Below are 576,716 nucleotides of genomic sequence, written 5' to 3'. Positions count from 1 at the left end.
CTCTGCATAACTGTTTCTCTCCTGCTGCTGAAGGAGCGTGAGTCAGACCAAGGATATGCCTTTCTCTACCTCTCTATAGAAGACTTTCCAAATTAGATGACCAGTGGGCCATAAAAATAGCTGAGAGAAAAGGATGGCAATCAGGGTTCTTTGTCAACTTTTGTTGGCAAACTTCAGCAGATGTGGAGAATATCTGTAAAGCCAGTACCAGGCTGTCTGGAGGGTGTGCTAGATCACTGGGCTTCCAACCTTAATTCCTTCCCAGTGGAAGCAGTGTGGGAGTGGAGGGAAGGGAATTTTGCAATACTTCTCCTTCTCCCAGGACAGAATTTTTGAAGCCACAGTGCTGTCAATTCAGGTACAGGAACAAAAGCTAATGTGTCGTCTTACATCAGCTTAAGGAAAGAATCAAGCTAATGTCATTGTAGTTGTATCAAGAAAAAGTGATTGCTGTTTGTTGCATGAGGCACTTTGGTGTTTCATCCAACTTTTCAGCTCTGAGGTTTCCTTTGTTAATACTCTTCTATTATGAGTAGCCAGGTAAGTTAATGTGGGATGAAACTGCCCGACAATCAGCAGCCATTCCCTCTGTTGATTTCTGATTCATGAAATGACAATCTAGATAGTTACACATTTTTTACTTAATTAAATACTCTGATATCAATGTTAAGAGAAAACATTCAAAACCTTTTTGCATCACCTCGTATAATGTATGTTCTGCTAAGAATATTGACCCAGTGGTGCTGCTGGCTTCCACATGCTCCACTCTTGCTTTCTCAGTCAGATCTTAGTGTCAGTGCTCTTTTGATTTCCCTCTTAATTCTCTTAAACATGAAACACGATCCGTTATAATCATAGAATGATAGGATGGTTTGGGTTGGAAGGGACCTTTAAAAATCATCTAGTCCAACCCCCCTGCCATGGGCAGGGACACCTTTCACTAGATCAGGTTGCGCAAAACCCCGTCCAACCTGACCTTAAACACTTCCAATGACGGGGCATCCACAACTTCTCTGGGCAACCTGTTCCAGTGTCTCACCAGCCTCATCATTAAAACTTTCTTCCTTGTGTACAATCTAAATCTCCCCTGTTTCAGTTTTAGACCGCTGCCCCTTTAACATTATCTAGACGTTACTAGATATTTCCATTAAAAAGATGAGGATTTTGAAGCACAGACATGCAAGGAAAATAAAACAAGTACGTAGTGTTTTATACCTAAACACACAGTGTGTAGTTGTGTAATTACTATTACCCATCACAATCATAAAAATAACCACCTTAGGAGGTATAATTAATTCATAGCATAATAGCCATTTAATTTCTGCAGTATTCTACTGAATGAATCAGTGCAGTACTGAGCTAACATCAGTGTGGCATTTACAGTAGGTTTTCTGTTTACAGGCTGAAAATATTCCCTGAGGAAGAATTGTAATTTGTGTTATCAATGAGTGTTAGCAGCTCTAATGCACATTTCTTCTTTCATTCTGGCAGCAGGCAAGCTGCTCAAAGACCCAGGTTTATCTATATAAATTACCAAGTTCCAACCAAACTTCATACTAACAATTTTCAACTTCTCCCATAAGTCTGTAAAACACTGTTGTTCATAAACGTCAGTTGGAGGCATCTTACGTGAGATCTTAATTCACCAAGATGCAGCACCACTGTTCAACATATGAGGAGATGTCAGCCTACTGGGTCACAGCGCGGCTGTAACAAGAAAACTCTCCGTGACATTTTCCCACTGAGAATGCAAGGAAATTTCGCGCCGAGTGCAAATGTCTGGGAAATACCCCTCGCAACCCTTCTTTAATCAACTCGCCAAAGTCTCCCAGGCTTTTCAATAACCATCAGTCCATAAAATTACTTTTAATCTATGCAGCAATAGGAGTGACGCCAGGCACCGGGACCAAAAAAAGCCAATGCAATCTCAGGTCTCTGAACGTTGTTACAAATACTAGTTCCCAATGTACTTCATAAACATCAATAAACTGGGTCATTACTGTTTTCTGACATATCCTTGGGTACCCACTACTGGCTGGTTGCTGCTGTGCTGCACATCTGGCCCCTCTGAGCTGATAGAGGTAGAGGAGAGGGCGCCTGGCGCCCTCTGCCCCAGAAATACAGTCACGGAGGGCAAAGGAAAACCTGCCAGCTATTAACAGGGCAGAGAGCATTAACAGGGCAGACACGTAATCGCATTTGCCTGCTTCTGTACAAAAAAAAAAAGGAGAACTCGGTATCTCTAGCTACCCTAGCAACCGTGTTCGTTAAACTATTATTTTCCTCATTTTAAGGATAAAAGCCAAGAACTCCCATTGATTTCAATGGCAACTAAGTAACTTGGTGCTGTTGAAAGTCTTTAGGTGCCAGAAAGGCTCTAAATGTCTGTCACTAAAGCTTACATCTTTTAAGTGTATTCAAACACCAAGTTCTTGGGTGACAGGTACCTACAGGCAGTTTAAAATCTGTTCCTAAAAATCTTGCTTGTAGAAAGTCTGGGGAAGAGGAGAGGTGAGAGCCATGGCTTGTGACATGTCCAGAAGATTTTCCCACCCAAAGCTGCTGCACATATGTTACTGCAGCAGCTGGCAGCTCGCAGTGTTTGCTGATGATCAGAGTAGTAATTATTGGTTAAGAACAACCTTCTCCCCCTGCTTCTGTAAATAAATATTACCCATTGGATGCTTTTTTACTCTGCAGTTATTTTTCTCTTGATCTTTCTATTTCCCCTCTTTTTGGTTTCTCTCCTTTTCCCCTGGTCCTTTGAGTGTCTTGTAGAAGCCTTGCAGTTCCTCCTGCTCCCATTGCACCATGGCGGAGAATTCCCCCAGGATTCCCACTCCAGGTTCTTTTTCGTTTGTACAGCAATCACTAAGAGAGCAGAAAAGCCACTTGTGCTCCCAAGAAGCTGCACTGCAAAGTCCATAGGGTGCACTCTGGCCAGCTTTCCTGACAGAACGGACATAGATCAGACACAAAATAGCCTCGAGCTTTTCCCCTACAAGGCAATCCGCTATTAGTCACGCGATGATGGACTCGGTACCAAGAATGAGATGAAGGCGTTGTTACAGGAAGAATGTGCACTATCCCATAGGTCTCCATACCACAGCGATAAACCACCAAAAGTCCACAGTTGATATAACGTCAGGCTTGGCTCCCTGTGGGCTTTTCAATGAGGTAATTGGAGTGTATTTTTTGTTTGGTGTTAGAGAGAAAAACAGAAACAGCCATGAAGGGTCATTGTGGTCAGGGTTTATTTTAACATCTGCATCCCTGTCATACTTGAACTATCTTAAAAGTGATTATCTTGCTGTCCTGTGACCACTTTTCATCATACACTTTGGCCTAAAATTGTAGAGTAAGGACTAAAAATTGGGTTCCTGAACGCTGTTTCTGCCTATGCCAACTGTGGCTTTTGGCCAATTTAAAGACTTAGCATGTATCAAGAGCTTTGGGATTTGGAGCTGAAAAATCCTCAAGAATAATGAGTAGACTGAGTGAAAATAGGTCAACAAATAAATAGAAAAGGAAACACTGTAGAATAAAGAAAAATATGGTCAATACACTTTTTTTAAGTGCCAGTGAATGAGGGAGTCGGTCATTGAACAGAAGGGCATGAGCTAGAGGGAGCCGTGGGACAAAGTGAGCCGGGGCTGAGCAGGCAGCACAAAGAAAAATGGCAAAACCACCCCCTCTTTGCAAGATTTTGGATCACAGACTAGGGTAAGGGCATTAGTCCCCTGTTCAGTTGCTCCTAGAAGTGAAGGCATCTTCTGAAGTTACAACTTGCATGTGAGATTAGAAGAATATTCTTACATAAGATTTTTAAATTTACCTTATAGTAAGAGTAGAAAATGAAGGTTTTCACTTAAAAACATGAATTCAAGAAGGGGAATAACTTTTATTTTCCATATGGTGCTGGTTCAAGGCAGTCAAATCTGCCTAAATATACAATAGTGAAAGGCTGTTGTTTTTTTTTTTAATGTGAACAAAGATGTAAAAAATATCCTTTCAAAGGGAATGAAATATTTATTCACTACGGTTCAGAATGTTTTCTTTCAATGCCGTGAGTATTTTATAAGTAAAAATAAAATGCTTTGACATTCTGAAACAAAAGTTAAATTCCAAATGAGAGCCTGAAATAACTATTCTGCCAGGACTTTTTCCATTCTTGTCCTTTCCATACACTAAAAAATTTGATAAAACCAGAATGAATTTGCAAAGCACTTCGAGGTTACAAGTGCCTTATGTTTTTCTGTAAAGAAATGTGGACAAAGCTTCATCTAGCTTTAGTACCAAGAAGCCCAAACTAATATACAGATTTATAGCAAGGTAGCACTTAACAGAAACGTAAATCTTTTCTTCCAGGTCTTAACCTTTTGTTTCATAAATAGAAAGGTCCTCAGTATTGTTGCCATCTCTGTGACTGACAACGTGTCAGAGAGAAAGTGTGGCCTCTGCAATGCACTCCTATTGAATAAGGACAAGAAAATCTCATGTAATATTAGTGTCTGGAAAACGAGACCTGATGATCCGGCTGCTAGAGGAACTGTGCCTTAGAACAGTGTGAATTTTATCTCTGCCTTTTATGTCAATCTTCCTTTGCTGTAGCATTGTCAATCAGTCAGATCACTCTCATACTTCATTATGTTTCCATGGTGATCCTTTCCTCCAAAGTTAAAAATAATCCTGTTCCGATATTCAGACTTGTAGAGAAGACGACTGTATTTAATTGCTTACGTGCAGTTATCTGCCCCTTATATGTGGAGGTAGGTACCCCAAAAGGATATCCATTCATTTTATTCTGTTTTTTTTTCTAGTTGAAATAGCACAGTAGCAACTGAGCCAAGCCCCTTTCCCCAGTTATTGTCAGTAAATCAATTCATGCTGCATCCCTGAGCTTTTAAACTGTACCACAATTTGCTACAGCCCCAAAATTATCCTAATATACAGTCCCAAAGCATCATGACAACACATACGTACTCAATAGCAATTTCTCTGCTTAATATTTTCTTGCTTTTGCTCTTACAGCTTTTCAGAGAAAAAGGGAGATATTAGCCGATGGATTGACTTCACTGATACAGGATGATATTTGTGACAATTAGATGTTTACCTGGGCAAGCACGTAGAGGAACAGCATGTTTTGTACCAGTGACCTTTTGAGAAATAAAGGCAATGGGCATGACAATTCCGTAAAAATGCTGACTTATCCCCGCTCCTTGGCTTTATTCTTAACTTGCTACTGCAGCCTCTAGGTCCAACGTGCCTAGTTCCCTCTGACTTTATTTCACATGACAGAGGCTTGTAACCATGCTCATTTATCAAGGGCCAAATCATGAGAAGTTTAACAAAAATGCAGTTTAGTGTTTGTTAGGATTCTAAAGCAAACTTCTTAAAATGTAGAATAATTTTACAATGGTTTTATCATTACAGCTCCTGGAGTCTTACACTGGCTGTCCAAAAATGAGGACCACGCAATCCATAAGCCCATAAGCAGAATGCTGCAGCAGGGACAGAAGAACCCAATTCTCCAAAGCAACGTTCAGCTTTACATACCCTACAGCAGTCATTTCTCCTGGAGCTCGCCTGGGTCGTTCACTGCCTGGCGACTTCTGCAAAGAGGAGTGGGGACCCTACAGATAAGATCCTGCTTCTCTGCACAACCCTGCTCAGCCCACTGCAGCCCGTCCTCCCCGTGCACTGAATCGTGCAAAAGTTGCATTAAAAAAAACATGCAGTCTTCCACTTGCTACTATTCCCTTTCTTCCTGCTTTTAATTCACCTCCCGTTCTCCCCCCTCGCCCCAGGAAGCCGGTGTGGATGGCAATCTCTCCTCTTTGATGTTGCCTTCATTACCTGTGAGTTCTGAGGACACAGGAGACAGTGTCCGTGATCTGAGTCATCTCAAGCGCTACCGACAAACAGCATGGTGGATGCAGCTGTCAAAATTTAGCACGGCTACCATGCCCACGCTAACGGACTTCATTCCAGAAGTTCATCATTTGGCTTTATTTAGCCATCTCTTTCTAACAGAACAGCAAAATGGATTGATAGCAGTAGGGCTCCTTTCAGTAAACTTCAAATACCTGTGCTGGACTGAAACTTTACACCAACAGGATTGCTGATTTTTATTCTTTTTTTTTTTTTTACTAGGGGAAGAAAACAATAAAATGTAATGCAAAAAGGCAGCCTGAGTGGCTTAAATTTGTTCATGTTAAAGCAACTAAAGTCAGGATCTTAAAGCAGGATGCATCAAGTGAGATAAATTATATATGGCACTTTCAACTTTTCCTGGCGTGAAACAGCATGCCTGACTAAGAATGTAAGGATATGGCCCTTTGGGAGCCAGTGAGGCTGTTCCTGATCCCATCTTACTCAGAAGGAAGAGAAAATGCCCTCTTTCCAGCTGTAGCAGGATTAGTGTCTTATATGGTACCTATGTTTAATTCTCTGGATTCACAGAAAGAAAGCACAGCAATCGTTCACTTCTCCAGAAGAATGTGTAGCAGGCTCTGACATTTACTCATAAAGGATTAAAAGTATTTCTGAAAGCAAAACTGTAATTCTAATAACTCATAATTTAAAATTGCAGGAAAAGCTTTTTTTTTTTTTTTAGCCTCAAACTCTCAGTAGAAATTGTAGCATTAGTGTAAAAAAAAAATGTGAGAAGAGGCAAGGTTACACTTTCCTGTCAGGGAACAGAAGACTCTAAAAGAGAATCCATGTCCTTGTTGCTGTGTTACTCCTTTCTGTTCTGAGTCAATAGCTTTGTGCTCACAGAATTTGCAGGCAAGAAGACAGCTTACTCAGTCCACTTGACAGAGATTCACACACACACACAAAATGTGTCTGTAGAGGAAACAGTTCAGCTACTGTACGAAGTAACCGAGATGTTGACAGTGCTCGCCTCTTCAGGTTGACACCAGCTAATGGCATTTTATTTTCAAGTGATTTCATTACAGCGAAAGAGAAACACTTTTCTTCTTCCTGATGGCCTACAAGTGGAAGAGACAGGGCAAAATGATTCCAAACAAAACGAACGAAATGAGAAGCTTCAGCTGAACAAAAAGAGGGGCAGAAGCGTGGCACGTAAGCTACCACCCACCCTTTACACCTTCAGAGGGAAGAGCTAAGCAGTAGTGGTTGAGCTCACTGTCTGAGTCAAGGACTGCTTTGTTCCAGGCTGGGGAAACATATAATAAATGCAAGCCACTTTCCCAAAGAGTTTACAAGCCAAAAGGACAAGGCAAACAGAGAAAAATGACAGTCTGAATTGTCATTGCCAGTCCCTGAAGGTGCAAGGCTGTAACCTCGTCTGTTGTGTAGTCAAGAGACCGCTGGGTCCTGCCATGGCTGCGGTCACGAGCAGGATCTGAATTGGCACCGAGCACGTCAGCTCGCAGCGATGCAGAGTTAACAGGCTGTATACCGCTGTCAGAGTAAGGCAGGACATTTATGGTCTTCTTTTCTGTACGGTGAGAAAAGGATTTATAGACACAAGTGAATTTCAATAGTAGGTTGAGATGCTCACCTTCTGAATGGAGAAGGGAACGTTAATAACTCCACAAATTCATTTTGGCTAGCTTTTCGCTTCTCGACTTCCCAGCTGGCTATCCCAGCAGAGCTCTTTGTAGGCCTCTTTATTTTTCTGAAACTGGCTTCAGGGATGCTTCTCTTTCCTTTTACTTCTTGTGACCTTCAGCCTCGGTGCAATAATACATCTTTATTGGAAGACATAACATCAGTCACAGTTTCACCATTCTCATTCCTCATTCTTTTCCAGCATCCAAAAGGTGAATGCATCCAAAACGGAATTGAGATTTTTTTTCCCAGTTGGATCTTACAACAGTAATAAATGAGTTACCATCTGCATTTCTAATTAAAAATCCAATTGGTATAATGTAATGAGGTTTCTGGATGCAATTAGCAACTGCTGGGGGTCTCTTTATAGAACCAGCACTACAATTATGAGCAAATAGATTCTATCATATGCAATGAAGAGCTTTTTCAAAGTTTTTCTGTCCTTAGCTGGATGGATTCGCAACAGGGAGTTAGGCACTTTCAGATACTGTAATGTACTGAAATGCACAATTCAAGTTAGGACTTGGGTTTCCTGTACAGTTCAGGGCAGAATTAAATGCCTAATAGGATCCATTGAGCCTTTAAAATCATGCCTGACTTCTGGAGTTTTACATTTACTGCAGAATCTAACTCCATATGTTTATGTTTGGATCGCAAGCCCTGCATTAAGAATAAATAGTGGAGACATTTACGTTTTCTTAGAAGTAGAGCTGATAAAAATGGTGAAACTTTCTGGGCATTTTTCAGGAAAAAAAAGTTTTACCTGGTTTTTAATGGTCAGTATAAATTTCAAAGCCACAAATTAGTCTTGAAGATATTCATGGATCATTTCTTCTAGATCAAAATTTCATAACTTTGTTACAGCGATGACTTAGAGTTCAACGATCCTTTACAAATTAGGTTTTATAAAGACAAGAGGGAGAATGACAGAGAATATATTTAAAAGCCTCTTTCTCCATCTCCCTTTTCTCCATGCGTATATACACACATGGCTATATTCAAAGGCTTGCACAAAAGTTTTCTACCAGAGTATTGCCGTGTATCTGAAGTGTTACCATTTTTTCAAACTCAAACGATGATGTTTATAAAAGAAAGACACCCAGCGGGCAATGCCACTCTTAGCCTTTTTAAATCATCAGCAGCACAGTCTTATTCACCAACTTCGACATAGTTAAAGAAAACAAAGGTCATCAGTATGACCCGAAGTCCCAGGTCGCCTGGATTTCGGGTTTCCTGGGGGCAGGCCTCAGACATGTCCTCAGGTTCTTTCAGCCCATTTAGTGATCTGTCTGTCTGAGCGTGTGGAGGCACCTCCTGCCCTCTTTCCAGGGCCACCATGTCACCAGGAACTTGCAAAGCATGAGAATGCCTGTGTGAGATAGACCACGTCCCAGGCCTGTGAGCTCCTGACACGAGTGCTTCCCAATTCCTCTCTGATCCTTAGAGGAAAGAGAAGCTAGACACAAATGGCTTAAAGTGCACGTAAGATGCCATTGCTTCCTCACAACGAAGTCAAAATGACTCCCACTCTAACGATACAGTAATAGAAGCAACAGAGCTAGCTCTAAAAAACGCATTTTTAAATGCAAATTTCTGTGAATTCTTTGTCAGAAAACATAGAACATGTGATAAAACTGCTTGTCTCACTAAACATGAAAATAGGCAGACTTTAGTATAAAAATTATCATTCTATTTGGTTTGTACTCAACTTTTTCCTAGTTTAAGTCCAGAAACTCTGCTAACTGACCTGAAGAGATTTATCCCAAAATCAGATTAAAGCACAGATTTATTGCCTTTACTAGAGATCTTAGCAGTAGCAAAAGGACGTGGGTGCAAACTGGGGCACTCTGAACATTCGTATACTGTGCTTCCAGCTCATGATTGATATTTATAAAATGCTATATATGTCCTGTGATGAAGCTCTTGGCTTACTTTCAATTTCTTAAATAATTGTACATGATTTGTAACACATGGCTGCAATTGAGACTGTCTGAATCAGGCGGCAGGTGAATTTAGGAAGCAATGAATGAGTGAGAGAAAGCAGCACCATGACGGGCAGTATTCAAACTAGTCAGAGCAACGCTGCTTAATCTGCTTCGCCACAATTTGGTGAGTATAAGAAGAGATTTGCGTCTTCCTTGTAGGTCAATTACAACCAATTAAGCTTACACTTGTAGTTCAAGGAATTTCTCTGGAGTTCAGCAGTGAGATGAAAAGAAGGGGTTCCTGGGAGAGTCATTTTATATCGCCTTTGCGCCAACAGGATAGCGATGCGTGCCGTGCTTTAACAAGATAAGAGCCGGGCTTCCCTTTGAGAACAGGGCTGAGAGCTGCCCGGCCTGCGTAATCACGCAGCGACCCCGCACCGGGACAGACACGCTCGCGGGGCCATGGACTACACGAAGCCTCTTCGCTGAGGCTGGAGCCCCTCCTCTCCTCAGCCGTCCCGCTCTTGAAGAGGAGACACTGGGAGGAGGCAGGTGGTATGAACCTCCAGGTAGTGCTTTTTGCTTTATGTTTGCTACTCTCTTTCTAAATGTATTTACCTTGACTTTGACAGACTCTGTGAAGCTTTCTACCCATCTTCTGTCTTTCTCTGATAATAAGCACAACCTCCGCAGTTGCTGACACATCTAAATCGCTGTGGGTGCCACTAATCATACTGCTGGGGTGTCTCACAGTCAGCACAACTTGAAGAAGTATTTTGAGCCGCAGGCAAACTACGGTGAGGAGGAGTTTGGAAAGTGGGGATAAGCTTCGCACGGCAGGAATACCCACCAGTTGGCAGGAGGGGCTGTCACGGCTGCCACCCATGAAACCAGCCGTCAGCTGGGATCTGGCCCTAATTGTACAGCACGGAATAACAGCCCTACAAAACCAAACTGCACTTTGACAGGTAATGGCCAAGGTGGCAAGAGCAGTTACAGCAAACATGCCTGAAGAGGCTCCCGCGCTGGTTTCCTTCAAGTCTCAGCAGAAAAAAAATAGGCAAGATAATAATCAGGAGATTATTATCTACTGATTCTTCACTGTCATGAGGCTGCTTTGCTTTACAAGGCCAGAGGTGTCATAATGTGATAGTATGGTAATGTTTTGGTTTTGGTTTTGGTTTTGGTTTTGGTTTTGGTTTTGGTTTTGGTTTTGGTTTTAGAAAGAGTCCTAGTTGTGTGTCTCAAAGACTGCCAGGGAGAAAAAAAAAAAAAAAAAAAAAGAGGGAAAAGAAAATCTGATTTATCTGACCTTTAGGGCATACATAGCAGTATGGTTAAGTCAGTGAGCAGAGCTCACCATTAATATTTAAAAAAGATTGCAATGTCTAAGTTACCATCATTGAAATTCAGATGACTCGGTGCTTTTCTGCCTTATCTTGCACTTTGATTCTACTTTGATTCAATTCACTGGGGGGAAGTTTGGGCTCTTGGTCACTAACATGAAGTCAGATACAATATGTCGGTTCTTTTTTTCTTTTTCTTTTGCCCATTCTTCTTGAGTTAAGAACTCTGATAATGCAGAGCTGACATTTGGGGAAAATCTAGAAAATGAATTCCTTTTTATCTCCAGGCTAAGCTGCACCAGTGAATAGAGTACTATAATAAAACCTATTTGTATGCCTGTCATACAAAGACAAACCTTTTCCAAAGGAAACAGATTTGAGTATTTGCAAGAAATGATAAACAGTCAGACAAAAAGGTACTGAATTTCACTTTGAGATGCATGGGAGAAGTAGGTTTTAGCTTTCCTTGTCAGGGAGGAGGAATTCATATGAAAACCATGTCAGCTGAGAGTCTCAGAAATGAGATCTTATCCAGATCTTTGTGGAAAGAAGTGACTTGGAAATATCTCGAAGGGAGTGGTTTAGAGTTATGAACAAAATGTCAGCCTGCATTTTTATCAAGAATAAATCAGAAGTGGCTTATCCACTTCTGAGAAAAAAGAATTACCCAGATTTCATTTGTGCAAAATCCTTGTGCAAAGCTGTGTTAAAACCTAGTCCTCTCTCTGATATGTATAACTGAATTATGGCGAATAGGCGCATAGACAAGACAGCATGCCGATATAGATCCTAATGCCAAAGCACTGCCACTCTCCCAACTCTCCCATGAAGCCAATGCTATATTTTGCTGAGAGAACAGCCACGTAGCCAGAGCCAGGGGATCCCTGGCCACCTTGGGCAGCCTGGGTGACACACCGCCCTGCAGCCCCGCTGCCATGCCCTCCCTAGTAAGCGTGACAGGCTGCTCGCTGCCGCCTTGCTCCTGGGATGAATCTCTTCCCTTGCTACATTTTCCCACGACCATGAAAAAGTGGCTGGCAGCAGAGGTCTGCCGTGGAAGCTGAAGCATCTCATCACGTCTGAAGGTATTTTGGAGTGGTTACAAGGGACAAGTTTGTCCAAGAGCAGCCTTTCCCACAGGGAGTCGCTGAGTTTATTGATGTAAGCCATCAAGTAACATCTCAGACACTTGAAAAGTCAAATACTGCGCTAAGGAAAGGCAGGTGGAGGCGTGTGAAGGCAGACGTGCAGTTAGCTGGAGAGTTTGGGCCTGCGTTACGCAGAGGAGATGGGCGAGTTCAGCAGCTGCATATTTGTTCAGGCCTTTTGTGATATTCAGTGATCTTTTAGTGATTCAACCAATCACTCTGATTTGAGCTGTAATTAATATATTTTGCAAAACAATGTAATTGTTGTCTAAATGTAGTTAAAGGATACTGTCATGTTTAAGTCTAGAATGGAATAGTTAAGACACCTACCACCTCAGAAATGTCATGGTGGGTTAATGCATAATGATGGTAATTACACTAAATGAAGAATGTTCGAGTGCTTACCAAGCTTAATTAAACTTTGCAGCACTCCTAAGACAGAAATATTGTTATGGTAATTTTAACAGGTAGGTAAATTGCTCATCCTGGCACATGAAGGTTAGGTAATTTACTCAAGGTCATGCATCAAGCCAAAGCAGAGCCTATCACCTTGACTCCTAAGCTGACTTCCAGCTGCGGTCATCAAATAATTCCCTCTCTTCTAACATTTTAGCTTTTTTTTTTTTCTGAAATAGAAACTGGCTTTCGTTCATAGACCTGATTGTTGATAAATTCCTCTGTCCTCAAAGGACATATATCTCCAATCTTTCCCCAGTAATTCATGCCAATGTGACAATTTTCTAGAAAGTGAAGGATGTGAGGGCAAAGAAGAGGACAACATGAAGAAAGAAACAGGGGCAAAAGCTAATAAAAGAAAGTGGAATGAAGGGAACTAGAGGCACAAGAAAATCATGGCACACAAGTGAAAGACAAAGGAGTCAAGAGGGAACGAAGGGTCAAAAGAAAAGTGAAAGAAATAGGACAAAATAATGAAATGGGAAAGGACACCATCAGGAATTAGCAGGAAAATTATGAGTAAAATCAAAATACTGTAAGAACTGAGATGCATTTAGTGGAAATGTATTAAAAGTAAAAATCTACTGTCTCCACTGCAGTATTCTGTTTACATGCTAGGAAATTCCTTACATCCTCGATCTATTAAGTGGTACTGTATATAGGGACAGAAAAAACTGCTGCCTCTGAGTAAAGATGAAAAACACAGCAAAACTCCTGCAGAGTAACCCTAAAATGGTAACACGAGCAGACTGTGGAAGGAGTACCTACTGAGATCTTTTGATTAACCTTGCTATGATGTAAGTGGGGAGCCTAGATTAAACCAGCCATTTCTTCCCTTTTTTCCTCTCCTTTTATGTTACAGTCATGCAAATAACTAGTAGAAATACATATATGAAGGTAGTGCCTTTTTTTTTTAACTCTTAGTCTTACTTCATTAACTTGACAAGTAACATTTTTTTCCATTGAAAACAAGAGTAGTTCAAGATACTGTTAAAAAGAAGTAGATGGGAAATTCAAAGACAAACCCCCCCATCTTAGCTGACAGATGTGGCCTTCCTAACCCAATTATGAAATCTACACATTGAATGTGTAGAAGGAGTGGGAGCACACTAACACCTCTTGATCCCAAACTATTTCTCCTGGCAAATACAACACGTAGCTGACGAGACCCAGGATGGGATGCTGTCCTCTTTCCAATGCTGTTGGTCATTCTTATGCATTGTTAACTAGGGTGCAAAAAGTATCAGGTGGTCTGAATGTAAAGCTCTGCTTAGGTTAATGTTTTTAATCTTTGAGAACATTCTTATACTCATCTCTGTGGTTCCTTCCACGCAGACTACTCCTTCAGAGATGCAGAGAAACATCTGCCCCTCTCTGTAGCCATAGCTTTTAAGAAGCTTTGGTCCTATCAGGATTTTTATCAGAAATAGCTGACTACCAGCAAAACAGAAGATCATTTCTATTCTCTCATCAAGGGCATCTTCTGCTTCTTCATTGGTCACCTAGCTTAGACTGCCCAGCATGGTTTGCCCATGGAGGTCACGTGCATGGGCACGGTAGAGATACAGTACAGTTAGAATTGGTTTGCCGAGCAGTGTTTCCAGCCAGACAAACTCTCCATAACTTGTCATACGCAAAATTTACTCAAGTTCCCGTATCATGACATACCATACCTATTGATTCATTTTCACCAAATCTTTGGTCAGATAAACTGGTTCCTTTGCAAAGATTGGATGACTGCTTTTTGTCTGTGTGACAACACTTGTTTTCAAGTTTAATATTCATGTTAGGTGTCCCTAAAATGCAGTGGCTAGAGCATATGTATGAACGGGAGGAAATGGCAGAAATGCAGCCACAGTGAATTTACTTCTTATCTGAGTGAATATTTACACAAGGGGTTTTGTTTTCAGCTCTCCGAAGCACAACCAGCCCTCATGATTCAGTTCATCAACCAGCTGTTAATGGTTTGAGGTTAAGAGCGTGTTTCTTTACCTCCTGACTGCATGTCCTGGCTACTAAAGAATGTATAGATGCAGTCACATGGCACAAGGTCTCCAAAGAAATTTAATAATGTAGTGTTCATTGACCCATTTCATATTTGTATTTGCTACTGTTTTCACTTGGGAATGTGAAATCTCTGGAGTGGTGGCTCTATTTTGTGAACTGCCTGTTCTGGCACAGTCAGGTAATCAGAAAAGTCTTTGCTAGTGGCTATTCACCACATTTTCTAATTTTTGATTAAATATATCTCCTTATATTTACTCAATATTAGTTATTATTTCCATGGCTTTGAAATGAGAATTGCAAATGCTTTGATAAAGGGATAAAAGTCTGTAACTTGAGGAAAGGAATTCTTGCAGAGTCCTGTTTTGTAGCTTTCTCTTGCTGCGGCTATGGAATCTCAATAGTTCTTGTCTCTTCAACAGCAAGGTCAATGACCGGCGCAGGAAATACAGGTAGATAATTTAGGTACAACTCAAGCCGGGCTGTTCTTCTAGTGGCCAGGTGGAAAAAAAAGTGCAGGGAATTAATCCAGCCCCTGGTCTTCAGGATCAGACAATCTATTCTTTCACCATCTCCCCTGATGGTCCACAGACCCAAAATGTAAAAGGCAAGCTCTGGGCTCGGCAACTTTCATGGACCAGCCAGTACTGCTGACCAGTAAGAGCCTGGGCGCATGCTGCAGCCCTCAAAAGATGACTTATTTGAACAATCACACAGCTCCCACTGTTGGGACAAGAAAATCCTTCCAGAATTCCTGCGACAGTTCCTCTCCAGGCTTTACAGCTCTTCACTACTCAGGTAGTCTGGGTTAAGTGTTACACCTGGGCCTGTAGACAAACATCCTGGCCTATATATTAAAGCAAATTTAACCACTCTGGAAATTCTGTACTCTGGCCAAATGCTCTGGAAACTGGAATCTATAGTCTGCTACCTGAACAAAACCTGCTCGCTGCAGTCCAGCTTGTATGCTACTGTTCTCAAGGTGCTGTAAAGCCAGTTGAAGGTCTCTCAGGCCAAAATCTGTGAATCTGCTGCATATTCCCTTCTCCACATTGTGATTCAGCAGCAGCACAAAGAAACACAGCAAAATTAGTAGTGGAGCTGTAGCATAACGTTAACCATTTTCTCTGTGGTCATAGATAAGAGTAAGGAAATTTGGTGGAAAGAAAAGAGGGAGGGTATTTTCTTGTAGAATTATTTGTTAAAGAAATATTTTGATTCAAACTCAGATAGCGACATTTAATAGCAAACTTTGCCAGAATAAAAAAAACAACTTGATTCCAAATCAGGGAAAAATATCCTGAGAAATTTCTAAATTCTCCGTGGAACAAGTGTTTCAGATGCTCATTGTTCTGGACACGTTTGGTCCATATTTCATTAAGGGCATGGAGATGTCTTCCTCCTAAGGATTCCTGGTCTGCAATCCCATTTCCAGGGTCTCCCTTGCTGTTCTCCAGGAGTTTAGGTCAGTTAAGTGAGCCCCGTCCAATTCAGGTCCGTCACTGGCAGCTAGAGTGTATTCTTCCAGAGCTTTTTGGATTGCTGATTCCTTGCCATGAGGATGGCTAGATACTACACAGAGAGTGCAATAGTTTCTGTGGCTCCCTGCTCCCTTGGGGTAGATCTTTGTGCCCCTGCAAGAGCTACAGCTTGCAGAGATTTTGCCATCTCAGTTTCATACCTTAGAGGCTAGAAAATATGTCTTCATTTTTTGAGGAAGTCACTGATGCTGAGATGTCCTGCAGCTACAGCTCCTGGATGATGTAAGGTTTCCAGACAGCTGACCTTGTCTGGAAAGGATCACAGTAGGGTGAAAGTAGGGTGACCCAGAGGCCAGTGGCTGTAGGATGCCCTGAGGTCTCTGGTGAAGGGCACATAAAAGAAGTGCAGGGACATGCACTGAGGCTGCAGGTAACAAAAGTCCACGCACCACAGCAGCCTGTACCTGCCATTCTTCTGGAAAACCTCACTGAAAATGAGACATTTTCAGAGATAAAGTAGCATTTTCCTGACCTCGCAATCTAGCATAATTTTCTCTGACATGATTTTAGTAAGTCTTATTACGTTCTCTTCTGTCCCACGGTCAGGCACAGATTAAATCATTCTTAACAGTTTTATAAAGCCCAGAACAAACAAACATAACAGAACTTGATTCAAGGTATTTCCTCTGAAAGCCATTTTAGATAAAAAAATAAAGGCCTGTAAAAAGAAAAGCTCGGATCTGGTTTCAGCATGTGTCTATAAATCCAGAATAAGTACACCAAAGGCAGTGGAGTTATTTAGATTTTTTTTTTATCACTAATCAGCATTATACAGTATTGCTATTCTCTCTCCAGATCCCTCCCAAATCAAGAGAGACATTTTAAGGCAGCTACTTTAATATTCCGAGAGCAAAAGTTTTTGTATAAATCCACATTCACTTGAATGTTTACAGGATTTTTTTCTTTTTACGAGCACTCTGGTAAACACAAGTGTTTGTGGAATGCAGCTGAGTGGTTTAATGAATAGCAATAAACCCAGTCTTTAGTTTTTATTCAAAGGAATAGTCTTCTTATATTCTCGTTAAAATATTCTTGAGCATTGGTTACTGCATTTAACAGCTTTTGGGGATGACTGGATTAGAAATAGTTAGAACTTGTACATTTTTTCAAGAATATAAAATTTTGTTTTTCAAACAGTTATGTGAAAGATCAAAAATGTCAACATTTCTGATGCTTATTGGCAAAATATCACCAAAAATGCTGGCTACCTTTGGTGAAAACCTGAAGTTGCAGAAGGGTTTATATCTAACTGCAATAGTTACACCTCCTCTCATACAAGCAAAAGAGAAAATCATGCCCTATCTCAGGTGGCTGGTTTAAAGCCCCAGCCTCCATATTGCAGAGCTGTCATGAGTGACCCCCCATAGGACAAGGGGGCAGGCGCATGGCTGGATAACATGTGGCAGTGTAAGAGTACCTGGCACCGCTTGCTGGGGTAGCTGTGGTCTGCGATGTTAAATGTGCCGTGTGTGGAAATGAATCTGGTCAGCAAAGGCAACCGCTGGACCACTTGTGTCTGCATTGTCTCCTAATTAGCAGGCTCCTCTGGTACCATAATGCCTGTCTGATGTTTGTGCAGGAGGAAGAACTGTATGGCAAAAGGGCAACTACGCCACATGTGGTATATTTTAATGGAAGCATTCGTGGTCTTCATGTTCAGCCACAGATCTGCCTGAAGGATCCCTGTCCAGTACCTTCTGTGAGAGCAAAGTGTCCACAGGCAGGACCTGGAGGCAGCTGAAGCTGTTGTTTTGTCTGCTTAGAAAGGTAAGGAAGAGAAAACAAACTCTGCAGGAGAGAGCTGAGGATATACCCTTATGGATCTATTCTATAAGCACCTTAGTCAGAAATACAAGAGAGGTTCTGCCAAGAGGTGCCATCCAGAGGACCTGGGCAGGCTCAAGAAGTCGGCCCGTGTGAACCTCAGGAGGTTCAACAAGGCCAAGTGCAGGGTCCTGCACCTGGGTCAGGGCAACCCCCAGTACCAGTATAGGCTGGGGGATGAAGGGATTGAGAGCAGTCCTGATGAGAAGGAGTAGGGGGTACTGGTGGATGAAAAGTTGTACATGAGCTGGCAATGTGCACTTGTAGCCCAGAAGACCAACCGTATCCTGGGCTGCATCAACAGAATCACGGCCAGCAGGTCAAGCGAGGTGAGACCTCACCTGAAGTACTGCGTCCAGTTCTGGAGCCCTCAGCACAGGAAAGCCATGGATCTATTGGAGCAGGTCCAGAGGAGGGTCACAAAAATGATCCGAGGGCTGGAGAACCTCTTTTATGAGGAAAGTCTGAGAGAGTTGGGGTTGTTCAGCCTGAAGAAGGCTCCAGGGAGACCTTATTGTGGCCTTTCAGTACTTAAAGGGGGCTTATAAGAAAGATGGGGGCAAAATTTTTAGCAGGACCTGTAATGATAGGACAAGGTGTAATGATTTTAAACTGAAAAAAGGTAGATTCAGACCAGATACATAGAGGAAATTTTTTACAATAAGGGTGGTGAGACCCTGGAACAGGTTGCCCAGAGAGGTAGTAGATGCCCCATTCCTGGAAACAGTCAAGGTCAGGTTAGACAGGGTTCTGAGCAACCTGATCTAATTGAAGATGTCCCTGCTCATTACAGGAAGCTTGGACTAGATGACCTTTAAAGGTTCCTTCCAACCCAAACCATTCTATGATTTTACAATTCTACGAGCCTGTGTGGGTCAGGTCTTACCACAAGCAGTGGCTGCTTTCCATGATATTTTCCAAATAGTATAGCAAAAGTCCTCCATGGACCAGGATAGCTTGTGAATGGCAAAGGTCTGGTTTAGCTGTCTCCATGTGAATCAGTCCCTCCCTGCACTCTTTCCACACGCAGAGATTTGTGACCTGTGTTACAGCCTTCGGTGTGTTCCAACCTGCTGTCATTCATGTTTTGGACTGAGGCTCCCGGGAGCCACACTGAGCACCGAAGTGGTCCCAAAGATGCTGTGAAGATTGTACACATTTGGTGGTAAACAGCCATTTCTGAATCCCCAAGGCAGTTGCATCTTTTGCTTACTGGAGCTTGCACAGCCTTTAAGCTGGGGTCACTGAGCTCCCTGCCACAGACTTATTCCATAGGAGAAATAACTTTAAATGAAAACTATGACATAGTGACACACAAATGCAATGTTGACTTCTAAGAATGAGTGTTCACACCAGAAACCAGGCTCTGTGGGACTTTCATCCATCCAGAAAATAGAAATAGCTTTTGTATAAAATTAAAATGAATGAAACCAACTCGACTCTTAAACACTGAACAGTCACAGTAAGCTGCTTGTCCATAGCCTGATGCATTTACTAAAAGCACATTCCAGAGAAACAGGAGCTACTCAGAAGCAATTTACAAACAGGAAAACAGAGGAAATTGGCTCGGTAATTTATTCTCCAGGAAGTATTTGCATGGTTGTATAAGCAAGGCACCCAGCAGAAAGACACTGCCGTGTCCTACCTGTCCATGACTTAAATACCAGTGTCTTTCAGCATATTCGTTGTGTTAGTGCCAGGGGCCTGATAATGCAACTTAAAAATTGCAGTTTTAAGTGCCAAATGAAGATTTAATTTTAGGATTTGTTTTTCCTCATGGAAGAAAACTGAAAACCTGCTAAAGCCCAGGCAATTACTATTTTGCTTCCTGGTGACTGAAACTTCATATGTACACACAAATACACACGTAGAGCTGAGTCACTTACAATAGCATGTGGGATGTTGGGACACCGCGACCAGATACTAAGTTTTCATCTTTGTGCAAGTGTCCAAAACTGATCCCTCATTATATTCCTGTTTCTCCCTCTCATTCACTGCCCCTTCGCTGGGAACCTGCTATGCCCACTGCTATTCTGTTCTTTGCTCTCTTCTTTTGCAAAGCTCTTCTTAACACTGTCCCTGGCCATTTACATGTAAATTAGTCAGAAGGAAACATTTCTTTCTCTCATCCAGCAGAAATGCACAATGAACTGTACCTGCAACACCTCGCTTGGAGATGTGAAGTAGGAGATAAAGCAGAACTGAAAAGTTGTGGGGCGCAGCTAGATCATCCTCTGCATCTCCCACCTTTCAGGTGTACTCTTTTTCTGCATCTTTATCACTCATAACAGGGGCAGAGACTGACCGCAGCTGTGATCTGGGTGGTCACGTCCCTGTTTAGAGGCAGGTCTCCAGGTTTCTCTCTCTCCAGGGCAAACACGGGCACAAAGGAATTGAACTGTAATAATATCTAGTGAGCAGAAACGCCAGCTGGATTTGAACCTTTGACTTTCTGCTTTTAATAACAATATACTTATCAGTAACCAATGACACTGTGCTGGCAGCCTGGTAAGTGGAGACTTGCTCCAGCTGAAGGAGAGGGGGCAAGGGAGGGACGGAAATCAGCTCACCCAGTGAGATGCTTTCTGCTGCAGCTATTCAGTCACATTCTCGTTAAATGTTAGCCTTAAAAATTGACTTAGAAGTAATTGTTCAGCACTGCAGAAGAATGGCTGTGTACCCCACCATTAATGATTAACTTCATTTTGCATGAATTAGTCGACTTCCCGCAATTCCTTATGCTCTTCCCTACCAGGCGACCGTGGTGTTCTTCATTCCAAAGGCAGCGAGTCGGCAGCTTGCTGACCCTGAATGCCTGTGAGCTACAAGGTGCTCGTTCCATTTTCTGCACCAGTCGCCAGGCTGAGGCACCCAAATTCCAGCAGACACAGGATGGTTTATGGTTTGCTGTCTGCACCAGATGCTTAGCAGGAGGGACAAAGCAAAGGGAGTGGAAGGAGGAATGCATTCACCTTGCCAAGCTGACAGCCACCTGTAAAGGAGTCTGTGTGGTTGTGGTCAGAAAAGTGACCCTGTTAAGAAAAACAACTTGGTGTTTTGTATTTCTTCCCTTTCCATACTCTCCACCTCGGAGTACTCCATCTGACCAGGCAAAGCCCCTTGCTAAATGCCAATTCATCCCTGCATCTGGAAAATTAAATGAAGCCCTCCTTGCTTTGCGCCGCATTGATGAGAGCGAAGCGCCTGCAGCCGGAGCCTGCCCGGTGCTTTTGTCGATGCGCGAGGCAGAGCCGAGCACGGCGCGCTGTGCCGCAGCCGTCCTGCCTCTGCCGGCTTGACTCCTGTCACCGCTTTTTGTTTCCATTTAAGCGAAGTGCTGTGACTCAGAAGGAAGGCAGGAAAAATGTGAAAGCAGCAAGGCACCGTGGCCGTGGCCGCGGCTGTACTTTGCTTTTCTTCTCAGCGTGCTGCCACTTTGCAGCGTAATCTGCGGCCGTCGGGACCGCCTGCTGTAGAGCAGGCATTTTGTGCTGGGACACAGATGAAACCACGGTCTGGCATTGCAAAATAAGGAACACGAGCACTCTGGAATAAAGGTTTAGACTTAGCAAGGCCCACCAGTCCCAGCTCTGGTGTGTGTCCCAATTCACACCTCAGGGCCGCTCGGCCAAGGACAGAAATACCCACAGAGCACAGGTGGGCTTGCTACTTCCACAGAAAATCCCATGTTGGCAGAATATACCCAAAGGCAATGCTTGGAAAGAGGATCCTGGACCAGGGAAGGAAAGGCGCCTGCAGGAATGCTGAGAACCTGCTGAAAGGAGGCTACCAAGGGATGATGTGTTCATGGAAGAAAATCAAGAAGGTGAATAACCATGCAGGGAAGAGCCATGACAGAAAGCTGTGATCCTCTCTAGGGTGGAGATCTGGGCTTTTGACTCTGGACCTGGTCCCAAGGAGTGGGGAGAGAGGGATCATTCATGTGCCTGTTTCTTCAAGGGAGGAGTTTTCTGAGACATTTTCCTACAGCGTATTAACTTCTGTTTGAAATTACACACTGAACATGGGGTTCCAGATGCTCTTGATTACGCACCTCATCAGACTCAGCAGGTCTTCAATAACATAGCCTTCTGTCTCCAGCTCCCACCATTTACAGCGTAAGGTGAAGGCATCCAATACTCCATGTGCTGAAGAACACAATCATCATAGATGCACTGGGCAAGGGACTTTAGAAACAGAGTGGTGCTATTCCTTACAAAGTTTGCACTCCTAAGTTGAGCTCCTGAAGAGCCATGACAGCTGTCTGCCAGATCAGGAGGCTCCAAAGAGAGGATATATTTGCAGTGAAGTTGTCTGTGCTGGCACAGCTTGCTTGATAACATCACTGCTGTTGATGTTATCACTTCTGTGTCCTTGTCTGCACTGAAGTGAGCTTTCTGTCCTGAGAAGAGCTGGGAGAGTCCACAGGGGCTGTGCATCCTGGAGTATGGAAAAAAAAGCCACCCTGAAACACATCCTGCCTCCTCCAGGCTCTTTAGGCCACCTCCAAAAACCCCTCAGTAGGTGCTTGCCTACCTCTGACATGCCAGACACCTGGAGGGGGCTCATGCAGATGCACCAGTTTTCCATTATTTACTGGTCTTCCCTGATGCTGTCCATGAATGCACTGATACCTTCGCAAACTGAAGAGTACCATTAAATCAGACGTTAAAGTTGGATTTTTGATGGCTCTGTCTGACAGGCTAAATGGAGGAAGGCTCAAAAAGATATGTGCAAAAGGAAGAGGAATGCATGTTTACTTCTTTAGGGCTTATCTACAAGCTCTGAGATCCATAGGCCCAGATTCAAGAGCTTCACTTGATGGCTTAACTGATTTTGGAGCTGAGCTGCTGGGGGCTGCCTCTGCAGCCGGTGTGGACAGGCAGCCACACAAGGACGTTCAACCCTGAGGTGTGCAGGACCTCCTGCTGCTCTGCTCTCGGCAGAGCCAGCCCAAGGGGTTCGGCTCCTAGCTCAGATCCACCACCAAAACAGGTAGTAGTGAAAGTGTAGGTGAGTTTCAGGAATTAAAATGGTTGCTGTGAAGTGGGGACTGCTCACAAACCTTCTTAATGCAGGTCCTATTGTTGTACCTCTATAAGCAAGTCACCTTCTGCTGGCACTAGGTGAAAATCCTTCTGCCATTAAAATGAATGGCTACAGAAAAAAAGGACTATTAATGAAATGATAATAGTGAAAACGCCTGCACAAGTGATGATAAATCTTACTGAGTTAGTGAAAAATGCGCTCTGCTTGAGGTTGTGCTGTTGTTGACCGTGGAGATGCATCACTGGTGCTTGCCTCCACTGGTACCCCCTGCCTTGGCCCCTTGGGCACAGACACGGGTGAAGGAGGTTCAGGGCAGCCTTTTCCCTGCCCCAGCCTTGTGCTAGCATTGCCTGACCCTGACCCCAGAATTTGCCAATGTCCAGCCAGCCAGCAACACTCCAAAGCACCCCAAAGAGAAAAGTATGCTGCTCCGCTGGTGCCTGCCCTCTCCCCATCAGCAAATGCTCTCAAGATTTATGGGGTAATACTTGAAAAAAAATGCCGTTGTAAATAACATTGAAGCTCAACATACCTTTGAGTGTGCAGTTTTTCCTACATATATATAGGAAATTGCTTGATTTTATATGCATGTATAAGTGTAATATTACATTTGCATTTTGGTGTGTGCATGGGGGAAAATTATTTCAAAGGCTCATCTAAGAATATACACCAAATATGAAATCTCTCAAAAAAATTTCCATGCAGAAATACTTACGTACTTACATTAGCAGGAAAGGGGCCCGGTACAATACAATTTATCTGGCTATATTTGAAAATTCAAAATATTGAGCGTGCTGAGAGAATAGCGGTCCATTTATAGAATTAAAACTTGAGAAAAGCATGCACTGAATACTTGAAGACATTGAATGAATTTGAGAAAATGAAATCCTATTAACAGAAATAGTGTTCACCAGAGATAATAACTATGACATTACTGAACCCTCGTGATTACAATTATTTTTAAAATATATAACACATACAGATAATAGAAATCCAGCTTTAATTCAGTTATACTGGATGTATGATTCAGAAAAGATATCAGATCATTACATATGTTACTATAGCTAGTCTTAAAAAATATATGGTAATTATAGAACTATAGGAATATAGAACTTAGCCAACCCTCAGCGCTGCACAGTTTCACAGCACTGTTTTTCATTTGATGCCATTCATCTGGTTGTAATACAGTTCAAAAATCATTTTCATTGTGAACCACTGCTTATTTCTGACAATCCCATAAACATCAAATCCTACTTAAAGCAGCCCGAGTCTGAAAAGGGACCTTGTAAAACTGGTGCCTTCTTATTCAACTTACTGGCTCCACTGTGTACCTTCACAGTAATACTTGTGAAAAATTGCACAGAGAAAAAGCTAGACTCAAGGTAATGCATTTCAGATATCTCCTTCCATCTTTTCTTCTTATTTTTTCTTTGCTACGGTATCAAAACAAGGGAATGGGGTAAACATAAAGGAGCTTCGCATTAAAAATCACAGTTACTGTCTGTTTAAGATGACAACCTATTTGTAGTGCAGTTTGCCTCATTTAAGATAGTAAGCTCCCTAATGGAAAGAAATATGCAAATACCACGCAGACACACGCATATATAAAATAATACCCATGCCTGTCTTAATTCCCTGCTCTCGGTTGAGGCTGCATCACACCATCATTGAGGAAACAGTGCAGATCTCTGCACCCAGCTGCATCTCTGTGGGCAAAACTGCCACAACCCTGTTGTTCTGGGACAACATCTGGTAGCAAAGTTTCACCTAATTTCACCCCTCAGATTGTCACGATTGCTCGTGGGCAGCAGGTGCTGTGTACCAATGCTCTGCAGCCGGGACCTCCCTACGAGCCAGGCAGCTCCGTCCCACACAGCACTGCCACCTTGCAGAGAAAAGTCCCTCCCGATGAGGCTGCCGAGTGCAGGTGACAGAGATCTGTGATGGATTAGCCCCAGCTGTAGAAATCAGACCACCTTCTGTGGTCTTGCCTCAGCCCTGATTTCAGCAAAAGTAACATGAGCGCGTTAATGTACTCTGGAGGAAGAGAGATGCAGGACACAGATATTAAACACCTACTTTCCTCTTCGAAGAAGGGTAAAGAACAGAGCAGAGTGACAGCTCGTAGATAAGCAGGTGCCCTTGCTGAATTCATTACCAGGAGAGGTGTCAGATACCACAGTGCAAGAGACCCTCGGAGAGGACTAGGTGGCAGAGAGCAACATGAAGGACCAGCCGCTCGCTTCAGGACTTACTGGGCAAAATTTAGTCTGAAAAATAGAAGCCTGAGGGGAGCTTGCTAATAGTCTCTAGATACGTAAAAAGTTGATTTGAAGAGTGAGAGAATTAATTGGGAGCGAAAGGGAGCAATGTGACTGAGTTACCGCAGAGGTGACCTAGGAAAACCTACTTTGCAGTAAGCCAGTTGTAAAATCTCCATCCCTGACCTTCCTTACACAGGATCTAGAAAAGCACTTACTCGAAATGGTATAAAGGTGGTTCTGCTTTGGGAAGAAGTCAACTGCATTACCTCCCAGGGTCCTTCCCAGGCCTGTGCTCTTCCGCCCATTTAATATTTGAATTACTTGGGAGTTTTGCTCTAACTCTTACTTGCTACGTAAGGCTGAACATTGTGCAGCTGAATGACGGGAGGAGAGGGCTGTTGTAAGTAGCTGGGACTGGCAAGGTCCTTGAGTTTCATGGCTAGCATGGGAGTGAGTCTTAATGGCTGTTCATTAAAAAAAAATGGTGACAAAATGCTCTTACTTATCTTTTTCATAACTAACAAGCTTGCTTTTTTGGTATCCTCCAGAGCACGATGTTTTAGCTAAAAAATATATTTCCAAAGCGTGGAGCTCTCACTGTTTCTTATCTTCTTTTTACCTGGGCATCCTCGAGAAAGCAGAGTGTTCTCCATTCATCCACTTCTGCAGCTGTTATCAAGCATCAGAAATAATTAAGGTATTTTACCCAGCAGCAAATCATTAAATATCCTTTGAAAAATATGCTTAATTGAAAGGAACATCTTCATTTCCCCCCTATCTATTGTGCCAAAGCCTCATTTTCTCTGCTTCATGCTGTAACATCCTTGCACCTCTGTAGGTATGTTTTGCCAGCTGTCTCAGCTTTGGAAGGCTGAGCTTTTGGAAAGTCTCAGCTTTTGGAAGGTCTTCCAAGCAGCACCATAAGGAAAAAAAAAATGGGCTCAGTAGAAAATATGTATAAAATATGCTTTTAATTCTGGTTAAAGAGCATAAGACAAGTGGATTAGGCGATTCAAGCTGCTTGCAGGTACGTTCTACCCCTAGGGTTATAGATGAATTCCTGAAAAAAATCTGCAATATATCAGGCTCTTGCTTGGCAGCAACATGGCTGAGGATGGGGAAGAGTCTCTCATCTTCACTCCCTGACAGCTCATTCCTCCCCCCTCTTCTCTGTACATGCTCTGCTATTCTTCTTTCGCTAATAGCGGTCAGAAATGAAGTCAGCCTTATAAAATACATATTGCAGTTGCCACTCAAAACAGACATCAGGAAAATGAAGTAAACAGCATGATAATAATTGTTTTCATCTAGTCAAGAGAGAAGCTCAGTATACCTTAATAGCAATCACTAACCAGGAATGGTCACGGGGGTGGGTTTAGGCTCACAAGTCACTCTCTTTTCCTTATTATTTATTAGGATGGAGAGAGCAACAGGCGTGAATGACACAGAACGATGAGCACGAAGCCAGCCTTATGATCGAAGAGCCTCAAGCAAGAATAAAATCTTATCTCCGACTGCAGGAGGAAGAAATCCCGCTGCAACAATAAATCCAAAGGAACAGGACAAGGCTCTTAGTTACATCCTTTGATTCAGCCGCAGGATGGGAGCAAGCAGCCTGTGAAGGAGCAGAAGAGCAAAAGATCAATCAGCTGGGGCTTTTTGGTTTTGTCTAATATAGGCACAGCCTCTTCTTCTGCAATTATCCTTCTGCCCAGGTGATCTCAGTTCTGTCCTGAAGGATCTTTGAAGCCTTGTCTGCTTGCAGTGCATGACCTGAAACCATTACTCCCTTGCTCACAGCATTATCATTATGATTTGCTATTTGTGCTCCTCTATGGATCCTGTAATTACAGTTGTCTGTCCTAAGTTTCCCCAAAACAGTGATGTTTTGTGTTGTTATTTCTAAAATAATAGTTTCCAGAGGCCATTCCCCACCACACAATAAGCATTTGAAAGCAGCATTGTGTTTGGAGGCAACCTAATTCCCCTGCGGCTCTTCCCAAGCCCCGGCACTGCTGTGTTACTGAAGATGCGTCCTCCCTCCTCCCAACCTTGAAATGCCAAATATATCCTGACTACGGATGTTGCAGATGATATAATGACATCGGATTGTAATTCAGATGATGATTTTACTGCCAAGTAAAATCTTAGCACTGACTACAAACCTAGCAATATTCTCCCGTGAGAAAACAGTATTTACAGTAGGATCTCAGCCACAGCAGCTCCATGGTGCATTCAAACATCTGTTGACAAAAAGTTCAAAGAAGCTGAATTGGGTACTGCAAGAAGTGACCAGCCGACCACCTTATTATGATACACCTCTGTACATACCGCCACCAAATATTACCTCCACTTGAACAGTAGGATAAATTCTACAGGACATAAGCACATAGATAGCTGCTTATATAAATTTGAATTGTGGCACAAACTTTAATGGTAGGAAGAAACACCGAGGGGAAATCCATTGTTGGGTGACCGTCTTTGACGTAGTCAGGGTTGTGCTCTGCATTGTGTTGAGCAACCAAGACCCAAGCTGAGATGGAGGCATGAGCACTGTCCCAGCTCTTCACTTCCTGGCACACGCTGATTTGGATCACAGCCTTCATGTTTTTTAAACAGAGCGATTCCTGTGTGTTTAATATGGAAGCTGCGATTTGCTGTGGACTTTCCAAAATTTACATGCCTGCAGGATATTTAAAAATATTTCCAAGTCAGCCTATCAAGGCAGGTTTTTCTCCTGTCAAGAGTGTTTATGTAATAAAAACAAAGATCTCAACAAATGCCTCCCTTGAAACTTTGCCTGTATACAGAGCATGAGGTTTGTATAAAACAGGTGTCAGTTAGATGGTGTTTCCCTGCACTGCTAAACATCTACTCCACTCTCTAAATTACTAGCTCCACATGCAAACATAGCAGGTTTGCTGAAAAATACACTGCAACTGACAAAATTCAGATTTAATCTATGAAAAAATAAGGTTGCAAAACTACAGGGTATTATATCCCTTTAATATTACCCACTTCAGGGCTACTAAACCTATTGTAACCACCTTCTCCAGCACAAAAGGTGGGCCCTACTAGGAGGAAGGGATGCCTTTTGGCAGGATGGCGTTTAGGGTGATTTTATTTTTATATTCATGGGGCAAGTGTGAGGCAGAAGCCACAAGGAAGAAAATATTTAGAGATCCCCACAGTACAGTACAACACTGCACACAGCCTTGGTTTGACGGAAAGGAGGTTAGGCAGCAGAAGGGGATGGAGTAACCACTGAGCTCCATCCCCAGCATTGCACCCAGGCAGAACCAGTCCTGCAGCACGTAACTCTACCAGTGCCTGACACAAGCCAGGAGACAAAGTACGCATGTTTCAATGCAGGTACACTCCCTGCTTTGAGGTGACCCCATAGCAATCTCTTGATCAGGGCCCGCGAGTAGATGCACCACAGAGATGCAGGCAGCAGCACCACACAGACGTGCATTGCAGGCCATGTAAGAGGTAACGGGAACAAACTTGAACACAGGAAGTTCCATCTTAACATGAGGAGGAGCTTCTTTACTTTGAGGGTGGCAGAGTACTGGAACAGGCTGCCCGGAGAGGTTGTGGAGACTCCCACACTGGAGACATTCAAAACCTGCCTGGAGGCTGTCCTGCGCAACCTGCTGTAGGTGACCCTGCCCTGGCAGGTGATTCTGTGATTCTGTGCTGGTGGCATGACCAGCCCCAGCACTTGGCTTGACCCAGCACGGAGCTGGCATTGCCCAGTGACACACCTTCCCTGCACGGATGGTGAAGGCGATGTAGTGTCTCTTTCCCAGTTGCAGAAGGAGGCATCGGGTGCCCTTGTTCCCCCTGTTGGTCCCAGGCTCCAGGCCCTCTCCTCCCACACCTAAGGGGTCCTTCAGACACTGTTGGGATGTTTCTAGATCTTTGACATTTTGCTGCCATTCTGCGCTCCCCTTTGTGCTTCTTAATGCAATATCCAGCAAAGTTACCGATTCCTTCCTGCTGGCCTTTTAGCTTTTTTTTTGTCTTCTACAGCTGCTTTCCCTAGCAGATGTTCTCCAACTGCAGTCTGAGATAATCCCCTTCTTGCCGCGGGGCGTTTATAAAGCCCACGGCTGCCTCTGCGCTGCCCCTGCTTTGGAGGTCTCTCCTCCAGCAGCCTCTTGGTTCCTCACCCCGCTTTCCTCCAGAGACGCAACCGAGAGCCCACCACAATGGCACAAAGGGTCTTGACATGAAAGAGAAGACGACTTACCTTTTCCTGACTACAACCGGCTTGTCTGCATGCATAGAGGGACAAAAAAAATGGTACAACATTATTCAAGAACTCAATAACTATTCAGGATGGACAAAAACAAGGCGAGGCAAGGAAAAGAAAAGATTCAGAGTATGGGCAGCTTTAGAAAAATACGCTCGCTTGAAATTTTCTTCCTTACTGGGGGAAGTTAGAAAAAAAACATGCTCTCGGAAGAAACTGTAGTAGTTCCCTTCAGGAAGCTCTATTTCGGGATAACATAAACTATGTGCTGGTTGGATTAATATTTAACATGGCTGAAAAATAATATTGCCCTACTACAAGTTCCTCCCAAAAATGGGCACAAGCCAAATTCCATTCTAAAGTAATACCTACAGAAATGTAAGCACCTCATAGGAAGAAGATAATATCATGAGTCAAAGTAAATGTTTAAATACTATGCTTATAATTAAGAAAATAGAATTAAGAAGTTAATGACAGAAAGAAAAAATGCAGGTATCTGCATCTTGATATTCTCTTGAATCACCTTTATTTATGCGGCTGGTAAATCAACTATTGATTTAGAATTGTAAAACATGGGGATTCTTTTCCAGATCTGGAATTTGCTTGGGAAAAGAAGTGCAATAATTCATGCCAAACTACACAGACGCATATGTGTATTTTAAAAGCACTTTGTTAGGATAGAACCAAGCTCTTTTTTCACCAGGGTTTTGAATCTTTCTAGGAAGAATGGAGTATTTTTCAGCTTTCTTTATTAAACAGACCTATTTTTTCTAGATATCACAAGTCCTCTCTTATTACCTCTGACAGTGAAATACCAGCCCTTTGGAGCCTGGTTCAAAGAGGTCCTACATCTTCCTCTATTAGTTCTGAATGTTTTCTGTGGCGAAGATTCATGACTCTACAGATGGTCTATTCATCATGTTAGGCTCAATTACCTCTCAAAATATATGGGGGAAAGCATGTTTCCATTGAAGTCAGTGTTAAAATTCCTATTACCGCAGTGGGGCTACGATTTCGCTCACAAGGTTTCAACGGCACACTGACCTTTGGGAGGAGCTCTGAATCGGAGTGAAATTCACACAGTGTGTCTATTGCTGTGTTTGATGGCAGTGTTTCTAGAATATGCTGTTTCTGTAGCATATATTATTGCAAAAAGTAGTCATGCCATTTGCCAAAGCAATTTTTCAAAGCTGAATTTGTTCAATGTTTTTTGTAATTAATGGCATTATGGAGACTCTTAATTTAATTATTCAACAGTGTATTCTCTCTTTTGATGGATGTCATTGGTCGTTAATCTTCTTGCTTCTTTTTCAATTAGCATAGATAGATTTTTGCCCTTACTGGTTAACCCTTAACATGCACCCGGCAGAGAGGGTGCAACCCTAATCTGACACATGGCGTGAGACAAGGATATGCATGTTGCACTCTGTCAGCAGTGCTAATGCTCACACACACAATTTACAATGACTGGCTGACCTAGAAATTTGTCAGCTTCTTAATTTTCCTTCTCTAAAAATGGGCTTAAAAGCAGCTCTAAAATTCTAATTGTCATTCTATCCCGAATTCAAACCACGTAACAAAATGCCACTTCTCTTTTTTATTAAACATACTTCTTGCAGAACTTCAAAACAGTGTGGTAGACTCCACTCCTCTCTTAGTATGTATTCAGGATTTCAGAGCAAACCCTTCTCAAAATAGAAATACTGAAAGATCACTGTATATGTTTTGTTAAAGAAAATTACTCTTTTAAATAAACTGGTGTTTCTCCTGTGTAAAAGACTTGAGGACTAGGAGCCTGTGTGGTGAGTAAGTGCCCAAAGAATGTCCTGATTTTTAAATTGCACTTATAAAACAAAACTATTAATAATAGGTCAAGGCCTTAAAAGGATAGAGCAATTTACTGCTTATCTAATAAGAATATGTGTGGCAAAAAGGTGTAGAAAGCTTTGGATAGCAAAATTGTTTGCAGATAGCAAAGCCATAAGTGAGTATACAAATCATGGCAATGAGAACTGTATCAGGAAAATCCATTTCAAAGGCAAAATGCAGGAAAGAACTAAAAGACTATGTAAAAAGACTACTAAACTGTTTGTCTGATTTTTTTTCCAGGAATAGCAAAAGTTCCATGAATACTGTCTTACCTGACAGATGTTTCCTCACACTCACTGCCAAGAAAACACCTGTGAGAGCCGCAGAATATCACATTAATGCACTTTTCACTGACTCCTTCCTCTCTGAATCTGCTTTTTTGGTGTGTAACATCCCAGATGCGTGTCTCAGGCACACTTTGTGCCCCACACTGAGGGCTTGGCTGACGTGTGAGGGTGCGGTGGTGGCTGGGTGGGTGCTGCGGCACCGGTACGTGGCGACTAGGCAGACCCACAGTAAGGAAAGAGAGACACGTGGTACCCACTGTGGTCAGGACAATGCAGATCTCTTCACAAATACATCTCCTCTTTCCCAGCAGTGGTGTTTTGCTGTCCCATCACCTCGTCCTGAGATCTAGACGGGGCAGTGGTCGATACTTTCTTATGTACTCGGTCATGTCTGAAAACTAAAAGATATTCTCTAAGTCTTCATTTCCTTCAGAGAAAACTTCTCCTTGGTTCACCTTCCCTTCGAGGACTCCCTCCCCGAGTAGCCCAACATGGCGCTCTCAACATCCCCCAGGAGACAAAGCATGCAGCACGGCTCAAGAAAAGATTGACAGAAACTACTGAAAGTGAATTGAGCCTCCCCTTTTCAATCAGATAAGGTTCCTATCTGTAGTGTCAGCTGGGCCAGACCTCAAACATCACATAACAGAGAAAATAACACTGCAATCTTGGAGGACAAATGCTGTGAATCTGGCTGCCCTTTGTCTGTCCTTGTGCTGTCCTTCATCCTAGAAGAGGTGATATGAGACCTGCATGTTGAAAGCAAAGCCGTGGCAGAGTGACTTCCAGCTGGTGTATAAAGCTTGGGAGCTTTGAACTGTGCCCTTCCAAATTTCCACATAGGAGAAAAGAAGCATGACCTGAATGTCCCAAAGCCTCAGAGAGCCTCCGCCTGGCATGACCTCTGGGAGCATACAGAAATGACTGGCATTTGGAGAAACCTAGAGGTTTCTCTGAAACATGCCAAACCTCAGCATTAACTCAAGAAATATGCAGATATTAAGATGATTTGACGGAAAGATGTTTTCTCCATCCCATCAGATATTCTCGACTCACAGCTGAGGCTCTTGCCTGCAGAATTCCAAATCAGGGCAGCCAGCCCCCATTCGATGCTTTATACCACTAAAACAGCATACGTGTAATTAATAAAAACACCTTATTTACCTTTCATTGAAGCTACTGAGCTGCTATAAAGCACCTCTTTTACCAGACACAGCAGTCATCCTAGATTTCTGGTCCCTCTTCTCCAGTTTATGGGAAAACATGGATTATGGGCAACTTCTGTATAGTTGCTGTAAGCGTGGAGAGAAAAGAAACACTCAGCTTTCTTCCGAACTTTAACCCAGCTTTTCCCTTTAGAGTCCTCACTTGTTCCATCTGGAAGCAATGTGAGCGCTACATACTTAGGAGGTTGTAAGGAACTTCTCATAGGGCACAGCTTCTGGTACCACCCAGAAAGGAAATGTAATCACTGTCTTTAGGAAGCATAATTAAACATACTTCATAATGACTACAGCATGAGAAGAAGCATCACAAGAACGTGTGAAATAGAAAAAAAAAAGACAGGCTCTATTAAGAGAGCTTGATGGTAGAGTATGAAACTACCTGTTTAATTGTTTTGCTAGTATCTACTCCTTTCTTTTCTGTCTTAAAAATATTTACCATTTGTTTTCCAAAGTCACTGTCCTTTAACAGTCCAATTTTTTCCTGTTTGCTTTTCTTCTGTTTACAAGCAGTTCCAATAAGAATGAATGTATTTATACAGTCATTTGATGCATCAGAAAAAAATAACGTTCCTTCGGTTCACTGGTCACTTTGTGAAAAATCTTGCCTCCCCTCCTACAAGGAACTGGCCAGGCTGTAACAGAAACTCACCAGAACCATTATTTATTTTATGCATTTGTTTTTGGTGAAGCTAAATAAACGTTATGTTCCCTTTGGTAAATGTTGTATCCCCATTGATGAGCAAAGCTTTAAAGGGTTGAATGTCTAGTTTGGATAAACACTCAAGTCTTTAGCATTTGTCCAATATTAAACTCCCAGAAAACAAAACAATGAAAAGAAGCATCTAAAGGCTGATACCTTCTGTCCTTCCCCTGCTAGTCATGGGCTTCACCAGTCACGCTGCCAAAGAGCACATGCTCCTCTCCCTCTGTCCTTTTTATCTCTGCTAAGGGGAGGGCTTTGCACGATGGGGGCATCTGTTTCAGACTCAGTGCTGGACTTAGACATGCTTGTCAGCAGCTCCGAAACCACACAGCGTTGAGTACCCCCTGCGGCCTTGCCCTGTCAAGGTTTGCAAGCAAAGAGCAGGCAGCTTGGCAGAGGACAGGTCTAGGGACCTTTCATGCTGCTAATGGGTAGACTGCAGAGGAGAAACTCCTGGAAGCTCCTATTTGTCCCGATTTCACATTTTTTCTCTTAAATCATTCACTCTGGCTTACAGCTCTCCAGGTAAAAGTCTGGTTCTGCACCACAGGACCCTGAAACGTGTGCTGAAGCTCAGCTTCACCAAAAAGGCATGTGTGATGCTTTTTCTCTGCCTCCATGCAGGGAGTCAGCTGTGGGAATGGGTCCCACTCAGAATATACCTGAGAGAGAAGACGTGCTTTGAGCTAGATCAGCTCCAGCTGTGCAGGCCCTAGGGCAGGCAGAGGGGAGGAGGTGGAAACAACTGGCTTGCTGTAGATGACCAGACAACATCACTCACTTCTTTGGATAGCAGCTCACATTAAAATAATTGAGAAACTGCAGCCATGTTTCGATCAGACTCTGTGTAGTGTAGGGGATGCATCTACATCTGAAATCATCCATATGACCTCTTCTGTGCTACATATTCAAAGAAAAAAATATCTGATCGTTTGCTACTTTTCTTCCACAATGGCTGTTTTTATAGATGCTATTTCTTTTTATAGCTGAATCATTCTTTTACAAACTTTGCTTCTTTGCGCACATGAAATGTTTTTGATCAGATTATGTTTATGACGAAGGCAAATGCTAATTTAATATCTGTCACAAGATCTTGCAAGATTTCCCATGTGGTCTCGTGATGGTGTATCACCATGTAATTAAATAAGAGGGCCAAGGCAGTCTCTGGTGTAAGTCCTGGGAAGTCAGTGGAAGTGTTTTATCCTACTGCAGTCAACTCTAGCTTACCTGATATCTTGTTATTTTAAATTTCTTTGCCTTTTTTTTTCTTTTTCCTACAAGTTCTCATTCATTGGTACTTCAATTCCACCTTTGATTTTTCTTTTTCCCATTTTCAATCATCCACGTGAAAGTGTGTCACTTGTCACAGGTTCCTTTGATATGCAGGTATGTTTCAGTTAGTTTGTTTTATTCATGTATTGGTTATCTGCTTATTTATAATTTCGTCCCCAAACTGATTGATGTTCACTGCTCTCTGGTTTGAACGACAAGAGGCTTGCAATAGTGTAAGCCATAGTGTCATGAAAATGCCTAGAGCCTTGGGTAGGATTAATTCCTTTTCATATGTTTCCTTGAGCTGTTCCACACACGCCATATATTCATTCACAAAGAGGGGTTTCTGCTTTCAGCCACTCTCCGTAATGGCTGTCCACCCCATCAAGCTACACCCTGGCCTTATTGAGCGCACCACACACGTTCAGGTGCTACACATCACCTCTGGCATCCTCTCCATCAAAGTCCCTGGAACTGCTCCTTGGCAGCTGGACACAGACACCTGTAGCAATGCAGTGCTGCCAGTGTCTGCAGCTTGAGATCACCCTTCTGTCTGCAGGGAGGCTACATCTGCGGGGCCCAGTGCAGCACTGTACAGAGATACCCGCACCACAAGCCAGCTGCGGGCAGGACGAGTACATTATAGACGAGCTGCTGCCCAGGCTGATCAGTTCTGCAGAGAGGTGGGATGCTGGGGCCAAGGCAAAGGTGCTGCTAAAATGCATTACTTCAAGTGCTTCTGCAAGAAGGCTCAAGGCTTGTTCAGGTTTCTCTGTACGTTGATGCATCACGCTGTGTGAACAGGCATAAACCGCTGGAGTGATTCCTTCTTCTGCTGGAGCACACTGGTATGTCATGATTAGGTTTCTGCCCATGCTGGAGCTTTAAGGAGAGCCCCAGGAAGAGGGCATTCAGCTGGCATGTAGCGTGGCCACAGATTTCTAGAGTGACTATAGCTACAGCGCAAGAGGTGGGGGAACGTGGGGGATAGGGGGGTTTCCACGGTTCCTCCCATTGAAAATTTTCAGCCAGAAGTGTTAAGGATTTGGAGAGTGAGTACGGTCTTGAAAATCAAAATTCCAGATCTGCTGAAGAAAGACATCTGTGTAGTCAAACAGTTTTCTATTTAAAAATATGCCAGTGGGTGCTGTATCCGCTCACCAAATCATTGAGCCTGTCCCGTGCCTCAGTCCCCTCTCTGGAAAATGGAGAGACTTCACCCCACAGAGAGGAGCTGTAGCCACAGCCTCCAAACACGTTTCACACCCCAACCCCTGGGATCCCTCCTGGCTCCTCTCCCCTCCCTGCACTCATCTCCACACTGGCAGTCCCGGTGTGGACCCTCCTGCCCCATCCTCCCTCCATCTGCCCCCAAACCCATCACACTTTTCTCCAGCTCTCTACTTTACTGACCCCTCTCCTTTCCCCGTTCACTTCCCTGCCTCCGCGAAGCCAAATTTTGCTCATCCCGCCCTTAGTAATCTTGGTTGCTTCATACAGTCCCACCTTTGTCTAGAGCTGGTGGCAATATTCTTTCCTTCTATACTAGATTTGCTCTAATACAAACTTCACTACAACATGTCCAGTTGCTGACTGCCAAAATCAGTTCCTATAGCACAAACCTTTCCAACCAGTAGTCTGGCTGTCCTCCAGGCTGTCTGCAGGACAGATATTCGAGGAAGAAACTGAGGGAAGGAAGGCCTGGCACAGAATCCAGATTTTTCTGCTTTAAATAAAGCTGCAGAGAGCAGCAGTAATAAGGCTGGGGTTCGGGATCCCCACAGACATTGTTAATGGGAAGAGAACTGGGAACATCTATTGAAAAGTTTGGGAGGACTGTTAGAGAAATTAAGAGCAAGTCAGTGATTTGCATGGTGTATTTATTTTCTAAAATGGAAATTAAGGTTCTAATTGAGCATTTTATGTAATTAAAATCTTTTACGCGGAAAAATGAAGTCTCTGCTACAGAGGTAATAGGAAGTACAAAAATACTTTGGACGTGCTAAAGATAGTGCAGATAATTAAATGTTCTCCATGCTTCGGTTCTCTCTCCAACCAGATCAGGTAATTAATGTTTGCTTCTGCCAGATGCTGGATTACTCCTGGATCCTGCTGTGCACAATATGATTCTCCCACAAATTCCCATTTGTGTAGAGGTGAGTTGAGATAACCTCACTGCTGTTATAAGTCTCTATACTTTTTACTCGGTAAGATGCACCCCTTGGAGAGGTTCAGAGTCCTGCTCTGCTGGGTGCCACGCAAATGAAGAGCAGGTACCTGCTTGAGAGCAGTTCTTAGCGGAGCACTTTGTAGCCTTTTGGATATTTGGGGAGTGGGGATGAGAAAAGGGGTGTACAGAGCCCAAATGCTTATCCTAGTGCTGCTAATTGTGCCTAGTGTGAAACAAGTGTGTCCTACTTCCAGACAACATGGGGAGCAGAAAAAGATGCCTTTGCAGCAGGATGTCTTTCTTGGTATTGGCCAGTGAGAAAACACTGTGAGATGAGAGAGAACAGAAGAGTCTCATGAGGAGTTTCCAGATGGACCACTCAGTGGATAAGGAATTGGCTGGATGGCCGCACTCAAAGAGTTGCAGTCAATGGCTCTATGTCCAAGTGGCAACCAGTGGCAAGTAGCGTTCCTCAGGAGTTGGTACTGGGACTGGTGCTGTTTAACAACTTTGTTGGTGACACGGACAGTGGGATTGAGTCCACCTTCGGCAAGTTTGCCAACAACACCGAGCTATGTGGTGTGGTTGACACTCTGGAGGGAAGGGATGTCACCCAGAGGGACCTGGACAGGCTCAAGAGGTGGGCCCATGCAAACCTCATTAAGTCCAACCAGACCAAGTGCAAGGTCCTGCACCTGGGTTGGGACAATCCCAAGCACAAATACAGGCTGGGCGGAGAATGGATCGAGAGCAGCCCTGAGGAGAAGGACTTGGGGGTGTTGGTGGATGAGAAGTTCAACATGAGCTGTCAATGTGCACTCGCAGCCCAGAAAGCCAACTGCATCCTGGGCTGCATCAAAAGAAGCGCGGTCAGCAGGTTGAGGAATTTTCTGCCCCTCTACTCCTCTCTGGTGAGACCCCACCTGGAGTACTGCGTGCAGCTCTGGGGCCCCCAACATAAGACATGGACCTGTTGGAGCGAGTCCAGAGGAGAGCCATGAAGATGATCCGAGGGCTGGAGCACCTCTCCTATGAAGACAGGCTGAGAGAGTTGGGGTTCAACCTGGAGAAGAGAAGGCTCCAGAGAGACCTTATAGCAGCCTTCCAGTACTTAAAGAGAACCTACAGGAAAGATGGGGAGGGACTCTTTATCAGGGAGTGTAGTGATAGGACGAGGGGTAATGGTTTTAAACTGAAAGAGGGTAGTATTAGATTAGAAATTAGGAAGAAATTTTTCACTCTGAATGTGAAAAGACACTGGCTCAGGATGCCCAGAGAAGCTGTGGAGTTCCCATCCCTAGAAGTGTTCAAGGCCAGGTTGGACGGGGCTTTGAATACCCTGGTCTAGTGGAAGGTCTCCCTGCCCATGGCAGGGGGGCTGGAACTAGACGATCTTTACGATCCCTTCCAACTCTAACCATTCTATGATTCTATGATATAGTTTCCATTTTGTCCAGCAATTTAGGTTTGCTTTAGAGTCAAACCTGAGCACGTCTACTCTATCTCAATGGCAAATTTCCATGCATTTTCAGCATGATGCCAAAATAACTTCTTATTGGAAGCTCCTGGTTTCCTGTCTCTGTGTGGGTTCTCTGGAGGCAGGAGGGACTTACACCTGTGTGAGAAAGAAAAGCTGACCTGTTTATGGGAACATTTTATTCTGGGATGTAAAAATTCTCTTTTTTCTTCCCCCTATGTTTCTTGAGCTCATAGCAAATCAGCTACTGTTGGCCAAGAAAAAAAGTGAAAAAAACTCTTTGAGAAGCAACGTTCACTGCCCCCACCTTTAGGATATACAGCTTCAGTTATTTTTGTTCCTTTTGTGCTTAAATATCCCTGCGTAATTTCCATTTCTTTACACTATACCTTTCTTTATTTCACATACACAAATGCGCGTGACCATTGCAGAGGCAGTAGGACAAATGAGGCGGTCCTTACTCAGTCAGAATCTCCATTGATTTCAATAAGCAATTTGATTAAGCGGAGGCTATTGGATTTGAGTCAGCCAATTTCACCCAGATTAAGGGGAAAATGTGCCTGCAATTGATTGATATGGAAGCAGCAGGCCCATGTCCACTGGGCACTCACAGCCTGTAGGCATCATGCATGCTGTATCAACACTAATATAAATTCGATAAGAGTACATGGTCCAGAAGCAGATTTGGCACTGACAGATCTTTAAAAGCTGTGCAAAGAACTTCTGCCTCTAAAAGCATTGCAGTCTTTCCTGTCAGCAGGATGCAGGCTCAGCCAGGTAATCAATAACACACTCTCACCCAGCTCCCTGCCTGGTTAGGATGCCCCTAAATAAGCAGCCCTTTTGTGACAATTCTTCCGTTTTATCAGCACACAAACTCACACTGCTGTTGTCAATAGCACTATCACAAATTTGAATGATGTAGGGAAAGACAGGACCTATGAAGGTGAGACACCTCCTGAATTAGAGTTTGATCTCGTTTCACTGAAGACACCGTGCCACCTAATCCTGTTGATAAATGTATCAAAATCTATCTTATAATATAAAGCATGGAACAGCTCTGCGCAGCTGCCTTCCTCTTTGAAAGCTGATTCAAAGGAGAAATCCTAATACGATGCTAACGCATAATCTTCCTTTGAAGCCTTTGGAGCCAACCACCTCTTTACAGTCAGCACTTCCATGCTCTTGCTTGCTTTAATTTCTGCTGTAAACATGGTGCGGAAGCTTTGGTGATTGCCAGTCGGCATTCCTCTTGCTCAGGGTCTCTGTGGAACATACCTCACACAGCCTGTCTAGCCTCCCAGCTGGAGACAAGCCCGTGCCACGGGCTGCTACGCCGTGGAGCTTGGGAGCATCTTCTCCGTAAATCTTGTCCCTCACCCTCACGCTCATCGACCAGTGAATGAGCAATGCAACTGCTCCCTTCAAAACAAGCCCACAAGCAGCAGAGCGAAAGGGTCGTCCCTGGTTCACGTTGTAAAGGTTTTACGGAAAGGGAGAGAAAGATTTCAATGAAAAATCCTCTCAGTTGGAAAAGGCAGTTCTTATCTGCACTCCAGCAATATCCAGCAAAATTTATGGTTTCTTTTATGTAGCAAATCCTCTGTAAAAATGATTATATATACAAACATTGAAAATTTCCAGGTCCCAGAGCACATAATAATATTTGCCACTTATAAAGCCTTTTTCATCTTCAAAGAACTCCACAAGGACCAGCTAATGAATCCTCAAGTTATTCCTTTGAGGTTAAGTGATGTGCTCAAGGTCAAAACTTGAATCGGTCTCAGAGCCAGGATTAGATATGAGCAGATTTTTGCTTCTGCATTCCCTACTTAACCCATGACCTTCATACAAGCAATCACTTGCTGTACCTTAACAGAAATTCAGATATAGAAGCATAACAAATTCTTTAAGGGAAAAGAAAGTTGGATGTTTCAGAAGTCATTTCTCACCTTTCCTCCAAATTATAACTACCCTCTGTGCTTTAAAAATAACAGCCCGCTGTGTTTTGCAATTTGGCAAGAATGCTTTGCCCACCTGCTTCACAAGATGAGTCGCTTTGTTTCTCAACAGCCTCTGCCTTTTTTCTTCAGTCAAGCCATCCCCAGGCCTACTTCCAGATGACGACCCAGCCATCTTCCTAGCTGGATGCCAGCCCTATTCCAACATTACCCCCTGCCCCGTTTTCCCCAGCATTAAGTGTGTTCACTTGCCCCCTGAACTATATGTAAAGAAGAAAGTCCTGTCACAGACACCCAAGCAGGATATAATTACGTCGCTGAGCACGTTTTGTTTGGGTCATGAAGAGAGTTCATTCAGAAAATCAATGCAGTATGCTTCTCAGTACAAATTTAACAGGATACTTTCTTATCAGTGCAAATCTTGTCAAAGTGGATTTTTTTTTTTAGCATTAAAGGAAGAGGAGTGTAAATCAGTGTAAACTTGAGAGAGGTTCCTCAACACCTGGGATTCATTGCAAAATAGCTCCAGTTGCACACTGATCTTGAAGCATGTGGGTTTGCAGAGACTACACAGTGCAATTTGAGCTACACAAAGTCCTTAGGAAGTCCCAACCTGGCATGACTGGAGCGCTCCCTCGCTGAGGCTGCCCAGCGGGAGGGTATCCCTGGGCCCCCCAGTTCCCCCCTGCCCGAGCAGTCCTGAAGAGCTGCACGTACCCCTCCTGCCTTCCTCCATCTGTCTCCATCTGCCTCCAGCTCCGCTTCAGATGCACAGCGCCTGCAAACCCGGCACCCGTAGGAAAATCTATCCCAACAGCTCAGCGGTGCGTGACTCAGCCTAAATGAAAAACAAGATGGCTTTTCGTTGTAGCCGGTTCAGAGTCACTCTGATAACATGTGATTGTAATTTAGGTGGGTGGGGAGCAGGGGAGAGGGAAGGGGACATCTTGCAGACAGCTTGAAATGTCCTAAAAGTTTCTGAAATTGAGCCTGCAGCCTCTCTTTGGCTCTTGTAAATGTTACTCAGAGCCCAGCATGTATTTATGATCTGAAGCTTACATTGCTCAGTTGACTCACGTCTTCCAGATAGTGAAGAACCACAGCTACCTCAGTCTTCCCACGGTGCCCTCAACTGGCAGCTTCAAGCCGCTCAACAGATAATGAAATGAGTATTTTCAAATACCTGTAAGTCCAATAAAACTCTTTTATCAGCTGTGCTAGAAGTGTCCCAGAATAACAATAAGAATTTTGTGACTATCGCTGCTATCCAGTAACAATAATAAGACTGTGTGATACAAAAGACAGCAAGAATCCTGGGAAAGAGCAACCAGGTCTCAGGATTTTCCCTGTCTGCCCACCTAGTAGGATGTACTCATGCAACTTCTCACTTTTTCTTTGATTTAGTGAGTCTGAAATGCCCTTCTGCATAATCAGTCTCCTTCAAGAAAGGGGATTCACCCTTTCCTGGCTCGTGGGACATTCGGATTTCAGTCCCACCCAGCAGAAAAGCATCAGGGTCCCCCGCATCCCATGATGTTACTATCAAAGCACTATATCAAAGATGGCACAGACTAGTACTACCTCTCTCATAATTTTAAAGTGAAGTATTTTTTGTGGGACCTGGTCCCCTGCCTTGCATTAGGTGTGCTTCAAAAATTGGGCCACTGGGGTACACTGGCTCAAATCTGGGCTGGGGCGGGAGGCAGCACTGTGCTGCTGGGACCAGCACAGCCCCAGAGGACACAGAGCCCCTGTCCCTGGTCTCATCACGATAGGCACTATGCAATCCATGTGCTTCCAGCATCTCCAGTAGTCAGTTGGGATTTTTTGGATGTTTTTCTGGATTTAAGTAGTTAAAGTCCTCCTAAGTCCTTCTTTAGACACTAAGTCCTTTACTGGATCTAACCCAAAGCATATAAGTAGGAAAAATGTGAAGTTTCTGCTCTCTCCATAAAGATGTCTAGCTGTCTTTTAAATTCATTCCTGTTATTTGCTTCAATAGCTTCACCTAGCAATAATTTATTCCACATGCTTATTACTTTTTGATTGAAATAGCTGTGCCTGAATTCCCCTTTCACTCTTAATTTCCTAGTTTTTAGTCCGAGTCTCTTGTTTTTCCAGACTTCTCATCAGACTGAAGAGTTTATCTCCTTCCAATTGATCAAGCCTTTTTACAACTTTAATATTTCTTCAGGTCTTCTTTTCTCTGATTTTTCTGACAAGAATAAATGCTTCTCTTTTTAACAAATGCAGATTGTCTGCTTATGCTTCCATCTCCAGAAAGGCAGAAAGCTGTGTGAGAAAGTAACCATCTCAAAAGCCTGGATTTCAATCTTATGACTACCCTATTTACTAATAGCAACCTTGTTTTAGGGGTGAGAAATCAAACGTCCTATATGCCAATTCCCGTCTTCCATTACTTTGACAGCTCTAGATTTTTTGAGCTGGCAGAGCAAGGTGTAGCTTTTTTTCATGGCTGAAAGTGTACAAATAATCTCATGAATGACACGGAATGATTTGGGAATAGTTTTTTACTCGTTACCTGTTTTTTTTTCCTATTCACAATGCTGCAAAAAGATGCAGCACATGGCAAAAACCAAAAAGTTGTGCATGGCTGTGTGCGCAGGAGTGTGTGTTTTGCTGATTTCAGAAAAGCCAGCGATAGTAACCATAGCTTGTAATGACTTAGCTATGAAGATGTGTAATTAGCTCAGAACAACAACTCATTGAATTTCTTTTGTTATATTCGGGTTTGCCTCTCACTGTGTTTTCCTGTTTCAGCAAGATGTGTGTTGTAAAGTCAATGAAGGTTTTGGCCAAATGTCCCGTGACACTTGCAGGACAGTTCCCAAGTCTTGAAGTTATTGTTTTAGCATCCTTGTCGAGTGTGGCACACCGGTATGTTTTCTGAAGGTTTTTCCTTGCAGCCGGAATTGTCCAAGGCATTGTTTGGGAGTGGTAGTTTGGTTTGGGCAACGCATGCCTTGAAAAGGAGCAGATTTCCCAGTGAACTGCAAAGCTGTGGATGGAGATGTGGCTCCTGCCCGACACTCATTGAACAACTACATAGCCCTTGGGCTGGGGAGCAAGAAAAGCAGTAGGGGGAAAAAAACCCTGCATTTCAAACTGGTTTTGAGTGTGATATAATTCTCCTTCAGTGACTCAAATCGCAGCTTGTAAGCCTGAACTGAACCTGCTCTGCAGAGACTGAAATCTGTCCCCATCAAATTTGTGCTAGATAAGTATTGTGGGCCTCCTCTCCTCCTCCCATCGCCTGACCATGGTGTGTGGCACACCCGGCAAGCAGGACTCTGAGGAGATGCCTGGAGCTGCAGGGGGGTCGAGCATCGCTACTGATACCCAGGGGACAAACAAGGGGAGAGGCAAGACAGGGGCATTGTGGGTCTATAAAGATTGCCCTGCTGCAGGCCAAAGTGGTAAAGTGGTAATTTGGTTCTGTTGGACTGTCACAAGAAGATACTGCACACACACTGCCTTCTCCAGGTGTCCACAGGCAACCTAACAAATGGCAAAACTTTACATCTGCACGTCCGCTTTTCCTTACAAACAGTGACAGAGATGGTGGAAGGGGAAACAGGTTGCTGAAGAAGGAAAGGAGATAGCCAAAATGGGTAACAAGGAAAGGAGGGTTGCAACATGTGCAACTGTCCTCACCTGTAGTGCCAGTCTTGGCAAGAGGAGAAGAAGGTGGCCAGAGGGAAACACGCCAGCAAGTCTGACTCTCTGGCTCAAAAAGTTTTCCCATGTTTTAGAGGGGAAGGCTGGAACTGCCCTCGAGTGGTTTCCAGTTATAATCCTGCTACTAGTGGTGCACGTACAGCGTATACTTTATTTTTTTCTATAGTATCTAGATCTAAAGGTATTAATTAATATTGGTAACAGAGAAAAAATGAGTTTGATTTTCAATAGATATCTTATTCATTGTTTCTCATTAGTATCACGACATGTGGTAAGTCACAGCAGTGTTTCTTTAAGCATCCAACATCCCCTTCAGTGGTACAGGAAGACCAGTGAAATTTTAATTAAATTTTTGGGGCTTGAGGATATAGATAAATTAAAAGGGGAGAAAGGATTTAAGTAAGGAGTGGTTTGGGATCCAAAACAGTGTGTTTTTTGTCAGGGAATGACTCTTCAGAATATAAGTCTGTTTATCTTGACTATTTATCAGTGTATCAAGGAGAGGAAAATAAGGTATTGTCACTGCCAGATATGGAAATGAGAGCCTGGTGACTGAGTTTGCATCTCAACACATTGCTAGTTTGTCCTTCAAAAGGGGAGCTACAACACAAAGAATTCAGTACATCCTGAAAGGACACTAATTTTGGAAACTTTTTGTAAGGCACTTTTCCAGGAGAACAGAAATCTTTGAAAAATATGCGATAAATTGGGGTGTGATATATATATGATTGGCTTAACAGGAAAGAAAATCTTTTACTTATTTTTTCTTGGCTTTTTCTAGTTTCTTCTTTATTTTTATAAAGAAAGGACTATTCTCCTGTTGGAAGGAATCCTGTAGCCTCTAGAAATATTTTCTTAACTGCTTTGCTGTCAGTAGATTGCAAAAAGAACGAACCACCAATATACAACTGCATAGGGATGTCCATTCCAGTTCAGGTATTAATATCTGACTACAAAAAAACCCAGAAGATCAAAAAGAGGTGTTGTGGGTTTTTTTTAAAGAAGAAAGTAAAGAAAGCATGGAGCAATAAGCATTAAAAAGAAGACAGTTAAGACACAGTAAATAAAATAAAATGCCCAGAGACAAGTATTCCCTTTGAAAAGGAACATCAGAAGGAATGGAATTAGTGTTCAAAACATGCCTGACAATACGCTGGTGACAGCAGCGAGGTGGTGATGGAGAGTTGCCTGGTGCACCAGCAGCAGCTACTGTTTAAAACAGCACTGCGTTCCTGGGCAGGACGGGCAAGATGGAGGAGCAGATTTTTCTGTACTTTAGTGGCAGTGGTTTTGTCTAGTATTTCCATTTGTTTTTATTAGCACTCTGGGAAATGTACACGAAAAGCAGTGCTAATCACAAAAAGCAGTACACTGAATACTTTGTGGGAAAACATCATGGGCTCAGTGCAAGATTTTGGCACTGGAAGAAAGGTTTCTAACACCTACCAAGGAATTAACACTGGCAGATGCAGGAAAAAAAAAAAAATCAAAGAAAAAACTTTCTGTACCAAGACGCTTGGTACAGGGATTCTATACCTATATCAGAGATGCTACTTATATAGCAGAGATGTTAGATATAAAAATTAGTAGTGAATATACAAAAAATGGAATATCAGGTGAACTCACAGTAATTCTGATTTTGACTTGAGTTAGTCTGGTGAAAGGTTTTTAAGCCAAGAAATCTTGAGGAGAGAATAAAGCTGTCAATGCAGAACTATTTTGACATGAAGTGTTTAGTTTTGGAACTGCTATAACGTTTCACACAGCTGTTTTCCTAATGAAAGTTATCAGCTTGTATTATGAAATATGAAAAGAAACTAACCTAAATTAAAAGATTAAGCAAAATTAGAAAATTTGGTAACGTAAGCAAATATTTCAATTAGTTTCACCAGTCATCCCCCAAAATATTGTTTTGATTCAACTCAAGTACAATATTTGGCCTGTTTTCTTTTTCTTATTTCAAGCATGAAACTAAAAGAAATTAAAAATTCCTATAGCTTTAGCTGAATGTTCCTACTAGGTTTTTAAATAGGTAACTTGAAGAAAAAGAACCAGTGAATATCATCTCTAGGAACTGCATGCCTGTGAAATTGCTAGTTCACTGGGAAACCATATCACTATCATAAAGCCATTCAGTAGTAGGGTCAGGCTGTCAACAAGGGGAAAAATGTACATCAAAAGCTACAAAAGACAAGGTGAAAATGAAATGTAATAGACTAATAGAAGATGCAGGTGCAGATACATCGCTGTGAATTTACATGCAACGCGAGTAAGAGGCTTTGTGTTGATCCAAGACTTTCAGATGTCTAATACAAGAAAAAAGAACATGAGAGCAACAGGAGAAAAGATTAATCCTAAAACCAAAAATTAATTACCCAGCTGAGGAAACTCATGTACTATCCTGACCTACACAACCTTGCAAGCCTTCACAAGAAGCTAACAGATCGTCTCTGGGAAATGTGCGTTCCCAAAACCAAAAAAAGGCCCTGGTAGAAATGCAGACAAGAGCTGCAGACCACCATGCAGCCAGTGACCAGCTCTCCTACCACGCAGGCATGAGATGAGAAAGCAATTAACACTGGCACTCAGCATATGTTAATGAATAGGAGACTCTAGATGGGAATAATACAGCCACATAATGAACTCAAAACCTGGCAAGGACAACCATTTTATTTGGCCAAGAGAATGTCTGGTCAACCTCTGGGGACAGATGCAATCCCAGTTGTTCGAGTGTGCCGGAGACGGATTGATGTGACCCGTCAAATCGGTCATGCGAAAATTGCCCCAAAGCTGCAGGCCTCAAATGCTCAGTGCTCCTGACAAGTGCTCTGGTTTTGCAAGTCTGCAGTTTTGCAGGATGCTCTCAGGCTGTGAAGTACTGGCCATGTCCCGCGCCGGCCAGGGGTTGCTCTCAGCAGCCTCCAGAGGGGAACGCCGGTGATGGTCCCAGCCCTCTGCTGACCCCTCTTCCAAGCTCTTCAACCACCTGATTGTTGAGAGGAGATGTGCTGCCTCCAACACCAAATCCAGGGACCGAGAGGGCTTTGTGCTGGCAGTCTTGAGAGGATAGGAGGGAAACAAATCTTAGGAAAACCTGAGGTTTGCTATGCAGCATTAGGTCATCCGTGTTTCGCATCACCCAAGTCCAAACTTATCTATCCTTTTAAAAAAAAAAAAAAACAACACACCAAAACACTACAGTTTTAAAAAAAATAGTGATACTTTATAAGATTGTTAACCAGCATCATTACAATGGACTTTGTAAATAAAAAAAGTAGAATTCTAGAGAAATTTGGAAATAGGGACCTCTCCCTTTTTAATGAAAACAATCAGTGTGTCAGTAAGTCATCTTTAACAGATTAAAATGAAAGCACAATTAAATGCTTGAGATAACATTTTCCATTATGTACTAATTCTAAGGCCACATCATCCTTAAAAAGCAACAGATGGGCAGCAACAACAACAATAAAAACCCAAGAAACAAACAAACAAACCAACTTACAAAGCCAGATGGGCCAAAGGCGTATTTTTAAATAGGCACAAGCAAATTCAGACTGAGGGGCACTGGCCCATTGCTTGGTGACTTCAGCTTTTTGTTCTTCTTCAGTTCAACTAGCTGCAAACTCTGCTCCAAAACCCAAACTTTCGCTAGAAAACCATAGTTCAGCTTTTGAAACGAATGCAGACCCGTGCAATCTGGCCCACCTCTGCAAACAGTCAGCGTCTGGAAGAAGCATCACCAATGTAAAACCAGCCCTGAAATTTCTACATGACTCTGAGCTGAACTCTAGCCCCATCAAAGTCACAGATTTTTGTATTTGGGCTTTTATTAATTTGTTTACACTTAGCTGTACTAAGTAAAACTGTTTTTACTGTCACTATGTGGGGATTCACAGAGAAAAAATAATCAGGTCTGTTAATGTCTACGAGTAGTTTACACAAAAGATATTTAAGATTTGAACGAAGAAGAAGTTCTACTCACCAAAAATAATTGGTTGGCAAATCAAAAACATTCTTGGCTATTGTGATGACAGCACTGAATCCTGCTGAGATCTTTGCCAAGCCACCTGTGTGCATAATACTTAAGGTTAGGACCCTCCAACACAGAGCAGGTACCCCAGTGCTGCACAGAGCACACCATGTGCAATGTCTCCTCTTCAGCCTTTTGCAACTATGGGCATTTCTGGCACTTGTCAGCTCCGTGTATACTCTATATGTTTCTGAAGCACCTGGTGCTCGTTGTGACAATGTGCTCCCTTCCACCATGCCCTCGCTCCCACTGCTGCTGGTCCCTCAGCTACCGTGGTGCCCATCACCAGGCCAGCCTCCTCTGGGCTGTGGAGAGGACACCTGGGAGGCTGCAATTCCCAGTCTGGAGGAGCTTATGCTGTAGGACAAGAAATACCTGAGGTCTTTGGCACTCCACCAGGACACAGTGTGGACAGGCTCCTCTTCTCTGAGAGCAGAGCTTGGGCCCAGCAGACCAGCATCTGGGAGCGACAACCCCGTAGGCAGGGTGTTGAGTGACTGGCAGGTGACTGGGGGAGTCCACATTCACTCACACTTTTTCAAGGTGTAACCTGTCATCCAGAACCATCATGCTGCCTTTTGAACATCGCTGCCCACCAAGAGGGAGGTGTTCATGACCCTTTCAGTTCAACAGCCCCCAAACATTTTGGACAAATAACTTGGTATGGGGGAGTAGACAGTGATGCCATCTTGCGGATCCCCAGCATAGCTCTCATTCTAACCCCCTGAGGGGATCAGAAGCGATTTGCCTGCGTGGTGACACCAACAGTGTTCAGATCCCCACGTTGTGTTCACATGGGTTTTATAGTTACGTCACCTCCATCATCTTGCAGACCCTTGCTGACCTCAATAAAACATTAATGGATAGGATGACCAGCCTAGTGGTCATATACACTGCCCAGATCTTCTGTAGCTCCTTGCTCTTCTTCCAGAGCTTTCACAAAGTCCTAATATCAGTGTGATGCTACACATATGCTGTTACTCTGGATCACATGACTAAGCTCCTTGAGTGTGCTTCAGCTTTGCCATCAATGTCTACAGGAGCAAGGTTGTGCGAGCATGCAGACAGCTGACTGTATAAGGGTGAACTCTAAAAGGCAGACTAAAAGCCATCAGCTCCACCATGGCCCATCGTGGTCTTCAGTGCCATGCCTGACCTGCAGTGCCTGGCACAACTGCAGCAGGACCATACCTTCCATGTCACACGTGCCCAGCTTTGCACTGCTCCTACCAGCCACAGGAGGGAAGGGCCCAGTGTCACAGTGTCACTGGCAATGAGGGTTAGCACCGTCACAGACCCACAAATAGAGTCCTGTGTCTCCCAAGTTCCCTCACTCCATCCATTGATGAAAGAACAGAGAGACACCCACTGATACCCCAGAAGAGGTATGAGAGCTTTCCCCATAATGCTGCCCTGTGGATCCACCCTTATTCATGTGCATATGCTTGAGGTGGGCTCTCTTCACCCTTATTTTGTTGTTCACGAGGTCTCTTGTCCGCATCACCCTGCATCCTCTGCTTGCCAGCCTAGTCTGCCTCCTCCTCACTCAGCTGTGGGTCATCATCTCCCTCCCCATTGTTTCTAGTTTAAAGCACTTCTCACCTGGTGGCTGATCCTCAAAGTCCCTGATTCTCAAAGAGGGTTCCACAGTTGTAGAAAATCAATCCGTATAGTCAACAGCAGCTATGCAACCAGCTGTTGACACACAGGATCCATCTGCTTCTCCTCAACACATCTCCCAGCCCCTTGTCTGCTACCAGGGAGTGAGCTGGTTTGTAGCTGCAGACTGTAGGTGAAGAAGGGTTTTTCTGTGACTCTTGGGTAACGAAAATTACCCAGGGACTCAGGTTTGGATTCCTCCATGAAGGGCCCAGTCCCTCTGAAGGGGATCCATAAAAGACTTGGTGCTGAGTCAATAGAATCCCTGATGCTGCAGTAAGATCCAATGGACTTAGACAGCACTGCAAGGAGACACCTTCTCCACTCTGGACTTTCCCCCTACATCCTCTCCTGCGGGTGGGTACCCCAGACCTTTCTTTGAGAAAGCGAGCAGCATCACTTTCAAAACAGCTCTGGGGAAAAGGAAGCTGAGTGGTTGGGAAGCCAGGACTTGCCTCCAACCTTCTGTGGGATATTTTGTTTTGTTTGGATTAACACAGCTTCAGAAATTCCTGCAGATTTGTTTTATGGTATGTATTTCCTGCATTGCCCAGACCCGACAATTTCTTTCCGTTAATTCTTAATAACACAACTGAACTCAATAACCAGACATATAACCTGCTGCCTCTGTGGAGCAGCTAATGTCCAGTCCTTCCTGGGGCTTCAAGAAATGGCTATAGTAAAAGTTGTAACTGCTGATGGCACAGCTAGTAATCCACAGAAAAAGCACAGGACACCCTGCCGCAGAGCAAGCAAACGGTCCTGATTTGCTGACGTGGGCACACTCAACACGGTTTGCTTGATCTAACTCTGACTCTCCCAAAATAACGTGCTCTTAGCCTCAGGCTTCAGGTTTTTTCTTCATGCACTCAACCCAGCACTTGCCTTCAGCCTAACCTGAATTAAGGACAGAGGGCTAAATAGGGGATAAAGAAGACCATAGCAGAAACACAGGCAGGAGTCCATGCAAGGACCTCAGCAACTGGCACAGCAGTCACAGTGGGAAGGGGAACTCCGTGGAGACAGAAGAATTGGTTTGATCTTCCTCAGGCAGAAGGCAAAATCACACTTGGGTGGCTCTGGAGCTGTCTGTCCCTCCCATGCGCTGTGTAAGGGACAGAGGCACTGAACATAAAATCATAGAGTCATAGAATCATAGAATGGTTTAGGTTGGAAATGACCTTGAGGATCATTAAGTTCCAACCCCCCTGCCATGGGACACCTCCCACTAGACCAGGTTGCCCAAGGCCACATCCAGCCTGACCTTGAACAACTCCAGGGATGGGACCTCAACAACCTCTCTGGGCAACCTCTTCTAGTGCCTTACCACCCCCAAAGTGAAAAATTTCTTCCTAATGTTTAATCTAAACCTGCCCTCTTCCAGTTTAAAACCATTCCCCCTCGTCCTATCGCTACACGCCCGAGTAAAAAGTCCTTCCCCAGCTCCCCTGTAGGCCCCCTTTAGGTACTGGAAGGCCACAATAAGATCTCCCCGGACCCTTCTCTTCTCCAGGCTGAACAGCCCCAACTCTTTCAGCCTCTTCTCACAGGAGAGGTGCTCCAGCCCTCAGATCATCCTCGTGGGTCTCCTCTGGACATGCTCCAGCAGGTCCATGTCCTTCTTGTGTTGGGGACTCCAGAGCTGGATGCAGTACTCCAGGTGGGGTCTCACGAGAGTGGAGTAGAGGGGCAGAATCACCTCCTTTGACCTGCTGGCCACACTTCTACTGATGCAGCCCAGGATACAGTTGGCCTTCTGGGCTGCGATCGCACATTGCTGGCTCATGTTGAGCTTCTCATCAATCATTACCCCCAGGTCCTTCTCCTCAGGGCTGCTCTCCAGCCATTCCCCGCCGAGCCTGTATTTATGCTTGGGATTGCCCCGACCCAGACATGGGTCTCTTCATTCCGCACCCCCACGTTTGTAGTGCAGGAAGCTTTCAGAGACGGTCCTTAGGTTCTTCTGCCAGAAATCTTTTAAGGATTTTGCTAAAATATCCTATTTCTTAATTGTAGAATGGAAACGGAGTATTGTTAGGATAAATAAAATAAATGCTAAGAAATATTCAGGCATCACTGTGAGGAATGCAGAAAATGAAATGGCATCTGTCCTGGCACAATAACGGGCTTCTTAAACATTCAAGGCTACAGTAAAGCATCTGTAGCATCACCTGCCTCCACCACAGATTAACCCTATTTTATACATAGGCTACAGACCCAAAGCTGCCCAAGTGGGTATATTTTAATCTTGAATTCTGGGTTTGCTCCGTTACTACATTTTCCATCTATGCAATGACAAATCCAAATTAATGTTTACCAAGGAAAGGAAGTTTGGCAAACAAGAGAGGGAAAAAAGTTAGTGAAAAAATGTTTTCTCCTCTCTGATGTGTGATGAAGCTATTTCAGAAGCACAGGCGGCTGCCTTGGCCTTGGATGGAGGATACCTGGTGCCTTAGCTTGACTGGCTCTGAGCTGCAATCAATGGTTATCTCATCCAGGGAAGATGGGATCATTCAGAGCTATTAAAGAGTTACTGGAGCCTGGAAGCAGAGGCGCGCTCTGAGCACTGGGACTGTGGTAGCGTCTGGCACTCCATTGATAGCTTAACACTAGGACTGGTGCCCATATGAAAATAGGAGCTTTTCTGCATGATGCAGGCCTCCCTTGGAGCAGTGCTTAAAATAATTGCTCACAGTCGTTTTACTGTCTGAGGGCTTTGTTGTTTTGGTTTGGGTTTTTTTTTTTTTTTTTTTTTAAATGCGAGGATCCTTGACCAAAAACAAAGTCCAAAGATACAATTTCATTCTATTTTGGGTTCCTTCTTGCCTCCCCTGTCCTGGTTTTACCTTGTTCAAATGCTCCTCTACCCTCAGTGGAAGCAGCACACAGTTCTGGCTCAGAGAGTAGGTGGGAGCAGCCCCCTCCATAGCTGCTGCTGATTCACCCTCCTGAATCATCTACCAGGGGGCTGCTCCTCTGGCTGTGGGAGTGATGCAATGAGCGCGGCCGCCTCCGTTTCGGTCTCCTTCCATGGTGCACTTTTGGGGCCGGCACACCCTGAGTGACACGGGCTGCTCGGGGGCCTGGGAAACTGCGGCAGTTCTCAGCAGCGTGGCTCCAGAAGGGCAGTCGCATCGCTCTACCACCGACATCCTCCCACCAGCTTGCCCGCGAATGTGAATAGCTGGGATGTTACCAAACACATCCAAGAAAGCCAGACAGCGAGGAGTCGAGCCTCCCACCCTGTGCTGCCTTTATTTTGCTTGAGGTCAATTATTATAAACGATCAATTTTTCAGGAATGCCATTAATTTAACTGCTGTGTAAACTGAGTTTTTGTTTCTCAACAATTATAATGCACGAGATCTCAAGCAATAGTAATCCCTGAGTTTTCGCCTCCTTTTTCTTTTTTTTTTTTTTCCTTTTTTTTTTTTTCCCTTTCCTTCCAGAGTTAACAGTTTCCAGCTGTGTATTCTTTGGATGTGTTTCCACACCAGCTTTTTCCATAATATAAGCCGGCCCATTTCCAAATCCCAGATGTGCTATTTATTTACTCTGAAGCATCTGGGCCCCGACATGGTCTTGTCACTGCAACGTGGCAAACTTGTGAAAAATCAGAGTGGCAGCCAGTTAACAAGCTGTACTACACTGGCAAGCGGTGAGAACAGTTCAAAGGAGAGAGGAAGAAGGGGGTGGTGGAGTGGAAATGAAAAAGGAGCAAATTTCATGTTTTGCTATACTGTGCTTTCTAAGGTTACAAATGACTAGTGGCATTCAAATGGGAAACTGGGGATTTTGCTCTTTTGTAAACAGAGCCATAAAGACACTGAAGCCTGACAGAAGCCGACCGGGGTGGCTGTGAGATGTTAAACACCCTCTCCCCAGGTGGATTCTCTGAAGAGCTTCCAGCTCAGGCGTGTTGCTGCAGGTCTTACGCAAGCTCATGCATCTTCTTAAAAGACCCTTGAAATGACCACAGACACTAGAATAAACTGAGAAAGGTATTTTAAGTTTGCCTCTGAATTTCCCTGCTCAGGAAGGGGCCAGCAGGAGGGTTTTCCATTCAATCTTTATGCCTGAGAAAAATATCCCTATTGCTGCCATGTCGTAACACCAAACCTCTGGTTTTGTTTTCAGATGTGGAGTACGAGGGGGAAAAGCAAGCACGCTCTGCAATGAAAACTGCAAAACTGCAGTGCGATAGAAATGGGGCAAACCAAACTGCAGCACCTCGGTTATAACTGGGGTCTTTGGCTTAGGTTTAGCACTGCCTTCGAGCCAAGAATCTGAAATTGCTTTAGGGTTACCGAGCTTTCAGTCTTTATCTGGCCCAGGAGAAGCTGTTGTTGAAGCAGGTGTCAGCATTTGTATTAAGAAATAGAGTCAGAGTTGCATGCGAAGGGCTGAAGAGTCCAGCAGCTGTTAAAGGCAGCAAGGGAGAAACAAAGTACCCTGTGAATGCAATATGTTACCTAGTTTGAGTTTAATCATGCAAATGTTTGATCACCCAGAAACAGAAGGGTTTCCTTACCACTGCAGCTTGGCTGCCCGGCTTTCCACCCGTTATTTACGTTTTAGAGCTAGTAGTATATATGTGTTCCCCCTTTAAAACTGAGGTAGGAGACCAGGGAGGAAAGATGAAAAAGAAAAACACGTTAAGGAGTCTTGCATGGAAACAGAAGTGATGAATGCAGGAAAAAGGGTTGGCAGCACTGTTTTCTCTAAGCTAATGATGTTCCTTGCTTTGTGTTAGAAGAAAACAGTATGCGACCACGTCACATGGCAAGAAGAATTACCTCCCTGATCTGTCCCTCTCTCCATGTCCATCACACTCTCTCAAGAGCATATGAGTGAAGGAAGGGTATATATATATGTCCTTTCTGCAACATAGAAATCAATCTTCCTCAGGTCATTCCATTTCCTATGTCCTGTTTACCATTCCTTTAGGCAATAAGATCTGCAACAGAATAAAAAATTCCCAGGAACCAAAGCAGTTCTGTCAAGAGCTGATGAAAGATGATTAAAAGCCTCATAGGAAATGTTTTTAGAACTTTATCCAGTGAGATTTTTTTATCTTCAGATCTTCTTTTCACAAAACTCTTGGGTAGCAATTTTGGAACTAAAACATATCAAAAAGTTACTGTCAGTGAAAAGGTGCATATATAAGAGAAGGTATAAGGCAGAGAAAGAAGACAAAGGACAGAGCCCACTACTGGTCATACATGACTAAATGCAACACTAAGACACAGGCAATTTTGTCTGATCTCCTACATGTTTTCTTTATGTAAAAAAAATCATACAGCAGCATCAAGAACCTTTTAAAAGTGCCTAACTCATGAGACACAGAGAAGTAAATCCAGATGCTTCTGCTTTGCGGACCCTGAGGCTGGGCAGAGCGGTTCCCATCGCCCGGGGAGCTTGCTCCCTATCAGACAGGTGGTGTCCTCTCTAGCGAGCTGGGCACCAGGGCGCTGTAATTGCCTGGTGGCAGGGGGCAAAGAGTGGCAATAGTAGAGGTAACAGGGTAACCATCCCTCTAATATCTTTTCAAGGAAAAAAAAAAAAAAAGCATTTTCCTAGCCTTGAGAAGCCGAGGGCATGGAGGAGCGTGTAGTTCCAGTGTCAAGTTCAGGCTGATCTTTTCCCTCCATTATAAATACAAAGTAGAAAGCTTGCAGCCAGTGTAACTGAAGCACTCAGACATGAGTGTCTGTCCTTTCATCTTTTCGTCATTTCCTATGAGGAGGTGCCATTTTCAGGCATGCGATGGCTCGTACAGTGCACCAGTACCAAGTGGAAGAGGCACACGTACCACCTCCCGGAGACCTCTGCTGCACCTGTAATTCAAACGTGGCGTCATTACCTCCAAGCATCGTGCATCATGGTGCCACCCCAGGTGGTGGCAATGACGGCCAGCGCTCCTAACGACACCTTCCTGAACTGTTTACGCAGCAGTGAGATTAAAGCTCCCCATCACCTCAGTTCACTACAACTATCATTTCCTGAGATCATAAAATTACTGCAAAGATTAAACATGATCTTTCCCTGTTGTCAGAAAGCTTTAGGATGCTTCGCAGAGCAGCTTATCAAACCGTCTGTTCAATTCCCGTGGGAAATGCAAGTATCACTTATGGGATTGCTATATGTGGCCTTTTACTGTTAATGGACGTCAGCTATTTGGGTGTCCTTTTACTCTGACATATGGCTGCATACAGTGGTGTAGCACATCACATTATAAGTAGCAAAACACAATTATTGGTGTCTTAAGTCTTGAGAACCGAGCAATACTGAACAAAACTAGCAGGTCAGACACCCTCCTGTTTTGGCCGCTGGAAAGTCAATCCTCCAGCTACAACCAGAGAATCGCCAAGTAGATTTTATTTAAAAGGAAAAAATTCTAAAGAGACAAGAGTAAGCCGAAGGTTTTCTACCCTAAACAATTGAGCATAACCACTGCTGTTCACAACCAAGATATCAGTTATTACTGATGGCAGACTGACCAAATATTTTACGCTGTGAGTGGTATCTGTTGTGAACTGAGCCCACCGTCTTTGTGACACATCTGATACACCAAAAATTTTGAAGCCTGCTTTCAAAACCCAGGGGCCAGGGGATTTCACACAAAAGAGAAGTACAGTGTTTCTGGGGCAGCGGGTTCTCTGCAGGTATCCTGCACCGTCTCCGGGTTTATCACTTTGCGTGCTCTTTAGAAAATCACCCTGGCCGTTGCTGCTCCCTTTTGGAAAGTGAAATGATAGATCATTACCAAACAACCGAATACACGGCAAATGTTAATCTCATTTAGAACTGCACATAAATGCTCTGCAGATTAGTACTCCTGCCATCATTCAAGGTCATCGCTCTGCTGTAGCCAAAAGGGTAATGTCTCATTACATTAAACCATGAGTGCTTTGGCCCCAGGCCGGATTCAGCGCAGTGATGTAATGCTGCAGGCATAAGCTATCATCAGATCCCCAACAGCGGAAAAGCTGCCTTCAGATGGGTTGGGTTTGAGATGTTGCCGTGGTGGGTTGAAGGTGTCCATACTTCCTGCTTTTCCAGGAACTTATCCCTGAATGCCCCTTGATCGCTGGGGAGCCTGTGTAATCGCCGTCCTTGGAGGACAACCCCTTCCAACACCAGCAGGGAAGGGGGGCCAGCTTTGAAAGCTCCACCAGAGATCCTGCCAAGTCCAAGCTTCAAGGCAAAGCCACTGCCTTTTAGCAGACCTTCTGGGATGTCAGCACTGCCTACTCTCTTGGGCAGAATTGCCCTCGGGGAGCCACCAGCAGAGACGTGCATTTCCAGCAGGGGAGGATGACCCAGTAGACCAGAGACTGCTCACAGGGTCCCTTTCAGCTTGTTTGGTGTCCAACTACAAACCTATCTCAGGAAACATGCCGTTTCCTCTTGGGCAGGCCAAAGAGCAGTACCTCTGCTGCAAGAGACTTTTAATTTCTGTTTTATTGCCCATCCTGCGAAGGTCCCATGCTCAGAAGCACCTCTTCCCCTTCCTGAAGGCACGTTTTTTTGTGCTGTTGGATATTTTCTTTTTTAATTACACATGTTAGCCTTACATCTACAGCCTTTCTCCTCCTTCCAGAAAGGAACTGTGGTCTTACAGGCCACATGAACTTTTCCATAAATCAGTGGCCTTGTTATTTAAAAAAAATTATTAGGTAATTCTCATTCTAGAATTTTAGGACACAGTAATCTTAAATAAACTCATTAATTTTGATAAATGAGGGTATTTTTCCTGAGCCAGGGTAGCTGCCACAATATACGTCATCTTCTTCTAAGATCTTTTTCTTTATTATTTTTTCCAGAGTCTGTACACATCAGAACCCAGCTGACTTGTTTTGCACATAGCATCGGGAGCTACGTTTACCCCTGGAGTAATTCCACTTAAGCAGAGGGAATTACAGGAGACTGAAAATGGTTCCAGCATGTTAGATGGTTAGAACATTCCTAGTGTTGATAGATTGGCATTTCTAGATCCCAAGGTATCTGCATGGAGATGATAGTCCCAGGAGTGTGGCTGGTCTCCATGCCTTTGGTTTTTTTTCCTACTGCTCTGAGCTCATTAGTGGAAAAGGGAATTGAGGAAAAGTTTGTCAATCCCTTGACAAAAAAAAAAAAAAAAAAAAGCAGAGCAATAAGCCAGTCTAATTTGCACTATTAAAAGTTGGTCTCCACAACCACTGATTATAGCTTCAGCTGGAGTGGAAAGAGAACAGTGGGTACTGAGACTCTACTGCAAATGAAGCGAAGTCAGAGGACTTGGCTATATTCATCAAAGGCACAGGGTGACCTAAGGCACGCAGGATTCATACTAAAAGTCTGTTGGTTTTGCTATAACCAGGACATTCAGGGAAAGAAGTCTTTGAACTGAAACATAGTCACATACTTTTTGCGTGGAAAACAATACAAATTCTGAATTCATAAGTTGCTAAAAGTAGTTTGAATAGCTGCTGGAGTTATCAGCTCTGGACATCGATTACTTAAAATTGATCCCCTTTGGTGATCTCAAGTCTAAATAATGATGTTACTATGCCAGCCCTGCCTCTGTTATGTAAGTGGGATTTCTTTTTCCTGGATAAGAAAGTACTTGATTCACAAGCAAGAGAGAAGTGTTTTTAATATATTTGTAATTCAAGCAAAACCAATTCCTCTTTCACAGCTAAAGGAGCTTATATCATGTCTGTTGGAGATGAGAGTTTAATGTAAGTTGTAAGTTATATCTGACAATTTCTCAGAAGAAAAACCAAAGCTATTTGGAAAACTGAGGTTGTCTCAGTGGATGTGTAAAATGAAAAATGTCAAATGAAGCATCTCTTTTTTCTTCAGGAATTTAAGAATGAATTCAAATAGGGAAAAAGATATTTCAGCTATAGGGCCATCTTTTCTTTTTTTTTTTTTCTCCTGAGCTGCAAATGCTCAATGCTGTGAATGTTTAAAATTAAGCTATTGTTTTCAAAATTTTCCATAGAAAATCTAAATTTCACCTGAATTAGCATCTGCCAGTGGAAAAAAAATATATATGGGATATTTTAGTTAGGAAAGCTTTCTGTACAAGAGATTTCAGCCAGGTCTATCTGGAAGCCATGGTAGCTGCAAAGAAGGAGCACCTAGACTAATACTTAAAACCGGCAGAGAACTTGGGCTGGGCTTGCACAGGATACTCTCCCATAGATGTCCATACCCTTTAACACTCAGCACATTCCCCAGCACCAGTTTTGGCCATGCCAACAGGCACTTTCCTGACCTGTGCCTGGTCACGACTCAGGGGATAATGCATGTGAAAGACCATTGCCAAAATGTCCCTGGTCATGGTGTGGAGGGGGTAGAGCTCCCTCATGCTAACGAGCAGTGCCCTACCCCCTGGCCACAGGGCTACTGAATGGATCCAGACAGCTCTGTTCAGAAAAACAGACATAGGCTATGAGCCTGAGGACTGCAGGGAGAAAAGATGCTACCAGACATGACAGGATGCTGAAATTATACAAAACCGATCTATAGGTTTCCTGGAGTAACACCATTTAAATAAACTGACTTTTGTGAAAATGCCCCCTTCAGCCTCTAACACATTTGCTTTCCTACAATGAGAGTTTTTCCTGGTGGTTCTCTGGAGGGTGGGCAAGCAAATGCGACCCAGGCTGCACATCTGCCTCACTGGATGTGGGATGCTGGGCTGGTTTATGGTGGTGTGTGTGCTGCCCAGGCCCAGCATGCAGCTCTGGAGTGTTTCTAAGACCCGTCTGTCCAGTGCAGCTGGGGCTAGGAACACAGGATATATGGTGGAGGCTGGGGACACCGATGGCTTTCCTCTCCACATGGTAATGGCAGCAGAACTGAAAGCTTCCTGAGGTCTTCGTAAAAAGCATTGGGCTGTAAGTCTGGGATATTAGCAAATACATTCCAAACAGAACATAGATGTATCCTCCCTCCCTTCATCCCTCCTAAGGCAACAGCCATGTCCCTTATTTGGGTGGGGTTTTGCTTTATTGCAATGCTGGAGTCATTAAAGCAGCTGCTGACCTGTGGAGACACCTGGGACAACACTGGGAGAGGGGCAAGAGAGAGCCCAAAGGAGTTTGCAGCTGCTGGGGAAGCAGGGTGGTGCATGTGATGGAGGAGATGTTCAGCAAAAGTTAGTCCTATGTCCAATTGCAAAACCATTTTGCTCCTGCCACTAAGGAAGGGGTTAGAGTAATGGGTACAGCATGAGAAGAGGGTCCCTCCCAGGGCTGTCTCTCTGCCTCCTTCATCCATAGGCCCACCCTATCACCCCCCACTACAGCAGGTGCTCCACAGCCATCTGAGCTTCTAACTCAAACTCCAGAGCAACCACCAACCATTTTGGGATGGGTCAGCAGGCTGTGTTGCACAGATGTTTGCATATCATTGGCAGCCGTGCACATCACCAAAGCAGTTTGCCACAGCTGCTGGATGAGAAGTGACACAACACTTCTCAGTTCTGATGGATAGTGCTCTACCATATTACTGGGATGTTTCCAGCGATGTTGTGAACCTTAGCCTGAAACAGAAGGTAGGTATTTGTGGGGATGAGCTCCAGAACAAAAAGCCAGCAGTGGGTTCAATATCATAGCAATATCAAGGCACACTTGTACTTTCAAAAAATAAAAATAATTCTAAGCCATATTCTATCCTAAGGAGAGGTCTCAGCATATTGCTGTTCTTTGTCATGTTACATTTTCTGCATTAAACTGTGAGCATGCACAGGAAAAAATGCCCTTTTGTAAGAATAGATAATCATGGTTGGTAGTTTAGAAAGTCAAACATTGCTTTTGGATTAAATCTCAAGAAGGTGCCAGGGAAGCTCTGCCAAAACCATAGTTGCCTGACCTGTGAGGCAAATCGCATGCATTGCCGGACACAAGCATGTCACAGCCATCTTCTGAACTTTTGCTGTGGGCTACCTTTTTAAAGAGGGTTCGGTATCTCATTCCTTAAGGAACTAAAACCAATAGAACCAAAGGAAATCCAGATTTAGAAATAATAATGTCAGGGAAAGCAGGCACTGTTGATACAGAACAGGGCATTTGAAGAGCACGTAATTCAGCATGAGCAAAAGTAGCAAGATGTCGTGTGGCCTTACAGAGTCTGTTGGTGGCTGTGAGCCCCTGCCTCTCCCAAACTGCTGCTGCTCTGCTGTTTGCAGCAGCAGGCAGCACAACACTCCTAAACAAACTCGAGGGCTGAATCTTAAGTTAACTTTGCAGGTCTTGCAGGACCTAGCCGGACCTGGTTAGTGAAGCTTAGATTACAATAAGCACCACCCAACCTAGGAAGCCTGAAACAATCGATAACTATCTGAGAGAGGAAGACAACTCCTTTTCAGGAACTGTCCAGACTTGTTCCACTTCTGGGTTAATTCCCAGGCGAATCCAGGAGACGTCTGGAGTTTTCTGCCAAAAGCAGCCCTTGCAGACAGTATCTCCCAAAGCACACCCTTGGAAAGAGACAGACTCAGTGCACCGTGTCCCATGACCACATGGAGAAAGCCAAGCATGCTGATAAGAAACAGGAGCACATATTTTGGTTTTGCTCATGCTTCTTTCTCCCCATCAGAAGTTTTGAATTATTACAACTACACTAACCAAGTCAATCTTGAACAGCCCTACAGTTAAGACATTACTTAATAAATGAACAAATTAATAGATTTAGGATGCTGTAAAAGTTAAATGGCCACTCAGTGAAATAATATGTGGTTTAACCTATTTCTGGTAGCAGCTCAAACAACTCAGGACTGATGGGCAATCCTACCTGTAAGTAAGGAAAGAAGGAGCACATATGTGAAGTGTAAATATATATATGTATATATATATATATATACTATGCTGAAGATATTGGCTGTGATTTCCAACAACAGGAAAAAGCCAATTAAGCTTCACCTGAAATCAAATTACTAACATCGGACATTCCTACATCTTGAGACAATAACGGAGAGGCCAGTTTCTGCTTCTTCAGAGCTGGCTCAGTGAGAAGAGTACGGCTTATTTTGTGACCGAGTCTCCATAGCTCACACGAAACTTTCTCTTCGGCTGCTGCAAGGTTCTTGCTTAGATTTCATTAACTGCAGAGAATAGTGCAGAAAGAGAAGCAGGGTTTGTAAAAATAAAAACTAAAAAAATCAATGCATCGGTCAGGAGAAGCACAAGAAAACAAAGAGCTGTGTGTATGTGCATATATATGCGATTTGCTAGATGTAATCATATTTACTAAAACAAAAGAAGAAAACCACACTCATCTTTTCAGAAGAGTGGTCTGCTAGACACGTATCAGCTAACAACTGGACACCTTGAAACCCATTCCTAGCTCCCACTGGCTTTGCAGCTTTATCAGCATTTTCGCCTGGGCAGAATTCACCCATGGCTGCTGAACCGTGGAGTTATATCAAGAATTGATTCGCCATCCAATCTGTGTCCTGTAAATTACCTGTTAACCCTCTTTTCCTCTTCCTCAAATTAAGTGGCAAAGAAAGTGGCATCTGTTTAAATTCTCATACGGTTATGTATTGACTTAACACAGATAAGGTTCTCAGGCAAGTTTGGGGAAATCAGCTGAGCAAAGATGTGCAAATTGTTTTGCTGGGAGAAGATAAGTGGGGAAAGGTTAAAGCTGCAAAGCAACTGTGCTGCTGATTATTGCCCATATCACTGCAGAATAAAACCCTAACCACGAAGCACAGGACAATGTGTCAACCAGTATCTAACCACCTAGAGAATCTCATCCTTGTAAGACCCAGCGTGTAGGGTGAATGTTGCCATGCAGCTACTGAATAATCCCACCAGGCCAAGTGGCTCTGGAAGCAAAAATACAGGAAAAACAGAGCTGATGCATCATCCCATTGTCATTCTGTAAGCATGGCTGGATGGGGCTTTGAGCAACCTGGTCTAGTGGAAGGAGTCCCTGCCCCTGGCAGGGGGATTGGAACTAGATCTTCTTTAAGGTCCTTTCCAACTCTAACCATTCTATAATTCTGTGATTCCATGGTGTGAGACTGTCATGTCCCATGTAGGAGGCAAGTGTCTACTTGTACCATTACTAGATAACAACCACTCTTCTGTCTGCGGTGCCAGGCTGCCAGACCTTCAGCGAGTCCTCACAGCCAGCTCTGGTGAGGCAGGCAGGACGGGGGTGGGCTGCTTGCCATGGCAGGTGCAGTTGGCATTTGACAGTCTACCCACACTGCTATTTAGGATTGAGAAAACACCTTAGAGCAGCCAGACCCAACAAGGGCATGCCCTCTCCTGTATGGTGACTCCAGGCTGAGATCCTGAAGGCAGCACTACCCTGGGTCGTACTCCAAGATCACTTCCTGGTGCAAGAGGAGAGGATTTCTCTGTGGGCTTCATCTCTCCTTGCAAGCTTCACTCTGCTCGTGGGCAGGGGAAAGGGATGAGAGCACTGAACAGGCTGCACACCAAACCGGGAAAGCGTAAGCTTTCCCATGGGGTCCACCACCACCTCCTCGAGTACTCTCTGACCCATTATGGGTAGGGGTGGGCCCCACCATTACAGATAGCAACTGGAAGCCGCTCATGGGTCTCACTGTGGGAATTCAGCTTGGCTGACAGACTGCAGAGTGAATAGCTGCCAAAGGACAACCAAGAGACTGCAAATGATGAGCTATTTAATCACTGTGAATACATTTGTGTCTGAGCCCTGTCTATATTGCTGTTCCTACTTCAAGCTTAACATTATCTGGCAGAGTCAAAAAGCTACCTGAGTCGACCAGCTCAGAGGTGGAGTCAGACCGATAACCACAAGAGTCCTGAATCCCTCTCAGCTTTACCCATGACATTAGATTAAGTTGTTTCTCATAACTAGAACAGGCAAAAATCATGTATATTCAGTCCCTCTCCAGCCTCAGAACCCTCAGATTCGTCTCTTAATCAAAAGAAACATCACTTTTCTAAAATCTTGTTACAGCTTTCTGTAGGGGTTACTGTGGTGCTCACATCCCTTTGGGGGAGGACATTATTCCTCCTCCTGCTCAGCCACCCCATCCAGCCCCTTTGTAAGCTACTTTTCAACCTGGGCAGAACTCACTGATTCCTTTTAACAGGCACCAAAACAACTTCTTCAGCTGAGACAGGTAATAGAAGAACTCCATTTCCTGGCACACACAGCTAGTCTTTAATCACTGATCTGGGACACGAACACTGAGGCTGTCACGTGCGATTCGCAGTTCCTGGAAACGCCACGTAGGTTTTGTAGCAAAGGGGTGGAATTGGGCAGAAGTATGGTTCCAGCACAGGCACTGCTCCTTTGCAGGGGATCCCTTGAGTACTTGCTGTCACCGAACATCACTCAGCTCTCTCGGTATAACCTTTCAGTTGTCTCTCTCTGGAAACCATCAATAAAGCAAACACTTGTAACTGTTTTTAATAAGGAAAGGCCATAAGCAAAGGTTTTCTTTGCTGTTAATGATAGACTGATTTTCAATATTTAGAGAAATAAGTCACCATCTATCTACATCGCTGCTGGTGTTGCGTCGTTTCATCACCAGAAATAAGTAAGTAGCTAGCTCAAGAGAAAAGCTGAGGTTTTAATTATGCGGTATACTACGTAGAAAGTATACCAGAAATAGCTTGCAAAAATACAGAATTTGTTAATACACATCAGGAAAATTAACAAAAGATTAAGTCTTTGGTAAGTATCATCATTTGGTAAGCCTAGATGTATCAGGCTATATTTCTGCCACATAATCCTACTAAATTAAATTGATTTACATCACTCAATAAATCTGAACTCCATAAAGTAGCTATTTTTAACTCCTGAAATAAATTTTATTCCCTTTTAGAATTTGGTTAGTTCTCCACATTTTATTACAGATATTTGCTTTGCTGCAAATAGCATTTGCTGGTAAGGCTTATTGCTAGGATTCTCTTTGCAAACAAATCCCAGTATTACGGAAGCCCTGGAGGAAGGCAGGCACTTGGAACATTTGAGAAACAGGATATTTGGATCATTGAGAGACGAGGACTTCTATCAGCTCTTTCCTTCAGTTAATTGTATGATCAGGTAGTATAAAGCTGAGGGATAGGGCTGCTCTGATCAGCAGGTAGACTACTGAGTTTACTTTATAAATAAAAATATCACGGTATGCTTGCTTGGTCATTCATCAGCTGTGTACCATCAGACTGTTTACAGTCAGCAGCCTGCTCACTTTAAATTAGACATGGGTACATCCTAGAAATCCTTTTGCTAGAAATTGCAGTTTGAATTTTGGAATGAATAGCAGCCTCACGATTTCCAGGGTTCATGTCTGTTGATTAAGATGTTAGTCTAGCAAGTGGTCCAAGATTAACGTCAGCAGAGTGAGAAGTCACAAGAGCAACCCTTCATGTGCCACACAAACTTGTTCTGAACTCGTTTCTTTTCAACCGTACCCAAAAGCCAAGCATCACTCAAGGCCTTCATAGTGAAGAGAAGTGCAAGTGATAAAGCACAGATTTGTTTTTCTTGCTTGGTGGCATTTCAGTCTACAGAAGATGCATAGAACTAATACAGACAGATGTTAGCTGTCCTAGCGAGAACTATGAGGAGGACTTACAAGAAGCTTAAGCCTGAAATAAAGATGTCAGAGACACTAAGATCTTGTTTGGGGTCAGAGCCCACATCATTCTAAAGAGGTCATGTAAATCACATTCGATGCAGAAAGAAACTCAAAAGCTTTTGCTACCTGCCCAGTAAATTCAGCTGTAATGATGAATATTTATGCCATGGAAGACCCCAAGGGTGATCTGAATTTTGTACCAAAACCCGTTTTAAAAGTGTTTCTGATTAGACAGTCATTTACACATTGAGATGACAGAAATCTTGATCAAGTACAATTGATCAAATTTCGGTGCAGAAACAAAGCATGGGATTTTAGACCACATTTATTACCTTTAGGACAGTTAGAGATACTGGCTTCCAAGGAGTGAGTATGCTAAATGTGTTTTTGCTGCTCCCAGTGGAATAAAAAGAAAGCAGCAGCATTTTAAAAACAAGTGCTACGCTTTAAAAATTGTTTGGTATTCTCTTTATAAAAATATACTTTGGTTTTATTACAAATCTAGCACTGTCTGATACCAGGACACTACAGGTTCTCCTTGGACAGCCACTTTCAGCCTTTACTGAATACTTTTAAAAAGTATTCAAATAAGTGTCAGCAAATCTTTTATTATGTAGGACCTTTTCCTTAAAAAGTAAAGCAATGCTTCATCTATACACGCTTCGACTTCAGATTAACAGCTCCTTTGGCCCACATTATTCACTTAAATCCCAGACTAGGGCTAGGTACAAATCTCAAACGGTTTTATAGCACTGCTGACTTAGCTCTTCATTGAAATATATTTTATGTTTCCTTTAGTTCATTTGAATTAGAGAACAAGTACTCTCTTCTAAACACCAGGAAAAACATTTTCAATTTTATTGTCTCTTTGTAAAAGCAGTAACATCTACCCCTGCACAGAAATGAGTCAGGGGGTTTCCAGTGGAATGGCTGCTCTGTGCTTCTCCTGGTTTTCCACCCCCAAGGATCAAGCCTAGAGTGAATTTTTTCCTTCTCGTCTGTGAAATACGATGCTCTTCACCCACTGTGCTCCTGGTACTACTTGAATTACTTCATACACTCCGATGCAATTAGCCCACAGGAGCTGAAATAAAAAAGACAAATAAAATTAGTTTTCTCTTCCCTGCCTTCTTGGGATCAAAACTAGCATTTAATGAATTACAATTTTAAAATTAAATTTATGTTGTGGTTTAACCCCAGCCGGCAACTAGGACCCTGCTGCCGTCCACTCACACACACACCCCCAGTAGGGCAGGGAGAAGAGGGAGAAAAAAGAAAAAATACCACGTGGGTTGAGATAAAGCCAGTTTAATAGAACAGTAAAGGAAGAGAAAATAATTATAATAATGTTAAAAGTATATAAAAAGTAAGTGATGCAATGTGATTGATCACCACCTGATAATCAATTGTCTGGCGTGTCCTGAGCAGTGATTGAGGATCCCTGCCCCACCAGCCAACCCCTATTTATATACTGAACATGACGTTTATGGTATGAAATATACCTTTGGTCAGCTTGTCCTGTCTATGCTCCCTCTCAGTTCAGTGGGAAGCTGAAAGAGTCCTTGACTTAATATCAGCATTACTTAGCAACAACTAAACCAGTATGTGTTATCAACGTTAGTCTCATACTAAATCCAAAACACAGCAGCTACTAGGAAGAAAATTAACTCTATCCCAGCTGAAAGCAGGACAATTTAAAATTTAATTTAATTAATTACCTTTTGTTTTAAAATGTGGTGTGCATACAGAAGTAGGCATCAGCCTTCATTGACCCTTCTCCCTTCTGAAAAATGACATAGCAGAAGTTGTTTCCCAGCCACCCAAGGCTCATGGAAAAGGGGGTGCTTATTCAAGCTTTTATTCCAGAAGGAGTTGTCATGCCGTAAAATTTAATTTCATTGCAAAATTCACTGTCCTCTTATTCTTCATTCAAGGAATAAGACAGAGACCTTGATACTAAATAACGCCGAGTTGACTTCTGCAAGTGTTTAAAAAAACCCTCAGATGAGTAGAGCTGAAGCTTTCTAGAGATCAGATGATTTTTTTCCCCATCACTACTGACTTTAACAAAATGTAGAACTCGGCCAAGACAGCACATATGTATTGCAAACTCTGCTGTTTCCATTAACCACAACCCAAGGCCTTTGCAGAAAAAACTGTGCTCTGGTTTGTTTGACTTTCTGACTCTGGGCCCCCTGAAGAATCAGATATCATAGCTTAAAACCTGTTAAAATACATCTTGGTTTCAGAGCTCAAAAGTTGGTAATCCGTAACTCAGGATCTGAAAATACACTTATTAGCAGAATGGAGGGATCCCTAAAGATGACAGATGAGTGATGAAAGGTATTTTATTTACATGGGTCAGATCACTTCACAGTCTCTCAAACCGCAATGTTCTACCTCTGTGGGTAGGTCAGAGCTCTTTGCTTCTTTACCTGCTCAGAGTAAGACTATAAAACTTAAGAGTGTTACAAAGCATTAAAAAGATGATTTTTCATAGAAGCCCATTATACCAACACACAACAAAACAGTCACAACACATGCTGACACACACCTATCTATTGCCCTACACTATGTTCTTGATGAGGAAACTCTCCAAGTTGTCATATCGCAATAACAGGATTTGAAGTTCAGGCAGATAGAGATATGTTTTTCGCTCAAGCAGGAAGTTTGTGTAACACATATCTCATGGAAAGAGAGACTAGTTTAAGGGTAGGACCAAAACAACAGAAAAAAATAACACCAAAACTAGACAGTGGGGAGAGGTCTTTCCCTCTGAGGCTGGGAGGGGTTGTTGCACATGCACAAAGCAGCCCTTGGAGTTCTTCCTTGGCAGATCATTTGCTAAAACCTTCCACTGCTATTGCAATGCTCAAGAGCCCAAATCCAAAGTGTTCCTGGACATTCGTAATGGTTATGTACATGTGCTAATGACAAAATCATTTTGAATGATGCCATGTAAAAGAGTGACCTTACCTCTGCCATCACAGGTTTACACTGCGAAATGGATGTTGGCAATGGGGACGTCCTGAGGATCCAGAAGTCTCTCCTGCAGAATGGATGCAGGACAGGAACCCACACCTGGGTGCAGGGGGGGGTTTCTTCCCGGGCTGGGGTACTCACCCACATCTGGGGTGGCAGGGGTGTGGGACAGGGCAGGACTGCACAGAGCTGGGCCACCCAGCTGTGCGGGCAGGAGGTCCCACACGCCCAGACGAGGAAGGGTGTCTGTGACCCCCACAGCCTGGGAGGGGGATGTGTGGGGGTACACAAATCTGTATGTGCCTGTGGCACATGTTGGGATCAGTTACAGAGCGGGGTTAGAAATTTGTAGTTGCATTTTAATTTATAAGTGGGTGGTGGTGTGGTTATCTGTTGTATTACTGATATTGATCCTGAATGTATTGTTCAATGATTGCCATTTCATTACATATCATTAATAAATCAATGCACCACTTCAACCGTGATTTAGCTTCAACTGTGTGAACCGATCGGGATTTGCTGCAGCGTTCAGCCAGTGAGAGGAACAATGAGCTGAATTTTGTCAAATCCTCAATTTGTCTGGGTAACCTGCCTAATAAGCAGTGAGAAATAAGAATTTCTAATGCATCCACGGGACGATGAGGAAGAGCACCTCTTTTTTCCTCCTGTCTTAATCCTCCCTACATGCAGCACACCCCTGAAGGCAGCATTGCAGGGTTTCACCGCATGAGTACAGTTGATTCCCTGCATGGCCAGAATGTGGGTACTTCAGTCTGGGAGCAGCTAGCCAATTATCGCGATGGCAATTAACCCAAACATTGTTCTGCCAAAGTCGTTGGCGATGGCGTCTGGGCTACCTTCCTTTGTCTTACTCGATTTCTCCGTTTCGTGCTGTTTGCTGCTTCTTTCCCCTGCAGCGAAGCTGGGTAGAGTGCAGTAGCCGGTGCGCTGCCGCAGAGCTGGGGGGAACGCCACGCAGCGCTCTCTGTGCACCAGCAGAAGTGCTGCTCACGGAGCTACAGCCGTTTGTTTGCAGCAGTGGGTTTGAATACAGTCTCTATTGAGCTATGCCAGCGGGGGGGGATGTAGAGGAAGTTCTCACTGCAGTATCAGCATCCAACGCTGATTGTAAGTTACCTGCAGTCATCCTGCCCAGAAAAAGGGCCATTTGCATCGTATGCATATTTATGCTCAGCAGTAACCGTCTTGCAGAGAAATGGGAAGCAGTTTAACTTTGATGGCTGATTTTAAGTTTTCCCACTCTACCCCATGAAAATACAGTTGGCAGCGTACGTTCTCGGAGAGCACATTAGCGCTGAATTCATTCAAACCTCCCCGCGTGGGCAGGAAAAGGACTGGAACTATTCTTACATTATTCATGGCAAGCTTTGGCAACTCTCTCGGTGTCAGCATTCACAGCTTCTGCTCTGTAGTATCTCCATTGTCCCACACGTCTCCCATGTTCAGGCTCAGCGTTTCCAACAGCAATAAATACGCTACAGGCTTCCGGTGCCATTATGCAAAGGCGGGGAGGAAAGCCCTAGGGCAGCCTGCACGCCAAAAGGGTGAGGAAGGCATCTCCTCCATCTCTTTTTTTTTGCTGGTGACCCCAAACCTCTTTTGCCAGAACACAGCTCGTCCTTTTGGCAGGATCAGACATACTCAAACTCTTTCTCCACTTCTTTCACTTTCTTCTGCACCATTAAGCAATTGCCCTTGAACTCATCTTGGCTGGGCAGTATCATGCAAGGAAAAGACTTGGGGCAGGGCAACAGACAGACCCTGCAGTAGTAAGCTACGGTGTGCGAATGCCCATTTCAAAACTCTTCCATAGTATCCTCATTTTGTCAACTCATTGTTATCCCAGATCATACTCCATTCACCCCCCCATCATGTATAGTTGTTACCCTTTCTGTTGACAAAGGTATGGTAACTTAAAAATCCTCAGCTACGGAGGCATAACAATATATCAATCCATCACCAGTAACGAGCTGAAGCTGGAAGTTATTAAAAACCATATTTATTTAGGGATGTCCTTCCTGGGCTGATATGTGGCATTTCTGGAACCAGCTGGATTCCTTGAAGAGGAAGGTGCAGACTGACTTTTGCAGAAAGGGCATGTTTGCAGGCAGCCTGGAGGCTTCAGTTTCAGGTGAGACGTTGCCCTGCTGGCTCTGATGCTGCGTCCATCATCAGGGGAGCTTTGTGAGGGCAATCTCCTCACTTTTCCTTTAATATGTCCCAGTCTCGAGTGATGGAGAAATATCCACACAAAATTATATGGTTAACATTTCCAAAAGCCACAAAGTGGCTGTAAAGGACAGGTCCCCAGCATGGTGTTGGACTCCGACGTCATTTTTTAGATGATTTTGAAAATGTTTCCTTTTGTATCACAAAGCTTTCCTCCAAAGCACGTGATTGAACTGAACTTCAATGGCTTTGTCTGGGTCCCTGTTCACAAGTTTGCCTTGTACCACGCTTGAGATGAAATAAAACTGCTGAGGCTCCTTTAACATTGCAAAATGTGCTGTTTGAGATTGTTGCCCCGGGGTTTGGTGTGGAAGAAAGACAAATGGAAAATATAATTTTCCTTAAATCCCCGCTGTCCTTTGTTTGAGCAGCTGACTCTAATCCTTCTTAGTCGTAAGAAGTTCATTATTTGTTTAATGCACCTCTGAAAATAACAGAATTAAGAGAAACAGGGTGATTAATAATTGCTCGTGGAAATCATAAAGTAAACTGACAGCTCCTTCCCATCAGCGTAGCGCTCAGGCCAGCCGCACAGGGCCATGGATGGACAGGGATGCTGGACAGCCGTGATGCAGGGAACCTGTCCCCAGCCTCCCACCAAGGCCCGCAGCTGCAGTGCTGGGGACAACTGCAGCTCTCCGAGACCTGCGCTCCAGCTCAGACCTAATTCAGATTCAAGCCTCATTGCCACAGCCAGGAGACTGCCAGGAGACCCCACCGTTGCTTATTCCTGGGGAGGACCGCGGGCACAAGGCTAACGGTTCCTAAGCAGAGGGCTCCAGGACCATCGCCCACGGAGATAATTTTATTTCATTTACTGCTGACTCTCCTCCAGTTTGTTCAATGGAGGTCTGAGGTCTTCATTGCAATGAAGCTAGTGGCCCATGAAGGCAACTGAAAACACATATTGCCATCTTCTCTATGGCCACCAATCTACCAGCAAGTGGAGTCCAATTTTATATTTAGTGAGTGTTCCAGAGGGAAAAGCAAGATCTGATTGACTTCTTTCATTCCTAACGGCTCTAACACTGCTCTCCTTCTGCTTATCTACCTGGAGAGCAAATTCAATTAAAATGTCCTTGCCAATTTACAAAATGATTAACATGTTAATGATTTTGCAGTTTTACAGTAGGGGAACAGAGAGAGAGGAAATAGCATAACAAATCCATCCGTACTATGGTGATGAAGAGTTACAGAGAGCCGTGGGCACTGGGTTGCCATGAGAAATCCCCAGGCCCAGGCCAGAGCTGCCTCCCGCTCCCCCCTTGCCTGAGGAAGAACGGTCTCTTCCACCACAGAAACCAAACCCAAGCAGCGCTGGGATAGCAGGGAGCTCACGAGGCAGATGTAGATGAGGACAGACAAAACCCCGGGTGATTCTTATCAGCAGATGGATAAGAAGAGCAGGGATACAAAAGCAAGTACAGTTATGCTGCACCCATAGCAGCTCAGTGAACATCTTTCCCTCACACCAAGAACGACGACAATTTACTGCACTGAATCTGGTGGCGCTGCACTTGTTTGAAACCAATACTAGTGAGAACTGGGCTGGGCTGTAATTTCTGCAGGCGTTTCAGTGACGCCTTACAGGCACAGCAGGACTCCAACCCATGGCTGCAGGTGACGGCCCAGTGCGGGCAAAGAGTGGGAGACTCTTGTTTCAGATTACACCGACTTCAGCAAACTATGAAAAACAAGCAGAAAAAAAGATCGAAACAAAAGTCCCCACAAAGTGCTCTGGGAGCGCCTGACAGCTCCTTAGAGGTGGCCCATTGGGAAACCGCAGCGTGAGGGGGCAGCAGGTTTCATCTCCCCCTGCATGGCAGCTTTGCTCCTGGCACCCAGGGCAGCAAAAGGCCAAAATTTATCTTGAGCACACCTCCCTGAGCTGCAGCCGTGGTGGTTCCTCCAGAATGTCAAGGGTTTCTCACATGCTCAGAGTATCCAATGGCTCAGTGAGTAAAGTACCAACTATCCCTTGATTTGGAAAAGAAAGATTTCTTTTTTTTATTATGAACTCCTTGTGAAGTTTCCACTTGAACACGGGTGGTGGTAGCCGTCTTTCAATTGGTGAGCTCTCATTTCAAAACCTTCCCCCTCACAAACTGCCCTTACTATTGCCCAGAAAAACATTACAGATTTGGGAACGATGGGAGCATGCTGTTTCCTTTTTTTTTTCTGAAAGGAAATACTAACAGTATTGCCAAACCTCAAATCTAATGTACCATCTATGCCTTATGCGAGGAAAATGTAGGAGAGTAGAGCTGGAAACAACGGCAGCTGACGATGCCCCCACACTTTGGCAGCGGGAGCAAGTTGAGTGAGGACCTGCCTGGTATGTTTAGGTTGGGGTGCAAAACAAAAAAAAAAAAGAAAAAAGGAAAGAAAAATGGAAAGAAAAAAGAAAGAAAAGAAAAAAGAAGAAATAATTAAAAGAAAAGAAAAAGAGAAGCCCCTATAAAAAATGTCAGTGTGAAGAGCAAAGGCATCAAGATCCTTGTGGTGGCCATCCACTAAGGATATGCCTGCACAATGTTGGCAATGATCATGGCAGCTGGACACATGTTCTTGAGCTTCTTTTTTGGAAGAGCTATAGGGGGAAACTCCGAGGGCCTTGGCTGAGCTCAGCTGGTTGGGATTTCATTGTGTCTCCCTAGATTTGTACCAGAGCACTTTTGTACAAGCCTTGGCATTCGCACCGGGGGCTAATTGTGAAAACAGGGGTCAGTTTGGGGAGCACCAAATGTACACGAAACTGATAATTTTCCCTTGCTTGGCACTTTCTATGAAAAAGTCCCACATATTTCAGATTGTACAGTTTGCACAAATTAATGGCAGCTGACAGGATAACCCAAAGGCCGGTGAACTACCCACGGCTGTTACACTAAACCAGAACTACCCTCTTAGGAGAAATTATAATCCAGCAGGTTGGGAGAAGAAAAGCAAGCACCCCCCTCTTTAAACTTTGTAAAATCAACTAATTAGAGTATATTTAACCAGGATTTTTGGCAGCAGTGTGGACTTACTAGCCAAATTGGAGTGATGGAGCGTGACAATGGCTTCTTTCTGAAGTTCACTGGACCCCACAGATAGATCAGGGCTGCACAGTTTATCTTGCTCAGTTGCAGCTTCAGCACCAGTAAAACAGTTCAGAGGGAGGTGGCTCTGAAGCCATGGATGCCTGAGGATATTAATGGCAACACTTGGTTGCTCCAGCTCACAACCCTTCCTTCCACGTCCAAAATTACACTGTAAGCACACAGGGAGAGGTGCAGCCCTTACCCCAAGAGGTACATTAATTCTGCTGGTCCACGGATTTGTTTCTTTTTGAGAGAAGCTGCATTTTGAGCAAGAGAGGCCCAAAGCTTAGAGATACTTGGAGAAGCTGGGGCAGGAGGCCTGGATTTGGATTACTCCTTTGCAAAGTGCTCAGCTGTTGGGAAGACACTTTTGCCCTGGCTCACCCGGCCCACCTTGGCTGTCCCAGATAAGCTCTGTCCTTCAGAAACATCCTGTGACTGTGGGTTTCTCCTCAAAAGGGCACAGACAGGAAGGGACAGCTGAAGAAACCAACTCAATATCATTAAAAGGATGACAGCAGCAGCGGGGCTTTCTCCCACCAGCAGAACATTCTTCTTCCCCCTTTCTGTACTGCAGGTGCTTTTCAATTACATAGTCCTTTAGCTATGAATATTTATGAAAAAGAAATACAAACATATGCCTGCATCTGGGATTAATTCTGAACCACGCACCCGCCAAGTATGGAGTAAGGTAAGAAAATACTTGTTGAATGAGTTGGGACTTCCCCTGCACCCTTCCTTCAAGTTGGAAGAGCTATGCTGGGGGATTTTGAAGAAGTCCCAGTCACCCCAGAGAAGCGAAGACAGCCTGGCCATGTTCTCCAGGTGTTTGCTGAAACAGCCAGAAGGTAGCTGTCCTCTCCTGGTGTGCTCTGAGGGACCAGTCTGCCTCTGGGACCTCTGGTGTTTGAAGAGCTGTGATACGTAGGTGCAAAACTTGCTGGGCCAAGGCTCGGGATGGCTTAAGTGTAGAACAGGAAAACAAGACATGGAGCTGCATTATAAGGCAGTAATTGTTTTTTTCCGGCTTAAATTACAAATGAAAATGTAGATGTTATGTTGCTTGGGAAGATGCTCATTCTTTAAATGCCAGTGAGCTGACTGTACTTCTAGAAAGATTTTCTGAGCTTTCTGAATGAGTAATGAGGACAGAAAGAAAGAAAGAGGAAAGATGTGCTTTAAAAGAAAGACTCTTCTGCCAGTAAAATGCATGTGACGAATGCAAGTAAAACACAACCGACGGGGAAATTTTTTCCCTATGAAAAATTCTATATCAAAAGCGAATATAGGTCATTCCACTGGAAGAGAAGAATGAATGTGTTAGTCGTAGAAGTCCTTTGTGAAATAATGGGCTTTATTGCTTTCTGGTTTATTCCAGGTAAAACCTTGAACCTGGAGTGAGAATTGACCCGGACTCACGCGGCCACAGTAACCAACGCCTCTTCAGCTTAAAAAATCAATTCTCACATCAGATTTGCCCTCACGTCCCAGTATAACCTGCTCTTTCCCTGGAAGCCCGTGCTAGCTGACAGACTTCAGGATTACTGGCATAACTCACTTGGCCACAGTTTCTTGCCTGCAGCCCGTTCAGTGGCACACAAGGGTCTGGCATTTGTGTCAAGAGAGATAAAAGCTAGTTTGAATGATGTGAAATTACAGGTGCTGCTTGGTCCTGCAATTCATAAGCTGAGCTGAAGCATTTTACTGCCTTTTGCTCAGAACAGAGCGAAAAAGGGGATGAGAGGTAATCGTGGTGTCATCTACTGCAGCAACCTTACACATGACTTTACCCTAATTTAAACCTCACTGATGCGAGGGACAGTGCTGTCTTTGATTTACTGAAGTGGGTGAACTTGGAAAGCCTCTCAGAGCTTCCACTCTGCTTCACGTGGATGGTCTCCTTGGGACAGCATGGAGGAACCTTCCCTTTCCCATGACATACCATTCAGTACAAAACCACTACCAAACAAAACCAGCAGAGCTCCCCTCCCCCCAAAAATGCCTCTCCCCACATCGAATGGTATTTCAAAAGGGCAGGGTTGTTAAATAACAAGGGCAGACATCCTTCCCTTCCACCTCCTCCAGCATGCAGCATGGGCTGCTGCCCCGCTGCTGCATTTGCTGCAGGAGCTGTGGGGTGCGGGGTTTCGGGCCTGTGCAGTACAGCCAGTCAAGGCCACACGTTGAACTCTGCGGGTAAAAATACTGAATAAACATTATTCACCCTGCACAGCAAAGGAGGCAGGGACGCAGAGGAGAGGTAGTCTGTGGTCGTGGCAGAAAAGCACGGAGGATGCTGCAGGTGTGGAAGCCGAGGAGCTGCAGGCCCTGGCACCATCTTTTGGCTTTTCCTTACTTCAGGTGCTTGTGTCGTACCCTTAAAGCGCTCTACATGTGAAATGTGGTTGGTTCTGGAAAAAAAAAAAAAAAAAAGTGAAGTCCGTCATGTCTTTGTCACTGCTAAAATAGAGCATAGCGCTGCTAAAAGCCCTGATTTCATCACTCTGCCATTTCTCATCGACGTGCCACATTTTTCTTTCTGAGCTGAGTGACTCCACTCTGTCTCCCCAGAGCTTGTGCTGATTTCTAGATCTTATCCTATTGCACAGACCTCTGACTTAATCCTGTCCTTACCTGCTTAATACTAGCAGCCCTAAAAGACTGCCCAGGGCCTTTAAGTGCCTGGTTCATTCACGTGCAAGTGTTGCGCTGAACTCTTCAAGCCGTGCCTTTGCAAACTACCCCTGTGAACCAGGGTACGCCAGTACCTCTCGGGTAAGCTGAAGCAAAGAGCAAAACAACCCGGGGAGGGGGAAACCTTCAATCTACCCTTTCCCCCTCCCGCTCGCCCTTCTGCCAATATCAGGAGGGAAATGGGCCAAAGCTCGATGCTCTTTAATGTGAATGAGGCACTTTGATATTGCTGGAGAGGGAGCTGATCAGACAAGCTCGGCTATTCTTAATTCTGGCAAACAACGGAGCAGTATGTTATCGACCCCTGCCTCAGGCAAGGCCAGCTTAGATCAAGCAGGAAACCAAATGTTGATGTTTCAGAGATTTCTTAGCTCTGAGGTGCTCTAACACACTGAAATATTTGTGCCATAGAAATGGGATTCAATGCACTCGCTATTTTCTCACACTGTTTGAACACCCACGAGGGGTTCCCATGAATGCCTGCCTGAAAGCAGGCAGGGGGTTGCTGATGCCATAATTATCTCGAAATGGTTGCATTGCTTTTTTATTGGATTAGCATTAAAAGCCAAAATATGAGCTTTCTGTGGGATGCTTTAGCGTAATTAGATGTTAGAAGACATGTAAATGTATATATGCCAGGGCAGAAGCTAACTCAATCTGTCGCTTATGAGCAGGCAACAGCGTCACTTTGTCACCTCTGGATTTTGTAGTCACCGCGCTGGAGTTTGGGGGTTGCCAGTGAGCACGGGTCTACTTAAGGTCACTTAAGACAGGAGCTGAACAAAGGATTAATACAAGTCTGACAAAAATCATGCTTGAAAATATATTTATTCCGTCAGATTTCATGAGTGGTAGCTATTGCTCCGTTCAAGCTGAATGATAGCGTTCAGCGTGCGCCCTTACTCATCCTGACAGCTAACAAGATAAACATGTCAGTATGTGATTTGCCAAATATTTTCCCGTGGAATTCAGGCAGGAGTTGCCAGTGGAGCTGGCTTTCGAGATGAGGGACCAACGCATTCGAGCGTACACACGTGCACCACGCACAGCGAGCAAAACCCCCACCTAACCTGCAAGGGACCTTTTCTACCATTCCAGCCAAAACTTAGGTTCGATGGCGCTCTTCAGCTCTGCCTACCATGGCAGTCTCTCCTGACTCTTTAGTAAACCTCCAAAAAACCTGTTTTTGTGGCACAGGATAATTGCAAGGGGAAGATCTGCTATTCATGCAAGCTCAATAGATGCCAGGGCAGTGCTCATCAGGGCTTGGAAGCCGTGGATGCAAAGGGCAGTACTGGCAGGCCCCAAATTGGCTTTACCTTTCATTGCGGGGTAATTCCTCCCAGAGACTGAGCTCGTGACCTTTATCATAGTGAGTTCTATTTACAGATTGGGAAATGGCAGGGTGTCCTTTAAGATGAAAGGAATCCAAACACAAGGGAAAAAGAAAGATTTCGCAGAAGCAGAAGATCTGACTGGAGAACTGTTTAGAGCAGTCTGTATAAACAGACCTGTTAGGCTGATATCTCACATTTTAGCCACAGCTTTTTGGAGCCTTTAACTAGATAATGAAGGGATTTCTCAGGCTTTGGACTTCCCCAGTGGATCTGTCTTTTCATAACACTGCCCCTATTTCCTCCTGCGTTTGCAGCCGACTCCCGTGTAATTTTTCCCTGCCCGCCCTGTTTTACGCTCCCTCCCTGTCCTCTTGCCTGTTACCCACAGGTAACAGTCACTGTCTTAACATTTTTTACCTTGAAGTTGCTCAAAAGCATTTTTCAGCCTCCTGGCTTCACCCAGGTGTCTATTCCCATCTAGGAAAGAGGATTAATTGCTATGTTGCTAATAACAGCCCCTGTGTGATGGGTAGGGATCATGTCACACCACTGAGACGAATCCAGGCTCGGCAAGAGGCAGGTGACCGTCACAGGCACCGACCAGAGATGCCCCCCTGCTAGCGCCAGCACCGCTGCCCGGTGCATGGCATGGAGCGGAGAGTAGCCCATGCCAGGCAGCTGGCCAGGACCTCGATAGCCCGGCCTATTGCCAGAAGTCACACTGGTAGCCAGAAGTCACACGAATCCAGGCTGGGCACCACCATGTTGCAGTTCCCAGTGAAACCCAGAGGGAAGTGTCAACTGCCTTCCTCCACCAGTTTAGGGGATGCTCAGGAGAGCAGGATCCCCTCCCATCTATTCCCCAGGAGAGATGTCAGCATGAAGTTTGTGGCAAAGGCTGAAGTGTCTCCAGAAAAGCACAAGCAAAGGGCTGATATGAAGAGACCTTGTACTGCATCAGGCTGTGCTGTAGAAAGGGTGTCTCCTCTCTCAAGCTGCCTCCTAAGGACAGCGCTGGGATGATGAGGAACCCACTGGCTTTCCCCTTCACAGCTCGCCCTCCCAGCAACTCGCTATGTTTTAAGCTGAATCTACTGCACCAATAATTTTACTGAAAGAAATCTTTAAATAGCAACAAACAACTACATATTAAAACAAATAAGAACTAGGAGGATAAATTATGATTTACTGAATGCTCAACTGTTCTCAAAGGTGCAAATCTCTCATAAATGCTGCCGGTCGTTAACGACCAACCTACCCTTCAGGCAGCCTGACATAGCCACCATTGGTATGGTTCACAGAGCAGTGAAGGTTTCTGCCATCCTACAGACATGAAATAAAAATAGTTTGCATTTCTACAAGTAGGAAAGACTTGAGCCTGATAATCCGGCTGTGAGGTGTCCCCAGCTGGGGGAGGAGGGGATACAGGTTAACCACCTGCCCACAGCCACACAGGAGAGGATGGAACAGAAGATGACCACCTGGCTGAGCTCCCCACCTGCATCTCTCTCTACCTCCAGTGAGCCATCCATATCCCACTATCCATCTGTCAATAAAATATGAGGTATCTAGGTACTAAAGTAGTCAGTGAAACAAAAATGTAGCCTGTCCATAAGGATCTCCTAGTTCCTAGTAGATTTTGGTTTAGCTTGCTTCTGAAATACTTAGTCAGCATTCTAGTGGAAGACGCCTTTCATAGGAGCTCACCCTTTGCAGCACTTGTAACAGCTCTAAAAAGAAACACTGCTCTCATCTGTTTGTACAGTTTCCCTCCAACCCATGATGCATCCCACCCACCATTTCAAGTGTTTGCCACCCTACCCCAAAGCCACGTCCCACACCCTGACCCAGCTTTGCTGTGGCTGTGTTGTAAGAGTGCCCCCGCAGTGCCCCAGAGGCCAGACCCAACACATTGTCTTCACCGTGCTCTTGAGGGTGTCACAACAGAGTCTGCCCTTTCAGCCTCCCCTTTGCATACTGTCCGCAAGAAAAATGTCCCCTCTACCCCATACAGGAGGCCCAGGTGGTGCTTGCTCCACAGAAGCAATACAAGAGCTATCCCAATGGAGTTATGTCTGCCAATCAGAAAATGCCGAAACTGGCTAGCAAGACTGCCCACCATCCTCTATTTTTGATCTTGATTCGCCAGAAGACAGCATGCAGAAGGACTCCAACAGCAGCTAGATTTGCACATGGACCAATCTTCTGGCTGTATTGTGGCCTCTGACTCCTTTTGCTCCATCCTGGCATCCCCTTCCCATTCCTGAGCAGCTAAAATGCTGATAAACTGTAGTGGTGTGTAGGTATATGGTACCATACAAAAAAAAAACCAAAAAGTGCTGTCTCATCTTAAAATCGGTCACTGGCTCGCCTGGTCTTTAGTACATGTTAGAAATCCAGTTCAGAACAGGCTTTGGACATTTGTCATGCCCTTGCTTTACAGGTCTCCTTTTCGAGCCTTCCTGTGATTGACCACTGCTGAACCCATCATGCTGGTGAGAGAGAGGCTTCTCCCATCTCCTCTTGGCCTGCTGCTGGCTGGAGAGGGGTGAGGACTAAATCCTTGAGTGTTGTCTTTGGCTGTAAGTCCTTTGGGCAGTGCTTCTACTGCAGCTGGCTGAAACTGAAAGTCCTACAGATGGCTGAGCCCCTCAGGCCCTGCCTTGGACCAGCCATAAGGCCAACCTCAGCAAAAAAACTGTCATGAGAACCCAGGAACTCAAGCAATGGAAACACCTTGGGTTAAAGGCAGAGGCAAAGAACTTCCCTACAAGCCCTAAGGCGTGTTTTTGGATGTGCTTTTATTTTGGGATGTTTCTATCAGTTGGGAATTCTTCTATTTGGAAACTGACCTGGAACACCCAAGAGGACTGTGGGAGAGCCCAGTGGGCCTGAAGACCTTGGGACCTTCTGGTGGCCAAAAGGTCCAGCTTGCCACCCACAGCTGCGGTGAGTGCCTTTCCCTTGCACAGGAAGAGCACCGGTATATTTTGTATGGTGCAGACATTTGGGCAAACCTTCAGGAGTGTGAGCATAAGTGCAGAGAGTGACAGGGAGAGGAGTACAGAGGCTGTTGGCTGAGACAGGACTAACAACTGCCTTTAAGGTCCAGACAGAAGTGTGTGTCACTGAGGTCCTGCTTCTGCTCCCTGTGCCAAGAGAGACTTGGGAAGAGCAGTGCTGAGGAGAAGGGCTTTGCCGGGAAGTTGGGGGCTTGGTGGTACCCAGAACGGGCAGTGTGGACGCTGCACACCCTCACTTGGGTATAGTCTAGCTCAGCCCTCTAGGCGTGATCCCTGCTCATAAATTTCTTCCTCAGCCCGCTCTAATAGTTGGCTACAAGGCAGCCGCTCCCCAGAGGAGCCACAGTTGAAGGCTTTGCCTCTGCTGGTGGCAGCGCTGGGAAGACCAGCCTTTTGGGGGCAGAGAGGTTCTGCCCAGTGCCTCTGCAGAGGACAGGAAGGCAGCCTGTGTCCCTTCCCTGTTTCTCCCATAGGATAAATCAACACTTTGCCTTTTCATTTGATCCACTGGTATTTCTGCAGGAATTTACACAGCCTTTAATGCGGGTTGTTTCCTCGAGTTAAACCCAAAAGGGCTATAACTGTGGCTACGCTTATACTAGAAATCAATAAGCTGCCATTGAGATCTATGGAAATACTGTGTTCTGTGTGCAAAGGGCACAGGCTCTGTCAAAACGAAATAGCCTGGAATTGGTTTGTGCCAGCGTGGGTTTGGTCCGACCTGAGGGTGCAGGTGGTCAGTCCCAGGACAGTGCGGGAGGGCGCAGGGCTCCCCCCCGGTGCTTGAGCAGGGCTGGAGTCCCAGGGAGGGAGGGAGGGAAGGGAGAGCGGAGAGGCTGTGCGGGGTGTTCTGGGAGTTGTTTTGGGTGGTTTTCATCCGGTCAGAACAGACGATGAAGTGGATACCGAGCAAAGTTAACAGCAGTAGATTGAAGTTTGTGGCTGCTCAGGTGCTGGAGAACCAGCCATCAGCTCCCATCGCACCGCATCCAGATCCACCCCACCGCTAAGCGAGGCAGACAGTAACGTACTGTGTAATTATAAGCTGCAAACAAGCAGCGCAAGGTGACAAACAGGGAAAAGCATAGCCTATCAGAAGCAACTCAGATTGCATCTCTAAATATGATTGAAATGTAGTTTAAAATTCCGAGATTTGCTGTAACTCTAAATACACTGGTAACGTGCTGTATTATATTATATATATTTTTTACCGTAATGTAATTTAATTCTAGGCTATTTTTCAATATTTCAAGACACTGTCAAAAGGGTGAGCTGAATAAAGGAAAAAAACAATATAGTGGAAAATTTCAAAGATATGTAACATCTAAAAAGAAAACGCTGCACACCAATATAAAAAAAAAAGACATTTGAAAATGAATTTGTGAGTTATCTCCTGAATGTATTAGAATAGATAATATCAGAGGAGTTTTACCTTTCAACTTTCCCTTCTACTTTCTCATTGTTTGAAAAGTTAGTGAGAGGGGAATAAAAGAGAGCAGAATCTCATAGCCCAAAGATTTAGTATGTCACATTCAATGACAGAGGAAAGATGGGGAGAAAAAAGGAAAGCATAAAAACCATTTAAGTCTCAAATTTGGAAATACCTAAATGTCTGTTTTGGGGGATTCCCTTTCCCTCCCAAACTTGAGCAGGAAATGAATTCTTTTCATAAATGTCACTCCTTCTTTGGGGAAAAAAAAAAGAAAATGATTCATGCAGAAAATTTCCACCAGTTCCAGTTGTAACATCTTTGCTATTTGAAGTGGTATGTAATCAAACTGCATTCTTACGCCCATTTATGGATATTTATGTCATACAGGATATGCAGCCTTGAACTTAGCCATTCACATACAAGAATATGAGCTGGTATCAGGTTAATTTATGTTACATCATCTTGTAGGGATACTTCACTAACAGACCACTTAAAAAAATTAAAAAAGGAGTATCTTGACAAATAAAACTAGAACCGGTTATGGAGATCCCACTGAAATTACAAATTGAAAAGGATTATATGGGTGGAAAGTAACACAGCGCAGGAGGAGAAGGTGATGAATCTCTACAGCAGATGAAAACGGAGCTATTTTGCAGGAAAGTCATTCCACAGCAATTTCTCTTTATAGGCATGTACTGTGCAAGCCAGGAAGTACACAGTGTGAAGCTTGCACTGCGATTTTTTTCCACTCATCATTCCCGAAACAGTGTTCAAATCTATGGCATTTTAGATTTCTAATCAGTATTCCTTGTGTGTCAGTTAAAAACAAACCAAAACAACCCCCAAACAGTTAGTGGATGTTTAACTATATGTTTAATTGCGGAGTTTCAGTTTGAAAACCCGAGCCCTGATGCTAAAGTCGGGCTAAAGTCTCGTTGAAGTTAATGAAATGTTTGTCTGATTAAAAAACCCAGGGCGAGCTCTGGAGGCCAGGTGCGAACTGGGAGCTTAGCTTATATCACACCTGGTTACTTACAGGTACGGCCAACAGTATATGCAATTCCTGTTTGGACAGGGGGTTGCCCGCTATAGCAAGCACACAAAGCACAGGACCAGGATGATCATTTGAGTTTAAAGGGTGTTTTCTCGCTCTCACAACTTTAATATTGCTGGTGCTGGATTTTCTGCACAGCATTTACACGCCCATACACACGCAGACCTATTGTACCAGAGAACTCGAAGTTTCACTGGTGACTCACAGGCATCTACATGAATTACAGCTTATTATAATAATTGGGACCTGCAGATCTACTCTAATTTTGAGGGCAGGTGTGGGAAGAAGATGAAAGTTTATTGTTTCAAATTACTTCAACTTTCAATGCATTTTGGTAGGAGCAGTGTGAAAAGATAAGACCGGGTTAATTCCGCCAAGATTTTTAATACCCTCCCTAATGCAATTAATACGTTAGAGGTATGAAAAATAAACAAACAAACAAACAAACAAATGTTTTCACAAGTTGGACAGGGTGAACGGGGAGAGAAACCTTTACCAGGTCAGTCGCTTGGCATTCCTGACTGAGAAATAAGCCGTAGCCTGCCAACCAAAGATACTCACTCTGTACACCAAATTCCAGCTAATTGTTAACATTCGGCATTATTAACACAGTCTGGGTCCATTTACTCAATCATAATTGGTACCGCTTGTTCCTTCTTTAAAGAATTTAACATTCATTTGGCAGTTACTGCCTAGATTTGGGTGCGCATGTAAAACATAGTGTGTTTTATACATCTCCAGGAAGATCTGCCTGTATTTCCAACTGCTACACAGGTCAGGCAAAGTTTTGCTCTATGTTCAGTTACTTCTCAAATAAACTAAAACCTCAGAATTCTCTTTAAATATGTAGGCAATCCAAAAACTGAGGCAATTTTCAGGTTTTGAGACAGCCTGAATTCTAGGAGATTGCATTGAGGAAAGCTTCTTTGCTTGAGAATCATTATCAGTTGGTGATGATGCAATAATTCTTGGATGACACAGTGAGATTTAGGCAACAAAGCTGCATGGACGGGTCTGCTCTATTCCTTCTCTGAAGTGCCGCCAAAGAAACTGAAAGAAGTCAAAATCCTGCATTTTTCACAGCATCTTTTTAGGAGCAAATACAATAAGAATGAAAAACTGACAAGTTACTCTTATTAAATACAGCGATCAGCTTTCATTGCAGCCTTTCATTGCAGTTTTCTTTTTGCCGACAGTGACCCATTGTCCTTCAAGCTGATGCTCACATATCCCTTAGTGACTTTGATATGAGAAAAAGCCAATCGCAGAAGGCGGAAAGGAAATTCTCTCCTTCTCATTTGTATGTGAAAACCCGCCCAAACACGGTGCTGGTCCAGCTTGAAGGCAGGGGTGCTGCTGGAGGCTCTGCCATGCTCCGTGGCTCTTTCCTGCTCACACGGGGAGCAACAAAGACAGAAAGGCTCCTAAAGCACAGCTCTATTTATCTGAAACCAGGAGTCTGGAGCTTGGGGGAACTAAATGAACTAGACAAATAAACTCAGTTCTGTCTCCCCATTTAGACTCCTTTTCACAGTGCTCGTCCCCACCAGTTTGCTTCTTCCAGGAACTTCTCAGTCTGTTTTCTACACTGCCTTTTACACATGCGAAAAAAGTTTACTGGATCAATCAAAACAGCTGCTACATACCTTCAACTACTTCCTTCCTATACATTAAAAAAAGGGTAACCCTATTTTAATGTGCTAACAAAAACCTGGGTTTTGAATGCATTTAAATTAAATTAAAGCAAGTTGTGCAATTACTAATTTCTAGAATTGTGTGATCTGATATTTGTGTAGATTTCACATCCCCCCTAAATATGCACCAGTAACTGTAAGTCAGGAATGTGCCTCCAGGTACCTCCTTTCTACATCTACTGACTTTTATCACAGGACCAAAACCATGATAATCTTTGTAATATTCATTTGCAAGCAAAATCTGTGTTTTTCACTTAATATGCTTGATATAACAAAACCACACCTCACACAAATACAGAGTACATACATCTGTACAGATACAGAGTACTTTTATACTTTGCTATATACTTCCTTAACACTGATGTAACAGAGCTAAAGAGGTTTCTCTCTACCTGGGTCCCAGTAACTGCCTCTTCCCCCAGCCCAGTATGACCTGTGAAATGCTTTCACATCCAGGTCTTTTTATTCTGGTGGCAGAGAAGCTTTATTTGCTTTAACATCACAAGAGTCATTCCTGAAAACCACGTGTTACTGTTTTTCTATTAAAAAGGCAAAACAATAAACAAAAACTAACCTGAAGTGACCATTTCAACCCACTTCCGTTCCTCTGTGTACAAAACTGTATGGGGCAGAGTCCCCTACCAGTGCTGGAGAAGAAACGATGCCAAGCAATATCTTTGAGATTACAAGGGGTAGATTGGGGTGCTCTCTCACATGAGTGCACTTTGCACTAACGCTGTACCAGCTGATCTGTCACGGTGATGACACAGGTTATCTCAGGACTAGGGGAAGGACCGACTGCTGTCACTACAGCCACGTGTGGAGCCAAAGCAGCAGCAGCAGCAACTTGCCTGATGGAAAACAAGTCCCTTGGCCAGAAGCCCATAAACTCGTAGTCAACAGCCCTGGCTCATTACTGCGGTTGGCCCTCAGAGGCCAACAGCATTTGCACACTCTCTGTGGGCTCTTTGGAGAGTTTCCACTTCCAGCACTGCCCAGGTGCCCCAAGTCAGGGAGCCCAAATGCCGAGCCCCTGCTTCACCACAGCTAGATGCTGTGGTCACCTGGATGCTGTTGATGTCCAGGACTCCCAGACAATGCACTTGGAAATTATCGCTTCTTGCCAGTCATTACTTTGTGTGTTCGGACAGAGGTCAGATAATTGGGTGGAGAAATAATATCAGAATTAACTTTTCTCTCTTCAGTAATGACCCAGCCCACAGGCGCCCACACCAGTGGTCCTTTCTCAGCACTGCCAGGGATGGTTTTGAGTTGCTTTTTGCTTGTAGTATAGTTATTTCAACCTTATCAAACAGTGTTTGCAGATCAAACACAAGCACGCCTGCCCACGAACGGGCAGCCGGTGGCACAGACCACGAGCACACCAGCAGCCGGCAGCCTTAGGGCTTCTCAGCAACCGAAAGTTGCACCACTAACCTAAACTGCACTTTGCAAGCGAGTGCAAAATCTTGGGTAAACACCGATGTCAGTTACGAGTGGCTGCTTGCAGTGGCGTAAGCTGATACCACCAAAAGGATATGACTCACTTAGATTTTGGGTTCAGAGACGTTAGTATGATTTTGCACCACTTTCTACAAGGCAATGTAACTTTGAGCGTTACACCGCATTGGTGCAGGATCTTGTGTGGAGAAGGTGTAATAGTCTGGGGTTTTGAATTTGGGAATAAGTGGAGCTAGCTTACCTGTGCGCATTCAAGATCTATAGCTTGTTTTATTACATTGTCAGGCTTTATGCACTCCATAAAATACATTACAGGAACTTCTCAATAAAATCTGAAATCATATTGAATGTAATTGGCTTTGTGCCTTAATATATATTTCATTATCAGATTTCCTAGGCTGCCTGTGCCTTTACTCAAAACTAGTTCCATATATAGCAACAACCTACATTGAGGAACTTAGTTTTTCCACCATATCTCAGCATGAAGCCAAGAAAAATGGCAGTTTTATAACTGGCTTTACCTTGAGAGGTGTGGAGCTTCTTCGAACTCAAAATTCAGAGGAAAATATGGCAGCAGAATGACTCCTTGGAAACTCATTCAGGCTGAAGACCAATACAGGCAAGTCACTAACTCATGAGCTGTAACACTGATCCTTTCTGAGCCCATCTGTACTTGTGTAGCTCTGGTTGGGTGCCCAAGTGTAAGTCCAAGCATGTAGCACCCTTGAGCATAGGGAAATCTCAAGGGACAGGCTCTTTCTTCTCTGTTGGTTTTCTTTCTTTTTTTTTTTCTCCTACGACACAGTTGTAGGAAACAGGGATGTTTGCAGGCTGTCACCATTCAAACCCAAAGGAATCAACACGGAGGAGAAAAATTTGCAAAAACACTCACCTTCAAGAGCTTTGCCAGTTGCTAGTGAAACCATGCTACGTTGCACCGGAACAAAACACCACAAAGCTGCACAAATCCGTTACAGTCAATATCAAGTGTTCGGCAGGCTTTACTGGAAGATGGGCATGGAGAGGAGGCCCTTGATGTAAACAGCTTGAACCACAGGGACTCCCTGTGTTTGAAGGTAAACAGATAGCTGCTTGAACGAGGAAAACAAAACCGTCTTAAAATCTAGTCGGGCTTTTGCTGTTGTTGTGTTAAACGCTTGTTTGGTTTCGGGTCTTGTTGGGCTTTGGTAGCCAGGTCTAGGAAGTGAGGAGAGGTTGGAAATGAAAGACTTTTAACAATACCATGAAAAACAATGTGTAGGATTCACAGGAGGGCTTGTCTTTGTGCCAGGCACGGTCCTTTCATTTCACGTATTACAAAGGAAAGACAGTAGTGGGTTATCCCTCTGCAGCCAGCCAGGCAGAGAACATAACTTTTTGTGAAACGGTGCCAAGATGATATAGTTACTTTGAGGGAATGATTTTCAGTTCTTGTGAAAGCCCTTGTTTTGCAGAAATTAGAGCGTTGCAAAACGTTGCTTTGCTTCACAGAAGTTTTGATCGTCTTTTACCCCAGACACAAAGTGCCCAGTACGCGCATGCTTGAATTCTTGCAGTCATATGAGCTTGCATTATATTACTCCCATTTTAATGACTTTACCTTGGCTCTCAGGAAAGTCGTGTATTGATTTTGAAGTTCTCTTTATTAACTGCCATTAAGAGACTTTCGGAGGACTTGCTACATCATAGCTCTCTGATCTTTTTTCTATTTATTAACCACACCATTATTTACAATGCAGATTGGCTGGTTATTTAAGTTGACCTGAATTTATGGATCCTCACAACATTAAGGGGAGATTTGTTAAGATGTATCTTCAGACAAATTCAGTAGTGAGAAAACGTACACCTTCCTTTTATCTCACAGAACCACACCTTCCTCCTCCTGGGAAATGTCTCATTTCATCTGTGCAGTATCTTTTGCTTCAATCATGTACAACAATGTGCAATCATTTTTTCTAAAGATTAAAGTGTAAAAAACCCCTTTGATGCACATTTATTCCTGTTATTTACATTAATGCATTAGATAGCAACCTGTAGTATTAGATAGCAGCCTTGCATAAGACCTTTTGTGGGGAAGGGAGGCAAGTCTGGACATTTCAGAACCTCCTTTATAAAGAAAGGTGAGGCATCAATGCCCTTTGGATCTTGTAAGCCTTCTCCGGATGCGATATCGAGATATTGAATTTGTACTGACATACTGAAGGCAAATAGCACAGCACTTGGATGACCGACAAAGCCCTGCCTGCGCTCTCCAGGCGGCCGTTTTCTTTTCACCTGTTATTCTCGGGCTGCTGCTGAGGTTCCACAAAGGCGCCGACCTCAAAAGGCTGGAGGAGCAGTGAAACAGTTGGGCTTTGCTTTCTTTCTTTCTTCAATTAAGAATCACTGCATGTAATAGAAATAAATCATCAACATCTGCAGTTGCACGAACCTCATTTTCTCCTAGAAAACAAATTAAAGGGCAGCTTTTTCGTGCCTGAAAATTGTGCAAGCACAGCGAACGCCAGCGTTATCCCACTGGTAAGCTACCCGCTCCAAAGAAGTTTGTAGAGAAGATTCATTGCAAAGAAAACTTGCTCAGGGGAAATCGTGGGAAGCCCATCAATTTCGAACTTTAAAGTAAACCTTGACAGAAGGCTCAGCATTGACTGCATGAAACAATCCTCAGCAAAAGGAAAAAGAAAGATGAAAAGTCCTGCAACGAGCAGTGTTACACACTGCAGTTTCCAACCACAGCCTCACACAACAATTCTTTTGGCATCGGGGACTGTTGCTCCAAATTTCCCTCGAACCCAAATTCTAATACAAGTGCACCGAGATCAGCCAATTTTCACCTGCTTGGGTGATGAAGGATAACGAACCCGTAAGTTATACATTTCTTCCATCCAGCTGGCTCAGGGTTGCTTAAAGCTGCTTTAAACTTCCAAGCCTGCCAGCAGCTTGGCCCAAGCCTCGGTCCTGTACCAACATCTGAGGCATTTGCAGTGTTTCCTGGATTAAAAATTCTTTACTTTTATATAGTTCTACTGAATATAGACATTTTGCTCTTCAGTTTCTCCCTTACTTTTTCCAGCTACTTGAGTAGTCGAGTGCTTTGGGTATCTTGGCGCTACATTACCTTACGTGGGCACATTAAGAATCTCATCTTCCCGTTCGCACTTCTTGTATTTTACCTTATACATCCCATTTCCCTAAAGTTGTTTAGTTTTCTTCCCCCTTAAATACAAGATAAGAATATGTTTTTCATTCCTCAAATGGCAGCATCTCAGACTTGTTGCATGTAATTGCAGGTTCTACCTTTTTAACCACTATTTTTTGATTATGTTAGTGCCTGCAAGAATAAGTCCTCTCGGCCCTGCTTTCTTTTTCAGCTGTGTGAATTGTGAATATGTGTATTACCAGTGACAGAAATGGAAACTCACTTTTTAAAAAAAAGTATTCAGAAAAAAAAATATTTGAAGGCAACGAGTCATTTTAAAGACAGTTTTAGTTTCACCTTAAAGTACAAAGAAGAACAGTTTTATGCAACTAAGTTCTGTTGTCATTTTCTTTAGCAAAGAGATGCAGTTAATACCACGTATCAAATCTAGAGCTAGGGTGGCAGGTGAAAAAGCGAGTAATTGATGTATTTGGGAGGTTGAAGACTGAGTTATCAGTAAACTATCTTCTTAAGCCACCGGCAGTACTTCAAGTTTTATCTTTAATTTATACCCTGAGAAGTCTTCAGTGTCATTAATTGTATCAACTGAGAAAATGGAGGGGAAAGTAGATGAATTTGTAATAAAATCGAACATAGAAGGAAATCCTCTGACATTTCACTAACTTGTAAGTGCTTTATGAGGGATGACTCCTGATTATTTATACTAAAGGCTCAGTAAGCACCAGGAACAGAAGCAGAATATGTGAGATTTGTGTAGATTTCTGTTTAGGATAATGAAGAAGGGTGGGACCTATTTCTGTTTGCTGAATTTTCTCTGAATTGACTCCAGTAGGGCTGGCTTATTGCCTGCAGCTATAAGAAAGTTACTTTGGATTAATAATAAATTAGACAATTTATTAAACTTCCTCTGCAGTTTTATTTTCCTAACTCTTATGGTTGAAAAAACCAAAACCCAACACTTCAAATTTGGAATATATTCCTTGTTTCAAGTCTCATGGTATTACTAGACCTGATGTTTTTAATACTAACCATTTCTATTTTTTCCCCTCGATGGTATTTTCTAGAAGTCTCCATGCGGACCTTTGAAGGGAAACATCTACAATTTCACACACAAAAGGTCTAATTTTTTAACCAACAGAAAACACTCCACAACTCCAAGCTTTCAACTGTTTTGAGGTCAAAACCCCCACCAAATTCTGATGTCTTTTCCATTCCAAACTGTGGATCAGTCACAGTGAAGACGGACCACAACAGTATTCAGATTTCAGCCAAGCTGAAGTATTATTCAGCTGCAACGTTAATTCACCTACAGAGCACGAATTAGAAAATGCTCAAATCTCAGCTGTTTTCAGGTTATGACCGAAGATAAAAGATACTTCATGAGAACGAGCAGTGCCCCACACCTCTGCCCGCATCCAGGCTAGGAAATAGGCCTTTTTTGGATTTTAGTTTTTGACAAATGAAATCTGCCCAGAAGGCATACCTTTAGGGTGTGCCAAGACCACCCAGCGAGATGGTTACTGAGGCAAAATTAGAACTTGGGAGTTCCTGGTTTATTGTCTTAAGTTAAAACCACTAGACTGAGCTTATTCTAAGGGGGGAAAAATGTGGCCAGAAAGTAAACGTTTACAGCATGCTAGTAAATTTAGAGCTTGTTAGAATGTTGGAGATTAATGGCAACAGGAGGATTTTTGTAAAAATTAGGATAACTTTGGGAAAAAGAAAGAGTCTAATGTAACTGCTTGCTCTGCTACAGTGCAGAACGCCTGACGCCATCTGCCTACATTTGCAAATGTTTTTAAAAAAATTCCTACTGCCTTGACCAATGCTTATCTGAAGCTACAATCTCTGTTTCTTCATATTTTAAGCCAGTGTAAATCAAAGGAACTCTGGGAGCTCTTCCTACAGTTATTTTAAACTGGGCTGAGGGCTTTTTTTTCCATAGAGGAATCTAAAAGTGATAAGTTAAAAAAACAGGTATTCATTTCACTTTGCTAGTTTACAATAAAGTAACAGAGCTCTTTCAAAGCTTTAGCTGGTCAGCAAAATGTTTCTGCAAATACTGCAAAACTCTTATACTTCTGTTTTAAAGGCACATCCACTACTGTGTGAATAAACACTGCGCACTGAACAACGTTGCGACACTTGCAACTTCTCTGAGGTTTGCCAGATCCTGATGTCTCATATAATCTTACACCTCAAACCAATTTAGAAGTATTGTAGCAGCAACTCTGAGACTAACTGCTGCAGAAACACAGAGCAGTAATGTTTTCCCCATCCATCACTTCACAGATGAGGGAGGGAAGGCTAAAATTTTCGTTGACACCTAATAGAGCACACACTGCAAATGTTTACTCAGTTCTTCTGCTTTGAAGATATTGTCAAGCGCTCCGCTGACAGCCATTACTGTTCCTGCTTGTTTAGACACAGCTCTGAAATGCAAAGATATGGAACATGAAAACTATTAGACTTCAGTGATTTCACAGTGTGATGACAATGTTAAATATTACAAACCCGTTTCAAATCCAAGTCTACAAGACATACGAGTACTGCAGTTTGAACTATAATTCCAGCTATTTGGGTGGAAAAAAGAGCCTTCCTGAGCTCTTCCTGAACTTCTAGCATTTGGAGCGCAAAAAAAAAAAAGAATTCACCTACAGACGGTCAGCAATCATGAAAACTCCTCTCATTCCAGCTCTATGGGAGCATGGATGCAAAGGAGAATAGAATAGAATAGTTCAGTTGGATGGGACCTACAACAATCTAGTCCAACTGCCTGACCAATTCAGGGCTGACTAGAAGTTAAAGCATGTTGTTAAGGGCATTGTCCAAATGCCTCTTAAACACTGGCAGGCTTGGGGCATCAACCACCTCTAAAGGAAGCCTGTTTCAGTGACTGACCACCCTCTCGGTAAAGAAATGCTTCCTAATGTCCAGTCTAAACCTCCCCCGGCGCAGCTTTGAACCATTCCCACGTGTCCTAACCTCAAATCCCAGGGAGAAGAGATCAGCACCTCCCTCTCCACTTCCCCTTCTCAGGAAGCTGTAGAGAGCAATAACATCACCCTCAGCCTCCTTTTCTCCAAACTAGACAAGCCCAAAGTCGTCAGCCACTTCTCATGCGACATTCCTTCCAGTCCTTTCTCCAGCTTTGTTGCCCTACTCTGGAGGCATTCAGGGACCTTCACATCCTTCAATTGTGGGGCCCAGAACTGCACACAGTACTCGAGGTGAGGCCACACCAATGCTGAATACAGCGGGATGATCACCTCTTTTGACCGGCTGGTTATGCTGTGGGACCTCTGGCTTCCAGGGGATGAGCAGAAAGATTCTCGATGGCAATCCTACGTTACCTCTGTAGAAAGAGGGCTTGGGTCAACCAGACACCTGCACTCTGGTCAGTTATCTCCAGTTCTCTCTAGATGAGACCCGGAGTGATCACCCTTTCCACAGGACCACGGGGCAAGCACCCGGGCTGAGGTGAGTGGCTGAGTTACCAACGGCTGTTTTATTATTTGTTTGCAACATGAAGATGTGGTGTCAAGAACAGCTGTGTCATGCACTTCTAGCAAAACATTCCCAACAAATGCTTCTGACCTCACCCCATAAATTCAAGGTTACATAGTTCCGGGAACATAGCACACCCACTGTGTAATCAAACACGTAGGGGATGGAGAATCCCCTGACCCCAGAGCCTCCTGCGGATCAGCTTCTGATGATATGAGCATTGTTGGGAGTTTGATCAACAGAAAGGATATACACATTTTCTCCAACTTCTCCTTTGAATTCAAGTGAACACCCAACATGAAACGATTGAAATGAGATTTTTCTCAACCTGGAGTAAAAGTCTACACTTCCTTCTGTCACGTGTGCTTCCTTCCAACAACTTGCTAAAATAACCCTCTCTTTGTAATTCCATTTTTATAACATTGATAGGCTGCTGTTTAATACATATGGTACTCATACAGTTTACTGAGTTATTTATTATGTTACCATACCTATGGAAAAACTACTTTTTATGAGAGGAACGAAAAGAGGCTTCAACATGTCAAAAACTAAGTTCAGCTATTAACAAGCTAAAGTTATTCGTACATTAAAAAAAAAAAAAACACTTTCATCATTTCATGAAGACCTAACAAGACAACATTTTAAAGTAATTTCTTCTACTGCTCATACTCACCCTTCCACTAGGCTTGCCATATAGCCAAAAAGGACCCCTGCTTGGAGGGGTGGCTATATTAAAGCTAGGTTGAGTTTCCAGCAGAGCTGTATCCTGTTTACCATTGCAAAAAAGGCATATAGGAATTCACAACAACTAGTGTGTATTTGCTTCTCAGCGTCTCATGCCAAAGGTTCAGGCTACACTATAAAGGCTTAAAATAACTACTACACAGAACTCAGCATTGGGAATCGCTGCCGAAGAGAAGCATGCATTTTCTAGTAGGTATTTATAGCTTTCTCTGCTTCTACAATGAGCAATTTGGAGGGGTAAAGCAGTCAACATTTTATTTCCATTCAGAAACTATGCAGTGATTTATGCCTGTTAAACTCTCCATGGTTAAACATCTCATGACTCACTTTCTAGTAATTCCTTTTATTAAATTCAAATTACTGATGAGCTAAAGCTTGGTAGTAGTCACAGAAAGAACAGCACAGCAGCTTTATTAAAAAATGTGGGTATTTTGTTATCTGCTTTTGAACATTCATTAGCCTCTGCATTGTGTATCATATTAAAAGCTGTGATACCTTTCTGTCCTAGTGATAGAAATATAAAGCAAAATCAAACATGATGACTTGAAATGTAAAGAAATGGGGAAGCTGCTTTGAAATACAGGCAATAAGATATGAATTCTCTGCAGCTGTATCACTGACATATATCCCTAGGAAAGGCAAAAGGTATAGACAATTTAGATAAGTAACATATTGAATAATCACATTCACAAAGGTGAAATCAAGATATTCCAGAGATTATAACACGAGTCACGAGGAACCTCAGTGAAATCACAGTTTCAAAGACTTTCCCAAAGATTCCATAGTCCATTCATAGGACTCCAGATTTATCATGATGCATGCAGCACTATTAACTCAATTTCTACTAAGACTAAAGAATATAGTTGCCACTCTGTAAATCCACAAGTTTTTTTTGCAACTTCTGCATATAAAGCAAAAATGAAAGAATCTTCAGGATAAGAAAGCTCTTCTATACTATGCATAGAAAGGGAAACGTGTGTAGGTATAAATCAATAAGTTTTAAGATTAATATAAATGGTGTAACGCTGCTTATTTTCCTTCCAGAAATCACTAACTTGGTTAACTGAGAGAAAACACACACAAAAATATTTTCTCATTGGTTTCTTTTGAATTTGCAGCCCAGAGCGTTGCATACGATCAGTCAAAAATGTCACTTTTGCACAAAATGTTACACTTCAGCTTCAAAATTATCTCAGTGGTATAAAAAGAAAGTAGCAACTCATTTATGGGCCTCACAGTTTGGCTGAGGTAGGAACTTCGGTATCCTTAACTCAGTTTCTGGATTGAATGGCTGCATGGCTTTTGGAAAACCATTTGACCTGTTCTCTTTTCCCATGAGAAAAGACTTCCCACAATAATGCTGCCCTGCTGCACGGCCACTGATGTGAAAGAGACTTAGCATGTGTGTGACAGTCCAAAGCTATGAAATTATATATGTAGATGGCATACATCATGATATATATGTGTGCAACCATTTTGTATACATGATTGTCCCATCCCCACTGGATGCAAAGTACTGTTAGTTTAAAATGGATACACCTAATTAATGTCCAAATGCTATTTTGAAAGTGCAGTATCTGGAGGAATAATATTTCTTTTTCTTTGTCGTAACAAATAGTAAATGCAAATAGTAATGCAAATGCAAACAATGCAAGTAATGTAAATGCAAACAGTAATTATGAAAAGACACATTTTACAGATGAATCCTCAGACAGCTAAAAGGTGTTAACTTCTTGTTCCTCTCCTCCAATTGGACCTCACCTCTGCTATGAACTTACATTTTACGTGCATCTTGCATTTTAATTACAGTGTTGTTAGATCAGGCTACACCAGAGAGTGTTCCTCAATCCACCCAGTAAAGCAGAGTAAAACACCAGTACTTGAAGCCACAGCCCCCGCCTCAGTGGTACTTTGCTCTAATTTTTGTGGTTCCTCCTCAGGAGCTTCTCTCTTTGGATTCCATAAACCTGATTTTCACTTAGTTATATAGACAATTGCGACTGGTGATGCAATTTCATTGAAATGATCACAAAGCTCTGTTTGCCAGTAACACAGGTCAAAGATAATGGCAAGAGGTGGCCCTGATGGAGCTGTCTCCCACGTGCTTCTGCATTGCTATTTGGAGTCAACTCAGTTGCACCTTGCAGTTCCTGAGCCCCAGGGCACAAAATACACATATTTTTTCAGTCGGTTAGTCATGCCTAATATCCATATCATAACACAGACCCTGAGAAAGACAGAGTGAAAGACCAGAAAAACCTCAGAAAATAGAAACTTAACAAAAACTAAAGGAGGTTGGTCTGCGCTGAAGTGAAATCAAATGGCAAGCTAAACACAGAGCTGGTTATAAAGTTGTCATTGAGGTCCCTCTTCCAAGGGCAACGAGGATTACTATTGTAGACAGTAAATTATCCATGGCCCAGCAATGTGCCCTTGTCGCCAAAAAGGCCAATGGAATCCTGGGCTGCATAGGGAAGAGTGTGGCCAGTAGGTCGAGGGAGGTCATTCTCCCCCTCTACTCTGCACTGCTGAGGCCACAACTGGAATACTGTGTCCAGTTTTGGGCTCCCCAGTTCAAGAGGGACAGGGAACTGCTGGAGCGAGTCCAGCCAAGGGCAACTAAGATGATTAAGGGATTGGAGCATCTCCCTTATGAGGAAAGGCTGAGAGAGCTGGGACTCTTTAGCCTGGAGAAGAGAAGGCCGAGGGGAGACCTTATTATGGCATACAAGTATCTAAAGGGTGGGTTGAAGGAGGATGGAGCCAGGCTCTTTTCAATGGTTCCAAGTAACAGGACGAGGGGCAATGGGCACAAGTTAGAACACAGGAAGTTCCGTTCAAATACACGGAAAAACTTCTTTACGGTGAGGGTGACAGAGCACTGGAACAGGCTGCCCAGGGAGGTTGTGGAGTCCCCTTCTCCGGAGATTTTCCAGACCCGCCTGGATGCAGTCCTGAGTAATGTGCTCTAGGCAATCCTGCTTTAGCAGGGGAGTTGGACTAGATGATCTCTAGAGGTCCCTTCCAACTCTGAAAATTCCGTGATTCTGTGATTCTGTGATTCTAAGAAGGGAGGTGAGTAAAGGCCTTAATCAGGTGCTAGTACAATATATTTATTAAACAACTGTAACGACAAATCACAGCTCCTTCATGCAAAAGGGCTGGAGCTTCCAGAAGTAATGACCATGAAAGACTACGGTGTGCATGTGGACAGTGCTTCCATGCATTTGCTGTAGACAGAAGACTGTAAAATGTGAAAGTTAAAACATTGCCATGAGTGTGGTGTAAAGATAAAACGAGCCATGCACAAAATAATATTCCTTTCTGTTATACATGATCAGGCTCTCCTATCAGTTGGCAGAAAAGAGAAGAAAAAAAAATAAAATAAGATGCTTCTCTTCCAGAAAGTCTTGAATTTTCCCATTCAAGAGTGAGCTGCGATGCACGCATCATTAATTTCTATGCAGAAAACATTGTTCACTTCAACCAGCAATTAGTGGTAACATTTCTATCCTGTGCAGTGATGAGATTTTTATGCTAATCATTACACAGCGGTAAATTAATCATTTGGGCACATTTAGATGGTATGTATATTTCATGAGACAGATATAGATATCAAGATCAGTTTGATATTTACTCATGGTAAATGGAAGTGTCTCAAATTGTTATGGGGGAAGCATACTAACTAAATATACAGCCAGAGATGTTTGCAGTGTAGCAGCAGCAGCAGAACCGCTTCATCTCTTGTTCCAGGAAATAGCTCTCTTTCTTTGTTTTTAATTATTTTAAGGGAGGTAAAAATCTTGTGGGATCACATAGAACTGAATCATTCAAAGAGATCGTGAAACTCCAATAACGTCTTGGCACACGAAGGACAAAAGCACCAACTCGGTTTCCTATCCTGCGATTCCTCTTTTATTACTGGCAGAATTACCTACGTTACATTATGCAGTATCGAAAAGAGACTTTTCATCAGCATTTGTGCTATAGTCTAGTCGGGTAAATGAATTATGTATTGGCCTCGTCCCTCTGTAACTACGTCTGAAAGCTTTGAGTTGTAGCAGAAAGCAAGGCTACCCAGGGGCCTCCCTTCTTCTCAGGAGATGCAAGAGATTTGTATTAACTTGAGCAAAATTTTTATTTGAAATTTAAATTTTTTACATATATTTAAATACTACCGCTGGGTTTTTTTCAACCCTCAGCTCACAGATCTTTGCAGGCGAAAAACAATTCAGTCCAAAGCTGACAGCGTTTTATTTTACGGGATGGAAAAGAACACATGGTCCCTTTATCTTTGAATGTCATCAAAATACTTACAAAAAGCACAGATTTATGGCAGCTGACCCTGACAATAATAGTAATATAAATAATATCCTCAGCTATTACTTTCTCAACTAAAGTTGAGAAAGATTCTCAAAGATCAAAGGCAGCATGCAGGTGGAAAGCAGAGGTCTGTTGGCACACCTGGATTGCTTCAGAAGTGCTCTTGAATTGAAAATTGACTAACCGATATATGTTTAATTGCCAGCAATTGAAAGGGCATAATTGCTACACTGAGCAGGGAGAAAGATGAGCTATTGCACAGAAGGTACAAAAACCCACCAGGAAAGGAACAAAATTTATTAGCATCTTTCCATTTATGGAGAGGTACGTCTGAACAGGCAGGTTACCAGGACAGCACTGTGAAGAGCTGAACTTTTAGATCTGAGAACTATTGCAGATCAGACAAAAAAGATCTGGTGAATCAAAAAGATGATGTCCTATTTTAACAAAACCAGTTTTTACATGTAAAGAAATCTTTGGTTTTCAACTGGAGAACTGAAAGATTTTTAATTTCACTATTTATACAAAAATAAGATAGCAATTTTGATTTTGTAACTTTTTTTTTTTTTTCAAAAGCCACTCTGCAGAGCTTCTCTCCAGAACTGAGTATCTGAAATTGATGTAAAGGTTAAATTTTCTTCAGTCAGCACCACACAGTCTCACGGTGTATTTTACATAGCTTAGGAACCAACAAGCAGATCTTGGGCGCTGTGCATACCACCAGCACTCTTCTCTGCAGAGGGTATTCTTCACTCCTGAGATTCTCCATTTGAGTTCAGGTAATGGAGAAAAACACGCAAAAAAAACGCAGAAAAACCCAGTTCAGGAAACAGTCAGTAATATTCCGTGAAGGCGAAAAGGCTGGATTTAGAGACAGCTGAGGATCTGTCAGTGGTGAGCACCACCAGCTATGCTCTTGTCAAGCCCATCAGAAAGAACAAGCATAGGCATCATGCCTTGAAAGCAGAGGAAATTTTTGCTAACTTTAGTTCAGTACTGTTTCTTTAAAAAGAAAGAGCAAAGTACCTCCAAGCAGATTTCGTGTTCCTGAAATGATTTGGAGGGAAAATTGAAATTTTTAATAAATTTGATGTAAACCCACTATTATCATGGTAAAGAGATATCATGGTTATTAATTCTATAAAAATGAATGGCTCATCACTCAGCTATTGCTCAACTACAGAACTGATTAACAGCACCAGGGACTGCCTGCCGTTTGGTTTAATATTCCGTGTTGTTCGTTACGTTGGTTGTTTGGTGTTAATTATATTGCAGCAGTTATTCACATCAGTAAGTTTGCTTGTTGTAAAATTTAAAAGCACAAATGGGGACCACGTCACAAAAAAATGAGCAGAAATCATATGCTTTAAAATATTCCCCAACACCAGTTATATCTTCTCTACAGATGCCCCTGAAACTCTTCTGAATATTCATAATCTTTGAGTAGGAAAAAAAAAAAAAAACAAAACCAAAAAACCCAAAGTATGCAAGAATCAAATTCCCAGATTAATTCCTCCATCAAAATGCATATGTACGAGCATCTTCTCTCCTGGCTTCCAGTAGGGGAGGGCATCCCAGCAAAAGAGAGAAGCTGGGAATGGCTTCAGCAGCCTGATCAAAATCTGCCCTTACACTTAGTTTGGATATCAGCTGGCAGGTAGTGAAGGTCACAAATCACAGCTGTGATGCCGTTTCTGAAACATCACGGCATTTCAGAGAAAAATTGCCATATGAAATTCTCTGCATGTCACAACGGCGAGTCTTCCATCAGGAAGAAAAGGACACACAGAGCTTTCCACAGGGAGGTGCCCGAAGAAACACAGGAGATCTGGGAGTCCTGTGGTTGCCTTCATATCCTCTGTGTCCTGGTTTATCTGAGCCTCACGTGAAGCAGCCTTTAGTAAGATTTAACAGTGGGAGCCAAAGAAACTATTAAAAGCCATACTATTTTGGCATTTTGACCATTATTTGACCATTTTACCGTATATTACCATTAAACCAGCCAAGATTAATTTGTCCTATAACCTGAAAACTGTATAGAAACTGCAGTATTATCTTAAGAGATTGAAAAGAAATAGCTGTTATATTAATAGTACATCATCCTAATGCATAGAGTGAAAGACAGAAAACAAGCCCATGAACGTGTACACCAACTCAACACATTAATTATTCTGACGCAACAAATTTATTTGGTATATTTTTCCCGCCGCACAGGATCACTGTGCATAGAAATGGTTATTATACCATAGTCAAAGAGGTATCATACTTTCATTAGAAATTTAAAAATACTTAAAAGATGAAATTTTAAGTGAAAATCACAAATGGAAGATAACAAAACAGCAAAAAGAAACAGGAATGCATAAAAGAGGATGCGCTTTGAGGAAAACCTACATAATAATGCATAAAATCAGGGTGGAAAACAGAATTTCCCACAGCTGTAGACCTCATGTGGTAGTGAACTCACAATCTTTACTGAAGAACAGAAATCTTCTTTCTTGCAGTTTTATTACCTTGGCAACATCTCCTCCATGTCAGCAATTACATAGGAGACAACAGTCCAAACAGCAGCACAGAGATTCATCTGGTTTGGATCCTGAACTGTCATCGTGTCCCCTTGAGAATGATGAAACCAGAAGTATTTACTGAGGTCATCGCGCAAGCTGGCACCTACAGAGAAAAATGGGCAATATTCCATTATAGGAATACAAATATTTAAAGAGGAATATAAACTTGAATCCATTCCTGGGCTGTTTATGATTAAATCCACATGCAACTGTATAAAGTTCCGTATAATAACTGCAGAGAGCCATGGCGTGTGCAGTTTGTAGGTTTTAGGTTAATTGACTTGAGTGAGCACGAGGCAGCAAAAACTCACACCGGGGAAAAGCCGACCTTCCCCTGGGAGACTCGTTTCCTCAGCAACAGTATACATCCATTTCTCTCTAAGACTGTCAGAGTCCAAGCAGGAAAATCCCTACAGTAACCCCACATGCGGCGGTGCTTCCTCCGTTCATCCCACTGCTCTGATGATGAGTTAGGACTGAGTTACGGATCCTTTCCTTGCTGTTATTTGTGTTGGGGAAAGCTTTGGAATTTGCTTCTGCTTTTGAGCCTCTGTTCATCACAAGGATGTGCTGTTTCCGAGCAGTCTTCCAAACCTGGGGTTACCCACATAGCCCAGGACTACATTACCCTCACAGTTAGCAGCCCTCATCAGCCTGGGCAGAAGCAAGTTGGGTGAAACCACAGTCCTTCCCATTCAGGAACAACTGATTCCCTCTGGGGGCACCAGGCAGGGAAAGGACTAGTCTTCCCCAAGCAATTGGTGGGCTCAGGGAGCGTAAGTAATGCTGGTGAGGCATCACTCAAGGCCCCAAGGAAGACCAAAGCCAAGAGGAGCAGGAGAAGCTGCTGCCCCACTGGGTGCTGCAGCAGACACACCAGTGGGGTATTTTCTCTCTGGCCACTCTCCGCCTGGTCCGCTCCCCACCGACCCTCTCTGACTTCCTGTCCCCTTGCAATTTCTTCTCTCACAGTTCATTATCTCTGCCTCTTCTTTTCTGGTTTTATCAGCCTCCATCTGCTTTGTTTTAATCTCAGCAACGCTCTCATCGTAACAGAACTCCACCCCAAAGTTTGAACATAAGTAAACGCGATCCTTTCCCCCACCACACTGATCACTGATTGCCTGCTTCCAATTCCTTTGCGTTGATTCCCTTGGCCTGCCCGTGGATCGGGGCTAGGAGTGCACAGCTCCCGCCTAGCGCAACAGGACCCCCTCCTCGCTTGGTCATCCAACCCAGAGAGCAAGCACTGATGTGAATTCATGAGTAAGAGCTACAGGCCCCAGGCGGAAACACAGACTGAGGCTACTCCTACCGTGCCAAGTAAGACCGAAAAAAACCCAGGACTGTTTGATTGTAAAGACAAAGTAAAAAAATTATTCATATATTTATTTACACGCCGTGGAAATCAGTGTCAGATGATGAGGGCTTTGATAAACTCATGTGTGCTCATAAGACTTACTGTTATGATTTTTCTTGGTTTCCCTGAGATGCCTGAAGCCTTTGAAGAGAATGAAAGCAAAATTTCTCACAGCATAACTGTACATTCCTATAATACATATCTTTTGATCACTCGTATAGCCATTCAGGACAGAGTCCAGCTCTCACTGTGGTTAACAGGCATGTTTCTATCGCTGTAATGGGAACTGACTTGGACTGCTTGTTCCACTGCTATTTGAGAGAACAGGAAAAGAAAGGTAATGCATTTTTATAACTCCATCCAAGATGAAGATCCCTTCGTAAGAGAGATGATACGCAGAAAGACCAAATGCTGTAGCATATGGTTATACAGCATTGTGACTGATTTTATTATAAGAGGCTCTTCTTGCTCTTAAGAGACTTGTTTGTTACCGACTTGAGGCAATGCGATCCCACAGAAGTCACTGGGTAGGTTACAGGTGCTGAATTATGTTCCTATAAGTATAGCATCGAATTTATGTCACCTCGTATTCACTTTTAGAATTTTATTCTGAATTCTTTAAAATACATACAACCATAAAGGCTTGAACTATGATAAATTCTTCAACTCGTGGACTTCTGCACTACAGACACGTTACAAGCTAAGCCACTGAGGCAAACCCCTTACAATTTTTGAACGCTTTCATAAGACTCAAGACAAAAATTGGTTGCCTGGAATTTGTCTTAGACATTTCACTAACCACCGTAACAATGGATTTACGTTTCATCTCTGTGAATGGAACAAGGATAAACATCCTTTGCTTTGTAATGTTTAACTCCATGAAATGCTGAAATAAATTTCTTTCTCTGAATTGATTTTAAAAATCAGAAAATGATCTGACTTTGGCATCAAGCTATCACTGCACAAGAAACATCATTGTGTGTGAGAAGAGAGAATATTGAAGGGTCCCTAAACTGGCCGTGCTGTCTCTTTCATGTCTTGGGCTAGCATTGAAGTCAGTGACCTCTAAACATCTTGTGAGCCTAAGGAAAAGACCCTAAGAAAGCAGTTTTATCCTACGTAATTAAAAACAAAAGTGAAAATCCACGTTCTTGGCTTTGAGCACAAGAACAGTTTACAGCCGAGGGCCCCACACAAGCTTCTAGACACGAAACAACCAGGGGCACAGATACGACTGCAAGCAATTTTCATGTCTCCTGCTCCAAACTTGAGACTCCTCCATGTTCACGTTATCTGCCTGGAGATACTTACGGCTTCCAGAGGTCGCCAGGCTGCCGCAAGACACTGAATAACATCCTTTTGCCAGCAAATGCATCCAGGACTAAGATCAACCCCTGCAGACGACCATGAAGAGGGAAGTTCTGGGGGGTTCCTCAGACTGCAGTCATGTTGGGTTACCTAAATAAAGACCGTGGGATCCTACAGCCCCTTTTCTAAAAAAGTAACGGAAAAAGCAACGCTGTGTGCACAAGCAGCCATCCTACAGGAGGCAGGGGCAGGGAGAGAGGAACTCTGCATAACGCTTCAAAAAGCGACATTTCAAAGTACAGTAGCTGGCTGACCAAACTGGATCCTCAATAGTCACTGTATTATTAACCCTTCTCAAACAAAATTTGCCTGGAAGACAAACATGCCACTTCCAGAAGCTTGAAAGAAACAGGAAAAATTCACCTAGACACAAGTTTTAAAGCTCCAACTTTATTCTTTCACATAAAATTGATCTAACGGGTTTTTTGTTGTTGTTGTTATTATGTACCATTTCCCTCAGGAACAACAGCCAGTAACAAATGGAGCTTTATTTTTGCCAGCTACATAAGCTAGCAGTCAAGTGAAACAGATGAGTAGCCGCCTCTCGTAGACCTGCTATAAATTATTCACTTGTCTCCATGCTAGCCAGCTAGAAAGGGGGTAGTATACAGCCTTTAAAAAGTCTGAAAGGTCTAATTAAGTACTTAAAAATCCTCAGATGGGAGGTGTTATCTAGGTATGTATCACATATTTAATTCCGATTTCTAGGTGGAACCAATACTCAAACAGAGAAACAAGTGACAGGCCGGGAGCTCCGCTGTCACGTTTTATGTGCTTTGCTGCTTTTCTGTGTTTGCAGAGCAAGAACACCCATAAAGAAAAAAGGGACGTTTGCCAAACAACCCTCTTTAATTGTCCTTTTTCAGTCTGTTCACATTTACAGTGATGCGAATCACATGAGGAACACTGCTGGCCGATAAGGCTTTCAGCGAGAAACTGCTTCTAGCTGGATGCAGTCGATGTTGTGGCATGGAAACAGGGAATGTTAAAACCCGCTGCCAAAAATGCTGTACTTACTATTTGAATGCATCAAAAATACTGGAAATTAAAAACTGAAAATAATTAATCATTTACAGCTTCAACAAGATAATAAAAAGATCATTCATCATTCCATGACAACGTGGCAGGAAACCCTCTTTAGTACAGTGGTCCAGTTCAGCTACCTACCGGCAGCTACCTAGTGCCACTTGTGATGCCCCAGGTGCTTGGTGGGACCCCTTGGCATGGGTCTGACCGAGGGGACAGAGAAGATATATCTCATGTCCGGAGCAGCTGCTGGGACCAAGCAATCTGCTATTCAGTAGCACAACATGTGTGTTTTGAGAACTTAAAGCAGGGTTCTCCTTGTCGCAACGTGGCACCACCTTACTCGCCATTTGTGGGAAATCGTTGCGTAAGTAGGGTCAGAGGCAACCACGCAGCAGTGCCTGTAACCTCTCAGGCTGGGCTTTCTGGTTTCTTTGTCGTGGAGGTTGTGGGGTTTTATTTTGCTTTTGTTTTTCTGCTTTTGACTCCTTCTGAGATTGTTTCCTTATACCTGACCCATGAGTGAGTCTGCACGCTGAGCAGGCTGCAGGTGAAACCCATTTTGTCATAGAGCAGGGCAGCGCTCGCCAAACAGACCAACTTACTCCATACATGAAATAATTTAAAAAATATGCACAACCAGCGTATGCCCTTTTGTGACTAAATGCATTAGAAACCCAGATTGCACTGGGTGGCTTGGGGGGATACTGGTGTCACCTGAGCTCACAAAGTCATTAGTCACGGGGGTACCCTCAGCACAGCAGGCAGGTGTCCTGGGGTCAAATCCAGCTCCCAGGAAACATATTGATCCTAGGTATTGCAGGCCTGCTACACACAATTCAAATATATTCAATTATTTACCCCTTCTCCCTTCCTCAATTGCTGCACCTTCTTTTAAGACTTGCCAACTTCCAAGCTTTGTCACCAAGCGCAAGTGTTTTTCAGGAATTGGTTCACTGTCGTGCAGTTGTGAGAAAAATAACGCAATGGTATAAAACTGCACCACAGCAGTCCATTGCTTTTTGTTTTGTTAAATGTGAATTATGGTCACTGCTACCGGAAGCAACAACTAAACATAACAACTGTGGTCTGTCAACCTTTTGCTGCTACTGTTGCCAACCCTGCCACCCTCTCCGTTTGTCCTGTTTGTGACTTGCCCAAGGCACTGTCATGAACATGCCAGCAGGACCTTGTTTCCTAGCCCCAGATGGTGACTACCTCATGGAGCAGAAGTAAGATATGACACCTCCTGTGCCACTGCACTGGGGGCACCACCTCCAGAAATAGCATCTCTCCATCTACCCATCTGGAGCTCCTTACTACAGTCCAGCACAGGGCCGCGAAGATGATTAAGGGACTGAAGCATCTTTCATATGAAGAACGTCTGAGAGAGCTGGGGCTGTTCAGCCTGGAGAAGAGAAGGCTCAGGAGGTATCTCTTCCGTGTGTATAAATACCAGATGGGGGTGAATGAAGAAGAGGGAGTCAGGCTCTCCTCTGCAGTGCCAATTAACAAGACAAGAGGCAATGACCACAAAACAAAATACATGTAATTCCATCTGAAAACGAGAAACCACTTTTTCACTGAAAGGGTGGTCCAAAACTGGCGCAGGTTGCCCAGAGAGGTTGTGGAGTCTTCATCCATGGAGATACTCAAAACCTGACTGGGCATTGTCCTGGGGAACTTGCTGCAACTGACCCTGCTTGAGCAGGGGGGTTGGACAAGATGATCTCAAGAGGTGTCTGCCAATCTCAACCCATCCGTGGGACTCTCTGACCCATGGTGCTATTTCCTTGGCTCATTCAGACATCTCTTATAACAGACACACCATAAACAAATTCTTCAAGTCATTCTTGAAGAATTCATTCTTGTCTTGAACTCATTTCATGAGTCACAGAATCACAGAATCACAGAATGGTCAGGGTTGGAAGGGACGTCTGGAGATCATCTAGTCCAACCCCCCTGCCACAGCAGGGTCACCTACAGCAGGTTGCACAGGATGGCGTCCAGGCGGGTTTGGAATGTCTCCAGAGTGGGAGACTCCACAACCTCTCTGGGCAGCCTGTTCCAGTGCTCTGCCACCCTCACAGTAAAGAAGTTCCTCCTCATGTTAAAATCTCATGTTAGAGTCTCTGCATAACCAGCTATTTCATACACGGTTTGATGCACTGCGTAAGGCAGGTAAAAGCAGATGCTTTGGTAATTGATACTGACAATGTATTTTCAGTAATCAGCTGTGTAAGAGTATCCTGATGAAAGTACACACACACACACACGCGTGTGCTGAGGAATTCTGAAAAACAGCCCATCCCTTCTAGCTTCTGATCTCGGCATGAAATGCACAATGTGAATATTAATTAGCCGACGACCAGAATGTTTACCTGCCTTACAACATGTCCATATTAAACACCAATTCTTCACACATTAATAAACTGTCTGGAACACTTCTTCCTTGCCAACTTAAGAAGATGCGATGCTGCTATTGAAGTAAGCGGATGAATGAACCACAAAATGAATGATGAGGGTGTCAATGATGACCACTGTTTGTTGTCATTCACCCTCAGGCACTACTGCCTTCATATGCACTGCTGTGCTAAGTCATCATTAGATTGAACTCTAATGCCATATATTTAAGCATTAAAATTATTGTCATTTGTGCAAACAACGACTGGAAAATTAGTTATTGATTATCAGAATGATTACAAAGGCAGTTTCCATAAAACACAGGTATCTTCAAGGGGAAAGCATACAGTAACTCCCGAGTTTTTCAGTGTAAAACATTTTGCATTCCATTCCTCCCTACATTTTCTTTCTTTTCTTTTTTATATCCTAAATAGCATTTAATTGCCAAAGGAAGCCAAATATGAGTCTTGAAGTCAGTATATGTTTGCTGTACAGCCCTATCAACGGCTTTCCTGTTGTCTGCTTTCAAGTAAACTTCGCAACGCAACAATTCCATGAAACTTTCAAATATGACGGGAATTTTCCCACTGCTTGTGTAGTCTCTCTTGGGTGTGCTGGGTCTTCAATATTACAGTTACATCTTTGGGATACTGACCTCTACATGTACATTGCCATATATAGTGAAGTTAATATGCTAACGAATTACAATAACGTATAACTTTTTTAGGTTTCATTTTACAGTAGTCCCTAGGGGAGCTGACAGAATTGCCGCTCCACTATTTTACACAGTATATATACCTCTCCAAATAAAAAAGACTCCAGCTCAGAAGAACATACACTCTAAACAGACAAGAGGGACTTCAGGATGAGAGGGGCATGCAGAGATGAAACGGCACATTCATTTTCTCACAGTGGCTGAGAAAGGAATAGACGTCAGACATCTGAGGCGAGGCCAGTGCCCTGTTGAGCAAGCTGTACTTCCTCCTAACAGCAAAGCTGGAAATGCCTTAACATGGACTATTTTGCTCAATGTTTCCAAAAGCTTACGAAGCGAAAAGAAAGGCTTTGCAAGATAACTTCTATGTGTACGTCTTGCATCTTACAAGTACCGATGTGTTCAAGCCTCACTTCCCTGTCAAGACAAATCTGCATACTATCAAAGGTACTGCTTGTAGTCAGATGTCAACACAAACACCCGATCTGAAAACTTGTTTTTATTTCTGCAGTGATTTTCCTGGCTACAAAAGACAGATTCCTTTTTTTTTCCCCCCATCTATTAAAGATTGGTTTTGTTTCCTGCTTTTTCCTTAAGAAACAAAAAACCTACTTCGTTATCGAGTTTATTCCAATCTCAGACTTTTTAATGCCTGTGACACTATTCAGGAATGTACCAAGAAACTACATTGCCTTGGAAATAAAGCAAGGCCTGATGAAATACGTATGCCCTTTTCCTTTACACTGAATACTTGGAATTAGGAAAAAAAGAGGCATCACAACCTTCTGTGCAGTTAAAAACTGTTATGCACCAGGAACGCAAAAAATACTGAAGACAAGAAGCATTCCCCTCGTCATAGCAGAGTGCTAACTCAGCTTTGTGGTCCTATGAAACGGGGGCGTGGGGGTACGCATATGTCCATACACATATAGCCTCCCACTTCTCATAGCTCGAGCATTGCTGCCCCGGGCATTTTAAAAGGTCAAAACTGCAGGGCAGAGGTAGGAAGACACATGATTTTTCCTTCAGAGGATATGTGTCAAAGAGCTGCCAAAGGACAAGAAACAGATAAAAGATCTGAACAGGAATATAATTTAATTCTATTATTTTATTTTCATCTTGTGTCTTTTTAAAGCCCAGCACAGTCCCAAATCTTCAATGGTCAGGCAGTAACCCCGCTGCAACGGTAGTTCTGTTTGGGATGGGTTGGCTGGAAGGCTCCCCCCACGCCACAGCATCCTCGGAGCTGCAAGCCCCGTGGAGCACTTGGCTGCTTGGGCGAGGTGTCGCACAGATGTTTTGTGAGCTGCCCTCGCTTAATTGCAGCCTTCAGGACTATTACTGTAATGAAAACCCAATTATTGCAGACATGTGTTGCATGCATTTTGGAGCACATATTAACCTCTTCTTTCGTGGGATAACCTGTAGTTGATAGCTGGCTTTAATGCCAATTATTTCATTATCCATTTTTCAAGGAAGCAGAAGCAATGGAGAATGCTAATGCTGTTTAGTGGGGCGCTGACAGCATTAGTTCTCCTGTCATTTAGTCTCAAATGACGAAATTACAGGCTAAGTTGCTTAAGTTTCATGGCTGCAGACACTGAAATAGTTTCCAGTACAGAGCTTATAAATAACATCAGAAGCCCTGCTGTTTCACCTCCTGAGTCATTCTCTCAAAAGTCTTTAAAATTCATGATTCAAGCAACAAGGCAGAGGGAAAGCTTTCAGTTGGTTGTTTCAGTGGCTAATTAAATGAGACTACAGTGTAAGGGAGACAATATGAAGTGTGCGTTATTTCTTGTTTTGCTTAATGCATTTGAGAATTAATCCTCTGGATACACTAAACAGACTAAATTACAGCTCAGGATTATCACAGTTACTTTTGCAATGCATTAACCTTTCACTCATTGCAGCAGAGGACCGGTGACAGCTGGGGATTCAATCTAAACTCGCATAAAATCCCATGAAATGAGGTCTCAGGGAAGGAAGTTGTTCTAGTCCATAGAGCACAGGTTGACTAGACTCTAAAATAATATCCTAAACAGCCCTTGACTGGAAAAAAACAGATGAAGGTCCAACAATAAGAGGCACTGGAAGCTCTTCCTCCACTCATCCACCCTCTGTCTTAAATCAGCAAGACTCTTTTTTTAAAAAAAATAATAAAAATAAAAATAAAAGCGTGAGTCTTGCTAGCTTGGTCTTGAACAGCCAAGCACTGCCTACACGCAACCTCACACTTGCAGGCAGGCTACCTCTGATGGAGAGATTCTCCACAGGCTCGCTAATCCCATTTCTGAACCATTTTGGAGTTGCCCACCACAGCTCCCTGAGAAAACGCACTGTCTGCCTGAGCATTTCGTGAGGGCACACTAAGGTTCCTGCTTCGTGAGCTGCAGAAGTAGCGTCCTGCCTTTCTTTGTTCACGTTCTCCATACCATTGATGGTTTAATATGTTTTTAACACACCCTATCTCAGCAGTTTTTCCCCAAGCTGAAGAGTCCTCCTTATATGGAAACTATTTAAGATGCAAGGTGCTGGTGACTATGCTTCTCCCTTTTCTAATTCTCTTTCACCATTCCTGAGACAAGAAGCACAAACACCAGTGTGTGAACGGACTCACGATGTGACTGCAGCATACCCAACACCTTACCTAAGGATGCTTTCTATTCTTTCTCACTTCCTTCCCTAACAGCACAAATCACTGTGTTTTTTACCATCCCTGGTTACTGTGTTGACAATTTCAGACAATTATCCACAGTGATTCCCAGATCATTCTTCTTGAATATAACTCGTCTGGGTCCTGTTGTCGTGTGTGCACAGCCCATATACTGCATTACTGTGCGTTTATTGACAAGGAAATGTCGCTAGCTGTTGTTTTACTTAGGCATTTTCTACTATGAGATTACTGTCACATTTGCAGTCAGCATTGGTTTTGATACGAAATATTTGTAGTAGTGTCCTGGCTTGAGCAAACTATCAGCAAACTTTGCCAATTTGCTATTCACTCCCTTTGCAGCTAACACTGAATTTGATGAATATCCAAAGAGCCCCCAAAAAGGTGGCTAGGCAGCCTAATAAAGCCTTTCTCCATTATGAAGACTGACAATTGATTTCTATCTTCCTTTAATCAGGTATTACTCTGCAAGAGGAAAATACCTCTTATCTCACCATAGCGTATTTCTCTAAAGGTCTTTGATCCAGGAGCTTTTGAAGACTCAACTGTGCTTTGCTGACCAGATCTAACTACAAAAATGATTATAAACGCCTCTAAAAAAGCCCTGCTAGATTGATGAGGGATGACTTCTTTCTTCAAAAGCCACATGGACTCTCCCATTACTTTTGTATTTTCTGTCTTGGCAGCCCTTCCCTTGGCTCTGTGACCGCCCTGGTTCAGTCATCCACAGATCCCTATTTAGGGGATTCCCTACTTAGGGCATTTCAATTTAGAAGGGTTATATACCTGTAATAGATGTCTGTATATGTATGTATATATGCTGTATATTTTAATATGGTTTATTTCATTTGTGCTTTCTTTAAAATGAGGTATATGGCTACATATATCATGTAGAGACTACTTAACCTATGGCTACATATATTATTTAGGGAGTACTTAACAAAGTTTTAAAATTGGTCATTGGATTTATAAATCCTTTACATTTTGCATTCTCTTTTAAACATTCTGTAAGAGGGATGAAAGTCATTGCAAAATTGACCATTTCTCTAATTTAGAATTCCTTTTCATGTGTTTGTTTATCCCTCAGCTCAGAAAAGCAGTTAAAGTTGGAGCATGTGATTTATTTTAATGCCATTAAGCTTTAAAAGTCACACACAAGGGTCAAGTGAAGTATTTCACAAGATTGGGACCCTTTCCTAACCAAATGCATTTCTCTATGTCTCTACACTCTTTGTGTAACTGCAGCCTGTAGCTGATGTTACAAACCTGCTTAGAAACCCGAAGTATTGAAGTGCTTTCTTCACCGTCCTCTGCTAGCCAAAGAGCTCCCTGCTAACGCCCAGTGGTAGACACTTGTTCCACCCCGTGCCAACAGCTTCCAAACCACCCCAGAAATTTGGTGGAAACAGGCACCCTCTGGACGGTTTGATTGTCAGATGTGGGGAGAGGGAACTGTGAGAGTGACCCACATATCGGCGTTTTGACCAGTATTTCTGTCCGTAGTAACTGTTTGCATTCTCTTACATTTCAATCAGTTCAAGAAGCTTCCACGTATTTTACAATCAACAGAGCTAATTCCTAAGCCAAACTCTCAATCCAACTTAATGCAAGACTTAAGGTCTGCTTTCCCAGGGAATGCTGGAGATGGAGAGGAAACGTGTGGCTTTCCCTTGAAGTTCCCTTTGGGCTGTAACTTCCCCTCCCAGATACGATCACAACTGGATATTTAATCACAAAGTTCCTGTAGGGTGCTCCCCAGCAGGCAGCCGACTCCCAGAAACACCAATATTCATAGAACCCAACTAAGCAGAGCTCTCTTCTGCCCAGATGGTGAACAAAGCTTGTTAATGACCATCCCGGTGCTTAACTAGTAATGAAAAAACAAACGGTCACCCTGCTGTAAGTAAAACACACCCTAAGACAACTACAAGTCTGTTATATTTTATATCACATAAACAGCAACTGTGCATTTATACAACCACACCAACAGAATGAGCAATGGTTTTTACTCTTTACTGTCATACCCCACTGAGATTATCAAACTCTTCAAGGTTATGGTGGATTTTAGATGTAGGACCACTGGACAAGGCTGGAAGAATACCATGACTATGATAATAAAATGTCCTTCAAAATATCTGTCGTTGCTCTGATTAATGCATACTTGAGTTTCAAACCAATATAAGTTATTTCCTAATAAATGTTAGATGCTCCAGATATTGGTGATGAAATACCTCTTTCATTTGATCTACAAATCAGTGCATATTTAGCTAGTTCATTATTAATAGAAAAACGGAGAGGTACTTGAAATAAAGTTCAGATCTGATCTTATCACAAGGTTCAGGGCTGTTCAGATCTCAGAGTTTTGAGCCATTTCTGAAACAAAACTGTAGTAATCCTTCCCATTATTGTCTAGAGATCATGTTGTCCCATGGGCTGTGAACACAAAGCAGCAGCAAGGAAAATAAGCAATTCTAACGATTCAATGTTCTTAAGTAATAAATTGCATATTTTTGTCAGCAAAGCTGCAAAGAAACAATATACACTAACAAAAAAAGAAGAATTAAGGTACAATGAAGACACCTGCCGCGACACTGTTGTCTGCAATCTCAGAATCTTTCTCCATTTTAATGCTTCATGAAATTACATGGGGCCCATTAGGAAGAGAAAAGGAGAAATTAAAGGGAGGGAAAGACAACAATTTTTCACACCTTCTCTGAGTCTGCAGTGTATCACTAACTGTGGGCTCTGGCTAATCTACACAGCAGAACTCATCCTAGAAAACGACAGAGTAAATAAAGCAATATCCCTAACTAGCATGATTCTTCCAACCTATAAATTGGAGTTGCTATGAAAGCTATTTTGCCATGGTGCAAACAGTGGCAAATGTATTAAAAGTGAAACAGAAGTCATACAAGCTTAGAAAGAACACGAAGAGAAGCCAACAATTAATTCTAAGTTGAAAGGTTAACCTGTTTGCTTTCAGCAACAGACCCTCAGTCATCCCAGTTAGTGGAAATAGCATTTGCTTTAAAAACAGGCTTACTGCATTCTCTGTATTACCATGCACAGAACGTGCTGTTTTCTTATTAATTTGAGGTTGGGGTTTTTTTTTGTTTTCATTCAAATTAAATTTATATGGGTGAAGGCCATATTAAAAAAAAAAAGCAACGACTGGTTGGGTGAAACTTTACAGAAGCAGAACAGCGGAACAGGGCACCAGTGTGTCCACCTGCCCCGAATGCCAAGCTGTGAGCGTAGCTTTGAAAATCCTCTTCCAGATGCCATCGGACTATCTCCATCACAATCACATTATTGCACAAATCAAGAACCAATACATATTTTTCACCATATGGGAATAAAAATGTTCAAGGCACCATTTTAAATTATATGCTCATGTTGCCCAGTGCAGCTTTTACAAACATTTCATAAGCAGCTCCAAACGGCACAACGTTTCACATACAATGCAACAAATGCAGATAATTTGATAGCAGTGACCAGACTCTACATAATACAGAGTAAAAAAACCTTTATTAGTTTAAACACTCCTACTGTCCTTCTGATACATTGTGACCATGGTAAAACTCAGAGCAGTGTTTACAGATGTGTAAATCAAAGCCATTTTGATGTAGTCAAAGAAATCAAGTGCAAACACCCTATTGTAAAGCTGTTTATGGTGTTACATGCAAACACCACCTATAGCCTAATGCAAAAGGAAAAAGAGCCAGTGATGACAGCAGTTTATAGCCTAGAACATGTCATGTGTTCTATGTAAGATTATTACTGAATGATTATAATGATATTAATGGAGGGAAGCTAGAATTTAATTCATTCCTTCAAAAAATCTTAATCTCCGTATCGCTACGCTTGCCTTTCATAGGAGGCTCCCTATAAGCAAGTTTTCATAACTAGAATCCAATTTGACTGGTACTTGGGGCATTAAACCCAGATTAGATGGGTTTAGATCAACCAGCCTTTCTTTTCGTTACTGTACTAATCACAGAATCACAGAATCTCCTAGATTGGAAAAGACCTGTAAGACCATCTAGCCCAATCATCAGCCCAACACTGACAAGCCCACCACTATATCTACACAACCCTTAAATACCCCCAGGGATGAGGACTCCATTACTGCCCTGAGTAACACGTTCCAATGCCTGATGACCCTTTCAGTAAAGAAATTCTTCCTATAATATACACTTCTTAAATCAATTAAGATGTTTCTTATTCTATGCTCATCATTAAAGGAAGTCTGAGAATGTAGATGAACCTTACAGTCTATCAAAAAGTTCAAAATACTCAGGTTTCATTGGAAAAGAGTAGATGTGACAATTGGTTCCTTTCACATACGTAAATTAAAGACTTTTTTCACACAGCAAACACATACATATAACACATATACATATAACAACACAGACATAATTTAAAACCTTTCAGGAGCCAAATGTGCACTTGCTAAATAGAATGGCATGCTGCAAAATTAAAAAGGACTACAATGACGACTCAGTCAAACTGGAATTAAAGGTCTTACCTAAAAATAACAACTGAATGAAAAATCTTTACACTCTGGCCAATATTTATTTTACTTTTACATCCTCACTTTACTTTTACATCTTCACTTTAAAACTGACAGGCATTTGAGAGTAAAGAAAAAGAGGCCGATTTTTCTCCCTTTAAGATCCATCGTTGCAAAACAGTCTCGCCTGATTATCGGTTGAATAGTTTCCATTTCCCACTCCTACGAGGACTGACACAGAAGAATAACTGGCAGCTCTTAATAGTCCTGGGTAGCCCAACCTCAGCCTTAGCGAGTATCAGGTTCCTCAGAAGAGGTGGAAAAAAAAAAAAAAGCACCACCTTTTCAGAAATGCAGCTATTGAAAGCAGAACACATTGAGGGAAGAAGGGAAAACTTTCCGCTGTCACGTACTCTTTTCAGGGTCAAAAAATAGACAAGTGAAATTTTAAATAAGTAACTCATTCCAGGTAAGTACAGTCAAATCGTCCCCAGGCTGACAGACTGCCATCACGTCCCACTGCTGCCCGCAGGGTCCACAGCTGTGACTCCAAAGGTGGCTCTGGGCTTGGAAAAACACAGTGTAGCAGAGAAGACAATAATAATTACTTCAATAATTAGATTCTGTCTTGTGCTGTGTATCAAGAGCCCAAGGCTTATCTAGAATTAGAAGTGGCACCCAGAGTGCCTTTACAGCCATCTATTTCAGCGAATGGAGCAGCCAAATATCTTCTTCTTGAAACAATGAAAGAGCAATCACACTTTTTCCTGTCTCAGTGAATTTTAAATGCACTGCAAATCAAAAAGGAAAAGAGAACGACCGGAGAAAAGCGGTAAAAGGCATGGAATAGCGCTATCCATGACGGGGACGTGCATTCAATACTGTCCTATCTTTTTACCACAGAAAGGATGCTCTACACCTAAAACAGGGAGGCAGGTGTTTTTGCCCAGGTAAGCCGTAAGGAGGGCTGAGAGAGGGGCCCACACCACGCTTCGCACATCTCAGGGAAGTGAAGCCGAGACACGGGCAGCTTGGGGAGGATCGGCACAAGACACGGGCGAAGCAGCGATGCTGCCTGTTCCCACGGAGGCAGGAGAGCTGGCTCAGCAGGCAGGAGCTCTCGCGCCTGTTCAATTATTACAGGAGTGTTTCTTAGTGCTCTCTTAGCTCAGGTCCTGAGGACCGTGCACAGTCCCTTCTCACTTACTTTCTAATTAGAAACTTGAAGTCATTACTTGGGCCAAGGGATGGCGAAATGAAATCGCTACTAGGTTGAGTATAGTGAGGGAAAAGGTTTTTACAGACACCAAGATAATGTTCTCAAAAACACTGCACCATGTCTCGAAATTGCTTTACCATTAATAGATTTCCTGGCAGCTACTTCTCTGACCAAAACAGAGGAGCTCTGTGGAAAAGAAGAAAGCAAGCAAATGACATTTTTAACTGTGTCATGATCCCTTCTTTCCCCTGAGTGTCCTGAAATAAAAGACATAAATGCTGAGCACTCGGATGCTTCAGCAGCATCCAGTGCATGTGGTTTTAATTGTGACTGCACATTAACATCTGCCCTAAAATGTAGCCAGCAGGTTTTGGTGGACAAGAAAAGTACCCATTAGTAATCAGGAAGAGGCAGGCAGGCTAATTAACTTTCCTCAACACTTCCCATTTAGCACATCTTAGGGATTTAAAATTAAAGACGTGTATAATTTGGGACGTTTTCAGGATTAAGATGTCTAAGACTCGTCGATTCATTTTAGCTGCACAATGAAATCTGTTCCTTAGCTAGAAGTTAGAAGGGCTGAAATTGTTCAGGCCAAGGAAAGAAGCTGCTGCAGCGGAGCGCCGAGGCCCTGACAGGTTCAGCCGGTGCTTCTCACACCCCGGCACAGCGAGAGGGCGAGAGTGGCCCCCTCAGAGCCCATCTCCTTCGTGCCGCTGGCAGCTACGGGCTCCAGAGGAATGGTGGCTGGAGAGCCGAGAAAGATTTTCAAGGCTGGCCGTGACACTTCTGTGCAAACAGCTTAGGGACCTCCCCAGCATGGGGGAAGAAAGAACACCCCAAGAGCTAACTTAGGCATTGCCAGTACTAGGAATTGTAGCCATTAGCGACCACCTATTTCTGCAGCTTTCTGCATACAGGGTGTGAACAGAGACAACAAAACGAGACCACGCTTGAAACCGGTGTAGATTTTGTAGGTACATACTGCAGCCTACAAGGCTGCTCCCTGTTTCTCCAGGAGCTGCTATTAATGCAGTCAGTCTGTGAGATGCACCAGTGAAAGTCTGAATGCTCCAAAAACAACTGCCCAGCCTTCAGCAGTATTTTTCTAAAGACTTCTTTAGGTGATGTCTATATGTGCTAGATGTACACAGGGCCTTAATTCTGCTCTGAAATACAAATGAAAAGACACTAAAACTTGTTTTTTTTTAATCTCACAGAATGGTCAGGGTTGGAAGGGACCTCTGGAGATCATCTAGCCCAAGCCCCCTGCCAAAGCAGGGTCACCTACAGCAGGTTGCACAGGAATGCATCCAGATGGGTTTTGAATGTCTTCAGAGGAGGAGACTCCACAGCCTCTCTGGGCAGCCTGTTCCAGTGCTCTGCCACCTTCAAAGTAAAGAAGTTTTTCCTCACGTTGAGATGGAATTTCCTGTGTTCCAGTTTGTGCCTGTTGCCCCTTGTCCTGTCACTGGGCACCGCTGAAAAGAGTCTGGCCCCATCCTCTTGACACCCGCCCTTTAGATATTGATAAGCATTGATGAAATCCCCTCTCAGTCTTCTCTTCTCCAGGCTAAACAGACCCAGGTCTCTCAGCCTTTCCTCATAAGAGAGGTGCTCCAGTCCCTTGACCATCTTCGTAGCTCTCTAGTTCAGATCCATTCCGCTTATTTCAGAGTCTCTGTAATTTGGAAGCAAAGGGCTGCTGCTGCAATGTCTCATTTGCTTGCAGATTTGATTAGCATTTTTAAAGCACAGAACAGAAAAAATATGCAAGGAGTCAGTAACGATCATTGGTATCATTAGTATTTCCTGCTTATCTCTGTCCCAAATCTGGAAACCAACTAAAAGATGCTTTTACTTGAGAGTAGTGGAAAGCTGAATGCCTAAGACTCCGCTCAGCACTACCCCAGCCCCTTCTTCTGCCCTCTCCCCTTTCCTTTCCCATCCGCTTTACACCGCCTTTCAGCTCGGGCCAAGTGCCGCAGCAGGAAGCCGCAGGCACCCAGCTGCAGGATGAGGTCCTCGGATTTATATCATATGGAAACAAAGGCTCAAAGGGAAGACTGCATCATAAGTTACACCTCACACTTTAAATAACACCCAGAACATTCCTGCATCTAAAAGGCCACGGCTGTAAAGAGTACTGTGAGCCTGCCTACCTGCAGTATTTAGGACTATTTAGACTATACGCAGACTAGCTCTACTTAGAACATAAAAACAGCTGAATTGGGAGAAAAACCCAAAAGGTCAGCCAGCGTGCTACCCTGTCTCTGGTAGCAACCCATGTTGTGAGAAAGAATGGGAGAAACAGAGTCTCTTCCTTCAGTATACGTGCTCACCCATCAACAGTTTATGAACATTCTGAACGGGAACTCGCATTCGTATCACTGTGTTGCACAGCCTTTGCTGGACCTTTCTCCCATGCAGTAGTCGATCCTCTTAAAATTTATGTTTGATCCTGGTCTCCAAAACATCTTGTGGTGCTGATTTCCTCCATTCAGTTAGTTATCCGTTGTCCAGAGAAGTGTGTCTTTTTGTCTTAAGTCTGTTCTCTGGTTAGTGGTGATGCTCTGATCCTCCAGGTATATTATAAAAGGTGGATTGTTATTCTCTAAAATGTAATAGGGCACTACCTATAATAAAATGTTATAGAGGATAACTATTCACCTTTTCTGTGTTCTTCATATACATCTTCTGTAGTTTTAATTTTTTTCCAGAGATGATGATAGTTTTGATGGTGGCTTCCACCTAAAGACATAACTAGACAATTTGATAAAACCTGGAACTAGCCTGGTTCATGTCTGCATCAATTTCCAGGGAATAGTTTGCCTAGTATAAGACTGTTTTGCTTTGATTAAACTACTAATTTGTAACTTACATTATCTTGTTGAAGTAATACACGACACAACGAACTGCAGTTTCATGGAATCCTTAAGACAGGCAGACAATGAAAGGCAGAGCTGGGAAAAGTTGGGCTTTTCATTTTGCAGCAAATGACACAATTCTGCTTTTCTCTTTTCCCAACTCAAATGAAAATAAAAGGCACCCCAAAGTTTTCTCTCAAAGTGAAATGAAACAGTAAAACCAAATATTCCAATCATGCACATTGTCTTGACTTAATACATATGTGAAATAAAAAACCTTCAAGAATAGTTTCTATAATTGTTCTAAATTGTAACTAAAAGTTTATTCTCACCATTCTGCTATTTTCTATTACAATTGCATCAAAATAGATCTTGTTTATGCAAATCAACATTTCTCAATATCTTTCCTTAAAGGCTTAAAGAGCCAATTTACCTACAGAAACTTCTTCTGCAATGCATTCTAACTACAAAGAAACCTCTAAACATACACCTAGGATCAATGCTTTTCATGCCAGTCACAAAAGCACTGTGATCTCCAGATGCTACCAGAATATAGCATGATCCGGCACCTCAGCCTGTGTCCTCAGTATACATGATGGCTTCCTTTGAACTGACATTCAGATCCCATACAATATGTATAAAAGCTCGAAGTTATGTTAAACACTGAGGACACCAGAAGAGACAAAGAAAATCATGCATATTATAAGGTTGGTCCAAACTGGATGGACAGTGTACGTAGGGAGTAAAAAATGGAAGGATGTATAGAATGGAGCACCACAAAGGTCTGAGGTTATTTGATATTTCATTATAGACCAAAATGATGGAGTAAGGTCTTCCTATGCTAAGAGATGACACCACCCAGGGACATACAGCGGGACACTGAGGGCAAGATGAGAATTTGTTAAGAGATCTTCACAAACTGGAAACACTTAAAAAAACCAAACCACGATGTTGATCAGTGGGGGCAAGTACAAACCAGTACACCAAGAAAGGAAAAAATCAACTTCATATAAAAGCCTGCCGCAAGAAGAAAGAAATAAGCATGTCTCTGGGTTCATAATGGAAAGAAAAGAGAGCTAATGTACTTAATTTGCAGCAGGAAAGACTTAGGTTAGATACTAGAAAAACCTCTCTAAGCGCTAAGAATAGCACTGGGATAGACTGGTTGGTTTATAATGTTTCCATTATAGTAAGTCTTCTTCAAAAACAGCATAAAGAAATGTGAAAGAAATGACACAGGCACTGGCGAGACCGTGTTGGAACAGAGGATGTTTAGAGGCTCTCTAGAGACCTTCTTGCCAGCTCTGTGGGTCTTTGAAATCTCATCTGTTTGTATGCATTTCTGAAACAGTTCCTCAACAGGCTACAGATCTTCTTTCTCTGGCACTTGAGTTGACCCATGACTACAGCCAAGTTTGGCCTGTGAGGCAGAGGGAAATTCAGGATCACTATTCCAAGTGGACCTTGCATGCAGCATTAAAGCAGACATTAAACTTCTGGAGTAACCTCATTGCATTTTATGAAATACAGCCCAGAAATGAGAACTTTACATCTGAAAAATTTCTTGCGCCCAAATATTTCACATGAACTGCAATGCATGTATATGTGAAAAATGGTGCGAAAAGTCCTACCTCTAGGAGTCTCTCATTTAGGGAGTAGAAGGCATAAAAATTTTTGAAAATCTGTTCTGTGACTTCACCAGTGCTAAGCTGTTTTTTGTTTCTTTGCATCTGTCTGCTCAGAGATAGGCAACCGAGCACTGATGTTTCTCAGCCTGCTCCCAGCACCTTCCACTGTGCTTTGGTTGTTGTTGCTGTGGGTTTGGATTTGGGGAGGGGGGGAAGCAGGCAGGCAATCTGGACAGCCCTTCTTTAGGCAAAACCACTTTACTTTAGGATTCTTCACAATAACCTCTGCCCTCAGACAATTTTAGTTTTTCTGTCTTGTGTCTCTACTTACTTTTGTAAGTTGCTTCCAGTAGCTCCCAGCCAGTGAGGTGTTTGGACACTACACATTCCCAAGGGAACTGGGGATAACTGTAAAAGGCCAGTACTCTTAACCTCTCTGCTCATAGGGATGGAGAATCTACCCCTTGAAAAACCAAGCTGCTCAACTTCTTTCCCCTCCAGAATGCCACATTATTGGTTTTCAACTGCTTCCAATTTTAAAATCCATAAACATTTTCTTACACACGGATGATCCCAACCGACAACAGATGGATGATTAAGCCCACTGACAACAAACTTGCTCTCTTCTGAGTAGCAGATGAAGTTGTACATTTTTAGGAGTAATCTACGATCCCTCCGGAGTCTGGAGACCAGAGTCTGAAAATCCCTGCTTTCAGCTATTCCTTTTCTTTCGCTTTCATTATAAACAGCAGCAATGACTACAAAAATTCTGCTGTCCGAGAAAGTAATTGCTTGGGTTTAATATAGTTAATAGAACTGAACTCTTAAAATTTAAGCAACAGGAAAAGCGAGCATTTTCTTTGGTGGATTTCCATGCCCTACATGGTGATTGAGACTGCACTGTCACGGGCACTGCAAACAGCCAAGAGCTGTGGACAGACTGGCCCTGGTGGATAATAACTCTTAATTAGGTTTTCTGGCTCTTTGGATGGAGAACTTGAATAAACTGGTGCTCGCGTTGAGATGCATGCTTTGTCCTTGCAGACAGATTTGTTTACACGTCCCTAAAATACATTTGTAGGAAGCTCTTTCCACGTACGCTGCTATTTTCTTTACACACATCCACAACATTTGATCAGGCACGGCTGCTCTCTTGCTAAATAAATGCAAGGTCTGGACCAGCTTAATTAGGAAGGTGTTAAAGACCTCTTCCTCTTTATTGCACCTTACAGACAAAAAGTAGCTCCTCAGGGCCCCTCAGGTAACTGCTCTCATTAGGGAAACTGAGGAAGCGTAAATTGTTCGGTGAAGATGGCAGCTGATGTCATAGCTAGAACAGTAATCCCATACCTTCTCTCTTGCACTCCTGCGCAGCCCATGATCCTTTCTTGAGGATTTGCCACTACAAAATACAACTGTATATTCAGTTTCTTTCACATTTAGGTGTTTTTCTGTGGTCTATTCCACGGCTGAATTGACTGGAATTAATGCATAAAAACACATATAATGTCACTGGAGAGAGAGATATCTGTGAACAAAATTGGTGCTCAATAAATTCCGCTCTTCAGAAATTCAATAGCACTGAAGACCAAATCTGTAAAATCAGTTTTGAAGACAAACAGTTAGAAGGTTTCCCATTCCGAAGCTTATAAATGTTAACCATGTCCTGGAGAGATTGCAACTGAAATAATTTTGAACTTGCTCCTTTGAGGAAGATATCTCTATAAATGATTTCTGAGCTTTGTATTTGTTCAACGAGGTCTACTATCAAAAGCATTCTTCAGAAGCCTCAGACATTTACACCTAAAATGTCACCTGCCAGTGCAAGCATGATATGTTTGCTGCTTAAGGAAGGGACAAGTTTTTTGAGTAATATCTAAAGGTCTGTCACTAAAAAGCTTTCTGATCCTGGATCAAAACCATACTTTGTTCAAACCTCCAATGTGCCCTACACAGTACATCAAGATGTTTTTACAACTTCCTTTCCATGTAAAACTTTTAGATTCCTTGTGAAAAAAAATGCTGTGGGAATGCTGTATTATTCGCTATATTAGCTATAATGAGTAACGAAAGAATAGTAAGAAAGTAATTGCTGTGGTTTAAACTTTAACTGTCAGGTCTCTGCCTGGCGGCAAAGTTGGGGATAAGGGGGAACAGGTACTACTCATGGCACAGGAAGATCAAATTAGGGATTGTTTAAGTAAATGGACCATATAAAAATTAATGGGACTGGATGGGCTGCACGAGGGAGCTAGTCAATGCCACTGAGTTGTTGCTTTCTATTATCTCAGAAAAGTTGTGGCACCCAGAAGTCCCCAATGACTGAAAAAAGGCAAATGGTATGCTCATTGTAAAATAAAAAGCAGCACAATGCAGAGAACTATAAGGCAGACAAATTAACCTCAGTCCCCAGGAAAATTGTGGACTGGAAGGATGAAACAAAAGTGGGTGGAAAACTGACTGGGTAGCCATCAACAGCTTGAGGTCTAACTGGTGGCTGGTAATGAGTGGTGTGACCCTCAGGGGTCAACACCAGGCTAGTACCCTTTGCATCTTGAGCAATGATCCAGATGAAAGGGGTGGACTGCATCTTCATTAAATTTGTGGAAGGAGCAATCGTGTGTGCAGGAAGGCTGAGCTGCTGTTCAGAGAGCTCAAAATCCAGGAGTGGCCTGACTAGAACCTCAGAAAATTCAGCAAAGACAAAAACAAAGTCCTGTAGTGGAACAGGACAACCCACTGCAACAGTACGGGCTGGAGGTGCACCAGCAGGGTAGCAGTTCGGCAAAACAGGACCAGCAGGCCCTGCTGGACAGGCAGCATCATTGAGACCTTGAGGCAATGTAGGTAACGTATGGGGCTACATCAGCAACAGCATAGCAAACAGGCCCAAGGAAGTGATTTTTTCTAAATACTGCGTCTTCTTTTGGGACTGCAGTACAAGAAAGGTGTCAACAAAACCGACAGAGTGGAGTCACACTAACATAATCACTCTGGCTGGCTGATCAGCTTGTTCTCATCATTTTTTATCATTCCAATAGCAATTACATCAGCTGTGTTTTCTTGTAATTTTAAATTTGATTCCAAACCACCAATGGAAATTCCGAGTAGCTGAGGATGTACCAAGCCCTGAAGAATCCCATTAGAAACACTCATCATATGACTTCATATAGGAAACTACTTGGAGAGCTGCAAGCCAGATCTTAATCCATTTAACCAGTGTCTCCCCCATCAAGAGCAGCTTACACGTGGTCTTCCACCTCCTCCAAGCTCAGGAACGATGCATCCCTACAAAGAGGAAGGCAGGCAGAAAAGCCAGGAGGCCTGCATGGATGAACAAGGAGCTCCTGGACATGACCAAAAGGAAAGAGGAGGCCTCTAGGGAGTGGAAACAGGGGCGGGTAGCCTGGGAGGTATGCAGAGGAATAGTTTGAGCAGCCAGGGATCGGGTTTGACGAGCTAAAGCCCAGATAGAACTAAATCTGGCCAGGGACATTAAGACAAACAAAAAATCCTTCTTTAAGTATGCCAGCGAGAAAAGAAAGACTAGGAAAACTGTGGGCCCTCTCTGGAAGGAAACGCAAGAACTGGTTACCCGGGACAGAGACAGAGCTGAGGTACTCAATGACTTTTTTTGCCTCAGTCTTCACTGGCAAGGACTGCAGCCACACTGCCCTTGACGCAGAATGCAAAGATGAGGATTGGGAAAATGGAGAACCGCCCACTGTAGGTGAAGATCAAGTGCGAGACCACCTGAGGAATCTGAAGGTGCACAAGTCCATGGGACCTGATGAGATACCTCCGCAAGTCCTGAGGGAGCTAGCAGATGAGGTCACTTATTGCGGCCTTCCAGTACCTAAAGGGGGTCTACAGGAGAGCTGGGGAAGGACTTTTTACTAGGGCATGTAGTGATAGGATGAGGGGGAATGGCTTTAAACTGGAAGAGGGCAGGTTCAGATTAAACATTAGGAAGAAATTTTCCACTTTGAGGGTGGTAAGGCACTGGAACACGTTGCCCAGAGAGGTTGTTGAGGCCCCATCCCTGGAGGTGTTCAAGGCCAGGCTCGAGGTGGCCTTGGGCAACCTGGTCTAGTGGGAGGTGTCCCTGCCTATGGCAGGGGGGTTGGAACTCGATGATCTTCAAGGTCCTTTCCAATCTAAACCATTCTGCGATTCTATGAATCTATGAGTGCTACTGAATGGTTTATTTTTTATTGGGTTTTTAATACTGAAGCCATTACAGTTTGTTTTCCAGGAATGAAATCCATGAATCTACAGATATTTCTGCTGTTGTTCCTAACAGCCATTCTGGATCGTTACACATGTGGTGAGAAATCTCCCAACATTTCCACACTATGAATGTGTCTTATTTTTCATACAGCCAAATTCCAAACAGGTAAAAAAAAAAAAAAAGTGGAGAGAATCACACTTAACTTTCACACTTTTCCATTTACGAACACTTTCCAATTCAAACTTCCTTACAGAACACAAATTAAATCCCCTTTTTTCCTACTTACTTTATTATTTGCATGAGGTTCAGTGAAGTTGGGGACAGTTCTAGGAATAAGGCTTAACTAACTTGTACTTCCAAACTGCGTATTTAACATGTTAACACTGAGCTCTGTGTTTTAATGTAGGACACTTGTTTTTTTTAGGATCAACAAATGGCAAATGCTTCCATATGAAAAGAATATTCCCACCCTCAGAAACAGAATTCAGCTTTCCTACGCAGCAAACAATAGAGAATTAATATGCCTCTCAGAGGCACAGCCAGAATAAAAACAAACCACACCCCAAATCCAAATGAGATTTTCAGTTAGATATTTTCAGTGTTTCTTTTCTGAAACAGAGCATATTTTCCTACTCACAACGTGAGTGGCAGGAGTAAATTTATTGATGATTTTTTAAATGTTTAGGAATTTTGTATGCTTGCAGAAGGAACCTATTTAATAACAGGGTCTTTTATGTCAATCACCTCATCTAATTTTTTGAAGAGTAAAAATCTAAAAGTAAGGAAAAAAATCAACCTTAATACAAAATTAAACAAAATATCTTTAAGAGAAAGTTCATGAGCCAGAAAAGTGCATGAACCATTAGAATGTATTATTTTATTCGAAACACCGTATTTTAAGTTTTCATGTCTAGATTAACGAGCTTAATTAGCATTTGCCCAGTGCTGAATGCACTGGAACAGTTTTACTTCTTCTAGGGTTCTAAAAGCCCATCAGAATGTCAGTGTTTCAAACTAATTTATTGTAATATTCATATAAGATTATTTTAAAGCTGCCTTGCCTCATTTTTTTGAAAGATAAATTTAAGTGCTATGTAATATCAGCTACTTAACCCATCTGCAGTAATTCTTAGCTTGTAACCACCAAGAAAACTTTGTCAAATAAACTGCATCACAGATACTGAAGAGAACAGAATAAGAAATTCAAGCTGTTAAGCAATGTATGATAGAGTTTTGCAAATATTTTTGGTTTCATGGGATCAGCAAATTCACAATAGTTCTATTTTTTTTAATTGCAATCAGGATTATCTAAATGTACAAATCAAAGACGAGAGCTTTTGATATTCAGAAAGGTACTGTTTGAAATGGGTGACGCTTAAATCGGGAAGGAGGCATTTCATTACGGAAAACACTTCTAAGATTTACTGGAAGATTCACAGATTTTTTAAGGCCAGCAATACCCATTACATGTAATCGCACCATCTGAATAACACATGGCAAAGAACCTCACCTCGTAGCTACTGCATCAAGCCCATTCCTTGAATTACCCTTTACTTTTTGAAGGACACCCAAGTCTTCTGTTACACTTTCAAAATGATGGAGAATTCACCAAGTCTGCGAGGTGCTTCTGTAGCTCACTAACCTTATTGGAAGAGGCTGTTTGCTTTCTTCCAGTTTGAATTTGTTTAGACTCAGATAGACTGAATTACTAATGGACTATTTTTTTGAAAAAAGGGAGAAAGGTGCTGTGGTTAGAAAAATCGCTTCCCAGCCTAATACATATGCTGCATTTGAGTCATCACTTAAAGTTTTTGGTTACTCTGTCATCACTTAACACAGTTTTGCATAAACGAAGAGAGATTTAACATCTCCCATTTCTCACTGTAAGGTACGATTTCTAGATTTTCAAGTCTTCCTGCAGTTATTCTGTGATCTTGCTTTCACTAAAATGTCACAGAGTGAAGTAAAACCACTTAGTACTGTCTGCTACTAATTGCAGCATTCGCCCTTGATTGTGTCAACTTTTCTCTTCTTAATATTGTTATCAGTCTCGAATAAATTACTCTTAAAACATATTACTGAACAGTGGGAGCTCATAGCTAAGGTAGATGTCAGCAAGCTCATTCAGAAATCGTCTTCGGTTTTGTCAAAATAAGTGTGAATGAGCAGTTTTCAAGTATTTGCTACAATTATGAATTATTCTGCCCCAAAGATGACACGTTATTTTTGACTTGACAGGACCACCCTGTGCCCTTGCATTAGAAATGTACATGCCCTTATGAGAAATATATTACAGAAGCCTTCTTAAAACTACCAGTAAAATTTGCATTCCGGTACTGTGCCTAATCACCCAACTCCATCCCTCTCTCCAACAGTACTATCCCAGCTGAGTATTTGCATCGTCTGTGTCTAGGCTACACGAAACAAAGAAACTTGCAATTCCAATGTTTCCTGTTAATTATTAGAAGTAGTCCCATACTCCAATATGCCAAAACAAGACTGTAGCCCAAGCAGAACAAAGGTGGGAAGAATTGTATGTAAAATACGGACAAGCTTTGCTGGTAGTTAAATAGCACAACTAATAAGAAAACCTACCATAATTTACAGACTAGTCCTTTCATTAAATGATTAGTCTCAAGGACTTTATTAACTTTATTAAAATCAGAAAAGGTCATATGAAAGGCTAATATAACTGAGATACTATGTTAAACTATGAGCCTTTTAAGGTATCCACCTTCATAAAAAGTCGCAGCATATTAAATTTATTTAATTACTCTAGAGTAATTTCTAATTTCAAAAGCCTATTTTTACGGAACAATGATAAATTAGAGCATAGATGAATTATTTTACAGATTAATACACACAGTTCTTTCTGCAATCAAGATTTTAAATGGTTCTAATAGCTGTAGCACTTATAGTAGGTTCTTTAAGTGCCAAGCAATTATAATTGTTCTCTTAGCATACTGGTTTAATTTAATACCTCCCAAGTTGCAGAAAATTTGACTTCTGCAGTGGAACACACTCATTCACCATATTTTCTTTCGGAATGATAAAATAAGATATTTAAAAGGAAACTAATGAGCTGGAACAAGCAATACAATGTTGCTAATTATCACAGAACAGTGCTGATATATCTCAGACTCATTGAGATCACAATTCAGACACGACACAGGTGTAGACCATAAGCCCCTTACCCCTCATTTCCACACAAAACTAAACCAGGTCCATAGTGGTTGGTGGTGTGCTTCAACACATGTCCAGAGCAGTGGAAACTCAGCAAGTAGAAGACATAGCAACGTTGGAGTAACTCAAATTATGTCAGTACTTGTAATACTACACATAAAGCTAGTTTTCTGAGTAGTTTTTAGGAGTTTTGTCCAAATTCTTGCTGCATGAGCAAGCAGGAGACATTTCACTTGTGTTAGTCTCTTGGTCAAATAACTGGTCACAGATATTTGACCATGTGATACCCTAAGCTAAACATCTCAGATCACAAATCATACAAATGTTACATACTCAAGTGAGGAAGTTAAGATTAATATCTTTTTCTCTTTCCCTCATCTTTTAGGAAGGTCTTCAGCAATTGAAACGTCTCTTACCTGTGCACAATCAAGCCAAGCTTTTCAGCATCAGCCTATGAAGTCCTAGGCTACACGAATCTGATTTTTCCTTTTTTTCCTTACAGTTTTTATTCTTTTGGCAATAAAAAGAAGCTGAGAAACTAGATCCAAAGAGTCTGTCCAAGCCTGCAGAGAGCATGAAGCAGGCACGCTGAGGGGCAATGCTTTGTGCATCACAGTTGGGTATCGCTTTCAAACAGTGATGTAGCCAAGAGTGAACGGAGTTTACCTACTTATAATTTAGGAAATGGAAAGCTTGCCCAATTTTTCATGCCTGGAAACCTCAAGTCAGGGAGTTTTCCCATTACACCACTTTCTCAAACACCCCCCTGGCTGACACCGAGCAGAGGAGCAGGCTTGGCTCAAGCATGCCGGCAGGCTCGCGCTGGAGTTTCGTGCTACAAGGGATGGTGGGGACAGGGGGATGGGTGGGCAGCATGCTCCAGAAAAGGGGTGGAACTGAAGGATTTGACCTCTTATGTAATAAGAAAGGAAACCATGGATGTCAAAGCCCAGTGTCTAAAGGTCAAAATGCATCTTATTTTAGATGAAGGTAATAAAGAAGCACTACGAAAATATAAAAATGAGAGAAATGATATATGATAGTATTTGTTTGCCACCTCCAAGAAAATGACTAATAGATCGGATTAGCAATGAATTTTTGATTTCTGAACATTAAAGTTAGATGAACTACTGGTTTATTAGTTTCTGGAAGAATAATTCCTCCTCTTGTGTAATGTAACAAAAAAGCAAGACACTGTCACTGTGGAGACAGAGAGACATGAACAACTATCAAGGTTCAGAGTGACATCGTACAAAGGAGTTTCACCTTTAGGTCACTGGTTGAATTTTAAATAGAGGAGTTGCCACATGCCTTTGGGGAGTTGTTTGATGTCCTGGGTCAGCCTGATCTCAAATACAGCTCAGTTCCTAACAGACAAGCGTTCTCATCACAAGCACTGCAGCAGGAGATAACTTCCCTGCCGAGCCCGGCAGAAAGGAGCGTCCTTGTACTGGATCTCCTGGAAATACACTGTGTCACAACAGCCTGCCCTCTGCAAAAATAGGAGAGCACCCATTTTCCTCTCCCCTAACACCTAAAGCTGAACTAGCGTTCACTGGATACCATAATACAAATATAATCACTTCATTCCCTCCTCATTTTCCGAAGGTTTGCAGGGAAGGCTGACTCAGCCCCAGTGCTATTACCTTAGGAACTGGTCTAAATCATGTTCAAAGCATCCTTGTGATCATCAGACACCTGGCTTTTTCAACAGAACACCTGAGCGCTGGTCTAGCAGGACTTGCTTAATGGTTTTTTAACCCTTTCAGACACTGAAGAAGACTGTTATGAAAAAGCATGCAAAGAAACCAAACAAATAAACCCAACCAACCTGTCTCCCCACCCATATTTGCAAATTCTGGCCAAAATTGATTAGGAGTCAGTATTGGAAAGGAACAGCTTTATGTGCCACAGTTTAGATGCGTCCCTAACCAAAAACAAATACGTAATTGAACCCTTAAAAAGAAAGCTGAGGAAGATAATTGCATAATTAACAAAGGCGCAGTCTTGGGACCAAGGGTCACCTCAAACTGTAAAACCACAGCATAAAATACGACACCACAAAAACCCCATTTCATTTGATTTACGCTTCATGAAAAAGCAAAACAAATGTTATACAAATATTTTCAGTAGCTGAAAACTGGCCATCACTAGAAAAACATAGCTACAGACACTCCTCATTGCTGGGCTGAACTGTTCTCAAAACAATCCAATGTAAAGGCCACTGACGGGAATACGTCTAATACTCCATGGTTAGAAAGCATTAAACTGCTGTGTTTGGTGGGGATCACCTTGCTTGTGCTTTAGAGGTATGAGTTAAGCTTCAGTCTACGGTTTGCAAAGCACTCTGAACTATCCTGGCTCCCCGTCCTAAAATCTCAGAATAGTCACTGCTGTTGTCTTGCAAATAATTTTAAGTAACATTACAAATAGCATTTCATTGCATGCCCATTAAAAATAAACAGGCCAGAAATAGCGGAGAGGAAGGAGTCAGAGTCACTTCGCCCGTCTCAGGAGCAGCTACGAACTGCCCTGAAAAACCCACATACTGTTGCCCTCTGCAGATCTTTCAGATCAAAAGGAGCAGGAGGTGCAGAATTTTAATAGCATCTAAAAACGTGAATCCCAGAATCTATTTAACACCAAAAAGGAGAAAAATTCTAGAGAAATGATGTCAGAAACCATTGTGATCGTTCAAGAAGTACACAATATTTTCCCTCACTGTTGCAGAAACAAAGCCACCAAGTGTATTTTCAAGAAAATATTTAAATAAAATTGATGCAGTGTCAACACTTGACTGCTTGTTTAAATTGGACAAAATTATAAAAGCTGCTACAGTGTGTTCAATTTGTTCCAATGTTATTATATACCATAAGGGCTCATTGGAGCAGTAAGAATACTGCAGACAAGGCGTGAAGATTACAAGATGTCTTAGACTTCTCCCTGGTACAGTATGAAATACAATCTAAAGCAGCCAAAATTCTTTTAGTGGAGCTAATTCCTTCCCACCATGGGCTCAATGGGGAAAAAAAGAATCACTGTTCCTTTATGCTGCAAGAACACTTTGTTATTTGCTTAACAGGAAGTTAAATGAGTCAAAGCTTCAGACAGTAAAAAAATCCACCATCAATTAATGTGCCAAATTTTTAATAGGAAAGCAAATCAGATTTATTTAAAAACGGAGGTCTCGGTTTGGGTGTATTTCTATTTTACCAAGGTTGAGCTTATAGGTTATGATATTTTTCATAGTTTGTGCTTTCTAAGGAGTATGGGTGACCATGGGAGATGGCTCCTGTTTCTGCCCTGCTCCTGCTGGGTGTACTTTACTCACGTAGCCCAGGTGACTAAACAAGAGGACCCATGGCAAGCTGTAGCCGTTCGTGCTTCAGGTGCACCTCAGCTGATGAAAAGTCATGCACAAGAGCTCAATACACACTGTCATCACAAGCACCACTCACATTATCAACTGAAAACAAAGCATTTGAATACTAAATTCTCTCTCCTTCCATAATCTGTCGTCCTCAGACAGGAAGCACAATGGAAGTCCCCGATGACTGACTGTAATGTCCTCCACGTTCTGTCCCCAGAACCTTACCTAGGAAATCATTCCGATACACCTGCATTTTCTAAACACAGGCTGTATGGTGAGTTCTCATATTCCATGTCAGTCTGAAATCCTGGACCAGGCGCCTTTGCACGGGCATTTATAGGCTGTGGAGGACAATGCACGGCTACAGCCTCTCAGCAGTGCTTACAGTCTCTCAGCTCAACTCAGCACATGGTCCTAACTTAGGACCGCTGCAGCGGCATCTTACAGAGGTTTACAGAGCCCAGCAACCCAAGTGCACATCAGTGTCACAGCTGTATGACATTGCACCCAACAGCTTGCACTTTACCTGGGAAGCAGCACACCAGCTGAAGATGAATCCCGAGCTGGTTAACAATATCCCTTCATCCATACTCTTTGCCGAGTATAGACATGTTGCTTTGCAAATTAGATATCCATACATTTTTCAAGGCTGTCAACTTTATGGTATCTTTGTACACCCCACGTGAGTGAGACACAAAGGGTTCTGACCATAAATAAGCACCATATATTCCATGACCCACTGCGTCTTCCACAAGTCCAGGTGAAAAACAAGGCAGTTAATCAAACGTTAAGAGATTCTAAGCATATAGTTGTTACGAATAAAACTAGCATGAGAAATGTGCCAACCTACTTCAGTCATAAAACACCAGAGAAAAAGAACCTTAAAATTTTAAAACCGATCATAATTTTTTTAATATCTGTGTCATGAAACTTTTTTTCTTTCTACTCTTATTCAAGTGTGGAAACTACCATGGAAATTCACTAAGGCTTCACCCAGGCTGGCCTCTAATTGGGACTCGTGTGCTCTGCAAGACCCTGTGCTGGTGTGGGGTCTCCTGCACGGGGGGGCTGCCCGCGGTGGATCTCTCTCACAGCTTGCAAGCCTCTTTGCCAACAAGCTGCTCCTCACTGCGAGCCAGATACAATATCCCAAACAAACCCCTAAACCAGTTTAAACTTTGCAGAATGTTACCCCTTTATCACACCTTAATGCCCCTTAACTTCTCAAATGTCGCGTCTCCAAAACATTGTTTCTTCAGCATATAAAATAGGGAGAAAAAGTCCCGTATTTCAAAGTCGAAATAATAATAATAACAATAATAAATAAAATTTGTTCTGCATTGGAGAATTCCCCTCTGCCTTAGTTTACTATTTATAAACCACCAGTCTGGGATTAATTATTATAAATCCTTAAAGCCGAAAAGAAGATTTTAGGCATGTTATGCTACGTATAATCTATACCATTATTAAACTGCAGCTCAAATGCACTTTATGTCCTATTTCTGTTGGGCACCTTTTTTCATTTCTGCATTTTACCTATGGTAAATTTTCCTCCTCAAGAGACAGCATTTCTTACTATTTTCAAAACACCAGACCACCCATCCGAGGTGCCACAGCACGGGAGGAGCAGTGTCAGCTGTAAAGCACGCTCACCGGGCACCCCGTCTCTCATCCAGTAATCGATGTCCGTTCCATCTGCGCTGTCATAAACGTCCGTAACATTGATGGGCTGCAGCAGAGACATGATCTCTTTCACGATGTCCCGAGCTTTAGCATTGCCAGTGAAACCCAGTCCAGATGGCCTGAAGGTGCCCTCATCAGACTCCATGACGATATCAAAGTTGGAGATATTTTCCTAAAACATGTAAGGAAAGAAGATATGTTTTGTGATTGCTATTTTAACTGGCACCATATACTGTATTCTGGATGTCAGAGTGAGCATACCGTAACAAATTTGTTTAAGAAGCAGAGAAATGCTTCTCTTTCCGGAGAAATGTGATCTCGTGTATATAAGCATAAATGAAGGGCTCTAATCTTTCCACATGAAAATGCTGAAACGGTTCAAGTTCAGTTCTGAGGCATCAATATTTTCTAGGAGCCACAACTTGACTGGCCTGCTGTCCCCAAATGCTTGCTTTAAGACTTCTGAGGGGACACCTAGGAAGGTAAGCCATTACCACCACACTTCAGTTTTCACTTGTAGCTCTCACTTTCTTCTCGGACCTGAAACTCAGAAATTCCGTTGCAGGGTACGCAGTCCAGTTGCCTTTAAAATTAGATGCATTTAAAGCTTGCTTAGACTGTGAAGGACATCCCATTTAAAGAAAAAAGCTGGTTGCCTCTTCAGAAACACAGTATTTTCAGTACACCATGTAGTCAACTCTGACTTCGGTTGGAGGACTGAAATGCTAAGGCTCCTCCCGACCTTAAGGAATAATGTCTGTTTTAAGGGAAGTTTGTGCTTCCCTTAAGGAAGGTAAGTCTCACAGGAAACATAGAACTTTAAGATTTTGTGTATAAACAGCATAATGTTTGCTTTTACTGTGCACTTGGAAGATTCTTTTTAGCTAAAAGAACAAAAATGAGCATCCAGAGGCATTTATTTGCTTCCCATGCGCTCAGAATGCTCAGTCACAAAGGTTTAATTGGAATAAAGTACTTTGAGCCTTCACGTGAAGGAAGGTATCAGTCTTTGTGCCTCTTGAGAAACACACCATTTTTTTTGCAAAATAGAACAGTTTATGGCCAGGTCAGGCAGAAAAAAAGCTATAATTCAGACTGTCTTGAATGTAAGAGAACTTACTGCAGGTTTTACTCCTATGCCCAGATCTCATTCCAGAATTTTATGGCTGTCATGGGTTGTTACAAGAAAATCATTACAAGAGATATGTGATAGCGGTGAGTAACAGATCCATGTCATTAACAGCTTACATAAGCCTACAATTCCGTACAGAATTCTTTCACATTTTTCTGGATATAAAACCAAATATGAACTACAGATGGCTGTGAATGTGATATTCCACAAATATAAAAATCTGGCCCCGTAAGTTTGCAGAAGTTCTTTATAGAATTTGCCAAGAACTGTGTTTTACACTCTCTCAGAACTTTCCTCTTTTGAGTGAAACAAGTTCTAGCACAACAGAGGTATTAATTTCTTACTTAGAAACCTATCCAGCAGTTAAAAAAAAATACAAAATCCTTGCATATGAAGAAGTAATTATAAATGTTCTAAAACCTTGAAATAACCAGTCTACCTATCCACCCATCCAACTACTGGAAATCAAGATGGAAATAACCGATGTCACCAAATTGGCGATCACTATTTTCTTACAATCAAAAAATATTTCAGATAAAAAATTAAATGTAAAGAATTAGGGTACGTGTGGTATCTAGGCCTAGCTTCAAATGCAGTATTACAGGGCACGAGTCTCAACAAGAAGTCGTGATTCACTGACCCTCTGACTGTAGTGTGACAGAAGCAGGTCAAGAAAAGCACACTGTACGGTAAAAGGGACTGACGATGCTCAAAAGTCACAGGTACAACAGAAAGAACGTCTCAGAACATAAATCATCTTTACACTACAAGCTCGAGGAGCAAGAGTTAGGGTAGACAACACAATTCTGGTGCGCTGATGAAGTGCCAACAAAAGCTAACGTAATAATAGTGAGCACTCTATAAATACCAGGATGGAAAGCATTCAGAAGTGGTCTCTCTGGCTGAGTGTCCAAAGCAGGACTTCTGCTCATTTTTAAAGAAGCTTCAATGAGTAGGAGCAATAAGGTGAGCGGAAAGGATTATCCAGGGCACCAAGGTGAGAAGAGCAAGCGTGGGAGCAGTGCGGGTACTCAGAAGAAATCTCACCTACAGCTCCAAAGAACAGAATTCCCAACTTCCAAAACTTCATAAACTGCTCGTATAGGAGCATGACTGCAGCCTTCACTTGTGTTTTCTCATATAAACATTCACATGTGGTTTTAATATGAAACTGAGAAAACAAACCACCCACAATACGTTACACCATATTCTTGCTCTGTAAGAAAGCTCTTCAGTTCTTAGAACGTGCTGGAGTGGCAAGAAAACAACACACCCTGGGGAGAGAAACTAGACTCGTTGGGGGACAAAAAAGAAACGGGTCACCACTGCATGAAGTACCATATGTCCTTGAGAAAGCTTTTTCCCTATTTTGTCCACTGGAAGATATGATTAATGATAATTCTATTCACTGTTGAGTTTGAAATTTGCAATATTAAAAAAGGGGGTCGGGTTGATTCCACCGTACCCACTTTTAAGAATTTCTACTTATACAGAAAGAAATACGTGCTGGGAAATATGCTACAGGGAAGATGCTCCATTGTCCTTTACCCTCTATGATGCAGGGAAAACTGCCACTTAGCAAAGTGGGGTGAGACCGTACATTACTCCCTTGACTAATTCAAGGGAATAGCAAAACAAACCAGTAAGATTTTCTAAAATAACTGCAAGCTCAGCTGTTTTCTTCATTTTTCCTCATACTGAATGCATCATTTAAATAATCATTTTGAACTCAGTACGCGTTTTTTTCAGAAAGTAATCCCATTTGCTGCATCTTGATACTGTGCCACTTCTCTTAGCACATACCAGAAAATTAAATCTTGTTGGTGTAACCTGTTGCCTAATTCTCTGAACATCAAAATAGAGTTTTATCCTTTATCTTCCTATGACTCGGTCACAGAAGAGGTCACCTCTCTTTATCTTATCATGTTCAGCTCTTTGACTGAATTTTTAAATGAAACATTACAATAATTACCGCATGGGAAAATTGGCTTTCTATAGCTTGCTAGTTTCATTTAATATACGAATAGGCACGATCCTTGCCAATACTTTTCCCTTTTTAAATTTTTTTTTTATTTTAAGTCCTTTTATTTCTGTTTTCTCTATAAAAAATCTGTTTTTATCTCTGTTAAGCAAAACTAAAAATACAAGTGCTTCTCATCCCTAAGGCAAACACTTGAAAACATGAAATTACAGTGAAATCTTTTCAATTAATAAAACAAAGCCTTGTCATACGCATGACTGGTACTGCTATCGGTAGGAAACATGTCCCATCTAGAGTAGACACTGGTAATCCCAAGCATATAGGTAGATACTTATTCAGTCAAAATCCCAATTGCTAATTCTTACCAAATATTAAACTAGACTCAAACATCTCATGACTAATCTACCGAGTCACTGACAACTCCTCTTACCCAGCTAACGCGGTGAGATACCTGAAAGGACAAGGGAGGGAACAGCTGTCCTAAAAGCCTTCGGTAATTTGGGGCTATTTAAAATAGAGTGCTATTACTTGTCCAATAGCTCATTTACTGGTTTTCTTTTTCATTTCACGGAGAAAAATCACCGCTTTAGAGGGAAAATACTAAAGTCTGTAATGGCAAAGCACTGTCCTTGACTAATGGTTAATTTGTTCCAGTAATAAGGGACATCAGTTAATCCGACAGTGCCTTTTCAGCTTTCTGCTATTGATTTACACTTAATTTTAGGAAACACCAACACTTGTATTTTTGTATTCCAGTATTTGACTCAGAGCAGTTGGGATCCAAGTATAGCACAGCAACAACCGTGTTGCAGAACTGACAGCGAAATGACGGTCCTCCTGCCTGCAGTACGAAAAGTGTGTTTAAATCAACGCCCAGCTCTGTTAGGCTGGCAGCGAAGGGTGCAGGAAAGACAAGAGAAAACACCGGAAACCCCTAAGTGGATGTGACAGCTGGAAAAGAAAGAAATAAAATAAATAATACCCTCTAAATATTTAATAATATATAAACATGGTGTAGTGTAATTTTGAGTTGCTCTTTAGGATCAAGATTATTTAATGAAGCAAAACAGCATAAATGGAAACTAGAGCAAAACCAGCAGAACAGCTGTGAGGAAGTAGAGATGCGGCAGCATCAAGGCATAATAACCACCAGCCGCAAGCGTGATCATACCACTCACGCTTTTTGAATGAAGACGGGGAAAATCAGCAACACCGTGAGTTATAAATTTTTGTAAATTACCCCATCATTATACGTGAGAAAGCTGCTGTAAAGCTCAAGATTAGCACAATTTTTCATAGATGACAAGGTATGAATAAGGCTCACACTTTTGTTAAAAGATGAAGTATTTTTCTGCCACATTTTGTGGGAAAGCAGTCCATAAAGAAGCCCACAGATTTTATGGCTTGTTCTCTGTCAGAGCCACAGAGTTCTGACCTCCGAGAAGCCAACGACAAAACTCCCAGTAACTTCAACAGCCTCGGAGCAGGATTCGGTCATGTACTTACTTGTGTTTCACTCAGCAAAACCGTACTAGTAGCATGTCTTGCCTTGTACAATACCACTACTGTCTCCTCTGCAACTACTTGCCAGCACTCACAGAGATGACCATTGAGTATTTTAAGTTCCCTGGGATGACAGACAAGAAAAAGCAGACAGCTCGGAAAACAGCAGCAGGCTACGCCAGGTATGCATCAGATTACCTGCAGCCTTGTCTTGGGAGGTTTTCTCCTTGACAAAGAGGCATAGCAAAGAAAAGCACTCGTCCTGGAAAACATGCCGCAACGTAAGCCCTTTTGCTGCTCAAATACAAGCGTATCAAAATACTATTTATGTCTCTGAATGACTCTGTCCCACCACTGTCCCTTTTTGAAAGGTTTTAGGTTTGCGTTTGAAAATAGGTAACACTGCCAAAATTAAAAATTGTGGTTTACATCTTTCAACCAAAGATGATCTTTATTCTTTCCGTAAGCAAATAAGTACTTTTGTAACTTTCAATAAAAGATAGATGAAAAAAAATTGGCAACACCTTAGAAATTATCACAGCACACACTTCGTGAATATTTCCTGGTTTTATGCAGAACACTTTTAGGTTCTGGGTAAAGGGTGAAATGCTAAAATGAAAAGAAGCCATGGAGGATAAAGTTCATCATGGAAGAGAAAGTTCATCATGGTGAGTCAACCAGAGGTGATAATTTTCTGTGTCTTGCATAGTTGTGGGGAGTTTGGATAGAAGTAGCCAAGCTTTCTTCCAGCAGAACATCCCAAGGCACCAAGGACCTGTGGTTGGGTGCATCTGCCTGGAGTACGGAAGCAGAGCAGCCATCCTCAGATGTCTCCACCAGTTCACAAGGTTTCAGATGGCAGCTCTGCTACTTGCATGAGGCAAAGAAAAGGGAGGAAAGCTACAAAGACAAAAGTTCCCCTAACGCTACACGTGCACGCTATTTGCCACACACAAACACACTGCTATGGCTGATCCTGGCTGTCCTGGCTTCAGGCAGGGTAAGGAATCAACCGTTTTCGGTGCTTTAGTAAAATCCAGTTTCCTCTGCAGCTGTCATTAGGACCGTGAAACGTCAATATTAAGAATTACGAATTCCTACTGACCTAGAAGTGGTGTAAAATATAATTGTATAATGATGATAGCTTTACTGTGATTAATACAAGCAAGGGTGCTTCTGGTTGTTAATTATGATTCTGGAGAATACAGTGCAATTATTCTCTTTTTGTAGTTTTGTAACTGAACGGTTCTCTTTTTATGCATTTCTTTCATTTCTCAATGAAAGGGATCAACAGAACAGCAGTGGTGAAAACAACAAGCAGTAATTTTACAGAACTTTTGATTACAGAGAATATTTCCTGAGAACAGTCAATAGGCAAATGGTCAACATATTTCCCTGGGATAAAAGAAACCACATTGAAGCCCTTGATGTGTTTGGTTCAAATCAGACACAAACCCATGTCTCACGTTTCACCAGCATGCTTGGTACCTTGGGAAATAAACAGAATGTTGAAATACATGAGTTTTCTGAAAACTCTGGTTTTGAGGAGTCAGTTTTTCTGGGGAAGAATCGTTTTACCTGAAAGGGACAAGAATTCTTTTGGATATTTGCTTCTTAGGCAAAGTAACTCATTAGCAAATCACAGTAGAAACCTCCTGAGAGCACCAACAAAGAGTACTTAAATTATCACCAAGAAGATACCAGCCTTTCAGGAAGTCCTGTTTTCATGCAGACCCAGTTTGGGCAAAATATCAAATCTTCTTGGTAATAAACACAAAAAGGAAAACATAGTAAACACTGGTGATCAATACTTTTCATAAAGCCAAACCTTTCCTAAATAGTTAAAACATTGTATGGTATTTGCACCAGAAATTTAGGTAAGTACTGTAAACGTCATTAAGATATGAATAAAAGCATCCAGAAATATTTTAAGAATGCTTCTCTAATGCAGTTTGAATTAAATTCATAACACATTAATGCCTTCAATGATCACAACAGAGTTATTAAAGTAAATCTCAGTGTGGCCTGGGATCTCTTAGCCTTCTAATTACAAAATGTATTTGCTTTCCCAGGAGATTGTATGCAATACTTCTATTCCAAAACAAATATTATCAGCCATTCATAGTCCCTTAATTCAGCTGGGTAAATAACTGCAACCTTGTCTTCACGGTACACAGATCTTTCGCAGAAACCAGTCCAAAGCAATGAAAGGAAGACAGACGCTTCATTACATACACATTTTTCTCCCATAGCATAAGAGTAAACATACAAAAAACTTAAAAACCCTACTGGAGGGCACTCAGGTACCGTTGTTGAAGGTGGTAGGGGAATCTGCTCTGAATAGCTGCAACACGAGGTCCTCCAGAATTACTAAACTATGTTCCTTCTGCTTTTTATATTCAACTTGGAAAGGAAAGAAGCAGTTGCAATGTTGCACAGTTTTGAAGTTATTTGCTGTATTGTCTGTACGTAAGAGCCCTACTCAGCAACTGGGTCACACAACACTGAGCACTGGGCAAAGACTTCCGATGTAGTGTCAAACCCCAAGACCTGGAGCCTGGTTTACACTCAGATCCTATAATTTCATTACCCTTCATGAAGAGTCTTCACTGCAAAGGATCATCAGGCTTTTTTTTCCAGTCTGGGGTTAAATCTAAGTATGGGCTAACAGTTAAAAGCAGTGAGCACTACAGCAGGTATCTCCTTTGACAGCAAAGATGCTGGTGATTCCCCTGGGAGGCTTCTACCCTGTGATCAAAACTCAGCCGGTACTCTGCGATGTACCGGTGGGCGGCAGGTACCCCTGCACCAATGGAGGCACCGAAACTGCCGCATGATACTTGGCTTTCAACTCCTGGAAATGTCTTAGAGAAATCGTACAAAGGAAACAACGGACGAGGACCATGAGATGCTCTCCAGAAAAATATGTGTTAAAATGAAAGCATGGTTGCATGAGTAATCTATGTGTCTGGGCTTATTCTGACAGCAGGTGGGCAAATATGCTTTTCTTAAGCATCTATTTACTGGACGCTATCAGAAACAGGAGACAGCGCTCGACTGAGCTTTTGGTCAGCCCAGTACGGCAGCTCTTACATTCTCACAAAGCTCTGAACAGCCAATATACCCGATCACTAGTATTAGTAATCGGAAACAGTAACACCGGGATCTACAGAAATACTTGAGTGATGCAAATACTGCTATTATGCAGGGATATGACTTAATTAGTGGCACCATAGTAAAACCACTATGCTACTGCTATCTCAGGTATTTCTGCAGTAACTTATCCACTCTCTAGCAGTGGCAACCTACAATGACGGATGAGGAAGAAAGACCTGAAATTAAATTGAAAGAAATAATAAATAAGCTACAAAAGTAAAAGTATTTGTACTTGTCCAGTACTATATTGTCTTCATTTCTTCTCCCTTGCCACATTTCCACTGACATGAGGAGGTAATTCACAATGTCAAGTAAATCCATGTCTGTCTGTGCTGAATTACTGCATTCATATTTCTACTTGTTTGTAGCGAACTAAAGTCATAATAAGCCCAGCTATGCAGATGAGTCATACAGGCCATCTTTCATTTCACAAGGCATCCTTAAATACCACTCTTAGTTAACTTGTACTCATTACCATCAGCAAGCAATGTTTGTGCCGTACTATCCTAATTGCCAGAAATTTGCGCAAGTAAATCATGAAAAGGTTAAGTTATTTTTCATGCTAAATATAATGTACGGTATTAATCTGCTTTATTTTGTTATTATGACTAATGCGATGTCCTATAGTCGTATCAATTTGTAATTATGCCAGATCGCATGGTAGGGGGGAAACAAGAACAACAAACAACAGACGGATGTAATTTCTGCTTAAATTCTCCATGTAAATTACAAATTCTTGTTAGACTGGGCTTTCTTCGCAGAGCACAACATCCAGATGGAATCGCATCAGCAGAGCAAAAATTCAGACACAACTTTGTCTCAAATTTTTTAAAAGCAAAGTAACCAAAGATCTTTCAAACACTACCCAGCCTGCTTTATATTTCCCTCTTTGATCCTTAAGCCTGCTTTGTGATATTACTTCTGAATAGAAATCCTAGAGACAACAGTGAAATGCAGACATTCTGGCAAAAGATGAGATGTGCGTGAGACAATTTCGTGTGTTGCTGACACCACCACCATGGGATGGAGCTTATTTTCCAACATAGAAATGTACAGAGGTGATGATACATTTCTCATGAGCGGTGTGCACTAGGCACAGAGCATCCCTCCAGCTCCTCCAAAATGCGCTTCTGTACATGAGAAGTGTCTCTTTCCTGTGCTACGTATTCCAGAACACTTCATTCTAGTTTAATGCTGCTGAACACCAGAGTACCAGTGGTAAATCCAGAGTCCTTAATACATACTAAATTGCAACCTGTCACCTCCCTGAAGCTGAGAAAGCAAGCTCTTAGGTACCTCTTCCAAATGACAGAGCTGAGCTATCCCTGTAATTCCCCAAATTATATAAGGAGGAACTACATTATATACGGGTAGTTAAATACACTTCTCAGTAAATGTTAAACAAGTTAGTGGGAAATAATTGACTGTTCATCAATTAGCCAGAAAAGGCTAATCACGGTAAAGTTATCTCTGACAACTCTATTGCAGATGCAAATTGATTTAGTTTGGTTCATGACAATGAATTTGATTCAATGTGAACTTTCCATTTATTTGTTCTGATAGGTTGCTAACCATTAAAAACATACTCTCGGGAATCGATTGTAAGTCTGCTTTCATACTCTTGTACAGGAGGTGACTTCCTAAACACGTTTGCATTCATCTTGTCTCTACCATGGACGTATTAACCATTGCTGAGAGCAGTAATACTAAATTAGGGAAATGCATAAAAGGTAACTAGTTTAGCTTAGTTATACAGGTACAGCATAGGTTTTTTGTGAAAAAAAGAAAAAAACCCACACATATTCCAAAGGCTTATCTCCAAAATAGTTTTGTGCAACTGCCCTTTATGTCATGATGTTCTTCGAAAAGGCAGTTCTTGGCAGGAGAGACAGATGTGACAATACACAATATTTTTATCCTGATAACCAGTCAGAGTTTGTGTGTTCCTTGCATCATCAGAAATCAACCATTTAAAATGCTCCAGATCCCATAAAACTAATAATTGGCAAAGAGTACTTTAGATTACATACTATTAAGATAAGATAGCAAAGATTTTTCTTTGTATTATTTTATGTTTTACTTTGTAAAATATTATGGGAAAATGCAATGAAGCAGAAATATGTAAGGTAAACAAAATTTATTTATATTGCCAACATATGCGGACCATTCATCATTCATTCTCTGTAAGTTAGCTATGTTTGAAAGCTATGGCAGATATCATAACGAAATATCTATCTCAGAACAGTTTTGTGACAAAACATCTTGGGTCAAGTGGAACATGTATATGTGTGGTCGCATCACTTTCTGTTAAATGTAACATGAAGTTTACATTTATGATTAAAACCAGAAAACATAATTTCAGGCAGAACTGGAATCACTATTTTCGGTTAGATATTAAGCTGAACATTTTGACAAAAATAATACGCAAGTCACAAGACCGGGAAGAAAAGTGCTGTCAAGCAAATGATCTGAGGACATCGTTTACCTTGTGCAGCTGATAGTATTGCTCAGCACCTATTCCTCCTTGCTCTTCTGCCGTCCACAGCACCAAGCGCAGAGTTCTTTTGGGGCGAAGTCCTAAAACACAATTTAAAATATGGTATTTAGTACTAAATATCCATATATTTGGGCATTTTTTGCATTGGTCTCCACCCTCCAAAAGGATGAAAAGCCTGGGTTTCCGTTCAGTCATCTCTACATTCACCAAACGCAACCTATTTCAAGTGTGGGTTTCGTTGTCAAGAGTATTTTTTGCTTGTTTGTGGGGAAGGACTGGGGTGCATGGAGAGAGCCCACGCGAGGAAGGAGTGGGCTGCTGTGGTGCACGAGAAGGACATTTTGGGGACATACTGTAGGTGTCTGCAAACCATACCATGAAATAACTACCTTGACAGATTTTTGAGACATATACTGCTTTCATTGTGGTAGTCTCCGGTAAGTAATGCGCGTCTGCTTTCAGCAGATCCAAATCAAATTTTTGTGAGAATTACCACTGCTTTGTTATGGTTAATTTATTACAATTAATTGAAAATGAGCTGCTGGATTTTTATGAGAAATGTTTACTCATTTCAAGAACTCTGCAATATTATTTTGCTTTTTATCAGAGAAATGAAAAGCAACAATCTGTACTTTGGAATCTGAAACACAATCGGCTGCTGAATGTACGCACGGCTTTTTAAAACAAGGCAAACACAAGGCTATTTTCTATTTTGCTATGGTAGCTCAGTAAGAAAGATAAGTTCCCAGATAAATTTTGAAACCATCTCTGCTGCGGCAGAACCGAACAGATAGAAGTTGTTGCCTTTTATTTATTTGATTGATTCTATTCATAAACTAATACATTTGAAACATCAAACCTGAGAGCACAGAAGAGCGACCAGATCAAGAATAGTGCTTTCCGTGCAGTGTACTGCTAATTATGTTCGAGCAAAAATAAAGCCCCCAAAACTATTAAAAAAAAGAAAGAAGAGAAAAAACAGTGAGGAGACTATCACAAGCGATAAAGCATAAATTACCACACGCTCTTCTGTGCTGAGGAGAAATAATATCAGTGTCACTGTCAAAACTTATTTCATTTCCTAGCTGAAATGGATGTTTACAAATAGACCTGACCTTCATTATTCTTCTTCTCTCAACACAATGAAAATCAACTGAGGGTTTCTTTCTCAAAACTACACGCTAGCAATCCTCCTAACTGAAGGCAGAGTATACAAGGAATACACAAAATCTGAAGAAAACACCTTGGATTTTCCAATATTTCATAATGAAGGAGGTGCAAACAAGTGGTTTAAAGGTGTATTTTCGAAATGTTGATCTGCTGACTGTAAACAGAAAGGCCATCAAACCTCATTATTTCAAAGACAACCCCCCTGCACACATCCCAACGGACTCTCTGCCCTTCTAAATCATGGCAGTACAGGATTAGCCTCCTTTGCTTTTCAAACCAGCCAGATGGCCAATAAGGTAAAATTAAGATAATAAAATAGCTATCAGGCTGAAGTTAGAAAGATTTCAGACCCCAAATAACCACAAATGTGTCAGCGGCTTGGTTAGATGAGGTGGCTCTAAAGAAGAGAAGGCGCGGGGTGTAACGCATAGAGCAGCCGGAACTGTAGCACGGTTCCAACGGCACTGCCGTTTAAGTGGGAAACAGGGGGGTGTTTGTCATATCACAAAATACAAAGCACTGGAGCCCAGTCTCCAGCCCACCACCCCAAGGCTGTGAAAGCAGCTTTGGTAGGAGATGCTTGAGACAGGGGAGCAGCATCTCCTGCCTCCCCCCAGGGGAAAGCCAAGATGCTTTAGTCTGCCACCGATGCCCTAAGGGGGACTCGGGTCAGCGATCAGGGTCATCACGTTCAGCTCCAATGGGTTGTCGTAACCCCCGCTGAGCTCTACTGCTCTGCAGGAGCTTGAGAAGGTCTCAGCTCTCTTGTGGGGCAGAATTTTGAGATTCTTATGGCCCCCTCCCAGCCCATCATTGCATCTGTCCATTAAAGCCGGGGAAAGAAAAAAAGCCCTGCTGAGCTTCGGTCTTTCCAGTCCCAGAGGTGGTGTATCGGCTCTTCCAATCTCACAGATTTCTGTCAGCAGAGTCACTTGTGTGTTCTACTGAAATTAAATGGGCAAGTTAAAAAAAAAAAAATATATATAAGCTATGGAGGCAGTCATTTTAAATACAAAACAAAGTCTACAGAGGAAAATTTAATTTCCTCATTATCTTAATCTGAAAGTGATAAGTATTCATCTACCCGTTATTAAAAAGCACAGCTATTCCGACCAAAGAACATCAAACAAATCCAATATTCACAAGTAAAATTGCTAAGAATATTCTCAATGCACGTTTTTATTAAAAAATATGAAGTTAAGTTACAAATTTTTTTTTTTTTGAAGTTCAACTATTTTGGCTTGCTTCTTAAAAACTACTCGTTCCTAAGCAAGGTATCATCTCCACAAAATCAGAAGCCTTGCAGATGAAATCTGTACTGAAAAGCATGATAAAATAGCACTTGGACTAGAAAACTATGTTCTGTGATGGGTGCACTGTGTAGAGGGGGAGGTAGCGAATTTTAAAATGAAGGAAAACTTTCACAAATAAAATAGTGCCTCTTTCCTTTTTATCTATATAAATGACATATTACATAGTCTAAAAAAAAAGTGAATATCAGAAGAAAAACAAACTGTAAAGCTACCCAGACCATTTAAATAGATCATTTTGGCAAATGCAGCAGGTTATAATGGCATTCATTGGTGGATCAGTGCAGAGATCCTACCGTGTCCTCCCAGGTCACCGGGATCTGAGATTATGTACTCAAAGAAAAGTTGCAGAGCTCAGCCCCGACTCAAAATCGCCAAAATCCCCATTACCGTCCTACTGCTACATCCCAATAAAGAGAACAGCACGGGGTTTACAGGAGGACAACATTGAAAAGGTGATAGGTGGTACTCAAATAAATTGTTCTTTCTAAGCTCACACAACTAAATCCAAAACCAAAACAACTACAGAGCCTCCTCCAGCTACAGATTACTTTGCAAATCTCCAACGTTTTAGAAAAATGAAGTAGCTATTTTTTTCCCTCTAGCTTACCCTTAACTGGGAAACATAGTCATAGTTTACCACAAAGGTGCGTTTTACTGATCAACCTCTACATTCTTACGCTTTATCCCAAGCATAACAAATACTGTAGGGAACCTAGGCTTCTCAGTTAAAGGATGAAGTAAAAACATCAACAGGGTTGATCTGTACCTAAGAAAACCTGTGTAGTAAGTACACCAGCACACCTGCTGTATTGCACTCCCCCTGTGCTGGAGGGGCTGCTAGCCCTTTCATTGTCCTTGGGTACCGCAAACACTTCGGCCATACTAAGATGCTGCTCCTACTGACTCTTATTTTCTGTTTCTTTTAAATCATCATAGAGTGCTCACGCTTGCAGATGTCAGCAGCAAGCCTAGATTAGCCAAAAGACCAAATGCTTGAGAAAAAAATTATTTGTAACTAAGCTTTATTAACTAAGTTTGACTTCAACCTCAACTACAATGAAGTATTTTGCCAAAAGCTTTTCTTTCATGACTTATGTAAAAGATAATTGTCAACAAATAACGTGGACGTGTTACACACACACATATATGTATATATATGTATTTCACATTAATTTTAAATCTAAAATGGATATTTTCTAGATGTGATAGTGTTTATTAAATCCACACATATTCTTACAGATGTGGATGACATCCCTGTGATAAGCTACTTACCAGGATGCCATACAAGACCTGAATTTTATGTGCTGCATATCTTGCTCACACTCGATAGAATTGAGACATTCCCACATGGTGAAACTGAAATGTATGGTTTAGTACAAGCACAGACAAATTATACTCATCTGTTACACGTAATGCAAAAAAAATAAACCTGCTTCACCCTCAAGATAGCACATAAGCCAGGAGGGAGATCTTGGTTTGTGTCTTTTTTTAAAAAATCAAAACAGAGATCAGTAGTGTAAATACTAAATTTCCTTCAGTAAATATTTTCCCACTTTATAAACATAAATCCTTCCTGATGAGAAGGATTAAGTACAAAGATAAAGTATTTTCTAAGAAGACAGCATATGATGGCTAATCAGACCTCTTCAAGAGAAGTCATCATGTTGTTGTAAGACTGATCAGCTCTTGAAAATATAAAAAGCATTCCACCTCTGTGAAAAAGGATTTTTTCCCCTGCAAGCCAAGGCACTGGGATCACCCACAAGCAAATCAAATGGCTGCTCAGCCTACGTGAGGCATATAAGCAAACTGCAAATGGATGTGAGTAGATTAACAGGTAAAGTATTTTAACTTGCATTTATAGCGTATGCTGTGGTAAAATACTATCTTCTTGGGTTTAATTTCTAAAGTATATTTCTATTTCTTCAGTCTGAAAGATGCATTTATTTCTCACCCCTCCTGGTTTTTAAGAACGTTTGTAAGAAGTTGCATTAGCTGAAGAGAGAAGCTCCTCAGCAGTGCAAAGGTAGGGCTGAAGCTCATCTGTGTCCAATACAAAGGCAAATTACAGTAGCCACTCACCATGTGCTCCGTGAAGACCATGAGGTTTCTTAGAGCTTTGCCAGCTTTACCCTCTCAAGACTCTGCATAAATGCTCAGCAAAGCCCTGAACTGAGCATCAAAGCAGAAGAAATTGCACTACCGGATCCCTTACTCTCTAATGCTGTGTAAGCCACTGATGTATTTGCCTCAGGAGCTACTTGATAGAGGTATATACAGATATATCACCCTTAAGTCTTGTCCACTGCTGCATTTAACATCACAAGCTACACATTTTTCTACATTATTACCCTGTGCTCTGGAATTTTTAAAGGCTGTTTATGCAAAAAGTAGTAAATACATGATGATGCTGGTGATGATCAGTAAATTCTGAATGCGCTCCCTACCTTTTTCAGGTTTGCAGGTGATTCGACAGAGGGGATTTACTGTGTGACATTAGTTGGGATATTTCTATCATGCAAGTACTTCTCCTAAAATTCCTGGAAATTCTAAAAGCTCTGCCACAGCATAAAATAAAAATAAAACAGGTATTCCACATTTTACTAAAGAGGATGAATTCATCATCAAACACAGTGGTACACTCTGCTTCCATTTCAAGTATCAGCATAGTTTTCTGTAAACAAGAATGAAACAGTGTATTTAGTAAGATCTCTGTTAAGCCTCTGATGTAATATCAATAATGTGGAACACTTCCCTGTCTTCAGCTACGTTTCAATAGTGAAATTCCGCTTGTGTGATGTGCTTCGTACCAGCTGAAATTCCTCAAGCAAGACAATGACCTTACCAAGCTGCGACTCTCTGCTTTTAACAGCAGCAGGTTATTGTCCATGTCCCATCCGCTGCTTTTGGGAGCTGAACGTTTTGGCTGGATACCATTAATTTTCTCCCAAGCATACTAGGAAACATTGACGCTCTCACTTAATACTCTGTGCCACAAATTTATGTTAGCAATTATTCCATTAACAATTTGTAGAGGGCCCTGATAGACACCTAATACACCAGTCACCCATGGCTCACTCAGCTGATGGCATTCTGGTTTTAAAGGATTCCTTATATGATGAGCTCCAGGTTTAGGGTTTGAAGTTGGAACACACACAGCATCGACAAACTTAAACACGACTACTATTCTTTTTAATGAGGCACTTACACTGTCCTTTATTACTAACTTGTCCTCATCCTTTTAAATTTATTGCAGTATCAAATGGGTTTGTCTGAAAAAAGTGTCTTAAGAAACCGTGTCTCCATGCTATGCCTCCTGCTTTCTCCAGCCTCTCTCCTGCCCTGTCTGCTTTGTTGCAGTTTTCATGGAAATTTCCCAGGTCTCTCCTGACTTTACTAGCAGCCTTCTGAAAAAAAAAAAAAAAAAAAAAAAAAAGCAATTTCTGGTGCATATTTTAGGGTCAAATTGGCTGTATCAATAGTCATTCTTAATTGCTCTGTTTTGCATACAACACACAGGCAGTCCTTTTATGCATCATTAAAATCCCCTCCAAACTAGCAGTGCTCTGTTAATTTTTTTTTAATCCGGCTAAATATTCAAGGGGTTTTTTTCATGTTCTTTTAGATTCAATCTGCTAAAGCGGAAACTGTTTCACTCATTAACAGATTGGGAAATGGGAAATTTTCTGAAATTTCCAGAATCTCAGCAAATGCTTTATTTCCTGGTTTAATTAAACTGCTGGGCTTCACGGCAAGTTACGTATTTTAGCTCTCATTGCCTTCTCGTTACACTGACTATTTTTTATATCAGTGATATTTATAGTTATAAGATTCCCTATTCTGGTCTAGACCTCAAGTGAACTATCAAATAAGGTCACTTTCACCATCCCGCAATAACTTTTTAAGCCCTTTTTCTTTCTTTGTAGCAGACTGTACACAGTTTTGGTGTTGCAGTCTTCCATAGTATTTCCAGAGTAAGAGCCCGCACTTTGCAGTTTTGGCATCTGCTAGAGGTCCCAATAAACTAAGGTCCCAATAAATTGAGTATGGATAAATTCCTAACATTTGCTACCCAGTTATATTGCTTTTCTGACGGGGTTCCGCTAGCTTTCGAAATAGAAGACAGGAAGATTTCAATATTCCCAAATATTTTAAAGATTACCCAATATCTGTATTCTGCAGCACAGGCAAGCTCTGGTTTAGAAAAAAGCTCTTTCCCTTAGCATCCTGTTTCTCTGGCTAATTTCAAATAATACACATAAAGCAATAAACTACAGTAATAATGCAATTAATTGAAGATGTCCAGATTTTTTCCCCTGGAGACCAAGAAGTTTCCATTCTAAAACAACAGGAATTTTGCTTTCATTCTGTTATGAGAAACACAATCCTCCATGATTCAGACAACTCATCTCACTATCTGTGCATAAAAGAGTCTGTCTAGTTAGACATTTATTTAATAAGAAATATTTTCACTTTGAGTGAAAAAACACAATTTAACAGAGAAAATCTTAAGGCTAATAAAGTTAGAAGCTTCAAAAAGACAAAGCGCACCTTAAAAAAGAACCCCAACTTTACAGCATAGAAATGTTTAGGTTGGAAAAGACCCTTAAGATCATCGAGTCCCACCGTTATAATACCTCTTGTATTACTTAAACCCTGACTATGATATATTCGTAATTTGCTAGTGAAGGTTAAATTAGACAAGGGAAACAGCTTTTTGCTTGGAAAACTGCTTTTCTTCTTAAAATAGTCTAATGCAATGCAATATCTGCTTGATTTTTCTCTGTTGACAGGGGTTCTGTTTGCAGCACTGCAGATGAGGTCCTTGGACAAGACAGCACTGAGAAGCAAGTAAACCTGTGAGTCTTGAAGGTCTGCAGTAAAGAGAATGAGGTCTCCCGGAGAAAAGATGTGGGATCGCAGGAAGAAGACGACAGAAAACTGGCAAGACAGGGGCTGGAGAGTGGGAAAAGAAAGCAGAGGTAGGAGTCAAGCTAGGTACTGCAGCATTTTATTTTTTTCTCTGTTTTTAAGGAGGCTGATGAGTTTACAACGGAACAGGAAGGGCAGATTTACAGAAGAGTGGAGGTGGGAAATGTTAGATTTTAGGCAGCTTTATTTTAAGAAAGCCATGGAATACCCGAGAGGAAATGTCAAGGAAGGAGTTGGATATACAAGAGCGGAGGGGAAAGCTGTGAATGATTTGCAAGTCTAGTAACTAAAAATAATACAGATTAAGCCTTTTGACTGGGGACACGGGTGGAGAAGAGGGAAGTGCAGCTCAGAGCCTGGTGCCATGGGCCGCAATCGAGCCAGGCGGCAACGCTGGCAGAGCGAGGGTTTCTCTGGGGGCCACCTCACCACCCAGCAGCACGGCTCAGGGAGAGCTCACCTGAAAAGTGCTGACAAACGCGCTCTTCTGCACACGGGGTTTTAAACAAAGAATCGGTTAGTGCAGGGTTGTGACATCAATACAAGTCATGACTACAAAAAAAAGAAAAGAAAAGCCGCTGCTTGCCTGTTTACGTATAAAACGGCAGAGGACCCCTCAGCAGAGCACTCCTCCACCCTCTGCCCGGCACTGATCCTGTTGCCATGTTCTTCAAGTCCCTCAAAAGGAAGAGGACACTGTCCACCTCTAAAACACACCTTATTCCTCTTTAGGAAAACCCCCTTCCTTAAAGGTATTTGGAGATGCCATCTAATTGTGGAGCAGAAAAGGCAACGCGGGGGCCCCACTCCCTCACTCTCTGGTATCATAAGCGTCAGCCATGGTTTGACCTTCCTGAGTGGTTGCTCTGCCTTCTGCCTCTGCTCTTTGCATCAGAAACCCCCCTAATCTGTTAGACTGTCCTCAGAGCTGATGGGTCACAAAAATGCACCAGCCACACTTGTCTCCCCATATTGAAAATATGTACCTTAAGAAAATGGACAGTAAGGACAAGATGCCCCTAACTTCATCCAGGAAGCACTTCAGCATTTCACCATGTCAGCCATGTTACAGATTAAAAAAAAAAAAAAAAAAAAATAAAAAATCACAATAGCCTCTGTCACCAGGTTTTTAAGATTTTTTTATAGATAAACAAAGCACACAATTTATCTTGACTTTCCTGGGTAAAGCGAAGCTTGCAGAGAAGCAGCAGTCCACAGGACAAAAGGCAATATGGGTATGGAGGGCTGTATGCCTATATTTACTGCTGGATTAACAACTTCGTATGTCTGCAGTCACCCCTCTGCTACATCAACCCAGTATGGAAATTGAAGATTTAAGTATTTGCCAAATATGCATTCAACCAAATGTTGAAATGAAGGAATAAATGCAGTTGCAGTGTAACAGCATACACAGATATTTCATAGCAAGTAGATTTAATACATTTGTAAAAGGTGATTTTCAGAACAAAGTGTGCGACTTTGGGGAAGGGGAAAGAATGTAAGAACATTGAGTTAATATCAGGCATATTTAATTAAAAAAAATACAGTAAAAACAGTCATTTAATCATGTTTCACAACATATCTCCTAGACAGCAAACAACTACACTATCACAGCTATAGGAAATTCAGAAAAACATTTAACAAAATTTTTTGCAAGTAGGTTAAAATTTCAGTTATATGACTTCAATTAAACTAGCAGTAAAGGAATGACTCCAGTGATCTTTTTTTTTTAATAAAACATATCTTTAGTCCTCATATATTAGCCAGTGAATTTGGACTCCAGAAATGTAACTTCATACAAAGACTACACTGAACTGCATAAAAAACTGTCTTACGGTTTTCCAGGCATATTAGTCACGGGTATAATTCAGATGAGAGTTACAATTTCAATTTTAAATAACTTTTAAGGGGAAAGGAACTGTCTGATCAACTAATTATGAGTTACATAAAATGTAATTCAGGTAGTACCTTAAAATTGTTACGTGCATTGTTTTAAAAACACCTCTGTAGTTTTCCGTGCCTTTATCCTATACAACAGAGATTTGGTTATACCAGATCCAAGTCTACATCTATAGGAAAGTTTATTCATGAAGTTCCATTTCCCCATAACGCTGGCAAAGAGGGGGAAGTATGCACAGCACCTATCACCATACATTTCTCCCTTTCTCATGTACGTATAGATCATCGTCTAGGAATGTAGGAAAGCCATGTAAAAGGTGCGATGGCTGGGATTAGACTTTGTCAACAATCCTCTTTCCTTCATCAGGCTGCTCTAGCAGCAATGGCATCAGGCATCCTGCCCTGGGTGCGGAAGAGGAAAATGTGCCCTGTTCATCTACTTGACTCCTGGTATTCGCTGGCTCTGGCAGCTCCCCATAGCAAATATTTTTTTTACATGAAAGAACCAGGATTCCCAGAAGCACCTGGGGGCCCAGTCTGAGCAGGAGACTTCCTGGTCTCATGTGGCACGCAGACATGACTGAACATGAGCTCAGTGCAGAAGACAACAGCAAAAGCTGGGAAATGTTTCCTCTGAACCATAATCCATCACTATAGTGGTCTTTGGAGTGCAGCCTTTCCTGAAGTCTACACCGACTACTTCAACACAGGCAGGAGTTCAGATAGCAGTAACTGGCAATGGCTTACGCTGCTGCAGTTCAAGCAGTTGAAGGGAAAGAGGACAAGTCTGTGATTTGCCAAATTTGCAGCACAGCCACTGGGCTTCTTACGAAGGTGCACCTTGTAAACACACAGACTGGGCAGTAGCTGGTGGACACGTGTGCACCTCTGGGCCTGGCAGGGTACCAAGAGCTGACTAGCGATGGAGCAAGCGAGACCCAAACACAGCCAGGGAAAGGTAGAAAACACACTTCTGAACAAGGAGAGAGAGCATGTGGGTAAATGTTGCTGAAAGAAACTTGGGATGTGAACAAAGGACCTGTTGACTATTTGATTCCTCCTGTGCTAGCAGAGATGACACTCTGAAAATAAACCAGACTGTAGTGTCAAGTAGCATACCCTGTCAGCTCCTCTTCTTAAAAGAAAGAAAAAAAAAAAGGCTCCAGCTGTTTTAATTAAAAAGAGACACAACAGTTCATGCCTGAAGTTTCTCAGAAGACAGCAGTGAAACTCATCCATCAAAATCCGCTGCATCTCTAACTCCAGTGGGCTCTCTACTGCAGTTACAAGGCTTAAAATATTATGCTCAGGAAAGCCAACACTGCCATACGACCACCTTTTAAAGACCTTTCTCTGTTACTGTCATTATTCAGCTCCCTCGAGCTCCCTTTAAGGATAAAAGTCCGGTGTTTCTAGCGCTGGAGCAGGAGGTGGCTTTGGCAGGGCGCTCCCCGGGGTGGGAGGAGGGCAGAGGGCCTGTGGCCTCGGCCGGGAAATGCCCCTCGGCCAAGTGATGCAGGAATGCGGCTGGACGGGGAGCAAAGAGGCAGCACTGGCTAAAGCTCTGAAATCATCAGATGCATACTACCTGCTTCTTGCTCAAATACATCGTACATGAGTATTAGTCTTGAGCGAGACCAACACAGCGGCAGCAGAAGGCTTGAAATGGTGGGAGAGGGACACAAATACCTCCTTCACAGAAACTGGCAACCAACATCCAGAGAGAAACTGTGTTTCAAATGACACCAGAGCATTACCCAGACTAACATGAAAATGCTGAGGCAAATGGCACCGGCCATCTCCAGAGACATCTTTTTTGCACGCAAACTAACAAATGTAAAATTTGAGAATTATAAATGCAACCTGAAAACAAGCTGGGTTTGAGGTTTCTAGACTGTAATCAGCAACACAGCTGTTCTTGTGCAAAACCAGAAAACCCAATTTGCTTGAGTGCTGCCTCTCCTACAGCTTCCAAATGCTGTAGGGCCACACCACACCACATCACAGCTCATGCAACACCCCATGGATTCCCTCAGCTTAAAGACGGGAACCCCCCAGCTCTTCCTCCCTAAAACACCCCCAGTGGCTTCCCATCGTCTCTAAATTACCCTAAACAACACTCTTACTCCCGCCGTGGCAATATTTGCTACCTATCACACAGAGTTCGCAGACAGATTAAAAAGAAAGAGGCTCTGGTGCTTACAGCAAAGCTAGACGTGTGCTGATTGACCAGGCATTCGCCACCATAGGGAAAGGATAAAAGTGGAGTTTCTTCCTGCCTTTCCCTCAGTTGGGACACAAATGCACTCGCCCATCTCTCCTCAATCACCCATTTGCAAAGAACATATCGGAACTTCATATTCCAAATATTTTTATGCCTCTATCAAATTTAGTTAAAATTGATCAAAAGGTTAAAACCCGCAGAGGGCTGGGGAGGGCGGTAGCTGCCAGACGCAGCTGCAGGCAAACTGCACATTGCACAAGCTTACTGCCTCGGACACCCTGCCTGCAGTTATGAAGCATAATTTCTTAAGCACTAGAAACCCTCAGCTAATCACAACAGCTCCAGCTCCACTGAAGGAAAGGGAGTTTACCAGTTCAGACCAGCTCACAGACTGCCTCAGCATCTCTAAAGATGTCTTTATTCCCAGAAAGAGGAATAAAGAGCAACAACCCATTGAAACTTTCATCTTTCCTCACATAAACAACTTCTGTGGAAACACTTCTAGTTCTTCGTTTTCTAAGCACATAAGCCATGAAGCAGCTCGTCACAGATCTTGCTGATCAGTGGCATATATAAGCTTTAAGAGTTCCAGGAAAAAAAATACTGGTTTCTCTCCTTTGTGCTTCATTAAACTTCAGCGTTAACCAGGGGAGAAGACCCCTTTGGATAACATCAGTCAATGTGGCCGCTATTTGGTGAATTTTTCTGAGATTAGCTACTAGCTAAGCAAGCGATTGTAAGAGTAGAGTTGATACAGAGATGCTGATATGGGTGCAAAAAGGAAAACACTTCCGTTCACTCAGGTCCAGAGATGTCTACAACCACCGCTGGTACCAACAGCTGCACAAGCCGGTGCTGACCTTGAACTGTAGGTTGCTGAACGGGGTGTGTGGAGAGCGAAGCAGCAGCCACACAGAAAAGAAGAGATGTTTTCTGCACAGGGTGTCTGTGGAAAAGCCACGTGGAGGAAGATCCACCTTGCTGAAATGTAACCATCTAAAAGTCAGTGTTCGCTCTGAATTTGCTGCCTGTGCTTCCTCCCTGGAGAAGGAGGAGAGGGAACGGCACCGCCAGCAGGTACCCCTTCCCATCACCACAGTGTGGAAGATGGGCAGAGAGACATTACAGCTATTAGAAGCACAGTATTCAAACAAACTTGAAACTCTCCACCTTTTAGCTTTTCTACTTTCCAGGTGTAACTAAATTGTTATAGCTCTAAACCGCCTTCAAAAACCATAGTAGTTCACAATCTGGCCCTATGTTTTTTAGGTACTACTCTTTTGAAATGTATATATGGGATTTTACATGAATTAATTTTTTTTATTCCACTTTCTGGTAATATATTATGGAATTATTTCAGTTCAGTCTGGCCTTCATGTAGTTTCCTTTCTCTCAAAAAAAAAAACCCCTTCACTTCCATGTGAAGTCATAAAGTGAAATGGAAAAAAAACTCCTATCAAAAGGCTGAAGAGCTGAAGACTCTGTGTAAAATTACTTGAGACTGTGCTACTGTTACGTGTCCTTACAGGGAACATGTAATTATTATAGTGTCTGGAAATCTACAAAAAACATGGTACAAATCTGTCAGCTCAATTAAAAGAAAAAAAAGCCAACACTGAAGATTCAGGAAATATAAAGGCTAACACATTAAGTAAATGCTTTATTTAGAAATAAAAGCAAAAACTGTTAAAGAATTTTACTTGAGGCAAGAAAATAAACTGCACTGCTTAAAATAAAAGGTAACTTATCCTTAATATAAAATATAAAATATAAGTTAAACTATAATTTTAATTATTTTTTAATGAATTCATGTATTTGGCCCCAAGCCACTAGCAATTAAATGCTTTGTGAAGGGGGTTATGTTGAAAGTACAGAATGGTATTTAAACTATAATCATTTTTCAAGTAATGCATGGAATTATGAAAATCCTAATTAACAGGCATAGCTTGTGTTCACCAGCCACGTCCAAGGGTCACAGTGATATCATGATGAAGTGTTATTAGATCATGACTGAAAAAACCTGCTTAAATAGTACAGTAATATCTCGCTTTCATGGAACCAAAGGACCATGGCAGAAGTAGTGGTAGTAGTCCCCACCACACGCTACAAAATTCATATTCTTAAATTCATTTTTCAGAATGCTTGCTTCAGCTTTCAGCTCCTATCTCCACATCTGTAAAATCAGTTATACCACATGCCGACACAGTTTTTATGGCTACACAATGCACCATGGCTTGAAGACCCCTAGGAAACAGTAAAAAAAAAAAAAAAATCTACATGAGCATATAGACAAGCCAGTTTAATTTTCTTATCCCCATGCCAAATGTACTCGGTGGGCTAGTCTGAGACTATATTTATCAGGGTCCAAAAGGATATTAAATCAAGTTCAAAATATAATGCTAACTCAAAACACAATCTATGGAAGTGTTTTTAAATAAAACTCATTAATTCATTTCTCACACAATCTGCACATCTGTTATTTTGCTTTCCTTTTTGTCAGATTTTATGTCCATCATAAGATATAAAATCTGTATTAAACAATCTGCTATGGAAGACAGTTTATGAAAGGCCCTATCCCACATCGTTACCCACAGGTAGATGTGACGACCCAGAAGTCCTCTCCCAGCCTTACGTTCCTGCAGAACACTGGTATGAGAAGAAGAGCTTAACACAACAGCTGTCCAGAACAGGGGACATCAGCAAAGGCTCCGGCATTTCCCAGCTGAGAAAACAGCATTTCACCACAGGTCGTACAGCAAACACACAAGCTACTACCAGAGGAAATCAAATATTTGAACAAGCAGAGGGTGATGCATTTCAGTCATGCGTGAAGGGAAACCCAGTGAATAAGAATTATACAGTGCCACCATGAACTTGCCTTTAAGAGACACAAAACAGTTTATTCTGAATGGAATAGTCAGCAAACACAGAAGCATAATTGGGTTCTTTTTTCCTGAAGGTAGAGGGAGCATAGAAAATTTTCCAAGAATCATACAAGAAAGATTAAAAAATACTAAAAGAAGGAGTGGGCCTGGATTCTTCTGTAAATGAATCCTCTTTAGTTTACTTTTAAAAGACAAAAAATTAAAACAGATCCACTTTGTTTTCAGTCACAGACTGATATTCCAATCATTCCGAGGCTGGGAAAATGAGAGATAAGAGGTTCAAATAACGCAAAATAAAGGAACAGGAATTCACAAGGATGTCTGATGTTCACCACTGAAATATGAGAGTGGCTAATCGCAAAACAGAGCTCGTCTACAAAGAGCTCTTCAAGAAACACTGAGATTGTTCAAGTGCACAAATCCTTCTGATCGGAAGCAGGGAACGATAGTTTCTTACTTAAAGTCTGCCAGAGCTAAGAGCTGGAGCAGCAGCTGATTTTAGTTTTTAATGAATACGTGGTGCATTCCTCTTGACCACAGGTTACAGTTCTGGAAAATGGGAATGATGAGGAAAAATAGATTCCATCTGATGCACGGGGAAAAGCATCCTTGGACGTCAACTTGACAATCTGAGCCTGTTTTGAACTAGTTCTGAAGGGTATAGTGACAAAAGCCCATATGGAAGTAAAACCAGCAAAAACCTACAGATCAATCAATAAGACCGGAATTCGTAGTTTGGAGACCGGAAATCAGACTAGGCTACGTCAGACTGGGAACAGCAGGACAGCAGACCAAAATGGCTGGGTTAACTGGAGAACACAGGCGGATGACTGCGCAACCATAGGTCCCTCTTGCACATACACCGGCCCTGTCTCATCTTACCTTGTGGACCACCTCTCCCACCAAACACACCCTATGTAGGCATGTGTAGACCACACCCTTGTACAATAACACGCTGTCTGCAGCCCACTTCTACCCACAAGTCAGATGAAGCCCGTGAGTAGAAGAAATTGGCTTTTTAGATCCCACACAGGGGGGGCTATACAAACCAGGAGACAGTAGGCTGAGCAAGTCCACAGTGGTATTTATCCATAGCACTACTGGAACAGATTTATCCAGGCTAGAAGATGCCTTTTCCTCTTTCTCTCCTTCTGTATCTCCTTCTTATTTATCGAGAGCATGGGGATTTAGTTCAACTCATACTTCTGCTCAGCAGAAATTCTGGAGGAGGGAGACCAGCAAGTCCAGGGTTGACAGCCTGTGTGCTGGAATATCAGCTTCAGAAGCGTCCAGCTGATCTACAGACTAAACTCCAGAACCCGCTCACATTGTCATCCTGCTGATTACTAGGAGAGATTCAAAGAAGTGATCCCTGGAAGGAGAAGGTGGCTTTGCATCCCACAACCTATTCTAGCATGATACTCTGGTGTGCCAGGCCTCAGTGTCAAATGTTACTTGATGAGCCATATGAGCCCACAACATTTGACAGGACACCATGGTTAAAACAAATTTGACAGAACTGTATCCTTGTAGCGATGAGACTCAGGTGTGTGCTTCCTCTGATCTGGATTACCACTGCCAAGGAAATCAGCTGTCACAGTCCAAAGCGGAGCCCAAGCACACAGCAACATAAAAGCAGCATAATCAGGAAATCAGCCTTCAAGAGCAAAGCTGAGAACCCGCTAGCTTGATGGTATAGATGTACCTATCGACATTCGGTGGAACAAGTTCCAGCAGGATATAAACTTATTTAGGAAGAGCATTCAAGAAAAAAAAAAAACAACATAACAATTGAAATACATATATTGGAAACGTGAACTTCTGGGAAGCTTCGAGACAGTTTTTCTGAATCTCTTTACATATAGATGAAAGGAAAAAGACCAGAAATAGCATCATTGCCTGGATCCAATCCCAGTTACACATTCTTGAGAAACACTTAGATGAAATTGTCTTGAGAAGTTATCAAGAGCGAGGTAAGGGGTTGGGAATTAAATTAACTGAGTAGCCACTGTAAAAGCAATGTGCAGGACAGTGAAACATATAGGTATATGTTGGATGAAAATGTCAGCTTAAAAGGTAAAGAAAACTATCAAAGGCTATCTGTGACTTCACGAATATTCATCTTCATTAATAGGGAGGAACTCATTAAGAAAAAACAAAAAGGAGTGACTTCCTTCTAAGTTACCTAGATATATCTTATCCTGAACTTTCATTCTGTGATGATGGTGACCATGCAGGCTCAAAGTACTTTCTAGATCGTTGGCTGATGTGTTGCTTTTGGATGACCCCTATGATGAATGAAGGAGTTTAACAGACAAATTTGCAAAATATTTATACTAAGTATGAATATTTGTGCTCAGAGAAAAATAGAAAATCCAGTTTAGACAACATACAAAATGTCCTGGAAATGTAATGCATTGAAAATATTTTGATTTAATTGAAAATACTTCAAAATTAAATATTTACCCAGATCCTTAATGAGTGATAATGCTTCCCATGATATAAATGCTCCACCACCGTCGTCCATAGCTCCCTGCCCAACGTCCCAGCTGTCCAGATGTCCACTGACCAATACAATCTGGAAAAGCAATTATGAGAAAACATATCTACATGAAAACACTCAATCAGAAAAGTCAGTTCGGCATTTAAGCATGTAAATGATTTTGTCATAAATTTGGCTTTTTAGTTTAGAGCAGGAGGAAGGAAACATTTCAAATAAAACTCTCATTCTCTAGTCACTCAATACAACTCTGGGAAGACCAAATGCATCCTACTGTCTCAGACCACTGCCTGAATCAAACTAGATATGCTGTGAGGAATGCTTAAATGAAAGGTTTTGTCTTGTACATTAAAAAGTGCATACTTTCCAGAGATACAGGGCTACTACATTGCAGAATGGTGAAAATTTCTTTCCTATGCTGTCTGCTTAAGCCCTCAGGCATGAAATTAACCCTATTTTTGGTTGCATAAGTAAGAAATATAAACTTAGACTGAAGTGTTCCCAGACACTGTTGGTTTATTATATATCCATGGTACTTGCCACAGAGGACCTCTAATTTATTACTGGATCCCCTATGTGCTACAACAATGACAAGGTATTTTATAGTTCCATTAGTCATAAGGATATTTTAAATTAAAAACTACATGGTAGCAAGTCCCAGACGGGTTTCTGCAAAGAAAGTTTTATGGCTAGAGTAGAGTATAAAAGCGCATGTTTCTCCAGAAACACCCACTTTCAGATCTAAACTCTTCAAATGTCGACAAGCAGCATCAGACCAATACCAGAAGTGAGACAGTTCCCTAACTGGACCTGAAGCTGAAGGTCTGATGGATCTGCGATTGCAATAGAGGGGTCAAGGATGGATGAGAACTCTGAGCTGAGCAGGCAGTGTGGTAAAATGATGCAATATGTTAAAAACAAGAGTAGGGAGCCGCTACAGTGCTCCAGGAGTCTTTGAAGAACTGGTACCAGTAAAAAGTGCCCTTGGGAGAGGGTGGAAATGGAAGCATCCAACCTATCACAACTGAGCACTGAGGAAAAACTGAAGGAGATGCTGTAGCATCTGTCTGTGTCCTGCCCAAAACTGGCCATGTATGGGCCAACTCCCTGTCCGGCTGACGGCAATCAGCTCTCAGAGTTGTGGGCTCTAGAATAAGGTGAAAAATACTTGTTCTTCCTCCCACCTTCTTCTCCCTAAAGGATGAAGCTCTCCTGGCATATCACCTCAGCTTTCATACATTGGAGGACAACTGCTCTACCATTGATAATGAGAACACAATGAATTTTTCCTATTATCACCCCTGGAGGGTGAAAGCCTATGCTATCGAGCATGCAGCTAACGTTGCAAGGAACTAACTTGGGGCTCAACCATGAAAACCTCTATTTTCCACTTCATGTGAGAGAAATCTCAGTAAGTTTTCACTGATTATTAAAAATAGCGCACAAACAGATCATGGCAACAGAGTACAGCAAAGATGAACTCCTGTAGCATAACTAAAAGGGCCCCTTTGCACTAAACAAGGGCCAAGACAAATTACTAGTCATATATATTGTATTGCCATATGTCCAACCAGAATGCACCAAAACTCCTTAAATTTAGAAAATACACTATGAAATGTTTATAAATGTGTGCATTACACAAACCAAAAGTGTCACGTCTTAGAAGCTGGAAAAGCTCGTGATCAAAATCTGAAGAGCAGCTTACTCTTTCCTTCTCAGATGTTTCAACTCTCTTTTCCGCTCACCCAGCCTTAGCTAAACATGTGCTTGCTTTCCAGCACGGGCTCAGTTTTTTTGGTAGTAGACAGACATGCCGCAGCTTTTATTCCAAAACCTCCCCTCCTTCAAAAGCACTTAAATTTGGACGGCAGGACCCTCTGTAAAAGCCTCAGATTTACTCAGGAGGTATTCCTGCCATTTAATGTCACGATCCTCCCAAGCCCGGGGTGAGAGACTGCAAAGAGCACGTTTTCCAGGGATGCTGCCCTGCAGTAGAAGTACTTAATCTGCGGCAGCCCTCTGCTACAATAGCAACGTAGCTTGAAACCAGATAATCTAAGAAAAGCCATGCCAGCTTTGGAGGTAGAAACCTTTGTGAAATGAGAGCAGAAAAGAAGTGCTCGCTGCGGTAGTCCTTGCTCTTTTTGTTTTCTTACAAGGGAGGACTGAGCACACAGACACATGCAGACGCTTGTGCAGGCGGTGCAGGCAACGCGTGACTGATCCTGCTTTGAGAGCTTGGGATGCACGTGCAGCCCTGCTGCAACCTGCCCACGGAGGACAGAGCTCAAACACCACCACATTTTGTGGCCGACTGATGCAGACTTGTTACTGTTCACTCGATAAGAAATTTGCAAACAATACATTAAAAAAAAAAAAAAAAAGAAAGAACAGAAAAGGGTTTGAGTAAAAGCACAAGTGTCTGCAGTACAAATGATGGCTATTCCACAACTTCAAAATCGCCATGTGCTTTGTTTGTTCTTAAAGCAAAAATTGGTTTGAAGAAGACAACTGTTCACCCTCTTGGGAAACAGCTTCAAGCTGAAGTGAATTATTTACAAAAAGTTTGTAAACTCATTGAGTACCAAGTTTACAATACAAACAATGCCCTGTCTTTAGCAGTGAAAGAATACTTCACTAACGCTGTTCCCTGGCAGCAATCGCAACATGAGCATCTGAGAGGGAATTACTTCTCATTTCTGTGAAACAACAAATATTGCAACAGCAGGAAATTCTGAATCAGAAGAAAGTGGTGTAATCCCACTTGGGGTTACAGACTCCAATCACGAAGCATCTTTACCAACTCCAGAACATTACACCAAAACAGATCAAGGTTCAAATGGATTGAGAAAGTCAGATAATTTTATGGATGAACGTTTACTCAAATTACTCAAGCTGATGCCAAGACCAATTACATAAATACAACCAATGTACTTCTATGTGAAAGTTTTTTTGGAACAGTTGTTTTTTTAGCTATCATGCTTCTGCAGCAGCAGCTAAAATGAAATTTTCCACGATCCTGCTGATAGTTAGCCATAGACATTCTTAAAATAAGACACAGTCATAAAATAAGAAAACCGCTATGTTTATCTTGGTCTTTAAGTAGATATAACGTGTCTAGGCAATGAATGGAAAAATTTCTAAAATTCACTCTAAACCACTATATTATTTAAAATAATATTATAAAATAATAGTACTATAATTCTCTGTACAGTTGGGCTAATAACAAAGGCAGTTAAAGCTATCATGTAAGTATGATTACTGCATTTCCCACATCGCTTTCAAATCTGTTACGTGGCGCTTAGCTCCAAATCTACACATAGACTAATCACTAACATTTGCGCAAAACATCCCTATAGAAATGTCAGCACATGCCAATAGAATGTAAGCATTGCAAAGCAATGTAAGTAAGCATATGTATGTATAAGTATTTTAAATATACAGAGAAACCACAAGGAACTGTATAGGACAGTACAAATACAGCAATACACATTTGCCAAATTGACCAAAAATAAATTTAGGATAAGACAGTTCTCATGCAACCTGACAACTTAAGATTTGACTTTCCTGCAATGACACAGCTAAGAAATGCTACTTAGACACAGTCCTGAGACAATGTGACAGAAGGGAAACTGCAGGAAACATTACAAAAAGAAGATGAGTTATTCTATTTCCTTCTGCACCAGTATTATGACCTCTATTGGATGCCTTTAAGTCATGCCCAGAATTTCAATCAAGCATATTGAAATATTTTGAAATTTATATTATATTTTATATTTCTACATAAATAGCTATTTATATATTTCATATCTTAAAACCAAGAAGGTTAAGAAGAGGAACCACCCCTTCACATACATTTGCATAGGTCATGAAGTTATCCATTTCTAAGCAGGATGTCTTTTGCCACTAAAAAATAATCTCCCATTCCATACATAGCCACACATGCCTATTGCATTTTTCACGCAGTAACTTCACAAAATGTAGGGAACTACCTTGTGCTTGGTTAGAGGGAATTTTGAGAAAAGACTATTCCACTTTACTTAGTCTCCGCAATCCCACTTGCTCCTGTAGAAGTACAAGGCAAAGGCTTCTTTCTATGCACATTAGCGATCATAAATAATAAACATTAGGAAAGAACTGTAAGTAACGTTTTCAATCACAGAATCTCATCTAGAATAACGTGTGTATCAAGTTGTGAAAACCAGCATGCAAAGTCATTTCATGTCACTGAGGTAGATGGTAATGGAAGAGTAATGAAGTCATCATTCATCTTTGCCCTTCATGGATGAAGACGACTTCATGGATAGAGGTGAGGGTCCACAAAATAGGACTTTTCTTGATGGAATCTGGCTATCAATGCATTCTCTTAGAAAAGCTTAGTAATAACTTTCATTATCCACACTACTGAAAAGCATTTTTCCTTACATCCTCCTCTAACAGACAGGGAAGGTAAGGAGCACCTTAACTTGAATGGAGAGGACAGAAAACTTACACAAGGATCACATACACAAAGAATGAGATGACCAAGAACTAAACAGGATATCAGAACCTGATCAAGCTTCTTTAGCCAAGACACACTCAAACCCCATGTGTCTGTGTGCCAAAGCTTCGAGCTAAAACAGTGAAGTGCTCTAGACTGTAACTCAAGTTCTTTTCAACTGCTCGTCTACATTTTCAGCCAAATATTGCCACGAGTTAGTCATTTGTTCAGGCAACACAGGTCTATGGTATTCCAGCCCAGTTCCCAATTACCTAGAAACTCATGAAAAGCATTTCTATTCAAATTTCTTTATTTCTTTTTTCTTCCGTTTGCTTCTAAATAGGTCCATTGTAAGCTCTAGGTACCACAGTAAGGCCTTGCATTGTTTTACTGGGTATTTTTCCTGCATGAATCCCTTCCCAGCGCATGGGATATTTGTACAATACTTAACTTACACATATGAACACCACATACAGTTGATTTATGTTTGGACCAAAATTAGAGGAAAACAGAAATCAGATTAGAATTAGGACCCCCTATTCAATCTAATCCAAAAATTGCCTATAAAGTCTCTCCTTCCCCAGACACTCATTACTCTTTTTACTCTCACAAGCACTCTCTCACTTCACAATTTCCTATTGTCCCCAGTCCCAATCAAAATTTCTGATGCTAACTAAACCATGACTGAGAAACTCTTAATCCCAGCTTCCGAGACAGAGGAACCCAGCACCAAATTCAGGCCTGTGCTCTCAAGCACAGGGAGTACGTTTTGAGTAATCTACACATTTGGATAGCACAACAACTATGAACTGCCAGATGGCTTCAGTTTATAAGGATCTAAAGATTTTCTTCATTTCACTGTGTTAACAGCATGAGAACAAGGGAAAAGAGAAAGGCATCATATCATATACCTAACTAGCGGGCAAATAAACCAGCATACCGGACTAAATTCAAGCCCATCATGCTTAACTTGCCTTCAAAACAATGATTAAATAAAGTCTTCATATACACAGATTTGCAAATTAAGAGTAGTAAATCTGTCGTGGCAGTTTTAGGATGTATTAGCATCATCCGCAGTAGTGCTTGCAAATAGGTTCTGGAAGATGGCAACACCGAGCAATACGCTTTTCTAATGCTTACCCGCGTAGCAAAGATGGCAGTAGTGTCCACAGTCATCTCCCTCTTTTGAAGTAAGTCTTAGTCTGCAGACTGCATTCGCTTTCTCATTTTTTAGGAAAAAGTTCTGTCACCTTAATGGAATAAAATGTTAGCACGTAAACAGGTTTTGTGCCCTTGCCCATTCTCTTCCCTACTCCACCTCAAACCTTTCTCTCATCAACTCACTCAGCAACACAAATAACAAATTAAGACTGATCAACTCTTCCTACTTGATACTTCATGTCCAGGCAGAACCACATTCCTTTATACAAAGGAACAATCCTCAAGTTTTAAAATATTGATAGTAGTTATTTACTTGCATCATGCAGCAAGATTCTGTAAATCAGTCCCTTGTGTTTTCCATCACAGGCCTTCCGAAATCTCAACAAGGCAGAACTTGTAATCTTATGTGCGGTGGCAGCAGCACACAGACTGCTGCAAATGCATCACACATCATCTTCCTTTCTGGAATCCAACCCAGCTCTTCCAGCAGCATGGTAGAGCCTTGAAGGAAACTTCTCAAGCACTGCAGAATAAAGACAACCATTTAAAATGGTCATATAGTTCTTGCAGGGACACTGCATCTTGTATCTATACCATGATTGATTATGTCAAGCTCAGCATCTCAGCGCTTGGGGAAGACAAAACTGACAAAATTGAGTGCCCGTCGGCAGAATAGCACTATATGCCATGGGATTAGAATTAGATTTACATGCAAGGTTAGATATATACATACATAATGTACATATATTTTAATATAAATTCTCCTGGTTTTAAAAAAGTGCACTTCATTACTACCAGAAAAAATACTTTGCCCCCTTATGTTTAAAGATAGGTCTACACTTTTGAGTGTAATTCCATCAACTTCAACAGCTAAATTCAAGCACGGAGCTATATCAGAGATGCTCGGTTGTAAAAAATGCTTACTTGGTAAAAACTCTTTGTGAAAGCCTACCCTGACCATTTCCCAAAGATTTGTTTTGGGCTACAAATATGTGAAAAAAGATTTGTGAGTTTCTGCACTTGCCTTTAAGAAAACACTAACTGCCTCCAGTTAAACTGCAATTGGATTAAAACATGCCCTAAATGTAAATCAGGAACATTACCACATTTAGTGGATTTTATTTTGTGTATATAAGAATATTTCTTCAAATTAGTTTTTAGCTTTGGTGTCCAAATAATATGACTTCACTGTACTGCTCCTTTTATTAGATTTCACGCGCATTAGGAATGGTTCTCAAATAATCAGTCTAGCTGTCTCAACTAATTTACAGTCCTAAAGATACAGGGAAGTTCAGAAAGAAAAAAATGATTAAAACAAAAAACGTCTTTTCTACTTAATATGTAGCGTAGTAAGTCTTCCAGGCTTCCGATTAAATGATAGATCTGCACATGAAACAGAAGTGACTCACTTAGTCACACAAGAATCCAACCCTATTACTGCTAAAAAGCTGATTAACCTTCAAAGAGCCTCTGTGTCACAATATACAGTAAACTCTTTAAAGCTGAATCTCTACTTGGTAAAAGTGATTGAAAATAAAGTGTTCTTAGAAAGTACTGCAACCAAACCTCCCTGTTTGAAGTGAATCTCAAAACCACTGAGTAGTTAAATAGCATGGGCTGATCTCATTTACGGCATATAGGACAGTGAAGGAGAAAAGTAGTCTGAAAAGAAGTTATTACTGAGAAGGGAATTGTAGTCAAGGTAATAGGACATAGAAACTATATGAGCATTCAAAAGATAACCAAGTATTGAAATGACTACCAATTTCTTATTAAATGTTGGGTTTTAAAGACAGCATTTCCATATTCAAGTTCCCTAGAATCTTTTATGTCCCGTTTCCTGAGCTGTAACATTTCAGAAATAATACCACTCTTAATAATATTGTATTTTGAAAATAAGGATTTTAATTTATACATTGAAGCCCACGTCTAGAGGTTTTAAGAGAAAAAAAAATACATTAATAACTCCATCTAAAAAAAAATTAGGTTATCACCAAAATATCACATACCCTTGCATAAAAATGATGTTGTAGCTGCTATTTCTCTAGTTTAAAGATAAGCAAAGAATCTCTGCAAATCCCCATGTCTGAAAGCTGAAACAAAGTCTGACCTGATGTGCAGGGAAAAACAATCCTTTTTCTACACTTCCCAAAGGAAGACTTCACTTACAAATGTAGTAGATGATTTGTGTATGAGGGGATTATTTTATAATCTAGAGAGTCTTTGTATATTTTTCACTTTAGGGATATATATGCTTCTACCATATTACTACAGATCTAGCAACACTCACAAATGTTTTCTCTTTGAAACTTCTTTTCTCAGATATCAAAATAAATCTCAGCTAAAATAAACATTAATGCCTAGTGCTGCTTCTTTAACTGAAGCATTTACAAAACTTTCCTACTTGTACACTGTGATACTATGCAAAGATGGAGATGCCACAACCTCTCTGGACAAACTGTTTCAAAGTTTGTTATTAGGAAAACATTTTTCCTAATACCTATTCGAAGCTTTTTTTAAATGTGCCCTACTGAGCCCTCCCTGCAGCTCACAAGCCTGCCTCGTAATTTTACATCTCCAGAAACTTTTACTTAATCTTACATAATCACCCCCAGCCGAACGCAATGGAAATTAAATTCCTGACTTTTACCACACCATTGTCGTCCACCATTATATATACTAAAAGGAGCGCTGATCACGTAATCAGTTCTCCCAAAACTGTCTCATCATCCCCCTTCTACAGTGACAATGATCTATCCGAACCGGTGATGTCTCTTGTCCTCGCTACTCTCTCGTGGGAGGTGACTCCACACCTTTCTGCCGTGATGGCAGAAACTTCCCACTCTCCAGCATTAAGTATTTCCATGGTCACACATTCACAGGCCTGTGCTCACGGCTGCCACTCCAGCCTGTGACGGAGGCTCTTCTGACACTGTCCCCTTACTCCACAAATCCACGCATAGGCCAGGTCCTTGCCATTTCTTCCTCTGCTACGTCACGGATTTCGTTGTGAAGCACGCTAAAACACTCCACTCGTCTTTCATACGGTTACCGCAACCCTTTTTTATTTCTATGGCTTATCCTACATTCCTGGCATCTGCACTAGTTTTTTTTTCAGAATTTTGCTAAGATTATCTTTTTACTTGTCTCAGGGTTTTTTTAAGATTCATATTATTCCTTATGAATTTTCTAATGTGTACACAAAATGTTAATTTCTCTTTCCCATATGTACATTGTTTCTCTCTTAAAGTGCAGAATAAGCTTCTCAGCGCAGTGCTAACTTCACGCATTTCCAGAAGTGCGGCGACCCACTGGGGTGGGGTGGGAAGTTACTATGAAGTGATGACTCGAATGCCAGCGCACGCAGCACGGGGAACGGGCAGGAGAACCAGAGGTCTGCGTGCAGCTGCAGGGCTGCCACCTCCTTGGGATCCCAGAGGCACGGTGGGATGGCTGCCCAGGGAAGGGGTTGAATCACCATCCCTTGAGGCATTTAAAAGATGGGTAGATGTGGTGCTTAGGGACGTGGTTTAGTGGTGGACTTGGTGGCGTTAATGGTTGGATCCAATGACCTTAAAGATCCCTTCCAACCTAGACGATTTTATGATTCTATGAATACTGGAACTGCTACCCAGAGAGGCTGTGGGGTCTCCAGTCTTGGAGATATTCAACACCCAAGCGCTACACGACCTGCTCTAGCTCATCTGGCTTTGACCACAGGGTTGGACTACAAGATCTCCAGAGATCTCTGTAATTATGACACTGATTCCAGAACGAATAATTCACATTTGCTTCTGGCTCTATAAATAATCCACATTTCTTTTGGCTCTGAAAGTTTCATTAAAGGGATTCAAAAAGCAGAACACAGCTTGGAAATCAATTCTACCAAACTCAAGTATGTCCTTCAAGATCCAGACAGCTAAAGTCTAACTGTAATCTTCAATATAGTATTTTACTATATAAAAGACCTCTTTTCTACTTAGGGCAGTCAAAATCATGGTAAAAATTAAAGTCAGTATGAAATCCATTTTATGGAATTGTTTGCAATTTTTGTCTAATAGTTTCATGAACTGATTCAAGAACCCACAGAAACAGGACATTTTTTGGCTTGCAACATGAAAAAGTCTTCATCTTATACTGACCCCAAAACAATTGCTTTACATACTGTATGAGACTTGTCTTCAAAGTCTCAACATCATTTTCAGATTACAATTCCTCCTTCACCAATTACAGTTCCTTTGGGGTTTTTTTTTTCAGTTTCTGATAATTAAACCAGCATTTCTATTGAGGCTTAAATGTGGACTTAGAAAATCATTAATTTCTTATTTCTAAATTCATATTAGCTAATTATATTGTCTTGATCTCTTTATCAGTAAAACGGGACTAAACAACTGTTTATTATGTAAGGGATACAGTAAAGATTTCTTCCCATATTTATGACAGCATTCCTGAAAAATACTAAGAAGAAGAGACTCAAAGTCCCTGTCTTATGGTGAAATTACTGGAGCTGTATCTCTTTACAGAAAAGAAAACTCAGTCCACAATCTCTAATACCTGTGCACAGCCCCACCAAAATAGAAGAGTCGTACTCACAGAGACACAGCTAAGTACTTGTAAGTAACACTGATGGATTTCCCTCCTCAGTTGCCATTAGAGTATCTCAAAAACCCGGAGTTTTGATACAAAGTGAAAGCTCACCCTTCATGTTTATCTGTCCTTAATTTCTTTGTTTATATACTATTGTGGAACTCAAAGTGTGTTTGACGCAAGCTTTCAGAAAGATGGAGAAGAGGCTGCTCTACCAAACTCAAACAACTTCTGTAAAAGACCAGATGAGACAACTGTTGTCAGGATGATTCCCAGGGTGGCATATCTGCTCAAAGTCAGGAGAGATTCAGTTTTTTGGAACCAGTAATGCAAGGGCTCTGGAATGCATTCGGAGTGCAAGGGACTTCAGAAAGCCTGGTGCAAAGTTCAGCTTTGGCAAAGCAGGAAAAAACAGTGGCAACACACACTTCAAGACATTTAGCATACTGCAAGGCTGGAAAGCAGTTCAAGCACACGAGTTGTCTGAGCGCTGCATGACTACTGCCTGTTGCCATCTTTTAATAGGTGCACGTCAGGCACGAGCCAGTGTTTCCCTTGCACAGAACAGACAGCAGATGGATAACTCATAGCTCTGCAAAATCCCCGGAGAAAGGTGAAAAACAAGTCAACCGCAGTAACTGAAAGGAGGAGATACACACGTGCCTTGTCCTGCTTCTTTCCAAAATCATGGTGTGATTACCACAGGCCGGGGGGATACCAGAAAATGGAAGTTATCTTGTTTGGAACTGATCCAGCTTGTGTGAAGCATTTGAGTATCCATTGCAAGGGACAAGCAGACGGATTATAGCCCTCATCCTGAAATTGAGAGAGGTGTCCTTACGGCCACAGTCTGGAATCAAGCCAAGACATGCTTTAGATATTGGTCTCCATCCCCCCCCTTATCAAGCATCTCGGGAAAGGCTGCAGGTTGGTATCATCTCGGACATTTTCACAGGCACAAATTTCTTCATGCCCCCCACAGCATGGGAAACTTTTTCAGCTTGTGACAATGTTCACAGCAGAAATTTTTTTCCCCTGTGCCCAGCTACAGAGAGGAAAACAGAAAGAAAAGCACCAGAAATACCAGCTAGGTCCAGGTTACACAGGTAGATTTGTGTGATGGGTGTTTCTCTCTACTTGGACTTAACATCAACTTTATGTCCCTAGGCCACTCAAAGTCTGTCAGTGCTACCTAATACTCCCTGTCACTTCACCTCAGATTTGAATCCCCGACCTTCATCTGAAAGGTCGCGTGTCTCTGCCAATGCCATCTCCCTCTAGTTTCTCTTCCTACGGCTGCAAGTTGAAACAACTTATTTACTTAACTATCCCTGCACCCCTCAATTTTCACACATGACAGAAGGAATGTATGCTCACTGAAATTCTGACATCTACATAGCTCGGGCTAACCAGCTGGTAAACACCACTGACTGCTATTACGCATCAGCCTTCAATCACCTCCAAAACGCATTTAAAAGACCCTATATTCATTCAGCCTCCACAACCCCGACACTGAATCCAATAAAGGTTGTTGGATTTTTTTATTGAAACCTTGTGTCATACTAAAATTATTACCGCTCTTCTATTTGTACTTCATTTCATATCTGTTTGTGTTGAAATGAAATTAATTTCTCCTTCAGGCACTGTTCTCAGAGGCTCCTATTCTAATTTTATTAGTTTTCATGCCTTTAACTTTCAAAATTAAACACAATGGTTATCACAGTAGTACACAGAACTGATTACATGACCCGGATTAATCAGATAGAGAGGTATGTTTAGTTAAGATTATATCAGGGCTGTACCCACCTAAATATTTTAATGGTTGAATGTTAAAAGAAACTTACTCTAGCCTTTAAATAAACCTCCGACAAGATTGCACGTAGAGAATTAGGGGCATGGAGAACAAGATTCTCCTAATGCATACACTCCAGTCCTCGTTATCAGAAGTAAATGCATGAAAAATCTGGTTCGTATGTTTATCATTTGAGTGCATTCCGAAATTTTTATTCCCACGTTAGTGAATTTAGTAGAGCAACCATTTCAGAATAACCAACTGGAATCTGTAGGTCTCTCTAAACTCTTCTCCTCCTGCTGACGATGAGGACAAGCAGGAAACTCGAACATTTATTAGACTGGTCTTCCTGAACAACAGTAAGCAAAAGTGTTTACCTGGATTTTGCATGTTACCAATGAAACAAAATGGAAATTACCTTGTTCTGTTACTCAGAGCGAAAAAGGCAAAACCACTCTGCTCGTGGGCTGCTACTCCTGTCATACTGAAACCCCTCAGCTTGGCAGGATAACTTACTTGAACAACAGGTGTCAAAGACACCTTCTTGGAAAAGCTGCTCCAAAGAACAGGTCCTCTGCAACGCGTGTATCAACAAACCAAGTACGCTGCCTACTCATTTTCTGCAACCTCCTACATCAACATAACCCAGAGTGTAGTTGCAGATCTCACTCTAGTAACTGTTGTTTATTCTTCCCAGCTGCAGAACATCCGATACGAACACTGCTACCATAATTACACCATTACAATTGTAACTGAGCCACACGAAAGGCAAAAAGGCACAGAACTGAAATATTTCTAGGACTTTGCCTACAAACTTTGCCAGCTGACAAGGAACCTTACACCTACTTTCTATTCCACAACTGACACAGCGCTATTCTACATTTTCCAGTAAACATGCTTTTCCAAAAAAAGCTAGCTAATGTTTCATTTCTTTAAAAAGATATGACGCAAGAAGTTAGTAGAAACAATAAAGAAGTCAAATGAGGTAAAAAGAAAGCTGCAGATGAAAAATTTCTGCAGTTCTGTAGAAAGCGTTGACTCCGACTCAAGTATTTCACCAGAATTGTCTGTGACTTGTTGCCAGAATCATCAAATCAGCATAGGTTTGAAGGAAGAAATTGATATAAACCGCTGGCTGGGGACAGATCTTGGCAACTCCTATATTGATTGGCAGTGTTGTAACGTGTCATTTGCTCTGAGCATGTCACCAGTGAAGGGACAACTGAGTTCCAGAAGTTCAGAGAACACATGCAAACACATATGAAAAGTGCACTAGATTGCCTCAACAGTGATCTCTCTCTGTTGAGCTACAGCAGATTCTTGTACTAAGGACACAACCTCTCCGAATTAACCCAAGGGAACACCAAGAAGCATAAAAAGGACTGAAAACCAGGCTGTAAATGTACTGCAGAAAAAGCTTTTAAGTGGTTACGAGAGACCAGAGTTTCCTCTGGGAAGAAGGACAAAGCATAATAAGAGCTCAAGGTACATTGAGCAGGAACTGCACTGGCAAAGGATGGGTGTTAAACAGACGTTTCACGTAATGAAAGTTGTCCTAGAAATGCCAACCATTTTCCATCACGGGGTTGTCCTGGCATCCCCACACACCACCTTCACCGTAGTTGCCATAACAGTGTCTGGAGACCTTCTGTCGCTTGCTCACCAGACCATCTTGATCAGCAGTCACACCCATATGCCCACACTGGTTTTCATGAGCAAGAAAAGCTTAAGCATCAGGTTGCAACTAAAATCTCCCTTCCACTCTCCCCACTGCCATTTTTTAAACTTCAGGGTGGAATCTGGACCCCAGTGCACCTGACAGGGTTTCCCTCACAGGTGTGAGGGGTGAGCCACCTTCCGTGGGTCACTGTGGCTACCGGGCAAATCAAAAGAGAGAGCATTTCTCTCCTCAAGATGTTCCTCTCCTCTCCCACTGCCCAACTCGGGCTGAATCAGAGCAACTTGATCTGAAAGACAGGAAAATGAATACTCATAGTATGGATAGACGGGAGACGGCAACCTCCATTCGGCAACCAGAGACGGTGCAAACGAGACATGCAGGCATTTTACGTCATTCCTGGAAAGCTACTTTATCATCTGATTTCATTCTTTTCTCCTGCCTTTCCAATATTCAACCCCCATTGCCTCTCAATTAATTCAGCCCCTAGAGCCTATTTATTGACAGCTTGACCACCGTGGAAGAAACGGAGAAGAAAACCAGAAAACACTTCATAAAGCACCGTTCATCTTCAGAACTTCATAATGGGCCATACGTCTTTACATATGACGTGTGTACGCATTCTAACCAGAACACGCAACATTTCAAGTACCCTTAAATGTCCCACAAGTTATTACATTTTTAGCTTTCAGAATCTAATCTCAGATCATCAAAGACTTATATCAACAACAGTTTATATATAAAATGAGATGCACATGTTTTTCAATATGAGAAAGTGCATGCACATACAAAATACAATAGTGTGTTACAAGATTAAAGTTCTTAGCATGACATTTGTAGCAAATTCCTTTTCTGAAGTAACATTGTGGAACCTAGAATCATACCAAAACCAGAGAAGCACATTTTCTTATACTTGAGGGGAAATACTGATGGTGAGACTATCTAGGCCAGTAATAACAACGCATTAAAGTAAACCAAAGAATCTGCCCTCAATGCCTCTGCATTTTGTTTTTGCAAAGTGTTTGCCTTCCCCCTAAATCCAGGACCTTATACACAATTTTTCATAAACCCACAATTTACTAGATTTTAAATCATATTTCTTGGCTTGAGATTACTATTATATATATATTTTTTTTTAAAGGCAATTTCTTCGTGCCAGTCATTATTTTAAAGGCAATTTCTCCATGCCAATCAGCCATAGCAACAAAACTGCTTTTCCAAGGTTCTCAATAGAAGACAAATTATGAAGTATATTACTATCACATTAGGAATATTTAACGGTGACCATATGGCTAGTGGTTGAAATTCCAGCGAACATATACCTGGATTTTCTTTATGTATAGGAGACAAAAGACCTTTTGAACAGAAATGTTTTTAATCCAGAAAACAGATGATGTCAGAACCATTCAAATAAATTAGTATTTGAGCTAAAAATATGTTACTCCCAATTCTCCCTCCCATGTGATCCACAGGGTCTGGACTGTATTCTGAGTTTGTTTGTTTGTTTGGGTTTTTAAAATTTTTTTGTCTAATTGAACCTACAATTAAGGACTACTTTATTGCAGAGTTTCCCAGAATCCATCACAATGTCTGAATAACTTCCATGGGGTTTAGTGATGTGTCCAGCATCCCTGTATGTTCCCTCCCTCTCCCCATCACAGTGGGAAATCACTTGTTGATTAAAAAGCACTGTTTGCATACATGTACATTGCCTAAAATCAGTGTAAAGATATGTGCTTTACAGCTGCAGGGGACAATGATTGGATTTGGTGCAGTATGGAGTTTGACTGATTCCCAAAAAAGCTCTTTCCTGCATATACAGACAGTATGCTCATTTCTGTCAAAATGCAGATGCCTACCACAACAGACTGCAAGCTTTTGCCAGAGAAGCATCTCTACAGAGAATGACTCCAAGCAATATTCTGTGGGCAGTAGGTTAGTAAACAAGAAACGTGGTCTGATTATACTTTTTCTGCAAGGGTCACATTTTACTAATGTGCAAATATTTATTTTTTAAATGTTTGTATATATTTACCGGAAAAAATATAGTTGTCAGTGTCAAGGGCTTTGACAGCACATCCTTTATAAATGAAAGTACTAGTTAGGTCTATTAGTTAGAACATGTTAACCACAGGCATAAAAGCCATTGTGTACGCCTGGTGGTTTGGTTTGAAGTTTCTCCTCTCCCAGTGCTTGCTGTAAGGACTCTTCTCGTACAGTATTTGAAGAAATTGAGCACTGGCCACGTGCCTAAATTGTGTAATAGATGGCATGTTAAAGTGTCCTACGCCAAAACAAGAAAATGTGAATTTTGACAGATTAAAAAAAAAAAAAAGCAGCACAAAGGAAGCAGGGGACAGTGCTAATAGATTACAGAATTAAAATTCAAGTAAAAGATGTACAATAACCTAAAACATTTTTCTCTAGACTATCATGGCTGAGGGTGGGAGCCCCTTCATTTTTATGAAAGGGGATGCATAAGACAACTAGCAAACAATGCATTCAGGACATCAGCGCAAGCAATAACATTCATATCAAGAGTGGGAAAGCAGAGAAGGACACAGGGTTTTTTTTTCTCATGGCTTTTATAGAAGGGAAGCATAAGAAAACTCTGACCTTGTGTAAAATCCTTTGAAGCTGGATATAAGCCTTCTCCACAGCAGCCAAGAAACAATTTGTTGGATCTTGTCTAAACACTTACAGCTAACACAGTTTAAATATAGTTTTGATTAGTCTGGCCGCATCCATCTGAACCAAGGAATGTTTACAGTATTTATTGTTTCCTTTGGTTTATATAACATGCTCCATACATTAATTTTCCATGTAAATAGCCAGCAATTAGGACCAATGTCCAGCAAATATCCTCAAATTTCCAGTATCCCCGTGAAGTAACACTTCTTAGACAGCAGACAGTCAATTCATCTCTCTTTTCCATGAGACGCTTAGATATAAATACAGCTAGATCTCACTTTAACTCCAAGTTGGACAAATTGTCTTTAAAAGAATTTCGACGCAGCTTTCACATAACTCAACAAAATGCATCCAGTTTGAACAAGTCACTGTTAACATCACCTAAAATGCAAAATACCTCGCCTTGAGAGTTGGATTTTTACTATACCATGAAGCATCTGAAGGAGTCCTAAAAACATGTCACCAAAATGTATATTGGGAGAAGATGGATCATTTCAGAAGGTGGAAGACGTCATCTCCAGAAAGCTGCTGAAAGAGTCCAGGCTAGTTTCAATTTCCATCAGAACACAAGAGATCAAAGGGTTGGACGAGCACAGAGGAAAACATACTAACTACACATTGTGAATACCAAAGTAGCATCAAAGATGTACAAGGCTGCAAGTGCAAGGCCAGCAGAAGTTCAGCCAGTTCCAGAAGTGTCTCATAAAGATAATTGCAATGGAGTCTTCTCCCGACAGCTGTGTAATTTCTGTCACTGCTTCCTTTGGTTCATTCGCTATCTACTACATGGAAGGGCAATTAGCAAACAAAGATCATCACTCTCTTGCAGGCTGCACATGCAGATGTTGCAGAAGCTCCTTTGTTTTTCCTTTGTGCTTTTCTCCCAAACTTTCCAGGTCACGGAAACAATGCTACATTAAATAAAAGAAAAGCTCCCTCCCTACTTCTAACTGACATGCTGCTGTCATCTTCACTGACTGAACATAAACCAAAACCATTGTGGTCAAGGATAAAAGAAAATTCAGCTTTAAGCACAAGCAACAGTTCACAACTCCAAGCCTGGAGATTTGGATATGACAGCCCACAATCCTGTAGCCCTTTCTCCTCTTTGCGTTGGGCATATCCCAAGGCTTCTGCAGTAAGAAGACAGCTGAGCAAAGGTTATTTATTCATACATTGGAATTTGTTTTGCTTTTTCAAGTAGAAGTTTGTTTAATAAGATACTGGAACTAAAAAAAAAAAAAAAAAAAACAAAACAAACTAGACTGAAAACTAGAGGCAGAAGAGATGCAATATGACAGCAAACTTTTCTCCTCGTCAGTATTTTGTAGCATTTGAAACGTTTAAAACACAAATCCAGGAAACCTGGGGAGCTAAGTGATCGGCCATTCTGTAGACAGCTAACCTTCTCTCTCAGGAAGCTTTTCACGATATCCCATCTAAATATTCCCTGCTTAGTTTATCTCAAGCAATTATTCACACTATGTGCAGATATTTTCTCCTCCTCCCCCACCAACCCACTCACTTCAGAAATGCATAATTATTCTACAATCATTCTCCCCTGTCATTCCTCATCCTGTGCCTACATTTTGTGTTCTTTCCACTGACTTTCTTTAAAGTAATCAATACTATTCCTTTGCAGGACTGAACACTGAAAGCTAAAGATGGGCCTTCAGACGAAGTCCCATCCTAAGATACCTAAAATTGCAACAAATCCTTGCAACAGCATTATGTGGTGATGCGGCAGTACCAGGAAATGCTGTTCTGGAAAACCTCAGTATTAACCTGGGAAAAAAGTAATTAAAAGGAATTACCTGTTCTTGAAAATATTAGTCATGGAAAGGGATGAAAAAATACTACATATACAGAATTTAAATCCAGATGCAACCATCAAGAACAAAATATCTGAAGAAGAGAGTTTGTGAGAGCAAGAGAAGGCCAACTGGCAGACACCTCTAGGGCCTACAGGAGCCTGCAAGAAATGCTGGCTATGAGAACAGACTTTGGTTTCAGAAGAGCTGAATAGTTAGAGAGACTCTCATATTTATTGTCTGCCATTTCTCATTTGTCTCTGTGTCAGGATTTAAAAAACTTGGGTCTCCTCTCTCTCACTGTCCTGTGAAGTCGTTCTTGTTTTAACTCCCTGTGCACATACCGTGATTCACACCTCTCGATCCTTTTTCGCTACCTCCCTTTGTAACCTCTTGTTCCCTGATATTCCTCATTCCTCAGTTAAACATGACAGAGTAAAAGGATTTCTCTTTCTACTGCCCAACCATGTCACTCCCCATGCCTCAAAATCCTCTTAGTGAGTTTAATCCCTCAGCTTCCCCCACTTCTGTCAAGCAGCTTTCTGTACTCGCTCTGAACTTCTGGAACTTTTATTTCAAAATCTGTACTTGCAAACTTTTTACAAAGCAGCATTTAATTGCTCCCTCAGTGTCATCTACTTAACTCTTCTCTCATCCATAGTTTCAACTGTAAAATCTTTACCTGTTTTACCTATCTAACCCTGTTATTCTGTTTAAATGTCCTGAAAACTTGTGATCCTATGGACACACCTACAGCTATCTGAATATAGCAAAATTAGGAGGGCAATCATATTATTTGTTCTCGATGAGAACACCACACAGTGTCCTTTTCTTACTACTGGACCGTAAGTTTGGCAGGTACCAAATATTCTCACTGGACCATAAGCTTAGCCGGTACCAAATATTCCCACAGAAGGTATGTAGATAACTGTATCTGGGTTGCAAGATTTGGACACCTGCCCCCCGAGTTTTCAGTGCCTGCGAAATTCCACCCTTCTACCAGTGCAGAAGGTACCTTTTCTGCAACATGGACAACAGCCGAAGCAATTAACCCATTTCATTCATTCCTCTGGAACATCTTCTCAGCTTCAGACTATCAGTCCTTATTACAAGATGCTCAGTGACCTGAACCTAAAAACAGGCGAGGGTGACACAAAGCCGGCAGGCAGTGCTGTGACACAGCTGCAGCTGGTGTGGCATGGGAAACAACAGAACAGTTGAGGTCACAGGTGGTGTCACCACCAGCATTCACCGCGATGGAACATTTGCGCAGCACTGGTTAAAATACAGCTAATTTCTGTCCCCTTTAATAAGACTAAAAGTTGCCCAAGTTAACATGACCACTTTCAGAAAAAATACTTTCTCAAAAAAAAAAAAAAAGAGTGTAAGTGCCTGACCCAGTGAATGTAAAGCAGCTTTACTCCCCACACTTGATTTTAAAGTAGCAATGGGTACAAAACTTTAAGCAGTTATTATTAACTACCGTAACTAACACACTATAAACATTTATCATAACAAATAGGCAAAGAATGCAGCTCTGGGCCTCATCTACTGGCACTGTTCAAAACATTTGCTGTTACAACAAAATTTTGCATTGCCAAAAAATATTCATTGCCAGTTGAATTTCCAGAAGACACAACTTTGAATGAATGAATGAATGAATGAATTTCACATAGATACAGTTGCATCTTACACCTAGATTCAGAAGTGGCATCCATTGCATCTTTAAAGTTGCATATTTTTCCCATCCCCTCCGTCAGCTCTGTTGTTGGGTAAACACCAAATTTTCAAATTCTTTTTCAAAAAACATTTCATCCCATCTCATAAAGCTATTTTAAATGTTTAAATCTATTTTGAATCCTACAGGACTCACAGTATCAATATTTTCCAGCTATTAACACTATAATTTAATGGAATAGTGTCAAAATGCTGTTCATTAATATTGATTAGATATGTTTCTTTACAAGTTCACTGCACGTGCAACTGATCTGGTATTAATGATAAAATGATGAAGACACCTGAAATCTCTTTACCAAAAGTTATACAGTGGCAGTTCCACATAAATTTCCCTTGCCATTATATAGCCTACTTAACTGGTTCTATTAAACCTTTCTTAAGTTCGTAATCAAAGAATTAATGACTGTTGTAGCTCAGCAATGAGAATTCTCAGCTATTAACGTTGACTGTTTCAGCACAATATTTAACATACTTTAACAATGTTGAAAACAACAGTTCATTCCTATTCTCCTTCCTTAAGTCTCCTAAGTAGTTTGACAAGCACAACCTGCTGGAAATAGTTGTGGCATGAGAAGTAGTTTTGCTCAGTGGTTGTAAAGATATTTGCTAATAATTCTACAGTCTAAAGTTATATTCCACCACAGTTCCTTTCAAATCCTCAGGAAACTGAAAAACAAAAAAGATTTCTTTTTTTTTACCCCTAAAATCATTCTGCTTTGCCCACTTCATATCATGGTCATCTGCATTTCAGTCACTTTGTTTTTAATTCTTTATAAACAATTTACAGAAGCAGAGCATTTCCCATGATCAGATTTTTAGATATAGGTACACTCTTTTGCCCTCTGCTTAATCACTATATTATACAAACCGCACTCCTCTCACCCAATTTTTAAAGCATGGTTGTTGTCCATTACAACACGTAATAGAAAAAAGCCAGCACAGTTCAGATGATAAAGTTCCTGCACAGAGGACACACTGAAAGCTAAGCCAGATTCCTCTGCCTGTTTTTTGCTTATAAAAATATCACACTTAATTAAGGGGCTTTTTTAAATTTTCTAGCTGAGCATAATATTGGCAAAAACAAATCAGGCACCAGTCAAAACAAATAATCCCTTTGATTTACTCCTCTGACGACTCATACTGGTTGAGTGTAATTCACTCTTGAAAGAATTTCACTCCCCAAATCCCACACTGTGAGCGGCTTTCAGCCCCGTGAACAAAGTGAAGTGGTCTCTGGTTTTCACGAGGAGGCTCAGTGATGTGGAGAACTTTGGCAGGGCTACAAAGGCTCGGCAGAACGGAGGCAGTCTAAACAGATACGGCTGTTTGGTTTCTCTGCCGGAACTGCCGAACACAGAAGTAAACTGTACGAACCCTGTTTGCTCGCTCGAAGTATCACAAAAAGCACAGTTCATGATTAAGTCCGCTTTCTGCTGACAAAAACGTGCTCAAAAAACCCTTACACAACAAGCATGTGCAAATGTTAAGTATTCTGTACATACAAAGGAACTTCAGCTGAGATTGCTAAATGCTTAAAGGAAACGTGATCAGCACAAAGGACACAAACCAAGTCAGGAAATTAAACCCCTGAATGCCTCTGGTTATTCTGCTTGGAAAAGACAGGCAGAAAGACCATTCTAGATGAGGCACTTAGTAGTCATCTCGAAACACCTGGTCTATATCCTTGTCGGAGAGACTTTACACTTTATTGCAGGGAGGAAAAATAAATAAGGATCAAAAGACTCTTTAAAACCAGTCAGAGGCTCCAGGTATAAGACTGTCTGTCACGGAGTCACCTAACTGCTACTTCCCGAGCATCTACCTCGGCTCTCCCAACTTCGTGGAAACACTGGCAGTGCTGTGGACTTCTACGAACTAAAACTGGAGCAGACTGGGTATAACTATACCAGTGCAACTGGGTCTTGATGCATCCCCACTGGGCTTCATTCTCCCCACCGGTCAGCTTCACCGGGTTGAATCCTTCAGCTTCACTGAGTTGATCCTGCAGACGTGCTGTCACGGCATGGGAGGGTGGGCAACAGCACACTAAGGCAATTCCAGTGTTAAAACCGCATCGAAAAAGAAAGACGGGGGTGCATTTCTCCAGCACAATCACTTGTGGCATCTTAATAAATCTAGTGCTTCACAATGTTCACATTCTGTATGATATTCCCAAGTCTCCCCCTCCTAAGCCACAGTAAAATAATTTATGCCATAAAAAAAGGGTACATTAGCCTGTCAAGTATAGAAAGCACTGTTCAAAATATTTAATTTTGCTGTAAAAACCTTTTATTGTTGTTGCATGATTTTTTTAGTAATTCAGTTACAGCAAAAGTGATTCACTTCAAGTTACTAAACCAGTAATTTATTAATCATTCTGTCTAGCCTATTAACTGCTGCACAAAATGCACTAAATGAAAGTCACAAACTCTTTTTCCCTTGAGCAATTTTCCCTGGATACGCAGAAATCCATTTACAGTATGCAGAAATTAGCTAGTGAAAGGACTATGACAATTTCTTATATCTTTAGAAGAGTTAGAGTTCCTGAGTGCAGCATCACTGGGAACCTCTTTCACATACGCTTTTGAACAAGACAGTAAATCAAAAGTACCAAATCTACTTTCAGCTGCAGTATTTTTCGTCCTTATAAGACACAGCAAAAAAGGCAAAAACAGTGTCACAGGTTTCAAAAGACAACTCTTATAGAGCTTAATGTTGACAGCATGTTCAGTTAATATAGAATAATGCAGAATATAGACTGCATGGGTTACCAGTGGTAGAGGTAAGGGAGAAAAAATATGCCCCAACAAACAGCAAGCGAGTCCTTTGGATTTAGTCACTGCACCTTGTCCTCCACACAGCCTCTTGAATAAATAGCTTTATAAACTTTAATTGAAATGGAATTTGCGGATGTAACTTTGGTTATTAGATATAATTTAAATAAAAGCCTCTCCTAAGAAACTCAGACAGATTAGATTTTCAAGGAAAAATGAGTTCTCTTAGGTTATTGTTTTATAAATACGTGCTCTGGTCCATTCCCAGCTCTGACAACATTCACTGAATATCTTCCTGATTAGATCGCCAGGAACAATGTAAGTCCATACCCAAGTATGTCAGACATATTTTATTTGTAAGCCATCACACCCAGAAACAAAGCATCTTACGCAGCAAAAATTTCTCCCAAAGTTTTCCAACTCTTCTTGGAATGAGTAGGTTTAAGTGAACAAAAATATTCCTATTTCAGTGCAGAACATGCATTTCCAGGCAAAGATTTTTCTCAAAAGTATGTGAGCCAGGCTGTGCAACACAAAAATTTCAGCAACCAAAAAGAGGATTCATCACATAAAGCATTTCTTTTTAATAAAAATAAATTTAGAATACATTTTCCTTGGTACTTAAGATCCCCCTCATCATTGTACCAACATATTCCCATGAATGCAAAAATCGAAATCTCTTCCTCCCTCTTAGCCCTCTTCCTGAGAGGAAAAAAAAAATAACCTTATTCACTCAGAGACATGCTTGGACAAGGAGGATGAAAGCAGAAGAGAAAGTTAATATTCTAATAAATGGATATGAAGTCTGATTTTTTTTCCTTGGGAGAATCCACTTTATCATATATATTCATTTCCCCTGGCAGTTGTCTCCTACCTGTCCACTGGCAGACAAGCTAACTGCAGAGATTTTGAACAGCAGATTTAAAAACGGACAGCGGAGCCATGTAGAGCATTAAAATTAAGGTACTAACATCAGATCTCGATTCTGCATTCAGCAGGAAACTGCCGCAGTCAGCAGAACACTGGGATGGGAGATCACCACACAGGTTACTGCTCTTTGGTATTTGCTGAGTCTTTGAAAAGCTGCTTAATCTCCAGCAAAAGAAAAAAAGGAAAAACAAGAAGATATAGACCATCATGAGTCACGGATCTGGACCGCTGCATTTTCTGGCAAACTTAAGTTTAAGCCAGTGATTATTAGCATCACAAATATTTGGGCATCCGCGAGAACTACGAAATCCAAGAGAATCCCCAGGCAAAGGAATGGTTTCATCCAAGAGCAGAACTTGCACGCTGGACGGGGGACTTGAGTTTCTTTTACTCAATGGGTCCCGAGTGTGAACCCTCACAAGGAGAGCTGCTCTGGGCTGTATACCACCACGGACATACATTTCTCTACATGGGGAAATACAAATGCCAGACTAATCCCCAGTGACTTTTATTTCCAAGTGCTTGATGAGAGCAGATGCTACTGGCAGGAAGAAGACAATGTCTCCTCAAATACTTCCGCAGCTCAAACACAAATTGAGAAAACTTCAGCCAGGTGCCATTTTCCCCACTTCTTATCCCGACTTCACCTACCAGCCTATCTACTCGAAGGAGGCCCTAAATTTTTGGTACAGCTTTTCACAGGATTGGTGCCCCTTAGTCAGGTAGAAACCCCTGCTCCAAAAGCCTGATCTTTCCCTGCCATTTAAGACATAATGTAAGGATTAAAATCTAATACTAGATCCATCCTTAGCTGGTTGGGGTTTTTTTTCAAAACCAGATAGATAAAAAGTTCTGTATTTGTAGCTGTAATATCAGAGTAGCCCTGGCTGTCTATTAATCTCTATAACGAGTACGTGCTAAACACCCACTGGCAGCGTATCATTCTGCAGGATGAGCATCTGCCATATACTGTTTGTCCTTTAACCTATTCCAAGGGGAGAAAAATACGTATTGGGATGTCTTCTAAAAAGTTTTGTTTATTATTGCTGGAGGAACAGTGTTTGCAGATGTACACGGTGCTGTATTCTATGGCAGAGAAAGTGAGGTCAAAGGAAGCTGCCTCTCTCTGGAACAGAAGGTCAGTGAAAGCCCTTGTTTCCTGAGGGCTTTAATTCTACAGGCTTGGACCAACTTTGAGAAGTAACATCTCCTACAACAGCTTTGTCAGAATGTGGCCCATCATACAAGAGGAGCATACATACTGAGATTACAGTTTTCATCCTGTGTTTTTAGACAGTATGGGCCCATAAAATTGCAGAGCAGTAGAGAAGGATCAATACCTTGCATGCAACTAAATCACATTTATCAGTATAGGATACATATCTTCAATAGAAGACAATGTCCTGGTTTGAGGTAAAACAGAACCAATTTTGTTCAGTAACTTCGCTTCTTAGCTGAGCCTCTTCTGACTACTGAAATTAACAGCACATTGTGCAGACAGTGTTCACTCTCCCAGAGTGATAAGACCAATGTTTATAGCTGATGCCCAGGCATGGTGTGCAGAGAGGCTCCTGCTTATACTCATTGCTATAACCCCCAAGGCCCACCAACTTTGTTATTTGCCCCGTTGGAGAGTCAGAAGCAGAAAAGCACAGTGGGGTCCCACCTGCAGGGAGGAGTGGACAGGACAGGTGACCCAAAACTGACCAACAGGGTATTCCATCCCATCTGCCTCATGCTCAGTACAAAAGCTGAGGGATCAAAGGGTCACGGGCTCTTCCTTCAATGGCCGATGTCTGAGGAGGACTCTGTTCGTCTGCCTGTGATCCCGATCCTGAACGTAGATCCAGAATCCAGTTCCCATCCGTCACTGAGTCCAGTCTGGGACTGCCCCAGTGCCAGCTGGTGTCGTGATTGTCATCTTGGGAGCTTGATACGGTTTTGTATATATTTCATTATTTCCTTTAATATTTTATTAAAGTAGTTTAGTTTCTTCTAAACTCATACGTCTCTTTCCCCCTCCTCTGCCTCTCTCTTTGAAGAAGGGTAGAGGGGAGCATCTGTTGGTCCCATCTGGGGTCCCCCAGGTCCCCAGTAGCCGATTTGGCCTAAACAACGACACAGAAGTATCAGGTCTGCGGCTTCTTAAGAATGTCGTCTTGTCTCATCAGAACTCTTCTCTGTCTAGTTCACCTTCATATAGCTGCTCTTCATTCATGAACTGATCTCACCTAAGTACAAGACCAATACAATCTTGGTCCTATTACTATAGAAATAGGTGGTGAGGAAGAAAGAATATGCAGACTTGTCTCATCCACATTACTGGTGCTTGAGTCCATGTTGTCTTAACAGTTCACCCCACAATTCTCTGAGGTTGTTGAAAAGTGGGAAGAGAAAACTGAATGATAGCAGTTTCATCACCCCTCATGAGGACTGCTTCAGGAAGGACTCAAAGCATTTTAGCAGAGAACTCAGGAAGACATGAATGTTGTCTCTCTTTTAACCATTGCAACACAGGTGGCTCATCTTTTGGCCTGGACACTGACCATGCCAATTCTAGAAGGCTGAATTTTGACAAACAAGCTTATAGTAATAGCCTTTGAGTAGTCCTTCTGTGGTTTTGCTTGGGAACGAGAGGTACAGGACAACACAGCAGCTGGCACGTTCCGTTTCTTCGGAGCTGCTTTAATGCGTAAATACCTGAAGAAGAAACTACTCTCTGAATACTTCTCTCTCCAATTTCCTTTCAACACATAAATCAGAAATGAAGTAACAATACTGGGTAGGAGAGGCAACCCTCAGTAGGTCACCTTGAACTTGAAGAGTAATTACTTCAAATTTGTAATTGAAATAAACATGCCTCACATGGCTAGCACTGCATGGATTACATCAAGTGGTCAACTGAAGAGGAAAAATCTCTTTAGAAACAATCAGTGGCAAACCCCAACCTCCAACTGCCTTCAGCTTTCCCCAGGAGTTGCCCTTGCCCAGTCAGCAGGCCCCAGCCCAAACCAGCAATGCCAGGGAAGGCGCGTTCACCATGCGTGCAGGCACTCAGCAGGGGAACAGCAAAGCAGGCGCGCAAATAAATAAGGTTGACAGCAAAAAACAGAATGGGCATTTCCATTCAGCTCTTCATTCAAAAACATGCTCCTGGGCCACAAAATGACAGCCGGTTCGTGGCTGAGCCAAAAAGCCGCAGAGGTCACAGGCTCGAGACCCGCACAGCACTTCCTCCCTCTTCCCAAAACTGCAGCCTGCCCACCAGCTGACTCATTTTGCCGACCACCAAAATGGTTTCCATCATTTGATACTCTGCAGCCCACAGCACCAGAATCCCGCTGTAGCACACAGCGAAACAATTCTTCCTGCACTTAATTTCAAACAAATGGGAGAAGGAGGAAAGACTATCCACGCCACTTCAAAAAGGGACTGCAGTAAGCCAGATGGCAGGGATTACATCTGGGGGAAGGCTGCTGGTTTACGATGACAGGATGTGAGGGGAAGGGAGGTAGAAATTTGGCATCCCTACCAATGCAAACTTAGCACTGCAGTGCATTGCCTGTTGTGTGGGTATTGTTCCAGTGGTGAAGATTGTACCTCCAGGTCCAAGACTGAAACAGCAGGTCACATTATGGTATCCTAAATTCACGTTCAATTTGGTTTTGTAAATTTTTGATAGGTACATTACTTACAGACCATTTTTATTCATCACAAATAAATATTTTTCTGCCATTTGTTATGCATGTGAAGAAGCGACACCAAATTATTTCATTCCTTTGTTCACAGTTTGAGTCATTTTTGCTATCTCTGTGCTACCATTTTCCTTCATTTTTGTTCTTTTCAAAAAACATTAAAACAAAGTGTAAATAGCTCTGAAAAAAAAAGGCTAGTTACTTTCAGATCCCTTTTCCAAGGTTCAAAGACTGTGCTAAACATTTTAGATTTATCACTTTTTTAATATTGATCTTATGTACTGATACATACATCCAACCAATTCCAATTTCACCTGCAGAACAAAATCTTTAAAGATGCTTATTTCTTAAACCTGTACCAGAAAAACATTTCATTTTCTTCTGGAGGCAAAGGTTTGATTAAACCTGAGACACTGCAGAGAAAATGAAGAGAGTTCTGAAAAAAAATGGAAGTTCTTCACAGGACTGTCTAGACAACCTTAGATAAACTAAGGTTTCTTAATTACTAACTCAGTAGGTCAGCTTTAGAGCAATTGCACAGCATCATGCTAATCGTTTTGGATAAATTATTTCTGTGGATTATCAACCGATAGCCTTTATAACTGCACCTGGTTCACCAAGGAAGAGGGGGACAAAGATGTCTCTAATTCTACACCGCAAGAGATGGAAGCTTTGAGTTACGTGATGGGAATGAGACCACATTACCTTCTGTCACTACACTCAGATCCCAGGTCAGTGTTGCATCCATACAGCAACACGCTGTATTTATTCAACACAGTGTGGATAATCCCTTGATCACAGGTTCTGCTTGGTTCAACATCCCACTTTTAAATTGGTATTAGCAATTATGATCCACATTACAATTAAATATGTGGTTTCAGATAAGGGAAAAGAAAAAGAAATATCAGTTCTCTGCTTCAAAGATTCAACAAGAGACTTTAAAGGACTCAAAGAAGCAAAATGAAGTTATTGAAAATATGCTAGTATATTTTTGCATCACCCTGAGAGAATAAATCCTTATCTATTCCTAAAAGATCATAGAATCATAGAATAATTTGGGTTGGAAGGGACTTTTAAAGGTCTAGTCCAACCCCCCTGCAATGAGCAGAGACATCTTCCACTACATCAGGTTGCTCAGAGACCTGTCCAACCTCACTTTGAACATTTTGAGGGATGGGGCATCTACCACCTCTCTGGAAAACCCGTTCCAGGTTTTCACCACCTTTATTGTAAAAAATTTCTTCCTTATATCTAGTCTACATCTTCCCTCTTTTGGTTTTAAACCATTACCCCTTGTCCTAGCACAACAGGCCCTGCTAAAAAGTTCATCCCCATATTTCTTATAAGCCCACTTTAAGTACTTGAAAGGCCGCAATACGTCTCCCTGGAGCCTTCTCTTCTCCAGGCTGAACTCTCTCAGCCTGTCCGCATAGGAAAGGTGCTCCATCCCTCTGATCATCTTCATGGCCCTCCTCTGGACCCGCTCCGACAGGTCCATGTCTTTCCTGTGCTGAGGGATTCAGAGCTTGATGCAGTACTCCAGGTGGGGTCTCACCAGAACCGAGTAGAGGGGCAGAATCACTTCCCTCGGCCTGCTGGCCACGCTTCTTTTCATGCAGCCCAGGATATGGTTGGCTTTCTGGGCTGCAAGCACGCATTGCCGGCTCATGTCCAGCTTTTCACCCCCCAGTACTCCAAAGTCCTTCTCAGCAGGGCTGCTCTCAATCCGTTCATCCCCCAGCCTGTACTGGTACCAGGGATTGCCCCAGCCCACCTCCAGGACCCTGCACTCAGCCTTGCTGAACCTCATGAGGTTCACACAGGCCCACTTCTTGATGTTGTCCAGGTCCCTCTGGATGGCATCCCGTCCCTCAGGCTTGTCAACCGCACCACTCAACTTCATGTAATCTGGAAACTTGCTGAGGGTGCACTTGATCCCACTGTCTATGTCATTGACGAAGATATTGAACAGCACTGGTCCCGATACAGACCCCTGAAGGACACCACTTGTCACCGATCTCCATCTGGATACTGTGCCATTGACCACTATCCTCTGGATGTGATCATCCAACCAATTCCTCATCCACTGAACAGTCCACCCATCAAATCCATATCTGTCCAATTTAGACAGAAAGATGTTGTGGGGGACCACATCAAAGGCCTTACAGAAGTCCAGATAGATGACATCTGTAGTTCTTCCCTTGTCCACTGATACAGTCACTCCATCATAGAAGGCTAGTAGGTTGGTCAGGAGGACTTACCCTTGGTGAAGCCATAGTGGTTGTCTTGAATCAACTCCCTGTTTCCCATGGGCCTTGGCATAGCATCTAGGAGGATCTGTTCCATGATATTCCCAGGCACAGAGGTGAGATATACATTGAAATGAAAATGCAATTATAGACAAAGAAGATTCTTTCAAACCATTAAAACTGTATTTACAGCTATTTAAACAGTTTCAATGTCAATGGATATAAACAGCTAAAATTACTGCAAGCTAGCTGCTCTTTCTTCAACTTCTTAATGGCTTTCGAAGATCATCTTAATTAAATCCATTAAGTGATTCTCAGTTAAGCAGGGAAAGGTTTGGTTGGAATTTTTTGTTGTTTTTCCTTTAAACATACACAACCTTTCGCAATCAGGGAAAAGCTTCCCATTAGAAAACAAAACCAAAATTTCTTTGTACTTTCAACACAAACTTGAATTCCTTAAACAAAACTGAATTTAGCAGCAAGTGACTCAATTTGACAGACATGCAAATTACATATTTTCCCATCTATATATTATTGGCTGGATCTTAAATAGCTAACATTTGTGCTTTGTGATATCGTAGAATCCTATGCCAAAAGGTCACTAAAAGAGCTTTAAATGTGTTATATAGATAAGTAGAGAAACAAAGCCATCTCTTTAGTCCCGAGGCTTTTGAAACAAACTGCAGCAATTGCAGCATGCCAAATAATCAGATGCTCTCTCAGCAGCCTGAGCTTTTTGCACTCCTGAAAGATTGTCTAGATGCCTCCACTTGTCTCTGTAGAAACACATTCTTCAAGTGTGACCCCTCAACGCTACTTGTGGATCTGTCTAAAATATGCTTGCTCACTAGGCAGGACAGCTTTTCCAAGAAAAAGCTGGATATCATCTCATTACTTTTATGCCACAATTTGTACCACACCTGCTAAGTACCTTACAACTGTTTCTCAGCGAATACAGCAAGGACCCAGTTATGAACCACCCTGCTGGGGCACATTGTACATTGAATTTCTGCCTCCTAAAGAAAAGCAGATCACATTGCATCCTGATGAGTATTGATGATTCCTATGAATTTGCCAAGATTATTCGTTGTTCTCTTCTCCAGAGTATTTAGTACTTTATCTTTGTGACCTTGGCAACACTTGCAATCAAATTCTTCATTCCCTCACCCTGTCACCCGGTCACCACCAGATTCAGGAGGTCACACTGAAGTGTGACTGTGAACATCCCCCGAGTTTTTCTTAGTTCACAGAAAAACCTGTTACAGATAAATGAAAATGGAAGTAATTTGAGTGTTAGTCATTGCTGACTTTGTGCAACAAATAATCTCAATCCCTGCTCTGGCAGGGGGGGTTGGACTAGATGATCTCCAGAGGTCCCTTCCAACCCTATGATTCTATGATTCTATGATTCAAGCATTCTGAAAGGTTTGCTGGGTATTTTGCAGGGTCAGGGAGGGCTGTTTCATTGATCTCTAGCAGGAAATTGTGTGTGTAACAAAGTCCACAGATAAAAGAATAAAAAGATTATATATTTTCATATAATCTAGAATATTATCCTTACCATTTTTTTTTTTAAATTTTACCAGTCTACCAAAGTCAGCTTATTTATGTCTTTATACTTAGTTGTATCTCTTTCCTGAAATCCAGCATTTAGGCAATTGAACTACCAAATTAAGAAATGAAAAAGTAAATGCATCACACTTAGTGGGTAAGGGTGCAATCCAATTATTTTGTCAAACTTAAATGAAGGTTGAAAACTCTTATGAATGAGAAAAAAATTGTGAGACTTGGGCTTGCTATAAATAGGCTTATTAACTATAGCCTATTTATATGCACAGTACAACAGCTGCAGTCTTCCAGAAAGACTTGCAGAACGTGTTAAGAGACAGTCAAATAAAGTATCATCTGAACATTAATTCCAGCTAAGTGAACAGATCCCTGGAGCACTTTAGCATATAAACTGAGGTCAGTGGACTTCAGGCAGAAGTGGAGAACATAAATCCAAGACATCCCTGACTTCAGGTTTACAATGCCAAGAAACAAAATCACACAAGCAGAACAGACCACAAGCTGGAGTATCTGCTTGCAAGATAAGAGAGAGAGGAACATACTTGTCAACAGTTCAAGATCTTATTTTTCCTTTCCTTCACAAAGAATAATGTGATCGCAGGTCCTCTTCCTGATTATTTGAAAGGGGAAAAAAGAGGAGGGAGGACATCATGTTTTAAAGCTCAGTAATCAGTCTCTTGGCAAGAAGCTGGATGACAGACATTTCCCATTTGGAATGGCAGAATATGCTCTACTCTGCCAAGCAGCACACCACAGAAGGTGGTGTCTTAAAACTATCACATATATATATAGCTTACAGCAACAAATTCCATTAGAGTGAAGGAGTATTATTTCATGAAATACCTTCTCCCATAAGCAGCACACTAAATTTGGCACATGGAGAGGATGAGAAAAATCTTTATCCAGTTGACATCACTGAAAGCAAAAACTAAGCACAATGATCATTAGATCAGACACACTATTGAAAAATAAAGGCCAGAATTTTAAGTGATGCAGAAGTACTCAGACAGTATTAATACTGTTCCCTGCTGAGCTGAAATATTTAAAACACAAGGAAAATCATTCTTCTATTTGCTTATATGCACTCTAGGAAAAAACACCCATTTGATGACATTTCTAAAGCAATATGGTTTACAGACTATTTCATCTTACACCATGATATTATTCCATTCTCCACCCTCTATATGATAATGTATGTTTGATTAGATGAAATGGGACATAGAGATTTTTTCTGAGTAATTTATACGAGAACATTGTATTCTGTTCCTGAGACTAGTATTTCACAATGATGGTTGTAAATTTGAACACTGTGATAGAAATCAGATATCAAGGGACTACGTAACTACCAGAAGAATACACATTTTAGTTTATTTTTGCTTAAATTTGTAAACCAGTCTATGAAATAAACAACAGAATAAAAACTAGTGGGAAAAGCAAATGCAGACTGTGAGGAACATACTTTTCAGTATGTATAAAGAAGCAAACCCACAGAACCTGTGGTATAAAATACATTTTTCTGTTAAAGATGTTGTAACATGCCCTTTTTTTTTCTTTGCAACCTCATTAAAGAAGAAAGGGGATCTCAGTCCTAAACACATAAACCAGTTTGCTTTTCTAACAAGTGCTATTGAAAAAAGTCAACCATGTAAATCAGGAATTTGTCCAAAATTTCCATTTACCTGTTACAATGAAGTAGAATTATATTTGCACACAATGAAATTCTAGATAAATTACATATTACATCATGATATATTGTTGGTATAAGCACTGATAATACTTGAGAAACTGTAAACAAAACTAATTCTTTGATCTAATTAAGATTTATGCCTGCCAGCCTCACAAGATCTTTAACATTTTATTAACAACCATTCTGGACAAATTTCACTGGTACAATGTGCTTCACAGCGCATTTTGCTTTGCCAAACCATAATAAATACTTCTGCGTCATTGTGACAAAATTTACAATAAAGCTACAGTGGCAAAGTGCAAGGCCTTTCAGGTCTCAGAAGTCTAGGGGACTCCTTCTATGCCAATGAAACTGTCTAAAAAACTATATAACAATGGTATAAAACAAGAACAAATTGGTATCAGCACTCTGAAGCATGTACTAATGAAACAAACCAAAGTCTTGAGCCTAATTCTCTCACGGCAACTGTGGTTAGCTTATCTTTATCTCCCCACTCCTTGTTCTCACAAAGCAGCAATGTGATGCGTGAAGCCCTAACAAGTCTACCCACAATTCTGCAGCCTGTTCAGTGTTTCTCAAGAATACTGTCTCTCTGCCCACTAAAACTATGAATTCTGCTAGATACTCTGCTACATCCTTGAGTAACTCTCTCTCTCTCAGCTGCTGCAGCAACATGTTTTTTAGCGTAACACCTCTACTGTCAGTATTTCAGCGTGATTGAGCAGATCAAATTGTTTCCTCCTTTCACCTTAGCCCCAGCCTGAACATTTTAGATTTCACTGCTTTTTGCATTTCCCCTCCACCCTATTAACAATGTCATCTCTGTCCACCATCTAAAATTTCACTGTCAGGTCTTCCTCCACATTGGTCCCATGCATGAGAACCTCTGAATCTGTGTCGAACAGCCTTCTAGATCCAACCCACACACTCTCAGACATGCAGTTTTCCATTAGACTTCCATGGAATAGATGTATTTTCTTAGCACTGTACTCATCTTCTGGACTGCATACTCACTAAGAAAAGAACCATCTCGGTAGTCCTCCTTCTGCTGTAAAAGGTCAAGCAAACTGCACCTAACAAACACAAACATACTATTACATCTATTTGACTGCTTCTGTAGTGAACGATTGTTTTGAAACTAACCCTTGTCACTTGGCACTAGCATTTCTGGCGCCTACTTATTCATAATGAAAACTACAATACAGTTTCTTTCCTTCTTCCTCCTCAGTGTTGTGGTTTCTTACTTCATGCCTCAGGCAAGTACCACATCTGCCAAACCTAGGACTACCCTTTAGACACTCTTGTATATTAGAATGCAAGAAGGATCCAGTGTAATTTTAGAAGATAACTTTTTCAATGTGGAGAAAAAAAAGCTTTCACAACTATTCTGTAAACCCTATGTGTATTTGTAAATTATTACTGAAATAAAATCCCACAGTAATTCTTTAAACTGCTGTGTGGGAGTGGAGACAAAGGAATGGGTGGGAAGAAAAAAATATTACAGTGTATCTGCTTACACTTACATCATCAAAAGGACTACAAAACTGTGTGCTCACATACATTTGCTGACCGACAGAACAAGGACCATAAACGTTTTTTTTTTAACTTCTAGTTTCACAATTCAGTTGGCTGCAGTTTAAGAAGCAGAGACGTTAAAATCCAACCAAATGCTCCAAAGAGTGGTGCACAGAGCAAAGGTCTGGCAAGTAGCTTTGGGCTGATACCAGACTGGATTCAAACAGAAAAAGAGGCTGGGGTAGGCAGCTAGCTGACATATATATGGTGATATCTCTGCTCAAGCTCTGGTGAAAGGCAGAAAGCACACCGTCTTGGGCTTACATCGAGAATCCAAACGAAACATGTATAGAAGGGAGATAGCAGCACTCAATTCCTCCAAACTCCACTTGAATCTAGTGAGGAAAGCCACCTAGATGTCCTCATCCCTTGGCACTGTCACCCTGGTGCTGCAGTAACCTAGGATATCACCCGTTGCGTGCCAGTGCGTTGAGTTAGCACGTTCTAAGAAGGTCCTGATCTCTCTGGAGACCAGGCGTTGATGGCAACTAAAGCTAACACATTCTTCCTTCATGTTGCAATAGCTCATATGTACTAGCGGCTACTGTGCCTCAGCTGGCAAGAGGAGGACCCTTTCAAAGAGCTGCTGGCTTGCCCACACCCACTAGAGTACATCCCTTGGCTCTGCTCTAGCATCCCCAAGCTGAGAGAGAGAGACTTCAGGTGTCTCCAAGATTAGCAGAGACTGCTACCACCCCAGTCCTCTCCCCAGCTCTCAGCTGCCCATTTATAGATATGGTCTAGTCATTTGGAAAATATCTGGAAATTACAAAGATCACCTTATACCAGTGAACCTAACCTGATGCCTTCCAGCAAAATAATTTTTGTTTTGAATCCTTCTTCCATGTATACACATTCCATTGTTCCACCAATATTTCAGACACACAGTTTAAGTAATACAATGCTTTTTAACAGCTGCCCCTTAATGACATCAACCACATACGTACAAATTACTTTTAAGATGTATTTGTTGCATACCCAGATACTGAGGTTTCCAAAAAACATGCCTTCTTTAGAGTGCATCAGTCATTCTGAGACAGAAGGCAAACTATTACCAAGTTCTCCCTAGCAGAATTAAATGATTTCAGTCAGTTCTTGGTTTTAAATGGGCAATTCAAGTTTTAGAAGTTTTGCCAAGCTCTACACCACAAAATTTAGCATGCACTTTAGTCTTAAAATTTGGTAGGCCTTCTGGAAGTTTAAAAAAAAAAAAAATTAAAATGGTCAAGTTAACAATGAAAAGTTTTCCTCCATATCAGTTTCATATGATGAAGACAGTCAAATTAATAAGACGTCTGTTTAAGAACAAATGACGACAATATTGCCACTCCCACAAGGCACACTGTAAAAAACAACCCCGCAATAGTCGTAAAAAGTGCTGTTACTAATAAAACAAACACACACACAGAGGGTACTACTTCTTTCAGCAAATATTGATACAAAAACATCCAAAAAAATACATTTCCTAACAATGCCAGTTTTCCTTCTCCACCCTTTCTCTTGTTTCTTTTTCACCGTTTCTCTTCTTTTTCTTTCCCATCAGTTTGCTATCATGAAGTAATGGGCTGGCACTCTCAAAACCCAATCTCCATAATCATCTCTTAAATTCTAGCAGTGACAGGCATCAGCTTACAGTCACAGAAGAGAGGCTCACAGAAGTGCAATTACAAACCCTTCAACATTTTGGAATGAATAGCAAAACAATCCACATGGAGAAAATGTGATAATGGAGCCATAACGTGATGGCACCAGACTCTTAAAACATTTCTACTCAAAGCTCTATTGTATGCATGATTTAGTTTGAGCATAGGGATATCTGGAAGCCACATCAAAGGGCTAATGGAGAGACATTTTGTTAACATATGTAGAACTGATGCCAGGCCATAAAACAACATTGTACTGAGTATTACACATCTTCAGAGAAGTCTTTTTTTTTCCTGGGGTTGGGGATTTTTTTTTTTTAGTCTACAAATTATTTCTTCCCTGATGTGCATGAATGCCTAACAGGCTCAGAAGCCTGGACAATTTTAATGTTCTCTTGTTCCCTGGAGCTTTGCCCAGTATCACAAATTCCCAAAGAGGGCTATAGGGAAAGGAAGAAGAATGAAAAAGTAAATAAGCTACTATTTCTTCTGTAGAACAGGTTCTGTTACATCAATCATGGATTGGTAAAGAACTTCACAATCTATTACCTTAGCATCTCTGTTTCGCAGGTCATTCCTAGGACTGATACCTTCAAAGTGCTGTCCAAACTTGGCTCTGAGCTACAGCACATTCTTCAATGGTCTTTTATGCCTGTGGTGTTCAAAATAGAGTCACTTTTCAAATGGTACATTTTGTAGATATGGCACTCCATAAAAACAGGAGGCAAAAAAGCTGTGTAGAGTGAATTCCTGGAACAGCCCTTCAGGATTCCAAAAAAGCCACTTACGAGCTCCTCTGTTTCTGCTCTACAGTATTTATGCCAGATCACAAAATAATGAGCAACCATTAAATTTATGTATTTTGTAGGGCACTTAGGAAACAGTTTTCCCATCACTTAGTAACTGTGAGATAAGTAAAACATCACCGCACACCAAGAAATACACAGTTTGGAAAGACGCTGAAAGTCAGGATTACAGAAGAGTTATATCTTTATCCACTTTGATACCTTTTCAGTTAATCAAGTATTTTGTGGTTCCGTGTTTGGCACATTAGGTACATTGAAGCCAGACTAACAAGGAACAGCTGCTATTTATGGCATTTCCCCAGAGATGGGAACTGTTGCTTCTGCACTTTAAGACCAATCATGTTACATCTGTATTAAAACGAGAAGACAAACATGTTTTACTGCCAGCTCTGCCCGAATTTCAAATGAAAACCACATTAGTTAACTTCTGAATTTCTCAGTCAGTCAGTCTCCAGTGTCAACTTACACAATTTAAATAAAACATCTCACCAATACACAACACAGTACAAAAGGATGCTAACAGCATGGCCCCAGGTTCAACAGGGTTTTCCAAGCTAAAAGTTAGGAACGGATTGCAAACGTCTCTAACCTGCAACAGCCTGGACCTCAGCAGGTTCTGCTACCATACTTTTCTCATTTCACAAACTCTTTGGCTCAACTGTCAGCAGTCACGCAGGCTTAAATATGTTGTCTCACAACCCACAGGTTTTCCACTCTCGCTGCTGTCCTAAGCACCGTGAGAACAGGATCCCAAGCTCAGCAAGACTGCCCGGACATCAAGTCATAGCATGTTTGGTCCCACTGCTTCCAATCTGTTTATACAGAGAAAAGCTTCATCTTGAACTCATTCTCTTATAGGCACAGGATCACCGCCTTTGGGCACCAACAGGTATTCAGGCCTTAGCTGGCACTAAACGAGGACCTTGGGACTGACAGCGAGGATGGTGGATGTCATGCCCGCTCTGACATTTAGCAACAGTCCTGTCTGGGGAGAGCAGCCCTTCACTAACTTAGAAGGAATAATACAAGATAAACAGAACAGAGATATTGGTGAGACACCAAACTTTACTGACAGCATGACAAAATCCATTTCCTTTTTCTGTTCGGATGTGCTCTACACCACCTGAAAACTTGGCAGTACAAAGTTGTAACTTACAGTGGGTTTCAAAGTATATTTTTCTTAGTTGAAGCAATTGATGCTAAAGCATTTGCTTACTGCTACTGGCTGGCCAAACAGAAAGGATAAAGCAGACCAGAAACTTGAAGCATCAGTGGGTTAACTTTTCAAAAGTACCTGCGTGCCTTGGGTGCAGAGCTGCCTCAAAAAGCAGCAGGACATCTGCACCCATGTCACACCATCGCTTCTGGAGATGAATGCATCCCTGAGAGCTTGATGCTTCACAAAGAAGTAATTACATTTCTTTTACTGCTTTAAGTTGTTCAGAAATGTAAATGTGCTGAAGTTAAGCACAGGTGCCTAAACAAATGTCTGCAAGTTTGACAATTCTGAGTATCAATTTTGGTGATATCAAACATTTCTTGCACCAGCAAAACAAAGCATATATTAAAAGACTTTAAGAACACGAAGTCTAAAACACAGCAAAATGTTAGGAAAATATGTTAGAAGTATTCCAACTACTTTTTTTTTCTGTTTTCGTTAACATTTTTCCACTTTTACTTTCCCTCCCCCCTCCATTGCTATATGCAAGAATCCACATAAAACACTTGGAAAAATTACTGAAAAAGGAGGAACTGAACTGGCCGTGCTACAGGAGTGGTCAGATAAAGCCCCCCAAAACCCCAAAAAACAGGTAAGAAAAACAAATAAATTTTTTTCTCCTTTAAAGGATTTTAATAATAATATGCAACATTGCTTGTAACAGATAAACTTTTCAGACAAATATTATTTCAGTTCTTGGTGATTATTTTTAATAAGCATTCTAAAATCTCACAGGAGGAATTAATGAATTATTTATAAATCAAGCAGTATATTAAATTCTGGTCAATATATAGATGAACACAAACATCGCTAACGTGCAGTTACATCCAGAACTGTATCACTTCTCACCAGATTTCTTCAGTATCCTACAGTGACCATCTTTTTCAATTAAATTCCGTTTTTTTAAGTTATAATTTGCCGCAATACCTGTGACCAGTCGTTTCACAGGCTTCAGCCTTATTTCACACTGTTTTGCTTTAGACCTTTGTAAGAGCGATACCACCCGCTGCTGATTTCTCACCCAGAGTTCAGAGATCCAGATTTGCTTTTGTTTCAATTCAAAACTTAAATTGAAATTTTGGCGCATGGAAATGGCACCTTTCTATTCCCCTGGATTTGTACTGCATTTTGAAACACTTTGGCATAAAAAGCATTGTAAGAGTTTGGGTCTGCAATGTATTTTATTGCCTAAATAGCTAGATGGCTCCCATTTTTACCAGAGTAACGCTGTGGAATGAGCGTGTTGAAGCACCCATTAAGGCTCCAAGAGGACTAAAAAACCTAAACATTCACTTGTTTTATTTTTCCGTTTCTTGGTTACATTTTGAAAGTGTGTCCACTACCACTCCCATTAACATCAGCAGGGGGCTTGTAAATAAGTCTTTACCCAGTGTTTCAAAAAACTGAGCTTCTCAGCGGAAGAAGTGAAGAGATCCCAATTCATTTCACTACTTAAAGAAACAGAGCTGGACAGCAAAGAGAAAATCAAGTACAGGCAAGCACCTTAACGCATCTTTGAAGGTTACATTTGGACACTTCATAACCTGAATTGAAATGTTGAATTTTGAAATACACCAAACATAGTTCAGGAAAGATAGCCTATTAGCTGGTCAAGAAGCATGGCTAAAAATTCAGATGACATAAAATCAAATTAACTGTACCCTAATTTAGAAGTTGGGGCATTTTCTTTAACTTGGTAAATATATGTTTCATGAAGCTAGACTCACAGGTGATGGTCTGTAATCCAGTCAACTCTGAGGGTAGTTGCTTTTTCCCTGCCCAGTGATCAAGCTTCTGAAACCGTACATTCGTGCTAATACTGAGGGTCTCTTGACATCACAAACCAGAGCTACATAACTACCATCTCAGAAAATCTTTTAAGAGCTATGCCTGGTTTAAAGGACAGAGATAGACATTCTTATTTTTCACTGAAGTTAGAAAACGACAATGTTTAAAAAAGAATTGTGGCTCAGTAGATGTACTCTAGCAGCAATTTCTAGTGCTGCTGTAATTGAGGTTGCATCAGCATTTTCACAATAAACCACACTGCCAGAAAAATCATTCCATGTTGCACGCTGACACAGAAGACCTCATACCAGGCACAAATCCTTCAGCACCACAAATTTAGTTTGTATGATTTTTGGCTAAGAAGTTGGAAGAAAAGTGAAAACAAGAAGAAAAGTACTAAAATGGAGAGCAGCAATTTAGAATTTACTAGTGTTCGAACAGAACTTGCAGATACTTTTTAGTGCAGATGGTTTATTCCTCCAAACTAACACATACAACTTCTGCTAAACACAGCAATGATTTGCACAAGAAAAACCATTCTCAAAAAAGTTAAACTGACATCCTGCATTCACTTTTACATTCGAGGAAAAACTCACGTAAAAAAATTTATTTTGGGACAGCAGAATCTGGTTTGCCTGATTAAGAAACCACTTGAAGATTATTAACAGTACAATAAGCAAACCACAAGCACAAATCATTATGGCAATCTTAACTTACTACTTGCTATTTAAAACATGGTAGAACTGAGTCTGGAGATTTCAAATCCGCTACCTAAAAAATTACTGAAAAGCCGAGATGTCTGAAATGCAGATGAATAGGTGATAAAGACTTACTCATTTGAGGGATTTCTTTGGGTTTGTTTTTTTCACATTTTTAAAGAACAGACTAAGCTGCTTATCGTATATTCTCACTCACCTGCTCTGGGTACTTGCTTCCAACTATCTCTGCCACAGTGTTAAAGGAAGGAGAGTCTGGGTAGGTCTTAGCCCCCATCTTCAGGTGCACAATGATCTTAGTTCCCCGGAAAGACATTCGTGACATCATTTCAGCATCTTCCACAGAGATGCAAGCAGTGGGAATCGGGGGCACATCAGGGTGGTAATTCTGCCACCCAGTATGGGGGCTGTGAAAAGGAAAATAAACCCACAGTGTTAACAACTTAGCTCCGTAAGTTATCATCATTATTGCAGAATTATTACAAAGAATACTTTCACCACCATCCCCAGCAGACTCTCAAAAAATATATATTTACTATTTTTAAATAAATCTTTCAATAAAATACATCAAGTGTTTTTATACTAATCAAAGTATCTGACTGTTACCATTCTGTACGTCTCGAAAGCTATTCTGCATTAGCTCTATTTAGGTCATTGCCATGCTTTAACATTACAGTAGTAAATGCTCAGATACCACACTTCCTTCACTTCTTTTTCATGAAGAAAAGCAATGAAATACCAGTAAGTGAACAGTTTGCAAGAAGCGCGTTTTTTTCCCTCAGACAAGTAATGAAATTAAAATTCATTACTTGGGGCCCTGACTACAAGAAAGACATTGAGGTGTTGGAGCGTGTCCAAAGAGCAACGAAGTTGGTGAGGGGTCTGGAGCACAAGTCTTATGAGGAGCGGCTGAGGGAACTGGGGTTGTTTAGCCTGCAGAAAAGGAGGCTGAGGGGAGACCTTACTGCTCTCTACAACTACCTGAAAGGAGGTGGTAGTGAGGTGGGGGTCGGTCTTTTCTCCCAAATTACAAGTGATAGGACAAGAAGAAATGACCTCAAGTTGTGCCAGGGGAGGTTTAAGATGGATATTTGGAAAAATTTCTTCATGGAAAGAGTTGTCAAGCATTGGAACAGGCTGCCCAGGGAAGTGGTTGAGTTGCCATCCCTGGAGGTATTTAAAAGATGGGTAGATGTGGTGCTTAGAGACATGGTTTAGTGGTGGACATGGGAGTGGTAGGTTAATGGTTGGACTCGATGATCTTAAAGGTCCCTTCCAACCTAGATGATTCTTTGATTCTATACTATTTCAACATCAGAGTGGAGATTTATTTTGAAGACCACTAATATGTGAGTCTTCAGGAAAAATAAAACAATGAGACCATTAAAAAAATGCACATATTTTTGTTCTCTGTATACTCAAGATTTCAATCACTACCTGTAGATGAAAGAGAAGTAAAAAAAAAAATAATCCAACAATTAACTTTACAGAAATTATACAAAGAAGAATAATAATATGCACCACTAGATGTAAGGCTTCAGTGTCTTCCCTTAAGGAACAGATATGCCTTGTGGAAATCAGAAAAAGGGGAAAAAATATAAAACAAAAATAATCACAAAGTTCTTTTGACATTTAGAGTGCGATATGGAGTGATGACTTCTTTCCAAATCTCAGAAATCTGCAGATGGTTTCATGACTATTTAAAGCAATTATTTGCCTTCCAGAGGCTCCTTCTACCACCGCTGTGTGCAAGCTAAGTGGATTGAGTGATTCCACATCTGACATCACAGGATCACTAAAAGGTAATGGACAAGTTCCTTAGCAAGTTCCTTCAATGTTTTTTCTCATTTGGCTATTATTTAAATATTTCTCATTTTCTAGTGCTTCTGTTGAGATCTTTGGATCTAACTTGCAGAAGTAATCAGCATTACAGCTGCAGCTGAAGTTACAGCAGAAAAAAAACACGTCTGGGAAAAAAGAGAAATCATAATCTAGATGTGTGCCCAAATTCACAAATACTCCCAATATTAAATCATTCATTGCCTTAATTTCCCCCTTGTAAAACGGGAATAAAAATACTCTTTGTTTCACAGACAGAAAAAAAAAGGGAATAAAAATAGTCTTTGTTTCAAAACGACAGATTCAATGAACACTTGAGAACCATTCTGATACTGTGATAATGATGAGAAATTGACTGGTATACAATTACGTGTCCTAAAGCCTAAAATAAGCTTATAACTTATTGAAATATTAGGGTAAAACTCAGAATAAGCAGCTCTCCAGTACTGGACATCTTCTGCAGTAAATCTGTAAGCTGAAATAACAGATCTGCAACCCTTTATTTCAGGTCTACTTTGTAATTCTCACATTTCAGTCGCTACTCCAGAGGTGTTTTCAAAATACATAAAGTATTCAGCCATCTAGAGGGTTCTTCAATATTGTTATGAGTATGCTATTTGTCTCAGTTACTAAATTCTGTCTTTATCAGTCCATGAAATCAGTTTCTGAAGGAAATATCTAAAGCTAAATATCTTTACCTACATGTTATCCTATGAAGAAGTGCTAGAGTTGAAGCTTTCAAACCAGATTACAGACATTCTTCACATCAGCTGTTACAAATTTTAATACTATTTATCAGTATATTAATAATAGGATCACAGAATGGTTGAGGTTGGCAGGGACCTCCAGAGGTCATCTGATCCAACCCCCCTGCTCAAGCGGGGCTACCCAGAGCTGGTTTCCCAGAAGCCTGCCCAGAATACGTGAAAATCTTCACCTAAGAGCCTATTTACAGTAGCAGACACATATTTTAACAGATTTAAACAAAAATTAAAAAAAATCTGGCGTACTTTTAAGTCTTCTAAACTGGAAAAAAAAACGCTTAATTCCTGGAGGAGATGTGGTGAGGAAGATGGGAGAAATCCACTTTGTAAGCCTATAGATTAGGTAAAGTGGGAGAGATTATTCAGATCTATTTGTTTAGACTGATACATCCTTCTCAACAATAACAAGTCATATTGTAATCGATAACAACCTGCAGAGTAGATATGTATAAACATTTATTTGAAAAGAAAATACTAAATATTTGTTACAGAGGTCTTATGGGAGCTGCTTTAGAGTGTACGCAGATCTGTTTATTAGGTGGCAACAATTTAGGAAATTATTGCTCCCAGTTGTTTACGGCTGAACCGCATACAAACACCGGTGCCCCTTCCCCTCATCAGCTTTGCAGGTCAAGTGACTCATAGCTCACCTTTGAAATAAGAGGTACCCAGGTACTCAGAATCTCTTGTACCACATAATCCTCCCCGAGTGGAATAAACTCCACGCAGACTTGTAAATTCAGACCTTATATATGTTTTCTTTCCCTTTTTCCCTGAAAAAAAAAAAAAAAAAAAAAAAAAAAAAAAGAGCCCCCCCTCATCCCCACTTTTAAACTGTGACAATTTGCTGCATACGTTGAATACTTCTTTGAGTGTTTGGGGATACAACCCAGATGTTAACCAGGACACTCTCCATAATGCATAAAATAATCAACAGACAGGAAAAAATGAGAGAGATGACAATTTCATGTATTAATGTTCAGAAACACGCCTACATTCAACTACTGAGCAGAAACAAACAGTTTCTGCTCATTTTAAATGAATCCATCCACCTGTGTCTTCTGGCAAGATTATGTCTTAGTACTAACATGCCGTGTAGGCCAAACTGCAGCAATTCAAGTTTTATCACCACCTGTATTGATTTCACTCTCCTTCTTATTTCCCAGATGCTTAACAAAAGAAACCCCTAAAACCGTGTTTATTTCTCCAATATAAGTAGCAATTACATTTCTTTCAGATGCTCAATCCCGATGCTCCACCACAACTGTGAATAAAGCTTCCAACAACCCACTGAGATGCACGCATGCTTACACACCCCAAATGAATGAATGCTTGCAGGTACAAAATTTAGCCCAGCTAGCCCGAAAAATAAACCTTGAAGTCACCTGTGCCATTTTTATGCTCAAACTACTTCTTTGCCAAGATTATAAAGGTAAACCCAAATTAAGACATTTTGCCACAGGCAGGCAGAGCCAGCAACTGTTCAGACAATACTTGTAGGACTTGCAGGAAATGGATGACTGTCCAAATGATTGCCACAAAAAGCGAAACAGACCCTAATACACAGGCACACGGCAATATCACAGTACTGTATATTCTTAATGCTACAACATGAACTCGCATCGAAAACATTTGTGGCAGACACTAAGAATCCTGGGATATACCTGATTAAAGTTTACATGTATGCAAAACACACCATGTGTTAAGTATATCTACATAATAAATTGCTTAATAAAGTGTGAAAGAGTACATAAAAAAAATTCTAAATGAAGTAAATTAAGCCCCTTTTATGCAGAGATAAGCAAAAACTGGAAAGGCTGCTGACCATACAGCAAGACCTGAGCAAGAATTAACTAAACAAAATAGAAAAGAAAATACTAGCAGAGTCTGTGTGTAACAGATGAAGACAGAGAGAAGCAGCCCTGGGTTGGCTCAAAACAGAGCAAAGAGGATGTCCTTCTGGAGAAAGAATTTTGGTAACGGTGGGCAAGGAAGATTTTGGTTTTTTTTTCACTGAGTCTGAACAAACAACTTTGTGGCTATTCTTTCTAAAAAAAAAAAGGATATTACTAAAAAAAATTATCTAACTTGCATTTACAATTCCCTGTCCCTTGAAAAAGAAAAGAAAGAAAAGCATCACATAAACCCAGCTAAGGACATCACAAAGCAACCCTGACTCAGAATCAGCATTCATCTTTGCAACATCAGTACCTACAGGAGGCACGGTGCACCTCTGGCGTTTCCTGCTAACACCTGGGAGTGATGTCAGCTTCACAGAATCACAGAATACTCAGGGTTGGAAGGGACCTCTGGAGATCATCTAGTCCAACCCTCCTGTCAGAGCAGGGTCACCTACAACAGGTTGCACAGGACAGCGTCCAGGCGGGTTTTGAATGTCTCCAGAGTGGGAGACTCCACCACTTCTCTGGGCAGCCTGTTCCAGTGCTCCACTTCCCTCAAAGTTCCTCCTCATGTTAAGATGGAACTTCCTATGTTCAAGCTTGTGCCCGTTACCCCTCGTCCTATCAATGGGCACCACTGAAAAAAGACTCCTCCCATCCCTCTGGCATCCTCCCTTTAAGTATTTGAAAGCATTAATAAGATCCCCCCTCAGTCTTCTTTTCTCTAGACTAAAGAGACCCAAGTTCCTCAGCCTTTCCTCATAAGAAAGATGTTCTAATCCCCTAATCATCTTCGTAGCCCTTTGCTGGACCCTCTCCAGCAGATCTTTCTTTCTTGAACATGGGAGCCCAGAACTGGACACAGTAGTCCAGATGCGGCCTCACCAGGGCAGAGTAGAGGGGGAGGATGACCTCCCTCGACCTGCTGGCCACACTCTTCTTGATGCACCCCAGGATGCCTCTTGGCTGCCAGGGCACATTGCTGGCTCATGGTCATCCTGTTGTCCACCAGGACTCCCAGGTCCCTTTCCACAGAGCTGCTCTCTAGGAGGTCAGCCCCCAACCTGTACTGATGCGTGGGGTTATTCCGCCCCAGATGCAGTACCCTACATTTACCCTTGTTGAATTTCATTAGGTTCCTCTCTGCCCAACTCTCCAGCCTGTCCAGGTCACGCTGTAAAGCAGCACAGCCTTCTGGTGTGTCAGCCACTCCTCCCAGTTTAGTGTCATCAGCAAACTTGCTGATGGTACACTCTATCCCTTCATCCAGATCATCGATGAATATATTGAACAGGACTGGACCCAGTACTGACCCCTGAGGGACACCACTCGTTACTGACCTCCAACTAGACTCTGCACCACTAACCACAACCCTCTGAGCTCTATCTGTCAGCCAGTTCTCAATCCACCCCACTGTCCACTCATCTAGCCCGCACTTCCTAAGCTTGCATGTGAGGATGATGTGGAAGACAGTGTTGAAAGCCTTGCCAAAGTCAAGGTAGACAACATCCACTGCCCTCCCCTCATCCACCCATCTAGTCACTTCATCATAGAATGCTATCAGATTAGTCAGACACGACTTCCCCTTAGTGAATCCACGTTGACTACTTCTGATAACCTTCTTTTCATCCAGGTGCTTTGAGATGATACCCAGCACAAGCTGTTCCATCATCTTTCCAGGGATGGAGGTGAGGCTGACCGGCCTGTAGTTTCCCGTGTCATCCTTCTTGCCCTTTTTGAAGACTGGAGTGACATTAGCTATCCTCCAGTCCTCAGGCACCTCACCTGTCCTCCAGGACCTTTCAAAGATGATGGAGAGCGGCCCAGCAATGACTTCCCCCAGCTCCCTCAGCACTCGAGGGTGCATCCCATCAGGCCCCATGGATTTGTGGATATCCAGTTTATCTAACTGATCTCTAACTTGCTCCTCATCAACCAAAGGAAAGTCTTGCTCCCTCCAGACTTTCTCTGTTACCTGCAAAGTCTGGCTTTCACGAGGACTGGCCCGAACAGTGAAGACAGAATCAAAGAATGCATTTAGCAACTCCACCTTCTCTGCATCATCTGTCACCACGGCACCTGTCTCGTTCAACAGTGGGCCCACATTTTCCCTAGTTTTCCTTTTGTCTCCTATATACTTCAAGAAACCCTTCCTGCTGGCCTTGACATCCCTCGCCAGGTTCAATTCCAAGGCTGCCTTGGCTTTCCTTGTTTCCTCCCTGCATACCCTGACAGCGTTCTTGTATTCCTCCCAAGCAGTCAGCCCCTTCTTCCACCTATTGTAAACTCCCTTCTTCCACCTGAGTTTTTTCAGAAGGTCCCTGCTCAGCCATGCAGGTCTCCTTCTTCCCTTGTCTGATTTCTTTCTCTTTGGGATGCACTGATCCTGAGCTTGGAGGAAGTGACGCTTAAATAGCAGCCAGCTCTCTTGAGCCCCCTTACCCTCTAGAGCCCTCTCCCATGGGATTTCTCCAAGCAACTCCTTGAAACTATCAAAGTTAGCCCTCCTGAAGTTTAAGGTTTCAACTCTACTTGTCGTTTTGTCTATACTACACTTAATCCTGAATTCTGTCTTCTCATGATCACTGCAGCCCAGTCTGCCCAGCTGCTTCTGCTGCTTCAAACCCACACGCTCTGTGAAAATGTTGTCATCCAGCAAAGACTGAATTCATTTTGCCAAACTTCAAGGGTAATTAGTCCTTTTAGTATCTAACGTACCCATACTCCAATACCAAAGTTTGGTGTTTAGGAGAGGAGAGGGGCGGGTCGTACTTTTATTTATTTTTTTTTATTTAAAAAAGCATCTGTTCTTCTGATTTTAGAATCTACCAAATCACTTCACCTCCATATTTAAACTACTTAAAAAATTGAACACATCTAGATTGATTAATCTTTTATAAACCTATTAATGTTAATAAAAACTCATCATCATTCCGTCTTGACATTCCTGTTCAGCAGCTGACAGGATTCAGATAAATAAAGTGGTTGGGTTTTGCTTTTGATAAACACCTAAATTTCACATCTTGGAAAGCATTTAAGAGAAGTATCACAGTATGAATAACAAAGCAGAGGAAAGGCTCCAAAAAATAAAGTATTTTCCCTGTTAGAAGTGCACATCAAATGACTAGTAAGAAACAGATGTGGCTTACATCTTACAGAAAAGTGTAAGGGAAGGATAAAAAAGTCAAAAGGTAGCTAGTTAGTTTCCTTTCTGAGTAAAATGATCAAAAGTGGAGAAACTAAAAGGCGTGGATGAATAGATGTGCTGCTGGTGTCAGGTCAGTTCTAACTCTTGTTATTGTGGTAGCCAACCTTGCATGCTTTGTAACTTCGTTCCTGGACTACCAACCTTTATCTCTAAGATAACCTAAAATGCCCAAGGGCAAATAAACTGTGTAAGAACCAGTGCTTCAAGCTAAACTGGATGCTCTGATGGAAAACACATCTCAAGTTGAAGCCTCAGGCAAAGATAACGATCTCCTAAAGGGAGAAGCAGGCATGACATTATAAGAACTCTAACATGACTACATGGGGAAAAAAACCCAAAACTCAATTACATGAAAGCTTACAAAGATCTACTTCAGCCATAACGTGTATACACACACCCCCAATGCACAATTCTTCACACCAACCTCATAAAGCAATCTAGGGTTGGGAAACACAAAACGAACATTGTCCAAGTATCTTTAGTTCATTCACTCATACAAACACATTGTGAGACTCTAACTACATATATGACTGCCTATTTTTTACAGGACCCATGCCATATTCACTGTACCAACCACATGTAAACTAAACGTTCATATCATTCATTAATGACCTGGATGAGGGGACAGAGTGTATCCTCAGCAAGTTTGCTGATGATACCAAACTGGGTGGGGTGGCTGACACCCCAGAGGGCCGTGCTGCCATCCAGCGTGACCTGGACAGGCTGGAGAGCTGGGCAGAGAAGAACCTAATGAGGTTCAACAAAACCAAGTGCAAGGTCCTGCTCCTGGGGAGGAAGAATGCTAGGCACCAGTATAGGCTAGGGGCAGACCTGCTGGGAAGTAGCTTGGGGGAGAAGGATCTGGGGGTCGTGGTAGACAGTAAATTATCCATGACCCAGCAATGTGCCCTTGTTGCCAAAAAGGCCAATGGAATCCTGGGCTGCATAGGGAAGAGTGTGGCCAGTAGGTCGAGGGAGGTCATTCTCCCCCTCTACTCTGCACTGCTGAGGCCACAACTGGAATACTGTGTCCAATTTTGGGCTCCCCAGTTCAAGAGGGACAGGGAACTGCTGGAGCGAGTCCAGCCAAGGGCAACTAAGATGATTAAGGGATTGGAGCATCTCCCGTATGAGGAAAGGCTGAGAGAGCTGGGACTCTTTAGCCTGGAGAAGAGAAGGCTGAGGGGAGACCTTATTATGGCGTACAAGTATCTAAAGGGTGGATTGAAGGAGGATGGAGCCAGGCTCTTTTCAATGGTTCCCAGTGACAGGACAAGGGGTAATGGGCACAAGTTAGAACACAGGAAGTTCCGTTCAAATACACGGAAACACTTCTTTACGGTGAGGGTGACAGAGCACTGGCACAGGCTGCCCAGGGAGGTTGTGGAGTCCCCTTCCCTGGAGATTTTCCAGACCCGCCTGGATGCAGTCCTGAGTAATGTGCTCTAGGCAATCCTGCTTTAGCAGGGGAGTTGGACTAGATGATCTCTAGAGGTCTCTTCCAACTCTGAAAATTCTGTGATTCTGTGATCAGGTCAGCTAGTTTGTTATTATTGACTTAAATCATAAAATACATTTCTGAATGGAACCATGATTATATTAATCATTAGCTATACCCACAACAGGATCACAGCCTTAACTCTCAGTAATAGACTCACATCCTCCTACTTTAGTTCTGTTTTTTTCACTCATATATACTACATATAGAGAAAAAACCCTCACATACAAAGCTTTACACTTTAAAGGAGTGACGGAAAATCCTGTGGCAAAACAGAAGGGAAAATGTACTGCTTGATCTTGTGCTTGGCTACAGAGAATAGCTACTTATGAGTGCCTCACTCCTCTATCTTTCTCTTCATCAAGAGCAGCATGGCAAAAGCTGAACTCCATTCAAGTAAAATGCCTTTTCCAGCACCATAAAATCCTTACAAAACAAAACTTGTCCTTGTGCACACTCAGACTGTGTACGTTCTTTCAAGATTCTCACCATTATCTGGATAGAGAGGCCAAACTGTGACAGAATTAGTCAAAATGTCAAAAGTATTGGTAACCTTCTCAGAAGAATCAGCTCTTTAAAAATAAAACCGAGACTATTTCCCATGTACAGCCACTTGGCAAAATATAAAAGAAATAAATTCAGCCTAATTTTGTTTCTGTCATCATTTGTCCCAAGATTCTCTTGCTTTGTTTGCTTCTTATATTGGCTTTGTAGGATTTGATTTGTTGGTCTACAGTAAGTTGAAATAATAGCAAGACTGCTCAATTTGAAACAAAATATGAATATGCACAGAAAATTTTAACTAACTAAGGAGCAAAAATATGATGTGGTACAAATATGGAATTAAATAATATAGCAGTCTGTTACCAAGGATAGAATATTTGGACTCTAGTTATACAGTCTCTTCCAGATTACTTTGTACCAACCTTTAATTGAGGTAGCATCTGCACATCTCTTACTCTGTAATGAATTGTAAGAGAGACTCCAGAAACTATTGGCCTCACCAAGGAATACTCCATTTGAAAAAAAAGAGTACGGCATTACTCCATTACCACATGGACTCCATTTAAATTAACATTTAGAGAACTGCATCTAATCAGTGCTAAGCACTCATTAAAATTAGGCTTTACCAAACAAGAATAATAGCTTTGACGCAATTACACATGTGCTAGGCTACAGAATGCAACTAACACATATATGTTTGTATTTCATTAGAATATTCAGTACCACATGCACCAACGGAATTCTATGATAACCACAGAAGTTTTTTAAAAATAGCGTAGATTAGATATGGTTTGTCAAACAAGAAACAGAAAACAACTGTGAATGGTAAAATGATCAAATGAAGCAAGTCCAATGAATTCCACCCCGGGACTATCCAACTGCTGGGAAACTAGAAAAGTCTGCACTATCATTTCCAAACGTCTGTAGGAAATGGAGGCTTGCATCAGCTGCTCTTCAACTGAAAAAGAAACTTTCTGCGTCTTACAGACATGAGGATGACTCTCCAGCAGCTGACACTACCTTGAGGGAACCATTTAAGTCATACACCTGCTTGGCTTCCTTCTGCTCAATGTGACCAACCAAGCTCCCTCCTCCTGCGTTTACATCCCCGCCTTGTGGGAACGCAGCTGCCTGCTGTACGCCACCGTAGGTATATTAGCAGAGGGCTCCTGGAGGGAACGCCAATGACGATCCTAATTGTCAGCAGCTGCAAGGCTTCTGGCTTCATGGGGTTTCTTTTTATTTTTTGTCGAACTCCTGGCTTCTCAGCCTTGAGCAGAAGCCGTATTTGTATCTTCAGTGACCCCTCTATCATCAGAGACTAGTGAGCACACAGGACAAATTAAAAAAACCTTACTGGAAACAGATGTTATATTTTATACCTACAGGAAGGATATAAACAAATTGAAACAAACAAAAAAAACCCACACAAAACAAAACCAAAACAACAACAAAAATCATTTTCCTTACTTGGAAAGCAGAGAATCAGACAAAGAGGCACCAGAGGGCTAGCAATACGTAAGCAAACTAAACAACAGCTAGCTCTCTACAATACTCATCTGGCCTTCATACCTCCTCCATTTAATGACATTTGTTATTCTTGATAATGAATTTTTACATCAGGCACAAACAAGTATGAAGAGGCATCAGAGCTTTCAAGGTAGGATCAATCACCACACCAGTGCTTCCAAGTCTCTGTTTCATTGCAGACAGTAAGCAGCGGGAAGATCATGCTCTCCCATATATAGGCATATACATTAAGTCACCCCAGAAACTCGAGCCTCCTCTGGCATTGAATACAATATATTATGGGACAGTATGGAGAGGTTCCTCCTCCTTTCAAAAGATGGTCATGGTAAAGGATAATACACAGCTAATACCTTCAGTGAGCTGAAGGAAAAGGGTAGGGATGAAGGATACTGGTCTTACCCACCATAAAACTTCTTCCTTTTAATTGGCTGACCACAGAGGTAAATAGAGGGGACAGGGGTCTGAAAGGAGTCAGGGTAAAGTTTCAAACTCACAGAAGAGGGCATGGATGGAACTTTTCTTCTTTCCTTCCTTCTCCATGCCACGCAGCATTCAGAGCAGTACACTCTTTGGACACTGTCCTACATTAAAACACTGAAACACAAACCCATCTTAAATGTATTTAGGAATAGCTTTTCTGTACAATAGGTTGGGGCAATGCAAACAAAGCCTCATGGAGATACGTTTTTTAAATGTAAAAAGCAAGACTTAAGGGTCTTAAGGGAATAGAAGGGCAGATTAGAAAAAACCCACAAGGTAGGAATGGGAATGACAGAGGGGAAACAAGTTTCAGAAGACAGCAGGAGAAAGAACAGTATCTTAGCACCAAAGGCAACTATGTACATGGATAAAAGGGGAGAGCTTTTAAAACTAAAAACTAGACAGTAGAATAACTTAGGTATTATCACAATAGATAGAATGGAAGTAAATCCCAGGAGTGAAACAGAAGAGAGGAAATGGAGAAATCTAGTAATCTTCTGCTGTTTGTGAGCATAACCCTGTTTCCACTGAATAATCAGCAGTAAATCTTGCATTAACTTCAATAGAAGTTGGGGGGGGGGGGGGGGAGGGGGGCTGGCGGGGTGGGGATGGAAGGCTTTAAAAAATGACTGGGTATGACAAGAAAGAGCAAATGATCTCAATGGATTCAGTCTCAAGCAGTGACCAAACCAAAAGCCACCACAAGACACTTGCCTGGGTGAACCCCTATATTTTCTGAAGAAGATACAGAATCTGAAATATTTTCACTACATAAATGCTTCTTTTACTCCCACAGATCTAATTTCTATAGAATATTAAACTCCTTTTTGATGTTCTATTAAACAATCCAACACTTTCACTGTTCAAGTAAAAAAAAAATAATTTCAGGTCAAGAAAACAAAAGTATGTTAGTAAAAATAATACAGAGGGGTTACCACTTATTTTTCCCCTCAAGTGAGAGATTTTAGTAGGGTCACACGAAGGGAATGATTTTAACATCACCTGATCATTATATTTGCCTATCTAGTTCACATATTATACAATGATGGTCACGCAATGTAAAATGCAGTGTAGATGCTCACGTGATAAGGATACTTTATCTAATAGTGTATTACACTGATTTGATAAAGTCATTCTCCAATAAAATGTTTTGGTTTTATTTTCAAAACTCAGGCAAGTCTTGCCTGTGGCTCCAAAATTACAGATATACCCTGAATTTTTCAGTCTCAAACTCGCCATCCACTGTAAACAGAGGAGTTCCTTTTAGCAGCAGAATATATTTTTAAAGCTTATTATAACATTATAATAACTCCTGTGATCTAAGACTAAATATTGAGCAGCACAGCAAAATGTTATGCCAAGCATGAGCGTTCTTTCCCCAGCTGCGTTTGTTGACTGTGGCAGATTCTCCCAAAAGTTTCATAATCTACATCAGATGAAATACAAAATGTCCCAATAGGTACATATTTTCTCTGAACAGCTCCGTTCCTAGCAATTAGTGTTGTGTCTGGGAAATGAAGAGTGCCAGGCTGAAAAAAAAGGATATTTCCAGTGCCAACCATAGTCGGGAGAATGATTGAATCAGTTCTGGGGATCTTCCCATGCTGCTGATTTCTTTGGGAGCACACAGGAAGAACACCCGGCATGCAGCAGCTGCCATGAAGAAATGAATGTAGGGGTTTCCCGAGAAATAGTTAAGTCTTGAAAATTCAAGTAATTTTCCTTCCTCAAAAGGAAAAGTGGAATTGCTGTCAATAGCAACACTTTCGCACTGTTTTGGTTTAGATATCAAGTTTGTTGTGCTCTTCAATACATACTATATACTATTTTGCTTATTGTTTGAAAGTTTGCACTCTTCCTACTTAATCCTGGAGTTACACTGATTCCTTCATCATCTTCTGAAGGGGAGAGAAAAGATTATTCTCAATCTGACTCTTACATTTTATGGATTTCTTTAATAAAGAGTACTGAGGAGAGACTCTGCTGGAAGACAAACTGTCTGAAACAATACTATTTTCTTTCCTTTGCATTAGTTGATCCATGTTGCTGAGGAAAATGTTGTTGGAAAAAAGGTAGCAGGCTGGAGGCCTGCTTCTTGCTGTTGGAATGTACAATAATGATCATGACTTTTATAATCTGTACACAAATTTAAATGCAGAAATGTTTTTGGACCTTAACCAAGAGATACGGGCCCACAGCCAGTCAGATCGGATGAATTGTGGCAGTGGAGAAAGTAAACTGGATTTAGGGACACAATGAGATTCCAGACTACCTGAAAAGTGGCAGCCACGGGAATGCTGCAGCTCTCCAAGCTCACCTCTTCTCCAGCAGAAGAGGGCTGTCAAGGGAGACCACGGGCTTCCCTGCTTCCTCCTCACCCGTCTGGGTGTCACTCGTCTGCTCAGCCAGCCTCCACAAGGAAGGGTATGCAGCAAGTCACCTGCATTCATAGAGCCGTGCACACATCTGTCGTGATTTGGGCCACACTGGCCACTGAGAGGAACGACAGATGCTCTCTCCTACCTCTCTCCCCACCACCACACTGGGCCCGACCAGACAGCCTTAGAGCTCAAAACACGAAAACGCTGAAGTCCACCTAGTACAACACTGCAAGACGGTAACAGAATAAAAAGTGGGAATTTTCTTGCCACTGTTCGAATTCTAACTAGGGATGATTCTTCCCCCCTGAAGAACACTATGCAGGAAAATTATCTTACTGATTGTTAATGATAAATGTTAACACTGAGACCACGTATATAACTTCATGAATGATATAAATAGAAAATCTGTTAAAAAACTGTATCTACTTAGAAAGAAGTGTATCACATAATTTTAGAAGCAGAACTGTGTTTTACAAGCTAATATGCACAGGCTGAATTAACTTGCAGCTGTCGAGTGAAAATTTGTTTCTGTAAAATACTCTGTACTACACTTTTGTGTAAGCATAGTGGAGTTAGCTAAATTATTCACTGGAAGTGGTACTTGTTTCAAATCTAACATGTCTACAAACAGAAACTGAATTCTACAGAACAGCTCTGGATGTCTGCTGTTTGTAACTGTTTATCATGCAGTTTAAAGCAGGTGTTCTGTAAATGCAGCCCAAAGATCACCTGCAGCCTGCAAAGCCCTTGTACACCCAGCCATCAAAGTGGGCTTTTAATAGTGTCATCTACATGAAGATAAAAGTCCACTGACCTGCAGGTGAATCTTGTGATGTAGCCCATACCCCGATTAATATCAGTAATAGCAAATGTCCTGGTTTAATAGGACAGTGCTTGATTCAAAACTTGATCACTGAACTGTTCACCTGCAGTGAACAGTTGATGGTTGACATGACCCGTGCTACTCTGCAAATCACACAGTATCACTTCTTGCTGCCAGAACTATGAAACTACTGAGTGGCTTGGCTGCAAAAATGCCGACAAAACATATTCTTCCTTGGAAATTCATGATTTGTCAAATATCTGGGGGAGACGGACCCATCTAGGAGCATCCTTCTGACAGCTTATGAGCTCTGCTCCCTGCTAACTCTTTAATGTCCTTCTGAAAAACTCAGGTGGAAGTGGAAAAAATAGTGTATTTTTGGTTAGAATTTCTCAGCCACAAACATACTTGGACTAAAAACCCCTTAAAGCCTCGCAGATACTTTCCCTAATACCCAAAAGTTAGCCCAGCATACCAAACTGACCTGAGTGCTTTGAAATCCCATTACATTTTCTTTAATCAGCTAGATTGACTTAAGATTAACAACACCCTCTTTCTATACATCTTCTGTCTATACAGATATACAGCCAAGCACATTGCATGATGAGCTGACGCTGATCTAAGCATCTAAAACTGTTGTTTTTTAAAATTTTGTATTACAAGTATGACAAATTACACTAGTTGTTTTGACACCTTATGGGGAGATCCTCAGAGTAACGAATGGCATTCTCCTTTCTTTTCTCAGGAAACTTCTATGGACAAGTGTCCTGGTTTGAGGTAAAACAGAGCCAATTTTGTTCAGTAACTTCGCTTCTTAGCTGGGCCTCTTCTAACTACTGAAATTAACTGCATATTGTGCAGACAGTGTTCACTCCCTCAGAGTGATAAGACCTATGTTTAGAGCTGATGCCCAGGCATGGTGTGCAGAGAGGCTCCTGCTTATACTCATTGCTATAACCCCCAAGGCCAACCAACTTTGTTATTTGCCCCGTTGGAGGGTCGGAAGTGGAAAAGCATAGTGGGGTCCCACCTGCAGGGAGGAGCGGACAGGACAGGTGACCCAAAACTGACCAACAGGGTATTCCATCCCATCTGCCTCATGCTCAGTATAAAAGCTGAGGGATCAAAGGGTCACGGGCTCTTCCTTCAATGGCCGACGTCTGAGGAGGACTCTTTGTCTGCCTGTGATCCCGATCCTGAATCCAGATCCGGAATCCAGTTCCCATCCGTCACTGAGTCCAGCCTGGGACTGCCCCAGTGCCAGCCGGTGACATGATTATCATCTCGGGAGCTTGATACGGTTTTGTATATATTTCATTATTTCTTTTTATTTTATAATTAATATTTTATTAAAGTAGTTTAGTTCCTTCTAAACTCATAAGTCTCTTTTTCCTCCTCTGCCTCTCTCTTTGAAGAGGGGTAGAGGGGAGCATCTGTTGGTCCCGTTTGGGGTCCCCAGTGGTGGATTTGGCCTAAACCACGACAACAAGCATTACCTGGAAGTCCAATGCTTTACAATGGTGTTCTCTAATTCCCTGTCATCTTTTTGCACTTGCCTGGATTCTGCCATCTTTTCATTAACTGTTAAGTCATTCCACTAAGTAACACTGAAATATCCAAGGAATAAAATGTATTGCTCTATATGGGAAGGGTTAAAGGAATCCATCACTGATTGTCACTGAGAAGTACCATACAAAGATCTACATGACTGAAACCTAATTTTAGGCACTGAAAAATAGTTACGCTTCTAAAATCATAAATTGCAGCTGCACTTATTATTCCAAGTAGCTCTGCTAGAATTTTCTCATGGGTATGCCTATTCACATCACATTTCTGGCAATACTGAAATGTTAGAATTCTCTCAGACACTGCAGCACATCATTTCTGTTTTCCTAGATTGTCAGGGTTATAAACTAAGTAAAGGAAGAGGGAGGGGAAAAAAAAAAAGACATAGTTTTGTGGAGTTACAGCCTTGGATGGTCTCCCAGATGAACCCGGCAGCCGAGGATTCTGGACTCCAGGTGCTGGCTGCATCTGGACAGTGTTGAAACTGTGCTCAAGCTGTTTGGTCTTGAGCACAAACACAGACCCCTCTAATACCCTTTCTGGAGATACAGAGCATGTACTCAGCTGCCTGGTCTCTTCACGTTCTTTCTAGCTCTCCCATGTCTTCCCAGCAGCAACTGCAGCCTTCTCAGAGCCTGAAACTGGGAGCCCTGAAAGTTGTTGTTTCCTTCTTTGGAGACTGCAGGGAGAGATACTTAGAGGGAGACAAAGACCCTCCTCAAAGAACAATCACAGTCTACCCCCTGAAAAGGTGCAAGAAATACACAGATTATAGAAGAACAGCTAAAACCACCCTTATGTCCCACCTGTGAGCTCACTCTTTCCAAACCTCAGACTTTTTGGCAAAATCGCATTTGAATCCCAGGACCTGATTTCTAAAGCTCGTGTTGTTCTTGATGATAAAGAGCTGTTACTAAGAAAAAGCCTTGTACTTCTATGAAATTCCAGTTCCTTCACGCTCTTTCCAGTGGCTTCAGCTCTCTTACGGTGAGTTGTTACTGAACTGAACTCAAAATTCAAATCCTTTGAGCCACAGTCAGCCAACTGTTTTTAAATATTTACATTTGAAAATATGATATTCCACGGTAATGACCTGTATTCTCTATCATTCACCTCCTGCCAGAGCCTTCCCACAGATCTCTGTTAGGTCAACCTGAAATCTCAATCTAGCAGAAGTTAACAATCGAACACACTACATTTTATTTCATAATAAAAACCCATGGTTGTATAACAGATTATTTACCAGCAGTACTCACCCACTGTTATGTAATAACACAACCATTACTTGTTTTTGGCACAGGCAAATTATTGCAGAATCTACTATTGACTACTTAATCACAGGTTAGAAGAGTTGACTTTTAATGTTGTCTTCTTTACAGCAACAATGTACAAACATTACACTAAATTAACATTCAAAAAAAATATTACCACTGCTCGCAAACAGGGAAAGAGAGAAATTACCGTGAGCTATTCAAGATCCCACAGGGACAGGAGGTAGACTGATCAATGGAACTTCAGAATCCCTGGTCCTAGTTAATTCACATGATTATACTCCCTCATCTGGAAAAAGTATCTTTTGTGTCCCATGCACAAATGTCTAGAATCAATCTGGATTTTCCAGAGCTAAACTGTTTCAGTAATAATAGTTTCAGTATCTCTTGTTGAGGTATATTTTGTGTGCTTCACAGTCACCAGCAAACTAATGTGATGAAATCCAAGTAGAAATAAATAAATCAGAAACTATGTGGTTCCTTTCTGTTTCTTATTCTTAGAATAAATGTTCTTCTTTTGTGATCACAGTAAATTTAAAATCCAGGAATTGCAGTCAAAGCTTAACCCTGCTTAATAATAATGAACAGAAACATATTAAGGACAACCCTCTCTGTTTCACAGAGTATTTGCAACATTTGCATTAGACAGTCAACGCAGTAGTACTGCGGACAGTGACTAGGAAAGCAAAGTAACAGTGAAACAGTTTAGGAGAAGACACAGGCCCTAGTCACCTTCCCAGTTAATCACATAAGGGAACGATCTATAAATACCAAACCAAAGGTCAGATTTAAAAAGGAGAGAGTTAGAAGAGAACAAAGTTAGGGCTTTAGATTTGTACTATCCTCCTAAATCTAGAAACAAAATGAGAGAAAGTATAAGGTGCCTGAAAGAGAGGACAACAGGCAAGTAATCAAAACTGGCATCACTGGCAGAGCAGAGACAGGACTTGGCACCTCTCATTTAATAAACCAGATGGAGAAGGATTTTCACCATTTAGCCCCACCCTGCAGGCAAGACGAAAGGATTAGTATTTGATACAACAAGATGGACATGATAAGAGAGAGGCTCACGTGACTGAATGGATTTGAAGGGTAAAACAAAGCTGGAGAAAAAGATTAAAGTAATCGAAATGGCTACACTTAGAAAGCACAAGACATTACTTCTGCAGGGAAGAGCCCGTTATTACTCTTGGCGATGAACATCAGGCTACATTTAGAAAACAATTCTAAACAACAACTGTGGAATAATTGTCTCTGACTTCCTAAAAACACATCAAAATAGATAAAGGGTTTCATCATACAAACAGGTCTAGCTCATCATACTTAAGAGCATGAGACTCTTAATCTCAGGGTCGTCGGTTCGGGCCCCACGTTGGGCATCAATTAATATGTCATGGTTTAGGCCAAATCCACTACTGGGGACCTGAAATATTAATAATAAAATAAAAAGAAATAATGAAAAATATATACAAAACCGTATCAAGCTCCCAAGATGACAATCACGACACTGGCTGGCACTGGGGCAGTCCCAGGCTGGACTCAGTGACGGACGGGAACTGGATTCCGGATCTAGATTCAGGATCAGGATCACAGGCAGACAAAGAGTCCTCCTCAGACATCAGCCATTGAAGGAAGAGCCCGTGACCCTTTGATCCCTCAGCTTTTATACTGAGCATGAGGCAGATGGGATGGAATACCCTGTTGGTCAGTTTTGGGTCACCTGTCCTGTACGCTCCTCCCTGCAGGTGGGACCCCACTATGCTTTTCCGCTTCCGACCCTCCAACGGGGCAAATAACAAAGTTGGTTGGCCTTGGGGGTTATAGCAATGAATATAAGCAAGAGCCTCTCTGCACACCATGCCTGGGCATCAGCTCTAAACATTGGTCTTATCACTCTGAGGGAGTGAACACTGTCTGCACAATATGCAGTTAATTTCAGTAGTTAGAAGAGGCTCAGCTAAGAAGCGAAGCTACTGAACAAAATTGGTTCTTTTACCTCAAACCAGGACAATACCTGACATACATCATGGTAGAGCTAACACAGCAGGGTGAGGCCATCCTATGTGAAGACAACATTTAATGAAATAACACAGAAATACCCTACCATATGGACAAGCCACAAGCAAGACTGTGGGAAGTGGAAGAACCAGCAAAAACGGAAGGCCCCCTACCCCCTGAAAAACAACGCAAGCATTCTTGTAAAGAGAAATCATAAGACATTGGAGCAAACCATACACATTTGCTCACATGTTTAAGCAAACAAGGCAAAACTAAATAAGGATTAGCATGTCTATGCATAAGACAGATTCTGACGCACACAAATCCAGCCAGAGTCCCTACATAAACCCATGTTCACTTTTGGAAATCAGCCGTAAACCTTGAAAAGAATACTTCAGATGTTTTACAGCAGATACAACATGTTTCATAAATAAAACTTTAATATATACATGCTAAAACTGTTCTGCAATACATAGATAATTTTTAGTAACATCATCAGATTAAGAACAATACCAAATAGATCCTGAAAAAGTATCTTGAGTAATACAAGAAGTAGAAACAATACTCAGTGGGAAGTACAAACTAGAAAACCAATTATAAGACATGAAAATTATAAAATTGCGCAGGCAGGTGAATCTATACAGTAGACCTCTGTACAAGCTGTTTCAGCATTGCCTGGACTAAAATAAAAAAGTGAGTTGCTGCATAACTTGAAATTAATGGAGTTAATCCCAGAATACATAAAGAAATAGAGCCTTTACTCTCTCTTAATGAGAGTATTAGGCTAGGATACCCCAAACACCAATTCTGTACCATTCTGGGACAACCATCTGGTACTATTTAATCTCTTCCAGTTGTCCAGAGCCATGTGCTCTGGAGATGAATGCTCCAGATAAAGTCCTCAGTGCTGCACTTACACAGAAAAAACACAGAGAAATAAAGAGAAATGAAATGACAGTCCACATACTTCACAGATCTTATCAGCAGCTGAAAATAAATACACCCCTTATGAAAATAATTCATTGGCATTGTATTACGCAGATCCCTCTCTGTAATCTTTATCTGCATTTTCATTGTCAGGTTTTCATTCAATCCTCTACATTTATGGTCACCATGTACTAGTCAGATGCTTCTTGTCAGTGTAATCAAGAAAACTGAATATTGCGAGAACATTAAAACAGAACCTACAATTGATGGATCAAGATATTACAACCATGTCAGATGGTTCTGAACTTGCTAACAGGGCTTTCGTAGGCACAGCGACTCATACAGACTCAAAAGGGGCTGGCAGCACAAAGAAAGATGGAGCTGATTAGGGCAAAATAGGAAATCACAGAAAACTGCTAAAGTTCCTAGTGCACAACCCACAGCAAACACAGCTGTAATTCCTTAAAGATCAGTACAAGAAACCCAACACTTGGCAGTTTTATATGCTCAGCTTCTTTATATACATGAACTAGCAATGCAAAGGCAGAACAAAATTGTCTTACTAGGCAGAACAAAAAAAGTCTTACTACCTCCAGAATATTACCAAATCTAATCAGTGGGTGCTTATGGTACCCAAATAAGTCCATAGTCAACACATGTAATTCATGATATGAGTGGCCAACTAGCCACCAACAAAATGTATGAGTCAGTAATGTTAGGAGAGTGGGTGGAACAGAAGAGAAGAAAAAGAAAACTTGAATACTGCATTGATAAAGTTTTGCCTTGGAAAGCTATTAGTGAGGAAGAGAGGATTTCAAAAGGACTGTTTATCCTCAAAGCATCTTTCTGGATAACAGAGTCTATTGACAAAGATTTTACTAGCCCTTTACCTGCCTCCACCAAAGTTACAGGATGCTGCTTATATTACTAGACACTAAATGGATGAAACTCTTCCCAATTACATGAACATATTCCTGAACAGCAGTAGGCAAAACTAGGAGGAGATACAGAAAGCTCTTGTTAGTCCAATCAGCATTTTACTGACTTTGTAAGAAAACAAATATGCCAGATGTATGAAATTACCTAGAGGTTTCAGATGTCACATCAAACCCTGTCTACTGAAAAAAAAAAAAAAAAAAAAAAAAAAAAAAAGAGTTATGCAGTTCAAAATAAAAAGAGGCCAAGAAGTTTGGCAAAAGCCAAAGAGATATTGGGACTTAAGAAACATCATCTACATATTTCTCACTATTAAGAAGTTACCTGAAATTTGACTCCTTAATCACTGCTCAAATCGCAAGAATCCACTGTACAATACGATCATCTCCTAAAGCACAGGCTCCATTTCTTCTAAGGACATTTAAGTTCTCTTGCTGACAGCTAGGATTTGCCCAAAAGTGAGCACAAAGACTGCACTGCAGAATGCAGTTTGGCGTGTTGGCCTTCAGGGAACACAGTAAGCAAAGTAAAAATTAATGAATTGTCAGTCAACAACATATACAGACATCCTGGAGGGAAAGCCCCTAAGTGCAGGGCAAGAAAATAAATCCCAGAGCACACCACCAATCCATATCTCTAAGGACAGCAAGACAACATGCATAGCAGTATAAAACATAACTAGAATCTTCAAAGAGCTCAACAGAGACTTATAAAACATGGTTTCCTATTATTTTCTCTTGTTACACCACCAACAAGGGTTTTATCCTTGTTTCCTGGCCCCTTAGTAAAACAGAAGACAATATTGCTGTATCCAGTTGCCACAGAATACTGCCTTAGGACAGTCTCTCATTGAGATGTTTCCTAAGAACAATTCCTGCCCCTATACTAATCCCGTAAGTGCAAAGTGTTCACAAATAATCAGTGGTGCCTCCTGATTTCTTCAGTCATGCTACAGCGTAACTGTTACATCTCTACAGCTATCACCCAACTTCCTGCTGCCTTTATGCCTTGCGCATTCCCCAAGCCTGCGCAAAGCGGACAGAAGAGGCTGCCTACTCAGAAGGAGATTATTTTCATAACAAGTCTGCAATGACAAAAGTGAGCACGCACAATATCAAGCAGGGGAGAATCAGGTTCATCAGTTTTCCTGTTCTCTCAGAGATCAATTCTAAACTACCTTGACCACAACTGCATTCTCCTCCCCACTGAAAGAAAATAACTCTTCAACGCGCACATTTACCACTTCACCCTGTACACATAAAACTCACGTGCTAGGGAGGAAAAAACCCACTTACAAAAACACAAGAAGGCAATAATAAGAACAGGTACTTTGTCACCGGAAGATGGTCTGAGCAAAGACAGTTTCTCTAGTAAATAAATGAAGGCATCAGATCCACACATGATATAGGCAAACCCTTTATTTTCAGTACTTCCAACAAGAGCTAGCTCCCTGGAAGTAGGAGTGATGGCACTGCTCATAGCAGTATCCACCAGGGCCAAAGAACATAGCATAGTCAAGGAAAATTCCAGATATCAGCTTAACACTGTCACATGAAATGGAAAAAAAAAAAAAAAAGAAAAAAAAAAAAAGGTAAATACAGTAGATTTCTTTTACTCAAGGAATATAGAAATAGTTTACTTTTGCACTCAGAGGAATGTCTTGTGGCCCAGACATCCTTTGAAAAACATTATTTCTGGAAACTTAACCCAGTAACTTTCTCATTTCAAAACAGATCTTTCTCAGTGCTTTTTCTTCACAAAAAGGCGATCTGGTTTAGCCACTTCTATCAAAAAGCTTTCAATAATAATAACATTTGATTTTACATAGACATCAGCACCAAGGAGACCTACTTGGCTGACATGTAGTGAATATCCCTGACTTTGTTTTCCCTGACTTACAGAAAGCTTTGTCTCTGTCCCTCTGCTCCCTCTTGGCATTGCCATTTGATAATCAACCTGCACTGATGAAGCGAATCTTCATATCACAGAGGGCACATCTCTGGCCACTACAATAGAAATTATACCATAAACAATTTAAAGTATTATACAGATGACAATACTTTCTTAAAGGTCTCACGTGTTATGGCCATATTAGCCTTTTAGTTTGAATAAAGAATGAGCTTTTGAAGTGAACCTCCCAAAATCCTTCGCTGCCCTATCACCAAGCAGTCTCTGAGCACCAGTGTTAGATTCCTTTCTGATGAAACTAAAGCAGATGTGCTCAATACATGCACTTAGCACCACCCAACCACTAATGCATGCTCAGTCTCAGCTGTTCCACCATTTTAATGGCAGCTTTATTTTTTAAAAAGTGATTTTTACTTTAATTATATCATCAGATGGAAAAACGCCACTGCAATACAAGGATTTTTGTTTTGAAAAATGTAAAAATGATTTGCAATTAGAAGAGGAAAAAGTTTGGACAACCAGTAAAATATTTTCCCTAATCCCAAGAGAACAAGACACAAGATTATTTCATTATCCAAAAACAAAGGATGCAGGTTTACAGATGGACTAAAATACAACCCATCCCTGCAGATTCGAGAGACCAAGGCTAGTTAATTAGAAGCAAAGAAAAAACTAAGAGGACTGAACAAAACTGCAGGAAATTAACTCACATACCACACCTGCTAACAGGCCAAAAGCCAGAGTAACCGCAAAATTCCTGAACTAACACACCGCTTGGAGAGGGGGACCAAAATTCAAATGCACCCAGTGCACTAGCAGCTCGCACAAACTAAGCCCGTACACGTGGCTGAAGATGTTACATGTCAGCTTCTCTCCAGCTATGCATCCTACCAGCATCAGCCAAGCTGGTCCCTGAACGCGGCCAGATACGCCACTGAGGCTGCACGGCTTCAGCAGCCCAGAAGATCACGTAGTCACCAGGGTGCTATAGGCAGACCAGAAAAAGGTGCGTATGAGTTTAGGGCGAAAAGGGGGAAGTGAAGCAAAAACTTACAAAAACTAATTATACAAAACCTTCTACTTCATTTTATATGTATAATCCAATTTCATTCTTTTCTTTTCAACAGGTGCCAGAGGCAGCAATCTTAGTTAAATTCAAAGGCCTGAGGAAAGCTATTTTTTTTTTCAGTTGAGCAGCAACCTGAATGACCAGTCCCATGCTACAACAGACAGCGTTACTAAAGAAAAAGTGATGACAAACCTAATTCCTATTTTGTGCTACCATAGGCTTGCTTGTTCACAGCAATTGCATTGCTTATTAAATAATCAAAATGAAAGAAGACAGTAAAAATGAAGTGGTTAGCTGAAGAGATCCTGAAATTATTTTAGGATGTAGGTTAAGTTTTAGAAATTTACACACAGGTTAAGAATTCTTAGCTGAAAATAACAGCTGGTGGTCCAGACCATTTAAAGGGGCAAAAGGGGCAGATTTCTAGAGCAAAGTGACCTGTCTCACTCGCTTGACATGAAAGGGAATACAGGTCTGTTTAGCTAGACCACATGCATACAGAGCAATAGAGATGCTCAGGGACCCGACCTACAGCTCATGAGCCGGCTGGGCTCAGGTTATGTTGACTGCAATATTAACAGAGCTCTCATACTCACACACACATCTTAGCCAGAGTTTACCAGCTGAAATACAATCTCACATGGACATGGCACTGCTTCCCCATAGTGGAGCGCAGAATGGGTCATAGGAAGAAAGACTTCTAAGACAGTAGCAAAAAATTGGCTATACTGGCATTCATGGTGGAAGAAGGGGCAGAAGAGGAGGGAAAGGAGCCTTCAGGGCTCATGACACAACCAGAGGATACAGTATTTCAAAGACAAAACATCAGTTTTAAAGGCCAGATGCATCTCTTTGCTATACGAAAAAAACAAATAAAAGCAATAGAGAACCTACCAAAACTACTGTAAGATCCCAGATTTCAGAAAACTTGGCAGAACAAGCAAAAGAGGAGTGTCTCTGCCACTGCTGATGTGAATAAACCCTTACTTTCCTTAGACATGGAGTTCTAGGGAAAGGAAGAAGCTCTCCTTAGCAGGCAAGTCTGACATCTGGAAGCAAAGGCAGCAGACCAAGCATTAGGAAGAGGTGATGCGGTAAGTAATCACTATCCTAGCACTTGCGAGCTGAAAAATGACACTAACTCTCCTACATTGCCAGTGAGATTGAGAAGGGAATGAATTGTTTACAAAATAGTGAAGAATAAAAGGGAAAACAGGAGAGGAAAAGAAAATGTACTTTGAGAGTACAATGTATATACAAAAAGGTATACATGACTATACATAGTAGAAGAAAATAAACCAAGTGAGGTTAAAAAAAGAGGAAATTAAGACAAAGGAAAAGCTACAGTTTTCAAATTCACATACATTACATGACATTATATTCCAGCCCTGGCATGCCTGCACTTAACCGTGTCACATGCATCCACTCAGGCTATCCATGCAACCTCTGCCATAAATCTTGAGTTGCACTGTGCCACTCACAAATTCAGCTTTCATCCAGACACAGCTGTTGATTAGAGTTACTAGAGCTTCACAAGCAGACATCATGTCTTGGCCACCGGTAGCTTGAAGAAGGGGAGAGAAAGTAAAGGAAATTACTTACTTCAAGTAAGTACAAGATGCTGAATTGAGCCCAAAAAGAGAAGAACTTGACCAAGTATGTGTCCTTGTTAACAGTCTCCAGACTAGGTCAAAGTACTCCTTGGTCTATTTTGGCCTTGTATTATGTTCTCTGTTGGATTTCTTATACACTAGAGAGATTGTTCTGCGGCATTTAAAAGAATAATGATTGGGCTCTTGGCATTTATCTCTGAGAATTCTGGGGAACTTTCTTTTTGAGTTCTTGAAAAACACTCGATTTTGCTTCTTTCTAGAGCCCTTAAAGGGGTTATTATTACAAGACACAGTGTTATGACTTTATCTAATCCGTAGTTCTTGAGGAACAGAAGGATTTACTTAGAGTTGTAGATTCACAAGAGTCCATTCACCACAGGATAAATACTGGACCATTTCAATCACTAAAGAATACCTTTTATCTATAAAATGTTCTAAAAATGCACAGCTAGGAAGCATAAAAACAGACTTATGGCTGGCTTATCACACCCACATTTTTAACCATGCTTTTTAAATTATTTTTCCTGTAAAAACATCCACTACAAACTGGGAAATACTTATGAGTTTATTGTGCACAACGGTAAATGTATGTATTACTTTAACTTGTACAAAACCATCAATCATAGCACAGTCAAGCTATTAAAGCAAAAAAAAGTCAACATCCAGATTTCTCCAAAAAGCCAAATACTATGGATACTGTTGACTGATTACAATAATATGTGTTATTTGAGAAGTTTCATTAAAAATAGTTCTGTTACTCTTAACTCCTAAAATCAATGTTCAAATATTGTCACCACCAAATTGCCAGTGCTTCAGGAAATTGTTAGTGGGAAAAAGGCTGTCATAAACACATGGTTTGGGTGGAGGGCAGTGAAAATTACCTACCTGTTATAGTGACTTTCTCCTAAGTAACAAAACCCACTCTTACATGACACCTATAAAGTAGCAAGAGAATTACTTGACTGTAACACGAGGACAATGCCACAAGCCACAACTGCCAGGCAACATGGTAATACCAACCATGTAACTACTGTAATCTCTTCACAGGCCAAGGGAGATGCTGTTGCTAATTTTATTTCCTATTCACTTAGTATTTCTGTTCTAAATAAATGAATCCGCTCCTTGAAACTCAGCAACAAATCCTTCAAGTCCTTCACCGTCACTGATGAGTTAGCATGAGCCCTAATAGAATGAGTTTTCCTAAGAATATTCGAGTTCATCCCTTCCGGCTCTCATTCAGAGTTGGGATGCCTGAGTCCCCAAGCAGTTTAATTCGCTCTATAACTATACTAGCATACCTTAAAGAAAAATAAGCTGTCCACATAATCCCTGCTCAGAGGTTCCCTTCACACTTTTTGCCCTTGACAATGGGGCAGCCACTTGCCATCACTGGAACAAGGAACAGCCACCAAGCTTCCACCAAGAGAACACCGATCTAATTCAGGTTGTGATTCTACCAGTTCTGTCTTGTCAGTAAGCTCTATTAATCAGCCCTAATAAGACTAAAATATTAATCTACTAGAAAGTACCTAGTTTTAACCTATCAATACCACCTAGAAATCACACCACAAAGTCGATTCTGTTGTTGCAGCCAGCTTAATTCATTGCAAATAAAGTAAGCAAATAACAATATGTGACCCCCTGTCCCAAAGGGGTTGAAATATTAAAAAAAAAAAAAAAAAAAAAAAAACCACCCCAAAACAAAGAAAAAACAAACAAACAAACAAACAAAACAAACAAAAAAAAAAACCAACAACCCAACACCAAAGCTTATATAATTTAGGGAAAATTGTGAAGTTCCACCCTTCATTCACATGAGGAAAGTGAGATGGTACAGAATCAGAAGAATACTTTCTTCTAAGATGTTTCCAGGACAGTTTTGGAGAACTGCCACAATCCCATTACCAGTTACTCATATTATAGATGCACATGTAAACACACAGGCCCAAGAAGTAAAGGTTCTGGTCAACAAAGCAGCATTATACAAATTGCAAAAATGCAAGACTTACTTTCACAATACTGAGAAGTCTTTTATCGTCTTTTTACCTTTCATCTCTCATACTTCTAACATGTTACTCCCTGCAGCAATGCAGTATTTCCCATCAGTCTATCAAAAAGGCAAGCAACTTGAACAAAAAGGGCCCCAGGCACTGATTGACAAGAAGCACCACATCCAGCACAGTCCATCCAGCACAGCACATCGGTAGGACAGACAAGGAGACACACAGCTGGTGATTAAGAGAAAACAGAGGAGAAGGCATGGAGATAAGAAAGTCCATCCTGCCCACAGCAATACCTAATTTCTGTTAGAAACAAGACAAACAGATCTCGGCATCACAAAGTGGCAGAAGTGATGGATTAGACCTGAATACCTCCGTTAATATGGGGAAAAAAAAGATTAACCAATCCCTCCCCCAACCCAAACAACCACTAAGTGAAGGTAAACAAAGAAAGGACAGAAAGTATATTTCATGAAAAAATGCTTCCTGGCAGCATCTAAATTTGAAATTGCTTTTGGGAATGACACTTCAGCTCCCTGCCTCAATTAAGGATTCAATACTTCTAAACAAACCTGTATTTGGCATCTGTTTCTCCTCTCTTTTCATTCAGTTCTGAAATAGCTGTAATGCCAGTACCCAGACCTAATAAACAGGCTTTACTACCTTCAGTCTCCACCTCTGTATCTCATCTCTATATTTTCCATTACATGTTAAAATGAGCTTCCATAAATAGTCTGGCAAACAGAAGACACAAAGAATCACTTTCAAATGAACACCTCTGCGGGGCACCAGGACTGGAGAGATCAGTGTTCAGGTCATCTTCCAGTTTTCAGATGATCAACAGATTATAGTTTGCAATATTCTTTGATGATACCAAACATGAATATTTGGAAAACATAACATTTTTCATAAAATTGTTTTTGAAACATATTCTACTCTGTTGGTTATTATTAAATTTATTAGAAAATAATAGGTATTAGAAAATATATTGTAAACATTGCCACATCTGTTGGGCATCAAGAAATACAGTAGTATAGTTTGTATACTATCTGAATTCGGAGTACCTTACTTTTGAGAAAGTACTTTAAACAGGTAACGTCGGCTGCTTTAGGGGAGTATGCAGCATATAAAAATGCTATCAAGTAACTACACTGGCAGCAGAGCTGTCCTCTGCACGCGATCCAATACAGTTAGATGGCATTACTGCATTTCTCAAACTTTTTTAAGCACCACAAATGGTGATGCTTGCACACTTCTCATACTGCTAAGATGTGACCCCTTATGTTTTGTCTGAAATGGTGAAATCAAGCATGCTTCCAAGGGCCTGTCCCAACCAATTCCCAGTCCCAGCCTCACGCAAAGCCCAAAGCCCTTCCCACTTCCCAGCCTGGACTTTCAGAGAAAGAAAAGCTAGGAGGAGAGATCAAAAAGAAACCATGATGTTATCCAAACAGAACATGATTCCAGTTTATGATGTGGCACACATTCAGGGTCAGATTAGCTACCGTCAATGACTCTTCTGTGGGTAAAGAGTCACTGGGCAACTAGGGGGAGGAATAAATGGCCTGTACTGCTCTGAATATATGCAGTCCAAAAAAAGAATGATATTACAAAATACAGCACCTCACAGAAAACTAAAAATGCTCATTTCAGAAATGTAAAACTATACATAAGTAACATACTACGACATCTAAAAAATTTTAAGAAATCATGATTTCAACTTACCTTACATAAAAAGCAGAGTGAGAATTACAAACCTTACTGCTAAAGTGTTCAAAATAATTATATTCAAAGGAGACTAATCCTTCATTTAGTACAATTGAGCCTCGTACCAATAAAATAAAAACTGTAGACTTACATTCTAGTCAAATATACAGAATGACCAGTTCATACCATCACTGACATGTTGTCACCAAAGACATTTGATTTTGGTTGATCTCAGAATATTTATGGTAGCCTTGAGAATGCAGGAAGTTCTTTAAAACAAATATACAAAATTTGGATCGGTAACAAAAAATGAAAACATTTTGAAAGAATGACAAAGCACAGGGGAAAAGAACTATTGTGCAGCCAATAGTTTCAAAACCAAACACCCACTCATAACTGGCAACGTTTAAGTCATAGAGAATGAAAATGCCTGCCCTGAAACAACATGTGCACTAAAGGCTGAAATGTGAGTCACAAGGAGAAAAGAGAAAAATGCTTACCTATGAATAGAAAAAGAAGCAATGGATCTAATGAGAGATGCCACTGCCCCAACTTTGGCAGCTTCCACAGCTCCCTGTGATCTGTATTGCACAGTTTCACCGTAACTGATGAAAGGTTCGTTGTAGACAACAATCTTCCCTTTGGCCTCCTGAGCTCTTTTGTGCAGTTCATCAAAAGAGGCTACCACTATGACTTCTGCTGTAATTCCTGAAAGAAAATATTACAGTGGTTTTAACGTTGCTTTCCTACAACTTTCCTAAAGCCAGTTTTAACTGACAGAAAAGCATGGACAGTGCAGGAGACAGGAAATCAGATTTAACTTCTTACTGGAAAGGGAAAACTATGTAAAACGCTTCATCAGGGATTGGTACTAAATAGCTGTAATAGCACCCTGAACCGAGTACACACAGTTCTGTAACCCATGCGATCAGGTTAGTATTAAAACAACCTGAAGGGCAAGAAGGATACATGGAGGGAATTCTGTTCTCTGCATGTGCTTTAATGCCTCACTGCAATCATTTCTAGTACAAAAACAGTCGCAAACGCTGCCTATGGGATTAATAAAAAAAGTAATCTTTTCATGGAATTGTTTTGATATGTTGCTAAACAACTTAGCTTAATATAAGACAACTGGAAGCACATATTTTTAGACTGAAACACATAAAATTATTTAATCCATAAATGAAACAAAATTAAAGCATTACAGTTTCAACAAAATTTTCAGTATGCTTCTAAATAAAAAAAAAAATCTTCACATTTAATTCAGGAGAATATCACAGTTCTACTGGATCTCCCTCTGGGAGTTTTCCCAGGAACACATCTTTCCCAGATATGATACAAAGAACACAGGCAGGTACTTCTGCGGAACTATTCACACATGGTAAGTTAGATCCCACCCAGCTCTTTGTTTTTAATAGTTGGAATAGTTTTAAATTGCTATACAATCTTGCTTGAAAAAACAAAGGATTTTATAGATAAGTAGTTTTTCCCAAAGCCAGAGGATCCTTCTAACTTCTTAGAACATTGAGGAACTATATTTCACAGCATTTGAGAAGTAATTCATTAAAATAACCACTACGCTTAAAACCCATTTTTTTTTGATTGGTTACAGAGATAAGTAGAAACTGCTTAACAACATGGGTTGGTAGTATTCTTCAAAATATAGAAGTAGTAATGGATGTCGGAAATTTTAATGTTGTACATTTCACCTAAATGCCACAAAATATGTCAACGAAAACTAAAACTAATAACAAATGTCTAGCAAGGATTTATTGAAGAAGTCAAACTATCATGTTTTTAAGAAGAAAATGTTTCTCCTTGAAAGTCCTCTTTCTCTTTTTTTTTCTTTCTTTTGTGGCATAAGAATTATCTGGGGAAGATTTCAAACACTTGCATTTGAGACTGCAATACATAAGAACTGAAAATCATCTCATAGGAAAATCATCTCTCCCAGCACCAGTGTATCCAAATTCATGGCTTCTTTAAGATCAAACTAGAGTATACTTCAAAACCTTAAAGAAACTGTTACACACAAAAAAGTTTGTTTTCTTAAGAGTGCACCACGAAGAGGGCAAGAGACATCTACTGCTACAGCAAAAGCCTGTAATTTTTAGCTACAGAACTAACCTAGTGTGAAAGGTGTACAAATTTTAACCGAGTAACTATTCAGATTCTTAGCTTTACAGAAAGAGGCACAGAGAGCCAAACCAGAGAATCACCTTCAAATTTTACTAGTTGTTGTTGGCGGGTAGGTGAGCATGCTAAAAGACTCAGGCTGCTTCTAATGAACTGCAGATTTAGCTGCCTACCTAAGGAGCATCCCAGTGACAGGATCATTCTGGGTATGGAACCAAGCCACTGGAAATAAAGCCAGGTATCTGCAAAATTTCATTTTCCACAAGAAAAGTCATGGTCTCAGTAGGCTGATGCTGCAATTCATATTTCATATTAGCTTCCCCCCATGCTCCACTTGGATCATGCAGCAGGCACTGCAAGGGCACACATTGTATTAGTGACTGTTTGTCAAGGGAAGTGAGAAGTGTAACTCTCCTTGGCATTACTTTACTACATTCATGAACAAACACCAACTCTGGATGATTTTTAAAGAATTCTACAGACAGCTAGCAACTACCTATACTCCCTGAGAAATATCTTGGAGAAGTACATTTATGGCCCTCCCTAAATGACAGGCATCAGGAGTTTGTACAGTGAGATTTGTGGGAATTAAAGCTAAGGAAAAGGACACGGAGCTGCAAACTCCAGCCCAGTATCTCTACTTTGCACGTTCCCAAAGATAAATAAATAAATAAAGCCGTCCTTTGACAAAACAAACCAAAGGTTCCCTCTGCAAGTTTAACTTAATGGCAGCATGGTATACATAAAACATTTATCACAGTGCTTTGTGTAACAAAAAACTTCCCTCTTGTGTAACTTCTGACTAATTCAATGTCTCATTTTATTTTAGTCCCATTTCATACCATTTCAGTCTCACCTATTGAAGTGACAAGAAGAATGTTTATCTTAAATAAATATGTGGGCACACATACAAAACCACCCTAAGACCTCCTGTGCAAAGGGAGAAATGAAACAAAAAACCCAACAGTTTACCAGTTTAAGGGGAATGAGTTATTCCTTTTCAAAATGAGAAATGCCTCACCTTACTGAGCCTTTAAGCAAATTAACTAACCTCTACCCCTGGCATCTCCTGCCAATTCAGTGCTTCATGGCTCTGCTTCCCACATCAAAAGCTGTTCTCTTTCTTTCTTACTCCTATCATTATCTGATACAGAGCTTGGCTTCTTGAACAGAAGTCTTCAGAAAACCCATGTAAGGAGGGAGCTGGATTGCCTGCTTACTTAAGCAAGATATCAAGATTATAACCCCTACAGTCCAAGAGATGAATACGGAGCATTTGGGGAATTAGCTAAGTAAACGGCATGAAGCGTAGAAGACAGAATTACAAACACGATAAACTTGGCTGACTATATGAAGCTGAAGGCTATTTGTTCTCACCATGTGAAATACACATATTGCTGTGTTGGGCCAGCGAGCAAAAGAATCTATGTAGTACTATGGGTCTCCTCTTATTTCTCATATTAAACAGTAAATTGTACCCTGTAATTTCTGAGAATTAAGGTACAGGAAGGCTGTTAATGGTGGGAAGAAGCAGACAATTTACCAACAAAATTATATATTACAAAGTCCTCTGTACACAGAAATGTACGTTTCTATCTTAACACTTGGATATGCTACAACTTTGATAATCACACTGCCAGTTGAAATAAATGGCATGGTACGGATTAGCAAAGTCTAAAATCGGTCACAGGCAGGATGAAGGCCAGACTGATTACTGTTACACTTTATTAGCTACAGAAAGTCCAATTATCTATATATATACTGTAAATCAGCTGTCTGCAACATTGCCATACATCAGAAGTTTGGTTCTTGGCATGAACAATTCTGTCCGGAGAGTCACCTCCTAGCACATCCTTACCTGTCAGCAGTTATGCCAGAAGTAGATTAGTTCAAAGGGAATTCCCCATGAGATAACTTACTCTCTCCAAGATTAATGCAGCAAATGTTTAAGCCATTTTAGTATCTGGAGCTATGCATTTGTCTGTGTCAGTAACAGGTTTCAGAGAAGAGCACCAAAAAAAAAAAAAAAAAAAAAAAGGAAAATCCACCCTATTATCACATTTTAAAAACTGATGAATCTCTTAAAACACCAAGAAAATGTCATACAGAATCTTTTTGCTGTTCCTGGCCACACCAGGACAAGACAAGGCAAGACTTTACCATATTGAGTATCAGGAATTCCTGAGATTTGGGAACCTAGTCTCTATTGATTTTTATTTATTACCATCCTAGAAACACTCAACTCATAACAGACAGAAATTCAACCTAGTTAGTTACAATCAAATGTTGTATTAAAAGAATTTAGCAAAGACAAGAAGAAATACCATTTGCATACTGTTTAATCTTACTGGATACTAATTTCCTGATTACTCCATTATGGCCTTACTCCCTTCTTTTTTCCCCCAGTCTCATTTTTGTCATCCAGTTCACAGCAACAGTCCCTTGGAGATTTCAAAAACCAAATGCAGCCATCATTAATTTGACAATAATTTTTTTTCAGTAAGAGCAAGTGAACAACTCACCTCTACATAGCTTCCAAACTTCATATACTTCACACGTGTTAACATAAGAATTATGATTTCTCTTACAAATCACACTATGGACCAGCAATGCTGCTGATCCATATGCACTGAAGCTGTCACTGTCAAATAAACAATGGGATGGGCAAGGCAATTTTTGCTTAAAATACAGTATTTTTTGGTCTAGACACAATAAGGCTCAAAACTACATGAACTAAGTCTCTGTTAAACTTCCCTGTGCATTATATATTGAAAATCTTTGCATCCTAAGCATAAAATACTGCCTGAAATATCAACACAAAAAAAAGTCAACAACACATCTAATTGTTCTGGTACTGGTGGAGGTTTTAAAACTGTTGAAGAATGTATCTGAAACACATTCCAGCCTCTGCAATCATGACAGCAAGAGAGAGACTGAGTGCCACCTCCCCATTCCAGGCATCAGGACAGCAGAGGCAGGAAATCAACGCACTTCTTCATGGTAGGAAGAAGACAAAGAAAGAGTAGGAGCAGCAGCACACCACGAGAGCAGTGCATGAAGCCTACCTGATCATTGCAGCCCTGCCTCGTAGACCAGCGACATCAGATCACATTGATTTCCTCTTTTCTTGTCTGCTGGATGGCTGCCACTTCTCAAATTTCTCCATTTCCACCTCAGCTCTCCCACCAAGATAATTTGTACTGGAAGCTGCCATATCAAGGTATGCTGTATTCAATGGTGACCCTAAGCACATGCAGGTGGTAGCCCCAAGCTTTTCTGACCATCCAGCTGTCCTTCCGAGTCGATCATCTCCCCATGATAAAAGTACCATGCCTCTCTGCTTCTTTCAGAAATGGCCCACGTGCACTGTCTTGTGCCTATATGCAAGGCAGCTTCTTTCACAGAGTTACAGAGAACCTAGAATTTTTTTTGCATGGGTCATAGGAAAAAGCTGACCATATGAAGTTAAAATGTAGCAGTTCTCTGATAAAAATGGCAGTCTTGGACCCTGGATGCCATAGCACCCTACACAGAACCAGATCACGTGCCAGGACCATACTGCTGGATGAGGATGTAAGAAGATGAAGCACACAACAGTGAAAAAGTAAGTATCTATGTCTGGAGACAGGGAAGAAAGTGAGTTATTGGGACAGGCCAAAGAAAAGAAGGTTTGGGGGAGTAGAGGGAAAAGGCAAATATATCCTTGAAAGCTAAGTAAAGATTAGGGACCTAATTAGATTTAGATTCAGGATCCTCTAAAATCAGCCCAGAAAGCATTTTTCCCCTAAAACTTCTATCTTACCTCTTTTAAAAGCATGTTGCTTTTCAGCTCTCTCCAGGAATTAGTTCAGCTTTACCCCAATGTCCCACATAATTCAACTAGGTTTTCAGAAAAACAAACCCAAATTCTGGGTCCATATGAACTCATCAAATTAAGGCTTGGTGTCAGGCTGAAGCAAATGAAAGATTCATATCATCACTTATTTTTTCTCTCTCAAAAATTATTTGCATGGACTGAAAATTTAAAATACTTTAACACCTAGAAACACATTTGCTCTATCAACATATATCAATACATATTGATATAAGAATTATAATATGAATAAATGATTAAATAGTTTAGGGGAAAAGAAAAATCATGTTCAAATCCTGCCTCCATTAGCGTGAGGCAGGAGCTTCAGCCTGGGCTTACCATCCTTGAGGTAAACACCCTCAACTCGGCCACACTGAAAAGGGCCAAGACCTGAAAATTCAATTTTTTGCTGCTGCCAATCTGTACATTTCACTTGAACATTCATTAAAGCAGCAACTGGAACCCATGTCCTTCCCAGGCAGCATGTCCCCCTCAAAGCCACACAGCTACTCCTACTCTTTACATCTTTGAAATGCCACTGAACTAACTTTTCTCCCAGACACTGGGTCACTGAACACCGCAGCGTCTGAGGTCCTTCATGGACGTCATCTTTTACATTCCAAGAAAAACAGTAGCAAAATTATCATACCGCAAGCAGCGCTGCTTTAAGTAATAATAAACAAACGAGCCAATACTGAGGCTCGTGATCTCAAGATGTGAATCAATAGCTCCTCATGCACAGAAAAAGAAGGATCCAGAGAAAACAGGAGGGCTTTGCACTGTGCTCTCATGCCTATGACTCCCTCCAACCCCTGTTCTCAGCACTGAACCCCTTGTCAAAGGGGGTACCCAAGAAGTCCCTCCAGAAGGATCTCCTTCTCTCCCAGTAGGTCAGTGGTCATCCAAGATGCTGGCAATTTAAGGGTAATTCCTCTGATACACATTAAAATTAACTTTTTTGTTGGCCTTTTGTTAATCTAGACAATTCCCCTAATCCACTTCACCAGACAGAAACAAAAAAGGAGGGTCAACACTGGGGAAAAATACATCAACCAGGACTGGGGCCAGACCACTTCTTTCAGCAGCACCCTTAGCTTAAAAAGACTGTGAGCCTACGGCAACAGCACACGCCTTCAACAGCTTTGAGACACATATTATCCCCATTTTGTAAATAACAGACTGGAACTATTTTCATATTATTTAAGTGGCAAAACTCCCACCACCTTCTATAAGAGCAAGGCTGGACCAAATGTTGTTGATAGTTAAACAAAAAAACCCACGACTCAAACACAAAAACTAGGAAAAAGTCTACCAATATATCATCTTCATATTTATATTATTTCAGTTTCTCGGCAACAAAAAGTACATGGAAACCAGAGACTGTTCCTTTTTCGAGGAGACATTTTGGGCAGGCTGCATTCTGGGGCTGGTTCTACTTGTCAGTATTTCTTTAAAATGAAAGGGCGAGGTCACCCATAGGAAAAAGAGGGTGCATTTTAAAACACATGCAAAAAATATGAATTCTTTGATATTTTATGGTCAAACATCTGCTAAACTACTACTTTCCTTCAATTATGGGATCTCAAAGCAGCAATTATATCTATTTTCCTCAGAATTTGGGGGATATAATCAGTACTAGAAATCAACACAGTCTCTATATATATCTGTATGCTTTGCCAATGTTGAAACACTGCAAATGAAACAAGGACATTGATTAAATACGGTAAACCTCCAGTTTTTCAGCTCCCTAAACTGAGCACTTCCTAACATTCAATCCTGTTTGTTACCTAGGAATTCATTTCTTCAAGGTGATGACCATTTTCAATCTCTGTGTTTCCTGTTTCTCTTCTCCCTGTCACTAAGACAGGCATGAAAGTTACTCCCTCCTTGTAAGGAGATCAAAGGAAGTGAAAACTTTCTCTTTGACCCAACATTTTCAAATCTTGGGAAACACTGAAAGGGAAAAGGATTTTTTTTTCCTCTTCAGTAAAAAAAAAATCTAACCTTTTCTGTGCTGGCCCTTTTTGCTGTGTAAATCAGACTGAATCTGGAATCTTGACATCCTGGTTCATTGCTCAGTCCTGAAGAAGAAAATAGCAAAATGTGGATTTTATCCACAAGACCACAATGTACCAAGAAGCCTCCTGCACATCATCAGAACTCTTCCAAACTCAAGTGAGCCAACCAGCTCTATGCCAAAATCGTATCTGAGCCAAAGTGGGCAAATCCCAGCAAATCCAATAAACAGGCAAAGCTCTGTCCACATCCCATAAGGTTTTCAACTCCATAGGCATGGGTTAGATAGATGGAAGACCTGCAGGAAGAGATACTCCTTGCATCCTGGAGTCAATGCTGGCTCAGGCTCCATGGCTAAAATACTCCTACTATATAGGGCTTCCTGTTCCTGCCCCAAAGGATCATGAATTTTTTTCCACACACTTGCATGGCATATGCCGAAATGGAAAGCAAGCAGTCTCAGTGTGTGCTCTGGCCATTGGGTCACTCCTAGGAAACACTGGTTTCAATTTCCATAGACTGAAGGGATAATAAACTCTGGATTTCCAACATCCAAACCAAGTTTCTCACCACTGTTAAGCTAATAAAGGGCTCTTCAGAGCACTAGCTTGGGGAGCTGAGCTCCAGAAGGAGCTCTGAGGGTATCAGGGGCCACTGAGTCCAGCACGAAGCACTAAACACATCCAGAGAGATGCAACACTAAGTTTCTGCCAATGCTTCCTATTTTCTTAGCTCATCAGGCCTCAAGCCTGGGGGCACAGAATGGGAACAGAGGAATACAGGATGTAACTGAGAGGATGAAAAAGTAAGAAATGGTCTCCTGTACCTCCTGCTGGGATGGGTGAGTCACCCACTCTCATCTTAACCCCATGCCCAGAGCTTAAAAGACAAGAAGTCCAGCCAGTGCCATCCTCTGGCTCTAAGTAGACATCACTAGTGTCAAGGAAGGGATTTGTCAGGGCTCTACAGAGAGAGTAGCTTGTAAACTGAGGGGTCCAAAACATATCCTGATAGGAACACTGATTTAAAGAGCACAATAACTATCAAGCTCATACCAAACACCTTCAGGGATTACCTGTTCAAATATTTCCAATGTGATTTAGGGCAGCTATCTATCCCTTCTTCTCAGGAATAGAGCATGGTGACAATTGCTGGTTAGAGCAGAGGGAGCGGATCTGGGAATGAATTCCTCAGAAATGATTGAGGCGGTGGTTTTAATAGTCTAACCACACATTTTTTTTATTCCATGCTTGGGATGAGTGGGAGTTTTAGGACAGGTGCTTTTCTGAGCAACACACCTTGCAATTCTCTTGTCCGGAGAGGCTGGTGACGAGTGGCTCTCCCCAGGCATTTCCATCAGCCAGGTGGCCGGTCCAGCGATTGGAAGAATGAGAGCCAAGAGCTCACCAGAGACCAGCTACCCCACATAACCTCCTCAAGCACAAAAACCCGTCACAGCTTGCACAGAGCAAGATGAGACCAGCAGAAATTGTTAACAATTTTAAGTCAGAAGGTAAGATATTTAATCAAAATGATTCCACCAAGTATAAGAAACTGCCCACTCTTCTGTGAGAGATCTCATTGCCATGCAGACTTCTAGCACCAACACGTACATCCCTTCAGAAACACAGTAGATCTCAGAGGAAAGTAAAGAGGTGAGGAAGAATAATGTGGGGTTTTTTGAACAATACTCAGCACAAACCAGCGCCAGATAATACAATCTTATCTTCCAAGACACCACCAGCTACAGGTACCAGCCCGACCATTTAGTCATCAGTATAATAAGATCTTTACCGATGAAAAAGGAGGACACAATTAGCCTCTGTGAGCATTTTTAAATATGCCAATTCAGTATTCCTCTCAACGAGAAAAGGCAAACATAGGAGTAAGGCAAGTGCAAATAACTGCACAGCTAAGAAAGGGAAGCAAAAAACAGGCTTCTTGGGATGTGAAGGTGTTCACCAAGATTAAATTGCTGGTTCTCTTTACAGGTTCAGTGACACTTGCTCAATACCAAAAACGCCATTTTAATTCTAGCTTTCTTTTTAGGAAGCTTGGAACAGGACTGGAAAGGATACAAAATAAGCTGTATGTTTAACCTTTGCTGTAAATATTCTCCTATCAAAGCACTAAGCCTTAGACATATCATAGGATAAACAGATACTATTAATGGTTTTAGCTGTTTTGCATTATAAGCATGTGTTTACCTCAATATTACAGAAATACCTCAGATAAAATTTTAAGTAATAGTTTCCCAAACCAAGTAAGATTTATTCCAAACGTATCTTAAATTACCCAGTTTTATTTGTTGTGTTTTGAAGGGCTATATGCTTTTTCTAAACAAATAGCTTTTATACAGTATTTGTTTCATTTCAAACAGAGCGCTCACTATTACAAAAATTTACAATTCATAAAAAAGTTACGAGTATCATGTTACCTTTTATTTCCTAAACTAAATTTATTTTCTCATAAAGGAAGTAGAATGTTTTTGAACTGGTCTAGGAATAAGTCTGTTGTTATTTATGGAGAGCAGTCACAGAAGAAGGTTGTCTTCCGGCCTTAAAGTAGCAATCCTGAGAAAGCCCCACATCAGTATGTACAAAAAGAGAATCTTATATATTATTTTGTTTGCAAGCAAGCAATTTGGGGGGGGGAGGAAGGGAAGGGGGGAGCGGTGGTGAAAACACTTGAATTTTGCTGAGCCCAGCTAATGATCATTCTTGTTCCCGAAGTAACATATCACACATTACCCACTAAAAGGAAACACACAGTTCAGTAACAGATGAGACAAAGACATTTCCAAGGTGAGCATGAGAGAGCAAGTGGAGAGAATAAGGAAGAGGTGCAGGAAGGAATGGACAAACAGATACCAACTACCACACTTAGCAAGGGGCTGGCACTTTCCAAGCTAATCACGGGATTCTCCTCCTCTTCATGCTCTCTTGGTTTTTGTCAGAGTGAAATGCTGAGCTTAGTAGGACAAGGCATGACAGAAAGAGCAGAAATCACGTGTCAACTCAACACCCCATGGAGAACTTCTCTGGCCAAAATGAAAAGAAGGGCTGGAAAACCCAGGTCACAAAAACAAGTTGCCCACCAACCTCAGTGGAGGAGCAGAATCTTTGCAAATGAGGTTCAGCAGTGTTAAACAAAAGGGTATAGATTTAATGGAGAATTCAGAAATCAAGTTTAATTTTACAGACTGGTTCAATCAAACTGAATTAAACCAAACTGCATCATTCCCAGCCATGTCATACAGAAAAGACCCAGAAAAATAGCATCTTGTCTTGCAGAACTATTACAGCAGGAAGAAAACTTCAGTTAGTCCATTGAGAGAAGAAGTTGTTAGGGGTATAATACACTTTGGGGTTAAAAAGCATGTGATACTTAGTTCCAAAAGGAAGAGTTACCTTCTGGAGGAGTTGCAACACTGCTCCCAAGCCCCAAAATAGCAATGCTGTGATTTCTTGGCTCCAGCATCATTGCAAACTCTTCTCCTCTTTCCCAGTGTGGTACTTTCACAGGCTCCAGATGCACATTTTCCAGCCCATCTTCCCGCAGGGCATTGAACATATACTGGATGGCTGCATCTAGATTTTTCGAACCGCTGAGTCTAGGTCCTATGGTATCAGCAAAAACTGCTAATCTTTCATAGGATCTGTTCTGAGCTTTTCCATGAACAGCAAGATCAATAATAGCTTTAGCAACATCAGTATAGCCAGCTATCTCATTTTTAATATCTTCAAATGTTTTTGGGTAACTGTCATCTCTTCTCAAAGATTTCCCAGCATATTGCGGTAATAAATTCATGAAAAATATTAAAAACACATACTTCATTTTTTCTCTTTTTTCTTTTCCACAGATGGCCTGTTGGAGAGACAAAAAGAAAATAAAAAAGAATATTAAAAAAATCATACAGCTATCAGCAATACTCTTATTTTGTTATTTGGATTGGCAGACAGACCAAAATGAGAAAAAAATCCATTTATCAGGAAAATGCCTTGCTCGGAACTGGCAGGAAAGTAAACTCAACTTGGAAACACAATTATTGAAAGCAAATGAAAAAGATACTTAAACAACTAGACACAACCTTTGTTGTGGTCTTCAGAAACATCCTTGGAATGCTGCATCTCTTTAAATAATCACATCCTTCACCGAATCAAAAGCCAGGGCTGCTCCTGTCCAGGAGGAGCTTTGCATCTCCTTTCTGTTAGGAGCAGGATTTGCCAGAAGTGCCAAATCAAATGTCTTCACAGAAAACATCTGGACATTTCTTAAACCATTCACGAATAAAAGTGCTTCTTAATCTCTATCTTCATAATCAGGAAAGCACTTTCTGTGGCACTAGAAAGATGTCAGAGCAATTTAGATCCAATGCCCCCAAGCAGAAAGTATGAATTTCTTCATTGCATAAATCCATGACTACCAGAGAAGCACAATTTCTTATTAACCGGTATATCTCTTAAGGACTGACTTCAGCAGCACTGTAGAGAGTTGCAGCACCATTCAACTGTGTTGAATACCAAGAGTTATCTCTGCTAATGCTTTATACTTTATACATCTTATCGTTAAAAGTTCTCATTTTTAAGATCTTACAAATTTTCAATCCCATAAAAGCAACAGTTTGTCTATACTATTAACTGAATTGACAAAAAAAAATCTCTGGAATCAGTTGGAGTAGTTGCAAAGCTCTTTTATAAAATAGGAAGTATGATTATCCAAACCCAAAATACAAATGTCTTTATTGATATACACAAAAGGAAATGTAATTGTTTCATTTTCCTTTGAATTTAAATCAGGCTGCAATTTGAATGATAAAAATTAGGAATAAGAAATAAGGCCTTTAAATCAGCTCTGTAGCTGCAGCTATTATGAGACTTAAAAAACAAGTAATTACTTACAGTCAAGTGAAGTGACAATTACTACTAGCCCAAAAAGATTTTGGTTCAGCACTTTTGCCGTTTTCATAGACTTTCATGGAGATACCAATATTTTTGAAAAAGAACATAATTTCCCTTAAAAAAGAGTAACACTAAAGGCAAACGTTAGCCTCTACTCTACAAAATACATTTTTCTTGGAAACAATTGTTCTACTAATCGCAAAGGACCAATTAGTGGGCTAATATAGATAAAATATGGGTAAATCAGACCTGCATGGCAGAAGTATTACTAAAAACTTTTGCTGTTAGGATTTCACAGAATCACGGAGTTTTCAGATTTGGAAGGGACCTCTAGAGATCATCTAGTCCAACTCCCCTGCTAAAGCAGGATTGCCTAGAGCACATTACTCAGGACTGCATCCAGGCGGGTCTGGAAAATCTCCAGGGAAGGGGACTCCACAACCTCCCTGGGCAGCCTGTGCCAGTGCTCTGTCACCCTCACCGTAAAGAAGTTTTTCCGTGTATTTGAACGGAACTTCCTGTGTTCTAACTTGTGCCCATTGCCCCTCATCCTGTCACAGGGAACCATTGAAAAGAGCCTGGCTCCATCCTCCTTCAACCCACCCTTTAGATACTTGTATGCCATAAGAGTCCCAGCTCTCTCAGCCTTTCCTCATAAGGGAGATGCTCCAAGCCCTCAATCATCTTAGTTGCCCTTCGCTGGACTCGCTCCAGCAGTTCCCTGTCCCTCTTGAACTGGGGAGCCCAAAACTGGACACAGTATTCCAGTTGTAGCCTCAGCAGTGCAGAGTAGAGGGGGAGAATGACCTCCCTCGACCTACTGGCCACACTCTTCCCTATGCAGCCCAGGATTCCATTGGCCTTTTTGGCAACAAGGGCACATTGCTGGCTCATGGATAATTTACTGTCTACTAGGACGTTATTCTTCCACGTTATTCTTCTTACCAGTTTGTATTTACATAGTATTTCTGGAGAGTTATAGTCTTCCTTTTATAATCACTGACCTGAGAAATCATGACAATATACTTACATTGTATTTTTGGTTCATGATGTTATATGCATACCGAGAGCCAGTACAAAGGCCGGGGGAGGGGGGAGGGTACGAGTGTGTGTGTATGTATATACACACCTATTTGCATACATTATATCCACTTATGATATTCACATGCAAAATACAAAAAAATCCTCCTTATTTTCAGACAATTGCACACTACAGCAGCCTTAGTGGAGCATTAGTTTTCAGTCATTTTATGGAGTAGGCAAATTTCACAATAACCAAATAGCTGTGTAAATCATAATGCCATAAGGGACCAGACTATCTACCTCATCTGCCCACCACAGAACATCGATTGCAGGATATTCCTGAATTAACTCCCACCCCCAGAAGCCACACAGCAAACCAACAGTCAAGACAATTCCTGAGAGAGTAAAGATGAGGTTACACCAGTTTTGTGCCTCTGTGAGCACATGCCACAGTTGTATTCGAAGCTTCTGCAAGATCCATTCTGAATGATCTAAGCTCAGAAACCACCTTTCCACTTATGTTTGTTAGAATGAACCACAAATAGATGAACTCATTTTCTCAAGATGTTCATTCTGGACCATCTTCCAGCATTTGCTAAAAATAAATAAAAATAAGCCTTTGACATAATGAAGTTACCTTAATATACAATGAATTCTGACATCACATCTAATATGTATCTTGTCCCATCTCCTCTCCTGTCCTGTCTTAGTTTCAACGTACTTATACTTAGACCTAGAAATTTTTGTCGCAGTGTAGACTGCAGGAACTACTCATTTGACTTCCTCTTGTTCAAGAAAAATGCTGAGATAAACATGAATCTGGGAAATTCAGATGTAACTTTGGTAGTTACAGTTGCTGCTTTACTTCTGCTTTTTGTCAGGTTTTTATTCACTTTATTCTTCCAAAGAAGCTTCATCTTAGCAGTAGCAAAGCACGCTAGGAAAAACTGAATTACCACTCTCAGTAAAGAGTCTAGCTGGTACTAAGAATGTGAATGCTTACCCTTCCTATCTTACTATAAGAAAGCACTTGTAACTTTAAAGCATAACTTCTGGAAAGTCAGTAAAGTGCTTATCATGCAATCACAAAATGGTTGAAGTTGGAAGGGACCTCTGGAGCTCATCTTGCTCAATCCCCCTGCTCAAGAAGGGCCATCTAGAGCACGCTGCCCAGGACCACATCTGCATGGCTTCTGAATGTCTCCAGGGATGGAGACTCCACAACCTCTCTGGGCAACCTGTTCCACCTCAGTCACCAACACTGTAAAAAATGCTTCCTGATGTTCAGATGGAACCTCCTGTGATTCAGTTTGTGCCCATTGTTTCTGGTCCTGTCACTGGGCATCACTGAAAAGAGCCCAGCTCCATCCTCTTTGCACCCTCCATCAGGTATTTATACCCACTGATGAGATCCCTGTGAGCCTTCTCTTCTCTAGGCTCAACAGTCCCAGCCCCCTCAGCCATTCCTCATATGGAAAATGCTCCAATCCCTTACTCATCTCTCTCATACTGGGGAGCCCAGAACTTGACACAATACTCCATGTATGGCCTCACCAGAGCTAAGCAGAGAAAGATCACCTCCCTCAAACTGCTGGCAACATTCCTCCTAATGCAGCCCACCAGGCTGGTGGCCTTTGACACCAAGGTACATTGCTGCCTCATTCAACTTCGTATCCACCAGGACCCCCAGATCCTTTTCTGCAAAGCTGCTTTCCAGCTGGGCAGCCGCCAGCATGCCTGGGTGCACGGGGTTGTTCCTCCTCAGGTGCGGGACTTTTCATTTCCCCTTGTTGAACTTCATGAGGTTCCTGTCAGCCTATTTCTCCAGCCTGTTCAGTTCCCACTGAATGTCAGCACAACCCCAGGTCCTCCTTCCTGTGCTTTTCGAAAATAAGCATGATGTTTGCTCTCTTCCAGTCTTCTGCTGATTGACATGATCTTCCAAAGACAATTGAGAATGGCTGCGCAATGACATCGGCCAGTTCCCTCAGCACTTGCGAGTGCATTCCACCAGGGCCCACGGACCTATGGATGTCCAGTTTTCTTAAGTATTCTCTCACCTGACCCTCTTCACCACAGGTAACACTTCCTTGTTCCAAACTTTCCCCCAGTCTCCAGGACCTGGGATTTCTGAACACGGGTCCTACTAATAAAAACTGAAGGTATTCAGTTCTCCAACCTTTTCCACATCTTGTGTCAATAGATCCCCTACCGCATTCAGCAGCAGGCCCACCTTTTCCTTAGTCTTTCATTTGCTGCATACGTCATTACAAAAGATCTTGTTGCCCTTCACATTCATTGTCAGATTCAGCTCCAGGTGGGCTTTGGCTTTCCTAAACTCATCCTTGCATGCTTACACAGCACCTCTATATTCCTCCCAGGTCACCTGTCCCTGCTTCCACCTTCTGTACGCTTCTTTTTTATGTCTGAGTTTTGCCAGGGGCTCCTTGTTCATCCATGCAGGCCTCCTGGCATCTTTGCTTGCCCTCCTGCTTGTTGAGATGAACTGTTCTTGAGCTTGGAACAGGTGATGCTTGAATATTAACAAGCTTTCTTGGGGTCCTCTTCCCTCTTTCAGGGCCTTATCCCACAGGACTTTTATCAAGCAGATCTTTGAAGAGGTCAGTCTTCTCTCCTGAAGTCCAGCACTGTGATATCATTTTATGCCCTGCTCTTAGAATGCTCAACTCCATTATCTCATGGTCACTGCAGTCAATGTTGCCCTCGACCTTCATACCACAACCAGCCCTTTCTTGCTTGTATGAGGTCCAGCAGAGCACGTCTCCTTGCTGGTTTCTCTATACCTGTGTAAGGAACCTCCTAGACTGCTTATAACATGCTGTGCTGGCCCTCCAGCATATATTGGGATGGTTAAAGTCCACCATGAGCATCAGGGCCTGCAAATGAGAAGCTACTTCTAGCTCTCAAGGTCTCATCTACTTGTTTTTCCTGATCAGGTGGCCTATAGCAGACAGCCACTACAATGTCACCCATATTGGTCTGGTCTTTAATCCTTATCCATAAGGTCTCGGTTGATTCATCATCCATCCCCAGGCAGAACTCCAAGCACTCCAGCTGTCCTCTCACAAAGGGCAACTCCACCTCCTTTTCTTCCCAGCCTGTCCTTCCTAAAGAGCATATATCTATCCATTGCAGCATTCCAGTCATGTGAGCTATCTCTCCGCACAATGCCAACAAGATCACAGCCCTGCAACTGCACACAGATCTCCAACTCCTCATATTTATTCCCCATTAGTGTATGGGCACTTAGAAGCACAGATTCGTCAGTGTAAACAGAAGAGGCAACCCACAGAAAGGGGGGATGACCTACAAGGCATGCATTCATAAGATGCCATCTGAAACACCGGCTGTGCAATGCAGAAGTAAGCAACAGAAACAGTGAAAGGATTAAACCACACTTCTAGGATCCATACACCACCAGAAGAAAAAAAAAAAAAAAAAAACAAAACAACAAAACCACACCAAACAACTCAATAAAGCCCAAAAAAAACCACACACACAAAATTTTTTGAGTCACCAAACCTACCTCATATGATACCCTGTACAGACTGCCAGCCTTTTATAGGTCTTTATGGGTCTTTTCATAAACAGCAAGTTAAACAATAGCTTTAGCAATATAAAAATATTAAGTTATTCTCTTTAACTATTCAAATGTCCCCTAAACTTGAGATCAAGGCAGTAACAAATTCTTCACAGTGAAGTGTAATTTTCCCAAAAGAACAACAAAAATCATCTGAGATTTCATCTATGAATGAGAAATGTATCACACAGATTTCCTCTCTCCCTGCGAGACAGACAGGGCAAAAGTCTTACACAACCAGGAGCAGAAGACTCGGGTTATCTTGGGACACTTACAGAGAACTGTTTAATGCCTTTTCTAGTCTGAGTTACTGTTTATTTGTGGTTATACTGTACAGAGGGTGTTGGTGTATTTTTATTGCTCCGCTCTGTACTTTCCCCATGTTGCTTCCCTTTGGACCAGTTAATTACATGCTCATAGATATCCTCTGCTAGAGACATCAGTAATTTTCTCAGGATGACCATGCTCGTTCCCTGATTTTTGCCAAGTTCATCATCCACAAAGAAGCAAGAAAGATAATCTGATTTCCACCATAAAACAAATTCTTGCTGAGTGGAGTAAGACAACAACTTTGTACAGTTAGTTTCAAAAACTTAAGGTTTGGGGTTTTGTTTGTTTAACGGTTTGCAAAACCTACCAGACAAAGCTGATAAATTTAGTTGTTAAACAGAGAACACAGGGGGATTGTTTAATTAGCATTGGCAACCTCAAAGAGCCCCCAGCTACCAACTTCACGCATTTTTTCAATGAAGAAATGAAACCACAGTTATCACATTTCCCTTACCTAAGAAATTCTTCCCTTGCTTTTCCTGGCCTCATTCAAAACCAGCAGCATCCTCACTCCAAAGGCTGCCCCAGAGGAGCTGCATTTAAGAGCCACACTTTTTCCAAGAATTTCCCACTGAACACTAAGAAGAGACATATTTCAACAGCTTTTGTGGATGTAACATACTCCCACCATGCACAGTGTTTCATTACCTGCCACTGAATTTTAAGAGGTCCATAACTAAATTCAAACCCTGGGCAAGGACACAAGAATGGGAGCATAATTTATTGTGCTTTTCTTGAATAGTCCAGCATAATTTGGCCAAAAGCTAGCAGCGTTCAGAAGTAATTCCCTGCTAGGTAAAGTAACATCATACTCACTTGGACCACAATACAGGAATCACTCCATTGCTAATTCAGGGAAAGCATAGCACATCTGTTGTCCCAGTCTCTGCAACATTAAGTTTATCACCCCAGTAAATCATCTGGGAGAAGAGACTACTGATTTTTGCACATCTCACTTGTTAGACTTCGCAAGCGAACATTGCGGTGCTGGCCAAACTAAAAAAAAAATAATAAAAGGACAGTCACAATTGTTTGATGCATTTAATTATTCACTGAATATCTTCAGTAGAAGTTTAAAGAAAAATGAGATAGGAAGAAAACACACTTTCAAGAAGTACAGTCCTTTCTCCCAGCCATATTAATGCATCTCATTCCATGGATCTTTAGTACAAACTAACCATTTTCTACACTAGGGATAAGAATCTGTGATTTCCCTTACCTTCCAGGAGGCAAGAATGTCTGTCAGAAGGTTACAGTCCCTCTATTTTATTTCTCTGACCCTATAAATCTTTCACACATGGAAAGGACACAGAATGGTCGCACTCCAGCCTTGTCTGCGGCCTCATGTTTAGGATATTATCCTAAAAAGTGTAGCTCTCAAGACCATGTAAAAACCTACAACTCCCACCTTCCACTTCTTCAAAGGGACTTCCAGTCACTGGCATATTAAGTAAAAAGTGGGAGCTGCCATTGCTGCTCTTCCCATTTTGAGCACAACTGAAAGCCATTCACATACTAGACACTGCACATTTATGCCAGATTAATTTGGTCTCTTTAGAAACTTCAGCAAGGCTCAGGGCTTCATCATTTCCAGCTTAAAGGGTTACGTAGGCTCTCAGCTTTCTGAAGACTACGCTTAGGAACCATGGAAACTCTGTGGTCCAAAAGGAGCACAAAGCTAAAAGGCAGTAATGTAAAATGGTTCCAGTTCTTTTAGCTTCAGGAGGAGCAGATAGTGGGCATCCAGCCATGGCAGTACCTGGACCCGTATACAAAAGGAAGGACGTGATCCAAATATAGTCCACAGAAGAGAGAGATTTCTTCCTACAAAATCATAGCAGAAGATTTCAGAGGGAAAGTCTGCAGCAAGGAAGACACCTTGATGATGACCAGATGGTGAGGTGAATTGAAAACTGGCTCAACAGCCAAGCTCAGACAGTTTTGAACATTGGTACAACATCCAGTTGGCAGCCAGTAACTAATGGTGTCTCCTAGAAGTCAATACTTGGTCCAGTACTCTTCAACATCTTCATTAATGACCTGGGTCCTTGGACAGAGTGCAGCCTCAACAGATTTGCAGACGATATGAAGCTAGGAGGAGTGGCTGATGTACATGATGGTTGTGCTGCTGCTCAGAATGAATGGAGAAATAGGCAGGCAGGAACTTTATGAAGTGCAACAAGGGGAAATGGAAAGTCCTGCATCTGGAGAGGACTAATCCGCGTGCACCAAGACAGGCTGTCAGCCACCCAGTTGGAAGGCAGCTTGGCAGAGAAAGATCATGTGGGTCCTGGTGGACCAGCTAAGCATGAGTCAGCAATGCAACCTCACGGGCAAAGACCAACAGCCTGGTGGGCTGCATTAGGAAGAGTGTTGCAGGCAGGTCAAGGGAGGTGATCCTTCCCCTCTGCTCTGCACTGGTGAGGCCACACCTGGAGTACTTGTCCATTTCTGGGCTCCCCAGTAAAAGAGAGACATGGATACACTGAATAGAGTCCAATAAAGGGCCACAAAGATGATTAAGGGACTGGAGTATGTCTCCCACGAGGAGAGGCTGAGAGAGCTGGGACTGTTCAGCCTGGAGAAGAAATTATTTAGGAGGGATTTCATCAATTGGTTTAAATACCTGATGGGAAGAATGAAGACAGACCCAGGCCTTTTCAGAGGTGCCAACAGAGCAAGAGGCAATGGGCACAAATTGAAACACATGAAATTCCATCTAAACACAAGTATGCACTTTTTTACTGTGAGGGTGGTCAAACACTGGAATGGGTTGCCCAGGGAGGCTGAGAAGTGTCCAAATGGGGAAATGTTCAAAACCTGACCAGGCGTGGGCCTGGACAACCTGCTGCAGCTGACCCTGCATAAACAGGGCATTTGGACTAGATAAGCTCAAAAGATGTCTTCCAACCTAAATCTGTGATTCAGAATATGAAAGGAAGCCATAAACACAAGCTGAAAGGAATAAAAAAAATCAAGGGCGAAAGGTCTTAGGTACGCAGAAGAATAAGACAAATTACAGGCAAGAAATAAGTCTTTTCCAGCTCCAATGAACAGTATAAGAGAATGAAATGTACAGCACAATGCTACACTAGTAGCGCAGACAGTGTATAAAGAAGATATGTTTAATAGTAGCTAAGCAGCTACTTTAAGGATGATTCCACCTAGTGTCTGATCCATTTGTCCATAGCTAACTACTGTCTTTGATACTACAGGGCAAGATCATTTGCATCTTCACCTTTTATGGTGCCCTTATATAAAAGAGCTTTAGCACATACAGCCTGTAACCAGGCTAACGGGTGTTACCACCATTAAAATCATTACAATACAAATTACTTAAATGTAACAGATGGAAAAGAATGAAAGAGGATAAAAAAAAATTTCAGATGAGAACACTGTCTACAGCAATCAGATAACTGAAAGAGGAGAGAGGGAACAGAAATAGGATAAACAAAGCGAGAACAATGCTGCTTCTCCAGTGTGGCAAAGTTCTCCCAAAATCCCAGTTGAAAATACAGACAAAAGGATACAGAGAGTTTGCAGGAATCATGGTTATGGGAAATGAGGAAAGAAAACAATAAATTGAGGATATTAACCATTTAATTACTAGAGATCTGCTAAATCTGCAAAGTATCTATCAGTTTCCTAACCATGTACCATTTGATTTTCCTCCAAGGAATGTAGGAAACCTTGAAATCACACAGTGGTTTTGATAACATTAGAATAGACTGAAAAGCCCCAGGGTAACAAACTCACTTGCTGCAGAGTGATGTCTGATACATTTAATAGTATCTGAAAGAAAGTTTGTTGTGACAGCTGTGGAGTAGAATGGCTGGAAGGCTAGGTGGACTTGCAAAATGAGTAGGAGATTTCTGCCTAAAAATAAAGTCACAGAGTTCTTCCATCACTTAGAAAGATAAAGGCGGGTAGGGGAAGGGAAACTTTATGATCTTGAAGAGTGAAGCAGAAAAGCAGACATTCCCTAAAGATTACTTTTTCAGAATTGTCAAGATTCCTCATCTGGGAGAATGCTTATCAGTTAGAAAATCTTGGCTTTGGGAACACTGACAGTCAAAGTTATCATTTAAATTACTAAGTCCTTAAAATTAGGTTTTTTACATCTATTTCTAAGGAAATGAAGAGTACAACACAGTGTGGATACAAGACTTTGAATACAATATTAAATCTTAGTACTTGGACCAAAAAGTCTAAAACTCCAGTGGAAACACAAAATCATGAGCTGTTTCACCTTTACCAACTTCAGAAAAAAACTATCTTTATTTGCTACAACTGAAGATATGTCCTAAAATCCTTGAAAAGATAAGTATGACCTAATAGTGTATGACCATATATGCCCAGGTAGTGATACTGACTTATGTCAAATAGGAAGTGAAATGTTTAAAGAAGGCTAAGGATTAAAACAGAGACAGTCCAAATGTGCCCAGAGACATTGCAGTCATAGCTCCCCATTTGGTAAAAGAAAAAGCTCATAGTCTATTTATATTCTGTATCGTGGAAATACTATAGCTTAACATAGGAAGGAAGCAGTAAAAGGAACCACACTTAACTCTTTCTTCACCTGCAAGCCTCAGAATAGTAACAAGCTACCTTGATAATCTTATTCAGTAGCTGCTGCTAAAACGGATGGCAGTAATCCTGAAGAATCACACCGTAATCCATGTACAGAGTACTGTAACAGTGAAGCTACAGAAATTATGTCTGCTACTTCCCTAAAAAGCAGTGACAGCCAAGACAAAAATTAAGTTAAAAAAAAAAAAGACAGTACCACCAAACAATGCCTAGGCCATGAAGCAGTTGATATTATTCCTAATGAGCACTAAAAATACAAACAGTTCTCAAAAGGGAGTACATTATCTTTTCAGACGCTAAAGACAGGAATTCAGTGGGATTTTTAGATGAGAACAGAATAGAACAGAAATATTCAATGAAAGAAAGGCAGTTAGGAAACAATGACACCGAAATACACAATGATGTTCATATTACAATGAAAGCCAAAGTACATAGCTAAAGCCAGCTGATGGCGTTGAAAGACAACTGGGGGGCAGGGCAAGAGAGATTATTTTGGGCAATGAAATCAAAACAGAACAGAATAGGGCTGCAATTATATTATCTGGTATTTTGATGCTCAACTTTGGTGACACTTCCTTCAAGTCCATAACTATTGCTGTAGTCTAAAAAACAAGACAGGTTGCCTTCAGACATAGAAAAACTGGCTTACGAAAAAAAAAATATATTCACACACACCCATTCTGAGACAAAACGTTAGTGGCCTCTTACTAATTTAAGGAGACTTTCTTCATTGTAAAGACCCTTGGGATAGCCACACATCTTGTATCTCAATGAAATTCATATAGAATTGAGATACAAACTCTTCAGAACCGCATATTGCTCTTTCAGCCTTTTCTACAGGAGAAAAGCACCTTCCTTTTACTGAGGCAATATAACCACAGAAATCTTCTCCTACAACCACTTCTGTATTTTCTCATATAAGGAGATGTATTAGGCTATGGAAAAGAATGAAGTGCCCAAGACAGAGAAACAAGAGGCCCCAAATTAAGGGGCACCAAAGACAAGAATTGCCAGTAATGTCCCATAATAAAACATCTATCACCCGAAATTTTAAACCAAGTTTCTTTTTGAAAATACATTTAACAAGACATCTTATACCCTGCACTTACAGTTAAATTATTCCCAAATATTTACTTTCTGAGTTTTTACTGAAAGTCTAGCAGATTGCATCCACCCAAAGGATGAAGCCTGTGTTCACACCAGGATAAAGCCTCAAACAGAAGGTATGAGCTATGAGCAAATGATCAATCCATATCTCTGGATAGCAAAAGCTGCTAAAGTTGATGGATGGACACTGTAACAGGAGCAAACCAAGTTTCATTAACAACAGTCAGTGCATGGCTGTCACTGTCGCAAGTTGGTCTGCCACCTCTACGAAAGCTGAAAGCCATCAAAATGCCAAGTATCTGGCACTCACAGGCACTTCTTGGTGCTCCTCCAAGCAGCGTTCCAGCAGAAGGCCGTTCGGTCTTCCAGAACACAAGTAGGCTTTATGCTGCTCCAGAATTTGGCCAGAAAATACAAATACTTTGTCTCCTTCCAGCAATTAAATCTCAGTTTTAAAGGCAACTATGCACTACTAAGGGTTGGGATATTTGCCAAAATGAACCACCAAAATAAGTAACCTTAGTTATAATTATGTAATGAAGTGCAAGAGGACAAGTTTTCTGATGAAGTGACCTGTCTAGCCTTAACAAAAATTACACCAGATGATAATCTCGCCTACATATATCATATAACACTCTAGAATTCTAAACTCCTAGGTTAAATTCTTAGCATTTCCATACATGACAAGACACACTGCTACAAAGCACTTTTTGCTTTGTACACAGAACAAAATTCTTCATTTTAAGTCAAGTTCAGAGAAAAGTTGTGCACATTATTATATGCTTCAAAGACCAAAAAAAGGCAAGACCAACATTTTCAAAAGTATCCAACCATTTTAGCTATTTTACTCCATACACCTGTAATCTCATTTTACAGACTATAAGCGGTACAATTCCAAATTCCATCAACAATTATTCAGCATTGCTGAATCCGATGAAATATTTAAGAATGTTAATATATCAAATGTCCAGATTAAAATAACTGTAACTTTTCTGAACATCTTTTTTATTTGTTAGTTTTTTTTCATACAGTCTTTCTCTACAGTCACAAGAGAAGGTATGTTCCTCATACTGCTATAGTATCAACATTCAAGTGGTTTTGTGAAGCTGAGAAATCTGGCGAACATATCGCTAGACTTCTTAAGAAAACTGATGTTCTAGTCTTGTGCCTCCTTACTGTAAGATACTGTAAGATATGCCCACCGAGCCTTCCCCTTCCAGAGCAACAAAGGATGATTTTGTAAATACAACTACATGAAAAAGGCACAGCGTCAAGTATTTCTCATTACAATTGACAGAAAAATTATTTTTAGGATACACACATTTCTTTAGTTACATTAAGGGTGGGAAAAGATATTAATTTCAATGAGATGTGTTATGAAGTATGCCATTTATGATATCATCATTTTCACTAGGGCATAATACTGGTACTCAAATATCATACTGTAATCCAAAATGTCAACATCAGAAATAAATTGCTGCAGCTCAGTGGCAATGTAAAATTGGGACTACCATCCCACCACACTGCAATGTACAAACAAAAGCAAGATTAAAAAGTTTAAATGTAAAGAACCAAGGCAAAGAACAGACTGTAAACAAAATAAATACACTTTACTTAAAGAGCTTGATAGCAAACTGGGGTTTAGCCAATTTAGAGTAATAAATTAGCAAAACCAGACCTCTTTCTGACGTTGGGGAAAGCTCCAACACCATTTCTTCATGAAAGCTACTCCCCAGTGCAGCATACATTTGATTATGGAGCGCTACAGCTACCATGCATAAGGTGGTTCTGATTTTGCATTTAACTTCCAATTACTTTTTGCTGCCATTTAAGAGACAAAAAATTATTAGATGATTTTGCTACCACAGGACAAAAGAAGTTAGTTATGACAGAAGACATCTATCAGTATTAATAACTTTTTTTTATTTCAAGTGGCATTCAACAGTCCCAGTTAAGATCATGGTCCACAGTGCTACTCACTGCAGAGATACACTGAGACAAGCGTGCCACTACAGACAGACAAAATGGATGAACAACAGGAAGAGGAGGGACCCAGAAGTGACATCTCCAAGTGAGTCAGTTGCCACATGAAAGACATTTCAATTAGCATGACCAATGACCACTCAGCCCCTTTCTCCTGAAACTACCACGAGGATCCAATCAAAAGCTTGCTGCGGTGAAACAAATGGTTGTATTATAAAAAGTTAACTGGAAATCAAAGTGGAAAACAAACAAACAAAAAAACCCACCACCAACCAACAACACAAAGAACACACCACAAAATAACACATTAATTATGTAGAGAGGACAGTGACAAATGCTGACACCAGTGAGCCTGGGTAAAACAATTCATATTTTCCTGAGCCATGCAATTCTACTTCCAAAAGTGAATTTCTAAAGATGCATTTGTTTTTTTTTTTTGTTTTTTTTTTTTGTTTTTTTTTTTTTTAATACAGGATAGCAAAATAGTTCTAAATGTAAACAATTACTGTATCTGGTATGCTGATAATAAATATCTGAAAATGCTTAGTCTCAATTTATTTTTGTTCACACACTAACACACCTGCCATGTTTCTGTCCAAAATTCTCATGCAGTGACTCCAGAGATCCATCATGCAGGTGACCTGGGAGATAGCTTACACTGAGCTGCAGCAGGTTAGCAAACTTTAGATACAGTTTAGGAAATCGACAATTTTCTGCACAGACAAAATTTGAGCATGCAAAAATATGTACAAGGAAGCCCAGATGTATACATTTTTCATGTGAAAGCACCTCAGTGCAAAATTTAAAGTCCATTTTTAATATTTGGTTTGCAAACATATACCTTGCTACTACCAGCTACAGTATCTTACAGGTCTTTTATTTCTTAAGGGGAAAGAGAGGTGCACACTGCTCAGAATCAAAGAATAACTGACACCTGAATGAATACCAACTTCTTAGTACCTTTTGATGAATTACCATTCTAAGCAGATGGCAGAAAAAGAAGAAACACCTCTCTGTAGCAGCCAAAAAGTGTCAGCATAAACCTTGGTGGATGTTCAATGTGGAATCAAGACTCTAAAGCACCTTTCAGAGGACTGTTTTTTTCTCAGTGTCAGTATCATAGAAGTATCACCAGGAAAAGTAGCTGTATTAGCAATTTGTATGTTCAAATCCCATTTATATGCTCAAATTAAAATATTTAATTGAGTGCAGTAGCATTGGACTAAAGGTCTCACATATTATAAACATTTTCTATTTAGTAAGATCCTTACATAGTGAATTATCTATAAAGCTAAATATGCCTACAGTATAGTTTTCAGGTTTAGGAGTATTAGCCATGGCCCTTGATCAGCATTTTTCAAAAGAGCTGAAGCCAACAGTTTCCATTTTAGATAATATTGTTAATACAGATAACTGTCCAAGCAAAAATAAATGCCTTATTCTTGCATTGCTATACTTTCAGAAATACCATAGAACATATATGGACAAATACCAACAACAGCTTCAGAATAAATGAAAGAAGTACCACTGCTAAAACATATTCAGGAGCTACACTGGAGACAGCTTTCCAAAATGGCAAAAAATATTTGTGAGAAGAAAGGTAGTTTAATGAACTATGAAACTCCCTTTTCTCAACACAACTATTGTTTGAATCTCATGGTATTGGAAGAAAAAATGGATATCCGTCCTAGAAAATCCTCACAGGTCCTTTGTTCTAGCTGCCAAACTATCTGTTGTACAGTTTGTTTGATCCAGATGCTTAATAGGGTGTTGAATGTGACAATACAAAAGCTGATACTGTATTTAAGCGTCATGTCAGGAGAAGATACCAACTTTGGCAAACATAAGCTGACTAGGTATAGATATATGTCATTTTCTGGCACACATTGTACCACATCTGGCACACATTTTACAGCATCTGAAACATTATTAGAGACAGAATGTGATCAACCATCTCTCTGCAAATATTATGTTAAGACATATCCCTGTATTTGCACTAACATGATTCCGACACTGCACCTGACCAATAAGATTAAGTTATGCCAAGAGAGCACAGGAGCAAACAAAACAGCCAAAAGTTTCCTCCTAGGTCTTAAACACTTCTGCACAGTTCAGATAGATAGCATAAGTGTCATGGTTTAAACCGAATTGACCACATGGGGCACCTCAGATGGGACCAACAGATGCTCCCCCCCACTTCTCTTCAAAGAGACAGGCAGAGAAGGGGAAAAGAGACTTATGAGTTTAGAAGGAACTAAACTACTTTAATGAAATATTGATAACAAAATAAAACGAAAATAATGAAATATATATACAAAACCATATCAAGCTCCCAGGACGACAATCACATCACCAGCTGGCACTGGGGAAGTCCCAGACTGGACTGAGTGATGGATGGGAACAGGATTCCGGATCTGCATTCAGGATTGGGAACAAAGGCAGATGAACAGACAGCGTCCTCCTCAGGCGTCGGCCATTGAAGAAAAAGAGCTGACCCTTTGATCCCTCAGCTTTTATACTGAGCATGAGGCAGACAGCATGGAATACCCTGTTCGTCAGTTTTGGGTCACCTGTCCTGTCCACTGCTCCCCGCAGGTGTGACCCCCTTATGCTTTTCTGCTTCTGACCCTCCAACGGGGCATGTAACAAAGTTAGCTGCCCTTGGATGTTACAGCAATAAGTGTAAGTGAGAGCATCTCTGCATACCATGCCTTGGCATCAACTATAAACATAGGTCTTATCACTCTGAGAACAAACACTGTCTGCAAAATATGCTTTTAATTTCAGTAGTTAGAAGAGGCGCAGCTGAGAAGCAACGTTACTGAACAAAATTGGTCCTGTTTTACCTCAAATCAGGACAATAAGGCAAAGCTGACACATAGCTGTCAGCTCCCAAACACTAGAGAAGTTTTTACACTGGCCATCTGTGAGAAAACCAGCTCACCACTGCTGCCATGAGCACACCAGGCCCAGGTGGGTGACTGCACCTGAACTCAGGAAGCACACAGGAACTTCAACCAAGCAGAGCCCAGAGAGGCCACAGCTCTATTTCCAGACCCTCGTTACTCACCCTGTCCTTCTGCTATTACATGTGACAGCCACGAGCTCCTTCTGCGTCTTCTGGAGGAGTTATGTCTGAAACACAATAAAAAGTGAAGCTATTTAGACATTCTTTAAATTGCTATTTAGACACAGTGTTATCAAACTGGGCAGGGACCCCAGGTATTAAGACACCTCTGGCTTTTATCCTACCTGTTAAATGGCCCTCTGCAAGCACAGCTTTGGGAATGCTGCCTTTAAGTGTTCCTGGTCACAAGACCAATCATTAAGGAGACAAAAGCCTGCAGAATCAACCCACTTAGAGCACTTTACTTTGATTTAGCTATAAATGGTGATTGTCAAAACCACACATTTGCCCTGTCATAATTGCATAAAATTCAGAGGGCTTTATCCACAGCACAAGTAAAGAGACTACTCAACATTTGGGAGTCTGGTATCACTAGTATGAGGAGAAAATAGAGCCTCTGCCTCCTTCAGTGAATCCAGATGCTCCCAAAGTCAGTCTCCTCATGAACTAAAATGCAATTCCAAGGTAAAACGAAACTGGTATTGGAGGATCGCTTACACTCAGTTTTGATTTCATGACATATATCAGCTTGCAAGCAGGGTCAACTGATGAGGTAGAGTTCTCATAAAGTTACAACTACTCCTTCATTCAGAAGCAGCCAAAAAAGCCATCTTTGACTTCCCGATGAAGCACTGCTCCTTTCAGGATGATGGTCTCACCATATGTGCCCACACTTCTATGATTTCTGTATGAGGGTCACTCCTCAGAAAGCTCTTCTTTGAAACCATTTGGAAGCCAGACCAGGACATAAACAGTGCTTTGGGCAACAAATTATATATCAGATCTGCTCCCCGATGACAGTGACTTCCCAGTTACCCATTGGAACAGACCTGATGGCAACGCTAATCCTACACCCCTGACTCCATGTTTGCCAACAAGCCCTACTTGTTGAGTACTTAGATATAAACACCTGGAGAGCAGGCAAGGTCAGCAAGAAGACTACATTTCTTAAGTTTACTATCCTGTTTAATTCCTAGATTAAGGCTTTTTCTACAGGAAAGTTACCTTTTGCTTTCAGATGAGCAGCTGAGCTTGCACCACCACTCACAGTTGCAGCGATGATTGCAGTAACAGCCCAGCTGTTACTTCACCACAGCTGAAAATGTTTTCCAGGAAAAAAACTAGTATTAGCTGACTTTCATCCTTCCTATGCTGCTTGTCTGTAGGGACAGGAGATGCTACACAGCATGTTTCATTGTGATCATTTTCGGAGGCTGCATTAGACAGATGCCTACTGTAGTTATTATTATTTATCCACTGTGCATCTGTTTTTTTATATACAGTTCACATACTGATAAGCTCCCAATAGTTGTTTTTATATGACATTCTTCAAAGGAACTTTCCCATGCTCCCATTCCTGTTTGCATGCTGCTCAACCAGGCTGCGTGTTCTGGATTTTCAGAACAGAGGCATCTGAATACATTTAATTCTAATAACAACGCACTGAGAACAGAAGCAATAGAGAAGTGCCATATCTTCCAGCATTACAACAATGAGGAAAACACAAAGGAAATAAAGCAGCATGTGAAAGAGGAGAAAAAAAAATAGAAAATTTGACTACTAGTCACCCAAAACATAACTGCGCTGACTTTGGTAAAGCCTTGATGCCTGCAGATGCGTGATGGTGGTACTGACAAAAGCGTGGTGGTGTGTAAATGCAATGATGAGTTAGCTGAGAGGGCTGCACCCTAATCACAAGAAAATGGCATTGATTTAAAAAAAAAAAAAAGAACACACCCCCCCCCAAGTATATAAATGTTAGATGTGCTTCATAGACACATATATCATACAGGTTTTAATTGCTGGGTTCGTGTCCTGACTTAACGTCAGGGTCAGCAAAACAGTATTCACTTTGTACATTTTTTTTAATGCTTCTACTTTAAATAAAACTTGCCATATGATCTGGATCGAAGAAACACAGGATATGTCACTATTGAAAATGATAGCTCCTCAAATAAAGCTTAAAACATGCATTGACATCTTTCAGCCTAAAAGCTTAAACCATAAAGCGATTTTCACAAATTTGTTTCACAAATAACATCAGATGGGAGAGTGTGATGTGGGGAAAAAACGTCATTTCTAGCCATGCCAAAACTCGCATACTCAAGAGAGCATGAAGTCTTGTACGCTTATGAACACAAAATAACGCATGCTGTTGTATCAAAAGCCTTATTTTTACTGAAAAATTCTAGGGCCAAAAAATCATTTGAGCAATGAGAGGGCTGCTAGAAGTACCTCTAAGCACTGGGAAATACCTTTTCCTCTGGGGAAAAAGACTTGCAAATAAGTTTTCAGCTCACCTACTGCCAGATGTAAACACAGAAAGATAATCATACTACTATGACCACCTCTTTTTCCAATGAAACAAAACATTCATTGTCCCAGTCAAAATTTAGATATGAGGCTGAAGACACTGTTGTCACCTGCTATGAGTACAGCAAACTTAAGGGATATTTTGACATTCAGCGTAAGCTGTTGTCTCCAAGTTTCTTCCAGTTTGAACACTTTCTCCTCTGTCATCACCAGATTTGCCGGAACAGTCCAAAACCAGACACCTAACAAAAAGCCCTGTATGATCCACCTGTATCAGATATACTGGCTCTGGCTATGTCAGGTCTTTTTAATAATCACAGCTGTACACCAGATAGCACTGCAAAGCAAGATGTATCTGCTGACTTGGGCGGCATCGCTTGCTGGAAACAAGCACATCTGTCCTCATTCAGTTACTCTTTGAAGGGCAGCCATAGAGATATTCCTGCTCACTACCACCCTTTCTGCAAGTTTTTTCTTCAGCTATAAGAGGTAAGTCCAAAATGAAGCACGAATCACAAACCTTAGCTGTAGCAGTAATGTATACTAAAATCAGTGTAGGTGTATTCTACCAGCCTATGGACTAGGCAACAGAAGATTTGGATCAGTTCTGGCTAAAGTCCATCTAGGTCCCAGATACGGTGGCTTTGCTTTCCAAAACGCCATTCACTTGCAACAGAACCTCATCCACGTGGTCAGGCAGCAAGTTGGTTCTGGGAATCAATCCAGTGAAAAACATTTATTCTTTGTTTGCAGAAATTAATCATGAATGTTAGTATCAGCAGGTTACTGCCAAAGAGAAAATGGGGATGTACTACTTGAAGGAAGATTGGACTGCTGCAGTTCTGCAGCCTGAAGAGCAGACAGCTCTCCTGTTTCCACCACCTCTGCTACCTGGGTGAGAACCACTGGCCAAGGGACAGGAGACTGGCTGGGGTGGAAACCTCTGCAGCAGCTGCAGGTAAATTAGACATGGGAAGTAACTCAGAGCCTGTGCAGAATTTTCCAAGCCTATTCCTGAAACTTTTTTGCTTCTGAAAACCCTCTAGAGATTCCTTACGCAAGAACTATTTCAAGACAACCAAACTGAACAAGTAATTAAAGTCAAGTTGACTTTGTTTTTCTTCTAGGGTATCTCACAGTGCATCACCGAGGTAGAAATTGCCAGCTCTGTGTATTTTTCAGCAGCACTGAATACATTACCTGAAATTAGTAATATATTTTTCTGGCTTATCTAGTTGTCATAAGAGAAAATATTAATAGTCCATTGCAGTATATGATCAATCTTAAAGAAATCAGTAACTTACATTTTGCTTCCAAAGCAATAAAGAATTTCATTAAACTAAAACTCCAAAAAGTGTTTTCACAGTCTGCCACAGAAGAGCACTTGTGTTTTGTATGGGAGAACATCACCAGAGAGAGCACTAGAAGGTGAGCCCTGTGATTCAGAACAGTAAAAATCAACAAGATCAGAAATGCTAATCTCAAAGCCTGTGGCAAGCAGAAGGGGAAACCATTACAGATAAATCAAATTTATGCTTTGGTCTTCAAAAGTTACAGATAAAAAAAGTGGATGCTTTCCCGACTGAGCCTACTGCCTCAGATCTCATTTTAAGGCCTCAAAAAAGCACACTTCTTTCTCAAATGTCTATCAGCACATGCATAATATTACATAAGCCCCTTTTGTGGGGCTACTTGAAACACAAAATTACTTTTGACTCCCTCGTCTTATGTAAATTCAGAGTCAAGTGCCTCCTCCAAAAAAAACTAACACAAAAATTAAAGACACGGGATATCAATATACATGCAGCAGATGAAAGCTAGAAAAATTGGGGGAGGGAGGAAGAGTGATCTCATTGCCTTTCACACAGAGTGTTCTGACAGGAAATGTACTATCGCTACATTTGAGTAAAAGATCAGACACCATAACCAGGAACTGGAGAAAAAACAAACAAACAAAAAAACATACATATACTTAAAACCAGAACTTTCGCGCGCATATCAGTACTAAAACAGGCTTCACAAGGGTGACAACAATTCTCAGTTGCACAAGATGGGGGTTCACAAAACAGGTTTGGGCAAATCCTGATCTGGTGCAAACTGCCACTGTTATGCTGAATGCAGGATGGTCAGTGAGGCAAGTTTAAAATAAATCTTAGTTGTTTGTATTTCCTACAATGTAAGAAATATGTGTGATAGATGACCCAAGATTAACATCCTCTCACTACAACAAAGATCATTGATTTAAAATTTATCTTAGCCAATTAAGAATTGAGATAAATTTGACTGGAATTCTTCCTTTCTAGAACAGCATTAGTATCTTTTAAAGTCAGGTTTTAAGATCACAGGTCTTTTACCATACCTCTGATTGCAATGGATAGTAGAGAGAAAGAGTTTTGCCAAAATATATAAACAACTACTTAGAGATATATTTTAATTCATATGTCTGTTCATGAGATACTTCTACTGAAACCCTCTTTGGCAGCAACACCACCAAAGGGCTTTTCACATTTTTCTCTTACACTCACTGTGGAGAAAATTCATCAAACACATCTATGTTAATTAAATGTAAAAGACTCTGAGAAAACATTACTATTATTAATACCAGGACAGAGAAAAAGAATCCAAATGAGCTGGGTGTCCCAATGCTCTCCATTTAAAGAAAAACAAACCATAAATAAATAAATAAACCCTCCCCACCATTGGTCCATTCTCTCTGTCTCAAAAAAAAAAAAAAAGAAAGAAAGAAAGCCTCTTGTAAGATCAAGGCACCAAAAGTATCATTTTTAAAATTACAGGTTAACAAAGTCAACATTTTTTTCAAGCTAACATACAATTTTTTCTTCTATTGTAAAACCAAAACAAAAAAAAGAACAGAGCATTCTCCACAGATTCTGTCAGAAATACTGACTTAATCAAGTAATTGGCATTTAGGAGATTACGAATCAGAGCTAAAAATTCACTATTGCCATTGCAGTGAAAATGTAAGTGACTGGGGGTCAACCAAAGAAAGAACTTACACTTATTTCAGTACTTTGAGATTATTTGAGACATTTGGTAACAAAACCGTGAAAGATTACTGCAATGCAGTTTTTGACAGATAATATTTCCTGTCGAGACAGAACAGAAAGAACTGTAAAGCTTCAAGATTGTAATCGTTTTGTACATTTCTAGGCACAAAGTACTTTTTTAAGCAAAAATATTTCACCCCTGCAGCTGCTATCTCTTAGATGTACTGCCATCCTTCATCTTCGTCCTCCCACAACTGGAAAGGAAGGAAGAAATGACAAGACAAAGTTTTGAATCTTAAACCAAAAAAGTTTTATACACTATAGCAGGACTACATAAAAGAATCCCATATGCATTATGAGTTTGTGCAATTACATCAAAAATATGAGACTGTGTAAGTTGCTTCCTTTCCCAATTTGGCATTAAAAGACATGCAGGCATCTGCAAAACCCTGTTATAAAACAAGTAAGAATGTATATGAGCTTTTACTGACAGATGTCTCCCAACAGGGGTCAACGCCAGGTTGTTCTTCCCCAGCCCAGATTTGCAATCTGTTCTTATCTGATTTAGTATCTTATTGTTCTGCTGTTCAAAAGAATTATATATATTTCAAACACCAAGAAACAAGATTGGGTAAGACAAAAGCTTAGTATGAAGCTCTAAAGCTGCAGTGGCCCTGATCAAAGTTTATCTGCACAGACTTCGTCTGAGAGATTGAAGTTTGGGTAAAGCAAAACTGATTGCAAGGCACAATTGATAGATGCTATCCAAGATAGAGTGGATATGTCTACAGAAATGAGTCAAAAATTACAAGGAAACAAGGGATGTAAGAACTCTCACGGATATGGCTGGCTTTGTAGGGTTTCTCTGGGGAAAGAAGCGTGTGAGCTTTTATTCAAAATAATGATCTAACAGAGGGAGCACCAGACAAGACTGCAAGGTGATTTTTAGGAGTGATAGTAGGTAAGCATGAAAAAGACTTTCAATAAAAGCTTTCATCCTCGCAGAAAAATAACCCGAACAAAATCAAGGCCAACTTTTGTCACCCTAGCTTAAAACTTAAGAATTTCTCAAGATAAAATAGCAAGACACATTCTAGATAGATGTAGATGTAAGCAGTCCTTCCATTCCCATACAGGGAATCTGTTCTACAGTCATACTGAGGATTGTTTTACAAGACGAAACACCCACATGCTCCCCTTTTATCAACAGATTACAACACTCTTACACTCTTTTGATACAAAAGGGTGAGCGGATGTGGAACAATCTCCAGAGACAGTAAAAATGAATCTAATTTTGAACAGAGTGAAAACCACAGACAGGCAAAACTTTGAAAATTAAGGCTTACAAAACAAGAAGCCAGGATTTCAGGTGCTGCATGTGTATGGTCCTCTCTGAGCAGGTATTTTGAGTGCTCATGCAGCACTTGGGAAAGTCAGGTCCCAAAAATTCTGCAGTGTGAAGGAAGAAACAAGTAATCAACAAGCAAACAGATATCCAGTACTGGTAGTTTGAATTTCCTCTTCCATAGTTCTGAGCAGGCTTGTAACTTGTCAGACACAACCACTAGATTCAAGTGTCTCCTCTGTATCTCATGCTTCCTTAGTAAAATCTGATTCAGCTTGCAGAACTTACATTTCTCAGCTTTTTTCATCTCACTTTTCTCTCTCTCATATATATTTTAGTACTTCTATAAAATATGTATATGCATATACACATACACAAAAATGTCTCTCTTCTTATATACTTTTCCCTTTTGCATCAATTTGAAAAAGATAGTCTTTAAAGTCCCGTCAAAACAAGTCTAATGGGTACAAGTTACTAGGATTTCCTACTCAGAAGCACTAAACCACTTTACATGCTGGGACCTCTTCCCTATGAAGCGTGCTGTAAAACATAATTAAATATCTAATGTACCCATCTGGTATTTATGGGTTTTACCTGTTTGCAGTGGCATAGCTTTCAGCCAGTGACTGCTATCAGCTCAGCTGCTTTCAAGATCGCTGGGGAACACCATGCTTCGCCTAACACCGACCACGCGTCCCCCAGGCACGTGCATGACAGCCCACTACAACTTTAGAGTCGGTATTTCATAGAAGCATATAATTGTCTGGGTTGGAAGGGATCTTTAAAATCAAGTCCAACCATCAACCTAACACTGCCAAAACCACCACTAAACAATGTCCCTAAGCACCACGTCTACCCATCTTTTGAATACCCTCATGGATGGTGAGTCCACGACTTCCCTGGGCAACCTGTTCCAATGCTGGACAATCCCTTCTGTGAAGAACTTGTTCCTAATACCTAATCTAAACCTACCCTGGTATAACGTGAGGCCACTTCTTCTTGCCCTATCTCTTGTTACTGGGAGAAGAGGTCGACCCCCCATTTGTTTTTAAATTAAGAGGAATGAGCAGGTAAGCAGGCATTTCTTGTCACGCGATGGCGCATCCATGTTCCTGTAGGACAGACACATCAACCTGGTGTCTGTCCCCCTCCAGAGAAGGGCAGGAGGGCGGGTGCGAGGTAGGCCCGACGCCCCGCTCCCAGGCTGGGGGAGCTCCAGCGCACCGACCCAGGGCACGGCTGGCCCGGCACCACCCGCGGCTGCGGCCCAGTGCCTGACGGCCCCATGTCGGGGGGGACGGCAGCACACGCTGGTAGGGCTCTAAAGGAAGGCCTTGGCGGGAGGAGGAGACAGAGCTGAGGCGCCCCGAGCGCCGGTGATGGCGGCCTGCGTGCCCCTCCTCGCCCCCAGCCTGGCGGCGGAGCCGGAGCCGGGGCCCCCGCAAGAATTGCGGCCCCGGGAGAGCGCTGCGGCCCGGCGGAGCCGCCAGCCCCGCTCCCGCCCAGGCAGGGAAGGCGGGCGAGCGCTCTCCCCGCGCGGGGCCCCCGGCCCGCTGTGAGGAGGAGGAGGAGGAGGAGAAGGAGGAAGAGGATGAGGATGAGGAGGGGAGCAGAGCAAACACGCACCTTCCCCGTGCAGAGCGGGCCGCGGCGGCGCCAGCACGGCCCCCGCCTCCGCCCGGCCGGCTGGGGACGGGGGCGGGGGGAGAAGGAGGAGCCGCCGGGGGGGCGGGTGCCAGTTGCCGGTTGCGCCGAGGCCGCCTGAAGCCGCCTCCGGGCCGGGGTGCGGACCCGGCGCGGCGCTGCGTTGCGTTGCGGGCGAGGCCGAGCGTCCCCCCACCCCTCCCCTTGCCGGCGGGCCGGGCCGTGGCGCCCCGTAGGCCCCTGTGAGGCGGAGGAGGCCTCAAAACTCCCGTCCACGCACCATCAGCGGCCCTCCCTGGGGGAGAAACCCCCTCGGAACCTGGGGGGGTCCGCCAGCTACGCGGGGCTGTGTTCCTTGTAGGGTGGGTGCGTTGGTGGTGCGAGGACGTGGAGCAAGCGGCCAAGGCCCGAGGGGGCGCTCCTGCTGCCTGCGGGGTGGCAGCGGCCTTCTGCCCGGGTACTGCGGGGGATGGCAATGCCCCGTGGCCCCTTGATGGTCTCCAGCCAGCTGAGAGCCGCGGCTGCCTTCACACCGCTGGGAACCTTGCATGGCGGCCTCCTGCACGGGTAACATCGCGCTCGTTTAAAATAAAGACGTGTTTATAAAAACACTTAGGTAAATGAGCGCAATTTCTTCTGTAGATAAGATCTTAGAGTACAAACATGGGCCTTAATCTGCAAACACTTGAATTGAAGCTCTCGATTGGTTCTGTTTAAGGCAACGGGACTACCCAGGTGCTAAGTAAGAGTTTGTAGGATCAAAGCCCCTGGTGCGTTTCCAAAAAGCTGCTCTAGCAGGAAGACAGTGAAGAATTTCCGTCTAATATTAAATGCAGTATTCCAATATTCATGAACTTTCTGCCTAAGTGAGAAGACTGTAATACTAATAGGCTTCATGGGCGCGTACCTTGAGAAGGGATTTGAAATACACGTTATTACAAGGTAACGGCTGTCCCTGCTTACATAACTCCTCCACCCCTTTATTTGAGGTGACTCGTTTGTGGTTTTTTTTTCGCTTGTATTTTTCAGTGTGCAATCTGGGTGGTACATTTTTGCAGCTGGGGCTGTGTCCCCTGCTATACAGGTCACGGAGCATGCTGGTGGGATGCAGCAGTACATTTCTTCTCAAACTGCTGCAGTGGTTAAGAGTCCTGTTCCATTGAGGGTAACAAAATAACTGTTTAAATAAAAATGTTACACAAGTAAATAGCTGTTAGAGATCTGCCTGTCTCTTTCCTGTGTATTCTGTATATTCTTTACATGTTGTGCCCTATAAGCTGTAAGTGTCCATCTGGGACTGTGTCTCTGGAAAGAGATTGTACACAGTGATTAAATGTCACTGTAAATCATGCAAGAAAATATTCCGTCCTCAAAGATTGGCTGTTGCACGCACAACATCTTGAACTTCAGCACCAATGTACAGTTTTCCTTTCTGCTTCCAACGAGAGATAGATCATAGGACAAGTCTGCATGAACAAGCTCATGTAAAACGATTTTGGTTGATTCCTGAGAGTGATTCCTTCTCTCTTCATTTGCTCCCTTTACAATTAACTCACTTCCCCAACCTGGTTTCTCATTAATTTCTCCTGAATTAGCTTCCTTTGTCAATTGTTTCCCAGCCAAGAAGTCAGAAGGATAAGTGATAATAAGCCATCTTGCTTCCCTGTTATCAAATAGTCAGAAGGATGGAGAAATCTTGGCATGGCTGTCATTAGTCCCAGGTCAGAGGGAAAAGAGCACATTGCTCATGCCTTCTGTTGTCCTTGCCTGAGAAGCAATAAGAGCAAGTAAAGAGATGTAACAACAAAACCTAGAACTCCACCCCCAAGCCTCTTCAGCCAGCAACATGCACAAATCTGTTTATGGGTTTGAAACACATCAATACCCACTTAGCCTCAGGAAAGGTATTTCCATCACACCCATCTCTCACATTATTTTCTCATATTTTGCATTATTCACTAAATACATAGTTTTGTTTCTCCTTAGTTTGCAGCTTCCAGACTTTCAGATTACTGTTCTTTCCTCCTCAGGATTGTAATTGTAAATCAGGGAGAGGCTGGAGCTGAAGAGACCTGTCCTCAATTTCCCAGACTCTATAAGCTACTCCACTGGGCAAAATCCCAGCTCCCCCATCCAGAAATCATCCGTGTGATCCATCTTACATACTTTTGAACTCATTAAGACTATTCAGGTGCTTGAAGGTCTTTACAAGATTGCTGTGATTACACTGGTAGAAATAGTGTCAAAGTCAAGAACTTAATATTCAAGAAAGGCATTGGATATAGATGAATGTAAAAAATAATCAGAAATATTGGATTGTATCTTGGTGCTTCAGGGAATAAACCAGTACCTAACTCCTAGAAAGGGGGATGAAATCTAATGTGAGGAGAGATGACAATTCTTACTGCTGGATTTTATTTCACCTTCTATTATACAGTATATGAAGCAACTGGTGGAGTTTGCTGTTAGGCACAGGATACTGCCTGAACAGATCCTGAATCTCTTTTGACAGGACAGTCTCTTGGTACCATGCTTCTCCCTGCATGGAATGGGGATGATGGATAATGCTATTTTGCTGTGCTTTGCTGTTCCAGTCTGTTTAGGCTGCATGGTTTTGGAACTTTATTGAAGTCTCCAAAATGTGACTGTATTAAAATAACAAGAAGAAATCACAAGCATATTCACATACTAATTATTATGCTGGGGGGGAGAAGAAAGTACGAGGTTCCTTTGAAAAGCTGCCAGCACAGGTCCAAACACAAAAGGTGTTTGAAGTAGGAGCATGCTGTACCAGCTGAAGGAATTACCAATATACCAGCTACCCTAGTTTAGAAGCATGTTCTCAATTTTTGTTTTATGGCATTTATTTACTTTACCAAAGCATTTTCCGTTTTTTGTCTCTCAAAAGTCTCCTCTAGGTCCACATTGTATTTCCGTACCACTAGAAGGTGTTTTCTTCTTTTAAAGTTTTTCTTTGTTGCTTTGCACTGTAGGCAGGTAAATATGGACTTCTAATTAATGCAAACTTCAGCTTTTATTTTCTCTTCTTTCTCAGTTAAAGGAGCTGGAAGGAAATATTCCTGTTTCCAAGAAGCGCTGATTTTCAGTTCTTCCTAGGAAGAAGTGCTCAAGCTTGACCCTGCCTTGTACGTCTTTCCATTTATGCAGCCTGGCAGCAAATACACAGTGCGTAGAATGGAGGAAAAGGTGGGGACATTGTGCAAGAAAAACAGCAGGTGCCTCGTGGCAGCTAGTCTTCTACACGGTTCTGCTAGCTTTTCTGCTGCTGTGTCAGACACTCCTGTTTTCGGGTATCGCGAGCAGCATCAGCTGAGAGCGGAACATCTGCCAGCAGTGGGTTGGCAGGGCGTGCTTGCTTGGGACACAGCTGGGGCCTGTCCAGCGCTCTACAGGTTTACTCTCAGAAATTGGCATTAGTTGCCCCAAGTTTCTGTGCGTTCTCATACTAAGTTGATGTCAGCCAACAAAATTCAGCCTCTTCTGCTGAAGTGAAATCTCCTGTCTGAACAAAAACAAAGCAAAGGCATTTGGATACCTAACATCAATGATTGTATATTTGTATTAAAAATACATTAAATACTGCTTTAAGTAACTTTCCTTATGATGAAGGAATTAAATTATTAATAGTTTATCTCGGCAACTGTCTCCACTACAGCTAGGTACCTTTATTCATCTCAATATTTTTATGAGGATAAAACTCGGGTTCAACTTACTCAAAATCCAGGTTCCACTTGTTCAACACATATTTGTCCCAAACAAGTTTAAATTCATAGGTACTTTTAAAAACGCAGATAAAATAAGTATTTTATTTCTGGATATATGGACTTAGAGTAAAGGGAATCCTCTACCCCGCTGTGTACCAAAGCAGCTCTTTTTTCATAACACATCCACTGTAATGGTGAGTTCCAAGCTCAAAGGACATCCAATGCAACCCCCCCACCCCACCTAAGAACACAGTTACTCCCCGACCACACCTCAGGCTGGGTTGACCTGTGTTGGAAATGTACAGATTGTCTTCATACAGGATGCGCCAATAAAATATCCATCTAAGGAGGGATGGTGGGAGGCAGGTGGGAGCAGGAGTGTGACCTCTCTGGGTAATGATGCTTCAAGCCAGCCATTGTCCTGGGAAGGGGAGCGTTCTTGGAGTGGTAGATACTAGACAGATGGACAGAAACTGAGGGCCAGAATAGCTTGTTCCTATCTGAACAGGCCCAAAAGTGAGAGGTGGTTTATTTTGTGATGGGTTTTGAATGCAAACAGACACAATGCCTCACTCCGTGTGTGGATGCATGCTTTGAGACCCACCTTCACCAATATCTCATTCTCGGTTTAACTACAAGACTCTGAACAGGCTGCTCAAATCAAGCAGAGATAATACAGCGTTAATCATCTAAACTTTAAAAAAAACCCCTGTGATTCTGCAAAAGAGTCAACATGTTACTATCAAAACAAACTAAAGTTTCGGAGTCCTCTTCCGATCCTCTCTATATATTTAGAAGATGGCATGATTCTTACTCAAATTTGCAAAGTTTGTCTGATCACAGTTTGAAAGCTTTGATGGCACATGCTGAAAAGTGAGAAGCTGATATACTAAGAGCTTGTGTAAAAGAATATATTGCTTATTTAAGGACAGGTACAGTATTTCTTAGAATCTAGAGGAGCCAGAGCTGAACAAGTCTACGGAGTTTCAGAATCTGCATTAAAAGTCCCATCAGGAAAGGCTGAAGTAAAATTCCACTTAGCTTTTAGTGGTTGAACGTGTGTTATAAAAATCACAGACTGGCAGAGAAAAATTGATATTTCTACTGCCAGAGCTGTTACAAAAATCAAACCATGAATTGGGAGAAGTCACGTGGCTGAGCACCTGTAACCAGCTTTTGAGATGATAAAAGAAAACTTTAGACTCTTTGACAGCTTTTCCATAGATATAAAATTCTGTCTTTTTTTTTTTTGTATTTTCAGGCTTTTTTTTATAAAACCACTTAGAAGCTGAAAAAGCAGGAAAGCTTGTACTCTTCCAACCCATAGGAAAAAAGAAGAAAGATTGAGACCTATTGGTTTTAAAGTCTTAGCAGACATTGTGATTGGAATGACTCCATTCAATTCAATAACCAGCAAAAATGCTTTTGCCTAATAAATAAGTTGCTTCCAATAATTACATATGCTTTAAAGTAAAAATGTTTTTGCTAATCTTTGTTCTGATGTGCTTAATATATTTTACTTTATAAGAAGTGCTAATTTTATGCATTCTTAATGAAATCTCAATTTCCATTGAAAAGCAAGTTGAAACAAATAAAATCTATAAACTGAATCAGATGGTAAATAAATATTTATTTACCATTTTTAACATAACAGAATGGAAAAACTAGAATATCAACATGGGAGTTGAGCTTTCTGACAGCAGAAATATGTAAATAGTGTGTGCTTTTGCCGAGTAAAAAGAAGTACAACATTTACTGTAAGGATTAAGTTAAGTTACAAGTTAACAAGTTGTCTTGTTTACCAGCCAATGAAAACCAATTTTCTCTAGGAAAATATCTAAGCACATGCAAAACAAGGTGAAAGCTGATGATTTAAAGAAAGGTTTCTTGCTGCTGCTTTGACTGTAGTCAATAATTTAAGATGACTGTCATTCTAAGGGAAGGTTTTCCTACAGGATAATGAACGGTTCCTGAAGCTTTGCCTCACCAGCATGAGGGTGGCAGAGCCTCATGCCAGAGGCACCAGGTCAAGGCAGGGTCCTTCATTTGAGCATTTTGGTCTGAGCAGGAGTTAAACTGTGCCCTCAACCATCTGAGACAGCCCCAGAAGCTGTTCCTTCTCAAGAAGAGGTTTTTCCCTGAGTCCGCATTAAGTCAGCTGGCACGGCGGGCTGGTCCAGAAGGAAGCACATGCTCCGCTTCCCTTCCTTTCACAAGAGACTCTTCTGTTAGTTCTGTGGTAACGAAAATTATAGGCATGAATGATGAAAACTGAACTTCAGACTGTTTTACATTCTTTCAGTACTGTTCAGTGTGATGACGGTTGTTGACTTTTACCCTGCCGCTATATTTAGAAAGGGGAGTAGGAGGGAGATGAGCATTGGTATTACGGGTTATGACACAAAAACATCAAAAAGTAAGTCTGTTCCCACTTCTCTTTGGTATCCTCTGGGGAGCTGTAGTGTTTAGAGAAAGCTCCTGTTTCACTGCAGGAGCTCAGGAAAATAGGCACCAAATTTTGTTTGGACTCCAGGACTACATATGGGCGTAGAAGGTGGGTGGGTAGTTAGGACACAGAACTTTTTCCTCCACTGAGCTTAGTTTCCCACCACTAAATAAGCTCCAAGTAGCTTGTCTGGTGGAATTATTGTTCCTTATATGTTAGTGCTTGGTTCATTTTAGGACTAAAAATAGAAAAAAAATCAGAAGCTTCCTCTGCATTCAACAAATCGACAAAAGATTCATGGGAAAAAAAATTGCATAATGCCCCAGAAGAAATCTAAATTAATTAAAGTCACCCCCTGCAGAGAACTTGGGCTCTGTTTATTTTCAACAAACTATTATAGGTTTTGCAAAATTTGTCTGGAAGTTTTTCACAAGCATTCCTACTTCCTCTCACTCTGAGCCAGGGCCGAACTGCCAGGCTGAAGGAATTCTTTGGACCTGACCTTCTGCCATAAGAGATAGTGGCTCTCAGACCCAGCCCAACTACAGCACAGTTTCTAAGCTGCAACATGAATTAAAAAACTCAAGAGCTCTGCAGGCTGTGCCATAAACACATTTGATATCAAAGAGTTAGAGGTAGTGAAAGCTTGACATCTCCCAAGCATGGACAAGAAATGGAAAGTTGCTTCAATACACAACAGCACGTCTCAACTGCAAAGCCCTGGTTGCACATCTCATCCATTCCTTCCCACCTCCCATGGACAAAAGAAAACCCAGACCCTTCCAAGCTCAATGGGGCACCCTTATTGTTGCCTCCTGCTGCCCTGCCAGCACCTCCTGTGGGTAGCAGAGGGTGCATGAAGGTCAACCTTGCAGATCCTCCACCCATTTTGCTGTACCAGTTCCTCTGTAAGTCCAGGGGACCAGCACCCAGCAGAAGCTGCGACTGGCAACACGTGCAACAGGTAGCACAGATCTCCGACACGCTGGGAAGCTGTATGCAACCAGGAGCATCTCTCAAGGTATGACACCAACATCTGCCCACTTTTCTGCCTAATGATTCTCTCTGTTAAGAGCAAATTCTGTGTGATAGCAACCACTCAAGAAAACAAAATGCCTTCTAACTTCCAGTGGAAAATGTGGGCTGTCAGGACAGTTTCTCTCCCTGTCTTCTTTCCACTCACCCCAAATTAACATCTGTAGTTCTACATGGGGCCTCTCCTGCCTGCTCCCCTCCCCCCCCCACTAGAAACTAAGCTCAGATACTGCAGAGACACAGCGGGTTTTTCAGATTTCCACCCACGCAAGCAACTACTCCGCACATCTGATGCACACGTGAAATTGGTTCACAGGGGGCAGGGCAGGAACCCACGGTGCCGTTTCTAGCTCTACTGAACTTAAGTTTAATCATCTGCTTGTTTTCAAAGCAAAAAAAAAAATATACAATTTTTACTTCAGTTCACAGGGGAAGAAATCTCAGCAAAGCATCTTTTCCACTGGCAGGGTTGGGTTACAGCTCCCCCGCTCCCACCCACGCAGCCGAACCCAGCGCCTGGTCAGCCCAAGAGGCAGGAGGAAATGAAATGCACATGTCAGCATCCCCCTCTCCCCCTCCAGTTCCTTAGAAAAACCACTCTTCTGCTTCAGCCATGAACCATCCCAAGACCAGAAGACGTGCCAGGAAGGGGGATACTTGCTGTATCTTTTCTCAGAGAAACTTTGCAGCAAAGTTGTCCTTCCTCAACCTGAAGAAAGTTTTGGAAAGGCAATGCTCTAAAATTTCACAGCACGGAGTTTTCACACCAAGGTTCAGAGCTCTGTCATACACCAGTAAGAGCTTAAATGCAACGAAACTAGTATAAAGCTCATTAAAAATGGACAATAATATTGTAAATTCCTCAAAGGAAGTGATGCCAGTCTGATTAAGCAAGTGCTAAGTAACAAGTATAATTGATTGCAAATTTAAAAAAATAATCACTGTATTATTTCCATCTGTAAGAATAGTTTCCTTAGGGATCTTTTCTCCCTCAGATTCTTTTTCCCCTTTCTCCTTGTTTGCTTACTTGAACAAAGACTGTAATACTAAGCGTGCTATCATCATTTCCCTCGCACCAATAGTTTTTGTTTAGTGTTTATCTGGATACTTCTTTCCTTACAAAAGTTTTCTGTATTCTGTATGTTGCTTAAAAATAGTATCCATCATTTAAGACTGCACTCCACCATCATTTCGATTCACAGCTCCAAGGGGAAAAAAAGAGCAACAAGTAGCCAAAGTTACAAATACGGCATTCTCTTGTTAGGAGAAACAAGAGGACAATTTTTGGTTTTAATTTATCCTATTTCAGTAAAGTGCAATGCTCAAAGTGAAGAAAAAAACTAGCAACGCAAGCTGTAAACATGAGCTACAATTCACTTTTAAAGCTGAGGAACAAGGAACTCAACTACAGAAGTTATTTTTCCACGAATAAAGCAAAGGCGATAGATTTCTGTTAACATAAGCTTTATGTTACTTGCATCAGGCTTCATTTGCAAAGAATCTAAGAGGAAGTAACCATTTATAACCCAGAGTAAGTCAAAGCAAAATGGCATTTTGATAAACACTGGAGCCTATCGATCACAAGGAGGCGCCGGCTCAGGTTGCTGAGGAGTTTCAGAGCTGCCCCAGCAGCTCCAGTGGAGAAGAGGCAAGGGTCTTTCGGAAAAGCCATCCCAGAGGTAGAGATGCTGCTGTTAGCTGCGGGCATGCGGCGCAGCATCCACAGCCTGGCACCGGCACTCCCAGCTGCCCGGCAACATCCACGAGTAGCCAGAGTATGGCTAGAAACACATCCGGGAAGGGGAGAACAAAAGGGAAGGAAACCCAAAGACCAGCTCGTGCTAGGAAGCCTCAGTGCAAGAGACGCGTGTTCAGCTGCCCATTTCTTCTGAGGAGCGTTGCTGGAAGCCGGGTGTCTGCATCAGCCTGGCGCTCAGACTGATGAAAAATGAAGCGATGTCTACAGTCGAGGTGATGGCTCGGTTAGATTTTTTCCCTGATAGTAAGGCTTGGCACTGAAAAAAGAATGGCAAAGAGATGGCGAAATGATAAATGCTACTGTCACGCCCGGTGCACGTCAAAGAAGTCGCCAGTTTTTGTGAGGGAGGGTGAGAGGACTGCATTACTTTATGTCTGTGTACGTGGCTGAAGCATTAAACCTCTTCTGCATGTAACAGAGCAGATAATGGATGTGTAGGGGAAAAAACGGCGAGTGGTGAAATAGAGCTGAAACTTTACCATAGCTTCGGCTTGTAAGCATATTCGGTAGCCTCCGTAGTTACAACAGATGTCTACGTTAGATAAAGTGTTCTGTACGCTAGGGAAACAGGCAGAGCCTAACATTTAGAAATCAACAGAAAACAGCTTCTTAATATCAATTTGCTTACAAAGAAGGAGGAGACAACTTACCTGGTGTTGAATATTTACAGCTATACTTACAGTGATATTCATTGCACCCTTAAAGAAAATTCAGATCTACTCCCTTAAACAAAGTGGGCTTCAAAAAACTGGATGTCAGACTATACAAATAAAGTATTAGTTTAGGCATGGTAGACTTTATTTTGGCACTTTAACAAATGCTTTATTTTACAGCAGTGGCACAGCATTTGCCAGAAATTTTCTTTTCTTGGCACAGTTATTTCAAGCAGTTATTTTGCTAATTGAACTTCACTAAATATTGCACAATAAGATATACCTGTTAAATTCTTACCCTGTTTTTACTTGTTGAAATTGTATGGCTTTGAAAAACTTGCCAGTAACTATAAGTAATTTAAAAAGCAATATATTAAATATTTTAGCACAGGACAGCGTTTGTTTGTTCCTAAATGACCACTGAACTTGGGACAGCAACAAATACCAGTTACGCAACTCTTATCTGAAGAGCTCCCGGATCTTATTTACAATACATTGCCATTTCTGAGAAGCAGTTCAGCTTGACGTCCTGAACACCTACATTTTGGAAATCTGAAAAAATGAGGAGGTTAACAGAGCAGAAGACGAAGCCATTTGTCTGTTACAAAGCATAATATAAGGAGGCAGACTATCGTCTTCTCCACGTGCCCCTCTATCCAACACCTATCTGCGGTCTAAGCAACAGAGCCTTTTCTCTTCTACTTGGAATATTTCTTTCTTCTCTTATGAAGACATTCCGCTTGTCTCAACTCTTCTGCTGGAGTCCGAACAGAATAAACCAAAATTCTCCAAAAGGCAGGGGAAAAAACAAACCGGAACAACAAATCAAAAACTGATATACACAATAAATGAAACCGGGTACTCCTTTGAATTTTACAGGATGGAAAACAACATTTGCAGCAAGAACAGGTCTGTGTCAATACTGCCATTAAATATAATGCAAAGGTCAAATGACTCGTAACTCATACACCGGATGCAAGACTTAAACATTCCCACTTTTCTCAGCAATAAATCTGGTCCGAGGATCAGCCTGATCAACAGCCTCTTTTTTTTTTTTTTTTTTTCGGTCTGGATTTTTAAGATCTACTAGATGTGTTCTGTAACATCAAAACATAAGCAAGTAGACATAAAATGAAAAGCGTAGAAAAGTATATCACAATGGAATTCTCAGTATTAGGCCACATGATTTATTCAGTAGTGTTTATGTTCCCAAATTACAATTATGTCTATCCATGTAAGACTACAAAAGTTACCATTAGAATTGTCTGTGCTTATAAAATACCAACATTTTCTTTTACTGTTATATACTCATTAACACCAGTCTGCGACGAGTTACATATAATCATAGGCACTTCAAAGGCTTTAAAAGACGTTTACAACTTAAATGCATTTTTAAAGAACAAAAATTTAAACCCCTACTTGTACCTTCAAATTGCAAATAATTAACAAATACAGTGGCCATAGAAATCTGCAGCAACTTCTCAAAATACTGTTAGAGTCTTTGGGTTTGCTTAGGTTTGTCAGTAGCTTACTCCAAATCTTCCTTACAGGAGATTTGTTTAGTAAGAATACGACTATACAGTTTGTAGTAATAATCCAATTTTACACATTAATTTGCTGTTACAAATCTCACTGAAGCTACAGGTACGCTGAGAAACAATGCAAAGTGTAAAATTGATATTCTGACACTTAAATTTATACAAAGTGGAGGTTAAAGTTTACATAGCTGAAAAATTACATTTACACTAAAAGTTACTCTTATCTGAATTATCCGAAGACAAATTGCACCATGACAACTACAAAAAGGCATTTTTTGGAAACAGATAAATTAATGAAATAAAAACTAACTTGTAAGATCAATCTGAGACATGCCGACAAAAATTAAACAACTTTCATTGAACCATAGGATAAAACAATCATTTTCATTATTTTATATTTATGCATAAAGTTTTAAAAATGATTCAGTGAACATCAATGGTTTTATAAAATAATGCTTTGCCACTGTTATTCACAGAACACTGCAAATGTTAAGTTTTAATTTTACATTTTTAAAGGAATACATGAAAAGTTTTAAATACAATGGGATTTTATCATAAAGGTGCCATAATGGCTCTTTAATGAAAAAAAAAAATCTTCATTATTCTATGCAAAAGCTTTATTTAAAAAAGTTCAGTGATCTCATAAATAGAGACACTAAATAGGAATTTTATGCATAAAACTCCTTAGTAGGTGCCTTTTGATAGGCAGCACAGGATGGTTTACGTTCACCGAGGTCGTAGCTGCCTTCATCCTTCTTTCTCATGCGATATACCAGCAGCAGGATAAGGAAGATTGCAAAAAGAAAACCAATAACTCCACCAGCAATAACAGCTGTAATCAAAGAAACAAAGAGATTCTCAATATGCCGGAAAAACAAGTTTAGCACCATGTTTCATCTCACACAAAGACTCTGACATCGTTTTCAAATCACAGAAAGGGGCCCCCATTATGCAACCGTCTTGATTATTAGTATCCTGAAATATAGTCTTAGAAAGCCTGTTTGTGTTTATGAAGGGAATCTTTAAAAAGCACATTCCACCTACAAGTGAGTGATCCAACAATCCACAGTTCTAAAAATGTTATCAAAAGTTTTCCAAAATCTCAAGTAAAAAAGCCACCCATACTGCCAGAGCTTAGTTGTCTTCATTTATAATTTCATAGTATAATAAATATAATGGTATCATATAATAAATATAACGGTATCATATAATAAATAATACCTAGAATAACAATATAATAGAATATTATAGAATAATATAATATTATTTTATATTTTTATAATATTCTATTGTTAAATAACATTTAAGTTTCTTTCAAACTCATTTTTCAACCATTAACATTTTCAGCCTTAAAAGAACTATTCTGTCACACTATCTAAGAAATATATTTTCCCTTTTCTCCATCAGTTTTCAGTCTGACTCTGAAATGAATTTCCTATTGATGAGGTAATAGGAGAGAACACTCCACAGAGACGTAGGAACAGAGGCATTACGTTCATCATGCACTTGCAAGTGTGTAGAAATTATCAACTCCAACTAGACTTCAACAGCAAACTTGCATGCTTCCACTGATGTGGATATTAAGGCTATTTCACATTTTGATGCTTATAGGAAGATGTGGTACAAAACTGTATGACTTTCATGGCTCACAATATTCCCTCCGTGAACATGGAGAAAAAGTATACCTGTAAACACTGTTCTTATGCCAAAAAAGCCCCCCATGTAGTGAAAACATTGGTGGCCAGCCTGTGCTTCCTTGGGTTATGCATGGAAATAGACCCTCTGTATCCTAAGGATGGCTCTCATCCATCCCTCTCCGTCCACCCATCCACTCATCCCGGCCATCAGCTCCTCCCAGGCAGTGTTCATCTGCACCAGACAGCGATGTGCTCTTGGGAGTGCAGGCGAGAAATACATTTCTGCACCGCAAGCATCAATCCAAACTGCAACTCCCTTTCTGAGCAGTGGAAGCTCCAGATAGTCAGGAGGCAGTATTCAACTTGCGGGCGCCAAAGCAATTTGCAAGACTTCACTATTAAATAACTCCAGAAGACGCCCGTTTCATTCTCATCAAATCAATCACCGGCTACCCTCTATGAATGTGTTGAACAATCTACCAAGGAAACACAAATGCTGAGTTTGCATTATTTGATATGGATCCCCTCTGTTTTCTGTGGTGTTTCTGGAGAGACAGACCTTGGCAAGCAATGCCTCACCTGCCAGAACTTCTGTTCTCTGGAAGAGGTTTTCTGAATGCTTTTCGGTGAACACATCGGTGTCATCTCCTGGCTCATCACTCTTTTTCTTGGCATCCATCTCAGGCCTTTCCTCTTTATCGATTTCTTCAGGTGACTGTGGCACAAGAAGGAAAACAAGAGCATCGCTTAGAGACAGTGAGTATTGCGAGTCAGCACAGTCACTGCCCACCACGGGCAGCCACGAAGCTCTGGCTCCACACGCGTACTCCACCATACCTGCAAACACAACACATGGGAAGCTTTTTGACCACAGAAAGCCGTGCTAGACATTGTAACTCAACCTATTTGTTGTCACAACGTCGGAATAAAAAACACTATCCATAAGTTTAACCCCCCCCAAAGTATATTCTACAAACAGCTGTTAAGTATTGCCTGTGTTTATCAGAATAACGGCCTCTGAATAAAACAACAATTCTAAAATTAACACATCAGGTACATTATATTCAGAACGCCTTTTAGGGTAACTTAGACAATATTACCTATGGTGGTAGAAGGAAATACCCAAATAGTAAATGGAACCTGGCAAGTGTTCAAACTACAGCCAAACCACACAATGTTCTCCTTTGAGAAAGGAAGTTTCATGCAGAATTTTTGAATAACTCTTTGAGACGTGTAAAAAAGGTACAGCTCAAACTCAAAGGTATCATGAGAAACTGTCTTGTGTATCATGAGATATTCTCTTTTGCATCTCTTTTCTTTCATGTGAAACCACCAGACGTCCCCACACAGACTTTCTAGTAGGAATGAAACCGAGAAGCTCTGTATTCATTTAACAGGCTGCAGTAGCATTAAGTAATGTTTGGGGGGGCTTTTTAATCCATATAAATGGATTGGCGTACAAGTATCTAAAGGGTGGGTTGAAGGAGGATGGAGCCAGGCTCTTCTCAATGGTTCCCAGTGACAGGACGAGGGGCAATGGGCACAAGTTAGAGCACAGGAAGTTCCGTTCAAATACACGGAAACACTTCTTTACGGTGAGGGTGACAGAGCACTGGCACAGGCTGCCCAGGGAGGTTGTGGAGTCCCCTTCTCTGGAGATTTTCCAGACCCGCCTGGATGGAGTCCTGAGTAATGTGCTCTGGGCAATCCTGCTTTAGCAGGGGAGTTGGACTAGATGATCTCTAGAGGTCCCTTCCAACTCTGATAATTCTGTGATTCTGTGATTCTGTGAAATCAAACAAAGTTAACATCAAGCCATCAATGGGGTACCGCGGAACCATTGTAACTGGTGTTGCTCTCCAGCCACACACCTTCGTTTGCGCAGGCACCCTGGTCTGCATTTTCACCGTAGTGGTCTCAGCCCTAGATGCATCACTAGTTGTCGGTAACTTTGGAAGTGTTCTGGATGTTGTTATCACTGCACTATCCTCATCTTCTTCAGCACCTGGAGACAAAAAAGGTGACATTTCGTTGGCCTGTGAAATTCTTCCAGACCAATTACGTTTTTTATTATGACCCCAAGGTAGGGGTGTTTGCACAGCCCACTCTACGCAAATGACCTAGATGGCAATGCCTGCTAAGGTAAAGATGCGAGTGCAAAGAGCGTGACCCACACTGTCAGGGAGACATTCGCCCCAGGTGATCCCGTGGAAGAGGAAGGGGGGCTGTAGGCCGGATTAAGCAGCAACCAGAAAATTACCACAATATTTTTGAAATAGAAGGAACCAGCCTGGAAAGAATTATGCAAAAACCATAAACACTTGTAACAGGGGGAGAAACCCTGGAGAGGAAGCAGCAGCCATCAGGGCTGGTGTGACCCTGTCTGACATGGCCCTGTGGGCTCTGCTGGGGCTTGGCAGTGCCACCCCCCACCCCGTGGATGTCCCCAGCAGCCACCTCCAGCTCTCCCACAGCCACCACGGAGGCACCCCTGGAACGTGCACCCTGGTGTGCAGGGTCACCTTCTGGGGGTGGCAGGAGGTGGTGGAGCCCCAGGATCACATGGGACTGGGGGCACCCTTGACTCCCACAGCGGGGGTGTGTGGGCAGAGGCTCCTGCACACCCAGATGAGGGGGGCTTGCACACCCCATGGCCTGCAAGGGGGGGCGTGCGTGTGTGCACCCAAATCTATGTGTGTTTGTCACACACATTGGGATCAGTTACAGAAGGGGGGTTGGAAATCTGTAGTCGCATGTTACCATTTTATAAGTGGCTGGTATTGTGCTTATCTGTTGTATTGCTGATATTAAGTCACAGGTGTAGTTCAATGATGGCCTGTTAATTGCATATCACCAATAAATAAATTAATAAACTTCTTTATCCTGACTTGACTTAAACCACATGAACTGAACAGTTATTCCCTGTAACACACTGCTTCAACAGCAAAATCTCTCTTTTACAGCAAATGTGTTAAACCCTCAAACATAAAAAAAAAAAGTAGTTTCTATCTACAGGAAGACCGTTATTACTTTATGTTTCAGTCACTAGGAATTCACATGTCTTTAAGCTCCACATAATTCAGAAGCCTTTTTATTTTGAAATAAAAGAGTAAGAGGACAGAAAATCCCCTAAAGATGACCTTAAATTTAATTTCCTCCACATTCAAAGCCCTGCTGGAGTATGAAGGCTCCTTTAGAATAAGATAATGGGCACGTCTAATAAATATCCTTTAGTGATACTGGAAGGAAGAAGACATAGACGAGAGACTAAATTATTACAAGGCCTGAAAGAGGAAAAGAATCAACTTATTCTTGGACCACTCCTTAGGAATCTCAGTGTGTTCTGCTCATTACAGACACCGGTTACCCAAGTAACTATTGGGTAATAAATCCACCAAATGTGCATTCCTAACAAGTAAAAATGTATCCTCTTACAACAGGATAGTATGACTCACTCATTCCAAACTGACTTTTTATCTTGTTTTTGTAGAGAAAGAAAACAGGCTGAATATACGAGCACAGTAACCAAGTTTTGAACTCACAGTCCAGAGTTATATACATTTGTCATTGAAAGGAAGGGCATTAACAAGACAATAACCAAAACATCTTTCAAACTGTGGAAAAGAAAATTTGAAATCATTAAAAAAGTACTACATTAAAGCTACCAGCACAGAATAATACTGGAAAAACCTTCAGAGATACCAAAATTACAGTGCAACCTCCAGAATAAAGACCTCACAACAAGAATCAGGTATTTTCCTGAAATGCTACTCAAAGATCAAAAAAACCCAACATCCTGCTTCAAAACAGAGGTGAGGAAAGACATCCAACAGGAAAATTTTTCTGGCTTTGCCTCAAGAGTTTTCTTTGAGAAATAAGGGCCCAATGGATAGCTTAGCCTGCTTTACCTTCCAAAGTTCCTCCAAATTACACAAGACTTTCACAGTCAAGGAAATTAAAATTGATGATCAGATCAGAGATCTGATAAAACACACTTTGAGAGTACAGAACTTTATTTTCTTCTTTTTATGAAATGATAAGTCCCATTTAATCATAACTGCTCCTCCAAATCCTTAAATGCCACCTTCGCTTCAGGCAATAGTTGTGTCTGCCAGATAAAATGGTGTATGTTACAGGTCTGAACCTCTCTGGCTACGGAGGATGCAGATCTCTCAAACAAATCTAACTCCTGGACGAGTCACTAGATTTGCACCAAAGGTACCCAACTCCTCGTCCACACAGCCTCACAGGAATCCTGACAATCCTCAAAACATTGGGGCACCTATTGTTTAGGCCTGACTCAAGTACCCACTCAGATACATCCCCATGGCTCCTGCTTTCTAATTAGCTTTATCTAGACAGGTATCTTGCTTGGCATGGAGTAGGTCTAAACAAGAGGAAGGCATTTCCCTCGCTAAACTGACAGTAGTATTCTCAGAATTACCCATAAATAGGACTGAGGGACCTAAAAATCTCTCTAATGCTCTTCAGAACATAGCAATAGCATTTTACATAGTATCATGTTCCCTAAAAGGAAAAAAAAAAAAAAAAAGAGAGAACTACCCCCCTTCCTGAATCCAAATAGGATTGGAAAGGAAAAAAACTACAAAGTGTCATGAGCATAACTTCCAACTAGGTTGGTGAGAGGAATACTGTGAAATGGTTGGAGTATAAGAGCTTACTTCTTCCTTGAAAATATCACTGTCTCTTTATATGGTTTCTGGATTTGGCCAGCTTGGCTGACAGTGCTGGGTATTAACTGCCTTGAGTCCCTCTACAAATAGATACTGCCCTCTTAGTGAGGGCACCACAAAACCCCTGCAGTAATTAAACCCATAACCACCTCTGTGGTAAAGAACTGAGAGCTCCTGACGACCACACGCTGTCTTTTATCCACTGCAACTTCTTCAGGACAACTGCTATCTTCATAGTGGTCAAAATAGCTTAAAATCGTGCTGTAGTATTGGAAATACGTAATATAGCCCTCAGTGATGTGTCTATTAGCTGCCCCTTGGATGACAGGAATGCAAATACTCTTTCACATTCTTGGTGCTTGAGGAGACTTGTCAGGAAATCAAGACTGTGCCATCTTAAATCATTATACACTACAAAAAGCCCACAGTAGTTAGCACTCTGGCTTGCAAAGCAGCCAGTGATTAACTCTTCCTACCAAACAAATCCAATCATTTCAACCTATCTTTTGGGATCATGTTTGCTTGCTGTTGCACATTGCACTCTGGCAGTACTGCCACCACAAGCAAACTTGTCATAAGGTGGGCACACACATACTCACCATCTCTTTCACACCTTCCATCTCTATCATCAATGTGGCGCATACCAGAATGGCATTTTTAGCTGGCTTCTCTCACCCCCATTCACGTGAAAAGCACCCAGCACAACTCTTAATCAACACAGCATTAGGCAGCCAGAGATGACAGTGCAAACATAGTACTAGTGCCCTATCAGAGAACTGCAGCTGAAATAAATGGGGACAGTGGAAGGATGTTGTGTGTTCGGTAATTCTCACCTAAGAAGGAGAAAAAAAACTCAACAAAACGTGAAGAAAATCAATGTCCTAACTATACTGAAGTATACCGAATACTCTGTCCAGCACAACAAAAACACACTTTCAAACAGTAGGCTTTTATGTTAAAGGACCTGGAGAACCAGCAGTCAATGTCACAAAGCATGCTTGGGGCTGGTGTAGCAAATGGACAGAAGAATCTCTTGCTCCAAGCCAATCTGAAAGGCACAAGTGGGGCCGTAGAAAGTAGAAGAATGAACCTTGCTGTGCTGCCTGCACCATGGGAGGGGAAGCACACCAGGAGAAGGTGTGTCGCTCCACCTGGAGCGCCTGCAGTGCACACTGCCACCAGGGCCAGGAGCATTCAGTGTTGGCTACGGCCCCTGTGCCACTGGTGTTCAGCACCTGGGAGAGCGCCCGTGCCCCCCCCACCTAGAACCATGGCCATGCCACCACCCGTCACCCAGCCCCATGCCACGCTGCCACTTGGACTCCTCAACTGCTTTCCAGCCTTGGAGTATAACTTCGGCTTCCCTTTAGGTCAAGAGCCAAAGAAGATCTGCTCTTGTGTTTCGTGGAGAAGCTCCAGCCCCACCACCATAACCTTCCTCCAAGAACAGTCCCCCAGTCACAACATCAGTCTAGACCTAGTACATCCTGAGCTAGCCTTCTCCACTCAAGCTGCTATTGACTGAGAAATATTAGGTTGGGGAAGAGAAGAAAGGGAAGTAAAATCTCCATCAGATTCTGATATATATTGCATAGACTTATCTACCAGGAGTAACTTAAGAAAAGACACAAGAATCAGACAGTTTTCCGAAGAACATGTAGATAAATCTAATAGAGATGGTGGCTTTCCTTAACACACGGGTCATCATGCTGCTTAGCAGCTGCTTCCAGGTACCTGCAAGACCAGGGCTCAGTTAAGATCTTTTACGCCAGAGGAAAAAGCAACAGTAGTTATAAAAGCATTTCAAGTAGTAAAAATATGTTTTCCTGCCTATATACTCTTTTATTATTATGCGATATACAAACATCTACACTAAGAGTGATGACAGACTGAGGCATCTCCTCAGAGATGGAGACTGCAAGAAGGAAATAACGGACTAATGAATTCACTATGGACTTTCTGATGTTGATACAGGACAATCAGGAAGCGTGCATGGCCCCTTCAGAAAGCACTGACCAAGGGATTCGGACTAAACACTTGGGCAGACAAACAGCAGTAGCTGAATGTACATGAAGACTAAAGAGGCTATGAAAGGAAAAAAAAATAGAACACCGTCACCTTTTTTTCTCCTTAGAAAAAGCCCTCAGCCAATTTCTAGTTTGAAATGTGTCATGCTTACAGTGACATTTGTCCACGTTAATGCTGCTTGCCAACCTGCAAGGGCATTAATGGTGGTGCTGACAATTCCTGTTTATCTCCATAGGCCTGGTGGCAGCTAACAATTTTCATACCAAGGAAAGGAGTCAGCATGTTGTCATCTTGGATCTGTTTGCTTGGAGTGGAATTACATAGCCAGAAAACCATTCTTGAGTGGGAAGGCTCTGCCTGCTAGGAACACTACATCACCGAATATCAAGTAAAGAGAGACATATTCAACATTATGTGAGGAAAAGTGATCACTGGTACATCTGCAGGACACTTTCTACTTCATAAAATGGAGACAGAATTAAGTATAGGATGAGCAGGGCAAAGAGGATGCTAATTTGCTTCCCTCTTGAGATTTTTTTTTAAGTGAATAAAACTGGGCTCACAGATTGCTTAGAAGATTATTTGAACTTAGACTTCTTCCTTTGTTCAAAGGGATTAGATTTGGTACTGTCACATGAGCTCTCTGGAGGGACATCCAGGTAGTCTCAGTCTACAATGAGACTTTTCCTGCTTTCTTGTAGAAAAGAAAGAGATTGCCAGAGATAGCATGAGTGTGTGTTATATACTTTATCTTCCACCTACGGCTCAAGGCTGAGCACAGGAAAAGCAAAGAGAAAGCCGAGGTGTTACTGTTGAAGTCTAGAGGTACTTTCTGTCCTTCTGGCTCAACCTGTACCACTAAGATGGGTCAATAAAATCTGAAGCCAGTTCTTGTATAGTCTTTTCCACTTCAATAAATAAAAAACAAAAAAACCCTGCAAAAAAAAATCTCAGCTGTGGCTTACAAGGTAACAAAGACAAGGTGCTACAAGAAGGGCTTACCCTTTAAAAATTCAGAAATATATATAAACATCAAAAGACAGATTACAAAAAGTGCAATAACAAACAAATAAGTAACACACTTGGAAAATAAATGGAATTTCCACGACAGCTCAGCAAATGCTCACAACAATAGGGAAATTTCTCTTCCAGAAGTACCATAAAATCCTGCACTTAACTTTTAACGGCTGGAGCCTCCAAGCTAGTCTAGAAGACACTCCACAAAGAGGCTTTCTAAGATAAATGATTAATGGGGTTTCACTGACAGCTTTTTGGAAAGATGATGAGCTAGCTACATGCCTCTAATAAGTGTTTAAGTCTGAGAACGCAGTATGTTACGCTTATTAATTTCTTTATTCACTATATGGATGTCATTACCTCAGAGAAAACTGTCATTGTTTTGGCAGTATCTAGACTTCCAAATTTTAAAAAACAACAACTAAAGAGAAGCGGACACCATGTTTACATCAACCTGACTGCATATAAGAGAAAACAAGTTTGCTGCTGCTATGTTTTCTTACAGACTACTAAATTAGCATGATGCTATGGGAGAACTAAGCCTTTACTGATCCTTATTTTTAAACTCCGGAGAGATCTACTCAGAAACCAGAGGGACAGAAGACAGAAAATACCACAGTGACATGATGCAACTAAGGAGTAAGAGAAAAGAGCAGAAAGTTAATATTTAAAACTCAGCCCGCAGGGATGCTCAGCGCTCTGTAAATAGAGCGCCAAGCACTCATGGTACTCACTAAAAGTATCACCTCCAGCTTACAAAGGAAAACTGCAAAGCTTTTCCTCAAATAATTGCATTACTTCTTGCACTTTTTAAAATCAAATTGTGACATGTTGTCTCACCTGAACCTGACCCAGAAGAATAATCATCATCATCAATTGGATAGACGCCTGATGCTTCTTCAACAGAGCTGTTGTCAAGGTATAAATCTTTATCAGAGGTCAAATCTGCTCTCTGAAAAACAGATAAGAGGGAATGGTTAAAAAGATAACAGTTCTCCACCGCAGCAGTCTCTTAATCTTCGCTCCTATTTCTGAAGTAGATGATGGCACACTGAACAGTTTATACTTTCAGTTTATGCAATACATTCATCTAAGATGTTAAAGAAATCTGTAAAATTATAGCATAAAAAAAGTCCAAGGTTGCAACCACGCAATCTTTAGGAAGCAAGCCCCCTTCAAACCACACCTTATCTCATTAAATGCATGAATGAATAAATAGGATTTGCAATATACTCTGCAGAGCTTCTGTAACAAGAAAGAAGCAAATCCCAGGATTGAAGCCCTCTGTCGAGATCTCAAATACACAAATCTATAGGCTGTCACGTGAAGTCTGTCATTTGATCTCAAATGGGAAGCAACAAGAGCACATATCAAAAACCACCTCAGATGTACATTGAGCCAAACCTCAAAAACTCTTTATAAGTTAGAACGAACAACTGGGACTACAAAACACAAATATTTCCAAGATAGTACTGTTGATTAAGAATTATGATATTTCCAGCCAGATCAGACAGCACATCTCCAAAATTCTGGTCGAGCCAAATGCTCCAATTCCTAAATGAACGCATCTCTCCTAAAATTTAGCTATAGCTTCAACAGGCTAAAAAGTTGGCTTCTTTTGGCTTTCACCACATTTTTATGTCTGCCAGTATTTCCCCACTAAAAAAGACTCTGTTAAAATGAGCTGATAATAGAACAAGGTATCAGTCAACCTTTTAGCTTGACAATTCAGGCTTCGAAAGACTAGAAATTGTCTTCCTCCACAGCAGCTTGAGCTTTCTCAACAGAGCATAAACTTCCTTACAGGAGCCATGTATCTCTAATGACTGAGAAGGTACCTGCCACTATTACTACTATTACTTCGACCAGCATTTCTGTGAACGCCCATTTGCTACAACTTGTTGAAAAAAGTACGACAGTTGCAAATGGAGTTTTAAGTCAAAAAGCAATACTGTACCAAATTGAGTCCTTCCTTTACATAATATAATCGCCCAAACCTGCTGCTCTGAGTCCCAAGGGTTTCCACCGTACTTTTTACTGCATGGCACCGATTGTCCATTTTATTCTACCCAACATTCGCTGTAGCTTTCCTAAAGGGGTACCATACTGTGAAAGGGGTAATTCCTGTATGCAATGACCCACATCTGACTTTCCGAGGTAATTTTTTTCCCAGAGGTCTAAAAAATATTGTTGAAGACATTTGTGACTCTTTTTTTTAGGGGGCTTTTAGCAATGGATTCCTGTTCCAAGCTTCCAAGCTTCTTCACAGCAGAAAACTGCTCTTTAATTTGATCTAAAATAAAATAAAATTATTATTCACGGATAGCAGAAAGGCCATCCTGATTATTAGAGTATTTCAGGGTAAAAGACTTTGCACTGGGGGTACCTAAAACTCTTCTGAACAGCTCTGAACTAAAACAATATTACCCCTTTTTTCTTCTAAAGAGAAAAAGAAACCCAACATGATACTTGGTCGAAGTCTACTCTTGCTACAGTAGCTTTTACCTGGGGGATGTGTGTGGGGAAAAAAAAAAAAAGCCCTGTTTTTAAGACAGGTTTACAAAAGGCCTGCTCTCATGTGCTGCCGCTAGTTCACACGGTCTGCCCGGAACTGGCTGCAGTCCAAAGCAGAAATTCAAGACGATGCCTGGTCACCATCAAATGACTTAATTCCTTTAAAAGATGTCTCCCAAAGGAAGGCCCAAAGTGGCTCGGTAGGTGTATCGGTGGTATTGTAATTAAGATGCAGCTGAGGCTGTTTCCGTATAGGAAAACAACTCCCTGTCACGGGACAAATATCCTGCTGTTGACCGGGCTGCCACAATGGACCAAGCCACTTCGCCCCATTTTACTTTCAGCCACAATTGTGGTACGAAACAGCCCACTCCTCAATATCAGGCAGGAAAAAACAAAGCATATTTAAAAGGAAATGCAGGTGGCTGCCCACGAGTATAGAAAAGGCACACAATATTCAAAAGATATCAGAGATAGAAAACGTTACCCAACGCCAAGCTGGGAAAAAAAATTTTAAGACCTACCTGGAGAAATTTCCTAACAATGGAAATTGCGGAAATTGCCGATAGCATTTGGCAACAGCTGAGAAACAGCCTGAGTTTGCAAATGTTAGTGAATGAAAACCAGTCTGCATGAGAACAGAAGCCTCACACATCCATGCCCAGATCTTTTAGTGTTGAATAAAAATATGAACTTACCAATTTATTCCCTAGGCCATTTCCCATTTCTGTCTATATCAGAAGCAAACTTAGTAGAATTCCAAACCGAACAAAAACCCAAAACAACCCCTCCCCTCCAAAACAAACAACCCTGTTTTCTTGCTTTTTCCAGCCTCACAGGAGTCAGAGAAGGCAGAAATGAACCCTGACAGTTCTTCTAAAGATTCCGTTTTTGCAAGACAGCTGAGCAGCTCACCCAATCCAGCCCAAGCTGCAAGCGCCTGGTCAGCCAGGCTCCCCACCATCATATTCACTCCCTTTCTTTCAATGAATTATGGCTTTTCAGCTGCCAAAAGCTTTCATTTCTAGCTATGCTGAGATGTTCTCAAGATTTAAACCAGCTGAAAACAGAGGAAGAGAAATGGAAGAAAAGCCTGAGTAGTTTTCAGCAGCAATTTGAGCATCCATTGTATTTTATTTCGGGGATGCAAAGGATACAATGTGAAACACATTATTTAATATGCAGTATTGTGGATGGCACAACTCCATCAGAATGAGAAAACTATTCCCCACAGTCTTATAGACCCTGTACAATATTTACTATAGGGAGAAATATATGGTACAGTGAACCCCAAATGCATTCAGACCAAACACCGAGCTCCATCTGAGGAAGATGCTCTGCAGCTCCTCTGGCAGAGCCCCTTGCTTTGGCCCATTTCCATTACGAATGATTCTCATCCAGTGGAACTCAGGTAGGACACGAGCACCCTCTCAAACCAAAGGCACAAAGAAGCATACTCTAGCTTAAAAATCCCCAGGCATTTGCATAGATAAATTCATTGCTCTGTTCCAAAACAGACTCTCTTTGCCAGCTGGCTACCAGATTTGGGGTAGGGGCACCCTCTCTACACCCCACTGCTTGCACCTCTTTTCCCAGTTGCTCAGAAGCACGTAGCTGCCTTATGCCACTCGGAAGGAAAACTGCCTTAAGGTTAAGAATAAAAAGAAAGGCCCAACAGTTAACAAAAAAAAAAAAATATGCACAGCCGTTAAAAATAATTTTGTGAAGATTAAGCTTAGGAAAATGAGAGACAGATAACGGAAATAAAAGAATACTTCATGGTGCTTAAGTGAGTATCAAGCACTGAAGCCATGCTTTGCAATTTTATGCTATATAAAAATAAATTTGATTTAATATTTGCTCTAGAAATGTTTTCTTGCTTGTCAGCTGGGAATCCGTGGGGGCCCGTGGACTACTTCCAGGGTGTTCACAAAAGATCAGTTGGAAAAACAAGTTTGTTTTCAGTAGGCTTCGACAGAGAAAGGTCTGTACTAGCACTTCAGTATGCTTAGGAGGAAAAAGAAAAAAGCTCACACATTCAAACTCCATAAATCTATTTGTAGCTATTACGAAGGCCAAATATTTAAGGGACTATTTCCTATGGCTAACAAATGAAATGAGGACCCTCATGTCACTTTTATGTAACAGCCTTATTTTCAGATCTATTAAAACGGCAGGAACACCAGGCAAGGATGTCTCTGTTATCAGTCCTTTAATCTGGCCCTGAAGCCACAAAAACTGCTCGTTACCTCTTGACAGAGATTGCATTCTCATCCATCATTGTTATCCCACTTACGTTTTTATTCCAAGAATATAATGCTGCAAAATCCTGTGACCTAAATACTTCACATGCTACATGCCAATGATCACTGATTCCTGTCTGGTTATTGACTACACTGGCATAAATCTAAATCTCATGGAAGTAGTGTAGAGTAGCACCCATTAAGTACTAGACAAAAGATATTCCCATACCAGTTATATGTTGAGTTTGAAATCTCAAAGTCTTTATTTCACTTAAGCTTACATTTTAAATTATTTTTAATCTAATAAATTTAGATCATCCAGGACATATTTAAAAAAAAAAAAAAACTCATTTTGACACTAAATGAGAGAGGAAACAAAGCAAAAAAGTTTTTTCTGACTTGTCATCTCATGAAAAGCATAAATCATTAATCAAAATTACAATGGCAAAAAATTGAAAACAATCTTCAGACAATAGGAGGGTTGGGAAAGGATGGTGCCCTTCATTTTAAAAAAAAAAGCATGAAGTGCCCTGTAATAGCCATTCCCCTTTCCAGTGCTGCTATTACAGTCAGTCCTCCCATCACGTGGGGATGATTTAGGAGTAAGTCATTAAAGACTTTTATGCCATGTGGATGAAGCCAAGAAAGCTGGTGTGAGGAGCGGTGCAGAAGTACCGTCTACCATGGTTGTCGTGGCTGTTTGCAACTCAGACGGAAGAGCAGTGAGTAACTGACACATGGAAGGAAACATTTTATTACTTACAGATGCACTCAAATTTCTGTTCTCTGCCTTTTTAGGTATATGTACGGGACAGAGAATTTGAGGTTTGCAGCTGGGTTATTAATGGTACATTGCCTCCTTTCTCCCCCAGATGGAAGTCTTTTAGATGTAACCCGTTCAGTATGCACAGAACCAGAGACTAATATTTCAAAAGTGATGTTATATTCCAAATATCTGAGCCAGAAGGCTCTGAAAATTTGCAAGCATTACAGCTGTTGATTAGGTGGAGACCTTACACGTAAGAAGAAAGAAAACAGATTTTCCTCTTCTATTAACAGATCGTGATGTTCTATTAGTGCTTGTATAAAAAGCATGCTCTGCTAGTGAGTCTGAGTTCACTGAAGTGATGCATTCTTCATACGCACTACATTTTTGGAAAGCTAACTACCTGAATGCATTCATCTAAAGCTCGAGGGCCATTGCAGAGACTCCCAATGAAGGCAGGAGAAAAGGCAGTCATGTGAAGGAGAAGTTGTATTTCCTCCTAGGCTTCCTGCGAAAGGAACTATGATCTGCCACCCAACAGGAGTTAGTCCTACCAGACCTCAGCATTGCCGACCCCAAAGCTGGCAAGCGTCTTGCTATCGTTGTTCACCACTTTTTTTGCTTTCCCTCATCACACCAGGAAAGCTATTTCACCGCTGAGACTGTCCCATCAAAAGTTCCTTAACCTTGTCCATGAATGACAATCATGATTTTAAACAAAAAACCTCTACAGTGCAAAACTTGAAAATCAGATTTACATCTCAAAGCACTAGGTTTTCCCAGAGAAACGCGCTAACCAGAAGAGCATCCACCTTCCATTTCTCATTGTGTTACTGGTTCTCAGAGATGAGCCTCTACCGGCTCTGGCAGTGCTCATCAACCTCCTTCAGCCTGTGCATCCAAACACTGCCCACACGTACCCTGCTACAAACCCATAATTTTGAAGTAGGATTTTATGTTACGAGGCACGTTTACCACTAATTGTCTTATTACAGATGCCTTTCTTTCCTTTCACTGGTACTAGAGCTACGCACAGACGAAAAGGGAAGGAAAGTAGTCCCCACTATTTCCTTTCAAGGTGGTGGTGACCACTTTTACTGGCTTGCAGGCCAAATGCTTCCCAGCGAACCCCACTTCATTACACTGTGCCAACTGTGGTGGGGCCTTCGGCGGAAGTGGTGGTGGGAGGCACAGTGGTGGGCAGTTGTGGGATTTTTTGATAAATAACATGCTAATAATTAGTGATGTAATTTAAGCACAACACTCTAAGGACTCCCCATTTTCTTCCTTGGAGAAGCCACACTGCCTGCACAATGGTGCTGTTAGTGGAGTGGGCACTGGCCGCAGGAAAGCTGCCCTACACCACCGTCTGGGTAACTGTGATCATAGCAAAAATATTCTTTCCATAACAAATGGCCCCAGATTGAATTTTGCAAGTTTGAGAGCAAGGCTTTCATACAGAAGCCAACATCTGCATTGCTCATTTCCTCCAAATCATTTTGACACTGTTACCATCTCACAGTTTTACTTCGGAATGGCTTAAACCCCTCCAAGAACACCCCATGGCTGCTGCTTTTCTGTGCCAGTCCTCCCACTCACCCACGTGCCCGATGTGAAAATCAGCCTTGCGATGGGAACTGCCTGGACCAAATTTACGAAAGCCACCGCCTCCCCCACCGCTGGCTTTGGCCAATTGAATAACAAACTTTGATTGCCGTGACTCATTCTGGAGGGCTCATTTCCAAAGGTATTTTTCAAAATACCTCAGAGGACATTTGCTGCCCTTCTTCACGTAAGGGTGGAAGAGGAAACGGGCTTTGTACAGGTGTCCCTACTAGCGCTGTTAAGTTGGGTGTTTGCCCGTGGGGACGGGGACGGGGACGGTGCTGGCAGCGGCGCGGCAGGCTGAGACCCTGTCTGGTGCAGCGCAGAGCCGCTACCGCGGTCGCAGCACATGCCAGAAAGATTATTCACGCTCCTTGTACCTCATGCAGAAGAACTTCCTGATGCTGCACAAAACTATGGCTTTAGGCCTCCAATCTCTCACAACAGATAAAGAAAGGGTATGACCGCTCGTGGCTGCTGAGGAAAGGCGGAGAGCCCAAAATAAACACAAGCATTGCAAACTGCTTCTACCACTGCTAGCCTTCAACAATAGAGGAGTCTACCAAAAGAGCTGATTTACAGAGATTGCCTCATGTCAGAGCCAAGAGTCAAAATATGCTGGCTTTTAAGACGCGCACAGTCTGTTACGCCAGACTAATTACCAAAACAGAGGCATATTTGACAGGGACAGCATTAATAAAACAACTCTTGCCCGCGTCAGGCATTTCAGCAGTCTATGTCATGGCTCGGCCTAAAGAAAATATGCCACATCCATGGTGCTCACAGGGAAATGCTCCAAGGCAAAGAGGCCCCCAGGGCAAGGAGACACCACCAAGCCACCACCGTGTCAGCTACCGTTCACTTACAGCCATGCACCAAAGAAAATTACTGTGCTGCATTTGATAGATTAAAGTTCACACTCTTCACAAAGTCACAGAAACTCGTGTGCCTGTTTTCTAACAGTCATCTGTGCCTTTAGATATATTCCCTAATGTGTAATTACATTCCTTATGGTACATTATGTGATAACAGAACTTAAAAAGATAACAGAACTTGTTTCAGCTTAATTGAAAATGTTTTTCTTCCCATTATAAAGGCTCACAGATCTGTGTAGCGGGTCTTTGGCCTGCTTACAGTTTTTGAGCTGAGGCTTGTCGTGCCTTGAGGAGAAAGATAAATGTCCTCTAAAGTTCTTGCCTGTTTGAGGTACATTCCAATAGAATAAGCTTCTGTCTTTCCACTTCTTTTCAGAGTTTGATTTCCCGTTGTACATCATTTATTTACTAGATGCACACAGAGGCTAAACTTCAGTCTATTAACCTAATCCCTTGTCCAGGAACTGTGCTGCCCAGGGTGGGACAGAGGTTGCTGTATGAAGACGCAGGAGGGTGGCGAGCAAACATGGCAGCAAGATCAGGCAGAGCTTTCTATCAGTACGCACAAGTACCAAAGGCATGATTTGTGAGGAAGGACAGACCAAACAACTCGCTCCGTGCTCTCCAGCTACAACAGATATTTAGTAAATGAACAAAAGGAGATCCTCTTCAGTTACCCAACAGCCCTCCTAGGCTATCCAACTAGGCTCAAGCCCATGTGAAGTACTATTAAAGGACCGCCAGCTGAGCGAGACCATAGCTGGGTCAGCCCCTACAAAAGATGCCTTCATCATCCGCCCTGCAGAAGATACCTACGTCTTCATTCAGTTATGCAGAATTTTCTGGAACAACAAACCTTTACCTCTGTGGATCTCTGCCACCACTATACCCCAGTGAAGACCAGTTCTTCACCTGGGCAGAGTCTCCTCAGAAGTCCTCCCACAGCCTCATGTCACAACTCAGCAAGTAAAAGCTACCTGGAGCACAGGATATGAAGCCGCAGCATTTTCTTTTCTTTCTGTTTCTTTTCACCAGACCTACAGCGGGGGAGCTGCACGGTGAGACCACCTCCACACAGGCTACAGGTTAGGACCAAGGCACCTTCCTAACCCAATGACCTCATAAACTTACTCCAACTCAAAAATGGTTACTCAGGAATGATAGAGGGGTGGAGCAAATCTGATACACCAACCCAAGCAAACAGTGCTGCTGTGCTGTTTACGTGAACCCCCTGATTTGGCGTTGTATCACATTCCCTGACTCTGCACCAACAGGTCTGTCTCTCCTTGTTTGTGAAACCCAGAATGGAACACTGCAGTTTCATTGTCTTCTTTACCTTGAAAACCTCAAGACCTCTTAACAGTCAGGGTACAGTACACAGCAATTCTCATTTCCTACGTAAACGCAGAAACTTAATACCAAAGTTTCTCTGGGAACCCCAAAATTAAAAAACTCAAAGCCCTCTCATCTTTCATGCCAAGCCATCAATCAGTGCAAAGAACAGTTTATTCTTCAACTCTGCCTTTGACGTAGGCGTGATACAACAGGGAAACTATTTTAGAAGGGCTACAGCTGAATCAGCTTCCGAAATGCCACTCCAGACCAAAATATTAAAGGGCAATGTGCAGGCAAAACAGCATCAGAAGCCAGCAGCCAGCAACGTGCATCACGGATTGATTTATCTCAATTAGCATAGCAATTTTCTGCACGTTTTCCAAAAAGCACTCATCGGTTTCACCAAAAATAGGATCAAAACCACCATGCAAATTGTTGTCACAGCTCAAAATGCTAATCAGTTTTTTAAGGACACATCGGCCCATGTGCAGACAGGTTAAATTTAAGGCACAGCCGTGACCAAGAAGCTAAATGTGCTCCTTTGAAAATGCTGAATGAAGAGGTTAGCCTGCCTTTGAATCACCAGTCCCCGGCCTGACAGCACCGGGAGATGCAGGCAGCTTTTGGTATAGAGGTCAGAACTACACGTACCTGCCCCAGTCGGTGCTTTTAAATCTGACGCGCAGCGGCTCTTCCCCGCACACCTCCCCTCTCCTTTCATGCTTTACCGATCCTTTTTCCTAATCAATCAGAAGAACTAGCACTTATATTTTCCTCCCTCCTCTTGAGAATGCGGGTGAATGATTAAAGCTGCCGGGGTAACCTCTTTGGCATGCATGCCAATAACTCCCCACCTAATAGCCTTTCCTCTGCCTCGCTGCCCTGGCCCACTGGTGATTACTGCAGCCCCTTGAAGTGGTCAAATTGCAGGGCAGCCCCCATGGAAACCTATTTGGAGCTGCTCGAGCTCGTACCAAAGAATGATGTTTTTAATACAGATTGTTCTTTTTAAAGCCCTACAAAAGCAGCTGTAATCAATCGTAGTGGGAGCACTGCAAACCTCCACCAGTTTCAAAAGCCCCATATTGATTCCTTTCCAGTCCGTGGATTTCAACAAAATAACCCCATGTGAGGAACCCAGAATCAACTAATGTGAAATCATTTCAATTAAGATACTTTTGCCATTTGTAGCAAGAATTGGCAATAAACTGCCTCAATCAATTACATTCCTTTTGCATAAACAGGGAAATTACATATAAAACAACTATATTATTAAAGTTACATTAAGCACCAATTAAATATTACTAGCAAAGGTTATGTATGGCAACCAAAGATTTTCAAAGGCGAAGAGGAATCAGACTTCACAGCTTAAGGAGTGAGCATTTCCAATTCTTCAATGTATAATCTATTATTCAATAGAAACTTATTTGTTGAACAACAAGGTCTGCAAATCTCTCAGTGGACACTTCGGTTTGCCCCCTGCAGCCAGCGGACTCTTGGCGACATCTCACCAAAGCTCCCCGCAGGAGGAAAAACGGCCACTGGTAGATCTGAAATCTGTTTGATCTTTCTAAAATTGTGTGCTATGGCAGCCATTAGCTGAAGGAACTTCCCTCCCTCTCACAAACACATGCAACCTATTTCAGAAGATGAAGAGAAATCCTGGATCCTCTAGAACTGAGATGAATGTTGGTGCTAACACGTTCCTATCCCAGGTTTCCTAGATTCTTACTTAAGGAAAGTAGAGTTCAAGTAAGTTTTAAGTACGCTTAAATGAAACACCTTCGTAGCAGGACTCTCACTTTCATTACAACGGAATACACAGGCTGTGCACGCAACATGAGTGAAGAACTACCCTTTAAACAAGCATCTTTAAATCAAACAAACAAGAAATCCTGAATCATCATCTTTATACTACTTCGGGTCCCGACAGAGACAATCTTCTGCTCAAAACTGGTGCTGTCTAATGATGCAAAACGCAAACTGAACTGCGGATCAATGTGAACTTTGCGTTAGCCAGCAGAATGTGCTGCATGTGCCTACTTCTTTCTCCAGCCCATGAAAGTGATCACAACTTCATTTATTCAGGTAACTGCTTCCAACTTGTTGGGTGGTGGCTGGAAGCACAGAGCTAAGGGATCAGCTTGTCCTCTGGCAGGAAAAGCATTGGTGAATCCAGACCTGGGTTAAATTAGGCCAGAAGCCATAATCCCTGCAGCTGAAAAGGATATGTGGTATCGCTGCTACTCTTTCCACTGGTACAGTCTTCTCAGACAGAGGCAGCAAACACAGGAAGCATTGAGAGACCAGGTACATCTTTGTGATGGGGATCTTCGTATCCCAGATCCCCAAACAGTAAGACAACAAAGATGACTTTATTGCTGTTTCCAGGTGCCAACTAGTCTAACACCCACTCACCTCACTGGTCTACAAGATTAAGTTGTTGGATTCGGCACTCTGATCCCATCTTACCTAAGTGAATTTTTGTTACAAAGGCTTGGTGTTCATATCCTCTTTGATGCATACAAAGATAAGAAATGAGTTTACTTCAGATGGGATAAAACATCACTGTAATAACTTTTACTGTAAAAGCAGTTGAGTGAAATCAGAGATAGGTTGGCTTGTACAGGCGACGTGGCTTCAGGAACAGTCTTCTGTCTGGTATGCTGCCCTTCAGGCACGACTCCCCTCCTTCCACCAGGGAGAAGGAACTGGTGCATCAGCGATGCAAGCCCGCCTGACTCCCCAGCCAAAGAGGACAGACAGGTTGGGCTGGGGGGGACACACAGCACCCTGCCTGCAGCGCCAGCCAACTTCCTAGCCAGGTGGGGCCGAGGCACAAAGGAAGGATTTTCCCTCCTGCCCTCCCTCCACCTTAGACTCTCCTGGCAGCTCCCTGGGGCCTGCAGTGCAGCATGGGACTGGGCAAGGGGACCAAGGGGACAACTTCTTCTGAAGACAAATGCAGACCAGGGCTGCATTCAGAAACTAGGTGGATATACTGAGCAGAACCACTAAAAGAGAATTTGAACTATATTGTCAGGAATTTCGCCCAGTTTTGCAGCTGGCTGACCCCACATCAGCTGCACAGCAAGAGAAAACGAGGCAGAGCTTCGGTGAGGCAGTCTGCTGTGAGCATCCATACCTGCTGGAAGACGCTTCCACACACCATAACAATTAACATGCATTTACACTCCTGAGAAGAGCCATCTAAGATATGTCTGCTCTTAAAAAAATCCCCCACAAATGTACATAGAAAGCATCAAGCTGAAACCGCATAGTAGAAGGTATAATAAAATAAAAGAGTTACTCCATGAGCAGTGGAAAGGTTGACACCAAATTTCTTACAGAGGTTCCCCTCCCCATCACAACCCCAGCTCCTGCCCCTTTCCCTGGTGCTACCCCCTCCCTATGAGCTGCGCACACGGATGTGGCAGAACATGGATCAAACAACTCTGAAGACGAACATACAGGAATGTCTCAAAATAAAAGTTTCAACTGGAATTACATAAGGGAGAACCTTCAAACAGCATGTTACTGTTTTTTTTTTTGTTTAAAGCGTGGTCAAGAAAGCTGCTGCTTTAATTGAAGGATTAGTGAACTAATAACGTAATCTCTCCCAGTCATCACAAGTGGCTACCTTTAATGAAAACTGGCTGAAATAAGCTTCATATCGATTACCTTCAGCTGAAGTTTTAAAAATAATGCTACATAAAACTAGAACCAAAAGAATTACATTATAATGAAAGTAGGGATAAATTACACTGTATTTGATAAATTAGCTTCCCTCGATTTAAAGGAAAGCAATCCAGGTAAGTTGTTTGACAGCATTTTTAACAGTCATAGATCTGACTGAAGAGTAAAATTCAACAAAAACTCTTAATGGTATTAAATATCTGTTAACAAAGAACAATCCTTTCTTTCTAGCATTCATACTTTAAATCAGAGTTCTGCTGAAGGGAACAAAAATTCCAGTATTTCTATAGCAAAACTCCAAATCTTCATAAAACTGTCCCATACAAGGTTGGCAGCACTCTACAGTCTTTACTGCCTTATCAACAGACTAAAGCTTTTAAAAATCCATATGCCTACAAAACCTCCCGGAGCTGTTACACATTGAGGATTTCACAGCATTATTGACCTGGGCAGCCTCTTTATCCTCAGTAAGTTATTTTAAGCAACTTTCTGCCAGCAAGCAAGTCTCTTTGTTAGGCTTTGTCTGTATTATTGCTAAAGCACTGCTTACAATACAGCACAAAATGTGGAGGTGCTAAGCAGAAACCAGAAAGGGTCTGTCAAGTTCCCTTTTTATTTCTGTTTTTTTCTCCACTTTCCTGATATGCTTCTAATACCCCGCAGATTGCTGCCCCGCTGCCAGGAATCTGGCTACGCACCTAAGGACCTCCTGAGAGGGAGCAATGTGAATATACAGCAGACAAAACGGGCCAAATCCACATATTTTTGGGACCACCCTATTTAACTTGCAAACTTTCTTTTGCCTTGTGGCACTTATATATATATATATATATATATATATATATGCACATATGAAAAAAAAAAATACTTAGAGAAACAGAAGCTAGTAAGTGAATTTACCTACTGAACAAGAAAACACATCACCAGGCTTGGGAGGTGAGGAAGGGAAGAAGAAAAAGGGAGGTAAATTTCTCATATTTCAAACTCAAAAACCAAAGACTACGCTTTATTTTTAAATCCCTCATCAGATAAAAATCTCCAGCTTGAGGATCATACTGTTGTGGCACGGTAGAAAAAGCAAACCTCAACCTGACACGTATCCACACACAGCAAAAAGTAATCTCATGGTCTTCTGCAGGCTCCTATCTGGAGGTATCAACCGAGAAGGCCAGTGCTAGCACAGCATTCTTCCTTGGATTGTAACTTATGGATAGCCACAGCCAAGCAGCCACATCCATGCTTCTTCTACTTTGCTACTTACCAAAAATATTTATGGGGTGATCCTGGCTGGGGAAGCAACTCTTGCTCATCCTTTTACTTTGAAGTTTCAGATCTTGAAAACTTGAGTGGCCCATGAGCCATACTATTCCATGGTATCATCAGAACTACTAAGAGTTACCCTGTTTTAATCTAAAGAGACACTATAAAATGCACTCAACTGACGGCCCACACAGGTACAGAGAGATTTAAATTTGATACCAACTTCTGTATCACACTTGATAACTAGACTCAGCTGAGGGCCAAGGCATACAGAGGAACCTGCCCAGGGCGAAGGGTAACAGAAAGATTTAACTGATACAAATTGAGTCCACAAAGTCTCTGCTAGTGATATTTTATTTCTGGGTGTTAGATCAACTTTCCTATTTCCTTGTTAAACCTGTACCTTGTGGAGCAAATGGAAAGAACAGATGTTTTCTATGTTATCAATTCAGTAAAGTTTGCAAGTACCAAAAAAACACCTTTTAAGCAATGTCTTACGGAAGCAGCTAAATGAGCGCTGGCATCTTCACGCTACTTAACATAGTTAAGTGCTGGCAGATACAGTGGACACAATGGATAAGTAACCTGTCAACCCTGAGTTATTCTAGATAAAGCACAAATGTTCCAATTATCTGCACCATATTTCCGGCAGTTCTGCTTCAAAAATACAGCACGTAATCTACTCCATATAGCCATCAATCAAATGGACAACTTCTCTTAAGGTTTCATTGCAGATATGTCCAAAGTAATTGCACTTTACAAGGCTATCTCCAGATTAATAACAAAAGTTTAATTCAAACCACAGGTTTTACTCTGCAAGCTGTAAAAAAGGTTGCAACACTGACGGCATTAGAAAGCTTCTTAGTTCCCGTTTCTGAGTCAAAGGGTCACTCAGCACTCGGAAATGGAACAAGAAAAAGGGGTTTCATCAGCCTAAGTGTTACGAATATCGGCTGCTTAATAGATCTGACCTCGCACAAACCCTGCTCACCTCCCTGGGTCCTGGGAGCTTAAAAAAAAAAAATAAATCCGAGGACAAAGAGTGGAGGTGTAAAGACTCTGCTTAGCGAGACCAAATGGCAAGACGTTCAGATCTACCACAGCAAGAGAACACAGAACAGTTTTGCAGCATTACCAGTACGCTTGCATATGTATATCTAAGAAAATGGAGTGGTCAAGGACTGTGTTTCAAAGAGCAATGCAACACAAAGCACCATTTTAACATATGCATCTATACAGCTAGATAGAGGAATGCGCCTGTAACGCGGTTTTAGTAGAAAGCGTAAAAGTTTTCTATCGCAGAACAGTATTGTACTTCAGTGCTTCTCAAATTAGACATTTTGATCAAGAATAAACCTCACCTCACAGGGCAGGGCATGAAGTGTGTAAATCAGGTTTTCTGATAAACATACATGAGCAAATTAGATCAAGGACTCATAGATAAATACTATTCTGCAAATAACACAAATGGAGGCAGCTTTTTTATGGCATGTTGGGGAAGACAACTGTAAGGAGGCAACTGCAACATGGTGTATCATGGTAAGCAGCATTTGTTTACTTGCTTTGATTGGACACCAGAGATCAGAACCATACTCTCATATGCCATTTTCAGGGACAATAATTGAATGAAGGCAGACGACGACCAGGAAGCATTTGAGAACTGAGAAGGTGAAGATAATTTCTGCTGAAAGCTCGATTCATGTCAGTAGCTGACGCCTCTTCTGAAAAGTCACTCAGAAGTTCATTCGACTTCACAATGACACAATAAACAAAGACCATTAGGCAGAAGAACGCAACAGGTACTGGCATTTTGATAAAGCAGAGTCATCAGCTCATTTCATTTCTTTAAAAACATGAGTCCGTACTGCGCACATCCCACGAAAACTAACGATACTCGTCCAGTGAAATACACTACACAGCTGCACTTCGCTTGCAGAAAAATCGGCTTATCGAGACAAACAGGCACCCGGAGAGTTTGCTGTGCTGGAACTGCTCGTTTAACAGCCTGACAGAGCGCGGGCCTTTCTGGAGTCCAAAGGCCCGGGTCCAGCTCCTGGCAGGGGCTGTGCTGTCCTCCCCCTGTTAATTAGGTGTGCGTGCGCGCAGTCCCGTGCTGCCATCCCCCGGGGAAGCCCCTGCTGGGCCGGGACAGCAGATGACTACTGGCTTAGGGCTCAGCTACAGCACGTTATGCAACCAAAAGGCTTAACAAGCCTCCATTTCACCCTTTTAAAATTCGTTTGAAGGGGTAAAAATGAACGGTTATGAGGAAGAACACTGAAAAAGTGACATAACCCCCCCCCTCAAAACCCCAACGCAAAGCTGTGGGGTAACGCCTCAGTTTTCAATTATTTGGGTGAGGGGAGAGTCAGGAGGCTCTGCCGACAAAGCCTGCCAGGGAGCCAGGACTCGCTCCTTATTTTTTTTGCTCAAACACCACGTCCTTCATGAGCCTGTTCACAATTTAAAAAAAAAAAAAAAAAAAAAAAAAAGAATGACCAGGCCACGCTCTGCAAGGCTAATATTCCTGAAATCTGCTGTGGAGGACACTCCATCTTCCACGGCAGGCCGTGGAGCAGGAGGGCGAGGGAAGGGGTCTGTCCCATGGTGCCAGCAGCCGCCGTGGCCCGGGGATGCTGTGGCTCCTCACACGCACCGGCGCGCCAGCTGCCAGCTTCGGGAAGGCACCAAATGGTGCCAGGAGCCAAAGGCAACCCTCCGGGCAAGCTGCGGCCTGCCTTTACAGGCAATGTGGCCTTTTCTTCATTACTTTCCCAGTAGGGCCGGTTGGAAGCGGCACACCATTTGCATTCAGAGTGAAAAACCTCATTTTGTTACCGGAAAGCTGAGGATAAGTTTCCAGTGAGCCGTCCCTGGGGAACATGCCCACGGGACATGAACCTCTCCCAGTCGGCACCGACCGGCCAATGAGGCCCAGTTTTTCAAAAACCAGTTTTGGGAGGATGAAAGGGCTGTTCCCCTCTCTATGCTCATTACAGCCATGACCCAGAGGTAACACAAAACGGAAAGCGTTTGGGTTTGTCACAGCCAGCTGCAGTCCTTCGGTGTTTGCTGCAGCAAAGTATAAAAGCAGCACTTAAAGATTTGACCACAAAACCTCAGTACATATAGTCTGGGCGCTGAGGGACAGGCTGCAACAGTACTGCTTTTTTATCTTTTCGTTTTTTAAACCAATACAGGAGATTCAAATAAAGGGATAGTTTAGGATACCTCAAACCACATCTCCACCTTATACTATCTTAGGAAATAAACTTAATACTCTATTATTGATTTATAACCAGGATGTATCACATCCAATTATCAATTTATAATCATCCCTATCATCTGAAAGTTAGAGCTCACGTTGAACAAAGGAGTCACTAGGAGGAGCAAGCTTCTCCCTCACTTCCAAGCCTACTCCACTAGATCACGTAGCTGAAGGTTTCCATGTTGCTGGAGAAGGTTGTCATTCATGACATTACGCAGCGCTGAAGGAGCCAAACAGATTAAATGGACATCTGCCTTTCCAGTCTGCTATAAAAGTGGTTTAATACCAAGCAGTGTTTAAACAGTAAAACTGTCTGCAATTGCTGCTCTATAATGTGTGAGTAATCAATCAATCTCAACGCTGAGCTTCCATTACTGCTTCTCTGCAAGCAGCTGGAAAAACTTCCAGGGCACATACTCCTTGTTTATACCCCAATGCTAAAGAGGAATTAAACACAGATTCAGCCTGCATTCACAGTGATCCTGGCACACGTCACGTCTCAGGCTTGTATTCCCAAAGCAAAGCACAGAAGACACCATGAAATCTCCAGTTACGGCAGCTATTTGCCATGTTACTTCCCCTCTGGATGCATTGTTGCAGTAAGCACCCCGAGGGCTTGCCAAAGCAAACCAGAGTGTCCCATCAGAGCCCTCACCCTCCCGCTTGTTGAGACCGCAGCACCTCAGAAGAGAGCACAGGACACAGCTGTGGTCCTGTGCCACCCACAGAGCTCAGCTGCTCCGGCTTGAAGCCGTCCCAAGCAACAGCATCAAACTTGACATCTTTTTCAGACTTGTTGCCTGATGTTGTAATGACTGTGGGATTATGACTGTCGTGTTGGGGATTCAAAGGCTTACTTCTTTTAACAACGTAATCTGTGCTGACATGTTTTGGTTGAGATGTAAGTGTCCCTCGCTGTCAGAGCTACGTGGACCCTGCCAGCAAAAGCTACACGCACATCAGCGGCTGACATCCCTGGTCAAGAAAACTAAAGGCATTTCCATTGAAGCAGGGCAAGGCCCAGAAGGAGACATGGGCACTCTGGCCCAGGCATGGGATTTGAGCTGGAGTGAGGCCAGAGTTATAGACAGGTAGCTACCAGAGGCTCAGCGTACCTTGGGACAGGGTCACACCCAGATTGCCCCACTTTCCCAGCTGGATGTCGACAGGCCCGGGCCATCCCTCTTACACAAGAGATGGCTTCCAGAGTGGATTAACACTGAACCTTCTCATGTTCCTTTATTGCGTTGCGCATCAGTTGTTGCACAGTGCTCTGTGACACGGTGTATAAAGCATATGACTAACATCCATCACCTGTTCTCCTCCTTATTCCCTCCCCAAAGCCAGAATTTCACATGGCAGAGCCCCTTGCTTTATCTGGAGTGGGCAGACAGGTTGTCCCACAAATGCACAAGTTACATCATTCAGTTTAGATGCAGCAAAAGTTAAATCAGTTCTCCATAACAGGGGTATCGGCAGCTGATTTCACACCTCTCACTTTAAAGGCAGTTCCAGCCCCACCTGTTTATTCATCCATAAATTCTGATTTTCCAGCAAGTGCCCAGCATGGTGGCTGGTCAGGACAAGGAGCCCAGCAGAAGGGCACTGCTCCTTCACAGCACCGATGCTCAGCTCTGCTGCCAACTGCAGCCACCCAATCTCGACAGTGCCTCCTGCACAGGCTGGGGGTTTCAGCTGGCCTGATGGAAAGTACCACAGCCTAAAACACATCAGCCTCGGGTGAAACCTAAAGTATTTTTCCAACGTTATCTGCACCTACTCCTACTCTCTGTGTCCCCCTCTGCTTGGCACAGGGAGGCAAAGGATCAACTTATCAACTTGAGTCCCCAAAGAGCCATATGCACATTCCTTTCCCGCTCAGTATCTCTGTATAATTAGCATAATCACTACAAATAGACTTCACTTGTAGTTTTGAACCCACCGGCCTCATGCTGGATTATCCAATTCAGGGCTTTAATACAGCAGCGCTCTCAGATGAGACAACGGAGATGGGGAGGCAGAAAGTCACCGTGTATTTCAGGCACCTAACTTTACTTCAATTCAGAGTAGCTAAATTTAGGACCAAAAGGTCCTTCTGCAGATCAATGGAGAGAGGTATACTTCTCCAGAAGGCTTTTGGCAGTCCTGATTTTAAGTCTGAATTCAGACTGCTCAGTTAACAGCTGAACAGTCCTTCCAACACATGTTAAGCAAGGGAGTCAATCTCTGACTGAAATGGCACCTATAATGTCAGGTTCCAGTAGGTCTGAATGAGTTTTGGAATAAAACAGTAGAGAGGCACATTGCAAAGCCAGCAGATCTTCTGCATTTTCCAAGGGAACAATTACTGTGACAACAGCACATTTACGAGACTTGGAAAGAAACCTCAGTATCTCAGTGCTGCCATAAGATGCACTGAAAAAAACCCTCAAACCCCACAACTTCAGGCTGCAGACCCATACTTTTGCAGCTGATGGTTCCAATAAGAGACCTCTGTTTATCTGTAATGACACAGTATAACCCAACCAAATAGGTGACTTGTCCCTGGACTGGGACAGCGGGTACCCGTTTCTCTGGATGCTTTATAAGGAAGGAAAAAAAAGCAACCGCAGCATAATTCCTGACTGCAGAGTTCTTTCAGCAAGAAGCAGCTGTATTTCTCAGCCATGTACAACAGCAGCTATTTCAGCTCCGAAGTACACAAGCACCCAGACATCACTGTCATGCAACTAAACGTGCGGACCTGGCTGCGTAGAAAACCCATTCTGCTGGCTAATTAGCTCAGTACTATGTGCCAAAAAAAATCTTCCAGGTAACCTTTTTACCTCTTCTTATGCTGCTTATAGTTGCTTGATGACTGCTATGAAAGTTATATTGTTCCACACTTGGAGAACTGCAACTCTTCTCCAGTTGTTAATTCTACCCTGTACAGTCATTAAATGAATGGTAACATATATCAGATCCTTTCTCAGTGCCATCCAGTGAGTACAGGAGAATGCACGCTGAACATAATGCTTCAGAAATAAGATTTTCCACATGCCACTTTGAGGAAGGGAAACCGAAGGAGTAGCTGCATTGCGATACAGTAATCAAAATCCACAAGATACACAACTATTCAGACTTGCGCTATCTCAGAACAATGTAATGGTTTGTAAAACCTGCAGACTGTGTATTTCACTTTATTTTCTCATGGGCAATGAGAATGAAGTGTAATCTGTTAAGGCTTAAAATTAAACATCCCATATCTACCATGCAATGAGACAGAAACCAGTCAAACCAGTTCAAAATTCACAGTTCTTTTCTATGTAAATTTAGCTTCATTCCTAAAATCAACAGAGGCAGTAAGACTGGCATCCAAATGCAAGCGAGACAGCCTCTTGAAATTCTGCAACACAGTTAGCATCAGAAATCTCCCAGGTGTGAAATGAGAAACTAATGGAGTTTGCTAGCAGTGAAAAGAATCAAACCTGAATTGCATGGCAGAAAACTGCTGCCGTTAAACACTCCAATTATAATTTTAGCGACATTTTACCTACTAAATTCTTCACGGACCGTAAGTATATGTAATGCTCTTCGTAAGAGCATTGTAGACCTATCAATTACAGAATAGCAGAAAAATTGACCTAAGGCCAACCTGTAAATGTGAGATGTGCTTGTGTTAAGAAGTGCTTGAAATTTCTGGTAATTATACACCTATTCTACCTACAGACAATAAGGACCTATTCCCTCAGCATAAGACAGCACTGCAGTTCCTATTCCTACATCACCTTCTTCTCTTTCGAGCCAGGCTATTGATAAATGCCCACACAGTATGAAAACCCCTTAAGGATACCTGCATATAATGCACTTACAGACAATGGTGTCCTGGTCAGCAAGATGAAATTACCTTACAGTGGGTTAGAAATCCTTCCGAGAGGGACATATTGTCCTAATGTAATAGGAGGCTGTGGGAACAAACACGCTGAGAACAAAACAAGACAATTATACAAAAGCAACTTCCCAGCTAACGTCTGAGAGGCAATTACAGGATATCGGCGTGCTTCCTGGCCCCGAGCTGAAGTACCATCGCTGTTCGTCAGCGATAGGGGAAAAGGAAAAGAGAAAAAGCACAAACAAGCATGGAGAATTTAAAACCCGTTCCTGGAGAGCCTCAACCGCCCAGAGGGCCAGCTGTAAGTGAGGGATTTAGCTCCAAAGACACCTACTTTTAGGCAGGCATTTGCCTTGAGCTCAGTGTCCAAAATCCTGTTTTAACCAGTGGAAATCTAGTCTCTGCAGCCAGGGAAGCCCTGTTGAGCTTCCTAAACACAGGCACGTAGCACTGCTCGGGATGCCTCAGGCATCCTGCCTTGTCCCCAGCTCCTGCTCCAGATGGACATGTGCCTCCTGCAGGTCCTGTCGCACCTTCCAGGCCGGTGCGGACCTCTCAGTGCCAGAAGATATCTCAAATGGCACAAAAGGTAAAGATTGTTTGTCTTCTCTGTCCCACGCTGGGAGGGCAGGAGTTGCAGGCAGAAGGAGGAGGCTGTCTCCAAATCAAGGACCGGTCTGAGGCATACAAGAAAAAGGACCCTGAATGAAGGTTGTGCAGCTGTGTGAAATACTTCTGGAAGGCTCAGCTTTGTAGCCTCAGCACACACTCCCTATACACGGGTATTGAATAGAACATGAGCGAAGCCTGGCTTATCACCCTTCAGTGACAGCAACTCCTGCACAGCAGGACAAGCTTTGGAGAGCACTCCAGGGTGTCAGAGTCCGCTTACACCACCTAGAAACTCCTTGGATGATGAGGTCCAGGTCAAACACCCAGATGCTCCTCACAACAACAGACGTCAACGCAGGCTTCCATATCCCATGCGTGCAAGACCATTACACTGGATACAAGAACTACACTCAATAATTTTTTCTGTCCGGTTGCCATTTTTAACTAAAAATGCCAAGCACAGAAAAAGAAAGTTTCCAAACCTTCAAATCTAATTTAAAGAAGCTGTTGCTTATAGAATTGAGAAAAACACTGACATCTTTGTAACATAAATCTTTTTGACAATTTTTCTAATAACTAGAAAACCGAGAACCTCAATCTTTGCCTTCCTCACTACAACTTAGAGTTGCTTAAACTGGTTCCCCTTGCTGCTGTGGGAAAGACCCTGAGAACCAGCAATAGCTCCTGCACCGGTGATGGAGCACGTCTAAGCTGTGCAGCACCCTGCCGAGCTCTCCTACAGATCACTCAGTTCCCCTCGTCCCCTGCCACCTCCGACACATCCATGTCAGCGGCTGCGGGAGCACAGGCTGCTACAGCAGCCACAGCTGCTTCTGGAAGGAACAATCCTCCTCCCCTTTGCCATGGTAAAAAGCTAACTAGGGCATGGTGGGAAAAAGGAGGGTACCCTTCTCACCAGGCTTGCATTGTCCTGGCTCCGCAGTGAGAGATCAGCATTTTCACCAGCCCTGGGCTCCACAACTACAGAGAAAACAATTTTCAGTCTTATGCCTGTAGACGCAGGCAGGGGATTAGCAGATGTCACAGTACACATACCTATGGCATAAGAGGTGGTGAAAATATTCTGGTTTGGAGCAAGCTTCACTATTGTTTCAGTGCACAAAGCTATAAGGCGATTTGCACAGATTTACATGTAACTTTTCAGTAGTTCTCAGCCACACGGTCCCTTTGCAAAACCAAGACTTTAAAAAGGACTTGCAGGTTGCAATCCTGAACTGGATCCTGTATTAGATGGGCAGCTGAAGACAACAAAGTGAAGCACTACCAGCCGGCTTTGTTAGAACACCCGTAAATCTTCGACTTCCAGAGTTTCTCATTGTATGGATCACCAGCAATACAGCGGTTAGTAGGAAATCTTGGTGAACATCTCATTCTTTCTTCAAGGCCAGAAAGGCAGGTCCAAGCAGGATTTGGAAAGGCTGATGCATTATTACTGACGTTTCCCTGTCGGCTGGTTTAAGCCAGAAATTGGCCAGGCAGGGAGGTTGACTGGTAGCTCTCCCCTCCTCATCAAGGTGTTGATGAAAGCTCCATATAAAGCTTCCAAAATAAATGCTATTACAACATTTTTAGGGTGTAGGCACACCCCAAAACCTCATAAACCAACAAGAGGGCTTTTGTTCTCTTGACTGAAGGCCAAGCATTTCAGAGCACTCCACTGAAAGCTAACCAGAAAGGCTACCTATTTCCTTCCTTCCCAGGCTCTCAAAAACACTACCAATGGTATTTTTCTTCAACCATAAATCAGCCTGCCTACCAACACACTCCAGCATAGTATGTAGAACGTAATTTGTACAGGCAGTTGAAAAAATAATAAATAAACGCATGACTGTACTCCATACTGCACTCACTTCTATTAAAAGTAGGCATTTTGCTTTACTGCAATAATCTAAAAGAGATAAAAGGACATTTTTAGGGGGAAAAAAAAAATAAAGCTCTATACCAAGGAAGGAAAAATCCCAGATTTTAATTCTTTTATACACTTGATGTCTGTGATTAAGTTAAACATAGGAGCAACTAACTTTTGTGCAAGTAACATGTAAGCTTTATTGCATATACAACCAGAAAGCCTTGACAGCTTCCTACAGAACAGGCATTCCCACAGGGGCTTTTAATTTCTTTTAAATACAAGTACCTCTTGTGAGGAACAGAAAACAATACACAAACTCCTCATGACGGCTTGAGGATCAGAACACAGGGTGTGGGGGACAGAGGTTCTTTTCTTTGTTTTGTTTTGGGTTTTTTTTTCTGGTTTAGAAAACTTGCACATATTTCTAAATTTCCTTGATTTTCACATGAAGCGTAGTTGCCGCAATAACAACAGTCACGGATAACTAGAAGTCATTAGCAAGCTACACACTCTATGTATGTTCTGTCTTTTTAAAGCAGAAAACATTTCCAGTTTTAACTTTCTCAGTTAACTCTATGATCTGGGCCTAAAATTTTTCCTGTGTGAAGTGAGACATCATCTAAATGTTTCTACTGCATTCAAATACACGGGCAAGATTTGTCTGTCTTGCTGATACTGTCTTGAACCAGTGGCATTAAATCAAATGCCTCTTACTTTAGGAAGGAATGAGCATTATTTTCAAAACAAATGCAGCATAAGTACTTTGGACTTACTTATTTGGGGGTAACTTTTCCCAATATCAAAACCCTAGGGCTGCTTCTGACAACAGGAAAAAAAGACCCTTATTTTGCTGGAACTACTGACTGAGAGATGTTCCCTCTTCAGCATCTATAATGAAACGCACCTTGTGAGGGTTGAACCCACAGCACAGGTAATATTACTGCCCTTGGAAGAAGCAGCCTTAAATAATGGAAACCTGTTCCTCATCATTACCGATGACAGAGGAAGATAAATTCAGGGTTTAGCATATTCCTCTAATGTTATAGGTTGCTGAAACACTGAAGCCAAACCAGAGAGGGTTTTTTTTTCCCCTTCAGAAATAATTAAATCACATTAGAAAAATAAATAAATAAAAAAAAAGTAGAGCAAAGGTAGCCTACAAACCTATCTTTTATATTGGACACTAATTGAAAAAGATACATAACCAAATAAGTTTAGAAAAACATTAACCTTCATTATACTGTGAAAATCCATGGCCATTAAACAATCATCCACATCTGATACTTACCTTATTATGTGCCTTAAGTAAAACTGAGTACCTAGCTCAAGGGAATCCCTGCTTAAAAATTAAACATAAGTAAACTGAATCACAATAAGCCTCCATGATTTAAAGGCAATACTCTTCAGTACAGTCATGAAACAAAAGTCGCACTACAGCATCTCATTTGAGATTGCGTTTAGAAAGATACACCATTAGAGGACCGAATCTATTAGCAGAGAATGCAGCAATTCCTGCCAAGCTGTTTGATAGAAACCAGGCACTGATATAACCTAATCTGTACAACTTCCCATTAGCAATACCACTTCCTAAAAGGAAGGCATTAAGGTTGAAGGGCTCTCACAGCAGCTACTGCAATTCACTATATAGAGCAAAGCAAATCTAGCAGAATTACTTTTCTGAAAGCTACAATGGTCACCCCGAGATGTCTTTCCAAATCGGAGTTATTTAACGCTCCTTACCAGAGACGGACTTGTAGCATACTATAGAATTTGCAAGTAATTTAGTTATTTACTTTTTACAGGCGCTCAAATGGGACTTGTTATCCAGTCACCCTCCTTCTACCATAGCTCTTGGCCATGCTGAAGGCAACGCTGCTGTCACTTCTGCTTTAGATAAAGAGACCTCAGTGCTCGCTCAGTGCTGTGGCGAGAAATACTCTGACACAGCCCAGATCTGTATTTTTATCTCTCCGCAATCTCATTGAAGACTACAGCTTTCTTTTACACAGCTGAAGCATCCAGTTTGAGCAAGGAGGCTGTAACACTGAGCTCTTAGTACTCACCTCTCTTCAAACTCAGATTACCAAGAAAAAAATCCACCCTCTTATTAGCCTTTTACTATGAAATAGCTATTCAGAGATTCCTGAAATACCTGCAATTCCTTTCATTCACTACGAAGAAACTCTTATAAACCTTAATGAATTGCAGAAACATTATACACTAACAAAGGCAAGATGCTTCAAGAAACAGGAGGAATGCTCATTCAGTATTGCGCAACACTGAAGAAAATGACACAGGAAGCTACCAATGTGTAAAAAAAAAAGTGTATTTTATAAAAACTTCTCACAGAATATATGTAAAAGATATAAAGCCAGAAAACAATAACTTTATAATGCGTACACTTTCTAAAATTGAGCAGTTTAAGGTGAGTTATGGGAAGAGAGTGAAAAATACAGGTCTATGGTAAAATACTGCTGTTTCCATATAAACATGTCATAAACTATACTTTCCTTGTGAAGTTCTTCAAAAGGCCGGTGAAGCAGAGTGAGGCAACATGCTAGCTGAAACCCCACACTGCAGATTATACTGTGCTTTCAAACACACACAACACCTTTTTTGAGGTGTACTGCCTTGGTGTACCTGAGAGGAGAGGGGTCCAAAGCTGCAACTTCACTTGGAAAAAGGGGAGGGGGGGAAAAACTTCCTCTGCATATTTTGATTTTATCAACATTACACAAGCAGGTGTCACACACCTTGAGGGACAAACACAGGTCATATCAACCATTGGCACCAGCCAAGCCACTGCACCAATACGATTTGGAATCCTGCTTCCCCAGAAGTCACGCACGAAGCACGGCTGCTGGAATTTCAGTGAAAGAAAACAGAGCTGCCAAAAAGCAACACCGCTTTGCCATGTAGCCCACACCAATTTCTTCTACCTCCCAAGACACCACCCTCCCTTTGCTGCTGGCGAGGCAGCCTCAGGAGGAGACCAGCCCTCCATCACCGAGAACAGACCCGCAGCCCACAGGAGAAGCGGGTCCCCCAGCGAGCACCTCGCGCACCCAGGCCAGGGCTTGCCGTGTCACCTGTGAACACCCGGGTGCAGGTCGCTGCCTGCTGGCTACTCCTCAAACGGGAGGAAGGCTTCATTAACAGAGACCAAAGCAGGTCTCATCACCTGAGCTCACCTGAATTGATATGAGAAAAATGGAGATAGAAAGAAAGGAGGGAAAGGCTACAATGGGGCAGGTATAATACAGGTCTAATTTCCCAGTACAGCTTCTCTTCAACAGAGTACACCTCAAATTTTACAGTAGCAAAAGCCACCTAGTAGCAAAGATGAGTGACATAAAGGCTTAGCAACTGCAGAAACAAAACATGATGAATGAAACTGTGATTGCAGAAAGGCGGCTTTTCATCGCTAATACACCCCAAGCGGATAAATTACGGTGAAAGTCCTATTACATGGAAATTCAGCCACCTGGGAATTCAAATAGTTAGCGGCTGGATCTATTTTTAATCACATTCATCTGCCAGGCCTAACAGCAGAGCGACAAAGCCAAATCCTCTGGAATGGAGCAGAACTGGCTATGGATTTCAGAGGTACAACCTCACTGCACTCACTGCAGGGTACCTGCCTACAACTCCTGCCAGCTCCCCAGTCTAGGGGCAGAGCAACCAGCTTTGGAGGAACACAGGAGGGACCACAGTTTCAAGCAAAGTACTCCACCCCAATAAACCAGACCTCATCTGTGCCTGATCTATATGGGATATGACACTAAAGCTTCTCTGGCAGGAAACAAAGAACTGAATCAGAAATATAAAGGACTTCCAGGGGTGGTGAGTACTTAAGAGCAAAATCGAGGCCTCAGTCCATGTGTCACATGTGGCATCAACTTTGGAGGACCCAACTCTGCAACATCGCTGAGGTTCACGTGCACAACCTCTGCACTGCTAGACCAGAACCTACACCTGGTACAAGTTGGCCAACCAAACGCTAGACCAAAGTCTACAGCTGCAGATTCCCAGGTGCTACAGAGTGATTCCAGCACTTGCAAACACCCATTGCTTGTGCTGTGTGGAGTATCCTCAAGCAGGAGCAAAGCGGTGGCCATCCAACAGCCTGGGCTTCAGCCAGGCCTGGGCTGCAGCTCCAGAGATGGGCAAGTTGCCATGGGTTTATCCCTACACTGCTTAGTAGCTTGAGTTTGGGGCGGTGGTGAGGATTTGGGAGGGGAGAAGAGCAGGCAACTGCCAGTTATCAAGTAAGAAAAACAACAGTGCTTCACAAATAAGTCTGCAAGGAGAGCTTGGGATGGAAAGTATTACTTAACTGAAACAGGGACACTGCACACATGCTGTGCTTCAGTCACACTTAGGAATGACGGGTAACAGAATTACACAAGCAATAACAACCACTGGTTTCGTTCACGTGAGGCACAGAAGAAACATCCTTTCTTCCAGTTAGCATGGTGGAAACTTGTCAAGACTCACAGTTTTCTGTCATTTCAATTCCCCCTCTGAAGCGCTGACCAAAATAAGCGACCCACTTGTACTCTATTTACGGATCTACTCATCTTTTCCACTGAGACAATTCCATGCTTGTCTGCAGTCATCTGTATCCCCCCTCTCAGCTGCATTCCTAACTTTTATTGTCAAACACAGCACGTAAACTGCCTTTGGTATACATAATCTGATTCATTTTTTATTTTTTAGAAGAAGCAACAGTTCCTAGGACAAACTTGCAAAGCAGCCAGCTGCCTCTCCTCTGTGTTCGTCAGCTCCTCCTGCTCAGCCTGGGCTACACAGGCTGCTCCACCCAACGCAACACTTGGTGGGTTTGGCTGCCTTCAGCGTCTTTTCACTGAGATACGATACTGAACAAAGCAACCTCTGCAGTGTTAGCCTAAGTGTTCATGCTATTCACTGCTTACACCGAATTTTGTACCATTCTCTCCTCCCTCCAGAGCACTAAAATCGACTACATTATTTTGTAAGTTTGTAAATAAATAAACAGATCTCCAGCAGACAAGAGCATGTTCTGGCCTGTCTTGGATCAATCCAAAACCATGAAACCACTTCATGGAACATTTTAACGGAGCCAACAAACCTTCCAAGGAACATACTGGGTCAATTTTGGCCCGCTGCCTTGCTACCACTTTCGGATTAGGGCTTGCCCACAACCTGTGACTCTGGGTTTGGACCACCATCAGATGCCCCCACGCATGCCTCACTTTATGCACAACAAGGGGGCCCACCAGGGACCCCATCTGGGATTGCTCAGCGTGCTTAACTTGGAGCATGTGCTTAAGCCACGGATTGCATCCAACTTGCCTCTTTTTTTTTAATTCATGCTGTAAAGGACTGCTCTGAAAATATAAGTTCTCTTCATTTTTTGTTTTATTTACTCATTTACAACTCTAAAATACTTTAGGACACTACACAAGCATGTGCTTGGTACTACGATCTTTTTATTTGGCACTGTTCACAATTAAGGGGTCCTAGAAAATGAGGTAGATTCAAGAGTAACAAAGGATAACACGTGGGATCCATCTAACCTGAACATCACCACTCGCATCCCAGAGAGCATCTATGGTACATACCTAACACGAGGCCCAGCTGGAGCCCAGCTTACAGCGGTGACAACACAAACTGTCTCACAGTCGCACAAAGTTTTACTTAAAGGTCGACAATCACCAGAAGCTGAAGGGAGCGAAGTGAGGTGACGGATCAACTACTATTTAGCTTTATGCAACCAAAACACTTTCTTCAGTAGCATCTAGTCATAAGTAGAGACTGGGGTTGTCCTAAATCCCAGCAAAATAAAGACCACCATCCAGCAGAGCAAAGCCCATGCGTTAACAGATGCAGACTCCTGCAACAAGGAATTGCTGCCAGCTCGACCTTTCTCCCTTGATGACTGAAATCCTCAAACCTCCTGATTTAGCTTGGCTTCAGCTACTGAGGCCGCATGGCCAAACCACGGCCCATGGCCCATAGGCAGAGGCCAGGCAACACTCGTCCCACCTGGCCATCACACGCCAACGGCAGGGCCACCCAGACCCTCCGCCGCTGGAGAAGGAAAGGGTCAGTGGGGCAACCGAGCAGGGACCACAGGGCAGCGTGGGGCTCCCAGCCGTGTGAGTAGCCCATCTCTTCCCAGCAAGGACACAGCTGGCAGCAGAGCTGGGGAGCCTCCAAGCCACTGAAGCTCTCCTCTACCTCTGCAGAGGTACCACGGGGGGCTTGGGGCATCGGCCCCAGGGAGAGCCGGTGGCGGGGCTCAGGCAGGAGGGCTGCCCACCCCACTGCTGGCACTAGGGACATATGTGGGAAATTAAGATGGCCACACTTCTCTGAATGCACTTCTGCTGGTTCCAGCATCCACTTCATTTGGGGATTAATTTCCTTAAGCCATAACCATGAAAGTCAACTCTTCTCTGCATCCATCAGAGTCACTGATGGATACCTAGCATGACCAAAGCACTTTCCTTTCCTAAATAAATGAAGTTGTGCCAAATTTACATCCTATGAGCACACAGAGATACAGCAACACAAATGGCTTGGAAGAGGGATGAACAGAACTGTGAGCAAGGAACTACTTTCTTTTTTTTTTTCACTTTTTTTTTTTTTTGTGTGCTTGTCACTCCTGCACCTGTAGAGGACAGACTTCAAAGCATTTCCTCTCTTCACTAAGAAGCCACCTAAACTTCTCCCTTCTCTGACATACCACATTTATTTTCACTGCTCAGCGTTTATTCCTCTAAAAATCAAAGTAGTAGAGAAATAGGTGTGTATGTATCCATTATCAAAACAAGTTAACAGGTCAGCTATCTTTGCCATGCTTTCACTCTGTAAGAAAAACAACACCATCTTTCTGTATTCCCCTTTCTACCTGAGATTATTCCATCCCTCAGTGTCTCCAAAGCTATAGCTTCTTTTTTTTTTTTTTGTATGCTGGAGTAAAATCTCCAATTACTACAACACAAACTTCACTCAAGTCGATGGCATTTGTTCAGATACCACCAAGAGTAAAAGCACGAGTATCCCAAATTTCTGAATGGAAATTAAGAAATGCTCTAGAAAATTTTGCTCAGAAGCAGATGAGGTAAAGGATGCTATAAAAATGAGCTACTTTATGCTGCACTTCTTGAATATTCAACAGTGGACACAATCTTGATCCCAACTGGTTTTGGTGGCAGTAACTAGTAACACTGATGTGATGGAGGGGAAGAAACAAATACTGGTTTGTGGGAAAGAGGGAAGGAAGAAAAAGCCATCACACAGTAGTTATATAGCTTACAAAACTGCATTTTCCTGAACAAATTTAGAACATGATAACGTTCTGTAAAACTTGAAGCAATATATTTTCACCCAAAGGATATCAGCAAAGTTGAGGTCCATTCATTGCTACAACTCTTTGCTTTGCATTCAACCACGACAACATCAGGTCAAGTTTCCCCACAACTTAAGCGGCTGGAAGGTCAGCTTTTATTTCGCCTAAAGCGGAGGGATCCCTGGGTGTCCCGGCGAGGCTGCCAAGCTGCCAGTGTCATCCCTAGGGCACCCGTCCCACCGGGCACAGGACAGAAGAGACTGAGCCGGGAACGGGCACGCGAGCGCAGGCACCGCAGCCCCGGTGCCGCTGTTCACCTGCGGCACGCTCAAAGGAGCCATCGCCATTTACTGCATTGCATGGATGCCTGCTAGCTACGGGATGAATTATGCATTTGGGACAGCACCGGTTTCTATTTTCGCAGCGCGGAAACGGCCATGTGCAGCTGCAGGACCGAACGCTATTTTCTTCAGAGCAAGAAACTTAAAATAAGTTTGCTGCCTGAGGGTGGGAAAGCGGCTCATGCTATAAAACAAGAACCTTTTCACTTTGTTACCAGAGTTTCTAATTTAATGTAACTGGGGTAATGGGTAGCCAATTTTAAGCAGGTGGTTTGGTTTAAATATTAACTCTGGTGGTACATAAGGCTTCATTCAAAGCATAAGTTCAGCTGCATAGCGACAATTTACAAAACAAGTGTAAAGCAGTGGAGAACTGCATTGTAATTACACCCTTGAAAGTTACTTTTATGAAGTTTCATATGCTGTGGTCTCTTTAAAAAAAAAAACTCACGCAGAACACACTGACTGTAAAGTAAATTAATAGAGTATCTAGTGTTCCTTATACAAAATTGCTAAGAAGTGTTGACTTTTTAAAATGGTAAAAGCATATAACTAAATCCGGCTCCATAGTCCGTGCAGATCATGCTGATGCATGGAAATCCCCGAACAGCTAGGCAATAGAAACTTTACATTTGAAAAAATAAAGTCCCTAACTTGTTTTGATTCCCCAAAGCAATTCTGCAGCAAACTGCCACTTAACGCATCAGCAAAACACCACTTACCAATTATTTCTTTTTCAAAGACCCAGTAGCATATCCCAAGCTGTTGTTTGAGACTAGCCTGCGATGACGTCGCCGATCACGGTAAAATCAGTTAGGCTTTGAGGTGGATCTTTTCTTTTGGTAGGTTTTTACCTCATCTGTTTTTTCTTAACAAACCAACCGATGCCATTCTGGCCAATTCTTTTTAGCTTCCCCTTGTCCTGCCTTTTTTCCCCCTTGCAACATACAGTGCGCTTTCATATATAAAGGGAGTTTTGCCCTTGCCATCAAAAAAGCTATAATGCATACACATGAATTCTTGTCTTCCTGTTCTGTAGAAAATCCTGCCCTCTCCATCCCAGACTTTACATGCATTCGCATGGCCCACAGCGTCCTGGAAAATGGCATCCATAGTACTTCCAGATTTGTTATCCCCTGATACTAAAGCTGAACCAGCAATCCCAAATAGTCTACTGCTTTATTTTAGTACCGCCTTTCTACTTGCCTCACCACAAATACTGTCGAGTCCTAAAAAAACCACCTGTCAATTCTGGATACTTAAGCTTCAGAGATGAGTATATTGACATTTAAAAGCAGATTTTAAAAAGAAAAACGTGTTCAGAAACTCAGCTGTGTGACATGCATAATATCCACCTAAATTCCCAAGGAGAAATCACAGCATCACTTGAGTAGATGATCCATTTCAATCCTCCCTGCAAAGCAAACCGATTCACATCTCTAAGAGGATTTGTCCTGGAGAACTGGTCCCTTTCTCAGTGCTGGGAAGTGCAAGATACCCACATCTCCATCCAGACTTGGTGACAGCCACTGAAAAGGGACATTCCAACCGCGGGCAAAAAGCAGCAGGTGGGAACGACATGTCGCTTAATGTAGAACCCTGCAGAGAGGGCAGGAGAGAGACGCCTTCCCAGCTGAAGCTGCTTCCTGGAGAACCTCATTTATCGGGCACGAATGACTGTTCATGTTTTTACGTAATAATGACTGTTAACTTTTACCTAATAAATATTTATTAGCTGCTAAATATGTTTTAATAGCTCATATAAAATATTAGCTAATTTTCATCATATAAGTAAGAACGTTTTAACCATATGCATTGTGATGCATAGCCTTTAACTTGGTTAATTCATATGATGAAAGCCCTGAATCATGTAGATTTCCAAAGATAAACCAATAAAATACAGGTACTTTACTTCATACATGAGCGTAACAAAGCAGTAACTGACTTGCTGGCGTTGCGGCAGGAGCTAGAAATTTCTTACCTTATGCTGAATTATTGACATAACAGCCATATCGGTTTCTGTATTTTCACATCGCTTCAGATGTGAAATACCAAAAAGGGTATTTGGGTTTTTTCCACCCAGTTAGCCAGCTCCAACCTGCCCCTCTGTCCTGCTTCTCCTCGTGAAAGCGGTTCTCTGCTTTCACAAGAGCACCTCCACCTCCCTGGATCATCTTTCTGGAGTCCCACAAATAAATCCACCGTTACCTTCGCCCTCATCTCTCACAACGTTATTTGCAACACTGTCGTGCTTTCCTAACAAAGCCCCGGTTTGGAGGAGGTGAGAGGCTCAGGGACTGGCGAGACGATGCAACTCCTCCACCTCCCGGTCCCTCTGCTGGGAGTGATGGTGCCGGGTACCCGCTCGCTCGCCATCAGTGCTTGACTTGGCTCTTGGGCACACTACAGCGAGGAACTCACTGTAGTCACATCCTCCACGCAATGAAAGAAAACCAAAACCCAACCAAAACAAAAGTAGAAGCAATCAAAAGTTACAGCAAGTGGGTTTTCTTGAGGGCTTTTCCTCCTTTCCAGGGAAAGCTGCCTCTCTCCTGTCCGTTGCTGCAGCCACTTGCAAAGCATGCATAATTTTCTGGAACAGCGTTAGTTGGTTGCGAGCAGACACAGGATGATATTCAGCATGTAAAGTCACACCGTGGCTCTTCTCTCCCTGTGTCTCTCCGTCTGACTTTTTCTACATTCTCCACACCAGCAGTGCAGCATTACTCCATCCTCCTCTACCAAATTTTCAGCAGAGGAAAGCTTGACATTTTTCATTAGTTGAGGGCAGATCCCTCCACATCGGAAATACAAATGCCCAAATAAACTCTGTTAGCAACAGTTTCAGCTAGGAGGTAAAAAATGAACAGAAGTTGGTACTCAGCTACTTTTTCCTCCACAGAAAGTGCTGAGATACCACTACTGGACTTCTGGGCTACTTCATCCCTAACTTGTGCTAATTATACTAGAAATTCAGTGTATTTACTGTGCAGCAATCCAGACCTTTATCACAGAATTAAAAAGTAATTTTAAATTCATGAAACATGAACAAAAATACTTGGATTTGACATCTGTGCTGTTTCCAAGACTGCCTGGAATTACAAACACACTGAGGACGGTATGACAGGGCAGATCCATAGACGTTTTCAAAATTAGGCTCCTTACCAAAATACATATTTACTCGTTTGACCACGACGCTGTCAAGAGACACACTGTGCTTTTGGAAAACTTCATCCATTTCACAACTTTCTCAAAAATACACTTTCTTATGCTTTTGTGGACACCTCAGCATACAAACACAAGCATCAAAAATACAACAAAACAAACTAAGAGTCACAAACTGCCAGAGTTTCTTAATCATAAGCTGCTTCTTCCAGCATCAGAAAAAATAAATCCTGCTCTGACTGGCATCCCAGCATATTATTTTAAATAAGTAGGAGGGCTGAAAGAAAGTCCCCCTTCATCTCCCAAACCCCATGAGAAAATGAAGGAGTTATTTCCAGAGCGCGTACTCAATGATCATCCAGTAAAGCCTATTCATTTTGGTCAGGCTTCACAAGTCCTGCACCACACCTAATGAACACACTGCCTTCTTCTGATCCCTCTTACTCTGCCAGCAGGAGAGGATTAAAAATAATTATGGAAAAAGAAAACAAAATAGCCCCAAAAAATTCTTATTGGAACACTTCTCCCTTTAATTTCCTTGGTGTTTGTTCCTTCTCCCTTGGAAGAAGCTGTCACCTCGTGCAAGAGGTCAGCCGTAACAGCTTCTCCTTGCATTGTAAGGAAAAAAAAAAACCTCAAGAATTTTGAAAATGGAGCTGTGCAGGGTCTCTGCTGCATGGCGGGGACTTGGCACACCCCAGCCATCCTCTTGTGAGGGTTCAGGTTAACTAGTGGGAACCTGGGAAAGCCTGGAGACAACCACGGCTGTCATGGCCTACACCGCTTAGTCCTCTGCTCATGGGAGACGTGCTATTGGGGCGCCTAGTTCTCCAGATCTTCCAAGAGTAAAAACCATGAGGTACAAAAGCTGTTTCTCAGATATTCGTGCTTCCCCACTACCGAGCAGTTTCTCTGCTTCAAAATGCATGTCTTCCAACATGGTCTCCGCACAGCACAGGCTTTGTCGCCCCAGTTAGGTGCGACTGAGAAAAGATAAAAGGCTGAAGTAGGTGCTTTGAAACAACCAAGCAGCTGCGTGCCAGGAAATACAGAGTTCACGCTCTACCAGTACCTTCACTCTCACCCCGTTCCTTTGCCTTGACGGGACTATCCGCACTGCTCAGAGCGTACTCTCAACTCTGGAAACATTTCATGTCATTGACCACAAATGAAGCGATACAGATGTGCTTTTCCATAAGCTGGAGAAGGCTCTGTGGCCAGGAAAAGGGGAGGTTTCCAGTCGCACTGGCAGCCCAGTGGAACGTGGGGCTGTGTGGAGGGAGCTCGTGGCGGGGAAGGAGCCTCCTGCAAACCCCGCCGCTGGAGACTGCCCACCTTCCCTCCTGCTGCAGCTCCACCTGCCTCAGGCTTTTACAGCCGTCGCTTAAAATGCACTCAGTGAAATTCCTGGTGCATTTTATCAGACCTGTGTGAGTCAAGTTTAATCAAGATGATTTTCTCAGAGTCTTCTCACGCCTTGCTCTTGCCTTTCCTAACCAGAAAGGGGATGTGGCAGTTGACACATAATAGCTAAAGCTCCACATTCCATACAGTGAGGCTCAGCAATTAGAAGATTACTCTCAGCTTTCCCCTCCGTCATTCTTAAGTCTCTCGTCCCTGCTGTCTTTACAGATTCAGGCTTCCCAGTCCAACCTCCTTTCCTCTGATGCCGTCTGTTGCAGCAGACCCGCCTGCAGGGGCTTGGGAGAAGGTCCCTCTGCCTTGAAGAAAGCCAGGGCTTACAGCCCTCTGACTGCTCCGGAACCAAGCCTCTGGCAATCCAAAAACTAAGCCCAAGACTATTTTTTTTCTGAATAGAAGCCCATTAAGAAAAGGCTTTGTACCAGAAAACGATTCTTAAAACTTTAGTTGCAGTCCCACAGTAAAGTCCAGGACTAGTAATTTCTTGTGGTCTTCATTTGTCTTATTCTTTCACATTAAACCTCTTGCCCACACATGCTTGCCCTCCATCACTACACCCAAAGCCCAGCAAGATATTTTTGTGTTTTTTTTTTTTTCTGTGGCTAAGACACCCACAGTTTTTGTTTAAAATAAAATAAACTAAACTGGTATTATTAGAAGGGAGGTATAAATAGAGCTCAGAGATGACTCCTATAGCTTGCTCCTCAAACGCGCTTCTCCCGAGCAGCACTTCAAGGCTATTTCAAGCAGCACCTCCCATTTTTCACTCCTGAGTATCCCAAAGTGTGTCAAGCTTAAGGAGCCAAAGAAAGAAATGGTTACTTAAGGGCAAGCGTAAATACCTCGGAAGGGGTGGGAGGGAGAAAGGGTTGTGCTAACAGGGTGCCGGCCGTGCAGGGCACGGAGAAGCGAGTACCCAGACGGCAGCTGCTGAGCCACCGATAATCCCGCTGGGCGTGCGGGAGCCCACCCTTCCTCTTCTCCCCACCCAGCACCAGCACCAGCACCCCCGGGCAGAAACCGCTGCCCTCCCCGCATCGCCTGCCTGCCTGGAGAACCTACGCCCGTCCTCTCGGGGTAGCCAATACTCAACATTTTCCCCTCCGGTATCCATGGAAAGAGATTTAGCACTCCAACGTTTCATTAGCCAACAGTGCTAAGTATTCCACCAACTTGTGGAAAGAGTAAAAGCACTGAGGTTAACGTATTTGGGTAAGGCTCTGCCGAAGGGTTTGGGATATTTTGTTTCAGTATAGCATAAGGAAAGCAGCTGTCACCTTGATTACAGTGCCCTCAGTAACCTGATAGTTCTCCAACTAATCCGAACTTCAGCCGGCTCCCCCTCCGTTTGAGCCAGCACAGTTACTGATCACTTAAACAGTCAAATGGTGATTTGCACACTAATAAGTTTTGAAGTGATGCTGTAGGACAGAGGAGGAGCACCGGCTTCATCAGGACCTTGCACCCACCGTTCCCATCCTTCCCCAGGCTGCGAGGAGCATACAAAGGCTTCCAAGAAAACCTGAAGAGCAGAGAGGAATGCCGAGCTGCAAAGTTTGGCTCCGCACACTCACTTTCTGAAAACCAAAGGGGATGAGGGATGCGGTGCTCAAATCATCCACGTCTGCTGAAACGCTTCGTTCGCGTGCTCCAGCGCTGTCAAACAGACCCAGCTGATGAGCTAGTACTCCTGATCCTGGGATTCTTTTCCACCCCAGACCAGTCACCTCCAGGTTTTTCCCTGAATTACGGTCTGGCCAGGACGCGCCAGCAGACCAACATCCCCTCCCTGCCAAGAGCTCTGCCAGTACTTGGGTCACTCCCAGTCGTCCCCTCCCCACTCCCCCCTTCCCACCGCCGCGAGCTGAGCGAGCAGAAGGATTCCGGAGGGTGGGCAAAGGACCAGCGCAGGCCCACACTTTCATCTACCTTTTCTTCTGCTCTTGGATCTTGTACTTGCAACGTGAGACTGACAAGCGGTGCCAATGCTAACAGCCACCTGGCTTGCCTGACAGCACAAAAGCAGCAGGGAAGGGGGGGAAAAAATAAAATTAAAAAAAAAAAATCAGCCTAATGAGGTTGGAAGCACAAGAGATGGGAGAGAAAAAAAGCAAATAAAGAACTTAAGATCCAAATTACAATTAAGTGCACTATAGTTACTATGTACTGCACGGTATTGCTCAGAAATACCATTAGCGCAAGTCAAAAAAAACCACGCTTAACAAAAAGCAACATTTCTGGTAGGAAACCAGTAGTCTTACACCACCACTGTAGTGATAATGGCATGAGAAAATGTACAAGTGACAGGCTAGACAGAATTTAAAAGCCTTCAGTTCAGGTTGCTTTGTTTGTTTTTATCTTCTGATAAAAACAGCCTACACCTACACAGACAGTAACACGGAGCACTCCCCATCCCTGCAGCACGCTCTATCCTACCGCTGCTGAAAAACAGACTGCTTTCTTCCCCATTTTCTTTTGAAGACAAAAGCCCATTAAGACATAATATCGTTACATCTGCTTTGATTTAGCCAAAGGAAAGTCAAAGCAATTAGACTATATGCTTTAACTGATAAATTTACATAGCTCTGTGGACAATGTTTTCTAATGTAATGATTTATTTCCCCGGAAAAGAAAGCAAATTTATTTATAAGCTACTTCACATTTTTGAGATACTCACTGAAATTGGAGTTCAGTGTAACACGAAGTCTTTACTCGTACACTTAGAGCCAGCACTGCACTTCAGGCTTTGAAATTAGTCACAAAAAGACCCAGTGAATAAAAAAAAAAAGTCTTAAGGAAAGCTAATTGACAACTGCAAAGCACAGGAGAAGGGGCTGCCTCCGCTTAATTGAAGGTCATTTCTGTTAAGCTGCATGCTATATTTACCACCTGGCTTGTAATGGCTGCTTTTATTCAAATGCTCTGCGGTAAAATATATGCACGTGTAGGGGATGAAGGCTTTATCATTGAAACCTTCTGCAAGAAATTAGGGGAATGAGGAAGGCTCGCACACTTCCGCAGCAAAATTAGGTCAGGACGCCTTTGAACAGCTCCATTTGAAGGCTGTGCCAGACTTCAGATCAAATACTTTTTAGTGCATTAGACCCAACGGCTTAAGAGATGAACTTCTATACTGCTGATAATTATTACTAGTACTGTGCATTGCTGCCTCCCTCTCCACCTGTGGATAATTATAAATAGCCTACATTTTCCAGTCCCTGACATATGCCACTCGGTTAATAGCCCTTCCAAAACCCATCCTTTTTAACCAACGGTCACACATTTCAAATATGACGATCACCTAACTCTGCACAGATTGGGAAATTATGGCTTGCCCCACACATACTCTTAACTAAACGCTCCCTGAATATACACGTATGGCTAAATGACATTAGCATCACGGTAATTAATCATGTGAGGCTGGAAAGTGCCCAGCTGGCAATTCAAATGTAGACCTGTCTCTGCCCTCTGGTGCCTATGTACATCCCTGAACCGTGCGCCCAGGCAGCATCACTGCCACCGGCTCCGTCACCTCCTGCCCTGCTGGAGCACGGTCAGCCCCAGGGCTGATGCTCTCCACCACGCCACCTCCTGCTCTTAATGGGCTTCAGGGATATCCCCAAATAAAGCACACTCCAGCAGCCAAGCTGGAAGGGCAAAGGCCAAAGCAGTGTTCCCAGATATATAAAGCAGTTAATTATACACCTCTTCCCCGCACAGCTTGACTGCCCACACCTCGAGCAATGGCCAATGAAGCCCATCAGCCCCCACATCCAGTCACGTTTGTGTAAAATTTCATTAATAAATTAATCTGTAAATTACTACAACAATGCCCAACCCCCAAAACTGAATGCTTTAAGGAGTAAGAGGGGGTTACATAGCCAAAATAATAACTCTGGATCCTTTTGTGGAGCTTAACACTGTAACAAGACTGCCAGTAAGAAAATTGAGGCATTCAGAATTTTAAGTCTTTAAAAACTCAGACTTTTTTTTTTTTTTTAAGCTCTTAAAATTCACAGCTGAGTTCACTCCAGCAAGCTCGGCTGTTGGGAGGGTTGTTAAGATACACAGAAACATCCACCTCCAGTTTCCTACCACTCCTTGTTTTGCTCTCCCGTCAGGTGACACTAGTAATTGCACAGCTGCTACAGCTAGCTGCCAGAGACTGCGCTAACGAGGTTTTCCAATTAGGTTGGCTGAATTAAATAACGAGCAAGAGAGAGAGAGATTGGTCTTTTCTGTGCATCTCTAGGAAGTCACAGAGAAATTCCAAAAAAATACTCTTGCTAATCCTCCCTTAGGACCCCTTCATCTCTGATCACAAACACAGAAATGCCATGTGAGCTGCTCTACTACACCGGAACCGTGCCAGCTCTCACCGTCTGTACGGCCACAGGCTTCATGACGAGGGATCCTACCAAATTTTTTTGAGACTGACAGCATCTGCCAGAAGAAGTTTTCTCCTCAGTCTTCCTCAGGTTCCTCAAGTCAAATACCTTTACACATTTAAACCAGTGGAGGTAAGGTCCTCAGATGTTATGTGAAACAGCAAGAAGTAACACGGTGAAAAACTATCACAGAGACTCCTATCCGTATGTTATAGAAGCACCACAATTTTTCCCAAACTAAGATTTTTTCTGTCATAACACAAAGCTGCCTAATTCTTCCAGTGCATATAGAGAAGGTCAGAAAAACAAAAAATAAACTGATAGGCACATGTTATCTGGCTTCTGGTATATGACAACTTATGCCACCAGGCAGAAGACCAATTACAGGTGTCCACCAGAAGAGACTTAAATTAAGATACCAACCGACCAGCTCTTGGTTAAGTGGGAGGGACACGGTTAAGAAAGCAGCATTAGTGAAAGCACAAACCCCCAAACCAGCCAAGGGTAGAATAAGCTTTTCAGGATTTGAATCGCAGTAAGAACAGGAACAAAAGGAAAGAAAGGTCATTTCCCCTTTCTAATGCCCTACAGTTACAAAACAGACAAGAAGTGGCACTTGCAGCACAGCAATACTATTAAGAGCACTGTCTCAAGCCATTTTAGGCCCGACGCTCCCGTGTGAGCAGGCCCTCAGACGTTCCCTCCATCCGGTGAGCCCCAGCACAGTGGCACGGGCACACCTCTGCCTCCCCACCCCAGCAGGAAGGCTATTTATTACTGAGCCTGAGCCCCAGCGGAGGCACTGAGATCCCCCCCTTGCAGAACACAGCCCTGCTCTTCAGCTGGGCATGGCTGCTCGGGCTAAATGCCACCAGGGAGAAAAGCATTTCTGACACCCAACACGACTGGAGACACAGCCAGTCATACTCAGCTTTAACATCCCGTCTCCTCCCATAACTATTGTACCAGCGCACTTTAGGTAGGTAAGTCTGTTTTTAATAGGTGGCCATGGTACGTACTTTCCTCACCCCCCAAACCCTGCACAGCCAGGCCATTAAGCCGCAATGAGGTTTCCAACCGTTATTCAATTTGTTGGAGATACGGCTGTCAAATGGTAACAACATACCGTTTTTATAGTCAGTTTTCAGAGTTGCGGCTCCTTCGGTGCCCTCACGTCATCCCTCCCCTCTGCAGCCCCACGGATGCTCTATGCTGCTCTGCAGGGAGGACCACAGCTCCTACCAGAAGAGCAGATGCTATCTCGTGGTTTGCCACAGGGCTTCCTCACCCACCTCCAGCTCACTGCCAAACTCTCTGGAAACTTCTGGAGGCCTCTGCCATGTTTTCATGCAGCAGACAGACGCGTTCACCAAAGCTATTTGGTCAAAAGACAAATTCAATCGGCCCAAGTTTCAACACGGACAGGCAATTTCAGCTAAGCCAGGAGTCCGTATGGGCCACAGCAGTTCTGGTGTCATCTCCCAGCCCAACCTGGTCTGGTCCAGACCTCTGCTAACCATTATTCCCAGTTTTTCTCTTTAGAACATTATTTTTCCGGGTCATTCACATTTCACAGTGACAAACATGGGGCTTTGAAGGCAGAGGGAAGGCTGTGCTGGAGAATCAAACCAAAAGCAGCTGGGGGAGCTACGGAGGATCAAACCATACTTATGGAGGAAAACTTATGAAATTGTTCTATTAAATCACAAGTGGAGAAACAAGAGGAAAACGATTTGTAAAGACCAACTTCTGTTTTAAAGGCTTTTTTTCCTAGTAAGTAAGGTCAGAGAAGCTGCTCTTCCTATCCTAACTCAGGCCAGGAGAATTAAGACAATTTTGAGAGCAATTTTGTTCTGTTTATTTAACTGGGAGTCCTCCTCACGTTCTGCGGGGCACTTCTTTTCCTGACCCGTGGAAGATACACTTCCTTTCATAAAAGATACACACACAAAAATATATAAAATAAAAATATATGTAAAGCAGAGATCTATGTAGAATAAAGATCTCTATAAAATACACACACACACACACACACACAAAGTTTCAAAGACCTTCCAAGCTAGAACTGCAAGCGCTGCAGAGAGCTTAGTGCTGAATGCTCTGTGGAACACAGTCTCTAGGAACACGTAATTTCAAATGTACTCCAAGAAGTTTCATTTCATGACATTTTAGATGTTAACATTCAAAAAAAATCTGCCTTCACAGATGAGAAACAATCAAAGAGCACATGACTGGAAAATTCTAAGCAACTCCACCAAAGACAAGAATTTAGAAGATATTCATGGCATTTGAGTAACTTTTCCTATCTACCTCCAGGAGTAGTCGTCTCTTGTTCTACCATGGAGAAAGGGATTTGTCAGTTCCACATGCTACAGATGCTTAAGTCCCTAATGACCCTAAAGCATTAATCTTCTAACATTGTATGCTGCCACAGCAGTTCTTGAGAACTTCTCACCTTCTTACAGTGAGACTTACGCAAGCCAGTTACTAACATAACCAAATCTCACACACCCTGTTCAGGGATGCTCCTCCTCGCTGCACACACACTTCCATTCACTGCTCGCACTGCCACCAGTGGTAAGCACCGAGCGCCCCTGAGCTCCTGCCTGGGAGGAGGCGCAGTCCCACGGCCAGGACAGGACCTGGTTGTTCTGCAACCCTCCTTCCACAGAAAACTCAGAATCTTGCTTCTCAGCAATGTTATTTTATGCACATCCCTGCTGCAGGAATTATACGCTATTATTATTTATAGAGCTAAGCCATACCTATTTTTATTTATGCAATGTCACAAATTTATATTCAACAGAAGCTCGATTTTCGGATGTCCCAATGACGGTGCATTTCCATTACTTTGAATTAGTTTCACCTTTCCGCTTTGCTTCCCTTGCAGGTTTCCACTTTAAATAAGAGCACCATCAATGTCACACCTCTGCGCCTGCACATTTGCACGCGGAACTGCACAACACTTGAAAGGGATTCAAAAGAAAAGGCTTTGTGGAGGCTTTCACCTGGTAATCAGTTTAAGTGACGCACCGATTCTGGCATCTCCACATCCAGAGCGAGGACAGACAAACAACGGAGCGAAGGAAGAGCCTGTCTCCTGGACAGGCCTCCTCTCCGCAGCCTGGGAGATCCGCCGTGTATGCAAACCCATTTTTCGCCTTCCCCTGCAGATCCCCGTCCAAAAAGCAAACAAGACTCAGCTCTTAAAGCCAAAAGAGATCGGGCCTGGGTGGTCACAGCTGTGCCCTCCAGCTGCTGCGTCCAGCCAGCTGTTCCTGCAGGCACTGCAGAGCCACCACAGCTGGAATTAACACAGCTCAGCCCCGAGAAAGAGGAAACCTTACTTCTGTTTGTACAACTAGTGGAAGCACACGAGCAGACGTACCTAAGAGGGTCCTGGGGAAGGCAGAAGAGATGGAAGACCCAGTTGGGTTATTCATTCATGTGGCAGCAAGCACATAACATTTTTTCTTCTCTCAGAACATCCTTCGTCTTGAGGCCACACCAATCACGCACCCAGCTGCTCCCCAAGAAGTACTGCACGTCCCAGCCTGTATTGCTTTAGCAGCACTGTTTTCTACAGCTCTGCGAGACCATTAGAGTTACACTTCTGTAATACACTTCAAAGAATAAGGATAGGCCACTTCACACTGAACTGAAAGGTGACAAGTGACCTCCATTAGTGTGGAAGCACCTCTAGAGAAAATTAAGCTTTATTATGGTTAATCAAGCAGGAACAACACATCTCTGACAACATAATATTTAAATACAGACAATACATTCTGGTTGTTAATCATAATGCTGGTTTCTGAACATTTTGATTCAGTTCCTGCATGTACCACAGGCTCTTTGACCTTCTGCAAGTCCCTTTGTCTCCTCACCTTTAATATGAGTACAAAGTATGTATTTATCTTCACGCTCACAACTCAAACACAGCCGAACAGGTTTTTATTTGAACTTTCCCAAATCAATTCACCTTTGGAACAAAACAATTTAGCTCTGAAGGGAGATTTCTGAAGAAGTTGTTTATACATAAACTAAAAATAGTGATTTCAGATGGAGCGTCCAGCTCGGGCGTTAGTTAAGCTTACGTGACACGTAATAGCCTATCTACAGCCAAGGCCAAGCTCTGCAGATTCATCACCACCCTATTAGTCATTATTTCACTTTAACTGAACCCCCTACTTGAGACATCAACAAAAATCATCCGTGCACCGCAAAAGTACTTGTTGCAAACTGTTGTTAAACGCTCCTACTGCAATCAGTTTTCCAGTACTTTTGAGGATTACACGTATTTTGTATTTCTGCCTAAATATCTAATATGCTTTTGAAAGCATCCCTCAGGGCTGAGCTAATCAAGCAAACAACATACATACAGAGAACTGTCATTATTACAGGGTCAAACACTAATGCAGTCTTTACTCGAGAGACTGCAAATTATACTTCAATGTGAGCAAGAGAAATCTTGTTCCCAAATCACTGAATACTGCCATGTAACCTATGAATAAATTAATAGTCCCCAAAAGATTACAGATAGCAGTTTATTATCGTCTTGTAAGCGTGAACCAAAGATAACCAAACAACAAGCTGTTCGCAGAACAGCCTAAAGGAATTCTCTCATCCTTGCTACAACACGGGGAGCAAAGCAACTTGAACGTGGACCAAATTGCTTGCTCGCGACTCGTGCATCCTCTCTCGCATGCCGCAGCACAGAGGGCATCTTTATGACTTACATTCAAGTAGGGTCTTACACAGGGCCTCAAACAAGCTTGCCAGGCTCAAACACAACATTTCTGTTAAAAATCATAGTCAGTCAAAATTCATGAGAAGACAAAAGAGTACTTTTCCGTAACTAGACAACAGCCCTTTGTTCAGCCACTGAGCCTCACTAAAGCCTGTAATTCTTTGCCATAAGGAAAATGTTTAAACTGGTCAACGGCAAAAGTCAATTTGGTGAGATAATGTAATTAATAAATGCCATCCATATGCCTCTGCCTGACGCTTTATAAAGACAATTGGCCGTAAAGAGCAGGGCAAACGGAGAGCTCTGCAAACGGCCGGCTGCTCCGCAGGGAGCGCTGCTGCTGCAGGGAGGAACGAGCCCTCCTCCAGGCTCAGGATTCCCTGCCAAGACGCCATGATCCCCACCAAGGACGGCAGGTAGCTCTCCACCATCCCCTCTGGAGGCTTTAGATCATAGCTGTGTGTTTGAGGTGGGGCTTTTCATAACTCGCACCTCTGCTAGCCAAGAAATTAGGCTTTGACCTCTGCTAGTCAAGAAATTAGGCCTTGATCTGGTCATCCTGAGATTACATTTAAGATTAGGACCACAGAGTCTTAGATCCATCAAAACTTCAAACAAACCCAAGGCTTACAGCTCATTCTCCACAGTCCACCATCTTCATCCCATCAGCTGCAGCGATTGCCTCAAACCTACCACAGAGGTATCATCTGCCCAAGAACCACAATCCCAGTACCCGACTTCAAACCCCGAGATATTTGTCCCGACTTGTTCCTGAAGACGAGGCTCTCATCTACTTCCTCGATAAGGATCTAGAAAAAAATGCAGAGAAAACATCTCTGCACTTTAGGCCTGAATATTAAGTCAGTTCCAATGCAGACCTCGGGGCTAAGATATTAAAAAGAGAAACTGCTTCAGTGTTTGATCTCGGGTCAAGAATCATCTGTTCTTTAATTCTTAAAAGATAAGCAAACCTGGGAGGGAAACCTATTCCCAGAAAGTGGCTCCTGAGAACATCCAGATAAGGGGCGGCTTCATTGCAGCACCAGAATTGTAATACCCAAAGCTGATGGCAAAACCCAGAGCTCCCCCGAATTTCCAGTGCAAGCAGCTGTTGGATGGGAGCACCCAGATGTTCAGCCAGAGCAAGGGGAGCAGCCATGGCAGATGCTGCTGGCTGATTCCAGGCGCTGCCAAACCACAAAAAGCAATGGACGGATATTTATTCATTCTACAGTGAGAAGGAAAAGCTCACGTGAGTTGGGGAAGGGTGGAAATAAATCAAGACTAGAAAAATCCCTACCTTTCTTTGGAATTTACTTGGCAATGCAGATTTAACATGCTTAAGAGAGGCACACACGACATATAAAACTGAGACGCCACCTATCTCTTCAGCCCTTCGTCTCTCTTCTCCTCTAATTACTATCTCCAAAGTCTAGCTGCATTTTTCAAAAAACCCAACATTCCTCCTCTCCAACACACTATTAATTTTCCAAATTCCAAAAGCAAAGTAACCATTAGAAACAAATGTAGGAAAATTATAGCATCCTGCTTCTGAAATACTAAATATTTCTGAAAAACATACCAAATATCATCACTGTATCATCTTTCAGTAACATTTATGCCAACAAATCAGTGCTCAGATGCTTACAGAAGAAACAGAAAGACCACCCAGTTGATGTTGATGCCCCAGTGCTCTCTTTTACCGAAAGCCTAAAAACCAACCCCACACGCGTTGCTGACGTGAAGCGAAGTCTCCAGATTCAAGAAACCTTACCGAGGAAGAGGAGAGCCACCACTAACCTTCCATTAGGAAAGCGGCAGTGGGACGCGGCGGCGTGCAGCACAACCTGCCAGCCAGCAAAGCTTCCCGACGCGCGCTTGGGCTTGCAGAGAGGATGAGACCATCGCACCAGCTCTGGAAAACCACTCGTCCCACTGCTGCGAAGCAGGACGAAACGGAAAGGTTTATCAGCCTCTTCCGAATGGGAGCTGACAACTACAGCTGGATACTTGGCATTGCTCTCTGGTGCTATTAAAATCAGTGAGAGCCGACTCCCGCTATCATCAGGACCGGACACAGCCTTTTAAAAGGCACATCAGGCCTCTCACTCGCAGAGTTTGCCTTTTCTTTCCAGCGGTTTCATGCGCTCTCTTTCCCTCTCCTAAAAGCAAACCAGGAAACCTTGAAGACTCCTAAAAAGCACATTTTTTGCCATCCAGCCAAGCCTGGGTGAACCCCCCTCGCACATCCTTCCAAGCCTGCCGGGGTTACCGGACCCCACTCTAATCTGGCATCTCACCGTGCACTGCGCTGATGGCAGTAAACCACCCCACAAGCCCTGGCTGTGATCCACCAGCTTTGATGTGGGTGATGCTTGCCATCATGCAGAGGTTGGCATGAACAGGTCGGGCTCCCCCTCACCCTCTTTGCCCCCATTGTGTCCCCAAACGGCTGCTCCCCCAGGGGAGCTGGCGCAGCGCGGCGGAACGCATCTGCCGCGCGACAGCCCACGTCAGGGCACACAAAGCACGCACCCAGCACGGACACACCGCTCCCAGGTTCCCAGGCAGGTCGCAGTTCAAGGACATTTTTAACACGGCTCTGACATCTACTTGGCCCACCCCAATGAAGACGTTTGTTGGTTATGTGAAGCGAACACAAGGAACTCACCGCTTTAGGAAACAAAATCTCCCGCTGCCTTCCCTTCCCCTGCTCAAAAACACCCTCCTGGATAACTTACTTCATCAGAAATTAGATTTTTACCTTACAGCTTTGCCTAGATAATAATAATCGCAGAATCAAAGAAAGGAAAAGAAATTTAGAGCTAAAACCACTTGACAGTGCCCCAGAGAGCCAGCAGGTTTTAAGCACCCACATAAAATTCCTCTTATGACCAGGACAGCCTTCTGCAGAGACAACAGATTTGGCATCTGCCTTTTCCCAGAGACCGGTCTACAGAATCCTACCTTAAGGGACCATGTAGGTGCTGCACAGTGAGTGGAAAAAAAAAAAAAAAAAAAAAAGGAGGCGGGGGGGAAAAGAAAAGGAAAAAAATCCACCCTGCCTTTACTTTTCCAGTCTCTCCACAACTTTCTGGCAGCGGCGAGGGCGCTGCAGCGGGGCCAGGCAGGCTCCCCCCGCCTCGCTCTCCCCCTGCCCCCCAAACCCCGCTGCCCCGGTATGCCCCGACAACCCGCCTCTCGCGGCCCCAGCGCCTTTGTCCTAAGGCAAAAAGCCATAAAACTTAATACTTTACTAATTACTGTGGCAGTTTAATAGTTAGTGCACCATCAGAGAACTTCATAATAACAGCATTTCTATAAAATTAAAGTATATTGTAGCTCATTAGCCAGGGTGTTTCTGCAGTGCAGTTATACTTAGCGGAAACAGGAGTCAGTGTTCTACGCAGCCCTTTTTTAATTAGTCCTTAAGAAAAGCGTTTTGCAATTGTATCCTTAGAAATCCCTAATGATGAGCCAGATTTTACGAAGGCTTCGCCTGGGCTAATTTGCGCAACAGCTAGACAACTTCAAAAGTTAACCCAAGCTAGTGACATTATTTAGTTCAGCGGAGCAGCTCATTTTAATTGGATTAAATTGTCAGGGTTTTTTAATTTCATACTGAAACCTCAATTTATTATTTCCTAATATTTGCCCAAACGCTGCAGCCGTGTCATTTGCCTGTTCCCTTCCCTCAAGACAATCCCAGATCCACCGATGGAAAAGACCAAGACCTTCTGGCCGGCTTTCACCAGCCCCGCGCCGCGGAGGAGTGGGAGCGCTTCGCCGGAGAGTGGCTTTTCCAGAGGTACAAATCCCGGCAACCCACTTAATTGCATTAAACGGAGGTCCCCGGTTGTGGCTCGGGGGAAAAAAAAAAAAAAAAAAAAAAAAAAAAAAGTGTAAACAGCGGCATTATCCCGAGCATCCCGCAGCAGCCCCGCAGGGGAAGGGCTGCCGGGGCCGGCGCCAGGCTCGGGCTCAGCGGAGCCGCCACCGGGACAGGCGCGCAGCGCTGCGCACCCGCGCAAGGAGAGGCGCAGCAGCGCGGCGCACCCGCAGGTTTGTGAGGCGTCCTGAGCCGCCCAGCCAAAGCTAGTTACAGCTTTTTTATTATTTTTTTTTCCTTCTTTTTTTTAGCAACCGGCCGGGGAGGGTTGATCACCGCCCGCGGAGCCCGGGGGGGAGGCGGCGTTTACGGCGGGCGGCCGCTCGGAGACGGTGCGGGCCCGGCGGCGGGGCCGGGACGGGCACAAAGCCCCGCGGGACGCAGCGGCCCCGGAGGCTCCCGGACACAACGCCACGGCCGCCGGGCAGCACACACACACCCCTCCCCGCCCCGCATCGCTCCGGGACGGCAGGGAAAGAGGCACCGGAGGGCGGGGGGGGGCGGTCCGGGACCGGCAGGCGGCTGGGGGTCGTCGCGGCAAACTTCGGATGAGGCTCGCTGGAGGGCGGCAGGGTGCTCCGCTTGGCTTCGTGGGCTTTTTTTTTTTTTTTTTTTGGCGGGGGGGGGGTAGGGTGGGTGTCTCTTTTTTTTTGGGAGGGGATGTTTGCTGCTTGCAGAGCGCTCAGCTATCAACAGATGCCCCGGCGAACCAGCCCGCTGCCCCGGTGGGCAGCGATGCGGAGCGGCGGCCGCCCCCCCGTCCTGTCCCGTGTCCTCCCCCCACCACCACCCCCGTAACCCCCGGTACTCACCGGCTGCCCGGAGGCGCAGGCCACGAAGCTGACGGTGAGCGCTAGCCACACGCCCCGCATTATTCCCGCGGAGCCGGCGCGGCGGCGGCGGCCGCCTGGGGCCGGGCACAAAGAAGAAACCGGGGCGGCGGCGGCGCCCCGGTGAAGAAGGGGGGCGGAGGGGGGGCACGGAGCAGGGCCGCGGGCGCCCTCCGGCCCGCCGCGCTCCTTCCGCTCCTCTCCGCGCTCCGCTCCTCTCCGCGCTCCGCTCCGGCGCTGCCCGGCGGGCCCGGTGCTTTGCGCGGCGCTGGGGCGCCCGGGCTGCAAAAGCTACACGCTACCGCGCTCCGCCGCCCTCCCGCCCTCCCTCCCTCCCTCCGCCCCGAGTGTGCGGCGGCGGCGGCGCGGCTCCCAGTTAAACCCCGCAGAAATTCCTGCAGGATTACAACACAGATTGGCAGCTCCCCCAGCCAGTGGAAGGAGGCGGCGCGCCGCCGCCGCCGGCTCTCGCCCCTCGCAAATTCAACCAACTTTCACCCCCCCCACACACACACATACACACACCGCCCTCCTCCTCATCCTCCTCCTCCTCCGCCCCGGTCTCCCCTCTCTCGTCCTTCCCCCCCCGCAATGGAAAACATGAGCAGCGCCGCGGGCCGACCGAGCGAGAGCGAGGACCGGCCCCGGTGTAGAAGCGGGGACGTGGAGAGGTTCCCCCTTTCCACGGGAAATTTGGCGGCCGCCGCGTGTTTTTTCGCTCTCTGCCGCCCGACCGCGCATCGCTGCTCCCCGCCGCCCGCCCCCGTTAGCCTGTGCGGCGGCGTCGGGTGTCGGAAAAAACAGGACGGAGGGGTTAAAAATCACGGGGAGAGGGGGATATCAGCCCGTTTTGGATCCCCGATTGGCTTTCGATTTCTTGGACTTTCCTCCCGCAACAAGAAGACAAGAAACTTTTAGGGGTGAGGGGGTGGCAAGCAAGAGAGGGCTGAGATTTGCACCTAGTTGCGTGGATCCAGCAGCGGATCCAGCAGCTATGTCTTCAAAATAAATATTGCAGGAATTGACAGCCCCAAGAATGCACGCTCCAGAAGCCAAAACAAGAAGTCTTGCTATGACTAGTCCACGGTATTTCTCAACTGGGGAAAATGGTGGTGTTGCAGAGTTTAGGAGCCTCAGCCCCATCCACTTGCCTATGCCAGCACATTTCCACCGCTGAACGTGTCCATATATTACATCAGTCATTGGACATGGGAAAGGAGCAATAACCAAGAAAGCAAAAAGTATCCGTCTCGCTTAGAAACTACCACTTGTAATTTAATTCCGAAGGCTGCAGGCAGCGTTTTATAGCCTGAGTCAAATGGTCACAAGGACTGTAATGGTCTCTTTTGCTTTAGCAAAACCTATCCCTCTTAGTAGACCCCGGCCCTGGAGGGGGCAAGAAAAGCCCAAGGAGATTCCCCACAGATGTTTTTCCACAGCTTTTGCCTTGCCTGCACTGTGCTCTGCGGAATGCTTTGGCCGAAGGGTGGTGATGAGATCCCAGCCACCTTCGGTTCCCGCTCTGGTTGCCTTCCTATCAAAACAGCAATGCCATGTAAGAACATAGAATAAAGCTAATTTGGCACAAGCAATCTCTCACCCCACTCATCACGTTCCCAGCCTCTCCCAGGAAAACACGCACCCCTGGAGATCCCAGTGCAGTGCGGGTGCAGGGGCTGGCACTGTGCTGGGCAGCGGCAGGACCCTTGTCCCCGGAGGGGTAGGTGGCCGTGCCTGGAATGCTCACGCTGCGCGCAACCCAGTCCCAGGAACATGATACATCTCAGCAGTTACCACGCTTGCTATTTCTAGATCCACCTTCCAGACATGCCGTGTCATTGATTTTTTGGCTATATTCCCCACTGAGATCTTAGGAGATTTTCAATGGTCTGCTCCTCTTGGGTGTCACACACACATTGTTTAATATATTCTTTATATTAAACAGATTCTTTAACATAATCCTTCTCCTTCAAAGTATGTTGAAAATACTTAGGACCTAATTCTGTGTATCCTCTTCCTTGCTAGGCAGCAGGATTGCAATCCAACTAAGCGACAATTTCAGCGCTGTTTGATGTGGGTGAGTGAAGCGCAGTGAAGCAAAGGGAGGAAAACTCCGGTTGGGCCAAATGTGTGGGACCTCACATAGGCACGGGGTCTTACAGGCACCCCCGTCTGCAGGGGTGGGAGAGATAAAGAGGTTGCAACTTGCTCCAAGTCAAAGCGGAAACTAGCGATAGCGTTCCTTATGCTGGCAGGATCCTTAACAGCAGGAAAACAGAATGCCACATTAGAAACAACTAACATAAAAGAGCAAATGTGAAGACAGAGGAGCTGAGTACAGGAAGCATCCTAAGGGTTGTCAGACACCAAGGGACAGGTGATTTACTACAGCAGAGTCGATTTTTTAGCATTCAGACCTTTCAGGCACATCTTTAACGAATAAACTATCTCATCTTTTCTTTCACGTTGCAATCTGTGATTATCAGGGATTTACGTACTCGGCAGAATCTATCAAAGACCAAAATATCATCTGCAACCAGTGAAGGGAAGGCCTTCCTCTGGCAAAGACAGCAGCAGCTAATGGGCTCCTCATGGACCACAAGTGTCCATACGGGCAGTGCCCTTGAAAAACTCGGGGCAAAGGCCTGCGAAACCTCCGAACATCCTTAACACTGTGCGGGGGCAATCTCTGAAGCCAAGCACGAAGCTAAGCACATGCACTAATAGTAGGAGGAGCAGGACTCAAAACCAGAAGGCAGACGGATGATTTGGAAAGATAGAAATGAGTGAGAAAAAAGAAAAGAGAAGAGAAGAGAAGAGAAGAGAAGAGAAGAGAAGAGAAGAGAAGAGAAGAGAAGAGAAGAGAAGAGAAGAGAAGAGAAGAGAAGAGAAGAGAAGAGAAGAGAAGAGAAGAAAAGAAAAGAAAAGAGAAGAGAAGAGAAGAAAAGAAAAGAAGAAAAGAAAAGAAAAGAAAAGAAAAGAAAAGAAAAGAAAAGAAAAGAAAAGAAAAGAAAAGAAAAGAAAAGAAAAGAAAAGAAAAGAAAAGAAAAGAAAAGAAAAGAAAAGAAAAGAAAAGAAAAGAAAAGAAAAGAAAAGAAAAGAAAAGAAAAGACTTGTCGGTCACAGAAATAACAAAATATTGTCTTGGGACCCACTTGCTGCCTCCCTGCACTCCTGAGCCCTCTGGCTGGGAGCACCACGCTGTGGTAGGAGCATTTCCACGCGTGGTCCCACGGAGAATGGCTGTGCTACCTTATCACAGCCAAGTGCTCCGGCACCTGCTGCTCTTGTCACCCTGATTTTACAGGGACAGAGGCGAGTGGAAAACCCAGCATGAAGCTGAAACCAAGTGTTTTTAACCCAAAGGAATTATGTAATAAGAACTGCAATGAGAGGGTAATCAGAGCCAGGCAATGAGGCAGAGTTGCCAAGAGAAAGCTGCAGGCATGGGCGTTTCTGATGCAGACTGTCAGGCAGCGATCGCCGCGCTGCCTTTGTGCCAGCCCAAGTCCCCGCAGCCCTTTGATGGGCACCAGCCACCCATTCACAACCCCAACATCAAGTCAAACCAGGCTGGAGTGGGATTAAGGGACAAACTTCACCAAAGGCCATTTTTTTTCCCAAAATGCGTTATATGCCAGAAGGATGCAAGAAGACCTCACGTATAGCATGTGCAATGTGGTTATCAACTACAGAAAAGCCCCAACTATAATGCAAATGCCCACCAAATTTGAAAATTCAGCTCTGGGTCTCTCCTAAGGGGAAATAAACCTTCTGGATTTGCAGCCTGTGTTCCCGGCTCTGGCTTATTCACGCTATGCAGTCAAAGCAGCGAGTGATTTCACACAAATTCAGACAGTTCTAAAGCTAAGAGTAACTGCAGAGCACAGATAGGGCTTTGCAAGACCCTTTTAGTGGGATGTGCCATGGATTTACTGGAATTTTAGGGAAGAGTCGTAGTTAGAAAGAGACAGGAGCTGTGCAAAAAGCAAGTTTGGAAATCCCGGGGGAAAGATTTCCAGCCTATGGCTGCCAGGGCAGCAGTAAGGGTAAGTGTGCTTAACAAGTTCCCGAGTGCTTCCCAAGCACTCATTTCTGCGTGGCCAAGTCCTGCAGGTGACTTGCGGAACTAGCAGGGCTAAGGAGAGAGATCTACATGGGGAGGAGAGCTCCTAATAGTGCCATTTCTCCATTAAGGTTTGGCCAATACTAGAAGGCATGATTGAGAACGTTTGGCCCAAGGCACTGGTGAGCACAGCAAAACCCTGAGCCTCGCGCTGCAGTCAAGTGGGGGATGAGGTGGCGTTGGCTGGAGCTGACTTTTGCCGTATAAATGATCGGTGGCTGTATTTGTGCCCAGGATGGGATAGCCTTGGCATCACATTCAAAAGTTGTACGAGGTGGCAAGTTTTCCCAAATAACTTATTGAAAGAGGAGCAGAACCTGTGAAAAGGAAGAAAGCAGCTGACATTAAAGCTGTTTGAACCCGTGCCGGCAATGATCTGAAATAAACTCGATAAATATTTCGGTAGGACGGTTCAGAGTAAGATTGATTACTATATCCCCAAACTCCCAAATTTTATATTTCTAATTTAAGAACAATAGAACTACCCATCCCTTGGATAAAAATACCTCACTGAATATTTGCAAGTGCAGCCGTGTTCATTCCTGTATTATGATCTGAATTCAGGGATGTGGTAGGATGGGACTGGCGCTCATGGAACCATTGAACCACAGGAGAGGTGGCAGCAATTTTTGGTAACACGGCACTGAATGGTGCTTTTCTGCATCAGTTCTTAACAGTGTAATTTTATGAACGTGCATCCTTCTTCAACAACCTCCTGTTCCAAGGGTACCTCTTCTAAGCATCCCCAAAATACCCTGAGACATCTTTGTTTCTCTTTGATTCAAAGGCCTCTTCTTCTATGCAGCTTCTGAATCATAGACATAGGCAGGTTATTTATTTTTTATTCCATCTATCTGTTTGTTTTGCTTAGATATGAAATACAAAATATGTCTGCACAGAACCGGGCGCTCCCCGGTAGCTGAAACAAGAGCACGGCGGGAGCTAAGGGCACCATTAAGCAACCAGTGCCTGTTGTGTCTGCTGTGGCACCGCCGGGGCTGTGCAGTTGGACTGCATGTGTTTTGTAAGGTGGTTTATAATGCCGGGCTTTAAATGAATGCAAGAGAAAGTCATGAGCTCAGCCTGCAACTCAGCTGAGCAACAACTGACAACAGAAAACTTGTGACAAACAAATTTTTTTTTGTTCATTTTCCGTGGAAAAAAAAATAGCGGTAGGGAGACCTAATGAAAAGGAAAATAAAAGGCTGGCATTATGGGCAGAGCACAAGCATCTCCTGAGAGATGGTGGGTTGGGTGAAGCAGTCCAGGAGCAGCCTGAGAATGGAGCTGATTTGTGTTTGTCATTATGCAACGAAAGGAGTATCGATGGCTGCAGGGGGGGATGCTGCAGGCGGCGCAGGAGGTGGGGGGGGCGTGCTGGAATAATCTCCTGCTCGGCGAGAACGGCGTTAGCCGGCTTTCTGGAAGAGTTACGTTCAGAAAGTCATGACCCACGCCTAGGAAGGGACATCTGAACTAGTCGTTCATCCAGGTTCAGAGATGGCCTTCACACCCGGCATTAAAGCCCGGCTTTGGCTAGGGCTTTGGCTAGGGCGGTCTCATTCCTTGCTATTCAGCAAGTCGCTGAAGCTTTTAAATGTAAAACACATGCCTTGAGTGCCTTGCTGATTTGAGGGTCTCTTTTCCAGGGTAGATGCCTACCAAGCACCATAAGCAAAGTGAATGACGCAATACTGACAGCTAGGACCACCAAAAAAATATGAAACGTGGCCAAAGAAACGTTGCATTCCCAGCTTTGGCTCTGGATGTTAACTGCCGTAAGAAATTCAGTGCCACTTCGTGCTGGTCTCCTGAACAAGGTAAAATTTACCACTTGGCCATTCTAGCCAAGGCTATTACACTTTCTTTTTTTTTTTTTTTATTTGGACAAAATGTACTTTTAAAATACAAAAGATAATTCTTTATCTCTGAAAGTTTCATTTAGAGCCACGGCTCAATATTTGCCTGAGACATTTGCATACCTGGAAGTGTCTCATACGTGATGATCCCTGCAGATGAAATGCATTGTTGATTTAGTTTATTATCCCAAAAGATGATATCGTGGTTAAGGTTTGTATGCGGTACATCAGGAGAAAAATACGGAAGGGTTGAATTGAAATAGATTTTAATTCTGCCAGGTGTACTGCTGAAGTTAATGAAAGTCGGTTAGACATACATTTGGCTGCTGTTGCTAACTGAATAATACAAGTAATAACAGAGGCATCTATTCAATTCCTGATGAACATGAGTAATTTCCATTATCTTTAAATGTGTAGGAGTTATGAATTATAGGTGCAGAGATTGCCCAACACTTTTTCATTATTATATCTTGTTGTCAGCTGCTTATACGTTTGCCAAAGTTTAATGCATCAAACTGAAATTTCCTCTGCTGGGTATCAGCCTCCGTTGACTTTATTTGTTTCGTTTTATTTTTGTTTTGCAAGTTTTATCAAGAATGGTACATCTGTGTCCAAGAGCAAGGTTAGGAGAAAGTATGTTATTTTGTCTATGGTAAGCAAAATTCCTTCAAACATTTCTCTGAGAAGACGTTTTACCTCCATGCATGAAAGCAAAGAGCAAACATTTGGCAAGAGGAGTCAACCAAACACGAGAAATTTGCTTTTCAACACATTTGGGAAATTATTCCCAAATTTGGACCATGTCTAACGTTACCGTCTTTGCAGTTTGTACGTGCTCGGTAGAGGCTTGTTAAATTCTGACATCTAAAAATCCCATCTAGGCCGGGCATGTTCCAGCTCAGAGCCACAGAAATTTCTCTGCGGTTGGTCTCCAAATAAAAGGGCTGGCTGTAGATTTCCTCTCGGCACTTGCGAGACAAGGTCTGCTGTGTGTGCCTGCGCAGCCAGGGGGAAGAGAAGGGAATTTGATTCACTCATGGAGGAATAAAGAGAGGGGCAGCGGTCGTAAGAGTTGGAGAGTGAGGAAGAAGAGGGGTGGTATGGGGAGGGAGCAGCACGGTGGGAGAAGGACAAGAGCAAGGGTGGAAGAAGGCGTAGGCACAGAGGGGAGAGTGCCAGGGCATCGGACCCACAGTACGTGATACCCGCGGGGGCAGCGAGGGCGGAAAGTGGAGTGATGTAGTGTCTGAGGTGGGCAGGAGAAGACGGGGAGGGAGACAGCCCTGCCGAAGACAGGGTGATAACTGCCCATCATCGGGCAACTGCGTTCTCCAGACCTCAGAATTACCACTGCTGGCCATAAGGTTCCACGTGCCTCTGCTGTCAGCAAATAGCGACGGGAAGATGTCTGTCTGCCCCGACACTCTGCATTGGCTGATCAGCATTAATAATAGGCTGTGTAGTGAGAGATAATGTTGTCAGTAAGATCCGTGCAGCGTTTTGTTGCAGAAGTTGAAAGCTACGGAGACAATGACAAAGACGACTGTAATTAAAGATGGTATCATAAGGCATCAGCTGCAAGGACAACCTTAATTCTGATGTTTCTCAACTCCAGCACTTTGCTTTGTAGCTTAAATGTTTTTATAGCAAAGATTTTCTTAATGGTACTCTTAAAATATAATGCACAACATGTCACACTTGGATTAACTGATTCCTATTGTCTGGCCCTGGAAATCTGTACCCATATGAGTAATGCTTGCGCACTTGAAAAAATCACCGGAGTTAATTGACACCACTTATCACCTCCTAACTTATGGGAGTAAACATATACTGCAGGACTTGGCCATATAATATACTGATTTGGACTGATAAAGTCCAGATTTGTGTGTAAATGATGAAAGTCTTTGAAAATAGCATCTGCTATCTCTTGCCTTTTCATACTTTATTGTTCTGATATAAGTATATAAATATTTTTAAAATAAACATATATTCCAACAACAAGCGAACATCTGTCTATATCAAGCCCTATCGCAGCTCTTTTGGTTTTTCGCGTTTCTGCTTCTCTCTCTGCTGGTGTTGTTTTTGCCTTCTCAGGATGAAACTGGATCTGGAGCTAAAAGAATAAAATAAAGATGTGTCCTGCGTACATCCTGTGAGCTTCAAAACAAATTAGTCTGCAGTACAAGGAGAGGCTATGGTCTGACTGTTTCTAAGAGAAAATGCAGCTGGACTTTCCATGCTAGAGAACAAACTTCATTTCCATGTTACAAGCTTTTCTTTTTTTGAGTGTAATTGCGAACTCGTCAGGTGTGTTGAAAAAGCTGCTTGTTAGGGGTGGAATGAAATAATGACCAGTGTCCCTCAGTGCTTGTAGAGCAGTCCCCGAGGGAAGTCTGATCCCCAGGTGAGGAGCAGAGCCACCATGAGAGCCTACCTCCATGAGACAACGCGGTGTGGGGTTTCCCCTGGTGGAGCATCCCTCAGTTGGGGTTTCTGAAATCAAAGTGTAGTACACGCATTCTCGATAATGACCAGCTTCCTAATGATAGTAAAATGGGAATTATTCAGGGCTGCAAGCAAAGGACGAATTCTGAATGAGAGAAAATGAGTTCAAAGCATGTGATTAAATAGTGGTAGGCTTAAGGTCTTAATTCTCCTCTCCCACTATGCAAAGCAGGAGTAAGTCATTTGTAGTCAGTGAAGCTACAGAGATGTAAAATGGCATCGGAGGAGAATCAGGCCATTGTTCTCTGCAAAACTCACTGATAAGACATTAATTACTAAAGAGAAAATGCCATCAAAAGGGTTTTAAATGCTTTGCAGAATTCAGGAGACAAACTCATTAAATGCTGTGTCGTACAGGGAATTAGTTCCAAATTTGTGAATGCAGAGAAGGCGAATGCTGCACTACAGATAAATGGGTGAGGGTTGTGAAAGCCTTCTTCGGAAGGCCTACTTTCTTTCGGAGGGGGAGCCAACCCCACACATCACATCCAGAGATGTGAAACAATTCCAGATAAAATAAATCACTGTGAACCTTGGTCCATCTCACACACTGAATCCCAGCCAACCGCAGTTGTTTAAGGTTTGTAAAAGTTCACTGGACTCTGTTTCCTGCCCAGCCTGTCTCCCCTTCCTCCCCTCCACTCCCAGCTCTCCTCTTAGGTCAAGCCAGGCTTGGAAGCAGAAAAGCCAAACACCAGTCCGACAGCATCATGTGCGGTCTTTCTAACCGAACACCCAGTTAAAGCGCTAGAAATCTCACTGGGGCAAATCCCAGCTCCAGGGATATGATAAAATCTATGCCAAAATTCTCATATGACCTCTCCAAGGGCAAGTTTTTACCCTCGTCCTCAGGATAATCCCCAGCTAGTTTTGCAGACCCTGGTTACTGAGATAGGGTGACCAAGCATTCGAAACTTCTGGTGTCTTTTTGAACAAAAGCCCCAAGCAGTTAGCCCTCTATTAAATCCACCCCGGAGGAGGTGAAGCTTATTAGTAGACAAGAAAGAACAGTAGAGGAGTTATCAGTGAGAAGTGAAGACACGACCACGTCACGGGGGTCAGTGCTGCGTGCCCCAGCCACCGCTGGATGCTGAGGCTCCCAGTCCAGCATCCTGGAGATCTTGAAGACAGGTTTTTGCTCCAGGCTTTAGCAGTGATGAGCAGGATGAATAATTGCCCCACCTGCCTTTTGCTTTGGGAATGGACAAGCGCCCTGCCACAAGACACCGGGATTCAGGCCTCTCGGGGCTGAGGTCCACATCAGGCTATCTGATGGGACGAGGGAAGTGGCACAAGAAGACACACTTGTTACGTGAGCCAGGGGCAAGGTGGGGATGTGTATCCTCCCTCACGTGGCTGGGACAATACATCCTTAACACATGACCTGTGTGCAACACTGTCCTGTGATGTGATGGAGTGACTGCGCTCCTGTCACAGGATCTGTGTGAAGGGGAGAGTCCTTTCGAATGTCCCCTACCTCCCAGCTGCTTCTTGTCACTGTTGTTCAAACCCAGCCACTCAAAGCAGGAGAAGATTCAGACTATGTCATTGGCATCATCGCATACTGATCACATTTTGGGACTGGTGGCAAGAGCTCAAAAGGATTATTCACAGTCCCTCGAGCTGCCAAAGAGGCCGTCCACTGCAGAGTGGCGGGAGTGGTTCCCTGGCTCATGGGACGACGCGTCTGCCAGGATAGCAACGTCCTCGGCTGTGGGACTTGCCCATCCCCATCCAGCTCTGTGCACCTGCAGATCAGATCCCTGGGTGCCAAGAAGATTGACAGGTACCTAGCCGTGGTCAAAGTGGTTGTGATAACATAGTCTCACTCCTCAAAATGGGGACAACTTGTGCATCGGCCAGAAACTGCCCCAATTATGTCTCTCAGTGGACAGTGCTGCAGCCTCACAGATGTCATTTCCAACTTGAGTGGCACAGGGAGGCTGTTGCCTTTCCCTTGCACGTTGGGCTGGATGCTCTTCTGCTACCAGAGAGTTCAGACTTCTCCTGCCCCATGTAGTCTTTGCATTTCCACGGTTTGGCTGCACTTCATTGGAGTGTTGTGGCTGTCAATACTGTGGTATAATTCTGGGCAATAGTGCAGATGATACACCTGCAGATTTTTTGGATCTTTCCTACTCCAGTCAAGGAGATCAAGTCTGATCGAGTGAGTGTGACCACAGAGGCGTGTGGGCAGAGTCACCAGAGGTGCAATATCTTAGACACAAAATGGGGAATGACCTGGAGGGTGTCCAGCTACATGGTTTGAGGAGGGTAGGGATGTTGGTTGTCCTGTTACAATGGCAGCGATAGCTGTGAGCACCCCTGTGTTAGACTGCATTGCTCACCGAGGTGGCACATGCCCAGGCTGGCTGACTGCAGGTGATTGAGACCGTGGGTGGCAGGGAAGTGTGTGCCATTGGCCAGAGGGATGCACAGAATGAGGTTCCTCAATGCAGGTAGCCACTGGATGCCTGGGGCGCATCTGACCTGCCCTGTGCTGTGTGTGATCCCTCAGAGGCTGCAAGAATACATGGTCATGGACCAGGGAAGAACCCAGAGGTGTGAGCCAGAGGAACCACCCGATGGTTCTGGGCAGGACCAGAAGTCAAGACTTATATCAAAGGTCAGGAAAAGGCTTAGAAGCAGCCGCAATGGGTTTAATTTAACAGGTAGGTTAATTGCAAGCACTGCCTGGAGCAGCCAATCATCATGTTAACCCTCAGCCCCAAGGCAAGCCAGGAGAGTGTCCTTATCCATCACCAGGTCACGGATGGGGGGAGCTCCAGCAGAAAGAGTGTCTCGTTTTGTGAGTGATATATTTTGAATCCAAACCTACATGGGAACTCTTTTAGTGATAAATTTATACTAAGTTGGGGAAAATCTTAAAGATCTCCTTTTACTGTGTTAGCAAAGGCATTTCTTCAAAGCAGGCCAAAAAGTGGATTAATAGTACGAAATAAAAAAGAATTAAACCAGCCAACATCAAAGTCACGGCTGCGTTGCTGCAGTGTCCCATCACTGGGCATCAGCTTGCTGGAACTGTGTCCGTTCTAGCGTTTTGTTAAAATACTGCATTGGGAACAGTAATTAAACAGATTCTGATGATGGTTTTTAACACATGCCAGCTGGCTCCCAGCCAGTGTCGAAGCAGAAACATTGTGCAAACTCATGGTCAACGATGACTTTGATCTTTGAAGGGCTTTGTAGTGGCGGAAGGAAATGGGAGGATAGGAGGGAGGGAGAAGGGCAAAAGCAGTGGGGAGAAAAAAAGAGTCACACGCACTAGGGCGGGAATTATCTCCTGCACCTTGACAAAAGCAGTGGGTGCTTTCTTCCTTCCCCTCTTTCTTTATGTGGGGCAGTAGGCACAGTTGTAAACATTATCGTAAAGGCCCAGTTTTGTTAATGGCAAGCCATATGAGTAACAGAAGTCCCTTGAATATTCCCACGTGTGTGCCGTTGGGATTGCTCTGTGAGCGACTTCCTCTGCACGCCGGCTTGCAGTAGCTGGCCCTGCCAGCCCATTAGTGTGCAGTGGGCACCGGACACTGTTGGAGTCCTTCAGGGCAGAACCTGGGACAAAGGTGAAGAAGAGGTCTTCTGCGGGCGAGAAAATCGTACACACACGTGCCATTCAAATTATCTGCTTAGACGTTGCCTGAAATGCTACAACAACTCTTTAGGCACAAGGAAAATTGTTGCTTCTGTCCCACAAGGCTCCTCGTTTAGATGCTGCATGAACAAGGGTCAGGGATAACGGACAACCGCAACTGGCAAGAATGAGCAGAGAGGGATGTCTCTACAGTTCTGAACAGTTAGTTTAAATTTGGTATGACATTCCCATGTTAACAGTTAGCAATGGGCACGAAGAAGGGGAATCGCGTTGTCCTTTTTAAGCCTGAGAGATATGCAGGTGGTTTAGGTAGATGATGTGGCTGATTTCCAGGCTTAATGCTAGCCATGCCTTGGTCAGCAATGAGCCCCTGTTCCCAGGTTGGGCTGGAGGGTTCTGAATATTGGTGTGCTCTCTCTCAAGTGAGCCTCACTTCAGAGGTTGCAACTTCTTTTACTCTAATATTCTTATGAAACTCTTCACAGAAGTAGGATTGGCTTGACAGTACAAGCTGCAATGCTTCTACAGCAGCACAGGAAAGCTGGAAAACCTCGCAAATACCTTCACACTGAAAAAAAAAATATCTTTATTTCCCTTCTAAATTCTTCACTAACGTTATATGATGACACTTATGATTTTTTTTCTCTTTCTTCTTTTCTCTAATGAACGACATTTTAAATTCATTAACTTCCAGCTCTGGAAGGCCACATCTAGCAGCCATGGGGTTTTGGTGTGACTCCTAAGAATTTCAAAGAATAAAGTCCTTAATGAGTTCTCCTGTGCTTTTACATGCACAAAAGATGCTGTCAGTGAGAATAACCTCTATTTTAGTTCAAGGGCTCCAGCAGACAACAGAGTTAAGTAACTAACCTTGCATCAGCTGAGCTCCCAGAGATGTCAATAATCATTTATGTGCACTCCTCACCTGCTCTAATTGCAAGGTGAGGCAACTCAGCATGGACACTGGTGGGAGAGTTTGAAGCTAAAGCGTTTCCTCCACAACTGAATGACAGTAGTTCAGTTTTGTATCTGAGCCACAAGAAAACAATAAGCTGGAAAAGATAAGCGTGTTGTTTACAGGATAGTGTCTGGCCCCACTGCGAGGAGACCTTGAACTGGAATGTGAGTACAAGCAATCTGTGAATCAGTCTTGCATTTTATACCAGTCAGGTCCTCTGTGTGGACATATTTAATTGGTTTACAACTGACTAATAGCAAATAAATTGATGTAAATCAGTTCTAAAGCAATTTAAGTGTGCACCATGTAGCTCATCCTCTTAATTAAAATCCTATTAATTAATGCAGGTTTTGTGTTTATACAAAACATATTGTGAAGTTCTTCAGATAGTGCACCTTGAGCTCTAACAGCAAAAATGGCCATGGCATTGAATCCCCCGGCAATACACAGCAGGACAAATGCCGTGCCCAGAAAAAAAGACACTGGCAATTATGTCCACCATGGACTTAAGGTAAGATAATTTCCCATGTGTTTCTCTGATGTGCCTTGCATAATTTGACCATCCTTGCTTTCTGAGTTTGTTTGCATGCTGAGGCAGGCCTGCGGAGATGTGCTAAAGGAGAGAAGCAGGAACTCAGAGGTTCTCCCTCAACATCATGGAGACCCTCCTGCACGTACCCACTTGGTCTCCCTTGTTGGCTTGCAGGAAGGAGACCTGAAATCACAGCAGGCCTAACTAAAATGCACAGTCCCTTGGTCATTATTTTAGCGCTACGACAAAATCCTTGTTCAAAGAACTGGGAACGAAGAACAGCTCTTGCTGCTGCTGCAGCAGGAAGGGCCAGAGCAGGTCGGCAGCTGCTGCCGGAGGAGCAGCCTCTTCCCATGGGTCTCCTGGCTCCCCCCGCTCCCAGGCCAGTGGCCACGGGTGCTGCCAGGCCCCCGACATAGGACAACACCCCTGAATTGTCCCAACCCCACCAGGAGCCAGGAGCCAGGTCCGCAGCCCAACCAGAGGAGTAACTCTGCTTCGAAGGGTGCCTCACACACAGAGATGATAATAACCACCTCACAGGTCATTGAGTAACCTCACCTTTCACAGATACATGTAGAATTTACAGTGTTTGCAGTAACAACAGGAGCCCATAATAAATGCTACATCCTATGATGGACACCTGCTGTAATTACAGTAACGTGGCTGCCATGATCACTACTTACTGCACATGCTCTTTTGGGAATGACCCTCCACCTATACATAAAGGTATCTCATCCAATTCCTAGAGACACCAATGGCAGCTTCATGGGCTTGGCCTACAAGCGGCTCAGTCACAGAATCACAGAATCAGAGAATGGGAAGGGCTGGAAAGGACCTTCAGAGATCATCTAGTCCAACCCTCCCTGCCAAAGCAGGTTCACCTAGAGCAGGTTGGACAGGAATGCACCCAGATGGGTTTTGAAGATATCCAGAGAAGATCTCCACAACCTCTCTGGGCAGACTATTCCAGTGCTCTGTCACCCTCAAGGTAAAGAAGTTTTCCTCATGTTAAGATGGAATTCCCTGTATTCCAATTTGTGCCCATTGCCCCTTGTCCTGTCGCTGGGCACCACTGAATGGAGGTCACGGCATGGAAAGGCATTTGTAGACAGTTATGCGTGCAGAGCTCTTTTTCTATGGCAAAGTGTATTTTTGCTAAGTGAAGATAGTAAGGCAGGAGATCTTGGTTGGAAGCAAGGACTTATTTACTACAAGTGCAAAAGGGAAACAAGGTCAGGATAACTGATCTTCTACAGCCATGTCCAGCGAAGTCACTCTCACAGCAGCCAGCCCTGGGGGACGGGTGGAGGGAGGACCTCGTACCTGAGCAGAAGTACTGGCACAGTTGTGCTGCTTGCAGGGAGCCGAGGCAAAGTGTCACCCTGGGAGAGTGTGCATGGCACAGGCAGGGCAGCTACAGGCACACAGGGTTCAAAATAGTCTTGTGCAAGAGCTCAGCACCAGACTGGGAGCTCCGACCTCCTGCCTCTGCTCTGCCAGGAGCACCTAGTATGAGGCTGAGCTTTCGGGTAGCTCGGCTGCAGGTGGAGAGAGCAGGGGTGGGGGGCACTTCTCCGCCACATGGGAAGAAATTGGGACAGCTCACTGAAGACTGGGAGGCTGTCATGTAGCAGGAGCAATTCAGGCACAGTAAATATAGCCAGGCTTTGCTGGGAGGCCCAATACATAGGGCTCTTGAAAATGTTGTCCTGTATAACTCAGGACTCACCTCTGCATCCCAGTGGAGAGCTCAACAAAGCCTGATAAGAATAGCATTTCACGGAATCATGGAATCACGGAATCACGGAATCACGGAATGACGGAGTTTCAGAGTTGGAAGGGACCTCTAGAGATCATCTAGTCCAACTCCCCTGCTAAAGCAGGATTGCCCAGAGCACATTGCTCAGGACTACATCCAGGTGGGTCTGGAAAATCTCCAGAGAAGGGGACTCCACAACCTCCCTGGGCAGCCTGTTCCAGTGCTCTGTCACCCCCACCGTAAAGAAGTTTTTCCGTGTATTTGAACGGAACTTCCTGTGCTCTAACGTGCCCGTTGCCCCTTATCCTGTCACTGGGAACCATTGGAAAGAGCCTGGCTCCATCCTCCTTCAACCCACCCTTTAGATACTTGTATGCCATAATAAGGTCTCCCCTCAGCCTTCTCTTCTCCAGGCTAAAGAGTCCCAGCTCTCTCAGCCTTTCCTCATACGGGAGATGCTCCAATCCTTTAATCATCTTAGTTGCCCTTTGCTGGACTCGTTCCAGAAGTCCCCTGTCCCTCTTGAACTGGGGAGCCCAAAACTGGACACAGTATTCCAGTTGTGGCCTCAGCAGTGCAGAGTAGAGGGGGAGAATGACCTCCCTCGACCTACTGGCCACACTCTTCCCTATGCAGCCCAGGATTCCATTGGCCTTTTTGGCGACAAGGGCACATTGCTGGGCCATGGATAATTTACTGTCTACCACAACCCCCAGATCCTTCTCCTCCGAGCTACTTCCCAGCAGGTCCGCCCCTAACCTGTACTGGTGCCTAGCATTCTTCCTCCCCAGGAGCAGGACCTTGCACTTGCTTTTGTTGAACCTCATTAGGTTCTTCTCTGCCCAGCTCTCCAGCCTGTCCAGGTCACGCTGGATGGCAGCACGGCCCTCTGGGGTGTCAGCCACCCCAGCCAGTTTGGTATCATCAGCAAACTTGCTGAGGATACACTCTGTCCCCTCATCCAGGTCATTAATGAATATATTAAACAAAATTGGACCGAGTATTGACCCCTGGGGGACACCACTGGTTACAGGCCTCCAACTAGACTCTGAGCTGCTGATCACAACCCTTTCATTACAAGCTTTCCTTACTTAGTTAAGTATTATTTTCCAAAATACTTCATGAAACTAGAGTCACCATTTTCCTTGGAAAACCAGATTAGTGCTACCCTTACTCTTCTGGGGTGCCGCTCTGTCCATGTGAAAGGTGAAAGGGAGTTCCTAGGATATTTAGTCACAGCTTAAAGAGACCTTGCTTTTTCAGTTGAGTTTGATGGCTCGCAGAAAGTTACTCCTCCCTTAATGAGCCCCTGGGGATCCAGTTGTGTATTTTTTCAAGATCTGTGATGCACATATGTATCTATCTGGCATCCTCCCAAATCTTTTCAAAGATAAAATGTGAGATGAACATCTGGTTCACACTATTACAATCTTTATTAAACACTAATTTCTTCTCCAGAAAAGCACCATCTGCCACAGCTCCAGCCCTTGTTTTCTAACATGGATTTTTCTTCAGAAGTACACAGTGAAATAAATCTTCACCAGTTATAGTCCCCAGAATTTCCTGAGATGAAAAAGCACAGTGACAGGAGTAGGCTCCAAGAGTTGATTTGCTTCAAAAATCCTATGTTATTATTTAACTCAGTAAGAAACCATATTATCAAGGATACTAGCTCCACTTCACATTATGAAGAGTTCACTTAAGCATTTTGATAAATGCATTGCTGAAGGATTTGATACTTTTTCAGCAGCTTAGGGCACAGCATCTTCAAGCCTTGATAGTCAAGGTGCGGATTTGCCAAAATCTCCCTTGCTTCTCACAAAATTTATGGAAAAGAGAGACAGCTTGTTATAGGTATGTAGAAAGTTAATTTTCATGCCGTTTCAGTCCCTGTCTTGATGACCCCTGTTCTTAAGCCCAATAGTACCTAAAAGCCAGGAGAGGAAACACATCTGAAACATCGTCTCCTCACCTCCTCTAGAGCAAACGGGATTCCCCACGTTTGCTCCCATGATCGGGGAACAGTCCTGAGTCACTCATGTCTTTTACATAACATTTGGAGATTCACCTCACTCTGCTCAGGAGCTTGAATGTCTAAAAGGATTATAGTCTCCTGGGCTCTAAGGCCCTTATTCTTGCCCGTTACTAAAGCAAATATAAATAAATGCTATTAAGAGGCTAAATTCAATTTGCTGTCTCTTGGTGTTCCAATATCACATCAATAAGAAGCTGTGTGCACATCGCTCTGTGCCCAAGAAGCACCGTCTGACTGCTGCATTCAAAGGGCTTTGTAAAGTGGTGAGTCCTTAACGTCGCAGCGTTCAGCAGCAGTGGTGCATGACTCCAACCCCTGCAGTCAGTCCTGCCTGGAGAAGAAAAGGCTGAATAAGCACTTTTAGCCTGATTTCAAACCCCCTCAGGTACTGGCAGCTGAAGAGCTTTGCACAGAATGAGCTGCTTGCCGGGACTGATGCTGGTTTTAGGAGGGAGACCAAGATGGACTCGGCCTCTCCGCCTGAAACTGGCTGAGGATCTGACTTGATGTGCAATGGCCAGGCAAGCCCCTGCAGGGAGTCCTTCTCCACTACATGCTACTACAGGTCCTTTCTGCCTAAAGAGACTCCCACACCCTGAATTTATACCCGCTGAATGGCAGGAGAGAGGGTGGGTGAACTCCACAAACACCACACGATGATACTTTCCTCCATATCAACGTGCGAGAGCAGCTCCCGTGCCCCCAGCTCTTTGTGATGGCAACATGCAGCTATGCTCGTGTTCGTAAACTCTCGCTGTATTTCGCTGCCTCTGTAACTGTGCCCAGGCATTGCACGGGTCACGGCGCAGCACAATATGAAGACAGCCATGGAGTCTGGGCCTCCTGCCCTTCTCTTCCAGCCTGCTCTTCTGAGGTGACCGCCCTGCCTGCCTACGTCTCACAAGAGTTTGCTGGGGTTTATGGTCACAACACTAACGAAAAGGAATAAAGAAAAGTAACCCCACCGTGATACAGCTCCATGGTGAAACAGTTAAAGGATATTCTACATACTACAAAAATCACATATTTCTAGTCTGGACCTGCTCTTTGAAGAGTATTAAAAAGATGTACCAAGTAGTGGCGATATAACAGATAAAGAGTAGACCTTTTTAATGAAAATCTGAAATTGATCCCAAATTTGCTGCTGACAAGTGCTTAAAGAAAAACCCTTGGGATGTATAAATGGTGTAGGGATTTTCATCAGTTATGACCTAGTGGGTGGAGGTTCACATCTATATCAGCTTCACAATAAGTTTCCATAAGAGAGGGATAGACAGGTAGAAACTGAGATTAGAGAGAGTGGGCGAGCATCACTGGGAACCAGAAATGCCTGCTCACACCACGGTGGACATGGGGAAAGTATGAGTGATGGCGTGCTGGCCTAAGGGAAACTGGAAGTTTTCCTGCAGAGGTTCCAAAACCTGTACAGCTGTGGGGAGAGAAAGGTTCAGCCTCCCATGGAAATGGACACCAGCAACAAGGATTCAAAGGAGACCTGGGCAGCCCATGGCCACAGTTGTCCCAGTGAAGAATCACATTGTCTTAGTGATTTCTGGATTTCAGTGGTGTTCCAGTTCAGGTAGTCCTCACTCACCCTCTAGTACCAAAACCAGACCCTGAATGTCTTCAAGAGGGCAGCTGAAGCCCCTGCTCCTCTCCTGTTGGGCATTCCCCTGCCCCTGGTGCTGCCCCTCCAGATACTGCACAGGTGCAGAGCATTCCCAGAAGCTCTGTTAATCATCTTAGCTGGAAATGGGACCAAACCCACAGTAGGCACGGTGCAGGGGTATCTCCTCCAGCTATGCCTATTTCATAAAAACCCTCCTGTTGGTCCTCTGGGGCTGTATTCTTGCCAAACTGCCGGGGGTCTCAGGCCACACCGGGGCAAAGGGCTGGCCTGCATCAGTATATCTGCTGCTAAAACTGAAGCATAGGCAAGTGGGAAAATTTGTTTCAAGATCACTGTGCTTGAGGGCAGCACTCACAAAGCATCCCGGGGCTGGCAGGCTGCTGCTCCCACCATCACCCAGCTGGGTTCTTTGGAGGAAAGGAGGTCAGAGGTGGAGGTCACCTCTGTGTCACCCTCCAGGTCAGAGATCAATCCCATGGCATTCCTTAAAAAAAGAAGAGTGAACGTGTAATCCCAGCAATGTCGCCGAAATTCCTTCTGACCATTTAACAAGCTGAAATAGGCATCCAAAGCCATCAGAGCTGCTGTGCCTGAGAATTACCTACGCAACATGGTTGCATGGTTGCTACCAGCTGATGAATTTCCACTTCAGTTTTACATACCCCAAGTGTGAAAAATGCCATGAAAGACAAATTCCTCAGGACTTATTTCACAGCAATTTCCATTTTAAATGGCTCCTGCATGCAGGCAAGGCAGATACAGAAGATGAACTCAAGGCACAGAGCATTCAGCCGCATAAACAAGACTCTGAATGAGAAGCGTTTGTCCAGAACCGATACCTATCGCCAAGCACATGCACAGGCTGATGAAACCCAAAGTGACAAACTCTAAACGTGTGCACTGAGTCGGCTGTGTGAGCCGCTTCCCTGCACTGAGCCAGGAGATTACGGGAACTTGCTGCACTGGGTAATTCCAGCAGGGTACGAGGAGTTTCATCCCACTGCCTGAGGGCGGTTTGATTATTCCGTACAGCGTGTTGCAATTCTCAATCAAAACTTTTCACTACGTTCAGTACGCCGCATGGGAACATCTGGCAATTTACAGCAGAACGTCTTGTAGCATTTAATGCCTGAGTATCTCTTTCCTACAACCTATTTTCATTTCACTGAATAGAGACCCAATTTCCTGAATTTTCAAGCAGTCTTGCTAACATAATCAAATTACCATGATTACTCCGCAACGGTTACAAAAAGTCCTAAAAGCTCTGTTCCAACTTTGCAGTAAATTCCTAATACATGTAGAAGATATTGTAAACACTTTAAATAAAATGCTTTTAATTCAATCAGAAAAGTAAACAGTGTTTGTTTTTAGCTATTCAACGTATTTGAGCCACAAGCATTTTTCCAAGTGAGTGGCTATGGGGGTTTGTAATGCAACGCAAAGCAAACACCGAGAATATAAAATCACACTTGTTCAAACAGGATTAGAGAGCTTATTCTAGCAGAGTTTCCAAGGATTTCAAAGAGAAAATAGCAAATTTTTTTTTTTTTTTTTTTTTTAGGGGAGATGGAAAGTATGTGATGCCTGGTTAGTGATTGTATTTGGTAGGATCCCAGCGGTACCGCGCAGCCCACACTCGTGCTGGGTAGCAGGGCAGGGATGCCATTCATTTTTCACAGTCTCTCAGCCCTCTGCGGCTCGCTCCGCTTCTGCCTTTGCTCAGCAATCACTTTCACTGTATATTGTTAACATGAACTGGAAGCCAGCGAAGAACGAAAACCCATTTCTGGCGTGCATACAGCAGTTGATGAAAAACGTAACTACTCCATGCTTCTTCACGTATGCTTTTGGCAGGCCGTGTATGAGTGATAAGAAAGGAAGCGGTTTCCTTGCCCCGGGGTATGGGTCAGAGCCATGTGGAAGGCACAGTGCTTCAGCCCTTGCTTGGGCAACAGCTCTTGCTCGCATTCCCGTGCTGCTGAACCTCTCTCTGCATCCCTCCTCCCTCGCCATCCCTCCCTGCGCCTCCTGCAAAGGTCTCTGGTACCCTTTGCCGGCATTTCCCAGCAAAACTTCCTGCCCAGTGCTGGAAACATCCAAAAGCATGGGGCGAGCATCGTCCCTCCTCTGCTTTTCAGCTGTGGTGAAGCACATGGTGGGCGGCTGTCCTCTCTCCTGCAGCCCTGCTCCCCAAGGCAGGGCTACACCGGGGGCGTACCAGAGCTTTGTAGGAGACGACCGCAAAAATCTTGCCCAATTCAAAATATTAGGCAGCCCAGAAAAGTCACTGCGGACTACCCTAGAAGTATTTCCTAGGTACCACACTCCGATTTTTCCATGCTAGTAAAGTAGTTGTTGCTGGGGGCTGTGAATACCTTGTCCTGGATGGTGGTTAGCGGGTCAGTTTGTGAGCCCCCCCCCCCCCATTTCTTCATATGTATTTGTTAGTCGTAAGCGGTCACTGAATTGCTCGGACAGATGATTTGCAGATTACGAGTTGTGCATAAACTTTTTTTTTTGTTTCAGCCGATCCCTATTCAGGACTTGTTTTGTGCGATTGGCAATTTAAGTGACACGGTGTCATTTCTGATCCCGGATTAGATGGCTGAAGTATTTTAAAGAGAAGAGGGGAGAATGGCAGACAGAAAACAATGCCGTTCTGCTGCGAAGACACATTTCTTCTACAGTTCATCATCAACTTTCCCGGGATTTTTGTAGGCATCGACAGTGGTCTAAACACTGTCAAAATGTCAGTAAGATAATTCCACCATTCGTAGCACACCGAACCCAGGGAATTGAAAATATATATTTTGTTTTACCAACTAGCCTTGTGTGTGTGCCCATACGTGTGCACATTTGCATAGGGGGGCATACAGACATACAAATATAAAAAGAAAATATTAACATTGTGCAAATACTGTATGCACGAACAGTTTCTAGGCTTTTATTGTGAAAATATATCATTTTTGCAACCCCTCCGCAAAGTTTGAAGAAATGTTTAGTGTCACCCATTACGATACCAAATCTCTGAATGCTGCCTTGATTTAGTGCTCGGTCAGCAGCCAAAAATCCTCGGCAGAAAAAGTCAGAGCTCTGAATTTTTATTTGTCATTGATTTCCTTAAAGTCGGTGTTCAAAATCAAATAACATTTAGACACTGCGATGGTACCTAGTTATTTCTGCTTTAATTCAGGACATTGGGGTGCTCCAGAGAGCTTGGATAATAAGAGTGGAAATTTATGTTGTCATTTAAAGTTATTACCATCAACAGAAGCCCTGATACAACATAAACCCAGCTATCTACATGGATATTTCCAAAAGAGGGTGATATTGATCCCAGGCGTTGTTGGAGCAGGGCAGCAGCACACCGTGCTCCACACTGCTCCACGACTCTTCCCACCAAGGGCTGGGCGGCTCTGGTGCTCAGCGGGATTTTGGGGCTGTGGAAAAGCAAAGCTTGGCAGCAAGTCCTCCCCGCAAGTACTCCCCGCACCAGCGCGTTTCAGGGCTAACAAAAACGGAGAGTTTGGGTGTGTTTTCTTTTGAGGGTTCCTTTTCACCTTGTTGATGATCTAATGATCACATTCATTCGACCAAACTAGGAAGGATGTGTTTAAAATAGGGAAAGCGAATGCTTCCACTGGGAAGTGTAGATTCTGAAGAGTTACCAAATATTTTTGTCACATGGGTGGGAGGATTTCCCCATACAGCTTACAAGATGATATTGCAGAAAGACTACATATAAGGGTACTATTAAGCAATAGTCATATTTTTAGCAACATTTTAAGCAATTGACCAGCTGGAAGTAAGAAGAGAGAATCACTCCTACATGATTCACGCTGTAGGATCTGCTTTGTAGGCCAGAGTTTGGGATGCCCTCTGCTACCAGTAGCTATTTCTGCAACGGGCCCCAGCGTGACACCGTGAATCACTCGGCACCGGCGTGTAGTGCTTTCTCATCGGTGTGTATTGTTGTCACAACTTCCTTAGAAACCCAACTGCAATGGCAAAACTTTCACAATAGGATCTTCAGACACGAGACTGTGTCTCAACCTAGAAAATATCCTTGTCCATAAATCTAATGGTGAGGAATTCCTTAAAGGCAGCTATTTCTCGACTGGCTGCACGGCATTCCCATGGCGCTGGGGAGACACGAGAAAGGCTGTGGCCCTACACAGCGATGATGGAATGAGTTAAACCATACCAGTTCTCCCGCTGGAAGCCCTCTTGCAATTTTTAAATCCCTCTTGCTTGGCTATTTTTATTTAAGTAAGTGCAATCTGAATTAACAAACAAATTACTGAGCATCTTGGAAACAGCTTTCAAAACTTTATAACCAGCTGATATAATCAGTTATTTACAAAATATTGAAGCAATGAGATTCTCACTGCATTTGTTGAGAAATGGAGGGTGAAAATACTTATGGAATTTATTTTTGTCTTGCCAACACCATGAGTACTCAATGCCAGTTGCTCCCAGTGCTGCCCCACTGACTGTCCTCATCATACCGGGCTGCGAGCAAGAGCTGCAAATGGGGTACATTTGCCTCTTCTCCTGTTAGACCCATCCCCTGGCCGCATCCAGGTCCTGTCTCTGTTCCTTCCCACACAGCTCCCTTGCCAAGCCTCCAGCCACAAATCCTCACATAGCAGTGGGCGTCTTGGCGCTACTTGGGGTGCCGTGGTGGAGAGCACTGGGTGGTGGGCAGGGGGAAACCCTCTTTGGTGGCCACGTGCTTTGCCTGTGAAGCAGAATGAAGCCTGCACATGCACCCTACTGTGGCAGAGCAGCTACTATATGGTAAATTGATGTGCTGATAGGTAAGGAGGATGGGAGGAGAAGGATCTGTTGGGCTCCAGCAGGTGCTTTGGATGCCCATGCACAAGGTCCAGCCTGCTACCATGACATGGTGAGTTACCACCTCAGGTCCTTTTCTTAACATGCAGATATTACACCCCTTGCATTCAGGTATTGCTCATGTATTTTTTGTTTAGATGAAAGCCCTGGCAGGGAAAGTACCATATTGAGAGCACATAAAATAAATGGAACCCTCCTTTTCCGCAGATGGATGCTACAGCATCTGTGCTGCCCACCGCTGGGACCTCCAGCCAAGCCCGGCAATTCACTGACACAATAGATCAGTTGTGGACACTGGCAGCTAGTTAGGCACAGCGTGAAAGCTTCTAATTCCTGCCTTTTACCATTTTATCTCATCACCTTGACATCATTGAGGCAGCATTTTATTGGTAAGCTTTGGAAGCTGGTAAATAACACCATGTAGAAAAGTGGTATGAGTTAAGCACCGATAATGTGAGTGGGCTGAGATTTCAAATACCTCTGCAGATGGTAGAGAGAGGCAAGAGATTGTCACTGGGATGCTTGCTTTTTTGTTTGCTTGTTTGTTTGTTTAAACTGCTGCAGGTTGTGTAGTTCATTTGCAATTAAAATACCAAAGACCAAGCAGCCCCAGGAATATAGTCATTTTCGGCTGCAACGGTGAAAGACAAGAATGTTGAAATTTCAGTGAATGTTTTTCACAGCCTCTTACTTATCAAAAGAACCCTGCTATTTAAAGGTAACTAATGGATAAAATATGAATAAAGATTAAACTACAAAGGCTAAAAAGGATTATTTAGAGCACTTCCATTATGCAGAGTCCTGACATTAATATTTAGACACTCATGAACACTTACATAACTGCAGCTTATTTTTAATGGTCTTCTATCTTGCTTTGTTAACAGGCTGACAAAATGTAATTTAGGACTATAAGCTGTGAGCCCCACATGGAGAAGAAAAGCCTATAATTCACATCATGCTCTGGCTTTTAAGACTTAGAAGACGATGGCGATTGTATGGCAGAATGCAGCTTGCAGGGCAATATCCATTTACATGCCATTCGAGACCCTCAGGCTATGCGAAGCACTGCAGAGTGCATCATAAAAAAAAAAAAAAAAAGGGAAGAAAAGAAGCCAGTTTAGTTACAATTGAACTGACATGATGGCAAATTAATTCAGAAGGTAAGGGGAAGAAAAGAAGCCCCAGTTCCATCGGCACGGCTGCATACCCACTGACTCGAGCATGTGTCTGACTTCGCTTTGCATCATTGGTTCATCACTCCAGATATTCTGTCCTTCCCTCACCATAGAACTGCAGGAAAGAGGCAAAGCATCAGATCGGCATTTCCCAGGCAAATAGAAAGTCAAGCGGAGCCCAACATCAAAAAAAAAATGGTCTTGTGTATACTAGGAAATCAAGGTTAGTAGTTAACATTTGTTTTCTCCTCCTCCAGCCTGAAGTTAATAATTATTAAGCCTGTTTAGAGAAAGGTTGAGCTAGTGCTTGACCCATGTTAAGCACAGATGTCACCAGTAATTATCCAGGCCTGTACCTGACGTGCTCCCCGGGGACTCGGTGTGGGTGACAAGCCATGGAGGTGCAGCTGCACCACCTGAGTGGCTGATCCGCCTCTAGTTTGCATTGCTGCAGCTATTTTCCACTTGGAGGCACCCATTAATGTCGTTAGGGATTCCGTGAGGGAGATGCTTGACACCCCATGTGTGCTGAGGGTCTGAAGTGTGAAGGCGAGGTCCTGCTCCTGCTGCTTGCGCTCAGGTGCAAGAAGTCGGGCACGCAGTGATGAGGACACCAAGGCTGGATGGCTGCTGCAAGAAGAGGAGCCTCGGCCAGCCTGGGGCCAGGGCCAACGCTGCCACCGTTCCTGGGGCACATCTGGAGGGTAGCTGGAGGGATGTGCCACCTCCCTCTCAGTTAGTCCCCTTGGGTGCCCGTGGCCTCCGAGGAGCTGCTTGGGGGTCTTGTCTCTTTGCTTGCAATGCTTTGTTCTGTTCATCTCCAATTTTATGGCCACTCTCCTTCCCCTTGAATTTATATGCATAAAAATATGTGTTTATATTCCCAATCATGCAAAAGTTGGCTCTATTCGTCTATTATAAGCAAGAGAGAGTGCATATAAAAGTAAGACAAAGACAGAAGAGATGACCACATTTTATACACAGTCATCATATCTACTGCCATTACAGTCAGGGTCTATCACTGCTCCGCATCCTAGTTTCCAACCTTCTTCTCAACTGAACTGCCAGTGGACACCCACAGTGTCATGCAGGTCTGGCTCTTGGATGCCATCTTTGGGGGAGACCTCAGATGTTGCTCCTCTCATTCTTGTCCAGGAGCTCCTCAGGAAACAGAGCAAAGCTCTGGTTCAGTATCACCTTTAGCCAAGGCCCAGAGCCTGGCCTGCTGGGACAGCCTCTGCTGTATGGACAACAACCAGTGAGCAGCACCTTCTCCTCCTCATCCCATTTCACAGGTGTTCTCAGATGGGCAACTTGCCTTATGTTGGCTCTTCAATAACTGCTTTAGTCAGCATCTTCACCCACTGTGGCTGGTTCCAAGGAAATCACAGGCATAGAATCATAGAATGGTTTGGATTGGAAGGGACCTTATAGATCATCTAGTTCCAAACCCCTGCCATGGGCAGGGATACGTCCCACTAGACCAGGTTGCTCAAAGCCCCATCCAACCTGGCCTTAAACACCTCCAGGGATGAAGCTCCCACAACTTCCCTGGGCAACCTGTTCCAGGGTCTCTTCACCGTCATAGTGAAAAATTTCTTCCTGATATCTATTCTAAAGCTCTTCCAGCTTAAAACCATTACCCCTCATCCTACCACTACACTCCCTGATAAAGAGTCCCTCCCCATCTTTCCTGTAGCCCCCTTTAAGTACTGGAAGGCTGCAGTAAGGTCTCCTGGGAGCCTTCTGTTCTCCAGGCTGAACAACACCAACTGTCTCACCAGAGAGACTGTTGGGGGTCTCATCAGAGAGGAGTAGAGGGGCAGAATCACCTCACTTGACCTGCTGGCGATACTTCTTTTGATGCAGTCCAGGATACGGTTGGCTTTCTGAGCTGCAAGCTCACATTGCTGGTTCATGTTGAGCTTCTCATCCACCAGCGCCTCCAAATCCTTTTCTTCGGGGGTGCTCTCAATCTATTCTCTACCCAGCTTGTAATTGTGCATGGGATTGCCCTGGCCCATGTGCAGGACCTTGCACTTGGCCATGTTGAACTTCATGTGGTTCGCACAGGCCCACCTCTCCAGCCTGTCCAGGTCCCTCTGGATGGCATCCCTTCCCTACAGTGTGTCAACTGCTCCACACAGCTTGGTGTCATTGGTAAACTTGCTGAAGGTGCACTCCATCCTACTGTCCATGTTGCTGACAAAGATGTTAGACAGCACTGGTCCCAGTACCAACCCCTGAGGAACACCACTTGTTTCTGATCCTCATCATCTTTACTGAGAGGACCCGTGTCTTGAAGACATTTGTAATAGGGAGCTGAAAGCCCTAGGTTTAACCTGTGACAGGCAAAGGAAATCATTCAATGCAGAATTAACTTTACAGAAGGCAGGCATTCTCCTGGTCCTGCAGCCAGAGCAGGGTCCCCTACAGCTCTGTCAGAAAAGAGGTATCAGGCAGAAAAGCCTGGCGGGCCTGAAATGGGATTGCACACAGAAATGGCACCAAATGGTACACGCCGGGAAAAGCCACATTGCCCTACACAGAGCTGTGGAAAGCACAAGGGGCACAACAGGTTCTCTCCACATATCAAGGGAATTGTGAAGAGCATAACATGAACCTGGGGACTGCCATGCACCCATTCAGAGGGCTGCTGGCTTGAAGCAACAGATAATGGTGTAGGACAGGATGAACAAACCATCGGCCGAAAAGAAGATGAACATCTCTTCAACTGAAGCTGGAGAAAGTACTTGGGGAACCTTGCTCGGACTGTATGAGAATGTCACCTTGGGTGGGCAAAGAGGCAACTTTAGACCCTGAGAGGTGGAGGAAATGCTCCTGAGACAGCCACTCTGCCTGAGAAGGCTTCAGAGACAGCTGTGGCCCCTGGTGTCCTTATGCCTGGGAAGATGATGTGATGTGATATTAGAGAACTGAGCTAACGAACTCCCTCCCCGATGACACTAGGGAAATCTCACAGGTCCAATCCATGACAGAGGACTGTGGATGGCAGCAGTGCTGCTGCGGGACTGGGACAGCTGCTCCCTGCCCTTGGACCAGGAGCCTGAATCACACCAGAAATGCTGATTTTGAGAGGAAGAGGCAAGAGGCTCTCGAGCCTGCACTGACATCTTGGGCAAATATGGCAAATCATACAATTTTTTGTATGTGCTAGGACTTCTGTTGTGCTAACAGCAATGTTAGTGGCCTTTTGGTTAGGCTGGGAAGGGCAAGGAAGAGGTTGGTGACAGCCCTACAAGAGTCACGCCAGAGCTAGTTGCTATCTTGTGCAGCAGCCTGTGTTAGCCCTTGTGAAACAGTTACGACTTAGACTCTGCCGAAGCAGATCTCTGCGGATTCTGTTGCTAAAAGAGGTTTCTAAGCAACACCTCTACAACCTGCCTATATTTCTATATATGTAAATACACAAATGTATCACTCCAGCTCAGGACAAACTATGCAAAAGTCACAGGTAGAGCAGCTGTTAGCCCAAGCACTTCAGCAGAGTTGAAAAAAGGATGAGAAAAGTTGGAAAAGAGCTCCAGCTTTGGAGCCCTCAACATAGGAAAGACATAGACCTGTTGGAGCGGGTCCAGAGGAGGGCCACGAAGTTGCTCAAAGCCCCATCCAGCCTGGCCTTGAACACTTCCAGGGATGGAGCTTCCACAATTTCTCTGGGCAACCTGTTCCAGTGTCTCACGACCCTCAGAGTGAAAAATTTCTTCCTAATATCTAATCTAAACCTACCTTCTTCCAGTTTGAAGCCATTCCCCTTCGTCCTCTCACATTGAGCAACTTGATCTAGTGGGAGGTGTCCCTGCCTATGGCAGGGAGGTTGGAACTCAATGATATTCAAGGTTCCCTCCATCCTAAACCATTCTATGATTCTATGTCACAAGAAAAGCTGGGGACTTCACTCATTTTGCACGGGCTCTTGGGAAACTGGTTGTCAGTGCTCTTTGTGAAGACAAGCTTGCTTACTAAAAGCTTAATGTTGCTGTTAATGGGTAAAACCAAAATTTCTTTCCAACCCACTGATGTCCTAAGCAGCAACATGGGTTAGCTGATGTAGGGAGGTCATACTTCTAACACGGCAATATCCTGTACTCACCTCATAAATTCAGCTGAGGAATCCTCTAAGCAACACTGTACAAAATGATATATGTTCCTGTTACTGAACATTTCTGTTGCTTGGGTAGTATTAAACAGGAGATTTGTTTAGGCTTTGTAAGGAAACAGTTATGAAGAACACCAAAAAACTTGCTGCAGCTCTTTTCCCGTGGTTCTCAGGGGCTCTTGAAATCCATAGTAAATAATAATATTTATTAATAATATTTAACATTTACTACATGGTAAATAATAGCAATGAGTTAGGCATACTGTTCAATAATGTTCTGCTGCTGCTGCTTTGAATTCTTGTAACAAAGCGTGTTCCCAGAGCTTTGAAGTAACATCATCTTAAAGAAATGGCTGCTAGTGCCATGGATGGAGGCTTTGCTGTGCAGGCTTGTACCAAAGCCAGCAGATGACAATGGAAACAACCCTCTTGTTAGCCCGTGGCTAATGGACGTTGGAACCGCCAAGACATGGCTGGAACAGGCACCTTTGGTCAGAGCAAAGACTAATTCTGCCCTGGTAGCAGGTGCTGGATGGTGTCATTCACATAATTTCACTTTTTGTCTTTATAGTCTTGATGCAAGGTAATTCATTACGTATCAGATGACAAATCAATGATTTGTAAATGCTGTGTGCAGCAGAGAGACTTCTGCTCATTTCCTGTGTGAAACTGTTTATTTACTTCCTACAAAACCTGTAGACTGGAAATTCAGGCTTTTAAATTGAACATAATTCTTCCAACACAGCAGGATAGCCATCATATTCCACACAAAACCATCTGTAGTAATAAAAATACAACATAAACCCCAGACCTCACAATGAAAAAGTCCTCTTCTTTTCATTTTTTAAACAACCTTCTTTGCAACAATGATGCTCCTCACTTCCCTCTTGACTACCGGTACTGCGAGCCCAGATGGGTCTGCCACACTGCTTTAATTTTCTTCTTAGAATACGAAAAAAAAAAATTGCTGCCGGAGGTACATTGTTATCGACCTGCCAAAAAAGGACTTTTCTACGGTGTGATGGCTGCTGCTTTCTTCTGTCAATCTGAATTTTTGACCTCTCTCTTTACAATGAAGTGGGCACCAAAGGATAGACATTATTTTTGGGGTGCTGCAGAGTGAGAGGTTTCAAGGACATTTGGGTTTAAATATTTCTTTCCTTGACTCCTCAGCTCCTAGGCCACAGAGCAGCATGAGGAGCAAGGAAGACCCTCAGGACTCCTGTCCCCACTATGAACTGTAGAGCAGCCCAAGCAACCACTCAAAGGTGAGAGCCTGTGCTGTCTGCAGGCAGCCCAAATGCCTGAAACCTCCCTCCTCCTAAGGTCCTGAGCCCAGCTGGGGCATCCTCAAAACACAGGCTCGAAGCTTCAGAGTGTCAGTGGGAAGTGAGCCTTCTTTGGGGAATAAAAAAACTTGGGTTTGGGTCCATGAACATCCTCTGAGTCCAGTTCTTTAGGCTTCTGGTAGGCAATTTTGCCTTTGATTTCATCAGGGATTTGTCTTGATGCTCTCTGGGTCATTTCCTTGGCTTTACCCGCTGGCGTCAGGACTGTGGCTAGAGGCAAATTGATTCTCTGATGTCCTTGCAAATGAATTAAAAAATCATTTATAATACAGTTGAGAAAGGTTTTTCAGGCTCCTGCGAACAGTTACCTTTCAATGCTAAATGATTCTGGCTCCAGATCTTTTTTCTTGAAAATACTTTGAAAATAAACATGCAGAATCCCATAAAATTGGTTAACTTGAGTGAAGCTGAATGCACTGTTGCTGTTCATAATAAATGATCAATCTAACAAAGAAAATTCTAGCATTAGCTTGGTTTTGATTTCCAAAACAGAAAATCAGATCAGAGAATGGAATGACTTTTCTAACACAGAAATTACAGGAGTGGGTTTTGCCCTCCTTTGCACAGACATGGAGTCCTCCTGGGGGAAAACAGTGTCAATTAAGAGGGGAGCCCAACTTACAGATTCAGGTGCAAACAAGCCCAGGACTGTTGCAGTCAGTAGGACGTTGCCATTTGCTTCAGGACGTGTAGGCTCTGACTTTTAGATGTGTATTTTCCTTTAAAGTAATCGCACGCCAGCTAATTGTTTGTGTGTGTATGTATGTGTATGTGGACCAGATGCACAGATTTGCGCACCCCAGAGAATTTCAGTCCTTTCAAAGGATGTGATGTAAAATTCTGTACACTAAATTTATTTCTTCCCATGCAACTGTGTACAATCAGTTCTAATAGGAACTAGACACTTCCTGCACGTCTGTTTTTTAATGGAATCTGCGAAGTTTTATAAGGGCCATATTTAGCTGTACATCCTCTCAACTGTTAACTGTATTATCCTTTTAAGGAAGTCATCAACTGTTCACTAAACACCCTTCCTATAGTGGTTTTACAATGCATGCATGTTGAAATGTGGGTCTCTGTGGGCTCTCCATAGTAAAAGGGTCGGTGTGTATGTATGTGACTAGCATAAATGAGGAGAACCTCTAAAATGTATGGCAAGATTAGCAAATAACTTCTGCTTGTCTGCCCTCCAACAGCTCCTAACACAAACTTTGTATATTTAAAGAATTTCCTTTATTCACACTGATCCCTGGACTATTGCTCATGCCGCCCAGATATGATATTTTCAGTTACATTTTTGTTTCAGCTTGAAGGAGAGAAATGATTTTCACATCCTGACTGGTTCAGCATTTGCAGCTGAAGCTGTTTTCTTCCCTGCGTCATTCTGGACTAGCTCCTACATTTCATCTCACACTCTTCTGTTATGCTTTCCACGCACAAAGTGGAACCATCAACTTTCAGCCTAAAAAGTCTATTTTAAGGTGAAGGGAAATCAAATGAGGAAGATCGTAAGTGAAGTCTCCATGAAGAAGTTCACTGCACTTCCTCTTTATGAAAACAAACGGGAGGCTGCCCCTGGCAAATGTGAGCTTTGTTTTAATGTAACTGTACAGTAAAGACCTTAATCCTCGAACCTGCCACAGTCCAGCCCTCTGAAGTCCGCATAGAGTTTACATGGCAGTTATAAATCAGAAAGAGACAGCGCTGAAATAAACGGTCTGCACTTCTTATGGGATAATGGTATTGTACTCTGCCAAGCTGCAAGTTAGTTTTTTGCTGTACCTCTTTTGCACTTGAGTAATCAAATGTCAAGAAATTAGAAACTGCATTCCTTTCTTCACTTACCTGCATCTGCTTCCTTTGCAAAACCAAAAAAAAACAAAAACCAAAACATCCAGCAATTCTTACTTTCCAGTGTATGTGTTTTCTTCCTGTGGTTTGTGGTTCTTTCTCCCCCTCACTGAAACTCATGGAAGCATGTGAGCAGGTGCCCAAACAGTTTCAGGCATTCCCATGTCAGGAAAACTTCCCTTTCCGACTCCACAGGACTCTGCAGCCGCCGGAGGTGGGTCAGCGGTAACGGCGACCGTGCAAAGGCTCGCATAATCCACTTACTTTGCTGTCCACTTCTGTGGGCTTCTCCTCCCACGGCAGTGGTGGACCAGTGACAAAAATAAATGGCAGAAAGTTAATTATTCTACCTTACATTTTTGAGGATTTTGATGCTTGGGCTGTTTTCTCCTTCCTGATTCTGTCATGGGGAAGACAAGAGTGGCTGGGGTCACAGCCTCAGTGCCGTAGCAAAGTGCCGAGGTATGGACACACAAATAAGACCTGCTACCCCAGCTGGTCACCAACATGTATTTGAGAGAAAGAAACAATGAGATGGCCGGGGAGGACGAAACCTTGGCAATGTGTGTGCTCAGAACAGGCTAGTAACAAGCCTTGAGAAGGTATTCACATGTGTCTACTTATGGCAGAGGAAAAGAAGAGAAACATGAGCAACCATGTCAGCTGAGACCGGCCCAGCAGGACCGCGTTTCCCCGCCGGTTCCTCAGCCCAGGCATGTGGCTACTTACAGTCAGTGCCAGGGTTTCTCAGCTCATCCCATGACCTCAGCGTGACTTGTGGTCACTCTGCTGGGCTCTGCCCAGCGGAGAGAATGGGGGAGTGGGAAGGAGGTGGTAGGTCTCGTCTTCAGTCTGGCAAAAGGACACCTCGTGCACTCTCAGGTTCTGCAAAGCCAAGGGGCCACACCACATCCTTCTTCCCAAAACTGCAAATCCCAGGAGTCTGATAACCGGGAAAATCTAGAGTAAAACATGGTGAAACTTCTTAGAGAGTTTTCCCTTCGTCTGCATTTTTAGGAGGCGTGACCAAGCTCTCAAGGTTGTTAGCCTAACATTTGGCATCCATTTAAATAATATTTATTTTCAATGTCTACATAAATAGGATCCTCCCTTCTGAAAGAAAAAAAAAATATTGGTTGATATTTTCTAGGAAGATAACAGGGGGTGAGAGTGTGTACAAAGCTGTATGTGTCTGCTCCCCAGAAAGCTCTGCCATGCTCAAATGTTTGTAGAACTTGGTTCTTTATGAACAAAAGCAAGAGTAATTCATTGAACTCAATATGCCTCAGAACAAACATTCCTGGAGGAATAATGTAAGAATAAAGGAAATAAAATATTTCAATTTTTACAGAAAGTAATGGAAAAAAAATACTTTTCAAAAAAATCCCCAACCTCCTTTTCTAGGAATAGTCAGAGCTTAATTTTTCAAAAATTCACCTACATTTTGTTTTGCTAGTTGGGGACTACACCCCTTGATGGAGCAAGGAAAACGTCAGGATGGCAATGTGTGCAGCAGACGTGGTCTGAGTCTCACAGAAGGGCTGTCATCTGCACGTTAGGCTTTCAGGGGGATCCCAGAGGCCTCATTCACAGCTTGGACCCCACCGAACAAGGCCCTGCGTAAACTCCATGAGACACGCACAGCCAATTTACTTTTAAGAGCAGAAGTATACAACGAATCATTATTATTAAACCATAGGAAACGGATGGGGAGGGTACAGTTTTGATTAAGGAACAGTTTACTTCTATTACATGCAGGAATAAATGACTTCTCAGAGAGTGGGGCAATGAGGAGAACTGTCTTTTTGATGGAGAACTTCAGTCTAAAAGCCAAAGTCCGGTGCTTGGGCTAGAGGCAGTTCCCCACATCGTGGAGCCGGTGGAAGAACTGCTGTGCACTGACTTTTGGCAGATGCAAAGAATCAGACCGCCTTGCCAGGCCTCCTTGACCAAAGGCTTCTGACATAACTCCTCACGATTGCCTTGGGGAGACTACAGGCTTGGTTACAAGAGGAAACAAAACACAACATTTTGCAACAGAGCAAGGTTGCCAAGAGACTTTTGCAGTTTATGCTGGGACCTGCTGTTCAATAGACTCAGACAGGGAGGTGGGCAGCAAGGTAAGAACGTTTTCTGATGATAGCAAGTATTCAGGGTAGCAAGGCACCCTGCGTTCTCCAGGGCAGAGTTATAAAGTTCAACCTGATGCATAAAACACATGAGAGAAACTCCTGAATGTATATGTCCTAGTGGCAATGCTGGTAGCTCTAGACTGCCAATGGTGTGTCGTCTGTATAACTACACTGCAAATAGATTTATTTGAGTTTATCTTTTAATTAAATACACGTCTGTAAGCTGCAAAAACCCAACACTTCCTGGGGACTCAGAAGAGCTGTGCCGGATGGAGTGACGTTCTTCAGCTTTGAATCAGATCTTGAAGCTAGTGAGAAAGTATGATTAAGAAAGACTAAAACATCTGGAAAACAGCTGATGATGATGTCCCCCCAAGGGACATAATCAAAATATACTGAAAGAATATTTTTGTTGCAGAAGCAAGGCCAGTATTGCACACAGAGAAGTAATTTTTCTTGGGAAAATAAAAAAATGTCCCTGTCCAAAAGGTTTTTTTTTCCTCTCTCCGTTAAAATTTAGAAAAAACAAAACAAACAAACAAAAAAAAAAACCAAAAACCCAAAAACAACGGAAACAGTAATTCCTCCTTTTTTGGACAATGAAAATAAATGCTTACTAATATCTCCATATTTAGGCAGGCCAGCATACTTGGGGGATACAGTCACTCATTTAGTATGAAGGGCTCCTTTGTTTGCAAAAGCAAAAATAGCCTTTGAACAACCCTCATGGACACTTCTGCCTTCAAGCATAACGTGGCTGTAATACAAAATTGCAAGGGATTCAAACCCCCTTTGAAATCAATGTCAAGATCCAGCTCTTTAAAAAGTTGCTGGAGAGGCTGACTCCAGAGGGGTTTGCGGGGTTTTTAGGTGAACATCAGCCAAGTCCCATCGGATTCATCCCCAGAGCTTCGCTTCTGGGCTCTGCAGCGGCTCAGGAGATGGACAGCAGCCTTCCGGCAGGACAGCCCTCATTAGCCTTGCTTCTTAATTGGACAGAGAGATAGCTGCACATCAGAGCTCCTTTCCACGAAGGAAGAGTGACCTACCGCTGTCATCTTTAAGGCCTGAACTCATTTCCTCCCTGGCAGAGCCAGAGACTTTCTCTCTTTCGGCGACACAGGGCTCGGCTCTGCCCTCCGTGGCCACGTGCTGCACAGGACGATGCAGAGCTGGGCCCGTTGGTCTCCAACACAGCTCAGCCCAGGACGATGAGCAGAAGCGGTGGATGCTTGAAGATGACTTGGGACAGCCTCTGAGCTGGCCACATGCCATCCTGACAGCCCTTTCCCACCCACTCTGTGCCTTATCTTCTTCCTGTGGGGTGTAGCCATCCCCTTCAAGTTTTGATCCAAGATGCTCAGTCGATCCACCTTTTTGCATTATTGAGCCACCCACATTACCATCAAATACTGTGATGTCAGGAGAAGAAGCAGTACTTGGACATCTCGGTCTGCTCAAGTTCTCCTCCAAGACCTGCCCCGCAAAAGTGGAGATTTGATAGTGATGAGTTGTAGTAAATGCCACTGGATGGCTTGAGAATTAAGATAATAAAAGCCCTATATTTATAAAGGGAGCAGAGAGGAAAAAAATCAAGGTAATACCCAGACTATTTTCCTAACCCCCATAAAGTCCAGTTCTGGAAGGCTCTGCACGATTTACAATACATTTTGTGAGAAAGGGTATTTACAAGCATGGAGGGAACAGGAAAAATGTGATAAAATGGTAGATGTAGACAATTTTCTTTCATAAGGAGCTGACCATATGGATGATGGAATTTTTACGGATCACAGTTCTCATCTGTCTGAACTTCAGTGAACCATCTGATGGGAGGACGCAAGGGGAATTATTTGTTGAAATGAGGAAGAGGGGATCTCGATGAAAAAGCTCAATGAGAAAGAAAAAGAAATAGGTAATGGAAAAGCAGAAATGGTGAATTAAGAGATGAGACCGAGAACTGATTTTTTAAAATTCTTTTTTATATCTTCATAACTGATCTTGACACAAAGCACACGCTTTAAAAAGTCTGGTTGTGACATTGAGCCCCAGAACATTGCCAGGTTGGAACAGGATATCGGATGGAGAGAACGAGGTGACTTTGAAGGCACAGGTAACAGATGGAACTTAAAGAAATGGAATGAAAAGTGGGAATTCAGGATTTTAGGGATAACAAATGAAGATTTGTACAATAAACCAGGAATTAAATGGAACAGGGGAAAGGAAAGATGTAGGTGTCTCAGTTATTGGCAGTTTGTAAATCACAAGTGCAATGTGAATGACAAAGCAGTAAGTAATGAGACACCAGTAGAGACCAGTAGAAATGGGAATTGTTGATACTATTTTTCAAGGTGCTGGTAAGATGTAACCCAGCGGTACATGTTCAATTCTGGCTACCAGCAGTCAGAAAGGATGAACTAAGCCTGGAAAAAGTGCAAGGAAGGAGCATCAGGCCACATCTAATTTGTCCGAATGAGGAAGACTTCAGCTCCTGGCCTTGGTGCGTGTGCCGGGCACATCCTGACCTACAGCAAGGCAGAAGCTGGCAGCACACACCCCTCCTGTCCCCACTGCTGGTTTTGGAGGAGTGACACCTGGGAGCCTGGTTAGGGGAGCTGGGCAAATCCTTGGCCTGGATAATGAGGGGAATGACACCTCAAGAACTTCCTGAAGAGCATTCCCACCCCTCTGGCTTTCTGGCTGTCCCAGTCTCCTCTTACTAGACAGGACCACATGGGGCTGGCTCCTCCAGCCTACCAAAACAAGGCCTGGGCATCTGCTGCCTGTAAGCCCTTTTCTAGCCATCCAAGGACATGGAGGCTGTGGGTCAGCTTCCTAGTCAGGGAAGTGGGGCCAAAAGAAGCCAATGAGTTTTAAGATGGAGCTTAATCCATTTGGTAAAGGACTTTAATGAGTTGTTGGACCACTTTTCAGTGACCTGGGAGCCTCAAGTTCCTAGGAAGCTATAGGCTCCGTGTCTTTCCCAACAGTACAGTACCATCTGTGCTCCCAGAGGACCACTGGCAGCATCAAACATCCGACTCCTGGAGTGTTGTGCAGAGCTACAGAAATGCTGGCCAGTGCTGTTTTCAGATATTAAGCTTTGATGATGGCATTTAGTCAATCCTTGCTCGCACTACGGCAGCAAAAGATTCCTTCTTGTTCCTGAACTTGAGTATTGCCTAGTTCTGTTCTATTTCTAGGGTATTTTTCTCCACTTCTTTCACATTTCCAAGGAAGAAACCAATGAATCAAATGGCTTTAAAAGAACACTTTTTCAGCATGATATTTTTCCAATATGTCTTGTGGGCAGCAGCTGGTATTATCAGCCTCTTGTGCCTGTCTCCCTGGGATTCGTTTTTCCCTCGTGGCATTATTAAGTTAATACAATCCTGCCACTACCTGCAGTGTTTCCAAGGTGAGTCAAGTCATTTCAGTGGGATCTCAGAAGCAGGCATGCTCGGTTGCAGCAATTTCTGGCACATGATAAGCACCACATTCCAACGTGCCAGCAGCAATTAGCTCCACAGTGTGAAGTTAGCCTCAGTAACAAGTGAGAAAATGGTAAGGGAACGGGAGAATTGCAATTTAGAATTTCGGGTAGTCAGAGCCATCTGAGATCCCACGCTGTGAAGGGTGGGTGAGATATCGATTACTAAGGCTCCATGACTCAACTCTTTGGTCCCTCTTCGCATCTTCGTGCAGCTGTGCTGAAGTTGGGGACAGTCCACGTGGCTCCAGCTACTAGGAGTTTCAGGATTTTTGCCTGAGTTTCAAACAGTTACCAGAACGTGATGGGAAATGGGATCACAGGGAGTCCGGACTTGGTAGCTTTCCTATTTAGTTAATAAGCCCGTTTATTTAGACTTAGCAATTTCCTGTGGTCTACAGCGTATTTCCAGAAAGGAAACTCAAGTGCTGCTGTACCACTGCTGTCTATAAGTACCACTGAAGAAAGACAATATACAATCCACTTTCATTTATTTCACAGTTCGGAAGTAATCGCCCTCCTTTGTAGTCATGTGCCTTTTACTCAAAGCTGTCTGTGTACTTCCGCTTAACACAAAGTCACTTTCTGTTGCTAAAATTAATACTTCCTAGACACTGATCTCATGCCAGAAGAGCCAGCGATACCACTGACTCAGCACCACCCACACACATCGCTCTTCCCAGCCAACACCTTGCCAGAAGGAGTCAAACCTGCCCCCGGGTGCAAGGGGGCCCGGCACAGAGTCCGTCCCCCAGCACCCTACACGTGGGTCCCAATGACCTGCTTTGCCTCCAGCTCCTTAGCACTGCGCTCGCACTGTCTTGCTCCGCTTAGAAGTACCCAAAAGAAGAATTGACTCGGCCTGTCCAGCCAAGCTGGGTGTAGGACTGATGGCCTCTTGATTTCCAACCATGAGTTAAATTCCCACCTGGCACTACAGCGATGTTCATTAAAAAAAATAACAAACTCTCAAAACTGTGTAGCATCCTGGTGCTATCCAAAACCCATCTACTTAGGAAGAAGAGCATCATCGCTCAACACTGTGGACACAAATAGAAAAGGAAAATTAAGTGGGGTGAGTTACGACTGGTTGCCAGCTCCAGGCAACTCACCTTATACCATCAGACTGTCTCAGAGTTCAGCCCTATAACTCCGATTAAATCAGTTGTCAATAATCTGGCTAAAGATGGCCCGTGGGGCCGAGTTAAAACAGAGGAAAGAAAATCAATAAAGGAAAGTGAATCCAAGATAATATGCATAGCAGCAAACAGTAAGAAACCTGGCTCCTCTTTTTAACACCATTAACAGTTATTAAATTTCTATGTGACCATTACAGGTGTGCGTGCAGGATGCATCAAACAGGTATCATCCAGGTTCTCGCAGGAGTAATGCAGGGGCTGGTGAGCGTAACCCAAAAAGCTGTGCTGTCCTTCTGCGCTGCTGGCCCCGCGCGAGCCTACGCCCTCCAAAGTACCGGGTGGTTTGGTGTGGGTAAGTCTGGGAAGGGATCTGGAAAATACGTTCACAAAGATGTTATTTAAGGGACAGAAATTCTAACCAGCAAATTTGTGGTCGGATTTTATTTAACATGTGTATTTATTGTTTACCCAGAAAATTGACTAATTAACAGTTCTTCTTATAGCCACAGCCAAAGTATTTGTACTGCTCAGGGCATGCACAGTGACTCTGAAGCCAAGCTACATTTTGCACTTCTAGCCAAGGCTCTTTGCTGAGCCCTTTGCCAACAGGGGGTTTGGGTTGAATCGGTCTCCCTGTCCTTCATTTAGAAAGACTATCTCATAAGCCCTCAAAATCCTGTATCCTCTCTTCTTTCCCCTCTCTTTCCCACACTGCCTCTGCACATGCTGCCACCAAGACTGGTGGTCCCTTGCCCGTGGCAGCCAAGTGCTGACAGGGGACCCATGGGTGTGAGCAGAGCCATCCCCAGCTGATGAGGAAAACATTGCTCAGGTCCAAGCCCCAGCCTTACCCACACCGTTATAAGCAAAGAAGATGCCTCTTTCAGGTTCATTAGCAGTGGGGTAGGAGTGGTTTAGCCACCTAGAAACTTCAGCGTGCTGGTGGGGATGGGGCCCAGCCCAGCAGGTCCTGCTTCCATCCCTCCCGGCAGCCCCAGACAGCACGTGCTGGCCTGCAGCAGCCGGTGCGGCTCAGAGCTGGGGATAAGCAAGCGCGCCGGTGGCCTAGAAATTGCAGAAATATTGACAGACGAATGGACTTTAATTCGTGCAGGCAAACTCTTGTGCCGCTGTGTTGAGGGTGATTGCGTACTGTTCCCACTTTTCCAGTTAGTCCGAGGTCATTTCGTTGGAAAGCACTTGTTTTCTCACGTGTGGTTTTGGGGGGGTTTCTTTGAAGCATGGACTGGGGGTGACTTTTAACTGTCTTTTAAGGGTTTCCCAAAGGGAGATCCATGGGTGGAGAGTCCAAAGGCTGTCGAGCAGCACTGTACGGATGCTGTTTTACACACATGTGGTGTTAGCAATGCTATCCCACCACATGCAACAGAGCAGGCTGTCTTTCATCTGCCCTTCCAAGCCATCACAGCATTTTATTCCTGCTTTTAGCCAAGAAAAAGACTGGAATAGTTTCTCTTGGGAGCAGCTGGCGGGCCTGGAGGCTGGGCTACAGATCTAAACCTAAAGCTTCATTCAATCTCCAAAGCAACTTGGTCAGGAGGGGAACAACCCATCTTGTCTCAGTTTCACACTGATTTCTGGAGCATTCACGTGCAGATGTGAAAATAAGGGTGTAAAATACTGCAGAGAATCTGATTCTGGAACTCTGCATCTAACACGTCATGAAAAGTAGGTTTATATTTGGAATGTTAAATAGATATATAAAAAAATAACATATATACATAATATATATATTTAGATATATATACGTTTTTCAGGCCATTATTGATGCCCAGAGTGTTAAAAGGTGGCTCACTGTCCATTTTATGCAACAGAAAAACCGACCAGTGGTTGCTAGCAGCTTCCTCACGCTTAGGTCTGAAATCACCTCTGCTCTGTTTGCAAATGCCTTGGGAGACATTACTCGAGAAGAGAAGGCGTGAAACAAAACCCTGCTTGTAAGACATTAGCAGGTATTGGCTCCAGAAGAGAAACTACAATGCCAATTAGATTTGGCCATTGACAATGGAGCAGATAATCACTGAAGCTAAAATCAGATTACCCAAAATGAAAGTCTGTTGCCTGGCTGCAGCCGAGTTTCAGATGTTCTTATTGTAAGTGTACCGAGAGGAATTGCAATCCCGTTATCCAAACAAGGACCAAAAGCCCAAATCAAATGCCAGACAGATTAAACAGTGACTTCCTACCTCCCCTCCACCACGCGTACCCCAGAGCCGGGCACTGCCCCTCCTCGGACATCTCAAGCCAGGACCTCCCTTCGGCTCTGCACCAGCAGCGCCTCAGTCAATTCCCAGCACCCAGACTCCAGCTCCAGTTTAAAAGACGATATAACTGTAAACTGAAAAGTCTGGGTATTTTGTCTTGTTGGTCTCTGGAGCTTTTCCATTCCTTGCGTTCGCACATTGGTCGCAGGATTGCACTTAAATTTGACAACAAATTTTATCCTCTGCTGGACACGCGAGCTATGGTCAGAGGCGGTACAATATCACATTGGCAAATATTTGGGCTCCTTGGTATTTTTGTAAATTTACTATTATTCAGCTGAAGTTTGCAGAAGAGTTTAACCGAAAGGTCAACGAAAGAATATCTGCATGTTGTAAATCTGATAATCGGGGAAGATGTAATTTGTTTAAATTTAGGAAAAAGCCAAAGTAAACTCTTTAAAGAAATTGCTCATATATTTGAGGCTAGCAGTGGGGTAATAAAAATAGAAATTATGTACATAGGACCTATTGTGGTATAGAAACTTAACCTCAACATATTGATTGAGGCAGTTCTTGTCCCTGAATTAATATACGCCTACGAGTGAGTATTTGTTTTAGGAAAGTTAAATAGAAAGGCCATGAATAAATATAAAGGCTGAGATGAAATAGCCATCTGGACTACATTAGAGCAAAATGCATAATTGAAGCAAAGAGAGCATACATCCTTTGATCCAGTCACGCACAACTGAAATGAAAGTAAATGGGCAATTCCTCTTATCTAATCATCGAAGAAGAGTTTGCAGCACATGTGAGTGAGAAGGACCGCTGGAGGGCTGCAGCTGGGGCCACCTCTGCGGCAGAAGGACCTCAAGTACGCCAGCCGCAGGTGTCCTTGTGTCGGGTGCTATGTTAGGGCCAGAACTTCAGCATAAGCCCTAGCTGGACTTATCTTTAAACTACTAAAACCGCGCGTCCAGCCTCAGCATCTCTGCTGTTTCCATGGGATTAGCAGCAAAGCCATATGGCATAGCAAGCTTGAGCTCGCCTCTTTGTGCAGCTGGAATAGATGGGACGGCTTCACCATGCTCTGTTCTGCCATGGTGGGGACACCCACGCAGTGAGTCAGAGTGGAGAGCCAATCAGGGAAACACCGGTCCCTTTTAATCCAGATCAGTCTTGCAAGCAACAGCACAGAGAGGGAACATGCATTGTCGTCCCACTGCCTTGAAGCGCCCTCCATTTGATTAAAGGTGAGGACGTGGGGATGGGGTTGCCAGAAAAAGCTAACGGGAGTGAAAGCCCGTACTTCAAGAGCCTGAATTCTGCTTCAGCCTTTGAAGGCAGGGCTGCCTTGGGGCTGGTGCCGATCTTCGGGGTGCACAGCCATACTTAACACTAAGGCAAAGGAGAGGGCAGAATTGAGGTCTTCTGAGTTTTGTATCCTACTGTTGAAATCCCAGCCAGCTCCTGAATTAGCTAAAAACTCATCAGAAACTGCCCCCGGTAAGCTCTGCTTTCCTGAGCGCTGCCGCCTCTTCGCCCAGGCAATACGCTGCCTGTTATCAGGTCAAAGCCTGGAGCAGGTGGCTCTGCCTCCTGGCCCCTTGGTCCCTTGGCCAAAGATGTACTGTTGGTCAGGTCTACAAACGGCCCTGGTCCTAGATCAATAGTGTTGCGCTTGCAGAAATCTAGTGGGTAAACCAGGGAACACCAGAAACTTTTCACTGAGGTAGATGACTTGGCTCACGTTCATGTTACTAGCCTACTAGACCACCAAGTTTTTCCAATAGAGCTGTACCTATATCAGGAGAGCTTCCCTAGCTGAATAAAAGTACTCCTGGAGAGGCACCTTCAGATTAAATTTCTCCTCCAGCTTCCCAGCTGAGCCCCTCACGTCTGTGGTGCTTTTGAAAATGGTGCCCTAGACCTGACATGCATCCTAAAGATGCTCTGCTGCAACAGAACCTCAAGGCTTGACCTGCTGAAGGTCACAATGCTGATCAAAACCCCCAACACCCCTTGATCATCCCACCTCAAATAGGGCTCATAGAGCTAGTAGGTGTGATTCATCATGGTAAGTCCCCACGCTAAGGGACAAGGACAATTGGAGGCATGAGTGTGCTGCTGAATGAGTGGGGGGGGGGTCTTGCAACCAGGGCATAGCTTGGGGCCAGGAGGCAGAGCCACCTGCTGGAGGCCCAAGCAGGAATAAGCTGCCTGTTGATTTGGTGATGGGCAGCACATTGCCTGGGCGAGGAGACGGCGGTGCTCAGGAAAGCAGAGATCACTGAAGGCAGCTTCTAATTAGTTTTTTGCTCGCTCAGGAGCTGGCTGGGATTTCAACAGCCGGTTCAACCACAGTGGACCAAGCTGTCTCCTAGCGGAGCCCTGTCTGGAGCGGGGGAAGAAGAAATTCTATTGCATCCAAGGAAATAATTTTTCAAGATCCTGTTGTCAACTGCCAGCTTCTTGAATAGCTTTTCCATTTCTCCCATGCTCCTCAGTTCTGCTCCTGTGGTTTAGCCCTGTGTTTAACACGATGGGTTTGGGAACAGGGAGAATGTAAAGTCAGCTCTTCTGTGCTGAGGGCAACAGGCTGGATAATAACCTCAAAACAGCTCTGTGGCCAACAACATGATATTATCTAATCATTTTTCTTCATTATTTTCCCAGCTCACAGAGCAAGGGAAATGATTTTCAAATGTTCATATATATATATACATATACACACACACATATATATGCATTTCTTGACATTGCAACATAAAATATTCATGTGGAGAGTTTTCCCATTATTTCCCAAGTTCAAGCAAACAGTTTGTCTGATTGACGTTATGATGTAGGTCATTTCATAATTTTTACAGGATAGAGATGATAATCCCAGAAAAAGAGGGTGCCAGAGCCTGCCGATTCTGAGAGAGAGTGGGAAGCTTTTAAAAATTAAATTTTCAAATCCTTGACAAATTCTTCATTGAGTGTCTTCCAGAGTGAAACAGACTGATTTCAACTAGCTCTGCCATGCAGTGGCAAAGCTGGCTGAGTAAGAGAGAAGTGTATGATATACCTCCCTTAACACTACCAAAGATTGTACAATGAGTCCTGTGACATGCTGGTCATGATGGATGCTCCTTGGTAACAGCCATCAGTTGAGTGAAGGTGGGTACTCCCTTCCAGTTAGTTAGGAAAGTCTGTATGCCAGGCCCTTAGGTCCAGAGCAAAGACACAGTGATACAGGGAGGGCAGCTGAAAAAATACGCTACACCTTTGAATAACAGCTCTGAGTCCTGACAGCTCCCTTATTGAAATCCAATCTCCAAGCTGGAAAACAAGTTTTCTGTCACAGGCTGTATGCACCACTGTCCTGTCCATCCTCTCACTGAAGGTTGTCTTCCCTTTGCGCTCAACAGAACATGTTTTGGTTTTTTTTTTCCCATTTGCATTTCACCACATTAAATGAGAAAAACTTGCACAAGAGTTCAGAGGAAAAGAGGATTCCCCGTATCCCAGGCACTCACTCTTTCCCATGCAACCTGACCACCCTCCTGCACTGTCCATCTGCCAAGCAAAATTCAACATCTCAGAGACGAGTGGCAAGGGGAAAGATTTTGCATGAGGAACGGTGAATTTTCAGAGCAAATACCGTATTCATATTTGTCAGGAACAAAAAGTACAGTTTACAGCCACACGCAGCTGAATATAAATCAGCTTGCACAGCTGAGTTAACCTTTATCCCTGCTGGGGAGGAAGAGATTTAGCTTAAATGGGAAACCTCAGGTCAGATTTGTCCGGCCGTAGCCCCACGCACTCCCGTACTGGCCCTTTAGGTCACATCGCTGCAACCTGCCACTGGCCACCTCTGTAGCAAAGGTTTGTAGAGAAAATGCCAGGACCAGGGGAAAGAAATACAACTGAGGACTTGCCACCACATTGCTCTCCAGACCTGAATCCAAGCCTGCCAGCATTTGCAAACCCACCAGGAAAGCCCTCTGTGCTCTTACTTATCCAGACCTTGCCATGGCTCTGTGAAATCCAAAAATATTGTCTGAAAATTAGGTCAGGGTGACCCATCTGAAACAGGAAGGGTGAAGTCAGAGGGTGAGGCAGATCTTTACAATGATAAACAAACACAATTGCTACCTTTTGTCCCATTTCCAAGTCAGTCTCTCAAGGTCTGTAGTTTCTTGTCTGGAGATGTGCCTTCAAGTTCCTGCTGCATCCCGACTGTTCACGTAGGCGGTTTTGGTGGAGCTGGCGTGCTCTTCGGCAGCTCTTAGATTATCCAGCTCTCAGAGCATCACTGCCCATCCCTGGATGTCGCTGGCTCTGTGCTTGGTGGACACAAACCCCTGTTTCTTTCCTGTAGCCTGTGGCAGGCTTGGAGAATATCTCAAGCCTGGTTTGGGGCTTCCTGGTAAGACTTCCCATTGCTGACCTGCTGCTGTGTGTGCCAGGCTGGGGAGAGCCTGTCTGCCTCTGACAGCGTCCGAGCGTGACACTCGCTGCCTCCATCCCCTTGTGGGGATGCCCAGGGGAGCCCGGAGGTCTCTCTGATGAGGTCCAGGCTCCACAATTTCCTTCACCATTTGGTGAGGACCAGCTGGAGATACTCAGGGCACACCGTGAGAGCTGATTAGCTGATGTGGACCTGCTAGAGGTCAAACACGGTCTGCCAGAGGAAAGATTAGGAGATAGAAAAGAGGGGGAATGCCATATGTCTGGGATTTGCCTGCTTTCCACCCCCGTGCATGTTGGCCGAGTTGAGTTTCAAGGCTCCATACATGTGCCCAGTTGCCAGCTGAGAGCAGGAGTGGCAGCTGGGCTGTGACACCCCGCAGTGCCGGTGGCGTGCAAGCTCCAGGGCAGCACAGGAAGAGCAGGTCCCACGCTTTCCCGGCATGGCTGGCTCCTGTGCTCCAGCCGGGCCAGCTCAGGAAAGCAGCAGCTGTTCTGCAAGGAAAAGACGTTGATGTGGCTGTAGGCTGGGGGAGCTGGTGTAGTCATCCCCGATGAGCTGGTAGGTTTGTTCTTGCTGGAGATACTGAGCTGTGATATCAGTCAAGTGGTCACAGGGGCCTGGTGCCAGCCTTGCATTAAGCAACTCCCCTCCAGTGAGAAACTGGGGTTTAAAAGAGTTGGGTACCCAGATTGCCTCCAGGAGAGTCAATTTTTTAGTTCGTTGTTTGAATTAAACCCAGTAAATCATAGGTGGAAATAGGTAACCTGAGTAACTTGGCCTTAGATTCACTTAAATGGACAGATGGATCCACCTTTGGTAAAACTCCCTCAGCTTTGGTGGCCTTATCCTAGATCAGCAGCTGCCTGCATCTCGTTCCAGCTTGGTGACAGCTGGAAAGGCTGAAGCAGGCCGTGATGAAGGAGCTTCTCCGGACCTTTAGTCTGTCCAAGGCCATTTGAACATCAACCTGCCTCTTAAAGTATGTGCAGTTCCAGGTGGGAAGGTGGAGCCTTGGGCTTGGCAGGGGAGCCGGCAGGAGGGTGTTTAGTCCTCCATCCCTAAGCAAGAGAGAAAATACAGGAAGGCAAAGAAAATTTTTCCACAGGAAAAAAAAAAAGGGGGAGGGGGGGAAGCCAACTTGCACACATGATTTTTCTATTGAGATGCACTTGTCAGGAGCCATGAAACCAACACTTCGCTAAGAAAGCAGAAGCCATGAAGGGCTCATTTGCTGACAGGCTCAGTCTCCTGTGGCTGTTGAACTCGAGACCTACAGGAAAGTACAATCATTTATACTGTGCAAAAAACCACTGGGGTTTATCATAGCCTGCCACGGGAATACAGACGTCTACAGACCTGGGGGTGTAGCTCCGATCAGTGGGCAAGACTAGAAAGGCGGGAAAACTTCCCTGGGGGAACTGAAAGCAAAACAACCCCCCAACCTTCAAAGGCAGCTTAGCAAGAGAAACAGATACCACAAGCTGATTTCTGTAGGCACTGCTTATCATTTTAAGTGCTGGAGGTTTCACGCTTTAAAGGCTCACTTCCTCTACAGCGCTCACACAACAGCAATATAATAATATTTCCCCCTCCTCCTCCGTGTCAGTCATTATCTCCCAGCCTCCCATATGTCTTATCCAGACCGTAAATGCTGTTTGTGGGCTCTTCTGCAGAGTCACCCATTCGCGTGCAACATCAGAACAATAAATAATTGCAAATCATTCCCAAGGTTTGTTTTCCCAGTGCTGTCAGATTTTTTTAAGGCATTTTATAAAAAAATACAAGTGAAATGAATGGTCCTGACCCACGGGCCTATGGCTCACGGGGAGGGAGCTGTTAACCGCAGCCTGTATCTGCCATTCTTTCTAAATGAATTCTTTCTTTTCTTATCTAAAGGGTGGGCTGAAGGAGGATGGAGCCAGGCTCTTTTCATTGGTTCCAAGTGACAGGACGAGGGGCAATGGGCACAAGTTAGAACACAGGAAGTTCCGTTCAAATACACGGAAACAGTTCTTTACGGTTCGGGTGACAGAGCACTGGAACAGGCTGCCCAGGGAGGTTGTGGAGTCCCCTTCCCTGGAGATTTTCAAGACCCGCCTGGATGCAGTCCTGAGAAATGTGCTCTAGGCAATCCTGCTTTAGCAGGAGAGTTGGACTAGATGATCTCTAGAGGTCCCTTCCAACTCTGATAATTCTGTGATTCTGTGATTCTGTGATTCCTCTCCCCTTCCACCTGCTCATGTCTCTGTCTGTCTGTCTGTCTGTCCTGCCACAGTTTGTCTACCCACATCCTCTGGCTTTCAGGCAGCCAGCAGGCTGGCAGAGGTGCTGTCATGGTTTAACCCCAGGCGGCAGCTGGAACCACGAGCAACTCCCTCCCTCCCTCCAGTTGGGACGGGGGAGAGAGTTGGAAGTGTAAAAGGGAGGAAAAACTCATGGGTTGACATAAAGACAGTTTAATAGGTAGAGCAAAAGCTGCACACGCAAGCAAAGCAGCACAAGGAATTCCATCAGCGCTTTCCGTGGACAGGCAGGTGCTCAGCCCTCCCCGGGAAGGCCGGGCTCCATCATGTGTAATGCTTACTGGGGAAGACAAACGCTGTAACTCTGAATGTCCCCTCTTTCTTTCTTCTTCCCCCAGCTTCATATACTGAGCATGATCTCATACGGTATGGAAAATCCCTTTGGTCAACTGGGGTCAGCTGTCCCAGCCGTGTCCCCTCCCAATTTTCAGTGCCCTCCCAGCCTGCTCGCTGGGGGGACGGGGTGAGGAGCAAGAAAAGGCCTCGACTGCTTAACAACAACTAACAACATCAACTCATCCCGCTCTCATCACTCAACGCCCTCAACACCGCTCTCATCCCAAATCCAAAACACAGCCCCGCACCAGCTGCCAGCAAGAGAGTCAACCCCATCCCAGCCGAAACCATGACAGGTGGTGTGGGAAACCAGGCCAAAATCCCGCTTTTCACCCCTTCACGTGCCTCCCTGTGCACGCGCATGAACAAAATGGGACCAAACAGAAAAGTAAATGAACCCTCACAGTTTAAGGCTGTTTTTCATCTGGTGGTGCAGGTTGTAGCCCAGATATGTTCCCTCTTTTCAGAAGGTCTACGTGGGAGCGCACAGCTCTGCATGTCTGTCAGTCGCCCTTCCATCAGAGAAGTTGAAAACCCACTGCTTTGCATGTTACGTGCAGATATAGGCAGAGCAGACTGGATCCTCTGCAGAAGAAAAAAAAACTCAAGAAAAATAGTAACATTCGGGGCGATTTTACTCCACCTTTTAAGAGCTATACTTGTGACAAAAGATAAATTGTCAGTGTCTGCAGATGGCATAACAAAGAGGACCTGAAATGCCATATATTAGCATGTATTTTGTCTCAGTAAATGATATTTTTTCTATTTTTCTACCTTTGGTCCCTGACTATCCACTACATTACCTTATGCAACAACAAACGTTTTCTAAATAAAGCTGCAAGCCCAAAGCCCGCACACTAGGTAAATTAACCGGAGTAAACAAGCAAGCAGCTAACTGGGGCTAATTATATATTTGCCAGTAGCCTTGCTTTTAAGCACCTTACAGGTGAACATTTTAATTACTTAATGTGCTCTGTTGTTCTTGAATTAGATATGAGGAAAATAACATTGATCCAATCCTTTTTTTTTATTTTTATGCACTGGAGTTGGAAGGCAAGTGGCTTTGTAACGGGATTATGCGTGTGTTAATCCTCTTTAGCTATGATAAAGTTCTCTGCTTCCTAGTGAGGTTGTTTAACCCTCATCTAACAGCTGTAGGTAGCTCCTGAAGAAAGAAGCTGGGGAATGTGAATTACAGCCTGGGAGAGCCAAGAGAAAAAAGAAAGAAAAGAAAGAAAGAAAAGAAAGAACAAAGGAAGGAAGGAAGGAAGGAAGGAAGGAGAAAAAGAAAGAAAGATGGAAAGAAAGAAAGAAGGAAAGAAAGAAAAGAAGGAAGGAAGGAAGGAGAGAAAGAAAGAAAGAAAGAAAAAGAAAGAAAGAGAAAGAAAGAAAGAAAGAAAGGAAAGGAAAAAGGAAGGAAGGAAGGAAGGAAGGAAGGAAGGAAGGGAGGAAGGAAGGAAGGAAAGAATAAAAAGAAAGAAAGAAGTAAAGAAAGAAAGGAAGAAAAAGAAAGAAAGAGGGAAAGAAAAAGAAAGGAAGAAAGCAAGCAAGAAAGAAAGAGAGGAAGGAAGTTAGGTATGCCTCTTATCTTTTCCCATGCTGAATATTGCTTATCCTACTAGCAGGAAAACAGCCTCAAATTTAGCCGGTCTTGTAAGAATGCAGGTCAACAACAGGTTCATTCCAGCACGGATCCATTTGCTGCCTTTTTGACCCTGTAATGGGCTCAGAGTATCAGCAGCATCCTCAAAGCACACAGGGCTATAGGAAAGAGGAGTGACTGAAAGAATTCCCATCCCATCAGATGGGGATTATCCATCACTGGAGTACAGTATTGCTGCATTTGGAAAACAGCATCACGCTGTGAGGACCAACGGGGAAAAGAGATGTATGGCTCAAACCAGTGGGGCAGCACAGGACAAGTGCGTGGACTCATCCCTTGTGATTTGGGTGCTTCCAGGAGGTGCTGCAATGAGAAGGCTGGTGTAGCTGCACGCCTGCCGCCGGCAGCGGAGGCTCCTTCAGAGGTCACCTGCAACTCCAGAGGGTGATTAAACCATCTACAACCTGCCTTGCTCTTTGGAGGTGCCTACTGAATATTATTGATTGGCAAGGAAGCCTACGGGGACTCTGCACCTCATTTAGGCTCTTCCATTGATTGTCCCAAGCAGAGAGGAATGGCAGCTGCATTAGGGAAAGCCATACGGCTGCTGAGAGAGAGGGGTAAAAAATAACTGTGAGCAAAGCAGCACAGAAGCTGAATCAGACTGTCACCAGGACACCTCTGTCACCCACTGAAAGCTGAAGCCTTGTGGGATCACGTTAGATGGAAGGATAGAGAGGAGCCAGGAGCCCTGCTCAGAAACAAAAGCTGTATTTTGGTTCCTTTCTCTTTTCACTTTAAAATCACTGGCATCCTGCTATCAAGTACAAAAAGTAATTAGTCCTTGATGAAAGCTCTCTGACATGTCAAGGCAGAAGAGTGTGGCTGATGGAGGCAAACACCAGCGCCTGGACTGGTTCGAGAACAGTATTTAAAAAGCAGAAATCGAAACTTTTTAGCCTGGTACAAACTCACTTGGGTCACCACCTCTTTTACTCTTGCTCTAACAAGTGAAAACAGCATGAGGCAAAGGAGATCAGCTCACCCAGCAATTTTGATAAATGCAAAACCAAAACCATGAGGGACTTAAGGCCGCCGTAATAGTGGCAGGACTGTGCCAAATCACCCACTTCTACAAATTACAGTTTCCTCGTGCAGGTGCGAGAAGGTGATGCATGCCTGGGCACACGAACCCACAGCAAACAGGTTTCTCTGCGGCTCTGTGGTGTTGTTCAACAAAAAAAAAAAAAAAAAAAGGAAAAATTTTAAATTTATGTGGTGGCCAGACTCCTACCTCACCCCAGCTTTGGGCTCTGCAGACATCAAGTTCTTCAGAGAGGTGCCTGATGTTTCAGCGCTTGGGGCTCCAAGTGATTTATAGTAGTGTATTTTTGAGTCAGCAGTTGCTTGGAAATACCGTGGTTATTTGGCAGGGAGTCATGGGCCATGCCAGTTTTAACAGCCAGTGGTGCACGAGGAGTATTCATAGCCATGTCCATAACCAAGCTAATGAGAGCTAAATTAAAAAGATTCACTGTTGAGGGAGACACAGGAGGACTGTGCTATCAGCTAATCACAGCAGCCTTTCTCAGAAAGATCCTCTGGAAACCTGCTAGGGGTCAGATGGTCAGGTAAGCAAGAAGCAAATGATGATCATTGTGGAGCCCAACAATGACAATCTTGCAGTAAGCTGAGAGGCAAAACGGATTGGGGCTCGTAAGAAATGGACACACCCGAGAGAAGCAAAAGGTCCGAAATAATCTCACACCCTGAGACAGATGTGGAGCATCTCAATGCGGAGTGTGGCTCTGCGGGGAGAACGGGTACAGCCCCCCGGCACGCGCCCAAACAAGCAGCAAGGACCCCATGAGACCAAAACACTGTTTGCAATGTTATTTATTTGAGAGCAGTTCCAGCTGCTATTTTTTCGTGTACAAGGGGGAACATTCTTCCAAAAGACTAAAGATTTCCCTTTGAAATCAGTTCCGATTCAAACACCAGATGAGAACCCCACTCCCAACCTGCTGTTCCTTCTGCAGCCCTGGTTCAACCAGCATCGCTGGACTTGGTGAACCGTGAAGGCGGCAACACGGCCTGACTGTGTCTCCCCCTGCAAAGGCAAATGTATTGGACTACAAGTGCTAACAAGAAAAGCAGAGAGCCTCTAGGTTGGTTCAGAACCACGGTGCCCCAGCACGCCTCGGAGATCCAAAGATCTTCTACTTTGCCCTACATGTGTTGACCTACGTGTAGGTCAACCCTAATTTTAAATCAACAGCCGAGGCATTGGTCATGAAAGCTCATTGGAAAAGGCAGGTAAATTGGAGTAAGTCGGCAAACTAAAACGAAGACCAGAATATATGAATGGAGGGTAGGTATCACCTCACTCCTGTTCCCTCTTTGCGTAACACAGTGTTTTCATTTTTAGAGAGATGCGGATAACATTCTTGGATTTACTACAGAAGCCCTTTTTTAGCGAGTCCCATGATAATTTTCTGGTAACAGCATGGAAACTGAAGGTCTGGGATCTTACTCTTCTCTTTGTCTTCAACTTCCTGAGGAAATGTAGACAAGTAACTTACCCTTTGTCCCCATTTCTAATCTTTAACATGAACCTACTGGCCACCCCCCCCATCGGGTTTGCAATATCCTATGCATTGTTCCAAAGAAATTCCTTCAACATGGAAGCGGTGTGAGAAGAAAACTCTACAGCATGAAAGATCATTACTGGTAATCACGTTACCATCCCTGTGAGAAGCACCGGGACTGAATGAACGACGTGTGCTGCTGAAACCTGAAGTCAACAAGTGGAACACTTCACCCTGAGAGATATTTTGGGATGCGTAGAGAACATGTCACCAGGAAATTGCAATTCAGCTCTATCTGGTTTCTCTGCCCCAGTCTCTGTCCTGCTATTCTAAACGCATTTTAAATGTGGGCAAAAGGTGCGGATTTGGCAAAGTCAGCAGATCCGGAAATATGACAAAGTCAGCAAACAGGCAGAAATGAGAATATATAAAAAGTTGTAAGCATCATTTTGCATCACCTACAGCTCTTAAAGCACATACATAGGGGAAAAAAACCCACCACAACTAAATGTCTCAGCTAATGTAATAAAAGGTCTTGGTTTTCTTCCAGGTTATTTATTTGATTAATGGAAATATGTGTCCTTTAGTGGTATTTTTCACTGTATTCTTTTTCCTCTCCATTAAGTACTGAAGTCAGGCTACAACAAAACCCATACAGGTTTCTCCTAGAACTGGACTGAGAAGAGCAAGGACACTGTGTTTCCTCCTGCAAGGAACGAAGGCTGTGATTTCTTCTTTCAGCTGACCACATACAAGTGAAATGAGGGTTTTTTTCCTAAGCCAATAGGAACATCTTAGTGATAACAGCTAGAAGTCACAGTGATTGGTACAAGTCGGGTGCCCTGTTGAGGTTTGTGACGAACAGGATTTCCCAAATCTTTAGAAAAAGTGCTCAGTGGCTCTTAATGGAAAAATGGGAATTCTTTGCAGATGGTATGAAGTTGTGAATGCTGCAATATACTGAGCCAGCCCAAACTCCGAGCCACAGAAAGACACGAAGCCATATTAATCTGCACACAGGGCCTTCCCTTTCCCAAACAGGGTAGCAGGGATGAGGGACAGGCTCATCGGAGCAAGCAGATCAACTCGCAGCTTCATTGCTACAGCCAGAAACTCAGGCGAGCGGGCAGCGCCGGAGCCCGTGGCCTGCTCCAGCGGAGTTCCTGGGAGCAAAAACCAAACAACCTTTTCAAACAGCGGTCACCCTGTCTCACCCCGATGCCCTACACAAAGGGCAGTGGGAACAGGAGGGAATCCAGAAGAACCCTGCCCAGAGCTTCATCCCAAAGATCCTCTGGAGAGAGTAGTGCTCCCTTCAAACAGGGAAGGGACTTAGACAACAAATTGGTAGTCTGTGTGTTTGGTAGAAACCAAAATAGAAGTCTCTCGCTCTTGCTCTGCAAAGACTAGAGCTATCATTTAACGTTTTAATTAAAAGCCTCCTCAAAGCTACTCATTTGATTTTATTTTGCTTTGGTTGTTCTGTAGCAAGTTTGACAACACGGGCACTTTGCAGGCCTCTGTGTACGGCACATGTAATTAAACTCAACAGGAGTTACGAAGTCTTTAAACCTGAGCCAGGGTGGCTATAGCCAGTAGCCCAAAATTAGAAGCAACATTTGACAACCCAGGTCACGTTCTCTGTGTGTTTGTGTTATAGCATCACCTAGGGGCTGAACTGGGATTAATGCCTAATTGGCCTGGATGTTATAGAGGAACATACAGACTTGGATGCTTCCAAATGTCCGGGATCATTGTCACAGAGACTACGCTCAACCAAGCCCTGAACATTGTGATGAGAAAGTTCATCTGGTAGATTTACATGTATATATACATACACACAAGTGTTTTATGCATTTTTCAAGCAAGAACCGCCAAAACACTGAACTGGGGGGCACAGCAGTTGTAGAACATACTTTGGATAACGTCCATAGGAATGCTACTGCTGTAAATTCTCCTACTCCAAAAAAACATTAAATAAGCCATCCAGTTATTTAATGATCATCTGCAAACTGAGATCCATGAAAACTATGAAAATTAAACCCATGTGTATGCTTAGCATAGTCTGGCACTTACATGGTTGCTGATTATAGGAATTCGATGTTTACAATTCACATTCTTTCCCAGACTTACATTTTTTTTTTTTTTCTGAATGGAAGTTAAAACTCACTTGGTCTTACCGTAATACAAACTAGACTGTTGAGGGCAGCAGGACTGCTCCATTGTGAGGCACACCTGCAGCTGCAGCATCGATAGACGAGTGACCAGGCATACAGGTACCAGCCCAGGCATCTTGATAGGCATAAGACAGCAGTCTGGTTGTCCTTGTGCTTTCAGCCCAGTGCGTGAAGAGCTTGTGGCTCTCTGGTCCCACTTTCTTCAAATACCAACGTATGTTCTCAATTCCTGACCAGCCATGCAAAAAGCAAAAGCAAAGAAAGTAATGCGGGGGAGGAGGGTGTTTGTCCAAAACACATTTTTACCCAATTGTGAAACTGCACTGTTAGAGAACTACCTTAATTTGTTAAAGTAGGACCAGTCCTTGCCAGGGCTCCAGAGAACAAAACTATGTGGTGGCAACAAGTAGATAAGAAGGCAGAGCAGACCTCCAAGTGAAGGAGACGGAATATTGCAGGAGGTATTTTGAGCGTATGAGGCTTATAATCAGCTCAGGAACCTCTAGTTAAACCCAGTCCATGATTGTATAGTCCTTCGTGCTCCAGCATGGTCAGGTGGAGAAATACCAGTGGGAAAAGAGTGGCACAGCAGAGCAGTGCCTCGGCCTACGGGCATCTTATTAGCAAGTAGTTGAACATGGGCACTCAGACACCTGGAAAAGAGAGCAGTGTGCTCCTCTCCCTTTTCCAAGGGAAAAAAAGTAAGCCGAAGCAGCAGTTCCTCAAGCACACCATACAGGGGAAAACTGGTTTAGTCCTTCCAGGGTAAATTTCCATGCCACTAACAAAAACCGAATGAACTGCAGATATCAAAGTAGGCATTGACGCCAATACCTATTTGGATCAGTACCATGCCAGCTTTTGGCTCTAGCTTCCAGTCTGTGCCATATCACATTATCAAAATAGCGTGCAAGTTCTGCCACAGGACAACGGACCAGAAACGTAGCCTTCCAGATCACTCGACCCTACCCTGACACTGCTGATTACAGCTCCGTTCACAACAGCCACTACCAAGACACAAAATAAGGAGTGATCCTTCCAAAGTAGCAGAGCCCTGTGCTTATCAAGGAGCACGTTTTTTCAAGTGTTGCTTTTTACAGGAAGTTTCTTCCAACACTTCAGGTTTTTTTCCAGTATTTTTATCTACAACCTCAGAATTTATGGGCTCTCTATAAGTAAGTATTCAAAACGATGTCATCTTGAAGAAAAGCCCTTCCCAGCAAGGCAGAAAGTCCCAGCGCTCAATGGCTGTAGAGAGAAGGAACTGAGGAAACAAGGGAAAGCCGTGCTGCTTTACATACTAGACATCAGGCTAGTGCCAACAGCAGAGGAGCAACCAACAGCTCACAATTGGGTTTTAGTATAAAAACAGCTGGAAACCGCCATTGTGGAAACTATGGCAGCAGGGGAAACCAAAGGAAAGTGTTTCTGATACTCAGTGACACCTTAATACTGGCAGAAATTCACTTGCTAGTAGCCTGTCTTACAGTTCTTCCACAGGAAGTCTCATTTCTTTGAAGGTCTGTCATGAGACCATCTTGCAACTCAGCGCATTGGGTTTGTGTGGCAAGGTTTTGGTAGCGGGGGACTATAGGGGGAAGGCTTCTGTAAGAAGCTGCTAGAAGCTTCCCCTATGTCTGATGGAGCCAATGTCAGGCGGCTCCAAGACGGACCTGCTGCTGGCCAATGCCAAGCCCATCAGCATTGGCGGTGGCACATCTGTGACAATGTATTTAAGAAGGGGGAAAAAAACCCTACTGCAACTGTAGCTGGAGAGAGGAGTGAGAATATGTGAGAGAATCAACTCTGCAGACACCCAGGTCAGCGAAGGAAGAGGGGGAGGAAGTGGTCCAGGTGCCAGAACAGAGAATCCCCCACAGCCCATGGTGAAGACCATGGTGAGGCAGGCTGTCCCCCTGCATCCCATGGAGGTTAACAATGGAACGAATATCCACCTGCAGCGCGTGGAGGGCTCCCACACCAGAGCAGGTGGATACCTTAAGGAGGCTGTGATCCCATGCTGGAGCAGGCACCTGGCAGGACCTGTGGCCCTGTGGAGAAGAGCACCACGCTGGAGCAGGTTTTCTGGCAGGACTTGTGACCCCATGGGGGACCCACACTGGAGCAGTCTGCTCCTGAAGGACTGTTCCCCATGGAAAGGGCCCACACTGGAGCAGTTCATGAAGAACTGTAGCTCATGGGAAGGACTCACATCAGAGAAGTTCATGGAGGACTGTCTCCTGTGGGAGAGACCCCACGCTGGAGCAGGGGAAGAGTGTGAGGAAGAAGGAGCAGCAGAGACAACATGTAATAAACTGAGCACAAGCCCCCATCCCCCTGCACCACTCGGGGGCGGGGGGGGGGGGGGGGGGGGGGGGGGGGAGGAAATTTGGGAGTGAAATTGAGCCCAGGAAGAAGGAAGGGGTGAGGAGAAGGTGTTTTAAGAGTTGGTTGTCATTCTCATTATCCTACTCTGATTTTGATATGCAATAAATTGATTTTCCCCAAGTCAAGTCTGTTTTGCCCATGACGGTAACCGCTGAGTGATGTCCCTGTCCTTATCTTGACCCATGAGCCTTTCATTACATTTTTCTCTCCCCTGTCCAGCTGAGGGGAGTGGTAGGGCAGCTTTAGTGGGCACCAGGCAGCCAGCCAGGGTCAACCCACCACACTCAGCTCTCCCATCCAATAGAAAAACAAATCCAAAAGAATAATTAAGTTATGGACAAGACTGATCCTGTATACCACGGAAACTCCAGAAGGCATAATGTAACTGTTCATATTATCAGATCTGCTGCTCCAAAATAATAAATTACAGCAAGACCCTAGTGTGCACTGTAGGCTGCTTCGGAACTGCTGCATTTGTCAGCATGCAATTACATAGAATAAAATGTAAGAGCTTCTAAAGGCAGTATGTAATCATTTCCTAGGCCCTGCAGGTACAGACAAACACACATATTGGTGACATGGATTGATTTACTGAGTTATTGCAAAATACAGTACTTTGCAATCAATACAGAGCAAGTCTATTCAAAAACTATTAAATACATGGTAACATATGTGTCCTCTTGTGATAACAAAGTAAAAAATATTGAAGTTTTAACAGCTGGAACATCAAACGACAATCTTCACAGAAGAGTAACAAAAGCACTGGTTGAAATCATACTCCAAATATTTACTTAGATGGGGTGTATGATCTACGCAGCAACTTTAATACTGGAATCCAGTACTCAAGGCTAGCTCTGGTTCACGGTATACCTACATTTTAAAAATTTCCATTTTTATTTCACCCACTGCTTAAAAGTTCTTGCCACTACCCTCTGCTTACAGCATGCTGCCCTGAATCAGCCTCCCTTCAATGACTGACATTGATGGACAGCCTCTGGAGGGCCAGTTCAGATCTCTCCATAGCAGCAGGGGAGATCACTAGAGGACAGAGAAAGGAAAGAACATCAGAAGCAGGAGAGTAGGAATGAGAGGCTGCGGCAGAATAAGTAGTTAAAAACAGGACAGCGCATCCATGACTGCTACAAAACACTGTTCAAGCAGCAGAATTCATACATGGATGCTTGTTGCTAAACAGCTCAGTGATTTGTCATTGCAGGTGTTACGCACATACAGAATTCAGCAATAGCACAGGAAATGATAAAATTGGGATCACTAATTTCACAGCAGTGATCAATAGCACCTTTCCAATGCCTGCCAGTGCAAAGCTCACATCCAAAGATGATGGGGTTGAAAATACAGTTGTCAGTCAGCAGAGAACTTGTGAGAACACATGTGAATTCCAGCCAGAGCTGCTGACAGAGGACACAAAGTGCCATTTTCCAAGCAGCACTTAAATAGTTCCTCTGCCTAGCCATCTTTCAAAGTAGTGAAAAAAAAACCCAAACACCCAAAACAAAACAAAAACCAAACACAAAAAAAAGTAAGTAAAAAGACTTAATGGGAATTATTTTCAAAGGCGTTGTCAAACAACATTTCTTCAAGGCCAAGCTGTTGTAATAGTACACATAAGACAGCTTCCAACAAGATGACACTTCATATTTGCCTTTCCAATATTTTTAGGGTGCAATTCGGCAGTGTGAGCACCAGGTCTGCATTTACAAAATGTGTGCTTGTCCCCACAGGCAAGTAGATACTGTACTTCAGCATCTGCTTATACATGTAAGCTTTGTATACATAGCTGGTATGTATACACCTAGCAGGTACAAAACAGGCTCTCACCTTTGACAATGACAGTACTTAAAATATCTAAACCATTAGATTTCCAACCTCTTGCTTTGGTATTGAATTGATAGAAAATTTACAATGCCATTCTTCAGTCTTCCACAGACTGAGTTATTAACCAAGAAAATAAAAAAGTAACAAGTCTGAGTATCCAAAGAAATCTACAAATACATTCATCAATATGTAGTACATTATGAATAAGGAGACAATACATAGAATTGCTATAGTATGAAAAAAAAAAAACCAAAAAAACAAAAACAAGTAGCTGTAGGAGAGTCTGAAAGTCTTCCTAACATTTTTTCTCATGTAACATTTAATGTTGCTGTAGCAATGATGATATAGAGGCTCCTACTATGTTATTCCCAAGTTGTACATTTTATTTTGGATTGAAAAGGGTGGTGGGAAATGAAGGCCTTCTGAGGAGTTCAGCAGCAACACTTAAGTGCATTGAAATAATTGATAATCTGTGGCACGTAGGAATTAATGGATTACACAGGATACTTTTTTCTATTTACAGTATCATACACTTGTATAAAGTCTCTGCTGCATTTTTTTTAGTATTTAGCCTGTGGCAACTCATAGTAACATTATTAATAAAAAAAAGGAAATACCATTTTCTTGTGAAGAATAAATGACTAATGGGTATTACTTATCCTTGCTTAAGCTATCTATCCCTCTGAAGCCCATGAATCCCAAAATCTAATTGGCACAAACACATTTTGATAACTTAATACAGGAACTGATTGCTCTTGATTGTTTACCTCCTGCCTTAATCATTATGTTCACTGCTGGAGAATTATCCACTTTGCTAGATGTGAGAATTAATACATTAAAAAAACCCCAACCAACCAAAAGAACAACATACAAAAAATAATCCAAAAATGGCAAGAAAGAATGACTTTGCTGTTGGGTATCTGACTGCATGATAGGAAATACCAAAGTAATCACAGTAATATCATGCTGCCTCTCAGACACCAACGACTACAGCAAGCCTTCACAAATAATTATGTTTATGGAAATAGTAAGCATCTCAACTTCAGCAAAAAACTGCCATATCACCAGGCTTAGTAGGACATCAGAGCCTTCAAAGCAGTTTCTGATATCGGTCTGAAGACACTGGGATTTCTGGTTCCAGCTGAGGCAGAGGCAAATTAGGGGGAGTGGGAAGGAACATTGTACGCAATGTGACACAGCTGGGAAAATTACATATTTGCACTTGAAGATGCAAAACGCACTTCAGTAAAAGGAAGACAGACAACTAGATGACATGACATCTGTCTCTGAGGGCATGGCCCTCTACTTTGCAACAGGTTTTTATACAAGTATTTTAAAAACTTTAAAGAAATCAAATACATAACAATCAAGCAGAAGGACAATGCAGAACAAAAGAATCGTGTTTGAAGGCCAATTTCACATCCTTTACAAGAAGTCTGGACCCATTTCTTCGCTGGTAAAACCATATCACCAGGTCTAAAGAGCCTTTACATCAAAGCAAGCAGATGGATACAAGTATGGAAATTTTAAATACTTACTAACTATTGTATAGAAAAGTTCAGTTGTTAGACTGAGAAAGAAGGGCAGAGTTGCTTTTAGTCATAGGATTGCATACTCTTCCAGAAAGCAACAAAAACACAGTACAACAAAACAAAAATCCAACCAACTATGCCAACTGATTATCAGTTTACTAATCTTTGTGTTTAAGTCCTCAACTAAGATATTAAAAAAGCACTTGCAACACCTGAACACAAAACAGGGTGTACCTGCTATGATAAAATTATTTTTCCTTCCAGTGCACTCTTCATTCGCTCTTGGTGACACATGGTGAAGAAACTAGATTTAAGTCAGTGAATGGCAAGTGTCAGCAGGCAACGCTTTGCACTACACTGGTGGCTCCATCTTGACCATCCTTTTCTTCAACACCTCCATTTTTTAAATTTTAAATTTAAAAAAAAAAAAAAAAAAATCAGTCTTCCATTTGGAAATTCAGAGCCAGGTCTGATTTTCTTTATCACCTCTGGTCACACTGTAGGATATCTTCAGAAGCCATTCTTATTTCTTGCCAATTCCATTTGTTACTTTTGATTTGGAGTGCCGATTCCTCCTTCTAGATGAATGGCTTTCACTATTCACTGAATGCTTTGGTGGAGTACTGTCAGCACCTGCTGAGAAACAAATATTTTTTGACTATGTATATATTTGACATTGTCAAGCTCATCTAAAAGACAGTAAGGCTTTCTAGAGCTACAGTGTTTACAGTATGGATTATTTCAGGCTAATACAAACTGGTTGATACTCGTACTCCATCTAGTGGCCTATTTAAAAAAAAAAAAAAAGCCATTCTTAAGACTTCTGTAAAATTCTTCCTTCTCCCAAAAAATTCAAAAGTTTGCTATAGCAGAATATAGTGGTGAAACATAATCCATTCCAAATGACATCAATAATTAAACCTCCACATTTTTATTACTGTCTACTATCAGAAATTAAGAACTATGGAAGCGAGGTCACAGACCCTTGTAGGAGTACATTTCTTGTTTCCAGTCTTTCATATGACAGACTACATTTGAGAAAGCAGAGGCAGACAATGGGGACCGAAATGAGAATTCGACAGCAAAACATGAAAGAGGCTGAAGTTCGTAATTAATGAAGTAACAGAAAGTCAGAGAAAAATTTGCTCAGACAGATTTCTCTGGCATATATGAATGGGAAAAACATTCTGAGTGCAAGCAATTTTTCTCCTAAATATAAAACCCCACAAATTTATTAAACTGAGAATAAATCAATATCGTCATCCAGAAAAATCATGTATGAAATATAAAGAAGCTCTGCTGTAGGTGCTTTTAAAGCATATGATAAATAAGAAATATTTTTAATGATACAAACACCTGGAGCATAAACTCTGACACAGATAACTTCCAGGTGTGAATCTTGGTATTTGTTCCATAAGCAAGACCACACTAAAGAGTCAACAGAAGAGGCAGGTAACTTCACTGACCTCTAGTGTATGGGACAGAAGACAGAGCCTTTGCTTAGGACAGAGAAAGCCATTTAGGACCACGAGCACTGCATTGACTAGGCAAGCTTCAGTAAGAACACAAGCTCCAGAGCAAATTCTTGACTGTTTCTTAACAATCAGGAGTAAAGCCACAATTTGCATTTATGTTTCAAATCAAACATGCAGTGTTCAGAGAGAAAACCTGTCCACAACAGTTATGAAATGCATAATGCCCTAAACCTACAAGAATGGCCTGGAATAACAGCAGAAAAATTCAGTTGCTTCATTAAAAAAAATAAACATATTTCCAAGAGTTAGAAGAAAAAAGGCAGTACAGCCAAATAGCTTTGCACATGATTTATCTGTATAGCTCCTCCAGGGACGTTTAAACAAGTCCAGTTGTCTCCAAGGTAAGTTTCTCAAGCCTCATTTCTTAGTGCTAAGCCTTAATGCTACCACTTTGAGAATATAGATGTAAAAGTGCCAATACCTCTACTGAATTTAGAATGAAGCCAGGAAGCATCTGGACTGTAAGGGCTGTCTTCACTTTCTGATAAAGTCTGCAAAAACAAGGAGGACACATGTCATTGGGATGCTGGTTCTCGTGATCAGCACTTCTGTTGACTTGTAAATTTAAACTGTGGCAGAAGTCCTCATAAAACATTCAGCTAGTACTTAGGACTTTTCCCTTTCTAGTTAGAAGGTACAACATAGAAGATACAATAAGAATTCACCACTTGCCACGTGACCTGTTGTGTAACCAAGTATTCTTAATATTCCCCTAGCATTCCACCTGTACAATGGGAACATTAGCTAACCATTCATCCCTGAATGCTTTGCTAAAATTACAGCCTCATTTTGAGCAACTAAGAGGACAGCATTCTTTAGAAACCACAGTGTAATTTGGGACTTGTCCAAGGCCTGCTGAATTCAGAGTTCTTTCTATTGACTTCAGTTACACTCTGGACCATCCCCCCCTCACCCCCATTTATACTAGCTCTGGTAAAGAATTCCAATATCTAGGAGCTTTGCAGTTTTAACTCTGGTATAAAACAAATACAGGCTTCCTAATAAAGTACCTTTTCTCGGTGGCCGTAGTATTCTGCGTACCAAACCATTCCATATAAACACAGGAAAGTTGTAAAGGCCTAAACAAGGGAGGAGAAGAAAAAGAAAAAAAAATAATCTGTAAAACTTTTTCCAAGTTCCTTGCTGGTTCAAGCTCTCTGAGACCCTGGAGATTCCACATTCAGAGACTCTGAATGCTCTATTTCTCTCTGCATCTTTTGTCAGGATGAGCAAGACTTGTGCTTAAACTTCAAGGTCCATATACATTGTGCTACCATAGGGTATGCACAACAATTCTTAGTGGGAGCATGAGAATACATACAGACCACCCACATAAATGCAGGATACACTGCAAGTATGATTTTTCTCCTCACCCTCTACAGTCATCACACAAAGGCAGTTGGTAGGCACTTATAGGTATATTATCAGGAACCACCAGCCCAAGAGAAAGAATTCTCCTTCTCCCTGCCACATGCTTCAGGCTGGGTTACATGTTTGGTTTTGTAGTGCTCTGATCCGGGAACCAATTCAACACTTTTCTCCTCTGAAGTTTCAGGAATAAAATCCTCATGCTAAATAAGAGAACAATAAATTCTGACTCCCTATCACCTGTTCAAACTGCGTTCCTAACTAAAAGGGAGAAGTATTTATCTGTCAGTCCATTATGAATGCCTTATTTTTCACTGACCATTAAAAATGTGTTTGGCATCGGAGTTACAAGTCTGGCAAGACAAACATCCATTTACTGTTATAAAATAGGCATTTCATGCTGCATTTGCAGTAATCACACTGAAGTACAGAAAGTTGCAGGCTGAGTGAGAATGATTTGTCTGATAAAGCAGGGTTGTTTATGTAGTTGTAAGACTTCAGTGTGAAACAACACGCATTACTTGATGTTATTCATTAACTCCTGTTCCTTTCCAGTGGGCACTAGGAAGCACCTCCAAAGTTAGCCTCAATTGAACTGACACTTTCTCTCAAAGACAAAAAGCCCTATAACTAGTGTTTGTTTCATTATTAAGCACTGCTTAAGCAGCTATATTCTGCTATGTCAAGAAATAAGAAAAAGAGTTATTCTAGTCCCTTCAAAATGTGTTCTAAACAATCTTGCATGTGTTTTTCCTAGGATGTGCAAAAAGCTCTTTACCAGCGTTTCCCCACAATGATCTCCTGCTGCTAATGTTCCAGAGAGGAAGCTATTTAGATGCTTTCAATGCTTTGCCACGCTTTATGTTTCACATGAGAAATCTCACTTACCACACAGAGAAGCCAAAACACAACATACAGTATTTGTGTTTTAGAAAAAAGATCCTGTCCAAACTTTATGCACACAATAGCTTCAAGGAAAGCAATAACCCTGTGGGTAAATGAAAGAGAGAGAGGGGAGAAAAGTGGTTACAAACACTAAGAATTTAACTCGCATGTTCACAACCCAGACCCCAGACTGTCAGCTCTAAACAAGCTCCACTCTAGTGAGCACACACCTACCCAACACCACTATTAACTGAAATTCTCTGGGAAATTTGTTTTTCTTTCTATACTTTTCTTTAGTTCAAACAGCACACAAAAAGTGATCAACTGGCAGTTCACAATTCCGTGAGCCTCTGCTTGTCCAGGGAACAAGGAGGAGTGTGTGCCAATAGCAAAGAATTTCTCTTTATACCTACCACTGTGCTTCAGCCCTCACCAGACATAAATTTATTTTCGATGCTGAACAACCAATAGCCTCCCTGTTGGGTGAACTAGAACTGTGCTTTGGGTATTTCTCTACTGGATGTAAATTTACTACAATTCTAAAAAGGCTACTTTGCTTGCTTCAGATGGATTTTAATGAGAAAATTAACATGAAACAGCATTTCAAATTCTCTGAGAATCCATGCATCTGTTTTGGTTTATGTGTAAACCCAGGTCCACACTACAGTATCAGAGGATTTGGGGAGAAATGCAAGAGGTAAAATTGCAACATTTACTTTCTTCTCTGGCACTATAAGAAAACAAGCATCTCCAGCTCTCTCCCTGTTACCAGATGTTTACATCTTCTCAAGTTCAAAGCTATGGAGGCTTGTCCACCACTTGGTGGAGAACAAGGAGCTATGAATCCAAAGTTTCCATCATTTGCCATGGAAATATATTTAGTTTGTGTAGGTCTTGGACACAAAATTACATCTTTTTAACAAATACAATTTTAGAAGTGTGACTGATGCAGCAAAAGTGTAGAAAATTGACTCAAACTGAAGCAAATAATGAAAACTATCAGATTTATAAAATTAACTCGTTATTAAACTTTACTCATTCAATAGCAACTTTGAGGTTGTACATGAGCAGATATGAACACTCCTCCTGAAATGCATGAAGGCACACTTAACATCAGGTCAAGTGTTCTGGTCTTCCAACCTTGACATTGCAGGACACATTCCCTACCAGCACTCTCCACAACCAGGGAGCTGCCAAAAACAGCTCTACTGCCTGGCAGACAGGACCCAGCTCCCTCCATGAAAGAGGGAGGAAAGACGTGCGCATGACCTAACCACAAGTATTGCAGAGATAGCCCTGGTGCGAATAACAAGTTACAGCTTTCTCTGTACCATCTAATGTGACTTGCAGCATGATGAGCGGGGCCAAAACTTAGAATTTTGGGAGTAACACCTAGTTGACCAATACTGCAAATTAATGAGGTGCATATTAGCAAAAACTTGAGAGAAGTGTTGCTTTGTTGGGTCACCAACTCTTTTTCCTTCTTGGTTTTGTATCATTCTTGTTGATCCAGCTGAAGATTAAAAAATAGTTAAACTGAACTAAAGCAGTGGGAACACAAAGATCACCATCAGGAAACAAACATATGAGGGTATGACATACTTGAAGGTATAAACAAAACAATAGGCTATCTTCAACAAGGACTCACAAAAAGATACAGCTGCTTGTGCTGAATTTATATGTTCTTCCCATTATTCCTGTCAAGAACACTTGGGTGAAGCACAGTGTACAATAGAACATTGCAGTTAAAGAAGTGGTAAATCAAAAGACAGAAGAATGCTAACAAGTGAAAGGTGTTAGTGTCCTACTGAAGGGCGATGAGAAAACTTAGTTCTTTAGTTCTGTTGAGTATTCAAAATGGTCTTGTAACATCCTAACAGGTATTCCTTTCTGAAAGGCTTCATCTTAATTAATATGGTGCAATTTCCAGCAGGCCTGTTGCACTGGTCTTGCTCATGCCTTATATCACTTACTGTCCATCTGTTGAGAGTCATGCTACAGTATACGTCAACTTGCAGAGAATACAGTTTCATATTAATGCAAAGCACTGGTTTTAATTGTTCCCATGGTTAGGCTCTTTCAAATTCAATCCATGTCTTTAGAAGTGTTTCTTGATCACCACAGATATGAATATTCTATATACTTGCTTTTAATTACTTCAGAAATTATATTCTGAATTATATTCTGGATAGTTAAATTACTGGAAGAGTGCTGCTTTTCCAACAAACAGGAACTCCTAGTGTTGCTCTATTTTTTCTAGCAAATTACAGAAGCAAGCAGTATCAAGGTGAATACTTACTCCATGCACATTTCCCACGATTAGATCGGACTATAGATGAATATTCTATTGTGGTTTTTACTATGTCATCATAAAAAGATATTGACATAAATTATACTAATGTGTTCAGTGAGAGCTTTGAACCAAGAGTAATGGTTGCTGTAATCCTTAACAATTTTACAGAGCCAGAAGGTAAACATTCAACATCATATTTCCCTTCAGCTTGCAAAAGAATATGTTTACATTCTTTCTATTGGATGAAACAGAGTTCATCTTTCATTCTTTTTTCATAATGCAGAATTTGAAAATTCTTCTGCCAAAAATATAAAATTGTTTAAAATGTGTCTTCTTTGAGACTCTAAATTTACCATCTATAGTTGAGAAAATTTCCCTTTATATATATATAGATCTCAATTCCCAAATAATTTAAATACAGATTTCAGTAACATGTCTGTATTCAAATGCTTATCTCAAATATCAACATAGTTGATCTGTAACTGCTAAGATGTTTATGCACAAACAGAGCAAGGTTATTTGATTCTAACTGTAAATTAAGCAGTCATATTAACTGTGTGACTAATTACTTATCTTCAGTACTAAAGCACCATCCATACCAAACCCAGAAAGACAGGTTCCTCTGCTATGATCATTAAAAAAATCTAATGCCTTTTTAAAGACTGCATATGTTACAGCCTCTCTTCAGGAATCATAATACATGTTTCAAGGATTAGGATCCTCCCTAAATAAGGAGGCTTAGGCTTACAGAAGTTATCATCAACTCCTACTCAGCACCAGTAAAACTAAACAAAACCAGAGTTACCGCCTTTTGTATGTCCATTGCATGTTACGGTCATGAGTTGAAGACAGTAATATATCCATTCAGGAAGGTGATAAGTCAGTGAAAGAGCTGAATTCTTAAGCCCAGCCAAACCTAAGGAGACATGTGTAGTGTTCTCCAGGGTACATTCAAAACAAGAGTAGAAATCCCTTCAGTTACATTGCAGCATGCTCTGCTCTCATCTCAATTAAATGTTGAGAAAGGGGTATTCTTTACTGGTGATGTAAGCGCACCTAGAAACACATCTTCCAGCCCAGCACTGTTCCTAAAAGTCTGTAACATCCCTGAGACTAACAGTAAAGGTGAGATAACTTTGCCAGGGCACTGTCTTTAAATTAGATCTGAGTATTTTATGGCTCATTGAAATGCTATTCCAATTTAAAACAGTAATAGATTCTTCTATTAAGCGTGAAAAAGGTTCAGACAATTCTGGAAATAAGACATATACTAATCTTGACAAAGAGAATGAAAAGGCTATTTTAATTTAAAATCATTGCCATCAGAAATTAGCTTCTTGAACACTTTCTTAAATTAGGACCTTTTGTTTTCCCATTTGTAAGCTTCCAAGTCATAAATCAAAAGGGACACTACTATGCTGTTTATTTACAAGAAGCTTTTACAATGCTACAATAGCATATGCTTCTGGCTTCCAGAACAGCACGTTTTAGACAAGCCTTCTAGAGAAGGAAGTTATCACCAGAAGCAATCATGCAAACTCTTCATTTAAAGGTCTCCTGCAAGAGACATGTTGAAAGAGACTGTAGCCAAGGTAACCAATGTCCATAGTGTTATTCTTTTCCCTCCTTGAGAACTGAATAGAAATAGCTGATAATCATAGTTTGTTTCACTGTCCGGTTGTGATTCTGCTAACAGCAGCAATGGCCACTTTGAGGGCCTGGTAAATGTTGCTCTGATGACAGGCAAGCAGTAGAAGCAAAAGCTTTATCCTTCTCACCTGACTGAGAACATGGGCAGCAAGGCCAATGCTACTTTGAAGGAGCCTAGCTTTATCCAGCAGTTTCTAGTTCTTCCTTCTGTTCTTCTCCTTACTCATTCCATCACTTCCCATGTTCTACCTCCATATCCAGAATTTTCCTTTCTTCTGAACTTGCAAAAAAAGAAAATTCTCTCCACACTGTTCTTGATACTAAAACCAACACAAGTCAAGAACCGGCTTCATGCAAAGCCTGTTCCTGTGCTGGACTCATACTTAACACTTGTCCAAGTGCTTCAAGAATGCAGCAAGAATACTTACCCGAACACCCAGCACTGAGTTCCCACCCTCTTGCACTGCGTATCTGTGAGGTATGCATAGTATTGCCTGAGAAGGGAAACAAGGACATTCTTCAGTGAAGTTGAAAGTCCTCAGAATATTTACATTCAGAAATGAGTTTATGTTACAAATGTATCTATACTGAAAATGAAGTGCTGATGGTTGAAATCACATGCAATCATGCTGAATGTCTACCAGATGGCTTCAATTCTACTAGGACAGGTTATCACTTAGATCAAATAGCTTGAAACAACACAGAAAACAATCCCTAGAGCAAAGACTGGGAAAGTACCCAACCTAGTAGACTAACAAGGCTACATATTTGTCTCCTGTCTTTCCACTGAATCTCCAATTCTTTCAGTCAAACCATAACAGCTTCAAAAGAATTAGAGAATACCCCACGTTTTCAACAGTTTGTCTTTAATTTATTAACAATTGCATTTTCTTGAGAGATGTGGGTTTGAATCTTGAAAGAAGCTGAATCTGGCTATTCCACATCCTGGGTGAGTGCTCTAACCACTGGCATGTTTTCTTCTCAAGAACAGAGTAGAATTTCTCACTGTTTCAGAAACAGTCTGGCGATCATTCTGCTCTATTCTTTATGATCTTTACGTGCCTAAATTTTAAGAGTTTACAGAGGTGAATTCCAAAGAAGTGGGACCAAAGTTCCTTCTTTCAGTCTGTCTGTTTTGCACTAACAAATGGGAAAGACAAGTGTTATTAATCTAAAAATACAAGGATTGTTTAAGGATAAAGACTTCTACAGGTTGGCAAGTGCTGTAAAAATACTTAAAACCTCACCTAAACAGGAGCTTGTAGGATGTTTAAGGTGATTTAATTAACAGTGTGAAATCACTACACACATAACTTGAGATGCTAACAGCTGTATTGGTTATTTAGGAATAAATCAATGCATGGCTGCCATTTAACTGTCCGAAGTAACATCAATTTACTCACGAAAGGAAAAATCCCTGCCTCTAACTTCAGAACTGTGTGCATTCTGTCTACCTCCAGTTACATCACAGGAAAAAAAAAAATTAAGAGGACTCTGCTAACAATGTGAAATAGTGTACATGACTAAAAGCAGGTTAAAGTTTCTACACAACTGTTAACACTGCATACATGGAATCATAGAACGGTTTAGGTTGGAAAGGACCTTAAAGATCATCTAGTTCCAACCCCACCTGCCATGGGCAGGGACTCCTTCCACTAGACCAGGTTGCTCAAAGCCCCATCCAGCCTGGCCTTAAACACCTCCAGGTATGGGGCCTCAACAACTGTTCTGTTACTCAGAATATGGTAATGTTCTATCTTTTCTTATAACATGCTAATATTTCCAGTAGACAAACAAAATAAGAAGCTCAGTTAGAAAAAACGACAGCTCTATTTTTCCTCGTCTACACTTTTGTGAGCATCTGACTCATCCAACTTGGATACTTTCACATGCAGTACTCAAGGATAACACATGCAGCTACCTCAAATACAGGCAGATGCTACACAAACAGAAGATGGAACAGAGTAGTTCTGCATCCCTATAGAAACACAGATGTTTACATACATTTTACCTTATTAGTTTACTTGGCAGAAAATACATTTTATTGAAAGTAATGGTTGTTTTGCTTTTCATCGTGGCAAAAGCGTAAGTTTCTTGAAATGTGCTGTACTTATTGACAACCTACATACAGTTCTTGGGTGCCTAGGAGTCAAGATACTTTAAATTTAAGAAAAAACACCATGGCAACATAATTACCTTACAGTGGGTGCTGTAATGATTCCTATGAAGAGAATTCTCCCCCAGCTTAAAGGGTGGCTCGCTTGGAACACAAAGATATGTTTCAAAAAGAATGTGTTCAACTCAGTCAGCTAAAAAATAAAAAATGTAGTTAATAGTGTTCAACTTGTGTAACTCTTCATCAGTTACTACAGAAAAGGTGCAAAGATTAATATGGGAACTAAAACACAGAAGGAAAACTATTTATGCTGTAGTATAGTTCTGCCGGTTAGATGGAGGATTTAAAGATTAGAGTCTTCAATTCCTGCTCTAGGACAAACAAGGAATATACTAGTAAAACAGAGAATTCTCCCCTAGACACCTCTGTTAAAGTATTTGCTCTCTTCCCAGAAACCCATTAAGGGACAGACACTAATTCACACTGCAGAAGTCTTCTGATAAGTTTCATATCCTAAATCATCTATGAATGACTGAGGCAAAGTCAGCAGAGGAGTAGAAGAGATCATATGAAGATATACATTTTTATATATATATATATATATACACCAAACACTTCTGGTTCTCCTTTTGAAAACTAAATTCAGCAAATTAAAAAAATGGAAAAAAAAGTTTTAGTGAAGTATGCAAGCATTTGCATGACAAAGTAACAAAGCAGTTGAGAGATATTATGAAGTCTTGCTGGATCAAGGCCAGAATTCTGACTGTCAGCAATCCATCCAACAGTCAACGGGAAAGAAAAAAAAAAAAAACACAAACCACCACCACAACCCAAAACCAAACCACACAACAAAACAAAAAAAAACCCAAAACCTCACTGCCTAGCAGGTTTTTAAAACCGTATCAATTGCAAAGAGCAATCTGATGACCAGTACAGCAATCTGTAACATTTGGTTTTTTCCAGATTCTGTAATTACACTCCTGAACTATCATGTAACTCCCATGAACAATGGCCTGACCAATTCTGTATTATCAATTCGTTTAACTGTGTACTTCAATGACAGACATACACTGCATTAGAGTATCTTCTAGCCAAACACAGCCAATAAGTAACTGAGCTGATGGCAGCTTTGATTTCACAGAATGTATTTCTTACCTGCCAAATGATCATGAAAAGGTAGATTCCAGCCACTCTTTGAAATGAAGACTTAGGGTCAAACCAGCGGACATAGGTCCAGCTGGCTGGGGTGAACTGTAATACAGCTCTTTTGATTTTCCCTGTGGTTGTGTGAATGTCCCTAGAAAAAGAGAATGGCTGGAATAAATACAAAGAATAGACAAAGTAAAAAAAAAAAAAAGAAAAACCAATAACCATGTTACTGATGTTCCAGAACAATCACACTTTTTTTGCTGAACAAGCAAAGAACTTCACAGACACAACTGCCTACCAGGCAAGGGTGAATTAGGAAGTATACTCTATTAAGCATTTTAGCCAGGATGCACTCTGCTATGAAAGCCCACCCTCCTCTATCCTCAATCAGTAACTAACTACAAAACATATCCAGCATTGTCTCCACGGAGAAAAGAAACAAGGACTGCAATTGTGCAACCCCCTGGAAAAACTAGAGGATATTTCTTCCTAGTCTATGCTGTCACTACTCTTATCCTAGAGAATCCTTGTTCTAGAGCTCACTGACATGAATCCTTCAAGAATCTGTCAGATTCATTATTCATTAATTGCATAGGAGGCTGGCTCCACAGGTTTGAAAATACTGCACTTCCAATACACAGAACCCCAGCTGTTCTGATATTGGATGCATGCAAATCTTCTGCAGAGGTACAATAGCACTGTTAAGAGCTAGAAGACTTAAACTCCCTTTTGAAAGGGGATGTAAATGGAAGTTCATCTGACAGATGTGTTACTGGTTCTTGCTTTTGATAACATTAATTCAGATGAGCAACAGCATCTTAAGGACGGGGAATCTAAGAAAAACTCAAGAGTTTTCTTTTCTGAAAGAGGACTAGCAAAGCTAGAAGTCTGTTTTCATCCTGTTATTTACCTGGCCCTTCTGGACAAAAAAGGAGATTCAGATTTGATATTTCTGATACTTGTGTCCTTTTAGGTTAGTGGGATCTTAAAGATTAGAAATTTCACCCTAACCTAAGATGTGTGTTTATTCAATGAAAAAAAGAAAAATAAAACAAAAGGGCACAAGCAAAAGCTTCTCATTCTATGCAGCTCCTCTTTGTAATATAGGTTAAAAAAAAAAAATATTAGTCATCCATTTAAAAGAACATGAGGAAAAATATTCCACAAAGACAGTAAAGACTAATCCTGTCATTTTAACTTTCAGTGAACTCTCTAAAAACAGAGGGACCATCAACTCTATAACGATCATTATTCCTCCTGAACTGAAATGTGGGAAAACTGAATTGAGACTAAATGCTGGATGGTTCTCAGAGCAATCAACAAATTTGTGAGTTAAGAAACTAAAGTGGTAGAGAAGTTCAGGTAGGGTACAAATTTGGAAGTCAACATCTGAGCTCCATTTCCACCTCTCCAGGCAATATTCTTTGGCAATTCATAGTACTTGATTTTGTTTCATCTCTACCATTGCTAACATGCATGATAACCACGCTTGCCACCAACTGGCAGGGAAGAAGGCAGGAGGGGAGGAGGTGGGGGGAGAACCCCAACAAAAAACTATAGAACCCACCATACCTGGACAGCCAGGAACTGACACTTACTAGGCCACAAGGTGTTGCCTTTTTGTACAACAAATGCTGCTTTATTTTGCAATTACTCCATTTATTTTAGAGGCTCAGCAATGGGGTAAGGCAATTCACAACACAAGTACAGCCTGATTCCTCTTCTGCAATTGCAACTAGTGCTGACAGATTGCCACACTAATGCCTCATCAAGCTAAGCCCAAATCTAGTTTAAAAACATTGTATAATGGGAAAACATTACAATTAGCTTTGTTCACTGCCTTCTTCAAAATTTAATTTGTATAAAATAAACTGAAAATGCAAATAGCTTTACTACATTGTATTTTCATTTGGCTTCAATGCTTGTAACTTATATTGCAAAGGAAAATGATACATACATCATCATATTTACAGATATATGCTGTACAGTAGCATTACTATAACATGGACTTTAAACACTTAAAATAAATTTACAGCACTGTTAGTACATGCAGATTGCATGCTATTTCTATACCACGTGTTTTACATAGGCAAAGAAGGTCTGCTTCCCAAGGAAATTAATTTAATATTATAACATCACACAACGTTTATCAAGCTTTAACTTAGACCTACTTGAAGCTTGCCCAGTGATAGGTCCTCATCTCCAAGAAACGACAAACTACCATGCCCAACCAGATGCCACCCCCGTTACAAAGCAGGATGTCCAAAATGACTTGATCCCACCAGCATTCAGCAAAATTAGGAAGAAGGTGCATGAAGAAGAGCTACAGAATACAGCAAAAAGATTCTGGGTGAGGTACAGCACAGAATTCATATAAATTCACTTTAAGTACACATTCAAAAAAATCAGTACATGTCATACTTCAAGGACACAAGCCACAACCACTGAAATTTGGTGGGCATCCCTCCAACTTCAGAAGGCCTTGGAGAGAACCACACAAAACATCAGAGGTTTCCTTCTCACCATTCCCTGTTGAGGCCATGATGTATACAAGGATATCATGCAGCTCTTGGCCTGTCAAAAATGATACACAGAACATTCGTAGAAATGCATGAAACAAGCTAAACTACTGCATTTCTTGGAGGAAAGGTGGTGTTTTGTGCTTTGAAAAAATAAATTGAAGAGAATATTTGGTTTATTTTTGCTAACTAGTTTTAAGAGGTATGTTTTCTAAATTAGCAACAAGAATGGATGCATTTGTAACAACTGTCAGTACTAAAGCATGATGGAGTTCAGGACTTAAGACTTGTCCTATTTCAAAACTCTTTCTTTCATTTACTATTTTTAGGAAATTTAGTGACTGTAAAAATATTAAGACTTCCCCAGTATTTCAGACACTACAAGCTTTGCTGCTATACTTGATTGAGAATGGCTCAAAAAGTTAAACTCTCCCTTCCTACTTGGCGTCTACTAAGCACTAATGATGAAGGTACTTTTATGATGAGGATACTGGAAAACAGGCCAAAAATGACCAACAGAGAATAACTGACACCATCTGGATATATCAAAACATACTTGGTCTTTTAAAGATTTCCCCCTAGAAAGTGCACAAATCGTTTACCCCTGAAGCAATCTGTTCCTTTCTGAATACTCAACCAAAGACTACTAAGTAGTACTAATTGCATTAGTAAGGCAATTAAATGTATTTACAGATACATTTGGTGACTTTACACTTTATGATAGAGTGAAGGACAACTGGCCAGAGTTAAGGCAAGATAGAAACATAATTTACTGACAGCTAGAAACGGATTCAGTGCCTCTCATTCTCCTTTAAGAGAAAATAATTGTATTCTTTATTCTACAAGAAAAATCACAGCAACCCAAAAAACAGACTGAAAAAGTTAGCTGTGGACTGGAAATCAAGACAGATATGTGTTAAGCAGTTCATTTGGAATACTCAAGGAGATGCTTAACAAAACACATAGCAACCTAAAGAATATTCTTATCTCCACAAGAACAGTGCAATTTTTATCAGTTAATACAGTACATACACTGTGTCTGTGGAAGACTACTATGATTTTGTAATAAAGTATCTTTTGTTAACAGATGCATAAATAAAATATGGAAAACATCAGATATGGGAAAAGGAACAAGAAGAATGTTTTCTGTATACAGCCAGAATGAATACTGGTCCGTTTATTATAATAAATTACAGTAACTGACACTGACAATGACTCTTGCAAAAGTGTTTTTCTTTGACAAGGCTATGGAAATTTCAACCTGTAGCAAAGAAAACTGGAATTTCTTTTCAGGACCCAAGCTAAACAATGTTGCTCGTTACCCTGCTACATTTTCCCTTTCATGGTTTAAATTAATTTAACCTGAAAGAGGCACTAGGCTACGAATCTTTATCTGCAACAATCCAGCCAAAGACACCAGAAGTTACAGACAATAAGGCAGCAAAAAACAGAGCACAGGTGTTAGCCAGACCATCTCTAAGTTGCTAGCTGTTTTCCCAGAAGGAGAGACCAAGGTCTGCCTGCATCCCAACTTTAATGCATTAGTAGGCAGCATAAGCCAAGTGTCCCATTTCAGAATGGGAAGCCAGCTGAAATCCATTAATGCTAATAGGAGATGCATAGCTAAATCCCTATGTAACTGCCCAGATAACTTCTGTAGGTTTCTAATGACTTTTCTGAATAACTAATTCATTAAAAATCCATTTGAGTGGTGATAACCTCTCTATATGTTGAACCTTACCCAACATATTGTCTGTTCCAATAATCTGCCTTTCAACAACAGGCAACACTAGACACACCATGCGGTGTCAAATTGAAGATGATGGTTGTGCAATGATCAACTGAACGATAAGACTGTGTGTGAAACAAATCCACATTTATTCTTTTCCAGAGGGGGGGAAAAAAAAAATAATCAGTATACTAACTAGCAAAGTTGGTCTTTGTGGATGGGTACTTCTGAAACACCAATCTTAAGCAGTTTCAAAATATCTTTGAAAAGAGCATATCCTTCAATGCCACAGAACAAAAACATGTTTTGAAAAGCAACTCATGGCACCAGTATTTTCAAACTAAGTTCAATTTTAGACAACTAAATCCTTATTTATGTTTCTGAATTATAAATCCCTTGTGAGAGGAGCCGAGCATTATCAAGACAGCAAGTGGTACAGAAAACTATGCTTTTAAAGACTCAGGTCAGGTGTTTACATCTACACTTCATATTTGAAGTGCAACAGGTTAGACTACGCTGTCCCAAACGCTGATAAAAAATGGATTTTAGTTTTTTTTTCTTTGAATTGTCCAATCGAACAAGATAATGAAATTAAACTCATTTTTACAGAAAGGTATCCTTGGATTTTAGGTGATACATATTCTACTAATCAAGCTCTAGGTTACATGCAAATTAAGATATTTAGAGTAGCAATTAATCAGCTTGAATTCTTAAAACAGATCTAATAATGAGGACTAGCAGTCCAAGCAACAGTCAATTGATTGAATCAAGTCAGGTATCTGTATTTTTTCTTTTAATCCAAAATAGGATTTGCAAGCGCCAGTCAAATGACTTAAGCATGTGCTTGGGAGAACTGGGGCAAAGCTGGATAACAAAAATAAGTCAGTGTTCCTCCAGGGGACTACACTGTGCGTGAACTAGCTTAGATCCATGTCTAGTAAAAAAAAAAAAAAAAAAAAAAAAAAAATCACATTTTTATGTCAGTGAACATGACTAAATTAGGTTTGCGAGGTAGGATTTAACAAAAGGAGGGCTATGCACTCAGTTCTCACGACAGAAAACTACACACTGAATGGTGTCTTGCCATTCTATACAGACTTCACCTTCCTCAGGGAACTCTCAACTCCATTTCACTGTACAGCACGCACAACTATAAACAATGTGTAATACTGTTGTACTTGTGGTAAGGGGATCGTGACAGTAGACCATAGATATTGCAAGACGAAAAAAGAGAACAATTGTTCTGAATCAGGAATTATCAGACAACATCTGAAGTAGCATGAGTGTTGACTCCCATAACAGCAGAAAAACAAAGTACAGATGGCACTAATAGGCTGTTCCTAATCAAGTAGTAGTAAGTCACTTACCTAAACCCGAGTTTGCTGTTGTCTACTAATGCAACTGCATGAATTGCTCAGCCTCTGGTTTATAAGGCTGAAAATGTAAATCTATACTGAGAACTAGTGACTCATCCTTCTAGTAACAGTCACACTTGCCCCCTCAAGAACAATTTAAGTCTTGTATATTTGCTTAATTAAGATAAATAGGTGGCCTACCTCAGTGAGCTCCCAGGTGATGCTAATAGTCCAGCACAGCCCATAGCTGCGGATCAGCAAAGCCTTCATGGCCCAACCCCAGAAATGCCCAAAAGCAAATATGTCAAAGTGGCTGAGGATTCTCTCCCAGGTGATAACATGACAGTTCACAGCATACTCCTGTTAGTGAAAAAAAAAAAACAATAATAATAAAACCAACAAAAAACCTCAGTGAACAGGCAACTTCAGAAACCCTAGAATGAAGAAACTTCTTTCTGTCCAATGCAACAAACCTGAAATTATAAGGATATTAAAACATGCATTATTCCACTTCATTATCCTTCTAAACTCTGCAGAAAAACTCTCAGTAGTAGGACTCAGTGTCATCACAGTAAAGCTAATTTAAAGGGATATAGAATAGACCATGGTTCCTGAAGGATCATGTATTTCTGATGTGACAGAGGAACAGCAGGAGCAATAAAATCAATAATAATAAAACCAGCAAACAATACTCCAGAAAAATAGTTATTTGCTTTTCTTTGGGGTCTTGATTTGAAATAACCACTTTTCCCCATTTTCATGATGTTTGATGTTCCGATATGGCTCATTAGTGGCTAATCCTCACCAATTTCTGATGTTATGTTACTCATCTCAGTGTTCATTTCTGAATCTCCTGTGTGTTATTTTCCTCACCAAAGCAATTTCCTAGAACACATTCATATTGAGAAAGTTCAGTCACAGGGCTGAAGGAAAAAGGAAAAAAAAAAAGGAAAAAAATCAAAGGGAGCCTACAAGTGTTCTGTCACAGATGAGTGGCAGGTTTCTTAAGAATATTAATAGTCGTCATCAATAACAAATGAAATGTGTTAATAATGTTGTACAGCATGTACTAGAAGTCACTGCCAAACTAAAAAAAAAAAAAAAAAATCTGTATGCCATCAGGAGGCTGCACCTGTGGGGCTCTGTCTCATCACTAGGCACAAACTGAACTATTCCCAACTGGTAACACAAATTTAAAAAAAAATCCCTCCTAAAATATATATTGCCACCTGCAGGTGACAACACAGCACTGCTCAGTGCTGTTAAATTAAGAAAGGATTCTCTTTCAGGCCTGAGCTATTGCTAATTCTGCACAAATGAAACATGATAAAGTTGAAAAGGGGATGGCAGAGAAAGATTTAAATCCTGGTTTCTAAAATGAGATCACTTTTTTCCAGGGCTTTTGCGGTTTTATTTTTTACAGGGGCTTTTTTCACCTCTAGCTCATCTTTCCAGCTCCGCCAAGTCACACGCTGAAATGTGTTGAACTTTCTTTTATACTCAAGCAACTTTGCCAGGCCTGTGCAAGAGACCAAGCTGCAGTCTTCATTACAGTTGCACCTTAAAAATTTACTCCAACTTTAAGTGACAGTATCAGAATTGCAAAGTAGCACAGAGTAAGTTTCTGCTGACTGCTACAGTCAGGGAATCTACTGTACTGTGGTTCTGTGCCAGTAGTAACACTAGTTCCCCCCTGACTTGAATCTCCTTATTTTGAATTTAAATGACAGGAGAGTGAATCTGACTTACCAGACTCCTCGTGTCAGCCACCTTTTGTTGCTCAGCAACATCACTAACCCCCATGCTCATGCTCCATTTAGCAATGTGTCCTCCCACCACCCTAACAGCAGGCTGCGCACGTACCACCACCACCATGTCTCCTGCAGAACAGAAAGTCACAGCCCTACTCTGATTGGTGGAGTTGCACAACACATACTGCTGATCAGCTGAGGTACAACACCTGAAGCATCCAGAGTTTTCCAGGTAAGGGGCCTGTATGCAGCCCTCTATCGATCAACCAATGTAAGCTTAACTGCACTGTAAAGATTTCCATTCCTTCTTATGTACTACAGGGCAGGAGTTTTCAGCCACTGCTGATTGGGTCCTGTGCAGTAGTTTGCATATGCAGTAAATTGCTGTTTGCCAAAGACAGTGTACTTCCTTACCCTTGAGGCATGATAACAGCACCTACTATACAACAGGTGAACATGGTGTGCTGATGCACAAACACAAGGGCAAGAAAGCATGCTGGTCAGGTGGTAGGCCGCAATTTGATGCGATAGTGAAGAGGACACAACTGGAAACTCTTGCCTCTCCATGCAGTAACCCTCTTCTGCTTGGTGCTCAACTGCTCACACCCTTTTCTGCCTGCCTCCCAACATACCTCACATACTTCTCCCAGGCCTCCTTTTACTACCTCAACTCCCTGTGCTAGTGTCCTCACCTGAAGGGGAAGGTTCTCTGTATTGAAAAGTCTTTGCAAGCCACTCAACAGGCAGAAGAACAAGCCTGGCTTTCCATGCCACTCCAGATCACAGTCTATGGAAGTAATTTCCCAATGGTAACAGCACCAGTGCTTAGCTGGGTGACTGGAAGGCAGCAGAGCTCTGCAGTTGCTGTACCTGGATTTCTGCATACTCAGTGGCATGCCAGTCATGTACTAAGCTCAGAGCAATAAGGCAAGACCAAAGTCCTTTGAGTGCAGCATTGCGGCATCAAAAAAACCTGATCTGGGACCCACACACTATACAGGCCTCAATAGATACTACCCTGATAAGTCTGTTTTCAGTATCCAAGCTCATATTTATTAATTAAAGGAATCCAAAGCCACTCCAGTGCAAACATCTCTTCTACTCCCAACTGCACACTCATCTGAACATCTGCATTTGAAAAAAATACAGACTGTTTTTCACACCAAGTAATTTCGATGTAAAGAAACAGTGGTTGATACAAAAGGCTCATTGACTCTGTCAAGTATAGGCACAAACTTGCACTGCTCATGGCAGCAAATTCAGATTTATCCCTTCCACTCATGTAAAACATGCTTGAAGTGGCCAAAAAGTCCAATAAAGTGCCACAGATACATACCATAATATCTGCTTCCCTTGTGGCATATCGAAGATTAGGATCCAGCCAGTACATCACTGCTTTTACCTGCTCAAAGTTAAGGAAGAGCACGAACACCAGGAACAGAAAATAGAGCACACTGAGACCTGCAAAAAGACTCAGCTTTAAAATCATGTTCACTCACAAACTCGTTATAATTATAAACTAATAGTTATAATTATAAATTAATGCATACTTGAATAACTTTCTTGAGCGGGAATATTGGCTGTTTGAAGCTTTTAAAGATAAAGATGATTATGATTTGTTTTCACAACATTATAAGTTACAAAACACTACTGCATTTGGGACTACCGCCTTTCTCCTTCCAATGTCTGAACATGGATTTTTTTTAAGAAGAAAAACTTGTAAAAAGTTAAGAGTCCTAGATGTAGATCTGTGGGTTGCTGAAGCTGCTGCTGAGAGCATATCCTTACATTATTGATGAGTTCGCAGATATCTAAGGCCGCATTTAGAAGAGGCGTATAAATACTAACACCATTTCCATAGTCTAGCACTCAAACTTACTTGTGTCCTGCAGCACTGCCGTGGAAGGCAGAAAGATTAATGTGAATAAACTTAGTATCTGCCATCTAAAATAAACTATAGCAATTCTAAAAATATATTTTAAACTATAACCAGAACTCGTGTTATTAATCCCCAGTGTGTGCTAGAGAACAACTTCCGTTCAAGTACACACACATGAACAGAAAGTATATATACACTGTCCTCTACAGTACATCCTAAAAACACATCAGGTAAACAGATGCCAAACTACTGCAAGAAGTACAGCTTGCAGGTGAGGGTGTAACATGAAATGTTGAGGACAGTAAATTATTCATGACCCAGCAATGTGCCCTTGTCGCCAAAAAGGCCAATGGAATCCTGGGCTGCATAGGGAAGGGTGTGGCCAGTAGGTCGAAGGAGGTCATTCTCCCCCTCTACTCTGTACTGCTGAGGCCACAACTGGAATACTGTGTCCAGTTTTGGGCTCCCCAGTTCAAGAGGGACAGGGAACTGCTGGAGCGAGTCCAGCGAAGGGCAACTAAGATGATTGAGGGCTTGGAGCATCTCCCTTATGAGGAAAGGCTGAGAGAGCTGGGACTCTTTAGCCTGGAGAAGAGAAGGCTGAGGGGAGACCTTATTATGGCATACAAGTATCTAAAGGGTGGGTTGAAGGAGGATGGAGCCAGGCTCTTTTCAATGGTTCCAAGTGACAGGACGAGGGGCAATGGGCACAAGTTAGAGCACAGGAAGTTCCGTTCAAATACACGGAAACACTTCTTTACGGTGAGGATGACAGAGCACTGGCACAGGCTGCCCAGGGAGGTTGTAGAGTCCCCTTCCCTGGAGATTTTCCAGACCCGCCTGGATGCAGTCCTGAGTAATGTGCTCTCGGCAATCCTGCTTTAGCAGGGGAGTTGGACTAGATGATCTCTAGAGGTCCCTTCCAACTCTGAAACTCCGTGATTCCTGCCTTTCATCTACTGAACAGGTCTGAACCTCAAGCACAATGCCAGAAGAAGCAGAACTACACAGGGAAAAATTTTACTCTTGATTTTCCGTGCAGCCTTTTCCCAAAAAGTACAGGGGGTCAAGCTCTGACAGTATCAACATTGAGAACGAACTTTCAATTTACATTTGCTGAAATCCAAAATGAGCAGTATGACCTATGTTCCCCAAACTTCACAAGGAGCAGGATTCTTTAACAAGTACTATCTAATCAGCAGTATCCTCTCAATGTCAACAGATGAGTAATCAGCTACTTTGGGAAGCTACTTATTTTTAGCTATATAAGGTGACGGGAGAGAGAAACATTCAGTCCCCTTAAAAAGAAACAGATCAGCTTTTAAATCAAATGGGCCTAATTCTCTGCAAATGTGCTTAAAGTCTAGGATATGCTCTGTGAACCCTGAATTATTTCAAAATAAAATTCCTTACATTTTTGCCATGTAATTCAGATATTTAAGGAGCAGGATTTCAATCAACAAGTTCTGCAGTTAATACAATTATTTTCCAAACTATGAATACAACTAATATTTACAGGTATTTTTGCTGAATTATAAGTTAAGAATATTAATAAATATATGTTAAGCTATACAGTGATACATTTTAATAAACATAAAGTAATAGCATATTTTGCCAATAATGAAAAGAAGCACCCTACTAAACTGGATTTAGTTAGAAGTCAGATAGTATATGCACTATCTATAAAAAAAAAACATTCTTTTTAGGGGTGGGAAGAGATGGCAGTAGAAAGGGTGTGAGAAAAAGAGATTAGGAATCACAAACGCAAAACAGGATTAAAACAGAGTATCAAAATAAATGATTCCTTTCTGGTGATTCGATTTACACCATCCTTACACAGAGTAACTACAATGACATTCCCAAATGTAATAAAGAACACATTATGAGCAACTGCTCAGAAATGGGAGGGAAGTGACATTCACACAAGTTTGATGCACAATTATGTTTCATGACAATTCCATTCATCTGAAAGTTAAAACAGCCAGTCCTCCAGAAGCGTTGAAAAGGTCAGAACCAACTTAAACTTACCAAAAACCATTCTCCATATTGCAGGGTGCGGACGCGTAAAGGGTCCTGTGGACAGTAAACAAAAAGCCTATTAGAAGACATGTCAATAAGAACCACATAACCTTTTTTTGAGTATATCTTATATGAGGATTTGGCATGAGCACAGATCAGCTCTCCATCAAACTATGTAATATACCTGAAAGTTGGCATTCTATGTTAAAAAAAAAAAAAAGTAACAGCAGATTTCAGAGAGGAAAAGGAGATTGCCAATTAGTAGGGCATAGACAAAATTTTCAATTCTTTTGATGGAGTCCTGCAGAACAGTAATATGCTGTTTGCTCAGCAGACACCATATCTCAGCTGTCACCTGAGGATCTCTTGATCTCTTTTCTAGACCACAGCTTACACATGGCTTGCTCCCAATAAAGTAATCAAATATAAATTTCTGTGTGTTAGCAAATAAACATGGTGCTTAGCCTTCAGACAACCATGAAATGTTAGCAAACAGGCCTCCTAAAACATCCAAACTGAGTATCATATAGCTGACTAGAAGTAAGACATCCATGCTCTTTACCAGTGTCAACATTATTTACCCTAGAGCCAGTGATTAAACTGACTTTATTAAAAACCTCACAATTAACGTGAAGAGCAGAGAAGGTAATTCTGGTGAAACTGGAAAACCTCTAAACTTGAATCACATATTCAGGTAGCAAGGAGTGGCTGAACAAATATTTTCAGTACACACGATGGACTGCTCTTTCACCGAGACAGTTTAGACTTGACTCAAGAATTATGCTCTTGCTGACATCAATAAGTAAAAATTTAAAATAAATATATAATAAATAAATATTTTTTTAAAAAGCACCAGGAAGACTGCATTTCCTCCACAGAATTAAGTGTCAGACAAGTGTTTTTTACCTTTTTGCACTTTCTGCTTCTCACACTATTACCAAAACTTTTGTCCAGCTTACACTGCTATCGAGCAACCACGGTTTATATTATTACAAGACTTTGACCATTTCTAATTACCACTAGCTTCTGGTAAGGTGACTTGTGTAAAGTGTTATATCTGAGAATTTGTAGAATGACTCTTCTGTTAAAACACAGTGAGGCAGGCTCCTTTTAAACATAGTTTACAGATTTGGCAGCATCATTACCTAGCAGTTTGAACTGCAACTGCACACCTGCAAATAGAGACACTCATTTTGAAAACCTGACTTCCTTGTTAGATACACAGCAGCTATGAATAACTTGCATTTTATCATTATCTTCGCTCAGTATGATTGCAACCTATTTTTAGACTGTTCCTTAATATATAGGAGTTTAAAAGAGTAAAGAAAAAAAATACATTTAAAAGTGATATTTTAATAAAAATCAAAATAAATATAGTGGCAATAAACAGGAATTCACATGTTACAAGAAGTGAAGTATGAACAGTATAAACCTTACTCACCATTAGGAAAAGCTAGAACACTGATGATTAGAAAGAAGAAAATCACAGAGAGGATACCCCTCCAAATATTATCCTCTGGGACAGAATCATCCCTGAAGAGACAGACAACATCAAAGTGTTAAAATACATTACAAGGCTGAAGCTGAAAGGCTTTCAAGGTACCATATTATTTAAGTAAAGACTACATGGAAATAAGTATAAGAAATAAGCATGCTGGTTATATAATAAATCAAGATCGTAGCTGCACTGAATGATTTTCACTCTGCACTTCTGGATATCCCTTTCTCACAAGAGTTAGACGTATAATCAATACATGCAAGCCATAAGCATTTTTAAAAGTCAATGCAGAAGCAATGACTAAATTTAACACAAGGTGAAAAAAAGTCTTCCTGCTTTAACATTCACAGAAACATCATCAAAAGTACTTTTACACAGAAAATGGAGACCTAGACCAAAAACTCTAGAAGCCAGGATGCAATTCCTAGGTTTCCTTCATGAGGTTCAACAAGGCCAAGTGCAGGGTCCTGCACCTGGGTCAGGGCAACTCCCAATATACTGAGGGATGAAAAGCTGGGCATGAGCCGACAATGTACACTCACAGCCCAGAAGGCCAACTGTATCCAGGCCTGCATCAAAAGAAGCATGGCCAGCAGGTTGAGGGAGGTGATTCTGTCCCTCTACTCCACTCTGGTGAGACCCCACCTGGAGTACTGTGTCCAGCTCTGGAGCCCTCAGCACAGGAAAGACATGGACCTGTTGGAGCAGGTCCACAGGAGGGCCACAAAGATGATCAGAGGGATGGAGCACCTCTCCTATGCAGACAGGCTAAGAGAGTTGGGGTTGTTCAGCCTGAAGGAGAGAAGGCTCCATGGAGACCTTATAGCAGCCTTTCAGTACTTAAAGGGGGCCTACAGGAAAGATGGGAACAGACTTTTTAGCAGGGCCTGTTGCGATAAGACAAGAGGTAATGCCTTCAAACTAAGAGGGTAGATTTAGACTAGATATAAGGAAGACATTTTTCACGATGAGGGTGGTGAGACACTGGCACAGGTTTCCCAGACAGGTGGTAGATGTCCTGTCCCTGGAAATACTCAAGGTCAGGTTGAACAGGGCTCTGAGCAACCTGATCTAGTTGAAGATGTCCCTGCTCATCACAGGGGGATTGGACTAGATGACCTTTAAAGGTCCCTTCCAACCCAAACCATTCTATGATTCCCTCTGCTGTTTTGGTGCTGCTCACAATCCTCTTCACTTCCCTTTGCCTGTTCCCAATGCCAAATGCCTGGGGTGAGTGCAGAGAGGGGGGGAATAGCGATTACAATCGGCCTTTGGAAATAATGATTACACAGCTCAGAATCTGTGTATAACAGAGACAGCAAAACTTGAAAGAACCAGGGAAAAAATACCAACTTGCTTTTAGAGCTATTAAGCCAAAGCTCTGAGTAAAATACCAGGTATTATTTGTGCAACTGTCCTATCACGGCCAGAAGAGAGACCTAAGAATTCAGTTTGGAATGCCAAGGCAAACTTGACTGAGCTCTTCTTTCTTTTCAGACAGGTAGACAATAGTGTACAGCAGCAAGACTAATAAAAAAAAGCTCATCCAAGTTTTCCAACCAACAATCAGCTTCTAGGATACATCAGAAATACAAATAGAAACAAACTTCAGACTATCATAATATGCACAGCTAATATTTCATAATGTATCACCCACTACAACCCAAATTAAAGTTTTACTGAGTAATTTTCACATACTTAGAATCAGTTTATCTATTTAAATACATTCATTTTTTTATTCCCAACCCATGATATCAAAAAATTCCCAGCAAACTTTAGAGGGATAAAAGTCTTTCTCACAGAGCATCTGTCACATTTCTGTATGGTTCAGTAAAGAATCTGTGACAGCATAAATTGCTCCACATTAGATATTTGCTGCAGTTAAAAATATTTCTCACTTTGACAAATTATTTCCCTTTCCTTCAAAATTGAACCTTAACCGCTTCACATCAGACTTTCATCATTGTGAGGCGTTTAAGCACTGTGTTAGTTTAACTGTATGGCAAGAAAAAGTACATTAAACGTAAATGCTTTCTCTGCAGGCCTTAGGGACTCCCCACAGCATTTCTCCCCCCCACCTCCCCCCCATTTTTCAGGAGGCATGCTGCACAGGCTGACACTTCACACCAGCTAAGAATCCCAAATTCCAGAGCTTAACTCTGGCTCCCTTGGCAATCTCAAGAGCTTCATGCCATCCAGAACACTTCCCAGCCAGAGCCTCAGGCTCCGACAGCAAAGCCATATTTCTGTCTAAACATATGCAACACTGTCATGGGTGCCACCAATTGAGGGGATTTTTTTTTTTTTTGGGGTAGGGGGGTGGGGGGGGGAGAGAGAACAGAGTCACATCACTGTACAATTCGGCATGGCCAAGAAAGAAGTGAAAGACACTGTGATCACATCACTGAATCGTCATGTCAGCTGTGCTGAAGGGTCCTCACCTTTGCATATTAGAATTCAGAGTACCACTCAGCTTCAGGAAAGCTGTCCTAGTCATGTTGGCACCAGTTATCCCAAAAATCAAAGATGTGTGCAGTGTTAAACTGCACTTCATTCCACATGAGTGATAGAAGCATTTCATTTTGACTTGCAAATACCTTTCTAAAGGGACAGACATCCAATCTTCTTAACCAGAGCAGGTAAAAACAGGTGGGACCAAGAGACTCTCTGCTGTGCACTGGTTAGGATAAGAATTATAGTGTTTGCCTGGAAGAACTATTTTGGGGAACGTGAAGAGAAACAGGGAAGCAAAACAACTGTTGGAGGAAAGACACAATCACAACAAGCTGCAATCAGGAAAATATGCTAAATCATCTCCTCACTTAGCCTTAGGAACTCTGATGCTAACTTTGAAATATAAGCATTCATGCAGCAAAAACAAGACTTCTAATGCTCGCGTGGGAGGACAGATGAAAATTCTCTCAATTTAAACCCACTTCACCAGCACATTTTTCAGTTATGTAACTTTTGGAGAAGAAATAACAAAAAATCCCCCACTGAAGCATATAATACCTGCCTAACCTTTTTCTCTCTCCTGCTTTTCTCCAGAGCACTACGTTACACTGGCATATTACAAAAATGTAAACTAGTAAGTTAGTACATCATGAAAAAAAAAAAAAAAGATACTCAGCTGAGGAAAAAATAGCTAGGACACTAAATTTAGAGTGCGTGCGTGGGGAAAAAATATCTTCCACTAACTCCCCAAACCAAACTTAAATGCACAATAATCCAGTTTAATCAACTCCATTAATCAAGGGATGTGAAAGAGAACAGCACTACATCCTCATAGCTCTCACTCCTGCTTCAGTGAACCCCTGCAACCTCACAGCTACCAATCTGCCACCTTCCTCAGGTTGCTTCACTCCACAAAAAATCCCCTCCAGCACCCACCTGCTGGCTGCCTCCAGGCTCAGAGAAGACCACATCCCTCTCTCCAGGGAGGAAGAGGACAGGGAAAGCTAGAGCCACTCCATTTCTCTGCTCCAGGGCACAGCCTGGAAGCAGACAAGCCTGTGACTGGCTCATTCACCAGGAAATAACCAAGGCAGCTGCAGCCATTGTCAGAAGTACTAGAAGGATGTGCTTTAAAAAACAGAACACGCTCTAGTCCCCACTTCACCATGGGGAAGTTAAACACACATTTCTTTTTCTGGATTATTATTACTATTATTATTATTGCTACCTGAAGATTATTGCTATCTGAAGTTCAGCTTCACCTTTATCTGTCAGCTGAAAGATAGTATCAACTGCTCTCAGTGATCCCAAGGGAGACCCCACATTATGGCTTGGTACATCTAAGTTTGTCTAAACCCCCACATCTTTCTGACATAAAAACAAAAATATAGAAGAGACAAGACAGACTTTAATGAAAGCAAAATTCCCTCTGCCTGTACTGAAGTTCCTGAAAAAATAAATTTTACTTAACAACATCAGCACGAATGTATGATATAAAATCCCCTGCTTAACAAAATGTCCAGGAGAGCTATGGAAGAATTGACTGCACAGGGGAAGCAAAGAATCACTTGTCACACCTTACTGGGAAGTCTACAGTGCCTTGTGCCCTGAAGGTGGAAATATGAACACTGTCACTGAAGACTCAATGCAATAAACTGATTGGAATAGAAAGTCCAGACCTGGGAGCACATACTTTAAGCATGTGGGGAACTATCTCCTCCCTCCCATCTTCCCAATGAATACATATAGTTTGGGTAGTGCCCCAAATAAAGCAGAGGCAGCAATCTGTTGCTGGAAACTCCTGTGATAGTTGGAAATAGCAGAAGGTGGGCATGAAGGAAAAAAAATATATCAGAGTAGCTTCCACAACCTGAGAAGAGGAGAAACAGAGAAAAGTTAAAGAGAAGTCAATGGGTATTTAAACACAGGAAGTGAGGCAGAGCAGAGACAGACCGAGGGAAGAAAATGAAACTGAAGAAGTCAGAGTTAGAAAGCTAGCAAGACCAATGGAAAGAGAAAGCTAGCAATCCTCTCGGGAAAATGCAAACAAATACTCCAGAACGGAAGCAATATTCTTTGGACCCAGAAGACTCCACAGTTCTAAAATTGCCGCTTGGGTCATCCCCTGCTTGAAAGAATTAGCAGCAAAATTTCTTTCGTCCCCCAAAGGTAAGCAATCAACTCCATTAATCCTTCAGAACGATGTCTGGATGAGAATCTCTTCGTAACTCACAAGTTTGACCTAAATTAGCCCTATAGTGAGAAAAGTGATCAGGAAAAGGGAAACAGGGCAAGAGGAGAACTTGTAGCAAAGGTCTGTAATTAAACATGGTACCAAAGCATAGAAACATGTCTCCAGTTTAAGAGTTAAGAAGGGATCCCTGAGATATTCTACCTTAGCTTGGATCTTGTTACCCAAGTAGAACGAGGGATATGTTCACCAAAAATATCTTCCTTGGGGCCATACACAAGTTGAAACATGAAAAGCACACCTCAGACCATTTGCAACTACACTATTTTACGTTTCCTTATACTCCTTCCTCGGCTCAACACAGGCTTGACCACCATTTTCATAGCTGATAAAAACTATAGGTTTGGATTCTTAAAATAAGACAGAAGATAACATACGGAATTGTATATCAGGCCTAGGGACAAATCATGATGTTCTTTTGTCAAATGCAGAGTTTAATCAACAAGGCCATTAAAATCCATGATCGTGTACATACAATGCCACAAAAGTGTAAATGAGCCCAAAAGACGATGCACAATTCAGCCAAAACCTCACAGGAATCACTGTTTGCCTAGAGACTGAACAATTTAGTCTAAAGAAGGATTGTGTTACCATTGTCACAGCCCCGTTCAGTAGGAGGTAATAAAAAGCATGCACAACTCTGAAAAATACTGCAAGATACCCTTCAGACTGCACTGCTATACCCTTTGCTTACAAATAAGGCTCCTGAAAATAACTGTGTCCATTCTTAGCTTTATTTCCATGAATGACCGCAGTGGTGAACTCCAGAGAGCTGTTCCTGCGGTGGGGAAAGGATGTGGCTAAGCACATTAGTGCTGGGGCCTACGCCAACGTGCGACTGGCAACAGACAAAGTGTGTTGTACAAAAACGATGACACAGAACAGTCACTCCTGTCCACCGAACGCTTGGCAAATTATCTACTTGAGCGATGTCATTGCTGGGCTTCTTGGGAGCCTAATAAAAGGCCATTTTTGGCTACTGCCTGAAACACACATTTTGGTAAAGACTTTAACCAGGCGGCCTCGAAACGATCAACAAGTTCCCAGCAAAGGCAGCAGAGGCTCTCCGCAGGGAGGGCCCCCCGACCAGGCTGCTTGCTCCCCTGCCAGCTACCCATGCAACCCACCCGCCCGCCCGCAGAGCGCGCAGCAAGTCACGGCCCCGTAACAAACCTCCCGCTAACCCGCCCCCGGCGGCAACCGCCGCCCGCCGGAGCCGCGCTGCTCGTCCTCGCCCCCGGGGGAGCGGCACCGGCCCCCTCCCCACCGCCCCGCCCCGGGAACCCCCTTCGCCCCCGGGCCGGATAGGGCGCGGCGGGGCGGGGGATCCCCGTGGCGGCGCCGGGGGCCGCGCACCTCGTGAAGGCGAAGGCCATGAGGCTGAGGATGGTGAAGCTGAGGAGGGTGATGGTGTGCGGCCGGTAGAAGAACTCCAGCGTGATGTCCTCCACCTGCTGCTCGTTGATCATGCGGAAATGCAGACGGTAGTTCACGTCGTCCTTGCTCAGGGTCCGGCTCCCCACGCACGACGCCATCTCGCCCCCTTTCCCCTCACCTCAGCACAGTTCTGGTTCTCCCGGGGCGGGGCGGCGCGGCGCGGCCCGAACCGGCCCGGCCGCCCGCGCCGCCTCCCGCTGAAGCGATGCCGCTGAGGGGAGAAGCGCCGCGCCCGCCTCGCCGAGGGGCGGAGCTCGCCCCGCGCCCACGCGGTGAGAGAGGGAGGGAGGGAAGAAGGAAGGAAGGAACAGAGCGGAGAGGGAAGGCGGAGCCTACACCACCCCCTCTCAGCGAGCAGTGGGAAGGGCCCATATCTGCCTGCACCTCCCCCCCCCCTCCCCGCTCCCGAAATGGTCTCGCCCGAGTTGGGACCGGGGTGGGGGGACACCCACGTGGGCTAGGCCGCGGGAGCGGCGAGAAGGGCAGGTGAGGCGTTGGGGGGGTCTCAATGGCCGCCCGTGTGGGGGCCGGGGCGGCCCCCATCCCTCGCCCTCCCCCGGGCCGGGATCGCTGGGTGCGGAGCGGTGTGCCCTCACGCAGACTGTACGGAGAGGCTGTCGGCCTGGGCAGGCCTGCAAGGGCCGGCAAGCGCGGCGCGGCCCGGCTTCCCCCAGGCCTGTGAGGTGACGGCTCTGGGCGCAGGGCCCCGTCCCTTGGGGAGGGTTTAAGTCCCGGCGGGGCTCCCTCCCCGCTCCCAAGGGAACGGCTGCCCTACAGCGGGCGGTGGCGTTCAGAGCCCGCTGCTCTCCTCAGTTCTGCCTCCGCTTGTCAGGGGTTTGAAGCCTCGAAGCGGCTACTTAGTGCTTTGTAGCGAGTGATTTCTGCTTTAACGCTGAGGGAATTGGCGCTCCCAGCCCTGCGGGCGAGGTGCGGCAGCGCCTGTGGTATTCCTCAGCCCCTTTTCTCCCGGCAGGATGCGGTGCTGAGGTGGAAGATGGCTCTGTGGGCTCGGCAGGTCTCCCGTTGGTGTTGCCTGCTGAAAACGGCCCGTGCTGCCGAATGTCCCGGGAGGCTGAGAGGCCGCAGCGGCCCCGCACGGGCATGTGGTGGGTTCGCCCCTCTGGCTCTGCTGCCCTCGAGGAACCTTGGCGTCCTTCCGTGGCGATTGCAGGCAGGCAGGCGTGTATCTGGAGGAAGCTGTTCTCCACCTGACAGTGCCAAGGATGGATCCTTTTCTTCTCCTGAAAGTAACTTGCCTTTGCCGGTAAAACAGGAACAAGCAAAAGCAGAAACATTACCTGATTTGAATGCAGAAATACTGTATGAAGGTAAGAGGCCTTAGGGATACCGTTTCTCCTCAATCTCCAAATCATGCTTCCAGTATTGCTCTTAGTTGTCCTTTTCTGGCCTGTTTGTCTAGAATATTTGTCTGAAGTTCCTGACTTTCACTTCGTTTAAGCTCCATAGTTAATGGAGAATTCCTATGGTCACTCTTGTATATACAGAATACCTTTAAGCCAAGATAAAGATACAATGTTTTGGGTAGAAATGTCAATCTGGAGCTCCTGTTTGGAGAGCTTTTCTTTTCGCAAGTCTACCTGCAGCAGTTGAGCCTTCCCCTTATAGTTGTGTTAGTACAAAATAAAGGGTTTTGGGTTGGGGTGTTTATTGAGCAGGGGTGGGGGAGGCCACCCCTAAAGCAGCTCGCACAACGCATCCTTTTGAATGATCAGGGATGAACAACAGGAGGCAGCAGAGTGTGAAGCCTGCTTAAGCACTGCCCTGATGAGAAAAGCTCGTCAAACTTTCTCCTGAGGAAAGGGGATAGATACAATGTCGTTTTGGTGTTGTTACCCAGAGGAAATTGCCTCATCTGTCTCTACTTTTATTCTAAGTGAGGATAAAAAACTACCACCCTCTGAAAATAATTCTGGTATACTGAGGAAACTTGCTCTGGATTACTAAGCAGTCTTGTATGTTCAGATTCAGCTTTGAGCCCAGCCAACTTGGATCCTACAGAGCTTATTTTTGGGGTGGCTCAGAGCTGCAACTGAGATCTGTGTGTTTGTGCAGCTGGTTCTGGAAACAGCGCTGCACCAGAACTGACAGGTCAGCCAGCTCGTATGTGTTTGCACCTGTGGTGCAGTTTATCTACGTGCCAGATTTTTATCTGCCAGCAGACTTACTGTTGTGTATGTGTGTGTGTAGCATTTTGTCCAGTTGGCAGTGCACGTAATGGAATAAACGTAATTGCTAACTCTTTTTTTTTTTCTTTTTTTTCCTTGGTAATTTTAGGTGTATTATATCCTCCTGATAGGATGTTTAAGGAACTTAGAGTGCCAAAAACAGGGCATCTATGCCTGGAATGGACCTTGGTGTATATTGGCTGGGTCCTCAAAAAGTTGAAAGGAAATACTTGATATCTGTACAGATTCCTATAGAGTTTATTCCTGTTTAAGGCGTAAACGTTGCTCAAAACATTTTACCATGCTTTTGTTTCTGAGGCTTTGGAAAAAAAGAAGTGGCAAAACCTTCAACAGCTATTGAGCTAGTCTTCCTGGAACATTGGGATCATCCTACTTATTTTGGAACCTGTCTTGGTAGTTCTGGTGTGGCTTTGTTTTCTTGACATAGAATCATAGAATTGCTGAGGTTGGAAGGGACCTTTAGGATCATCAAGTCCAACCATTAACCTACCCTGACAAAAACCACTTCTGAACCATGTCCCTAAGTACCACGTCTACCCTTTTTTTAAACACCTCCAGGGATGGTGAATCCACCACCTCCCTGGGCAGCCTATTCCAATGTTTAATAACCCTTTCAGTAAAAAGTGTTTCCTAATATTCAATCTAAACCTCCCCTGACATAACTTAAATCCATTTCCTCACGTCCTATCACTTGTCACCAGGGAGAAGAGGTCAGCCCCCACCTCTCTACAACCTCTTTTCAGGTGATGAGGTCTCCCTTCAGCCTCCTCTTCTCCAGGCTCAACAACCCCAGTTCCCTCAGTTGTTCCTCATAAGATTTGTGCTCCAGACCCCTCACCAGCTTTGTAGCCCTTCTCTGGACACGCTCCAACACCTCAATGTCCTTCTTGTAGTGAGGGGCCCAAAACTGAATGCAGTACTCGAGGTGGGGCCGCACCAGTGCCGAGTACAGGGGGATGATCACTTCCCTAGTCCTGCTCACCACACCGTTCCTGATACATGCCAGGATGCTGTTGGCCTTCTTGGCCACCTAGGCACACTGCTGGCTCATATTCAGCTGGCTGTCTACTAACACCCCCAGGTCCTTTTTTGCCGGGCAGCTTTCAAGCCACTCCGCCCTAGTCCTGTAGTGCTGCATGGGGTTGTTGTGACCCAAGTGCAGGGCCCGGCACTTGGCCTTGTTGAACCTCATACCATTGGCCTCTGCCCATCGGTCCAGTCTGTCCAGATCCCTCTGAAGAGCCAACCTACCCTCAAGCAGATCAACATGCCCGCCTAGTTTAGTGTCATCTGCAAACTTACTGAGGGTGCATTCGATCCCCTCATCCAGGTTATTGATAAAGATATTAAAGAGAGCCAACTTGCAAAACAGTAATCTTGGTGTAGCTGCTGTGAGCTCCTGCCAGTTGAAAAATAGATCAATGTAGAGAAATATTTTTTAAAAAGACACTGAGCTCTGTGACTTGGAACACTTAAGGGGAAACAAGCGTAATGGTGTTCAGTTGGAAACCTTAATGAGTGGGAAATGGAGCTTGATTTCTTTAGCTGTTAGAGGTGGTAGCAGTCAGCAGCCATTCTGTAATGGATAAGACATGATAGCTTGGTTGGAATTGGCTGTGAAATACCTTGAAAGTTAAAACAACTGCAGTTCAGGCATCAGGTTCAGAAGAGGCACAAGTAGTGGGTTTGTCAGGTTATGAAAAATAATCTTTGTAGTAGCCTTTGATCTGCATATGATCAGGCAAGAATGCGTTTGTGAAGACATGAAAGAAGATTCTTTTTCAAGAAGGTGATGTGATCTGTTGTCTGCAGTGATCAAGGCTGCAGACTGAAGGCAGGCTTGATGGGTACTACGCTCACATTTGGCTACATAAGCAAGAGTCAATGGGCAGTGACAAGGAGATGGAACAGAAAAAAAACTGGGAGTAGACTATGTTTTCAAATAATAATAGATTGGCTGTTCATCTCATACACAGTGTTCTTGCATTTTGAAATGCATTTCAAGAGATCTGTATAGCATTTGATGGAAGCAGCTTTGTCTTTCACAAAATGCATTTGGGTCGTCTATATTTGTTTCTTAGACTGGGATGACATCCCACCTTCATCTGCTTTGGAGGAGATTTCTGAGGAAGAAGCCGTGAAGATCATTGCAGAACCGCTTCTTCCCCTTCAGTCTTCCACGCTCCGAGATTATGTTGACCACTCAGAAACCCTGGCAAAACTTGTCCACCTAGGTATGTGTGATATTGTTTATGTGGTTTGCCTATATCTGGAGCTTTGGGGATTCTATAATTTGTGGTTTTATCTTACTGGTCACCTTGTAAACTTGAAAATAGGAACAGCAACCAATGGTGAAGGGCAGGGTAAATCCAGGGTAAATGGAAAAAGAGAGGGGACTGCATGACTCACTAGCAGTGCTGTGTTATTTGAAGGAAAGGCTGACTAGCTTTAGTCCCTTAGTGCTGTGGATGCTAGAAGGAGGCATCTCCCACAGCTTCTGGAGGTGAGGAGCACTTTGTGTAACATCTCTTCTTTTGGGATGGTTAAGGATGGTTTAATCTGATGCAAAAGAAATTGCAGTTCTCTGTCCTTGGAAGGAAGAAGAGCAGTTGCTGTGCAGAACCTTAGAAGCGAGGCACAGTAAACTGGAGAGGCAAGGAGGAAGGGATGGAAAACAACCTGAGTTATCAAAAAGCACTTGGACTGTACAAGGGTAGCAGAGTTCAAAGTTGCTGGCCGCCTCCTTGTTTCCCAAAAGTGCAAGGAACACCGGAAGGAGATTGGAGAAATAAATATTTGAGGGGGGGAGATCTGGCCCTGTGCAGTAACAAATTGCTATGTGTGAGCCGGTATCCAAAGGCACTTCACTGCAAAATTGTCTCACTCCCATGTATAATGGAGTTGGGAATTCCTTGCACACATACTTCTGTGCAACAAGAGGAGGTCTCTGCATGTGGCATGCGCAAGATTCACTGCAAATGTCTTCCTTCAAAAAATAAACTGAGCAAAAGCATCTAAAATGACTGCTTATTTTATTTGGAATCTTTCCACAATATACAAGGTGTTGTGACCTTGCTGTCTTGAGCAACTGAAGTATGCTAAGTCAGTGCAAAAACGGAGTAGTTAGAAATTTCAACATGCCTTCCTGAAACATTTATAGGAAGTAGGGTCTGTGTTTAATTAAAACAGTATCTAACTTTGTTTGTTGTAGGAGTTGACTTATCCCAAGTGGAGAAACGTCAAAAGGCAGGTCAACTCTTACTGACCTTGGACTTTGAAAAAGATATAAGAAAAATACTTCTGTTTCTAAAGGATGTGGGTGTAGAAGACAATCAGTTGGGACCATTCCTGACCAAAAATCCATACATCCTGGCTGAAGATCTGGAAGCGTTAGAAACCAGGTGAGCCTTTCAAATAGCAGCAGGGTGTTAAGCCTCTTGACTTGAAGGTCTAGTTTCCCAATTGGCTTAACCTTGTCTGATCCTGTGTTGTTGCTGCTTCCTTTCTCACTCGATCCCTGGCTCCATGTTCCTGTGCCTTCCCATCAGTCAGCATTAACATGTGGTGGTGGTATTATAAGTCGAGTTAATACCCTGATCCACCTGAAAGCTGACCATTAACAAATATTACTGCACATTCCTGTCTCACTGCCACAGAGGAAGAAGCTTGCCATCCTAGGCATGTTTGACCTGAGTCAGCTTAGATTCCAAAAGCCCTGAGCTTTACCTAAATTTGTAGAACAATATTAACCTCTTCAGTCATGCTTTGAAACTGCTTTTCTAGAGGATGCATGTCTTCCCATACCTTGTGAATTCTGCAGTAAAAAGAGTAGACCAGATCTCTTCTGTGTTTACTTTTAATAGCAGCAGAAGGTTTCGGTGAGTTTTTTTTTTTTTTTTCTGTTATCCATCTCAAACTGAGCACAAGACTGCAACAAACAAGTTATTTGTGTGTGTTCACACTTGTATGGCCCTAGACTGTTTCTTCAGTGTCACCCAGCTTGTTTGTTCATAAGGGTAAATACTTGTCTCTTTAGAATATTTCATATCTCAGACCAAAGCTTATTTAGTTAGCTGCCTTGTGGAGTTGTTTGTTGTTTTGGGTTTTTTTTTTTAAGTTTATTGTATGTTCCAAAAACACCAAAGGCAATTTTTTTTTTTTTAGAAAGTCATTGTGTTTATGGGTCTTTCTTCTGAGACTGTAGGGGAAACAAGCTGTTTTCTCCATTTACTGTGAAACTTGTTTTCTGTATTACTCTCTCCTATTCCACTCTGCTCTTTTTAATGTCTTAAATCTAGATGCTGTGTACTGCAAACTGTACTTGATGTTGTCTAGCTTATTAGAGAACACTAACTTCAGAAAATGCTGCATTCTGAATGTAAGGGCTACTTGAATGAAACTTAAGCACTGAAGAGATAAGATAACTGTGTACACATACTCCGCTTTCTCCAGCAGCATGACTTGAAAAGAGAGGGGATTTGTATCAGAAGTTGCTGAAGGCTGCTGATTGCAGTAATTTGAGTGTTGTCTGAATCAAACTGTGTAACTGTATCTCTTCTTCTCTGCCAAGAATGGGACTTTGTCTTTAATGACAGTTGTTATTTCATTAACAAATTTCTGGTCAGCTTTAGAGATATAACCCCATGCATCACTACAGGTTAGGGGCTGACCTTCTGGAGAGCAGCTCTGTGGAAAGGGACCTGGGAGTCCTGGTGGACAACAGGATGACCATGAGCCAGCAATGTGCCCTGGTGGCCAAGAAGGCCAATGGCATCCTGGGGTGCATCAAGAAGAGTGTGGCCAGCAGGTCGAGGGAGGTTATCCTCCCCCTCTACTCTGCCCTGGTGAGGCCGTATCTGGAGTATTGTGTCCAGTTCTGGGCTCCCCAGTTCAAGAAGGACAGGGAACTGCTGGAGAGGGTCCAGGAAAGGGCTAATGAAATGATTAGGGGATTGGAGCATCTTTCTTATGAGGAAAGGCTGAGGGACTTGGGTCTTTTTAGTCTAGAGAAAAGACGACTGAGGGGGGATCTTATCAATGCTTAAAATACTTAAAGGGAGGGTGCCAGGTGGATGGGAACAGTCTTTTTTTTTTTCAGTGGTACCCAGTGATAGGACAAGAGGTAACGGGCACACACTTGAACATAGGAAGTTCCATCTAAACATGAGGGACTTCTTTACTTTGAGGGTGGCAGAGCACTGGAACAGGGTGCCCAGAGAGGTTGTGGAGTCTCCCACTCTGGAGACATTCAAAACCCGCCTGGACGCCATCCTGTGCAACCTGCTGTAGGTGACCCTGCTCTGGCAGGGGGGTTGGACTAGATGATCTCCAGATGTCCCTTCCAACCCTGATCATTCTGTGATATAATGGGATAATACTGTATCACTGTACTCTTTTGTCACATGTGGGTGCATCTTGGCTGCATGACTGCAGATTTCAACTGTTCCTTCAGTGGGCTTAAGCTAGGATGTTGGACTTCATCCTGCTGTGATTGAAGTATTTGTGCTGCTGCTGGTCAAGCTGAGGTCTTATGGTTGTTACTGTTAATATCTATTCACAGAAGCCTGTCCTTAGTGGTTTTGCATTGTTAACTTTGGAGGACTAGTTCTAGAGCTTTAAAGATGAGGTTTGTATTTATGACAGAAAGCTTTTTACTTCTAAAAAAAAAAAAATCTTCCTAAAGTTAAATAACTGGAATTAAAATGTTCAAGATACTTGAAATAATGAATTGTAATAATATACATAATCTACTTTTTAAAAAATTTTATTCTAAATTCATCATTTTTATGAAATAACTGAATATCAGTTTTGAGTCCCTATTTTCATGAATCCGGACACTTTTTGCAAAGGCGTTGCTCTAGGGCTGGCGTGGTGGCTTGTAACTGCATTCTGCTCTTCTTCCTTTTTGGTTTATGGATACAAACAGCTTATCTGTATTCCTTTGCTTTAGTACTTCCAAATTTTTGCAGTGGGGTCCCATTAAGACATGAGAGATTTAAGGTACCAGCACCAGACTATGGGGTTATACTTTTTTTCCCCCACAACTTACCTGTGTCTTGCAGTCATAGAGGTCCTAGCTTTCTTTACTCAGCTGTATTTGTTTGGTGTGTACCTATAAGAAGTTTGATTCTGAAATAGAATTACTTTTTTCTTCTGATTCATGCTTCCATTAGATGTGTTGATTATAGAAAAAATTCCAGGAAAATAGACTTTTATTCTTAAAATTACTCCAGACAGGCTTGCATTAATTCAGTATTTCTTTTACAGAACAACCTGTGTGTGTTTGTGCGTACTTTGTAATGAACTCAAAACATCTTGATCTTTAAAAATTCCAGAAAAGAAAGTCTTTCTGCCTGGCTCTTTCATGTAGTAGCTCTCCAAGACAGAAATCTGAAAATATGTTTTTTTGGAAACAGGCACATTAGTGACTCATGTCTAACATAGACGTGACTTTCCTTCTTTCTCCTCTGTTCTTCCATCCACCTGTTCAGTAAGTGGCCTTTCAGAAGCAATATCCAAAAAAAACCTGTGTCATTTTTCAACAGTGGTTTTGGGTCCAGATATCAGAGTTGCTCATACTCTTATGAAGAGAGTATTTTTTGCTATGATAGACATTCTAAATCTCCTGTGAAGTCAGATTTGCTTTTCAGTGAGTGTCCTGTGGCACTGCCTTGTTACTGAAGGTAGGGGGTGAACAGGGCAATCCAATTTCTCCTTCATTATCTGCAGCTTGATTTCTGAGTAAGGTTACCTCTGTTTGGCATTGGTGGATGCTTTCCTGCAAGTTTTAAAGTAAGTGTGCCACTGAGGGTGTATGGCAGGCTGTGAAGTGAATGTGTCTCAGATAGCTGTCTTGTGAAAGCTGAGTATCACCTTTGCATAAACACTTCGGTGCAGATGGACATGGTATTGGTTACATCACTCTGGAATGTTTTATTGCTACGGATTCCACGTTGCCAGGAAACAAAACACAAATTTCAATAGATTTGGCATTTGACTTCAGATAAACACTGTAAAAGTCAAAACATTCCATAATTCATAACAATTCTGACAGTTGCACATCAGTGTCTGTACTGCAGCTGCACCAGATGCTTTGTTTTACAGTATAGTTAATGATGACTTAAAACTGTTAACGCGCTACATAGAACTGCTGACCCCCGTCGTAGAACCAGGGCTAACCTTGGTGTCAACACTCACAAAGTTATCTCAAACTTTGGTCAGGTTGGAAGATTGTGCTTCTTTAACATAGGAGTTTCTAGAGTCAGGTTATTACAATCTTGCCATCCATCTTTTAAGCTTCTTGCCTTTCCAGGATGTGAAAAAACTGCTTCAGGTGTGAATCTTAATGACTTGTTAACAGAAAACAAGTGGAGTGGAGTCAGGATAACCAAAAGGTTTTATTTTTAATCTGCTCATTTATCTATGTTTCTAGGATGCTTGGCAGTTGTGCCCTTTAAAAATGAATGGAAGAATTATAGCAAAGGCAAGCTGCAGCATTCAAAACATAATGGGATAATTTTTGAAGGGCCAATTATTTATTGTTGTGCTCTGCATTTTTCCCCCTCCTAATCTCTCCTTGTCTCTGAGGTGCCTGCAGCCAAGTCCATCAGCACTATCTGGAGCCTAGCCTGCTACTTTCTGTGTTGGGGTGCCTGCTCAGTTAGGAATTAGTCCTCTAGAGCTTGTTCTTAGATCTTCTATCTAGAGGTTTTGGGCTTGTGATGACTTCATTTTTGAGGGTTTTGTGGATAGAGAGGGAGGTTGTAGTGACTGGAAGGTTTTTGTTTGTTTTTTTTTTTTTCTCTCTACAAGACATGATTTAACACAAAGCCTGTCTTTTGTTGAGTATCTGCTTCTGCAGAATATTCTGCAGTCTATTTAGTATTTTAATTACTGCCGGATAAAATCAGTTCTTGTATGCTCTAAGTTCATCTGACAGCAAATACTTCTGTATGTGCTCATCTATAACCAAAGGAAGTGTCTTCAAATTGTAGTTCAGTTTTTTTGTAAATCAAAACACGTGGCATGTGGGTTAATCGTGTCTCTATTTTGTGTGAGGTATTTCCCCCCCTATTCCTTTTCTGGGAGCAAGTAGGAACTTGAAATAGGATTTCACTTTCACTGAATTCAACAAAGTTTGGAAAAAGTTTTGAGTTGGAAAGAAACAAAGAAAGCAAGCTCTGTTAAACATAAAAACTTTAGTCAGCTCCTTTTGTCTTCTGACAACCAGATGTTTTGTAACTAAATCCTTGGACCAGCGACTGAAAGTAGGGACCTATTGTAACAAAAGTAACTTCAGCTGAATTAGAAATGTCTTTTTGGACAACGTCTCTACAGATAGCATTGTTGTATGTCTGTACTCCAGTGCTATTGGCAAAACTGGGATGTATGAGGTATGGTACTCTGTTCTTTCAGCAGTAGAGATGGAATTCATTAAAATAGCAAAAGGCTGTATATATCTTCTTGTCCATACCCTATGATGATCTATTAATGTGTTTGCAATCTAGGAGACAGGCTGGTAGTTAAACGTAGGTTATCATAGTTATCTGCTTAAGTACAGCTGGAAGGAATTAAAATCTGTCTTCAGTATTGACATTCTGCTCTGAGGTTTATTTTACTTCTAATTAATTGGAAGGGATGGTATTTTGCTTTTATGATAACTGCAGATTTCCCCCTAATTATTTTTGGCAGGGTTGCATGTTAATGCTAGAACATCTGTCCGTTTATAAGATATCACTGAGGAATTTAAGCAAGTACTGAATAAATGGAGGCAATAAAATTTTCATCACTGGATTTTATTTTGTTTTTGTTCTCTTTCTAGAGTGGCTTACCTAAAATCAAAAAAATTCGGTAAGGCAGAAATTGCTCAAATGGTCTCAAGAGCTCCGTATTTGCTGTTGTTTTCAGTGGAAAGACTGGATAACAGACTGGGTTTCTTCAAAAATGAACTTGGTCTCAGTGTAAAAAAGGTAAAGACTATACACTGAAGTCTTTAGACACTTTGTTAGTGACAACTGTAAGGCCTTGGAACATGAATACTTCAAGTGTTTGGAGGTTATCCACAAACACTAGTGACATTACCAATGGTACCACAGAGGGTTACAGGAGCATGACATGATTTTAACTGTCTATAAAAGTAATATGGACATCTAACATTCAAAGGTCCTGAAGTACAGTTCTTGAAGATTATCTGCTGCAGGTTATTGTCAAACAAGCGTGTGTGTGTGTGTCCAGTTTTATTATCTGAGGTGGGTGAGAGAACTGAATCCATTGCTGAAACGCCAAGCAGCTTTTTTAACTTCTAGAAAATTAATTTGCTCTCTTCATCTCTTCAAGATACTGTAACAGACTATTTTTCACCAACAAGTTAATCTGTGAATGTGATATCAAACTAAATGCCAAATCATATGCTCACCTTAGAAAGAGTAACCCCAGGGTTCACTCATGAGTGCTTACCATGTTACATGCTTAGCAAGCATTGAGCACCATGCTTTGGGATCTTCAGAGGAGGTAGTAGGCTGGACTTTCCTGGAATAAGTGGGCAGTGTTAGTTGTTTCCTGCAGTAGCTGGGGATTGCAATAAATGTCAATTTCCAAGTGGAATCTGGTGTTCTTCTATTTGCTTCCATTTGCTGAACAGTCATAGCTGTCACAGTGCCTGTTCCCGGCCTTTCCATGCTTGAGGTAAGATCTCTCTGGAAAAGGGTTTAGTCACTGCCTCGTACTCAGGGCAGATTACGAGTAATCACATGGCTTAGGAGATATGGAGTAATTTCTTCTATTGACATAATACTATGGTCTAACCAGATCCTGAGGTAGACAAATTCCACTGCAGCTGAAAAACCCTTTTATAGCCTCTATCAGGTAGTGGTTTGTTTACTTTTTTTTAAAAGGTGGGAAGAAACAACTTGAGGACTGAGAGAGATTGGGCACTTGAGCATGCTTTCTACTTTTGGGGTATGCTTTTACTCCCTCTTCCTGTCTGTTTTGCAACAGCTATGTTATTTTTTGTTTTCCAAACAAACACATTTGAGTAACTTTTTGCATCTTAATATACTGCTCTTCATGAAAACTCATCTTTGGGGTAGAGATAAATCAAAATGCAAGTGAAAGTGCATCCCTCTTCCAATTGGGGAAAAAAAGTTTATATGAGTTCTCTATCTTTCTTCTACAGATGGATTCACAAACAACTTTCAGTAATAATCTTTCCTTTGTGTGTTTTCCCTAATTGTAGACAAAGGATTTGGTAATTCGTCTTCCAAGGCTACTGACGGGCAAATTAGAGCCTGTAAAAGAAAATCTTCAGGTAAGCTTATTAGTAGATATTAAAAGTGTATTGTGTATCCACATAATTTAAGAGTTGTCAGAAGATAAAATTCTTGGAGGAGAATCCTGCACAGAAAGAATTTAATGAAATAATTTTAGTGGAGATATAAAATAACTGAGGATTTTGTTAAACAATTTATTTTCCTCTATAGCTTGCAAGCTTAAAGCATACATGGAGCAGTATCTTATTGTGTCTTCTACTCTGATGTAGGTTAGAAACTTCATCTGAGTCCCTTCCTGCCAAAAGCTGCTATCTGATGACACAAATTGTTACCCATTTCTTTACAACAAGTGAAAAATAGGGCCTGCTCCCTCCTTTTTTTCCTTTTTTTCCTTTTTTTCCTTTTTTTTTTTCCCCCTTAATTATTATGGGGTTTTGCTAACTTGGATTGTCCATGAGGATTTAGGAGCAAGAAATGTGCAGTTGATTATTTTCCTCTTGGCAGGTAGCTAGTCTGCCAAAATGTGCATTTGACACCTATTGTCTGATAGCAGATGGTCGTTATTAACAACTGTTGGGTAAATAACTTCAAACCCACAGGGACTCCTTTCCCTTTTGAAAATGTAACTATGTATTGGTTTAATTATTGTGCTGTAAAGCCATCTAGGCCAAACAGCATGATGTAGTGTAACAATTTGAGAAAACCCATTATCCTATAACGCATAACTATGAATTAAAATACATAATTTTCAGACAGACTCACTGCTCTGAAACTATTAAACACTGGGAATCTTGCAATCTGAAATGTGTGTGTGTGGTAAGGGAGGAGACTGGAAAGTAGCAGACTGTTCCAATTAATAGTGCTTTCTTTATAATGAACATTGTTTCCACAGGCTAGGGATTCAGTATATTATAATGAACGTGTTTTTAAAATCCTCAGTTCTATGTGACTATCTTGTCTATCTACCCAAAAGTGTATAGTGTAGCATTCTTATTTTTAACATACTCTAGAGAGGGGAAGGATTTTTAGGTCCTTGCCATTAGAATCTACTGATACTTAGAAGCTCCAGCCTTTCAGGAGGTTCTCAGATTCAGAATCTGGGTTTAGACCCTTATGTCCTAAGCTGGTGGTGGGCAGGCAGTACTCAGAAAGTGAAACCTTATACCAGTAGTTCAGAAGTAATCCAATGTTATCCCTCATTCTCAGTGGGCTGTTATTTAGAATCAACTGCTGCAGCTGGTATTGATTGTCAAAAGCGTGCAAAAAGATACCAGTCATGGACTAAATGAGCTGGAGGATGGCTTATTCCATCCTCTGAAGGTTTCATCAAGCACAATTAGAGATTCACTGATAGGGTAAAACTGGAAAGCTTGCATTATCAGTGCCTGTTGTGGGAATCATACAGAGCATGTTGAATATTGCTGGGGCTTACATATTAAGGATATTGGCATATGTAGTCTACAGATTTACTGAATATTAAGTATGTATGCAGTCAAACTGAGTACAGTCAAAGCAACTTACACTTGAGCTCACTGTTCATGTCAAGAGAGAGCTGTTCCATTTCACAGAGTAGAAAATAAAAGCTCAAGATTCATGCCACAATTACCTCTACAGTGGGGCTAGCTCTACATCTCCACCAATTTAACATCAGGTCTTACTCTCGGTTGTGTATCTTAATGCAGTAAGTTACCCCCGCCAACTCAGATCCATCGAAGACACCACTGAAGTGCAGACACGTCTTCATCCGTGAATGCTATCTTAGGTGATTAGTATTGTTTGTGATGTGCAAATATTTATAAAGCAGATAAGGAAGAACCAGGAGTTGAAAGACCTGATTATAGTCACCTCTAGAAACAGTTTCCTGTAAGGATCTGGAAGTCCTAAGGTAGCTTCAAAACCTAGGTTCTAAGCCCTTCCATTTGTATTTGCCAGGCAGTTTTGGAAAAAAGCTGCAGTCTTGGCACATCAAACTGGGAAAACAAAAAGCACCACCTTTTTGCCAACCGAAGAAGTACCTAAGTTGGATTTGAAAGTCTGCTTATGTTGACTGGCAAGCATACCCACTTCATGACTGAAAACAAGCTGCTTGTAAATGTCACTGGAGGATAGGAGAAATGGCTGAGTTACCAGATACTCTTGTATGCTGAATTCCTTTCTCAACAACTCAATGTACTGCTTGCTATTCTGCACTTTGGGAGGAGTGCTCATGATTTTATTGAAAAAATGTGTTTTGTTTTCCTTTTGGAAAACCATAATTGGAGTCAAGGCAGTCTCCGAAAAAGACATGTTACTTTAGACATTAACCAACTGTAAAATAAATTGAATACACTGTATATTCTACACATCTCTTTCAGGTTCAACAGACTTCAGTTGAAGACTACAGAACTGAAATTATACTCCCTAATATAAAAATATAACTTGGATACATTAGCAAAAGAAATACTACATTAACAAAAGTAGTCACTAGCTATTTGATTGCTGTGTTTTACACAGCTCAACAGCTCCACAACTAGAAAGTCAGTCTTTTTTGACAGCTTGGTATTGAAACTGATAAAAGCCTCTTAGGGGAGAATCTATGCTTGTTACTGCCATGTATACTGCGACATATCTTTTTCGTTCATATGTCAGACAAGCTGAAAAATACATAGCATTCACAGAAGTCATCTTTACTTCAGGCATACTCTATAATCAGATTTCACTTCAATCCATAATGATAAATAATTTGCACTGTCTGGTTTGACAACAACTGGAGTGGCAGATATTATTGTGGGCTGCATTCTTGTTGTTGTGTGACAAAGGGTAGAAGAATTTTGCATTAGTTTATTTCAGTGGCATGTTAAAATAAGATTGCTGTAGCTGACTTGAAGATAAAATTGTGCTCTTTTTCAGGTTTGTGAGATTGAACTTGGTTTTCAACGTAATGAAATTCAACAGATTGTGTTTAAAACCCCGAAGATTTTAACTGCAAGTAAAAAGAGACTCAAACAGACGTTTGACTACTTACACAACATAATGGGCATTCCCCACCACATGCTTACTCGCTTTCCTCAGGTGAGCTGTTGATCTGGGAATAAATTGTAGGTGCTCTTTGCACAGCGGGTTCACTAATTTGGTGCTGAAGGTGGAGCCTCATTGTACACAGGATACGTGTGGATTCTTCAACTTGTCTGTGGCTGCAATTCAGCAACCATTGAGGATTCCAGTGTGGAAGTGCCCTTCTTCACCCCCTGGCATGTGTGACACCACCACCGCCGGTCTTGTGAATTTTTAAGTTTTCAACAGAAGAGTCATGCTCGTCTCTTCTGGATTCATGCAAGAAAGATTACTGCCTGCTTAGGGATTCCTTGTCCTGAAATCTTATCTAGCTAAGAGACACAAGGGAAGACGGATCATGCAGAAGATCTGTTCATTATATAATATATGTAAGCATTTCATTTGGATTTGGCTAGTTAAAAAATAAATTTTATAGATTCTAGGATCTGAAAATATATTTTAAAGGTAAGACAAGTTCTGTCCATTAGGCAATTGGATTCTCACTGATCTTCCTATTGCTGCGGCAATAGCAAAAAAAATCACAGGAGTGAAAATAGATTAGTTTCTTGATGACTATCTTGGTTTTTTTCTATCTCCTCATTACTGTTATTTCCTCATAAATTAAAAGTTGAAAGCATTAGTCACTTCATCCAATGCTGACATGCAGTCACACTAGCTTCTTACAAAGGAAAAAAAGAAAGCAGAAATTACAACTTCTGAACTGCAGTAATTTTCTTCTTAAAGCAAGTCTAGTAGGGAATCTAACTGGCTAAAAAACCAAAATTATATTGGGAAATAAAACTGCTCCCCAGGCTTTTGATTACTTGACTTGCTATTTAATATATCTTTACTTAACAAGGAGGCTTGCTATAACTCCAGTCCGTGTGTCACTTTTGCCCTCCTTGACCACAAGTCTTGCTCATTTACTTCTCAGTTGTCTTATTGTTGGCTTTGTGGTGGTTCACCTCATTATTTCCGTTCCCTTTGTTTGGAAGGATAAGTGGAGAGTTTCCTCTATTCCTTGTTCATGGCACAGTCATCCTCTCTTTCCCCTGTTCTCCCCTTCCATCTTCAAAAACTGAGTTCCAGGATATGGCTAGCGCAACTCAGTCTGTATACAGTCTGGCCATTAACTTGTGTGTTCACAAATGCATACTTGTCTCCATCTGTTTCTACATCTATCCTGAATTACAATAATGCCCGAAAATAAGAGGCATACGGGATTTTTTTTTTGTCAAATCCTCTCTGATGTTATAGCTGCTGTGGTAACCATCCTTCCTGTCAGCTAGCCCCATAAACAGTGGTAAAGGTTTTTTCCCCTTGTCTTCTGACTCACTCTTAAAATTCAAGGAAAGCAGAGGAACAGTAGTTGTGCTTTCTGTCCTAGTTCAAATTAGTTTGCATCCTCATGAAATCCTTCAGTAGGGTGGGTAGTCTCTCCTTTTTAGTAAAAACTCTGCTCAATTTCATTGCTGTAGCATTCATGTTTTCCCTGTTATCTTCTCTAAACCAGTGTGTCTCTCTTCAGTTGTGCTGCTCAGAAATGCAGTTAGTTCTCTGCTTTTAAGACTTCTTAAATGTCTATCTCTTGTCTTCCCCACTTCTCTCTCTTTTTAAATGTTCCACCGATTCTTTCATGTCTCCCTTACCATTGTTCTCACCTTTGACTGTCAGAATTCTTTTTGTGACAAATATCTTCAAAGGTAGGCGTTGCTGTGCAGCAGAAGACAAGTGGTGTTTTTGAACCACTGCACTGTGCCTTTTGGCTCTGTTATGACAGGAGGTGCAGCTACTCACCTTTTCTGTTGCCACTGTGCAATTCACTTGTTTGTAGTATGCCATGTGGTCACCTGTTCATTTCTGCTTTATAACAGTGCTCAGTCTGTGTAAATTCATTTCTGCTTTATAACAGTGCTCAGTCTGTGTAAATAAATGCTTCTGATAGTATAGGGAAAATGCTTAGGTATTCTTACTCCCTGTTTCTGAATGTCTCCTCTTCACTTTCTTGGCTGTGATTACACAGAAGTAAAACTGTTATATATAAACAAAAAACCGAACATGCTTGGGAGTTGTATCACTCCCTGATTTCCCTTGTGTGTGTACCTCAGCGTATTGTATTGAAGCATTTATTTAGAATTTAGATAATTTATATATAAATGTAACCTATCTGGTGTTTGACATAAATGAGAAGATGCAAATTATTTGTTTTCTTCCTAGATCTTCAGTTTGTCTAAAAAATGTTCTTATTTTAGATTCATCAGAGTCTAAACATTTAGACAACCTAAAAGATTCTTCCCTTTCTTTCTTTCTTAGGTTTTCAACTCAAAGCTATTACGAATCAAAGAGAGACATATGTTTCTTACATTCTTGGGAAGAGCCCAGTATGACCCAGCACAACCCAGCTACATCTCTCTGGACCAGCTAGTATCCTTGCCTGATGAGGTGTTTTGTACAGAGATTGCCAAAGCTTCTATACTGGACTTTGAAAAATTCTTAAAAACACTTTAATTAGTAACACATGTAAAAAGGAATAGAATATAGTTATGAAATAAACATATTTTATAAAAATGTGCTCCTTTATGGTCTCTAAAGTTCTTAACTACTGATTTAGGAAGTTGTTACTTATGAAACATTTGTAGGATTTAAAGGCTCACAGCAATATTCTTTATGGTGACATGAAAATATATTTCAGAAGGATTGAGTGAATATATGTTGATTGCTACTGATGCAATCCTTGTAATTAATTGCTAACTTAATTCAGAGTGAATGATGCAGCACACTAACAGAAAAGTAAATTAAAGTGGATTCTTTTTACTTTCAATAATTTCAGAGTTTTGGGAGATGGAAAAACTGTCTAGTGACTTATTCCCTGTCTCACCCTCTGTCTTCTCGCCTCACCATCCCTCCCAAAAGTTAGCATAACAAGCTACTGCAGTAGCAAAGAAGTGATGTGTTTACCTGCTTTTATCTTAAAAGCTAATAATGTTGTCCTTCTCCTTGTATGGTAGAAAGAAGTACACTGTTACATATGTGAAACCCCTCATACAGAAAGGTATTTTCTAACAGGTTACAAAGATGTTTCTTTGTGAAACTGGCTGTTGAAGTTAATATCCTAAAAACTGTGCAGTGAAACGGTTTGAAATTTCAAAGAAAATCAGCAAACTGAATCTAGGCAAATTACGGAAAGAAAATAAAACTATACATGTCCCTGAAACCTAGAAGGAGGTTCCCCCCTTGTTGAGGGGAAGAGCAGTTCTTCCCTACCCCAATGATATTTGTATGGCTTTAGCATACAAGTAACCATGCAAAAAGCAGCTGTGGTATGTAATTAGTTGACAGAGCTATCTTGCTCAGTTATAACAACTGAAGTAAATGCTAACATTAGGAATCATGGGAGTATTAAAAGAACTTAATCTTATCAGTAAACAAATTGTGTTAATATGGAATCATCAAATGCTTCACAGTGTATTTGAGCAAAGTGAAGAAAGTGACTAAACCCAAATGCTAGCTGTCTGATAGTTCATTGTTTAGAAGTTTCCATTCTTTCAGTTAAAACAGTTCAGGAAACTGAAATCCAGATGTTTTCATTTGGATTTAAGCTTATTTAATGAAAAAGCCTCAATGTTTGAAAAGCTCAGTGTTGGAACTGAAAATACCAATTTGTATGCAGATAGCAGAATAAAATCCAAAAGGTTAAATTCCCCTAATAGGTGGGAAATAAAGTAAGGTTAAAATGACATTTAAGAATGAGAATAGTAGTGATCTCTGTTATTACGACTTGGGTCTTTTATCCAAAATAAAAATTTGGAATTTGAATTACAACACCCAAGAAAAGGAGTGTTGTCAGAACAAGCAGGGTGCAAAATGATTTACTCGGGCATCTTCACTTGAAACACAGTGAAAAGCCACATTCATTGTCTGCAATATATATCTGAGATGCTTTCTTTTGTCTTTTGGTCTCATGTTTCCCACTCCATTGGCATGGGAAGATCACTTGAAATCCTCTATTAAGTAGACAGTTCTTGGTGGAGATGCATAACAAATTTCATCTAAAGTGGTGGCTGAAATGTGATGGCTAAACACTTTCCCTGATTGCCTACTTTTAAATAAAAATATCTAAGTCCAATATCCTTACTTAGATTTTGATTGTATTAAATGCTAATAGCAAATTATAATCTTCAAGCAATCTAGTAAAAGTTAATGTTGATAGTAAAGATAGCATAAAAATAACAACATAAAAAATGTATGTGGGCTCATAATGCCAAAGTAGAGTTTGCTTTTGCAGATTTACTCTGCTGTCCTTATCACGATCTATATTACCATGTGACAAACCATTATAAATTATATTATAGAATGTGTATATTTTGAATGTCTCAAAGTTTGAGCTTTTAATTCCTTTAATATTTTTAAATGTAAAAATGATTGCTGCCAGAACTAAACCAGTTTCTTTGAAACGTTAAATGCGTGAGCTTATGCCAAAATAGCTTCCCAGAAATACCATGAATAAAGGAAGCAAAAAGATTTTGTGGAAGTGCTAAAAGGAAAGGGGAGAGAGGACAGAAGAACTTTTTGAGGATCGTGCCAAATACTTTTTGGCTTTAAGATGAAAAAAATCTTTAGAAGAAATGTTTGGCCTAGAATTACCAAACTTATTGTAGTCTGCTGTTCTTGATAAGGGCTAGCAGCCTTTGATTGAGCGTGTTGATTAATCGAGGCTTGCTGGGTACAATGTGGCAAAGACCCTTTGCGGTCTGCTGACACGCACTCTGAGCCGTGCTGTTTGCCTGCTTATCACATTCAGCCCCATGCTTTTCTGACTGAAATTGCCTACTGTAGCAATATTTCTAGAATAATCCCACATATTCATTTTATTTCTTTAAACGTGCAGTGGTCTGTGTGTGAAGGAATGGCTGGGCAGAGGCAGCGACCTGTGCCTCAGAAAACAGAGCCGCTCACCTGGCAGCTGTGATACCTGAGCGGAGCAAGGTTTCTGCTCCTTCCTCGGATTGACTTGGTGCTTTGCTTACTGTGCTTTACGAACATAAACTTACTTGTAGCTAATATTCACCTTTACCCCTCAGTTCGCAGTTGTTGGTCCGCACAGCACCCAGTTACACCAGTTCAGCCGCCTCGACTGACAGCAGGATTACCCTACGCTGAAGCCAGTGCTTGTTCTCATCAGTTCTCCGGTCTCTGAGCTGCAGCCGTGGCCGTGCAGGCGAAAATGTGGGCGCCGCCAGCAAAGGTGACGTCTGGGACTAATACTGTGGCAAAATACTATGATTTTGGAGTTGCTGCCCCTTTGCAGAGGCACTGCGGTGCACGTGCAAAGCGTTATGGTCCTCGTTCTGAGCAAGCGTTGATTAATTTTGGCTTAATTACCGATTCTCCAGCACCGTAAGCATCGTTTAAAACCATGGTAAGAGTCACGGCCCTCACCGTGCCCACCTTGGCGTCGGGTCGCTCTTTCCGCCCCGGGGCGGGTGCCTCAAGGCGGCCCGGAGCCCCGCGGCGGCTACGACGGAGCTCCCGCGCCTGCAGACGGCCCAGCGGGAGGCCGATGGGCAGTGTGCGTCCTTGGGGAGGTTCGCCACCCGCCTGGATAAAGCGGCGGGAGAGCGGAACTCCCAGCGGGACCAGCACCGCTACCGGCACACAGCTTGTGCCGCCCCTCGCCCCCGCCCTGCCGGGGCGCATGCGCCAGCGCTGAGGCGGCATTGGCGGGCCCGCCCCCCCCGGGAACGGGGACGAGGACGCTGCGGGTTACCCAGAGAGCACCGCGCCGCTCCGAGGTCAAGATGGCGGCGAGGGCATCTGGTGAGGCGGCGGCGGTGGGCGGCCAGGGGTGGTCGTGCGGGGCCGTGCCGCTCGCCCTTGCGGTGCTGGGCTCGCTCCGTCCCCGCGGTAGGAGGCGAGGCGAGCCGTGAGGGGGGAGATGGGAAGCCGGTGGGCGCCAGGCGCCGTGTGCCCTTGACGGGGACAGCGCCCGCAGCCGGTGTACCGCTGGCGCGGCCCTGGCGGGCGGGTTTCCTCGCCGGCCCTCCCGAGCGGCGGCCCCTCGTTCTGGGCCTCAGGGGAGGCAGCCTGGCTCCGGTACCGAGGGTTTCTAGGAGCAGTGGGGCAGAAGGTGCTCGGGAGCACCGGAGGGGCCCTTGGGCTGCGCCGGGGCGGCCCCGGGGATCGCTGTCCTGCCCGGATACAGATTCTAGGTGTAGTTGGTCTGACATTATTCGATCGCAAGTCCTAAAGCACTAAAGAATAAAGCCTGATGAGGTAGCGTGCTAATGTCGTACTGGTGTCACACGTAGCACTGGTTTTATGGGATGACTTAGTAAGACAACTGACTTAAAGTCATGGAAGTTAGCTTGCCCTGGCTGCGTTGCCCATGTTGTGCTGTTCCTAGATTTCTAAACCGCTTGTTGAGTTACTCTAATGGTATCTGGTACTGCATTATACTTGATTACATGCAAAACCACCTTTGCTATCCAAAATCGCAGTTAAGGAAAGACGAACATTCTACACATGGTGTGTTTTATTTTTTCTTTTTAAAGTAAATTATCTTTTTTTGTGTGGTTTCAGAGTTGACTTCAGCAGCTCTTTGAAAAAGGAGGCTCTGGAATAGTATTTAAGTAACTGGAGAGGAGAGCAGAAGGTTAACAATGTAGTAGTATGCTGGCCTTGAAGCTAATTAATTAGTGAGAGCTGTGGAACTTAGATAAATGATTTGAAAAACATGATGGGTTTGCTTTGTGTAGAACATTGTGGTTTTAGCTCAAGTTAGAGTTATGGAGCCTAAAAGTGTTGGGGCTGTCTTTGGTAGTGAACTTTTAGCATTGTTCCAAGCCTTAAAGAAGTCTAATATTCAAATTTAGTGAAACAGAGGTCAAATTATTCTATGTAACAAGCACTCATTCTGCCTATTCAGCATCAGTTAAGGGATACTGAAAAGTAGAGAGACCAAGTCGTATATGTTCAGATTCAAACTTGATGTAGTGTTGCATTACTGCATGTGAAGGAGGACAGCAAATATTTGTGTAGTTATAGTATTGTGTAAATGTTGAATTTTATCTTGCTCTGCAACTGATGATGATCACGTTCAGTTGCAGGAGGTGGTCGCCTGATCGACAAGATTCGCAAGTGGTATTATAATGCAGCTGGATTCAACAAACTTGGTAAGTGTTTCGCTGAGTTTTAAAAACTCTGCAAAAGCAACAATCCTCAAACTAGTTATAATTCATAACTGATAATTCCTAACTGACGTGTGTATGTGCACTTTGGCATAATATTTTTGATCAAAATTAGCTACTGCTTTTGTGTGAAAAAATTAGCTATAGCTTCAGTCATCATGATTGTTACCTAGTAATAAATCAGTGACTTTTTTGTTACTGCTGTGTTTGCTCATGTTTTCACTTATAACAGCTTGTTTTCACTTATAACAGCTAAGGTTAAACTGGAGCAGTTGAAAAAACTTTAACAAAGTGTCCTGAAAGCTTGATTATTTATCGTTTCCCACCAAGTCACTTTCTCTGGCCAGTATCTTCTAACCCAAAGGCTGCCCTTGAAGCTGGAGAAGTTCCCACTGATAGCAGTCTGTCCATGATACTTACGCAAAGTATCCAAAGTGCAAAAAGGATTTAGTTAGTTCTGCCCTTTGTATCATCATAACTTCACTTGGTGTCTCTCTGGCCTGTGTAACGGTGAAGTAGGTGTAAAAGTAGTCTTTCCCTAAGTAGAGGAGGTTGCCTTGATTGTATTGTCTTCAATTTGTTCAGAGTTGTTACGAAGTTTGTTTCAACTATTTAGATGGCAGAACTATTCTTGAGCAGCAAGAGAATCTGAATATTCAGAGGCTGTAATTTACTGCTGACCGCAATATGTGCAAGTCGTTTAAAGAAAGTTAACATACCTGCCCTGGGGAAGTTAGAAAAAAATTGCAAGACAACTGTAGAGGAATAAGCTTAGGTCTTTCCTCCAGAGATGCAGTGCCTAACCCCTCTTTTTATATCTGTCTACTGAAATTCTTTAAGGCATTAATGCTTTTTGCCGCTTTGCTGGGAATGCGACTAAAAACTGAAGAGAAACACTGAATTTAATCATAGAATGGTTTAGGTTGGAAGGGACCTTGAAGATCATCGAGTTCCAACCCCCCTGCCATGGGCAGGGACATCTCCCACTAGACCAGGTTGCCCAAGGCCCCATCCAGCCTGGCCTTAAACACCTCCAGGGATAGGGCCTCAGCAACTTCTCTGGGCAACCCGTTCCAGGGTTCCTGTTTAGTGATTAAACTAGCAGCCGTGTTCCTTGTGCCTTTGAAATAAATTACAAAATTGAATTCAAGAATATGTGGCTCAAAATAAGTTTCTGTTTTATTGGGAGTCACATAAGATCAAAACCTGTAACCACATTGTAAATGTTTTGCCCATGTTATGTAGAAACACCTGCGTCAATCCTAAATCTTACTTAAGAACATTTATTCAGTGATACTGTAAAATCTCCTTGATACAGGATTAATGCGAGATGATACATTGTACGAAGATGATGATGTAAAAGAAGCACTGAGGAGACTCCCAGAACATCTTTACAATGAAAGAATATTTCGCATAAAGCGAGCACTTGACTTAAGCCTGAAACATCAGATCCTTCCAAAAGACCAGTGGGTGAAGTACGAAGAGGTATGTGTACAGAGTGTTTCCCAGGTGGAGGTCTTAAATGTCACTGCTATGACTGTTCTTTGGGATTTTCAGTCTCTGAAGAGATACACTCTTACATGTTCTTAATGAATGAGTGTGTGCCTCGTAGAATACCTTTGGAAAACAAAGCTTTTGATCGCTGTCTGAAAAGCTTTATTTTTAAGAGGAAATTACAATTTTTTTCTGAAGATGACAAAAGGTTAAACTACAGCTCAGAGCCATAGCACGTTGTTTGTATTCAGTCAAAATATTTCTTCTAAGCTATCAGATAAAGAAGTACAGTGTAACTAGTTTGAAATTCTTATAGAAGGTCTCTTGCTTTTCTGATGAATTTCTGAATTTTATAGAAAATCTCAAGCCAAAGCTTTTATTTGTGGTGATGCCAGGGAAGAATAATATCATAGAATCATTTAGGTTGGAAAAGACCTTTAAGATCATCGAGTCCAACTGTTAACCTAGCACTGCCAAGTCCACCACTAAACCATGTCCCTCGGCACCACATCTACACGTCTTTTAAATATGTCCAGGGATGGTGACTCAACCTCTTCCCTGGACAGCCTGTTCCAATGCTTGACAACCCTTTTGCTGAAGAAATTTGTCCTAATACCCAATCTAAACCTCCCCTGATGCAACTTGAGGCCGTTTCCTCTTGTCCTATTGCCAGTTACTTGGGAGAAGAGACCAACCCCCACCTCGCTACAACGTCCTTTCAGGTAGTTGTAGACAGTGATCAGGTCTTCCTTGAGCCTCCTTTTCTCCAAGCTAAACAGCCCCTAGTTAAAAGGAAATCTTCCGTTGAAGTAAATGTTGTCTTGTAACTTGAAAAACAGACTACAACTTCCTTTTCAGATGTAACTGATTTTTTTTTTTTTTTGTATTAGTGGATTGATTCACAGATTTTGCATTACTGTCCATCTCAGCTTTCTTCAAATTACCAGGCAGAGAGAAACCTTATCACTGTGACTATAGGATAGTACAAGGTTATTATGTTTCTCTATATAAGCAGAGGCTGTTTCTTCTGATCTTATTGGTCACATTTAAGTAACTGCTGCATTGAATAACTGGTTGGGGAGTTCCTTAAGAAGCAATTTGGTTTGTAACTGTTAAATGTGGTCAAGGTGTTTCATTGAATCCAAGTTTACAGTGCTATTTAGAAGTTAAGTTCAAAATGAGTTTCTCCAGAGTATTACAGTTGGACTTTGAACTAATTAAAATGGATCTTGTACGTTTGGGTATCTGCCAAAAGAACATTGTTTCTAAAGGTATAGCTGGAAGCATGACTTTGCTTGTTAATGTTGGCGAGGCATTAGGAATTAGTGGTTGCTACGGTAAAGAACTTGTCATTGCAGACTTGGCAGATACAAAGTTTACCTTTTCAGGGTAACATTTGATTGATTTTTTTTTTTTTTTTTTTCTTGTTAGCTTGTGTTTTAGTGAAATTGAGGAGGCGTGAGAGACAAGTAATCTGTAGGAATGGCTTGAGATGTTTCTGGACCTCCCTATAAGTTTAAATATATTCTCTTCTTTTTCAGGATAAGCATTATCTTGAACCATACCTAAAAGAAGTAATCCGTGAAAGACTTGAAAGAGAAGCGTGGAACAAGAAATAACTATTGAACTACTTGCAAATATCCACATATTTCTGATATTTTTAAACATTTGGTTATAGAAGTCTCCAGGGAGGCAAATGTGAGGCTGAGGAATACTGTTTCAGCTTGTTCATTGAATCTGTTCATCCAACTAAAATAAACATGTCAAAGTATAAAATCTACTTGGAAGAGTTCTTTGTAAATGTTAACAAGCTAATGTTCAGATCTTTCCTGTGAGTATATACATTACATATTAGCATTGTGATATGCAGTCTTCATTCCAGCTTTTTGATTCTTACCCGTTTCATAATACAGCTGTTTTCTGCAGTTGTAGGGTTAAGTAAGAAACACACAAGGCTGTTGGTTCTAGTTGCTCTGTTAAATTAAAAAGGCATTGCTGATTTCCTTTATCACTTCTCCCTGGAGACAACAATACTGGACCAGTGCTTGATATTACAGTGGCATCATGAGATAGCAGAATGTAATATTGTGTGCATCTAAGCACATACGCATTACAATAATGGAAAATATAGATAATTGCTTTATCATAAAATCAGGAAATGTTTCACTAGCTTTTTATACCATATGCATTGGTAATCCTTAAAATACTATTTTCATATAAACCGTAATGACTCTCACTTCAGCTTCTTGAGATTTTTTTTATCCTTTTAAAGGGTAGAAGTGGTATGCTGATGTGCTTTCAACAGCATAATTAATTTCCTGTATATTTTTTTCATGGCCTACAGCATACTGTTGTTACAGTGATTGGTATCAAGTATTTTAAACTATCAGGCTTAATCACATTAGAGATACACATGGAATTCAGGCTCTGCTTAAAACCAGAAGGAATTCAGTTGTATCCAGAAAATACCAGCCCTTGCTGGCTGATGACCCTGAGTTTAGTCTTCCATAGTTTTATGATGGTGTTAATTTGAGACAGATTTTGGTATTACATGCAAAATTTAAAGCCTATCGTATAGCCCTCTGTGTGAAGTACACAATTTTGTGTGATAGTCCCAAGGTTTGCTTTTTTCTTCTTGTTATGCATGATGTCTGCTAAACGCAAGAATCCATTGACCAAAAGATAGAGCAGTTTAGAAAAAAAAAAAAAAAAAAAAATTCATAAATATGTAGCAAACCATGTCTGTAGTTGTATGACCCAAAAAATACAATGCTAGATTAGAAGTTAGAATGGAAACTGCCTTTTAGCTTTGCTCATCGCTATGTTACTAACCTTTGCCTGCTTTCTTCAGCTGCATACATCTGTAGAATGGATGCAGTGATCCTTGGGTGAAATACTTATTTCAAAAATTCACAGCCTGATACAGTAAAACAAAATGCTGCAAAAATATCTGCATCACTGATATTCCTAAAAGTCTGTGGGGAGATTATATTGAGAATGGGAGTAATATTTTATCTCCTGTAGTAAAATCTTACAATGAACCATACGTAACTTGATGTATTTTTGAGAAATTTCTCATTTTCTTCCAAGAGACAAATAGAGCCTGAAGTTTCACACTTCTGTTCATGAAATGATTAGAATACTTATTTTTTTCTCATCAAATTAGAACTATTTCATTATCTTTTAGAAGACTTAATTATCTAATGGAAGTAGCCCTTGAAAGGCACAGCTGGTCAAACTGCTACAAAAGCTAGGATTTTGTAGAAAGCCAGCATCTGCTTCTTTGACCATAGGTTTGGGTTAAGATTAATGTGGTTCAGAAGTCTTTCAAAGATTACTTGGTTTAGAGGAAAGGGGTTTGTTGGCACCAGGCACTTAAAAATGGGCTGACCTTTGAGAGGAGTGCAAAGCAGCCATGCTCCAATTGGCCTGACACATCTGAAATCGCCAACCTCTTTACACTCAAATTTAACCCTTCAGGAGTCAGGCAAGTAGTAGAAGTTAATAAAAGAATCGTGCCAAGTGATGTTTACAGCAGTTCAAGAGGAGGAGAGAAAAGGAAGCCATGTTAAGAGCTTGCCAGTTGACTGTGGCTGAGGTTGTTCGACAGCTTCCATTCAGACATGTGTTCAGATGCTTCTGACTTGGATTTGTCATTTTTAACTTCAGTCCCCATAATGTGCAGTAGTCTCCTGTTGAAGTATTTTGAAAAAGTTAAATGAATACTGTTTAGTTGTACCTTGGGATGATATTTGTAAGGAAAATGTATTTGTTGTTTTTTGGCAGAGATGGGTGTGTCGTCTTTGAAATGTTTCAGAGAATCTCAAAATAGTGAGAAACAGGGAGGAAGGAGGTGGGTGTAAGAGAGGGATAGCTGTTGCTTGGGAACCAGGAGCTGTAGCAGCTTTGTGTTAGAGACTGTAAACTCTTACCTAGAACGTGTGATGTAAGGTTTGGATGCTTGTGCTACTGGCTAATAGAGGAGTACTTTGGAAGACATTTTGTATTTTACCCTCTCGCGTTCCCCTCTGTGCACACTGAGTTACTGGCATTACTCTAGCCAGAGAAACAGGAGTTGTTTCGTATGAAAGATCTGAATATTGCTGGTGACGAGTTGGAGGGTTGGTGTGATTCCTACTTTGAATCCTTACATTTGTCCTTAAAAACATCTGGGATGGGAAGGAATGGACTTGCAAAAATTAGGGATTTTCAGATCTGTAATTTCCTTGTAATGCTTCCATCCCACCCGTGCAGTGCTCTGTGGGATCCTTCCGTATTCCTTGTGTAGGCTGTGTGCTCCTCTGAGTGATCCAGGACTGTGCAGCCGTGAGCTTGCTGTCAGCAAAATTACTTCATTTGAAGGAAAAACTTGATAACAGTAAAGGGGGTCAAATTGACAGAGGTGAAAAGATAGTCTGATGATGAAGGAAAGAGCATTCTGGTTTGGAGAACTGGGTTTTCTTTCTGCTGCTATCACGAGGTTCTGTAACACTGAGCAAGACAATTGGTTCACAGAAACTCACTAAGTATTTTGCTAAATATTTAATATATGGTGCTTGGAGCTAGGCTTGCAGAAGTGCAGAGTAGTTGTGTCTATGTCTAGGTTCAGTAGATCTGTTCTAAAAATATTAGGTGAAAATGCCAGTGTTCGTCCATTCACACAATGGATACTACAGGTGGTGGTACCAGGAGAAAATTGCACAGGGAATCTTACAGATTTGAAAAAGACCTCACAATCCTTATTCCTGTGATGGCAAGTGCAGAAATACTTATAAAGAAGCTGATACACTTGTGGCCTATGCGGAGTGTAGAAAGCAAGGTTGAGCCGTGCACTGAAGAAGAATGAAAAACATTCTGGAATGAGAGGAGGGTTCCTACTGGGAAAACTGCAAACCTGCAATTTAAGGTCATATCATAATGCACAAGGCAACGGTGCATTTCGCATTTCCTAACTTGACTTTGAAACCTTCGTCTTCATGACTGTAGCTTTTTGGATACAAACTCTATATAGATTCTATAAATTGTTGAGGTCTTTTTGTAGTTTGAGTTCACAACATCTTTGGCACATCAAAATTATGTGTGTCAAATTAAGAGGGAGTCTGAGTTGATATTGCTAATCCTGCAGTTTCATGACAGTTTTAGCTTGAATTAATTTTCATCACTTTTAAGCAAACCTGTGCTTCACTTGAAGTTCTTTTATTAAATACGTAGTGAAATATAAGAATACATTTTGATTGCTAAAGATCATGTTTGTTATGGCAGAATGATTTCTTTAAATTTTGAATCGGTCAACCCAGAAACAATGGATTTTCTGCAGCACTGTAACAAGAAACATATGTTTGTTTTACATCCAACTTCCATCCGAAGGAGATCTATGGCAGATATAAATCTCATAAGAATTTTGATGAAACATCATGCTTGTCATTATAATGGAACTGTTTTAGCATTAATATGGTAAACACATTCCTACTTGAAGCATTTTCTCTCTAGATAGCAAAGGTCAAAGATTATCTTCAGGATTTCCCCACAGTGCTGCTGCGCCTGTGCCATCAGTTTTCATGGACTGAAACTTTGGCTGGGATAAGGGCTGCCCTTGCCGTGTGGAGCAGGCAGAGGCAACCTGAGCCACTGCTGCTCTGGGGTGAGACCAGGGCTGGAACTCCGTGTCCCACCTGGTATGTAGCTGACTTGAATGCCTTGAGTGACTTCACTTCTCTTAGCCTCTTTCAGCTGGTCTAAGGCCCAAAGGGCTAAGATCTTGAAAAATCTGTAGGCAACTATCTCCATTGTAAACAATTTGGGTTAGCATTTAAGTACCCTTGAAGAACTGGGCCTGATCCTAAAACTCAGTTTCCTCAAACTCCTCTGCAGGCCATGCAGAGCTGCAAACTTCCTTTGATGCAGGTTTGTAAATCCTTCAGTGTCAAATAGTTCCTGACTCACCCAGGACCTCAGTGCTGGTGGTGCTGGGACTAGGTGACAGGCTGGTCTGACACTCCAAGGTGCACTTCTGCTTCCCTGGCGAGGTGGGTGTTCTCGTGGCATGTCTGGAGAAGGAGCCCTCAGTGCCTTCTGCTCGCTGGTGATTTAATGCTAGCTTATGCCAGCAGGCTGTGGGCTCAATTCCTTTCTCTTCACAAAAAGGTGTGGATTCGCAGTTTCCTTCTCTGCAAATCACAGGTAATGCTTTAGTTCTCTAATTACATCTTTTCTGGAGTGCAACTGGGGCTGTTAGTCTCTTTGGCTGACTCTGTTCTTCTTTGAACTGTGTAATTAACTGCACCAGGAGACACCTTGACTCGAGTAGGTTGGTTAGGGCTGTTTCCTACGCTGGTTTACAAGCTCCTTCAAAATAAGGGCAATGCTTGACTCCACCTGCCTAGAGGCACTTGTCTACTTGGGCAATTACTGTTCCCCAGCTGATTGTCTCCAGTCAAGGCTTCTGCCCTGCTCAGCTCTCTCCTGTGGTACCTGAGCTAGTGCTGGCACCATGGACCAAGGAGATATAAGTCAAGGGCTTGAGTGAGGAACACAGGGTGGTTGAGGGGTTGGGGCAGACCCAAGGTTAGGAAACCATGTGCAGGGATTTGGAAGAAGTGTAGGGAAAATAAGTTGACCTCAATGCCCTTTGCCTGCTTTGGGGGTGCATGGTGAGGATAAGACCAGGTTGAGGCATTTATGTGCAGACTGAAGATGGCCACTGGGAAGGGGGAGAAAGAAAAACATGTGATTGAACACATTTTGGGAAATGGGACCACTGAATAGGACAGTGAGGAAAGAGAGGTATGTGGTGGTTTGGCAAAGGCCAGGGTGCTTTGAAGGCCACTGCAGAGGGTGACACCTGTGTGTCCTAACTTTGGGACCCCCAAGTTCATGGCACTCACTGAGGCTTAAGTTTTCCCTAAAGAATATTTAAGTATCATCCATTGAACTGGATCATTCATGAGTGGAGCCCAAGCTGTCCTTGTTCTGCTTCCAGAGTGCCTGGATGTGCCCTAAGTGTCCATCTTTTCCACGAAAACCAGAATGGTTACAAGAGGTTGTCCCAACAGCTACAAGCCAGCTCTGTTTGGGGTGCTCGCATCTCTGCAGCGGAAGAGACGCACTGGATCTTTCTCTTCCAAAGCCCGAGCAAGTGCTGGAATTGCTGTTGGTGTTTTATGAGAGTGTGCTGCTTCAGTTCCTGTGCTGGGAAGGGATCTGGGGCTTGAAACCCGATCAGAAAGAGGTACCTCAGCACAGCTGGGCTGTGCTCTGCTCGGCGGTTCCTAAAGTGGTTCCCCGCTGGCCGGTGCGGATCTGGTTCTTTGTGTCTAAATCTTCTGGATTGCATGGGGAGGCTGGATAGCGAGACATGGAGTTAAACGCTGCTGCGCTCAGTATTACAACACCTAAGCCCTTTTATGAAGCCTCATACTCCCGCTGCGGCCCAGCAGATTGAAATGATTGTTTATAAGCAGCAAAGTTCAGAGTCCAAAGCTCAGATCTCTTCAAGGCACTTCAGAGGGTTTGTTTTTTTTTTTTGTCTGCAAGTTGTGCTCCCCGGTGGAGTATTAGCTTAAAAAGATACTATTATGAAATAGTCATAAAAGCAGCTAGATATGTTTGGTTTACTTCAATTAACTAAAAATTCTCCAAATCCTAAACGTTTCTCAGCTGCAGTCTCTCACCCAGAAGAAAACTCCTTTAATTTTCCACCGGTGGATAGGCAGCCCTCTGCCGCTGCTGGGCACCCGGCCTGCCTGCTGGAGCTCACGAGACTGTCACGGCAGCGTGGAGGTGGCTCTGATAAAAAGCACAATGTATTCTGCTGCCAGGTGAGGTTTGGCTCAGCCCTGCTCTGGGCGTTACAAAAGCCGAGGTACCAGAGGAGGGGTGAGATCAGCATTTCGGAGCTTTACGGAGGCAGTCGTCCCTGCCTAGGAGCGCTTAGGCTGTAGCAGGGCAAAGTCAGGACGGGGGTCTGCACTGGCAGCGGCCAGAGATGGTTTACTTTTCTCAAAGAAACAGAATAAAAGAAGAAATTCCAGGGGAAAAAGTAACACAGCGTATTTCCTTTCAGAAGTACAGCTGTCTTACGGAGAGACTGCTGTTTCCATCGTAGGACTGGTGATGTCATTATGACAGATTAGACGTTTAGATCTGAAGCTTAATGTCTGCACGTGGTAGCCCAGGTTCACCTGGCTTACCCCAGGGAGCGTTGTTATCCGACCAGTCCATTCCCCAGGTCTTGAGGACAACTTCTGCTGGGAGCAGCATCTTCTGCTGGACAACTCGGAGGTTTGCAGCCATTTGTTAGCGCTGGTTCTTGGGGCAGAGCTTGGAGTACAGAGTGCCTGGCTTTGCACGGCCTGGTTCATATCTGGTCACATGATTCTGCTGTTTCTCGTGGAAAGGAGGGGTGTAGCCACCTCCACCCCTAGAGCTTTCGGGGATTTCTTTGATTCATTTTTGTACTTAGCTTTTCATATGTATATCGAACTCATTGGTGTGGCTGGACACCCCCAAAACAGCCAATTAAGCCTTGATACTTCATAGTGATTCAACAAGCTATTCCAAAAGGAACATGAGAAGCTATGCTTTGAAAGGGGACTTCTCCTCCAGCTGCTTCCATCCAGCACTTTAAAAACACATAAGACACAATAAAGCACATGTTGACATAAGTGAGCTTCAAAAAAACCATTGGATTATTTTGAAGGAGTATAAACACACGTGGGGAGAGTTATCATCCTTCACCCAGCAAAACAATTACATCAGTGCAGCTTGGACTGGGATCTGCCTTAAGATCTCCCAGATGTTGCAAGCGGCACAGTTGCTGATCAGTTGCTCTGGGTAATTATAAACTGTCAAATGGAGGAGGGGAGGTTGGTTCTCAAAGGAAAAAAAGACATAAAAGCCTTTTGGGAAACTGAAGAGAAGATCCACTGTTCATAGCTGACACCCGGAGCCACGACGGTCTCTGCTGATGCCTGGCTTTGCCAGGCCAGGGCTGTGGACATGTCTCGGAGCCTACCTTATGCCTGAGCTCTGGCGTGCTGCATGGAGCGGACAAGCTCCTCAGCGAGCATCTTGCTGTGAGGTGATCCTAGGGCTGCTCAGAAATCATGTTGGCAGCATCTCCCAGCCTGGGCTGAGGGACCTGCCACCCGCATCACTTCTGCTGAAGCCTGTCTGGTCCTGAGGGCAGGAGATGCCAGCCCTGACAATCAAATGGGAAGGGACACCTGGAGAAAAGCTGCAGCCTTGCTGGCCCTGGGGACAAACAACTTACCCGGCCCACGGCTGGTCCCCTGCTTGGCCCTCGGCTGTGCGGCTGGAGGAGGGAGCCCCAGATGAGGTGTCGGTGCTGTGCTGCGGCACAACAAGAGTTCCAAGACTTTGGGGCTGCAAGAAGATGGGGAGCAGGTCCCTAACACTGTAGCTGGGTGGCTCAAACACTTACCAGAGCCTGTCCCCACCTTGAAGGTGTGTTTCTGTGCAGTTTCTGTGAAGCATTTGCTGTTTGCGTCACAGAGGAGCCACGGCCACAGGGAGAAAGGGGTCTGGTGAGCTTGTGTGAGGAATGAGCCCCAGCTCCTCTCCTCCCCGAGGGTTGGTGCTACCCCCTCACACCCATGAGCAGGCCACTGACCTCGTGGGGCACGCTCAGGCCACCAGTGACCCTCTGCTCAGCCCTTTGAAGAATACTGGAAGGCACCAGCACCCTGAAGAGCCTTTGGGACTCAGCAGCCCAAGTGTTGGGAGATGCTTCAGCCTCAGAAAGAGAGGGGATTTTTGAAAGCCCCCATGCTGATGTTTCCATGGGTTAACATGGGTTGGTGAGCTGCCTCTCTGAGGTCTCTTTCGCCAGCCCTAGCTCGCAGTCACACTGGGGTTCAGTCATGCCATCCCTCTGAGCCATTTGTCCCCTCCCTGAACGGCGAGTAGCTGGGGTGGTCATCCAGCTCCCCACAGCCCAGGGCACATGGCAGAGCTACCAGCTTGTGTCTGCCGTCTCGCAGCAGTACATGAGGCTGTGAATGGTGGCAGGTGAAAATTAGCATCAGTGCTGTGCCGCTGCGGTGACACAGCCTCTGGCAGAGGGCGAGGAGGACGGGTGGGCAATGACCCCTCCAGGTACCCTGCTGAGAGAGAGACCCACCAGCTAATGGTCCCAGGTGCCATGGCAGAGGGCACACAGGCACCCAGCCTATGGCTCTGGCTTCTATTACCGGCAGGTCGCCGCTTTACTGGCCCTAGCCCAGCGGGGTTGCAGAGCAGTGGTGGAGCAGGGTGCCAATCGGGAGGGTGCACTCGCCCATCACCCCGGCAGGAGCTCCCCAGTACCCAAGATGGATGTGACTTCAACAGCACACAGGGGTGACAAGCTCAGCAGCAGGTTGGCTACACAAGAATGAACCCCTGGCAATGCCAGTTCCCCACGTCAAGGGACAATTTTGTCCTGGACATGATGGCAGCAGTGGGGAGCAACACGTCGCCCATCCCCAGAGCTCCCCATCAAGGCCAGCTCACCCTGACACCAGGTGGGGCTGTGCTGTAACAGTATGAGCACCACCAGAGCGTCCTGGCATTGTCTTTTTCTCTTTTTTAATTTCATTTTTCAGAATGACAACACTTTAGAGGTTTATGACCAACAGGAGAATTTACTACTAAGTCATATACTGATGTAATGAAATCTAATATATGCTGTGTAATGAGTTATGAGATGTTATTTAGTTTCAGGGTTTTATTACTTCAATCAGTTATGACCATATTTCCTTTTATATGATTGCTCACTCTTTAAACATACCAGATGACTGTATAAAGAACACCTAATAAAGTCTGGAGATGTTAAAATATAAATGTTTTAATTTTTGCCATAAATTTGTTTTAATTCTACCAATGGTGTTTTTTGCGCTGGAAGTGGTGCAGTCCTTGTTAGCAGTGCAGACTTTGGTGGTGCCGTCTCAGATCCTTTGTGGGAAGGAGCTGTGTGACCCTGCTTCATTATAAAGCATAGTTAGTCACCAATGCTCACCTTTGGTGGCTATACACAGAAACTGAAAGGATTTTAGAATAAAACTAGAGAGTCGGAAAGCATTGATCTGTGATATAAGTCATTGTCTTAATTATACTCTCACTTTTACCAGCATAACTGTAATATACTCTTGCTGGTTTCTAGCAGTCTTCAGGAGGGAATAATCAGGCTTATGGTCTTCAGCATCAAAATCAAATATATAAATGTTCTGCCCATGCACCTTTTGGCAATCCTCCTAATTTTTCCACATTTATGCATTGTATTTTAAAGTCATTTGGTATAATGTCACAGCAATGGAATTATATAGCTGTGAAATAAGATCAGAATCAAGTCTTTAATAAATCAATGCTTAAGCGCGTGAAGGACTTCAACTGTAGAACTATTGCAGGAACCAAGCGGTGTAGAGTCCTGGTCATGATATATTTGTAGTGAGTGTTAAGTTCTCAAACATTATTGTAGCACACGTCTTATGATGGTTAACAACTCTGCAGTTAGAGCTCGTGTGCGCGTTAGTACAGATGGCGGCTATTGTATGGCTTTAGCGTGCTGCTGCTCCCTACCAAGCCACCCGCTGTGGGCACGCAGAGGTCTCCAGCACTGCTGGCTGGGGTCCTGCATGGGTGGCACCTGCCTGGGCGGCCCCAAATTCATCTACTTACAGCTTACTGATTTCCTTCCCCACCTCTGCAACAGGCAGCCCTGGCATGATTTGCTGAGCCTGATTGAAGTCCCCACCGCCTCCGTAGTGGGGATTTGCTCTCTCCTGCGTCAGGCTGCCCAGGCCAGATGCTGGTCCTGGCTTGAGGATGAAGTAGCATCACAGAACCAAGGGTGGGGGAGCGGGGAATGGTCCTCTTCATCCGCAAGCTGTTGGTACTGGGGCTCAAAAGCAGCAGTCAACAAACCATTTTGTATGAGACCTCAAAAACGGTCTTTGCAACCTAGTGTGTGTTTGTGCTGAGGTCGTACAAGGCGCGGGGCTCTGGTGCCTGGGCTCGCTCCGGCTGCTCAGCAGCACAGGGGAAAGCAGCCTGTGCTGCGCTAGGCTGGGAGGCTGAGCTGCTGCTTTCGGAGGAGAGAGGGGAGATGGGAGGAAAGGAGCCTGACAAGCCTGAGCGTGCTGTAGACATTTGTCTGACCAGCTTCAAGGGAGGGAAAACTGCCCTCCCTTCAATTTCATCTAGAATTCCAATTTCATAGTCTGATTTCATAGTACATAGTTACAATTTCATCTCGAATTTGCAGCAACCAGAAATATTTTCAGCATGTTTGGTCTGCTGTGGCTGTGGCTACTGCCTGTACCACGGCCCAAGGATGACTTTGGAGCCACGATCCCTGCTGCTCTATTGCCTGAGGCAGAAAGATGCCAGAGGCCCGGTTTGGCAGAATTCCCTTTCCCTTTCCCCTCCCCATCCCCATCCCCATCCCCATCCCCATCCCCATCCCCATCCCCATCCCCATCCCCATCCCAGCCTCAGAGCCCTGTCCCCGACAAGCTTGTGCCTTGTTTTAGCTGTGATTAGTATTGCTGCCATCTGTAAACCCCTCCTTATGGTTCTGCGAGGCAGAGTATCTTCTCAGGATAGCCCCTCTGGACAGTTGTTTATCAATTCAACATTTTTTTTAATTATACATACATCAAGATGCCGTACTTTTCCCAGTATTTATTCAATTATTGATAGAGATACTAACAGAAGGGAAAAACTTCTAAATGACCCATCTTGCTTCTCCATTCTATTAATATCTGTATCACTAATTGGATAAATTTTAGGAGAAGAATTACAGCAAGTAATGAAATAAAGGCTTTACTATTCACAAATTCAGGAAAATAATTCAGCTAAAGAGAATCATACATCAAATAAATGGCCAAGCATACTTAAAATATGTCTTTGTACAGTAACAAGGCACAATTTAATCCCATTAAGAAAATGCTGGCAGTGGCTCAGTGTTTGGGAACATGCCACTGAACTGTCCTGCGGTAACCTTGGATGTAGGAAAAGTTGAGACAAAGCAGTGTACTCAGTTTGGCACGTCTTTGCCCTTTAGTTCCTTAATGATGCAATGAATTACTAAAACATTTAATATTGTTTAGCTGCAGAAACTGTCTTATATGCAGAAGGTAAGCGATAACACGCTTGTTGAATGTGCCCTATCTGCTGCTTCGTATGCAAAGTTTATTTGTGTCTCTATAAAACACAGATTTCCGAGCTATCTCAAAAGAGCAAGTCCACATATTATTTTAATTTGCAAGAAGCAAAATCTTTGTTCCATATATCTTACTTAAAGAATAAAAAGACAGGTAGGCCAGTTTCTCACTAACCAAAAATTTAAGAAAAACATTGGGTTTTTTTCTCAGGTTTTATTTTTCACCTGGGTTATTCTGCTTTTACTTTGTCCTCAGTATTTTCAGTAGGATCTGGAGTACTTTTCTTTTCTCCTGGTACTTTGTATGTGGCACTCAGCTGCCAAAACAATTGACTCCTCTTATTTCTAATTAAGAAGGATTTAATATGTACCATAGAAAAGAGAGTATGGCTAGATGCATTTCTCATGGCCACATATTATATCTTTGGAGTTTTAGCTATAGATCTCGGGAAAAAAAAAAAAAAACAACAAAATAACCCGAACAAGTGGAGAGTTTAAAGCATTAGATTTTCAAGACGAAATCACAGCTGATTCAGTATAACCTGAGACCGCCGGCGCACTGGGGGGTCAGCACGATGGGGGGTCCGCTGACGTGGGGCGCTCCCTGCTTCTCCGCAGCTCAGCTGGTGCTGCTCCTCCCTGTGCACGCCGCTGTCTTCCGATCAGATCGTATAGCACTTCCCCAATTCCTGTAATCATGGAAGAAGAATGGATGCTTTTTTACACAAACTAAAATATTAAGAGTCAAAGGTATACATATTCAGCGCTGTCCACTGATTCTCTTGAAGGTCTTGCCCTTAAAATATCAGCTGTGTGGTTTTCCTCCACTGTTACTCACAATATCATGTTGTCGTCCTGAAAGAATTACTTGACAGAGCTTGGTGTCTCTTTGTGCTGTAACAGCTCCTAGAAAAATTCAGTCTGACAGTTCCTATACTAAGGCATGAAGAAATATATTTGAATAGTGGATGTGTTTTATAGTTTGAGGTCAGAGAGTACACATGCATCACAGGGTACAATAGGGAATAGGAGGGTAACTATAGATATACGCACAACACACAAACCTGAGTGATTATTTTTTAGCTCTTGATCCATCGTCTAGCATTCACTGCCAAACCAAAGTTAAAAAAAGTGCTGTCCCCTTTCTGGGTGATTGCAGAACGAGTCTTCGCTCCACAGAATGAGGTTTAGAAACCCCAGAAAGCAAAGAGCATGGCCCATAGCAATGGGATGGCCTCATTTTTCTGTCATGAGTCACGGTGCTAAGGAGCTGGCATGGATGCTCAAAGGGGCTGTGGTCCCGTGCCGGCAGCCCCACCGTCATGGCCAGGATGGAGCGACCGTGCTGCTTCCAGCAGGTTTTCTTCTAGGAGCAGAGGAGCGAGATGGCTTAATGGGTCGATGTACCCTAGGTGGGCTCAGCACCAGCACTGGCTCCTAAGTGGCTTTCTGCCACCAACCACCTTGCATTGATGTTTTAAGGGCGGCTTGTTGACAGCGGAAGCAATATGACAAAAATTAGGTAGGCAAGAGGGATTAAAACATGTACAATTGTGCAGAATTTGTTAGGCTCAATTACATGAGTCAGGAACTAGTGAAGTGTTTGAAGACCTGGAAATAATTCCAATTTGTCATATCAGGAGTCTCCTTCCCAGAAACAGGCTGTGGAAGCAGAGGCAAGTCCGCCATATGGAGAGCAGATGTCTCAAGGGAGCTGAAAAGAAGATACTTTGCTAGTACTAAAAATATTCAGTATGAGGAGGTGATAACAAGTGCTTCTAAAGAAGAAGCAGTTATTTATCATTGAGTAGACAATTTTTACTGTTTCCTAGAACACAAACCTATATGCTCAAATAACCCCGGACTGTCGCAGTGAAGAGGCACTGATTCACAGCTCAGGGCAGAAGCTATAATGGCAAGCAGATTGCACATCTTGTTTAACCGTCTGCTTTTTAAAAGCACATTTTATCACAGGCTGTATCACACTGAAAAAAGGAAGGGAAATAGGAAAGCAATGAGTTACCGACGTACAATCAGTTTGATGTACAAAGCAGTATGGTTGCCTTTGCCATTTGCAGCTTTGATGTTTTACTTTTTAGCACTTTAATTAGAAACTGCGTTGTAGAGATTGACCCAATTTATAACCTCAGTACTGTGGTGTTAGATGGCTCCTGTGAGTAGTCCTCCGAGTAACAAACCCACTTACACGTCAAAAATGAGGCTTGAGAGATCTTCATTGCTGCCTTCAGGTGCCTTAGGAGATGTTTTACGGAAGGATCCCATTGAGCGAGGAAGCTCAAGTACAGCTTGAAGTTAAATGAGGCTCTGCCTGCTCTGCAAGCAAAGACATGCAGCTGTGGCTAATGCCTGTGTAAGTACCAACCACCATGTGCTTATGTAGACGTTTGGATTTTCCTCCTGCTGGAGCTGCTCTTCTTCCCAAGCAGCAGACCAAGAGCTGTCAACACAGCTCCCTCAGCTCCTGCAAAACTCCAGGAAATTACTGCAGGGAAAGATAAAGCAATACCAGGAAGGTAGGGCCATGTGGCGTATTCCCTGGTGCTGAGGCAAGGTGAGCTGTAATAGACCATCTCCAACACATGTTCATCTAATCTGCTCTTAAAAACCCCTAATGACTGTGCTTCCCCAGCCCAGAAAGGTAGCCTGCTCCTGAGCTTATCTTTGGTTATAGTTGGGAAGTTTGTCCTAATATCTAATCTAAATCTCCCTTGCTTCCTGTTAAACCTATTACTCCTCGTCCCACTCTCAGTGGACATCAAGGCAACAGATTTTCGTCCTCTTTACATAATCTTTGAAGGCTGTTATCCTGCTCCCTCCAGACCCATCCATCTTCTCTTCACTAGACTAAACAACCCCAGGCTCTTTCAACCTCTCCTCACAGGTCAGGTTTTATAAACCTCTTAACACCCTTCTAGGTCTCTCAGGGCTTTCCATTTCATTTACATCTTTCTTAAAAGGTGGTGCCCAATTCTGGATGCAGCACTTGAGCTGAGAAGTCCCTAGCCCCACGCTTTCCCATCCCCGTGGGTACATTTGTGGGTGTCACTGTGGTCACCCAGTCTGTGCATATTCCCAGGTCTCTTTTGGCCTCTGGTCAGTGACCCCCTGTTTCAGTACAAGTCCTGTTGACCTCCTTGCACTTAGCACATGTCTCTTTGGTTCCATTTGTTGATTCTGGAAAACCTCTCTGATTTTTCATAGCTATTTTGAATTTTAATCCTGGGCCCCCATATGCTCGCAATCCTCCTGGCTTAGTGTGATGGGCCGATTTTATAAGCATACTTTGTTCCATTATCCGAGTTACTAATGAAAATATCAAACAGAAACAGGCCCTGGACAGACCCTGGGTGACCCCATTAAAAATGAATTTTCAGTTTGATGGCAAACCATGATAAGTTCAGCATGTTTTTCAACCACTTGTCTGCCCACTGACTAACGACTTCATCTGGCCTGTATTTCCTTAGCTGGCCTTATGAGAACATCACGGGGGCCGCATTCAAATGCCCCGCTCTAGTCAAGGTATGTATTACCGCTCCCTGCCTGTCACCGAGAGAGAGGAAACATCTTTGTCCTTCCGAATCAGATTTGCCTTGGCCATGCCGTGCCAGGCTGTGAGGAGGAGGACTCCTGCCCAACCAGTTGCAAAGCATCACTTGGGGTCAGGGGACTTTTTGGCAATAGCTATTTTAAAACTGTAAAAAAATGCATTGTTAAATACGTTAACGTACGGCTGTTAAACACTGGAGTCTGCAACGATCATGAGTCTGTAATGTTACTACCAAGCACCCAAGGAAACATCTAAATAGGGAAGGAGGAGAACAAGGCAGCATCCCAGGCAGGCAGCAGCCTGTCCCGAGGCTCCTTCCCTCATCCTGCATCTGCACCTGGGTTCATCCATAGCCCCCTCCAAACCAAACCCCAACCCCTCCGGCAGCCAGCAGTGAAAGCGGCAGCACCTACAGCCCCGGAAAGGCTGAGGGATGTCATACCGTTGCCATTTCAAGGTAAAAATCATTCTTGATTCAAGACAGGATTAACACTTTCCATGCAGCCCTCGCAGGGAGTTCAGAAAATGGAGAGACACTGTTTTACCCAGACCAGGAAGGGTGACGGCTGCGGGGAAAGAAAGCCTGCGGAAAGCTTCCTTCAGTGGAGGAACCCCCAGGAAGAGAAATGTCCTCCTGGGAGAGCGCAGGAGAAGGCTGGCTGTGCTCCTCACGCGCAAGCTTGAAGAAGATGCTCCAGGAGCACCAGGACTTTGTTATTCATCATAAGGGAAGAGACAAATAATTGTTAATACACATTTTGGTTGCCCGGGGCCGGGTGCGCACCGGGTGCCACGGTGGCCTCCACCGCCTCAGGATCCGGGGCAGAGCCTTTTGTGCTGGTAGCTCTGGGCTATGTATATTGCACCTTTACATTCAATTTGATACTGCCTTTAGCCTGCTGGCCCCCTGCCAGCACAGCTGCAGAAAGGTTGGGGAAATTTGCCATAATATGCTTGGGAATTCTTGTGGAAAGCAAGTTTCACCTACTACAGTGGATGTGGATAGGTTTAAGGGGCTTGGGTTTCTTTTTGTCCTGAAATGCTCATCCTCACTTAAAATCAGAAGTAAGGTGGAACCTAATGGTAAAATATTCCAGCTTGAACATAAAGAACCACTGGAAATCAGTGTTTAAGACTGTTTAGAAAATGCACTAAACTCATGCCCCATATTAAAACCGGTGGAAGCAAAACATTCCTTTAACCGAGATCCAGTCCATGTTGCCGACGCCAGTGAAGACGACGCTCTCAACCCGTATTTGGCGGAGACCTTCAGAGAGCACGGAGACGGGTGTCCTAGCCACCGCTCAGCCAGCAGCACAACCCCAGCACGCTGCAGGGCTTTGGGCAGCCTGGCCCCCACGCTGCCTGGCCGGTGGCCAGCCTTCCCCTGCCTTCAAGGAGAGAAATCCCAACACAAAAATCTCTGCTGGCACCAAGAGCCCTGACTGCTACACCCTTCAGCTGGAAGAGGGCTGTATCAAGCCTGGAGGAAGATGATTGCAAGGGCATGAACGATTAAAGATAGAAACACAGTGGACTTCTATCTGTTTCCTATCAGGAAAAGCATAAGTGATGTTTTAGGTTTTCAAGAATACCCTAATTCAGCATTTTGCTGCAGCAGGGTGGTCATTGGGCTTTGGACCAGAGCCCAGCCAAACAGAATGGAGCTTTTCATCAGTTAAAATCCAAGAAGGGAATAATGATCTCAGAGTTTTGTATTTATCATTGGATTTGGCCCACTGACCCGCCTAAGGAAAGGCAATGGCTTGAAACAGTTCTCACAAAGCCAAGACCTAAATGGCTGCAGTAAAAATTAATTTTATCCTGATCTTTTTCTTTTTTTTTTTTTTTCCCCGATACACATATTTCTGTCATATTTGGATAAATCCTGCCCCCCTGGTTCCCTCAGAACAGTCAATGCAACTCTCCATGCTCCGAAAGTCTACGCTGGTCGGAAGATGTCACTATCTTGGCAGTGACTCGCACAGCCCCAAACCGGGCGATACGGAGTTATGTGGAGTTATGTATGATTCAGCAGCAACAAGTGTGAAAAGGCCGAGACTGCCGGCGCTCGCCCTTCATCAACCTTTTCATATTCCTGGCACTCGCCGTCAGCATTGCTGGCTGCAGTATTTAAAGAGCAAAAAGAGCGAGTACTGCAGTTAGCTTTTTTTTTTTTTCATTTAGCATTTTTCCCTCCTCTTTGTTCATGTAAGCAGAGATTTATGCTTTTATGGACATGCCCTCTTAGCACCAATGTGGGCCATCTTGTTCTCCTAGCAAGAGCCATGCAGTGAGGAGCAATGGCCTTTCTCCTTGGGGTAGGCACTTTTCTTCCTTACCCAACAAAATATGTGGGGTTTGGGTGGTGAAAGCACATGGGTTTTCCCTAAAGTTGGAAATCTAAAGACCTTTACATTATAAAAAACCCAAACAAACAAACAAAAAAAAAACCAAACCACAAACCCATAAAGTAAAAAAAAACCCTCATAGAAAAGACTACAGGATTTCCATCCTTCCTGATAACACTGCGGAAAATGAAGACAAAATCCCTTTCATGATACACCTACAAAAGCATACTACAAAATTCCTTTATGCCTGCTACATAGAATCATAGAATGGTTTAGGTTGGAAGGGACCTTAAAAGCCATCCCGTTCCAATGCCCAACATCTCAAAGCCCTATGTTTCTTCCTTCTAATATAATTCTTCTGGTATGAAACAGGGGCAAGATCTAGACCACCTAAAATTGGGACTTCAGACTCGAAAAAACACCTAGATCCCAGGCTGTGATTTAGTCTCCAGGGTCGTCTCCTCCCAGGAGGTACCCACGTTCATTGGGCACTTCCCAGGTCCCTGGCACCAACTCCTGTCATCCCCGCATCCCTCAGGCATGATGGCAGCTGTCAATGGGTGTTAAATTAATTTGGTGGTGGGTGGAGGTTTTGAGGAGGGGTGTTCAGAGAGCCGAAACCACCAGGACGAGCATCATTACTTTCCATCTGCGTTGGCTGCCTCGGCAGAGCTGCTGCTGATTAAGCGAACGGAGCCTGATTTACCAGCCGAAGACGGTCTCTGCAGGTTCACTGCTCGCAGCACTGCTCGCTGCTAAATCCAGAGGTGGATTTGCTTTCAGGTGAATGCAAAATGCCACTTTCAGACGAAGACAAATTCACCTACAGTTCTGACAGCAAAAGAAATCACATGCTTAAAGACAAACGAGATGTATATTTGATTTTATACTTCTTTCCCACAACATACATGATTGCTGGAAATTCTTTCTTTCCTGTGCACAATCTTTTTTTTTTTTTTTTTTTTTTCTGTTTATTTGTCCTGATTCAGAGCTAACAGCTGGTTTTACCTATGAGAACCAGCTCACAGACGCACTTCAGGATATAAAGCACATTTATGATAAGACACCTGATAAATCCCTTTACATTCCGAATCTTTCCTGTAAAGCTGGGCAGGGGGGCGGGTAGCGGAGAAGGAGAAAAGACCTGCTTTAGGATGATGTCATAGCTGTTGGGCACATCTGCCCCAAATTAAATTACCATCTAAAGGGCTTATTTCCCAAACATATTTCTTTTCGGCTTGGAAGGAAACATAAAGCAGTGTATCCCTTCAGTTTGCATTTGAGGAGCCTCCGAAAATTTGGGATCACCCTTCACAGTATGCCAGCAAGATTTACTGGGGCCGAGTCTCTCAGGTGATGATGCTGTACAAGTTGCATGAAAAATGAACCTTTCTTGGTTCCTTGATTAAGTTGTGACTCATAATAAATCTTCCGGAGGCATCAAGCCCGTCTTGCTAAAAGCATGAGGGACCTTTGCAAAGCCCTCTACGAAGGTATGAGAAAGGGATCTCACCTGTAAGAAGAAAGCTTGCAAAAGTGAACCTGTTTGAATTTTTAAAATATCCATTCTCCATCTTTCACAGCAAACTCTGCGCGCACGCCAGAATTTGGAGACAAAAATGCGAAAGGTGTAGAAATCAACAACGTTTAAACACACCAAGGATAAAACACTTGCGAATAGGCTGCTTTGCCTACTGCAATACAATACCAAAAAAAAAAAAAAAAAAAAAGGTAATATGAAAAAGAAGGAAGAGGGGAAAATGCAGGAAAACTATTTCTTTTTTTAATACCTTCTGTGTGCTCTTTCCCTACGAAGGCACTCAGGCTGTATGACTTCCAGGTGATGGAGAGAGAAATGCTGCACAGAAAAAAAATCCTGTCCTCTTGCCGCCTACTAGCGCAAACTGCAGGTGTCCCCAATGTGCTCATGGCGGCAAAGCCCCGTGTGACAAGGGAGCCATCTCTTTTGGCTCTGGCATCTGTTCCTGAGCAGAGCCCGTGGGCCCGGTGCCTGTGACAAAGCTGTGCACACGTGTGACATGTGCTGCATCGGAGGGAAAGACCGCCCAGGCAGCCCGGCCGGCTCAGGCAATCTGCGTGCTGGACGCGATCGCGCTGGCGTCGTTCTACAGGAGCTCCGCTAAAATCCACGAACCTGTCATTTGTCCATGGCGGTTACTTAGAAAGGGAGTGAAAATGCCCCAAAATGCCTCTTTCAAAGCACCTGACAAGTAGCATCGGAAGGCAGCAAAACTTTTCAGCCCAGCTCGAAACCGCGGCCCCGGTTCTACGCTGATGTAAAGCAGCGCGGTCGGTGGAGGTATGCTGATTCGCACCAGCTGAGGAACTGTTCCTGTATTTTCACCTGGTTCATGAAGATTTATATACTAATTCCCTGCAAAGCGTTATAATAAAAAAAAAAAAAAAAAAAAGAATCTTTTAGCTGGGTCCGCAAGTCCTATTTCATAAGTAAGTTATCTCAGCCTTGCTGGGTCAGATCTTACTGAGAGGACGATACATCCAGGGCTGTCATGTAAATCATTTCCTTTTGAATACTTACGTCTAATCAACTTCAGACCTTGTTTTGGACACATTGTACGTTTCATAAGCTGAAGAACTCTCTCTGATGAAATCCTTGCCTCCTGACCCCAAAATACATCTGAACAAAATTGTCCCATCAGGAGTTCAGATAATTGCTTGGCCTTTCCTGTCAGTCATAAACCAGACCGATCCAACTTTTTTGGACACTTCCCCACACTTTAATGTGCTTTTCAAACACATTCCGAACAGCATAACAGAATAGGAATGGTTGCTTTTATAAATGTGTGGTACTTTATGTGCTTAAGCAAAGAAATCAGAGACTCTCCTTGCTGGTGCCATATGTATTATTGTGTGATAAAAATTTACCAGCATGTAGTTCCGCAATTATTGTTCTTACAGCTCCATTAGTCTTAAATCTTATTTATGGACCATGGGTTTTTTTCTTTCACTGGAACTCCCAGGCTCTCCCTTTTCTTGTGCCAAAGCTTATGAAGCACCCAGTAGTCCAGGCACAATTTGCAGGCTTGATCTTTCTCATACCCAGAGCGAGTATGTTTAAGAGCGATGCCTTTCTGCTCCCACCCACAAATTCCTACAGAGTCCACAGCTGCGCAGCTCCCTGGATCTACCAGAGGTGGCCGGTGGCTGACCCAGCGGGACACCAGCACAGAGCAAGGATCGTGCTCGCCGCCTGGCCACAGAAGCATCTACTACACAAGGATGTAGCTTGCGACAGGGAGAAGCCAAAGTGCTGATTGGGGGCCAAGCTGGGACACTGCCCAAGCGCTGCTGGGGGCAGCAGGGTGAGATGTCTCATGGAAGGCGCAGCACAGACTCAGCAAAACCCGGCGGATAGTTTTCTGTTGACTGCTGAGGGGGGCATGATTTTCTGCCCCCAGCCCTCCTTGAGAGCCTGACGGTGTGCGCAGGAGAGCTTGGGGAGGTGAGGGAGGTTTGCTGGAGGAAGCCCGGCACATTTCTGCCCGTGAATGGCAAGCCGCCCCGTGCACTTGGACGGTGCTAAATCCTGAACAATGAGAAGCATTACAAATATTCAGACATCACAGACAAGGGTTTACCGAGATCACCGAGATCACCGTCTCAAGTTGAAAGCCTGGGAATTCCTCAAGGAGAAGGTGTGGTCTGGGGCAGTGCTTGTGAGCCGAGAGCTTTCCGAGTGCCTCTGCAGCTCTCAACATCTGATGAGAAGATTAAGTTCACGGGCAAAACACATTGTGAAAATGGAAAGCAGGCTGACGCATTCATCAATAAGTTGAAAGGACAAAATGTATGTGAATTTTAGAAAAGAAAAATCTTTTAAAAAGCCATTCTACATCACGAAGAAAACTTTTCAAGGAGTGGAAAACAGGCACCTGTGGGGCTGGGGTGCCACAGAAGAATTTCACTTCTGAGCCCGAGTCCTGGCTGTGTGAGTGGAGGTGCAGAGCCACATGTGTCACCTCACAGACCATTAGAATGTTAAGCCTATATATCTCATAGGTCCTGTGGACAGGACAGGCTCCGTTAGACATCACAGCGTCTGTTTGAGGTGTCAGGCTGCTGGCAGTTGGCTGGAAGTCATTGCTACCTAGCGGGGGGGACAAAACTGAACATAATGTGACTCTATCCACCACAATTTAGAGTTTAGCACGTTACACCATCACCAAAGGGTATTCTGGAAACACGAGTGGTGTTTCTGACCCTGGTGAGTGACACACAGGGCAGGGTTTTGCCTCTGGCACAGCCTCGTGAGAGTATGTGCTCGTGGGTTTTAAGTCTGTACATGTTACAGAACCGCTCCTGAAGCTCACGCTGGCTTTATCGTTTTGCAGTGTACTTTTGTGACCCTGTAGTCTCAGATAGAGATCTCAATCTCACAGGGTTTACAAACTGTCCTTTGAGGACGTGCAAAAAAGCATGAAACCTCAGAAAGTTTGTGTTCTCTGCGAGAGCACCTGCAGTAAAGGCCACAGGAGTCCCTTGGGTGGCTGTTGCACCCATCAGGTCGAAACCACACACGGACCAGCATGTACTGAGTTACTTTACCCCAAACTTTTCACGATTGCAGGACTTACACTAAGCATAGGAAAATAACTTTCATTTTTTCATAGTCCTGCATTTCTCCTCTTCATTATGGTGAGAAAGGCCCTGAGCTCATAATTTCCCTGCACTGTGAATGGCTTGCGTGATTTCCAGGTTGGATGCCCACTGGCTCAACCTTTATCTTCTTGTTTCCGCCACTCAGGTGCTCTCCGTAGCTGCATCATGTCGCCGGCTCTCACCCCTGTTTCATCCTGGCAGCGCGCAAGGCGAACAGCGTACGGAAAAATGTGTCTGCGGGCTGCTGCTTTGAGCACAGGAATGAGCATATAGAACAAATGAACACAGACATGAGGTCAGAGATTTTCGCAAAGTCAGAGCACTTCAACGGTACAGCCCCACCGCAGGAGGTACGAACAAAAGCGAGTGGACTGTCCCCAAAAAGACTTGCGTGGCTGTCCCTGAGGCGTTCAGGAGACGCTCCGAATGGCCGGTGCCTGTGTGCCTGTATGCCAGGAGCGGACTGACAACAGGAAAACACACCGGGGGGCGGTGGCGGCGGTTGCCCCGGGGTCCCCCCCGCCGCCCCGGGGCCGGGGCCGGCCGCAGCGGGGCGGCGGCGCGGCTGGCTCTGGCCGCCAGGTGGCGCTGTCGCCCCGGGCACGGCACGGCAGCCCCCGCCCCCCCCCGCCAGTCCCGGGAGAGGGGAGGGAAGGACAGACGGAGGGGATGGACGGAGGGACAGAGGGATGGATGGTGGGACGCTGCCGCAGGAGCAGGGAGGAAAGGATGGACAGACGTTGCCCCAGGAGGGTTTATTCACGGGCTGCCCACGTTTTCCACTTGGGTTCTGTAAGTTCACTCTGAGTGATGAGCGGCAAGGCTCAGTGATTTCCCCAAGGGCCTTCTGAGGTAACAATGTCAGGTGGAATAGAAGAAAAAGCCTTCTCACTGCCCAGTGCCTCTAAAATATATCACGTAGTTCAGCCACTGTGGTTTGGTCCTACTATGAAGCGGTGTTCTACAGACAAGAGCATCTCTCAGCTCTTCCCTCTGATTATTTTACTCTGTGCTGGTGGCTCTGAGCTCCCGTCGCTGCCCTAGACACTTGCAGCACCTTCAGGATGTCATTCAGCAACAGCTCACTTCTACTTCAGAGACGCTTGGTATTGAAACAAGGGCACAATTCAGAAGTCCATCAGAGTTCAGATACGTTCCCCCAAATCCAGAGACCAGATCCCCGTCCTGGCTCTCAGCAGCCACAAAGTCCAGCCAACGTTTCGTCACCCACCAGTCATTTTCTCCGCGGCTCACTGCTACGGGCACTGCCAGGTGTCCCTGTGATGTGCTCCGCTCCCTTCCCAGGCACCTGGGCAAAGGGCAGCCCATGACATTTTCCAACCACCATCTGTTCGTGTTTATTTTGGCCCTCCGACAGGTGTGTTTCCAAATGACTTTTGTGGAAGAAACATGGAAAACAAGATTTAGGGCAACTCGCCAAAGGAATTGGGAGACCGAAGGTGAAAACTCCCTGGGCTGACATCTGCTCTTTTTACAGGTTACCCTGAGGGGTGCCTTTGCAGAACATCGGTGCTCTGTCCTGCCTTGCTCGGAGCCCTGGTACGAGCGCGCAGCGCCGAGTCCCTTGGGAGAGGCAAAGGACGTCCGCACTTCTCAAAAGCGGAGCTTAGGAGTTTATCCAGAACCCAGCCTCAGCTCTGGAAAAACCTGTGGCTTTGGAGACAAGTGGGGTTTGGACAGGCTGAAAATGCAGTGAGCGCAGCAGATTTTCTTCAGATGTGTGGATGCTGTTGTAGGCTTCCTGAGGCATTGGCAAATGAAAAATGAATTTATTTTAATAAACAAACATTCACATGTAGCCACTGGAAGGTGAAGTCAGAAGTTTGGAGTTGGTTTGCATTTTAACAGGCACGGAAATAACAACAAACTGAGGAAACGTGCTTGCTTGTAAGGCTGCCTGAGCAAAGCCATACGAGTCAGACTGAGAGCCATCAAACTTACTAATGCTGAATAATATCCCGTTACTGTCTCAATGAATAAGGCAGTCCTCGATGGAGCTATCAAAGAACATGATTCCAGTAAGTTATATACAATCCTGGCCTTGTTTTCTAAACATATGCATTAATAGTTTTGGTAAGAAGCCCATTTCATTATTTTTGGCCAATGCTCTCCTTTTCTATAGCTCTGATAAAGCTCAGTCTGTGAAATATTTCTTCAGCTACCTCAAAGCGACTGTTGACATCACTAAGAAGGAAGCAGTGCTAGAGCAAAAGAAATGTATGCAAGGGAAAGCCCGGGCTGCGATTTCGTGTGATTAAATAGAAGATGCCCTGCCAGACAGTAAAGCGTTTTTATTGACTTGCTCTGGAACTTAGTCCTTTTGCTGAAGAAATATTGTGGGATTTCAGGCACAAATGACACGATGAATTTTGACGCAAAAATTGATGTCAATGATTAATTATTCAGTAAGATCTAAAAATTGTATTCAAGCTGGGGAAGTTTCGCTACAACGTGCATTTCTCTGGTTTCCATTCCTTGTCATGCTGCTGTTGAGGATATTGAACACCTCCTGATGTGGAATCCTTGTCCCAGGAAGGGGATGGCATCAGCCGAGCACAGCAGTGCTGAGATTTATAGAGAAGTAAAGACAACTTCTGATATTAAGCAAAGAAAGCTGAGCTGGATAAAGAGCTTGCTCAAGTAAAATGAAGCTTTTCTTTTTTTTTTTTTCCCTCTCTCTCTCTTTCTTAAGCTTAACAAAAAAAAAAAAAAAAAGGAAAATCCCCATTGATTGCATCCAGCTGTTAAAATTTTATGATACCGAGATCCCCAGTTGTCATGACCACTTCATGTAGTTTAATATGCAGTCGTATTCTTTTCAGTTTCATTTTCTTCCTCAACTTTAGTTAATAAAACACCTTTCAGACAGCCTGTTCTTAGCATTTATAAAGTGCCCGGTCTTCTTTTATAAAGAGGAGAAACACGTGCAGCTTTAAGAACTAATTCATACCCCCACACTCGGGCTGTTACCTGTGGGATACCCTGGCATGTGAGGAAGTTAAACTGCAACCATAATTCCCATTAATGTCAGCGAGAACAACATTTACGCGTCTCCCCGTGCGAAGGAGAGGCGGGCTGAACGGAAGCAGCTCTTCTCTGATCACCGTAGAGCAGCTCTGCCATAAAAAGGTCGACCCTCCGCCCCAGCCAAGCCTCCCCTCGTCTGCGGATGGCTTTGGGCTCAGGCCCAGAATGAATATATCTCTCCGGACTTTGGAAATTCAGAGGCAAACCAGCACCTTCCCGAGTATTGCGCATTTATTCTCTTTTTCATCCGCAGCGAGCGTGGGGGTTGTCGTCTGCACTGTTTGCACAGTTTCAGTTTGGCTTTCCTAAAGGGCTTTTTTGCCGCTCAACCGGCATAGACAAAACACCCAGGGCAAAAGCAATTTTCTGCTTTTTGAAGGCACTAATATTTTTAGTTTGCCATCGGTCCCCGTTCCCTCCTGCCTTGCCGGCGTCTGGCCACGCCAGCGGTTGTGCGCTGTGCGGTGGTAGGAGGGGCAGGAGCGGGATTCCCTGTGCCAGGGCAGCGCTGGCATCGTGGCATCGGCAGGGAGGAGCGACGCTCCGCTTCTGCTTTAGAGCTCCTTGCTTCACTACAGCAGGCTGGTGTTTTACCGGCTGGCTATCACTCTTCCTATACGTAAGAAAAAAAAATATGTTAAGAAAGAATAACGGCTGAGCATAAATATCAGTCAGTAGCTCAAGGATCAGACCGGCTGATCTAATTAATCCCAGAACAAGCATTTCAAATAAGGGAATCCAGAATTATGATTAAGCTGCAAAAGAATCGAAATACGCTATAGGCGAGAGGTTTTTGCTGTGCTCTGGCTGGCGAATGATTCTTTTTCAGTCTCGGCATTCTTTTGTATTAGTCTTTTGCCTTTGTGGTGTTGAAAATCGTTTGGGGAATCTATTTAATGATGCAGTTTTATGTAAAATATAACCACAGTACTGCACTAAATATAAGGCAGTCAGAGGAACTGAAAATAAACCAGTTTGGTTTTCTAAGAGGTAGCGCTGATAAACATTTTGGTCAGCCAATGCATTTTGTGGACAATGTTTAAGGAAACATTAGCTGCTAACATGCTTAGCTTGAGGAAGCTTTATCCTCCCTGTGCCAGTATTTATAGTCATAGTTTAATAGGAAGCCTCTAACGATAACATCTTACTGCTTGTTTAATCATCTTTTACTCAGCAAAATATCTGAGTTAATTTGGGACGGAGAAAGGATGTGGACATCGATTCAGCGTGGGGCTGTGTGCCGTAGCACTGCCTCCTTGGAGAGAGTTTAACTGTTTCCCTGGGGAAAGCCAGTGGCTTTCCCTTGCTGCGCCCATTTCTCACGCTGCGCCAGGGATAGGAAAGTGGCTTTTTACGATTACAGAGATTTTAAAAAGCAAAAGTAGAAATGCAAAGGGAAAGGAGCACTTGCAGCATGTGGGGATGTTCTCTGAGTTGGAGGTGCATTTGCACTGAGGGTGCCCCTCTATTTGCTGCTCTTGTCAGTGATGGGGAAGATCCAGCTGGCAGCTAATCTTCTGATATAAAACCGCTGCCGGCCTGTCTTCTCCTCTCCTTCCTTGACCCGCTCCTCTTTCCCTCTGCAGTTTACTCCCTTTTCAGTAAACCCAACAAAAAACAGGAGAGGGGGAAAAAAGTGGAATTAACATGACGGCTGTCACCATCGCACAGTTCAGTCTGTGCCTCCCCTTCCCCTGTGATCGCCTTTGGGCATAACCTCGGCAGACCGGGAAACATCCCCAGCCTGGGCACTGCTGCAGCACGGCTCCTTCCGACGCCAAAGCATTCAAACAAGGGTCAACATGAATTTTGTACTTGCCAGGAGTGGGTTTCCTTTGCCAGATGCTGCTTGGTTGGCACCCCCTGGGTTAGGTCTGGATGTGGTGAGACACCTACGCTGCTCCTAAAGGGGTTTCTTTAGGGGAAATGGCTGCAGCCCACCACAGAGGCCCTTGCCCAGGACAGTGATAAACAAGACCCAGCAGGCTTGGCAGACCTGGCACTGGCAAACTGCTTTGAACTGAAGAAACACACGGAAAAATCAAATTTTCCCTACCAAGAAAAAAAATATGTAGCAGTGGTATGGTGGGGAGCAGCCCCTGTTCTGAAGAATTTGGAGCTGAAAGAAAGAATGAAGTAGAAACAGCAGCAAGGAGCAATGGAGTGAAACTCCTGAGGTAGTGTGGGCACAGATGAGATTGGTACCCACATCTTCGGGGTCTCGGGTAAGTTGCTCACCTGCATCCCGACACGGGTAGCAGGACAGTAGCTGAGGCATCTTAAAGTCATCTCAGGGCCTGCCAGAAAATCCAGCTGCCGTGCTCAATGGGCCCATGCAGTGCTGAAGTGATGAGAGGGAAGTGAGGGAAATGAGAAGAGCGAGTAAGGAATTGTAAAATAAAAAGGATGCAGCTAAATTCTTTTGTTCTGTTAGGCCAAATTGTGGTGATGCAGTGCTTTGTACAGACCCCTTCATTTTTTTTTAAAAAAAGGAGTTAGTTGTATGTCCCTGTCCCTCTCTAGGCAGAACGTGTGGCTGTGGTCATGACAGAACATCGTTTCATAGCACCGGTCTGAACAAAGGCAAAACTGGGAGTCTGAGTTGGGGTATTCACCCCCCCAAAAAAACCCTAAACCCCACAGTTAAATCTAGCTAATCAGGACTTTAAGTATCCCTATGTAGAATATAAAAATGCAAGAAATGTCTGGAAATTATTCCACATTTTTTTCTAAGATCAGAAGTTACTATTCATATATGAGTTCCTGCACTCACTGCACTGAAGCAAAGAGCAGCCCTAGACGTATGGCCACTAAGTATTAAAGGCAACAAATAGTATAATTCAGCCCACAAACGGAGGGCTGGATCCTGCTGGGGCTGAGGTCCTTTTGTGTCCTACAAAACCGGGAATTGTGGATACTCGGCACTGAAGAAGAAATGCCGAGTATCCTCCGGGGCTGGGTTTGCAGCCTAGTGGAAAGTCAGATTAAAAAGAAAACAATAAATTAAAGTGCCACCCAACTCCTCAGAAGAGAGAAAGCTGCATTGAAGCAACAGCCTTTCGCTTTTAGCCCCCCAAGAGCTGAAATAAGCAGGCGCCCAGGCGGCAAGCGGTTCCCATCCTGCCACCGGCAGGAGAAAATACATTATTTAGAAACGACAGGAATTATCTGAGTTATCAGCAGAGCTAAACAAATTAGAAATGATAGTAAAACTAGGGGTTCAGTTTATATAGCTGGAGCTCCGAGACAGAAATACGGATTATGACAGGTTAATGGGGACTGTGACATTCCCTATACATGTAAATAAACACTAAATTTGAGAACCTCTGTTTTCCCCAAGCACTAGTAAATAAAAGTATAACAGAGACCTCATGTAAAGTAACCATATGCTTATAATTATACAAACATTGTAGATCCCCTGTGTGAAATTTCACATCTTTATTGCTTCTATTTTAATGTTTACAAAGTTAGCAGTAATTTTTCAAACCCAAATCTATTCTAAACAGGAAAGACAATTTCCTACATCATTTTAATTTTCTACGCCAGAGCGAACGAAAACAGGACTGCCCTTGCGAACCTCTTCACGTTCTCGTGCTCTATATGCTGCAGTTTGTTTCCCTGACGTCAGGGTGTGTTTTGACGGACCAAGAATGCAGGAGTGGCTTCACTCTTCGTGCCCATATATTAAGTTTTTAGCTGCGAGTGAGAGACAATATGGTTCTAATCTAAGACAGTGACAAAAATGCAGAGAACTTGCGGAGAAGCAATGTTGCCACTGGTTCATGGCAAAATAAAATGCCATAAAAAGCAACAGTGGCGTGTAGGGTTAGCCCTGCTACTTCCCCCGACTTTTTTTGTGAAAAGACTAACCGCCAAAAGCAGGAGCAAAAGGAAGAGAAATGGGAAAGCCTGTCCCCGTGCCGTGGGGCTGCACAAGCCTCCGCCAAGCCAGAGCGCGGGGGACTCTCCTGGATGAGCCCCGTGGGCTGCGGGGCGCTGGGAGAGCCACAGATCCCTCGCGGGATGCTTGGAAAGTAGAAACAGGACTTTCTTTGGAGGACCCCAATATGGGACATGGTTCAGACTCTCCTAAAGCAACCGTATTTATTTGGATGCGCTCCTTCACCTCCTGTTAGTTCATATGCCATTGTTTTGACAGTTCAAATTCTAGGTCCTCTTAGACATTTGAGATTTATGTTAACAGTTTGGAGAGCAGGCAGGCTGAAAAAAATAAGCAGGGAAAAAAAATGATGGTTCGCTGTATTAAGCAAAAAATAAATATATATTTCACTAATGTGATGGTCCCGGATGCAGGCGGCAGAGAAGGGAGCTTGGTGCTCCCTCCCTGAGGACGCTCCCAGCCCAGAGCAGGGCAGCCTGGCTGGGAGGGAGGCAGGGAGAGGAGATGGCACGTTACCCGCTTGGGAAGGTCCGTCTGGGGAAGGGAAAGCAACTTCTGGATCAAAACCTACCTTCTGAAAACAAATATTTCTGCTAGTTTGAAGCACTGGAAAACAATATTTTCAGGAGCACTGCAACAAGAGGTGCAGCCTGGTGAAGCGAAAAGCAACAGGAGTTTAATGCCTCAGATTCGGAGCCTTTGAAAGACAAGTCCCATTTTAGAATCTGAGGCTGTTGGAGGCTGGTGTTTTGCTGGAAACCAGCACATATGGACTACACAGGCATTTCAGAAAATGCTGTGCTAACTGCTCTGCCAGTAGGAATCCCTACCCCCTGATTATGTGGTGTGACCACGGCCTTTTCGGAGCTTTTTGCGGTAAAAGGAGAAGAAGCCCATATTTTGAGTCGGTACATTTTCTAGTCATCCTAATAGAGAATGATTTTGCTTTGCAGGAATAAAAACCCTACAAAGGATCATTCATGTTAAAACAAGCCACAACCTCGCTGTAAAATAGTAAAAGAGATCAAGAGGGACTGTCTGCAAACTGATCAGCTCTGTACTAATGCCGCAGTAAGTCTTCCGAAAGACTACAAACCAGAGGTCAAACTAGGGTTGCTGAGGCCTTGGCTTGACCACTTGTACAGGGATGAATTTTAACCTCTGACACTAGTCCTCAACATTGATGCTCATTTTATGGTTCTAACAAGAGAAATTTCCATTAAACTTCCAGGGGAAAAAAAATTACATTTGATTTTCACTTTCTCCTGGCTTTCAAATTTTGCCTCTGGTGACTTTTTATCCCCCCAGAATAGCAAATTCACAGAAAGAAATAAATTTGAAAGATATGAAATCTGTGTGTTCTAGCGCAAGGGAATTCATGAAACTGTTTCTAAAACCACAGTTTAGAAAGCTTCCCCAAGTTGTTTTAGTTTGGAGAAATGTATTTGAAATTAAAAAAAAATTGTTACAAAATATTTATAATGCAATTATAAACTGAAATCCAGCCAACTTTTATTGTTGAGAAAACCGGAAAGGAAATAATGCTAAAAAATGCTATTCTTCTTTTCTGGTGGCTGCTATTATTTTACTCTTCTTATTGTTGTCGCTGCCGTTATTACACCCTTTGCCGAGCTCTGAAGCCAAGATCCCGAGTGTTTCACAGGCGCGCTGCCCCACGAGGTGCCCGCTCCTGCCTGGCAGTTCCCAGGTCCGGTTCCATGTAGTTTTCTCAATGCCAATCAAAACCAAAACTTCTTAAGATGGTTTGATACATTCAGGTCCCTCACACAGTGATCTGACTGCGTAGCTGCATAAGGCAACACAATTCCTACATCTTCTCGATTCTCTACGCTCTGTCATTCCCTTAAGTGACTGCCCTGGCAATTAGCTGTATTGAACAATGGCATTGTCTTCCGAAATGGCAAGGAGACACCCTGAGCAACGGGGCCTATTGCTGCGAGAAACAGGCAGGAGAGCAGCACTGCCTACTTTATGGCAGTTACTACTACCTGCATAGGCTATCGTCTGGTGAGCATCGCTGTTTTGGGGTGATAACAACAGGGTGTGAGCTTCCCCCAGCCTCTGCGCTGCCTTAAAGGTCCCTGGAGCCAGGGGAATGGCCCCTGTTGGCTGCAGAGGGCTTCGAGCCAGGCCCCCCATAAAGAAGTGAGGGTGGAAAGCAGCCGTCCGAGTCAATTTTAGAGAATGCGTTAAAACGTGCAAAAGCAGCAGGTAGAAATTAAATCGGGCTGATGGAAGTTGCTCTCGAGACCACTCGACCCTTGCAGCTTTCCATTAGTATGAAACCACCTTCCCTTGGGAGAGGAGGAGGCCAAGGGAGGAAAAAGCTCAGAACAAAGAGGGAAGAGGAGAGACAGACCGAGAGACAAAGGCAGGAAGGGAACAGACACTCCGGGAGCAGCGAGGGGACCCTGGAAACCAGCGGGGTGGGAGTGGGAAAGGGCAGCCGTGCAGCAGCAGCACTGGGGACCGCAAGGAGGGGATGTGGGAAGTGGAAACAACATCAGAAAAGGAAAATAGGACAATGAAATGCAGCGGGATAGAAAAGAAAGAGCCTGGGGGACTAGGGTTGGGCAGAAGTTGGCGGAGAAGAAACTGGAGCTGGGCAGCTGATTGGAGATAGCCGGCAGGAGCGTGGAATAAGTGAAGAGGGCACAAAAGGGGCAGAAGGAAACAAAAAAGTGATGATAAGGCTCCGGAAGGAACTGGGTCATGGCAAACAAAATAATAGCCAAAATGAGAAGTACAGAGCAGAAAGCACGGGAGCGGCAAAGGGGACCAGAAGTAACAAAAGTGAGGCATCAGAAAAGTGAAGCCAAAGGGACAGAAGGAGGGGGAAAGGTCCCAGGGCAGAAAGCAGTTGATGAAAAGGGAGATGAATGGTCAGGGGGCAGCTGTGAAGCCAGGGGTTAGGCAGAAGGAATGAACACATATAAATATGTGAGCACAATAAATAAAAGGGGATGAAAAAAAAACGGGACGGAGCAATGTGGGAATTGGTTTTGCAGAACACTTGCCTCATTTCTGCACTGTCACTGATACTCTTTTGTAGCCCTGTTTCTTCACAGTTCATCTGCCAGCACCTCGCAGTACATCTATCCTACTAAAAAGAAGCCAAGGCAATGACGGGCCCCATTCTCTAATCCAAGCTATATGATGTGTCCCACATCCACATGGTCACATCCAAACTGCTGTCTAGGGACAGCCCCTGGCACAAGCCCTAACCTGTAACAGGCCTGGGCACTGGCTGGGAAAGTACTAGCTGGCACGTGCAAAAACCACACCAGGGAGCTCGCTAAGCCATGTGTGAAGGGCAGCAGGGCAACGTGTGAGCCCCTGCTTTGGAGTTGTCTTCCCTGGTGGAGATGCACCCTGGGTCACTTGGAACCTGAGCCGCTCTTTTGATCTGCATGTCCCCTTCATGGTTCTCATCTCTCCCCCAAGAGCTGGGGACCGTGATGGGACTGAGGTTGCCACAGGCAAACTGGGACCTACCAGGATAGATGCCTGCTTCATATGCCCTGACCGGGTCTGACTCATCCCACTGATGCATGTGTTGCCCTGGAAGTGGTGCCAAAAGCCCAGGCATGAGTTGCCATCTCTTGGTGGAAAATGAGAAAGGGGGATAAAAGACAAGAAAGTCCAGTGTACAACTGCATGGCCCATGAAGAACAGCTGCTGATGAAGGAGCACAGTCAGAGATGTCAGATCCAACCTGGGGTGAAAGCCAGATTCTCTTTATTCGCTATGGACTGAACTTTCACTGCTAAACACACTTGACCCTCAGGCTGCAGCATCTCTTGCTGGAACGAGAGGAAAATCCACTAGTGGCAGAGCTGGGACAGATAGGAGCAGCAGGAAGAAGCAGAGAATGGGGGAGAGTGGGAGGGGAAGATCAGGAGAGGAGAGCAGGGAAGTTCAGCACAGGGCAAAGGAAAGCAACGTGGGGAAGTGGAGGACAGTGGCTTGTGGCTGCCAGCAGCAGCAGTGCCATGGTTCAGGCAGGAAGACAAGAAGAAAGTCAGGAAGAAGCGAGGAGGGAACAGGACAGGTAGGGTAACACAAGGTTGCTGCCATGCTTTGTCCATGGCTGTGAACCCCACACAGGTGGTTGGATGGAACCATTTGGAGAGCTGACACAAGTCTTATATTGGGGGATGCACCTCTGAAAAGCCAAATGGAAAGAACTGGATAAATCCTCTTGCAGAAGACAACTCCACTGCTGTCTTCTGCATGACCAGCACAAAGTGGATTTGTGCCCCACTTAGGGGAGACCTTCCTGCCTGCCCCAGGCTGCCCTGTTTATGTTGTCGGTACTGCTGCCTTATCGCTTCATTTTCCCAGGGCCCAGCCTGGCACCGTGCTCCTCTCCTCCTTGTCCCCTCGTGGTGGCTGTGCAGATTTTTAGAGAAGAATGGCCTCTGGCTCTTCACTCCTGTGTTTTCCCTTCCCTCTCTGATGAGTGGCAGCACCTGCCCCAAGCTGGCCCCTGGCACATCCCATAGCGAACCCCCCACTTTCTGCCAAATTCTCCTTCTTGAGAGACCCCTGCTTTGTGCCAAGCTCTCAGCAGGCACATAGTGGTGGGAATATGGAGAGCATTAAGCAAGGTCATCAGCATCACCAGAGTCTGCCCACACCTGAAACCACAGCACCCGCAGCACCTAAACGCAGCAAAGCGTTGGCCGGTTGATAAGAAGCGGTACCCGAAGGGTGGCAGCGAGACGCGCAGCATCTCTCCCCGGCCCTCGTGTCCACTTCCCGCGTGGAGTCCACAGAGAGGAGGGAGCAAAGGGACCCCCCAGCACCCGACCGCGGGGTGTCCCGCCCCGCCGCGGCCCGCCCCGCGGGGGCGGGCTGGGTGCCCCCACGGGGCGGTCCGCGGTGGGGCGGTACCCACGGGGCGGGGCGGGCTGCCGCGGGCCGAGCCCGCCCGGGTGCAGTCCCCGCTCCGCGCCACGCCGCCGCGCAGTCCCCGCGCCGCTCCGTGGGCCGCCGGAGCCGCACGTCGGGCCGCCCTCCTCTTCCTCCCCACCGCCGCCGCCTCTCGCTATGAATGCACGCCGGGCCCTGCTCTCCGCCGCCTTGCTCGCCAGCCTCCTCTGGGATTTACCTTGCTGCCTCTCGGCTTCCCTCCCCGCCGCCTCGGAGCTCGCCGCCTCCTCCAAGGGCGGACGGGGCCGCAGGGTGCCGCGGTCCCCACGGGAGAACCGCCCGCGGCAAGGGGGACACGCCGTGGGCCGGGCGCTCCCACGGGCGGAACCCCACGAGTACATGCTGTCGCTGTTCAGGACTTACTCCATCGCGGAGAAACTGGGCATCAACGCCAGCTTTTTTCAGTCGTCCAAATCCGCCAACACCATCACTAGTTTTGTAGACAGGGGACGAGGTAAGTTTCCCCCCCACCCCACCCCGTACCCCGCCTCTCCCCGCGCCCCTCACCGTCGCCCTGGGGCTGCGGGCGCCCCTTCCCGCGGCCCTCCGCGGTGCGCGGCTGCCGTCCCGCGGAGCCCGGCGCTGGGGAGGCGGGGAGCGCCCGCTGCATCGGTCACTGGTGTTTCCCAACACCCCCTCTCCCCCGTCCCCCCCCCCCCCCGGTATTGCAGAAGAGTGGATCTTTCGGTAAATTGTGGATCGCGTTGTTTTATTTTAAAGCAAACTGCCCCGCGGCGCTAAACCCGCATCGCAGCAGCCGTAAATGCTGCGTGCGAGAAAACACGCGTGTTCGTCCCCGAATCATCACGGGGTGGTGGGAAACGCGCTCAAGCTTTGCGGGCGCGCTTTGGGTGTAAACGCAAGCAAAAAATTGTGTGTAAATGCAAGCAAAAAAAATGGGGGGAAAAAAAAAAAAAGCTTTTATGGTTTCTTTCCGTCTGCCGAAGAAAGGATCGCCCTTATCGCTGCGGCTGGAAGGCAAATAGAAAGTTCAAACTGACCGAGGGCAAACATTTGCTCCCTCAAGCTGTTCTCGCGTGGGGTCGCTTTATCGGGGTTACCTGGAAGAGCACCAGCCCCGTTTGCAAGCGCCGGGGCTGGGACGGAGCCGGCTCCTCTTGCGGGGGGAGGGGGGCAGCCTGAAGCCCAGGTAACTCCCGGCCCCGGGGCTCAGCGGGGGGCGGCCCGGACTCGCCGCCTGTTTCGGGGCCGCATCTTACCTCCTTCACGCCTGGTGTGTGCGGGGCTGCCCTCATCCCTCCCCGGGCCGGGGATGGCGGCCCCTCGGAGGAGGGGAGAGGACGGGCGGGCGGCGGAGCCCGGGGGCAGGCGGGCCCCGGGCCTTGCCCGCGGTCCGTCCGGGAAAGCACGGGTGCCGCGGGGCTCCCGGGACGCCTCTGCGACCTACAGCCCCGGCCGGAGCCCTGCTTTGCTTTCCTCTCGTTGTTTTATCGCTCGCACCCGGGGCAGCGGGTGGAGGTTTCTCGGTGAACCGGTGGAAAAGAGAATTTCCCCTCCCTCAAAATGCCACCCCCCCCTTTATATATATCTATATTACCCTGGTTTGTGAGCCATTAACGACAAACTAATTAACAGGTTCTTAATGTATGTTATGCATTCTTTCCTTCTCCCCCTCCCCTCCCCGATTTGAAGACCCTCCCCTCCTTCCGCGCCTCCTCCCCCCCCCCCCCCCTCGGCCCCCCGCGGGACCCTGCCCGTGTACCTGCCGGCGGCTGGCAGCGGCGTCCCGCAGCTGCCGGGAGCCGGGGAAGGTCGCCGACCTCCCCGCTTCCCAACCCTTTCAGGGCATACACGCAGCGCCGGGAAAAATGCCCGGCTCCACGGAGCTACAGGAGCCGGTCGCTCCCTAAATCGAACCGAACCCAAACCGACCCTCTCCTCCCCCCTGCACCCACAGCCCCCTGACCCACAGCCTCGGGGGCTCGAGGGGTCCTTCCCCGCCGAGAGGGCTCTCGGCGGGGCTCTTCCCCGTCCCGTCCCGGTGCCCGTCGCGCCCCCCTGGGTTCGGGTGGGTGCGTGGGAGCGCCCGCGGTGGGTCCCCCCCGCGGTCGGAACAGCCCACCCGTTTCCGACGGGAAAGGGGACGCGGGGTTTTTGCTTTCCGCCTTCGCCTTATGGGGTCGTTTTCTTCGTCGCTGTTAAAAGGGGGGGGGGGGACACGACGACTCGCTTTCTAGAAGTACGGTTTGGAAAGTTCAGCCCTCAGAAAGGCGCTGGCTTGTTCTTCCCGCCCGAGAGGAAACGGGGTGCTAATTCTGCGAGCCGCGGGGAAATAGAGCCGCGCTCAAGATCATCTTATTCTTGATAACCAGAAGAAAGACAGTTAATTTAACAAATTTAGCTCATCTCGCTGCATGGGAGATTCTACTCCGGGGGAAGTGATTTGCTAACAGAAGTCCTGGTTTGATTAAGGAAAAGCCTCACTTTTCCCCATTGATTTTGATTTGATGTGTCACAGGCTGTGACCTTCTGCTGGACCTTCTGAGGGTTGCTTAGCATCAAGCCACTGATTGGAGTATTTCAACTCAGTGATCTAATTGAGTGTTCATGTCATAACATATCAAATATTGTCTAGTCTCCCATAATGAAGCGGACCGGCCAATGGCACATCACCAAAAAACTTCAAGAGAGCTTCCGTTCCTCTGAAGTGGTAGCTATTTTACTGCCCACCTCCCCGTGGGCTCCTAGCCCAGTTAATTGGCGAGCTGGAGTAGTGCTGATGATGAACAGTCTTTGCTCAGGGAAAGCGAAGGGGGGGTAGGGGCTAGGGGGGTGGGGGGCGGAATTTCTGTCAATTCATTTGCAGACAATATAGCCGCCCAAATTGACCCAATTAGATGGGCTGCTCTTTACCTAAGCGGCAGCTCCGGGGGAGACGGCGGTGGCCGTCCCTCCCGCCCGCACGGCATCCCTCGTCGCTGGATTTCGGGGAGGGAGGGGGGGGACACAGCAGCCGGGAGAGGAGCGCGAAGCAGCTTTCAGTCCTGCCGAGAAATGCCCTTCCCGCACGGCGTGGGCTGCCGTGCCTGCGTGTCTCTGAGAGCGTCCCCACGGGAAAGGCAGCTCGGCGGCCGGCTCCTGCCTGCAGCAGCCCCCCACCACCCCCACCCACTCCCCCTGGCCGCCCAGCCCCGAAGCCAGCCCGTCCCACCGCCCTCCCCAGCGGAGAGGGGAAGAGCGCTTCGGCGCGGACACCAGCAATCGCTCCTCTTCGCCTTCTTTCTTTCCTTCCCGCTTGAAGCTAATAAGATCGCTTTCAGGCTAGCTCGAGAGGGAGGAAAGCCACACTACTGCCACATATATAGATATATTCCCACCCCAGCGGTAGAAAAAGAGCGCAGAAAGGGGGGAAAGGGTTTGCGATTCCCCCTTCTCCACCCCCTCCCGCCCCCCACTCTCTCCCCCTTGTTACGGTCGCAAGATCAGACAGGACCTCGCTGAATGTAGGAAAATTACTGTTGGCACATGAAGTAACTCATTAAAACGCAGATGGTGCTCTCGCTGGCCTCAGGACCCCCAGCATTGGAGCTCCACAGTAAGGCAGGACAATTAGGAGCTGCAAGGACTCCACCAGGCAGGGGAAAAAAAAAAAAAAAAAAAAAAAAAAAAAAGAGAGAGCGAGCAGGAGGGAGCTGGAGAAGGGAGCTATAAACAAGCAAATCCACAGCTAGCAAGAAGCGCGGCACGTCTCGGAACAAACCGAAAACAAAAAAAAAGAAATAGCCGGGGTGCGAGGGAGAGCGATTTTCAAAGGGATCTCCCGTGGGAAGGGAATGCCACGGGGGCCGGCGGCCGTGGGTTCACCTCGCCTTTCCCTTTTGCGTCTGCAGAGCTGCCCGCAGCCGCCGTACCGCGGCCGGGCTCCTGCGTACGAAATGTTGAGCTCCGCGCCTAAGGGACGGGGAAACCGAAATAGGTCGAGATCGTCTCCTTTTTCCCTCCCCGTTTTCTTTCTGCAGTTTCGTGTTCCAGATGAGAGGCGGCTGATTCAGACGGGCCGTCGTTTATTTCGCTCTTGCCGTTAAGGTCGGGAGGGGGGTGAAGAGAAGGGACAAGAGGAAGGGGGGGGGTCCGTGTGCTGAAGCTGGAAATGGCCCGGCTGTGCATGTGGCAGAAGAAAAGAGCGTAAATCCCACTTGAAGTTCATCTAGTGCAACATGTTTATGCAAAACAGCGGGTTTCTGGGTGGACCGAAAGCTGCAATATAGTGTAATCTGTGCAGCGCCTTTGCCCAGGCAGTGTTGTCGTTGGCAGAAGGAAAATGAAATATAAGCAGGGAAGTATTTTAATGGGGAAGGAGGGAATTCACAACTGTTAATTATTTGGTGACCTTGTATTCGATTTGTTTGAGCCCCTTATAAAAACGCTAATGCAGACCAGACGGCCGGAGCGCGGCAGCGAGCAGCCGCTTCCCATCCCCGCCGTGCGCCCGGGGAAGGAGCGAACGGCCCGGCCCGGCCCGGCGGGGCTTCCGCGCCCGCGGAGCCGGCAGCGCGGGGAGCGGGCTGCGGCTCCGCGTTGCTTGCCCCTGAGGGATATTTGTTTGTTTGTTTAGTTGGTGGTTTGTTTTTTGTTTGTGTTGGGTTTTTTTGGGGGGGAGGGGGGGTGTCACACACACACACACACACACACACACACACACCCCGCGCTGCCGGAGCTGCGGGAGGGAACGGAGCGGAGAGCGGGCGGAGCGGAGCGGGCAGCGGCGCGTCCCCTCGGAAGCCGCGGCCGCACCGCTCGTCTCTCCCCGGTGAAAATCGGAGGGGGTCAGAGGTGTTTTGTTTTGTTTTGTTTTTTAATTTTGTTGTTGTTTTTGTTTGTATGCTCTGTTTTCGGAGGGCGCGGGGGCTTGCGCAGGGCAGCGCAGTGGGCCGCGGAGGGCGGTCTGGGGCGAGCGGAGCCCGCAAGCGACGGGAGAGGCGGCTCCGCCACCCCTCCGCGGCACAGGTAGCTCGGCGGGGCGGTGCGCGGCCGCGGAGCCGCTCTGCCAACGGGAAAGAAAAATTAAAGCCTACCAAGCCATTCTGGTGGCTCATTTCGGACCCGACCCTGTTTTTTTACTTTTAATTTTTAAATCCTGAAGCCTCCCCCCCCCGAGGAACTTGCTAAGAGGCCTCGTTTAAAATTTTTTCTTTTTTTATTTTTTTATTTTGAAGACGGTGAGACCGAGCTCTCCGCTTCGGGGCTGTTTATTTTCCGCCGCCGGCGGGGCGATGTCGTGCCGCAGCCTGGGCTAGCCTCAGCCGGGAACCGAGCGGCCCGCGGGGAGAAAAGCCGGCATAGTCCGGGGCCAGCCCGGCGCTGGGCACGGCAGCCGGGCGCCTCGCCTTCCTCATTTTCCTTCTCGCTTCGTAGTCCTATAGAAAAAAGCGGCCGATCGGAAAAACGTTCGTTTCCTTGTGATTTCGGGGCAGGCTGGAACTGAGGTTGGGCGTCCTTGCGTGCCTGATGTCTGGTTTCTGAGCGAAAGGGGACGTTTCAGTCCTTGCTTGCTGTGGCCAGATCTGTACGTTGTGTTGCTGTGTCCCGCCGCTTCCACGTATATCACTCAGAAGTATCTTCCAAAGCGTCCCCTCGCTCCGTTTCTCAGCTCCGAGCGCTGGGAATATTCACTCCGATTTTCTCAACGCGAATAAACTTGGAGAAATGATTTCTCCTCGATCGAAGTATTTCGGGTAGCGAAACGGCCGCAAACGGGGAAAGGGAAGGGGACTCGGTTAATGTCTGTTACAGCAGGTAGAACCCCCTTCAATGAAGCCCCCTCTCCGCCTCGGCGCGTCTCCTGGGGCGATGCCGACAGACGAGGGCACCCGGAGCCTGGCGGGATGCCCCGCGGGTGTTGCGGCGGTCCCTCTGCGCCCGAGGACCGAGCGTCGCTCGTGGGAACCGGGGAGGCGGCGGGAAGAAGAGGCGAGAGGCGGCGGGAGGCGGCCGCCGGCAGCGGCGATCCGGGGAGCGATGCGAGGGCAGGCAGCCTCCCCGGCGCAGGTCCGGTAAAGCGGCGATCGAAGGTATATCGCAGCCAGGTGCCTCGCCGCTGCGGGAGAAAGGGGGATAAAAAAAAAATGGAAACAGCCCTCCATGAGCACGCTGGGGTTTTGGCAGGATTGGGAACTGGTCCGAGGAAGGTGTGGTCTTTGCCAGTTACTCGATAGCGAAGCGAACGAAACATTTAAATCTAATCACCTGGTGTAATAAAAAACCACGGCGAGGCGGGCGCTGGGAGATGAGGAATTGAAACCGGGAGAAATACCACACACGGAGAGTCAGCCCCTTGTTTCCCCAGCTCGGGTAATGCTCCGAGAGAAATACCTGTCAGCCTTGCGACTCTGCAGACAACGTGCGGGCAGCCCCTCGCAATTACGGGGGATATATGTTTTAATTTCCAGATTATTGTTGAGCGAGCGCCTGCAAAGGGTCTTTAAACTGCAAATGTGCTTTTGGTTTGCGAGTTTAAATACGGCTTGAAAGAGAATTTGGGAATGGGAAAATTCTTCTTGAATGTGGTTTGGGTATAATTTGCAGTGATGTAAAGTTAAGATCTGAGCCCTGATGAATTGGCCGGGAGCCCAGTACCTGATCTGCCATGAAAAGGGAAACTTCGTGTAGCCTTCGTTAACCCCCGGCTCGCCTCAAAGCCCGGGCTGCCGGCGGGAAAGCGAACCCGGGGAGCGGCAGAGGGTTCACACAGGGAGTTAAAGGAAACGTCCCAACCCAGTCATTCATTTCACCTCGGAGATGATAAAACCGCCGCCACCGCAAAGCGGAGGAAAGCGGGGGAGGAGGCGGGGGGGAGGGGGGGAGGGCGGCGCAGCCTCCCCCCAGCCCGGTCCGGCCCCCCCCGGCCCCTGCCCGCCCCGCCGGAGCACGGGGCACGCCGGCGGCCCCGGCGCTTCGGGGAGGGCAGAGCGGAGCAGGGCTGTCCTCGTCCCCCACCGCTGACACATGCTTAAATTCCAGATAGATCCACTCCCTTCTCCTCTTCCTTCCCGCTCCCAATATTTGATCTTCGCTCGAACAAATAAACAACGGAGAGTCGAAATAATACTAATACTTACTGCGTAACTAACGTTCACCTAAATTAAACGTTACAAATATAAACCCATCCCTTCAGTGCCTTTTCTGCAATGTGGCTTTCCCAAGCCCGGCTGGATGTGAGACGACTCTGCTGCTCTCTCCAAATATTTCGGTAACGGGAATAAGGATAAGGACAACCTCAGCTGGCCCGAGAAAAAGGCAGAACTCGAGCTGGCTGTTAGAAACCCCCTGTTTCACCCCAGCCGCTCCTTGGGTTTAAAGGAAAACTGAAGAGGACAAGCCCCCAAGACGGGTGTGCTCCTCACAGGAAGGGACAGGGACAGCCAGGGTGCCCCCCACGCCGTCGCTGCTGCCGCTCTTTGTGTGCTGGGAAGGCGGCAGCTTCGCTGGAACAAAGGGTCCCCAAACCAGACCCCTCTCTCCCCTGTTTGCGGAGGCTCCCGAGGTACCGCTTTCCCTCCCCGCCCTCCGCTGCTTTTCCCACCCTCTCGACTGCGCTGGGAGCGAGCCAGTACTGGTTTAGGATTATGTATTCATCTGGAATTATTAGGTTACAAGAGTGAATAAATAGCGTTTATCTGATCGGATTCAAAGCTGCTTATTTGAAACAACCGGCAGCCCTGCCCCTTTCGGGGAGAGGAGCGGGAGCCGGCAGCGGCGTGAACCGGTGGGAGTTTTCCAGCGCAGAGTCGGTGCTGCCTAAACCCGGCTCTGAGAACCCGCTTGCCCGGGGACACATTTCTGCCTTTCGGCCGTGTCCCCACCGTACCATGACACCGAGCCAGCCGGAGCGGCCCTGCAACGCGTCCAATCTCCGCCAAGCTGGAGCTTCAAAGGATGCTGTTGGGGAGCGCGTTGTAGGCGCACCCCTGAGCAAGCCTCTGACACCCGCTGAACCGGAGTTGGCTTCCCCTCGCCCCACCGCATGTCAGGGGTCTGCAGACCCTTTATAAACCACTTTCAGCAGCGGGGACCCGCTGGGAATTCAGCCTCTTCCCGCTTCCCTCCCGCCTAACCCGCACGCCTGGATGTCACCCCCGGAGGGGCTGAGTTCCCGCGCCGCAGCCACCTGCCTGCGTGGGGGATCCCGGGGGGGGGGGGGCCGCTGTCACCTCCGTATCTCCCCACCCCCTTGGGAAAGGCCTGCCCTCCCCTCCCCTGGAAGCCCGGGCGGGCGGGCAGTGCCACCCTGCTCCTGCACCCCGGAGGGATGCAGGCCCCCCCAGGGCGGGGATGTCTGCTCCAGAGGGACAGCCGGCTGGAGGCAGCGCTCCCCCCACCTCCACCTCATCGCGACAAGGGAGTATCAAACCGGGCGAGCATCTGCCTTTGAAACCAAACCTACATCCCCCTCCCCAAGCAAAGAGATGGCTTAAAAGCGGAACTGTGCCCAGGCCCGGCTCTGCCCATTCCCTAAAAGCCGGGGGTAGGGGCAGGGGAAGGCGCTGATCTGGTTTCCTCGACGGTCGCTGGTGCCGTCGGAGGAAGGCGGGAGGGCAGCTCGGCGAGGTCAGGAGACCTGTCTGCGCCGTGTCGGATGCTCGGGCATCTGATAGATGCTGGGAGCAGGGAAAACCAAAGGCGAGAAGGAGGAGGAGAAGGAGGAAGGGGACCCGCGCGTTCTTGCCAGAGGGATGCACATCCCCTTCCGTCTGCAGCCCCCAGTCCTGTCCCGGATCCCCTTGAAGAAGGGGAAAACGGCCATAGAGCTCCTCCTGAGCTGCCAGACCCTCCTCACGACACCCAGGCGCACCTCAGCCCCCTGCCACAAACATGTGAAGGGTGAAAAAAACACCCCCAAACCTCCAAGCGACCCATGGGCCAAATCCTGCTCCGTCCTTGCAGCGCTGCCGAGACGGTCCAGCGCCTGTCGGCAGCTCCCTCTGGATTTCCTTCTTTTCAGCTGATCAGCTCTTGACGTCACCTTGGGGTTGTGACGACATTTTTCGGGCGTTTGTGTGGTTTTCGCAGACTCCCCCCAGGAAACCCTACACCCCCCAACCCCCCGAGAGGGGTGCGCCGGGCTGCCTCTCGCTCCCGGCTCTGGGCTCCTCCCCGGTCAAGGAGCAGCCGCGCCGCGGGCAAACCGCCGAGCCTGGGTCTGGAAGCGGGGGCAGGGATGCGGCAGGCCCGGGTCCAAATTCCCCGGGATGCCTGAAGGGACTGACCTATTTTCGCACCGCTCCCCCCCCCCCCCCCCCCCCCCCCCTCCGCTCGCCCCGGCGCGCAGCCCCAGCTCCGCAGCCGCGGATACCGCGGGGGTGTAGGAGGGATGCTCCCGGCTGGCAGGCAGGCTCCGCCGTGGGCTCCCGTGGCTTGGCGTGGACTCCCTTGTCCACGCTCCATCTCCCTGTTGGCGTCAGGGGGAACACGCAGCGACGCGGGGCGAGTTTCGAGAACGCTAATCCGCACTGATTAACTGCACGTTTAATCCGCATTGATTTTTACATTGCCGTGGCGCGTCTGAAGGTCTTGGTTTGCATAAATCATCCCGTTGTCCCTCCCGCCCCCCATGAGGTTCCCCCAGACCTGTCAGGTAGACCCGAGGTTGTGAAATACACTGATTAGGAATCGCAATGACCTTTGATATCAATAAATAACGGGGGGCTGTATATTTCTTTAGTCTCCGTTTCTACCACTGGAGTGGGCTGAGCTTGGAAAAGCGGCGAGGGGCTGCTGAACAGAGGCTCCAGTGACACTTTTACTATTGAAATCTACACAAGCTTTACTGGCTTCTGGGGAAACCCAGGGGCTTTGGGAATTTTTGTATTTTGCTGGGTTGTAAACATTTTTATTGGAAAGCAGCTCAGGGGAATCTGGTTTGCTTTCTGCGCTGCACTTCGTACACCAATGTGTCAAAAAAGAAGTCCAGGTTTTTCTCTTGGAGGAGAATATAGCTGTGTATATGTATATATGTGTGCGTAATGTACATGAACACACACACAGACATTGCCAGTCCCACATTGCTGGCGAGGCTGATGGGCAGAGGATGTGCGTGGAGCAGGGGCTGCCTCTGGTGCGGCACAGCGGTCTCTTGTCTGGTGCGGGGTCCTTCCATACCTCTTCTCCTTTTCCTTTTCCTCCCTCCTCTTTTCTTCTTCTCTCTTCTCTCTCTTCCTCTTCTCTTCTCTTCTCTTCTCTTCCTCTTCTCTTCTCTTCCTTCTCTTCTCTTCTCTTCTCTTCTCTTCTCTTCTCTTCTCTTCTCTTCTCTCTTCTCTCTCTTCTCCTTCTCCTTCTCTCCTTCTCCTTCTCCTTCTCCTTCTCCTTCTCCTTCTCCTTCTCCTTCTCCTTCTCCTTCTCCTTCTCCTTCTCCTTCTCTCTCCTTCTCCTTCTCCTCTCCTTCTCCTTCTCCTTCTCCTTCTTCCTCCTCCTGCTCCTTCGCCTTCGCCTCCTTCTCTTCTCCCAGCCCTCCCCTGGGCCCGGCTCGGTCCCGGCTCCCGGTGGGTGCGGGTCCGGGGGCGGCCCCGGCTGGGGGCGGGGGTGAGGCGGGCGGGAGCGGCCCCGGCCGGGCAGCCGGCGGCCCTGCCCGCCCTTCCCCTCCTCGGAGACCTCTCGGCAGATCCCCCCTGAGCGCAACTGACTGTAATTATTTTTATCTCGCAGACGATCTCTCGCCCGCTCCCTTGAGGCGGCAGCAGTATGTGTTTGATGTATCGACCCTCTCCGAGACGGAGGGAGCTGGTGGGGGCCGAGCTGCGGCTCTTCCGCCGGGCCCCCCGCGGCCGCCCGCCGCCCGCCGCCCCGCTGCACATGCAGCTCTTCCCCTGCCTCTCGCCGCGGCCGCTGGACTCCCGCGCCCTGGACCTGCGGACGGCCCGGCGGCCCGGCTGGGAGGTCTTCGACGTGCGGCAGGGCCTGCGGGAGCAGCGGCCCTGGAAGCGGCTGTGCCTGGAGCTGCGGGCCACGGCGGGCCGCGGGCCGCCGCGCTGGCTGGACCTGCGGGGCCTGGGCTTCGGGCGCCGGACGCGGCCGCCGCAGGAGCGGGCGCTGCTGGTGGTCTTCACCCGCGCCCGGCGGCGGAGCCTCCTCGGGGAGCTGCGCGCCGAGCTGGGGGCGCCGCCGCCGCCGCCCGCCGCCCGCCGCCCGCCGCCCCGGCGCCAGCGGCGCACCGCCTTCGCCAGCCGGCACGGCAAGCGGCACGGCAAGAAGTCCCGCCTGCGCTGCAGCAAGAAGCCGCTGCACGTCAACTTCAAGGAGCTGGGCTGGGACGACTGGATTATCGCCCCGCTGGAGTACGAGGCCCACCACTGCGAGGGCGTCTGCGACTTCCCGCTGCGCTCCCACCTGGAGCCCACGAACCACGCCATCATCCAGACCCTCATGAACTCCATGGACCCCGGCTCCACGCCGCCCAGCTGCTGCGTCCCCACCAAATTGACTCCCATCAGCATCCTCTACATCGACGCGGGCAACAACGTGGTGTACAAGCAGTACGAGGACATGGTGGTGGAGTCCTGCGGCTGCAGGTAGCGGGCGGGCGGGACGCCCCTCGGCGGCAGCCCCGGGGCTGCGTCTGGCGGAGATGCGCCCGGCGGCGAGCGGGGACGAGCCCGCGCCCGCCCCGCAGCGTGGCTGGGGCGAAGGGGACCGGCGGGCGGAGCGGAGAGGAGCGGCGGGTCGCGGCGGCGGCCCCGGCTCCCGTGTTCCGCGGCGGCGGCGGGGGCTCGGGCAGTGCCTGCCCGCGGTTTGCCGTGCGGGGATGGGCGAGCGGGCAGGGCAGGCGGCGAGGCCCCCGCCGGGTCCCTTCCCTGCTTCCCTCCCCCCCCCCCCCCGAGGTTTATCTGGCGATCTATCCCCCTCCCTTCGAAAGTGAATGCAATTTACCAAGTACAAAAAGAGTCGGGGGAGGGAGAGGGAGCAGACTGATCCCTCTCTCTGAAGTTGCTCTGAAAAGGGCTGTTTCATTTCTGCCCTCTCCCTTTCACATTCCTGCAAGATTACCAGCCAGAAATAGCCTACGGCCCCCTCCTACCCCCCCCCCCCCCCAAAGGAGAAAAAAAAAAAAAAGAAAGAGAAAAGGAAAAAAAAATACTCGAGATTGTAATTACCAGTTAGGTTTTATTTTAAGACAGCGATGAAAAACTGTGAAGAGCGAAGTGTTACAGAGAGCACAACCTGGGTGGATTGGAAAGGAAACTCCTTCGGCTTTCACGAACGGTGCAAGGATGCCATTGCCAGCATCTCTAGGTAGCTCTAGCTCGGCAGCCCTCGCAACCTGCAGCAGTATTACACGCAAATGATGTGCTGGAAAAGGCGTTTTGTGTAAGATTTCTGTTTCTTTCCCACCTTTGGTCTCAGCTGTGGCTTCACCTGAGGAAAGTGCACTTCGAAGCATGCCTAGCCCTTTCTTAACGTAACTATTATGTTCGTACTTTCAGGCTTTGCCCCACTGATTTCTAGAATTGTTGGCTTATCTGGTTTCGCAGAGCTACAAACTGGTGGAAAAAAAAATAAAAAAAGAGAAGAGAATAATAATATAAAATGCTAATAAAAAGACTCGACCAGGAGCAATAATTTAAAATGCACATTTTGCTTTGGATGCACTGTTGTTCATATAAAAGTTGTAAATATTTGTTTATTTAAACAGACTGAAAAGTGCAAAATGGAGATGAACAACAAGCATTTCTTTTTTTAATGTACAAAACATTATATGCACTCGAAATGTTATAATTTCTAATATTTTTAAAAGTTTATATTTGAGTTGTACAGAATTAAGCATTAATCAAATATTTCATCCTTACTTAACATTATCTTTTCCTTAAGATATTATTACAAGATTTAAATTCTGTGCTAATAATGGAGAAAAGAACTTTTTTTTTTACTGTCTACCTCACTATAATGCAAGTATTTACAACTCTAAAGTTATCTGAGGTAAATTAATATTCAGAACATTTTTACAATACACCTTTACTGGACGATACTACAACTATTACTGTATTATTAAACATTTTTTTTTCCAAAAAGTCAGCTTGCTTTTATATGTTCTATTATTTGGTTAAGTAATTCTGAGTTCTCAAGTAAACGTTGGCTCCAGTTCTAAAATGCTGCAGCGTTGAGTTGGAGCAAGTGCCACTTTAAGACGTACTTAAAGCCATTCCTCCTATCTGAAGACTTTTGTACTCTCACAAGATCTTTAGTTTCGTCTTCGGTTTATGCCAGTGGCATAAAGCTGCATTATGTTTTTATGCATTTTATGCGATGATTACTGTAAGTGGGAGAATGCGTTAAGGGAAAAAATTCAGGCAAACCTTTGTAAATCTCATCTGTACTGGGCACATTTATATACACTGTATTGATGATGACAAGCAAAAGACAATGAATGTTTTATAAATGATATTTATTTTGATGCAATGGGTAATATATTTATTAAATTTTTCCTGGCTATCTCTTAGATAATGAAGAACTATTCAATGAGTAGGTATTTCACTAAGAGAAGGATTCCCCTCCTCTCTCGCAACGATGCGTGCGGAGAAGGTGGTGCAGGCAGCGGGGGGGCTCTGAGCCCCACTCTCGAGGGGGGAGGCGGGGGGGAGAAAGCCTCATCTTATATGCAGAAGGGCTGAAAGAGCTGCTCACCTTGTGGAATGTGTTTGGAAACAAGGTTCTTTTCATGGAAAGTGGATTTTTTTTTTACCATATCACAAGATCTGATCTCACACATTTTTCTCGGGCCAACTTTCACCCCCTCGGACGGGTGCTCGAACAAAGGATTGCAGAATCGGGCCCGAGTGTTTGAATGGCAGCAGCTGAGACACCTGTGGAAGAGTCCAGCCTTAGAGCTGGTACAACTTCCAGAGGAATATTTCTTTTGTAGCGCTTACTCATGTTTCAAGTTCATGACTAATAGTAGATTCGGAAATAGCAGCTTTAACAAGAGCTTTAGGTTTAAAGCCCAGTTCACTGGGTGCAGCTAGCGGTTTTCTGTCCAGTGTGAACTTTGATTGCTGCTCCGACCGCACCAGTTCTGTCTTCAGCTATGGATCAAGCTCCCGCCCTCTTTTATGAAGGAAAGCAATGGAACGATGATGTCTGAAAAGGCTGGAATATGGTCTCTGAGGAAAAGTAATCAAGATACATAAGACACTGTCAACTAGAAATGAACACAACATAAAAATCTGAAATTTTACAAAATTCACAGATAGCAAAGGCTGAATGCATCATCTCTGTTTGAATGTCCAGTGAGCAAATGAATTATCACATGTACAGACAATGCTTTGGCTGAAACCATACACTGAGATTTTCAATCCAATTTTCTTTCCTTGTAAAAACCAGTATCGCTTCTATTGCAAGCCTGTACATCGCACCCTTGGTAGCAAGCTGTCCTGTCACTGAGCTGTCCTTTCTGCTTCGCCTCAGACGTGGCTTTGGGGAGCTTCATCAGACAAAGCTCAACTGTGGGAGGCCTAAGAAATATCTCCTCAAAGAAGCAACAGAGAAGATTTTGCTGTCTTGGATGTACAGTCCAGAGCAGTTTGTACCTTCTCCTACATTAGCTGAATTTTTGGTGACATCTTTAATGGCCAGAAAAGGCTTGAAAATCCTTTTTCCCAAATTTCTGGTCTGTGCTTGTTAACCTCCAAGGGAAATGAGAGGACCTGAAAAGAGGCAAAAAGAGTCAGAATCTGCAGTATCTGCTTTGGAGACAAACCTTTTGGATTTTACTTACTAAAAGAGAGGAAACACCAGCCTTTCTGAGCACGTGCTCTCGGTGCTAGAGCTAATATACCATTATCTGAGCCCATTTTGGCAAGTCTGTTTTTCCTAAAGATGGGATCTCTGCTCATTTCCTTTTTTAGGTCTGCAATATTCTTTTGCGCAAAACTGAGAAGGAGCAGTACAGTGCCGAGAAGGAGAAGTGAAAAGATAGAGCAAAGCTGAGCGACGGTCTTTCCTTCCTTGCACCTCCCTTTCTCTCTCTCCCACCCTCCCCCCAAGAACTAACCAGTGAGCTGAACAAAAAATACCAGTAATTATTTTTTCAGCTTTTACCACAAATACTGCAAGCCTTTGTTACAAAGAAATCCAAATATGGAAATTCAGCGGATGCGCAGCTTGGATCTCTTTGTCCTGCCAAAGTAATATGAATTTTCTTTTCCATTTCTCAACTCCCCATGCTCAAAATCATGTTTAAAAAGGGGAAATGATTTCTTTTATTATGTTGCTGGCCAGAAGAGGGAGCAGAATCTATGAAGTAGTGGGAATAGACATCAGCAGACAGAAGACAGCTGAAGTCGGTCTGGCTGATGGTGTGATACATATCAGCAGATGTTACACGATTCATCCATCGCACTGGCTGTGTTGCTCAAACACAAGAAAACCACTGACTCATCTTTGAAGTATCGATATGTATTGGAACAAGTAAATTCTTAGTATTTGAATGAAAAAAAAAAAAAATAACGTGGTCTTAAGCCCTTACTTTGTAAGGGTTGCTCCTCCTTTTTGGCCTGCAGACTCCCTCTTACATTGATTTATGGGACGGGTGTATTTTTGCAAATGGTTTTCGTGGGAAAATGGTGGACACACACCCCCCCACCCCCCCCACCCCCCGAAGAGTAGATCCAATCTTCCTCTTCATTATCTCCATGAAGATGAGACGTCAGTCTGTTTATTGAAATGTATAAAACAAACATGTTTATTCTTTGCACCTCAATGTTTAACCTCAGACGCTATTTCAGGGACAGTTGATCACATTGTATGAAACATCTTCCTTCATAACCTCTTAGTCTTTGCGTCAGAAGCACATCTGAAGCTTTGAGGAAGTCGAGTGACTGAACTTCCCCTTCGTCAGTCATCCAGAGGCTGGGCAGCAGGACAGTAGATTTCAATAGCATGTAATTTGTTCTTTTGCAGAGCAGCCATGTGCTATAAAGGAGTATACTCCCTTAGAGCGGGGTCCTCTTGTCAGCGTTCAGCTATATTACACGATTAGATTTCCAAATATTTGTTCTTGTTTCTTTGCAGTGTCAGACCTGTTGTAAAATGAGGCTGTTCCAGCTGTTCATAATTGCGAGGGAGGAGAGTCAACATATTATCCCTGCTATGCTCATCATCTGCCTATTCCTTGATGACTGCAGCCTTGAAAAGTACCACTGTCTTAGCTAATATACATTACTATTTAGTGGATCGTACTGCTGGGAATTAGAAAGGGTTCTCCCAAGGTTGTAACCAGAGCTAATTTTGCACGACATCAGCCTGACGCAGAGTATGGGACCATATATTTGCCCATGTGCCAGCATTTTGTCAAAACTAGTGTTCATTTAAACTATGTACACCACCAACCCTCTCTCTGGAACTGAGAAGTCTGGAATTGGACTGGGGACTTGTATCCCATAAAACCACTTTCCTACTAGCAACTTTTTAGGAAGACTCTTAGGAGAATTTCTGTCCTATGGAGCATTGTTTAATCAGTGAAAAAAACGTTTTTCAGAACGTGAGAATTTTATTACTAGAGAAGAACAAGTGAGAAGACTCCTAGGACACCAGTTTTCAACAGGGTGGGCAGGAAGGACCTCAGGTGAATAAGAAAACTGGAGGTCTGGTTGACAACTCATTTCTAGAGTGGAAGTGGGAAATTGCAAGAGGGCCATAGAAGAACAAAAGGGATAATGTAAGGGCAAACTGCCAAACATCTGAGATGTCTTTACACTAATGCTAAGAGGATGGAGAATAAACAGGAAGAACTGGAAGTCTTGGGACACAACAAAGGCTACAGTTTAATCAGCATCGCACAGGCTCAGTGGAATAAATTGCAGCACTTCGATATTAGCAGAGAGAGTATAATTTGTGTAGGAAGGACAGGCAGGAAAAAAGGGAAGAGTATTACCTGGTATATTAGGAATGTGTAGAAGGCCAGAAAGAGGGAAGAGTCAGAGCTGTTGGAGATAAAATAGAGAGGAACTGTAAAGCTCTACTAATGATTACTTAATGAGGAGGTGGAGGTCGATGTCACATTTTTTTAGCAACTAATGGGAGTGTCCTGAGGATATGAGGTAGAGGACATTATCTAACCAGATATCTGCTGTAAGGAAAAAAACCAACCCAACAGCCCAGCACAGACAGTTCCTCAAGTTCTTGGAATGTGTTGGGACAACTTTTTGTTTCAAAGAGCGGAGGCAGTTATGGGAGACATGGCCAGATAAGGCTATGATAGATATGACTAATAAAAAGGAACTTGCTAGAAGGCAGTTGGAGCTCATGTGTCTGTGGAAAAGGAGGATTGATAGGAGGAGAGCAAGACCAAATGACTCCTGTAAGGCAGATTTCCTCACGTTGGGGCATTGATAGGGAAGGTTCTGCAGGGAGGAGCTGAAAGGAGAAAGGAGCTTAAGGAAACAGGACGTTTGGAAAAAATCCCTATTTAAAGGTCCGGTAGGAAGCTATCCTGCTGGCAGGGAGGACAGCGTTGGAAGAAATCAGGGGGGCTGAGTCAGGAGCCGCTTGGTTATCTGACAACAAATACCCATCATACAAAAAGTAAGGAAAGACACTGTACCAGGAAAAGTAAAAAAGAAGGGCTGACGTATAAGGAATACAAAAGGGACCAGAAAAAGAAATGAGAGGAAAAGAAGGAGAAGGATTGTCGCTTCTCGGGGTTGGTGAACAAAGGACAAACGACAGAGCGGGCTGATGTGTGAAACACTTTCTTTGCAATTAGGGGACACCTGATACAATAGGCTGAACACACTTAGTGCTAGCAAGGGAATTGAAACTCAGGCCACAGAAAAGAAGTGAAAGAACATTTGAATAAAGTGCATGTACTCAAAGCAGGAAGTCCTGGGGATGCTTTCCCTGATATAATTAAAGAACTATTTCATTTCTGAAATATTAACAAGTGTATTTAAGAACACACAGAAGAATTCAGAGGTACCAAAAATTACAGATCGGCCAACCTGTCTCAGATGTCTCAAATACTTTGAATAATACTGCAAAAAATTCAAGTGCTTCATATAATAGCAACTGCAGAGTGATAACGTGGTTAAAACATGACATGAATGTATCCAGAACAAATCATATCCGACTAGTCTAATTTTTTTCTTTGATAGGAGTGAAATGTAACTCAAGCACTTAAGAAAATGGGTTTCCAAATGTTCTTGCTACATTAAAAGGGTGGTTTGACATAAGTACAGTGAAATGTAACAGCAACAAGTGCAAAATATTACACTTAAGGAAGGACAGCCTCAGGCATGAGATGCAAAATCTGGCTAGGCGGTCATTCGGCAAGAAAGAATGGGGGCTTTATAGGGGAATGAATTCTGGATATAAGGTAATAAATGATGCTGTTGCCCAGGATATTCCAGGGTGTAATAACTGGGATGTGAGATGTGGGAAATGCTCCATATTGCTTTGGACTGATGAGGGTTTAGGTAAAGTTCTGTGTCCAGTTTCAGGGATCACGCTCTTGCAGATCATTTTCTGATTTCTTCTGGATCGTTGGTGGTCTGCTGACTGCAGACTGAGTAACAGGGCCTGGCACCTAAATGTATCCGCGCACAACAGATTCATATGTAAGACCGGGCAGCTCGTGGTGCACAGACGAGGCATTCTTTGCCTTCTTTATATGCTCCGAGAAACATTTTAAGATATGTCTACCAGGATGGGCCTTGCTCGGTCTTTCACCAGTGGAAGAGAAAGGAGTGGAGCTCCCGGGGGCTCAGTGCACGGAGCACTCTCTGCAGTACCACAACCTCTTTTCATCATAACATGCCTGAGACCAGGGAGAACTGGATGCCATGGTACTCCTAAAAACTCTGTTATGCACTCATCTGCAATTAACTCCCTTGAGAAATACAGGCCTGAATTTTGCTCTTAAAGTGGGAAAAAGGGGATTTATTGCGATGCCTATTGTGGCACCTAAACTGGACAGTACTCCTGCTGGGATGTCGTTAGTACTGAGCAGAGTGGAATAAATGTCCCCCATAACTTTATATAAGGCATTCTGTTTAATACAGCCAACTGAATGCTTCAGAATGAGAGAGACCCTTTGTTCGCTCCCACTCCGGTGGAGTCCTGCGCTGGGCAAGAGTCTCTTGTTGCCATCATAAACCAGACAATGGCTCATGGCATGACAACAATGTGCTGTTTTGATGGGCTTCTGTGAATTCACCAGGCATGATCTGCTGTTGATGATTATGCTGTCCAAAAAAGTCCCAAACCTCAATCTGCCTAAAACCAGTTGTCTCCGCTTTCCAGCAGATACTCTGCGCCCAGCATTGCTGTGTCCTGCAGCTGGCTCCCAAATACTTTTCAGAGACTGGGTTTTATGTCTTCAAGAGTTTTAATTTGGCATTGCTGTTCTGTTTGTCATTTACTATCCATATTGGTTCAGATGAAGATCTCTGGAGAGGCGTTTTGGATCTTACTGTGATCAGCCAAATAAAAGCAACAGAAAGCTCTGGTCTGTCTTGATCCAGAAATCCTTCAGACCTGAGAGGAAGCGGTTCTCGGATGTGTCTGCAGGCCCTCGGCACAGCCGGGAACTGAATACAGCGTGCCTGCCCATCAACCCTTCACGTACGGCTTTCTCTAGTGAAGATCATCAGCCTCCAGTATGCCACAGGCTCCCAAACGTTAGTTGCTTTGTTCTGTTATTGTAGAGTGAAATAAACAACTACCTTCAGCCAGAACTGGAATTCTGTAAAACGTACTTCTGTCCCTTTTTGTCGATACCTAACAGCAAACCCTGTGAGCAGACTCCCTTCATTAGCAGTGCTGAAGTTGTTCTGACCCTTCTCTATCATTCAGTTGCTGTTTCTTTTTGTTCTTTTAGACTAGAGTCTAAAAACCTATTTAACCTGGGAGGTACCTCTGCCAAAGGCTGGTCTGCTGGGAGGCAACGCAAACAAATTCATCACTGAGGAAACAGGCAGCAAAGCCACCAAACGTAAAGCAGCTATGGCAAGGCTGGCTGAAACATTTTGGTAGAGAAAGAGGAAATAAAGAAGGAGAAGTTTTCATCATTTAATGACTTCTTGGGTACTTCTGACTTCACGTTTCTTCCTAAGGAGGAATGGGAATCCTTAGGAGAAGGCTGAATGCCTGTGGGGGTGAGGCAGACGGGATCACCTTGGGGCCATTAGAAATGTGGCAAATAATTTGAAAGCATTCATATTTTCTTGAAAAACAACAGAAAACACTCTGTGTTGCCCGGTTGGCTTGTCATAGCAGTTAGTCTGTGCAGGGAGAAGCTGTCTTCAACGTGCATGAAAATTTTCTGAATTTTTCTATACTTCTGGGTGCTGTAGTATTAGAAATTGCTGAGACATCTACTCTCTAGCTGCTTTTAAAGTATTGCACTGTTACAGATGGGAAAGGGCTGGAGCAGCTTAGAGAAAGCCCGAACGATGTACTCCTACATATCATGCTTTGTACAGCTTGGTAGCCCCGGCATGTCTGCTCCTATTTCTTGCTCTGGGCTCTGCTCTGTCCACTCTCAGCAATCACCAGGACAATCTCCTTGGCGTGAAGGCGGAATTTCTTTCAGATGGCACAGCCCAGTGGTAATGCTTTCTCCTCGCTACAGCTTTGGTTCTGGTCTTTTCTGCTTGCGGCACCAGAAACTCATGGGCATCTAGACTCATAGCCTCGAAGCAAGAGGGTTTTGTTTTGTGCGAGGAAGTATATGCATTCAAATTCAAAGCAGATTGTTTTATGCAGTGTCAAATTCTGTGCAGATGGAACATGATATGATATGTTGAAGTGGGATATGTAGCATATGGCCATAAGTCAGGGAAACACATTTCTCCAGCTGGATACCTGCTATTGAGTTGGAAAACATGTGTCCTGCATTCTGGTAGGCTTCTACCAGAACAGTGAGAGGACATAAAAGACAGGTCATTCCTGGTATTCAGTATCAGCTAGTACTTACGTCTATCTCACTGGTTTCATAGTGCTGTTCAAAATTAAGCCATCCTGTTGTCACAACAGGCAAAGTACAACCGGAAAAAAAAGCTATTGCTGAGCTCTGCACCCCCAAGTACATGTTGAGAAGCCAACGTGTGCAAACAGGCTGGACCGCTTTGCAGGGCTGTGACTTTGGACTGGCATGTCCATACCTTCTCCTTTCCTGCCCCCGCGGGAAACGAAGCCCATGCTGCCTCTGGGTGCAGCGCTCCGTCCAGGCACCAGCCCCTGACTCATGGGCTCCGGTGATCCCCTGGGGTGCAGCACCCACTCTCAGCCCACATCTTGCTCAGCCTTGCTGGGACGCCGTGGTGAGCAGCCGGAGGGGAGCGATGGGTGTCTTTGGGCGGAGGGGGCTGCGATTCTGCCTGGCTCCCGTGTAGCCTCGCAAGGCGCGGGCATCATTTCGCAGCATCCCTAGGCTGGCGGGAGCCGAGCTGTACGTGGCAGACTTATTCCTCGAGGAAAACGGGCCCACGGAGAGGTGAGCTGTAAGTGACTTAAGCTGTATTAATCATCAACTTATGCCTCCTGCCAGGCAGGGGTAGGCTGTGCGTGCAGTTTCTTCTGTGGTTCAACTGCTAAATACCTCGTGGTCAGACTCATGAGTAATTACCTGCCTCAGCCTACTTTTAAATAATGAAGCAAGTACAAACCATTGCCCTGGAGTGATCCATCCTTTTCAACGCTGCCGTTCCCTGCCTGCCGATCACCCGCTCTACTGCCTTGCACCCATCCAGGCTCTAACATCCCTCCGCTCCATCCCAGCCAAGCACAGCTAGTAAATAACCATCCCTCTCTGCTCGGGCTAACAACCCTCCCCTCTCACACCCTTCCCTCTGCTTTTTCTTTTGCAGACTCTTGTTCCTTTTGCACTTAGCTTTGCTTTCAAGACCTTGTGCAGCTCCAGAGCAGACTGGATGTTGTGGATTCTCAGGGCACAGTCCCTTGGCCCCCTTCAGAGATGATGGCATCTGCTCATTCCTCCAGCCTCTCCCTCTCCCAGTTGTGCCTTTTTCCATGTTAGTCACCTCTTCCAAACCCAGATCCCAAATATCTTGTCACTCCTAGCTACAATAATGACATTTTGTTCTGGAGCACTGTACCCTTGAAATCTTGGTAGATCAATTCACGTTTTCCCCCCAGTACTAGCCTGGGAAAATGATGATAGCAAAGGTGGAGGTTGTCTCTGGCGTGTAAAAAATCTGCTTTCCCCAGTGCCTATTTTGCTTTTTCATTTTTACATAAAAATGGCTACCATTTTTGTGATGCAAAGTTTGTCCCTTCACCTGGAAAAGACAGGTTTCTAAAAAGAGCAAAAGGGATTTTTTCTTTGGAAAAAATATTAATGGAAAAAATATGAATGAAAAAAATTCACTGTTGGTATTAAAGAAGCTTTTGCAAGGATGGAGGTAAAACCCCACTTTCTGTGTCTTTTCATCTGTCTTCTCCGTTTGCTTCAATACCAAGCACCAAGCAAAATAACAAAAGGCAAAAGCCCTAAAGACTTGAAGCTATTTTTTTAGAAACAAAGTAAGCTTTTTCATTGTCTTAAAAACTCAGCCACCCAGCAACACTTCTCACCCTAGCGTGTTTTTATTTTATTTTCTTTGCAACATCAGCCACTGTTCCCCTCGTCAGCAGAAGCTGCTGAGGCAGCCGGGGATGCTCGGCGACCCGGCTGTCTCAAGCGCTGCAGGGACCATGTGCAGGCGAATGTGCTGCTCCCTGGTGCACCGTGGGGCTCCCCGTGAGGTGATGGTGGCCCTGGGAGCAGGGACCGCACCTTCCCGCACTGAGCACACCTTCCTGAGCGATAAACCCAGGGCTGGGCTGGCTTTTCCCCAGCGCGCTGGTGGTTCCTCCTTGACCTAACCTGACACAACTTGCACGACGCAACCCGTCCCTTGTTTTCACAAATTCAAAGAGATTCCTCCTAGAAGGCTGTGGGAAGCGGAGAAATATGTACATGACCTGAGGGCAGGCATAGGTGGCTCCGGCGGTGGCCTGCGATGTATCTCGATGCAGCAAGGACTATAATTATACCGAGTGTTTCTAAAAGTTTTTTCACGCTGCAATAAGGACTAAAAACAGCAAAACAAAGACACGACGTTGTCCTGTGTGGAGAGTGTGGAAATTGCAACACGCTCTCTGTCGTTACTCGTTGCAATTTGCAACAGATTCAATGCAATTACATTCCTGTCCCCTTTGTGCACAAGTGTGGCAAAGTTTGGGTTCCACAGGCAACAAAACCATTAGATTTTTAAAGTGTTATCAACAATATAAAATGTAAAATTTTATAAAAATATTAAAAAAGAGCAGGTAGAAAGCAACTTGCAGAGTTCTCCTGTTTTGGATTTGCTGTTATCTGTGCTGGGAGAACAGAGGATATTATGTCACTTACGTGAGCAGTGGTGGATATGAGGCACAGCCACAGTTCTGGATATTTGTGATCAAATCAAAACGCAAAAGCGGTGGTGGTGGTCAGAGATGTGTGAGGGACGGAGCTGCTTATAAAGGCCGAGTGAGCAGAAAAGACACAGCATTTGTCATTAAGTGTAATGAACACTCTGCTTAGGGTTTTGGCTTAGACGTGCCCCTGGGTGATGCCCACTGGGTCTCCATGGGGGCCCTGGGGTAGAGGGTGGAAGTGGCCATGGCTCTCCAGTGTGTCTGGTCACAGCAAGAGGCTTTTGCTCTGGTGAAGGGAGTTCAAAGAGTTCGTTGCCATGTCCCTTTCCTGGCTCTCTGCAGTCCCCTGAACCTACAGAGGATATCTCTGCTGCTCATTCAGGGTGGGGAGAAGCTGGAAGGAGGCGATTGTGTCCCTTCCTGAGGTGGCAGATGCTCCGTATGAAGATGATGGCTCCTGTGCCAGAGTAACGAGGCTGCTCTGAGCTCCGTGAACAGCATCTGCTTGAAAGTGAGGAAAGCAACGGATGAGGAAGAGAAATCCTGGTGGGAAAGCATGGTGTATGCATCTACCCTCGTGTGGCGGTGGAGTGACCTGGGGACAAAATGGCTGCTGGAAGCTGTGCAAAGGCTACTACACAGCAAAGGGTTAACTCCGAGTGCTTGCAGCAACGCACAACCCTGAGCAACTGAGGCCAGGTACAAAAGCAATTTTAGGGTCTTCCACTTCTGAGTTCCCAGCTTGAAATGCACTTTAAAAAATACTTGATTTTTAGCAGCTCTGATGCTCAGAATATTTTGTGTGTCACGCTCCCTTAAAATCAGGCATCCCAAAAATCAACCAGCAGCGACCGGCGTTGGATTTGTTCCTTGGGGTTGATGAAGTTAAGAGATCTTAAACGATTTTTTTTTTGTTGCCAAAAAGGCCAATTGTTGCCAAAAAGGCCAATGGAATCCTGGGCTGCATAGGGAAGAGTGTGGCCAGTAGGTCGAGGGAGGTCATTCTCCCCCTCTACTCTGCACTGCTGAGGCCACAACTGGAATACTGTGTCCAGTTTTGGGCTCCCCAGTTCAAGAGGGACAGAGAACTGCTGGAGCGAGTCCAGCAAAGGGAAACTAAGATGATTAAGGGCTTGGAGCATCTGCCTTATGAGGAAAGGCTGAGAGAGCTGGGACTCTTTAGCCTGGAGAAGAGAAGGCTGAGGGGAGACCTTATTATGGCGTACAAGTATCTAAAGGGTGGGTTGAAGGAGGATGGAGCCAGGCTCTTCTCAATGGTTCCCAGTGACAGGACGAGGGGCAATGGGCACAAGTTAGAGCACAGGAAGTTCTGTTCAAATACACGGAAAAACTTCTTTACGGTGAGGGTGAGAGAGCACTGGCACAGGCTGCCCAGGGAGGTTGTGGAGTCCCCTTCTCTGGAGATTTTCCAGACCCGCCTGGATGCAGTCCTGAGTAATGTGCTCTAGGCAATCCTGCTTTAGCAGGGGAGTTGGACTAGATGATCTCTAGAGGTCCCTTCCAACTCTGAAAATTCCGTGATTCTGTGATTCCATGATTTTAACCTTTTAGCATCAAGCATGAAACCTTTCACCTGGAGGAGGGTTCCCAGGAGGTGAAACACGTGGTTGTGGTGAGGGCCAGCATACAAGGCTCAACTGGTGGCAAGTCTTCCTGTGGCCTACTACAAGGGGGGGATCATGTCACCTGTGCAGAGCAGGGAAGTGTGGTGCATGGAGAAAACGTGCTGTTATTGACCCAGCGAGGAAACATGAGCTTTGATTACCCTAATCCTTATGGTGAAATAGTGCTCAGCAGTGTTGTGACAGGGAGAAGAGCTGCTTTTATAGGGGGAGGATTATCCAGAATTAGGGCACGTAGATGCTGTAGGAAAGCCCTAGTCAATACTTTAGGATGATGGAATTGAATATCCATTTCTACCAAAAATGAGCTTTGACTAAGCTCTTGGAGAAAAATAGTATTGCTCTTTAATGATAGACAAAGTACATTAATGTGAAGAGTTGACATTCAAGCCAAACTTTGGAGAGCTCTGTCTCTCCTGAGCCATGTGTTTGTGATAAGTAAATAATGGCCCACAGTAACTCTGCAGACCTAAATATTTGGCTGCCTGTGTATTTCACAGAAAGTTCCCCTGATTTGGAAAGGTCACACAAATGTAACAGCTTGGCCCAGATGTGAAAACCAAAGAGCCTCCCCTGAGTGCTGCAGAGCAGCAAGCCACCAGTCACCTTCGGATGCCACAGCCATTGCTCATCTGTTTGTTAGATGGGCTGTATGCAGGAATTATCTCTACGGAGTTAGGAAGTTCAGGCCAATACATGCTTCCGTACCATTTGTAAGCTGTCAGGGACGAAAACCAGGATCTTTTTCATCTCCAACCCCTTCCTCACTGAAGGTGGGGTCCATAAGGAATCTGAGCCAAGGGGCCTAATGGTGGCTCTGAGCCTTATATAGTGCTGGTGTTTTTCATGCAAGGCACCTGAGAGGTTGTCAAAAGGGCATAAAAGGCAGTTTAACCAGTCCCAGAGGAATGGGCTGGGGTGCAGGGTGCTCTCCTGGGTGCAGCAGGCGATGGGGGCTGCCCTCACAAGGGTGGCTGTGGTTGGTCCCAGGTCACGGTGTGCCAAAGCACTCATGGTTCTTCTCTCATTCCCAGGTGAGACACCTCCAATGCTGTAAAGGCTACTCTATGTTTGTGTCTATTTATGCAAAGCACCTTGCTACTTGGCATGCCTCATCAGTGGAAGGTGCTTGTGGTACCAGGGGATCCTTTTGTGTTGCTGGAACAAGCTGTGTAACAGCCACTTCTGCCCTGGTATACTTATGGAAAGGGCAGCAGCAATGCACCTCCTACCAACACTTCACACAGTCCACCGAGCTCTGCAAAATTTACCAAACAAGTGACAGCAGCCTTCAGGTGGCTCAAGATGACACAGAGATCACCAATGTCCTTGCAGAAGCCCCAGGAAGAGGGGGACTGCCGGGTCTTGGCATTCCCGTCCCAGCATCAGGTGGTGCCATGCTGGCAGTGCCCTGTAGGGTGGCAGCACCTCTTCACCGCTGAGCTTCAAGAGAGATGGCCCCTGGGCATGGCTGCTCAGACCTCCTTGTACCTGCAGCTCTTAGATCCCACACACTGGGGTGTGGAATTACAAAGATCTTCCTCCACGGATGATATCTGTGCAAGACCACATGGATTATGCTTCTGCTTTCCTGAAACAGTGAGAGGTGAAAACTATCCCCATATTTCCTTACAGAGGTAGTTGCCTGAGTGGGTGAGTCACTGACAATTTGGATGCAATTGTGGTGTGATCATCTTTCTTGTATTTACCCTGGCACGTGAAGTCAGACAAAATGTCAGAGTGCAAAAACAAGGCAAAGATATGGAGCTACTGAATCTTATGTTTAGTTTAACATAACAGTTTGAGAGAAGAAACTGGGAGATCTCACGCATGGTCTCTGTTGGCCTAAGTCCACAGCTGCCTGATTTACTGCAGCTGAGGATCTGGCTCTAAACCGTTTTCTCCCTGCGTAGATGTAGCTGTAGTCAAGCCCACTGGTACGTGTCTGTGCAGATGAGCATCCTCTGTAAAAGCCAACAGAGAGCAAAGGGGGGAGTAAAATTTCAAGGACCAAGCGTCAGCATTCGGCTAACCCCTGCCTCTAGCCCAAAGTGATCTGCACCTTGTAGCCCTGGAGGGTCCCCTTTCTATAGCCACAGGACTTGATCTAGACCCTGCGCTGCTCCCCTTCTGAGTCTTTTCCCTCCTGTCCCCTTGCAAATAACCTCCCCCAACCCCCCCAAGGCCACTGCCTCTCAACCTCTGCTCAAGCAGCAGCTCCTCCCCTCATCCCTGGCAGCAGCAGGCTGCCTTTGGGGATGGCAGGCTGTGTTATCCCCCAGCAAAGTAGCTCCTTCTGCCTTCTTGTGGCTTGAGTACGCTCCTCAAACAGCCTCTTGTGCTGGCTTTGGAGTCCTGCAGGTGGGTTTTGCACACAGCCTGCTGCTTCAGCTGTACACGTCCACCTGCTTCAACTTCAGACCAGTTTCTGTGCAGTCTCTAATTTCAAGTTTGCACGGGAAGACCAAGACCCTATCTGGGGTAAAAAGATGATTTCGAAGTCTTTTTTTTTCTACAAAGGATGGGAACAAGAGACAAGAGAAGATTTGTCAAGGTTGTGGGAATAGTTGCAGATCTGGGCTGACAATCTAAGAGTTTGGGGTTGAACTGACCAAAGAGGTGCCTTCTGTGGGGCAGACACCTGAATGGAAAAGGCTGTGTGCATTTGGGGCACCAGTTGTCAAATGGACAGCTTGTCCCCCAGGCTGCAGAGCAAGAGAAACTCTGCTCCGCAGGCTCTCTGGAGACAGAGCTGCACAGTCCCGGTGGGACTCCTGGAGCTGGGTCTCCCCTGGCCAGCACTGAGACTGCACCCAGTATTGCCACCACAGACTTCAGTTTCTGTGAGAAATCCCATCCTCTTTCCAAGAAGGGTGAGAGTAGCTTACACCGGCCGTCACAACATACTTTGGGCTCTCTTATCTCTATGCAATGCTGTAGCTGGCAGCATATACATATTTTTTACTTCCCTGCAATGATTTTGGCTCTGCATGGGTTTAGGAGAGCCACAGGTTTTCTTACAAGTGTCTTGCCACTGATAGTCTTCAAAATTTCTTGCCATGTGTTTTTCTCTTTAGCTGCCCGCTATTTAAGTCTCCCCTTAGCCTTGTTAGTATCTACTGTGCTTTCCACCTGCTGTACACCATAATCCTTCCAATGGCATAACCTGTAGGAAGTAGCTATCTAACCATGCTTTTTCTTCTCCTCCTGAATCCCAAGAGAAGGATTCCTTCTGTGTCTCAAGCTATGTGGGTGTAAGTTGCCTCCTTGTGGATTGTGGGAATGTAAATGTCCTTATTTCCAATTTTCAGGTCTCTCTCACTGGAAAACCCCAAATAAGAGCAGAATGGTGCCACAGTGTTATGCTTTTGGCATGGACCTTCTTTGGGGTCCAGAGTGGAGAGCTGGCTGAAAGAATAGTAATTTCTGCCCCCAGTGGAGATCTCACACATTGGCACTGGGAGGACCTTCATATGGGCCATCCGGTAATGGACATTTCTTGTGCTGGGGGAAGGGAATGTTAACTTGTATATTTTTTTTCATCACGTTTCCCACCTGTAGCATGGCAAGCAAACTGCAGTGATCCCCACATAAAAAAAAAAAAAACCAAACCCAAACCAAAAAACCTAGCAGGGTTTTAGCAAACTTATTCCTTTCATTCATTCTCAGTTTTGCTTGTGTAGCCAGAATAACATGTAGAATTTGGTGAGCTGATTTCTGAGTATCATCCTGCATGATGGAGCCTTCTGCCGGCACAGTTCGCTGCCTTCCTTTCCCTTCCGCGTAGTCAGTGACTTGATCCCATGAAAGCACTGAGCCTCATTCATCACGCTGTGTAAGGCACTATAAAACACATCTCGCTGGCTCCTCCTGGTACTAAATAGTTTTTTTATCAGTGAAATAAAGTTTTCTTGCTCACCTCCTGGCTGTTCCTCCTTGGGGTAGAATCACACTGGAGTTCTACCTAGTGACAGAAGTTGAATGGTTCCTGCTTTTAATGTTTATTTAGCAAAACATTTTACATTCCTGGAGAGATACCAGTCTGTCATTAATGGATTCTTGGCTCGATGCCAGCAGCTAATAGTTTTATTGGTCCTCACAGCACAGCTACGCGATTTGGGTAACTGCACTGAGCTGCGCCTTCCTCTCCTTTAGTTCTGACCCCCAAAAAATGCTCACTGAAGGAGTGACGGCCGGCAGGGTCTGGCATAGGAGGAGGGACAAAGGACTCTGCCCTACCAAGCTTTGTGAGGGTTATAAGATGGCCCTGGCAGGCAGCGGGAGACCCCTGCAGCCCCAGTGAGGGGCAGGGGGAGGTGGAGGACACGCACGCCTTGGCTGGGCCATGGTGAGCGCTCCTGGCTTGCCCCGCGTCTTGCCGGGAACCTTCTCCCCTTGCTGTCCCTGGCCCTGTGTCGCACAGGGATGCTCTGATCCCCACATCCCCAGTGCGACCCTCCTGCCCCGCTCTTGTCCCGTCCCCCCCCCCCCCCCCCCCATTGCAGGGCTGACTGCCAGCCGGGGGGCTGCAGGCAGAGCTCTGTACCTGCAGAAGTGGGGGCTGCACTGACAGCACGAGTGTGTGCTTAAAATACCTGTCTCGTTCCATCTCATTTTCCATTGGTAATTAAGATCAAGGCACTTCTTTCTCAGAGCCTCTTCCCCCATCAGTCTCTGTGACCTGAGGAAAGGTGGGAGCATCATTAATTTTAAATGAGGGCTTGTGTTTGTCTGTCAGCTGGAGAAGTCAGGGCGTTATATATGTACGTATGCATTTCAAGGGTATGACGTAGCTGGAGAAAAATGAGTGCTTCGGTGCTACAGGTCAAGTTTATTTAACACTACAATGTTTTAAAACAGGGTGATGCCATTTCAATTAAATGTCCCGGAATGTTTTGCAAGGTAATCATTTAAGAAACTTTTCCGGACTACTTTTGCAAGTCAGGCATGTCTTGCATAAAATGCCCTGGCAATAAAATAGTATGTGTTAGAAAAATGAAGCTGGGGGCTTTACTAGAAATGAGGGAAGCAGTAATATTCTTTTCAGCACGGTCTGGTTTGTAACAACATGTTATTACACAAGTCAGCATTGGAGCCTGCCCCGTATTTCTTTTGCAACATTTGCGTTTTGCTTCTCTCTCGCAGCAGCCTTATGATACGATCGTAAGGCACGATGCGAAGACTGGAAAAAGCACAGAACGAGTGAGCATTTGCACTTCTGGTGCACACTCAAACCTGCCTGCAACTCTTTCCCTTTCATCTGCAATATCTCCGTTCCTGCTGTCTGCGTTTCCCGCCCATCAGATTCAGCTCCACAGGATCAGCCGAGACCCACAACTGCACTTTACAGCAGATACTTGTATGGGCCAGACAAAGAGAAAAAGGACACTTAAAACTTTAATTCTGGCTAGTTCTCTCGGCATTGCAACCTCTGGATTTGTAAAATTGTGAGATTTATTTTGATTATTGAAAATTTTGCAAAGGATTTCCTCCCCCCCCCCCCCCCCCCCCCCCGAACTGTTGGTTATTTGATCCTTTTCTGTAAAGAAATATTTGAAAAAGCTGTGGCACATCGGTGTCTCATTCTGTTTCTAGCAAGAATGGAAATTGGAGGAAGGAAGTTTCCAAAGCGAGTGTCAGATTCTGATCTCTTTTACAGAAGGGTAAATCCAGAAAAATTCAGTGCAGTTACTTTAGATTTATGCTAGCATAAATAAGATAAGAATTTGGCTCTGGGAATCTCTGTAGGTCCCCGTTTGCTCATCTAACAGCTGGCAGCTTGCTTCTTGCTATTTCTCTTGCTTTCTGGGCTGATTTGTCTTGCCTGGTGCTCAAGTCAGGGCCAAATGAGCTTGGGAGTTAGTTAAACGAGCAAATGTGTTTCGCACAACACACAACTATGAATGGCTCACGATCCTTCACATGATCATACATATTTCAGATTTCCCAAAGGCCAGAAATTAATGGCTAGTAAATGGATAGAAATATTACTTCACACAGTATGTAGTCAACCTGTGGAATTTGGTACTACAGGAGGTCACTGATTTAAACAATGGGTCAGGATTTGAAAAATGGCTGGATAATTTTATGTCAATTAATTACACTTGGAGCTGGGCACATAAAGATTGAGGTCAGTAGACCTCTTGCACCAGCGTACACACGAACTCCCCTGCAGGGACCAGGGAGGAACTTTCCCCTTGTGCATGGCTGTTCCCAATTGGCAAAGTCAGCTTTCCCTGCTTTCCTCTGCCGCCCCAGGGTGGGAGGCAGCAGGAGGGAGCAAGTGAAGCTGAGGTTTGCAGGGCTCTGTCTGCTGCAAAACCTTGGACCCCAGCACCTCCTGACTTTGAAGGAGTTAAGATCTGGATCTAGAACCAAGCCAGGACCTGCACTATCTCCACCTGCTTTTGGTGCTTGTTGAGTGTCATCTGTGTGCTGGGGCCAGTACACACACACTCACTGACAGACAGACAGAGAACAAGATGAACATTCACACGTGTAAGCAGATGCACTCACTACTGTCTGTATTTACAAATCAAGTCAGACAGCAAAATCACTTCCAAATCTTTTGAGAAAACGGGTAGCCCAGCCTTGAACCACGAGCCTCTATTTAAGCATTTAGATGCGTGACCTAAACCCCCTTAGAAATTTCCTAGGGAAGTCACCAGCCAGCTCAGTGTGGTTTCCAAACCCTAGGTGTCTAGTGCCATTTGAGAGACCCTGAGACCCCAGGACATCAACTGGTGGTTGATGGGAGGAGAGTTGATGGGAGACTGTGCTCTCCAACTGCTGGGGCCCAGGTGGTGCTGGCCAGGGCATCTCAAATAGCCCTAAACACCAATGCTGAGGCAATTAAATTCTACTTACTGTGTCAAAAAGTGAACGCACATCCTATTCAGTATTTCTCCAAAAGGGAGCTGAGGTGGTTTTCCAAGACTGTGGAGGGCTTCCTGGCACAGTGCTGACCATTGCCTGGGGCACGGCCGAGGGGGTTAGTGATGGATGCACTGTGGGGCCAGTCCCACAGTAGGCCCAGTCTTACAATAAGGACAGTACTGTCTGTAGGCTTTGGGACTGGATCTAACCAAGAGTGCAGACATTGCCCTCAGAAGCGCAACTGTTTTGCAAATCTGCCTTTCTAAAAAAAGCTGGCTAAGTCACACAGCAAAGGAGAAAGCTTGGGAGGATTCCCACTAGCAGTGGTAGTAAAACACCTGAGCTCTGAGAAAGTATTTCAGTGAAGGCAGCAGTGCACCACAGGTAGGTGTGATTTAGAGTCCCTGGAGGCAGTATCCTGTATCCAGTAATCCTGGATTCTTGTTTTGCAATGTTCGCTTTCTGTGAAGGTCCTTAGAGAGGAGAAATCTTCTCTCTATCTTCAGGAAAAGCCATAGGCAATGATATTTCATAGAAAAAAAGGACATATTTTAGAATTGCCCAGCAGAGGTGCATGACTTTGACAGCAGTGCATGGAGGGAGCCTGAGGACTGCACAGAATTGCACAGAATTTTGGTCTGTGATACGTACACAGAGTTGTTTTTTATTACTGACTGCTCTGACTGCATTAAACACCCGAACAACAAAGACATCGTGGTTTCCTGTCACAGCCAGGAAAGTGATGTCAATGGGAAATCTCTCCCTAGCTCCTCTCAAACCGACAGCTTTGCCTTTGAGATGGCCAGAGGAATTTGAATGAGTCTGCTGAGCAGTTGCAATGTTCTGATTTGGTCAGATTCAGACCAGAAAAAAAAACCTCTTCACACATAGGTCTTCCGAAGTGGTTTATGCAAATGGCAGCTCTCTCACTTGACTTAGGGGAGCTGTGATTTGGCAGCTTCATAGAGAAAATCCTCACTTTTCTGTCTGGAAGCTTGTTAGGAGAGCGAATCACCACATGGTAACTATCAGTTCTGAGCAAGGTCTGCCCTTACCTTCCTTAGGTTCAGCCGAAAATGAGTCTGCAAACAACCTCAGCATTTCGAGTACTCCTTTGAACAGTTGATCAAAGAAATCATGACATTTCTGCTTCACTCAGTACAGCTAGGGACAACTAAACACTCGGCGATGATCTTTTTGGCAAGTAGGAAAACTCTTTCTGCTGAAGTTGCCCATGATAAAGCTCGCAGCTGCAGTGAATAATCCCTGGATTCCCAATCCCTTGCAGATGCAGACACAGGCCTCCTCCCCTCTGTAAGCAACAACCTCTGTTTTCCTCTGCTCCTTTGTCAACTGTGAACAGAGACCTGCCAGCAGCTGCGATACACTCACAAAAAAAAAGCAAAGGTCTTCGCTCACCTCCTTCCCCCAAGCAGCTGTTCACAAAAGTCCTGCTCTTTACTATGTTCAGTATAACATAAGGATGAGTTTTGTCAGCTGCTAAGAATCCAGAGTGGTTTCAGCTGGTGGGGCTTGGAGGACCATGGTGGCAGTACATGGCTGATGAACCTTCTCCCTGGCCTTGAAGATCTTGGACTTTAGAGGGGGAACTGCATCGGCAGGCAGATCCACTTGGATCCTAAGAGGTTCCCACACACGTTCAATTGATTTCAGACATCCAGAAATTCCCATTGCGTCTCTCATGTGATTATGATCTTTCCTCCCAGAGATGTACTAAAGTGGAGGTGGTACCCATGGACAGAAAAGGGGTGTGTCCAATGAGGTCATCTAAAGAACTAACCAGAATAAAGCATTTGCTGTCCAACTGAACAAGCCCTTCAATGTGAAATGCTTCACAGAATTGCAGATTCATCAAAAAACATCATCGTGGAACGTTTTGCTAAAACACAGCAGTACCTAGATGAAGCTGCTGAGTAAGTTTCTCACATCCAGAAGGAATGTAAGAGTGCCTGGGATATCAGAGACTGAGATTCAAGTCCCTCATCCAAACTAGAGAGTCCACGTCACCTTATGGGGACACCAGATGTCTTGTGAGTCTGTTTTTTTCATGAAAACTTTCATGGAGAAGGTTGTATTTTGATTTAATTCTACAGAGAAATGAAATATGGTGACCTGCATGTTTCACACAAAATAGAGTCCTGGTTTTCTGAACAGGCCTAGCTAGCAGCGAGTAATAAGACTGAACTTTAGGGATCCTATATTCCCCTGCGTATTTTGGATATTTTGCAATTTTTGAAATTAATATTTTACAGATCTAGAAATACAAGGGAGCCTCACAGCATTTTAATTTATGGTTTTTGCTATCCAACCATAAAGAATACATTATTTGTGTGTATATATATGAGTGTGTATGTGTATGGGTGTGTAAGCATTTAGGTAAAAACTGATATATGCAAAAGTGGTCAACAATGAATAATATTTAAATGACCACGCCTAACATCAAGTTAGCCTTGCTATACAATTAGACATTATACAGTTCTTCTAGAACAGGGATAGGACAACCTTTAAGTTGATTAGTGCTAGATAACCTTTCAGACACATGTTCTTTATTAACAAAAACATGAAAAAAGTCATGAGCTTCTGTGGATGTATCTGGCCATAGTCTTTGGTTTCCTTACCTATTCTAAAGCCACTAGGCCAAATCTCCTGACCTTGCCAAGTGGGCTTGCTACAAGATGCTGATAATGGTGTAGATATGCAGTAGAATGCAACATACAACTTCTGAAGTCTTATCTGTGCAGTGTGACGGGGCCGGGAAGTCATCAACCTCCGTGACGGTTGGACTCAATGATCTTAAGGGTCTTTTCCAACCTAAATGATTTTATGATTCTGTGATCACACCCATGCTGGTGCAGAAGTACTGTCAAAGCAAGAAGAGCAAGGAGAGCTCGCTGTTGCTGAAAAGCATGTCTAAAGGACCATGGTTTACCCATCAGACATGGATTTATAGGTCTTGAAAGACAGTCTAGAGCACTGTTGTGGTACCAAGCTATGCTCGGCTAAATCAGACAACTTGGATCTTCAACTGATTCAACTGTCCTAATCAATTCTCACCAAGTATAATTACAATAGGATTTTCTTGCTTGAGCTGTGTTAACACTTGGGATAACCATGCTGTGTGTATCAGTGTCCCTGCAGAGCTACTGATAATCCCATGTTAGCCAGCCATTACGGTATGTGAGGGCTAATCCTTTGAGGGGGCTAGTTCATCATCCGAATTACAGTCTCTCCGGGATCTGCTGTAAAGGGCTGTCATCCACATCATCTTCCTCCTCTGGGTTTGCCAGGAGCTGTGTCTGACCTCCAAGGACTTCAAAACGTGATTCATTGTGTGTTACAGAATGTCCGTTCCTCTGGGCAGTGATTAAACTGCCTTTGATGTGGGTCACCGTGGAAGGATGAAGGCTGCATGATGTCATCAGTTTCCCTCCATCCCTCTGACGGACCCGTGCAGAGCTGCCAATGTCAATACGGAGTGGTGGTGCTGGCTGGATGCGAGAAGTGCTGTGCTGAGTCCTTCCAACCCTACAGGAACCATCAGGGTTTTATCAGCCTGCTCGACTGCTACAGGCAACGTTTCACAGGCCCCTGCAGAGAAGCAATGCAGGTGACTGTCCTGTAAGTCAGTGCGGGGCTGAGCTATAGCTTCTATTTTAAAATAAATATTTCTACAGAGGTTTTTATTGTTCCTCCTGGTCTCTGCTCTGGAGGTGCGTGCGTGTGCCTGTGTGGGTGGAAGAGGGGTGTTTAAGATCTGTATGCGTCTGATACCGTGTTTCTGGTATTGCAGCTGTGCAAAACTCAATGCTTTGTTATGAGGGCTCGGAAGAAAAGAAAAAATGCATTCTAACTGGTCTGCATTCAAATTCTGGTTTCCCAGGACAGTAGCAGTCAACTTTTTATCTTTTGGGCTAGTAAGAACAGGGTATAGTGTAAAGTAAAAATGCAGATATTGCAAAAACTATCTACAACTGGCTATGGGAATATATTTATCTTTGAAAGATATGCAAATAGGTTGCTGGGAAGCAGGGATTCCCAAACTGGTCCCTAACTGACCCCAAAGGACTTCAAAGCAGCGAATCTGAAACTGGGGCAATGGGTGATGTTAGCTCTGGTACGGGCTCTCACAGATGCTGTGGGACAGCTGTCTTTTATCTCCAGTGAAAGCTGGTGCGTTGAGAGAGTTCAGAGCTGGTGCTGCTGCCTGTACCTTTGCAGTTATTTATCTATCAGGCTGAGAAGAAGGACAGGTTGAGTTCAGAAGCTAAAGCAAAGAATGTAGTAGTCATGAGGTAAGGGGTGATGATGGCTTGAGGAGATGTGCTCCTACCTTTTAGGGGTGGTGAGGGGGAAAGCATAGGACCTTGGTGGAAGGCAGTAGGAGCATGGGCATGACAGTGGCTGATTTGAGGCTCCAGAATTGCATGCACATAGTCTGGGTGAAGAGCTGGGAGTAGGTGCTGCTGCCCCAGAGAGACCCAAGCAAGCCCAAACTCTGCTGCAGGACATGAGGAGAAGCAGCATTCGGTGAACCTTGAAGGTGGTGGGCACAGGGTGGCCCAACAGAAGTGGCTTGTCGTGGAAGGTGCCCATGTTATCCTGTCACCTGACAGTCTGCCCCTGAGAAATGATCATTGTCCCCATTGCCCTCTCCTCGAGCCATGCTCCAGGACTGGCTGGACCCAAGCTGTTCAAACACAGCCTGCAACCAGGATATGACATGTCCTTGAAAGGTGGCATGGACACCACAAATGACAACTGATGCATTCTTCCTCACCCCTCCTCTTCTCTGTATCTCTATCCCTCGTCTCAGTTACTTCTGGCCAGAGATTTCAGGGACCTGAGAACTTCAGAAAGGAAGTGGGGGTAGAAACTCTGCCAGGGCAGCTGAGAAAAGGCAATGAGACCACTGCTGCTTTTGAGTAGCAGTTCTTCCTTTTTGATGTGGTAGGAAAGGGCATGTTGGGTACAGTGGTTTGATGGCAAAGGTACTGGTCACCCAGGGACATTTCTTAGGGTTACTCGTAACACAAAACAACATGGATCATCCCATAGATTACTTCTAAGAAATGGTGAAGCTCATTGCAGGTATAAGACAAGCAAAACAAGAAAATCCATTGATGAAATGGTGGACAGCGGGCAGGACTGGTGGGAGAGAAGCTGTGCAGGCAGACAGGTTTCACTGGGGACAGGTAACCAGTGACTGGGTGTTACCTGTGGTAGAACCATGACTTGAAAAATGAAGCCAGATCACCAGAAATAGTAGGCAAAAAGGGCAGCGTTCAGCTAAAGACAGCCAGAGGGAAGCGTTTGTAATGTGATCTTACACACAGAGAGACCGGAGTGGAGTACTGCCTGGGAATGGAGGGTGGAAATAGCTGAGAAATCGTATCTTGCTACTTTGAGTCCAAATGTGTTTGTAGAACATGTTTTCTCTTTTTATTTTTGTAACTGAGCAGGATCACATCAGTGAAATCCCCAATTCTGCCATCTACTTTTCTTAACAGAAATGAGCAGGAGACCTCCGAGTGCCACCTGGGTTGGGAAGCACAACCCTGGAGTCAGGCAGAAAAGCAGTCCTGGCAAAGGGCTTGTGAACTGCTGGTCTCATTAAACTGAGAAGAACCAAATGATGGAGATATCAAAATGGCTTGACTGGACTTAGAAAAGACCTGAAGACATCACAGACAAGGTCTAAAACAAGACCTGTAGATTTTGCAGTAGGAATTAAGACTTGAAGGAGCTGGAGATGTCAGAGAAATAATTAAAAGAGGATGTCATGGTTTGGGCCAGACTGGCCACTGAAATGAATGGCAGATTCACCTCAAACCAGGACAGCGGGCACAAAATATGAGCTGGAGGATTTGCAAAAAAATGAGTGCAGTGTCTGAAAGTTTCCCAAAAAGGGAAAAGGACGAGCCTTAGATAGGAAATTGTTGAAGGCAGCATCTCCAAATCATTGCCCCCCATTGGGAAGCTACCCAGTTGCATCATTTTTAGTCTCCAAAGGCTCTGCTGAGGTCCTTGGGAACCTCATTGTCATACTCCACAGGAGATTTCCCACTAAAATGAAGGAGCCCAAACAACTTGTAACTGAATGAAACTTGTACCTGGTTTGAAACTTGTCAGCAGAGACAGACTGAAGTGAGGATTCCAGAGGGTGTGTTATGGTTCTGAGAAGGACACTGGAGGTCACAGTGGTCATATAGTACCTAGATTTTACTGTGATAAATAGGATGGATTTTAGCACTTTCTCAACTTACTCATAACCTAGAGCCCTGAAGAGTCAGATTGCCTCGTTCCAGTGGTATAAAAAAGAATATCTCTAAGGAGGGAGACTCCACAATGCTCACTGAAGCAAAAATCATCCTTAGGTGTTTTTGTAGATTAGATCAAATTAAAATCTGTAAATTCATCTCTGAGATTATGAACAAAAAGGACAGTTTGAAGTGGCTTTCAAGTGGTCAGCCAGAGTGATTCAGACCTACCCGGTGTACAAAAGATTCAAGTAGGCTCTAAAGAGCTGCTTTGCGATGGTTTGTCCCAGAGAGGAGTTTCACCATGATTTCTCGTGGCAGAAAGCCTGTGGTTAGGACAGCACTTGCCATGAGCAACCATACGTGATGCTCAGAGGCTGTGTGGGAAAACAGCGGTGACACAGGATTGTAGCTGTGCACAGCTCTGGGCATCAGGTCATTCCGGTGCCCGGTCTTCAGGCTTTAACTGTGGACACCAGAGGTAAGCAAGGAGCTGGTGTATACACAAATTCGTAAAAAGGGAAGGATGACTCCTCTCTTCCCATGACCTGCAGAACAGCAGGCACTCCTGCTCAAGGGGAATACTCCCTTGGGGGTTTTGCCTCACAGTACAGTAGAGGACATTTTCTGGCCACAGCAGGATGGTTTGGACTAGAGATGAAACGTTGCATTAGAGGTGGGATGCACACAGCAGCAATAGGGTGTCTGAGGGTAGCTGTGAGGCACAGTCACAGAGTCACAAAGTTGTTGGCACTGGCAGGCACTTCTGAAGATCGTCTGGTCCAACCCCTGCTCAAGCAAGGTCAGCTGCAGCAACTTGCCCAGACATGTGCCCAGTCAGGCTTTGAGTATCTCCAAGGATGGAGACTCCACAGCCTCTCGGGGAAGCCTGTGCCAGTGCTTGATAACCCACTGTAAACTCACTGTAAAAAAGTTTTTCTCTTATGTTTTAAGTGGAATTTCTTGTGCTTCAATTTCTTGTGGGGTCGCTCCACAGCGCCTGGGAGGCTATCTCATAGGAAGCAGCAGGTTGGTGCCTGCAGGACGGGGTTGAGGGAAAGGTTGAGGGGCTGCCTGGTGGGTGGGAACCCCTCCTATGACCCACAACCCTCAGCCCCATGACAATTTGGTGTAGTGATGTGAAGATTTACTTTCTCTTCAGATTTGGCAAGACTTTTGCAGAAGGACACTACTGGATACAAACATTTCAGTGCTAGAAAAGCAGTTGCCAAGAGCAGGAGAGGTTGTGGGGGAGGACAGTCCCTCCAGGGCCCTGTCATTGCCCCTCCCTCTGGCAGCCTCTGTCCCGACCTGGCTGATGCAGGTGCTCGTGGTAGGATGTGGAGGATACTTCTGCCGTGCTGGATGTGTATGTGGGGATCTGAGTGGGAAGGGCTGGGGAGGGCTGAGGTTGTCATGCAGAAGTTGCTTATCTCCTTTTCCCAAAATGTTCCTGGGGTTTATCTGCACTGAGTCACCTCCATTCTGGTTTTGGACTCAAAAGTAAAAACATTGAAGAAAAAAATAAAAGAATTCCTGATGGTGACAGCACAGCCTTAGATGTTAAAATCAGCTCTCCTTTGCGGGTAGGAGCTCATTTATACACATGATTTATGCCTGCTGGAATGAGAGAGGGACAGACTTAACAAATGACAGGTTTTGAATGGTTGCAAGGTAATGTTATTAATGTCTGCTGACTTGGTGCCCTGCCTAACTTTGAACTTCTTTCAATTGCACAGGGCTGAACAAGAGCTGCGTGAGTTTTGAAATATTTCCACATAAAATAAGCTCTGAGAGATGGAGAAATGTGAGTTTCCTAATGGGGCCTAGTAAAACGAGCGCAGAAGGAAAAGAAAAAGGCAACAAGAATCTTCCTCAATCGAAATGAAAACAAGGAATTGGAGGGAATAAATTCCAGTGCCAACCGCCGTCGTCTGAAGGCAGGCTTTTTTAAAAAGGCATTTGTAATATCTTTCACCCGCTTCGCAGGCCTGGCAGGTCAAGCGGCACCGCATGTGTAACCCCAGCAACAACAGCCTCCTGGGCCAGCGCCACCGAATCCCAGCCTTAATTTATTTAAATGCGTACAAGATGATTCAGTAGGTGCTAATGCTGCTAATTCAGTAGGTGTTAATGCGTGAATAATTATAGACATATTTAAGCAGCTGGTGTTGTGCCTTCAAAAGTTTCTGTGCATGGAAATTAATAGCTCTGTGGTTGCATGTGTGCTTTACATGTTACAAAATGAAGATGTTGGTAGCCGCTGCGTGTTAAAGTTCGAGTCAAGATTTTCACCTGAAGTTGAATTAAAACTCTTTGGTTTACACTTTGATGTCTCCAGACATGGCACAACAGATCCTCAGAAAAGAACTGATTTTTTCTTTGCATTCTTTTAAAAGAATGCTCTTTGTTTTCAGGCTGCATCTGTTAAGAATTTTCCTTGATTTCCCCTCATGTTTCTCAGGTTCCCCAACAGCTCAAGCTCAGTCCTAACAAACTTCCTCCACACACGTGTACTGACAATATCTTAGGGCCAGGCCAGCTGAAAACAACACACACAAACAAATATTCCCCTGATTTGCAATAGCTCTTTGGAGCTACGTGAGGAATAGATGCTGGAGCTGCTCCTCCCTCAGCAAATGTCTGGTTGCATAGTTCCAGGTTAACGCTTTGCCTTGAGCGAGCGACAGGGCACCTCAGATAAACACCCCCCGTAGAAAATATACATACATGAAATGCAAACACTGCAGAGTGAGAGTGAAAACAGGGGCGATGGAAATAACAGTTCATTCTGTGCCCTGTTGACTGCAAAATAATACTTTCTAATGCGTTTTGTCATCAGGACATAAAGCCTTTTAGGCGTTTGCTCCGGTGTGCTCAGCACCTTGCAGGATCGGCCCCTGTGGAGCCCTGGGCTGGTGCAGGCATTGGCAGCAAGGTTTTGACGTGTCAAATGTTTGGCTTTGGGACAGAAAACAGGGTCGAGCTGATGCTGTCTGGTAGATCTCCCTGGGTCATCCTGACAGCTGTAGAAAGCACTTTATTGCTTCTAGCAGATAACCGGGGGAGCCTGCTTTCTTTCTTCTCCCCTGCCCTCTCAGAAAGGAAGCGTCAACGCTGCTTCCCCTGCGGCTGCCTGGCCGGTGACAGTGCCCGGCACGGCCTTGCAGAGGAGGGCTCCAGCCAAGCAGGGCTGCAGAGAGGGCTGCAGACCCAGGTATTCCCTAAATAAACATACGCCACGAGAGCAGAGAGCTCCACCGACCAACACCGCTGTTATGTCAGCATTTTTTGCCTAGAACAGGTGATGAGGGCTCTCGTTCGTGCTTGTTTGGATCACTACAGTGGCCACTCTCAAAAAGCGGCGTGGGAACCAGTGCACAGACATCTTGGATGACACAAAGCTTAGATTAATTAAATAAGCATTGCTCCAGCAGCTGTTTTAAGTAGCTGTACATCAGCTTGACTTCCAGTGCCTCAGTTTTTAATAGATGAATATAACGTGAAGGGTTCACATTATCATTTTGGATGAAATTCAGATATTTGAAGGTGGAATGATATCCAGTACTTTTCTGTATTTCTGGGAATTTCATGTTAATTTGCTTTCTGTTCCTCTGCAAAAGGCATAAAGGTCTCTCCCCAGTATCAGACATACTGCACAACAATGGCTCACAACTGTTAATTAAAAAAAGTCCAGGGTGACAGGCAGCAAGGTCTGCTCTCATGTGTTTTGTATGCAGGCAAGGAAGCCTTGGAGTTCATGAATGGTTCATTTATACTGCACTTTAACTTATCTGCTTCTTGAGTGCTCCTAGTCTTTTAAAAATGTTGGATAAATTTGCACTGGATACCCCTCGCCTAACCTGATTATCAGTATCAGATCCAAAAATAATTTAATTCCTCTAAACATTACCTGTTGCTTCCTGCTCGACTGTACAATAGTTTATTGTCTGGCTCTGTTGTGCCACATTTTGTCCTGTCAACTGAAGCCACAGATGGGCTGAAAGGGGAGATGAAAGTGTTCTGCGCTCCTTTACAAACCATAAGCCAAAACCCAGGGAATGCACTTTACATCAGATGCCCCCTAGCCATGTAGGTAATGACTATTTTACCTTCATCTTTGTACAGATATCTGTGAATTGTCTGGGATTCAGAAGGTATGTACAGCACACGGGGTGAGGGGAGCAGCGGGTGTTCATTAGATAAAAGCCACGTTTTCCTGACTTGTCAAAAATGCGCAGTGTGAAAGAACTCACTTCGGTTTACAAGCAAACCCTGAGAATTTTCTGTTACAGAAAAGGTGAGCGCTTAGTGTAACCCAGTATTTTTCTCCAGATACTCCTGCAGGAGCAGAAACGTAGAATCATAGAATGGTTTAGGTTGGAAAGGACCTTGAAGATCATTGATTTCCAACCCCCTGCCATAGACAGGGACACCTCCCACTAGAAATAAGGACAAGTGACCCGTTTCTACCTTCTCATGGAAAAGCCTTTCTCCTCTGCCCTTTGTCCCTCTCCTGGGAGGGGGTCTGGTATTTCTGCTTCTGGGAAAGGCACTTATTCACCTCACTGGTCTCCCTGAGGTGCAGCTGGGGGACGGGCTGGGCCCTGGGGACACCCAGGGCCAGGAGAGGTGGCTCTGCCCCCACTGCAACCACAGGTGCGGAGGAATCACCCCCAGCCACGCTGCTGCCTCCTCCTCACTGGGGAAACCATGCTTCCCCCTTCCCTGAGATAAACCTCCGCTGCTATGAAGTTAACTCAGGTGTAACTCAGGTATAAAATCCTTTACTTGGTCAAGTTTCTTACTAGATCTTGTTTTCATTATTATCGTGATTTTTCTTTGAACTTTTTCCTTCCCATCATTTCCCTGCTTCAGTTCTCAGCTTCTTTTGAAAGACTAAATTTTTTCTATACTTAGATACATGAAAAAGAGAAGGAAGGGAAGGGAAGGGAAGGGAAGGGAAGGCAAGGCAAGGCAAGGCAAGGCAAGGCAAGGCAAGGCAAGGCAAGGCAAGGAAAGGAAAGGAACCCTGCCCCAAAACAAGAAAAAAAAAAAAAAAAGAAGAACAAAACCCCCAAAACAAAAGAAGAAAAGAGAGCAAAGCTATGCAGGGCCCTTGGCATATGCCAGAAATGCAGCCACAACCAGCAGGAACACACCCATCGTCTCCCCTCCCAGAATAAAACCTGAACAGCAGAAGCCAATCCCTTGCTCCAGTTCAGGCCACAGACACATCAGGCTTCCCTCGGAGCCCACCCTGCTGCATGCCACCACCCAGCACCCACAGCATGTTCTTCCTGCCCAAATCCCAAGGATGAAGTGTCACCTTGTTGCCCACTCTCAAGGACTGTGTATCTGCCTGTTTTGGCTCCAGAGGATGTGCACATTTAAATAAGCTGAGAACCCCACTAGGAATGTCCTGCCAACAGCTCTTTCTTTTTGGTCCTGCTTGGACTGTGGCTGGACCGGCTGTGCTGGGAACAGTGGTCCCATATGGCATGGTCAGGAGAAGGTTAGAAGGAATTAGGCTGGAACAATTTACCCACATCAGTACTGCATGCTAGAACAAATGAGCTGGAAGCTGCTTTCCGTCATGAAACAAGCTTGTGCTCATCCATATATTTAAGAGCAAAGTGTAAAGAGAAGATAGGATTTGATTGCTGAGCCCCCACCGGGGCTTTTAGCTGAGCCACAGCTCTCCTGGCACATAGGGATGGGGGAGGCAATTCTTGGCTTTCAAAATCCTTGGAAAGGGTCAAAGGAATGGTTTTGGCAGTGTCAGGTTGATGGTTGGACTCGATCTTAAAGGCCCCTTCCAACTTAGACGATTCTATGATTCTGTGAAGGTGAATATGCATCCAGAGTTGCGTGTCTCATGTTGAACCTCTTGTACATGTTCATCAGTGATTCCACAATGGGTACCATCTTCTTTGCACCTGAAAAAACTGTCTTCTTGGTGTCTACATTTCTTTCCAGCACTCCTCAAAATTGTTCTGCTGTTGTCCTGGAATCTTCTTCTAGTTCTTGTGCCTGGTTTCTGCTGTCCCTTTTAGATATTCCTTCTCTCAGACTCACAAAGTCGACTAGAAAGCACACAGCCAAATGTTGAGTCTTCTGTACCCTTTCCTCTGAAACAGCCATGCCACCAAATATGCTTTCCCAATAAAAACCTCTGAAAAACTGTATTTCCTCTGAGCCAGGATTACAGCAGCCCTTCAAGTCCCATATTTAAGGGCCAGCAGAAGGCAAAACAGACAAAACACAAGAGGTGACAAGACAGTGCGGTTACCTGGGACAGAGGTTTCACTGACTTACGTTCAGGAGCTGAGTTTGTGTTTGCTGCCAGAGAGGCAGGGGCTGGCTGCGAATGGAAGGAGGCATCAGGGAAGAGGGAGGCTGGAGAGGAGGACAATGATATCCTGGGGACCGAGAGCTGGTCAAAGCGAGCCCTGGTCAAAGCGAGCCCTGGAAAGTACAGAGATGGGCTCTAGCCTGGCTGGCGCACTGGAACCCACTAGTGTAACACCTCTGTCATCTCCCATCACTACTGAAATGTCCTATCGGAACTGACAGATCAAAATACGGCAGACAATACACATTCAAGCTTCTTTTATTTTTTAGATCCACTTTTCTGGAGAGGAACAAACACCCTTAAAGAGTCATTATATTGACAGAGCAGATTTACAAAGTGTTTAAGCTCTTGTTTGTACCATGTCATGAATTAGCCTCCTTAGACCAACGCGTTACCAACTCTGGTGCTAATGACCTGGTGGTCCTAGAAGGCACACTTTGTGCCTTCATTTTCATAATGTCAACACCATGATAACAACAGCACATAGTGAAATTTGCCATCTGGGGTAGGAACTCCATCCATTGCTACCAGAGGCATGCATATGGTCACTGACCTCTAGTGAAGCCCTTGGACTTGAGCTTCAGCATGGGCTGGAAGAGGTGGGAGATCCCTTCCTGGCTGCCACAGTGGACTCAGGCAGTAAGAGTGGGACTGGCAGTCTGCTTACAGAGGTCCCCCCAGCCATGGGGAGAAGTAGGGGATGAGGCCAGAGGGTCTTGCTTAGGGCTTCCTCCAGAGATGTCATTGTTGTGCAGCCTTCTTCAAACAGGGCATGGAAATGGTGAAGGACCTGGGGTTGAAGGACTGAGCTTGACTTGAGAAACCAGGGTGAGGCAGAGGCCTGGAAGAAAATGGTAGCTCTGGTGTAGCTCCGTGGAGCCGCTCATGCACCAGTGGCCAGTACAGTGCTCAGATGTGTCAGGAGAACACCGTTGCCTCCCTAAGTCACTGCCTTGGGCTTGAAATCCTGGTGCTGAGGAGCTCAAAGCATTGTTAACACTGTGTAGGAGCCTTACGGCTTAAGTCCAAAACTGTGATCCCTCCGCTCGGCAGCTGCCTATCCCTGAGGTGCCTGAAACTCTGTATCTGTCTGTGATGAGGAGCACCTCCATTTTGGCAGCCTGCAACAGCTCAGCACCTCTCCTAAACTGGGTGTTGTTCCAGCTACGCAGCCCAGGGGGTTTCAGCCAGCTCTGTCTGTGCCTGATACTGCGCTCTGCAGCAGTTTGGCTAGAGAATGAGGATCGCAGTGGTGCTCTGATGACCAGTTAATCGTTGTATGTTAAATAGTCATTTCGGGAACTATACAAATAGAAGTTGGACCAAGAATAAGAGCCCTGGAGTTCCCCTCTGGGTGAGTGATTGAATTTAGATGTTGAGAGCACTCTTGCTTTCTCTTTCCATGTGGTCCAAACGATCTTTAATGACTCCTTGCCAAGTGGCATGGTTTAGTCAGGAGAGGCTGATGCTGCTCCTTTTTCCTCTCTGGAAACTGCTGGGGTTGGAGTCCTTGCAGGCAGAGAGCAACTCCAAGCCAGCAGGTGTCTAGGGGAGAGATCTTATCATTGATCTCTCTGTTGACCACCATCACCAACAGCACCTCCTCAGGCTTTGTTTTGAGTGAAAAGATGGCTTTTCCACAGGCCTTGAAACAAAGCAGGCACTTAGGAAATACAGAGGGGCTAAATCACACACAAGGTAATATTATTTCACAGCCAGGTTTTCCTTCTTGGCCCTCTCAGCAGTCCTCATTGCAGGAGAGGGTGCTGGTAAGGTGCACCTGGGCATAAAGCCCAAGTGGGGAGAAGAATGAGGTTAAAAAGATGGCTTCGTCTCCAGACTTCCCCACTGGCCAACTGCAGTGAAAAGTGCTGATGGTTTGGGGTCTTTCTCTGAAGTGCCGTTCCTCCCCAATGTGCTGCAGAGGACCAGGCTGGGCAGCCGCTGCCTGCTCTGCATTCCACCTTGAGCAGACAAAAACTAAAAGTTAGGTGGACCATGTGTGGTATTTTGGCATAAACCCAGGATTTTTATGGTTTTAGCTCTTAGCCCTTAACCCCTTTATGCATCCAAGTATTGTCAGTGAAATGGAGATAAGAGCACCACCAAACTCAAAATAGTACTTGGAGTATAAAAAGACTGTGACGCACTCAATCTCACAACAGTGGGACTTGTCTGGAGAACTGCAGCGTGGCTGAAGTAAAAATGAGTCTTTGTGTTGATTTTGCTGAGTCTTTCAATACATTACACAGAATGGAGGAGTCATATAATTTCCTTTATTAATCATTGCTGGAGTGCAATTTGCCAGGTTGTTGGACACTACTGGTGTTATGTATGATTCTGCATGGGTCATTTAAATGTTGCAAAGCAATGTTTGTTTTACAGGCAAAATACAATAAGTGATCTCATTTAAAAATATTATACTAGAAAATAAATGTATTTGAATGCCACAGACTATAGAACAATTGCTTTACCTACTAACGAACAATGAACATGAAGCTTGTTTCATGAATTAGAAAAAGTAAGTCAAGAAAAACAGACACCCAGGGAACTTTTTCTGCAATGGAAGCTTGTTTCTACTACAGCCAGAAAGAACGCACATTTCATCTTGCATTTTGGATTACAGAGGCACTTATAATGAAGAATTATTTCATAAAATACATAAGTATAAGTATTTTATGAAATACTTGTATTTGGGCACTCACCCATAGAAAGTCCAGTCAAGACCTTACTGCTCGAAAATTAAAACACACAAAATTAAAATAATCATAATTTTAAAAAGCCCTTTTCACATTAAACTCTGCAAATTCTACCTTTGTTCACAGGAGAGTGAGAGGAGGGAAAAGCTGCCAGGTCTGGGGCAGGGTGAGGGGCTGGTGTTAGCCAGCCCTGTGCTAACAACGACCGATATGGACCACCATGTGCTGGTGCTGGAGCTCTGCCTCGGTTGTGTTTAGTTTGCTAGAACAGATGCAGCCCGCTTGTCTGGGGATGGTTCAGCACAGGACAAAATCACAGCTGTGGGAAGAAGCCACAGATTTCCATCTGAGGATTTCTCCCAGCAAGATGCCGGAGTAGCCCTGAATCGGTGGCACTGATCTGCACTGTGCGTGCAGCAAGTTAGGTCTCCAGGGGATCAGGGCGTTCCAAAAACACAGAGACAACAAACTGGTCACAAAGAACGTTCCTGCTCTTTGACCACATCCAGCATATATAATCAGATGGGAAACTCTGCAGCTTGGCATTAATTGCTGGCTGATTCCTTGCAAATCCTTCTGCTCTGGGAATCAGACTCTAAGTAAATAAATGGTAAAAACAGCACAGAAGGCAGATCTCAAAATGTGCTTTGTTCATCTACGAAGGAAACACGGCGCAATTTCAGTTGTGCCTGGTGGTGTTTCAGAATAACCTAGTACGTACTCAGTAATAAATTTAATCATAATGATGACATCGTAATATTCAGCATCCTTGTAAGACGAGTTTGCAAGGATGGTGCAGAGCGAATACACAGCAGTGGGAGTGTCCATGAATTTGCTGCTACGGCACAGACCAACCGCACAGAGAAAGCTGGCCAAAGCTCACAAGGTTGCCTAAAGTCTGGAGCTGACCTGCCTTTGAACTGCTCGGGGAAAGGTGCATCTTTCTGGGGACGCCAGTAGCTCTGCAGCCACATGCTGGCTGTTTCAGGACAAAAAGTCAGGAGGTGTTTGCAGGGTGTGGTGGAAGGAGCACGTGGGGTGCCTTTGTCACCGGCACGGTTGTGGTGTGATGTGCAGGCACAGGCAGGGAGCTGAGGAGAGGTGGGTGTTGCGGGGAGAGCCGCGAACAACCATTTCTCTCTGAGCTGGTGGAGAAGATGAATCCATAGATATAATCTCTTCTTCTTTGATTACAGTGAAATGCATGGAGCAAGGGGGATTTTTGCTTTACCTCAGTGTTTATGTTTTACCTCAGTGCTGCCCCAAACCAACCAAGAGCCTGGAAATCCTCTCTGAAAAAGTGCTTTCTTATCACTGCTTGTTTTCTCATGCAACAAGGAAAATAAAGGTGAGGTAGGGGAAACAGGACATGCTTTGGACACCTGTGCTTCGTGGTAATGCTGGGCTGTGTTTCTGCCTTCTTAGTGCTTGTTTCAAACCTTTTATATGTGCTAGACAAGAAATGTGGCAACATGGTTGGTTTCTCACAAAGCCTATCCTTGAGTGGGAGGTTTGCTTTGGAAATGCTGCGTTAGTGGCAGTGGAAGAAGCAGTGAAGCATGATCAGGGTGTGATCATTGACCTGAAGAAATGTGTGTGAGTGCGGAGACACATTGCCTCCAAGTAATAGGAAACAAACCTCCAAGAAAGCCAGAAAAATGCTTCATTTTATAATTGAGCTGTGAGAGCTCTCCTAGCACTTGGTAGGTAGTGCCTTATGAGCCCAATACCTAACAAATACCTGAAAAGAGGAATTTAAATCCAGACTTACTGAAACATGGGAACGTTAAAACACTTGGTCACACCAGCAACAATGTGGGAATTTGGCAGGAGTGTGTTTGAAAGACACCGTCGTGTCTACAGTTTTTTATTCTGCAGAAGAACTGAAGCCATGGATTTTTTGGCTGAAGAGAGTATGGAAAACAGCAGCCCAGGTGCTGGAGAGGAAATTGTCCCCTGGGTAATATGGTGCCATGGAAATACAATCTGATGGCCAAAGTCACCAGATGGTGCTATTGTGCACACTATTTGTGCGCGTGCGTGACCATTGAACACGCATTGAAGGGACGATGTGGGGTTTCTCTTTGGGATGAGGGCACTGTTTGTTTTTTTTTCCTCTTCCTTTGTCCCTACCTGGTCCAACGCAGACCCTGGGGCCGAGTCCTCCCGAGACTGAGTACTGCCTCACTGGCCCCAACCTCCAAGATGGAGACTGCCTCAATGCCATTTTAGCCACCATTGTTTGAAGTTAAAGCATAAATAAAATAAGTTATATGCAGACCCCCCCCCCCCTCATTCTGTTTCACTGATTTCAGCCCCATGGGGAATCCCAACATCTCCACACAAGAGGAGCATGGGCTTCCATGATGCCCAAGGAGGCAAGGAACACATCTACCCACCTCTGATCAACCGAAGCACCTTCTGAAGCACCCCACAGCAAAATTACCCTGCAGCCAGGCACAAAATGCCTGGCCTTCAGCCTATGATCCTGCAGAACTGAAGGGCACTGCACTATACCCCGGGAGAGTGTTTCTTTCTGGAAAGGCTCTGCTTTCTTTTCTGAGTGAACCCTGTAGATCAGCTCCTAACAGCAGGACCTAGGTCTGAGGAGCTCTGCTGGGCTGAGGCAGGATGAGAATAACATGGGCCAGGGTCAGAGAGACCTGGCTGAGTCCCTGTCACCTCCACAATAATATGTGTAATATTACATACCTACACAATATGAGCTATTTAACAATTATACTTTATATGCATACAGGCATATATTCATATAAATGCATATTTACATATAAATAACATATCAAATTAAAATTATAGGCTATAATATATAATATAGTGTATAGCTCTATAATAGTACCTAATACCTGTAAACCACCTATATAGCGTTACCCCTGTGGGACCCTCTCCTTGGAGGGAGCACACTGCATGTTCAGTCGTGCTTGCTGACCTCAGGGGCAGCTGTGGGAACCACCTACTTTGACTCTCCCTTCCTGGAGTCTTGTTCTCCGTCACCATCATAATACTGCTGATAACCAAAGCGGGTGACTGCACAGGAGGAGGACATGGGCCTGGCCCCAGACATGCCTTTGCAGAGCTCTGTGCTTGACCACTAATTAAATGCCATGGGACAAAACCTGAGCTACAGGGGAAGGTGTCAGGTTGGCCAAGCCAAGACCTGACTTTTGAATCTTGCAGAGATAGTGGGTGTAGACCAGAGCTACAGAAGGTGGGAAGATCCATATCAGCTGGGCATGTACGAGTCATTGTGGAGACAGTTGTGGTCCCATCACTCTTTGTGGAAAATGTGGGAAAAATGTAGGGGAAAAAAGACTTGCATTGGTGCTCCAGCCTTGGCTGCTGCAGGGTCTGTAGAGGGAAGGTCAGTCCAGCAACCATCACCACCAGCATCAGGGATCTGGGTAACAGGATTATGTGATGTTCAAGCTTGTACATTATAAATATTTTGCTTTCTGCCCATTCTGCAAGTGTCTTAATGAACCTGTTTTCTCTATTGATTGTCCTCCAATTTGTTTTCAAAATGCGTAAGCAGTGATCCCACTGGTTTCTAAACAGTATTCATACCAAAAGTGTGACTCTGCAATTCTGAGTGACAAGTGAAAGGTATTAATGGGCATTTTAAGAGTGCTGTTGCAACAGATACATCTTTTCATGGACCATTTGGAAGTTATATCTGTGAATTTTTTTTAAAGACTTTCTCTCTAAACCAAGTAGTAAATTAAGCAAAACAACATGTAAAAGTAAAGGTGATATAACATGCTTGCCTTTTCAAGAGCTTGCGGTTAAAGAATGTTTTACAATGTAATAACATTTCAAAGGATAATAATTTTTTGTATGTGCCTGGTGCAAGATTCAGCACCTTTCCATGCACAGCCACGGCAAGAAGGATGTAGGCTTCTTGGCCACCTTATAAGGCTGTTTAGTGGCCCTAAAGCTGTTCTAGTCTTGGCAGCAAGGGTGGTGGGGGCAATTTGGGCCTGCCAAATGCTGAAAACCAAACTCTGTATAGCAATGATGGGAGTAGAGCTCACAGCAGGGTCAGTCCTGTGCAAAAGTGAGGAGACCCCTTGAAGTTAATGGGATTACCCTGGTGGCCCAGTAAGTTTTGCCTATTGGGAGTACGGCTGAGAGGACCAAATTCACTCCGGCTTCATCTCCTCTGTGTAAAGCCCTGCTGCTGCCTGAGTCCACCAGGCTGAGGAGCTGGCTGTGCTGCTCCAGCTCCGCTACTAGAGCAGGGGTGGAAGCTGCTGGCTGGTCTTTAACTCCAGAGTGGGACCTGCTCTGAGCAGATGGTGATGAGGAGGTTGTAAGGAGATGTTTGGTCCCCCCAGGCCCACAGCACTGTTTGGTCCCCCCAGGCCCACAACAGGACCCTGCTGTCTCTGCTGCTCAGAGGGTAGCACTGTCTCCAGTGGGCACCACGAGCAGTGGAGTCCACCCCCAAACCCAGTAGCTAAAGCCCTTTTGTCCCAAAGCACCCCTGCTGCTGGCTGAGCCCTCATCCACAGGGATTAAAACCTGGGGGGGCACCTTTTTGACTCAGAAATAGAGGGGAGCCGCCCCCTCTGAGTGGTTGCCTTCAGCCTTGCCCGCACCAGACCAAGCCTGCTGCAGAGACCCGCCGGCAAGGCAATGCGAAAAGCCCACGGGGAGAAGCAGCGCTGGCCTGCGAGGGCCCCCACACAGGGACAGGGACAGGGACGGGGCTGGGGCGATCCCCTGAGGGGGTACAGCTGCTGGAAGGGGATGAAGCGGCATCCGTGTGCTTTTAGCAACAGACACAGGACTTGAATCAATAATACAAGAAAGCCTGTGGTCGGCGGCATTTCTGGCCACAGCAGATGGACCACCATTCAAGGAAGGGTTTGAGGCTTCCTCTGCCTGAGGGGATTTTAAACCACATTCCCACATTTCAGGCAAGTACCCTCATCTCTCCCTGGCCTGTAGGTCCCTGTAGAAACTGCAGCGTTGCACAGCCAGGAATCACAGGGCTGGTAGGAAACTGAGCAAAAAGCGTGACTTTTGTAGGGTACTCAGCTGAGCAGGGGCTGCCCTGGTGTCTACACCCAAGAGCATCTCCGTCCGTGGAGATAGTCATACCTCAGCTGGTTATGACCCTGCGCTACCTGATCTAACTTGAGGTTGGATTTCACTTTGAAGTTCGCCCTGCTTTGAGCGGGGGTTGGACTAGATGACCTCCAGAGGTATCTTCAAAGCTAAATTATTCTGTGATTCTATGTTTCGATCACTGGTTTTTATCCAGTTACTGTTTCATGTAAAATCCCTCAGTGAAGTCCCCTAGCCATTAGGTACAGGCATGTTCCTTCTTGCCTGTTCTACCTCTGCCTTCATAAATCTAAGGAAGCTCAGCTGTGAAGGTACAGAGTCCTCAGCAGGTTTTTAGCTAATGCATAAAGATTAAAAGCTACTACAGTCGCCAGTAAGGGCAAGACTCTCAGGGTCACTCTAAATTAAGTAAAAGCTCCAGTAATTTGATCAAAGAACTAAATTATACATTATAGCGATTTGTATAACATGGAATTATTTAGTTCTGTGTAAAATTTTGCATGGAAATCCACTTTTTTTCTGGTACCTTTCAGCAAATAGGAATAACTCCACCATACCGGAGATAATATAAATGCATAATTAATCACAACAGAAAAGAGATTAATGTATTATTTGGGTATGAGCACAGGCAGATAAATGTAATCACATACAAAAACATTATATTAAATGAAGCCTGAAAATAAACACCTATGTATTATACCTTTTAATGGCAAATAAGTAAATTAAAACTATATTTGAATATTGATTTAAACATGTTAGGTTTTTTATCCATTAGGTTTACATATGGAAGGGTACAGTCAGCATTCATTGTATAATCAAAAATATAAAAATATATACACTAACTCAGACACTGGAAAACAAAAATGCTGATTTTTGACATTTTTATGGTGAAAAGGGTTACACTTTAAAAAAAAAATATTTTCAGAAGTGTGTGCTGTTTTCAAGCCGTATTTATTTTCCATATAGTAACAAGTTCCACAGCGTGGTGCGTTCTACAGCAGATGAAAATATTTAGTATGTTAAATTTATGGCCGAGGGCAAAAAGCTGAACTTGGGAACCTATTTAAAGTGCAGTGGAAGTCTGTAAAGATAACGATTGGAGTTGAAAGCAGTGAAGCCTCAGACAGTAATATCTCAATAACAAAGACCTAATACTCTGCTGCAGAGGCTTTCTCAGCAACAGTTGGTCCATTTTTGTCATTACGCCTAATCAAGTCCAGTCTTGCCTCAGCCTCCTCAGCCAGCAGACATCCAGCACTTAAATATAACCGTATGTGTCCAGCGCAACTACAAGCGTCGTAACGCGCTCCCGGCTCTGTCCTCCTGCCTCCAGCTGGCCCCAGACCCTGGGGTGTCACATTCCAGGTTTTATCCACTGAATGTGCACACCGATGGTCCGTGAGGCTGCCGTTGGCTGGAGGGCTCGTGGAAGAGGTGCGGAGGGGTTATCGTACCCAGGGAACAGCGTGTCCTCTCCAATCCCAGCCCCAGCCACCTACGATGCGGAGTGTCACCAACCCTGCTGAAAAGTGCCCAGAGTCAATATGGGCTCGGGCTCCCGATGCAACTGGATTTCTTCAGATGTTCATAGACTTCATGCTTCCGTTTGTCCCCTGCTGCATGCAAACAGCCACGTGGCAGCTTTCACCTGCACAAAAGGCTGTCTGGGAGACTGTCCGTGGCTGCCCGGGCCTGACTCGGACCCCGCTGGCAGCCAAGCGTGGGAAAAGCCCCTCCTGCCAGGCTGAGGACAGCCTGTGCCTCCGTGTGCGAGGGGAGATGGGAGCGAAGAGCCCTCAGCAGCTGTCTGAAGTGCTTTCTGCAATTACACTGGAAAATTCATTAGCGTGAGTCAATGGCAAAAAATTAAGAAAGCACCAAGGAACAAACAGGACCCTCCTTTAATACACAACAGGTTTCACAAGGTAAACAACCTTGTTCATACTTTGTTGAGGTTTTAATGTTGCCTAAATGGCTTAACACTCTTGATAGGATTCCTACTTTGAGCTGATAATTAGAATAATTACATTAAATTACCCATATTGCTTATTAATTATGTCCAGGCACAGGAATTCCAGTTGTTTTAGATGATACATTTTAATGCAAATTTTAGTGAATAGCATCCACTACGCTGGAGGAAGCAAAGGGGCATGAGCCTTTTCATAGCTGCGGTGGGATCAAGGGTTGTATTCGTCCTTCCTGAGTTTTGCCAAAGTCCCCATCCCCGTGACCTTTCCCAAAAAGTGCTGAACTGCCCGTGGGAGTGATGTGGCATCTAGCACAGGTGACAGGGGGAGGCATGGCCTGGGACTAATAATCACCTGAAGGCCCATGTGATATTTCTCCAGCTGGGGTCAGGGGAGGCACTGAAGCTGTTGTGAAATAGCATCTCCATATAGCAAGTTGTATATTCAGTTAGGGAGCGAAGGCCTTGAGAAGGTGGTTCTGCTAAGAAGTTTTTAGGATTGTAGTTTCCCTTTTGGTGCAATGATCTCTAGTAATATTGGGGTGAACAGAGGTGAGCAGAGAGCTCTGCTGTCTCTGCAGGGTTTGTACCAAAAGCCTGGAGGACCAGGTACACCTCTGCCATGGAAGCCAGAGGGCTTGCTCTGGGGTGGTCTGGGTAGACTGATAAGTACCTATGCTATGAACAAGTCAAGATGTGATTTTGGTGTGGAAGCAGAGTTGTTGAGCAGTGCACCAGGGAAGAGGAAGGAAAAGCTAATCCATCTGCCTTTCCACCTCTCCCACCAGTGCCATGCAGAAGATGGGCAGGCCGGGGAGACATGTTGGGAAATGCGGTTGGTCACTCTGTACTCCTCCCCTAGAAAGGAAGCTGAGTTGCTAATATTATCTGTATTTAATGTATTTATGTGGCACTGAGCTCATCTTTGAGACATCTGGGCCCAAGAACAGTAATTAAAATGAACAACTGTTGACAGCAGTTGTCACATATTGAACAACTGGCATAAATCAAACTGCCTGGAGTCTCAGCCGTCTCTCCCAAGGAGGGGATAAATACCATCTAGCCAAATTAAGAAAGTGCTGTGGAGAGCAAATGCTTGTGGCACGGAGTCAAAAACATGCTGGTGCCGGGCCCTGTTTGGGTTCTGGAGGAGCAAATCCTCCAGCCCAGGTGCCCTCCTTGAAGGATGCCTGTCTGCCGCCCGCTCACCCCTGTCCTCACCCCCACTATGATTCCAGCTATGGCACAAACAGAGCAAGATTTCTGGCAAACAGGGCAAGTTAAAAGCAGCAGCAAGCTCTGTCTGATGGTGGAGTTTGCATTACAGGCAAATACCACTGGCTTTTCTGCATACTAAGGTTTGAAGCTACTTAAAGCACAAACCAAACCAAAATCTCGCCCAAACCCATTTGAAATCCATGACATTCAGACTTAGGATGTATTGTAAGTACCCAAGAGGAGCCAAAATCATGAGGGCAAAGATCCATCTAACTCAGTATCCCAAAGCAACAGTTTAGGGAGCAGCGTAAATACGGGCAAGCAGACACGGTGCCATCTTCCAAGCACTCCCCTAACCTCTGACCATCTGCAGCTCAGAGACCTTTAAATGGCAAGGCTTGAGAAAACAAAATCTAGCTTAGAAAAACCCCATGCCAATCATATAATAATTATGGATTGAGTCCTTAGGACATACAAATCCATGTAGCACCTCCATTTTTTTCTTAGAAAGCTGATAGATTTCCTTTACTTAGATCAGGGTCCAATTTAACACCAAAGTCCATTTGTAATTAAACACTTGTTTTTCTACTCTCTTCAAAAGCTTTTGAGGTTGGACCCAGGTGGGGGTCCTACCCATCACCTGCCCTTTGCTTCACACAATTTGAAACACAGGAACTTTTCTAAAGGGTGTAGTCGGAATCGCCCTGGTGCGGAGGCTCTTCTGCAGCCCACTGGGCCACCACAAAATCAGGGCTGAATAAAAGCCGTCAAAGACACAGAGACACCCCCAGTGTCCCCTGTGGGACTGCCCTGCCCTGGGGCCCTGCATGACCCCAGGCCAGCTGGACAGAGCGGGCTGCAACACGTCCTCAGCCCCAGCGATGAAGGTGGGACAGCAATGCAGAGTATTATTTCAGGAAGCTCCCTGGCGCGGGCGGCGCTTACTCACAGGGCGCGTTCTCGAGTTTTGCATTCATGTGGCTGCAAATAGGTGCGGGAGTTCGTGCCTGGTCGCATAGCTCCAGGAGCGGGGTTGGAGGAGCCGGGAGCTGCCTGTGGAACACATGTCAACAACCAGGGCAAGAGGCATAGCAGCAGATCAGACTTTGCTGCCCTGGGGCTGTGAGCCCCGTTCTTCTCAACAACGTTTCTGATGCTCACAAGAAGCCCCATCAGTGCCTGCTCTGCCGCTGGCTGGGCAGACAGCTCTAGGCTGGTTTGGACCTTCAGACCTTTTTCTTTAATGCTGACTCATTTTAAAGGGGTGCTAGAAAGGGTGAGGGGCCTCACGTGCCAGTATGTGCTCTCCTTTCCTCGCCCAGCGGCGCCCGTCTTCACCGCTGCAGACCTGAGATAGCTCCCTGTGTCTGGATTCAGAAAAACCTCTGGTTTTCTGGTTTTTCTCAAAGTGGTATAAAGGAGCAAAGACCGTGCGCATGCAACCTTTCAAATAATGTTTGCAGCTTTCTTCTTACCCTTATTTATTATGTGTTTGGCTCCAGTCATGGGTTGGGGCACCTTTATACAAGGCATCATGCAAAATAGAACAGAAAGACTAGAAGAGCTTGCCATCTAAGTAGCATAAATCAGTGCCATGATGGTACGTAGAAAAAAGTGCTAATTCATGCTGGCAAGCTCCCAGCTGGAAAAAGAGGAATGGGTAAACTCTGCTTATCTTCTCATAGCCTCAATCGCAGCCTCGCATGCTGTGCTTCCTGCATCTCCGCAATTTCCAGTGGCGATCCCTTCAAGTTCGTCACAGCCACGTCCCTTGCTACTGGGTAGCGCATATCTCCTCCTTTGAGCACAGAGAAAGCCCATGTTTACTGGAGGGATTATTTGGGTTTGGCTCTTGGTCTTCAGGATTTGGTCTTATTAATGGAATTCAGGTGGAAATAATAAACTTGCTTTATTTGGAGTGTGAGAGATGTGTCTTGAAAGGCAGTAATTGTGGCAGAGTTTTACTTTTGGTAAGCTAAAGTAAACAACACGCTATCTAGATAGATATGACGTCCAAGTACTTTCCAAGCACAGGGGCTGAGATGCTGCCTCTGCCTGCTTTGTTTGCACTGGCCAGTATAAAACAATCTGCATACCGTAATCTGAAAGGAAAGGTCAGCCCAAAGGTCACATGTTTTAAGGGTGCTACTTCAAAGACATTTATCTCCTTTACAACACCATTAAGTCCCTGGTAATGGTCTATTGTCTTTCATCATCTCAACCTCTTCACCTGCGTGTTTATGTTCAGCCAAACCTCCCCATGTGGGGTGTGGGGTAAGCAGGTGCTTGGTGGCTCCTGCTTGACGGAGCACACACCGAGTTACTTGAGAAAGCGGCAGGCTGTTACGAGACTATCAAATCATAACCACAGCCACCCTCTTCCCCCTTCCTGCAGAAACCAGTAGTTAAATCCTGCAGGTTTCAGATGTTGTTTCCGATCCAGCCCTTCTTGCCTTTTTCGATTGCACTGTTCAGGCTGGGATCTCCACAGAGGTGGCTCCTCCACCATGACCAGTCCCTGTTGTTTCCCTGTCATGCCTCTCTCACCCCATTGCCGCTGGAGGCTGAGTTTGCTTGTCATACCGAGGGAACGTAAAGGCTGCTCTTCTCTTGATCCTTTTTTTTTGCGATGTAAAATGGAAGCTGAACCCATCACAGCTATTAGCCTGTAACCCCTGGGCAAGATCTTGTCTCCTTGCTGCAGTAAATCAGACACTGTCCCATTGACTTCAGCGTGCATCACTACAGCAAAGGCCATCAGCTGAATATCCAAACCAAGCTCTTTCCTAAATACCTTGGTGATGCCTCCCAGAGTTGTTGTCACCCAAATAAATGCCCCCTTCCCATGGGCACCATCTTAGGGTTGCTAGAATACCTGAGGCACAAAATCTGAAAGCACTGTGGTAAGTTCCCCTGGACTGAAAAATTAAAATACTTCTTTCTTCTGCTTTCTTTTTCACTAAGGCGCTCCATACCTGGATGCACATAGCCTGGTCATGCCCAAAGGGCAAGGTTTAATCTCTTTACATCCACAGCATCCTCTGGGGACCCCATAATATTTGCAGCTTGGATGAGAGGACATGTGTCTCTACACATTTGCCATTGCTGCACTGAGATGCTGTGACAGAGAAAAGATAATCTTTTTCCTTCTCAGCTCTTTTTGCCTTCTAACTGACAGCAACTGTCCCTTTCAAGAGAAGCGAGGTGTGCTAGGTGAGTGGCATGAAGAGGTAGGAACTGTGTGGAGCACACTGAATGTGGGGTCGTGATGCTGGATAAGGAGGGCTGCTGAGCCCCAAGGCCAGGTGGGAAGAAGAAATGGTGCCCCAGGTCTTGGCCAAAGACTGATGGATGCAGCACAAGAAGTTGCTCAAAAGCACTTGTACAAGCATGGCCAGATGCCTGCTTCATGCGGAGACTAGACCCCTTCCTGCAGTCTTGAGGCATTATCAGTTCTTATAATTTATTATTATTATTATTGCTAATATTGTTATTATTATTATTTGATCAGAATTTTTTTCTTAAATTTGTCCTTGGTCTCTTTCCAACAGGCAGAAGTGGAGGGCATTTTACTGTTTTTTTCTAGGTAGAGTTGGTAAATGTGATTTTCACTTAAATATTTCCCACATAAGTTCATCCTCCGCACACTTATAACTTAACTGAACCTAAATGTTTGGGCTGAAATTCCCATGCCACATTGAATTAGTTAGAAAAATACTCAAATTAAGTGATCTGGACTTTTCTATCAATAAGAGAGTAAGAAAGTAAAAGAGCAGCCTTTGCTCGTGTTAAATCCAATAGAAGGTTTATAGCCCTCTCCTGGGTGAATTCTAGTACCGTTGCATTTGGCCCTCAAATCTGAAAATTACTTAAGGGCTCAGAATATGCCTTTTCCTGTTCTCATGAAAAGGTAGTCAAATTGGATGAAGCCGTGAGCTCCTGAAAAATTTCAATTTGCCACATCTCAGTAGGGTTTGCCTAAAGTTTGGCAGCCCTTATCCCAAATATTCTGCCTGCCCTGACCACAACTCAGCTTGAGCTGGGACGAACTGAGTAGGGCTTTTCCTGAAACTGCTTCTTCAGGTCCTTGTGCTTGCAGTTACTCCAGGCACAGCATGGAAAGCAGAGAGCATCGCTCTCCTGCTCCCCATGCCTCCCGGTTAATGCCCCAGCAGATGCAGGAGGGGGTGCAAAACAGGCAGCAAGGAACATAAAGGCGTTGGAGAGTGGGAAAGAGAAGCTGGATGCAATGCATTCTGGTGGGTGGTTGGGAAGCAGGGGCTGGAGCAGACCCAGACCGAGGGGACAGGAAGGATGATGATGGTTAATTGTCTCCTACACACTAGACCACTTATTTTCTCTAGACCTTTGGCTTTTGCTTTTTCATGCTCTTCTGCTGGCAAGTGAAACCTTTGGCAAAAGCTGACAAAAAGCCAGAATTTCCAGCCTGCAGGGAAGTCCAGTGACAGGAATTCTGTTTTGTTTTGTTTTGTTTTGTTTTTTTTCTATTCCAACTGGGATGAATATCTGAAATACTGAAAGTTTTGTACTGGGAATTCCTTTTTTTTCTACAATGGTGTCCTTAATTCTAGCATTTCTTAACATTTAACTCATTGGCTTTGCAGCATTATGTTCTTTTAACGTAGAACCAGTGCATAACTTATACAATATATGGAATAATACTCTTAAGAAGATGATGTGTGATAAACACACCCATACATATCTCTATATCTCTCTATATTGCATAGCCATATAATTTTAGTTTTCATCTGTCCCACAGGTGAGGAAATGCATTATTCTAATAGGGACTCTGTTATTCCCTGGAAATGTATAGGCCTAAACTGTTTGGGGTTTAATTACTGTAAATGTTGGGTATTTATTTATCTAAATTCTACACAAATAGATCCATATGTGTATATGAATGTGTAGTTAGTGGAAGTTTGAAAGGAATTTTATAATTCTGATATCTCTTTTGCTGGAACGATAATTTGACCAACCATATGCTGTAGATGTATTTATTTATTAATTGCATTATCAGGCCCAGATTTCAGAATTGGGTTTCCCTGTGTGGACTCTTGTGGTCACAGGTTCGTATTTTCAGGCTGAAGCCATAAGTAACAGTCTGTTTTTCACCTTTTTAAGGCAGCTCAGATTTTAAGAACAGTGCCGAAACCTTTGCAGTTGGTAGCTGGGAACCATGCTCTTTCTCCTCCTTGCGCTGGTGGCTTCCCTGAAAAGCTGAGGGTGCCCAGGTTCTCAGCTGGCAGAAGGTGGAAAAATGCCAAGAAATTCAAAGGAGTCACACTGAACTTCACCAGCCAGGAACTTGCCCCATAATTTTTATTTTAGGCAGAAGAGGGAGAATAAACTTTTCCATGGGCCTGGAAAGACGAACTCCTTTTACGTGCTTATGACATGCTCCAAGTGGACATTTTTAGAAATTAGTCAGTAGTCACTTCAAAAGTGAAAAACTAGCTGATTCTGCAACTCTGTGCCAGCACACTCACCAAACTAGTGTAGTTCATAACTCATTACACAGAGTGAGAATTCTGCACTAGCTCCACAAAAAGTGGGAAAAACCGTCTAATGGGATTTTCCCCAGAAGTTACAAAGCTCCTACTTGTTTTGCTTAATTTGGCTTCTCATCCAGCCCTGCCCCCTGCCCCAATTTGCGCTTCTCCCATCCACCTGACAAAGCTGATTATAAAGCCTGATGTGGTCCTTTTAGGGCCGGCACGTTGAAAGTCAAAATAATGTGTTGGACTTTTTTTTTTTTTACAAAACCAAACCTCAAACTGACCCATTCTCAGAGGCCCTGGCTACAGGGAGTTGGGGTCAGCTGGCAGGTGTCTGCCACGCAAACGCTCACTGATGTGTCACTTGTAGGGGGACCCAGTGCAAGCTCCATGCCAGACCAAGTCTTCCCCTTCCATGTTCACCAACCCCTCCAAAAAATGTTATTCAGACTCTCTGAACTAATACTGAGCTATAAGAAAATAGGAGGCAGTCTGCTGTTGATATACTGACAATGGTCATTGCAGTTACCCAGATTGGGATAGCAATAGTGCGGTGGTTCTGGAGTTGGACCTCACAATGGGATTTGATATAGCTTATTTCCAAATAATTTGAATTTACCTTTGATGCTGTGTTCTATCGTTGGTGGATTTTTTCACCAAGACTAAATCTACCAGTATAGTTCTACCATGCCTGCTGCTTGTTTCCCAGATTTCATATGATCCGCTACAGTGGAGGTGGACTATCTGTTTAAGAGAATACCCAATTTTTTACTTATGTTGTGTATTTGCACATCTTCCTTTCTTTTCTAAGTTGATCATCTTTGGGAGCACTGGACAGTGAGCTATGTATATGGATGTATGACACAAAGCATATATTTTTAAAAAGCTTTCCCTGCTTGCAGCATAGGTCATTTCTAACATGTCTAAATGACCATCTTGTTTGATTTCAGTGAGGTATCAAGAGAACTGTGTTATGTATTAGCAGCCTGAAAATCAAGCCCAGGTTTCATGCCAAGCCTGTGATACAGGCTCAGATTTCCTTGGGGGAGAGTGGAAAGGAAGACACAGACTGAAGATTTTTGTTTGACTGTCTGCTGTGGGACAGGTACCTCCTCTGTTCCTCATGCACTGCCTTGGTGTCCCTCTAGCTAACACCAGAGCTACCGGGAGAACTCGTCTCCGCTGCTGCTGCATCTCTCACCTGAGTCCTGTACCCCATTTTCAGGGAGCCTAATGTCCTCATCTGCCTCCCAGGCAGTTTGGGGCAGGGCTGCCCGTGGCCCTGTACAGTGGTGTGTGAGGTGTAGTTTTAAATACTCTGAGAGATTCAAATAAACTGCCAGAAACAGTGGTTAACTGATAACAGAACTGCCTGAATGTGAGGGAAAACATGCCTGTTTTCACATTATTTCAATTCTCCTGATAAAAGATATTTTCCTCTCCCTACATGATTATACTTCAAATGAGGAATCTGTGCTCAAACCTGTGTCTATATGACATGCACAAATATACTATTGTGCTATGCCATATATTATCAGACACAAACCTCTTCCTAGCTGTACGCTGAATTCATGTTTTGAGAAGTCACTAAGTCTAACCCTGGCATTTCAGAGGCCTGCATAGGCAGAGACATTTAAGATGTCTTTTGTTCTGGTGAGACCCAGGGGGCTGGTGCTGGGCACTGTGGAGGTCCCTGGCCAGCATTTATTTCTATCCCAGGCCCCCGAGCATGGGCCACGCTGGGAGCTCCAACAGTCCTCAGATGGAAAAGGGAAAGAGAGGGAGAAAATTAATTACTGGAAAATTAATAATGAGCTTGGGTTTTCATATTCTGCGTTTTACTAGTATGTAGGACATAGCGTAGGAGAAAGAGCTGGAGATGTGTGTTGCCTGTGGTGGGGAAGACAAAGGTGGAAGAGAGGGGATAGTCCATGACATAGACTCATAATCATCTGTCTCTGTCTCCTGAAAATGCCGTGGAAATATTTTATGGGATGCAAAGTAAGGATGAGCTGTTTGGGTGTTTGGACACAAGACCTGTTTGAATGGAGTCGGCTTATAAAGAAAAGTGTGATTTATTTGAAAGTAATGAGTGAAACCGACTGAGAGACCTTGACACTTGCCAGTACATAAGTGAGCAAAACCTATGGTTCCTGTTGGACATTTCTCCCAGGACTCGTAATATGAGAATAGATGTTCATCCTTAGATTGAGAGACCTACATTCACAAAGAGCTTTAGACATCCCAGGATATCAATGGGAATTAGATCCCCAAATGCCTCTGAGAATTTGGTATAATTAGTTCCAGGAAAACACTGCCCAGGCTGTTTTTCCCTGCTACATACGGGACTGAAACACAAGCAAGGATATTCTAGAACAACTGTAGAAATCACATGCTTTTGGATTTGGGTCAGTAAGCATTTCTTTCTAGTTTTGCTCAGGTAAGAAGAGATCAGAGACAGGGCAGGCATCTACGGGGCTGAGCGACGGTGAACACTTTTCAGCTTGCTGAAAATACTGGGAATGGAGCAAGTACAGACACAAGTCACAAATCAGCGGGTGACACAAGCCAAAAGTAGTTTTTAAAGGAAGGCAAACAGGCCTGGTTCTTAATGAGGCCACAGATGTTACTTGAGATTTTGCTCCAGTGACTATCAAGACCGCACTAGCATTACACACAGATGTTACACCAAATGATCTTGGGAAGTGGGGGCGTGATGTCATTGGGGGGTTTCAAATCTGGAACACATAATCAACTTATCTTTGTTCTGAAAGCTCTGGTTATAGCCCCCCGGGTTCGTTCAGATGTCTATTTTCATAGGAAGTGCCCTGAGGAGAGATCTTGTTCCAGGACACAGATAGCTGTGGTGACAGTCTAACATACCTGTTGTTTTAAGTTTCTCCTTACGAGTGGCCGTAACATATTTTGTAGAAGAATTATGGTTGGGTGGAAAGAGGATGAATGGCCTAACTCCCAGTCCAGTTCAAAAAATATGTTGTTTCCAGAGGAAACCTTGAGAGCGTGTAGAGTCGAAGCTCTCCAGGGCAGGTTCATCATCTAGATATTCCCTGAGTAAATCACCTAGCAGAACTGTGTTATATTCATAACACCGAATATTAGTAATGAGTAGTAGGGTGATGGTTTAGAGGGCTTTTCCTCTAATTAACGTGGTAATATTTTACCTTCACAATGATTGTTTATTTCTCTGTCCATACCCCTTTGTTGCTGACTCCATCCTTGTATTTTGTCTAGCTGAAAAACCTCCTTAAGTGCTTCTTAAAATAGAAATTGGCTCAGATACTCATCACATTTCTGCTTTTGCTAGATGAATTTGAAGGGAGTAGAAAAACGACAGCCATGTCTATTATTGGACGTTTCTTCTGAAAATAAAACTCATGCTCAATACCCTAATCCTAAAAATAAGTTGTTGTGCTGAAGCCAGCATGGCTACTGTCTCACTTGATTCCCACTGAGCCCATATTTAAGTGCCTTTCTGAGTCAGCGCATTATAAAACAGTCCTTGCGAGGAGCAGGGAGAATGGTGACAGCTCTAACTCCTCTTCAACTTTTAAATAAAGTGTGTGGGACCAAGGGGTCCAATACCAGACATGTAAAAATTTCACATTTAATCTATAGGAACATTTTCCTATAGAGTCAAAGGATGAATTAGGGCTTTATAAACATGAGTAGAATTCAATTATTTTCTTTTTCTTGTGTGTAAAAGTGAAATAAAACAATGTTGATTTGATCTCTTAGCAGCTTCAAGGGCAAGAAAGGTTATGAATGCCACAAACCCAACCTGGGCAGCACCCGAATGAAAGCGCTTGCTGTATGGTGGGGCAAAGCATTTTAGCTGACCCTCTCTGCTTCTTCCAAAAGCAGAGGTCTTGCACTGGGCCATCATGACTAGATATGAATGATAAAATACAGTCTACCTTTCCGTATCAGCAGAGTCTCTTAACAGTACTGCCCAGGAAAGACCCTGGGCAGATCAAGATCTGCAAAATCTGGCTCAGAGAACGAGGGAGCAGCGCTTTATCCTCAGAGAGCGACTCTCCAGGCTGACTGCACTGAAGGGGGCTCTCCCAGGCGGTATTAACTTAAATCTCTGTGCCTTCGACCTCATTAAAACAGGGGCTTATGAACAGCTGGAGCTGTGCTGTTGTGGGGAAGAGGAGCTGCGCAGAGGACTCTGGCTGGACAGCCTCTGCTCCCTGGGCTGCCAAGGGGACACTGCCCCAGCGTCCTCAGCTACCTTCCACCCAGGCAAAGGTGACATGTGCCTCTCTGAGGTCACCCTCATGCCCTGTCCTCGCCTTCAGCCCTCTTCCATGGTAGCTACCATTCCATGTGCTCTCCCCTGGGAGAGCCACCAAAGGGTCCTGAGGTACAAAAAAAAATTGTCTGGCTCATGCTGGATCTAGCTCTCCTCCAAGGAATGCTCGCTGTCACCATGGGTGGAGGTATGCCATGTGCGATGGACATCTGCAGGGAAGCCTGTGGTGGTGAGGCAAGCAACAGGGACCACATCTGGCAAGCCTGGTGACCTGGGAAGATACAGTGCTGCCTTAGACCCCGTGATGGGGGATGAAGTGCCATGGCAGAAGCAGCAGAGTCACCTGCCTTTCCGCAGTGGACGCAGGAACCAGATTCACCCACCTAACAGTCCCTGGTGGGTTGGCTTTCCCCTTTGAGCAGATATGGGGCTAAGTGCCCAGGATGATGTGGTGTGAATCTGGGTCTTGGGACAAGTACTGCAACCCATGGTGACGGCTTTTCCCCCTTTGCACTCATCCTTGCTTGTCCTCAGGCTAATCTGGCTAAAGATCAAGCCAAGTGGCTTTATGGCACGGGGAGAGTTCAGTGACGCTGCAGTGTTGGCACATGTCCCCAGCATTGGCAGCTGGTCCTGCAGAAGATCCTGGCAAGGCTGACAGCAGGTCTTGGGTGTCTTTACCTGCTACCTTCTGTCCCGATAGGAGAATGTTGCTATGGCTGAGGAGAGCTGAGGAAGGAAACTGTGGTGCGTACAGCCCAAACCAAAACTCAGGGCCCCTGACTGGAATATTCCTGAAACTGCTTTTGGGACTGGGGTTTCATAAGAATCACAGAGTTACTCCTTTGAACCCCTTTTCTCCCCATTACCCAGCAGCAACGGGTACCGAAGAGAACCTGGAAGGGCAATTCCAGTGGAATTACTCCTGGTTTACGCTGAGGTAAGACCGGGTGACTTCTCCGCACAAGAATTACTACTGAGTTGCATGAGATTTGAGTGGCTTCCGCAGGGATGGTTGAATCCTAACATAGTTCAAAAGGCATCCAAAGTTAGAAACGTTGAGAGCAAACATAATTTGGAAACTATTCCATGCTGGAATCCTCTGCAGATGATTGCAGTCAAGAAAATCACTATCAGAAGGTAGCTGTGCGGGCAAAAATAGTGAAACAAATGGTCTGGGCATTGTGGTTTTGCTTTCTTAACAAAATGTTCCCCTGCCCTGCAAATACAAAGGGAAGGAGGAAGGGAAGTATCTGGCTATTTAAATGAAAAATGACTTTTCTCTGCAATCACCTTCTGTCAATAAAATGCTTATTTTCTGACATGTCAATTAGGTGATTCAAAAGCCAGATGACCGCTGCCTTCCATTTAGTACTGCTCAGCTGGGTTAAATGTCTTAAGTGTTTACCCTTTATGACCAGTGGCATGTATCTGTTCTTAGTCAAACTGCGCTATGTGTGACATGTTTGCCTGTAGGTTTTTCTCTTGAGGTAAAGCTAACCATTATTATCAGATTCTAAGAAAAAATTGTAGATTAGGACAGTGGTTTCACTGACAGAAATGGGTACAGCTTGTTTTACAGTAATGTGTACAAGAAATATGAAACAGATGAGAAGAATTCACATAGAATTAACCAGCCTGTAATTTAAAGTGCTGTCATTAAATAGGATCATGTATCCGTGCTTGGTACTTCAAAAGAAACCTCTGCTGTGTAAGACCAGTTATTAGCGAGGACATTTTGTCCGGTATCTCAAACCAATTTCAAAAGATCTGATTACACACACACACAAGCATGTAGAAATGAAACTACTTTCTTAAGAATCTTTGGGACTTGATTTCGTTCGCACAAAACTCTTGAGCGTTTAAGGAGGAATTTTGAATGAGGAGAAAACACATAAACTCTGGCTTCTGGTGAAGTCCTCAGAGGAAGGATGGTGATAATATCGATATAGCCTTTTACCGAGGCTTGTTCTGAACACATAACGCTATCTGCTTGTGTAAAAGAACAAAGCAGGCTGTGGGGTGAGAAGGATTCACATAACTTTAATTTAAGTCATTTAAAATGGATTAAATCTTTAGAAAGCCGTCTGCTGTCCTCCGTCAGAGAATGCAGCCCAAGATTTTTAGTGTGAAAAGCTAAAACGCTTCCTTTCTGACTTCTGACCAGAACTGAAAGTGAAGCACTCATCTATAAGAAATAAATAAATAAGCCGAGACAACGGAAGTCACTTTCCCAGACAAAAAATAATCACAGGGGGACCTTTGTGAGTACTAGCAGGTCAGCAGGACTCACTTCGCAGGCCCAGACAAGCCAGCAGGAGAAAACCACTTTGGTGAAACATTCCTTGGGACGGAGCCTGCTGGGCGGCACGGTGCTCAGACCCAGGGTGGGTGCTTACATACCCACCCACCCTTTGGTGAGCAACACAAATCCAGTGAGTAATTAGCAGTTTGATATGAACAGTGCCTCTAAAAAGCAAGAATTGTTTTGTGCTTGGACCTTCAGTCTTGCTCCCCACAGGGTAACTGTCCCTGCCATTGCCAGCATGCCCCAAAGCCCAGAGGAAAACGTGGGAGGTGAGTGCTTGGTGCTTGAACGTACTGCTGACTTCTCAGGGGAACAGCTGGGGACACTGCTGTGCTAATCTGGGGAGCTCTGTGATTCGTCCAGCATCCCAGGGAAATGTAAGTGGTACCAGTTCATAAGACCACAGGGCTGGAAGGGACCTCAGGAGGTCTCTAGATCGACTTCTTGCTCAAAGCAGGGTCAACTCTGAGGTCAGACCAGATTGCCTGGGGCTTTGTCCAGTCTGAGGCAGTCTGAAAGCCTCCAAGAATGGAAACTCTACAGTTGTCAGTCTCATTATCAGTTCTTACCCCAAGGCTAACGTGACTGTGCTGAATGGCACACAGATGGTTGTAGCAGTCCAGAAGGGACCTTCAGAGCTGTAGGGATGTGTTAGGACTCTGCAGGTGCCCCTGCACTCTGCTATGATATCCCCAAGGATCTGGTCCTCTCATTACTCCAGGTGGGCACCCACTGGATCAAGACATGGTTCTTCTTTGCACTGTCTGTCCTATGTCCCTGTCTGCAGAAAGCAAGGCAGCATGCATGCCTGGGTCCTGTCTGGGCACTTCCAGTTGTAGCAGTTCAGAAACTCTTTGAGGTTCCTCAGTTCCAAGGAAGCAGTTTGGGTCTCAGATCACAGCTGGCTCTGGTTGGCTGGAACATAAAGATTTGCAACCAGCCTCTCCTGCCTTCAGACATTGCTGTAGTCTAATCACAACATTTCATGGAATCACAAAATAGCTCTGGAGATTACCTAGTTGAACTCTGCTCAAAGCAGGCTCAGCTATAGCAGGTTGCTCAGGGCTGTGTCCAACTTGGTTTTGAAAATCTCCAGAAATTGAGACTCCATAAACTTTCTGGGCAACCTCTGCCAGTGTTCAGCCACCCTTGCATTAAATACATTCTTCTCTTATGTTTAAATGGAATTTCCTGTATTACAGTTTGTGCCCATTGCCTCATGTCCTGTCACTGGGTACCACTGAGAAGAATCTGGCACCATTGTCTTTACTCACTCCTGATGTGCCTTTGTGCAACTTGATGAGATTTCCCCGGGCCTTCTTTTCTCTGCAGTAAACAGTCCCAGCTCTCTCAGCCTCTTGTATGACAAATGAGCCAGTTCCTTAAACGCCTTAGTGGGAGCACTCCCCTATGTCCATATGTCTCTTGTACCGGTGTGCCCAGACCTGGGCACAGCACCCAGATGTCTCACCTGTGCTGAGCAGAGAGGAAGGATCAACTCCCTCAACCTGATGGCAACATGCTTCCTAATGCCACCCAAGAGGCTGTTGGCCTTTTTTTGTCACAAGGGCTCGCTCATGGTCAACTCGGTGTCCACCCAGACACTCAGGGCCCTTTCTGCAAAGCTGCTTTCCAGTGGCGCAACCTGCAGTGTGTCCTGGTGCAAAGGGGTTATTCCTCCCTGGGTGCAGTGCAGGACTTTACATTTCTCCTTCTCAAACTTGTCGAGATGCCTGTTGGCCCAGTTCTCCAGCCTGTCTAGATCCCTCTGGCTGTCAGCACAACCCTCTGGTTTATCAGCCACCCCTCCTAGTTTTGTATTATCTGAAAATTTTCTGCAGGTGCACTCTGCCTGATCACCTAGGCCTTTAACGAAAATATTTAACAGTGTAGGATGCAATATCCATCTCGGGGTACACCATTAGTGACTGGACTCCAGCTGGACTTCATGCTGCTAACCACATACCTTTGAGTCCAACAGTTCAAATCAGTTTTCAATCACCTCCATTTATCTAGCTCATACTTAACCTCTTTGTCTAAAAGGATGTTATGGGCAACAGTGTTGACAAACAACAACTGTTGCTCTCCTCTTGTACACCAAAGCAGTCATCTCATCAAAAAAGGCCGTTGGGTCAATCAATCAGGATTTCCCCTTTGTAAATCTATGTTGATGACTCCAAATCACTTTCTTGTCTTTGTATGTTTGGATATGGTTTCCAGAATGAGTTGCTCCATCACCTTTCCAGTGACTGAGGTGAGGCTGACTGGCTGGTCGTTCCCTGGACCCCCCTTCTTGCCCTGCTTCAATGTAGGAGTGACATTTGCTTTCTTCCACTCTTCAGGAACTGCCCCTGCATGCCATGGCCTTTCAAAAGTAATCAAGAGTGGCCTCGCAAAGACATCAGCCAGTTCTCTTACCAGTCACAGATGCATCCTATCAGACCTCATAGGCCTGTGTATGTCCAGTTTCTTAAGTGTTCCTTAACTTGATTGTCCTTCATCAAGGATAAGTCTTCCTTGCTCCAGACTTTCCCACTGGTCTCATGAACCTGGGATTCCTGGCGGGTGGTCTTACCAGTACAGACTAAGGTGAAGAAAGCACTGAACACCCCAGCCTTCTCCATGTTGTCACCAGGTTCCCTACCTGATTCAGCAGTGGGTCCACCTTTTCTCTAATCTTCCTTCTGCTGTTGATATGCCTTCAGAAGCCCTTCTTACTGCCTGTTACATCCCTCACCAGATCCAACTGTAGATGAGCTTTTGCTTTCCTAATCCAGTTTATGAAACATTTACCACCACAGCGGAAGGAATTTCCTCCTATCTTTCACTGGGACCAAGCAGATTTATGGGTTCAAAAATGCTAATAAGATCATGTCTGCAGTACTGTGTGAGAGACTCTCCAATTCCTTCTAATGACAACATTGTCATTAACTCCATTTCCCCATTATAACTTATTTTACGAACATGTCTCTCAGTAATTTGATTTTCCATACCACACACCTGAACTCAGTACCCTTTTGGATCCCGCAGGTGTGATCTCTTGCTGCAGAGCTCTCTCTGAAGAGTTTACCTAGGCTGGGAAAAAGCTATTCATGTGAGCCCGTACCACTTTGAGACTGGCCATTAAAGTCTAAACCCATTTGAGGAAGGGACTGAAAAAATTTGAAACCCAGGGGACTGAGCCTGTTTTTTGCTACTGACCTGATTCTCAAATGAGACAGATCACTTCACCACCTTGCTTTCACAGCCTTTCCAAATAAAGTATAAATCAAACCTGCATCCTTATGCATTGCAGAAGATTTTAGCCCTGACTTCAGTGGGAGAAGTGGGCCTCCCATGTAACTACCTTACCCATATTAGCATTCGGAAGTAAAATATGTCTGCATCTCATTTGAAACATGCCTAAAAAGCTCCGAGGACTTCTCCCATGAAAACCGTGGTGTAGTTCTTCCAGTATGGGCTGGCTCAGAAGTGAAGAAAACAGGGCTTTTCTCATAATTAAGATTATGGATTTGGGAGAAGAATATGGGGCTAATACTCTAAAATACTTTTGTCCCACAACAAATCAGTGCCAGACCACGGGCACTTCAGCCCCTGAGCCTGCACAAGAGTCATCAAGAGTTACAGACAGACAGACAGTTTGGTGTAGAGTTTGGTTCATGTTAGGCCACATGTAAGAGAGGGAAACTTTGGCTGGGCTGTATGCACAAAATACAGAATTAGGAGAGAGGGACCCTTGACCTCAGTTGCTGAGTGTTTCTTTTCTCAGCTTCTTGGAGCACTAAGGGAAAAGTGAGCTTCAGAAGTATTCACAGGCTTGAGGTGACAGTGAAGTCTTCGGGATCCCACCACTCGGGGATGGGAATGAATCTGGGACTGAATCTGTAGCTAAAACTACGGAAACACATAGCATGACTTGGGGACTTGTTTCTGCTTCTGAGGTCAGCCTGTGTGGAATGGTTTACATCCGTACAGAAAAATGCTTTCTCACTAAACAGGGTAGCGTAGGCCAAAACAGCACTAGGGAGAATGGTAACAACTGAAGACTGCAGATAACCAAACAGCATGGCTCTTCGTCAAGCTTTTAGGAAGCTTTTTTATTCTTTTACGAATACAGTTTAAATTTGGGGATTGTCAACCTAGGTTTAACCCTGGTAGGTAGCTAAGCACTGCACAGCTGCTTGCTCACTCGCCCCACAGTGGGATGGGGTAAAGAAGGGTAAAAGGGAGAAAACTCGTGGGTTGAGATAAAGCCAGCTTAATAATTTAAAAAATGGAGGAAGAAAACGAACAAAGAGTGAGAGAAAAAAAAAAAAGCAAACACCAAACCCAAGAAAAACAAGTGATGCAAAAGAAACCAGTTTCTTACCACCGACTGATGCCCATCCAGTCCCTGAGCAACAGCAGCCCCCGCCAACCTCCCCCCCTGCAGTTTCATTGCTGAGCATGATGTCATATGGTATGGGATATCCTTTTGGTCAGCTGGGGTCAGCTGTCCCAGCTGTGTCCCCTCCCAAGCTCTTGTGGATCCCCAGCCTACTTGCTGGCAGGGCAGTGTGAGAAATAAGACACCTTGATGCTAGTCAAGCACTTCTCATCAATAGCTAAAACATGCCTGTGCTATCACCACTCTTTTTATCACAAATCCAAATCATAGCCCCATATAAGCTATTATGAAGAAAATTAACTCTGTCCCAACAAAACCCAGTGTGGGGATCCTGGCCCCATCACTAGCACGGTCTCCTTCCTGTGAGAGAACCAAGGCACTCTGGACTAAACAAAAGAGAAGAGTGTATATGCTTATAGTCTTTAAACCATAATTTTAAATTTAAGAAAGATGTGGGGTTTGCCAGTGAAAGGTTTTCCTTTGTCTCCAAAACTGTTCCATGAGTAAAAGGTTTTCCTGGCCATAAACTGGTAGTGGGACTTTTCAGCTGCTGGCTTTGAAATGAGCCCCAAACTTGCAGACGTTGATCTTCAGGATATTATCCCAGTCCGTGTCCTGGAGAAATGCCTGAGTATGTGGGCTAAGCACAGGGGATCTTGGTGTCTTCCCTGCCAGCTGCAAAGCTTTCGCGCAGTACATACACAACCACAGCACAGCTCCAGTTCTCCCATTTGTATGGGGGTTTTTGCCAGCAGGTATGCATACCTGTGCCCTGTACAACCAATTGCCCTTGGCCAGTCCCTCAGTTCACACCTGAGCTGCTGCACGGGGCACCGTCGTCAGAAGGAGATGCACACTCTTGCATCCCCAAAGGGATTTTAGCAACTTATTCCCAGTTAAACCAGTGCTTTAAAGAGCAGAAAGATGGGATGTGATTTATGAGGTTTCCTCTGGCTGTACCTCACCCCCCTAAAACTCCTCCATGCTAGCCATGAAGGCTCAGACCTTCAGGACCAAATGGATGCCATTTTCCCATCATTTTCCTTCAAAGCCAGGCTGTGGAAAACAGTGCCTCAGCAGAGGATAAACAGTGCAGCTGTCCCATTTGAATACTTTATTTTTAAAAACCACTGCTGCCAATTAGCACCCAAAATAAGTATTAAGGAAGAATGAAGGGGCAAAATACGACAGCACTGCTGAAAGTGTAGGTTTTCATGCTCACAGAAAGTTTAAAGCTAACAGCTAGGAAAATCAAATGAATATAGGCATCTGGAGGGAGGGGAAATTATGTTTCTATTGTGTAATGTTAATGCCTTAAAATGTTTAAAACAACAGGGCTGGGGACGTGATACTTCATTTAATTAGCATGCTCGGAAACCTTATTATCAAGTTGAATGTGAATTCTTCTTGATATTTTACTCGCTCCGTTGCCTGAGGCTGGCTACAGGAGGCCTTATCCCTATTTTCCTGTAAAAACTACTTCCACATTCCACATCCCAATTACTCTGAAGGGCATACCCAAGCTCCCAATAAAATCATGCTTGGAGTCTTTGCTGACTTCTAAATGCTATTCTACATGTGTTTCTGATCATGAAATCAGATTTCCGAATGTCAAAATTATTCTCCAAGTGGAGACTGAATAATAGTTTAAGCCTTTTTTTTTTGTGTGTAGAAAGCTGAAAATGAAAATATGAAGCACCTGAAAACTCTCTAAATTGCTTTCTTTATTTCCACTTGAAACGGCGTACTGAGACCTATTGTATTGCAGTTCATTTACACTTCTACACATTGTGAACACCAAGGGGACAAGAACTACTCTGACTTGCTTAGCACAACAGCTCCGCCATGCCGGCAGGGACAATCCACTACTGCCTTCCTTCAAAGAAGACATTAAACCAAGAATAATTCAGAATGGCAGGTTTTGGTTTCACTGGTCAGGCATTTGCAAGGTGGAGGTAGGTAACCCATTCCTCTCCTGTTAACACCTATGGCCCTTGAGGCGAGAGTATTGGCTATGGATTGCAATCTGGCTGGGTTTTGGCAAGGAGGGAAGAGGAGCAGGTAATCTGGAAGCTTTTAGTCAAGTCTTCTATTATGGAAAGGCAGATAGCAGTTGAGAGGACAGGACGGGGACTTGATGTCCCATTTCACACCTTCATTCATGGAGGTCGATGGTGGCCCTGGCTGGTGCGGTTGCCCCAGGGCTGCAAATGTGGTTCCTCACCTGCATGTGAGGTGACGTGATGGTTTGGTCTCCTCTGTGCTTGTGTGCACTCAGCTATAGCACAAGAGAGGCTGGGGAAGCAGCAGCACTTGCTCGCCATATGGGCTGACGTGGAGATTAGCCATGGACACTGGTGGGAGCAGGGGAGGAACCATAGCCCCTTCCCTCTGCTGCCACAGCTAACTACTGCTCCCTGCACAAGCTGTGTCTCCAGATACAATATTGTCTATAAAATGGTCATCAGCAAGACTTTCAGAAGCAACCATTCAGTTTTGACACACGAGGGGCTCACTCACTGATTCAATGTCTTTCCTCCTGTGTTTTCTGTTTAAATACCATCCTCCCTGCCCTGTTTCGTCGAAGCTGATAATAGCTAACGATTTACTGCATGATATTCCCCTCTCAAGCTCCATTGCTTTTCTTCTGTCAGGCTCTCATTGTAAATTCTTGTAATGTGAAACAGCTCATTGGAGCGGAGCTCCGCATTTTCTCCTGTTTCTGGTAACTTGTGAGGAGTTGTCACTTCGCATCCAGGAGAGCTCTAGGGAAAAATGACAGACTCCACAGGCTGCACATTTCAGAGCTGGAGGAAATGGATACTAAACACAATGTCATTTAGATTTAAAATAGTGGCTTTTAAGTGTTCGCTGTTGTTTGTAATAAATATAATATATATAAACTTTAGCTTGTGGCTGAAATTTAACTATCTGCTTTAAATGAATGATAACATAAAACATGTCATAATTCCTGATCCATTAGTATCGATGAGGCACAAATTAACATTCCCCAGGTTTGAGTGGACCGTATGTAGTCATGGAAAGGTGAAAGCATCTGAACGCCAAATGTCCAACTCCCATAGCCCTTGGCCCGCTGCAGTTTAATAACAGGACTTTCTTCTAGTCATCACTTGCTTTAATGTTATCCTTGGGACCGATTATCTCTGGATCTGAAGATGTTCTTTGTTTCCTTATAATGCAAGGTGAATAACCTTGACTAGGCTTTGTGAAGCTCTTATCTACGGATCAGAAAGACTAAAAGCCTCACTCCACTTCTGTGCTTCACTTCCCTTCCCGATGGAGAAACTAAGCCCTCTTTATCCAGCCCTGTACCGCACAGTCTGGCAGAAATCTGTTTCCTTGGGGCCCACTGCCTTTATCAGTGAAAGCCAGCGGGTTTGCCTAAATCTGAAGCTCATCACAAGGTGATCTGTCCAAACGGCTCTGGGAAAAAAGCATCAAAAGAAGCCGAATGCCATATCCAGAAGCAACTGACAGGCAGGGTCATCACATACAAGCTTTCGCCGAGCAAAAACTATTAAAGTGGTGAATGCTTGAATTGTGAAGAGATTTGTATCATGGGGGTCTGACATAATAACATCAGAATTCACTTACAGCATGACCGTGCTCTAGAAAGTGATCTTCAATGCAATTTAATGTAGAAAAAAAATGGGGGAAAAAAGAAGAAAAAGGGGAAAAAGGAGGGGAGAGAAGTGGCCGAAAGACCTCAGCTTTTGGTCTTGAAAGCCAGAGGGAGTCTGCATCCACCTTCGTGTACATTTGATTTTTGCTTCTGTGACAACCAGTGAGATGTCAGGGATGCGGATTTTTGATCTCCTTGTAATAAACTTGTGGATATTCCATTCATTTCCCATTACTACCTGACCTGGTTTTCCGTTCTTCATCATGCTGCCTGAGGTAGCAACCACAGTGATTTAGACCGTTTTCAAATACAGCGGAGGGAAGCAAATCTAGAGTTCAGTGTACAGAAGGACATAAAGGCAAAGGTCAGATGGGGGAAAAAACAAAGAAGCTTTTCTTCTTAAAACTGCCTTAATTTTATTAAATTTGGCAGTTATTTTTCTGGCAAATGCCACAGACAAACAAGCCAACCTTTGAAAGACATATGATACACAAACTGTGAGAGTATATGTGTATAAGTATGTGTATATATATAAAATCACACACATATATATGTGTGTAATCATAGACATCTGCTTCCAGGTTTGAAGCAAACAGTATCCTTTTCTTTACACAATGTGTAGTCAAAGCAAGGAGCGTGTTTCCATAAGATGCGACAGTGGCCGGAAGTACCAATGGGTTCAAAAATTGACAGAAGAGCAAGAGGCAGACAAATTAATCAAGGATTTTTGATCATAAAGCTGCAATGTCCTGTTTAGGTGGTCTCTGAGCTACAGTCTGAGAGCAACCGAAAGGTTTTAACGGGGAAATTATGACTGCACCCTTTCTTGTTGTTATAGCCTTACCCCTGCAATTGCCCACTCTGGGATGGGGACCAGTTATGTTTCTCTGCTGGGGAAGCAGGGATGTGCTCATGGCTTTATTGTTGCTTGACTTACCTGACAGCAGGAGGCAATGAAGATCCAGATGCTGCACCAGTCAGAAAGCTACGTGAGGCTGTGTAAAGAAATGTGATACAGCTGTGCTGCCTTCTAAAATTCAGATCTGATGCCAAGGCTGCAATTACAGGACTTAGCTCAGCTGCTCCAGTGGCTCTCTGGGACAAGATGGATTACGCATGGCATTTTGCACCCATTAGAGAGCTTGTGCCACCAATGTTAACTAGTCCTCGTGCACGGACCAGCTGAATGAGGAAAGGACTTTGCAGATTGAAAATGCTGTTAAAGATTAGCTGGACTCTGCGGTCTTGACCATCTTGCTCCCAGAAACCTCAGACTAGCTGTGTTGGAAGCTTCAATCCAGCAAGGACTTCAAGATGTGGTTCAGCTGGAACAGCCACTTCAGGTTATTTTCACTGCTGTTCAGAACACGGGGGGAAGGCAAGGACTTGCCAACTCAAGCAAGACCAAAATATATAAAGAAAAGTGTATTTTCAAATGATGCAAATGCAAACAGGAGAGAATAAAAAGGAGAAAAACAATGGTTAAAATATCTTGAGAGTGTCCCTGCAATGCTAAGTGGTTTTCACAGATACTGGGGCTCTGTGGGTTTGAACTAGAAAGCAACAGAAGACGAATATTAAATAGAACTTACAATACAACTGGCTCAGATTAGGCAGAGATTCCCTGAAATCCTATATATCTAAAATATTTTGGATATCTAGCTAGATAACCATTCCCCAGGACCACTATTTTGCAGGTTTATGAGATACTGGGAATGTCTAAGGGAAAATATCAGCCCTTTGTGGGAAAAGACCAGCAGCTTTTAATTTCACTCACCGTCTGTAGCACATTCCATTCTGTCTTGTGAAACTGAAAACAAATTTGGCAGCAGGCAGTCATCTGATTTTCATGTAATTCAATAATTTATCATGAAAAATATTCATTTATAAACAATTACTTGTTTTGGAATGATAGCAGCTGTCATTTTGGAGTCTGTAGTTCCCCCCACTGGGATATTTTTCTGAGTTTATCCATCATTAAATCATGTAGTGTTCAATGTGTTTGGAATCTGGGCTGAATGCATTTTACAACGTGTTTATGTTTTGTTATGTGCATAATATCATTTTTGCTTTACAGACATGAAATCCAATATTACCAGATGTAGACATCTCTCTTTTCTGAGCAGCTCCCCTAGATACGACTCTTTGGCTTTCAGGAGGAATTCCTCCATACAAAATCAATATCCAAAATATCGCCATTTCTGTTCCGCGGTCACGACTGTGTAATTACCCAAGTCACATGCACAATAAACAGCCCCAGCTAGATTCCTCCCAGGCTTGACTGAGAGCCTCGTGAAAGCATTGCCTTTTGGATTTAGCTAAAAGCATGCAAGCATTTTCTTTTATTGCTGTCATTCTGTCACAGAGTGAAAACGAGAAAAAAACGATCGAGAAAACTTACATGAGCTATTGACCTCAGGCACTGGTGAGCCTGCTGTTACCAGCATCCTTCCACGGAACTAACTGGGAGTGTTTGTGTGCATAGGAACCACAGAGTCAGCCGTCTTGAGAGAAGGAGCTCAGTAACATTGCCTTTATACTGCTGTCTTTTAAGAAATAACAACTCTCCAATCTCACAGATATGCTGGGAGAAGATAATAAAAATCAATGAGCTTCTCAATAATAAGTACATCGGTTGGCAAAGGATTAAGCTGAAATTGGAGTTAGGCTATTGGGGGGGGTTAAAAAATCTAAAGACACGTAGAAAGAGCCCTCTCAAAGAAGTAATTTTCCTAACTCCTTGGTTATTTTACCTTAGGAAGGGCTGTGGGGTGTCAGCTGAGTCTGCTCCAGCTGTACTGGGGACGCCTTGGAGTGCTCAGGAGAAGTTCTCCCAAAAAAGTGCACCGCTTTTTGGAGTTTAAACACCAATATCAATTTTACAATCCATTCATTATAAACTAGAATGAAAAACACTCTTTAAAAAACATTTAAAATATGAGTTTGAATAACAAACTTTTCTGTTCTCGGCTGTTTGGGTTTGTTTCTTGTGTCTTCGGATGTGCTCACCTCTGAATGCTCTGTATTTCTCTGGACTCACTGACAAAATAAAGATTAGAAATAAAAGATTAGAAACAAGTAAAGATTAGAGGAGATCTCCTTTGAGAAGATTGTTGAAAACTTCCCATACAAGCTGTTGTTGTGTAAATTTAGCAATTTTACTATTAAAACACAGATACTGCTATGGAAGCGCATATGAAACAATAAAAAGAAGAACTGAATTTTTAACACGTTGGGAAGATGGACAACGAAAAGGGTTTGTGCTTTTGAGGCCCACCCAATTTCTGTTCAGCAGAACACTTAAGGACGTGCTTAACTTTAACTCCTTAACTTTAAGCATGTGCTTAAGTCCCACTGTATGAATTGGCTCAGAGCCAGACACGCACTCAAGTGTCCCTCCGAATAGAGCAAACAAGCATATATTTAACCACTTTGCCAAATCAGGCTGATACAATTTATCAGATTCATTGATGTCCTGGAAAAAGGGGAAACACAAAAGGGTAAACTTGGCAACTGACAGTTGTTGTGTATAGGTTGGCTGATATTTGGGGAGAACCCTCAGTGCTCAGTCATTGCTCAATTCACTGGGAGATGAAACTCAAGGAAGGGAGAAGCAGAGCAACACATGCTGGAGGCAAATACCTTAAACCTTTCAGACCCACAACAAGGTCCTAAATCAAGTGCACAAAAAATAAAAAATAATCCCAGCACCATTGGGGACAGCTCAGTGAAGACCTCCGCTGAGCAGGCAGCAGAGGTGGGGGATCCAAACAAAACGTGAGGACATGAAGGAAAGTAATGGAAAATAATGCTGAAGTATTAGAATGTAACTAAACCAGGAGTGTAGGTAAATGATGAAGGGGAGAAAAATATCTACCCTGTGGGTCCTGAGGGAACTCGCAGATGAAGTTGTCAAGCCATTATCCATCATATTTGAGAAGTTGTGGCAGTCCGGTGAAGTTCCCAATGACTGGAAAAGGTGAAACATAACCCCCAATTTTAAAAAGGGTAAAAAAGAAGACCCGGGGAACTACAGGCTGTTCAGTCTCACCTCTGTGCCTGGCAAGATCATGGAGCAGATCCTCCTGGAAACTCTGCTAAGGCACATGGAAAATAAGGAGGTGAATGGTGACAGCCAACATGGCTTCACTAAGGGGCAAACTATGCCTTACAAATTTGGTGGCCTTCTATGACGTTGTTACAGTGTTGGTGGATAAGGGGAGAGCACCAGATGTCATCTCCCTGGATTGCACAAAACATTTGACACCATTCCACACAACATCCTGGTCTCTAAATTGGAGAGACATGGGTTTGATGGGTGGATCACTCAGTGGATAAGGAACTGGCTGGATGGTCGCACTTAAAATGTTGCGGTCAACGGCTCGATGTCCAAGTGGCGAGCAGCGACAAGTAGTGTTCCTCAGGGGTCAGTACTGGGACCAGTGCTGTTTAACATCTTTGTTCGTGACATGGATGTTGGGATGGTGTGCACCCTCAGCAAGTTTGCCGATGACACCAAGCTGTGTTGAGTGATTGACACGCTGGAGGGGAGGGGTGCCATCCAGAGGGACCTGGACAGGCTGGAGAGGTGGGCCTCTGCCAACCTCATGAAGTTCAACAAGGCCAAGTGCAAGGTCCTGCACATGGGCTGGGGCAATCTCATGCACAATTACAGGCTGGGCGGAGAATGGATTGAGAGCAGCCCTGATGAGGACTTCGGTGTGTTGGTTGATGACAAACTCAACATGAGCCGGAAATGTGCGCTTGCAGCCCAGAAAGCCAACTCTATCCTGGGCAGCATCAGAAGAAGCATGGCCAGCAGGTCGAGGGAGGTGATTCTGCCCCTCTGCTCTGCGCTGGTGAGACCCCACCTGGAATATTGCCTCCAGCTCTGCAGCCCTCAACATAAGGACATGGACCTATTGGAGTGGGTCCAGAGGAGGGCCACGAAGATGATCCAAGGGCTGGAGCACCTCTCCTATGAGGAGAGGCTGAAAGAGTTGGGGTTGTTCAGCCTGGAGAAGAGAAGGGTTTGGGGAGATCTTTATAGCAGCCTTCCAGTATCTGAAGGGGGCCTATAAGAAGGTTGGAGAGGGACTTTTTACAAGGACATGTAGTGATCGGACAAGGAGTAATGGCTTCAAACTGGAAGAGGGTAGATGTAGAATCGATATTAGGAAAAAAAATTTAACTCTGAGGGTGGTGAGGCACTGGAACAGGTTGCCCTGAGAAGTTGTGGAGGCCTCACCCCTGGAAGTGTTCAAGGCCAGGCTGGATGGGGCTTTGAGCAAGTTGGTCTAGTGGAAGATATCCCTGCCCGTGGCAGGGGGGTTGGAACTAGATGATCTTCCTTTAGGTCCCTTCCAACCTAAACCACTCTATGACTCTATGACTATGACTATGATTTCACTTTCACTTCTGGTCAACCCTTCTTCTGCCGGATGGCCGATGTAATCAAAACAAATAATGAAAACAGAAGGAATACAGAGATTTTAAAAGTTTCTGGCTATTTGGTTATTAAAAAGAGGGAGAGAATAAAATTGGACCTGCTAGAGAGGTAAATGATGAAGGAAAAAAAAAAAGAAGTCCTGTATCCCTATTTACCTTTTCTGTCACTGAACAAACAGAAAGGGGTTCTCCAGGAAATCTGCCAAAAGTTAAACCAATAGTGGTGTACTACCACATTGTATTGAAAACCAAACCAGCTAAATCTTTGGATTTTTAATCCTATGCATCTTTAACCTTTAGATCTCATTGTCATGAGGCCACAAAATTAGTGGGATTTGAAAAAAAGGAAAGATTACACAGTGATATGGGTACTTGGCATAACCCCAATTGCTCCATACCGGATTTACTCCAGTGGTAGAAACACAAGGCTTCATATTTCTATGCATATCCCAGTTGCTGACTGAGAAGTGGAAAAATACTCTTTTCCTTGGAATAGAGTTGTTGGGTTTTGTTTCCACACTCGCTGATTGCGGTCCTGTGCCTCTGTCTATGACAAGCTGCTAGCCAGAGGCTGCATGACAACCTGCATAACAAACTGCAGGATTATTCAAATCCAGCAATTGCTTTGTGCCTTCCTTCCTCCATGGAGAAAATTTCCCAGCAAAAATAGCAGGTGGGAAAAATAACTGTATTGGGCAACATCCTCTAAAGGTAGACATTTGTTGGCACGTTTGTTTACCTGTTCCCTCCTTACATCAGAAAGCAGCTGTAAAACATGGAAAAATGCCTAAAACCCCAAAGCATTGGAGCAAGGAGACTGATCTTCATCCACATTGCACCTCTTCTGCTCTCCAACTCTCTCATGCTGGCTCAGAAAAGACATCCCTGTCCTTAGATGTGCACCAAGTGCAGGCAAAATTAGAGCTCTGCAAAAACTAGCTGGTATTTGGGTCCAGGTTGTTTACTGTCCTGAGTTTATTGAAGTGATGATGGTGAAGAAAGCCACCCAGTAATAGCTGGCCTGCACAGAGTACCTTCTGACCCTGATGTGCTTTCCAAACCCTGTGCCACTGATTTGCAAGACAGGTCTGAGGGCTACGTTTGGGCTAGAATTGCTGCAGTACAGATGGATAAACAGCAAGGTTAACTGATGTGCCCAAGGCCTTGGTGGAGGGCTCTGTTGGAGCCAGGGGTAGTGCAGAGTAATCCCCATCCAACAGCCAGAAGGAAACACCAGCGCTACAAGACTGGCCAGGCTTTTTTTAGGACTTAGAGGATATTCATAACTACCTTTTTTGACATTCAGCGTGCCTGCAAGTGTCAACTTGGAAATTTATGAAAGAAAATAAAAGAAAAACAAGCTTCTGGAGGAATGTGGTGCATTTGAAACCTGATAAGTGGCTGCTGGTGTTGTGAAGAATTACTGTTTTTAACAAAGGATTTCTGGCAACCCCTCTCCTCCCCATCACATGCAGCAATCCAACCGCAGAGCAGAGCTGCAGAGCCTGATTAATGCTGGTCTTGTTTCCTCTCGTATGTAGCCATCCTGTTTTTCAGAAGATGTTTGACTGGTTGGGTCAACTTAATTCAAATGGCAGGGGTAACCTATGAGAAGTAATAATTTGGGGGTGATGTAGAGTTATAAACCAATCAATGTTGTCTTTATACAAAATATAGCCTTTCTTTACAGTGCTGGGTGAAATGGAATTACTAAAGCTTTGCAGCCTGCAGTAGATGACTTGCAAATGCTACACAGAAAGATGCTGCTGGGTGGATTGGTAAAGGCTGAACATGTACATCACAGCCTCTTCAGTATACCAGGGAAAAGCAAGCTAACCCCTTGTACAGCCTACTCCCCGTTCCTGTCCCTACATCCATCCCAGTACAGCTGTGGGTTTGGTTATCGTTTGCTCTCTCTGAGTGGTGGAGAGAAGGGAGCATGGGGCTCTACGTGCTGGGTTGCCAAAAGCAGGGATTTCTTTCTGGCCTGTGTCCTGATTTTGACGGAACAAACCTGGAGGAAGCTTTCTGAAGTTTCTTCCTTTCATGTGTTTTCTCACGGGAGTTTATGCCGTCTGCTGCTGTAGAAACCACATTGTAGAGACAAAAGTGGAGGATGACTCCACAAACGCATATGGGAGAATCAGAGCATCTTTCAGGCTAGAAGGAGCCCAGAAGATCTCTGAGCTCAGCAAAACACCTCCTTACTCTTTGCTGGCCTGCTTAGCCAAGCCTGGCTTATAGTTTTGTTTTTAGAATTTCTTCTTGCATGGGACTGGCACGGTTCAAAATGTACTACAAACCTCTGATACTTACCCGTGCTTGGTCTTCCTCCTTACCTGGCCCTTGTATGCCAGGTCTGAGACTCCCCTGTCTCTCCCTGTGCATTCCTGTCTGCCCTGAGAGCCATCTCCCGCTTCTGCCTCCAACTGCTGCAGCATGGTACATGCAAAGCCGCATCTGCCCTCCAACCCAGTGCCCACAGAGGCTCCCTCCTTCACCGTTGATGGCTCAGGGGTGCAAATCTGGCCATCCTAAGAGATGCCAATTCATGTTCATATGTGGTAGGTGGACACATTGATTTCACCATGGCTTATTCCCCACAGTGTGAATCTCTGACAAACACTGTGTTCGCTGCAATGCAAAGATACCAAATCTTTCAAAGTGATAATAAATTAGCCAGCAACTGCTAGGCAAAACAGGCTTGATAAATGGAAGTTTTAGTCAGTGATGTTTAAAGTGAAATCAGTAAAGTGTGCATAATGATGGATGAGTCCAGAGTTTTTTATTAAATACAATAGCCTAAAGAAACGTAGGGTGCTATTATAAATGAAATGAATGCTAGTTTAACTAAAACAACTCTTGTTTAGAGAAAAATGTTGGGATTTATTATCCTATTAGTTGCTTTTTTTTCTCCCCTTTTTTTGTAAGGAGCAGCTCTCAGGGTGTCCCGGGCAGAAAGTCAAATCCTCCATTTACCCAAGATGTTTAAAAAACATCCTCTTGAAAGTCGAAACTACTGAGTTTTCGATGGGACAACATAAATATATTTGAACCGTTGTCAGTACAAGCTCAGCATCTTGAAAAGTGTAGTACATCTCCGCTGGACATAATATTATTAATGTCTTTGAAACAATTCAGCATTTATTTTTAAATAGCAAAGAGGTTTGATTTGCTTCCAAAAGGAGCTGTGATCCAAAAGTGTCTCCTATTATAATATTTTAAATGACTGGATGTACAGAAAGACAAACACAGCATTTTTTGAGGCTCAGCTGACTGAAAATTAGTTTGGAAATGTCTGCTGGGAACCAGTTTGGGTTGTGTTGCTGTTCAGGTGTCAGCTTAATGCCTCTACTTCATCTTTAGATTAAAGATGTTGGGTTTTATTGGCCCTACAGCCAAATACCAGTCCAGCACGGAGGATGGGTTACAATGCGCGCTGTGGGAGCGCAGGCTCTGATCTGCCCTCTTAGCCCTTTGCAAAGATTAGGTAGCCCAGAAACGTCCCAGAGACTCTGCTGAAGATTGGTTCCGACACTCCTCACTGTCCTAGACCTTCTTGGACCCTGATAGCAGTCAGTTACGGGGGAGGAGTAATATCTGAAGTGTGGAGGTCTTCAGCTACCTCCCACTTTTCAGACGAGGTTTTGGGAAACAGGATGGACTGGGGCAAGATAACCTAGGCTGGATCATGGTCTCTGCTTTTCTCATCTTCCTGTCCTGTTTCCCTCCCAATCTGATATGAAGAATTGGTATTGAAATAATCTGTTTTGATGAATTGTCCCAATGGGACCCAAAACTTCAGAGTTCATTGCTGCACAACGCTGGATCCTGCTGCACATTTTGAACAGCTGAGTGTCAGATGGTTAAAACAGTGTCAGACAGTTTAAAATGGTCTTGGGTTCTGTGTCGAACTATTGCAGTCTTCTTTCACCATAGCAAGTGCTGTGAACTATTTCTTACTAATGCTATAGAATAAGAAAGGAAAACAATTCAAAAATTCACATGGAAATGACTAAATAAGGCTTGCAATGGAAGAACTGCTCCCTGTCCTTTTAGCTCTAAAGTATGTCTGGGAAAACTGGCTTGAGAGTAATTTAGATGGCTTTTGAAAGGACAATTCTGAGAGAAAAGAAAAGTTAGCTGGCAAGCGTGGAACCTAGTTTTTTGATTCAGTCTTATATTTCCTTGAAGACGTAGAAGGTCCCCCCAAAACACCCAAAATGAGAGAGAGAAGAGCAGCAAGATAAAAGATTCAGGTTTTGCCTCTGGTGCTACATTTTTGCAGCCTTATGGCAGATGAAGTGCTCAGCATAGATGGTCTTATCGGCAAACCTGAGCCTGGGGAGAAGCTCACGTGCCAAGAGTTGCTTGGGGACTGCTGAGGCAGATGGGCAGCAATGGTTGAGGATCAAGTCAGTGAAAACCCTTCAGTGTCCTGGTGGACTGGAGAGCTGATAGGGTTCAGGACCGGACCTCTCGTGCACACTTGTGTTCCCAGAGGCAAAGAGTGACCAACGGGGAGTGTCAGCCTCCAGTCATTAGCACTATCTAATCAAACACCTTGCTGTTGCTTTAAATATAAACCTTCTCCTTAACAGTGATGCTCATCCTCAAAAACTGTGTATCACACCTGACTTCTCTTCCCCAAGATAAATTAGGCCATGTCTAAACTGGTGGACCAGGTAGACCCTGACTCTGTCCCACCCCTGTATTGGCTGAGACCTGGATGTTCTTCAGCCTCAGGATGCAGAAATTAAATCAGGTGCACAGGCAGAATGGAGCAGTGTCACAACTGTCCAGGTCACACATCTGGATCTTGCTGGTTCAGGAGCTGCATTTGTCCCTCAGTCCCTCAGTTAATACAGCCTTAGAAAACAGCTCCTTGCATTCCCTGCAAGGTCTTCATGGCCCATGCAGCATCTCCCAACACTTCCCTGGGAGGCAACATGAGGGATCGATACCTTTGCCAGGAGGACTGTTCATGTGGAGCTCACCACCAAGAAACTATCTGGGCTGGACTTTGCAGCAAAGCCTGTTCACTTTTTAGCAATCTCTCCTTAAAAGGATACAGACACGTAGAATGGGATTTAAGGCGGAACTCAAAGAGATGAATTACATCCCCAAAACAGACTTTAGTAGACACCTCACACTGACTTCAGATGTCCAGCAAATGAGAAAGAGGGCAAGACCAGGACTGGGCTGCTGGAGATCACCACCCAAGACTGAAACAGCCGTGACTTCTCATACCCAGCCCAAGAACTGTCCAAGCTTTTTAAATTGTAACGCTGGAGAAAACACAAACATTTATATGGCCATTAGCTGGAAATAAAGAACCAACCAACACAGTAAAAGTAATATTTTCCTGTGTCCAGACTGAATCACCTGCCTTTCCTTTATCCTTTTAAGGCTCTAGAGAGAGAGACCCCAAAATATATTGCATTAGTGACAATTCCTGCTAAAGCCAGCCCTTGCTGCCGCTGACGGCTCTGCAGGGCTGCTGTGAGCTGGCCCAGCTCTGCACAGGCACCTGCAATTCCTGCTGAGTTTTCATTCCTGCCAGGCTCCAGCTGCTGTAAGGAGCAATTCCCATAATCCAACACATCAGGACTGTCAGCTCCAAGGTAAGCAGGTCAGAACGGAGCTTGGGTTTCTTGAACACTGCTGACATGTGCCCATTTTGGAGCAATAATCCTTGGCCCCAGGCCCGTGGCTCAAGCTGTGCCTCATCCATCTGGCACGTGTGCCGGCCACTTTGGGTGACTCGCTGCTCAAGGCTGGTGCTGGCACTTGCGGGGCCTCTCAGGTGGCAGGATCCATTCTCATTTTCCTGCCAGGCAGGAGGGGAGGTTGGCAGAAGAAATGTCTTCCTCTGCTCCAGTCTGACTGCCAAGGAGAGGTGCAAACCTTGTGGCAGAAAGGTTTGCTGTTCTTCCTCAGGGAATTAAGAGAGGAGGTGGATAAGCCAGCCTGAGAAGAGAAATATTTGTGCTGGACAGGAGATGCCACAAGAAATACAAAGCCATATTTAACCACTTGCCTTGTGCATGATGTCTAGCAGTTTTCCTCTTTTCACACGTAGCATCTGCACAGTAATAACAAAATGTAGCCCCTTTCACCCCATGCAGATTAATTGAAATTACTAGTTAGCAGCTTTTTTTTTTTTTTTTTTTTTTTTTTACTTTGGTATTCAAGTGTGATCTGGTCTGAAACAATTAACCACGTGTGCAAATATCTCAGCAGGTCATATCATCAATGGGGAACCTGAGCATCCTACCTCCTAAGAAGTGTCATGAGTCTCATTTACAGATAGGGACACTGAGACAGGGCAGACTGCAGCCACCATTTTCAGCCCAGTATCTCCAAAACTCAGGTGTCACCTATTTATGGCCTGGCACAGGCAGGAGTTTACCGGCAGACACCAGTTCCCCTTGGCGCCGAGGCTCAGAGACACAGTTGGCTCAATTGGGCAAACCTGGCCAGGGCTAGAGAAGGCATCTTTTTCAGTGGAGGTCCTCAGTTTCTAGGACAGTCCACCTATCCTTTGCCCTGGTGCAGCTTCCAAGCAACCAACCAACTGGATTTTATTCAGGCAGACTTTGGTTAATTAGCAAATTATATCTTAAATCCAGACGAACCCACAGACACTATATTTTCACAGCCAGTATCTAAGCTCTTACATCAACAGGGGACTTGGGCATTTCCATATAGGTGAAGAGGGAGTTTAGCAAGCAGTTTTTCCTGACACTGTCACTGTCCCGGCTGCCTGCTGGGAACATCCCCACACTAACCAGGAACAGGAGGACGCTGAAGAACCAGCTTTAGGAAGAGAAGCGAGAATCCAGCTATGCTGGATCAGCATGCTCTGTCAGGGTTGCCTTCTTCTATTCAAGGCTAAATGAAAAGAATCCTTTTTCTTCCTTTGGAAATATGTATTCTCAAATAATTCCCAGTCCACCTATTAGGAGCTCAACCCATTAGCAGTCTACGTGTTTCTACATGCTTCTGGCAAGCTTTAGACATCTCTGATCAAGACAAAGTCTTAGTGAAAATTTGCCAAAGCTGTGTGTCTGTAATCACATCACTGCATTTGGCAGCGGGATTGGTACATATGGCAAACTTCAAAGATTTGGCAAAGCAAGCTCACCTTCAAAGAGAGTGTTCTGAGTTACTGGAAAATGAATTCTGTTTGACTGGTGCTAAGTGTTGAGGTTTTTTTTCTTACAGCAATAAA

The 576,716-nt window shown here is 43.5% G+C and overlaps 6 protein-coding genes across 6 annotated transcripts; 3 read left to right on the top strand and 3 right to left on the bottom strand.

Annotated features, from left to right (window-relative positions):
- Positions 1-100,327: 100,327 nt before the first annotated feature.
- On the bottom strand, positions 100,328-267,609 carry CPQ (carboxypeptidase Q). The gene is made up of 9 exons (XM_082479462.1): positions 267,545-267,609; positions 259,196-259,260; positions 242,001-242,457; positions 231,086-231,293; positions 200,862-201,069; positions 160,041-160,152; positions 143,140-143,231; positions 132,853-133,054; positions 100,328-100,745 (listed from the first exon to the last, which is right to left on the bottom strand). Exons 3-9 carry the CDS (start codon positions 242,425-242,427, stop codon positions 100,585-100,587), a joined length of 1,410 nt encoding a protein of 469 aa, XP_082335588.1. The 5' UTR covers positions 242,428-242,457; positions 259,196-259,260; positions 267,545-267,609; the 3' UTR covers positions 100,328-100,584.
- A 9,698-nt stretch (positions 267,610-277,307) lies between these two features.
- Positions 277,308-338,468, bottom strand: SDC2 (syndecan 2). Its single transcript, XM_082499564.1, has 5 exons — positions 338,113-338,468; positions 288,935-289,046; positions 282,227-282,360; positions 280,935-281,070; positions 277,308-279,550 (listed from the first exon to the last, which is right to left on the bottom strand). Exons 1-5 carry the CDS (start codon positions 338,170-338,172, stop codon positions 279,387-279,389), a joined length of 606 nt encoding a protein of 201 aa, XP_082355690.1. The 5' UTR covers positions 338,173-338,468; the 3' UTR covers positions 277,308-279,386.
- Positions 338,469-399,078: 60,610 nt separating this feature from the next.
- PTDSS1 (phosphatidylserine synthase 1) lies at positions 399,079-428,755 on the bottom strand. The gene is made up of 13 exons (XM_082479806.1): positions 428,515-428,755; positions 422,397-422,488; positions 420,965-421,009; positions 418,394-418,518; positions 415,508-415,666; positions 411,875-412,026; positions 409,710-409,851; positions 408,635-408,747; positions 406,867-406,932; positions 402,499-402,598; positions 401,253-401,321; positions 400,664-400,733; positions 399,079-399,340 (listed from the first exon to the last, which is right to left on the bottom strand). Exons 1-13 carry the CDS (start codon positions 428,691-428,693, stop codon positions 399,231-399,233), a joined length of 1,422 nt encoding a protein of 473 aa, XP_082335932.1. The 5' UTR covers positions 428,694-428,755; the 3' UTR covers positions 399,079-399,230.
- A 231-nt stretch (positions 428,756-428,986) lies between these two features.
- On the top strand, positions 428,987-446,676 carry MTERF3 (mitochondrial transcription termination factor 3). The gene is made up of 8 exons (XM_082499604.1): positions 428,987-429,081; positions 429,569-429,923; positions 432,884-433,036; positions 434,014-434,203; positions 439,624-439,771; positions 441,037-441,108; positions 443,960-444,121; positions 446,417-446,676. Exons 2-8 carry the CDS (start codon positions 429,590-429,592, stop codon positions 446,609-446,611), a joined length of 1,254 nt encoding a protein of 417 aa, XP_082355730.1. The 5' UTR covers positions 428,987-429,081; positions 429,569-429,589; the 3' UTR covers positions 446,612-446,676.
- Positions 446,677-449,858: 3,182 nt separating this feature from the next.
- Positions 449,859-454,564, top strand: UQCRB (ubiquinol-cytochrome c reductase binding protein). Its single transcript, XM_082499475.1, has 4 exons — positions 449,859-449,920; positions 451,204-451,275; positions 452,609-452,775; positions 454,326-454,564. The coding sequence occupies exons 1-4, from the start codon at positions 449,902-449,904 to the stop codon at positions 454,401-454,403; spliced, it is 336 nt and encodes a 111-aa protein (XP_082355601.1). The 5' UTR covers positions 449,859-449,901; the 3' UTR covers positions 454,404-454,564.
- A 33,964-nt stretch (positions 454,565-488,528) lies between these two features.
- GDF6 (growth differentiation factor 6) lies at positions 488,529-499,940 on the top strand (the record flags this gene model as incomplete). The annotated part of the gene is given in 3 exon segments (XM_082499061.1): positions 488,529-488,865; positions 499,074-499,144; positions 499,146-499,940. Coding segments are annotated over 3 exon segments (1,203 nt in total).
- Positions 499,941-576,716: the final 76,776 nt, after the last annotated feature.

This window comes from Vanellus vanellus, assembly GCF_965231255.1.
Source record: "Vanellus vanellus genome assembly, chromosome: 2".
NCBI lineage: Eukaryota > Metazoa > Chordata > Aves > Charadriiformes > Charadriidae > Vanellus > Vanellus vanellus.
Note: the sequence above shows the minus strand (reverse complement) of the source record. Positions and strands in the feature narration are given on the sequence as shown.

What these genes read in the sequence shown, in the direction of transcription:
- UQCRB (XM_082499475.1), top strand. An exon ending in AGCTGGATTCAACAAACTTG is followed by an intron (nt 451,276 to 452,608) that starts GTAAGTGTTTCG and finishes TCCTTGATACAG; the next exon opens with GATTAATGCGAGATGATACA. An exon ending in AGTGGGTGAAGTACGAAGAG is followed by an intron (nt 452,776 to 454,325) that starts GTATGTGTACAG and finishes CTTCTTTTTCAG; the next exon opens with GATAAGCATTATCTTGAACC.
- SDC2 (XM_082499564.1), bottom strand. Translation starts at nt 338,172, where the DNA reads ATGCGGGGCGTGTGGCTAGCGCTCACCGTCAGCTTCGTGGCCTGCGCC. An exon ending in TTCTTCTGGGTCAGGTTCAG is followed by an intron (nt 282,361 to 288,934) that starts GTGAGACAACAT and finishes TTTTGTCTCCAG; the next exon opens with GTGCTGAAGAAGATGAGGAT. An exon ending in GAGAACAGAAGTTCTGGCAG is followed by an intron (nt 279,551 to 280,934) that starts GTGAGGCATTGC and finishes CTTTGATTACAG; the next exon opens with CTGTTATTGCTGGTGGAGTT.
- CPQ (XM_082479462.1), bottom strand. Translation starts at nt 242,427, where the DNA reads ATGAAGTATGTGTTTTTAATATTTTTCATGAATTTATTACCGCAATAT. An exon ending in GCTTCTTTTTCTATTCATAG is followed by an intron (nt 201,070 to 231,085) that starts GTAAGCATTTTT and finishes TCCTTTTCACAG; the next exon opens with CCCCCATACTGGGTGGCAGA. An exon ending in AATACTATCAGCTGCACAAG is followed by an intron (nt 133,055 to 143,139) that starts GTAAACGATGTC and finishes TACATGTTTTAG; the next exon opens with GAAAATATCTCCAACTTTGA.
- PTDSS1 (XM_082479806.1), bottom strand. Translation starts at nt 428,693, where the DNA reads ATGGCGTCGTGCGTGGGGAGCCGGACCCTGAGCAAGGACGACGTGAAC. An exon ending in TATCACTGGGCAAGCTTCAA is followed by an intron (nt 409,852 to 411,874) that starts GTAGGTCTAAGT and finishes CTCTTTTTCTAG; the next exon opens with GGACATTCACACAACCACAG. An exon ending in ATTACAGCACCCACTGTAAG is followed by an intron (nt 406,933 to 408,634) that starts GTAATTATGTTG and finishes TTCCCTTCTCAG; the next exon opens with GCAATACTATGCATACCTCA.
- MTERF3 (XM_082499604.1), top strand. Translation starts at nt 429,590, where the DNA reads ATGGCTCTGTGGGCTCGGCAGGTCTCCCGTTGGTGTTGCCTGCTGAAA. An exon ending in GGCAAAACTTGTCCACCTAG is followed by an intron (nt 433,037 to 434,013) that starts GTATGTGTGATA and finishes TGTTTGTTGTAG; the next exon opens with GAGTTGACTTATCCCAAGTG. An exon ending in CTGTAAAAGAAAATCTTCAG is followed by an intron (nt 441,109 to 443,959) that starts GTAAGCTTATTA and finishes GCTCTTTTTCAG; the next exon opens with GTTTGTGAGATTGAACTTGG.